Below are 435,743 nucleotides of genomic sequence, written 5' to 3' on the forward strand. Positions count from 1 at the left end.
TATACCCAGCTTTATTATGAAAAGTGAAGCTCAAAGCATAATTCATCCCTGCATTAGTGACCTACTTTGAGGTTCAGGATATCTTTCGAAACCAAACAGTGCTACAAATCAAAATTTGCAGAAACATGCTATTAACGCCTGTAAATCGTTAAAAGAATGTTTAAATTTTTCAGGGATTTTTGACTTTGCTTGTTGATTAGGATTATAGTCAGTCTGTCTATCAGAATGGTACACAAGGCAGCCCTCAATATATGGACACATTTAAGATGTAATAAAAAAAATAAAAAGTCAGTTAAATCCTTTAAAGTTAAAGCCTATTTCCGCAACTTACAGGACTTTTAATAGACTGACAAGTCAACTTAAAGGCCAAAAGACTGTCTTAGGAATACCTTTGTGTGCCTATAGCAGAGGGGTGGGATTGGTAGTGGACAAACATCAAAGATGGGCTGTAATGTAGTGGGTCCGACGCAAGGAAGAGACGCCAGCCGGAGTACGTGTTCAGCTCTTTATTGGGGAGGTAGCATACTGCCAGAACAAGGGCTATCTGGCCTCCTTAAATACCCAGCCAGATAGGCGACCAGCCAATGGGGTTGGCCCTAGGTTTCCCGCCAAAACTAGGTTTCCCGCCAAAACCATCCAGGCCAACGCCCCCTGGTGGCTGTTGCTATGCAGATGACTTGGATACATAACACCCCTCCCCACTTAGAGAAGAACCACATTACCACTGTATGCATGCACAACTATATACAATGTGCCGATACCCATTCAACTGCTGAAAGGTCACTTGCACACATAGTCTGCTAAATAGGCAGGTGTTCTGTGGGGCCTGGTGGACCGTCTGGGTGTGGCTTGGCCCTGGACTTGGACAGCGGGCTCGTGAAGCCTCTGTGCTGGGTTGAGCAGAGCTGGTTGCAGGAGGCCCTCCTCCTCTGGTTCCGGTTCTGAGTTGTTTCTGGTTGGGCTGACCTCCCCTGGGGTGTGGCTCTCCTGTTGGGCATGTGTGGTGCGCTCAGGAACCCTTCCTCTGAGCTGGTCGATGTGTCGCCTTATGTGTCTGTCCCCCTCAACCACTGTGCCCGGAATCCATGGATGCCCTGCCCCGTAGTTCCTTGCCCAGACCAGGTCCCCCACGTTGAGAACCCTGTGTGTTGATGATGATGATGGTGGTGGTGGCCTCTCTGCTGCTACTCGGTCCGGGTGTAAACGGTGTAAATGGTCCCCATCGAAGTTCTGGGCTCTTTCTGGTAGCAACGCATGGTGTAGTGTGTTGGGCAAGTAGAAATTTTGCCAGTCTGTGATGCCAGTCCCCACTGATGATGCGCCGGAGTGCGTCCTTGGTCGTCCTTACCATCCGTTCAGCTTGCCCGTTAGTCGATGGATGAAAGGGCGCGGAGGTGGCATGCCTAATCCAATTCGCCTTCAAGAACGCCTGGAAATCAGTAGCGGTAAACTGAGGCCCGTTATCAGACACAATTACGTCAGGGAGACCATGTGTGGCAAAGAGGGCTCTGAGCACCTGGATTGTCCTTACTGAGGTCATGTTGGGGACAGAGACTACCTCCAACCATTTTGAGTGGCTGTCCACTACCACTAAGAACAGTTGGCCCTGGAACGGTCCCGCATAGTCGATGTGAATGCGGGACCAGGGGGGGTGTGTGGCTTCCCACCTGTGCACTGGGGCATGAGGCATCTCTGGCCTGGATCTCTGGCATGTATAACAGGCCTTGACCCATTCCTCAATGTCCTTGTCCAGCCCTGGCTACCAGAGGTAGCTTCTGGCCAGTGCCTTCATCCTGACCACCCCCCGATGTCCCTCGTGTAAGGATTCCAATACTCTGCCCCTGACTGCGGTGGGAATGATGACCCTGCTTCCCCAAAGGAGACAACCCCGGTGCGTGGAGAGCTCATGTCGCCTGGTGAAATAGGCCTGGAAATCAGGCCCTGGAGACTTGTCCTGCCACCCTGTGCAAACCCATGAGAGTACCCTACTCATGATGTTGTCAGCAGCTGTGCTGGTTGCAATGTCCTTGACATGTACTGGGCATTCTGATAGTTCCTGCAGGGCTAGGATTTGTGTTGCTGGTGCTGGGTCTGGCTCACTGGTGTCTAACCTACTTAGGCTGTCTGCATGGCCCATCTCCTTCCCTGGCTTGTGCACCAGCTTGCAATTGTAGGCTGCAAGGAAGATGGACCACCGGAGCATTCTGGGGGACAGTATTTGGGGGGTCTGCTTGTCCATGGTGAATAGGCCTAGCAGGGGCTTGTGGTCTGTGTAGACATTGAACTCCCTGCCATACAGATAATCGTGGAACTTCTTGATTCCGGCCACGATTGCCAGGGCTTCCCTGTCAATTTGGGCGTAGTTCCTCTCTGCTCCAGACAGCGTCCTGGAATAGTAGGCTATGGGGATTTGAGCCCCATTAGTCTCGAGGTGACTGAGTACTGCGCCCACACCATAAGGGGATGCATCACATGCGACGCATATGGGCTTTGTCTCGATGAAGTGGGTTACTGTGGACTTATTCGACAGTAGTGCTTTTAAAGCCCTGAAGCTTTGGTCGTGGACGGAAGTCCAGACCCATGCTGCCTGCTTGTCCAGTAACCTGTGAAGTGGCTCTGCAATGGCTGCCTTGTGTGGAAGGAATGCGTGATAGAAGTTAAGCAGGCCCAGGAATGCCTGTAGCTCCGCCTTGTTCTTGGGTGTGGGTGCCAGTTTGATCGCCCTCACCTTGGACTCTGTGGGGTGGATTCCCTTGGCATCTACCCTGAATCCCAGAAATTCTGTGGACTGGACCCCTATGCTGCACTTCTCCCTCTTCAATTTGAGCCCAGCAGTGCGCAGCCTGGTTAGTACCTTCCTCAGCCTACCTGCCAGTTCCTCCATTGATGCTCCTATGATCAGGACGTCATCAAAATAGGGACAAACCCCCGGGATGCCCCTGAGCGTCTTCTCCATGATCTCCTGGAAAATGCCAGGAGCTACGCTGATCCCAAACTGCAGCCTATTCACCCTGAATGCTCCCCTGTGAGTCACTATCGTCTGGGCATCAGCCGTTGCCCGGGTAACCGTGAGTTGCTGGTACACCTACGCAAGATCGAGCCTTGCAAATATGGCGCCGCCTTGGAGGGAAGTGAGAACATGGCTGACCGTGGGGACCGGGTAAGTGTGCGGGTTTAGGTCACGGTTCACCGAGCATTTGTAGTCGGCGCAGATCCTTACCTCCCCGTTGGGTTTGAGTGGGGTGACTATTGGGGTCTCCCATTCCCCCCCATCTATGGGCTCTAAGATTCCCTGGGCCACCAGCTTATCCAGTTCGCACTTGATCTTGTGCTTGAGTGCGAAGGGAACTCGCCGCGGCCTGACCCTAACGGGGGGAACGTTCGGGTTTAGTTTGAATGAGATGGGGGGCCCTGTGTACCTGCCCAGCGTCCCATCGAAGACGTCTGCGAACTCTTTGCAGACGGCCTCGATGGATTCTCCCTGGATCCGGTGGATCCCGGAGACGGCGATTCCCAGGGCCTCAAACCAGTCTAGGCCGACTAGGCTGGCTCTCCAGCCCTCTACCACTACTACCTCCAGGTGCTCTTCGCGACTCTTAAACCCCATGGAAACGGTGGCCTCCCCCATTACCTTGACCGGTGAGTTTTGAAAGTCGGTCAGGGCTAAATTTGAAGGCCGTAATTTAATCCGCTGCATGCTCCGGCCATTAATGTAGTTAAGGGTCTCGTCCGAAATGATGGAGACCGCGGATCCGGAGTCAAGCTCCATGCTGCAAGGAACGCCTTGCAAGCGGATTGTTAATCTAATTTTGAGTTTGAGCAGCCGGCGGCTACCCGTGTGGTGGATGGCCAGCCGGCTCTCAACATAGCCAATTTGCGTTTTGGTCAGGGCCCCAGTACCTTCAAACGGCGATTCCTCCTGTTGCAGCTTGTGGATCTCCTCTCGGGGGCGGTGGCTACGACAGACCACAGCTATGTGGCCTGTTTTCTTGCAGGCCTGACACGTGGCCGACCGGAACTTGCAGAGGCTGCACACGTGGTTTCCACCACACACACCCTGCGCACTTCTGCGGGTTGGTAGCGTTGCTAGAGGGCCTGGGCTTGTCTGGGCATCCGCCTCGATGGTCGGGGAGTCGACTTCCGCTGCAGGAGGTCGATGCTCTGTCCGTCCTCGTCTGAGGCGACCTGCTGGTGGACGCTGTCTGCCAGGCCGCTGGGGTTGGCTTCCTGGACGGCCCTGCAGGCTGCCTCGTGGGCCAGGATGGCGTCCTGGGCTTCCTGGAGCGAAACTTCCTCCCTCTCGAACAGGCACTCCTGCAGCCTCGTATCCCGTAGGCCGCAAACCAGCCTGTTTCGTAGCCGCTCCTCCAAATTTGAGAACTTGCAAGCGGCGGTGGCTTCTCGTAAGGCGGCGATGAAATCAGCCCTGGACTCGTCGGGCCACTGGTTCCTCCTCTCGAACTGGGCTCGGGCAGCCAGCTTGGATCTGCAGGGCCAGAAATTGGCATTCAGCTTAGCTACGAGGTCCCGGTACGAGACGGTATCGATGGCCTCTGGAGCGAACAGGTTTGCGGCGACCTCGAGGAGTGCTGGTCCGCCTAGGCAGAGCAGGGCTGCCGCTTTCGAGCCATCTTCCGAGATTTGGTTAAATCTCATGTACAGCTTGACGTGCGACAGGTACCAAGCCCATTTCTCTGGGTGGCGGGTGTCGAACTCCCGGGGTTGCCCAGCTCGTGCCATTGTCCCGTCGGTCGTTGCGGCGTGTGGGTGGCCGGTGGCAGTGGCTGGCGGTCGTGTTGGGAGGAAGGGAAGATTCCTCCTTCCTTCAGCGTGCGGTGCGCTCCCCAAGTGACTTCAGCTCCTTGTCGGCAGCAGATCCCACCTTCGTCACCACTGTAATGTAGTGGGTCCGACGCAAGGAAGAGACGCCAGCCGGAGTACGTGTTCAGCTCTTTATTGGGGGGGTAGCGTACTGCCAGAACAAGGGCTACCTTGCCTCCTTAAATACCCAGCCAGGCAGGCAACCAGCCAATGGGGTTGGCCCTAGGTTTCCTGCCGAAACTAGGTTTCCCGCCAAAACCGTCCAGGCCAACGCCCCCTGGTGGCTGTTGCTATGCAGATGACTTGGATACATAATATGGACCTGATTTTATTCAATAGAACTGAAGATGACTTTGGATAGGTCAGTTCTCCTGCTAATTATCAGTCCACATGTTATTATGTGCATATCCAACAAAATGCACACGGGCTACTTCTAAAAAAGCAAATGCATTCTCCAAATTTACATATGCAAAACAGTATATGCATTGTTTAGTAGTATGTTATTCTCCCCCAACAAAATCATGGTATTTCGATTCATTATAGTTTACACATTATTTTTATCTTATTGCTGATTACGTGGAGATCATTTTCAGAGAATACAAAAACACTACAAAGAAGGGGGATTTCTTGATAAATTAACTTCAAATGGGAAAGCAACTGAGCCCAGCTTTCCTTATGCATCCATGAGCAGAAGTGGCATTAACACTGGCATATTTTAACGCTGTTTAGAATTAAAAAGAAACAATACCAATCATGATGAAATATCATATAAAGTTGGAATAGAATGCAAAAAAGATAATTGCACAGTAAGGCAAATAAAAGTCTAAGTTAAATGTTTGCAAGTCGAAGAACAAATTTCCATTTGGATATTATATTGTAAAGCTATTAGTCCCTCTTACTTGCTAGCACAAAACTCATTTCAGCAGTAACACTACACCCGGAAGTCATAAAAGAGCAATGTTTGAGGGTGTACATCAGGGGTGTCAAACTCAATTTCATTGAGGGCCGCATCAGCATTGCGGTTGCCCTCAGGGGGCTGGGTAGGCGTGGCCTTCTGGGTGGGCGTGGCTAAAGTGCATATGGCCTACTGGGTAGGCATGGCCAGCTCTACATCGTTCGCATCAAGGGTGCCTATGGGGGCCTGGGCAGGAGTGGGACAGATCTGAGGGTCTCTGGCAGGAGGAGGGTCTCTGGGGCCAAGGGCCAAGGCAGTGGGGGCCGTTCCCTCACTGTTTTCAGGATGGCTTTGCGGGCCGCAAGAAACCACTTTGCGGGCCGGATCAGGCCCCCAGGCCTTGTGTTTGACATGTCTGGTGTACATCTTTACTTTAAAGATGGGGGGAGGTGGGATCCCCAGGAGTTGTTGAATTCTGTTGTCTTCCAGCCCCAGTCAGCATGAAAAATATCAGGGGACAACTAGAATGGCAGGCCAACCAAACCTATTATGCATCCTTGCCCAACAGAATCCTGATTGAGAGGTCCTTGGTATTCTCTGAACTTGGTTGTTTTCTTGCAGACATTTCATTACCCAAACTAAGAAAACAACCAAGCTCAGAGAGCATGAAGAACCCTGAGCTACAAATAGTCTCCTTTATTAGAATCCTGATTATTCTCAAACATTCTCTAATATCTAACTCTGAAATGTTTAAACTTCTATCACCTTAACAGTTTCCAAGCAACCTCCTTAAAACTAGTTCACAGGGCAATACGATGATTATCTGTTTTCATTCCTCAAGTTCCCAGCCATAGAAACAAGAAGGGCTCAGTTAAAAAGTTAATCTACTCTATGATATGATTGAAAAATATCTGTGAATGCAGCCACCACCTAGAAACGCTACCCTAGTATTTTTAAACACAATGTAGAAAGAAGTTGGTGGTCAAATTAGAAGACGTCAGAAAATGGTGAAGCGAAAAGAAATGTGTCAATTAGTCTTGAGCTGAACTGAGAATTTAGGTTGAAAAATACTTCCAATTGGTGGAAGCATTGATCAAACGATTTGGGAGCCTTCTAGAAAGGAGCTTTATATATGCAGGGACAGCAGGATTCACGTTGGCAAAACTGTAACAGAAATATTTAACATTATAGGGCAAAAATGAACTGATTGGATTCCAACAGTATTTTCATTCTTTTATTTATAATAGTATCTCTGTTTTTTCTGAAGATTTAACAAAAAAAATAAAATACAAATTTGCTGAACAAAAAACAGTTAGCAAAGTTCTCAATATTTACTGTGACCATTTTCAGATCATTCCATAATTGTTGTTCATCAGGCTGTTTTTATTTCAGGTGCCATCCCCTACCTACATTTTTCAAAGCTCTAGCCTTGATCTACTCAGCTAATACTTCCAATGCAAATGCAGGTTCTTAACACCAATCCCTCCAAGCTCAATATAAACGAGTTTGAACTAAAGGCACAGTCTTCTAAGGAAGTTACAAAATAGCTCCAATGAGATAATGGGTTATATCCAGTGATGGGATTCAAATATGTGAACAACCAATTCTCTGTGTGGATGCCGCTTCCGGAAGTCTGTTCTGGGCCTGGGCAACAAAAAATTAGCTACCGGTTTTGCCGAAGTGGTGCGAACCGGCTGAATCCCACCACTGCTTATACCCATACATACATTTCTCAGATTTTATTCTGGCCTTGCATTATTATTTTTTTGTCACAGAATAATTATGACTTACAAACCTTCCAATTTGCATAGAAGTCCACATGTTGGGAGGGCTTCTAATTAAGAGAAGGTTGACTTTATGGAATAATTGTGAACAATTTTATACTGTTATGAAGGACTGTGAATTCCCTGTTCAACATGGATTTGAGCAGAGCCCATGATTAAAAATTCTGTGATTGCCACAAGCAGGGATACATCTAGGAGGGAAAGTGGCAGGAGAACACTTTGTTTTTGTTCTACTATAACCCTGAGCAGGAGAGTTGGACTAGAAGACCTCCAAGGTCTCTTCCAACTCTATTATATTATTATTATTATTATTATTATTATTATTATTATTATTATTATTATTATTATTATTGTTGTTGTTGTTGTTGTTGTTGTTGTTGTTGTTGTTGTTGTTGTTTTTCTATTCACAAACATTTAATGAGAAAAAATGTTTAAATTGGATAAATATTCTCTGCCAGCATTTACCAAACAAAAAGATTTGATATATAAAGTGCACGTCTGAGCAAACCAAAATCAATGACTCTTGACGTCAGTGGGATCAAGATTCAATTGCCATGGGTGTAAGTATTATCCATTAAACTGGAAGAACCCGGCTACACTTCGACCTAATTCAGAAATGTAAGTTTCTTTTTCTAATACCTATTGAATAAGCCACATCCAGAACAGAGAATACAGATGAACAGTGAAAGTATGATATTTTTTTTTCTTTTGTCTCATAAACTGTGTGAATGATATTTTCCTAAATGCTTTTTCATCCTTTAAGAATTGGTACTTATGCATTATTTTGTTGCCAAAGGCCAGGGGTAGGCAACCTTGGCTCTTTTATGACTCATGGACTTCAACTCCCAGGAGTTGGCTCAGGAATTCTGGGAGTTGAAGTCCATGAGTCATAAAAGAGCCAAGGTTGCCTACCCCTGCCATAGGCTGTAGAAATTAAGCAAGTGAGATGAATACTTTTCAGCATCATAGGAAGATACTTTCTTGGTCTATGGCAGACATGTCAAACACAAGGCCCGGGGGCCGGATTCGGCCCGCAAAGTGGTTTCATATGGTCCATGAAGTCATCCTAGAAACAGTGAGGGAATGGCCCCCGCTGCCTTGGCCCTGGCCCAGAGACCCTCCTTCTGCTAGAGACCCTCAGATCTGTCCCACTCCTGCCCAGGCCCCCATAGGCACCCTTGATGCAAACGATGTAGAGCTGGCCACGCCCACCCAGTAGGCCATACGCACTCTAGCCATGCCCACCCAGCAGGCCACACCCACCCTGGCCACGCCCACCTGGCCCTCTGAGGGCAACCGCAATGCTGATGCGGCCCTCAGTGAAATTGAGTTTGACACCCCTGGTCTATGGTATCAAAAAAATAAGCTTGGTAGCACTTTTTTTGGCTAACACTTTCTATTAAAATTTGCTACCAGGTACCTCCTGATTTTTTTTTCAGTATTCAGATACCTTCATCTACTTTGTGCATCTGGTGCTGTGTTGTGCTCAATGCTTTGTCATCTTTCGCTGTGAGTTCTGCTTGCTGTCTCATGGCTTTACAATGAAACTTGTAAGCAAATCTGGAAAAGATGCCTTTTTGAATGAATTTAAGGAATCACTGCAGTTGTTAAATCAGTGACATGGTTGTTAAGTGAATCTGGCTTCCCCATTGACTTTGCTTGTCAGGAGATCACCAAAGCATCTGAATTCTGATCACATGACCCTGGGGATGCTGCAATGGTCGTGTGAGAAATGGTCATAAGTCACTTCTTTCAATGCTGCTGTAACTTTGAATGGTCACTAAATGAACTCTGATAAGTCAAGGACTACTTGTAATGATTTGGCAGTTTTAGTTTTGTTTCTGTGCAGTAAGTCACTGAGCCATGAATTAACCCGGTACTCCTCAGCTAGCTTGGCCTTTCTGTTCTCTTACGGCATCACCAAAGTTAAGCCTACATCACCAGCATCCACTATGAAGATGTGCCAAAGGGCAAGTTGTTAATGGAAAAATAACTCTTAGCTTCTCAGTTCTTTTAAGGCAACCTTCTCTTTAAAAACTCTTTAAACCTCAGGGACCTTACATAAACATCTTCACACTCTTTGATGGACCAGCCAGCCAGTTTGGTTAAGGTGCTGGTCTAAGAAACCAGGAGTCTGTGACTTCTAGTCCTTCTTAGGCATGAAAGCCAGATGGGTGACTTTGAGCCATTTACTTTCTTTTTTTTTTTAAATCCAATCCACCTCACAGAAATGTTACTATGGGGAAAATAGGAGGAGGAAGGAGTATTGCGTATGTTCACTGCTTTGAGTTACTCATAAAGACGGGATAAAAATCTCATAACTAAATATATTATTAGAGGTGTGGACCTTAATGAAATGATGTGAGTGATAAACAGGTTCGCTCAAATCTTAACTTGGCCACCACTCGTGGTAAAACCTTATGTCCAAAAAGGTTTTACTGAGAGCAGATAAATTCAAATAGGGAAACAGAATATTTCCCAAAATAAGCAGCCCTAACACATGCTGGCAGACCAAAATATAATAAGAACCCTTAACCTTTATTTAAAAAAACCAAGCTTCCAAGGGTTTCTCTTTCAATATACCTGGAAAATAAGGATATTGCTTCTTCCTGTCATGCAGTATTTTTTTTAATCATTTCTAGCCTGTTTTCCATCAAATGCAATTTGAAACTGAGCTAAATTTGCAAAAATTATAGCTTCTTATGAGTGACTCATACCAAAATAATGAAATTAGGCTTTTCTCCCTTTAAAGGGGAGAGCTAATACTGGTAGCTGTTATCCAGAACTGAACGTAATTATTAGGTATATTTGCCTCTTACAAGTGGTTGCCCAATTTCACATAATTGGATTTAATGATTTTGTTATTAGGCCACAAACCCAAAACTGGTGCTTTAATTAATGCTGCCAGATAAGTAAAAAGTACTTTTTTTAAAAAAAAAAAAGTATAGTTAATAACATGTCATGATAACTTCCATTTTTTTACTCGGAGACTTTAATATTATTGTTGCAGTCTTTGGCCTAATGAACTTGTCCTTAATGCTTTCGATTTTTTGACATTTCATTTAAAGAAAGTATAATAAAAGGAGTAAGTGGAAATTATGGGATGCTTTTGTACACATATAGAAAGGTTGATCACTGAATGCAATAAAAGTGGTCTACGATGGCCAGGCACGAGCATAAATCCAGTGCTTAGCAAATACTTCAAGACAGCAGAGCTGGATGGAAAAATTTTAAGTTAAGCAAATATTGATAAAGTTAGTGGCTAATGTGAGGTCAGTTGCTACAACTGAATGTTTGTCAAAAAAAAAAAGAATGACATTTTTAAGAGCCTGTTCCTGCCCAATTGTTATATGGAAGGGGTGTGGGTATGTCAGGAGCTAGATAAACCTAAGCTTAATGGGCTTAAAAATACTGTATGTATGATAAAATAAGGATAGGATTGAGAATTGGTAAGCAATAAATGAAGATACATTGAATACAAAAATGGGTGACTAATATACAGTATTTTACAGTATATATATTAGCAAATTTCCTGCACACCTCTGTAGGCCTAGAAATTGGGGATAAAGTTTTCAGAAGGGGTCTCATTGAAGGACACAATTGTTTGCAGATAGTGTCTTACTGCCCTCTAGTGGTTATTTGCATGAGCTAGTGTATTTCTCGAAAAGTGCTACTTTATCTAAAAGGTGTCTAATGGAAATACTTCAGGTAAGTGATGCGAATGTATCCTGTATCCTGTTCACTGTGCATAATACGTTTAAGCCAAAAGCATACAAAATGTTATTCACAAAAACCATCAAAGCCAGAATCCAACAAAACAAAATTAAATTCTGAGTTTTAGATCACACCAGACATTTTCTGTTGTGTTCTGTTATTAAAATTTGAACCACAATGAATGTATGCAAAACTACAATATGCAACTTGGAATGTCATCGTCTGAAAATCATTATGCAGGGAGAAAAAAAAATCAGTGAGACAACACATGCAACCATGCAGAAATAAGAACATGTTCAACTTATCCAATAAAATAATAATAATAATAATAATAATAATAATAATAATAATAATAATAATAATAATAATAATAATAATAATAATAATAATAATAATAATATAATTAATAATTAATAATTAATAATAATAGAATGTCTCTTCCTGAAAGAAAGAGCATTCACATTTTTCTATAGCTGGAAGAAAATGATCTGAAGATTTATGACGTTATCTGGAAAATAAGAAACTAGCCTACTAAGCAGAATAAATTTCTAAATCATACACTGTTTCAGATGTTTTCTTCTAGTAAGGGTATAACCATTTGGCACAGCCCTTTTTTTAATAAAAAAGCTACATGCAAGCCACTTTAAATTAAATTAAAGACTGAACTACTAAGGAAGGCGCCTAAACATATTAGTTTAGTGCCGATTAAATTGTAGCATATTATTTAGTAATAACCTGACATCAATGTTGAAACATCCCAATGCAAATTACAAACAATTGCTAAACTTTCATTGTACATCTCTGCAAGTATCAGTGCAGAACTATTTCCTACCCAAGAAAGAAGCTTGTAACAACATACAACAGCAAAGTATGAGTCAATATACTCCCAGAAAGAAACACCTACATGTTTGATAAGGAAACCAATTATTATCTTATGCTAGATTTATTTATTTATTTATTTATTTATTTATTTATTTATATTTATAGTTACATTTATATACCGCCCTATTCCCTGAGGACTCAGGGCGGTTTACAGGGAATTAAAATCCACCATACAAAAGTTAAAAAACCAATTAAAAAAAATATTAAATTACCCTGTATACATTAAAACCCCAATTAAAAATTTCTCCTCAGCCTGGGCCTGAGAGCTCAAAGAGCCAGGTCTTCAGGCCCCGGCGGAATGATCGGAGGTCGGGGGCAGTCCTCAGCTCCACCGGCAGCTGGTTCCAGAGGGCAGGCGCTCCCACCGAGAAGGCCCTATCCCTGGGTGTCACCCGCCGGCAATCTCTCACCGGCGGCACCCTGAGCAGACCCTCCCTGTGGGAGCGCACTGGGCGCTCCAAGTTTACCAGTTAAAAGGATCACTGCCGGAAACAACACAATGTCATATTGCATACAGAAGAAAGTTGCAGATAACTATAAAAATGAGAACATACCAGCAGAAATGGTACGCATACATTTTTTTTTGCCCAAGATGGCGGTGACCACGGGCGGCGTTCTGTGAGCTCCATGACGAGCTTGCACAATGGGAAGTCGGGAAGCTCACCCGTAGCCCAGCCAAGATCTGCAATTGGATGGGGGGGGGCTTGGAACATCAGGCGAGCGCCGCTTTTTCGGTGTGGAGCCTTTCCCCCCCCCCCCGGAGGGCAGCAGCAGCAGTAACCGAGCGGCTTGTATTTTGCCGCCGATCATCTGGGGCCCAAGATCAGCTGTCGGGCGCCGTTTCCGTTCACTCTGACTGTGGGAGCTCCGTAAGGCAGCAGCGGCTTGGGCGGTCTCAGAATCGGCTGCGGACCATCTGGCGCCGATATCAGCTGGCGGACGCCACTTTCAGCCGTGCAGAGGTCTCTGTCTCTTGAATATTTCTTGAATGTCTCAGTCTTTTGGCCTGGAAAATGGCCGCAGATCATCTGGTGCCGGAGTCAGCTGGCGGGCGCCGCTTTCTTGCGCGTTTGGCTGTGGGGAGGTTTTTTTTCCTCCTGAAAGATGACGGAGACCTGGTGGCCCGAAAATTGGCTGCGGAATATTGAATGCCTAGGATTAATAGGATTAATGGGTGAGTGCCCTGGCGGCCTGAGAAACTGCTGCTACTGCGTATGGTGCTGGCGGCCCGAAGATCGGCCACAACTGTATTTGATGCCGGTTGGAGGCTGGAGCAGGGTTGAATGGCTTGGTATTTCCCTGCTCCCGTGACTACCTTTCGACACTCTGGAACGACCCAGGACAGGACCGTGGTGAGAGGGCGGCCCTGAACTAGTCATCAACCCCCTGCTGGTGTGAGAGACTGGTTGGGGAGGTTTACCCGGCAATGGTGTTTTACCCACCCCAGACTGGATCTCAGAGCTGTGGTGAGAGGACAGGTGTGAGCTCATCGTCTGGACCGGCTCAGATGAGAGCAGAGCCAGATTGGTGGATGTAAATGTGTTCTGGACTTACCACCTTATAACATCTGACTTTCCATTTGTGGACAATGGTTTACATGGATATTTGCACTTTATGGCTCGATTGCGATACTCCAGATCGGACTTGTACGCCCTCAGGGGGGCTTCTCCCTCCTGGACATGACCAGCCTCCTTGTCTACCACTTCCCTTGATGATGGGTCCAATTGCTGGGACCCCGAGAGATGGTTGGGCTTAACTAGGGGCCTCTGGTGGAGACACATTAAGAGGCCCCTGATATGTCTTTTAGCCGATTATTTTAAAGGGTTAGGGAGGGGGGAATAGTAGGGAGGGGAGGGAACTAAAAACCGGCATTCAGTCTGGGCCTGTTATGGGTTCCGGTGGGATGAGGTTGGGGGTGGAGGTTGCTGGTTCTGCGTGTGCTGGGGTGGGGTCTCAAATCCCCACGATAGGGAATGGAAGCAGGTGGTTGCACGGAGGGCCGTATCAACATCTGGGATCGCGCCCTTGCTATCTTCGAGCGGTGGCGCGCTCCAACCCTCCGGTTAGCACCCTTTTGCCCAGGGATGAGGGTGATCAGGTCCCTGAGCTCAGGCTGGTGTATTTTAATGCCAGATCCATTGTTAATAAGGCTCCCCTCGTTCGTGACTTGATCGAGGAGGAACGCGCGGATCTGGCATGCATTACAGAAAACTGGCTGGGCCCAGAGGGAGGAGTCCCTCTGACCGAGTTATGCCCCCCCAGGTTTCTGTGTGCTACACTGGCCACGGGCTCAGGGTAGGGGTGGAGGAGTGGCAGTGGTTATTCGGGAGATTTTATGTCCGCGGGAGACCACCATTGTCCAGATAGGCGGGAGTGAGTCCCTCCTCCTGAGATGTGGCCCTCGGGTTCAGGTGGGCTTGCTGCTTACATACCTGGTGCCCAGCTGTGTGGCAGCAGCCCTGCCCGGGCTGCTCAACACCCTCTCAGGGTTGGCGGTGGAGTTCCCCAGGCTTATAGTCCTGGGTGACTTCAACCTGCCTTCCCTGGGAGGGTCATCGGAGTTAGCACGGGAGTTCATGGCTTCCATGACGGCCATGGACCTGACCCAAGTAATTCATGTGGGGGGTCACACTCTCGACCTGGTGTTTTTATCTGGACGGTGGTTGGATGATCTGGGAGGGGGTTCGCCAGCTATTGTCCCCGTCATGGTCCGATCATTCTCTCCTGCGGCTGATCTTCCGTTATGCCACCCCCTGCCGCTGGGCTGCAGAACTGACCAGGTGGTTTCGCCCCAGGAGCCTAATGGACCCAGAACAGTTCCAGATGGCGCTTGGATCTATACCCATCGCCCTCACTCACAGCCCGGCCGATGCCTTGGTGGATGCCTGGGAAAGGACAGCCAATGAGGCACTCGACCGTGTTGTACCCTTGCGACCCCTGACCCGGCGCAGATCCCGTTGGGCTCCATGGTTTTCTGTGGAGCTCCGGGAGATGAAGCGTCGGAGACGAGGTCTAGAGAGCAGTTGGAGGTCCAGCCGATCCGAATCTGACCGATTGCAGTTAAGAACCTTCATAAGGTCTTACCTTGCGGCAATGAGGACGGCGAAGGCTAATTACTTCGCTGCCCTCATCGCGTCCGCAGCTAATCGCCCGGCCATCCTGTTTACGGTGACTCACTCCCTTCTTAACCAGGAGGTGAGGGAGGATCCCTTGCAGGGTCGGGCCGAGCAGTTTAGTCACCATCTGATGGACAAAATCGCTCAGATCCGGGCCAGTCTGGCCTCTGAATGGGCAGAGTCTGACGTGGAGGAATCAGACGGTCTTGAGCATGTTATCTGGACTGAGTTTGATCCTGTTTCTCCTGATGATGTGGACAGGATTATGGGGAGGCTGAGCTCCACCACCTGTTTATTGGACCCGTGTCCCTCCTGGCTGATTTATGCGGCTTGGGAGGAAACACAAAGCTGGTTCCAGGCAATAATAACTGCCTCTTTGAGAGGGTGTTTTCCCCGCCACCTTGAAAGAGGCGGTGGTGCGGCTCCTTCTCAAGAAGCCTGCCCTGGACCCAGCAATTTTGAATAACTATCGTCCGGTCTCCAACCTTCGTTTTTTGGCGAAGGTTGTTGAGAGTGTGGTGGCGCATCAGCTTCCTCTGTTCCTGGAGGAAGCTGATTATCTTGACCCGTACCAATCGGGCTTCAGACCCGGGCACAGGACGGAGATGGCATTGGTCGCGCTGGTGAATGATCTCTGGCGGGCTCAGGACAGGGGTTGTTCCTCTGTCCTAGTCCTATTAGATCTCTCAGTGGCTTTTAATACCATCGACCATGGTATCCTACTGTGGCATCTCAGGGGGCTGGGAGTGGGAGGCAGTTTTACAGTGGTTCTCCTATCTCCTGGGCCGCTCGCAGTTGGTGTTGACAGGAGGGCAGAGATCCGCCCCAAGGCCTCTCGTTTGTGGAGTTCCTCAGGGGTTGGTTCTCTCGCCCCTCCTGTTCAACATCTACATGAAGCCGCTGGGCAAGATCATTCGTGGTTTTGGGGTGGGGTATCATCAGTACGCTGATGATACCCAACTTTTTTTCTGCACCCCGAACCAACCCAGTGATGCCCTCGCCATGATGTCCCGTTGCCTGGAGGAGGTCCGGGTCTGGATGGGGAGAAACAGGCTTCATCTCAATCCCGCCAAGACTGAGTGGCTGTGCATACTGGCATCTCAGGTTAACCAATTTATTCCATCGTTAATGATGGGGGGGTGAGGTGTTACCCCCGTTGATAGGGCTCGCAACTTGGGCATCCTCCTGGATTCACGGCTCAATTTTGAAGATTACATAGGAGCCATGACGAGGCTTTTGCCCAGGTTCGCCTGGTGCGCCAGTTGCGACCCTATCTGGACCAAGATGCCCTACGCACAGTCACCCATGCACTCGTGACCTCCCAGTTAGACTACTGCAACACTTTCTACATGGGGCTGCCCTTGAGGACCACTCGGAGGCATCAGCTGGTGCAGAATGCGGCCGCGCAAGTTGTGATGGGGGTTTCCCAATACTCCCATGTAACACCTCTACTCCACGAGCTGCATTGGCTTCCGGTTGCCCTCCGGGTGAGATTCAAGGTGCTGGTGATGACCTATAAAGCCCTAAATGGCTTGGGTCCGGGATATTTGAGGGAACACCTGCTGCCGGCATCAAGTTCCCTTCATCCTGTGCGCTCCCACAGGGAGGGCCTTCTCAGGGTGCCGCCGGTAAAAGACTGCCGGCAGATAACACCCAGGGGGAGGGCCTTCTCAGTGGGTGCGCCTGCCCTTTGGAACCAGCTGCCCATGGAGCTTAGGACTGTCCCCGACCTTCGTTCATTCCGCCAGGACCTGAAGACCTGGCTCTTTGAGCTTTCCAGCCCAGGCTGAGAGTTTTTAATTGGAGTTTTATATTTTTCAGGGATCAAATTTAATTATTTTTAATTGTTTTTAACTTTTGTATTGTATTGATATTTTTAAATACCTTGGAAACCGCCCTGAGTCCTACAGGAAAAGGGCGGTATATAAATTCAATAAACTTAAACTTAAACAATAGGTAACATTTAGTTCTTGGGATTCACAGCCACTGCTGCCTAATGCTTCTGGAACCAGATCAGACAAAGCTGATTTAGCTATTTGTGGAGATGTATGAACTAATTTTAAATGACTCCCCTATGTTTAGCATCTGGGCATTACAAGACAAGGGATGTTCTGTCCCCCCCCCCCCCCGGGGTACAAACAGACAGACAAGCAGGCACAACTAGCAAGGGTTAATTCCTCAGGCTTTAGTAATTGCCTTCTGATAAGGCCTTGGCAGCAAAATACAAACAGCCAGCCAAAATAGGCTCCTTACCTCAAGCGTCTGCTGGAATGAGATAACTTCCAAACAATTACTCAAAATGAGTCCAAGCAAACAAGCAAATAGTCCAGAAACAAAAGTACAGAAGCGTTGTCAAGAATTCAGGCCAGGGTTTCAAACAGGTAGTAAATCCGACAGAATTCCGAAGATGTGACCAGAAGTTGATTAAATTATTGTTCGTCACAAAGTCCTGAGAGCAGCCACACCCCCTTTTGTACCTTGTGGGGTGTGGCTGTGACTCAGCTAATCCCTGACCTTCCTACTCTTCCTACACTGCTGTAAATGCTTGGCTCTGCGCTGTTCTCAGGGATCTAGCCATGATTCATCTCCGCTACTCTCCATCTGCTACAGCTGCTCTGGCTCACTCCAGCCTGGCCAATCACAGGCTGCTCCTGTCGGCCTTCAGATGGAGATGGAGGCCTTGCCAGAGGGGAGGGTCCCAGAGAGGGAGGCCTTGCCAGTTCCTCCCCATCATCCTCAGTCCTCTTCCTCGGGTAGGACAGGCTCAGGGGTCGGGGCCACAACACGGGACTTTTTTTTTTAATCCCATTTATATCCCGCCCTTCTCCGAAGACTCAGGGCGGCTTACAATCTAAAGCACAAATCAATGTGCTTAGCAATAGCCTTCATTCTATGTATATGCCTGCTTATTAGGGATTTTGCCCCCCCCAAGCGGCATTATTACAAAGTCAGCTTATTGCCCCCAACAATCTGGGTCCTCATTTTACCTACCTCGGAAGGATGGAAGGCTGAGTCAACCTTGAGCCTGGTGGGACTCAAACCTGCACTAATTATTAATAAGAGCCCTCCACAAACATTGACAAAAACACAAGAACTGTAAAACTTGATACAATTAAGCTATGAAAAAGTATAACAGTCTGCACATACATTAAAAAAGCTATTTTAGAAGATAAATTTACAGAGATGCTAAGAAGTCACATTAGTAACACATTTGTATCATAAATGTCAAATATCAATATAGATCCCATTGTTTCTTCATAATCGTCCACTACATTCACAACAGCAGAAAGTTCACTTGTACACAAGAGGAAGCAAATGCTATAAGCATCAGTTAAAGGTAAAGGTTCCCCCGCACATGTGTGCTAGTCGTTTCCAACTCTAGGGGCCGGTGCTCATCTCCGTTTCAAAGCCGAAGAGCCAGCGTTTGTCCGAGGACGTCTCCGTGGTCATGTGGCTGGCATGACTAGATGCCAAAGGCACATGGAACACTGTTACCTTCCCACCGTAGTGGTCCCTATTTTTCTACTTGCATTTTTACGTGCTTTCGAACTGCTAGGTTGGCAGAAGCTGGGACGAGTAACAGGCGCTCACTCTGCTATGCGGCACTCAGGATTCAACCCGCCAAACTGCCGACCTTCTGATCAACAAGCTCAGCGTCCTGACCCACTGAGCCACCGTGTCCCCTATAACCATCAGTTAGGGCAGGGGTCGGCAACCGGAAAAAGGAAAAGAGCCACTCAGAACCGGTTCCATCACACAAACAAAAAAGTGGGAGCTGCAAAAAGTGCGCGCGCGTGCGTCCACTCACGCGCATACGCAAACACATTTTGCGCATGCGCAAAATGGGAGGCACCTGCGCGGCAATGGGTCTCCCCTTTGGAGAGGTGCGCGCCGTCCTGTTCGGAGACCTGCCGCATTCGTCAAACATGGACGAATGCGGCAGCTGTGCAAACAGTATGGCGGCGGTTTGGAGAGTGCGTGCGCACCTCTCCAAGCCGCCGCCGTCCCGTTCGGAGACCTGCCGCGTTCGTCAAACATGGTCGAATGCGGCAGCTGTGCAAACGGGACGGCGGCAGTTTGGAGAGTGTGCGCACACCTCTCCCAAACCGCCGCCATCCCGTTCGGAGACCTGCTGCATTCGTCAAACATGGACGAACGCGGCAGCTGTGCAAACGGGATGGCGGCGGTTTGGAGAGTGTGCGCACACCTCTCCCAAACCGCCGCCATCCCGTTCGGAGACCTGCTGCATTCGTCCATGTTTGACGAACACGGCATGCGCAAAATGGGAGGCACCTGCGCGGCAATGGGTCTCCCCTTTGGAGAGGTGCGCGCCGTCCTGTTCGGAGACCTGCCGCATTCGTCAAACATGGATGAATGCGGCAGCTGTGCAAACGGTATGGCGGCGGTTTGGAGAGTGCGCGCGCACCTCTCCCAAGCTGCCACAGTCCCGTTCGGAGACCTGCCGCGTTCGTCAAACATGGACGAACGCGGCAGCTGTGCAAACGGGATGGCGGCGGTTTGGAGAGTGTGCGCACACCTCTCCCAAACCGCCGCCATCCCGTTCGGAGACCTGCTGCATTCGTCCATGTTTGACGAACACGGCAGGTCTCCGAACCACCATAAAAAAGCGATGCAATTTCTCCTCAAGAGAGAATGGTGCAGACAGACACCTAAAGCCTGAAAGGTCAGTCTCACTGCATCACCAGAGTTCGAAAATACCCAGAGGGAGGTGATTTTGTTTGCCTGTTTGCCCCATGCAGGCAGCCAGTTCTGCAGCCATTGAATCAATCAATCAAAGTCTATATGTAGGGTGGAAAGAAAAAACCCCTTTGGCCACACACTCCCCTCTCCTTCCTCATCAGGGGACAGTGCTGTAGTCCAAACTCATTTCAGCCCAGATTCTTGTCAGAGCAAGACACACCTGCTCGTTGCGGGATGCAGCCCAGGCCAAGTGCAATGCCAGGAGGAATGGGATAATAACATTAGCAGCACTATTACTTAACAACAACGCTGCGACGATCGGAAGAAAGAAGGGGACAAGCACTTATGAAGCACACGTTCCCCACTAGTGCCAGCTACAGGACCCCCGACTGTCTCTCAGACGCGCCTTTATTCCTTACACGATGTCCAGACTGTGGCACCCTCCTTTCCAGCCTCGATCCACCGGGAGCGGGGGACAGTCGGGGGGGGGGAGGAACGAGAGGGAAGATGCCGAAGGTCCGCCCCAGGCACGTCCTTGCTGCATTTCTTTTTTTTTTAACCAGGGAGGGAGGAGGGCTTACCTGCGTGGCTCTGCCCGGCTGGTCCTTAGAGTGGGAGGCACAGCGAGATCGTTCCCCCCCTCGAGAGAGAGCCCGAGAAGCCGGACCAGAGGTGGTGTCGGGTTTCTTCACCCCACCTCCCCACACTCAAAGCTCGCCAAGCGCTTTAGCGGGCCCGTCGGTTTCTTCCGGCGAAGCTGCGGCTAAAGCTGCTACTTCGCAAAGACTGCGGGCAAATCGCTCCCCTCTCCCACCCCTCCTCCTTCTCCGACCGGCCAGGCCGCCAACATCTTTTTTGCTGGTTTCTAGGGCAACTGGGTAATGCTCAGCGCAGCCTGCCTGCGGGGACCGTCGCCCCCGCCCGCGCGCGCACAGACATCCGAGCCCCATCTAGGCCCGGGGAGGGGGGGGAGCGCGCCAGGCAAACGCGGCAGGTCTCCGAACGGGACGGCGGTGGTTTGGAGAGGTGCGCGCACACCTCCGCCCTTCAGAAAGGTGCGCGCGCACCTCTTGGAACGGGCGGTGCCACTCTCCATTTGGAGAGGTGCACGCGCACCACTGCCCGTTCGAAGAGGTACGAGCGCACCGGGCGACTGGGAGCCGCAGGAGACGGCTCAAAGAGCCGCATGCTGCTCCGGAGCCGCTGGTTGCTGACCTGTGAGTTAGGAAAACTTAAAATGACTCTTTCCATATATCAAGGAAGTAACATATCTTTTTAGGAAGGTGTCATTTTTTTAACAATATAGTATTTTTGTTTAAACTAGGTTAAAATGTAACTTTTCCCTCTATATTTTGTTTCCATAGTACTATCTTTTTACACATTTACTCACCTTTGCAACCAATATCATAAAACTGATAAAAAACCTGTAGATTTATAGCTGATAAAAAAATGCAATAAAAATTCATGTAAACACTCTGTTAGCACAATTCATAACAATTAGATTTATAAGTCTTTGTACAATGCAATCAAAGAAAAGAGTCCTAATAGTCATAGCTGGCCCCACAAGATCAACATCATGGCTACACATGAAGTTTTGATTTTGAAGATGATGAATTTATTAGTTCCTCGGTTTTGTTAAGTCTCCGCTCCATGCTTGGTTTCAAAATGCGATAGTCAACCTGTAATCAAAAACATTTTATTCTTAATTGTATTGCTTTTTCATTCAAGGTGACATACAAATTAAAATATATAAAATATAATAAATCTAAAGAATAAATAATTCATTTTTAAAAGTGGACAATATAATTAAAGTCAAAGAAAAACCTGTGCTAGCATTTTCAGCATGTATTGAAAAGAGAGTGGAAGCCAATGGAATTGGTGTGTGATTTATGTACTATTGTCAGCAATTGAGCTGTTATCTTATATTATTTACAGCTTCATTAGCAGAACCATGTAGGATCCACAATAGTGGTTTAAATGGGAGATGATTAAGGCAAGGATCATAGTAGAAAGATTTCCCTGAGTCTAGGAACAGTGCTACATGGGTACCAGCTAAAAGAGAGCAAAGGGTCACTTAACAGAGCATCAAATCTATAGCCTAAAAAGAACCATTGATGCAGAAGTTGTAAAACCATTTTTTTCAGAAGAGCTCAGTTCCTTTCAGAACAGGCAATATCTCTGGCCTATTAGTCTGTCTTCTGAGGAACACCTTCAATTGGCCTGACTGAATCTCAGCTTATTAAAGGTAAAGGTTCCCCTGCACATGCGTGCTAGTCGTTTCCAACTCTAGGGGCTGGTGCTCATCTCCGTTTCAAAGCCAAAGAGCCAGCGCTTGTCTGAGGACGTCTCCGTGGTCGTGTGGCCGGCATGACTAGACGCCAGAGGCACACGGAACACTGTTACCTTCCCACCGTAGTGGTCCCTATTTTTCTACTTGCATTTTTACGTGCTTTCGAACTGCTAGGTTGGCAGAAGCTGGGACGAGTAACAGGCACTCACTCTGCTATGCAGCACTCGGGATTATTACTTTACTTCAATTAATCACAGCTTTCATACAATGAGTGATAGCTGGTTATCACAAGCACTGTGATAGTGTCTAACCGTAGAAGTGTATATAATCTGAATGCCAAAAGGACAAAAGAAAGCTCTGAGGAACCACATGCCAACCACAATTATCAACAAAGAAATGGACTCAGCAGTGCCATCTTCTAAAAGTGCTCAGACAAATAGGATGAGAATCAATGCATAATATTGCTCTTAGATCCTGTATTGACCAAATGCCTTCCCATTCCAGCTGTCGTTTATCCACCAAAGCCAGTCATAAATTGAGTTGATGCAACTTATCACAGTAACAGTTGTCTATATTAAACAACCTGTGATAAAAAGCCTTTTAGAAAGGCATTTGTAATATGTATACAGGTAGTCCTCATTCAGCAACTATGGTGCTGTCACTCAATCATGTGATCACTATCAGTCAGCACTGGTGTCTACGCCTGACCTTCATTTTTCTTCCTTCCACCTCTTGCAGAACAGTGATTGGAGAGAAGAGATTACAAGAGACTAAGCAGGTACACAATGAGGATATACACTGAAAGCCAGGTGCTGATGCTGGCAGCCACTAACATGCTATGTAAATACCTCAGTGTATTCCGCTTTGTGTGTTTTATTCTCTTATAATCTCTTCCTTTCCAGTCTCTCCACTCTGCAAGGTATGGAAGGAAAGCAAGTGACTTCTATAGGCAACCTCTCCTGTGGCTGACCCATCCACTTACTCCCAACAGAGCAGAAAACACGGAGGACAGGATAAAAAGGCACGCAATTGGAAATACACCAAGCTGTTTGCACAGCACCCTTGGAGCTGCCAGCACAAGCGCATTGCTTTCAATATGTATTCTCCATTGTGTGCCTGCTTACTCAGTGCCAGGGTGAGCATTCCAAAGACCAGGGGAGTGGTTAGGAGCGAATAAAAGCTGAAGATGTGAAATGGAACAGTATTGTTACTTTGAGCTGGAAAGCACAGTTGAAGTTATGTGATTTTCCACATAGCAGCCACTTTGCTTAGCGAAAAAATTGGCGGTCCCAACTGTGGTCTCTAAATGAGGACTACCTGTATTAAACTTTAAAGAACATATGAAAAGCATCCATCATCAAGCATCACAGAAAAGACTAGAGACAGGGAAAAATACAACTCTCCTATTCAGAGCACTGTGAGAAAGTAATACAATATTTACAATAATTCTAGACTCTGAACTACCATTCCAACTCATCTCTCAAGAGCTGTGAACCCTCCCACATATTCAATGTTTCATGGAATACAATAAGAATACAGTTCTAGCATTAAATCCTGTCTCTGGATATAATATTTATCTTGATTTTTTTCATCCCCGGAATATTTTTTCCTCTGTATGATTATGAATCTTATTCAAATGAAAAAAACTACTTTAAGAAAAGAATCATATCTATACCATTGGAGTATCTGGACTAGAAAATGGTGAAGCACCATAAGAACTGTTCTCTTTGTCAAATGAATCATCGCGACTGCTTTGTGATGCAAATTTCTCTTTAAGAGCTTCTGCTATTAAAGCTGCTGGATCCCACTGAGATTGCTTTATTTTATTTCTTTTGGGTAGAGGTGTACCTCCAGGAGATCTGGAGAAAGAAAAGCAGAACATTTGCAATTTCTAATGCAAGACATTGCTATTGAAAAAACCAAAACATGTATTCTATTTTCTAATCTGCTTTTGTTCTAATTTATTCAGCATCCTCCTTTCCAGAAGACCTTTGGTTGCCCTATGAACTGTAGTGATATTGTACATGTGGTTTTGCAGGCAGCTATACAGTAGTCACATTCTGATGTTTCAACTGTCCTCTGCTACTTTTTTTAACTCTATAGGTACTCCTAGTTTTACAAAACACAGCTGACCCCAGAATTTTGTTAATGAGTCATTGCAGTCGTGAGTTACTATGTGACTGGAGTTGATTTTACAATGGTTGTTAAGTGAATCACTTGTTTGTTCAACGAATCATGTGGCTGTTTATCCAAAACTAGCTTATCCAATAGGTGTTTTATGCTAGAAAATGGCAAAAGAAGTTACAAAAAGTGATTGTGTGATTGCAAGACACTGCCAGCAGTCATAAATGTAAGCTGGTTACCAAGTGCCCAATCCCGTGACCTCAAGGATGGTGCAGCAGTTGTAACTTCAAGGCCAGATTTTAAGTAACTTTTTTCAAGTCTGTAGTAACTTCAAACAACCATTAAGCAACTGGTCATAAATTAAGGACTATCTGTGCAGTTTAAAAGCAAGAACTAAATTCCTAGCTCTTCCAAGTAAACCTATTCCGGAAAGGAATATTCTTTGCAAGACTGAAATTTATTGATTACTTTTATAAACTACGAAATCCCTAAGTAAGGACTCTTGTCAATGTACAAGGACAATAGACAAGAACAAATTACAAAAATCAAAGGCATAAAAATGAAAGGCCCACAAACTAATGAAAGCATAGAACAGAATCAAGTTAAGCAAACCAAGCTGCAATGAAACCAGGGCAGAGCTGTGGCCTAAACATCCTGGGGAAGCAGTCAGGGTGAGCACCAACTGCCATTCCTAAGGACCAGGACAGCTACTGAGAAGACAGTGGTGACACTGAGTTTCGGGCTCCATCACCCCTTTAAAGTGAAGCATTGTTTTTGTCTTGGTTAGACTGAAATATCTGGGCTGGTTCTCGTGGCAGAGTGCAGATAACTAAGAACCAAGCCATGTACAGTTTCATAAAGTGCAACAGCACTTTAAAAAAAAAGTACTTACATTTTCTTCAACTTACTTCTCAATAGCTCTGAGTTTAACATTATTTATATCCTTGAGAACATCCATCATATCAGGAATAACTTTAACCGTCTGATGTTCAGCCTTGTCTTTAATCTTTTCAGTCTTTAACGCCCGACGTTGTTTAATAAGCTGAACTACCGAATTATGGGAATCAAGATCAGATTTTAACACAGACGAAGCTGGCAGCGGTGGAGGTGGAGGTATGACTAGGTTACAAAGAGAAGTAGGAGTTGGCGTAGAAACCATTCCCGGCTGCAGAAAACTATTAGGAGTGTTTGATAAAGTCCCAGTATCTGAACCTATTAAACAGTTGAAGAGAGAGGTAATATTAAAACAGGCAGCTGTAGCGTTGGTGGATAAATGAAAATACCAGATAGTGACCGCTTATTTTAGAACAGTACTACATTTGAAAACCAGAAAGCATAAGTAATCAGAAACAAGCTAATGAAATCAAAAGAGAGAAAAGCAAAACTACACAACACTGGTTCTGATACTAATTCATCACAAGGATCATTAGATCATTTTGATCTCATCTCTCACCCTGGGCTACATTTCTTTAACATTCTTATTAATAATAAAATACAAAATTTGAGAATTCGTTTTTTTTGCCATCTGTTTAAAAAAAATTCCTCAGTTTCAAAAGAAATTTGTCAAGTGGCACATTGGACTCTAAGAAACACATTCAAGTCTTTCTTAAAAATAAGTAGAAATAAATGTGCATTTTTTTTTAGATTCAAGCTCAAAGTCCAATATCTCCCCTGCCCAGTAAGTTAATTAAATGTATTATGTTTAGAAAGAATCTGGGCTCATCTTCTCTTACTGTTGGTGGTAAAATGAGTAAATCTCAGGTGCAAACATAGCCTGAAGCAATTATAAGCAAAACAATTTTCTACATAAAAGTTGCCGTCAGATGGCAAATGAATGACTTAGTATCATTAGGAACAAGAGAAACACATTCATTTGAATCCGGATAGACAGACTTACGGGATTGATCATTTACTGCCCTGTCTGCCGCCAAAATTGCAGCAATCTGTTTACGAAGATGTGCTAATTCATTTTCAAGAACGTGAATTTTTTGGAGTGCATCTTCACCCGCAACAGTTGTTTTTTCATTTTTTTCTTTGGGAGAAATTGGCAAAGCAAGTACAGATGGAGTGGCAACCCCTCTCCAGTTCTCAAATCTAGAAAATATCAGGATACCACTTGCGTAAATAAATGTAAGCATTCAAAAAGCCAAGACATTTGGGATAAAGTGAACTCACATGCCTAACAAGTGAACTGAAATGTTTACAACACAACCATATGTACAGAAGTAGCAATGAATTCAGAAGGGTTTACTCCGAACAACTGGCTAAAAATAGCACTCTGAACAGAAAAGTAAATGTATTTTTATAGCATCAGTGTTTATGTTATTTGCATTGCATTGGTTTTCCAAAATCCGCAAACTGATGACAATGTGCATAAAACAATTCCATTTAAAAATACTGATACTTAATCAATCAACAATAGGAGTTAATTATGATTTGCTATCTTATATTCCTTATAGCGCCGTAATTTTACAGGGTTAAGCTCTATGTCACTATTTTTAATTTCCTTAATTATAGCATATCGCTAGTCACTGACTGAATAAAGATAGTGATTCCATCAGAGAGAAACACAGATTAGGAGAATGTGCCGCTCTGAGTTGGATGGGGAAAGGGGGAAGATTGTTAGAGAAGCCACGTCCTGGAATCCCTCAGGATAACTCTACGAGGGTAGAAGATTATAGGTGTTTTTTTTATTGAAAAGTTTTATCATACATTTTATCTTTAACAAACCCCCCTACCCCTCCCCTATCCCTCCCTCCTTATCCCTCCCCCCTCCCCCCCCCGACTTCCCAGAGCTAAGTACAAGGTATAAAAAACAAAAAAAAGAATCATAAACAACCATATGCTAACAACCGTGAACTCTAAAATCTATCACTCTCTAGCTCATATAGGACAACTACAAACACCATTAATATAAAATATATAAAAATATATATAAAAAAAAAGGGAAAAAGAAAGGAAGACTTATTCAAATGCTACAGGAAACTTCTTAGTCCCGTATTTGTTCTGGATATACTCAATCCATTTTCTCCACTCCATAATATAGCGTTCTTGCGAATGATCTTTCAAATAGGCCGATATCTTTGCCATCTCTGCCAGGTCAGAAACCTTTAAAGTCCATTCTTCTATAGTCGGCAGTTCCTCCTTCTTCCAATACTGACCTATTAAGAGTCTTGCTGCCGTTATTAAATTCAACATCAACTTAGTGTCCACAACTGTAGCATCTGTAATTATTCCCAACAAAAAAAGTTGCGGACAAAACTTTATCCTCTGTTTAAAAATCTTCTGCATGTTCCACCAGACTTTTATCCAAAAAGCCTTAACCTTTTTACAAGTCCACCATATGTGAAAATATGTTGCGTCTTCGTCACCGCACCTCCAACATTTAGGCTGATAATTCGGATACATACTTGCAAGCTTTTTAGGATCTAAATGCCATCTATAAAACATTTTGTAAAAATTCTCTCTTAGATTTTGAGCTTGTGTGAATTTTACGTTCCTCACCCAAATCCTTTCCCACGTATCCATTGTAATAACTTCTTGGATATTTTGGGCCCATTTAATCATACAATCTTTAACAAGCTCTAGAAGATTATAGTTTTAGCTTGGCAAGATTCTGTCCATTCGGTATAAGCAAATAAAATAAAATAAAATAAAATAAAATAATTGGAATTAACTGGATTAATTGGGTCACCTTTGGGCTTCCACCTGACAATACTTGAAAAAGTCTAGTTAGTTTTACTTGCCTGAATTTAGTGCATGGATTTCTGTCTTCCTCTACCATCCATAAGGCATCGGCAAGAGACGGTTGAACAGAATTAACGATGCTGTATTGTTCTTCTATAGATTTCACACTTTGGACCAGCTAAAGCATCATAAACACACTTTTTATATAAAACAATTCTTTTTAATTATTAGCTTTCTAGCAGTTGTCCAAAAGATGCATATTTGTTCTAATACCAAACCTTCTCAATAGAAAAGAAGCAATGAAGGAGCCTGCAGAATCCCAGTTTCATTAGAATGAACCATATTGGCTTGCACTGTGATATTGCAGTGCTTGCAGATACTAATTTAGGACTAGAATTACAGGGTAAGTAAAGCAGTTGTAAATCATGACATTACATGACAAGACCTCTTAGCATAGAAACTCTGGCATCTCTGGTTACCATTGTTAAGCAAATCACCCCAAGTGCTTATGGAAAGGACATCATGTGGCCGCCATTTGTGACTTCCTGCCAGCTTTCCTTCTGAACTTGCCTGTAGAAATCTGGTAAATAAGGTCGCAAATGGGGAATCACATGACCACAGGACACTGCAATGTCATAATGGCAAGCTGGATGCTACAACCATTAGAAGTTCAAAAATGCATTCCAACGGCCACCGAATGAATGGTTGTTAAGCAAGAACCACCTGTTCTTTGTTATTTCTACCCCTCCTCATTTCCCCTGCAAGTAGCTCTGATTAGTGTAAAGAAAAGAATTAAGATATACTGTTTATTATTAGTATTATTTAATAATACTAATCCTTCAACAATTTTTAGATCTTTCAAAATTCTAATCATCCATTTTTAGGTAAGGAGCTAAAGTAAGTAAGATTTCCTCCTATATAACTTTTAAAGATATTTAGGATACAATGACTAAAATCCTTATTAATCTCCCTCAGAATGAATACTAAGGTGATAATATATCGTTTTCCGATTCATTTTTAATAGTGACAGTTGCACCATTTTTCAGCTGAAGTATAAAAGCAGCAGCAGCACACAACAATATATATATTAGGTATCATAAATTTTAACAAATTGCATTCAAACATTATTCAAAGTAGCAAGGAGTTCGTTCATTGTCTGAAATTCGGCTTTTGAAAGCTGCAATTAGTTATCTATTTTGATATTTCACTTATATATTCATAAGAAATCTAGGTGACTATGACATAGAAATTTAAATCTCTTTTACTTATTATTTTACAACGGCCACTGTTATTTAAAATGCATTTCTATTCATTCATGTGCAACTTTTTCCCAAATGATAAATGTATATGTTTTCTCTATTACTACATGCTATATGTAGCAATTTTGAAAAAATATAAATTAACAAGTTATTTAATTCTAAACTTTTCAAATAACTCATATACCTGAAAGTGAGGTCTTGAAAAAGGAATTGATGTAAGACATGCTCCCAATCTACGAACAAAACTTCGGGTAGGTCCGTATCTTTTTCCTTCTGAAACCCAGGATATCTATGGGTTGAAAAAAATGTTGAAGTTAAATGGAAACATTTTTAAATGAGAAAAAAAAAATCAAATAAAAGTTAATTAACTATTTTAACTATATATCAACTAAACGTTGGTATATCTGATATGGCAGGGAAAATATGATTTACAATTATTTAATTAGTACAGGTAATTCTCAAACATATAGCCACAATTGAGCTCAAAATGTATGTTGCTAAGTGAAACATTTGTTAAGTCAGCTTTGCCCCATTTTACGATCTTTCTTGCCACAGTTGTTAAGTGAATCACTGCAGCTGTTAAGTTAGAAACATGGTTGTTAAGTGAATCTGCTTCTCTCCCCCCCATTGACTTTGCTTGTGTCAACTCTACAACTAAACTGGCTGCAGCCATTTCCTTCATTCTAAGTTGCCACAGGATTGGAAAAGGGATGGAGGACTTCTACTAGCCTAAACATTTTATTGCCTGTGGGAACCAAGGTCATTTCTGTCAGTTAGACAGGGGCTGGAGCATTTAGTTAGAAAGCCCGCCAAACTCTTCTATTGGGGAATTGCACAGAACTGGGGTGGGGAGTTCAACTTTGTAATATTGTTGCTTTCTGAAGGGAACTTCAGGCTTGGTTTCACTTTTGACTGTGCCGATACTATGTAACCAATAAACGTGTTCTTTGAGGAAATCTCAAGCCTCGGAATTCTGATTTATTTGGTCTTGTCTATCGGAACCTTGACAGCTTGTCAGGTCACAAAAGGTGATCACATGACCCCGGGACACTGCAACCATCATAAATGTAAGTCAATTGACAAGCATTTAAACTCTGATCACATGATCATGGGGATGCTACAATGGTATAAGTGTGAGAAAGTGGTCATAAGTCACTATTTTAGGGCCAATGTAACTTCAAACGGTCACTAAATGAACTGTTGTAAGTCAAGGGCTACCTGTATTTTTTTAAATTATTTTAAAAAATTAAAATCTTGCTTTATAAAAGTTAGATTCAAGTTCTGCTTGCAAAAGACACTTTCATTCTGCGAAAGGTACCAGAAAGCCCTGCCAATGGAAAGGGATGGAAATTTATAGCCCGTGCCGTGTAATATGAAACAGAATGCATACAATCAATACACAAATGTCTACATCTTTTAATATAACCTCTAGAAATAAAAGGGGGGAAAAGTATTGATGACCTCACCAAACAATTCCTGGAAATGATACATAATTCTTGGAAGTATCTTCTTGAAAAGGCATTTGAAGAAAGACGAGATCCAATCATACGAACAAGGCCATTGAGATAAAATTTACACCTTTGCAAGGCCTGAATTGGGAGAAAAAAACAACAAAACAAGTGACTTAGCTCCAAATGGGAACTTCAGTTGGAACAATTTTTGTAACATTTGGGCTACCATATACATGGGCTGCAAAAACACTTTAACAGATATATTATTTACAGTGGAGAGATATAAAAATTATAATTTGAAATTATTTATAGTAAAACACAGCAGGCAGCTGCTTCTAAGTAATGTAAATTTATTTAGTTATATTTAAATATATATACACTAAAGGTTGTGATTTCTCACCACTTCTAGTTGTGTCATTTGCAGCATGATTAAAGTAAGTTTAGCTTCAGGAATATATGACACTCAGTTCAAGGCTATTAACAGCCAATTGACTTGAAAGGTAAACTTCAAATTCCATTCCATTTGCAGTACTAAACTATTGGGAATGGAACTTCTATCACTAAGCGAGGCAATTGTTAAGTGAAACATGCTGAATTTTAGCTTTTTTTTTTTTGCTGCAGTCATTAAGGGAATTGGCTTCCCCCATTGACCTTGCCTTTCAGAAGCTAAAGAAAGTTGCAAATGGAGATCACATGAACTTGGGACACTGCAACCCTCATAAATACATGCCAAGCGCACGCATCCTTTTCATGGGGACACGTCGATGGTTAAGTGCAAGGAGTGGTTGTAAGTACTTTTCAACGGCGTTGGAACTTTGAACAAATGGTTTTAAGTCAAGGACTACCTGTATAGAGATAGGCTGAAATTCTCAGAAGACAAGAGAAAGAGAAGTGGTATGGAACTGTAGACCCTTTAATATAAAAAAATTCATGCAAAACCATATTTGTTTTTCAGATGTATCTGCTTACCAGTTCCGGGACCACGCCATAATATTCCAGCAATTGCCGTAAGAGATTCAATAGCAGAGACATTTTAAAAACAGTGTAATCTGTTAAGACAGCCACAAATTAAAATTGATGAACATGCCAAAAGAGTCCAGTAACTATTTACTTTAGCTGCAAGAAAAAAAATACATTTAGATTCATGCCAGTACCCAATTTATAAACATAATGCAAATCAGCTTGTGATATTCAATTGTGAACAACAGAAAGTAATGCTAGGAAAAGCCTGATTTAGTTACAAAAAATCAGCTTGCCTACATACTATATGTGTGCATTCTCCTATATAGTTTAACACATATAAACAAACAAACAAACAAACCATATTTCTTAATCTTTTTCAAAATGTTTGTGACAGAATCATGAGATACTTACTTAGAGGGGGAAAAATCATGCAGTGGAAAAATTGGATGGGAACCAATGGGAAACGATTCTAGAAATCACAAGAATCTTTCTCTTGAATTTTCCGGTGCAATATATACATTTATTGGTCAGGACAAAGGTTGACTATGGTTTAAAGTGAAAACTCACTTTTCTCACACGAGGGAAAATCGCAAAACCTTCCTTGTCATTCTGCCTATGCTGAAATGAAACTTATGAATTATGTTTGGATTATTCAAGCTGTCTATCTCTGAATGCAAGGTGGCTGGTTTGGAATGATGCTTTGATCCAAGTTATGAATTATGTTTGGATTACTCAAGATGTCCATCTCTGGATGCAAGATGGCTGGTTTGGAAAGATGCTTTGATCCAAGTACCAGTCTCTTAGGTTCATTTTCTCAATATTATAAACAGTAACAGCTTTAGGTATTCTTGCATGTGTACAAGCTACGATCTTGTATAAGTTCAGAGCGCCATTTACCTAAATGCCAGATATCAACATACCATTAAAATAATTTATAAATTATTTACATGGATGACTTTACCATATTAGTTTTTAATTCTAATCACATTGTTGATATTTTGTATTTTATGCACAAAACAATGTCAGAATTTTACTTGTGAGGTTAACAAAGTAAAAATTCAGAGTCATTTAGTGAGCATTCAAAATTACAATGGCACTGAAAAAAAGTGACATGACCATTTTTCAGTTACAACCTTTGTAGCATCCCCATGATCATGTGATCAAAATTCAGATGCTCTGGCAGCTGGTTCATATTTATGATGACCATGCTGTGTCCCTAGGTCACGTGATCACCTTCTGCCACCTTCTGACAAGCAAAGTCAATGGGAAAGCCATATTCATTTAACATTTAACAGGTTACTAACTTATCAACTGCAATGATTCACTTAATGACTGTAGTGAGAAAGGTCATAAAATGAGGCAAAACTTATCAGCTGAGGCAAGAAAGGCTGTAAAAATGGACAAAACACTTAAATGTCTCACTTAATAACAGAAATTTTGGGCTCAATTGTGATTGTAAGTCGAAGACTATCTGTATTACTAATTCTTTGCTGCTATTTGGAGGTTATTCAGATTTTTACATCCCAGATCTGATAGTACCAAACATATCTGAATTAGAAGTTTGGCATTTGATCCTTTCACAAACATACAATACCATTTTTGTTCTCTATATAACATTTATCGTTTTTCTTAAATTGATATGGAAAATATCAGGTTTACAAAATAAAAAAACCCATTTATTTAGTGTTTATATAGTTATTTAAATACGTCTAACATTTATGCAAAAATGTTTTACAATAAACGTCTTCCGTCTTCTACCAAAACCGCACTACCTCACAAGGTCCCTTAGCAATCAAATTAGAAAAAAAGACTTAAACGTGACTCCAACAAGAGTTTTAAATTCCAGTTCTTAACTCGACATGGTAAACATCGAAATACATTGGTGTATATACTTCCGATGTGAACAAAAAATGAGAAAGCGCATTCTGAAGGCAGACAAAATGTGAATGTAGGCTGGTTTGGCATTACGCCGTTCGCAGTAATACGGCCACTCCCGAAGCATTTTTGAACAGGGATTTAAGAACCGTTCTTCACATAAGGCTAACTGGTTCCTGGATTTGACCAGTGGGAGTGTTTTTTATATATAATTCACTTTACAGCCACATGCGGATAAAACAGGGGTCTTCAAACTTGGCCCTTTTATGACTTGTGGACTTCAACTCCCAGAATTCCTCAGCCAGCTTTGCTGGCTGAGGAATTCTGGGAGTTGAAGTCCACAAGTCATAAAAGGGCCAAGTTTGAAGACCCCTGGGATAAAACAAACAGAAGCTGGGCGAGGGAGCAAGCGGGCCAAGACGCGAGCCATCCGGACCCACCGTGGACGGAAGCGGGGGAGGGGGGCTTCAGAGCTGCCAGCCGGTCGAAGAACTGCGGAACACTGACGAAGCCCACCAAGCAGCGGCGCGACCCCTTTCGCTAGGACCCCCTGCGCGAGCGCCTCGCGGGACTCCCCCTCTTCCCTTCCCTCCCCTCCCCTCCCCGCCAGCTCTTTACCAAATGTAACTACGGGAAAGCGGCGAGAGAAGGTACCGGGCGCGCGAAGCTTTCCCCTCCGCGACAATCAAAAGTTGGCACCCCTTTTCTTGATTGGTGCGATTGGGAGGGCGAGTGAATCAAGCGTAGCCAATCAGGCGGGAGCAGGGAAACAGCTGACGCTGAAACCAATGGCAGAGCTTGCTTTTTTCTTTTTCTTTTTTTTTTTGGTTCATAGATCTATGCCTGAGAGAGTTAAAATAAGAATGGATATTTGGAGGAAAAGGAAAGTATCTGGAATTAAGCACGCTCGCAGGAGTTCCCGTCATTTACGATGCAGAAGCGAAAGCTGAATTATTATTATTTTTTTCCCCAAAACTGGGGAGAAAGTCGACTTCTAAATAAGAATGTGCCGCAGGGGTCTTCAAACTTGGCCCTTTTATGACTTGTGGACTTCAACTCCCAGAATTCCTCAGCCAGCGACGCTGGCTGAGGAATTCTGGGAGTTGAAGTCCACAAGTCATAAAAGGGCCAAGTATGAAGACCCCTGATGTGCCGTATCTATTGCTCCGGCTTTGCGGAAGGCACTGACTTTGAGATCAGTGCCGGCCACTTCTTCCGCTGCACCCGTTGAACCGCCTTTGCTCCCTCTCCCCAACTAACTTAAGCCAACCTCCTTCGAGGATCAAACGTTTTCTTGTTTTCCTGTTTCTGACGTCAACGAGGTCGTGAGCAAGGCCGACGTGCAACTGAATTCATTGATCCCCGGAAAGGAAAAGAAAAAAAAAACCCGGCTCTGGTACGCGTGCGCGCTGCGACCTTTACTCACACGTTGCTTCTACTGCTAATAAGCTTATTGTCGGTTTATTTACCTTGACTGCAAGACTATACCAAGTTTAGATAAACTTTCTCACTGAACGTTTCGATATGCACCGCTAGCAATCGCACTGGTTGTCTTTTTCATCTGAAGTAAAATTTAGTCTATATTTTTTTTTGCCACTACAAAAATACATTTTAAGGTCCGTTATTGTTTATTGGCTGAACGAAGTTATTTGCTGATAGCACTCTTTAAATGAAGCCGAGCATTAACCTACCGAATTTTCTGGAAACATTACGAAAGTAGCCTTGCGCAAGTATTTTCTTCTGGGTATTTTTCCACGTTGTATGAGCTGCTCCGTTCATTGCTGTATTTATATTGTCCGTCCGTCAGTCCCCAAAGCACGGACCTTACACTTAGAATTAGAGCCGATTTGTTGAACTCCCTAAATATGGCACTATAAAAAAACACGCAATCTTTTTGTCGTCAAATACAGCATATTGTTCGCTGGCTTAATGTGCCTAAATGCTAACCCCCTTTTATGTGATTGCTTGGCAGACAGTACTAGTTCATCATTTCCCGTTTTTGTATTTTACCCAGCCCTTTATTTTAGGGTCAAAACAAATTTAAGAGAACCCCTTTCCAGATACTAGTACTAACACAATTACTCTTCTGTATTTTTCCCCGTGGATTAGATTGTGTTTTACCTAACTTTGCTAGGCAATATAAGCCCATTTATTCTTCTATGTGTTTTTTACTATTTTGTGCAGTTTTTCCCCCCTGCTCATTAAAACAAACTATAAGAAATAAAAACCTTTTACAGCACTTGCTCTGAAGGTTGGATGAAGAACAAACCAAGCCTCAACCCTGGCAAAACTGGTTGTGGATATTTGAGATTCCTAGTGCGAATTCTTCCATCTTTGTCCCTCAATTCTTGATAGGCAGCTGGCAGCTGGCCAGCTGTGTTCAGGAGGGTCTTTCACACTAATCTTGTTCACCAGTTGCGTCCTTTCTTCGACTGGGAGACCCTTCTTATTGCAATGCGCTGTAAAAGGAGTTGCTTTGATAATCATTTGGAAGATACCAGTGATTCCACAGCTGCATGAGAAGTAATGGGGAGGTTGTACCATACCCATGGACACCCCTGCTTCATGAACTACACAGGTTTCACTTTGCTTCGGAGTACAATTTAAGAAACCAACTGTCACTGTTAAAGCTCTCTATGGCATAGAGCAGGGGTGTCAAACTCGCAACGTCACGTGACATGTCACAACATATCACTTTTTTTCCATTGCCGGCAATGGGGTGGGCGCAGTTTGGGCATGACGCATCCGGCCGGCAGTTTGGCACCCCTGGCATAGAGCATAGCTAATTAAGGGACATATGTGCCCTATGGTTTCTGCCCACCCTATAACATCTGATACAGTTGGCTACTTCTAGATTCATCAGTTACAGGAGGTGGACCTTCTGTGTATCCCCCCACTTCAAGATTCATATGATTCCACCCTATCAGCCTTTAAAATAGTACATTTAAAAACATCTCAAGCTTCCCCCTTCCATTATATATTTAAGATGGACAGTATTTAATATTTATTTGTTATGTACATATGTGTATATAGTGTATATGTGTATATCAGACATGTCAAACACAAGGCCCGGGGGCCGGATCCGGCCCGTGAAGTGGTTTCATGCGGCCCGCGAAGCCATCCTGAAAACAATGAGAGAACGGCCCCCACTGCCTTGGCCCTGGCCCAGAGACCCTCCTTCTGCCAGAGACCCTCAGATCTGTCCCACTCCTGCCCAGGCCCCCATAGGCACCCTTGATGCGAATGATGTAGAGCTGGCCATGCCCACCCAGTAGGCCATATGCACTTTAACCACGCCCACCCAGTAGGCCACGCCCACCCAGGCCACACCCACCCGGCCCCCTGAGGGCAACCGCAATGCTGATGCGGCCCTCAATGAAATTGAGTTTGACACCCCTGGTGTATATGGTTAGGTGTGCATCATGTATGTGTTCCACTTTGAGCGTGGGCAACTAATTTTCATTTTTGATGTGTGCTGTTGTGCCCACAGTAAAAAAAAAAGACAATAAATCTTATCTTATTACACTTCCTCAGGCTTTAGGGTTGCAGTTAGGGTAATGGGGGTGGTAGTTTATACGTTATTGGTGGAGAGAATTAGTTGTTGAACCATTTAAACTGCATTATCCTCTTTTTAATATATATATATATATATATATATATATATATATATATATATATATATATATATATATATATATATATATATATATATATATATATATATATATATATATATATATATATATATATATATATATATATATATATAGTTAGCATTTATTAACCTGTACAAAATTGTTGGGGCTGGACAGCCTAGAAATCTTTATTAAAAATAAATCAAATTGTAAAAAATTAACTGTTTTAACAGTAATGAAGATTGACTGAGTTTACATAGTGTAATAAACCAATTAGTTTCAGGTTATGCGTAAACCCAATTATTGTGGTCAGTAAAGTTTACTTTTTAGCTTAATGTTGTGAACCAGGTCACGATAAAAGAAATCATGGATTACCACCCAACCATCAATAACACACTCCTATTAACCTATGCCATTTATGAGAACTAAACTTTTTAGTAAATTTTAATCCCAAGGATTTTGATTTATGTTAGTAACCAAATAGCTAGAAAGGGATTCCAAGCTGAGGTATGCAAAAAAAAAATTGTTTCGAACCATTTTGAATACAAGATATTACAAAAAAAATCTTATGATGAAACTCTTCCAAAAGGCTTGAGAAACGCTGTTTTATGTTTGAAGCAATTTAAACCCAAATGCTGCATGCATCCATAATCCAAAGACTTTAGTGGTGAACTAAAATTATTCAGGACAACAGAATACTTCATCAGCTAAATATTCTGTCACTTGATACAAATTATCATCTCTCTTTAACACTCAGAAATTTTATTTACAGCATGCTAATAGCTACAAAGAAAAATCAAAAAGGAGGCAGCACCCTCAAAGAGTCCCTGTTTGCAAAACAATTCCAATTACGAAGATTTATAAAAATGATTACACTTAAAAAAACCTTACAAACAAGCCAAATTTTGCAACATTATGTTGATAGTAATTTTTGTCAAATATCTTTGTAGCACAAAATTGATAATTCTTTTCCCTAGTCTGTCGATTGTAAGTACATATGTATATTTAAAGTCACAAGGAGAGAAAACTTTGGGGTGCTTGGGAAACATCGGAAATTTGGATAACGTGGGGGGGGGGGGGAAGAAAGAGGCCTAAAAGAATTGCAGTGGTAGGCCAATGACAAGCTATCTATTTCCAGGAAGACAAATTACCTCTCAGTTGCTCTTCACCAGCCTGATGGGACTTTTGGGAGGCTGAAAAGAATTGCTGCAAACAAATGTTATGCACTGAGCTCTACAAATATGCATCCACACACCAACTCATCCCTCCAACTGAGGTGGGGCAGAAAGTCCATTGGGCACCAAGGAAGTGATAAGACATTTTGACGTCTGCAAGTAACATTGCAATCCATTTAGCCCTGTCTAGTTTGCAATCTAGTTTCATTTGTGATTTCATGTGGCCATTACAGTGGCATGGGGGGAGCTACTAATCTGTCATAATAGATCCAATTTGATGTAGATATTATAATTATCCATTTAGATGTACTACAGTCATAATAAGGGAAGTCTCAACTTGTAACTGACATTTCGTTTAACGTCTGATAGAAAGGCTTGATATTCTGCTTCAAGTTGCTTGAAAACCTGATGGCTGAAATGGTACACATTGGTAAGATAAAAGGGCAAGTATGATTTAGTGTAAACTAGCTTCTGTTTCTTACAGGTTATTAAAATGGCACCATGAGTACAGGAATTGTTCAGTTTTGTATTTCAAGACTTTAACAAAAGGTTAAAATAAGTGTGATTAGAAAAAAAGGTTAAATTGTAATTTTTAAAATTTATAGTTCATATGATTCTGGTTTTAATATAGTTCTTTTACTTCATGGCTTTAGGTATAGTAAAGATATAAAACTTCTGTAATATTCAGCTGTAATAACAAGCTCATTTCCTTTTACATTTTCACATCTTTATTCCACCGAGGACTGAAAACACAACTGAGATATCCCATAGTTTGTTATTTTTCTAAAGAAAACCCACAGAAATATTATTTTACAAATTGGGGAAAATGATGCAGTAATAGCTGAATCAGTATTGCCGTAAATTTGTGGCCAATATTTTTCACCAGATGCCAATGAAACTTCATCTAATGCTCTTGCATAATAACTCCATTTCACATTCATTATATACAGTTTAAATTTTATAAATGAATAGCATCCTGTGTTTTACATAAGACTATGTCTATTAGGCATATAAACACCAAAACAATACACTCAAACATGCTTGTGTTAAAGGTAACTTTTCACTACAATTTACCTCTTTCTGCTGTACGCCTAAACGTTTGGAATGTAGGATAGGTCTTCTCACAAGAATAGAATATGCAGAAGGTCAAACTACTTTTAGTGCTGTTACACAAATAGTTGAAGCATTTCCCCATTAGAAGTAAGATTATGTGGACGGAGAAATGTAGCACCTGTTAAGCTACAGTTCTACTTGTCAGATCTAGATCTGTTCAGAAGAGAACGCCCATCATTTTCTAGAAATGTGAATGTATGAGAAAATTAATAAGACCCCCCAAATTACTTTTATAACCTCCTACTTACACTCATTTTACTGGGATACTCTAGTTCTCAAATCTATCCAAGAACAAGCCTTGTGAAAACTCATTACAAACTTTTAGCCTTGCAGTGCTGTTTACATGCTGCCACAATTACTTAGGTGGCTGAATTAAACAAAATATAAGCCCCCCCACTCCAGATTATACAATCTTGCAATTTAAATATAAGCCACAGAAACAAAAAGCTCCAGGAAATTATTAGCTCCAAAATTTAGTACAGATTTATTTTAAAATGCTGCCTCAATATCTAAATGCACAAACCTAAGTTTTATTTTGTAATGAAACACAGCTGTGGAGGGGATAATGAAGTACAACTCTGTTTAAAATCAGATCTTTTGGACAAAGCAAAGTTACACAGTGTATAACAGTAAACATTTTAAAAAGTTGATCATGACAAATAGTATCATACCTTTACTACTTGCTTTATATAATCTTCAACAATTACTAGTGAGATTACAAAAGAATTAAAAGAGAACCAAAACCAAAACTAAACTACTCTCCAACAGTAAAATTTAAGTAAAACGCTTACATTCATTTGATGACAAGTCATATTAAAAATGCTGCGCAGATAGCAAGTATTTTTTCCAGCTGCAACTGATCTTCAGTTATTATTCCTGTATAAAAAAGATTTAAATATATGCACAATTACGGTACAGTATTTAGCCTATTTAAAATTCAACTAACAATACAAAAACCCAAACCTAACTGATACAGCACAGTACATACCTTTTCTTCTTTACGTCTCTCCTTGTCTTCATTTTCCATTGTTTCTTCTTCATCTTCTACAAGCCCATCGCCTTGGTATTTATCATGCGTCCATTTTGGACTGCTACCTGATTTCTTGAAGTTGAATCTTCCTCTGCCACGCTGGAAAATACCACGTCCTCTTCCTCTCTTAGCCCAGTAATCAACACCATCATCTCTGTCATCGTGCTAGAGTAAATGGAATTCAGTTAAAGAAAATGTAGAACCTAAGCAGCACTAAAAAGTTATATTTATCATCAATTTAATTAATTACTGTGGTTGAATTCTTTGATCCTACTATTCTTAACAATAAAAGGGTAACATATATACCAAGTTCAAGCATTTAGTCAAGCTATTCCAATACATTATATTTGGTTAATCAGGATTCCAAGTTCAGGGACACATCTCTCCAACCTGAAGTTAGTGCAGAAATACAGTTGCAAGAAAAAGTATGTGAACCCTTTGGGATTACGTGGAGTTTTGCATGAATTGGCCATAAAATGCGCTCTAAACGTCATGTAAGTCACAACAATAGAAAAACACAGTCTGCTTAAAATAATACTACACAAACATTAGCTGTTGTCATGTTTTAATTGAACATAAGATGGAAACATTCACAGCGCAGGGTGGAAAAAGTATGTGAACCTTTGGACTTAATAACTGGTTGACCCTCCTTTGGCAGCAATAACCTCAACCAAACCTTTCCTGTAGTTGCAGATCAGACCTGCACAATGATCTGGAGTAATTTTGGACCACTCCTCTTCACAAAACTGTTTCAGTGTAGCAATATTCTTGGGATGTCTGGTGTGAATCGCTCTCTTAAGGTCATGCCACAGCATTTCAATCGGGTTGAGGTCAGTACTCTGACTGGGCCACTCCAGAAGGCGTATTCTGTTCTGCCAAAAGCCATTGTTTTGTTGAATTACTTGTATGCTTTGGGTCATTGTCCTGTTGCATCGCCCATCCTCTGCGGAGCTTCAGTTGGCAGACAGATGGTTGTACGTTTTCCTGCAAAATGTCCTGATAAACTCTGGAATTCATTTTCCCATCAATGACAACAATCCGTCCAGGCCCTGAGGCAGCAAAGCAGCCCCAAACCATGATGCTCCCTCCACCATGTTTTACAGTGGGAATGAGGTTTTGATGTTGGTGTGCTGTGCCTTTTTTTCTCCACACATACTGTTGTGTGTTTTTCCCAAACAACTCAATTTTGGTTTCCTCTGTCCACAGTATATTTTGCCAGTAGTGCTGTGGAACATCCAGGTGCTCTTTTGCAAACTTCAAACGTGCTGCAATATTTTTTTTTGGACAGCAATGGCTTCCTCCGTGGTGTCCTCCCATGTACTCAATTCTTGTTTAATGTTTTCCTTATTGTAGATGTGTCAACAAAAATCTTAGCATGTGCCAGAGATTTCTGTAGGTCTTTAGCTGACACGGTAGGATTCTTCTTTACCTCATTAAGCATTATGCGCTGTGCTCTTGCAGTCATTTTTACAGGACGACCACGCCTAGGGAGAGTAGCAACAGTGCTAAACTTTCTCCATTCTGTCTTACCATGGACACATGAACATCAAGGCTTTTGGAGATACTTTTGTAACCCTTTCCAGTTTCATGCAAGTCAACAATTCTTGATCGTAGGTCTTCTGAGAGCTCTTTTCTGCAAGGCATGGTTCACATCAGACAGTGCTTCTTGAGACCAGTAAACCCAAAACAGGTGTGTGTTTTTAAAGGGCAGGACAGCTGTCAGCAACACATCCAATATCATCACACTGGTTGGAGTCAAGGTTGGCTCACTCCTGGCTCCAATTAGCTCTTGGAGAAGTCATTAGGCTAGGGGTTCACATACTTTTTCCACCCTGCACTGTGAATGTTTCCATCTTATGTTCAATTAAAACATGACAACAGCTAATGTTTGTGTAGTATTATTTTAAGCAGACTGTATTTTTCTATTGTTGTGACTTACATGATGTTTAGAGCGCATTTTATGGCCAATTCATGCAAAACTCCACGTAATCCCAAAGGGTTCACATACTTTTTCTTGCAACTGTATATATATGACACGTGCTCTACCACTGAACTAAGAGTTATTTTTTAAAAATGAATCAGTAATTTGGTAAGATACAAAAAAACATTAAACTTGCCCTGTCTATATTTAAAATTCTAAGCAAAGATATAAACTCTGGGAAGCATGGAGGGCAAGGGATACGGCCCCTGGAATTTCCCAGTTGGTGTCATGCTCTCCACCAAGCTGTGTCATCAAAGTCCCCCAAGGACTTGTTTGACAAAGTACATTCAATTTAGCTGAATCACCCCTAGGTTTCTATATCCCAATTCTCTGCACACACACTATTTCTTTTCTCTTTCTTTCTCTTTTTGTATGTTTGCCAGCTGTATGAAAGGTTTTTAGACACCTATTATTTCACTGCAGTTCAGCCTACCCACCCAGTGGGAAACTTGACAACATTATGCCCATGAGTTTAAATGCAGCAAATTTAGTTTCTTAATCTTTCTTTATACACATTTCTAACAGCTTGAGTTATTTTATGTTCTGTAACATATTCTATGTTATGTTCTGTGCCTTAACTATCTGGTTTATAGTTTATGGAGTGCAAAAAAAAAATAGTCCACTGAAAAACCAATTTTAGAAATAACACATAACAAATTTAAAGAAAACTACACAAAAAATGAGTATCTCCAATTATTATTTTTCCTCTGTTCAATCATGTTTGATTCTCAGAGACAGCCTGGACTCCCTGCAGTTTTTTTTGGCAAGGTTCCCTTCACCCCCAAGTGATTTGCCTTTGCCTCCTTGCTAGGGATGAGAGAAAGTGAGTACTCCAAGATCACCTAGCTGGCTTTATGCCTAAGGCAAGACTAGAACTCAAGTCTTCTGATCTGATGCCCTAACAACTACACTAAACTGGCTCTCTCAATTATTATTAAAGCCAACCAAAATAACAATAATTTTTAAGTTACTCAGAATTCTTGATTAGATGAGATGGTTAAAAGGGGGGGGGGAGTAGAAAGAAAATGGCAAAATCCTAAATATCCCTACAGTTGAATTCCCTCATACATGAATAGAAAGAATTGCTGCGGTTTATTTTACCCAAAATATAACGTATAAAGAGGGAAGTATTGGAAGATACAAGATACTAGAAGATATGGAGTTGCTTTGGATAGTGAGACAGGCAGCATATTAAATAATAAATAAATAAGCTGGCAGAATCTCAAACAATCTTAAAAGTACAATAGTTTTAAAAACAACTACTCCAAAAGAATCTACTACCCAAACTGATAACGACCAAATACATTCTGCAACCATGTAACATCGGCTGAAAAAGGAAATAGAATAAGTATCATGGAAGAGGACATGGCTGATTGATCCTAGAAGGATCACTTCACTTTTTTGCAATATCCATTTGTATTGTATATATTTCATTTGTTTTACATCTAAGATAATCATCTAAACAACTATTTTGCATATTTATGTAAGTCCCAACATTTGTTAAATATTACACAAACCCATAAAAAGGAACTGTAGGCACGGAGAGCTGTATGGGTGACTGATGTTATTCTCAATTCTACTGTGAAACAGGAATACTTAATTCGCTCTTCAATAACTAGGAGCAACACTTTTCCAGGATAAGATGCCAATATTATTCTTGGGTTGTACCGTTTAAAACATCATATGGATGGTTATAACCCTTCATTACGGAAAAAGTATCGAACTGGAGAAAATATAAAGAAAGGAGGAAAAATCATCAGAGGGTCTTTGCTAATATAGAAACAGAAGTATCCCTTTTTTCATTATTGTCAAGACACCTCCAAGGTTATCAAGTCTATTTGATACTTCTTCTATTCAACCCAAGAAATCTATATCTGGCTTGGAGTAGCCCACAGAAGAAAGAGACACAATAGGCAGTAATATCTTTTCTAAATATTATAGCAAATGTTTCATTTCTGACCTGGATAGCATTTTATTTTCTAAAGGTGTTAAGTCTGTCTTTAATAAAATAAATAGAAAGTATTAGAATTATTTTTTTTAAATGTTTATCCTTGTAACAGTGCCTCCAGCGGGTGAAAAGTCACAGCCGATCAAAATCCTGTTTTTTTCTAAATACACATATTAGTTTAATACACATTGGAGCAATAGAAAATATAGTATCCACTGAAAGAGTGATTGTGCACACACCTGCAATTCACTGAGAAATATTAGTTACGAAAGGGAAAATATGATGTGAAAATGAAGGAAAAAAATTAGTGAAAAAAATAAGCGTTAGAAAATGTCTTTGAAAAGCAGCTACGCACATTATTATTTAATAATTACTTTGGTATCACGATCACAAACACCGTTATCCAAAGTTACAGGATAGCATTATCTCAGTCAACTTCGAGCAACTGAGATATTATTATATTATCTGGCTTTTCCTTGGCTTTAAGGACGGCCTAGACTAGACCTTCACTTACAGATAACAGAATGCAATCTGCTGAAGAAAATCTATAATTGCACAATGTAGTCTGCATAGGCTAGATCTTTTCTCTCCTGTTGCTAACTGACTAGCTAGAAATGGTGCAGAAGAACTTCTTTCATTAGACTATGTAGACGGATGTAACAGCAAATACAAACACTGATGTTCACTGCAGACGACTCAGTGGAGATTCTTGAAATGACAGAAATAGTTTTAGATATTGCCGCTATAAAATAAGACTTTAGAAAAGATGCATGCATATAATATGACACCCACCAAGAAGTATTTCTTGCTTTTTGGAGTATATTCAGGATCCCATTCTTCCTCTTTTGGTCTCTTTTGAAAAGCAGTGTTTGAATTGCTAGGACCAGTATTTGTTCCAGCAAACACGCCTCTGGCTCTTCCTCTGCCTCTAATTCGAAACTGATTAACCAAAGCATGTATGTATTTAAATAATAAATATATGTAATTCATTTACACACAGCAATAAATGATTATTGCATTAACTAAAATGTCTGTTAATACCACATAAAATGAAATTATTTAAAAATTAATACAAAGCTACGTACATCTCCTTTAATATAAAGGTTCATTGTTGCACAATAGCATTTATGTGTAGTATTGATTTATGGAAACGTCCAGATTTTAAAAACTGGATTTGTGTGGACGATACTTAATAACCAGATGTAGCAACGGCTTCCCCACATATAGAGGAGCCTTTTTTTTCCTGGTTGAATAAGAGAAGTGATTTCCAGTAATTCATTTTCACTTCACACTTTCCCCAAATTGCTGATTGCAACTGGAAAAACTGTCAGGTCTCTGCAGGCCGTTGCACAAGGGAAGCCTTTCCCAACACAGACATCCTCTAAATATATGGGACACCTCCCAGAATGCTCTAGCCAGCACTGTTAAATTCACAAAATTGGGAAAGGCAGTAGAGAAAACATGGAATCCAAAAATAACATCTCCCTAACTGTCAGGGAAGGCTAAAGGGAAGACCATGTGGGGAGATTCCCACTGCAGGATTAAATGGTTTACCAATTCTGCCATGTTTGCCAGCCCCACCATTTTTCCTAAAATACAGACAAAAGGTTCAGGTTTGAAAAATGAAGAAAATGAAGGTCACGCTTTGGGAGTTACTGTGGAGTCATAAGTCACAATGTATAATATATAATATATAATAATAATAAAACAAAAAGGGAAAAAAGAAGCTAAAAGATCCAGTACATCGATACTTAATTCTTTCCAAGAAACTATTTGAGAAAAATAATTAGTTCAAATAACAGTATTAGTTCAATTACTTTAAATGCAATTTTGATATCCATTGAACAGCTGTTAATTCTAATAATTAACTAACATGTTTCCAATTAACTAAAAATGTCTATAAAATTACATGTAGTAGTTTTCAAAAACTGTCACCTAATTTCAGTAAATTGCATTTACCATTAGCTGTTCTGTTCTATATAAGGTAATACTACGGCCAACTCTCAATACAGAGATTTAATATTTAAAAAAAGAAGGAAATCAGTATCAAACCTGAAGAACAAATTAGAGAAAATGCCTATAAATTAATTATTACAAATAGATGCAAGAAATCAGAAAGAAGAGAGAATAATTAATGATGCTTTGGCTTTAAGCAAACACACAAACGTTTGTGAATATTTAAAGCAACAATTTACCTAGGTAGTATAATAATATAGGTACAATAAGACGCTTGCATATTTTTCATTTTATGCCAAACTAATGTAGTAGTTTCCTATAATTTATATAAATACATCTTGCTGCAAGTTACATTTCTAATTGCATTCCCATATTTCAACCATACACTGGATATTTTAATTCAATGGTTATAAATTACAGTTAAAATGCAAAGAAGAAACTTACAAATGTGCCTCTAGGTCTTCCAACTCCCGTAAAACCTGGATATTCTTTCTGGTCATGATGGGGTTTAAGTTCTTCATCTCTTTCTTTCTTGCAGTCCTTTTCTTCTCGGGAACTGGATGAGGAAGATGGGGAGGAAGTTGAGGAAGATCGAGAATGGTCTTGTTCTCTTTTTTGCTTACTGAAAAATAAGAAACCATACTATTTGCTGTTGTGCCCTACGTATTGGATGTATTTTGTGTATTCTTAGAAGTTATCCTCTGTTCTTGTTTTGAAGCTAATGTGGAACATTATTACTCCATCCAGCTTCCATCTATAATTTTAACAGCTATGGCTCATTAGCATGTTATTAATAAAAAATAGCTAATTAGCCAGTAAAAGCTACATTTAAATGCACGCTTTCACACAATCGCAGAAATAACCGGGGGGAAAATGACTAAAAGTAAAGTTGCTAAGCTTTTGCCTAGTTCCTTTTATTTTAATACCTAAAATATCAATAAAAATTGATACTATCTTTTAACTACATTGCCACAAGATGCAGAACTAATCAGTAACTGACAACTATGTGGACATCAGTGAAAGAGAAGTAAATAGAAAGTACAAGTAAATCAGTGATTTAATAGTATTAACATATACTGTATACGAATGAGGACATAAAATATTCATATGCAATATTCCAATAGGAAATACATTTGGCATTGATTTGACCATAGATTTGTAATATTAATATCAAATTCAAAAGCATAAGTTATTTCCAGTATTATCACTGCAGCAAGTACTGTACACAGAATTAAGTTGCTCCTAAACTACTAACCTGTATAATTTCCATATTACAAGTTTTGAGAAAAAGAAATTCCTCTTGCCAACCCTCCCCCTGCCCAAGTTAAATTTAAATTTCAGTAAAATTCTCATAATCTGGGTGTTATGAGTTGAAAAAGTGCGGAATCAAGCATAACGAACCAAAGTTCTTACACAAACTGTTTACAGAAATGTACTGCATTGAAGTCCAACTCCTGATGTAGCCTGGATAATAGGACAGATTAATTTGTCATTTTTTTTCAGTGTTAGCTTGCTATTCCAAAGTTTTTGTCCTCATCCACCATAAGCCGTGTAAAAGACAAATAAATTTTTGCTGTAAAACAAATAATTTTAATTGTTTACATTTAGACGTGCCATTGTAAAGGGAAAACTGAAAGCAATTAAGCTTACAATTACATAATTAGACTTTAAACATTAATTACAAAATCATGCTTTTTTACCTATCGTCTTTGAAAGTTTTATAATCCTTGTAATCTTTTGGAACTTTCTCTTGCTTTCTTGACCCACTGGATTCCCTGGAACCTTTAGAGTCTCCTCGTTCTTTACTTCGTTCTTTTCTACGACGATCGATGTCATGTCGAAGATCAGCAGAATCGCACTTTAATTTTTTATCTCCCTAGATCAAAACCATTTCATTGAAATATTTTACAACTGCAAATGTTGGAATACACGTGATTTTTTTTGTGTTTACAGCCTTATGCATACTTTCTTAAAACTCCACTAAACACAGTAAATTTTGCTTACAACAAAATTATTCTACATAGAGGGCAATAGAGTGTAGAGGTTAAAGATGAAGGATTAGAAGTCAAGACGCTATGATTTTTAGTACTGTTTTACGCACAAAATCCATCTGAATGACTTTGGGCAGTCAGTTTTAGGAAGATGGCACTTCCAAGAAAACTGCAGGGACTTGTTCATGTAATCACCGGAAATGAGACTTGATTCAAAAGACAATTATAATAAACTGTTAAACAGACTTGTTCAATTTAATCTTGCCATTTTCCTAGGTTAAACCTCCTAACAATACTTTTCTATATAGAACAGGATAGTTTTGCACAGAAATAAAAGTTCCCTCCCTTAGACTGTAAATAATTTGATTTTTTTAAAAAAATTCTAAAAAATGAAGCAAAAAAAACATTTCCAAATGTTTCATGGGAATGAAATGCCGGCATAATTTATTAATGTTACTACTAAAACAGCCTTGTTTAATTCAGTTATTTCACGGGATATGTTCGAAAGTAATGGCCTTGATTTTGTGAGAACACTGATTAAAATTATCTTTTCATGTTCAGGGCTCATAATTCAAAACTGACCTATCCTTAAAAAATGATGAATAGGTCAAGCTTGGTATCATCTAGAATAGTAAGCTATAAATGCAATTTTATCAAGAATGCTTTAGGATAGATACTTAGATCTGGACTATAAAGGATGCTTTTACTTTAAAAAAAGTGTATCAATTTAGAACCTACTTTCTGAATTTCTTCTTTAAAGGTTCTCTCTTCTCCTGATAAACGGGTATGCTTCCTCAGGGCACTTGGAGAGATGTCAATCCTTCTAAATGCAAGATTTTCAAAAGTAATTATTATGACTACATCCAGAATTGGAAACACAAAAAGGAGTGACTAAAACCAAACCGTTAAAATGTTAATAATGCCCCTCTAAAAATGCCATACGTATCTATGTAAACAAGTCAAGGCCCACACAATTCAAGAATCCAACTGCAGTATTGAAAAACCACACAATACACAATATTCTTTGTATGCGAATACATCTGACCCATTTTTTTCAGAAAATGTAAATAAATTTTTACATTAAAAATGTGCCCAACAATTCTTTAAATCCCAGACATAATTTAATACTTCCTTCAATTTTAAATGGGTTTCCATTTAAATGGAATGAAAAAAAAGAACTGATGAATATACATTTCACAGATACTTACCTTATTATAAAATCTCATGTATCACAACAGATACAGCAGTTTTACTCAGGAATGTCTATTCATATTCTATATTCAAGAGACAGGGTGCTTTTTATCAATGCAGGCATCATTTGAAAAGTGAGTATCGCTTACACTAAACAATAACACAATGCCTTACCTATGTATTTCAGGACTCTTTTGCCGGGTGCTATGTTCTTCAGTAGCCTTCTGATAAGCAGTGAATCTCTCACTTAGGGTCATTCCAGCTGATTTGAAATATTGTTCTGTAGAATTTCAGAGGATAAGTACTAATTTACCAAAATATATCTACATAACACATCAAGTGAGAATGCAGAAGAGCCAGGGACTTGGCAATATAAGCAACAAACATTTGCCCCATCTGTTTGTAATAATAATAATAATCACGCTTAGAAATTCCTTGCACGTCTGTACTACTTGTGCCATTATAAACTGAATGTTCACTTTTTTATTTTAAAAAGCAGTCAAAGTTTATAGTGCGCATCTTGTTTATCCACAGGAGCCAAATACATTATGAGAGAAATATTACAGTATTAGACGGAGCATTGTCATATATTGCAATTTTTAAAATGTTGTCATCCTATGCATACTGCTGTAAGAATAAACCCTCTTGAACTCAGTTGGATTTATTCCCCAAAAGGCATACATAAAATGGAAGTTTCACAAGTCAATTTCTTTTAAAGATCACAATTTCTTTTTAAAAAAATTAATACCAAGGTAACACTTTTAGATTTTAACATCTGGCATTCTGGCAAACTTGAGAGCATAAAGTTTCTTGTCTTAACCAAGACCAATAAATTGATAACACACACACTACATTCTGAAAGACCAGTTCAACAGATGTGTTTAAATGTAAAATAGTACATGTGTAAATTAAAAAGGACTATGAAATGTTACAAATAAAGTAAACTATCTGCTTAACAGGTCAATGTACATCTGTATCAACTTACCGCCCAACATCCAGCACATCTCTCAAAACCAATCATTAAAACTTGATATGGCCACTACAAGGGTAGTGCCTCAATCATAATTCCATCAAACACAGGAATTTGAGCTAGCAATTCAGTTTTTGTGCCATTTTTGCCAGGAAGATAGAAGGTTCAACTTTGCCTGTTTGTGCATCTGTTATCTTTCAACAGCTATTTTACTTTTGTAATATGGATTTTGCCATTTCAAAACACATTCCAGGACCTAGTTGCAATGAAAAAGAAAACATCACTGGGCATTTTCAGCTCTATGTAAGAGAAGAGCTGTTCAGTGTAGCTGCATTGCACCAATAATGTAAAATTACTACATTTTTACCAAAATGTGATCCACAGATTCCTTTTACTGAGTGCAGAAAGATTTAAATAACCTTGGGAAGCAAACTGTGATGGAGACATATTAATACACTGGCCAAAAACCAGTAGTTAAAACAACAAGGCACGTGAAAATATTTGATATACTAACTGAAAACATTCAGCTTAAATGATCTCTTTGGCAAGCATTCTCACAGGATTTTATAATCTAAGTCTTTTTCACTCTTAATAAAATATGAAAATATAGCTTTTTTGAGTAATGTAAAGCATTTAGCTTTCCAATTTTTCTAGGTATTTCAGGGAGAAGTGTCTAAAATTTGGTATGAGATTCTAAAACAGGGGTGTCAAACTGCCAGCCCAAGGGTCGGATGTGTCACAACAAAACCGCACCCACCCCATTGCCGGGAATGGGAAAAAAGCTCCGATATGTCGCGTGACGTCATGTGATGTCGCACGTTTGACATGTCTGTTCTAAAACATTGTAAATCCTCCAAAGTTTTTCACAGCTTCTGAACATGCAGCTTCACAAGAAATGCTCCTGCCAACAATGGCAAAATCTGGATTCAAAATTATGTATTTGTTAAACAAAGCTTTCTAATAAGCCAATGTAATTTTTATGGTAAGTAAGTTTTAAATAGTCGCCTACTACTTCTTTATTAAACAATTAATAGCTTTAAAGTCAGAACAGTAAAATATATTATGACATCTTTAAAAAGAAAATGTGTTTTCTTTTCAAAGATTGTAACTTTAGAAAAAAGAATTATAGGACTGTTGGGATTTTCATCAATAAATTTGTACACACTTCATAAGCATTTTCACATTTTCAAGATTTTTCTTTGCCTGACAATATTACATGCTCCATCAAAATGAGCAATATAAAATACATGGAAAAAATATATGACCATATTGTTACCTATGCAGAATTGAATGGCATAATCCAATTTCAAGATGAGTATTCAAATTATCAGATATAATTAATGAATGTGAATAAATATAGCATCTGTTTAAATTGGATTTCCTGCATTATGTTCAATTATGATGACTTCCCTACAGTATTCTGTTACATCTGAATAATGCTCATTTCTGAATTGGAATGCTACAATAAGGGAAAAAATGTAACAAGGCAGCAATCAATTTCCATCACACAGTTCCAGGTTCAGATAGTAATTTATATAAAAGATTGTGGGGTGGTAGTATCACAGTAAATGAAGCTAACATTGAGAAAGGTAGGCAAACAGTCCAACATAAGCCAGGTATATATGTTACTTCCTTGCGTATTCTAAGGGAACTAAAACAATTTCTATAATTGAAAAACTGATGTATGTGTATGTATAAAATACATTTTGATATATTTTAGGTATATAATTATATGCTCCCAATTACTCCTGGAAATAAAGTTCCTTCAATCCTCTAATATGGAACAGAGTAATGAATGACTCTGCCTGTAAGGTCATGTTAATTTACAGGCTGGCACGCTGTATACAAGTTCTCCAGTGCTTTCCGCCACCTTCTCTATTTGAAATCAAAACTAAAGGCTTCCAGTTTTAGTCTAGTAGTTTGTTCTTGTTTTTACACAAAGTCAGCTTTTTCCACCAATGCCTATCCTCCAGTAAAGACTTATCTCTCAAATAATTGTAGAGTACTAGGTTAGGAAAGTCTACGATATGGAAATACATTGTTTTCTACGTAATACTCTAGTTTTAGCTCGTTCTGTTAAATTTTAAAGGAACTCTTGGACTTGGATCATCAAATTGCAATATTTTAGCTCCCATAGAAGGAATAATTTTAAGAAGAAAATTACAAATGATCTAGTTTCATTTTAGTGAATATTTTCTTTTTCTTTAATATTTTATTTTTTATAGTTACAAATCTTTAGTGCTTAGTAAACATGCTGTCTGGGTCCACCTATTTGACATTAATAACAATACAACTCCCATTCCTACTCTCTACTCCATTTTTCTAGCCATTTGTAAAAATTATTCCATGTTTGAAAGTGTTCTGTATCTTCTTTCCCTTTCATTTTCAATGTAAGTCTCCATTTTCGCAAAGTCCAAAATTTTCCTAATTATGCCCATATTTTCTTAAATTAGGATGTAAATTCTTGGCAATGTAAACAAAACCCACTTAGATATTTCTTTGAATCAAATAAACTGAAATGCAAATATTAGCTCATTATACTGTAAAATAAAATTAAAGTGCTTTTATCCAAAGACCAAGATGTCCACTGCTGTACTTGAAATTAATCACAACCTTGCATTTATATTGCCTAATTACCATTCTCTTTATTGTGTGTGATGATCTGGTAAGTAATCTATTAGTGATTTTTGGAATTCCAAAGTGGCATCTTATCTTTTAAGTATATGCCCTCCATTAAACCTTTCATGAGAAGCAAAAGGATTGTTTTATTTAAATAGTTTCGTTCATCTGGCACTTCCAAAAGGGCACTATTTGTATTTGCAAATGAGTGTCACACTACTTGTTCCTCGGATTTGTATGTTGCTGTTAGTCTTGTATTCTCAAACCTTCCTATTTTGAAGTGTAACTTTATACAAGTTATCAGGTGAAATCCAAACTTGTCCCAATATCACTGCAAAGTTATTTAATTAACATACAGTACTATCCAATTTGATGGTATCATGACATAAAATCCAAGTCTTAATTTGACAATGTACATCTGTTTAGCGCTACAATCAGTAACTTGTTCAATGTTCTCTACTGTAGCTACTGTGTTTCCCCGAAAATAAGACCAGGTCTTTTTTTTTTTTTGCCTCCAACAGAGGCACCAGGTCTTATTTGGTGTGTGTGGGGGGTGTCTTTTCCACTCCCCTTTCTGTATTATATTCTTCTGCTTACATAATTCCTATGGCTCTTCTTTCTGAATCTATGAAGAAAAGGATCAAGTAATGTTTTATTACTCCTATAAAGCTTTCTAATACTTACAAAACGTTGACATCCTTTTTCTAGAATGTTATTTTACAGGAAAGCATGTACAAAAAAATCAAGCTTTAACAGACTAAAATCAATACCGCTATTCTTTTTCTTAACAGCAAGTGATACTCGTCTCATGCAGTAAGCTCAAGATGTACCTTTTACATGATGGACTAAGGACACAATGTGCTGAATAAATGACTCCGATGTGCTTTTGCTGGCTTGTGGAAGCTTAATGTGGTCAAAGATGGATCGGAATTCTTGCTCCTTCTTGACCGAATGGACAAGTGTACTAGCGAGCAGCCTGTCTTTAGTCAAGGAAGCAGGTCTGAGATGCGTAATAAAAACAAAAACAAGGAAAATAAGTTTTACGAAAAATGAGTTGTTCTACGGATGTGAGAACCTATTAAAAATATGGATAATTAATTACCTGTTTGAATCATCAAGTGGCACAGGTGCCATTTTAAGTTTAACTTCAGGTCGATGGGAGTCACTGGCTATCATTTTGATCCTAAGTGGGCTCTCCTCTCTGAAGGTAGATTTCTCTCTCATGTCCAGATTCTTGTGTAGAGGAGGACTATAATCAAAGAGTTCTTTGAGCTTTTCAGACTTTACCTGTTCAGGTGATTGCATCTCTTTCTTCATCATTCTTTCAGAGATTTTTTCATCTTCCTTGTGCTTATCTTTTGCTAAAAGAGGTCTTTCAACTACGTAGCTGGTTGTCTCTTTAACCTTATACCCCTTATCTTCTCTAAATGCATCACCTTCTCTATTTGCCTTCAGAGAGATTTTAGACTTGTACTTGGAGCCTTCTTCCTCAACATTACGATGAGATGCAGCAAAGTTCTTACCCTGATCTGCCAGAACAGACTTTCTGAACTGTCTATAATCTTCAGTTTCTTCTGTGTCTTCCCCTTCTGAATCGTTAAATTTTTGTTTTCCAGGCTCTTTATCCATATAATATTCCAAAGCTTCCTGGTCTTCCCACTCTCTCTCTCCCTCTGTCCTCCCCTTTTCTGGTCCTCTATCTTTCTGGGCATCTTTCTCTCTAGTGTTATTCCTATCAAGCAGGTACACCCTAGATTCTTCATCTGTATACCTGTAAATAGCAAAGAAGAAGAAAATAGCACCTATTTTCATGGAAAAATAACAGAAAATCCAAAAACCAATGCAATTAAATGTTAGCTTAAGCACAGATTCTACATGCAAAAAGTTTTTCGAAAGTTAACTATTTCAAAATCTAAACATTGTTTCTGCACAAATTCCATTACTTCTGAGTCCTTTATAATTTTGAGAGAGAAGTTAAAACTGTACAGACAGAAGCAGTTTGAATTATATATTCAAGCTCACAGCTTTCAATACAAATGCAGCATCTGGAACACTATTCTTTTTCATAAGAATATGAGAATAGCTTGGTGGAAGTGGACTAATAAACCCATCTGATCAGCCTTATCTCTACCAAATGGATATAGAAAGTCCACAAATAGAAGACACTCCGCCTTCCCTGTTGCTGCTGCCATGACCTATTATAGGTTTTTTAAAATAAAAGTGTAACTTGTTTTCTGACTAATTTAGTAGCCGGACAAAGGAAGAGCTATGCATAGATATAGCTTACTGTTATATTTCATACATAAGATAAACAAATATTGTCATTTTCATAAATGAAAAAAACATTTTAAATCTCTCTTGCAAAGCAATCACAGTTAAATTTAATAGTCCAAAGTAAATTATGCATTGTCTATGGTATATCACTGTAAATTATAATGATTCTTTTAAGGATGAATATACAAACTTTGGCAATTCAGGAATGGAATATTCTGGAGAACTCCAAAACATCATTTCCCCTCCAGAACATATTATTTCAGGAGCACCATGAAAATTTCCAGAAGCAAATTCCCCAAGTTGGACAGCTGGAAAAATCAGTTCTCAAATCACTGGAGTTCACACAATCCTATTAAGGATTCTTCTCTATTTTACTACTCAACAAGGTATTAATGTATATGTGAAGTTAGAACAGGTATATTATATTTGCTAAAAATACAGAAATATTCTCACTTTTTCAAAATGATATAGCGCAGGGTTCCCCAACCCCTGGTCTGTGGACTGGCTCTGGGCCGCAGCATGCCAGAAACCAGGCCACCCAAACAAGCCAAGCCCCAGTCACGGGATGTAGGCAGCATGCAAAACCACGCTCCCTTGGGTCCTCGGAAACCAATTCCTGGTGCCCCAAAGATTGGGGGTCGCTGATATAGGTAGCGTACTTTTAAATGTTTTCAGATTTCCTATAAATTCATTATATTATTCTAAAAAAATACATTCATATTTCTGATTCAGTGAAATATAGACATCAAGTATTGTTTATATTCTAAAACCAAAATGTATTTTTGAATAAACATGCGGATACTTTTTATTGCGCGGTATAACAGAAATGTTTTAGGTTGACCAGTGAAGCACCATTCTTTTTTTTTTAATCGCTCACCTCTTCAGAAACTTTCCTCCTTTTGCACTTTCCTGTTCCCCAGCCTCCGGATAAAAGGAACGCAGGCGGGTCTCTTCACGCGCAGCATTCTGTGATGCAACTGCTTTTGCAGGGCTTCTCCTTGAAGGAATGTGATGCAATGGGCTATTCTGAGAAGGGCTATAACGACTGGAACCATTTCCAAGGGAACCAGACCCAGATCTTTCAGGGCTATGCTGAATGGAATGTGAATGCTGAGGGGTGTCTTTTGCTGAGTGGACTGTGCTGAGTAAGTGAGCATCGGAGCAGGAAGAACTCTGGCTAGGTGGAGAGGCAACAGAAGGGCTATGAGGTGACCGTGGACTGTTATCGTAAGCAGAAAGACCAGGCCAAATATCAGCTGAAGCTGCTGCTGCTGCTGCTGATTTATTAAAATCATCTAGAGCCTCAGAAGGGTCGTGTTCAAAGGTATTTTTCTCTTCTTCTTGTGATTTACTTTTTAATGGGCTGTCCTGCAAAGCAGCTGCCTCCGTTTTCTTCGGCTGTTTTTCTGATGACCCACGTCTTCTGGAAGAGACTGGAGATTTGCTATATGGAGATGAAGACCGGGATGAAGAGGATCTTGGAGATCTAGAAGATTTGTAGGATCTACGTGATCTGCTTCGAGATCTTTGAGAAGAGACCGAACGTCTTTTTGGACTCCTGGAACGCGAGCGGCCTCGTCTGGGACTTCGAGAATGCCTTCTATTCCAGACAGGCCTATAACCTCCACGGTGGTATCTGCCTCCACCTCCTGGGTAATACCCTCTACCTCTTCCTCTATAGCCATAAGGACGTCTCATTCCTCTATTATTTCTGTAATCTCTGCGGTAGTCTCTATTATAAACCCGATCTCTACTGCGAGACCGTGAGTACGTTCTAGACCGAGACCTAGAACTAAGATAAAAAGCATGTTAGTATCTTCAAATTTCAAAATTTTCAAAAAAAAACATTATATTGTCCAAGATCCACAGGAAATTATTTAGTAGTATGAACAATAATCTAAAATTTATATGGAAAAGCAAGAGATGTTTTGGAACAGCAAGTTCCAAGGATGTTAAGAATTACCACCAGAATATATCACCTGGCCCAGACTTGCAAACAGAAACATTTTATCTTTATTGACAGAGTGTGATGGAAATAATGAATTAACAGAGACCAATGACTATTTCTCTAGTATTATCTATAGACGATATAATACTATCCTATTTGTTGAGAGCAGAAGATTGGTATCCTGAACTGAGAATGATACATTTCAGAGATTAATAGGTAAAATGTTTACAACAGGAAAAAGACTCACGGGTATCTACAAACTTAACTATCTACAACTACTATACTTTTTTTAAAAAAAGCTTGCCTCCTTCCTGGCTGATTTCATCGAAGTTTATAAACTTAGTAGTCAAGCAAGACTTTCCAGGGTTGTTGGCTAAACTTCATGATGAGTCAAGCTCAACTTGAAAGAAAGTATCTTTCTCAACAAAAGAGAAACTGTGCTTTGTTTTTCTCCCCTATCTCCTACATTAAGCAGACTATTTTATATTTTACTTCCTTGGCCTAAATATTCCGTATCTAACATTGTTTTAGACTCCTTTGCCTTTTCTCTCTCTCTTCCCTCCTCCCTATTCATCAGGACTATTTGCAACTTATTTGATTATTGTGTTTTCTCTCTTGCCTCCATAATCAACAGCAGTTCTCGCTGCTAACTTCACTAACCGTATAGCACTCTACATATTTTTAGATTCCTGATAGACATTCTGGGTTATTAATTTAAAAAAACCCATAGAAAGAATCCGCTATTCTCTATCTGCTTGTTCAACAGGCAGGAACATCTTTCTACCTCACTTTTAGGAATATGGAATAAATATGGTTTGAGCCATGAACATTTAGTGAAAAGGTAGAACTGGGAAATTAATCTGAAAGAACTGGGTAGAAAAGGATAAGAAACTGAGAAAACACAAATTAACAGCAAGCAGAAGCCTGGAGTCAATGGGAAGACTTTAACATCCCATAGAAAATAATGAGCAACTAGGAGGGACAGGATTCACAGGAAAAGGGAAAGAAGGGTGGCTCATGTGAGATATTTGAATGCAACCAGAGGTGTGCAATTTTAAGCAGCATTTTGAACTTTTACCAAAAATCAGCATGTAAAAATGAAGCAACTGAGTTAACATATAAAATGCAAAGTACCTGTAACGTTTTTTTCTAGAATGTGATCTGGATCTGGATCTTGAAGAGGAGTGAGATCTAGTCTTTGATCTTGAGGAATGGGATCTAGTATTAGAGCGACCCATATTTTCCACAACACTTTATACCTGTCCAATAGAAGATAACACGTGGTCCTAAGTGTACCATAGCTTAAAACAGACTAAAAAGTGAAGTCCATTAACACAATTTTATCTTTTATCTTATCTACTGCACAACTTAATCCAAGTCAACCATATTCTACAACCCTTGTTATATTGGGAGGGGGGGGGAAGGCCTAGTACCGTGGTGGTGAACACATGGCATGCGTGCCACAGGTGGCACGCAGAGCCCTCTCTGTTGGCATGTGTCCCGTCACCCCAGTCCTAGGCCTTCAGCTGGGTTTTATAAAACCTTTTCACTTTAGGCCTCCTACCTTGTGCAAAAAAGCCCAGTTTCAATCAATCAATTTCAACTTCTGGGGGGGGGGAAGATCTCGCAAAGTTGGAATTGATTGAACTTTTTAGTCCCACCCACTCTGCCGTTACCACCGCAGCCATACCCACCCAATGAGCTGCGCCCACCCAATTGGGCACACCCACCCAATGGGCCACGCCCCCCGGCACCCAACAATACATAAGTGGGTTTTGGGTTGCAGTTTGGGCACTCAGTCTCTAAAAGGTTCGCCATCACTGGCCTAGTATGAGGGGAGAGGTGCAAGCATCTTCTTCAGTTAACCAAACTGAACCTGTGTACATTTGGATCCAATCCAATGTTTCTTAATTAGGATTAAAGTAAACACTCTAACCCTACCCTAATACTACCCACACAAATGTTTCCTATAAGGTAAAGGTAAAGGTTCCCTCGCACATGCGTGCTAGTTGTTTCCAACTCTAGGGGCCGGTGCTCATCTCCATTTCAAAGCCGAAGAGCCAGCGTTTGTCCGAGGACGTCTCCGTGGTCATGTGGCCGGCATGACTAGACGCCAAAGGCGCACGGAACGCTGTTACCTTCCCACCGTAGTTTTCCCTATTTTTCTACTTGCATTTTTACGTGCTTTCGAACTGCTAGGTTGACAGAAGCTGGGATGAGTAACAGGCGCTCACTCTGCTACGTGGCACTCGGGATTCGACCCGCCAAACTGCCAACCTTCTGATCGACAAGCCCAGCATCCTAACCCACTGAGCCACCGCGTCCCTAATGTGGAGCTATAATGTTTTCTATAGCTCCACTCAATCTCAAAAACGGAATGCCTAAAAATAATTGACAGCATGGGATTTTAAGCGTAAGGGGGGGGGGAATCAATAGCAAGAACCCCAGATAAGTAGCACAGATCGGCCTTTCTCAATATTTCACAGTGAATATATTTTCCTCAACGGCTTTTATCTGTACGCTCTCTTATTTCCAACTGCTTACATTAAATTAAAACCGATTATTCGCCCATTATTCCCTACTACACATTTCAAGAGAAATTCGGAGATTTTACAGCTGTAGGGATTGACACGTTCTGTACTTTAAAAACGCCAATAAAAACACGCAGCTAGTTTTATGGCCGTTTGGTATATGATTCTTGAATTTACAAAAAAAACCCAAAACCCAAATTCTTAAAAAAAAGTTTTGAAATGGCACAACAAAGCAGAGAAATTGCTAAGCTTGTAAGCTGCCCTAAGTCTTCGGAGAAGGGCGGGATATAAATGGATATAAATGGAATTAAAATAAATAAAAATAAAAATAAAAAAATCTTTTTTTTTTTGCACATAAGGTAAAGGTTCCCCCGCACATGCGTGCTAGTCGTTTCCGACTCTAGGGGCCGGTGCTCATCTCCGTTTCAAAGCCGAAGAGCCAGCGCTTGTCCGAGGACGTCTCCGTGGTCATGTGGCTGACATGACTAAACGCCAAAGGCGCACGGAACGCTGTTACCTTCCCACCGTAGTGGTCCCTATTTTTCTACTTGCATTTTTACGTGCTTTCGAACTGCTAGGTTGGCAGAAGCTGGGATGAGTAACAGGCGCTCACTCTGCTACGCGGCACTCGGGATTCGACCCGCCAAACTGCCGACCTTCTGATCAACAAGCTCAGCGTCCTAACCCACTGAGCCATAGGGGGGTTCAAATGCCAAACCCCCGGACGGCTTTCTGATTTTTATCCCCTTTACTACCTCTTTCTCCTGATCCCGGTAGATAAGCCGCTGCAAAGTCACAAAGGCGACCAGGTCAGGGCTATCGCCGGCCCGCAATTGAGAAACGCTGCAAAAGAGGCGGCTGTTTCTCCCCCCTCCACCGCTTTCCTTGCCAGTCCCGAAATCCTGGCGAGCGACGGCGCCCAGGTTGCCTTGGCCGCGCCCAAACAAGCGGGAAGAAGACGTAACGGACGGAGGGGGGGGAGGGGAGAGAGAGGAGGAGGAGGAGGAGGAGATAAGGCAGCTGACCGGGCCTCGGCAAAGGCGTGGAAAGAGCAACCGAACCTCTTCCGCCTCTTTTATTTTTTTTCCTTCCCTTCCCCCTCCCCTCACGTCGGCTCACCGCGGCTCGCGCGAGAAAATGGGGGCGGCCATGCCGACAGGGGAAATGAAGAACGTTCTTAGCAAACGGAGGGGGGGAGGGGAAGAGAGAGAGAGAACCAAAAAGTGGGTGGGGAAAGCAGCGTCGCGCGCGCCGAGAAAAGATTCGCGCGCCACGACCAGCGGAGGGGAGGGGGAGGGGAGGGGGAGGGGAAGGGAAAGGAACGAGGTCGATAGCGTCGCGTGAAAGCGTAACGGCCGAATCTCCCTCCCCCCCCCGCCTCTCCCCCGCAAAAAAATAATAATAAAAATAATAATAGCACGCTGATGGAACGCAACCGAGGTCTGAATCCTTCCCTGACTCGATCCTTTCATCGGATATTCGGATCCCGGGCCTAGTCTCGGCTCACCCTTTTCTGGGACGACACCTCCCGTCCGGCTCTCACCACTCGGCGGCCATTTCCAGCCTCGATGCAGGAAAAGAAATGGGGCGGAGAGGACGGAAAGGAAGGGGGGGAAAAAACCATAGAGGAGACGCTTTCTGCGACGTTAGAAAAAAATGAATGCGTCACTTCCGCCGCCGGAAGGCGGCCGGAAAAGGATAGGAAAGGCGCCATCCTGCTCTCGGCCGTCAGAAAGATCAGACGAGCTGGAAGGGACCTTGGAGGTCTTCTAGTCCGGCCCCTTGTTCAAGCAGGAGACCCTATAGCAGGGGTCTTCAAACTTGGCCCTTTAATGACTTGTGGACTTCAAGTGGCTTGGGTCCGGGATATTTGAGGGAACACCTCCTGCCAGCATCAAACTCCCTTCGTCCAGTGCGCTCACACAGGGAGGGTCTTCTCAGGGTGCCTCCGGTAAAAGATTGCCGGCGGATAACACCCAGGGGGAGGGCCTTCTCTGTGGGTGCGCCTGCCCTCTGGAACCAGCTGCCCGTGGAGCTTAGGACTGCCCCCGACCTTCGCACATTTCGCCGGGACCTGAAGACCTGGCTCTTTGAGCTCTCCGGCCCAGGCTGAGAATTTTTAACTGAGGTTTTTAGTTAAGGGATAATTTAATCTTTTTAAATTGTTTTTTAACTTTTGTATTTTGTACTGTTTGATTTTAAATACCCTGTAAACCGCCCTGAGTCCTTCGGGAAAGGGCGGTATATAAATTTAATAAAATTAAATTAAATTAAATTTCAAAGAATGCCTGGGTTTTGAGATTTCTTCTCTTATCTCTCTGAATATACAGTATAACATGTTATCATCTGCAGAGTGCAAGTTATCTTTGTGGTGTGGTTCCTAAAAGCTGTTTGTTCTAGCTGAAGCTGAAACAAGGAACTAGATGTAAAGGAATTAGGGTCATCCAATAAGTTATACTGTATATTGAACTTTTTACCAATTTTCGTGATCCCACTCAAGTGTACTACATTGGAACTTATTAGTGCTTCTCTCTTATTTTGAGATGAAATGTTCCCCTGGTTTACTGTTACATTTAAATTTTATGGAACATTTTACTTCCCAATTGGCCCTTGTGTTTTGGTCTAGACAAAATAAGAACAATCAGATGAAGTATGCATGAAAAAAGTAAGTTTTTCTTTGACATGGTAGTTCATTGGAATATATGTTACATTTAAAAAGTTGCAGGAATCGTCAAGCTATGTGTTAGAAGACTGATGGTTTGAGTAACCACAATACAGATTTATTTTCTCAAATACAATGGAGGAATCATAAAACCAAGCCATACTGTCAGTATGACTTTTGCAGAGGTGATGAGTTGGGAAACCTAAAAGAAAGGATTAGGGAATTTATTGTCTCAAAGAAGATCTATCTGAAAGCAACTTGATGGCACATAATGTGTCTGTATTTTTAATAGGAATATAAGTATCCTATGTAACTTTAACATAAGGTTGTATGTTGCTTATTTGGGTCTGAAACAACAAGAATCTGAACTTTTATTATTGGTCTATTATGCTTTTCTGAGGCTTTTAATTAGATAATACCCATGCAACACAGTGCTGCAAAAGAACAATCTAGCTAGGAAAGCATAGAACTTGTTAGGATGAATCTTTAGCTGAAACTGCTTTGATACAATCATCTCCTAATACAACTAATACAAATTAAATCTGTTAAAACAGTATGGATGATAACCTAGAGAAGCTTGAATATATGGAGCTGTTAAAATATTTACGGTATAACATCGTCAATTTGTGTTTATTGTATATATATTAAAGGCAAGACTTACAAAAGACTGTGGGAACCATCAATCGTTAAAAAAGTGGAGGATGTCCAGTAGTCTCAGGAAATGCCTTATAAAACAATAGGTTGCATTTTCACTCATTCAATCAGAATAGAAAAATTATCAACCAGTGGTGTTCTTAATTTTATAACAAGATATCCTGGCAGAAGAACTAGTTTTAAAACATATATAAATCCTGAAGTAATGTTTTAATAGGCTATAGCATCTGACCAATCTTTCTAGGCTCAGAAGGGAAGATTTGGCCTAGCTAATTTAGGATGGGAAACAATTACACGCTACAGCGTGCAATAGTGGTATCTGTAGCTTGGGTGTATGATGAGGCTGAAGGTTCATTCTCGAGCTTGTGGGTTGGTTTCCAAACATTTTGTTACCAGGCTAGGTAACATCTTCAGCAGAGTTTAGGGGATGTCTGTGTCAGTGTTCTACTTATATAAGGGCTTCAGGTGTGGGAATGTCAAGTGAGGCTCTTGTGATGGGCCAGGTGTGAGTCATCAGAGGCTCGTGATGGGGAGGTACTTCAGGTAAGGGTCATTGGAGGGTGTAAATTAGTGGGTCAGGAGTGAATCATCAGTGGGAGGCTGCGTCTTGCAATGGGGAGACTATGTCAGGTCAGGGTCATTGGAAGGTGAATTGCTGGGGGGGGTGAGGCCACAGCCCACAGCCACACTCCGCCAGGAATTATCTAGAATCATAGAAGGATGAAAGAAACAATATTGTCTACAAAATCAACTGTAACGATTGCAACCACTTCCACGTGGGACAAACATCATGTCAGTTAAAAACCAGGATCCACGAACACCGGCTAGCAGTCAAACACCCTGATCCCCAATCGCTACCTTCACTGACACCAAACAACACCAGCTCAATTGAAGCAACACTAAAATCATCGTCCATGCTGTCACCTGCTACGCTCATGAGTTCATCGAAGGCTGGCACTCCACAAGCAATTCCATCAACAGACACACTGACCCACAACCAGCATACGAACCGCTCAGAGTACAAATCAATTGAACAGCCATCCAGAGACAGCACCAACCCTCAAGCCTCCCTCTTCCCCCCCACCTCAGCAGTTCACCTTCCAATGACCCTGACCTGATACAATCTCCCCATCACAAGACCCATTACCAGCCTCCCGCTGATGACTCACTCCTGACCAATGGTGGGATTCAGCCAATTCACACCAGTTCGGCACAACCGGTAGCTAATTTTTTGTTGCCCAGGCCCAGAATGGACTTCCGGAAACGGCATCCACAGAGAACCGGTTGTTCACATATTTGAATCCCACCACTGCTCCTGACCCACTAATTCACACCCTCCAACAACCCCTATCTGAAGTACCTCCCCATCACAAGCCTTTCTCTGATGACTCACACCTGGCCCATCACAAGACCCTCACTTGACACACCCACACCTGAAGCCCTTATATAAGTAGAACACTGACACAGGCATCCACTAAACACCGCTGAAGATGTTACCTAGCCTGGTAATGAAACGTTCAGAAACCAACCCTCAAGCTGGGGGAATACAGTGTGTATAGGCCACACTGGGATTTTTTTTTTAAAAAAATGTACAAGGCAATGGCAAACTGTTCCTGTACTGTTTACAATAAAGCTACGTTAACCTATCTACGAGTCACCAGGAGTCAAACTTGATTTAAATGAAATTACCTTTTTAGAGCTTAAAGATAGAGAGCTTTAAATGAGCTATATGACAATATCCTATAAATGGGTATTCAACATGATCATTAACTTTCCTACCCAGAGGCAATATATTCCTAAATACTAGTAGGATTTTGGGCAGTGGGGGGTTGAAACCTTTGACTTAGTGTTGATTCCTGACAACTACTTGGACAAGTCTCAGCAATTTTGACCATGTTTTTGGAAGTGGTTTGCCATTGCTCCCTTCTCAGGGCTGAGAGAGAGAGAATGAATGGTCCAGGTCACAGCTAGCTTTGTGCTTAAGGTGAGACTAGAACTCACAGTCTCCCAGTTTCTAGCCTGGTGCCTTAACCGCTACATCAGACTAACTGGCTCTTAAACTACTAGTTATTAGAGAGGACTTTAGTATGATTTCCTACTGGTGTCCCTTAAGTATCTTTCTCTGCTGGTGGAAAGAGGAAGTAGGGCTAGATGATCATGTGGTTAGATTCGACAGGATTTTTAAAATAGTCTTTTAACAGGAATCCTATATGACTGAATTTGCACAATACATATTCAGAACATTAATCATAATGGACTCAACCCAATATTCTAGGTTCACGGGACAGGCTGAATCATAAATTAGTAAAAGGGCTGGATTTGCACAATATGCTTGGTCAAAAAAGAATGAAATCTACAGTTCATTGTGTTACATGAACATAGGCAATATGTTTGCTTGGAGGTAGATGAGAATAGTGCTTACTCCACTGAAGTAAATGGGAAAAGGGATAGGGTTGCAAGGAGAGTACAATTGAAAGTAAATATGGAGGAATTAGGGAAAATAAAATATAGATAAGGATATGCAAGGGTATCATAAGAAGGACAAATAGCAAATGTATATCTTCTTCATATCCATCCTTTGCCACTTTGATATTTTATTATTTTTTAAACCATATGATAATTAACAATTAGAGTTACAGTGGTTACACATTGTAGTTGCGTGGCACAAATTTCATAGCAACTTTATAATGAGAGAACAAAGAAAACAAGATACACCAAATTTTAATTTCTATCATGCATTCACTACTAAACTTATTATACTATTAATCTTTTTTGTTCGGTCCAACAAGGAGGAAGCTTACATACGTATGTATTTTGTGTTTATGTATTTATATCCACCTTTATTGTTTTTATAAATAACTCAAAGCAGCGAACATATCCACATAACACAGCTTTCTCTGCCTATTTTCCCCACAACGACCCTGCTTAGCAATACTTTTGCCTAGAATCTGGACCTCAACATTTGGTTTATTTGTTTCCTATGTTCATTCTAATTCTTGGTCTTTGAATGGTAAATGTAGAACGTGGGAAATTAAAAGGGTGTACGTAAGTAATTTTTCGTTTTTTGCAGACACAAGGTATTCAGGGCTGTCTTGGGCTTGTGCCAGTCAAAAGGCACCATTGCTTTGTCTGGAAGAAACTGGAACAACCTGTTTAAGTTTTTGTTTTCTTCTCTACCGATTGGCTGATCAGTTGTGTGGGTGGGGACCAGTATATTTGTTGCCCTCACATGTGATGTCATTCTATATAAGCATCACCTTTCTTTGTTATCTTGGGTGTTGTTGCTAGCTTTCTAGGACTGTCGTGCTTTCTTTTAATATCCTTTGTTTGACACAGAACTTAGGTTGATTCTGAATGCTTCATTTTTATTTATTGTTCTCCCATGTAAAAGAAAAGAAAAGGATTAATTTGGAGTGGTTAGATGCAGAGTTAGATTTTCTGTCTGTACTCAGGGAACAATTTGAACTTTTAAATAACTCATGCACATCGTATTTGGCATTATCTAGATAAAAAATTTCCAGTACGGGGAATATATGAGCAATAAAATAAACAATAAAAGTGTAAACACTCCCTTCCTTTTTGCTCTCAGGTGTTCTGTTGGATTAGGAAAATAAAAATGGGCCAGCTGTGTACCAAGTGTGCTCAATTGCTTTACGACTTTGCCGTCTCAGTGAAAACACTGTTGTCAGGTTTGTTGCGGGACATTAGAGAGTGTTTGGCTCAGATCGCTGACTGCCCTTGCCTAAAACGAAAAAATGTTGAAATGAGGCAGCTTTACAAACCTGTTCTTCATCCCTATGAAGAGGAAACTGCCCAAGACTTTCTGCAACACATTGAAAGAGGTGAGAGATTTCTGCTTTTGAATGTGTGTCAGCCAAGTGTGTTGAATTGTTTGCTAGAGTTTTGTCGCTTTGCTTAAGTCTGTGCAATTTACTGTGAGGTCAGGAGTTGTGTTATTTTGTTCCTGGCTGTTTTGTTTTTGTGAATAATGGTGGAACAGAGAAAAAGCTGAAATTTTAAGTATCCCAAACAATAATTGGGCAGCTGATTCTCAATCTTAGACTTATTGACCGAATCCCTGCAATTAAATGTGCAGTGGTTTACTTACATGTCAGTTACCTTGATTTTTCTTGCCAAATCTGCCACAATGCACTTTTATATTTCTTTTTAAGCATTCTCATCCCTTGGCTGGGTAAGAAACACAACACCTCTGGGTTCAGTGGTGTACCATGATGGCACATAATAACTGCTGTACAATAATAAGGGTAAAAGCAACTATAGACTATCAAGCACTATTATCTTAAAACAAATCTTCACTTTGAGATAATAGTCTTCTCTAGTCTTCTTCTAATAGATGAACAAAAAGAATGTTTACTTTCCCAATTTCATTACCACATACTCCACACTCATTACTAAAAGAAGAAAATCCTAATGTTAGGATCTGGGATATCTAAAATTTTAGTAGCAAATGAAAGAGAGAGAGAGAGATTTTTTAAAAAATTATTAATTTTCCAATTTTACATTTAAATATTTAAAAAGCAATGTGGTGACTGGGTTAATAGTTCGCTAACAAAATCTTTAGCACAAATCTCAGGTTACAACATCAGATATTTCTTCTCTTTTTCCCTTAACATTTACTGTCTCGAATTCAAGCTAGTACAGTTCTAATTATATCAACTCAATAAAAACATTATTACCTTTATCAATATTTTTTTAGCTTATACGTATCTTAATTACATTCAATCTTCATAAACAATCCATATCCTGTTATTAATTTTTACCCAATTTTTAGTTTCTCATCAGTATTCCAATTTAATCTTTGATATTTATAATTTTCAGGCTTTGGGTAACCAAGATTTACCTTTTCTCAATTCATAACAAAATATAATATTCAAAATACACAGTTTATCTATTTGAATGTAATCTTCTATTTCCTAAAAGTTACCTATTTCCCACCATACTAAATCATCTACTTAATAATACAATATCCCCTTCAATAAATCAAAACCATTATGTATATTACCTGGGTTAATCAATAAATCAAACATATTCATAATAATTAATTTTACCTTTTAGGTCTAATTTTTAAAAATTAAACTGATAAAATCCTTATTTTGAACTAATTTCCAAGTATTTTAAATCTAATGACCAAAATTCCCCTTATCTCGACATCTCCCTTTTACCCTCTAGTTAATAATATAAAATCCCCTTTAATAAGTCAAAACCCCAATTTTCTTCAACCTTATTCTTGCTTTCTTCCTTTGCCAACTAGGCTTCCATATGAATGCTTTTAGATCGTCAAATAGATCTCCCTCTATTATTATATATGTTATTTAAAATAAAGGAGACCATTTAATTGCCAGTTTTCTGGAAGGACTAGCCCATTTGTATTTGTTAAATTGTCTCCCTGTTATTCCAGTTCCCCATTCTTGCCCTGATATGTTTGTCTTCCATTCAATCTGTTCTTTTTTCCCTCAAATTTCTTCTGATTTATATAGAAAGTCATTTCCATTTTCAGTGTTGTCACTTCTTTTTCTGGATTTTCCGTCGCCGCTGTTTTTAGAGGGTGGGATAGAATCTCCCCTCACAGGGGGAAAAATACTTTGGGCAGCTTATACAGGTGGGAAAAAAATAGGATTGAAGAGAGGTAGATCTCACCCAGTCTCATCTGCACTGCTTTATAGGTGCCTGGTAGTAAGTTTGACTTCGACTGTCTGCAGCCTAGTGATGGGCCATATTTCTGTGGCTGGTCTTTCGTCTGCCAGTTTGGAGGGCTGTCCCAGTTTGAGCGGAAGGGCTGCCGCCCTCCCATGATCAAGCGGGGATACCTTCCTTGCTGGTCACCCCTACAGGGTGACTTTCAACCCTTTCCAGGGTTCCCCAGTGATGTGAAAACGGATGTGGAAGATGGAGCTCACCTTCCAAATGGCTGTGAGGGCTGCGGCAGCAAACCAGAAGTGCTTTTTCTGGATTTCCCATCAGCTGTATTTGTTGGTCAATTGAGTCCTCTGTCTTAATATTTGATTGTCCCACTTCTTCTGTTATCTTCTGCATTGTTGGTTCTTTGGTTGTAGTCAAAGTTTGGGTTTGTGTATCTAAGCTGGTGTCTTGATCTTTTATGTTAGGTCTTATTTTAACACAAGCTGAAAGAATGGTTTCATGTATTGCTTTCAACATGGATAGGATCTTTTCCTGGTCTTCATCCATCTCTTTCACGTGTTTATAAATAGTCTTTCTAGTAAAAGTTGTTTGTCAAGCAAGATTTTATAGTCCAAGGTATTTCAACATCTCATATAGTGACCAATATTCCTCAAGTAAAGAGATAGGAAAGCAATTTCCCACATATAACTCTAAAAGTCAGTAAAGGTTTACATTCACAGTTCAAGTCGGCCAGTTATGCCACCCAGCTGTTGTCTTACAGCTTAGTCTCTCACAGGTGGTGCCCAGGTCAGAAAAGTCTTATCTAAGGTCTGGGCTTTGAGCCAAGTCTCTTTTAGGAAATAACAAGTTGTAATACCAAACATCACCACAAGATGTCACCAATGCCATTTAAGGTTTTTTTAAGTCCAAATTTTTTCTAATCCTTTTTCCAATTTTATTTCTTTTTGTAGATAAAAACGAGTCTGCAGTAAAAATAGAAAAAAAATTGGTCCCCAAGTTTTAGGAACATATAAATCCAATTAGATTAAAATTGTTCTTTTAATGCTTTGATTCCCCTGAGTAGTCAGATGCCACTATTCTCAAAGGGTGGGATAGAAATTCCCTTCCCTCTCTCCTCACAGGGTTTCATCCACATTGCTTTTGAATTGCTTGGTAGTGAGTTTGACTTCAGCTGTCTGCAGTCTAATGATGGGCCATATTGCTATGGCTGGTCTTTCCTCTGCCAGTTTGGAGGGCGTGGAAGATGGAGCTCGACTTGCAGAGGCCGCAGCAGCCGCAGTGGCAAACCAAAAGTCAGAGAGATAATTTTTATACATAACTAGAAAACTCATAGCTTTTTTTAATAAAGAAATACATAATGATGAATTTTATCCTTTTAAATTTATACTTACTTTTTCTTTATAAATTAAGTTCAAAGTAGTTTATAGGAAACTTTAAAATACATATAGGGTTGTAATAAGGGACGCGGTGGCTCAGTGGGTTAGGACGCTGAGCTTGTCGATCAGAAGGTCGGCAGTTTGGCGGGTCGAATCCCGAGTGCCGTGTAACAGAGTGAGCGCCTGTTACTCGTCCCAGCTTCTGCCCACCTAGCAGTTCGAAAGCACGTAAAAATGCAAGTAGAAAAATAGGGACCACTCCGGTGGGAAGGTAACAGCGTTCCGTGCGCCTTTGGCGTCTAGTCATGCCGGCCACATGACCACGGAGACGTCCTCGGACAAACGCTGGCTCTTCGGCTATGAAACGGAGATGAGCACCGGCCCCTAGAGTCGGAAACGACTAGCACGCATGTGCGGGGGAACCTTTACCTTTACCTAGGGTTGTAATCTATCATCAATTTTCCCTCAGCATTTCCCACTCAGCATTTTATACTTTCCCACTCAGCATTTTATACTTTCTGAACACATAAAATCCTCACTGAATTATTTGGAGAACTTTGCTGCCTTCCAGATTATTTTTCCCATTAAACATATTGGGTTGTTCTTGAGCATGCACTTGACCCAAAGATGCTTTGTCAAAAGGCAACTGGACTTTTTTTTCCTGCCAAAAGTCCAGTTGCCTTTTGAAAAAGCACCTTTGGGACAACTATGACTTGGATGCCTGAGAATCTCCATAAACATTAAGCATGTACTTATTTCCCTTTTTGGCTATTTGATTCCCATGTGCAGCATCACAAATTCACAATTTCATCAGAGTAAATTTGGCAATCTACATGATTTCATGATTTTATTAATGAGATTATGATAACTCCTGTAGGAATGAAATCTTACAATATTGCAAATCTAAATTCATTTAGATAGATTTGTGTTCTCTCAGTAAAGACAATCTGAACCCAAAATCAATGACAAATGAAGATGGAAAGAAATTATATCAAGAAGGAAAGGTAACTAAGGGAAGGAAAGGATGCTAAGCTATTTTTTAAAAAAAGAATTAAGAACAAAGTGAGCAACTTTTCAATTGCTCTATCCACCATGTTTTCAAAACATGCACAGAGAATATTTTCATATTGAAAAGGTTTTTTCCCCTTCACTTACTTCTTTATGGATTCTTCAATATTTTCACTACTTCTGACACAATTCAGAATCTGTTTTTATATTTTTCTTTAAGGTTTTGAAATGTCATCACTTGGCAAGATCTCTTTAGAGGCCTTGAAGACCTTGGCATTTTCAGATCACCCAGGCTTGCAAATGCTTGCTGCTCTCTATTATCTACATATAAGCCAAGACTGTAAGTAATAGGTTATAACAAAGCACGTCCTCTCTAGCTGAACATGGATAAACAAGGTATTTTTTTAAAATTAAAACATAGACTAATTTAACATTAGAATTTCATTCCTGCACGATTATATGGATTATTAGGATTCACAGGGGTTCAAGAGTGTGCTAAGTAAGGAGAGTTAAGGTGGATGTAGTAAGATAATACAGGTGTACGTTAAGTCAAAGCAAGAAGGAATGAGTCATCAGTGCAAATACAAAAGATTTTAGTCAAAGCAGTGGTGGGATTCAGCCAGTTCGCACCAGTTCGGCAGAACCGGTAGCTAATTTTTTGTTGCCCAGGCCCAGAATGGATTTCCGGAAGAGGCATCCACACAGAGAAACGGTTGGTCACATATTTGAATCCCACCACTGAGTCAAAGTGAAAATTATAGCAGAGAGCAGCAGTCCAACAGACAGATGTCTCGTTTGATAGAAACTAGAGAGCTGAAGAAAACAAAGCAGAAAGAAGAGAATCCTGAATGATGACAGAGGCCTTTAGATGACCTGACAACATCACCCTGACCAAATGCTTAAAGTATTTTCTTTGACTTGCATATTGAGAAGTATCAGGGAAAGGGGAGCCTTTGGGTCATAGGTCTCTGGGAAGTTTGGTGTATAAAAAGAAGAAGAAGAAATCATATATGTAAAGTGGATATACTAAAAGAGCCCTGGTGGAGCAGTGGGCTAATGCCTCCTTAAGTAACACCAGCTGCCTGCAATTAGTGCAGGTTCGCATCCCACCAGGCTCAAGGTTGACTCAGCCTTCCATCCTTCCGAGGTAGGTAAAATGAGGACCCAGATTGTTGGGGGCAATTAAGCTGACTTTGCAATAATGCCGCTTGGGGTTTGTGTGAAAGCCCTAATAAGCAGGCATATACATAGAATGAAGGCTACTGCTAAGCTTGTAAGCCGCCCTGAGTCTTCGAAGAAGGGCGGGATATAAATGGAATTAAAATAAAAATAAATAAATAAATACTAATCCAATTTAACCATACCATTTTTCTATAGATGTACTTAATTTCATTCTCAGATTAAATCCCACCTTCCTTTCAAGAACTTGAATGTGAGTTCTTCTCACCTCTGCTCTTAAGGAATGGCAAGTTGGTTGTTCAGCTGCCTTGCAGGTTCATTTGGAGGGATCGAAATGTATCACTGATGCAGAATGTTATATCTTGGGACATAATCTTGCTAGTCAGCAGCTGTTTACTAGGGTAGCAAACATTTAGTTAAATAGGACTTATACTTGCAGAGAGGGGCTTCTTTGTAACATTAAGTCCTTCACTTTCAGGTGGAAGTTAAGATTACAGACATTCTCAACCTGGGATGACGGAGTCACATTGCTCTTATTTCTGTGCTATGCTTTTCACCATAGAATCAGATGCTTAAGGGATGGAGGGCACACTTTGGCTGGCTGTTTCTTTGGTTTATACACTGGATGTATAGGAGATTAGCGTTCTCTTTCTAGTACAGAAGTTCAAGGGACCGTGGAGAAATTTTCTGTCTCGATTCTAGCAACTTGCTCCAATGGAAAGCATGAAATGATAATCCAATATACTGTGAGCCTTGCCTTAGAATTGTAGGAGCTGCTACATTAGAAATGTATGTGTATGAAAGGCTGGTGTGTGGTAGAATGCATTGCTAGCTGCACTGTGTATAAATCAGGAGGGTTTACGTAGGATAGATTGGCGGAGGGCATCTTCTGAAAGAGGATTAACATATCTCCTAGTTGTGACTGCTTCTGTGCTTGAACGCCCACGGTTTCAAGACAAAAGCTGTTGTGTATGTAAATAGTTATTACAAGGCTAGTAAGTGATTGCAAATACATTGCAGCTTAGCAAGGTTCTGAGCGGGAAATTAAGGTGCAATCATTGGTCGCCACAACCTAGGAGCGGGAAAGAGACTCCATTGATTGGTTACAGTTCTAACGCTTTCTCTATAAAAGGGTTGCAACATTTGACAGTTGTCAGTTGACTATGTGTATTCAATAAACTCGTTCATTGTTAAATCACTCTGAGTCCTCGTCAATCAGAACTAAACAATTGGCGACGAAGGTGGGATTGACAGAAGACCAGAGAATCGGCGATTTGTTGCGCAAAGGCGGCAAATTCGAAACGAGTCACAGTCAACCGGCGGCCGCGGCGAAATAAAAATTCTCCGAATGGCGCAGATAGGGTCCTTGAAGGAATTCGACCCAAACTTCCCCGAGGATTGGGAAGAATACATCGGTCAAGTGGAAGGGTTCCTGCTAGTGAACGGAATCACTGACGACCGTAAAAAAGCGGCGGCATTATTGACGATCTGTGGCACACCGGTCTACAGAGTCGCTGTCGGACTGTGCCAACCGCAACCAGTCTCTAGCGTGCCTTATGCCGACCTCCTCGCCAAATTAAAGGTCCACTTTACACCCCGAAGGTCCGAGCTCTTTTGGCGGCGCATCTTCGAAAAGAGGAATCAGAGACCCGGAGAGTCCATACAAAAGTTTGTCGCTGCCGTCAGGGAAGCCGCAGTACGGTGTAAATACGATAATTTAGAAATTAGAATTCGGGACCGAGTTGTACTGGGCTTACGCGATGAGCAGCTACAAAACAGAATAATCGCCAAACCCACCGGCGATTTACAGGAGGTGATTGACGAACTCCTAACTTACGAGTCAACCGGGTATCGCGACCCCCCCCGCAGTAGCATGGCAGCAGCGCCCGAGATCAACCAAGAGGGCTATGTGGACTGCGGGGAGGTGGACCAGCAGTGGGAGGAAGAGATCGCCGAAGTCTCCAGGCGGTTTGGGAAGATGGCACCAAGACAACCCAGAAGTGAGGGGCCCGAATCCGGCCGCCGTCAACAACCCGCAACTCCGCAAAGACAACCGACCGGGGCACAACGACCGTGGCGGGACACCGCAACCAGACCGCGCGACAACGATAGCCAGGGCCGATGCGGCAGCTGCGGCGGCAACCATCCCCACGCCTCCTGCCGATTCCGTACCGCCAAGTGCAGGGCCTGCGGCAAGACCGGCCACATCCAGGCCATCTGCAGAAACCGCGCTCGCGACAACCGTCTGAACGAAGTCGATGTGTGGTCTGAGGGTAAGGTAACCCCTAATGCTAGTGGCAAGGAGACCCCAATAACCCGGGTTAAAATTCCAAATTTTGGGGAGGTGGCGCGAATCAATCGGAGAAGGCCGGGGAATGGTCACAATTTTCCGGACGGAAAATTAAAAATCACAGTCCTTCTGCAAGGGGTCCCTTGCAGAATGGAAATTGACTCAGGGGCTTCAGTGTCGATAATTTCCACTGAAACCCTTGAGAGAATTGAACAAATAAGTGGGAAAAGAATCCCACTTAGTCCAACAAATATTCAATTAACAGACTTCCAAAAAAGTCCAATAAAAATAAAAGGGAAGACCAGCCTTAGTGTAAAATTTAAAGGGTTTAAGGGGGTCTTAGAACTAATAGTTACAGAGGGAAATAGGACTAGCTTAATTGGACTTAATTGGTTCCCGGCCCTGGGAATTTGGATAGGGGGAATAAATTCAGTGATTAAAAATAAGACCATCGAATCCGTCTGCAAGGAATTTGCAGACGTATTCGACGGATCTCTGGGCAAGTATAAGGGCCCCCCCATTAACTTCAACCTAGACCCCTCAGTAAGACCAATCAGGCTTAAGGCCCGAAGGGTACCTTTTGCCTTAAAGGGTAAAATCGAGGCCGAGCTCGACCAGCTTGTAGGCCAAGGAGTATTAGAACCTGTTGAGGGCGGTTTGTGGGAAACGCCGATTGTCACACCCCTCAAACCCAACGGGGATGTGAGAATCTGCGCGGACTACAAAGCCACCCTCAACATTGGAATGAAAAAACATGCTTACCCGGTCCCGACGGTGAAGCAGGTCCTCGCCACGATCCAGGACGCCGCCATTTTCGCCAAGTTAGACTTGGCGCATGCGTACTTACAGTTGACTGTTTCTGAAGAGGCTGCAGAGGCACAGACGATCGTTACCCACAAGGGGGCGTTCCGAGTTCACAGACTGCAATTTGGAATTGCAGCAGCTCCAGGCATCTTCCAAGAAGTGATGGAGAGGACCTTAAAGGGCATACCTGGAGTATGCCCTTACTTTGATGATGTCCTAATAGCTGGAAAGGATGAAGGAATGTTAGTGGAGCGGCTGGAACAGGTACTGGGTAGATTTAGGAAGGCTGGATTGAAACTGAAGAAGGAAAAATGTAGCATAGGGGTTAAATCCACTGATTTTTTGGGGTTCAGGATTGACAAGGGTGGAGTCCACCCTACCCCTGAAAAAATTAAAGCGATCAAAGGGGCCCCAGAACCAAGGAATAAGGCAGAACTACAGGCCTTCCTTGGCTTGGTAAATTTTTACCATACGTTTGTGCCACACAAGGCTGCCATTGCAGAACCCTTACACAGACTCTTAGATAAGAAGACTCCTTGGCAATGGCAGAACAAGCACAAAGTGAGTTTCCAAACTCTAAAAGACATCCTTTCCAGTAATTCAACTGTAACCCACTTTATAGAAAACAAACCAATCTACCTGGCGTGCGATGCTTCGCCATATGGCGTAGGGGCTGTAATCAGCCACTTAGACAACCAGGGAATACAAAGACCCATTGCATACTACTCCCGCACACTCACCAAGGCAGAGCGGAACTATGCACAAATAGACAGGGAGGCATTGGCCATTGTGGCAGGAGTTAGGAAGTTCCACGACTACCTGTATGGTAGGAACTTTACCATACTGACGGACCACAAACCCTTGCTGGGACTGTTTACCACAGATAAACAGACTCCCCAGATTATGTCACCCAGGATGCTGAGGTGGTCCATATTCCTCTCAGCATACTCATTTTCCCTCCAATACAGACCAGGTAAGGACATGGGTCATGCAGACGCTCTTAGCAGATTGCCCCTAAGCACAACAGAGGAGGACCCTGCCCCAGTGGGACAAATAATGTCCCTACAGGACATTCCTGATTTGCCATTAACTGCAAAAGACATTGCTGAGGCAACCAATAAGGACCTCACCTTAAGAAGAGTAATGGCCTGGGTCATGAGCGGTTGGCCTAACGCCAAACCGGACGAAATGTACAGCCCATATTTCAGAAGGAAAGATGAACTGTCAGTTCATTTGGGATGCTTACTCTGGGGAACTCGTGTAGTTATTCCAGGAATCCACAAATCAGCTATTCTACAGGAATTGCATGAGGGACATCCTGGAATAGTCAGGATGAAAGCGTTGGCTAGGAGTCACTTGTGGTGGCCAGGACTGGACAACGACATTGAGGAATGCGTTGCCAATTGCCATTTGTGCCAACGTTCCAGGCCTGAACAACAACATATCCGCACACATAAATGGGAACAAGCTAGGAATCCTTGGTCCAGGATTCATATTGACTTTGCTGGACCCTTCCAAGGGTTAACATTCCTAGTAGTGGTTGACAGCTACTCTAGATGGCTAGAGGTAGTACCGGTCAGTTCAGTAACTGCGGGCAGAACAATACAGGCATTAAGGGGCCTCTTTGCCACTCACGGGTTGCCGGATTTAATTGTGTCTGATAATGGGCCACAATTCACATCTATTGAATTTCAGGATTTCCTCAAGGCCAACTCGATTAAGCACAAGACTTCACCACCCTTCCACCCCTCCACCAACGGATTGGCTGAAAGAAACGTGAGGACCACAAAGGACGCTTTAAAAAGAATTATTCGAGGTGACTGGCATCAGAGACTGGCAGAGTTCTTGTTGGCTCAGCACTCAACCCCATGTTCTGCTACAGGGAAAAGTCCAGCTGAAATGAGGTGGGGCAGGAGACTATCCACCAAATTGGACAGATTGCACCCTGACAGACTACAAACAAACATTGAATTTGACATTCCTAACAGGACATTTAAAGTGGGGGATTTGATCTGGGCCAGGAACTATGCCCAAGGGGACAAATGGATTCCAGGGGTGGTGACTGAAATCTTAGGTCCCCTGTCGTACACTATTGAGGGGGAAGGGAACAGGATCTGGAAGAGACACATAGACCAGCTGAGGAAAAGATCTAGTGGTTGTGTGCCAGTTGAGGGGAACCCAAGCATAGTAGGGGGAAACAGTACAGATAACAACAGGCCAGTGAGTGGCATAGAGGATGGGCAAAATGACTCATCCCCTCTAACCCAACAACAACAACAATTCAGTCAAATCGAAGGGGAAATACTCCTGCGAGGTAGGCCAGTGACCACTGAATTACAAACTCAACCTAATACACAAAACAGCACACCTGAAGCCAGTAATCCAGAGCCCAGGCTTAGCAGTGACAAGCAGCCAAGCAGTCAACCAGGAAGAGGGGTCCCTACCAGCCACAGTAACAGATACCCTTCCAGAATACATAGGCCACCAAAATACCTAAAGGATTTTGTAAAGAAATAACATCAACTGGGGGGTAAGGGGTGTTGTGTATGTAAATAGTTATTACAAGGCTAGTAAGTGATTGCAAATACATTGCAGCTTAGCAAGGTTCTGAGCGGGAAATTAAGGTGCAATCATTGGTCGCCACAACCTAGGAGCGGGAAAGAGACTCCATTGATTGGTTACAGTTCTAACGCTTTCTCTATAAAAGGGTTGCAACATTTGACAGTTGTCAGTTGACTATGTGTATTCAATAAACTCGTTCATTGTTAAATCACTCTGAGTCCTCGTCAATCAGAACTAAACAAAAGCACCAGTGTTCTGAATGTTCAAATATTTCTTCTCATTTTAACAGTAAACATTCAACTGTCCCAAGAGCATTTGGAAACCTATTATGCTTTGCTGAAGTCTAATGACTTGGAGGTTCAGCAGATTTCATCTTTATCCCTGCTCAGTTTTTTATTAGAAGGAAATGGTGAGTGGATAACCAAGAATTCTCTTTCTGAGAAAGTTGAATACAACACCTGCCTAAAATGTGAGTCCTTTTCAGCTCTGCCCCTAAAGATAAGACAAGTAGATTGAACTGCCCTGCGGAATCAGTTGAAGAGAGGAAAAGGCATCAGTAAAGCAGAATATTTTTCTGATTATGGACTAGATTAAAATATACATATTTACAAATTCATTTGATTTTATTTCATTTACATATAATTAAAATGAATATAGTAAAACTTCTGATTGTGTTGAATAATTTTCCTCGTCCTATTCAAATTGCACTTTGATCACAGTTGATGGAAATTTGGGGACAGTAAAACTCAAGATTAACGGGCACTCAGTTTTTGGTTGTTGTTTTTTTTTTGCATCTGAAGTGTGTGGCTGATAATAAATTTGTTACATTCTTGTCCTGATGAAATGATTTATTTCATAGGAATTTTGAAAGTAGATTTTACTTCCTTGTCAAGTGGAACACGTTTCTCTAATACTGAGTAATGACAGTGTCTTTTTGCTGTCTTCAGTATTACTAAATATTAAATTTCTTCAGTACTGCATTTTTAAACTTTGTACTTAAGATTAATTACTACTGAATTTATTTAGTATTGAATTTATAATAATGTTTAAGATTATTTACTACTATCACCTTTGTTTTCAAACAGTAACCAAGGAGCATGTCATAGAAATGGATTTACTTGAGCCAATCCTAGAGCTACTTGAATCAGATGATATCAATATCCAGGGTAATTCCTGTGCCTGCTTAATGATGCTGGCTGACTCAGGTGAGCAGGGTTTCCAAAAGTCAAGCCTATAGTAATGCTTAAGTTCAGCAACAGTTCCATTTCCTGCAGTTCCATATAGCATCAACTTTGTGAACTCTCAAGTTTCCTTTTTCCACTATGTGTTCAAAATGGACAGTGATCAATATATACATACATACATACATACATACATACATACATACATACATACATATATAGAGAGAGGGGGGAGGGCATGTGTGTGTGTGTGTTATGTACAGTAGTGTCCAAAATTGTGGAAACCTTTTGGGAAAAGTGTACAGTAGAAATGCCACCTTTGGTTAAGTTTCCACCAATTTTTCTTCTAATTTCTTTATAACTGTAGCCTTGTTCACTTAATAATAGTATTTTACATTGCTTTCTGGACAACCAGTCAACTCTTTGCACCATTACTTTAATTTTATTACGTTTTACAAGCTCACTAAATGAAAGAAAAAAAAAACCCAACCAACTTGGTAGCGATCACATAGCACACTGACAAATGTCCTCCTCTCAGCTTCAATACATGACATCATTAACTGAATCCTACTGTGATCTGATTAGCTCATTGCCAAAACAAGATGACACCTGATTGGCTCTCTAAAAATTCATGCTCATTGGCTGCAATCAGATGAAGGAAAGTTACCTGATATCAACCTAAGCAAGTTGTGCTTCCTTTTTCTGGTTATTTGGCTATAACTTTTCATAGAATTGAAACAGATAATTGAACAAACTATGTTGCATTACATTCTTGATTAAATTATCTTTCCATTGATATATAATTTTATGGTACTACTCCAAAAACAAAGTGGTATTAGCCATCAAATCTCAAAAATACACTTTTCCCAAAAGGTTTCCACAATTTTGGCCACTGCTGTATGTGTATGGGTAGATATATATTTTCTTTTGAGAGCAGGCAACAGAACTGAATCTTTAATGTGGGCCAGTGTGCTCACAGTAAAAAAAATGACAATTTTATATTATTTTATATTATATCCTTGCTTTTCTTTTTGAGCTCTAATCTACATCCATTTAAGTTCCCCTAATTTTATCCTGCAGAAACAATTCTATAAAAGAGAAGATGGGTTGAAAAACAGTGGCTGCCGCAAAGTCTCTCTGTAAGGTGGTTAAGTGGAGAATCAAAACTAGCTCTCTCTAGCCCAAGTTCAACCTCATAATTATTATACTGCACCGATTACAGCTATGAATACTTCTATGTTCCCCCCACATAAACACACCTCAATTTGTCTGAAGAACTGTTGAATTACGCAGATATGTACATTTGTATTATATGGACAGGAATATTGTTTGCTTCCTTTATCTTTAGTTCCTCTTGGAGCGCAGAGCAAGATCTATAGCAGACATGTCAAACACAAGGCCCGGGGGCCGGATCCGGCCCGCGAAGTGGTTTCATGTGGCCCGTGAAGCCATCCTGGAAACAGTGAGGGAACGGCCCCCACTGCCTTGGCTCTGGCCCAGAGACCCTCCTTCTGCCAGAGACCCTCAGATCTGTCCCATTTCTGCCCAGGCCCCCCATAGGCACCCTTGATGTGAACGATGTAGAGCTGGCCACGCCCACCCAGTAAACCTTAGGCATTCTAGCCACGCCCACCCAGTAGGCCACGCCCACCCTGGCCATACCCACCCGCCCCCCTGAGGGCAACCACAATGCTGATGCAGCCCTCAATGAAATTGAGTTTGACACCCCTGATCTAGAGAGATCTACAGAAAAGAAGAGGGTGGCAGGTGCCCATTAGGATGAGGTAGCCATGGGCCCCTCAAGATTCTCCAGAGTATTCTTTCTCCCTCCCAAGTAGGCATTGCAATAAATGCCCAGCCATTTTTATTGCAACAGTTGCTGTAAAATCCATCCTACAGAATCCTGCTGTGCCCAAACAAATGTCACGCTGTCAGATGACTAGAGTCTTAAACATATAAAGAGAAAAGAAGATGGCAGCCTCAAAAGGTTGTTCAGCTTTCAACGCTTGGTACTCAAGCCCAAGTTGATCTGACTAACTGGTGTTTGGAAGGAGCTTTAAACCAGGCAGCCAAACTGTCTTCTCCTTATTGCTTGCTTCTTCTGCTGCCATACCCCAATCCAGAGGGCACTTCAACTGCTCTCCTCCAGCTTAGCACTTAGGATATACAGTATATTTGATATGCTCTGCTTGATTAAAACTTCTGGCCAGTTGTTATCCTAAGGCAACTTGTAGCAATACTTCTTGTTGCAGGCTTGTAACGTTATTCATTGCACACAAAACCACGGCTTTAGAGTTTAGGACAGTGTTCGGTTTCTAATCTTGAATGATTGCTTCCAAGCTAACGTAGCTAAACTTCCCTTAATTTCTCTTTTACTCTTCTGCTTCCTTCAGAGGCTTGTCGGAATGCAATTGCAGCAGCAGGTGGAACTGTACCCTTGATTTCCCTTTCTAAATCTCCTGATATTGGCGTTCAACAAAATGCCGTTCAAGCTATTTTCAACCTCACGCGATCAGGTAATGCGGCAGTGGTGATTTATTTTGACCACGCCAAATACCGTACAACAATAGTAAGAAAAAGAGAATTGAAGCTAGGTTCCATTGAGGACTTGCTGGTAATATTTGTATTTGAATAATTTTTATAGAACAATTTAGGAAACAAAGAAAATCCATGCAGCAAAGAGTGAATTTGTGAAGCTGGTTGCTGACTATTAAAGCTTTATTCCATGTATGGGATCGTGGGGAAGACTTTTATGAACAATGTATTGTTTTGAGGATGTGTTGAATTAATAACATTGTATTGCCATTTTGCATTTTAATAAATACAGCATTTATATTTATATATATACAGATACAGATACAGATATAGATATAGATGTAGATCATTTCCAGCCACTTCTTAAATAAATCCATCTCTCTCTCTCTCTCTCTCTCTCTCTCTCTCTCTCTCTCTCTCTCTCTCCCTCTCTCTCTCTCTCTCTTTCTCTCTCTCTCTCTCTCTCACACACACACACACACACACATAGTGTGATCATTTCCAGCCACTTCTTAAATAAATTCATATCACATACAAATGCTACCTCATCAGGACACGTTTTTCTAGGTCATGCAATCTGGATTTTGTTGTCACGCTGAACAAGATAGCCACATTCTTTTAATTCTATTTGCAGCCTTTGTTAACAAAGTAATTACCCGGCAGTGTTATTGTTTGTGTACATGATAGCAAGGAAATAAACTGGCTTTGTTGCAGATACGTTTTTTGGAAACTGCAGTTTCTTTCATTTTTAAGTATATCCTTACACAGCAGTGATAAGATCCAAGCAACTGATTACAGATGTCATTTGATCGTGGTCTATTCCTTACAGAATGGATCCAAAGGGTTTTGGTTCGTCAAAGTGCTATCCCAATTCTCACCCGTTTATTAGAGTCTCCTGACACAGAAGTACAGGTAAGCTTAGTATCCATTCATCCAGTGAAACTTTTGAAACTGAACAAACTAAACAATAAATACTAGTCTGATGATTCTGGAAACATAATGGGTAATGTTAAATTCAAAACTGCCGGACAGAACCTGAATCCTCAACTGAGCTGAAAAGACACGACAAAAGACAACAGTTTCTGATACCTTAGGTCAGAGGTAGGCAACCTTGGCTTTTTTATGACTTGGGAACTTCAGCTCCCAGAATTCCTGAGCCAGCCATGCTGAGGAGAAAGAGAGAGGTTTCCAAGCTGAGCCATGCTGGCTCAGGAATTCTGGGAGCTGAAGTCCACTAGTCATAAAAGACCCAAGGTTGCCTACCCCTGCCTTAGGTAAAGCTAAAGATTTTTCCCCCTGTTCAGTCATATCTGACTCCAGGGGGCTGTGCTCATCTCCGTTTCTTAGCCGAGGGAGCCACCGTTGTTCCAAGACATTTCCTTGGTCATATGGCCAGCATGGACTATACGCTGAGGCACATGGAACATTGTTGCTTTCCCCATTGACACGGTACCTATTTAGCTACTCGCATTTGCATGCTTTCGAACAGCTAGGTGGGCAGGAGCCTGACACCTTATAGATGGTGTTTAGTAACCAACTGATATTTAAAATAAAGTTTTATGGATGAGTGAGTCTTTGTGACATCTGAGAACCAAGTGTGCATATTTTGAAAGCAATTGTGAGAGAGGCCATAGCAGCTTAAGCAACTGTGGTCTTGTTTCCTCTGCTGCATTTGTTCCGAGGTTCGAAAAAAGTACTGTGGAACAATTCTAGCACTACTTTTTGTTCTTGACTTTTTGTCTGAAATAATCACAGATGGCCATTGCCCTATTTAAGTTTTAAGTTTCGAACCCCTGTTTGATTTTCTTTCCATCAATATTGCAGTAAGGGAGAATTGTGAAAAAAGTGATGTGCTCCTCCTTTCCCTTCAAAAGGCTTCCTGGCTGTGTGTGTGTCTCTCTGTGTTGTATGTTTTATGTGCAAAATAGATGTTTTAAATCCCTGGAATATCTTTAAATCCTTTTACCATATAGAAAAATGGGCCTGAACATTTTGCCCTCATCTACTGCAAACCTTTGCCTATAGCTGTGGGATAACATGGGAGTGGAAGGTATTTGCAAAACAAAAAAAAGTTGCTGCATTACTGTCTGAGGAAGGCACCCCAAAGTTTCTTTGCACAATCTTCCTTTTTGCTCACAATCAAGTAAAGAAATTGGATTTACTGTATTGCGATTAAGAGTAATATTAATAGGAATTCATTTGGGACAACATCAAGGGTCTTCAGGTGGAAAATAAAAGTAATTGAGGCAGACAATAATTTTCATGCTTGTAAGCCTCACAGAATAGATATATGAATTTCCGTTAATCAGCTAATCTTAAGCCCCAATTTATACAAGATCAGCTCCATCTCAATGGACTGTAGTCACTTTTCCTTTTTCAGAAAGTTGCTACAGTGCCCAACCAGAAACATAGAAGGGAAAATTTTATATAGAATTGCCCCCAGATAATATTTCTGAAGCTTTGGGAGCCATTTTCTTTTCCAGTTCACTGTGCTTTTCTGTACTTTTTCCAGTTTTCTGCAAAGAGGCAAAAGAATATATTTCTACGCAGTGGCATGCATTCCCTAAGAATCTATTGAAAACTGAGTTTAAATATTATATTAGCATAACATATGGTCTTTTCTCTCAAACCTAAGGTCTGGTATTAGAATCCTCACATCTATTACAGTCATTTATTTGCTCAAGAGCTGAGCAATTCCATTTATATTCACTGCTTACAGATTTCTCACTTGACATCCCAGAGCTTTGGATAGGATCCTCAGCTTTTAACTTCGACCATTTATGGTGCTTCATAGGCGTGTGATGGGTTGTTAATACAGTTTTAGAACTTTAGGCCACAAGTGTCTCCATCTCAAACTCCTTATATATTTTTCATTTCTTGTGTGATGAGTCAAATATTCTTACTAAGTTACATGTTATTCAGAAGTAGACCAGACAACCTGATCTTTATTTTTTTCACACATCGTAGAATCCACCAACTCTTGTCTCTTTACTGCATCTATGCCCATTTTGTCTACTGTCCTTACAGTACTACAGCTGTGCTGCTCTCAGCAATGTGGCTACAAATTCACAGCACCACAAAGCCATGCTTCACGTTGGTGACGGGTTTCTTCTGCAGACTCTCCTTTCTCTCCTGTCTTCAGGTGTGGACAAGGTAAAGCTTGGGATTGTTGGATACCGCTCAAGAGTATTGTCTGCCATTTTTCTAGAAGTTGAGTCATATAGGGTTTTTGTCTCCCAAAGGATATCTTGATTTCAGTGGAATATAACTATGCTTACAATTATATACTTGAATGTCCTTATGTGTATTTTATTTTAAAATACATATTTCCCAATGTGGAAATATGAAAAAGTCATAGATGTTGAATGTGGCATCCTTCATGAATCCCTTGGAGCAGCTTTTCCTATCTTAGTATCTTCTGCATGTGCCATGGTTTGGGATCATGGATCTTACAATTCATCTGGAAGGTGCATGGTTGAAGGAAGACTAGCCTAAGAGATCAAACTTTTAAGTTGGGGGTCAGACATTGAAAAAAGAATGGAATAAGAATAGAATAGAATAGAATAGAATAGAATAGAATAGAATAGAATAGAATAGAATAGAATAGAATAGAATAGAATAGAATAGAATAGAATAGAATAGAATAGAATAGAATAGAATAGAATAATAGAAAATAGAATAGAATTGAATAGAAGAATAGAATAGAAATAGAATAATGGAATGGAATGGAATGGAATGGAATGGAATGGAATAGAATAGAATAGAATAGAATAGAATAGAATAGAATAGAATAGAATAGAATAGAATAGAATAGAATAGAATAGAATAGAATAGAATAGAATAGAATAGAATTTTGGAGGAGCTCATGGAGGAGACTCAAATGACTGTCTAGCCTCTTCTTAAAAACCTCCAATGATGGAGCACCCACAATTTCTGAAGGCAAGCTGTTCCACTGGTTAATTGTCCTCACTGTTAGGAACGTTCTCCATAATTCCAGGTTGCTTCTCTCTTTGATCAGTTTTCAACCATTGTTTCTTGTCCTGCCCTCTGGTGCTTTGGAAAATAAATGACCCCCTCTTTGTGGTAGCCTTTCAAATACTGAGAGCCTCCATGAATTTGTTCACAATTTAATGCTGTAGTCTGAAAGTTTACAAACAAGATGCTGTTTTCACATGTAATCATACGGATACAATGCCAGCAGTAACTTTTTTTCATCTGGGTATTATAGCAATAGCACTTAGACTTATATTCCGCTTCACAGTGCTTTACAGCCCTTTCTAAGCGGTTTACAGAGTCAGCATATTGCCAACAATTGCCAACAATCATTTACTGACATCCGAAGGATGGAAGGCTGAGTCAACCTTGAGCCGGTGAGAATTTAACTGCCGCACTGCTGGCAACTGGCAATCAGCAGAAGTAGATTGCAGTACAGGCTCCATATAACTTTGTCTTTGCAGCCTTCCTGCAAAGCTATAAAACAGTGGTGGCGAACCTATGGCACAGGTGCCAGAGGCGGCACACAGAGCCCTCCCTGTGGGCACCCGCACCATGCCTCGGAGGTGGCAACTGTCTCTCTTCAACCAGCCGCCCACCACAGGTGTCCCTCCCCATGAGCGACATTGAGGTGACCACACCCACCTTGGCCACACCCATCTAATCTTCCATGATCACTACAGCCACACCCACCCAGTAGGCCATGCCCACCTGGCACCCAGCGATAAATAAGTGGGTTTTGGGTTGCAGTTTGGGCACTCTGTCTCTAAAAGGTTCGCCATCACTGCTATAAGACATGGACAGTGATTTTATGACTGGAGTTGGTGAAAGAGATGATTTGGTTTTTGGAGAGGTGTTGGGAAGATTGTGGGGAAGATTTCAGGATTTTTAAGGACTTTAAGGATTTATTTAATCTACCTACAAAATATACTCTCTCACACATGTAAAACACTGATGGTATAGCTTCAAAATTTCAAAGCTGGGTTATGCTGCGACAGAGAATCTTTTTACCTTAAATATTCCTTACATTTGAACCCTATTCCATCAAGTATCCTAGTGATTAAGTGTTTAAATAAAAGTAACATGAACTTGTCAGCTTGAAAACATTTAGATTATTTTTGCAGACAAGAGTCCTTTTTCTCACCTCCTGATTTGCTTGTTTCCTTCAACTAGATTTCAAACCAAGCTTGTATTTGTCTCAGGAATTTAGCCACAAATGGTAAGTAGAGACCTAACATGGGAGTAAAAGAAAAATTGCCAGCAGGCAACCAACACACCAGTACCCCAGTCATACAGAACAGGGAATGTTTTTCCCCATGTTATTTTGTACTGGGCCTTGTCTTTAGAAAGAATGTCCATAGCTTTTTGTTTACTCTGTGAAGTAGGAAGAACATTATATTTTGATTTCATGCACACCTGTTGTGTTGGAGCTATTTCTGGTTTAATAAAGCTTGCTGTAATGTACCAGACCAGTCAGGCAGGTTTAGAGAAGAGCAGCCCACTTATTCTAAGTCCACCTATAAGAACTTCTAGATGATCTATTCTAGGGTGATTTTTCTCAGAAGTAAATATTAAATGAATAGAGGACTTCTGAGAAAAATCACCCTAGAATAGATCATCTAGAACAGACATGTCAAACACAAGGCCTGGGGGCCGGATCCGGCCCGCGAAGTGGTTTCATGGGGCCCGCGAAGCCATCCTGGAAACAGTGAGGGAACGGCCCCCACTGCCTTGGCCCTGGCCCAGAGTCCCTCCTTCTGCCAGAGACCCTCAGATGTTTCCCACTCCTGCCCAGGCCCCCATAGGCACCCTCGATGCGAACGATGTAGAGCTGGCCATGCCTACCCAGTAGGCCATACCCACTCTAGCCATGCCCACCCAGTAGGCCACGCCCACCCTGGCCATGCCCACCCGGCCCCTTGAGGGCAACCACAATGCTGATGCGGCCCTCAATGAAATTGAGTTTGACACCCCTGATCTAGAAGTTCTTATAGGTGGACTTAGAATAAGTGGGCTGTTATTATGTTATAATAACAAAATGGTAAGATTGGCTTGGTACATGACATGCATTTCTAGCACTGATGAATTGGAAAAATATTTTATCAGACTAGAGTTTCATACTAAAAATTAGAAGAAGCTGACAAAAAAAAACCGTTTGGTGATAAACTGTCCCTGACCTTGCAACTACTCTATGTTATTAAGTTATTATAATGCAATTATTTGTCTGGGTTTGTTTAAATCCAAATTGCTCTAGCTAGAGCATGCAAGGTCATTAATACAGATTACAGCTGCTGAGTCACACTCTTTATCATCCTAAACTCCCCCAGCTGTATGCATTTAAAAATTAGTTTCAATGCTACTTTTTCTAACAAGAAGCTGCAGTTAGTCACATACACTATTAGATAATTCCTGAGCAAAAAAGTCACTTGTCAGATCATTTGGGTGAGGAAAAAAAGCAGCGATCCCATCAAAAATATATAACATTGACAGAAATTTGAGAAAAAATTATTTCCTGTAATAACAGCTCTGCAAATCTTTTAGAAGAGATGCCTTGTAATGCATGGAAATGTGAACAAAGCACCTCTTCTCCGATCAGCAAAACATACATATGGGGAAAAAGCAAAATAGGTTTCTTTGTTTGGTGCCCTCAAGTCAGTCTTGACTCCTGGCAGCTGCCTGGAGAAATCCCTGCAGTATTCTTGGCAAGATTTCAGTGGTGGTTTGCCACTGCCGTCTTCCTGGAACTGAGGACTGGCCCCAAGGCGCACAGCTGACTTTGTGCCTCATGCGGAACTAGAAGTCATGGTCTCATGGTTTACAAGTTGGTGCCTCAACCCCCACACCGAACTGGCTCTGCTTAGTAGGTTTATTATCTCAGGGGTCTTCAAACTTGGCCCTTTTTATGACTTGTGGACTTCAACTCCCAGAATTCCTCAGCCAGCGTGCCAGGCTGAGGAATTCTGGGAGTTGAAGTCCACAAGTCATAAAGGGGCCAAGTTTGAAGACCCCTGGTTTATCTGATGATAACGCCACCACCACAACCCCTGATTCAGTGGGGTTTGCATTTGATTTCTGGTGGATCAAATATTTGAGAAAAGGACCTTGTCTTTATTTTCTTTGGTCCTAAGTAAAGAAGCACTACCGTCAGATTACTCTTAGATTTTCTTGGATTTTTGCCACCTGGCAAGCAGTGTCCTTTATAAATCTTTACTCCAACTTTCTATTAACCTTTCTATTTCTCAAAGGGTTTTTGTTTTTTTACTTCCTGCACTGGATAGAGTAATGGATTTACAGGGTACTTAATGATAAAATTTAAGAGAAAATGGCATTATACTGCAAACAAAGGGCAACATTCCTTTTTTACAAAGATTTTTATTTGTGGGAGAAATACACACTGACACAGAGATGTTTTGCAGAAGAACTGAGCAGTTCACTTCCTCATCGATGAAGCCTTGATCTCTAGCTGGATTCTATAATGCTATAATTTACACATTTATTAATATAATTCAACCTGTTAAAGTCTGTGCATGAATTCAAGTCCAATTTCTTATCTTGGTACAAATTCAGGTAGTGCGTTTAAACATCACCGGTCCTGTTTAAGACCTAAAACGTTCCTTTTGTGTTTTTACTGCAAATAATTTTCTGCAAAACTTCAAGCCTTTCACTCCCCAGGTTCGTATTTAGATTTGACTTATCTAGTGAACCTAGTGCAGAGGTGGAGAACTTATTTCAGTGCTGGATTGAATTGGTGGTTAGCAAACACATGAGGGAGGGGGTCACATGCCAGTGTAACTGGGGTCATACTACTGAAAGCCCTGAGCCTACATCATACCTTCTCTCCCCCACTCCTGTACACTTTTGACGAATACTAATACTTTTCTTCAACATTATTAACCAAATCCAGATGTTGCCCTTCTGATTACTGTAGCTGAAAGAATATAGGTAGACCTTTACAACAGCTTGTTTAGTGGCCATTAGAAGATACAACAGCACTGAAAAAGTGACTTATGACCATTTCCCACACTTACGACCCTTGCAGCATCCCCATGATCACCTGATCAAAATTCAGACCCTTGGTAACTGACTCATTTATGATGATGTGTATGATTTGTCACGTATCTCCTTGGCTTTGAATAAGCTTTCTGTGTTCCAGTCCAGGCCAGGAGGGGGCGGGACTGCTTTAAGCTTTCTTCTGATGATAACAATACTACCTGGACTTTTAGTGAGATCAGGACCAACATGGTTTGATTATTTTGATCAGAGGCTAGCTTTTTAAAAAATTATTATTCAGCCGCGCGAGTCGTCTTGGGAGTTTCCCGATACTCCCATGTTACACCTCTGCTCTGCGAGCTGCATTGGCTACCAGTTGCTCTCCGGGTGAGGTTCAAGGTGTTAGTTATGACGTACAAAGCCCTTCATGGCATGGGTCCGGATTACCTACGGCAACACCTGCGACCGGCGTCAACGTCCCTCCGTCCAGTGCGCTCCCACAGAGAGGGCCTCCTCATGGTGCCACCGATCAAAGAATGCCGATTGGTGACCCCCAGGGGGAGAGCGTTCTCTGTGGGCGCACCAGACCTTTGGAACAGCTTACCGGTTGAGCTCCGGACGGCCCCCGACCTTCGCTCCTTCCGGCGCGATCTTAAAACATTCTTTTTCGAACAAGCTGGCCTGGTCTGACGGGATGGGGTTGGGTTTTTAAAATTAGTTTTTAACTTAATATGTATTGATTTTATGGGCATGATGTTTAATTGGTTTTTAATGGTTTTTTAATTTTTGTATCTGATTTTTATTGTGTATTGCCCTGTTCACCGCCCTGAGTCCTTCGGGAGAAGGGCGGTATAGAAATCAAATTATTAAATTAAATTAAATTATTATTATTATTAAGTTTGGTTTCTCTTTCTGTTGGCTTTTCATGAAACAGAGCTCAGGATCTAACCACTGCATTGATGTTACATAGAATTGCTCAGTTTCTAGGAGACAGATGAACTAATTTGATTCTTTTAAACTTGGCAATGTGCTTTATTCTCAATTTTTGTTGATTGGCACAGACAGGTTTTCTTCTGTTGCAGAGTTTGTTCTGACCAGTCTTGTTGCTATGCAAATCCAGTCCCGTCTTCTCCCTCTCTTGACATTTAGCAATAAAGAGATTCAGCGGAATTCAGTAATTCTCCTCCAGATATTATCCCAACATCCAGGCAATCAGGTACATGTTTTCTTAATATCGGTGGCCTTTGGATCACTTAAAAGCATTTGCGGTAGGACAAATGAATGTCCAAACAGGCATGCTTCATATATATATAGGTAAAGGTAAAGGTAAAGGTTCCCCCGCACATGCGTGCTAGTCGTTTCCGACTCTAGGGGCCGGTGCTCATCTCCGTTTCAAAGCCAAAGAGCCAGCGCTTGTCCGAGGACGTCTCCGTGGTCATGTGGCCGGCATGACCGGATGCCAAAGGCGCACGGAACGCTGTTACCTTCCCACCGTAGTGGTCCCTATTTTTCTACTTGCATTTTTACGTGCTTTCGAACTGCTAGGTTGGCAGAAGCTGGGACGAGTAACAGGCGCTCGCTCTTTTACGTGGCACTCGGGATTCGACCCGCCAAACTGCCGACCTTCTGATTGACAGGCTCAGCATCCTAACCCACTGAGCCACCACGTCCTTTCCATATATAGATAGAGTCCATTTAACAGGATTTTTATTCATAACCCTTCCGTATTTTTCTGCTATATTTCCATCTCCCTAACTGAGATGGAACCTTTTTCTTCTACTTTCCTTATTGCTCAGATTCAGTATGGTTTACTTGGTTCCACACTATATTTTATCTTTAGCGTCTTTAACTTTTTTGGCATGTAAGTTTCCTTTCAAATAAAGAATATTTACTATTAAAAATACATCTTACTTTGGTAGGTTAATAGCCCTCTTCTCCCTGCTGCTTATTTAGACCCTTTATCTCCCAGTTTTCAGCTGGGATTTTTTTCAGGTTGAAAAATTAATGCCAGAACTCTTTTTTGTTGGATTCATGATCTGTTTTAGTCATTACTACTGTATAGGTAGTCCTTGACTTACAACCGTTCATCTAGTGACCTTTCCAAGTTGCAACGGCACTGGAAAAAGTGTCTTACGACCAATTTTCACACTTATGACCATTGCAGCATCCCCAGGGTCACATGATCAAAATTCAGACAGTTGGCAACTGACTCATTCTCATGACGGTTTCAGTGTCCCGGGATCATGTGATCACCTTTTGCAACCTTCTTTCAAGCAAAGTCAATGGGGAAGCCAATTTCACTTAACCGTATTACTAACTAAACAATTGCAGTGATTCACTTAACAACCGTGGCAAGAAAGGTAGTAAAATGGGGCAAAACTCGCTTAACAAATGTCTCACTTAACAATGGAAATTTTGGGCTCTATTGGGGTCATAAGTCGAGGACTACCTGTAGTGGAAAAAGCTATCCAAGATTGGATAAAACCTTGAATAATTGCTGCTCAGTGGAAGTATTTATATTGCTGTTTATTGAATTAACTGTCTGTAAGAATAGCACCAGGGACGCGGTGGCTCAGTGGGTTAGGACGCTGAACTAGTCGATCGGAAGGTCGGCAGTTTGGCGGGTCGAATCCCGAGTGCCGCGTAGCAGAGTGAGCGCCTGTTACTCGTCCCAGCTTCTGCCAACCTAGCAGTTCGAAAGCACGTAAAAATGCAAGTAGAAAAATAGGGACCACTACGGTGGGAAGGTAACAGCGTTCCGTGCGCCTTTGGCGACTAGTCATGCCGGCCACATGACCACGGAGACGTCCTCGGACAAGCGCTGGCTCTTCGGCTTTGAAACGGAGATGAGCACCAGCCCCTAGAGTCGGAAACGACTAGCACGCATGTGCGGGGGAACCTTTACCTTTACCTTAAGAATAGCACCACTCACAGGCTTAACAATTTAATAATGGCACACTTTTTCCCCCCAGCTGGGTATTATTGCACAGAGATGCTGTGCCCCCACCCCCCACCCGCGTCTGTGATAATATTGGGCAACTTTGGCTCTTTGGTGCAACATTACTTTGCGCCTGTAGTTGAATTATTCCAGTTTTACAGATTTGGATTAATCCCATGCAGTCTGTTGTTGCAAAGTGCTCTTACTGTATTTTAAGTACTGTATTTTAATCTTTGCAGGATGCCCTGATGTCTGATGAGATGCTGCAAGCTTTGGGGGAACTGTTGCTTACCTGGAGAACAGACCCAGTAATTGTTGGTCATATGGCTCGCCTCATCAAAAACCTCAGCCTTTCTAAAAACATACAGGCAAATCTCAAGTAGTTTTTCCTAATTTTGCATATTGATCCAAAGATTCAGTTCACAGTTCAGCCACCCGAGTGATACTATATGAAAACGTTAAACCTTTGCTGAATTCTCAACAGATATTTCTGATGGCATATGTGGAACTGGCACGTTATTATTCATTCAAACTGTATTTTTTTAATTGAACATTTTCAAGATGTTATTTTTAAGACTCACTTAAAATTTATAACTAAAAGACACACCTGTTCCACTGTAAGGAAATACTGTGACCATTTTATATACTCTTCTCCACCATATTTAGAAATTGTTTATTTTATGTATGTAATCTCTCTCTATAGAGAGAGATTACATATATAATTTATATTATTTTATATATGCAATCTCTATTACATATATATATATATATATATATATATATATATATATATATATATATATATATATATATATATATATATATATATATATATATATATATATATATATATATATATATATATATATATATATATATATATATATATATATATATATATATATATATATATATATATGTATGTTTCAAATGTTAACTATTTAGATTACCTTGCTAGGCCCCAAACATGGGGCAAATCTTTATTTCCTGTTTTCAGCCTATCTTGAAGGCTATCAAACAGGCAGTAGTCACACCGGACAATTCATATATTTGTGTAAATTACTAACAAAGAATTAAAGGGAAACTGAGATGCATTTCTGACTCCTTAGTCGTCATCAGTCAGCTATACCCATCTGAGATTCGAACCTGGGCTGATTGCATATTAGGCAGTGTTATTTGCCTCTAAGCCATAAGGTCCCTCTCGCTCTGTTAGCTTTTTTCTGCAAGGGAAGATATGTTTCAAATGTTAACTATTTAGATTACCTTGCTAGGCCCCAAACATGGGGCAAATCTTTATTTCCTGTTTTCAGCCTATCTTGAAGGCTATCAAACAGGCAGTAGTCACACCAGACAATTCATATATTTGTGTAAATTACTAACAAAGAATTAAAGGGAAACTGAGATGCATTTCTGACTCCTTAGTCGTCATCAGTCAGCTATACCCATCTGAGATTCGAACCTGGGCTGATTGCATATTAGGCAGTGTTATTTGCCTCTAAGCCACAAGGTCCCTCTCGCTCTGTTAGCTTTTTTCTGCAAGGGAAGGTATGTTTCAAATGTTAACTATTTAGATTACCTTGCTAGGCCCCAAACATGGGGCAAATCTTTATTTCCTGTTTTCAGCCTATCTTGAAGGCTATCAAACAGGCAGTAGTCACACCGGACAATTCATATATTTGTGTAAATTACTAACAAAGAATTAAAGGGAAACTGAGATGCATTTCTGACTCCTTAGTCGTCATCAGTCAGCTATACCCATCTGAGATTCGAACCTGGGCTGATTGCATATTAGGCAGTGTTATTTGCCTCTAAGCCACAAGGTCCCTCTCGCTCTGTTTACACAAATATATGAATTGTCCGGTGTGACTACTCCACACAACAAGATTCCTCCTGGACCGAATCAACAGAGACCTCCTCACACTTCACCTCAAACTCAGCAACAAGATCCACCCCACACTTTGGGACAAATTCAAACAAATCGCTGTCTGGAGAGCTGAAACAGAGACTGCCTACAAAGCAGACACACACACCAATAAACTCCGAAGACTAAAGGAACGCCAGAAACAAACCCCTCCTCTCTCACAGCAACACATGAAACAAACTGTGCACAACATCTCAGATAGGATTCTCACCAAAGCCGAAACCAACGTCCTGTCTAAAGGATTTAATTTTGCAGTTGCTCCCAAACACATTCCCACGGAAACCATTATATGCGGAGTCGAATCCAGCCTGACCAAAATTAACCCTGATGACGCCAACAAAATCAGACTCGAAGTTACCAACATCCTCTGCACCAGCAAACCACCCAAAAGCAACTTACCCAAAGAGGAACAGACAGCACTACTTAACCTAAAAAATGACACCAGCATAATCATTCTGCCAGCAGACAAAGGCAACGCCACGGTGGTAATGAACTCATCTGACTACCATACCAAATTATCCAACCTACTCCGAGACTCCACATACAAACTCCTCAAGACGGATCCCACCACCTACCTGGAAAAAACCACAAAATCCAAAATAAAAGCCACCCCCATCAGTGAAGAGATCCAGAAAACAATCATTCCCAGAGAAAAATCATCCAGATGTCCTAAGCTCTATGGTCTGCCCAAGATACACAAAGAAGGAACCCCACTCAGACCCATAGTCAGCTCCATAGGCTCACCTCTACAAAATCTAGCCAAATTTCTTGCCAAACAACTACAGCCTTACGCAAATTCCATCACCTCACACGTACAAAACTCATTCCAATTCACAGAGATCATAAGTAAACTAAACTTACAGCCCTGTGACCTACTTGTGAGCTTCGATGTCGTATCCCTCTTCACCCAAGTGCCAATCAAAGAAGCCTTGACAGCTATCCTAAATAAATACAACCCCCCAAAACACATCCTAGATATGACCAACCACTGCCTACATACTTCATCTACAATGGACAAAGATACAAACAAATGGAAGGAGCACCCATGGGATCACCCCTTTCACCTGTCATCGCAAACCTCTACATGGAACACTTTGAAACCCTCGCTCTAGAAAAATCCAACCACAAACCCAAACTCTGGCTCAGATACGTAGATGACATCTTCGTAATCTGGCCACACGGCAAAGAAAAACTGGATGACTTCCTCACACACCTCAATAGCCTACACCCCAAAATACAATTCACCATGGAAACAGAAGCTAACAATCAACTTCCCTTCCTTGATGTCTTAGTCTACAAGAAATCCAACGGCTCCCTAGGACACACTATCTACCATAAAAGAACACACACAAACCGCTATCTGAACGCACTCTCACACCACCACCCAGCACAGATCAACTCCGTAGCCAAGACACTCATCTCCAGAACAAAACACCTAGCTGACGAACAACACCTAAAAACCGAACTACACACTCTCACTAATGTACTAACAGCCAATGGATTCCAAAGAAACACGATTACCAACTTAATCTGAAGAGAGACACCCACAAAAACCCAAGACAGAGAACAAGAAAATAGCAAAGCCCTCCTCCCATACTTAAAAGGGACCACAGACAGAATCAGCAAGGTCCTCCAAAAACACAACATCAAAACAGCATTCTACACAGACAGAAAAATATCCACCATCCTAAGAAACCCCAAGGACATAATTGGGTTAGAAAACCAAGGAGTATACGAAATCCCATGCACCACCTGCCCCACCACATACATCGGACAGACCAACAGAAGAATAAGTGCACGCATTGAAGAGCACAAAAACTCACTCAGAAAGGGAGAACAAACTTCATCCCTGGTCCAACACTTTGAAGCCACGGGACATGAAATTGATTTTAAAAAAACCAAAACTATTGCCAAAATTGAACATTTTAACAACAGAATAATCAGAGAAGCCATTGAGATAGAAAAACGCCCCCACAGTATGAACAAACGAGATGATACCTCTCGCCTACCAGCCATTTGGAAACCCGCCATGATTGACAGATGAGTCCCAACCACCAAGAATGATACCAGACCCAAACTCATGATAACATCACATGACATCACCACCACACAACCATTCAAAAAGCAAATCCGAACCCACAATGATAACGACGCACAACCACAAAACAGAAACCTAACTACAGCTGCAACATCAGCCACTTTAAACCCCTCCAAACCACACAATAAGCAAACTGACACCCACTATAAAAACATGGCACCACCACAAACACAAAGCCGAACAAAAGCAGCACAACTCACCAGCTCAGGTCTAAGGCTGGCAGCTGAGACCAGCCCATCCACTCAAAACACTCACACACCCAATCAGAACACACCCACCATTCAAAACACACTCCCACCCAATCAGAACACACTTAATCCCCCACCCAATCAGAGCACACCTCCACCCACAGAACACACCCCCTCTGGCAGTTTAAAAAAGAGGAACAAACAGCCACATGCTTCTCCCAGAAGAAGGAAGCTGAAGCCACTAGCCTGATGATGACGGATGGGATTCCGTCGAAACGTTGCTCCTACACCTTTAGTTCTACGCGGGGAAAAACCCGAATGACCAAAGATCCACATACAAACACCCGCAAAAACCTCAGAAAACATATATATATATATATATATATAGTGAAAAACGGCAGATTATCAGAGTGCTAAATAAATTGTGTAATGTAATAGTTCTTACAGTATTTAAACATCATGTATAGAAGGAAAGAGAGTTTACATTATCAAACAATGCACTGACCTGCATGATTTCTACTCGTGTTAATCTCTTCACCTATTTTTATAAAATTATGTTGGTGTCCTCAAATCTGCTTTCTGAAGTTCATGAGTACCAAATGCAAAATGGGCCTAAAAATATCGGAGAGTTCGTATTTGGAATTAATAAAGGAATTTAGAGGCAACGTATGCCATAAATGTTTTAAGAAAGAAAACAATGCAACCACAGACAGCAGGTTATTGCAGACATATGGATTTCTTGTATGATATTCTCTGTCCCCCATTCTGTATCCTTCTACCAGATTCTAAAATAACTTCAGTGTTGATTGGGGCAGAGGCAAAGTTTAGCTTAGTTGATTTTTGAATGGATCTGATACATGCCATAAAATCGCCGTGTTTGTTTTTATTCATGATGCTAATTTTTATAGCTTGAAAGAAGTTTGCAAGACTGAAATAGTATCTTCTCTGAACGATTTACAGAAAATCCTAAAAAGTCCATGCATCAAAGGCCTTCTTCAAGCTATCCACAGTGCCCATGTACTAGACGATTCCCTTTTCTATGTGATATCTTGTCTTGCTGAACTGGTGAAGCATGGTAAGGAGACTTTAATTCTTTTTTTAAATAATATTTTATTAATTTTCCATTTAAGTATTTAAAAAGCAATGTGGTGGACTGCAATTTCCATCGCTAAGCAATGTAGCCCTTAAAGCATGACATGATATGACCCTACCACTTAGCAATGGCAATCCTGGCACTCCCCACTGTGGTCATGCAAAGATCACTGGATGTTATGTGGCCCCCAGGTGGCTCACAAACAGGTGTAGTTGCAGAGCAACTTGCAACTTTCCCTGCTGACTTCCCTATTGACTTTGCTTATGGCAGGGGTGGGGAACCTTGGCTCTTTTATGACTCGTGGACTTCAACTCCCAGAACTCCTGAGCCAGCCATGCTGGCTCAGGAATTCTGGGAGTTGAAGTCCACGAGCCATAAAAGAGCAAAGGTTCCCCACCCCTGGCTTACAAGAAGCTGGCAAGAAAGGTTGCAAATCGTGCTCCTGTGACCATCATAAGTGCAAGCCAAGTTTCCAGATTGTGTTGGGATGGCCGGAACTTTGAGGACCGGTCCTAAATACCACTCATTCAGTACTGTCGTAACATCAAACAGTCATGAATGTGTGGCCATTATACAAAGACTATCTGTAAGATCCACCCATTGGTCCACCCGTTTAGTATTACCTAAAGTCAAGTTAGCATCTTTGGACACAAGCTTAATCCACCATGGGCAAATTCCATCAAGTAATTCCTCTGTCAAATTATAGGAAATATTCTACCACATTTTGAATTAGTCACCTTAACTACTGTGGCTAGTTCTGGGAACCACATTTTGAGAGAGAGATTGCAGACATTGAAACCGGAAAGGGCAACAAGGTGACTAAGTCTTATGAGGCAACTGGGTATGGTCCCTTTAGAGAAGAGATGCCTGAGGGAAGTGTAATAGCCCTTCTTACCATAAGTACATGAATGGATGCTGCACGACAGTCCAAGACCTATTCTTTACCACTCCAGAGTGTGAGACATGGAATAATGTTCCCAATTTCCTGTTCCTAAGAACAGTTTCCATTTAAATGCTAGGAAAAGCTTCCTCATGATAAGTCCAATTGAACAATGATACCAGTTACTGAGGGAGATGGTGAACACCCTTTGCTGAATGCGTATAAGGAAAGGCTATGCATCCTTCCGTTCAGGATGTTTAATTTCTCCACCGATTGTGATTTGAGAGGCCTACCGTGATTCAATATTTTTATTTCAACTCTTCTACATTCTTTCTCTGTTCTGTTGGGGGTCTGTTCATTTGTCTATTAATTTGTTATTACATCTTGCTTTCTACTATTAGAAGGAGCCACAGTGCATATTGTAGCATTGATGGATGAACCATTGATAAATCATTTGGTGAAATTAGCTAACCAGGTGGAACAAATCGAACTTTCGTTCCAAGCTGCCTTTTTGATCAAACACTTCGTAAGGCATGGTATGTACCAACAGGGAGTCTGATATTTATATTTTCAGCCTAATGATGACAAGGATTGGGTTAAAAAAAAAGAGGACAACAGCTTGAGCCTTGAAGTGCAAATCCTTTCATTTATATTTAGCTAGTTTTAAATCATTCTCAGAACATAATGGGATTCTGAAAGACTTATTAAATGAATGGATTACAGCTTGATGATCATCTATTTTCTTCTGATATACTAATAATGTAAATGTAATTGACTACAGGCAGGTTTTTGTGGCTGATCACACTTGGCATCCTTGCCTTGGGCCCTTATTCTTCTAATTTAAATATGAAAATTTGTTTGAGAGAGTGAAGCAAATGGTTCCAACACAGCAATTAACAAACATTTTGCACCATAATAGAATCTTCCATAAGGAAACAAATCCTGTTAAATATGCCATCACTGCTCAAACATTAATAGATTTACTGCTGCAACTTGAAGTGATATTTAATTTGAAAAATCATTGTGGCATGAAACTTCTTTAAACCCCCTCTCTTAAAATAATGCATTTATTATTACATGTACACAATTAGTACTCACGTAGTAATTGTGTCTAGAAGACAGTCACTACACAATTATGTAGCATTATCGCTGTGCTTTAATTTCCAAGTAGATGAAGCTCTTTAGGAGATATAACACTTGTATTTTTATTTTACAAAATAAAATTTAAAATGAATTAGCAGAGCTCTGCTTGCTGTCACATATGGCTTTATAGAAAACTACATTTATAAATTTTCAATGTTAAAATACTTTTAGCTTAACAAATAAGTATAACCAGAAAAGCAAGCAGGGGCAGTCATCATAAGCAGAAGGACCTTGTTTTGATTTAATAGTGTAGTGTACTTAATGGATTCTGTTCTGTATTTTTTCCTGTTCTCCATATCAATTGCATAGAAGAGGTAGTGGCTCTGTTAAAAACTCACATGAACCAGGTTCAGCAATATCTGATGAAGTATCTTATTCACCGGGAGATTCGTTTTCAGCATTTGGGCATAACCACTCTCTGCGTATTACAGAAAGGTATGGACTACTAGGATCTAAAAAATCTCTATACATCTTTCAAATAAAATAATGGTTCAAATTGAACCCCAGGAGTTTTATGTGGTGTCTAGCATAATAACTAGGATCACTGGAATTTACCAGGATTTGAGTCCTGACTGCTTCTAGTAATGTACAGTAAACAAACTCCAGCTTTATAAAGTTCTGATTAAAAGTTAATCTCTTTTCACTGATATTTTCATCAGACTTGTATAGAAGTTCATTTTCATTGTCACACATTTTGTGCTTCTAGAAATTATTTTTAGAAAAGGAGCATCAATAATCTCATAATTCTAGTTCCCTGAATTTTTCCAACTATTTTTATTAGCAACAGTAGAGGACTCAAGATGTATACTTGTACGGTATCGGTAGGGGAAGACCCAAGAGAGTGAAACCAAGCCAAATAGAAACACCAAAAGTGCAATGTATAAGAAGTCCAGCTAGAAGATGAAATTCAGAGAGTTATTTTTGTCAGAAAGTCCAAAGGCAAGCTTGGATCACCATAAGAGATGAATTTGGTTCATCCTTGTAAGTAGAACCCCTGTGGTTCAACAGCTGAAAGTGGAAGGCTGGCTGTTGGAAATGAGGCACACAAGAATGCCTGAAAGTTGGTCATATTTCTGACTGAGAAAGGTGGGAACAGATTCTCTTGAGGCTTGTTGAACAGATGTACGATGAATAAGAAACAGGAATATGCATGAATACCTTAAGAGGATCTTGAAAAATCAGAACATCAAAGGAGGTATTAAGGATCAATAATTTAAAGTTAGCCTATATTTTGAGTTACATCTTGAGTTACTAGAACTTTATAGATCGAATGTACATCCTTAGACAATACCATCAATCTAATGTCAAATAAATTTATGGACAAATGTAAAAGGATGTAAAATTCTGCAGTCTAATACCTGAATACCTTCTGTCTTATATTAAGATCCAGACTTTTTGGTAGCATTCAGTAACAGTGAACTGAAGAAGCACCTTGATGAAATCTGTCAACAGACTGAAATTATGCAAGAACTTCTCAGTATTGCTATTGGACATATGGAGGCATGAGAGACTCTTCCAGCCTACACATCGTTAGCCAAGATGGAGACCATTAGCCTCTGAATGGGCAGCTGAGCTAAGATACTGGCATTTTAGGTTTAACAGATCAGCCTTGGATAAATCCAAAACAGCTACATACAGAAATTATGATGTCCGTTATTTGGGTAGAAATTAAAGGAACATTTTTCACCCATCAAGAGGCATGTAAACAGACTCCATTGAAAATGATTGGGTTTGTGATTACTTCAAAAATTTGCCATTGTTGTCCTATCTAAGATGGCTGATTCACATATAGTGTAACTGTTCATTATTTTGATGCATTCATGGACCAGTCTAAAAGATAGTTTTACTATACAGATGCGAGACAGATGGAACAATCTAAACAATCAAGTTCTGTTATACAGATGATGCAATTTTGTACCGTTCTTGCTGATTTGTAATCTGCAGATCTCTGCAGATTTGGATTATCAATCTTGCCTTGGAATTAACTTTGGCAATATTCTTATTTTAATAAACTGAACAGCTTTGAAATGGAAAAAAAATCCCCGTTAGCAAATAATTATGTACATGTAGGCTTTCAAGACAAATTTGTGAAGTTTTTATTAAAATGGGCATTTCTAAAAAAAATGTATTTATGTAAAATGTTTGTGTTGTTGTGACTATTTTAAGATGCTACTTGCTGTATGTCTGTATAGGCATGAATGAGTCATCTCCTCCTGACGTCATTAATTGATACGACTTCAGGGAAGGGAGCTGGAGCATTCCCATCATATTAGAACATGTGGAACAGGCAGGTGATTCCATCAATTGGAGACAGGTGATTGAATCCAAAGGTTTCTAAGTGCGTATTTGCATATTTGTATTAAAGTAGAAAGTAAGTAGAAAGATCTTCTGGAGGACATGAGGCTATCTACCAAAGAGGGATATACGGTACCTAGTTGCCCAAAGAAACCTATTCAGAACCTGTTCCTATACCTTTGTGCATATGCTCAAGAGCTTTGGACATGTCTGAATTAAACTGATTATTGTATTCTATTGAAAAAAAAGCTGAATAATTGCCTTACATAGAAGATTACTGCTTTCTTTGTGCTACTAAAATCAAATGTCTGGAAGCCATGCCCAAAGTTTGCATCTAATCTAGTTTTGAGTGACTGCAGTTGTCTGCAAACTTAGTAAAAATGAAAGTGTACACATAAGTGTGATCTCCAATAACCTTTTGCGCTTTTGTTTTTGGGCCTTTACATATTGAAGATTGATCTGCAGGACATACAACGGCAGTGAAATGCATTTTTCACAAGAAACAAAACATATTTTCCTCTGGACAGTTTATAGGTAGAAATGTCCATATGTGTTTTACCGCTTATTAAATTGGATTTTTAAATTATTAAAATCTTGTTTATTGGACGCAACACAAACTCTTATAAATAACTAATATTTTAGAGGAGAATAATGTCGCAGAACACAGAAGAATCAGAAGAGCTCCTAAAATGAAAAATGATCATCTGATCCATATGCAGCATTTCTTCTAGGAATAGGCTGTGTTCATCAAGGATTGTTGAATCTGTTCCTCCCATTAGACTGCAGGAAGAACAACTTTTAGCTCCCTCATTAGAAAATACCTGAACTTCCCAAATAATTGAATATCATCTATTTCATGTAATCACCATTCTGCAACACTATGCTATCAAACAGACCAGGTCTTAGTGCTTTAGAATCAAAGATGGAATATCCAGGTGTCAGGGGGGGGGCTTCTGAACCCAACACCATTTGGTCTTGCTAGGATTCAGCCAAAACTGTTCCAACTCTTAACGGCCTCTAGACATCAGAACAGGATGTCAGTAACATTTCCTGTTCAGCCTATACGATATGGAGAACATTATGGGTACATTAACTTCATCTTCATATTCCAAGTCTGGAAAAAGCTCATTGAGTTCAAAGAATAACATTAAGCCAGAAAGCTTTGTTTAATTTGTTGAACTATCTGCTAACTAGATAAGGAAAGCCAAACTTGCAATGTTACTTATAGCCACATTTTTTATTGTTTATTTTGTACTCAACAAAATTAATAAATACATTATCTAAGATACAATAGGCTTTTTTTTTCATTTCAACCTATGAAAAAATAATGCTTTCAATTTTTCTTTTCACATTTGAAAACCTGTCATGTTATTTTATTTGTAAAAGAAAATGTGAGAGAAGCATAGTGATGGCTGAATATACATAATGTCCATTTAGGAATTACATTTACAAGAACCTGATACAGAAGCCTATATTTTGCCCCCATAATTAATAGTTCTCTGCAATAATATCTAAACCAACAGGTTTAAACAAAAAACACACCCCTGTGGCCCCTCCCTGTAGAGCAGTGAGGTGTTTACTTTTCAAGTATTGAATCAGTAAAATGTAAGATTCTCTGCTGATTTTACAGTGTGCCTTTTAAAACTACCCATCTTCAAAACAAGACAAAACCAACAGGCTCATTATCTAAATCATCCTGTTATTTTTAATCTAGTTACCCTTTCCTTCAAGAAGGCTGAAAATATCAATTATGCTATGTGAAGCAATTTTTGAAACAGAAGACACAATTCTCCCCTAGTAGTGAGCTCTATTGATAGAAAGGCAATCCAAATCTATTTCCAATATATTCTTCTGCTGGTTTTACTACCTGTTGTCTTTAAAAAAAAAGCATCCAAGAAATCTTTAGAAAATTCAAGAGTGACAAAAATATAACACTCCTTCATAGCATGGAAGGAATCCCATTGGCTTCAGAGGCTTTTTCTTCGCCTTTGATGATTCACGAAGAGATGTCAGACAACTTCTGCAAAGGAAAGCCAATAAAGAAAACATTAGCAACAGTTCCTATCCAAAAGTATAAACAGTCCTGTCATGGATGATGATCATTATGATGGGAGATGACTTGGATCTTATTAGTTCCAATGACTGGAACTGCATGTAAAAAGGTCTCATGAGTGGAACAGGAGAAATAACATCTGCCAATTCCTGTTCCCTCTGAAGCTCTCCTATACGTTCTGAACACCTGCTGACAGAGTTAAAACAGCAACTAAAACAGTGTAGGAGGTTGTGCTAGGCCTGCAGGGAGAAGGGGAAATTGGTAAAAAACATTACTCATTCTGTCCTTCTGCTGGTAACGCCACCATTGGATCAGAGTGGCTTCCTTTCGTGGGACAACAGCAATGGCACTTAGACTTATATACCGCTTCACATTGCTTTACAGCCCTCTCTAAGCAGTTTAGAGTCAGCATATGGCCCCCAACAATCTGGGTCCTCATTTTTACCAACCTCGGAAGGATGGAAGGCTGAGTCAACCTTGAGTTGGACAAGATCGAACTTCTGAAGTGAGCAGTGAGTTAGCCGGCAGTACTGCATTCTAACCGCTGCACCACCACAATAATTCAAGATCCATACACCAATTATTAAATGTAGAAATAGTTCCATTCTATGGTAACCCCACATAAACTGAACAAAGTTCCTGTTACCTAGAGTTCTGAACCTGAATAGAAAATTTTCACCTTAACTTATAATGAAGAAAACTCTGCACATGTCGAAATCACTATTTTTATATATCTGTTACAGAAGCCTTGCTTTTTCCTACTTTTATTAAAAGTCTATTTATCCTTTAAGAAACTTGCTTTTGTATCAGAAATAAATTTTATAATTGAAACATTTTTTTAAATAAGTAATTTGTTTGAAATTCAGATCTATGCCCTCTCCTACAAGCCAAGTGCAATTCATAATCAAGCTTCTGTCTTCCATTCCAGATGCAGGTTGATCTAAGAACCAGGATTAATATGTTTACTGCAGATTTTATAACCCTTTATTCATTGCTCTTAATATACTCAAATGAGGCATTTGCTAGATTCATTCCAGGGTGTGCAAGTTAGAAGGATTACAGCAAACGTTACCTGCTGTCTGAGGCGTTTGAACATTGTCTACCTGAGGCAATGACCCTCGTGCCCCATTCTCTTCAAAGGCCAAGATGGGAGTCAAAGGAATGTCAGAGCTATCTTTCTCTTCAGGACTCATGGCATCTAATCTGGGAGGTTTTTTTCCCATTGGTAAACTGATGAGCTCTTCAAAGTTTTCATCCTGAGTAGATACTCCATTTTCATTTAGATGTTTTCGTGGGTTGAGATTACTGAAATACATTGACAGGTAACATAATTTACTGATAACAAACCAGATGTTTATAGGAAAATATATGACTATTTTAATCCAATGCTTTTTAAATTGTATCTGTATTTATTGTAGACTTACCGGTAGTTTCCTGTACCAGATACATTTAGCTCATGATGCAGGCAAATTTAAGTAATGTTTTGGAAACACCATCTGTATTCAACTTCATCTTGCATTTTACTGATGGAAATAGCACTATCCATATGGATTAAATACTAACAGGAGGTGTTCTTATTTCAATTGACACACCAACCAAACTTTGGCAGGAGGTAGACTTTTCTTCACACTCATAAATAACATAATAAAATTAAATAATTGGATCTTTATATTGTTGCTCCTGATGGTTATTAGATTTGAATAGCATGTTTGGATTATCAAACAAACCTGGTATTATTTAGTCAATATAAAAATTATTCTTGAATTACTGTACTAAATGCCAAGAAAAACTGTATAATTCTGAATGCAAATATTGCAAAACTATTTTCAAAAATAGTAAAAAATGCAACAAATAGAAAACCTAAAGAGTAAGTTATGCTGTAGGTTGAAGTTGGTGCCTTCTTCCACATCTTTAAGTCCTCTTCTGAAAAATTTCCCGATATGCTGCCTAATAAAATTGTGACAGAATCTTTATTTATTTCTTTGATTTTTTTAATCCTACCTTTATTATTTTATAATAGTAAATCAAGATGGTGAACAAATATAATACCTCTTCCTCCTATTTTTCTCTGCCAAGTGGGTTGGGTTGACAAACTTATCAAGAAACACAAGAAAGGTTTAGATATATAAAGAATTTCCCCTTTTTTAATTTCATGATGCTATAAAGGTTGTTAAAACACTGAGGCGATACCAAGTCTCATGTGAAAAACAATATTTTCTCTATATTGAAAAGCAGATATCAAATCTATGCAACCATTCGGCCACCTGGGACACCTTTCCCCCCAATAATACAGATGAATAAGGGCTTTATTTCTTGTCAATTTTTAAATAATATGATCTTAGTTCCCAAGTATCAATGTTTTTAAATGATTTATTTGCTTATTTTGGGGGCTTACTGAAAAACAATATGTACGATACAGTAAAACATTTTGACACTAAATGTTTCCCTGGATATTTTGTGAGAAATAATACATGGCTGAAACAATAAACATCTACAGATAAGGGAAATAAATAAATGTAATATAACAGAGTGAGCGCGTTACTCGTCCCAGCTTCTGCCAACCTAGTAGTTCAAAAGCATGTAAAAATGCAAGTAGAAAAATAGGGACCACTACGGTGGGAAGGTAACAGCGTTCCGTGCGCCTCTGGCGTCTAGTCATGCCAGCCACATGACCATGGAGAGGTCCTCGGACAAACACTGGCTCTTTGGCTTTGAAACGGAGATGAGCACCGGCCCCTAGAGTCGGAAATGACTAGCACGCATGTGTGGGGGAACCTTTACCTTTTTAAAATATAAGTTTATCTCAGGAAGAAGAGACTTCTAAAACACACCCGTGAATTTTTGCTCCACACTAGGGTCATGTTTGGGTAGCGATTAAGGATCGAGGCTAGAAACCAGGAGATAGGTTTCTAATCTATTTAGATAGATCTACTCCTGCCTTAGGCACAAAGCCAGCTGGGTCATTTTGGGCCAGTCACTTTCTCTGGCAAGCCACTTCTGAAAATCCTGGCCAAGAAAACTGCAGGGAATATTCCAGGAAGGTTCTGAGAACTGGACACAATTGAACAGAAGGGGGAAAAAAAGATCACGTTTCTTACCTGTCTAAATTTACTCTGGACTGGTGAGAAATGAGCACAGGTGTACGAACTACCATTTCCCCATTGCGTGGAGTTTCTGCCATACACTGAACCTGAGAACCCATTACAGGGCTTAACGGAGGTGTAGGGCTCACTGCTAGAAGGAAAACAAACTGGTCTGTAAAACCGTATTTATTTAATGTAACAGAAAGGAGAACGTAAGATTCCATAGAGAAACACGGACTTTCAAAACTCTCCTCTCCTCTCTGTCCCCTCCCCTATATAGGTGGTTAGCAATAAGTGGTCATCAGAAGTACAAATCATCCTTTCCCTTCTGAGAAGTGGTCTTTTGGAGAGCAGTTGCATGCTATCCTAAATAGAGTGTTCAGTACTGTTGGGGAGAAAGAAATAGGAAGGGATCCTGGGCAGAAGTAATAGTGAACCAGCTAGATTAATCATTTGATTAACTTCCTATGCCTATTTCTTAATAAAGAATGATCCTAAGGCAAGAGCGAAGAGAAATTAGAGAGATCTGGTCCAACCTGAATTCTGAAAAATCGATTCCCTTTTAGTATTAATGAAAAATGCAATACCCAACTCATAACAAGTTCATTTTATAATAGCCTTTTATAAAATACTTCCTTTTACACCTTGTTTGCTCAGAAATCATACCAGGTAAATAGTGAGCTGACATTGTTTAATAAAAAGGAACTAAGGATTTTATTTCAGTAGTCCAATTATAAACAAAACTGTGTAATCTAGATTAGAAAATTATATGTCACTGAGCATTTTGTCTTAATGATGAAAAGCAACCTAACTAATGATCTAGAACGATTAATTTATCACTGAAAAATTAATCACAGCTCTAATATGTTCCATTTTGTATATAATTATACTCATAATGGAATAATATGCCATTACAAGGATTTAAATGTCAAATCACTGACTTTTCATTGAATACAACCAGGCTATTAATGTTTAAATGATTTATTACTTCTTACTTATCCATGCTCTGAGTAAGTTTCAATGTTAAACTAAACGCACATCAAAAGTCATACCTATTTCTTTTGCTATCACTCCATTCTGTTGGTCATCTGATTTCTATAAAATAAATAAGATTTCATGTAAACATCTATTCTAGGAGAACAAAATTATAGAAATATATTTCTGAAAGTTCCATACATGCCTTCTCTGCAGGTTCTGATCGCCTAGTTCTTTTCATAATTTCCTCAAGACGCTACATAATGAAGAAAAAGAATACTTATAATGAACATCTTCCAGATTTATCTATAGTTCATAATATTTATTAATTTATTTTACAATTTATGGGCCACCCCAATGGAAAAAAAACTCTGGGTAGGTTATAATATGGTAAGGATATGAAAAATCCCCCAAGATGGATGCTGACAACTGTTAGTTAATTAAACCTGGAAAAATCAAACTTTCAATTATCTTCTAGATGACTTGAGGGAGGAAGCTTTATAAACCTTTGGTGCTAAAGAGTTCCAAAGTGTGGGAGCTGCTATAAGGAAGAACTATCATGTTTTCCATGTTCCCTTAACTTCAGATAAAGAGGTAAGTCTTAACAGGCCTTTCTAAGATGTTTTCACTGGAGAGCAGATTTAGATATATTAACTAGGAACACACTATGTGCAATACCAATTTTGTCTCCAATATATGCTGCAGTTACTTCACCACTGCCACTGCTTCCTCCACCAACTGTTGGAAAAGGTGGTGGCCTGCAACAAATTTTTACAAAATGAGCTACTCGCCCTCCTTGGAATCAGCTGGAGGAGGAAGCATCAACAATAGCAGCATAGGTAGTCAGTGAGCAAATGAACAAACATCCTCTTCATAAGCCTCCTGCAACCCCCGCCTTTTTCAGAAATCAGACCAACTTACATTTGTTCCCTCCCTCCTCCAATCCACTATTGTCTTCTCCACTTTAAGTAAACACTTTTTATTCCCAAACATGTGAGACTGGAGCCAAAAGAAAGAAGAGGCAATGGAAGTTTGCCTATGATCAGTGGTGGGATTCAAATATGTGAACAACCGTCTCTCTGTGTGGATGCTGCTTCCGGAAGTCCATTATGGGCCTGGGCAACCAAACATCAGCTACCGGTTCTGCCAAAGTGGTGTGAACTCGCTGAAATTTTTGGATTGCTACTGTTTGTTAAGTATTTGGAATACCTTGCTATAATAAACACTTAACACATATCACCCTTGCTTCTCAGCTAACAAAGCGAGAAAGAGCCAGTGGCCTAAAGGTTAGAACAATTGCCTAAGGTGCAATCGGCCCAGGTTCGAATCTCAGAAGGGTATGGCTGACTGATGAGAACAAATAAGTTTGAAATGCATATCAGTCTCCCTTTAATTCTTTGTTAGCAATCCAAAAAATTTACACAAATATGAGCTGTCACTGTTGTGACTACTGCCTGTGGATGGCCTTGGGTTAGGCTGAAACAGGAAATAAGATTTGTCCCATGTTTGGGGCCTAGCAAGGTATTCCAAATACTTAACAAACACTTAACATAAATCCAAAAGTGGCATTATAAACAGCAAATGTAATTGTGATTTCAATTCCATGGAAGAGAATGCTTCCAAAGGGCTTGTGAATCCATTTTAGTCCACATAAGTGGGCGGGTCACTTGCCACATGAAAATGCACATGCGGTTGTCTGCAAAAACTGATTTCTATTACCTTCTTTCTTTCTAAGCGTTCTTGTTCTTCTTTTTGGAAATGCTTTTCACGTTCCAGTCGGATCTGGTCTTCTCGTAACTGAGTCTCCTTTTCCTTCTAAATTATGGCACCAAAAAGGAAAATATGGGCATTGATGATAATATGGTAATCAATATATTTTATTTAGTTACTTTCACTTTTGCTTTCAATTGCTGTTATCATAGAAGGACAGGCTAAGAGGCTGCATAGACCCAACATAGTGGCAAAAGAAGAGCAGCTTCTCTTATAATTGCAAATGAATCTACAATTTAATTACTTCTCTGTAGTGCAAACACATTATAAAAAGTTGATGGGATTCTAAATTAAAAACTGTGTACTTATGTACCTTTACTTCATAAAATTAGAATACCAGTATTTCTTGATTACTTCAACAATCATTAGCTTTTCAGATTGCACATACCGTAATCTGTTACTGTTCATGATTTTATGTAAGGTAAAAATTAAGTGCTCCCTTTTCTATTTTGCATGATATATTAGGAAAGTATGCATCATATGTTTAAGGCCAAAATCACAAATATTAATGGCATTTCTGTATCTAACCTGCAGGATGCATTCAAATGCAAAGTATAACAGCAGCTGGCAAGGTTCATAATTAACAAGATCAGAAGAAGCATGAAGAGGAAAATTAATGCTTTGCAATCCTAATAAAACTCTTCTAAAAAAAAAACTTCCGGGGAGGGGAGGGAATTTCATGAATGTCATTTGCACTGAAAAACAGCATACAAATTCGATCAAAAAGTGCATTCACCTTCAGAAAGAATAGGTCCTAAATATATGGACAGAAGGAAGGAAATACTGTATAACTTTTTATAACTGCCGGGAGTCTTTCCAGACAAAATATACCAATATACAAAACCCACAGTCATACATATTTTGTATACAAAGACATATTGATCGTAAAGGCAAAAAGGTCCTTTGGAGTATCAATGGAGGAGTGGCTTGCATAGACCCTGTTACTATTCCTTAAAGTAGCTGATCAATTCCAGTGATAGCTTGAGGGATGGTGCCCACGGAGGGGGAAGTGATATGATAGACTACATTGAAGAGGCAGTTTCCCAGGAAACACCCCTGTGGGCGGGGCAGACAAGAGGCAGCCCAGTCCAGAGCTGGATAGGAGACAGAGGAAGAGAGTTAGGATAGCCTCTCCCTAGAATCTTTCAGGATATGCCTATTGTGAGACCACCTGCTGCCATTGTCAACCTCCAATCGCCCGGTTCGGTCCCACAGAATCAGCCTCCTCAGCGTGCCGTCTGCCAGGCAAGAGCCTTCTCTGTGGGCGCGCTGACCCTCTGGAATGAACTACCCCCAGAGCTGCGGATGGCCCCTGACCTTCGATCCTTCCGCTGTGACCTGAAGACATGGATGTTTCAACAAGCGGGTCTGGACTGACTACGTATTTTAATTAGGTTTTACTGGGTTTTAAATTGTCATGTTATCATTGTATTTACTAGTTTAATTCTTTTTAAATTTTCATTCTATGTTTTTTCTTTTTAATTTTTATTGTTGTGAGCCACCCTGAGTCCTTAGGGAGAAGGGCGGCATATAAATTTAAATAAGTAAGTAAATAAGTGAGTAAGTAAATAAATAAATAAATAAATAAATAAATAAATAAATAAATAAATAAATAAATAAATAAATAAATAAGGTTTTAGTCTGGTGAGATTCTATCTATTTTGTGTAAGGGAATAAAGAACTGAACTCTGTTTTACATTGTTTTTGGTCTAAGCCTGACGACTGCCCTTCTGAAATGTCACACAGTCCCAAGAAAAAAACAGAATTGGTTATGGAGTTGCAAATGGATGCTTCCATGCTTTAAATAGGGATCAGCTGTATTAGAATAAGCAGAACAGCAGCACTGAATTCCATGGAAAACTCTTTTTTTTTTTTTTAAAAAAAGATGCTTTTGGTCCAGCATTATCAAGATGGTACTTGCAGGAGTGCAAAGTTCCTCAGCTTTCAACACATATATGGGATTGAGGGGGCTTCAAACATGGAGTCATGGCTGCCATCTAAACTTTTTTAACTCCTTCCCTGTCCAGAGATGCCACTGTTTGCATCTCCTTGCTTTCCTTCATGCAAATCCACAGAACAATGAGCCATTCATTCATTCATTCATTCATTCATTCATTCATTCATTCATTCATTCATTTATTTTTGGGACTTATATGCCGCCCTATCTCCCGAAGGACTCAGGGCGGCTAACAACAATAAAAAAATACAATAATACAAAAGTTAAAAAGGATTAAACTAACAGCCCCAATAAGAAGATTAAAAACATTTTTAAAATCCCTGTCGTCAGTCCAGGTCAGCCTGATGGAAAAGGAATGTTTTAAGGCTGCGGCGAAAGGACCGGAGATCCGGGGCCATCCGGAGCTCAAGGGGAACTTGGTTCCACAGGGCTGGCGCTCCCACAGAGAAGGCCCTCCCCCTGGGGGCCGCCAGCCGACATTGTCTTGCCGACGGCACCCTGAGGAGGCCCTCCCTGTGTGAGCGCACTGGGCGATGGGAAGTCGTTCCCGGCAACAGATGTTCCTGCAAATATCCCTGGCCTAGGTCATGTAAGGCTTTAAAGGTAAGTACCTGCACCTTAAATCTCATCCGGAAGACAACCGGTAACCAATGCAGCTCACGCAGGAGGGGTGTAATATGGGAGTATTATTTGTACAAGATACAATCTGAAAACCCAGCGGTGTTTACATACCTGCTTCTGAAGGACTTCCATTTCTCTCCTTTCTTTCTCCTCCTTTTCTTCAGCCAAGCGACGTAGCTCCTCCTCCTCCTGTTCCTGTTCTGCTTCTTTTTGCTTCCTTTCTGCCTCCTGCTTCTGAGCTTCCTCCTCTCGGCGCGCTCTTTCCTCAGCTATCTTTTGCGCCAAGGCCTCCTTCTTTTGTCTAATGGAAACAATGGTGTATTAGACAAATGCATGGGTGGGTAAAACTGGCAATAATAATAATAATAATAATAATAATAATAATAATAATAATAATAATAATAATAATAATAATAATAATAATAATAATAAAACAAATAAAGCATCTGTTTTAGCATGTCAGACTATCCCTGCCTCCAAAATGAATAAATGATACAGAATGGAATGGGCAAAGGAGGAAATGCTTCCTCTTCTCACTTTATGTGAGGTAAACTGAAAGTTATACTTGGATTAATTGGGAAATCTCCTTAAATAGAACCATGAGAAGTTTGAAATCTTGGTTGGTGCCAGAAACCAAATTACAGTATTCCTGTGGAAGGATATCTAAGACTGTGTTGAGCAGGTCTAACAAGATCCACTGTAGTACAAGGATTAAGGGATTTGGCTATAAGCAGGAAGAGCCATATTCTAGCCTTCCTTCAAACATAGAAACCCATTGGCTGACTTGGAGCCACCCAACTTTCCTCACAGGGTGGCTGTGCTGGGAAAAAAAGTAGAAGAAAAGATACTTAAGTACTCCACTTTAAGCTCTTGAACAAAAGGTGGATCCTGAGCTATTGGTTTTACTTTTCTCTCTCAAGACAGAAAGATGCCATTTATGTGGAGAATGTGAGTAAGAGAGTTCATATTTCTAACATTACTACATCAATTCAGAATGCAAGTGGCACAAACTTGGAGATACTGGTGCAAGGGTTTATGAGAATGCAAAATCCATGCATTTGTTGAAGTAAGAACTACCTAAGAGGCACTAGAGTGTTTTTTAACACTAGGACCCTCCAAGTTTTTGAAATACAACATCTATCTCCAAAGCCAACATGGCCGATGGCTGAAATGATGGGTGTTGACTTCAATACAATTGGACAATCAAAGGTTGAGAAATGATGCTGTCCTTTTGAACATCTGGATCATACTGTCCATTCACTTATTTGATTTTTATTCACCTTTATTACTTTATAAGTAATTCAAGACAGCATATGTACTTAATACTCCTTTCTCTTTCAAGTTCTCTATGAGGTGGGTTGAGCTGAGAGAGAGTGACTGGTCCAAAAATACCCTGTCGGCTTTCATGCCTAAGGCAGGATTAAACTCACCGCTTCCTAGTTTCTAGGCCAATACCTTAATCATCACACTCATCTGGCTCTAAGTTAACCTGTATCATCTATACTGTTTATCACATTAAGCCTATAGAATCTAGATTGCATAAAATCTATACAATCAGCACAGTCTATATAAATTACCACATTATACTAAACAGTATAATCTCTATTTGTAAAGAGCCGAAGGGATGGCTTAGAAAGACAGGAGGAAGAGCCACTAGCAAGGCAATGGTCAAATAATTTTTCAAATTATTTTCTTGAGCTCAGGTCAAGAAAATAATTTGAGAAAACATCTTGGACACGTTCCTCCCTATTTCATGTGAAGATTAAGGAAGAAAGGAAGGGGGAAGCACATTCAGACTTACACGAAATCTATTACTGTAGCTGTTACAGCTATAAAAACAGTCCTGCTTATATGGCATTGGTCTGGCTTAGTCTGGCTTAGGTTGTTGGGTGGACACTATTCCAGAGAGAGCTATCTTTAACAGCCTGCTTCTGCTAAATCATGGAGATGAATAGAATATAAGCTTTATACAAATGCTTCGTTTTGTAATCTAGGCCCACGGCCTGTTCAAAGAAGATATCCAAAAGTGCATTTTCTCCATTAGGGCAACTGTGAGTTGATCACCTTTCAGTCTCTTCCTGCTGCCTTTTTCGCTCCTCCTCCCGTTCTCGTTGCTCCCGGGCGAGTCGCCTTTTTTCACTAAGCAACCGGGTTGCTTCTTCTGGATCTGTTGTCCCCGCTGAAAATTTGCTACTGATGGGTGATGGTGAAGCTGCTGAAGGAACAGAGGGCAGAACTGGAACAGGACCTAAAGCAATAAGGGAAGAAGAGTCGGGTTTATACCAACAGAGTCGGGATTTTTTTCTTTTTCTTTCTTTTTTTTTAAAAAAAAGGCATGTACAACATTTGGAAAAGGAAAACTATAAAATATGAAGATACCATTTACTGGTTGAGGCTGAGTAGTGGATGGGTTCAGAGCAAACAAATGTAAAAGACCTGGGCCAAAAATTACCACTAATAAAATTTAATGTTAAAATAATACTAATACTAATACTAATACTAATACTAATACTAATACTAATACTAATAATAATAATAATAATAATAATAATAATAAATTAAATGTTTATGTTGTATTTATTTATGCAATATATACTGTATGACAACCCATTCTATATACAATAAATCTGAGTGGCTCATAAAAATAGGAGTAAAAGGTTCAAATGGTTGGTGGAAGAGCCAACTTTCCAAGGCCTTCCTGAAAAGTAGGGGGGTAGGACCCTGCCAGACCTTACAGGAAGTTGTTTCACAGGGCAGGGGCAAAGTGAGCTTCCTAGATCCTATCAGATGACATTTAAGAGAAGAACTGGAGTGAACAATAAATGCAGGAGTGGACGCATCACGCGGAAGCCACGCCCACCTGACTGCCAGCAATGGCAAAACATTCCTGATATGTCATGCGACGTCACGTGACGTCGCGAGTTTGACATGTCTGCTCTAGTGAGACAAATAAGACATCCACAGGAAGAGGCAGTCCCTTAAAGAACCTGACCCTGTGCCATTCAGGACTGTAAAGTGATAAACAACACTTTGAATTGCACCCCAAAAGAAGCCAATGCAGCAGCAATATAATATGGGCAACCACCAGATGCTCAGAACTATGCACTTTGCTGCATTCTGGACCAGTTGCAACTTCTGGATGGTCTTCAAGGGAAGACCGATGTACAGCACATTGCTGTAATCCAAAATGAAAGTGACCAAAGCGTGGCAACAACAACAGGTGTCTGTACAACAATGAGTCTGTACAAAGGCACGCTAGCCATGGCTCCTTTTATTTATTTTTTGGGAAAATTTATATTGCTGCCTACTCTCACAGGGCGACTCAAGGCAACTTACAAGATATCAAAGCACAAAATAAAAGAAATAAAAATAAAAGTAATAAAAGTAAAATAATAACCACCCGCTACCCTCCAGCCCACCCCAGCAAGAGCACACATTCATGGTTTAGTAGGAACCACGAGCCTAGGAAGAGTCCTGAATTCCATATAATCTTTGTTCAGGGGAGTGCTATCTCACTGAGCAAAGACAACACAATGCCACTCTGTCTTGCTAGGACTGAGTCAGAATTGGTTCCTGCCCAGGCACTAGGTCCACTCCTAGCTGGCCAATGGTAGAAATATATACCCGGGTATCATCAGCACACTGATAACAATGCATTCTGCGCTATTGAATAACTTCACCCAATGCACTTATTACAGAAGAGCAGCAAGAGACCCGCACCCTAAGGTATTCCATACTTCAGGGGCCTAGGGCAGTGGTGGCGAACCTATGGCACGGGTGCCATAGGCGGCACTCAGAGCCCTCTCTTTGGGCACCTGCACCATGCCCTGGAGGTGGCAACTGTCCCTCTTCAACCAGCCGCCTGCTAATTCGCCGAGGTCCCACGTGTCTGAATGCATCCCGGCACGGCTGGTTTCCCTCCCCCTCATCCCATCCCTCCTGGCCTCGCATGCTCTCCTTTTCCCAGGCACGACCCACTGCATCACCTCCTCAGCTGTTGGGTGACCATCCATCTCGGAGGCGGCTTCTTTGAACTGCTGGCGACGGGCTGTGGAGCCCCAGAGTGTGCCTGTCAAGGGGCCGGCAGGCTGTGGCTACTGATGGACACCGTTGGCCTCCATACACTCGCTGGCCTCTGTGTGCGGGGGCCGATGGTGTCAGGCAACAGCTGCCCCAGCCCTTGCCTTGCCCCATGGCAATGCAATCCTCACCCTGCCTCGCCTCACCCCACAGGATGAGTCTCCTGCCTACCGCCCCACCTGCTAGAGACCTCCTGGAGCTCCCCCAACCCTGCCCACCCCCCACAGGTATCCCTCCCCACAAGCAACATTGAACTGACCACACCCACCTTGGCCACACCCACCCAATCTTCCATGACCACCACAGCCACACCCACCCAGTGGGCCACACCCACCTGGCACCCAGCAATAAATAAGTGGGTTTTGGGTTGCAGTTTGGGCACTCAGTCTCTAAAAGGTTCGCCACCACTGGCTTAGGGTTTAATCTTTTCATCCTCACTAACACTAATCGTTGATGTATTACTGTAATTACTTTCTATGTTTTAATAACCCCATGTGCATTTAAAACTGCAATTTCTCAGTAATTCTGGGAGAGTTTTGGTACCCAGTACTTTAGTGAGACCACAGGTAACTTTGGTGATAGACAGGTTGTACATTCCTGTGGGGCCTGACTGAGTGAGGAGGATGTAGCATCATTAAGTCAGAATGGCCATTAACAAGAGAGAGACACTCATGAATTATTGCTCAAGGAGATCTTAAAATCTGAAATAATCACTAGTTAGAACACGTAGAGTCTGTGAATATTATGACGAGTATTTCAGTTCAGTCATTTAAACTATATTCCACTTTGGTTTAAAAACGAAACAAATAGCATATAGTCAATTTTTAAACAAATAGTCCCAGTGATTTCACGCAGACATCTAGGTCCATTCTAGCCTGTAATCCTGGTAGTTTCTCTGCTTTGCTATTTAACTAATAGCCAACCCTGCTTAGCTTCCCAACCTAAACCATTGGAAATAAAGCTGTTACATTTATCCACACTGGTTCAAAACAATATCCAAAAGCTACATCATGAAAAGGGAGCAGAGCACTTAATTGGATAAGGAACATTTTGGAAGGCTGACAACCCGATCCTTACTTTGAGTAGACTCTGGTTTACAAGGCTCTTCACTTGTAGCTAGTCTGGGACTTGAAGCTGTTTTTTTAGACTTTTGTTCAGCTACCTTCTCGGATTCCTGCAGTGTTTCCTTTTTCTCATTTTTTAGTGGACGCACGTTGCCAGGGGAAGGAGGGCGAGCTTGAATGGAAGGTGTTTTGGATGATCCGGGTAGCAAAATGATCTTTCTGGGTGTTCCTGGCAGAGCAGGCATTGATCTGGAAGCATGCCTATTTGAACCGCAGAGGGACAGTAATCAAAAACTGGAGTTTTTGTTGCTCCACTGTATCGCTTTTAAACACGTTCCCATCTCCCCTCCATTCTCCCCTGCCCTTCTGAAGTAACTTTGAGAGGGAGAGGGGAAAAAAGAAACTACCTGAGAATCACCATTTATATCAGAGGTCTTCAAACTCGGCCCTTTTATGACTCATGGACTTCAACTCCCAGAATTTCTCAGACAGGCATGCTGGCTGAGGAATTCTGGGAGTTGAAGTCCATGAGTCATAAAAGGGCCGAGTTTGAAGACCCCTGATTTATATTATATAAAGAGGACCACAGAAAGAGGATGTTATGCTTCAGTGAGGCACAGCTTAGTACACTTTGCTGAAGATTTATTAAAATTTATTTGCCTCTTTTTCTCAAAAAGAACAAGGTTCTGCTTCAAAACTACACATCAGCAACGTGGTACCATCTTCATAATCCCAAAATGACTTTGCCAGGGCTTTCTTTTTTTTTTTTTGAGAAGCAAAAGCCTTGCCTCACCTCAGAGTAACCCTCTTTTGAAGGTGAGGTACTTTCAAAACAATTTGTGATATTACAATGGCTACTGGAAGAGAAAAGGTAGGAGTTTCCTATTTTTTTTAATTATCATTGCCTGCTTTGCCTGTAAGACCTCTATTCAACATCTTTATCTTGCAAAGACTGTAAAGGGAAAGAAAGAAGTTATTGCTATGTCTGCACAAAAACTGAGTGAAATAGCTAATCTACATACTTTGAGAAAATTTTGAGGGGCTTAGATGAGAATGGCTATTTAAGTAACGAAGGGGTCTTTAAGATTTTGTTGTTAGCTGCGAAGTCGTGTCCGACCCATCGCGACCCTATGGACAACGTTCCTCCAGGCCTTCCTGTCCTCTACCATCTTCTGGAGTCCATTTAAGCTCACGCCTACTGCTTCAGTGACTCCATCCAGCCACCTCATTCTTTGTCGTCCCCTTCTTCTCTTGCCCTCAATCTTTCCCAGCATTAGGCTCTTCTCCAGTGAGTCCTTCCTTCTCATTAGGCGCTCAGCCTTTCTTATGGTCCAGCTTTCACTGCCATACATTGCAACTGGGAAGACCATAGACTTGACTATACACACTTTTGTTGACAGGGTGATGTCTCTGCTTTTTAGTGTGCTGTCTAGATTTGCCATGGCTTTCCTCCCCAGGAGCAAGCGTCTTTTAATTTCTTGGCTACAGTCCCCATCTGCGGTGATCTTGGAGCCCAGGGAAATAAAATCTGTCACTACCTCCATTTCTTTAAGATACCTATTGCTTTACTAATGAGAGTTAGTTATGAATGGTTGCAGAGTCTAGAAAGGGGAATCACAGAACACTCTTCTTAGAGAAAAGAACTTCTACTGTATATATACCCCTATGAATATGTCTGTTAGCAGACAGAATTTCTAGAAATATTCGATGGCACAATTTGGACCAAGGTAGTTTCCCCTGATTTGGTAATCACTAAGTGTACCTGCCTACAGACATCATCATTCCCAACGGGGTATTACCAGATTGGGGAACCCTCTGACTATCCATCAAGTCTGGAAAAAAATCAGAATAAGGGTGATGCTTTAATATATGTATCTTCTTGATAGCCCAACTGTTTCCCCGCCCCCTGTTTATATACCAACTAATTCTTACAGCAACTATACAAGATGCAAATATAACTAAGATGAAATGCAGGATAATATTAAGTTACTTACCAAGCAGCTGGTTTATTTCTGAAGGCAGATGGTGAACGAGTTCTCTTTTTACCAGATGAAATATTAATTGATGAGAGTCCCCTTTCCTTTCCTTTCCTGCTACTCTAATATTGAACAAACAGGACAAATGAGGCATTTTGCATAGCCACAGAAACAAAGCCCCCTTATCAAATGCACCAAGAAATAAAAGATTTGGTATTACAAATTACTACTGTACAAATGTTAATTATTCTTCAGTTTCAAAAGTGGATAAAAGATTGGGCTCATGATATGTAATTATTGTTTTTGTTTTAATTTGCATTTTGTAAGGATAGAATGCCATACCTTCTGATTATCTGGATTGAAACATTATTTTAAGCCATTCCATTTTTGTTCGTTTACAATTTCATTTGTCATTCCTACCGTTATGGTTCATGAATCATTATTTATGGCCTAGCACTATCCACGAATGCAGAGATGGTGGCTAATTGTATAAACAATGTCTTGGCACCATCTGGTAATGGTTTGCTTAACCGTGAGTTATCCTCACAGACACTAAGTGAAAAGCTACAGTTCACAAACCATAATGGAAGAATTCAGGCAATTCAATACATCAGTTCCAAGCACATTGCTTTTGAGTTCATTGAAATGTGTTTCTGATTTGTTATTTATTTAACCTGGTCCTGTAAACATGTTTACAGTTTCCAAGAAAGTCAATGATCCTTTTTGATTGCAGCTTATATCAACCCCACCAGGTAGTCTGTACCAAGAAATGAAGTAGATGGGGAAAAAACTACTTTTATTGACATTAGCTATAATAATAGAATCTTGCAAGTCTGATTATGCTATACCTCCTGCCTCCTGAATTAGGCAGGCAGTGAATTAGGGAGTCCCTGCCTGAGACATTATGAGCACTATATGAAACACATTTTGCACTCCTCATCGCCTTACTAAAGGATCTTGCAAATCTCTATCAAGACAATTTTCCTTACTCTACAGTTTATAGCACATTAAAAAAGGTCAAAGTTAAAACCAGAGGAACTGCCTTATCCTACTCAACCTAGCTCCAGCAGCATCTAGAGAAGGTTATCCATATAGGCAACACTACTTGTCATATTTGACTCTATGTCCCAGTCGCATTTTTGCAACTGTCATCTTACATTTTTTGACCACCATTTCATGGACACCACTTAGTAGCTCTCTTGATTTCAAGCATAATCCTTTTACAGATGATGATGATATTTGTCTGAGCACTTCTGTGTTCAAAGCATATAACCTGCAATGCTCTATGACCCTCCCTTAAAGGTCTATCAGTTATATAAAATGTGTATCTGGAAATGTCTTCCTATTCTTTTTGTTCATTTTTAAACACAAAGCTGTTAATTCAAAATGTAAAACTAAGGAACTACTAACCTATGTTCCCATGCTCATGAAAGTTTCACAGACAGTAGGCAGTCTATTAGGTGAAAAGTCCTTTTTGATCACAAAAATTCTGCTAATAAACCTGAATCACTATAGTAGTCTTAATGCACAAATCTCAGTGGTGGGATTCAGCTGGTTCGCACTGGTTCAGGAGAACCGGTAGGTAAGTTTTTGTTGACTTCGACGAATCGGCTGAAGCCCTAGCCCTTTTTTGCAATGCCCAGAAGGGACCACCCAAAGTGTGTGGGTGCCACTTCCGAAAGCCTGTTCTGAACCTCAGAGGCCTGGGGCAGGCCTCCCAGGCCCAGAACGGCCCACCGGAAATGCGTGGATGCCACTTCTGGAAGTTCGTTCTAAGCCTTGGAGGCCCAGGCCCAGAACGGAAGCGGCATCAGGAAGCAGCATCCACGCAGAGAACTGGTTGTTCAGGTATTTGAATCCCACCACTGACAAATCTTAATGTGTAAATAGTATGACTCCATATCCACATTTTTTTTCTCTATGTTAACTACTTTCCTATGATAAGGAAAAGAACCAAGATATTGAGTGTTGAGTATTATGATTTCATCAAAGGTGCAAGCTTATTCCCAATTTGGGAACTTACCCCAGCTGAATGTGCAGTCCTTCGCCGTCTGACCTCAGGGGCTGTGCCAAACAGTTTTGCTCGGTCTGCTGGACTATGGCAACTTGTGGCCTTGAAGGAGAGAGGGCTGATTGGGCTGCAAGATGCTGAACGAGGACAAATGGGGATAACTAGGGTATTTATTTTTTCCCATGTATATATTTAACCAAACACATAGAAGGAAACACAAGAGACAGGAGCAGGAACCGGAGCAGGAACCAGAGATAGGAAAAGAAGAAACGAAGGAAGGAAAGTATTAATATACAGGCAGAGAAAAAGCAAAATGCTTAGAGCTATCCTGGGATTATCCACAAATTAAGAGACCTGGAATTACATTTCTTCCTATTTAGGTAGAAATATGGTCTACCAAAATACACAATTGTACAAAGGTCTGTTGTTGTTGTTGTTAGTTGCGAAGTCGTGTCCGACTCATCGCAACCCTATGGACAACATTCCTCCAGGCCTTCCTGTCCTCTACCATCTTCTGGAGTCCATTTAAGCTCACGCCTACTGCTTCAGTGACTCCATCCAGCCACCTCATTCTCTGTCGTCCCCTTCTTCTATTGCCCTCAATCTTTCCCAGCATTAGGCTCTTCTCCAGTGAGTACAAAGGTCTACCTAAGAATAAATCCCACAAGGATACTTATTCCCAAAATTGCAGGATAAAAATATATTTATGTCTCCACTTATGCCATCCAAAACCTAGCAGGGTCAATAAGATTCAATTCTTATTCTATTAAGTCTAATCTAATTCTCCTTTTATATGAAAGATTAATCTGAAAGCAAATGGGATGTCCTACTTTAATTCTGTTGCTTAAGTTATGAAAGTACTCATTTCCTAAAGTACCATTAATTCAATATTAATTTTATTCATTCAATTTATATAAAAATGTAACTTTCGTCAAATCTGTCTGAGCTACAAATTCATATGAACAGGGTGCTTCTTCTTTGTTAAATTACATATATGAGAAATTGAGGCATATTTATATCAGAATCTGACTACGAAGTAACAGGTAACATGTTGGGAACCATATGAAGGAATTTTGATTTACTGAAAGTTCTGTTTTACTGACTCAGTAATTTTAGATGTTAATACCTAATTCTATCTCAAACCATTTTCATAGAATGGTCAATTTATTATATAAGTAGGACAGATATGGTTACAAAATTTTTCTAAAACATGATGGGGAGCTTATTAATGAAGGCAGACACTCTTTGCTCTTGAAATTAGATAATTTTCTACTCAGTTATTAGAAATTTACAGAGAAAAGCAAGAAAAGCTTGAAAAATGGAAAGAGAGAAAAGATTGCAGAATGCAGATTACTCCTTCAATCAAGATTCAGACAACAGCTAAACCAGCCCAACATTTTCCAAAAGCAAAATTTAAAAGGCAGCATATTTTTAAAAGGATATAACTCAGAAGAGAATTCATTGATGTTTTAATTTTACCTGCATCTCCAGATAAAGTTGCTACACTTTTACTCCTGGCCAAGAATGAATGAGTTGGTGTCAGAAGCCTGCTAACAACGTTGCTTTCCCATGGACTTAGCTGCATACGTCGAGCTGAATGTCACCATATAAGTGAGAGGTTAGTTCAAATGTCTTTCACAGAGAATTGCATTAGAGTGCTTAATTAAAACCTGACCTCATTCCAAAGAAGCATTTATTAAAAATGTTGGAAAGACAACTGATCGCTAATCAACTAATCCATCTTGCCTTTCCATTTCAGCAATTTCTTCCAAAAATACTTCCAAGAAATTCGACATCACGTCTTACAGAAACCTAATTAATCGGGCCTAGTAAAAATATAAATATTGAAATTCGCACAAAAAAAGAAAAGTGCTCTCAAATACATTTCCTATAATTAAACACAGCCATAAAGAAATCATTTACCGTAAGCTACTTCAGCGGCTCTGAAGGCAGCAGATTAAGCACGGATGTTTTGCACTGCATCTAATTACGTGCAGAAAATGAAACCGTGGAGAAGAATGGAAGTTGCCTGTCTCTGAGGGAGAGGAGATGCAGACTTTTCCTTTATTTCTGGCTACAAACGGGAGAACATAGCCTGCCATGGATTTGCTGTTTGTTAAAGAATTTAATGATGCTTGTGGAAACCGCCCCCCCCTCACACACACGCACACTATTTTTGATATGGCATAATTCCTAAGGTCAGCTTAAGTCTACGTCCAACATGTTTATTTACAAGTGCCAAAAGAGCCTTGGTGGAGCAGTGGGCTAATGCCTCCTTAAGTAACACCAGCTGCCTGCAATTAGTGCAGGTTCGAGTCCCCCCAGGCTCAAGGTTGACTCAGCCTTCCATCCTTCCGAGGTAGGTAAAATGAGGACCCAGATTGTTGGGGGCAATTAAGCTGACTTTGTAATAATGCCGCTTGGGGTGTGTGTGAAAGCCCTAATAAGCAGGCATATACATAGAATGAAGGCTACTGCTAAGCTTGTAAGCCGCCCTGAGTCTTCGGAGAAGGGCGGGATATAAATGGAATTTAAAAAAAACAAAAAAACCCTGAATGTGTTCAAACTTACCCTGAAAATAATTCTAAGTTACTACGTATCAAAACAAATCGTACCTATTTATATTTAACATGAAAGAACTCATTATTTGTGTGTGCAGAGGAATAGATACTCTCAAAAGAAAAGTTTATATGAGGAAAAATTCAATCTGGATGCATCGTTTTGCAATGTTTTGCATTAATCTGAACATCTTGTGTGTGTGTGTGTGTGTGTGTGTGTGTGCGTGTGTGTGTGAAAAGATAAGAAATCATTACCCCATGTAAAGATAAAAATGTTCTGTAATGAATTATTGTGAAACAGCTTTTACAGTTAATAGAAACATATTCAGGCAAATTATATAAAATACAAAATATATTAAGAATGACTCTATTAAGCACATCATTAAATGTGCATCTTTAACCAATGTAGATAAGGAAGCAAGAAGGCAAACATTATAGCAAAACCCTAAAGAATACTATTGAAATTATTATTTCTCCTCTCTGACTGGTATAATTAATGGACGTCTATGAATATACTCACTGCCACTTCAGCTACACACATTCAATAAACTGTTCTCTAGCAATGAGAAGAGAATAACAAGGACCAAATGAGTGATGGAGCATGAAAACACTGTCTTTTCTTCCTTCTGTGAGCACCCTGAAATTTAAGACAATAACTACACATTGGATAGACAGTTTGATGCAGTGATTAAGGCATCAAGCTAGAAACTGGGACACCATGTAAGACCCCATCTTACACACAAAGCCAACTGCATGACCTTAGGCCAGTCATTCTCTCTTAGCCCTAGGAAGCAGGCAATAGCAAACCACTTATGAAATCTTACAAAAAAACAACAACCCCAAAACACTACTACCCATCCTATAGGCATTTGTCCAGACAGTAGCCAGGAGTCAACAATGACTCAAGGACACACACATACACACAAACCAACTAAGGCCAAGGTTATATGGCAGACTAGATGTTTCTGATAGAGTGGAACCAGCAGTCCATAGTGAAGTGACTTCTGACAAGCAAAATATTCCCTTTTCCTTATTAAGACATGGAATGAAATTAAGAAGCTCATGCTAAGATGGAAGAAACTACAGCTGTCATTGTTGGGGAGAATCTCCATTGTAAAAATGAATGTATTGCCTTGAATGATGTTTTTCTTTCAAACAATACCTATTTTGACAATCAATGTATCATTTAAGCAGTAATAGAAAGATATACTATATTTAGGTTTATATGGCAAGAGAAAGAACCAAGGATTAAATATAAAGTTATCCAAGATGCTAAGGAACTCTGAACAATTTACAATGTCAGCATATTGCCCACAACAATCTGGGTCCTCACTTGCTAATGGAATTGTCAGTTTAACAATTATAATTCATAAATATGTACTTATTTCCATACACGGAGAAAAGCACATAATGTACTAAGTTAAACAATCATATGGCTGTAATCAAAATTATCCCATGCACATAATCTAGTTAACAGTATGCCTCACTCAATTCAGTGAAATTCTCTATCACACATATGTACATTTACCAAATGGATGAGACCTTCCAGCCAAGTTTCACATTGCAATGGAAAACCTAAATAATCCTTGGTTTAAAAATATATTTGCATCTAACCAAAGTATAACAATTCTTCAGACATTTTGATTAACACTGAGCAGCTTTTTTAAAAAATTCCTCTCTATATCTAATAAAAAGTAAGAACAATGAAAAAAATAACTTGCTTTCTTTTTAAACGGCTGAAAGACTGAAATATAGTTCAGAATAATTTCTCTGGGAAGACATGTAAGCATGTCAAGATATGAAGCCAATAGGAAGACTGAATACCCAGTTTCCTAGTCAAAGAATTATCAAACTGACTAATCAGTGTGAGGTTCAAGAGCACTTTTTTATGGTTAAAAATGGGGAAAAAATAATCAAATGAATATGGTCCAATGATGATGCAGAAAAATTAAATTATATTCCATGCACAATGGAGAAATGAGCAGATGCTCTTATAATTTTTCTTTAAAAATAACCATTTACTAAAAAACCTGACAGAAGCACTGCTTTATGTATTTGCTAAATATGTGGATTCAGGTAAGTTTTGACATTTCAAATATGTGTGTCCTTTTTCCTATCCAAAACATGGCTTTTTGTCCAAAGCCACATTTTGTTTCCTCTAATAATATAAAGGAAATTACTTAAGAGCTGCTCAAATTTTTCAAAACAGTTATCATATGGAAAAAAAAATTTGGTCCTTTGTTTTTCACTTTTCTTCCAAACTGTACCTCTGTCTGGAGAATTTAGTAATGTTGCAGATGAGGAGGAGAGCCGCTTGTTAATGACTGGATCAACATGTTTCGAAAGGTTCATTGTTGAAACAGATCGCCTGTCTGGATCTAAAACAAATGGAAATAATGCTAATTGACAGCCCGCATGCAGTAATGTGACTTTGTAGTCCTCCAGAGCATAAATAGGAAGATTTGTTTTCTTATGCTTTATTATGAGGACATATCAAGGGATTTTCTTTTTTAGGTGACTCAAAGATTGGGCACAAAATGGAATCCTATAATTATCCTGCAATAAGTCCAATTGAGGGTTCTACTGTTTAGAAGATAAATATAGGATTGCACACTTAATTCCAAATTACAACCAAACTCCTACGAAAACAGCAATGTTCTCTTTAATGAAATGAATGCAAACAAAGAAGTAAAGCAATGAGATTTAAAAGGGTTATTTCATTGTACTTTACTGACATTCAAGATAATGCAGTAAACCTGAGGGAAATGAGAAATTAAATGAATATTTTTTTTAAAAGAACATTGAACTATTTGTTAAGAGAATCCTATAAACTAGAATCCCTCAATATGACATGACCTAGTATGTTCATATGGGAAGGAGATAGAAACAAGGCAGATACAGAAAGAAAACCATGGAATTTCAAAGTCAGGAACTTTTAAAGTTAAAGAAGTTCCTGCGAGATCATTTCCAGGCACTTCTTGTGAAAGTGCTACAGGCAGAATTTTGTGCAGCTCATAGCCAGACCTACTTCCGCTTTCAAAAATCTCACTATTTTACAAAATTTTAATAGCACTGTTATAGGTTGTTTGGGTTGATGTTAACCCCCTTAAGGGCCATGGTGTGGAAATGATTTTGATGCATTAAATAAAAATGTTTTCCTTAGAGGGTAGCAACATTTAATACAACTGACATGTTAGAAACCAATGCTGCAGCTTCTCTACCCTGATGCCTTCCAGTTAGGATGAGGCAGCTTTGAGTTATTCTGCCTGGAAATATTTGGGGGGAGGGGGTGTGTCACAGCTGAGAACAAATGCTATGCTAGTTGGGAATTCTGAGAATTATTGCCCCAAGTCATCTGGAAGATGTCAGATCGAGAAAAAGTTGCATCACTGAATGGCTATCTGGATAAACATTATATAATCCAATTCGTATTTTTTTTAACTTCATTTCTTGTAGCTTTGTGGGAAACATTCAACTCTTCCTTATCTTCTGCATGATGTGCTTCAACTAAGGATTTCCACTGTAGTGCACACTGCACACAATGTAATTTCACTCTGTTATTTCCTCTCCAACTTGATGACTTCGGGTTGGTTTTTTTTTAGAGGACAGTTGAGTTTTCAGCATGGATACACAGCAATGTGACCCAGCAGTCATTTGACATCCTTTTATTCCTTTTTCAAAACAACATAAAGCCACTTTCCTCCAAAGCCAACATTTATTTTCAAAACAAAAAGAACAGGTGCATGGAGAGAAGAATGAGACAATGGGATTCAGAGCAAAGAAAGGAATCCATGAGAAGAGCTAGGAAAGATGCTGATGCAAATATTTTCCAGAAGTCTTATGTGCCACCTGATCTGGAGATAGTGGGAAAGGTTCCTGAATGATAACCAGTGGGCATCTTTTGCAGCATAGGTAGCTACATAATGGGGTAATCCTGCAACAGGATTGTTTTTGCCTTTCTCAAAGTGCTGATGATGTTTTTTTAAAAATGCAATGATAAATTACACCACTGAAAAATACAAAATCATGCTTGAAAACATGAATAGTTTTCGAGAATAAACACGTATTTTTAAAGAACTCTACAATAAAATAAGTAATAGAAAAACAAAAACAATGCTTTTTTTCTTGTATCCAAAAGACTTTTGAAAACAGTTTTTCAAGATTAAAGAAAATATTCCAAATAGGCAGCATTGCTTCAGAATTGTATAATGCATTTTGAGAAGTTGTGCCACATTCTTTAAGTCGCCCGGTAATAAATTCAGTAAACTTGAGGAAAAAGCAAGGGCTTTCTATCAGCTCTAGTCTATGCAGTGTTAGACATGCACACAGTCTATAAAAAGATGGATTAGGTATTGGCATACTGAGCCTATTTTGAGGAGATAACTACTTGTGATGAATTCAACAAATCATAGTGATTTATGTACCGAGTTTTCTAGCACCACCCAGAGGTTTGAAGTGGTACTCCAAGCCTGCTAAATCGAGAAGAGTGAAGGATGATTCAACAAAATAACCTAGGACAGAATGCAAGACAATGATTTTCAAAAGTAAAGAAAAACTTAAAAGGAAGCAGTCAAGTTACACAAAAAGCAAAAATAACAGGTAGAACGTTGTTATGAAAAAGTCAACAATTTGATCTTGTAGCAGTATCTAGCTCATTTTGGTTGATACATATATATTTAAAAAGTTTAGTATTTGAATAGGAGAAAACACCAGGAAATCTAAAGTTTTCAGTTAGACTAGGCAATTTAAAAAAATAGCAAGCCACTTCCATACTTTTGCCAAAAGAACTCTGAATTGAGGTCTCCATGAAATTGCTAAAGACTGAATTTGTCTTAAAGGAGACATTAACATTTTATTTATAATTTAAGTGCAACAATACATGTTTTTGTCCCACAACAAATACAAGAATGCCTGCTAGTGCATTTTCAAAGGAAGAAAATAAAGTATTAATAGAAACACAATTTCTGCATAGCTCAGATCCATCTGTAATAAGATCCTCCTTCAGCTGAGGAGGACCTGCTATGTATCCCCAAGAACTGATTGGGTGAAAACTAAGGAATTCCTCTAGATTATTTTATGACATTTAGGAAACAGATAAAATAGTATCCTTTTTTGCAGGACCTATGGTATGGAGTTTCCTCTGAATTTGACTGTAGTAGAGGAGGACACTTATGGTTATGTTCTTAATATAATAAGCTACCTATAGTTCAATGAAGTCAGATACCAATGTGTAAAGGTAAAAGGTAAAGGTTCCCCGGCACATGCGTGCTAGTTGTTTACAACACTAGGGGCCGGTGCTCATCTCCGTTTCAAAGCCGAAGAGCCAGCGCTTGTCCGAGGACGTCTCCATGGTCATGTGGCTGGCATGACTAAATGCCAAAGGCGCACGGAACGCTGTTACCTTCCCACCGTAGTGGTCCCTATTTTTCTACTTGCATTTTTACGTGCTTTCAAACTGCTAGGTTGGCAGAAGCTGGGACGAGTAACAGGCGCTCACTCTGTTACGCGGCACTCGGGATTCGACCCGCCAAACTGCCGACCTTCTGATCGACAAGCTCAGCGTCCTAACCCACTGAGCCACTGCATCCCTTTTTAATGTGTACCCCTCCCCTATTTATTGAAATAGCCTAAAACTCATACAGAGACCTGAGAAAAGAGATTGGCTGCTTGAAATGAACAGCAGAAGGGTACAGTGTATGCACAAGGTTTTAAACACCCCAATGATTTTGAAAACTGCCGACCTAATAGTATGCATCTATACTTGCACCAGACTGTATAGATATAAATATTACATTATATATTACTGTATCTATAACACCATGCGGTATTACGTTTTAAAAAACATGTTTAGGAAAATATAGAAGTGATAAGCCATAATTTATTTATTTATTTAATAGCTGTTAATCTCTCAAAGTCAGCCAGTTTGGTGTAGTGGTTAAGGTGCTGGCCAAGAAACCAGGAGACTGTGGGTTCTTATCCTACATTAGGCCCAAAGCCAGCTGATGACTTTGGGTCAGTCATTTTCTCTCTGCCCTACGAAGGCAGCAATGGCAAACCACTAAAAAACCGCAAGGACTTGTCCAGCCAGTCTCCAAGAATAGGATAGGACTGAATGGAAGGGGGGGGGAAACTCTCCAAAGCCAAATTCATTTAGAGAAAAGAGAAATCTGCCTAAGAGCTTTAAATATTAATTAATAAGCAATGCTAGGTACTGGATTTTTCTCCCTATACAAAGGATTTCACAAGTACAACAAAATATATCATCGGTTTCATTGCTTTATGAGGAATCATATTACTTATCTAAAAATCTAATTAAATTCATGATTTCAAAAAGCTTGGCTTAAACAAACAGAGTGCTAGCACACAGAAACGGACAAAGCAAATCATACAAATTCAAATACAAATGAAGTTAGAAAGGAGAGATCAGATGTCCAAATATTAGATCAATTTGTCATTCCGGAAAGTTAAGCATGAAAAGAAATAGGCACCACACATCTGGAGACATATGTAGTTAAAGTCTAAAACGCAATTCAGTATGAAAGGAATTTTCAGTTAAATAACTCATATATCTATTAGTACAAAATAAAAAGGAGATAGGGTGAGGTACCTGGCCTCCAATTTTACCTGCATTATTAACGCTGCTGCTACGATGAAGTGTACTTCCCCAGGACCACCTATTCTGCTTTTCTTTTGGTTTCTGGCTCCTCTCAATTGTGCGGCGTACAACAGCTTCATGTCGTTCCTAATGAGATAGCAAATGGTTACACTGGCCTGAAGTGATATTGCCTTTATTTCATTCATTTTAATAATCTTTAAAATGGTAAATACAATCAATTGGATAAAATGTGTTGATGTTAAGGCAATCCAGTGAGAGGGGGCATCAATGAATTCCTATATTTCCACTGTCTTTACTGCCATGGTCCCTGCTCTTTTTCTACACAGCTGTAATGAGAAACATTCAAGAAGGAGGCCCGTAAGTGGCAGAATTCTGGTTCCCCAAAAAGAGTGAACCTCAGCTTTTTTATGACTCGTGGACTTCAACTCCCAGAATTCCTGAGCCAGAGCTGGCTCAGGAATTCTGGGAGTTGAAGTCCACGAGTCATAAAAGAGCCGAGGTTGCCTACCCCTGGGCTAACTTATATATTGGCATGTGATGGCTACATTTCACTGGAACCCACTATCTGCCCTGTTTTCACTAGTCCATATACAAACTTATTGCCTCATAGATCCCGTAAGGCAGAGGTCTCCAACCTTTCCAGGCTCATGGACTGGAGGGAAGGAGAACAGCTTTAAAATTGGTGCGTGCGGACATGGAGCCACACACACTGGCACAGCACTAGCAGCCCTGTTTGCGCATGCAGCATGCATTGGCACCGTAAGCATGCACAAATGGCCACGCATTCCCCCTAGCAACTAGTGGCCCGTTCACGCATGCGCAAACAAGCTGTGCAACACACCTGGGCTAGTGGTGCATGCGCAAATGGGCCGCAAACACCCCCCCTGCACTGGTGTCCCCGTTCATGCCCACGTGCATGTGCAAATGGGACCGCAGACACTAGTGCGAGTGGGGGGGATGCGCACCCACGCATGTGTGCACCGGCCAGCCATTTCCGCGGCCCACTGGCCAAGTGCCCGTGGCCCATAGGTTGGGGAGCCCTGCCGTAAGGAACTTCTCCTACCTTGTCCTCCTCTATTCGCTGCTTCCGTTTTTCTTCTACTGCAACTCGCCTTCTTTCTTCCTTTAGCCTCTGCTCTTCTAGTTTCTTTTTACGTTCCTCCAGATGTTTTTCATAATGTTGCCTTGCTCTCTCCTCTTTTTCTAGCCAAGCAGCTTCTCTTGCCGCTAAGAATATCAAAGGAAATTTCACACATTTGAGGGGGTATTTTTCTATGACATGAATATTTAACTATCAATAGCCCATATTTAAAGAAGTTCAAAGCATTCTGGTATTACAGCATTATCAATTACCATCTCAGCAAGAATCCTCACAATGCTTCTTGAAAGGAATACATTTATTAGCAAGCAAAAAGTAGCTAGTAGTTTTTCCCCTTTGGGTCAGTCTTGACTCCTGTCAATTGCCTGGAAAAGTTCATGCAGCTTTCGTGCCAACACATTTGGAAGTGGCTTGTCTGTTTTTTAATGGCTGAGAGAAAATGACTGGCTCATAGTCAACTGGTTGACTTCCATGCCTAAGGCAGGACTTAGACCAGCATTTTAGGCACTAAACCAGACTGGCAGTTTGAATCTGTCACAAATTATTCAAAACCTGAATCTTGCACGCTGATGCTTACACAAACAGTGACCGAAATTTGTACCTGCATCTACATCTCTCTATTCCCTTTGTTTAGGGACCTTATTGGGTCAATTCTTCTTCACTAAGCTACAAGTAAGGATTCCCTTGAGCTGACTTTGATTTTGGTTTAACTACATGGACATATTCATAGCATTCATACAGATGTTATTTGTCAGTGCTGTCTTCTGGGATATTTTTCTACTTTCCAGTCTAGCTTCTGGCTTTGAAATTCTACTGTAGTCATTCATCTGTATATGAAGGCTTATTTTCTGAACCCACAATAGGTAGGCCAGGTACCAATATCTAAGGGTAGTCCTAAACTTACAACACAATTTGGACTGGAAATTCTGTTATAAATCATTGTGGTTATAAGTTGAGTCAGACCAGGTTTTATAGCAATTTTACACAAGTTGTTAAGCCAATCACCATGGTCACTAAGTGAATCACCCTGTTGTTAAGCAAATTTAGCCCCTGCCCTCTGGAATATTCTCCACAGAATATTCAAATATACGATGACCCCAACCCTGTTGGCCTTTCATAAGGCCATGAAGATTGGTTGTGTGCCTGAGTGTGTTAAAGGCCCCATTTCCCTAGTAATAGTTTTTATTTGGTGCTATATATATTTATTTTGTACTGTTTTAATTTTTTTAATTTTTTAATTTTTTTATAATGTATACCACCCAGAATCACTTGTTAAGATGGGTGGCTATAGAAATCAAATAGGCAAAAACAGTTCACAAATCGTAATTACATGACTGCAGGATATTGTACAAATCATATATGGAAGCTAGTTGCATATCTGCCCCGATTGATGGTGCAAAGGCCATAAGGGTGAGTACAGGTCATGTCACTTTTTCCAAGGTTTTCGTAATTTTGAACAATTGTTAAACCAACAGTTGTAAGGCCTGGCCTGATAGATTTGGGGTTTTATTTGTAGATCTGGGGTTTTATTTGTTTTATTGTTGGTTTATTGTATACTTACTTTGCTCTGTACACTGCCCTGAGTCCTCCGGGAGAAGGGCGGTATATAAAACGAATAAATAAATAAATAAATAATGCCTGTAAATGTTAAGTTATTTTGCCTCCTGTTTATTGTTAAGTAGAACATTAGATATACATTCCAAAAGTCTGCCCAACTACATTCAGAATATTCTTATCTGGCTACAAAGCCTAGCACAAGGATGTTCATTGTGTTATTAGTCATGAGTAAAAATATTACTCATCTATAATTTTTATATTGAAGAATGGCATATCACATTGGATTTCAATGTGTCAAAGCTTCACCTGCGGGGCAAATGCATCCTTCAAGATGACAATAAGAAGCACACTGAAGACAAGAAAAGGGTTAGAAGTAAATACATCAAGAGAATCTTAAAGTCCAAACTCAGTGGAGGAAATACCACCTGAGCAATTCCAGTCATAAAATGCATAATTGGAGAAGTGAACTAGACTCAAGCAGAGATAAAAGCCCTGGATCAGAAGACCAAATTAAAAATAAAAATAAAGAGAATGAATCATGCCCTGAATCCTCGCAGTGACATTGACAGACGTTTCTTACCAAGGAAAATAGGTGGGTGTGGACAGTTGAAGAAGAAAAAAGGATATTGGAAAAATATTTGAAGGACAGTGAAGAAGAGGGACTGAAGTTAGCATACCAGGAGGGCTTACTGAATACTGAAGAGACCAAACCGGCCTAGAGGAAAGACCAAATGAAGAACAGAAAAGAGATATGGGAAGACAAATTTTTACATGGCCAGACCTTAAAAATTACAGGCAAAGTATATAATAACAAGACCTGGCAATTGCTAAGAGCAGGAAAGTTGGAGAAAGAGGCAGAGGGGCTAATTCTGGCTGCACAAGACCAAGGCTTAAGAAGAAATGCATACAAAATCAGATTTGAAAAAACAGCAACAGACAGCAAGTCCTGCTTCTGCAAAAAAGCTGAAGAAACAGTGAACTACTTGGTTAGCTGCTGGGAAGAAGATCACACAGACTGACTACAAGCAGCATGACAAAGTAGCAACAATGGTACCCTTGAAGTTCTGCAAGAAATACTGCACCATTTGCCTGTAAGCAAGAACTGGTGGGACCATAAAACAGAGAAAGTAATTGAAAATGTAGAACTAAAGTGCTCTGGGACTGTCAGACATCTGCCACATAATACTCCAGATTTAACAAGTGTCAATAAGAAAGAAAAAAAATGTCTGGATAGCAAACATGGCAGTACCTAGAGACAGCAGAAGAAACATGGCAGTATCTAGACACAGCAGAAGAGAAGACAAAGAACTGGAAATGGTATAGGGTTTCCTGCCTGAGCAGGGGGTTGGACTAGATGACCTCCAAGGTCCCTTCCAACTACTACTTCTTCTTCTTCTTCTTCTTCTTCTTCTTCTTCTTCTTCTTCTTCTTCTTCTTATTATTATTATTATTATTATTATTATTATTATTATTATTATTATTATTATTACTATTACTATTATTATTATTACTATTACTATTATTATTATTAACAAAATACAAAAGGCAGCTTTGCTCAGAACACCTTACATCCTGCAACGGTACCTAATAACATCAAACATCAACATCTGCCTATCCCAAGTCCTTAGGAAGGACTCAATAGGTGGATAAAAATGCCAAATCCAGTCTGAACATCTGGATGACTATGCGACAAAACAGAAATCCAATTTCAATTGCAGTCGTAGGTCATAGTTCAGCTATATGTTAAAGACATAGCAATGCACCTTTAAAAGCCATAATCATCTGCCGGCATAATTACAGCCCTTGTAAAAATATATTTTATTACTGTATTTTATTTAATGTATTTTTAACATTGAGCATAACCTGGAGATGCATTACAAGGGCTTAAAATATTTCAAATAAACAATCATCAAATAAATGAACAGATGCATGATACTATGACTAAAATCCATTAAATAATTATACAATTATATAATCCATTAAATGAGAGCCAGTTGGTATAATGGCTAAGGCGTTGGCCTAGAAACCAGGAGACTATGACTTCTAGTCCTACCTCAGGCATGAAAAACCAGATGGGTGACTTAGGGTCTGTTAGCTGTTAGTGTTGCTTGCTGCTGCGCAAGAAAGGACTATGGGCTGTAGTTGATGACCCTCCAGATGTGACTGCTTGGGATCCAGAAGATGAGGACGATGCACAGAAGATAGCCAAGTTTAACCGTGACAATGAAAAAGCTCTATGCATAATTGGACTAACACTGAATGACCTGCAGCTTGTCCATATTCATGGTGAGGTGTCTGCTGCTAGGTGTTGGGCCACTTTGCGACATATCTACGTTCGTGATAGTGTCGACCATGTAACGTAGTTGGTCCCATCTAACCAGGTTATCCAGGAGATGCCTGACAACTGTTCTTGTGCCATTTTTACACTGGATAGCTAACACAAACTCAGCTATGATACTGTGTGTACTAACTCTCAGTACATATCTGGGCCCATAACCAATGTTAGCAAAGTGCTTCTTGAGTTATCAGGAACCTACACAGGCAAAAGCGTACTGAGAATAGTAAGAGTCACACAGTAACCACACAGATACACTGAGTTGTGATAAACAGAAAAATACTTTACTATTAGGTGTAAAAACAAAAACACAATCCGAATAAACAGTCCAGGTCATACACGAATAACAACAGATAAGCAACAGCAACAGTTCAGGGAGTATCCAAAATACAATGTCTTCTTACCGGTCTGAAGGTCAAGTACACAGTTCCTAAGGTTTAACACAGTAGTAAGCCAAAAAGCAAAAACAATGAGAGCAAAGAGAGAGAGAGAAGCCACGTTTCTAGCTCCCTCTTATGGCCATTGGAAAAACCTACACACCCATTGGCCAATTAGCACCTTAAGGTTATAACATCATGGTTTATATATCTCCAACCCAACCTGGTAGGCTATAACCATATGCCTAACAGGGTCTCTCACTGTTTCTCAACCCAACTCACTTCACAGGGTTATTGTTGTGGGGAAAATAAGAGAAGAAAGAGGTATTGGTATATTTGTTACCTTGAGTTGTATATGAAAGAAAAGAGGGCAGGATAAGTATCTAAAAAATAAATATTAAAAGTTGAAAACCAACCCCAAAGACAATTTAATAAACTAAAATACAATTAAAAAATACAAATCAGATTTTTAAAAGTTCATTCAGTGTTTTATTAAAAAAGAAATTCTAAGACATTTCACTTTTAAGTGAGTAGGTGGATCACGACAAACTGTGGCAAGTTCTTAAAGAGATGGGAGTATCAGACTGTCTTATTTGTCTCTTGAGAAACCTATAGGTGGGTCAAGAAGCAATAGTGAGAACTGGACACGGAACCACTGATTGGTTCAAAATTGGGAAAGGTGTCCGGCAAGGCTGTATACTGTCGCCCTGCCTATTTAACTTATATGCAGAGCACATCATGAGAAAGGCAGGGCTAGATGAATCAAAAGTTGAAATTAAGATTGTCGGGAGAAATATCAACAACTTAAGGTATGCAGATGATACCACTCTGGCAGAAAGTGAAGAGGAACTAAAGAGCCTCTTGTTGCGGGTGAAGAAGGAGAGTGCAAAAGTTGGGTTGAAACTTAACATTAAGAAAACCAAGATCATGGCATCCGGCCTTCTCAATTCCTGGCAAATAGATGGGGAAGAAATGGAGGTAGTGACAGATTTTATTTTCCTGGGCTCCAAGATCACTGCAGATGGGGACTGTAGCCAAGAAATTAAAAGACACTTGCTCCTCGGGAGGAAAGCCATGGCAAATCTAGACAGCACACTAAAAAGTAGAGACATCACCCTGCCAACAAAAGTGTGTATAGTCAAGGCTATGGTCTTCCCAGTTGCAATGTATGGCTGTGAAAGTTGGACCATAAGAAAGGCTGAGCGCCAAAGAATTGAGGCCTTTGAACTATGGTGCTGGAGAATATGCTGTGAGTCCCTTGGACTGCAAGGCGTTCAAACCGGTCAGTCCTAGAGGAAATCAACCCTAACTGCTCTTTAGAAGGCCAGATCCTGAAGCTGAAACTCAAATACTTTGGCCACCTAATGAGAAGGAAGGACTCACTGGAGAAGAGCCTAATGCTGGGAAAGATTGAGGGCAATAGAAGAAAGGGATGACAGAGAATGAGGTGGTTGGATGGAGTCACTGAAGCAGTAGGCGTGAGCTTAAATGGCCTCCAGAAGATGGTAGAGGACAGGAAGGCCTGGAGGAACGTTGTCCATAGGGTCACGATGGGTCAGACACAACTTTGCAACTAACAACAACAAACAACAACAATAAACCATATAACGAAAAGCAACAAAGTAAAAGTAAAAAAATTAACAAAGGGTTATCTAGATAGAATCAACCTGAGATGGTATTCTATAATTGGAGAATTCACACTGAAAAAGTCCCCTGAGTCTTATTTGGTTTTTGTTAAGCTGATATTCTGGTTCGTAAGACACATATTGTCTAAGTATCTTCCCTAGATGCCTATGTTCCTCTGTCCTGTAGCTAGCTTTTTATCTCAATTCTTTCACATGAATCTAAATAACTCTTAGAAACTGGTCAAGCGATATAATTGTTAATCCCAAAACTTGTGTCAATTTAGATCAAACTCAGATACGTGCATAATGATCTGGGGTGGTATGCTTTCTACCCCCATTCATACAATCCTTAATAAAGCAACAATTTCTGCACTATACATGTTATTGTGCAGAACTGCAGAATTCTGTACTTTGAAGGGGGCTATTTATGCCATGAAATCCAACCAATTCACTCAGTGCAGAAAATTACTATTTATCTTGCAGCAAATGTAAAATCTTGTTGCTAAATGCATGGGTGGCCTGGATTTCTATGATCTGTGCTTATAATTTCAAAAAAAATATTCATGCATATAACACATTTTATGCTGTCAGCCAGACCAGACCATGAAGTCAACTCCAGAGGATGGTTAAAATTACTTTTATTGAGATTGGTTTACTATAACAGAATCGTAAAAGTCTGATATCCTTCTCCTTAGAGTTCAGTGATTTAGGGAGGTCTCTGTCTGAGCTGCTTCCAAATATTATCTATATATTCTGGACTTAAAAATGTTCTAGCACCTGCAAACCTTTCAAAATGAACTTCCTTATTCTCTCCACACCTATCATAGCTCACGGTATCAAATGCAAGAACCCTACATATTTCTCTCTCTCATATTTAGAAGGCTGCCCAGCTCAATTTGAGGCATCATGTAAGTTTAAAAACAAACCAAGGACAACAAAAGAAATAAAAAATAGAAACAACCAGGAAGCTAATATGCTCCAACACATTAACACAATGTCATTCAGGGGACATATGTTCCACCCAAGCCAAGCCAAGGAATAAAAGCCAGGCCTTCAATATCCATTTAAAGGGCAGGAGTTACTTGAACCTTGGAGAGGGAGGAGATATAATCCAAAGGACAGTAATATTGTGCTATGACAACCCATCAGTAAGGACATTTTTTTGTTTTATTAGTAAGTATGACTTACCTAAAAGCTTTTCCTGTTCTTCTCTTCGTTCTCTGGCCAGTCGCTGTCTTTCATCAACTTTTAGTGCTGGTATACAATTAGTGAAAATAATGTAAAATCTATTCATCTTATATGAGTGGCAGCTATTCCTGAATTCTACAGAACCTACTTCTAAGCATCAATCCATAAAAATCTATTCTTAAGATGCCATGTTAAAAAATGCAGGATTCTAAAACCAATTCAGAATTTATTTCATAACAAAATAAAAGGCACAGAGTCTTTAAAAATTCCTCTCATTTCCTCCCCACGATATTCAAGAACATATTATTAAAATCTTTCCCAACCATGTATCTTCCAGGTGTTAGTTGGGAACTTGGAATTACATTTCTGACACATCTGAGAAGCAGAGGACCGGTCTAAATCCATCATTATTTTGATCAGTTCCATAAATCAGTTAGAAAACTTACATTAAAAATAAATACCCGGGAACATGTACATTTCTATATTATTGAAGTTTTCTAGACTTTTCCCTGAAATCTGCAATGCTTCCAGATATTAATAATCAAAAGGTATTGGGCTTCTATCCCATATTTTCCCCCTTTAATGTTCTTTTTTTCTTGGGAAAAATATGTTGGAGAAAGCAATGAGAGGTAATGGAATAGTTTACATATTGACAAGGTCATCTAAAGCTCTCAAAATAAGTGAATGAGGCAAAGCAATTTCATATTAAAAGCTTCATCTGGAAGTACTCCATAGTGTTCTCTGTCCAGCATATTGAGTCTTTCAGTGGTATGAACTCCAGTCTGCAATTGCAGAGTGCATACACTGGGGAACCTCTAAGTCAGGGGTCTTCAAACTTAGCCCTTTTATGACTTGTGGACTTCAACTCCCAGAATTCCTCAGCCAGTGCCTGGAGTTGAAGTCCACAAGTCGTAAAAGGGCCAAGTTTGAAGACCCCTACTCTAAGTAGCTTGCATTAAAGTTAATTCACAACAACATGCTGTAGAATCCTATCCTACAGGTAATCCTCTACAATTGGGACTAGAATTTTTACTGCTAAGCAAGGCGGTTACGTGATTCATATCCAATTTTACAACCTTTTGTTGCCACAGCTGTTAAAGCAAATCACTCTGCAGTTATTAAGTGAACCACACAGTCATTAAGCAAATCCAGCTTCCCCCATTGACTTTGCTTGTCAGAAGCCAGGTGGGATGATTGCAAATAGTGATCATGTGATCCCAGGCCTTTGCAACCATCATAAAGTTATGCTGGTTGCTAAGTGCCCAAATTTTGATCATAGTGAATCTTGGGGATGTAATGATGGCTATAAGTGCTATTGTAACTTTGAATGGTTTGCAAAATGAATGACTGTAAGCTGAGGACTAGGGTTTTTTTCCCCCTCAGGGATCAAATTTAATTATTTTAACTGTTTTTAACTCTTGTATTGTATTGATGTTTTTAAATACTTTGTAAACCGCCCTGAGTCCTACGGGAAAAGGGCGGTATATAAATTCAATAAACTTAAACTTATAACTCTTTAAGAATTACTTCTTGTACTAAAATAAAAACAATCTGTATTCACTTTTTTCCATAGGATTCCCAGAATTATTTTTTCCAAAACATTTAATACATTATTTTTCAGAATTCACAGGCAATGGTGTTTTTTTCTTCTACTAGCACATGCAACAGTTTTTTGCAGGCTCACAAATGCGAGTCATCAGTGACGCAAACCCTTATGTTATCTTTTATCTGTTTAGAATCAGCAATACAATAGCAAGCATGAACACAGTTGCAGGGCTAATAAAATGCTGTAGTATTTCAAGCAGTAATATCTATTTGACTGTATTTCCTATGCTTATGTATGACTCTTCCTAATAACAATGCTGCATCGGTTTGCTGAATTATTTAAAGTAAATCAATAGCGTCCCCAGGAAATGGATTAAAAATAACAGCAAACAATTTATACACAAAACAGCATACTTGAAACAGAACTAAAACAGCAATATTTAAAATTTACAGAATGTTGCTGGCTTAAAGTATAACAAACCTTGTCACATTTCAATATACAGAAAACGCTGGGAAAAATTAAATTACTGTAATACCTATCTTGGTTCCTGCAGGATTAATGCCCTGTCCTAAAAGGGCAGAAGAGGGCCGGCTGGATGAGACAGCTTTTTTATCTGGTGCTTTAGAGTTTTCAGATACTAAAATGAAGAAAGAAAGAAAAATTAATTAACCCTATCATTACAATCTTTGGTTTTTTTTTCTCCCTGAGATAATCAATGCCAACCATTCATCTACAGGTACTTTTCAACTTATGACTACAATTTGGGACCAGAATTTCTGTTGTGCATCAGTGAGACCATAAACTGAGTCACCATGTGACTGGACCCAATTTTATGACCATTTTTGCTACAGTTCTTAAGTGAAACAGTGTTGCTCATAAAGACATTCATGTGTTCTTAAGCAAATCCAGCTTCCTCAATTTTTTTTGTGGAAAACTTGCTGGGAAAGTTGCAAATTGCAATCATGTGACTATAGGACACTACAACCAGGTGTAAATGTGAGCCAGTTGCCGGCATCTAAATTGTGATCACATGATTGTGGGGTGGTGATGTGAGGGTCATAAGTGCAAGGATAGGTGTCTTCCAAGGCCATCTGAATCGCTGATACACAAGCAGTTGTAAATTGAGGACTACCTTTTCATGAATTAGGATAGGCACAGAATGGCAACATACATCTTGCTAGATCAGTCCCTCAACCTTAGTACTGTAAATTGAAAATGTGTGAAGTCTGTACATCTTACAGTTGCCAAAGTTGAGAGACAGTGTTCCAGATATTGCTGGAGTGTAACTTTTAGCAATCTCACTCACATGCCTAGTGGCACAGGAAGTGAGAAATTGTGGTTCAGTAACACTCTGGGGAAATCACAGGTTGTATAAAACTCAAAACAGATGAGTTGCATCTGCTAAAAAAACCAAAAAACTACCCTTCTCTTGTCTGGGAGCAGGTGTCAGGGTTTCAGTAAACAGATAATCTAGCATTGAATTCAACCCTTTGGGTGCATCAGAAAACAGCCTCTGTGGAATTAGGAGGTCTAATGTAAGAGATATCTAAGATATTCTCGGGCAGCTGTTCTCAAAGCATGGTCCTGAGAGACTCAGTGGGGGAAAGGTCTCTGAAGGGGTCTGCAAAGTCAAATAAATATTTTTAAAGAGCTCAGTTTCAATTTCTGATGCAGTAAACATGAATAGATACAACCTGCATAAACCAAAGCTCTTGGGGGAGGGGGGGCTCAATAATTTTTAAGAATGTAAAAGTCCTGGGACCACAATGTTTGAGAACCACTGGATTCAAAGAATATTGGAATGAATGGCACCACTATAAACATACTCATATTTATTTATCACAATTACAGCCTTTCCCATTCTTACAGTCTATTTTTACTGCACAGTAAGTTCCCAGGATTCTTTATTGGCATAATCAAAGGTCAAAAAATTGTCACATTACATACGGTAACCTTACTTAAAGTACAGCAATCCACTCTGACGGCCATTACATTAGCAGCCATGCTGCTTTGTAAAAAGAAGACCGAGAATCATTCCATACAGAATAATGTCTACAGTTTTTTTTTTAAAAAACATGTTTCTATTTCCAGGTCCCATTCAAGCATACCTAAGGCCATTCAGTGACAAGCGAACTCTGCACAGCCTCCTCATGCACATTAGCCAAAATATTGGGAGAGAGTGCTATCGATGTAGTTCTTGCAAACAAGGTTTGCTATCTGAAAGTCCACCTAATGTTATAGAGGTAGCCCTTGACTTATGACTATAGGTCATGATGGTCATAAGTCAAGGTACCTACCTGACTAAACATGATTTCATGACATTTCTTTGTCAGTCATGAAGCATTAAGTGAATCTATGTATTCATTTGGGAGTTCTTTGCTGGAGACCAGCCCCAAAGTCATAAATTGCCTGTAAAAGTGCCCTAGTAGCTGTGCCCAAAATGTGTCATGGGATCAAAGGGTGGGTGCAGTCACTGGAACTATGGAAAAAGGACATAAGTAGCTTGGGGCCGGGGTGTGTGTGTTTCATCATAACTTAGTCCATCACTGAGCAAGGACTACCTATATTTTTTCAGATACATAATCTTTATTGTCATTTTTTACTGTGGGCACAACGGCACACATCAAAAATGAAATTTAGTTGCCCGCTCTCAAAGTGAAACTCATAATGACACACACCTAAAGCATACTATAAACAACACATATATAGAGACCCACACCCCCTACATATACATAACAATAAAATATTAACTACTGTCCATAATCATAATAGTAAAGTTGGAAGGGACCTTGGAGGTCATCTAGTCCAACCCCCTGCTCAGGCAGGAAACCCTATACCATTTCACACAAATGGCTGTCCAGTCTCTTCTTTAAAACTTCCAGTGTTGGAGCATTCACAGCTTCTGGAAGCAGATTGTTCTACTGGTTAATTGTTCTAACTGTCAGGAAGTTTCTCCTTAGTTCTAGGTTGCTTCTCTCCTTGATTAGTTTCCATCCATTGCTTCTTGTCCTGCCTTCGGGCGCTTTGGAGAATAGCTTGACTCCCTCTTCTTTATGGCAGCCCCTGAGATATTGGAACACTGCTATCATGTCACCCCTAGTCCTTCTCTTCATTAAACTAGACATACCCAATTCCAGCAACTGTTCCTTATATGTTTTAGCCTCCAGTCCCCTAATCATCTTTGTTGCTATTCTTTGTACTCTTTCTAGAGTCTCAACATCTTTTTTACATCGTGGTGACCAAAACTGGATGCAGTATTCCAAGTGTGGCCTTACCAAGGCATTGTAAAGTGGTATTAATACTTCACATGATCTTTATTCTATCCCTCTGTTAATGCAGCCTAGCACTGTGTTGGCTTTTTTGGCAGCTGCAGCACACTCTGGCTCATATTTAAGTGATTGTCCACTAGGACTCTGAGATCCCTCTCACAGTTACTACTATTGAGCATGGTACCCCCTATACTATATCTGTACATTTGGTTTTTCTTGCCTAAATGTAGAACCTTACTTTTTTCACCATTGAATTTCATTCTGTTAGATAGCGCCCAGTCTGTCCATATCCTCCTGGAGTGTTAGCTATTCCTGCCAGCTTGGTGAGTTCCCCATCTATTCCCTCATCCAAATCATTGATGAAGATGTTGAAGAGCACTGGGCCCAGAACAGAGCCCTGGGGCACCTCAATACATACTTCCCTCCACGTAGATGCTGTTCTATTGAGGACCACACGCTGAGTACGGCCTGTCAGCCAGCTACGAATCCATCTGGTGGTGATGCTGTCTAACCCATATTTTTCTATCTTATCAAGTAGTAGGTTGTGATGTACTTTAACAAATGCCTTACTGAAGTCCAAGTAAATTATATCCACAGCATTCCTCTGGTCCACTAATTTTCTTACTTGGTCAAACAATGCAATAAGATTTGTCTGGCATGATCTGTTTTTGACAAACCCATATTGGCTTTTATTAATGATTGTTCTGTACCAGCCTGCTACCGGCCCTGCAGTAAAGGCAGGGACAACCCCTTTTACAAGAAGGCAAGAGGCTGGAATTACGCCTGCCAAATTTATTGCTACAAAAACAAATAGAACAAGACACGAACCAAGAAACAGGAGCTTTTCAAGCGGATTGCCTTCAGCAAACCAGCCCTCCCACGCATTCCCCCTTAAATACAGTTCAGGGCGTGGCTTCTCTCTGCCTCCTTCCGAGGAGCCCCATTGCCTTCCTCTGTTTACTCCTGATTGACTGCCTCCTGCGTCCTTGAACAGGGCCAGCTGTGGGTCATCTTCATCCACGCTGTCAGGCTCACACAGCTGGGTCTGCGTCGTGACCAGGTGAGAGGGGCCTGGCTGAGGGCTCTCATCAAGCTGTCCAACCCCCTCAGCAAGCTCTTCAACACTCCCCTCCTCCTCCTCCTCTGAGTCGTCCGACCCAACTGCCGAACCCACAGGCTGACCCTGAATCACAACAATGATTTTGTTTGCCTCTGAATGTTTGCTGATTCGTTGTTTGATTATCTTTTCCAGAATCTTTCCAGGTATTGAGGTTAGGCTAATAGGTCTGTAGTTTCCTGGATCCATTTTTTCCCTTTTTTGAAGATGGGAACTACATCAGCTCTTTTCCAGTCCTCTGGTAGTTCCCCAGTGCTCCAGGATCTTTGAAAGGTATAGTTCAGTGGTTCTGAGATCACATCAGCCAGTTCCTTGAGAACCTTCGGGTGTAATCCATCTGGTCCTGGTGATTTGAACTCGTCTAGGCTGGACAGGTGCTCGGTTATCATTTTCTTGCCTATCTTAACTTGTGTTTCTATTCTGTTTTGAAGGAGGAAGCCTGAGAGTTTTCCTGATTTCAGGTTTAATATTTAAGTAGGATATTGTAAAGCTGCTGTATAGATGTACACACACACACTGCTTCAGTGATATCGATTGGCAATTCATTGGAGGTGCAACAGGATACCATGTAGTTACTATCACAGTGGACATAAAGTGAAGACAGCCTCACTTTGCTAAGTTTGTCTGAGCTCAGAAGCAGAACAAGATAAACTCTGATTAATATTAGAACTTTTGTCTGAGCTCAGAAGCAGAACAAGATAAACTCTGATTAATATTAGAACTTTTGTCTGAGCTCAGAAGCAGAACAAGATAAACTCTGATTAATATCAGAATTTTGTCTGAACTCAGAAGCAGAACAAGATAAACTCTGATTAATATCAGAATTTTGTCTGAACTCAGAAGCAGAACAAGATAAACTCTGATTAATATTAGAAGGGGGGATCACTTGGGAATTGCTGGGCTACTAGACAGACTGGAAAGTAAAAACACAACAACAAGCCATCTTGGAAGAAAGGTAACACAAGCCCTTCCAAGAACACTGCATGGAAAAGAACTTTAGTCAAGGGATTTTATTCCTCTTCAAAGTCCATACTTAATCACTTGTATAAAACCAGAATAAACTTGTAATTCATAACATTTCTAAAACCAAAAGCCAGTAAGCTGCATTTATTTGCAGTTCAAAAGAAGCAACTCCAGAAAAGATACGACATGGCAAAGTGAGCATAGCTTCCGATAATAAAGTGTTTGAAAGTTATTTTGTTTCTAAAATCCTGTTTTAAAAAGAATTAACATGAACATTCCTTTGTACAAATGTCCAAAGATTTTAATTATCTGCTTAAAGTCTTTTTAATATGTCAGTATAATTATCTGTCATTTATTTCTTACAAGTCCTATGCTTTCCCCTGCAACATGTAGCTTTTAAAATGTTTTTCCATGTGAAATTGAATTTGGGTCGGTCACTGGACCAGAGATATACACTTCACAGCTTTCGGATTCATGCTGGAGCCCATCTTCAGGTAATTTCTCTACTGGAATACGTGCTTTGGGCTGTTCTGTGAGTCATGTTTATGTGGTGCCTTCCTATTGGCTGACTGGTGTGTTGATGGCTAGCAATTGGCTGTCGTTTCCTTGGACTGCCAATCTTTTTCCATGTGTTCATGATCTATATCCTCAGTACATATGGGGTGATCTTCATACATCATTCCAGCTGTTCTGATCACATTCAGTAAGCTGAAGAAGGATTAAAAGCTAAAGCCAAATCCTCATAGTGGAAAGGTTTCATCAGTAGTACAATATCTGAAACTGGTCCAGTTGCATCAACTAGGAGCCAGAACTATTGGTTCTGGTAGGTGACCTCATTGCAATCTCAACGTTGCTTTCTTTGAATACAGACTTTATATGGCGTTATCGTATTTCTATTTATTTATAGTGTGTTCTTTAGCAACATCCTTCAGGAAAACTAAACACTTTTTTTTTAAAAAGGGAACTCTGCACAACATGTAAAAAATATTCGAGTAGTTAAATTAAAAATTAGATAAGGGGTGAACAGTACTATGGCTTTATATCTAATTAAGAGACCATTTCAAAAGGTCCAGAAGAATAAATTTTATAGTCATTCTGGCACCATTCTGGCACTTCAACGTGTAGTAGCTGTTTATATCGCTCACAGGTAGTATAGGATACAAGAAAATTGAGGTAGCAACCAACTGTGCAGAACCATGATAAAAAAGAAAGTTGCAATACGCTTCTCTAAATGTCTCCCTTTCCAGTTATATGGTTTATTTCCCTCCACTTACTTTCTGCTAATTTTCATATGATAAACTTGCTGTTATTCTGCTTCTTAACTACTCCATAAATGTATTAGGCATAAGTAACTTTGTTATTTAATATGAAAGATTCAGTTGTAAGAGTAGAGATTTTGACTTCTCTTTTTTCCCCTTTTGGTTCAGTCTGGCAACAGAGCTGCAGGAATATATCATACTGGTTAGCTCATTCCTTATTTTATTCCATAAAATTATACTCATATATGATGCCTACATTTGAATGTTATGTAAATAAGGGAACAGCCACTTCCAACAACGTTTCATCACCTTACCCTTTTACAATTAGAAATATAAAATATTTAATAATCTGTTTCTTTCATACTCTTCTCCCAATCCCAAGTACAGAAGACTCTCTATAGTACTTATTTCCTCTCTCCCAAAATCTGCTCCACATTCCACATTTACACTATAGGTATAGGCAGACTGAATTTTGTTTTCAACCCAACAGTCCAGATGGCGTAGTATTCCCACCATAAAGCATTCTCCTATAAACAGTATATAGAAGAGGTACAGAAAGCCCAATTCTGGGCAGGTTAGAGCAGGTCAGGGTCAAACACAATGGGAGGCCTCTCAAGAAGAGCCAAAATATTTGACGAAAATTTTGCACCAATCAGAGCAAAGCAAACACTGCTGGGCCCAGCAGTCTCCCAACAGTATTTTTTTCCTGTGCCGAGTATATTATTTGTACTTGGCAAATGCAAATGAAAAAAAAAGTCTTGTTTCAGAAAAAAAAATCTTGGTAGAAGAGAGAGACAATGGGAAAAACTGAATCAGTAATTAACAAATTTATTCTCCGGTTAAGGGGCTCTTGCAATCTGTCATCCAAATCTTAGCATGTATTTTTTCTTCTGCTTAAAAAATTTAGTCCCCTGTAGTATCTAGCTTCCAAAAATTATCACTCATCTTTTGTTATGATTCACACTTGCCAAGATAACAAAAATAAGTCTATTCTCAAAAATCTTAGAGTAAAGGTCAATATTTCTAATTTATCTGGACTCTTAGTTCATTTATAGCTTTCTTAGATTAAAATCTTATTTAGCTTTTTGCTGTTTATTTCCTTAAGCTTTCAATTATTTTTTCTTTTCTTCAGAGTTGAAGACAAACTCACCACAAAGAGACTTTGTAAATCTGTTGTTCTGAATGTCTTTAATAGACTTAGAATAATTAATAGGCAATTTCAAAAAAGTGATTAGAAAGTGATTAGATGACTTCCAAAGTAAAAGTTTTGGCTCCAATGAGAGTAAAACAGTTTTTGCACAATAATAATAATGTCAGGTGTGCTATTACAGAGGAAAGAAGATCCTAGTTCTTGAGCAGCTGGATCAAAGAGGTGCCACACTTCCCTTTGAGAGATAGTGAGGCCTGCAGTCTTGAAAAAGGATGTGACAAACTTCATTAATATAACTGGCTGTGTATTGCCCAATCTCCAAATAGAATGGCAACAAAGATGATTAGGGGACTGGAGGCTAAAACATATAGGGAACGGTTGCTGGAATTGGGTATGTGTAGTTTAACGAAGAGAAGGGTGAGGGGTGACATGATAGCAGTGTTCCAATATCTCAGGGGCTGCCACAAAGAAGAGGGAGTCAAGCTATTCTCCAAAGCTCCTGAAGGCAGGACAAGAAGCAATGGATGGAAACTAATCAAGGAGAGAAGCAACATAGAACTAGGGAGAAACTTCTTGACAGTTAGAACAATTAACCAGTGGAACAACCTGCCTCCAGAGGTGGTGAATGCTCCAACACTGGAGGTTTTTAAGAAGAGACTGGACAGCCATTTGCCTGAAATGGTATAAGGTTTCCTGCCTGAGCAGGGGGTTGGACTAGATGACCTCCAAGGTCCCTTCCAACTTTACTATTATTATTATTATTATTATTATTATTATTATTATTATTATTATTATTATTATTATTATTATTCACAAAGAGAACGATTAGAAATGCGATTATTCAAGCTTTTTATAATAACAGATTTAAAGTGGCTGATCAAGAGGTCTTAATTCTGAAAGAAATTCCACCAAGAATTTTAAGAAAAAGGAAAGTTTGTTTTCCTGACAGATGAATTAAAAAAAAAACGACAGATCCAGTTTAGATGGGAGATACCAACTGGGATAGTGGTGAATTATGCTGGTACAAGATATCGTCTTAATACAGTTCTGAAGGCACGAGATTTTTATTGTAATATACTGAAAGCAGACTCACCGCCATCCCCAGAATTTGAAAGAGGAAAGGAAGAAAGAGTGCAACAGATACAATCGGAAGGCATACAGCGAGATGAAGAAATCACTTCGCTGATTTCAAAAGAAGTACAGCAAACTCTGGAAACTGCGCAGTCCTTGGTTTCATTAGAAGAATCAAAGGCCCCGAGAGTGACACAGGCTGCAACCAGGCGAAAGGCACAACAACTGCAACAGAAACAGTATCCTACAATTACAACTCAAGAATCTACTAATAGTGAAGTAGTGGGGGCAGCAAGATCAAAGATGCAGATTCTTGAGGATCTGCAAGCCACGCTCCGAAAGCATTAAGTCGCAAAAAATGGTAACAAAGTTTCTATAAAATAATTCAATGGGATTATAAATCGTGTATTTTAATGGAAGACTGGAATGGAGTGCTGGATAAACAGAAAGATTAAAAAAAGGCCCTTTTAAAGAGCCTTGGTGGAGCAGTGGGCTCATGCCTCCTTAAGTAACACCAGCTGCCTGCAATTAGTGCAGGTTTGCATCCCACCAGGCTCAAGGTTGACTCATCCTTCCATCCTTCCGAGGTAGGTAAAATGAGGACCCAGATTGTTGGGGGCAATTAAGCTGACTTTGTAATAATGCCGCTTGGGGTGTGTGTGAAAGCCCTAATAAGCAGGCATATACATAGAATGAAGGCTACTGCTAAGCTTGTAAGCCGCCCTGAGTCTTCGGAGAAGGGCGGGATATAAATGGAATTTTTAAAAAAAGTACTCCAATCATGCAAGATTGCCTAAATTCTTTTTTGATTTGAAAGATGGGATGTGATTTATTATATGGCTGGTATGTATATTAATTGTATGATAAAAAGGTGGATAATGTTTTTATAGAAAATATAAGTTTGGGATTTAAACATGGTGTGATTACATATAAAGATATTTTTAGACTGGAAAGAAATGTATGGCAATTAAAGCCATTTAATATTTTAAAAGAAGGAAAAATAGTACAAACTTGGTTTCAGTATGGCCAGATATAAGTTAGATGGAAAGAAATTTGGTAAAACAAATTAGAGATCAAAGTTAAGTGCATATAAGAGGGATACATAATGTATTGATAGAAATAGATGCAGAAACGGAATTTGTTAAAGATTGTATGATAAAATGGGCCCAGAATATTCAGGAGTTAATAACAATGGATACCTGGGAAAAAATTTGGGTCAGAAATGTTAAATTTATTCAGGCACAAAATTTATGAGAGTTTTTATAAAATGTTTTATAGATGGTATTTAGTTTTTAAAAAGATTGCATGTATGTATTCAAATTATCAATCTAAATGTTGCAACGTACTATCATATATGGTGGACTTGTTGGGTATTATTATAGATTGTACTGTTGTAGAAACTAAATTGATGTTGAATTTAATAAAGGCAGCAAGACTTTTGGTTTCGCATTACTGGAAGAAGGAGGAACTGCCTATTATAGAAGAGTGGACTTCAAAGGTTTCAAACTTGGCAGAAATGGTAACAATTTTAGCATATTTGAAAGAGCAATCGCAACAGAGATATATCTTGGAATGGAGAAGATGGACCGATTATATTCAGAATTAATATGGGACTAAAAAATTTCATTTAATATATGAATGAGTATTAGAATTATAAGATGTATTATTATTTAGTTATGTTTAAGTGGAGTTAAAGAGTGATAGGATTTAAAGTGTATTTATAGTTGGTTAGCATATTTTAGCTTAAGTTTGTTAGAGGCAATACCCTGTATTCAGCTCTGGGAAGTGGGGGGGAGGGGAGGGAGGGGAAGTTGGGTGGGGAGGGGGAGGGAAGGAGTTTATGCTTAAAATGTATTGTAAAACTTTTCAATTAAAACACAGAGGTGGGTGGATGACTGGGTATTTTCTCTCATTCTAACCTACCACATAGGAACTGTGATAGGAAAGAAAAGGAAAGGCAGATTATAAATAATGAATGAATCCTATTCCATTTTGATTTCTTTTCAAAAGGTCATAATGCATAATACATACATTAAACCTGCCCTCTAATGTTTTACTCTCTGAAATTACCTTTCCTACTTGGAAGTCATCTTCTTTAGCTTTCGTATGACTTTAGCCCTCTCTCCTCTTCTCTCCCCTCCCCTCCTGTTACATTCTTTATCTACTTGTTTTCACGTCAGTTTCTACTGTTCCATATAAGACTTTGGTTGTAATTTTCAACACCCCATCTTGTCAAAGAAAATTTCATCATTTCTAAAGACTCACTGAAAATACCAGAAATAACTGCAATTTAAAATGAGAGCCACTTTGGTTCAGCTTATACCAGGCTATAAATTTGGAGGCTACGGGCTCTAGTTGCACCTTAGGCACAAGGCCAACTGGGTGATCTTGGGCCATTTGCTCTTCAGTATATGATGGTGTAGCAGCTGAATTATGCTTCAGTACTGTAAGTGATGACTGAAGCAGCTGAGGTAAATTATGTTTCAATATGTGTTTCTCCACAATGCATCCTATGACACAGCTTGTAGTGTAAATGGCTTATTTACTTGAGCATCCATTTAATCATTCAGATATCTAGCTCATGTCATACATGTTAGGCCTTCAGGTGATTAAACGTTCAAGTTCTGGCCTTCAAGTTCTTCAAGCAGATTATGATGCTGTCAACTATGCAAGTCCAGTTAAATTAATAGGGTAGGGAACTATGTTTGTCCCTAACCTGGATTTCTATTCTTATGTCTCAGATCATCTACACTATGCTTCCTGCAGCTAAACAATAATGTACAAACATGTACAATCAATGTAAAAAGCCATAGGGATCAATGCCTTTTTTAAAAGCCTCAATCTTGCTCTAATTTTATAAAATCGAGCATCATGCTGTTTCTAGTCTGGAGCTTTTTGAAGAATTATATCAACATTCTATCAATTATACCTGCTGCTTCCAGACAGGCATCTTGCAATATAACAGCCTCTTATTGCCTTGTTTTTTCCTAAATAAGGCATGCTCCTAGAACACATTTAAGAGGTCTACAAATACAGCAGGGAGGAGAGCAAGAAGACACATCAGGTGAGCATCTACAAAATTCTGTAGCACAAGAATGAGGCCTTTATCTTCAGTACTTGGAAACACAAGGCAGGGAATTGTTTGGGCCCATTTTTAATTTACTGAAATTATACAGCTATTATTAATCTTTGTTTTGAAATGAATTGTTTCAATGCCTGTTGTTACCTTCGGATATTGCATCTAACAAAACAATATTTTTGTGAAAAATGTTTAGCTTGTATACAAATTCAGATTTATTGTGCAAATAACTTCAATAAGAGGACTGTAAAAACTGGTTTTTAGCCTTATTATACACCATATTTTCTATTTCATCTGGCTTTCAATAATTCATTTTAGGTCCCTCCAATAAAACATTTTCATTGAAATTCTGATTAAATCTACTGAGTTATAGGAAGTGTAGGGGGAGGAGGGGAGGGAAGGGAAAGGAAGGGAGCTCCATTTTTTCATATTAATCTCCTAGAAACCACTTAGTATGTTCTGGCAAGTTTCAGATGAACTATAAGACCAGCAACAGGACAGGCAACCGTGCTCTGTGATAGCTCCGACAGGAGGAATGCGAAGGAAGAGATGCACTGTTTTCTGGATAGGCTTCTAATGTCCACTGCTGGGAGGGCAGCTGAAACTGAGCCTATATACAACACTCCCTGAAATAACACACTCAAAAATAAAGGAGAGGGCCTGAGGCACATAGGTTATTGAAGCAACTACAGCAGAGATTCATGCCTTTCTTCTTCTATATTTCAGCAAGTTGGTGAATAAGCAAAGTGGAGCATTTGGCAACGATATGAACCAGTGGCTGTTCAAAGAATTAACTGGAAGTAATTCTCTATTCCCAGAAGAAATCAATAAGCAAAGCACTTCCATACCGTTGCCAAGAAAACTACATGAATGCATCTATGTAATACCCAGGAGTCAGGTTCAATGTGAAGGACTCTTTACTTTCACCTTCGTTCACTACAAGAGCGGCAGCATCCCTAGTATTGTGATATCTGAGAAAGAAGATATACATTGGGCCCACATTCATTCAAACATTTAGGGTACAACCCCCTAAAGTGTCAGAAACTCTCATTAGCAAACAACTTTTAAAAATGAACTGAATTCCTTGGCAAACAAAAGGAAAAAAAAAGGTTGAACGACATATAAAAACACTTTGCTATGAAGTGAGGAGATATAGGAATATAGCCAGCCGTACCAACAGGCTGAAAAATAGCTTTTATCTGTGGGCTGTTAGGCTTTTAAATGGGACATAATCTTATGCAGAATTGACTTGGGAGGCCGGTGTGTGGTGTAGTTGGTTCACATGGTGTGGTAGGATGGAGGGTTTGTTGTCACTGTGTGTTGGGGGGGGAGAGCACGGGGGGAGGCTCAGCTAATCTCAATGTACACATGTTGTACTTTGACAATAAAGGTTTATTATTATTATTTATTAATATTATTATTTAAGACAAAATAAACAATTACTTCTGTGCAGCTCAACTTCCTTGCCGGCTTTTAGTCATAATACACTCTAAAGCCTAAATCTAATAAAGAAAGAAATAAAAATTGCCATCTGCCTTTCAAGAGACAAGCTCATCTTGCGTTGTTGTTTTTAAAGAGTCCAATAATTTGATATTCTGTTCCAAAAAGCCAATATAATTAGTGCATGCCAGAAAGAAGTACAGTCATCAACAAAATTCTGAAGCACGCTGTTCAAGATCTGCCAAATTGATTTCACTGAACAGGAGACTGTAATATCACAGTCGATTGTTTATACAACTTTCAGATCTTATCTAATGCTTTCTGGTCTGGGTAATTTTTCTTCTGGTGAGCTTCATCCATGTGCCACTGATGGATTTTGAAGCTGATTAAATATAAGCTACAGACAACTAAGAAACAAAAACAACAGCTCTATCCAATGACAGTAATGAGCTATTCATCTCAACACTTACCTCAAATTAATCCTGATATCCAGCTCATAACACCCCAAACCATAAAGCACGCAAACTAGATTCACGTGTTAAGCTAAACTTGGTAGATTCAGTGTTCAAGTCAATGGGGAATGGATAACTTGTTTATTCTACTTTATATCTCTTCTTTCTGCGAGAATGAATAAAATATTGTTGCAAGGGCAGCCCTTCTCATTCTGATGCCCGCCAGAGATGATGGAATTGCCTTTCGAAGTTACAGACACATCTGAAGGGCATCCTATTTGGATACTCTGAACTAGAACCCTACCACACCTTTAGACTACAATTGTGGAAATTCTTAGCTAAGACTAAATGTTACTGAATTTAATCATTATATCTGGATACGCATGCAATGGACTAGACCATGCTAAATCTAAAGATACTGGAGAATTCCTGGAAGCCTGGCACTCTGAAAAATCAGCCATCAACAGGCACATAGAAATAAATGATATCTACATAATGTCCAAAAGAGTAATCAATAAACTAAAAGCCCACAACACCTCCTTGCCAGCGATCAACATCCAGATAAGCAGAGAGTAATACCAAGTCATAAACAATATTCCAATTAAGGATCTACCAACTTAGACAAACAATCAAACAGTAAACAACAGCCTAATCAACCACCAAGAACACTTCCACTAACACTGGCAGGGTGAGTTAATTGTACTTCTAGCACAGATATTATCTAGTAGGGTAACCAAACTTCTCCAGGGGAAAAAAAAACAAGCTCAGAGAGCACCAAGGACTCCCAGTTCAACCCTGAGTTAGAAATATTCTTTTCTATTGGAATTTGTTTCATTATACATTGGAATGATCTAAAATTCTCTTGCTACCTACATAACAATGAAATGGCAATTTATTTTTAATATGCTAATATTTACTATAAGAATGAGTGTGAGAGAGAGGGATGTTGGAACCTGAGCTTTGCTTTGGAATGGTTGTGGGTAGATGACATGAGCTGACATCAGGGCTTTTTTTCTCATAGAATGCTCAGAATGGCGTTCCGGCACCTTTTTTTTGCACACACACACACACACACACACACACACACACACACACACACACACACAAAGCTTTTGCACAAGCTGTGCTACTCCCTCCAAACTCGTGCATCCTACTTTCTTCGCTCACCTTCCCAAACTCCAAACTAGGAAGGCAGGCCGCTTCGGCACTGTCAGCGGGAGAGTTTGCACGGGCGTGAGCCGGTGTAGAGCACATGGCAAGGCTACCGCTCCCTCTGCCATTAGCCAGCCCTTAGCAGGCGCTGAGCAGAGAGCACACTTGCAGCATGACAAACCCCCACGGCCTCGACAAGGCACTGAAGATGTCTCTGCAGAGGAAGACCAAGGTTCATTCAGCAGCTGGTGGGTGTGCACGCACGTGTGTGTGTGTGTGTGTTTTCTTTCTGTGTTTCACAGCCTCATGAGTTTAATGAGATTTATTCCTAGATATAGATGTGCAGGACTGGTGTCTTAAAAATAGCTATCCTCTCAGTGCACACATATTTGAAATGTTGGGTAGCGTTGGATAAATTGGATTTTTCCTTGTTACAAAGGATGGCTTCAAGCAGGAATGATGCAAGAAGCCCAATAATCTTCCCTCCTTTCTCTATTTTTGAAAGCAGAACCAGCCTTTTATGTTAAGGCCCTGCTCACTTTCCCAAACTCCAAACTCACGCATTCTAGGGCTGCAGAGCGATTTCGCTTCCCCTGGCTGATCTGGGCAGCAGAAGCATTTTCGAAGCTTCTGGAGCTCGCATCCATGGCCGTGGGGCGACTTTTATGATGCTCCAGTGGACCGATCCGGGCTTCGGAGGCCTGCAAAATGCCTCTGCTGCCCAGATCTAGGGCTGCAGAGCGATTTTGCTCCCCCCCCCATGGCTGATTTGGGCAGCAGAAGCATTTTGCAGGCCTCTGAAGCCCGGACTGGGCCGCTGGAGCATCATAAAGTCACCCCACAGCCATGGATGCAAGCTCCAGAGGCTTCAAAAATGCTTCTACTGCGCAGATCGGCCGTGTGGGGGGGAGCAAAATTGCTCTGCAGCCATAGATCTGGCGGCAGAAGTAGCAGAGCGAGAGATTGAGCCAGCAGGGAAGCAAAAGTGTGGGGAAAGGAAAGCACTGCAAAGTAAGCAAACTTACAAAAAGGGGATCTCTCTCTCTCTCTCTCTCTCACACACACACACACACTTCCCCACCCCCTTTAATATGTCCTCCCCAACACCTTTAATATGATGTCTTACCCCACCCTTTAATATCATGTCTCCCCCACCCCCTTTAATCTCTCCCCCACCCCCTTTAATATGTCTTCCCCCACCCCCTTCAATGTCATGTCTTCTCCCACCCCCTTTAATATCAGTGAGGCTTCTCCAGTGGACCATGACCCAGCGCTCGCCCCCTCCGCTGGAGACCCTCAGATTTGCCCCAGTTTTTCCCAGCTCCAAACAAGTGCCCCTGACACAAGTGATGCTGAGCTGGCCACACCCATGCCAGATTAACAAGATGAGAGTTCCGGCACCTTTTTTTTTTAGAAAAAAAGCACTGGCTGACGTTATCCAGACACAACTGCAAACTTCTTGCTAATTACTATGCTCCTGACGGGAAAAATATTACGGAGGAAGGGTAGGTTCTGCTAGCAGAAATGCTTTCTCATACAGACTATTCAAACCGGAAAAGTGTGCTGTTAATTGCAAGCTCCATTTCAGAACATACTGTATATCCCTTAAAGACTTTGGCTAAGAATTTAACATGGCAGGAAATACATCTGTTGAAATGCTGTAGCATTAAGATAATCATTACGAAGGAAACAATGATGGATTATATATAATCATCAGAAGCATTGATTTCTACATTAAGCATCTCAAGCCACTTCCTTGCCAGGAAATTATCATCTATGAATGAACCTTTATTGTCAAATTACAACTATGTATACATTGAGATTGGCTGAGCCTCCCTTTGTGCCCCCACCACAGTAATTTCTCTAGGCAGATAAAAAGGCCTACATATGACAGTCATCAATTCCACATCTGGGGAGCAATACGTGTAAACTAATCTGCTGTTGGCACACCAGTCACAATGTATATACACACAGAGTCCTCCTCCTTTGCTCTCACCGGAGCCTTCATCTCTGTCAGAACGGTGAACGACTTGGTTTGTCAGCTCCACTGCTGCATTTGGTACATCTGAATGTAGCCAGGTCTCCGTGACAACCATCACACAACATTCACGGAGATGCCTGCTTGCTGCCAACTGCAGCTGTAATTCGACAATTTTATGGACGAGGGATCTGGCATTACTCAAGAAGACACTCGGCAGTGCTGGTCTATGAGGCTGCTTTCTAAGCCAATTCAGTATCCCAGCCCTGCAGCCACGTTTTTGTTTTCGCTCCTTTCTCTTTCGCTTACGTCGTCTCCTCCCTGGCCCGAAGACAATCCACGGAGATGCTGGAGGCCTCGCTATGCAGTTCGGTATGTTATGGGACTGCTGAAAATCACTGGTAATTCGAGATTGCCTTACAAGCCCGATGTTTAGCAGCTCTATACTTGTGTAGGCTAATTTAGCCCCTTGCACTACACTGTGCACACTCATCCATATGCACATTAATCCAATCACCACACACCAGTACCGGGAGCTCTGGACCACTGCGTGTGAATGCACCGCCATCTTGTGGAGAAAAAAAATTGCCAGGAAATTATCATCTACCCAGGGCATGAAACAGACCTAAATTAAATTTGGTAACCAAATAATACTGTAGTGCATAGTTACTTTACATGCATGAAGTTCAATGATAATTTATTTCTTCTTTTAATGTTTACTTGAACAACAAACTGTGGCGAATGCTGTAGAAAATAGAACCAGTTTTTCTTTTTTAAAAAAAATATATTAATTTTCCAATTTTACATTTAAGTATTTAAAAAGCAATGTGGTGACTGGGTTAATCAATAATTCGATAACAAAATCTTTAGTACAAATCTCATTACAACATCAGATATTTCTTCTCTTTTTCCCTTAACATTTACTATCTCAGATTCAAGCTAGTTCTTATATCAACTCAGTGAAAACATCATTATTACCTTTATCAATAATTTTTTAGCTTATATGTATCTTAATTACATTTAATCTTCATAAACAATCCATATCTTGTTATTAATTTTTACCCAATTTTTAATTTCTCATCAATATTCTAATTTAACCTTTGATATTTATAATTTTCCAGGTTTAGGTAACCAAGATTTCCCTTGTCTCCATTCATAACAAAATATAATATCCAAAATACACATTTTATCTATTTAAATGTAATCTTCTTCTATTTCCTAAGAGTTATCTCCCACCATGTTAAATCATCTACTTAATAATACAATATCCCCTTCAATAAATCAAAGCCATTATATATATATTACCTGGGTTAATCAATATTCATAATAATTAATTTTATTTTCCCCTTTAGGTCTAATTTTTAAATATTAAATGAATAAAGTCCTTATTTTCAACTAATTTCCAAGTATTTTAAATCTAATGACCAGAATTCCCCTTGTCTCAACTTTTCCCTTTAACCCTCTAATTAATAATATGAAATCCCCTTTAATAAGTCAAAACCCCAATTTTTTTCAACTTTATTCTGGCTTTCTTCCTTTGCCAACTAGGCTTCCATATCAGTGCTTTTAGAGCATCAAATAGATCTCCCTCTATTATTATGTAGGTTATTTGAAATAAAGGAGTCCATTTAATTGCCATTTTTTGTAAGAAGTAGTCCATTTGTATTCGTTAAATTGTCTCCCTGTTATTCCAATTCCCCATGCTTGCCCTGCTATATTTGTCTTCCATTCAATTTGTTCCTTCTTCTTTCTCAAATTTCTTCTGATTTATTTAGAAAGTCATTTCCATTTTCAGTATTGTCACTTCCTTTTCTGGATTTTCTATCAGCTGTATTTGTTGGTCAATTGAGTCCTCTGTCTTAATATTTGATTGTCCCACTTCTTCTGTTATCTTCTGCATTGTTGGTTCTTTGGTTGTAGTCAAAGTTTGGGTTTGTGTATCTAAGCTGGTGTCTTGATCTTTTATGTTCTTATTTTATCACAAGCTGAAAGAATGGTTTCATGTATTGCTTTCAACATGGAAAGGATCTTTTCCTCGTCTTCATCCATCTCTTTCATGTATTTATAAACAGTCTTTCTAGTAGAAATCATTAATTAAGCAAAGCTTTATAGCCCAAGGTATTTCAACAACTCATATAGTGACCAATATTCCTCAAATAAGAGATAGGAAAGCAATTTCCCACATATAACTCTGAGAGTCAGTAAAGGTTTATATTCACAGGTCAAGTAAGCCAGTTATGCCGCCCAGCTGTTCTCTTACAGCTAAGTCTCTCACAAGTGGTGCCAAGGTCAGAAAAGTCTTATCTAAGGTCTGGGCTTCAAGCCAAGTCTCTTTTAGGAAATAACAAGTTGTAATACCAAACCTCACCACAAGATGTCACCAATGCCATTTAAGGTTTTTCAAAACCAAATTTTTTTTATAATCCTTTTTCCAATTTTATTTTTTTGTAGATAAAAACAGGAGTCTCCAATAAAAATAGGAAAAACTTTGGTCCCCAAGTTTCAGGAACATATAAATCCAATTAGATAAAAGTTGTTCTTTTAATGCTTTAATTCCCCTGGGTAGTCAAATGCCGCTATTCTTAGAGGGTGGGATGGAAGTTCCCTTCCCTCTCTACTCACAGGGGGAAAGATACTTCAGGCAGCTTTTACAGGAAGAGAAAGTATTTAGGGTAAAGAGAAGATTAGATCTCACCCAGTTTCATCCGTGTTGCTTTTGAAGTGCTTGATGGTGAGCTTGACTTCGGCTGTCTGCAGCCTAGTGGTGGGCCATATTACTATGGCCGGTCTTTCCTCTGCCAGTTTGGAGGGCTGCCCCAGATCAAGCAGAAGGGCTACCGCCCTCCTGCGATCAAGCAGGGTTCCCCTCCTTGCTCATTGCCCCTACAGGGTGTCTTTCGACTCTTTCCAGGGTCCCCCAACAGAGCAAAATTGGACATGAAAGATGGAGCTTGCCTTCCAGCGGCCGCAGCAGCAAACCGGAAGTCTGAAAATAGGACCAGTTTTTCAGGGGAGCCAAAAGGAAGTCATTCTTAATTTTGCAGTCAAATATTTGGTGTAATATTAGACAGTTCAGATCCACTGTAAACCCGAATATCGTTGGAAGAACTAAGGACCTATTATTATCGAGAAAATGCCAAGGAATCCTGGAATTGTTATTTTATAAAGGAAGGAAATATAATTGCAAAGTATATTCTCTCTCTCTCTCTCTCTCTCTCCCTCCCTCCCTCCCTCCCTCCCTCCCTCCCTCTTCTTCCTTGACTTTGAGAACTTTTGGTTTTTTCAGATGACCACCCTTGCTACTCTACTGAAACAAAAGAACAATTCTTCCAGTACTCTGAAGAGATCTTAGAAGTTTCTCACACTGAGAATGTGTACTCTGCCCCTTAGCGGTATTTGTTCATTCCCCTGCTCAAATCTTGTAACCAGATAAGACTCTTCAGTGCCAAATCAATTTGGCAGTAACCATAAGTATTGCAGATGGGATCATCCTGATTATAATTAATGTTGCACAAACTGAGAATATATTCAAGAAAGGAATATATTATGACTTATGACTGAAAATATTTTGGAATCATTGTGAGTGAACATTTATTTTGAATTGCCAAAAGAATAAAAGACACCTTAGCACAGACTGCATAGGTGAGATTTTGGATTACTTAAATTATAACATAAAAATCTACATCAAACCTTACTTTGTAAATTCCATATAACTGTGTTGTGCATGTGTGGGCACATGTTTGCTGCCTTTAAGTCAGTTTTTTTTTTGGAACTGGTTTGCCTTTGCCTTCTTCCTAAAGCTGAGAAAGAATGACTGGCCTGGAGTCATTCAGCTGGCTTTGTGCCTAAGGCAAGATTAAGAGTCACAGTCTCCTGAGTTTTAGCCTGGTACCATTAAACACCACATCAAACTGGCTCTTTTGTCCATGTCAGCACATTCAAAACATGTTATTAGAAAAGTGGCACTATACTGGAAATTCAGTAGTTAGACCTTGTAAATTTTGTTGCTGGTGCAAAAGCCCCAATTTTCAAGGTTTTTTTCCTGCTTGAAATTACAGTTCTATAAAATATAGCCTATAGACAGTACTGGGTGTTCTTCCCCCACATACCCTGAAAATCTCTGGAATGATTCAGGTTCAGTAAGACTCTACAGAGGATAGAGAAAAAATATGTTATATGATCTTGCCTATCGTTCATGCAGTACAGTATATCACTGACAACTATTTTTTAATGTAAATTTATATGCTATAAGCATTAACTCCAAAAATACAGAACACATCTCCAAGCATTTATGTCTTTATCCTTATTATATAGGAATTGGAGTCATTAAAACTGTATGCATTTTTTCTACCAGCAGGCTCAGGAAATGTAAAATTCATCAATATGTTATAATCAACTGATATAAATAAATAAATACATATCTTCATTTTATGCTATTAGAGACAGAAATAAATATTTAATGAGGCTGTTCTGAAAGCAAGCAAAATGGAACAGTCTTTGTTATTGATTCACAAGCAAATCTGCCAAAAAGAAAGGAAATGCAAACATATCAGAATGTTATTTCATCAATATTATCATGGAAAGATTGTCAGAGGAGCTACTTAAATGTCCATTACTTTACCAATAACGCCACAATAATTATTTTACTAGGTTAGACTGGAAATATTTGTTAATAACATCTCATAATACAGGTCTGATAAAATAAAACCTGGTAAAAAGGTTAAAGCTTTTTGGATTAAAATTTGGTGGAACATGCAAAAGATATTCAAGAAAAGGATAAAGTTTTGTCCGCAACTGTTTTTACTGGGCATTATTACTGATACTACTGCTGTGGACATTAAGCTGATGTTGAACTTAATTACGGCAGCGAGACTTTTAGTAGGGCAATATTGGAAGAAGGAAGAACTGCCGACTATAGAAGAATGGACTTTAAAAGTCTCCAATCTGGCGGAAATGGCAAAGATTTCAGCGTACTTGAAAGATCAATCGCAACAGAGATATATTGTGGAGTGGAGAAGATGGATTGATTATATCCAGAATAAATATGGGACTAAAAAGTTTCATCTAGCATTTGAATAAGTACTGATGTGATATTTATATTGCTTGTAGTTATTTTATAAGAGTTAAAGTGCGATAGATTTAATATTTTATTGTTGTTTGCATAAGGTAGACTATGATTGCTTGTATTTTTATACCCTGTATTGAGCTCTGGGAAGTCGGGGAGGGGGGAGGGGGAAGGGAGGGAGGTGTTGGGGAGGGTTGGGGAGAGGGGAGGGGGTTGGGAGGGGTTTTGTCTTTTTAAAAAAATGTATTGTAAAACTTTTCAATAAAAAAAAAAAGACCTGGTAATTGCAATAAAATTAAAACCTGAGAAAGATGGGATTAAGAGAAGAATAAGATGACCATCAGGAAGGTTGATTGACTGTACTATTGGGAGACCTGAAAGAACACATTAGACAGGGGTGTCAAACTCAATTTCATTGAGGGCCACATCAGCACTGTGGTTGCCCTCAGGAGGCCAGGTAGGTATGGCCAGGGTGGGCGTGGTCTACTGGGTGGGCATGGCTAGAGTGCGTATGGCCTACTGGGTGGGCATGGCCAGCTCTACATTGTTCGCATCAAGGGTGCCTATGGGGGCCTGAGCAGGAGTGGGACAGATCTGAGGGTCTCTGGCAGAAGGAGGGTCTCTGGGCCAGGGCCAAGGCAGTGGGGGCCATTCCCTCACTGTTTCCAGGATGGCTTTGCGGGCCACATGAAACCACTTCGTGGGCCGGATCTGGCCCCCGGGCCTTGTGTTTGACATGTCTGCATTAGAGATAGAGAAAACATATATATGTGGTCATTAGAAACCAAAAACAATTTAATGGCACATAATCAATCAATTGCAGCAGAAAAGTACAAGACTGAATATTATTGTGTTTCCCCAAAAATAAGGCCATGTCTTACCGTATATTGATTTTTTGCTCCAAAAGATGCATTAGGGCTTATTTTCTGATTAGGGCTTATATTCAGGGAAATATGGTACTAAATGTGTCTGTCTGGCTGACGATCTTAATTGGAGATTATTTTTGGGATGGGGCTTATATTACAAGTGTCCTGAAAAATCATGCTAGGGCTTATTTTCCTGTTGGGTCTTATTTTCGGGAAAACCTGTTAATACCACCTTTAAGAGTACCAATAGAAGAGAATATATCTAGCTCAGGGTTGAACGGTGGAGTTCTTGGTACTCCGTGAGCTTGATTATTCGCTTACCAATCAGTTGTAGGATTCAGCTGGTTTGCAACGATTGGTAGCTAAATTTTATTGAGTTCAGAGAACCGGCTGAATGAACACTGCTTCCAGAAGTCCATTCTAGGCCTCGGATGCCTGGAGGAGGTATTGTTTTGTGCTTGGTTGTTTGTCTGGTGTTAATCCCTGCTTATCTGCCGGTTGGGTTCTGGGAAGGATATGCTCTGGTTATTTTGTTTCCTTCTTAGCTTTTTTGTCTCTTTTGGATGATGTGTAAATGTAGTTTATGTGTCCACTTTTCTAAATGCCAAGCTTCTAGGAATTCCTTTTCATTTTTGGATTTAGCTTAGTTTAGGATGCCCATTTTTTCTCAGCTGAAACTATGGTTGAGTCTGTCCATATGTTATCAAATTAAGCAATTTGTATTATGTCTTCTGACTGCTAATTGATGTTCATGGATGTGTTCTGCTAGGCTTCTGCCTTTCTGTCCCACACTGGCTGCTAAAGTCCTTATATTATATGTTATAGATCAGAGGTCCCCAACCTGTGGGCCTTGGCACACAACTAGGCTATGATCTAATTGTGCACCTTTTACTACTGGGTCCTCTTATGTTGCCATAATCATCAAAATGCTCACAATACTTCCACTTTCATTGTTCATCACTGTTCTGATCAATTAAGGCTTTCACACAATGCTTTTCAATAAGATAATAAAGTATTTTTTTATGGTAGGCCGCCCAGAGTCACTTTTTCATGAGATGGGTAGCCATATAAAAATGAATGAATGAATGAATGAATGAATGAATGAATGAATGAATGAATGAATGAATGAACTACATTATCTGCCTTAGGACTCCTCCACACATCTTGCTTGCTACCATACAGAGACATACTACTAACCATTTGTCTTGCACATATTTCCATAATGTTGCCTCCATCTCATTAGACAACAGAAACAGTTCGAAATCAACTTTATATGCCACAGTGTAGAAGTAGTGTGAATGTACATACTTAATACAAAGTCTCCCACTTGGGTAATCTATGGAATATGTGAAGAAGCCTTAGTACAGTGCAGTCTGTGAGGTGTTAGTTGGACTGGCAAATGTGCTGAGTGGTTGTGGTGGAAACTAGTCCAGATTCCCATCAGGGAGATAGTTCATTCCAATGGAGTAAAAGACAGAGGAGTTTAGATAGTCTGAGTAGGAGGAATAGAGTCAGAACAGCTACCCCCTAGGACACAGGTCCTCAACCTGTGGGCCTTGGCCCAGTAGTGGGCCGTGGCCCACTGGCCACTGGGCCACAGGACAGGCTGGCCAGTGCACACACGAGTGTGCGTGCAACCCCTCATTTGTGCTAGCACCGCAGCTGCAGGGTGCAAAAACAGGCTGCTGCTGCGCCCCTGGGCGTGAAAATGGGACACTGCTGTGCGTCAGGGCGCAAAAGTGGGCCAGCACTGTGCCTCAGGGCAGAAAAACGGGCCACCATGATTTGGGGTGCAAAAATGGGCCGCCACCGCTTTGCAAGGGGCAGAAACGGCCACCGCCGCTTGTTGCAGAAACAAGGTGCTGCACCATGCAAGAATGGGGCAGTGCTAGTATCATGCGGGCACTAGCCCCACCCCGGTTGTAGCACATGCATGCTTGTGGCCCCGTGCACACGTGCACACACGCACACATGTAAAATGCTTCCCCCTCCCTTTTCCTCTGGTCTGCCAATTGACAAAAGTTGGGGACCTCTGCCCTAGGAGTTTTCAGAGTAAATATGTCGTGGTGTTTGGCGAGATTTCTGTCTACAGGCAAGGAATAATAAAGGATACTGCTTGGAAGAACCTCAGAGTCTTTCTTGGTTTCTGGAGTCTGACAGGGCCATTCTGTCTGGTCATTAGGCTATGCAGTGCTGTTTTGACTGTAAATAGATCACAGCTACTTTATTCCATTTTTTTAAATAGGAAAGGCTGATTTATCAACCTATCGTGGTTATCCTTGGGAGAGAATCACTTTCATACATATCAAAAGCTCTTTTTTACATTTTTATTCTTCAATAAGTCTTAATTCACCAGTTGCACCTGAGCTGCACAAACCCCGTACAACCAAAGTCAAGAGAGACAGAAAAACAGTGGTTGAAAGATTGACAGATTTATAAGCGTGGAGCAGCAATGGGAAATTGTATGTGCCGATTTCATCTACTTTACCTTCCCAGTTCCTCCTCTTGACAATCTCACTGAATCATAAGGCTGTGAACACTATTAGTAGGAGTTACTCCCCTGACTTCCTGCATACCTAAAGGTGCTTTGAGGTAAACGTATCTGTACAGGAAATAAACCCAATTCGTGTTCTAGAACTGACCTGCCTCTTTTACAGTTTTAAAATAGGCCTCAGTACGGTTGAGAAAATGTTACATTCCGTTCTAATAGGTCGATAAGGAAAGCATGAAGGATAATATAGTGCTACGTTTGCACATGAACTGGGGATGCACAGGAACCATTTTATGTATACTTCATATGTCACATTATTGGCCCTGCAAGGTTTCCTCCTTACAAGTTGGCAAAAAAAAAAAAAGCAGAGATGGTCTGCCAGCTCCAGTTTGGATGACTCAGCATGCCAGTAAGTGCCAAATGATTCAGAATACATACAAATACCTCCTTTCGATCAGAAGCAGGTTCAGTAGGTTGAAAGTAGTTGCGATCCTCCTAGATCTGGGTCATCCCAGGAGAAGTGAGCATTATGACTTCATTTCTTTAAATACTAAGGGCTAAAACTTTGCAGTTTAAAACTTGAAAATTGTTATTCTCGGGAATCTCAAATATATACCGTATATACTTGAGTATAAGCCGACTCGAGTATAAGCCGAGACCCCCAATTTCACCCCCAAAAACTGGAAAAAGTTATTGACTCGAGTATAAGCCGATCCGCCGTTCTGCAAGCCTGAATACACAGGAATACCCTGTGTGGCCGCGGCTCGTCGGCAGGTCTCCGTTCCTCCTGCCGACCTTTGGGGAGGTTTGGGCGCCTCCCCAAACCTCCCCAAACCTCGGCAGGTCTCCGTTCCTCCTGCCGACCTTTGGGGAGGTTTGGGCGCCTCCCCAAACCTCCCCAAACCTCGGCAGGTCTCCGTTCCTCCTGCCGACCTTTGGGGAGGTTTGGGCGCCTCCCCAAACCTCGGCAGGTCTCCGTTCCTCCTGCCGACCTTTGGGGAGGTTTGGGCGCCTCCCCAAACCTCTGCAGGTCTCCGTTCCTCCGCGCAGACCTGCCGACCTTTGGGGAGGTTTGGGCGCCTCCCCAAACCTCGGCAGGTCTCCGTTCCTGCTGCCGACATTTGGGGAGGTTTGGGCGCCTCCCCAAACCTCCCCAAACCTCGGCAGGTCTCCGTTCCTCCTGCCGACCTTTGGGGAGGTTTGGGCGCCTCCCCAAACCTCGGCAGGTCTCCGTTCCTCCTGCCGACCTTTGGGGAGGTTTGGGCGCCTCCCCAAACCTCGGCAGGTCTCCGTTCCTCCTGCCGACCTTTGGGGAGGTTTGGGCGCCTCCCCAAACCTCCCCAAACCTCGGCAGGTCTCCGTTCCTCCTGCCGACCTTTGGGGAGGTTTGGGCGCCTCCCCAAACCTCCCCAAACCTCGGCAGGTCTCCGTTCCTCCTGCCGACCTTTGGGGAGGTTTGGGCGCCTCCCCAAACCTCGGCAGGTCTCCGTTCCTCCGCGCAGACCTGCCGACCTTTGGGGAGGTTTGGGCGCCTCCCCAAACGTCCCCAAACCTCGGCAGGTCTCCGTTCCTGTTTGGGGAGGTTTGGGCGCCTCCCCAAACCTCCCCAAACCTCGGCAGGTCTCCGTTCCTCCGCGCAGACCTGCCGACGTTTGGGGAGGTTTGGGCGCCTCCCCAAACCTCCCCAAACCTCGGCAGGTCTCCGTTCCTGTTTGGGGAGGTTTGGGCGCCTCCCCAAACCTCCCCAAACCTCGGCATGTCTCCGTTCCTCCGCGCAGACCTGCCGACCTTTGGGGAGGTTTGGGCGCCTCCCCAAACGTCCCCAAACCTCGGCAGGTCTCCGTTCCTGTTTGGGGAGGTTTGGGCGCCTCCCCAAACCTCCCCAAACCTCGGCAGGTCTCCGTTCCTCCGCGCAGACCTGCCGACGTTTGGGGAGGTTTGGGCGCCTCCCCAAACCTCCCCAAACCTCGGCAGGTCTCCGTTCCTGTTTGGGGAGGTTTGGGCGCCTCCCCAAACCTCCCCAAACCTCGGCAGGTCTCCGTTCCTCCGCGCAGACCTGCCGACGTTTGGGGAGGTTTGGGGAGGCGCCCAAACCTCCCCAAAGGTCGGCAGGAAGAACGGAGACCTGCCGAGGTTTGGGGAGGTTTGGGGAGGCGCCCAAACCTCCCCAAAGGTCGGCAGGTCTGCGCGGAGGAACGGAGACCTGCCGAGGTTTGGGGAGGTTTGGGGAGGCGCCCAAACCTCCCCAAACAGGAACGGAGACCTGCCGAGGTTTGGGGAGGTTTGGGGAGGCGCCCAAACCTCCCCAAACGTCGGCAGGTCTGCGCGGAGGAACGGAGACCTGCCGAGGTTTGGGGAGGTTTGGGGAGGCGCCCAAACCTCCCCAAACGTCGGCAGGTCTGCGCGGAGGAACGGAGACCTGCCGAGGTTTGGGGACGTTTGGGGAGGCGCCCAAACCTCCCCAAACAGGAACGGAGACCTGCCGAGGTTTGGGGACGTTTGGGGAGGCGCCCAAACCTCCCCAAAGGTCGGCAGGTCTGCGCGGAGGAACGGAGACCTGCCGAGGTTTGGGGAGGTTTGGGGAGGCGCCCAAACCTCCCCAAACAGGAACGGAGACCTGCCGAGGTTTGGGGACGTTTGGGGAGGCGCCCAAACCTCCCCAAAGGTCGGCAGGTCTGCGCGGAGGAACGGAGACCTGCCGAGGTTTGGGGAGGTTTGGGGAGGCGCCCAAACCTCCCCAAACAGGAACGGAGACCTGCCGAGGTTTGGGGACGTTTGGGGAGGCGCCCAAACCTCCCCAAAGGTCGGCAGGTCTGCGCGGAGGAACGGAGACCTGCCGAGGTTTGGGGAGGCGCCCAAACCTCCCCAAACAGGAACGGAGACCTGCCGAGGTTTGGGGAGGTTTGGGGAGGCGCCCAAACCTCCCCAAAGGTCGGCAGGTCTGCGCGGAGGAACGGAGACCTGCCGAGGTTTGGGGAGGTTTGGGGAGGCGCCCAAACCTCCCCAAACAGGAACGGAGACCTGCCGAGGTTTGGGGACGTTTGGGGAGGCGCCCAAACCTCCCCAAAGGTCGGCAGGTCTGCGCGGAGGAACGGAGACCTGCCGAGGTTTGGGGAGGTTTGGGGAGGCGCCCAAACCTCCCCAAACAGGAACGGAGACCTGCCGAGGTTTGGGGACGTTTGGGGAGGCGCCCAAACCTCCCCAAAGGTCGGCAGGTCTGCGCGGAGGAACGGAGACCTGCCGAGGTTTGGGGAGGTTTGGGGAGGCGCCCAAACCTCCCCAAACAGGAACGGAGACCTGCCGAGGTTTGGGGAGGTTTGGGGAGGTGCCCAAACCTCCCCAAAGGTCGGCAGGAGGAACGGAGACCTGCCGAGGTTTGGGGAGGCGCCCAAACCTCCCCAAAGGTCGGCAGGAGGAACGGAGACCTGGGGAGGTTTGGGGAGGCGCCCAAACCTCCCCAAAGGTCGGCAGGAGGAACGGAGACCTGCCGAGGTTTGGGGAGGCGCCCAAACCTCCCCAAAGGTCGGCAGGAGGAACGGAGACCTGGGGAGGTTTGGGGAGGCGCCCAAACCTCCCCAAAGGTCGGCAGGAGGAACGGAGACCTGCCGAGGTTTGGGGAGGCGCCCAAACCTCCCCAAAGGTCGGCAGGAGGAACGGAGACCTGCCGAGGTTTGGGGAGGTTTGGGGAGGCGCCCAAACCTCCCCAAAGGTCGGCAGGAGGAACGGAGACCTGCCGAGGTTTGGGGAGGTTTGGGGAGGCGCCCAAACCTCCCCAAACGTCGGCAGGTCTGCGCGGAGGAACGGAGACCTGCCGAGGTTTGGGGAGGCGCCCAAACCTCCCCAAACGTCGGCAAGTCTCCGTTCCTCCGCGCCCTGCCTGCCTGCTTCTTTCCGCTGCGGAAAGAAGCAGGCAGGCAAGGCGCGGAGTTTGGGGAGGTGCGCGCGCACCTCCCCAAACCTCCCCAAACTTCGGCAGGTCTCGGACGGCGGTGGCTTGGGAGAGGTGCGGGCGATCCCGGAAGCACCAAAGCCTCGGCCGCGCACAAGTCCTCGGTAAGTTTTTTTTGTTGACTGGAGTATAAGCCGAAGTGGAATTTTTCAGCCCAAAAAGTGGGCTGAAAAATTCGGCTTATACTCAAGTATATACGGTACTTTTTTTTGGCACTAAAAAAGAAGCAAAGGTTTCTTCAATAGAACGGCATCAAGCCAGGCTTTGAAACGACTGAGTAAAGATGTGTTTGTCAGAGATGCTGAGAATTAAAATCATAAAAACAACTGCGGGGAAACAAATAAATAAAAATATAAACTGCCTAACAATGCAGTTCATTACTGCAGGCTAAAACCCATGAAACTCAATGGGACTTGTACTTTTTTCTGAGAAGATGTTATTCTCGGAAATCTCAAATATATACTTTTTTGGGCACTAAAAAAGAAGCAAAGGTTTCTTCAATAGAACGGCATCAAGTCAGGCTTTGAAACGACTGAGTAAAGATGTGTTTTTCAGAGATGCTGAGAATTAAAATCATAAAAACAACTGCGGGGAAACAAATAAATAAAAATATAAACTGCCTAACAATGCAGTTCATTACTGCAGGCTAAAACCCATGAAACTCAATGGGACTTGTACTTTTTTCTGAGAAGATGTCAATTTAGATTTTCTCTCCAGCTTTCTCTACCAGATTGTTCACACTAGGCGATTTTGTTTTACAAATTTTAAAAATTAGAAACTTTGGGAAATTGCTAAGTAAAGCACTAATCTATAACACTGCCTCTATACAAGACATCTCCAACATTTCCGGCGGGGGGGGGAGGGGATGGTTCTGTGTGAGCAGCTGGAAAGCGTGCATGCATGCAGCTCCATTTGCACAAGCGGTGTGCACACGAGCCTGCCACTCACACAAATGGACCGCGTGCATGTGCTCGCTTGCTGCTCGTGCAAGTGAGGATGGGCGTGAGCGCATGCTCGCTCGCTGGCCTTTTCAGCGGCTTGGCTGCAATCCCTTCATGGCCCACTATTGGGCTGCAGTCCACAGGTTGTGGACCCCTGCTCTGGTCTATAGATATAAACATGAGGCACATTATCTTTCTTCTTTCTCTACTTTGGGAATCAAATAAATCTGACAACAGATAAATGAGATCAAACTTAATTTTGAAAAATAAGAAATAATAGAAATTTAGTTTGAAATAGTGACACATGAAAGCATTCAGTGGTAAAGCAAATAAAAATAAGTGCTATCACTCTCTCTCAGCCTCTCACCTCACAGGGTGATTGTTGTGGGGCAGACATGTCAAGCACAAGGCCCGGGGGCTGGATCCGGCCCGTGAAGTGGTTTCACATGGCCCGCGAAGCCATCCTGGAAATGAAGGGAACGGCCCCCACTGCCTTGGCCCTGGCCCATAGACCCTCCTTCTGCCAGAGACCCTCAGATCTGTCCCACTCCTGCCCAGGCCCCCATAGGCACCCTTGATGCGAACGATGTAGAGCTGGCCATGCCCACCCAGTAGGGCATAGGCACTCTAGCCACGCCCACCCAGTAGGCCACACCCACCCTGGCCATACCCACCCGGCCCCCTGAGGGCAACCGCAATGCTGATGCGGCCCTCAATGAAATTGAGTTTGACACCCCTGTTGTGGGGGAAATAGGAAAAAGGAAAATAGGAAAGAAGGAATATTAGGTATGTTCATTGATTCAAGTTATATATAAAAAGAATATTGAAAGTTGGATAAAAATAAATAAATAAAATATTTTTTGTATATGAAAACATGTAATGGAAAATACATCTAGAGATATAACATGCATATGCATATACTGTATATGCATATACATGATACTAAGCAAATACCAAACACAACATATTAAGAGTTAAGCACACAACATCAAAATGGAAAATTAATCATACTCAATATTGCTAAGAATTCTTTTTAGATAGCCGTTTTCCTAAAACAGATTTTCTTCTGTCTCAATTATTCTCGGATTTCTCATCTAGATTCCTGGAGAGTCTTGTCAATTAATTCTGAGGCTGCTGTGGAAATGGAACAAATCACATTTCTCTGTTCACCCTCAGTTCCCAACTTTCATTGTTACTATAAAGACAAAGCCTTTTTCTATCATGCAATAAGGGAAATATTTGAGGGTAATCTCTACATTTGAATGTAGTTTGAATGTGGAGATGCAGCTCATTGTCCATGAGTATGGTGTTGGAGCTTGCCTGTTCATTCACTGCAGTATAGAATCATTCCAGCATGTGAGCTGCCAACTAAGTATTGAAGTGGAAAAAATATAGCACAATTTTAACATCTCATTTTCTGCTTACAAGCATCATGGTACTGCTGCAAGGCTGTTTTGGATTCAGCTTGAAAGCATAACTACAGGCCTGAATGAAATGCTTATTCTTCTTCATAAGCACAGGATTTTCTCAGGGGAAAGGTACTTGCACTGAACTTACTCTCACACAGGATATTTATTGTTTGCTTATGAATTTCTAGGCTGCCCTACTTCTAAAAGAACAACAACAGAACAACCACCATGCAGTTAAAATGAATCACCCCTAATACACTACAATTCCTATTAAAAATAATAATGCCATCTCTATTCAGGATAGGTAAAAATAATGATGAGATAATTTAAAGCCCTTTGAGATTTGGGACCACATCACTTGTGTGTGATGGGTGACAGTACCTTCTTATAAAATGGATAAACAGTTCCTTGCTTCAAGGAAAATCTACAAAAAATAAGTTTAAAATGATTAAAACAAATAATATAAAATAGATTAGGTTGGAGGCTCTTTCTTGGTTTATATATCCCTAGAAGTTCTCAAACCTTGAGAACATTGTGAGGTTCTGGGTCATCAAAACAAATTCATTAACAATTCCATTTTATTAAATGGTAAAATATCTCATGCTGTCCCTGTAAGCCTGCTGCTGCAGTTTGGGAACCACAGGATTTTACAAGAATCTCCGAAACTATTAACAATTTGTCTTATAAATAATGACCAAAGACTAGCCAAAATGAACTTAAAGTTAACTTGCAATTATTTAGACACTCGACTGAGAGAAAAAGAAATAAATTGTGTAGAATCACTTTTATCATCCACTGAAATGAATGCAAATTTAATAGGTAAAAAGTTTCATCAAGTTAAACTTCTGAGTAAATTTATTTAGGATCAAATACTAAGCCCTTAGTTTACACTTCCACTTCTTTTACTGCAGTGAAATTTAGAGGTCAGGCGCTTCTACTGAAGTGCAGCCAGAATTCTTTGTTCCCGTAGAAAATAGTCAGGCTCTGCAAATATCCCTGTTCCATGGGAATAAACAACCTACCAAGCAACGCAAGCTTTTTCAATTTCCCCTAAACCAGTAACTTGGATTATTTATTATTTCTGTGGCAGTTTTTGGTATCTGGTGCACTGTTCAAGAGCAATCGTAAGAAAAATATATTTGGGAATGGAGAAGATGGATTGATTGTATTCAAAATAAATATGGGACTAAAAGGTTTCAAATAGCTTATGAATAATTTTTAGTAATTAAAAAGGTGTGTTATTATAGTTATTATAGTTTTGTCATAAGGGAGTTAAAGAGTGGAAGGTTTATTATTTATTTATTTATTTTATTGAATTTGTATACTGCCCTATTCCCGTAGGACTCAGGGCGGTTTACAGGGCAGATAACGTTAATGTTTGTTAATGTTTTAATAGATAATTAGCATATGTTTGTATCAGATTGTTATACACAATACCCTGTATTCTGCTTTGGGAAGTCTGGGGGGGGAGGGGTGATGGGGAGGGGGGTTCAATTTATATGTTTTTTTAAATTTTGTAAAACTTTTCAATTAAAAAAAACCAGTTTTAAGTGTGCAGGCATGGAAAATAAGACCAATCAAGAAAGACCTCAGTCCACTTTGAACCTGTTACATACCTCTTTTTGAACTTAAGTCTCTGTGTCTCAGACAATAAATGGAGCGCTTGCCATTTTCCTCCCCTAGGTTATCATTTCAGCCATGTTTTTCAAAGCATAGCAATATTGTGACCTGGGGTAACTAGAGGGCTTTTTACTCCCACTTATCAGCTGTATGTTTTCCTAGGGTGGCTTGATAATTTCTTTTTCAAAGCTCATATTTCCATTATGATGTATTGCTTTCAATATTGATGCTAGAATAAGTACTTACTTTGAAAAAAGAAGTTGGAAACTATATGAGGATTTCACATCCAGACAGCATGGATAATGTTAAAACAAAAATAAGGTTGATATCTTGACCTACAGCTTATTCCAATGAAATGTTTACTCACTTACTATACAAAATGGTCAATATGAACCGCAAAGGTTGATAGCACTATCCATTATTGTTATTACTTGTTAGTACTATTAATTAAAATTGTATTAAATTATTTTAATATAATAAACGTTTGGTGGGTCAATGAACAATCTGGAACTTCATGAAGTTGAAGAGTTTGGGGGTGCCTGGACTAAATTTTACCTACCGGCTCCATTTCCACACTACAAACTGTTAGTATGTATGTATGTTAGTTAGTATGTAGATCAGTCATAAACAATGAAGAGATAAAGAACTTGTGGAGAAAATAATACTTGGTTATTATTCTAGAAGTCTTTTGTGTATTTTTTTCCTTCCAGCTGATAAAAGCATCTAACATATATAACAATATTAACTCCCATTAATGGCTTATGTGGATATTTGGCAATTGGTTAAGAAAGAGGTACTTCCATTTCTATCTATCTCCCCCCCCCCCCTTTACTCCATGGAAGACTTCAGATTTAGCAAGAACTTCTGTGGGGCAGAATGAGGGAGCAGCCCACTGTTCTTTCCTCTGGAGCAGACATGTCAAACACAAGGCCCGGGGGCCGGATCCGGCCCGTGAAGTGGTTTCATGTGGCCCGCAAAGCCATCCTGGAAACAGTGAGGGAACGGCCCCCACTGCCTTGGCCCTGGCCCAGAGACCCTCCTTCTGCCAGAGACCCTCAGATCTGTCCCACTCTTGCCCAGGCCCCCATAGGCACCCTTGATGCCAATGATGTAGAGTTGGCCATGCCCACCCAGTAAGCCATACGCACTCTAGCCACGCCCACCCAGTAGGCCACGCCCACCCTGGCCATACCCGCCTGGCCCTCTGAGGGCAACCGCAATGCTGATGCGGCCCTCAATGAAATTGAGTTTGACACCCCTGCTCTGGAGTCTTCTAGGAATTAAAGGGCCCTGGAGTTATGACAGAATAACAGAGTTGGAAGGAAACGTGAAAGTCTTCTAGTCCAACGCCCCTGCTCAAGCAGGAAACCTTATACCATTTCAGACATGACTTCCAGGAATTAAAGAGTTAATGGATGAGAAGGAAGTCCTACAGCATGGAGGAACAATCAATCAATCAGAATAGAGCTGGAAGGGACCTTGGAGGTCTTCTAGTCCAACCCCCTGCTCAAGCAGGAGACCCTATAGCAGGGGTAGGCAACCTCGGCTCTTTTATGACTCATGGACTTCAACTCCCAGAATTCCTGAGCCAGCTATGCTGACTCAGGAATTCTGGGAGTTGAAGTCCATGAGTCATAAAAGAGCCGAGGTTGCCTACCCCTGCCCTATACCATTTCAGACAACCGACTGTCCAGTCTCTTCTTGAAAACTTCCAGTGATGAAGCAGCCACAAGGTCTGAAGACAAGCTGTTCTACTAGTTAAGAACAGGATCAAATTGCCTCTCTTCCCCTCTATTAGCAGAAGTTTAGAGGAGATGCTAGCTTTGGCAGAAGCAATGGCAAGATGCAGCCTGTTACTTTGGTTTTACACAATTTTTTCAAGTGTACTACTAGAAGCAATACATTTGAATTTATAACAGTGATTTATAACAATAGGATAAACTGGTGCTATTATTCTTTTAAAACAACGAAAGTAAAATCAAATCAACCAAGTCAAGTAAATGAATATTTGTTAAAGGTACACAGGATATCCTGTATTAACATTTGATTATCTAGATTTTAGACTGTAAACTTCACAAAGTAAACAGGATTAGCCCCATGATGATACATTGTGTGGGACAGTCCTTTATTTATATAAATACTGCAGAACAAGAAGTCAGATTGGAAAGCATTTCTGCTTGAAATCTTATGCCAAACCACATTACAATGCACCAATGAGCACTGATCTCAGAGTGCAAGCTGTGTTTTTACAGAAAGATAGCTATTCTCTGGATCCACTGCTTCTGCATCCACTGCTTTGAAAATGTGTTTGTAATTTAGATGTAATTTTCACAGCAGGATCAATAACTCATTGTTACATATCCTGGAGATAAGCTTCCGTGCTAGAAAACAAATCTGGGCTATAGGAGAGAGAGAATCAGATTGTTGGGGGCAATAAGCTGACTTTGTAATAATGCCGCTTGGGGGTGTGTGAAAGCCCTAATAAGCAGGCATATACATAGAATGAAGGCTACTGCTAAGCTTGTAAGCCGCCCTGAGTCTTCGGAGAAGGGCGGGATATAAATGGAATTAAAATAAAAAATAAATAAAAAAATATATAGTATACAGTATCCAGGTATATTCTAGGATCCTCTTTCCATCTAACTCTCAGAGCAAAAGAACAGGTAATATATACAAGAATATTTGTTCTGAAACAGCACAAAAATGACAACATTCCTGCAAACAATTGCACTGTCTTGGTTTTCATAAGCACCATTCTAAAATCAGATAGAACAACAATTGCTTATTGATTATATCAATTTAAGAAGCTTTTCTCTTGGGATTGAAACAAGAAAGCACTTTCTTACCCAGTTTCTCTATTATGGCAGGTATTTCAGGCACAGCTGCTTTTCCAAGCATCTGATGAAGCTCCATGGCTTGACCCATATCCGAGCTATAAGACTTTGGCATTGCTTGAATTCATGCAAAAATGAGACCTGGCTAGTGGTAAAACAATCCACAAAAGGAAGGAAGGAAGATTGTGTTGGCTATTCTATTTCAATAAAATCCAAAGTGTACCAATGAAACATGGTTCTCCAGTCTGAGCTGACCTCTTTTCTTAGCCCTGTGTTCGGTATCAGATCAAAATGGAGTTTGTCTGTCACATACGTGAGATTATTTGTGGGGGCTGTGAAGGGGGGAAATCTACAGAGCCTTTCTTTCCCAGAGATCTACGTCAGTGCTCTGAGCAGCTTATCTGAAAGCAAGCTGAAGCAACTGGTTATTAATGGCAGTTTGTCTACCCTACTACTGAATTACTTTACTCTGAATTTACAGGGCAATGTATGTTTCAACCTATTTTCTAGATCTGGTCCTCTAAATCAAGTCGCCGGTGGGGGGGCACTTTGGGGCACACCAAAATATATTTGTGCAAAGACTGAGCTTCCTTCTAACTCTAAATAAATTAGCTCTCTAAAACTCCCCAAATATGATTGTCGTATCCCTTTAAGCAGTGTGACTTGTTTTGCAAATACCAAAGTAGCTGAAGAATAGAAGGATAACAGAAATAGGAGCATGGAAGGGGTGGATAGGAGGTTTAATCTTTTCCAACCAAATTAAAATTATTTTCTTAACCTCTGCCTGGCTATTTGCATTGGGAAGGATGTTTCCATTGCTACCAATGTTAACCCTTCTTCTGAAGCAGACGACAAAATTAGAAGGAGGCAGAAGCTTTCATGGGATTGCAATGGTATTCTTTCCCTTTCTCTCACTCCCCATGAGAATATAGATACAATGTTCTATCGCATTTAGCGTACTTCTGTGTTATTTACTGCCATATTAATATTTGATGGTTTTTATTCCTGTAAAGGATTTGAAATCTGCCTAGAGAACTCTAATTATTGGTGAATTAAGAACAGTTAATAAACACATTAAAAGGTACACAGGTACAGGAGATAGGATATTATGGTTTTTCCAATCTTACGCCTTTCAGATATTTCGGCACTGCATTTCTAACAATGCCCCCAGTAGAAAGAATGAAATAGTAAATAATCTTTGCCACTTTTGAGTTGCAGAATTGTAATCAGTTTTGGGAATATTCCTCTCCACCACCTTTGCAAGTTAGACATGTCGGGGGGATCCAATTACAATTGTGGATTAACTTTGTCCTTTACACCTTTTTACTGAATCCTGATCTAAATTGCTAATCGGAAGGGTGCGATTTGTGCTGCTAGTGAAATGAGGTTTCCTCAAAACAGCATATCACAGCTCTTGCAGAGGCATTTAGAACAGGAAAACAGAAATAAATTATGTCCCTCAAAGCCCTAAATCCAATTTATGGCACACTCACTGGCAGATGGTGGAAGAAAAAATTCTGAAAGATCTTATCTTCAGTTTTTTATCTAATATGGGGGGGCTTATCTCAAAATACTTTAAACATTAAGAATGTACATGGAAAAATAGCCTAGCAACAGGAGTATTTATCCTCCCTAGACAGATACAAGTACTCCTCGACTTATATCACAATTGGGGCAAGCACTTCCATTGCCAAGTAAGGTGGTTGTTCAGTGAGTCGTGCCCACTTTTACGACCTTTTTACCCTACTCTAGTGAATTGTCCCGGATTCCTGGATTCCCCCCATTGACTTTGCTTGTTGGAAGCCAGCTGGGAAGGTTGCAAAAGGTGGTCATGTGTTGCCAAGGGCCAAATTTTTGATCGTGTGACCATGGGGACGCTGCAACGGTCCTAAGTGTGAGGACTGGTCATAAGTTACTTTTTTCAGTGCTGTTGTAACTTCGAACGGTCACTAAATGAATGGTTGTAAATCAAGGACTACCTGTAACTATCTTCTGCTGTTTTTTTTTTCAAAGTTAAGTTTCTTTAGACAATATTATCGTCACTCAAAACTAAAGTCCTTCTAAGCTTAGCTAACTTTACTCCTGTCCTGTCCCATCTCCTAATGAAATCCAACATGTATGATAATCATTGTGTTTTCTTTACCACCCCCCCCCCATTCCAAACACATAAGAGGGACCTCTTGGTTGTTAGGAATAGTCATATTTAGTCAACAGGGGATTCATTAAATATGTTGTCAAATAGAAGAAAAAGAAAAGTATACAACTTATAACCATTTGTTCAATGACTATTCAAAGTTACAACAGCACTGAAAAAAAGTCCTTGCACTTATTTTTTTATTTTATTTTCATTTATATCCCGCCCTTCTCCGAAGACTCAGGGCGGCTTACAAGCTTAGCAGTAGCCTTCATTCTATGTATATGCCTGCTTATTAGGGCTTTCACACACACACCCAGCAGCATTATTACAAAGTCAGCTTAATTGCCCCCAACAATCTGGGTCCTCATTTTACCTACCTCGGAAGGATGGAAGGCTGAGTCAACCTTGAGCCTGGTGGGATGCGAACCTGCACTAATTGCAGGCAGCTGGTGTTACTTAAGGAGGCATTAGCCCACTGCTCCACCAAGGCTCTTAGGGCCATCCCAGCATCCCCACAGTCATGTGATCAAAATTCAGGTGCTTGGCAACAGGACTATATTTGCCAGCATCCCAGGGTCATCTAATCACCATTTGCAACCTTTCCAGCTGGCTTCCAACAAAGAAACAACTTAATGATCACATGATTTACTTAACAACTGCAGTGATTCACTGAACAACCATAGTAAACAAAAGATCAAAACACTGGGTGTGACTCACTTAAGAACTGTCTTGGTTAGCAAGGAAAATTCTGAATCCAGCTGTTGGTCATAAAATGAGGCCTACCTAAACAGTACTTGTTCTGTCTAGTAAACAACATACACAATGAATAAAATGTTACTGCATTTCGCTTCAGTGCAACTCCTCAGGAAAGAGACTTTTAGAGGCAAATATTTATACTACCAGGAGAAAGATTTCAATTTCCCTCTTCTCCTACAAACACCCAGACAACTATCAATTAGATGGCAGCAAAAAATTATAGTTCTCTATATTTCTTTCCTTCCCAAAATAGTAGTTGTCTGGGTTTCTGTTCCCTAAACCTGGCAGCCCCCGTTTATCCAGTAATGGCAGGATTCGCATGGTAGATAAATAGCAGATCTTTCTCTTCCTATCTTCCCAGAGATGTCTTAGCTTAGCCCTTCTATTTGTTGGATGGAAATGTTTTTTTTTCCTCCAAAATCAAGGCAGTAATGATTAGGCCAAGGCTGGACCTAAAGTGTGGGGTTTTCCCCATGTCTCCAATGTTCGATTCCCAGGAGCAGAGATAAATTTGAAGCACGGTGTTTTTCCTTTTAATAAAGGCTATTTCTGTAAAAAAATAAGTAAAAACATTGCAGACAGGAAGGATGTTTACTTTAAATTGTTCTTTCTGTTGCATTTCAGTCTTTTATGGATCTCTCTCAGATGGTGCATGAGCAAATAATTTCTCTTTAGAACATTTTATAATTTGGAGTAGATATTTGAAATCCCATTCGCATCTCTTTACAATGAGGGATTTTCTGTATATAGCAGACTTGTAGTCTATTTGGAACACTTATTTCTCTTTGAATTTCCTCTTCAAAGCTGCTGTTTTTCCAAAGGTTTGCACAGCTCTCTATTTATTTCCTTTACCAATAATGGAAGTTGTTATTTTAATATATCAACTTAAAAACATTTCTTTTGCCTTTTTTAAAAAAAACAACTGTGATTTTATCTCTTGTAAATTTATTTGGAAGGGTTGAAACCTCTAGTCATATGACTTCACACTATAAGGCAGAAAATGATAGGATAGAACTTGCTATACTTCTTTTTTTAAAAAATCTTGTGAAAGCTTCCACTAACCAGTTTAATCATCTGCATCAAGATATAACACTGGCTGAAGATTCTTGGCTAATTTTGAGAAATACTGTCTTAACATTCTGTTCTGGGAACAGCCCAAGCAAATGATCCTCCCTGTAGCAACTCTTGATGAAACTACTCGCATGTAGTCAGTTCTCCGTTTCCATTTTTAAGGTAGGTTTCCAAACAAAACACAAATTTGATTCTCTCAAAATACGCTTTGAAGTGAGTTATCACTAATTGTTCTTGTAAAGAAATACTCATGAGGGTTTGTTTCTGTTGAAGCTTCAAAACCCTCTCTTCTAATTTTATTTCAGAGATGGAGACAGAAAAAAACAAGCTGAACTAAAAGCAATACATTAATATATAATGGATTTACGTAGAGCAGGATAATTCAGCAGCAGAGGAATACTAGTCATTCATCTGCCACAAAACAACAACTTGGTTTTGCCCATATATTGACACATTTATCTGAGGATTTTGCTATTCCCAAAATATCTGCCAGTCATTGGCACTATACAAAGCTAATACCATATTTTTTGCTTTCATGTTGAGCATACCATATTTTTCGCTTTCAAACTACATATTTCAGATGGAAAGGTTTGTTCAATCATGTCAATTCTGCATTTGACATAGAACCTCACCCCAGTATGAATTAACCTACACATGAGACTTCCCAAACCTGTTTCCTTTCTAATGCCCTGGATAACCACTCCCCAAACCATAGGACATTAACAGAGTACAATTGTCAAATATACATTATTCTTTTTAAAACATGGTTACATTTACTATTTGATCCCAGTATCAAATTAATACTTGTTCTGCCAAGTACAATGTGTCAGTGAAATAAATCATTCTACCTAATAATTGTATGTATAATATTAATATTGCACTGTGCAGTTTTTAATTGTCTGAATTACAGTTTTCAGCTATATGAAAAAAGCCTAGCTGATAATGTAGATTACCACCCCCCCCGCCCCCCCCCCCGCCCCCAAAGCTCCACATGTAAAATAAAATTAAGGCCAGCCTTCTTTAAAATAGAAAGGTCATTTAGTTTCCAATGAGTGTGCATTTTATTTGCTCAATATAACATTGCCAAACCATCTGGAAGTATAAAACACACTGTTCTTTGCATGTTGAGCTCAAATGAACTGGGTTTAAATCTCCAACTTATATCAAAATAAGACGGCAGGTGGCCAAGAATAGTTATTTATCTCTGCAAAACTAACTGTAGCTGGACTGCCTTAAAACAGATAAATTAAAGTCAAAGGGACTGCTGAAAGCAAAAATGCTCCATCCTGTTAATAGGCAAGGATTTTCTTTGCTTTTTTTAACCACAGTAGATTTTAACTAGACTGTAAAAAGCACAGTGAAGATGAAGTTGTTTCTGTTTGTGAATTTTTTTTAAAGCTTGCCAAAAATGTCATGTGGAATTTGTTCATCAATTATTATAAAAATAAATAAATAAATAAATAAATAAATAAATAAATAAATAAATAAATAAATAAACAAACAAACAAACAGATGACGGGATTGTAGATATACAATATTATACACATAAAATGCAAGGAACCCAATGAAGTATTGATAAAAGAATGAACAAGCACAACAATTAACTGATGTGATCAGGAACATCAGAAAGAGTGACATGCACTCTTGAGCTTTTGAGATATAACTGATTTACGGTGCTAATCAGTTACCTCATTTTTGATATGCCTTATTTTTCTTGGTGGAAAATTAATGCCTTATTTTTTATCATGCTTTTATTTTTTAGCTATTTGGAATATTTTATTTTTTAAAAAATAGAAAAGTAGATTTCAAGCAAATATTTTTGGCAAGTGATTGTACATAATGATACATACCATAAGTTTATGACAATACGACAGTGGGAATACGTGCCGTAACAAGCAACAAATTATTCTACATTTGATTATTCTGATTATTTTGCATAACCCAGTCTCAGACTGGGAACCTCTTAATTATATTACTGTAATATGTAGAGTTGCCCTTAAAAAATGTCAGTGCCTACATCTGGTACATAACACTGTAATTACAGTAGTAATGTGAACATAAAGAAGACAGCTATGTGTTGTCTTCCTTTACATACTAGGATGAGTATGGGCTTTCAATTTTCTACATGTGCCATATTAGGCTTTAACTAAATATAAGTCATTTTTACAATTCTGCAGGTTTTTTAAAATTTCAACCATATAACAACAGTCAGCAAACAATTTCCTTAGTTCCAATTCTAAAAGCAGACTGATACACAACAGGAACACCTACTCTATCTGCCAGTCCTTTGTGAAGTCCTCCACATGCAAACCAAATATACACAAACATGTTTTATCATAGTTAGGTTATGCAGACAATTATTGCTTGGAAATTACTTCCAGCAGTACTGTAGGATAGTATATTCGCCCTCCCTTTGAGATGCTTTTAGACCTTTCTATTTCAGATGCTATTAAGGCTCAAAGAGAATCTGAGAATTGGCTATAATATGATTGTGAACTCCAATAGAAGAGAACATACGGTATATAGTTCAGGGGTGAACTGTATAGAGTCCTTGATGCTTTCTGAGTTTGGTTGCTTGCTTGCAGACATTTCACTGGGTACATGAGGCTGTTTTTTAATACTGTGAGAAAATAGTACAAAGTCATTTCAATAAGGCGTTAAAATCATTGGTGTTAATGAGCGTGGAGTTTGCTCCTTGTTTATATATAGTAGCCTGTGAATTGTGTCTATGATATTGTGAATTCCTTGTCAAAATCCTTCTAAGAATAAATGCAGGCTATGATGAATGTTTCTTTTGAAACAAGCTTCAGTCTTGTACGTTTTAAGCTAACTCTAAAAAGATGTGAGATTATAGATGATTTTATATAAAACCATATTTAGTGTTTTGAGAATATTTTTTCCATGCTTTATTACTGCTTAAAACTGATTAGATGTACAAAATCAAGAACAGAAATGTAATAAAATGATAATCTTCCTGATCAATAAAAAAAACATGTGCCTTCCTTTCCTCATTACTTCAATTACACAACGAATTTACATCAGTGTTTGGCAAAAACACAACAGAATCTTGTGTGACATATTAAAAGAAAAGTTGGAGAGAAACAAGATACACAGTAATAACTGATATAGAAGCTATTTTTAAACCAATACTATCCAATACTATCCCATCGCATAAGCTTTCATGAGTAAATGAGTCTACATTATATCTGCAACCCAAAATTTTCATATGAGTCTTGCAGAATTAAGTGCAGATATTGATCCCCACACAAAGAATGATCTTAATATTACGTAGTCACAATTACAGTGGAATAAGATAATGTTTCTCAAACTGAGCTCAAAGAGGAATTAAATTCTGAAATGTTCAAAGCTATGATAAATGTCCTACAATAAACCTGAACTGGTGGAAAATTAAATCTATCTTTCTCAACAAGCAATCAAAAATCTCTCAGAACACTCTCGCTAAAGAAATTTCTTCAGTGTCCTATACATTTGTATGAAATAATATAATGGGATAATTTTTCCTACACATTTATTTGAAATAATATAATGGGATAAAATATGGGAACCATATTCGACCTATAACTTTAGTTATATTTATTTTGATCATATTTATCTTATCCCAAAGGATTTCTAGACCATCTGTCTAGATCTTTCATCACCAAGCGACCAAGCCATATCGGGGGGGGGGGGAAGTGCTGGTGGTGGCTCACATTTAGGATAAGACATGTGTTAAATTTGATGCTGATTTCTAAGGATTGGAATTCTCACTTCTAACAGTTCTTCAAGTACTGTTACTTGACTGGACTAGAAGACCTCTTAAGCCTATCTTCTGGAGTGTTGGCTATTCCTGCCAGCTTGGTGTCATCTGCAAATTTGATGAGTTCCCCATCTATCCCCTCGTCCAAATCGTTGATGAAGATGTTGAAGAGCACTGGGCCTAGAACAGAGCCCTGGGGTATCCCACTACACACTTCCCTCCATGTAAATGCAGTTCCGCTGAGGACCACACACTGAGTATGGCCAGTCAGCCAGCTACAAATCCATCTGGTGGTGATGCTGTCTAACCCACATTTTTCTATCTTATCAAGTGGTAGGTTGTGATCTACTTTATCAAATGCCTTACTGAAGTCCAAGTAAATTATTTCCACAGCATTAGTGGCACTGGAGTTTATGGAGTTTATTTTAGTTTATGTTGTCTAGCTGCTGGTTAGAAAATTTAAATTTTAAATTTAAATTTAAATTTAAAAGTTATTAAATTTGTGAAGCCATTCCTACTCAACCCTTAAAGGGTGTGTGTGGGGGAGCTTTGAGTCAGTCTTGACTCTTGGTGACTGCCTGAAGCAATCCCTGCAGTTTTCTCAGCGAGATTTTATAAGTGGCTTGTTATTGCCTCCTTCCCAGAGCTGGGAGAGAGCGATAGCATTTAGACTTATATACCGCCTCATAGCACTGGGAAGTTTACAATAAGAAGCATTATTTGAATATTGCCCCCAGAACAATCTGGACCCTCACTTTACCAACTGCAGAAAGATGGGCGGCTGAGTCAACCTTGAGCCCCGCCAGGATCAAACTCCAGGTTATGGGCAGAGATTGCCTGCAATACTGCACTTTAATCACTGTGCTACCAGGGCTTATGGCTTGAATGACCCAAGGTCACTCAACTAGCTTCATGCTCCTAGTTCTAACCTGATGTCTCAACCATGATACTACACTGGCTCTCTCATTCCCAAATACTAAGAATATTAAAGTTCCTCATCTTTATTAGGATTCACTTTTTTTACATGGTATGACTTGCTTTGCTCATTTGTTTTATTTGTAAAATGGACTGATTTTGTAGATGAGCTCACAACCCTGACTTGGGGTATAGCTTTGTGTTGAAAGGATTTCTTCTTTTTGACCTAAGTTTCTTTTTTGCTCTAAACTCTGTTTCTGACAGCTTCCCAAGGCTAAATTTTATTACCCTTGGTCACACTTGTGGGACAGATGTGTGAAAATACATCGACAGATAGTAACACTATTCCTAAATGCTGCAGTCACTGCTTGCACATAGGTATCTTCAGTTCATACCATAGGATCTCCCCACCCTCCCATATTGATTAGCCTATTTACATTTTGAAAAAGAGTAATATGTGAACTAGTATTTTGAAAAGCCTCGGAAAAAATCATTCCAATTCTTGGGGTGCAGCACAAATCAGTTTGATATCTAACTTTGTTTGCTTGGGGATTTGAACCACAAATGTGTACCTTTTTCTTGCTGCGGTTTAGCTACTTGATATAAAGCACTATTATTAGTCAGATTCTGCCTCAAGTCTTTGGAGCTGTCACTGAGATAAGTTTTGAATTAAACTATGCTGTCAGCATACTCTTTTCAATACAGTTAGCTTGTCCTTGAGATGTCTTAAATCAAAAAGAAATTTGGAAACAAATAGCCCAATTCAAGGTCTATCTATCATGCCATGCTGAAGCAAAGTAACAGCAATGAGAGAAATAATGAAATAAATGCTGACTCTCTCCTGCTGCGACCTCCTTTTTCCCCCCACGGCTCAGGATCTGTTCGGTAAAGTTCATATGCTATTCACATTGAATTTGGTCCACCATACAATTCCCTCTGCCAACACAAAAGGAAGCAATGTTGCAAATACACACAACTCCCTGTTTTTATGTTTTATTTATTTATTTATTATTTATTTGTTTTTATAAACCGCCCTTCTCCCGAGGGACTCGGGGCGGTGTACAGAATAAGGTAGGTATACAGAATGAACAATAGTGAAAAAAACAATAGTAAAAAACAAACTGGGACCCCAATTCGAGCTATCAGGCCAGGCCGGACTGCTGGAACAGGTAAGTTTTTAAGTCACGCCGGAACGTGCGGAGGTCGGGGGCCATCCGGATTTCGGTTGGTAAGCTGTTCCAGAGGGCTGGCGCACCCACTGAGAAAGCCCTCCCCCTGGGGGCCACCAGCCGACATTCCTTGAGCGGTGGCACCCTGAGGAGGCCCTCTCTGTGGGAGCGCACAGGACGGTGGGGTGCTGACATTGGCAGAAGGTGCTCCCGTAGGTAGTCCGGACCCATGCCATGTAGGGCTTTGAATGTCATTGTTAGCACCTTGAACTTCACACGGAAGGCAACTGGAAGCCAGTGCAGCGCACGGAGGAGAGGTGTGATATGGGAGTATCGGGAGGCTCCCAAGAGTGTCTGTGCCGCTGCACCTGTTTTAATGACAGGTGAAGCTTTGTGCTCCAAAACAGAGTAATGTGGATTTTTTTTTTGAAGTCTTGCTAACAGCTCCCAATCCACATGATCTTAAAGGATGAAGCCTGGAAAACAACCTACATGGCTTTGCATCCTCATGAGGTCTTTTCTGTTTTATTTTATTTTCAGCTGCTGTCAAACACCTATTTGCATGTCTGTTGGCTCCTGAACAATGACTGCTGCAAGATGGAAATAAATATAGTACCAGGACTCTTGCAAATCTTTATGTTTCCAAACAAAAGAAAAGGGAAAATGAGTAATACGGATATGGATCAACTGCAAGAATGAAGGCTAAACCAAAGACTCAATACCTTCATGAGCCAGAATTGCATAACTTATTCTATCCTGGATCGAATATGCCTGTCCTCATTGCAGTCCTTATTTTGTAACAACCTTATTTGCCTTAATGCCATTTTCAAATTACTCAAATTTGCTTTGCATTTCTCTTGTTGTTTCATATTAGCATAATAGAATTATAAAATACATCTGCTTATCGTCAATTTTCTTCATGCTGTTTATTATTTTTTAAAAAAAACTAAGATGTACAGCCTTGCCTAAAGATGCATTTCAGACATGAATTTTATACAATCATACCCAAGGAAAAGTTCCATCGTATTCAACAAAACTTGATTTGCAGTGTTAAAAGACATGATCCCATCCATTTTTGTGTGCTGCTGTACTTTAAACCAAGATTGACACACCTCATATGCTACCACCACAAGCTGAATTTTTGCTCTGTCATAGACTTCTGGAGTTGGAAGACAATTCAGCAATTAATGCATTAGCTCAATCTTGAAAGAGTTATGGCAGTCAGTTGATCTGCACAATTATCCCAGTGCAGGAAATAATATTTGACTATCTTTGAGTTACCAGAATATAATTCAATTCCCTGGAAATGTTTGTCTGATCAGCAGGTTGTTGCTTATGCCAAGGATCTACATCAGCACTAATCCTGCCCTACCTTACCCCTAGGCTGTCTTGGTGGTGGTGGTTTTTTTTCTTCTTCAAACACGCCTATCCTCTATGTATGTTTTATATTCATCCTTCCTTTTACCATTTATAAATCCAAGTATATTTTAATCCAACTGCAATAACATTTTGGGGTGTGTGGGATGGGTGTACATTATTTGGAGGGGTGTAAGTTTGCTATATAGGCTTATTCTGAGTTCAAACCATTTTACCAGAGTTTAGTCTAAAACAGGTAGTCCTCGAGTTACGACCACAATTGAGCCCAAAATTTATGCTGCTAAGTGAAACATCTGTTAAGTGAGTTTGCTCCATTTTACCACTTTTCTTGCCATAGTTGTTAAATGAATTGTTGCATTTGTTAAGTTAGTAACATGGTTGTTAAGTGAATCTGGCTTCCCCACTGACTTGTCAGAAGGCCGCAAAAGCTGATCACATGACCCCAGGATACAACCGTCATAAATATGAAACCGTTGCCAAGCATCTGAATTTTGATCATGTGACCATAGGGATGCTGCAACGGTCATAAAGTCACTTTTTTCGGTGCTGTTGTAACTTTGAAAGGTCACTAAATGAACTGTTGTAAATCGAGGATTACTAGTACATCTGTGTTTAAAAGGTGGAGACTGAGTTGTCAAACGATTTTTAACTTCCTTAAAATGTAGTATCTGTCTTCACCATTTTAATAGGTTCATTTTAGAAGTATGACTCAAAGTGTGCCTGAGCTGATTTAATTGTAGTTACCCATGTAAATATCCACACTGCATGGATTTTACATGCTTTTGTTTTTCTTTTAAGATGCACTGGCACCATTTTCTCTCTTACCAGTCTAATTAATCTTAAAATGTCCTTTGCAAAATTCTAAAACCACTTTTAAGAAAAAAAGTCTGTTTAAGCATTCCTCTGACTTCCAGCCGTATGGGCTAAGCCGCTAAGCAAAAAGGTACAACTTGGTTACTCAAAGGCTTTGCCAGAGAGATCCAGAGCAAAAACATCCTTCATAATAATGAGCATCTATAAGGTACAATCATTTAATCATTATCATTTGGGAGGGAAAAGTGAAAACATCAACCATTTGTCACTGCCTGCTTTTGTGGCGGTGGCACCTGAGTTTCCTGTGTCATGAAATGGCTATTAGGAACAGCCCTGTGTTTTCTGCTAAGAAAAGCTTTAGCAGCGTTCAATTCACTAACACCATACTGGAAAGACAGGTTTTGCCTTGCTGTGAAAGGAAGGAGAAGTTTTAAAGAATAGAAAGGTACAGTAAGAGCTTTATGAGTAATTGAGTTAATGCTGTCTGAATGGGTGTATCAGGGCAGAATAAGAATTGATTATGAAAAGAGAAATATAAACTCCTTCAGAGATTAAACAAAGGTGCCAGCACAACTGGGCACTCTTCCAACAATGCCATCAAAGTCTGCAATAACAATCATAATACATATCTGAATTGAGACAAGGATAGTCATAGGAAAATATTAAAACAGGCTGTTCCCATTTAGTGCCCTCCAAATGCACTGGGCTTCCAACTTCCACAATGCTGGGTAACTGGTCATTTGAATCTAAAGAGACAATGGCTTGTTCTATAACTATTCATAACATATATTCTTTCTCAATATCCAGAAGATTCTCTTAGTTATTTTTCATGAGTTAAGCTCTTTAATTTATATCTCTTTTCACGTGAATTTGGGAGGAAATTTTATTGAACGAACACAGCTACACTTGTCCTCCTAATCTCTGAATCCAATCCTCCAGGGCATACTTATGCAAAAATTGATGAGCAGTAAAAACAGTTATCAAGTTTCATAAGATGAGCAACAATCACACACCTTGCCCTTCACATTTTCATAACAACGAACACTGCAAAATATACAGTGATTAAAATAAGTATCATCTTTCTGGAAGTACACAATGAAGACTGTGGCTGGAAACATCTTCATTACCATGAAAACACCATAATAAGGTCTTGGTGGCCATCATAGACATCCCTGCCACACACCAAATTAAGAATAAAGAAATATTTGTGCTAAAAATCACAAAGAAATAGTACAATTAAATTCACTATTATTGTTTCATACTGATGTTGTCCAGTCTCATTCATGTTTAAGGGACCTATCAATTTCTTTAGAATCCATTTCAAAACAACAATTTTTAAGAATGACAAAAGCTAAGAATAAGCTTGTTACGGAGCTGTATTTCATAAGTGCATGATGTTGTTTGCCACGTTTGGCATTTTGAGATTTACAGAGGGAAAAATTAAAAACATGTCTAGAAAACAAATATATAATGACATGTATTTGGTGTGTTAAACATTATTCTGGACATCCAGATGCAGACAGCAATACAGAAGTGAAGAGACTCTGATTCTGTCCCATGGGGAAATCATCCTGCATTTTATTTGCTATTTTCAACATCAGAAAGCTGTTTTTTACAGTGCTTCTAATTCAGAGCAGCGTTGGGAGGACAAAATGTCAGTATTTGTGGTGACAAATAATGGCATCCAAAATAAATGAATATTCCTTACATATTATACAGCCACAGCATTCTAAAATACAAGCTGTTTCTATTAACTTCCAGAGAAATAGTTAGAAAGTAAACATTTTTAATGTTTTTCATCCAACTTTCATCATATAAAAGTCTCTTAGCCACAACAAACTTGTGACTAGCTTATTCAAATTATTGCTAAGGATACGTGTGTGCTACTTACTGACTTCAGAAATAATATCATCAACTTTAGGAGTTGAAAGCTACTACCATCAATCCTAAAGTTGGTTTGTATAAGGGAGTGATTGGAAACTGAATGGATTACTGGGCATTTAAAATAGGTATAAAAAGTGACACATCACAGAATGACAAGCCCAGTAATCTGAAACTTAGATGCAAAATGAACTGAATTTTAGTTTTGATCTAAAACAATCCAGCACACTTTTACACAACTATGGTAAAAATATGCAGACACCAAAGACAACAAAAATGAGATTGTGAAGCACACTGGATAGTTAAATTAAACTAGATAAATCTTTTTTTTCCCTCAGAACAGAAGAAGAATGTGTTCTACCTTGCAACATTCTTGTTCCCTCATCTATTGTCTGGGATAATTAGCAACTGGCATCCAATTTATCCTTTCCAGGACATCTTGTAAAATAAACTTTGAATGCCTAATGCACAGTCCAATATGGAGGTTGTCCAGAAGAGAATCACCGCCCTGAGTCCTTCAGGAGAAGGGCGGTATACAAATAAAATTAATTAATTAATTAATCCTAGAAATTAGTAAAGTGCTACTCCAAACAAGATCCCAAAGACTTTGTTGCTAAGTAGCCCACTGGCTTTAAATTTCCCACAGTACCTGCACAGACTTGATTTACGACATTGTAGAATTCTAACATGGTCAGGAAACAGACTAAAGTACAAAAGTTGCTGGTTGTTTCCTAAGCATATTGTACAGCAGCAAGATATACGGAAAGGAATTGTTTCAAATAATCATTACTTTAGTTTCTTCAGGATTTTCACCCTTTTCCCAATAAGTTGTTAAATATTTTAATATGGATGTTTTAAAGAAGCTAGGTTCCTGGAAGTTAGTGACTCAGAGCAGGAAATGAAAGAAACTGTTGCTTTCAAACAAACATGACTATTTATCTAAATCAGTAAATATTAACCAGTCAAACACTCCCATTAGTTGTCTGGTTGAATGAAGAAGAAAAATAAACGATTACTAAGTCCACAAAGCTATTGAAGTTTATGGTACTTTTTCTCTTTCATAAATACTACCCAAACTGATGGCTGTTCCCTATCCCCATCTCACTGTTTCTAGAATCTGTAGTTATTTATCAAAGCCAAGGATGCACAAGAGAAAAAAAAATATATTCAAGTCAACCAGTGTTCAATTTACAAATCAAAGGTGAAAAACTGACGGCAAAGTAATCTAAAGTTTTAGTAAACTAAGCTTTTAACATCTTGGATAAGTTGAGACCAGGACTGCTACAGAAGCAAGATTTTGTCAAGATTCCTGACATAAAGTAATTACAAAGCAGAGCGGCTTTGCTAAAGTCAACATATGGGACTTTATGAATTTTTAAATTACTTGAGTATATTTGTCCATGCAGTAATGCATAGAATACAATCTATATATAACAACTGGGAGCAAATTTCCATTTTCTCAAAGGCCAGTTTCTCCAGGTTACTGCCTTCATTTTACTAATATATGCCAAAAGAATAAAACAAGTACTTATTCCTACATTGAAACAAATTCAACACTCATTTAACAGCGTTCTTTCTAACAAGCTGCATGACTAAAAGATTGCTTATTAATGTCATAAGTATCAAAACAAGAAGCAACTTGCAGCAGTTAACAAGCCAGAGGCCTACCTTTAATATGTTACCCAATGAGAGAGAGAGAGAGAGGGGGGGGGAGGGAGGGAAGGAGAGAGAGAGAGCACCGAGAATAGCAAAATGCTGTACTCCGTTGCAATGCTGGATGTAGTCTATAGGTAACCCAAACTTGCCTGGCTAAGTAATGCATACCTTTCAGTCTCTTGGAATGATTGCTCTTTTGATGCTCGTCCTCCTCATTAATGGTAAACAGAACAGGTGTATTTGGCCTCATGCCTGGCTTCTTTAGCCGCTCTTGCCGGAGAGCAGCTGCCGAACCTGGCATTATTGACAGTCCTTCTCCCCCCACCCACCCCTCTACAATCTGTCAATTCCAGCTAGCCGCAAAGCAGTTGATCCATTTGTAACAGATCCTGTGAGGGCCCAGCAGAACGCAAACAGCAGGCGGGATACCAACGTGCATTTGGCAGATAGGAGCCTACAGTTTCTTGTACCTTGACCAAAAAAAAACATAAAATAAAAAGGCCTTAATTAAAAGTCCATTGGTTGGAATGCCTCCTCCTCCCCCTCCCCCTCCTTGTCGTCCTCGTCCTCCCTTTGGAGCCTTAACTTGTTCAGTCAGATCCCAGGGCTTCTCTCCTTCCTGATGCAGCGCCTTTTTCCCTCCCGGTATCTTCTTTCTACTGCTTACTGAAATATTCAGCACACAGCCCAAGAGAAGAAAATATGATACGCCACCATTAACAGTTGCCCTGACAACAGTGACATATCCCAATCAAAAGGAGGTCCGTGTATGTCGTCTCCTCAGCTGCAGGAAGAGAGGCTGCTGGAATGTCCTCTCTGTGTTCCCTCTCCCGCGGCAAGGAGAAGCTGGCTTGAACAGCTGAAACCACCTAGCAGGCTGGGCTGCCTTCAAGAGAATGGCTGGAGGACGGCTGAAGCTCTGGCTGCACGGGCTGAAGAAGTTGGAAGAAAGGGAAGCCAACTAAAGGAGGTCGGGGGATTTGCTTCTAGCTTTTCCCTCCAATCAGTTCTCAAGGAGCCGTAGCAAGGCAAAGACACACTCGGCTGTTCCTTTCCTTTCCTTCTTAAGTTCACCGAGTCACAGACGGCTCACCTTCTGCAGCTCAAACGTAGCTTCTTCACAGAAGGCAGAGGTGAAGGACAGAGAGCGGATGCTCGCATTTGAGTATCTCCTTGTTAAAAGGAAGAGTTAGAAAAGCAGAGGATTCGCCCTTTGCGTGAAACCTTGGCACTTTATCTGGGAAACGTTGACCAATGCAGCACAAAGGTTCATGCTGACAACAGCAGCAGCAATGAATATAGGGTAGGACAAAGTGCCACTGACGTCTCCTGGATGGTGAGTTGCAATACAAAAAACAAAAGAAAACCCACCCTTTGCATTTTGTAGTAATATTCCTAAACCTTTAAAGTTTTTTTTTTATTAATTTGTTAACTAGCATTTGCAGTTTGGGGGTTTGTCTGCTTAAAAGTTACAATCTTCATTACCGATTGTAAATGAAAATATTAAAAAAGCAATAATAAAACATTACTGTAAAATAACTATAATCAAATTTTAAAAAATTAAGCAGCAAAAAGTATTTGAATTGAGCTTGACTTCTTGAAGTTTTACTGGCAATTTTTTTTTTTTGAAAACGGGAGAAAGACCATTCAAATAATTACTTGAACAAAAAAGACTAAGCGTTCCATAATGTATCCATAATAAACACACGAGGCTCTAGTTCTCACTGAGCATCCTTTGGGGAAGGATGGGCTCCACAAATCAGGTTTTTTTACACCAATAAACCATCCAGGGCTTGACATGAATTGACAACTAGCCAAATTATTTATGATTATGAACTGTAAGAATAAAAATACTCATTTTTTTTTAAAAAATGAAGAAATTGGGTGCCATGGCCAGTATTAAAACCCAAAAACTACCTTGATGTTTGCTGCCAGTTTTCATTTAATATGGTGAAAGAGAATTTGCTTTAGAAATTCTTTCAATGGGAGAAGAGATTTTGGTTAGTTTTCATGGATAGAATGTGGTGATGTTGAACGTAATTACAAGATAACCAAGGATGATACATGGAGGTCCTTTAAAGCAGGGGTCTCCAACCTTGGCAACTTTTAAGACTTGTGGACTTCAACTTCCAGAATTCCTCAGCCAGCCAAGTTGTACTTCCAGACAGAAGTACAGCCAGTTGGGTGACTTTGGGCCAGTTACTCTCTCTCAGCCCAGCTCACCTCACAAGGTGTTTGTTGTGGTGAAAATAGGAGGAGAAAGACATGTTGGACGTGTCTGCCTCCTTGGGTTCTTTCTAAAAAAAAGGCAAGCAGGCAGGCAGGGAGGCTGGTCTATCTTTTCCACTGTGACAGCCTAACCCACAGGTCTGCAACCCGCGGCTCCGGAGCCGCATGCGGCTATTTCAGCCGTCCCCTGTGGCTCCCAGTCTTCTGCTATGTGTAGTCCCCCCCAAAAAAAAGTGGGACTAAAAAAGTTCAACCAATCAATTCAAATATGCAGGGTAGGTGCATATCTCGCCTTGGCTCCACTCTTCAGTCAAACCCTGTTCTGCACATGCGTGCATGTACGCGCATGCGCACACATTTTTTGCGGCTCCCAGTTTTTCCTTTTGTGAGGGAACCGGTTCCGAGTGGCTCTTTCACTGTTTCAGGTTGCTGACCACTGGTATAGAGCTTCTCCATTTTGGCTACAGAGCACATAGTCAATCTGATTTCTGTGTCTGGTGATGTCCATGTGTAGAGCCGTCTCTTGGGTTGTTGGAAAAGAGTGTTTGCTATGACCATCGTATTCTCTTGACAAAATTCTATCAGCCTGTGCCCTGTTTCATTTTGTACTCCAAGGCCAAACTTTCCTGTTATTCCAGTTATCTTTTGGCTTCCTACTTTAGCATTCCAATCCCCCATGATGATAAGGACATCATTTTTTGGTGTTAGTTCTATAAGGTGCTGTAGGGCTTCATAGAACCGTTCAATTTCATCCTCTTCAGCACCGGTGGTCTCCTGCGGCTCCCAGTCCTCTGCCATGTGAAGTCACCCAGTGGGACTAAAAAAGTTCAACCAATCAATTCAAATATGCAGGGTAGGTGCATATCTCGCCTTGGCTCCACTCTTCAGTCAAACCCTGTTCTGCGCATGTGCGCATGTACGCGCATGCGCACACAATTTTTTGCGGCTCCCAGTTTTTCCTAACCAAACAACTTTGTTTCCATATCCAGTGCTAAAGTATTTGCAATAATTTTATCACCAAACAAGCAAAATGTTTCTCAGTACATCAGGCACATTTCTATTTTACGACCTATGCAATTGAAAAAAAAACTTTTAAAATGTACAGGGTAGAATTTCAAAGCGATAGCAACTGAAGGTCAAAAAAAGAAAAAAAAATGATTTGACAATGAAATTTTAATTCAGGCTCAGTTGATAAAATGTTTTTATGTTTCTTAAATTCACATTTTAAAATTCTTGAATCCTCTTGTACAAGACTGTTTTTGAGGAGATGCTTGGTCATTTTAAGTTACCTGTGTAAACTGGGTAAGAAAGATGTAACAGCATTCTGAATAATCAGCATTTAACCTATGTCACCTATATATGACATACAGTAACTTCTTTCTGGTCTGCTTGAAATACATGATGATTAGAATAACTATGAAAGGGATCCGAGTGCAGGAAATGCAGAAAAAGAGGTAGAAGCCAATGTTTCCATAGTAAGCACTCCCTCACGGAGTTCCTGGAAATTACAAATTTACTCTCCATTCTCCTACCAACATCACTCCAGCAAGCATGCAATAACCAAAAATACTATGACAGATGGGATGACAAAATCCAAAGGGATTAGGCTAGATCAAGAAATAGTCATAGAATCCAAATGGCTTAAATCGCAAAAATAGAAATGGTTATCCATATGCAAACTCACAAACAACAAAGCTAGCTTTGCTCCCCTTCATGGATTACTGCCTTGTCGTGGCGAAGGGGCTCGCGTAATTCAATGAAGCTATGAGCTATGCCGTGCAGGGCCACCCAAGACGGACAGGTCATAGCAGAGAGTTCTGACAAAACGTGATCCACTGGAGAAGGAAATGGCAACCCACTCCAGTATCTTTGCCATGAAAACCCTATGGACAGTACCAAAAGGCAAAACGATATGACGCTGGAAGATGAACCTCTCAGGTCGGAAGGTGTCCAATATGCTACTGGGGAAGGGCAGAGGGCTAGTACTAGTAGCGCCAGAAAGAATGAAGCGACTGGGCCAAAGCCGAAAGGACGCTCAGCTGTGGATGTGTCTGGCGGTAAAAGGAAAGTCCGATGCTGTAAAGATTTTTTCTCCATAGGAACCTGGAATGTAAGATCCATGAATCAAGGCAAGCTGGATGTGGTCAAACAAGAGACGACAAGACTAACATCAACATCTTAGGAATCAGCGAACTAAAATGGACAGGAATGGGTGAATTTAATTCAGATGACCATCAGGTATACTACTGCGGTCAAGAATCCCTCAGAAGAAATGGAGTAGCCTTCATAGTCAATAAAAGAGTAGGAAAAGCAATACTGGGATACAATCCCCAAAATGACAGAATGATCTCAGTTTGAATCCAAGGCAAACCATTCAATATCACAGTATTCCAAGTCTATGCCCCAACCACCGGTGCTGAAGAGGATGAAATTGAACGGTTCCATGAAGCCCTACAGCACCTTATAGAACTAACACCAAAAAATGATGTCCTTATCATCATGGGGGATTGGAATGCTAAAGTAGGAAGCCAAAAGATAACCGGAATAACAGGCAAGTTTGGCCTTGGAGTACAAAATGAAACAGGGCACAGGCTGATAGAATTTTGTCAAGAGAATACGATGGTCATAGCAAACACTCTTTTCCAACAACCCAAGAGACGGCTCTACACATGGACATCACCAGACACAGAAATCAGATTGACTATGTGCTCTGTAGCCAAAATGGAGAAGCTCTATACAGTCAATAAAAACAAGACCAGGAGCTGACTGTGGCTCAGACCATGAGCTTCTCATTGCAAAGTTTAGGCTTAAACTGAAGAAAGTAGGGATAAGCACTAGGCCACTCAGGTATGAATTAAATCATATCCCTGTTGAATATACAGTAGAGGTGACAAATAGATTTAAGGAATTAGATCTGATAGACAGAGTACCTGAAGAACTATGGACAGAGGTTCGCAACATTGTACAAGAGATAGCAACTAAAACCATCCCAAAGAAAAAGAAATGCAAGAAAGCAAAATGGATGTCAGAGGAAACTTTGCAAATAGCTGAGGAAAGGAGGGAAGTGAAAGGCAAGGGAGAAAAAGAAAGATACGTCCAATTGAATGCAGAATTCCAGAGAATAGCAAGAAGAGATAAGAATGCCTTCTTAAATGAACAGTGCAAAGAAATAAAAGAAAACAATAGAATAGGGAGGACCTGAGATCTCTTCAAGAAAATTGGAGAGATGAAGAGAATATTTCATGCAAAAATGGGCATGATAAAGGACCAAAATGGCAGGGACCTAACAGAGGCAGAAGAGATTAAGAAGAGGTGGCAAAATTACACAGAAGAACTATACATGAATGAGCTTAATGTCCCTGATAACCACGATGAGGTGGTCACTGACCTCGAGCCAGACATCCTAGAATGTGAAGTGAAGTGGGCCTTAGAAAAGCTGAGCAACAACAAAGCTAGTGGAGGTGACAGTATTCCAGCTGAGCTATTCAAAATCTTAAAAGACGATGCAGTAAAAGTGCTACACTCAATTTGCCAGCAAATTTCGAAAACTCAACAGTGGCCACAGGATTGGAAAAGAACAGTTTACATTCCAATTCCAAAGAAAGGCAGTGCCAAAGAATGTTCAAACTATCGCACCATTGCACTCATTTCAAATGCTAGTAAAGTTATGCTTAAAATCCTACAAGCTAGACTCCAGCAGTATGTGGATCGAGAACTACCAGAAGTACAGACAGGATTTTGAAGAGGCAGAAGAACTAGAGATCAAATTGCCAACATACGCTGGATCATGGAGAAAGCTAGGGAGTTCCAGAAAAACATCTACTTCTGCTTCATTGACTATGCTAAAGCCTTTGATTGTGTGGATCACCACAAACTATGGCAAGTTCTTAAAAGAAATGGGAGTACCAGACCATCTTATTTGTCTCTTGAGAAACCTATATGCGGGTCAAGAAGCAACAGTGAGAACTGGACACGGAACCACTGATTGGTTCAACATTGGGAAAGGAGTCTGGCAAGGCTGTATACTGTCGCCCTGCCTTATATGCAAAACTTATATGCAGAGCACATCATGAGAAAGGCAGGGCTAGATGACTGCAAGGCGATCAAACCGGTCAGTCCTAGAGATCAACCCTGACTGCTCTTTAGAAGGCCAGATCCTGAAGCTGAAACTCAAAGTCTTGGTGGAGCAGTGGGCTAATGCCTCCTTAAGTAACACCAGCTGCCTGCAATTATTGCAGGTTCGCATCCCACCAGGCTCAAGGTTGACTCAGCCTTCCATCCTTCCGAGGTAGGTAAAATGAGGACCCAGATTGTTGGGGGCAATTAAGCTGACTTTGTAATAATGCCGCTTGGGGGTGTGTGTGAAAGCCCTAATAAGCAGGCATATACATAGAATGAAGGCTACTGCTAAGCTTGTAAGCCGCCCTGAGTCTTCGGAGAAGGGCGGGATATAAATGCAATAAAAAAAAATACTTTGGTCATCTAATGAGAAGGAAGGACTCACTGGAGAAGAGCCTAATGCTGGGAAAGGTTGAGGGCAATAGAAGAAGGGGACGACAGAGAATGAGGTGGCTGGATGGAGTCACTGAAGCAGTAGGCATGAGAAGATGGTAGAGGACAGGAAAGCCTAGAGGAACATTGTCCATGGGGTCGCGATGGGTCAGACATGACTTTGCAACTAACAACAACAAAGCTTTGCTTCATGTCCATTAAGTTCCAAACTTCTAGGAATTCTGGAAAGAATTCTCATTTGTCCAAAGATATCCACAAATCTGGATATCTATCTATCTATCTATCTATCTATCTATCTATCTATCTATCTATCTATCCGTCCATCTATCCATCCATTATCTATCTATCTATCTATCTATCTATCTATCTATCTATCTATCCGTCCATCTATCCATTATCTATCTATCTATCTATCTATCTATCTATCTATCTATCTATCTATCTATCTATCTATCTATCTCTAATAGACAGAGGGTGGTTTGGGGTGGTTAGGAAGGAATGGCCACACATCTTAATATTGTTCCTAGGAGGACAGAACTGTTCACATAAGGAACTGTGAAAGGAGTCCCAAGAGGAAGTAGACCATCCTTTACACATGGGGAAAAATTCCTCCTGTGCTTCTGCATACCAATCTTCATTTTCCCCCTCCTTTTTCCCCCCCTCCTCCTGAAACTTTCCAAGTACTTTAATGTAGATGCAGGTTAAATCAGAGAATTTTGCTGTATTTTAGCTTCTCTGCATTCTTGTATAGCTGGCTGCAGGGAACCGCAGTTCAGCAATTTTTAGAGGGTTGCAGATTACTCACATCTGCATTATTTATTAATCAAATTTATATCCCACCACAGTCAGAAAACTCTCAGCAGCTCAAAAAGTAAGAAAATACAATAAAATATAGAAACATAAAGAGAAAGCAAAAGGCAGCTTAGTCTAGTGCCGTGGTGGCAAACCTATGGCACGGGTGCCACAGGTGGCACGCAGAGCCCTCTCTGTGGGCACGCGCTCTGTTGCCTCAGTCCTAGGCCTTCAGCTGGGTTTTATAAAACCTTTTTGCTTTAGGCCCCTGCTGCCGGGTGCAAAAAAAAAAGGTTCAATCAATCAATCAATTTCAACTTCTCGCAGGAAAAAAAAGATCTCGCAAAGTTGGAATTGATTGATTGAACTTTTTAGTCCCACCCAGGCTGCCATTACTACCGCAGCCATGCCCACACAATTGGCCACATCCAGCCAATAGGCCACGCCCACCCAGCACCCGACGATACATAAGTGGGTTTTGGGTTGCAGTCTGGGTACTCGGTCTCTAAAAGGTTCGCCATCACTGGTCTAGTGGTTAAGGCACCAGGAGCTAGAAACCAGGAGACTCTGAGTTCTAGTTCTGCCTTAGGCATGAAAGCCCACTGGGTAAGTTTGGGCCACTCACTCTTTCATGATGTCTGTCTCGGCCAACAAGCTAGTTAGTCAATTCCTATTGCAACCAATGGATCAACAACGCTCAGTTGATCCAAAAAACAAAAAAAAGCAGACCCAGCACTAGTGGGAAAAATACTAGCAAGAAAAATGATAATAGAAATATAGAGATAAATCAAATAAAACCCAAATATAACATATGGCCTCAGGCTTCCAAAGCCCTTTGGAAAAGCTTTGTCTTCATCTTTTTCATACACACATACATTCCCACCCACCCACCCCTCTCTCTCTCTCACACACACACACACAAACACACACACAATTAGACTCAGAAACAACATACAGGATATGTTTCTTTCACAATTTGCCCTTGGCCAGAAGAATAGAATTGTAATTGCAAACTCTTGCTACGATCAAGATATTAGTGCTGACCCTTGAGGCTTTCTCTTCCGTAAATCCTCTTTATATAAAGAAAGGATTGAGATGCATGATCACGCTTCAGTGGCTTTGATGCAGACGGATGGATGACTTCTTGAAGGCAGAACTGCACCTCCGGAGAATTAAGGCTTGGATTTTGTGTTATTCTTTAATTCCTTGTCTCTTATTAACCTGCTGCGTAACATTCAGTAAGTTACCCAAGTTTTAGCAGCACCGTTAATGGCTGAGAACGACAATCTTTTTCCTGTGACTTTAAGATAACAATTATCAAAATAGACAAAATAGATACCAAACCTCATTAAGGTAGGAGACTTCTGCTCTACACTGATTGAACCTTCCAATAGTAAGTTGTTAAACAATTGTTTATGTATTATTGTTTATGCATATTAATTTGATTTTTCAATATGACTTGCAACATGGTACCCTTCGAACAAGCTGATCTTCAGTTCCCAGAATCCCTACTTGGATTGCCTAAAATGAGTCTACCTGTGTTCTAGAGCCAAGATACCAAAACTTTTTTCTCTATGCACACACACAGATATACACAAACACACACACACACACACACACACACACACACACACAGAGAGAGAGAGAGAGAGAGAGAGAGAGAGAGAGAGAGAGAGAGAGAGAGAGAGAAAACAGAGGGAGAGGAAGACAGGGGGAGAGGGGGAGGGGGGGAGAAGGCATTTTTGGAATATGGCATGGCCCCAGCCAATAATGGCATGCTCGATATGGCCTTCAAAAATGGAATTTCTACTTCTTGATCTAAAGTGTTGAAAATAAAAGAACCTATTGCTAAAACAAAACTCTAGTTAAAACTAACCAGACTCATTTCAGTAGCCCATAAAGAAGAAGAATGGGATGTATAATTTACAGGAATAGCTTTCTTTCTCACCTAGCTGATATCATCTGAAAGCTGCAAAGTATAGTCAGGCCTGCAGAGTAGTTTTGGGTAAAATACTAAAAGAAATGCTGGGCTACAGTAAGAAGTTAAACATTTCAAAAGCAAATAATTTCCACACTGTTGTCAAGAAAACTGTATGGATGCATACATTTCCAGGATTTACCTCCTGCTTTTTCCCCCCTCCTGTTCTAATAGAATTTTGTTTGCCAGTAGCTCCATCTTGTGGCTCTGTCAGTGTGTACTGTAATAGTGTAATATTGTGTCAACACCCAAAGACAATGACTGAAATTAAAATCAGACACTGCAACGGTCATAAATATGAAGGGGTTGTCAGGCATCTGAACTTTGATCATATGATTATCGGGATGCTGCAAAGATCCTAACTGTGAAAAATGATCATAAATCACCTTTTTGCAGTGCTGTTGTAATTCTGAACTGCTGTTAAGTTGAGGACTACCTGTGCGTGCATATGTGTATGTGAGTGCAGGGTAGCTGGGAAAAGAAGGTGCAGGATATGAGCGTGCAAGCAGAGGGGCCAGGGAAAGAGGTTGCTGTTGGGTGCGTGGCTGTGTGTGAAGGCAGGGAGGCAAGGGAAAGAGGGCACTGACAATTTAGCAAAGGGGTGGGGAGGGTGCTGTATGTGTGAACAAAGAAAGGCAGTGGGGGAGATCTGCCCAAGCAACTTGTGACTTTTCTGCTGGCCTCTCTATTGACTTTGCTTGTGGGAAGCCGGTAGAGAAAGTCAACAATGCCAGTCACACGACTGGAAGATGCTTGCAAGCATATTCAAGTGCAAGCTGATTGCCAAGTGCTGATTATGACCTATAAAGCCCTTAATGGCTTGGGTCCGGGATATCTGAGGGAACACCTGCTACCGGCATCAAGTTCCCTTCGTCCAGTGCGCTCCCACAGGGAGGGCCTTCTCAGGGTGCCGCCGGTTAAAGATTGCCGGCGGGTAACACCCAGGCGGAGGGCCTTCTCTGTGGGTGCACCTGCCCTCTGGAACCAGCTGCCCGTGGAACGTAGGACTGCCCCTGACCTTCGTTCATTTCGCCGGGATCTAAAGACCTGGCTCTTCGAGTTCCCCGGCCCAGGCTGAGAGTTTTTAGTTTTTAATTGGGGTTTTATTCTCAGGGATTAAATTTAATTGTTTTTAAATTTTGTATCACTGTTTTTAAGTACCCTGTAAACCGCCCTGAGTCCTTCGGGAAAGGGCGGTATATAAATCCAATAAAATAAAAAATAAAAAAAATAAGTGCCCAAATTTTGTTCACATGACTCCAGGGACACTGGAATGGGTGGTACTTCCAGGACCAGTCATAAGTCCCTTTGTTTAGTGCAATTGTAAATTCAAAGAGTTTGTTGAATGAATAGTCACAACTCAAGGACAACCTGCAATGTTCATTCATTACTCTTCACATTATTTATAAAAAAAACAACCCTAGAACTGTTACAAAACATTATGAAAGTGCTCTAGGAACTGGAGAGGTGTTTGTGACATCAGTGTATCAATAACATGAATTTTCTCACTCTAGCTCAAACACATAACACAATTGTGCAAAGGCACAATTCTTAAGATAAAAACTGCAAATCAGATGTTGTGGAAACTACTGCATAATTTAGGAGTCCGTATCTAACCTACCGGTACTTTGATGCCCACCAGCTTCCTCACTGCACCTGACTTTACACAGTATATAATAATATGCAAGTAAAGCAAAGTACCAGCCTTCAGCATCATTTTTATTTCCAGAAATGTCTTTGGCATCAAAATAGGCCTTATTACATTTCTTTGAAAATAAAAATGAATAAATTATTAGAGCCCAGTCCAGGGTTAGGAAGCATGCCCAGAAAGCAAACAAACAAAGAACCAAAAGTAAACAAGAATAGCACCAAAAAGCCTAGAAAATTAAGGGCTTGAGAGAATAACAGGCAGCTTTTGGGAAAATCATTGTTTTGTAATTCATAGTCATATCCCCCCTAGTCAAGATCAAGATTACAGCTATTTTGAAAGGCACTCACAGCATGTTTCAAGGTTCCGACTGATGAACCCAACCAAGTAAACATCTTCAAGTCTTTCCAAACTCTTAATGTAAAACTTTATTGAATACATCATTTTGGCACGCATGCAAACAAAACCAGCTCTGGTAAAACCCCACCCAATCCCATATAGTAAAAGAATAGAAATTTCCTTCTCCTTCTTGGTCAGGTCACGTTGCCCAATTAGGTGGGAAAATATTGTTATGAGAAAGTGTCTCTGGGTCTGTCCAGACATCTGGCAAACTGTCCTTGGTTCTCACAGTCTGCTTTCTTGATTTTTTTGAAGTCTGCATTCCAATCCTTTGCCCTCCCCCCAAGTACGTTGGCAAGCTGAGAAGCAATAATCATCAGATCTGTAAAAATATGCTTCGAACTTAACAGCATGCTTCAAAATTCCAAATGCTTTCTACCAGGTTTAGCAAAATCCCTCTGACTTTTGCTTTCTTAGTTGGAATGTTCCCCTCCTCCTTTAGAATGGGTACCAGCATTCTCTGGATGAAGGCTAGTTAATATGGTTCAAAATGTTCCATTAACAAAGGACACACACACACACACACACGTATATAAGCTGGGATCAAGAGAAGCTTAATCAAATCAAAAACAAAATATAAGCTGCTTTTACTACAGAATTACAAAGAAACGGATTTTACTATTCTGCATATCATTATAAGAATTTAAATGTATTAGCAACTATGTATTGGCAAGCATGAAATTAAATCAAAGCAGAACCACGTTAAGATGCATACTGTCATCAAAATAAATTGTTTTGAAAGCAACTTGCTGCTCAACATAAAAATTAAAATTTCCTGTAACTTTTTGGCTTCTGCTTGAAGGCGTCCAGCAAAGGGATACCAACAACATTCTAGATAATTAAGACCATTGTCAAGCCATCTGATTCTTATGAAATTTCCCAACATTTCATCTATCTTTGTTTTTTTTAAGTCTTTAAATTTCTTTTCTAGTTTTCTGCAGTATTGCTAATTCTATTTTATCAACATTTTTGAAAGACAAATGAAGAAGAAATGGGAATAGGTAATATTCCCCATCCCTGTTTGTGGGAATGTCCACTAGTGGAAACTTGTTAAAACGGATGTTCCCATGAACAAAGTTCTTGATGCTCTCTGTTGTGGTAGGTTGTCCTGACAATGTTGGTGAGGGTGTCGTTTTCTCCCTTTGTGCTTCCTAGATTAGACTGTTATTTTCTGCCTGATTGTTTGTCTGAGTTAGCAGTTTCTTGATTGGGGCATTGATTTGCTGCTTGTTGGGTGCTGTTAATCCTGAAGCTAATTCCTGTTTATCTATGTGTTGATTGTGGAGAAGAAGTATTCTGGTCTATTTGTTTCTTTTTCAGCTTCTTTATTGTCTCTTTTGAATGGTGTCTTCCTATTATTTTATCTCTGAGTTGATGGTTGATTTGTCTGAGTGCCAGGTTTCCAGAAATGTCTGACATTTTTGGATTTAGCTTGAACTAGGATGCTTGTTTGGTAAATGAATTTTAATTGTGTCGACTGACACATTCTGATGCGTTCTACTACTCTTCTGTTTATCTTTCTTATATAGTGGCTGTAACAGTCACTTTATGTTGTAAATGACTCCCATTTTTATTTCTTGGGATACTGGGTCTCTTGGTTTACTTAAGATACTTTGGAGAGTTTTAACTGGTTTGTATGCTACGCTGATGCTGTGTAGTTATAATAGTCTGTTGGTTGTTTCTGAGATGTTTTTGATGTATGGCAGTGTTATCTTTTTCATAGTTTGTGTTGGTTTTGCTGCAGTAGGTTGAGTGATCAGGCACTGTTTGATAAAGTTGCACGAATATCCATTTTGCTGGAATACGTTGTGTATTTTCTTTCTCTGGTGTTCTGAGTTGCTGCAATGCATTTGTGCTCATCTGAATAATATTCTTACCCAGCTCCTGTTATGGGAGGTTGAATTGTTATTTTGGTCCTGGAGCACTTGGTTAGTGTGGTTCATTTTTGAATAGACATATCTTTCTAATTTCTCATCATTTTTTCTGCTGATGAGGATATCCAGGAAGAATGGTGTGTTATTATTCTTTCTGTGTGAATTTTATTCCTTTGAAGATGTTGATTGTTTCGTGTGTCTTCTCTAGCAGTTCCTGTTTTATTATGACAAAGGTGTGGTCCACATACCAGATCCATATTGAGTTTTATACATGGGAGTGGTATAGGTTTTTTTAAATTCTGCTATGAATCCTCAGAGTGGTAATCCCATGGGTGTTCATCTGATTTGGTGGTGTATTTGTATATCAAATTGAAAGTAGGTAGGAAAGCAGAAACTGATGAGGTCCAGGATTATGGATATTTAGATCTCAGTGTATTTGTTTAGATTGGGTGAGTTGTTAAGTGTTGCTTCCATGAGTTCTTTTACTAATTTTGGGTTTTAGATATAGAAAGTGCTGTAACATTGAATGAACCCACCATCTTTTTCTATTATTAGATCTTTGATTTTTCTGGAGGCACTGTGGTTGAGAATTTACTCCCTCTGTAAAATGTCCAATATTTTTTTTTCTAAATTGTTTCACTATGTTGCACATTGGGGTCACTGGTAGCAATACAGTTGGATAAAGAGGTATGCCAGGCTTGTGTATTTGGGGGTGTCATAGAGTGGGGAATGGATCCACTGCTTTTCACCTACTACTGTCCTCTTTTTGTGATTTGATCTTTCTCGGTTAGATTGTTAAGAGTTCTCTTTATCAAATTGTCTGGTTTGTGTATTGGGTTGCTGTTTCCTGGAATGTAGGTTTCTATGTCTTGCAGTAACCATTTGGCCTTTTTTATGCACTGTGATCTGTCCATATGGTTCAGCTTTGTCTTTTGGGATGATGATGATATTTTGATCCTTCTTTAGGTTTTTGAGTTGGATCTGATTTTGTGTTCTTCTGCTCTGAGGTGTGATGTCTACCTCATGTTTCCTTGGGTCTCTGTGCCAGGCTTTATAGCTTTAAATGCTGCTTCTAAGGCTGCTAAGAATTCTAACTGATTAACATTATCTGTGTTATAGTTGAGGCTTTTCTGTAGGATATTGTATTCTGCAGTGGAGAGTGGATGGCTGGACATGCTGACAACCCATTCAGATTCAGATAGCCTTCCAAGGTTTGGCTTCTTAGTATTCCCAGATTCCCAGCCACCGTATTTTGCATAGCAAAGTACAGCTAGAGTCTTCACTTCTTACAAAGCCCAGTGATGCAGATGAACATTAATTCTGAAAAGGATAACCAGGGCTGTGAAGTCAGCTATTCTAGATACACGTTTAACTGATTTGGATGGATCAAACATGTTGATACACAGTTTAAATTATTTTGAATCCCAAAACGTAAATGCTTAAAGAAATGCCTCCCCTGATACTGGCTTTCAGATCCATCTGCTTCTGAAGGAAGGCATAGAAAACTCAGGAAAAAAAGCTATTTGTCAGCTTAATGCTATGCACTGTTAGGAATCACAGGGAATTTAACTCTGCATAACAGCAGATTATTAATGCATACTTGTAACTGGCAGAATTAACCTCTCATTCTTTTCACATTAGTAATTTTGGAATGGAAGGAAGTGTGAATTTTATCTTGATGCCCTAGTTTCATTTCTGTTCCTTCTGAAGTGCTTACAACATAATTAGACGCTTCCACTATGTAACTTGATTCCTGTCCTTCTATGCCAGCAACCCCCAACCTTTTGGGCATCAGGGACTGGTTCCATGGAGAGAGGTTTTTCCGGAGGGGGCGTGGTTTCGTGTGCTACCTACATCCCATAGATGAGGCTTCACTTGTTTCCGCGGCCAGGTTGATGGCATGCTGCGAACCGGGGGTTGGGGAGCCCTGCTCTATACCAAATCCTGAGGAAAAGCCTTTTCTGAAAATCTTTCCTTTATCCCAACTACCAGCCTTTTCACCAAAGCTATATAACATCCCACTGTCTCATGCCATTATAGTCTTTTCACTTTTTTATATCATTCCACTCCTATTTCATCTATCCAAAGTGAGTTGAAATCTCAGTGGGCAAAGGGTTCATCGCTCCTACGTTTTGTACTGTATACGAGCAGCATTGTTTGACACTAAATGAACCACAGTAGTGGGCAAGATTTCTCGTTCTCATTAAAAAAACTGGCTTGATTACTATAAGTAATGAACAGAAAAGTCAAATTAATAGTTAACTCTCTGATAAACTGAAAGACAAAAAATACAAATATAAAAAGTAGAAAGAGGGGCACATAACTAAGGCAGAATATCAGTAAATAGCCTGAGCCTGCAAAGATGAAGTGAAGAAAGCTAAAGCTCAAAATAAACTAAGGTTTGTGACAAAAGTCAAAAATAACAAAAAAAGCTTCGCCGCGGCCTCAAAACACTCCTTTTCCACCTGGCTGACCTGGACTGACAGGGATTTTAATTATGTTTTTAATTTTTTAACTCTAATTTTTAATTTATTTTAATTTTAATTTTAATTTATTGTACAGAGGCCTTTAATTTTAATTTTATCTTAACTTCTGTATTTATTGTATGTTATTGTTAGCCGCCCTGAGTCCTTCGGGAGATAGGGCGGCATATAAGTCCCAATAATAAATAAATAAATAAATAAATAAATAAACAAACAAACAAACATGTAAACAATTAAAAAGTCAAGGAAACGATTGGTCCATAAGTGGGAGAAAGTGGCAAGAAGGTAATGAGCAACAGAGAGAAAGGACTTAAATTGTTTTTTGCATCTGTCTTTAGACAAAGGGGAAAAACAGTCCAACCTATCAAAAACAGTACCATAAAAAACAGACTAGAAGCACAAGTTAAAATATGCAAGAAAATGGTAAATGAGCACCTGTCTACCCGAGACAAGTTCAAATCACCAGGACCAGATGGATTACACCCCAATGTTCTAAAGGAACTGGCAGAGGTGATCTCAGAACCACTGAACTATATCTTTCAAAGATCCTGGAGCACCGAGGAATTACCAGAGTATTGGAAAAGACCTGATGTAGTTCCCATCTTCAAAAAAGGGAAAAAAAATAGTTACAGGAAACTACAGACTATCAACCTGTATGAACACGATCAGATGAACCAATGAACACCTAGAGGCAAACGAAGTCATAACCAAAAGCCAACATGGGTTTGTCAAAAACAGATCATGCCAAACAAATCTTATTGCATTCTTTCACAAGATGACAAAATTAATGGACTATAAGAATGCTGTGGATAAGGCATATGATAAAGTAGACCACAACCTTCAACTTGATAAGATAGAAAAATGTGGGATAGACATCATCACCACCAGATGGATTCATAGCTGGCTGACCAACCACCCTCAATATGTAGTTCTCAATGGAACTAGATTTCCATGGACGGAAGTATGCAGTGGGGTAGCCCAAGGCTCTGTTTTAGGCCCAGTACTTTTCAATATCTTCATTAACGATTTGGTTGATGGGATAGATGGGGAACTCATAAAATTTGCTGATGACACCAAGCTGGCAGCAATAGCCAACACTCCAGAAGATAGGCTTAAATACAGAAAGATCTTGACAGACTTGAAAGCTGTGTGCTATCTAGCAATGGTGAAAAAGTAAGGTTCTACATTAGGCAAGAAAAAAACAAATGCACAGGTATAGTATAGGTGGTACCTCACTCAATAGTAGTAATTGTGAGAAGGATCTTGGAGTCCTAGTGGACAACCACTTAAAAATGAGATAGCAGTCTGCTGCAGCTGCCAAAAAAGCCAAAACAGCGCTAGGCTGCATTAACAGAGGTGAAGTGTTAATACCACTGTCAAGTTTCCGATGTATGGGCTTTGACAACCACTTTACAATGCCTTGATAAGGCCACACCTGAAATACTGCATCCAGTTTTGGTCACCACGCTGTAAAAAATATGTTGAGATGCTAGAAAGAGTACACCGAAAAGCAACAAAGATGATCAGGGGACTGAATGCTAAAACATATAAAGAATGGTGGCTGGAATTGGATATGTCTAGTTTAATGAAGAGAAGGACAAGGGGTGACATGATAGCAGTGTTCCAATATCTCAGGGGTTGTCACAAAGAAGAGAGGGTCAAGCTATTCTCCAAAGCTCCTGAAGGCAAGACAAGAAGCAACGGATGGAAACTAACCAAGGAGAGAAGCAACCTAGAACTAAAGAGAATTTTTCTGACAGAACAATTAATCAATAGAACAACCTGCCTCCAGAAGCTGTGAATGCTCCAACACTGGAAGTTTTTCAGAAGAGACTGGACAGCCATTTGTCTGAAATGGTATAGGGTTTCCTACCTGAGCAGGGGGTTGGACTAGATGACCTCCAAGGTCCCTTTCAACTCTTCTATTCTACTCTACTCTACTCTACTCTACTCTACTCTACTCTACTCTAGTCTAGTCTATTCTCATTATATTTCCCTCTCCTAAACATTCTTATTGAAAACTTTATTTTCAACCTCTCTGGAAATTGTTTCAAGGAAAGTACTGTTTCATTTAATGATAATACAATTTCTGTATGCCAAAATTAAAAATCCTCCCAAAGCATGGAACAGTGCACAAATGAAACAGTGAAGGCAAGGCAAGGCTTCCTTCAATATTTGATTTCATCAATATAATTATGGCATGAATAAGAGTAAACATGTAATACAAGATGTCCCAACCATATGTAATCCTAGTAAAAGGTAAAGGTAAAGTTTCCCCACACATACGTGCTAGTCGTTTCCGACTCTAGGGGCCGGTGCTCATCTCCGTTTCAAAGCCGAAGAGCCAGCGCTTGTCCAAGGACGTCTCCGTGGTCATGTGGCCGGTATGACTAGACGCCAAAGGCGCACGGAATGCTGTTACCTTCCCACCGTAGTGGTCCCTATTTTTCTACTTGCATTTTTACTTGCTTTCAAACTGCTAGGTTGGCAGAAGCTGGGACGAGTAACAGGCGCTCACTCTGTTATGCGGCACTCGGGATTCAACCCGCCAAACTGCCGACCATCTGATCGACAAGCTCAGCGTCCTAACCCACTGAGCCACCACGTCCCTTATATGTAATCCTAGTCACACTTAAAATGAGAACACAGTGAACATGGAATTGGCTATTTCTGTTCTGAAAACTAGTACAAATTAAAATGTCCAACCATTAATCACACACAGTATGAATAGCTTTGATAATTGTATTTTTGGGTACAAGTCCAAATTTATTGCTATGAGTCATTCCTAGCAAGTTATCCATGCATATATTTCCATACATACTGCTTGAATGCAAAACACATACCCGCATACCCGCCTTTTAGCAGAAAGCTTTCAAATCTGATTAACCACACTCTGTAGAAACTGCTGTGCTAAACTCTTATGTTCTTCAAGGACTACCAACCAAGTTAAAACAAACCTTGCAAGAAAAAGATCCTAGTGCTGATGATTTAAACTATTGCTGTATAAATATTTTAAAAACTAAATGCAACGGTACAAAAAGCAAAAGGTGTTATGAATCACTCTTGAACCATAAATCTATGGGTAAGGTCTGACACGAGGCAATCTGATTGGGTTTTATATTCCAAATTCAAAATCTGAACCTTTGTGTCAGTAAAAATATCAGTGACAGCCTGTAAACACCCAGTTCATTAATTAAAATGAAAACCATTTCTAGTCTATTTTTACATTTCTCCAGAGTATCTATTCAAATTTATTGTGAAGCCTACAAGGAAGATGTGAGGAAACAAATGAATATGTAGTCTTCAGCAGGCTCACTAAGAAGTTGTTTCTCACAGTTAAGGCTGTTTGTACTAGAATGTCTGAATGCTGCCAGATTAAATAGGACAAGAAGAAAAATAAACAGAGTAAATTGGTTTATAGGTAAGGCTTCCATATCTGGGCTGCAAAAAAACACACAGACATTACAAGGCAGCAAAGAATACAAAAAGTGCTAATCTGAATGTTTGTACCCCAGATATGGAGGTCCTGTCTTATGTCAAAATGGGAGCCTAAGGTCAGTTGTGAACAGCCAGTTGTGGAGTTGTAACATTTTCTGTGATAAAGATGGTTCCTATGGGAAGAATTATAAAGCTGATTTGCTCATATGGGGAAATTAATCACATGTGAACATAAGGATGAACCCATCGCACGGCCACAATTCCTTTCAAAAGATCGGGTGATGACATTGAAATATAAATTGCACCAGGGAGACATTAGGTTTTATTATCCATGCCAAGTCATCTTGTACATTACAACATGGCAGGGTAAAGCCACTGCTCCACCTACAGGACTGAGTCACAGGGATATTATACCATATTCCTCCTAAAGAACTATGGCCAATTCAATGCAAATGACAGGTGTCTGCTCTCCTGATTATCTTCCTCCTACAAAGCTGTATACAAGCCTGATTTTGAGCAGAGATGGCAAATTTCAAGAGGAACAGCTCTGCCTTTTCTAAATTGTTTACACAATTTTCCAAGAATCAATAACAGGGAATATACTGCATTAAGATTCCACTCTTTTTAAGATTCCATTGAAATAAAAGATTCGACCAAAATAAATATCAAGATTCCAATGAAATATGGGGATCTGATCCAACACCTTAGAGCAAAACAGCAAACAGCAGGAATTCACACTGGATTTGGCAGTTCCTCTGTAGGCCTTCCTTTAACAAGCACAACACAAGGTAGCAGAGAAACATTTTCGATAATAAGATTTCGAGTTCCCTGTCCAGGCATCTCTGTAATAGAAGACTACAGCCTACTGAATTAATTCGTAAAAGGCATAGATCAGGGGTCTTCAAACTTGGCCCTTTTATGACTTGTGGACTTCAACTCCCAGAATTCCTCAGCCAGGCACGCTGGCTGAGGAATTCTGGGAGTTGAAGTCCAAAACTCATAAAAGGGCTAAGTTTGAGGACCACTGGCATAGATAAACGAGGCAGCAGACGGAACCAAACCCCCCAACCCTGTTCCTGGACTTCCCCGTCACACAAGCCATTAATTCAGGATCCAGTCTGGGTCGGTCGGACCTTGGCAACGTTATCCTAGGACACGTGTATTCGCCTTCATTGGTGAAGCCCTCTTCATCCCTTTGAACATTCACACTTTCATTTAGTCTGGGGATTTCTTCCTTTTGTTTTTAATTTTTATTTTTTTATTCCCGATCACGACATCCGAAGCCTCGCCGTTCGAGATAACAAAGTTACAAAGCAGTCGCAACCGCGGCTCCTCATCGCCCCCGTCCATTCGCGGAAGGTCCCGTTCTCCCATCCTCCAAACTTGAACTCCTGCCGCCGAAAGCTCTCGCCCTTACAATACAGCTAACACAACAAGGCGCCGCCGTTCTCCCTGCTGAACACGCCACCAGCTCGGAGCGCACCTGGTGTTTACAGGATCTGCGCCCTCCGCCTGCTGCATTAACATCCGGAGACGGTCCCGGACAAACCGGTCTCCAGGATAGGGAAGAGAGAGAGAGAGAGAAAGAGGGCTCCAGCCCCAGGTGCGCCTCTTCCAGGGGGTCCCGTTCGGAAAGGGGAGAGAGCGCGGGAGAGGGGTGGACGCACCTGCTTCGGCAGCGGAAAAAGCTTCGCCTTGCTTGTTGTAGCCGGCGGCAGCAGCAGCAGCAGCAGCAGCAGCGGCGGCGGCGGCGGGGGCTGCCGACTCCGCCATCTCGCCTCGGCGAACTCTCGGCGGCCCCGCCCAACAGCGCCTCTGCCCCACCCCTGGGGGGGGGGACGGAACGTGGCCCGGGCAGGTGAGACGGAGAAAGAGCGTGCGCGCGGGCGCGCGGGCGGGCGCGTCACGGCAGGCTGCCTGTCTGTGTCTGGCTGAGGGAGATCAAAGGTAGGATCGGCTCCCGGGGTTTCTTCGCCCTGCGAAGCGCCCTCTGGCGGGCAAATGATAGAAAGGCTCAAAGGCTGATTGGCCCTGTGGGGACAGATATCCCGAGTCCGCAGCTTTGGGAGGGCTAAACCAGGGGTCTTCAAACTTGGCCCTTTTATGACTTGTGGACTTCAACTCCCAGAATTCCTCAGCCAGCTTTGCTGGCTGAGGAATTCTGGGAGTTGAAGTCCACAAGTCATAAAAGGGCCAAGTTTGAAGACCCCTGGGCTAAACTAAAACCGCACGTTCGGATTTCCACACGCTGAATGGCAAACTTAACGAGCTGTCGGTTTTCGTCTGGAGTAAAAAGGTTAGGTTGTTAGTTTGGGGTTCGCTACACTCGTGGAGCCCGGAAAAAAGGCACCGGATAAGCATTTTCATGCTTCCAGGCATGCCGACTTCCTGTTACCGACTTACTTAGCCTTACTTCGGCATTAAGGTGGCGGAACGTCAGTGGCAAAATGTTTCCTTTGAATGCAACTGCTTGGAGGATTTGCTACCAAAAAGGAAAGAAAATTTCAGTCTGAAATTGAAAACGATAGGTCTGCTTAATAAAAAGGAGCAAAAGCCCCTTAATTTCTGTGAAACTGATTCTTCTGACCAGTGTTGATTTCTTAACTTTTTCGGCTGCTTTCACCGAGTCTGCGTCTAATTAATACCATTTCATATATATATGTATGTATATATATATATATATAGGAAAAAAACATCCGCAAAGAAGCTCGAGCAAAGAACCGCGTGCAAAATTTAATGTCTCCGCCAGAGCAGTTGCTAATTAAAACTGGAAATCTGTTGGCCGAAATCGAAATCTACAAAAATACTCGATAGACATGATGAGCAGTGAACGTTTGAATAAACTGGTATCAAAGTCAACGGAGGTCGAGCCCGCGCTGATAATGCTAACGTTTTATTCCATGCGGTGGTTGTAGCAAGTTAATAAACTACAGCTTCCAACCGAAGGAAAGCATCATAAACCATAATGAAACAACGTAAAGAGATAATGTACTGTATTTTCACCAGGAAGTGTACTTCAATTAGAATTCTTTTTAAATAGACTTCTTGTTCCTCAAGTCTTTATCAGATTAAAATGGATCAGTCAAGTCTTAGCATTGTTAACAGTATTTTGCTTTAACGCTTAAAGGATTCTTCATAATTTAAATATTTTTCAACATTTTTAGCATCAATTCACCCAACAAATATATTAATGTTTCTCAGTAATTTTATGTGCCACTTTTGTTTGTGGGAGTGTTTGGAGGGCAAAAAATGAAAAGTCTGGAAAACCAGGGGACTTCAAACCCACATCTACTGTTTGCCTTGCTTGGGATCTGTTCTTTCCTAGCCAGACCCCACAGCCTGGACAGGACCTTGGTGGCAATACTTAGCTCACAATGCAGATATATTTTTAGATATCACTGAAATGCTTATGATATCTAAACTTGAACTGATAATGACATCCCCCACTGGTTTTCATGTAAACATTAAATGGGATTGGACAGAATGTGGAATCCTGAGGAAAGGATCTACTAAGGATCCTTTCAGATTAGCAGTTTTTGTATTCTTTGCTGCTTTGTAATGTCTGTTTTTTTTGCAGCCCAGATATGGAAGCCTTACCTGTAAACTTAATTACTCTGTTTTTCTTCTTGTCCTATTTAATTTGGCTGGATCTCTTCCTGCTGACCCTGGCTTTATGGAGACCCTGTGCCACTGTTAAGGAAATACAACTGGAAAGTCTCAGGAGATGTATCTGCACAAGTATGCAAGCATGTCTATACAATTGTTGTTTGCCCAGAGTTGAATATGGCCTTGAATGGCGTATTACTGAGTATACTCCAAAAAGGTAAAAGGACCAAAATTAAAAAAAAATTAAATTCACTTTAACCAGTATATTTTCACACCATATATATTTAATAAATTTTCTGGGTGAATTCACTGGCAACTTTTGTAATTGTAGTCTTCAGGGCTTTTTTTGTCATAGAATGCCCAGAACGGAGTTCCGGCACCTTTTTTGGATGGAGCCTTGTAGGGTAGGCAAGGTGGGTTGTATGACATGTGTGAGTTCCGGCACCTTTTTCTTTTACAAAAAAAGCACTGGTAGTCTTCAATCACTAGGTTTTTGAGCATTATATATCATCCTGTAATCACTGTGTAATTCTGTGCTACAGCACCTCTATAGTCTTCTGGTCAGTTCTTCTGTTTTCATTCATTTCATCATCATCCTCATCCTAATTTCCTTCATTTTTAAAACTAACTTGGTGTTAAAATAAAATAAGAAATATGCCCACATTTTGTATAATTCTTTATTTTTTAAATGTGTATCACAATGGATAGCTTTAAAACAAGCTAACAGTACTATATGTAATTCAGGCATATGTAACTGGTACAGTTCAATAATACATAAACAACACTAAAAAAGACACAAATACACTGTAGACTGGGATTTAAGTTACTAAAAATAAAACAATGTGACATTTAAGGAAGGATTGTGAAGTACAAAGTGGTGTAAAGGTCAGCATACAGCATAGAATGAAAAACTATCAAATATGTTCTACATATCATTTCACTTATGGATTCCATCTCAGTTTAGGAAAATGTCCAAGGATCTTAAGCAAAACATGTCCTCAAAAGGCAATACTCATGGGTTTTTGTCTGCAATACCACGAACCTTTCACTTTAACAATGATTTGGGTTGCATCTGAAACCTCTCACAAATGAATTAGATGTCTGGTATTCCAAGCGAAGGTCCCAGAAACACCATGCCTAATGCAGGCCTTGGTTATACAATTAACTTGTAAAGTTAATTTTCACATTTGATTTTGTTTTACTGATACACAGTTGCATACAATCTTTAAAAAGTCCTGTAGGTAGAATATGTTTAACTGATTGTGAAGGGAGACTGAAATATTATGTGAATACTGTAATCTAATTAACTGTTGGGATTTGTAGAGGGCTAAATTTCTGATCAATTGTGGGCAGATAAGGAAATGGATTTGATAAGATTAATAGAGCACTAACACTCTCTCCCCATTTTTGCTACAGAGATAAAATCCTAGAAAGGCCTTGCAAAAGTCAACTCTGTCATGTTCCTTTTCTCCTCTCACTATTTTTGTTTTATTTGATTTTGATAGTAGGAGGAAAGAAGCAGGACATGTTAGCTTGGTGACCCTCTCTGCAGTGACTATGAAGGTCTACACCAGGTCGCTGATGGTATAGAGATCTCAATTAAGTACCTCAAGGTTCCCTTGGTCAACCATGTTGTGTGAATATAACTAACAGTCTGGATAAGACGAATTTTGTTAAAAGGTAGGTCAGAAAGGGAGAAGATTCCTGAAAATATTTAAGATAAAATAATATTTAATATTGTAGACCAATTTTTCAAGAAGAATAAGAATAGTTGCAGCCAGAAAGCTGCAGTGTTCTTTAGCAACAGTAAACAAATACTGGATTAAAGTGCAACAGCATCTCTTTGGGGGGGGGAATCTTCCAGGAAAGCTCCTGTTTTGTGTTGAGATGGAAGATTGCCTCTATTCAGGGGCAAGTGTGCTTCTCTCGAAAATCAGAGATTGCCTTCCACAGCGTGCATATGATCCCACCTCTGTAAAATAAAAGTCATAGCAGTTTTTAGTCCATATCAAGTATCACAAAACACCCGACTATAGTAAAAAATAAACATGCATAACCAGGTCAGTGAATCTTAACCGCTATATTTGTACAAAACATTGAACTTGCTTATTTTTAACCTTGGTTAGCGTTTTGGGGGCTGATGATGTGTGAGCCCAGGTCATTTTACTGTTTATGATTCAACTTAATCTGCAGATCCACAAAACGGTTTAATCCAGCAATTAAATGATGCACTAGAAACACAGTCTCTAATTTTAGTTCCTACTAAGGTACAAGTGAAGTGAAGCACGTGATTATGGTGAGAAAATGGGAGGGGGGGACTTTCTCAGTCTTGGGATTCTGCTTCTGGTATGTCTTAATGACATTTACGCACCAACCATGTCCTTATTAATATATTGTTTCATTCTATTTCAAAAAACTCTGTAATCCTCTCAGAACGCTCCAATTATACTTGTTAGAAATATCTCCATGTCTTTTTTTTTGTCTCACAATGTTAAAACTTGTATTTTTAGCTTAAAGTTGGTGCTTTAAAAATACATTTCATGAACTTTCCAATCTTTTCTAACAGTCAGTATCCAGTAGCTTTAATTCTGAAGCACAAACTGGCCTATGTATCGTTTCAGCAATGCTGAACCTGTAATGCTCTATATAATTAACTGAACCCAGCAGTTAAGGTTTTTCATATATTAAAAAATCAAATATACCATCTCACCAAGACAAGCTTTTTGTAAGCTGCCTTAGGCTAGGGAATAGATTCAAGAAGACAGAAAAGATAGAGGAAGAGAGAAGGAAATCAGTGATTACGGTCATTTTTATTTAGTTAAGAGCAACAAATGAGAATGGATGTATTATAATGATTCGCATAAATAATTTAGCAGTTGAACTGCTACAAAAAAAGCTATTATAAATACCAATGTGTTTAATGCTGCTTATTTATTCAATGTCCCCTAGTTCTATTAGTTTTTCATCGGCATCCTTAAAATTTCAGTTATCAATATTATGAAGTAGCCTTGACTAAATGGTATTTGCCATGTTCTCCTTGTTGTTCCCAGACCTTCAATTTCAATTGGAAGATGTGGTGACTTGTAACCCAAATCAAGGATAAATATTCAAAGAATTCAGAAGCCAAAACGATGCTAGGGATTGGGCTTGTCTAAGCAAGAGATAATGTTACTTTATGCACAAAGTAACATTTATTAGATTATAAAACTAACATATGTTCAGCTATACCTATGCGCAAAATGGACCTATCAGTTTTTCTTCTGTTTCCACATACGGTACAGCTACATCCTTGATATGTATAATGCTTCTTCTCCGTATCATAATAACTTTATGGAGAAATATTTTAGAACACGTACACAATTTATTATAAATGTAAACAATAAAGGTAAAGTATATTTTTATTCTTTAGAGTTTTCATTAAATAATTATCATCATGAGTAGTATAAATAATTTTTTTAAAAAAATACTTACCTGAGTCTAAGGCATTTTAAATCATCCCTGGTAACATAGCAGAGTACATCTGTCAATGTGTATTCTTCTGCTAGAAACTAAAAAAAATAAAGGCTTAGTAAATGTTATGCTGATGGAGCTGCAAGTTATTATTACGTTTTTGCCCTCAGTTTTTTATAATATGCCTAATTAAACAGGTATTTGTCCTGAAATGCGAAATTTATCCTGAAATGTTATCAAAATGTTTAATACAGTACAGGTAGTCCTCAACTTATGATCACAACTGAGCCCAAAATTTCTGTTGTTAAGTGAGACATTTGTTAAGTGAGTTTTGCCCCATTTTACGACTTTTCTTGCCACAGTTGTTAAGTGAATCATTACAGTTGATAAGTTAGTAATCTGGTTCTTAAGTGAATTGGGCTTCCCCGTTGACTTTGCTTGTCAAAAGATTGCAAAATGTGATCACATGATCCTGGGACACAGCAAAAGACATAAATATAAACGAGTTACCAAGCATCTGAATTTTGATCACATGATCATGGGGATGCTGCAAAGGTCATAACTATGAAAAACAGTCGTAAGTCATATTTTTCAGTGCCGAATGGTCACTAAATGAACTGTTGTAAGTCAAGGATTATCTATATACATATAAAGCAGATTAATACAATAATTCATTTTATGGCACATCATGTTTTATCACTGTTGCAAAAACTAATCAATACTGAAATGAGCTGAATTCTCAAGGTCAGCCACTACAAAGAAATATAATCAAGCACTAATGAAGTAATGCTATTTAAAAATTAGGTTCTAGGCCTAGCACCTAATTTCTAGGTGCTGGTGATGACCTATAAAGCCCTAAATGGCTTGGGTCCGGGATATCTGAGGGAACACCTGCTGCCAGCATCAAGTTCCCTTTGTCCAGTGCGCTCCCACAGGGAGGGTCTGCTCAGGGTGCCGCCGGTAAAAGATTGCCGGCGGATAACACCCAGGCGGAGGGCCTTCTCAGTGGGTGCGCCTGCCCTCTGGAACCAGCAGCCCGTGGAGCTCAGGACTGCCCCCGACCTCCGTTCATTCCGCCGGGACCTGAAGACCTGGCTCTTCGAGCTCTCTGGCCCAGGCTGAGAATTTTAATTTTAATTTTAATTGAGGTTTTTACTTTTTTTTTCAGGGATTGATGTAATTTTTTAAATTGTTTTTAACTTTTGTATTTCTTGTTTTAAATACCCTGTAAACCGCCCTGAGTCCTTCGGGAAAGGGCGGTATATAAATCTAATAAAATAAAATAAAATAAATAAAAATATTGAATGTAAAAGTAATTTATTTATTTATTTTTGGGACTTATTTGCCGCCCTATCTCCCGAAGGACTCAGGGCGGCTAACAACAATAAAAGACAATAATACAAATGTTAAAAAATTAAATTAAAGCCCCAATGATAAAATATTAAAAACATTTTTAAAAATCCCTATTGTCAGTCCAGGTCAGTCTGATGGAAAAGAAATGTTTTAAGGCCGTGACGAAAGGACCGGAGGTCCGGGGCCATCTGGAGCCCAAGGGGAAGTTGATTCCACAGGGCAGGCGCTCCCACAGAGAAGGCCCTCCCCCTGGGGGCACCCTGAGGAGGCCCTCCCTGTGTGAGCGCACTGGGCGATGGGAAGTCGCTCCCGGCAGCAGACGGTCCTGCATATATCCCAGGCCTAAGCCATGTAGGGCTTTAAAGGTAAGAACCAGCACCTTAAATCTCATCCGGAGGGCAACCGGTAACCAATGCAGCTCACGCAGGAGGGGTGTAATATTGGAGTATCTGGATGCTCCCATCACAACCCGTGCGGCTGCATTCTGCACCAGCTGGAGCCTCCGGGTGGTCTTCAAGCGCAGCCCCATGTAGAGAACATTGCAGTAATCTATACGGGAGGTAACGAGTGCATGAGTGACCGTAACCTTTTTTGACCACTTTTTATTTTTGTTTTCTAACTTTTCAAACTTGTTTTCTAACTTTTGTTAGAAAAACCCTCTGAAGAGATTTCACTAGCTTGACTAGTCTAACTGAACTTTTCTCTTTGAATGGAGATACCAAAACTAACGAAGCACCAGCTGCTGAAGTATCTGATGACAAAGAAGCCAAATCCGAGTAACAGATTTAGCCCTCTTCATTTCCATCATTTGGTATTTGTACCTCCATACTGTATTTTTAAGAGATGAATATTTTTATTAACTATTTTATAAATGCAGGGGTTTTTTTTAGCATGAATTTAATCATGGAACATCTTCACCTCAGTTACTTGGACTTCAAAACCAACCAACCAACCAACCAACAACAAAAACATTGTTTTTAAAATTTTGTGATTGTCATAGTTTGTATGGTATCCAGAAAGAATTCAGTGGCGGTAGCTATTGACTTCTATCAGTATATAATTCCTTTGTGCGTCAGTCATACAGAATTCAGATTTTAATTTTGACCCTTGTTACGTGTTGTATGGTTTCTTAACATAGGGAGGTCTTAAAAAAATACACAGAAAACCACAATTGCGTCAGACATTCTGGTGGTTCTGTGACTTGCTTTTATAAAGAAGGTGAGATATTTTCATGAAAAATCGTAAGAAGCTGGAAACCTGTATCCCAAATACAGTATAGTTTTATTTTGTCACATTTTGGAGAATATTATTAAAATATGTGTTTAATGAAGAGAAAGACGAGGGGGGGACATGATAGCAGTGTTCCAATATCTCTGTCTGCCAGAAAGAAGAGGGAGTCAAGCTATTCTCCAAAGCGCCTGAAGGCAGGACAAGAAGCAACGGATGGAAACTAATCAAGGAGAGAAGCAACCTAGAACTAAGGAGAAACTTCCTGACAGTTAGAACAACTAACCAGTGGAACAACCTGCCTCCAGAAGCGGTGAATGCTCCAACACTGGAAGTTTTTAAGAAGAGACTGGACAGCCATTTGTCTAAAATGGTATAGGGTTTCCTGCCTGAGCAGGGGGTTGGACTAGATGACCTCCAAGGTCCCTTCCAACTTTACTGAGTCCTTAGGGAGAAGGGCGGTATACAAATCAAATAAATAAATAAATAATAAATATTATTATTATAATGTATTTCTGTTAAAAAGATAAGCAAAAGCCACACTTCATACTTAAACAGGGCCATATGCATGGCATGGGAGGGAGGGAGGGAGGGGTAAAAAAAAGTTTGTCATAGAAGATGTTATCATATATAACTTGAAAAAAAGTAACTTCTGGCATTGGGGGGGTAGGTAGGTAATTTTACTTTGTAGAAGACCCAAGGAATGTATTTCCTACCCTGTTTATAGTTTCCTTGTCAGCACCATGAATTCTCAGCCAGCTAATAAGATCTGGATCCTCAGTTCCTCTATCCTGTGTACTAAAGTGAGAGACAGACAAGCCAGGAATATCTAGAAAAATTTTGACACGAGTTAGCATAGTTATAAGATGATATGCAATTCCAAATGTAGCTACACTTTTTCCAGACTAATACATAAAAATTGTATATCACACTCCACTCTGAGGTGTGCAAGATTAGTTGAACTGGAATTACCACCACCCTCAGCAAGTATTGTTATAATGGTGCAAACTGGTTGGGGATGATGAAAGTCATAATAAAACACATTTGGAAAACACCACATGATGAGAGACTGGTATCCTTAAAATTAGCCCTGTACACATAAGTGAAGCATGAAGGATTATGAATTTTAGTACTGGGTTGGTTTTAAGTATGATTCTAACCATAATTAACCTTAATTAACTGAAAAAATGTTTTCAAGAGAAGGAGTCTCTTCTGAAAGTAGTACAAATGCTGTGAGCATTTTAGTCATAGTTTGGCGGATTACAGATACAAATCTATACTGAATTCAATTAAACTTTCTTGGCTTTGTTTTGGAATTCTCTCATAACACTGTAAGAACTGCATGCTAAATCGGACCAAAATCAAAAAGATCCAGAATTTCATTTGTATCAGTGGCCATTCAAAAGCAGAGATAAAAATAAAAATGCAGGAGAAGATAGTTGCTGATATGCCTTTTCCTAGTACCCAGAGGTGGTGTCCAATCTTGGCAACTTTTAAGACTTGTGGACTTCAACTCCCAGCATGGCTGGCTGGGGAATTTTCACAGGTCTGAAAGTTGCCAAAGTTGGATAGCCCTGGGCTACCGTATATAATTATTTATTAATATAATCTGTAACTGCTTTCCCATCTATATAGGGCATTGCGGCTGGCTAAAGCAAGCCAGTAAAAACCAATAAACACTTAAGAAGCTCTTTAAAAAAAAACCAAAAATTTAGTTTAAGGAAAAAGTCTTGACTCCTTTTTGGAAAGCAGAAAGTTGGGAGAAGGAAGAAGGTCAAGCCCTATTCACCCTTGAGAAACTGAGCAGCAGTTAATTATTTGTAATGAAATTTTTACTCATCTTTATAATAATAAAAAAAAACTAGTTCTTGTTTTCCTTGAGAGGAGTAGGAAACACATACACCCAGGTGCTTTTCTATGCTTCCTTCCTATCCTAAGACCAACAGGAAGTCATGCTGCTCACGATCTTGCTGACATCACAATATATCCTTCCTGGATACCTGGAAAACTCTGTTTTGCTCTCGTCTAGACAGCTTTTTTTTATTCATTACATACATATGTTAATTTTCCAAACAACGTGTGAGCTGAGTTCATAATCTATTAATACGTATACAAATTTCACTCTTTGGTTTTCTTCTCCAACCAATTATAAAATAGATTCCAGCTTTCATAGTATTCTGTTTCTTCTTTGTCTTTTAATCTCATAGTTAATCTGTCCATTTCTGCACCTTCCAATATCTTGTTAGTAATTCCTCTTCTGATGATGGTACTCGTTCATTTTTCCAGCCTTGTGCATAGCTTATTCTTGCTGCAGTTATAATATGTAAAACCAAGTGTGCATTTTGTTTATTAGTCTAGACCAGGGGTAGGCAACCTCGGCTCTTTTATGACTCATGGACTTCAACTCCCAGAATTCCTGAGCCAGCTTGGCTGGCTCAGGAATTCTGGGAGTTGAAGTCCATGAGTCATAAAAGAGCCGAGGTTGCCTACCCCTGGTCTAGACAGCTTTAACACACAACATTCTATGAGCCTCAGTTGACATTCCAGTCCTATCAAACATGATTCACTGTGGGAGAAGCCTCTTCCAATTGACACATACAGAGCTCTGGTTACTCCATGCACTGCATTTCCACTTATTTTTTTTCTTTTCGCTGTGGACCAACTGGATTTTTTCCCCTGTGGAAACTATGGGATGACTTATTGACCATTGTGTGTGTGTGGGGGGGGGGGAACTAGACATTTTTTGGTATCACTTGGCTAATGGCTGTCAGGTGGGCAAAGGCAATTGAAGAGCTGAAAATTGAGAAAGGCATTTTACCTGTGAGGATTGATGAGTATACCTTGTATACTACTAGAAAATGTTAACATAAGGAAGGGAAGTAAGGAGGCAGGGCTCCTGGTAGTAATAGCCACTGAGAAACCAAATGAAAGAGATGAGTCCTTTCCTTTTCCTTGGAAAACTGAATCCACTAGATTGAATGTATTAAAAGGCTGTGGTTGTACAGGGGTTAGAATGCAATACTGCAGGCTAATTCTGCCGACTGCCAGCAGTTTGAGTCCCACCGTCTCAAGTTTGACTCAGCCTGCCATCTTTCCAAGGTCAGTAAAATAAGGACCCAGATTGTTGAGTGCAATCTGCTGATTCTGTAAACCGCTTAGAGAGGGCTGTAAAGCACTGTGAACTGGTACATAAGTCTACTTGTTATCACTAGTGCTATTGCTATTAGGACAAGGACTGGTTAGCCAATTTCAGGGCTTTCAATCTTTACACCGAGGCCTAATTAAAAACAAATGTCTTATAAAAGCCAGATAGTGATAGTGATCTTCCTTTACAGCCAAAAAAGAGTGCGGAGTAAGAGAGCAGATCGGAGGCTGGATGGAAGGGGGTAGTCCCATAGAAAACCTGCAGAACCAATTGGAATTGCAAGCTGACTCAGACCTTGTCAGTTCAAGCTGTCTCCATCATGTATATCAGGGGTGTCAAACTCACAACGTCACGTGACGTGTCGCGACGTATTGTGACTTTCTTCCCATTGCTGGCAATGGGGTGGGCGCAGTTTCGGCATGACGCATCCGGCCCGTGGGCTGGCAGTTTGACACCCCTGATGTATATTAACATATGGTATATTGCCTCTGGAGGAGAGATAAGAGGGAAAATAACATTCACATAAAAACCTGCAAGTAGATGATGAGCTGCAGGTGGTGGCATGCAGAAATATACTGCTCAAAAAAATAAAGGGAACAGAAAATAAAGACATCCTACTATTAAATACAGTACATTGTGTTGTTTAAGTGTTCCCTTTATTTTTTTGAGCAGTATACTATCTGGAAATGGGCAATGGGCAATCCTTATACAGGGCTGAAAAACATATGTGATTTAACTTACTCATCCCTTTTGACCAAAAAGGGGGGGGGGAATCTGAAAAAGAAGCAGAGACTTCTTCTTAGCTAATCCCACCTCCTTTCATGTTCTAAATAGGTGTCATGTTTTTATTTCAATTGATTAACTGCCTAAAAGGAACTTTTAGTTGGTGAAAAAGTCCATCCCCATGGGGGGAAAAATAGCAGCATACTGGAAGCAGTAGGTTGGAAGGTTTGACTATATTGGTTTGGAAAGTGGTGGGAAGAACAATTACTTTTGAGGAGTTCAAATAAGCACCTATTGGTTGAGTCTTAAGCTTTAGAAGCTTGATCTCCTGTTCTTTTTCTTCTATAGCATTGTGAAGGAGGGCTTGAAATTCTCTTTCCTTCTGCACTAGCTCTTCTAGTAATCTGTTAGAAATGAAAGGGAAATGAGAAGGAGTTAGGTTTATTTATTTGTTAGGAGCAAATCAATATTTTTGAAAAGTAAAGCTGCTACAGTATTGCATTAGTAATGTTCAAACACCCTCCCAATATCCTCAGGCAATTTCAAGATAACTCTACTGTCTACCAGGAACAGGTTATTTGGACCGCAAACACAGAAGGCCCTTTTGTGCTTACATGTGACTAACATCCCCTTAAGTAAATTCATCTATTTATTTTATTACATCATTTCTCCCTGCCTATTGCATAAGTATTTCTAGGCAGAACACAGCAACATCATGAAGAAATCGAGCCGATTAAAAATTTCGTTGGAGAAACTATTCAAAAAGCTAAGCTGTGATTTATGAATGATCTTGGCTAAACTGTAAGATAAACCAATAGCTTCAGCACAAGCACAAATCTTGAACAGTTTCCAGTGTTTTGTTTGCAGGGGAAGAAAAAACTAAAACATAGCAGCTGTTGGCTAACTAGCCAAATGAATCCAGGAAAATTCCATCTTTTAAGTTATGAAGAAAGTTGTGTTTCTCCATAAAAGAGCTAGTGTAGAAGTAGGAGATACTCCCAGATTCTAAGCTCCTACAGGAATAATAATAGATGGAAATTGTTGTCAGAAGGGCCCTTACTGTACTGTATTGGCTGTTAGTCTGCTTCGGGTGCAATTCCAGGTGTTATGATTGACGAAGTCCTTTATGGCTTGGGGCCTGGCTACTTGCAGCAAAAAGTTACTCCCAATCAAGTCTGATCACTCCAGGCAGCGTCTACTAAAAGTGTCCACTTCACGTGTGGTGCAATGGGAGACCACTTGGAGGGGGAAGGTGCTTTCTGCAGGTGCTGCCCTCTTGTGGTACACCCTACTACTAGTTCTAAGAACTCTTGTCTTCTTGCTATTAGGAAATTGTTTTTTAAAAAACCAAACCTCTCAAAAGACATTTAGAACTACGGAGTAAGGAACGGTTGTAACTGAGATGATTGGTGGTGTTATTAATGGGATTAATATGGCATGCAATTATAGCTGCATGAGGATAATGTGAAAGTTATTTTACTGCAATACAGTTACTTATGATTTTTCACATAATTTAAATATTATATGCACTCTTTTAATGTTTTGCTGTAATTTGCCTCAGTAATATCTTACTGAGACAGTGTGCCCTGTCACCTTCCACTGATTTGGGGTGTGATTGGTGCATCATTAAAAGTGGATTGAAATAAAGTAAACTGGTTGATGAAGGTAACCTGAGACAAAATCAGAAAAAAAATGTCCACATGATACATGGATCCTGTTAAAATCTTGACCCAGTTTTGTAAATAGGGGAAATTTAGACTCACCTATTAGTTTCCAATTTCAGCCTCCCAAGTTGAACATTCAGAGATCTCTGGGCAGCCTGAGAATCATGAGAGACTGTCGAACTAAGGGTGCTCACTCCTGAGGTAGCTACCGCGTCATCCAATACAAGGCAAGGAACCTGAACAGCTGTGTCAGGAGCATGTTCCTCTTCAGCTTCAATCTCATCTTGATCTGCATTATCACTCTCAGATGCTAAGCTGAAGTGTGTCCTCAACTCTGTAAGCAATTTAATTGTTTATTATCACAACAATGAAATTGGAAGCAAGTATGATGACCTCAGAGCCACTATTTATCTAGATGATAAACTTAAAAACACTTTTATATATCAAGTTGAGATTACTAGTCACACTGAAGCGGACATGCAACTCCTGAAACAAGAGATTCCAATGTACCTGTGCTAGTCATTAACAGCAAAAAAACAAAACAAAACAAAAAACCCCTCTTCCTTATTTTTGAGAATTTTTTAACCCTCTTGTGTTCCCTCTGACCTCTGGATTCTGTTCACAGGGTCCTTAGAGCAGAGGTAACCAACCTTTCTTGGTTGGTGGACTGGAGGAAAAGGGAGAGGGAAGCATTTTATATCCGTGCATGCATGCACATGGGGCCGTGAGCACTTGCATGCCGCAAACGTGACGGGGCTAGCGCCCGCATGATACACACTAACCCTGCCCAGTTCTTGTGTGGCGCAGTGCCTTGTGGCACAGTGGCAGCCATTTTTGCACCTTGCAGCACAGCAGTGGCCCATTTTTGTGCCCTGCGCCGTGGCAGCGCCTCATGGCGTGGTGGCCCATTTTTGTCCCCTGAGGGGCGGCAGTGGCGTCCCATTTTTGCATCCCGAGGCATGGCAGCGTCCCATTTTTGTGTCCTGTGGTACAGCGGCATCCCATTTTCACACCCTGAGGCACGGTGGCAGCCCATTTTTGCGCCCTGCAATGGAGCATCCTGTTTTTGTGCCCTGCAGCCGTGGCGCTAGCACAAGTGAGGGTGTGTGTGCGCACACGTGAGCACACTGGCAGGTTGGGGGCCCCTGCCTTAGAGGACCTGACTCTCCTAGAATCTAGTGTAGATATATGTTATTGTGACTGGCAGAAATTTGTCACATGTCGGCAAAATTAATTTTTTTATTTGAAAACTAAATTTTGCTCGTTGCTGTTTCTGCAATATTTTAAAATTCAAGATGATACAATCATTTCCTCTCAAATTTGCTACTGCTTGCATGTCTTCAGTCACTCTCTTATGAATGATATTGGAGAGCGAATCCCTTTGCTTTTTCTTTTAACCTTTTGGAAAATGAAAAGGACTGCAATATATCTTGAAGTCTTGGCTGAGCTGATTTTCCAACAGATGACCAAATAACTGAAACCTCTCATTATTATTATTATGCTTCTCTACGATCATTCTATAAAATGGTTTAGGAAAGTATTATCTAGATCTTCTGTCTCATTTGGTGGTCCAGAGCAGGGGTGTCAAACTCAATTTCATTGAGGGCTGCATCAGCATTGGGGTTGCCCTCAGGGGGCCAGGTGGGTATGGCCAGGGTGGGCGTGGCCTACTGGGTGGGCATGGCTAGAGTGCGTATGGCCTACTGGGTGGGCATGGCCAGCTCTACATCGTTCGTATCAAGGGTGCCTATGGGGGCCTGGGCAGGAGTGGGACAGATCTGAGGGTCTCTGGCAGAAGGAGGGTCTCTGGGCCAGGGCCAAGGAAGTGGGGGCCGTTCCCTCACTGTTTCCAGGATGGCTTCGCGGGCCACATGAAACCACTTCGCGGGCCGGATCCGGCCCCCGGGCCTTGTGTTTGACATGTCTGGTCCAGAGCATAGCCACACAGTAAAACGTTGTTTCCTTTTCCTCCTATTCCTATGCTCAAATTCCTGGATCGCAATATGTGTGGGCACTTCTTTCACATATAAATATAACCTATAACCAGTGGCGTAGCGTGGGGGGTGCAGGGGGGGCCGGCCGCACCGGGTGCAACATCTGGGGGGGGGGGCGCGCTCGCACTCGCAGCTCTCTGCCCCGGCCTGGCTCACTCACTCACTCTCACTGCAGTGCTGGCTGTGCGAATCCGATCTGAGCCACCGGGTCGCCGCCCACTGTGGAGGGGGGGTGCCAGGCGTGCGGTGCGGTGCGGAGAGAGAGCGAGGGACTATCTGGGGGAGGGACAGTGCAGCGGCCGGGTGCTTGCCCCGGGTGCTGACAACCCACGCTACGCCACTGCCTATAACATATAAATATAACCTATAATATATGCTTGGCCTTTGTCTTTCCCTTTAAATAAATTATACCCTTCAGTCCTTCTTTTCTACTCACCAGATTTCAGTAATACCTGCTAAACCATATTTATTTTCCCGCATTAAACGTGTTCCTCATATTATGTACATTTATGTAGACACACTGGAAATTTCAAATCACATACCTTTGTCTATTCCTTCCTATATTCATTCACATGCCCATTATTCAATTGCCTCAATATTCTGCATACTCCTCCCAGTCCCAATTCCAGTAATTGGCATTGCATTATTTTCTGGACTCCTTTCCCCACACAATTCAATTAAAGCTTTGCAGATAAAAGTATGCGAGATGATGATGACTGAAATCTATATGCCACCAACTCCTTCCGTTTTTATGAGGCACAGCCCATTTGTTGCCAGGAGTCTCTTAGCAAACAACACAGACTACCGTATTTCAACCGGCATCATCCACACTGTTAGCTATTCACTTCCAATATTTTTCTCTTTCTTTCTTCTCTGGCTATATCCTTTAACACAAAGAACCGAAACAAACCCCTTGTGTCCCGGGCTTCTTTACCAACCGCCTTCTTTGCAGCGCCCTCAAGACTGTGTCTCTATCATGTGTTCCAGTTTGGATTGGCAGAAAGGGATGAATGTGCCGAATCACCCCAAAGTTGTTGTTATTTTTTCAAAAGGTAACTAGACTTTCTTGGTTTTTTCCCCCCTTGAAAATCAATCAATCACAACAGAGCTGGAAGGGACCTTGGAGGTCTTCTAGCCCAGCCCCCTGCTCAAGCAGGTGTCCCTATATCTTTTAAGACAAGTGGCTGTCCAGTCTCTTCTTAAAAACTTCGAGTGATGAAGCACCCACAATGTCTGCATTTGTTGTTGTTAGTTGCAAAGTCGTGTCCAACCCATCGCAACCCCATGGACAACGTTCCTCCGGGCCTTCCTGTCCTCTACCATCTTCTGGAGTCCATTTAAGCTCAACGTCTGCATACTCTCAGCCTATCCTACTTCACAGCTGGGGGTGTGCCAGATATGTGCCACGAGCTCTTTTTTTAAAAGCTGGGATTAAAAATGTTACACACGATTATAGCTGGAAGCAGTTCGTTACGCTTCTCATCCAAGAACTCTTGGATTAAACCAAGGAAGTCCAGTTGCCTTGTGAAAAAAACCACCTTTGGGGACAAGCATGATTGGGATGATTGAGAATTTCCATAGACATACCTTTACCCACTGCATTCAAATTTTTCCCTGACATACTCAACTCTAATTTCCATACAACCGGCTTGGTAAGACCAAATTCTTAGACATCGCCATTTTCGTATTTTTTTAAATCAAATCTTCATGTCTCAGAACAAACCATGTGCTACCCATTTCCTTTCCACCAGCACTTTCGTATCTTAAACATTCTCCATCAGTTTTTCCATTTTGCTAAACATTTTCTAAAGATTTATCATTTTTTCTTTGCTTTTAGATATAATTTGCTATAATTTGCTTTTCTATATCAAACTTAACTATCTTGTTTTTGATAGATTAATTTTCAGATTCATACTACTTGTTGAATCGTACAATCCAAAATTTAATACACATAACGGGATCACACCAACAGCATGATCATGGCACCTACACACTAAAGTATATTATCTGGTTTGTCTGAAATGGTATAGGGTTTCCTGCCTGAGCAGGGGGTTAGACTAGATGACCTCCAAGGTCCCTTCCTACTTCTTCTTCTTCTTCTTCTTCTTCTTCTTCTTCTTCTTCTTCTTCTTCTTCTTCTTCTTCTTCTTCTTCTTCTTCTTCTTCTTCTTCTTCTTCTTCTTCTTCTTCTTCTTCTTCTTATTATTATTATTATTATTATTATTATTATTATTATTATTATTAACACCCTACTCTGCTGTACTTAGTTTTTCCGCACTGCCACTATTCATATCCTTTCAATCAGAATTCCTGCACACAACTTAGTTTCACTTTTCAGTTCCACTTTTTGACATTTCATTATCATTTTCACACAATTATCAAAAACACTCTACCAGAATTTTATCCCAAATTATTACCTTCATGTTTAATTCATTTCAATTTGCCAAAGGCTCACTGCTATTTCTTTTCAGCCACTTAAAACAATGTACACTGTTTTATTTTTATCAAAACAGCCATTTTTTGCAACTAAGTTTAACTTCATATTACACTGTATCTTTATATGCATATATTCACAACTCAGAAAAGAACAGGAATATACAAATCTATAAAGTATGGCAAATCCAGCAGCTTTTCCTTCCATGTTAAGTATACAGGTAGCCTAGTTCAGAAAATTATTTTAAAAAGTGAGAAATATCTTACCAGGTACCAAAATTGTAATAGCAGTCTGCACAGCTTTACGGATTATGCTATCCAGAGCAAACATCCAATGTGGTTTAATATTATGTGTTCGTAGAACTTTATTCACCTGGAAAGAGATACTAGAATTGTGAAACTATTATTAATTTTTAAACAACCATCATGTAGATAGTTCAGTCTGGATATACCATGTTCACCACCACCACCACCACCCTTCTTAAATAACCAGTTTATCCTCTAACAAGTGATCAATATTTGAAGAACAAAATATTTCTGAAAGACAAATTTATACCCATTTGCATAGTTTCACTTAATTTAAAATTTATTTCTACTAACCAGAATAACACAAAATGTTGTGTTATTTTAGTTACTTAATGAACAGTAACTAATCTGTTTATCTGTCTTCTATGCAAAGTTTTTCATATTTAACAATATCTAAATATGTGCGTACCTATTATTAAATCTACAAATTATTTTCTGAGTTACCAAATATATATCACACAATAATAAGAAACAACCATTCACTGACAGAAGAAATGCAACTGTAACACCTAAAAAAACCATTAGACATCTACAAATATATAATAATATTCTTATTATTCTGTGAGAGGGACCTTGAAGTCCTAGTGGACAATCACTTAAATATGAGCCAGCAGTGTGCAGCAACAGCCAAAAAAGCTAATACAATCCTTGGTTGTATAAACAGAGGCATAGAATCAAAATCATGCGAAGTATTAGTACAGCTTTATAAATCCTTAGTAAAACCACACCTGGAATACTGCATCCAGTTTTGGTCACCACATTACAAAAAAGATGTTGAGACTTTGGAAAAAATGCAAAGAAGAGCAACTGAGATAATTAAAGGCCTGGAAACTAAAATATATGAAGAATGGTTGCAGGATTTGGGTTTGACTACTCTAGAGAAAAGAAGGACGAGGGGGGACATGATAGCAGTATTCTAGTATTTGAGAGGCTGCCACAAAGAGGAGGGGCTCAATTTATTTTCCAAAGCTCCAGAAGGCAAGACAAAAAACAATGGATGGAAACTAATCAAGGAGAGAAGCAACCTGGAACTAAGGAGAAACTTCCTGACAGTGAGAACAATTAATCAGTGGAACAGCTTGCCTTCAGAAGTTATAGGTGCTTCATCACTGGAGGTTGGACTAGAAGACCTCCAAGGTCCCTGCCAGCTCTATTCTGATTGATTATTCAATTTTGGAAACAATAAAAGTTGTTTTATCCTTCCTCCCAACACTTGGGCTGGAGAAATGAATGATACTCTTTTTCTTTACATCTCCAAGATCAGAAAGTCACATCATGTTCACCAAGAAACAGAATCTTTGTCATAATCTGCAGAAGTGGAAGGATGCAGCCTCAAGCTATCATTACTAGGCAGATGCCCATGCAGAAATTCATCTAAACTGAAAAGTCTCCTCTAAAGAAATTTTGAAATGTTTATAATCTTCATGACATGATGGCCATGTCAGTGCCTCTGAAGGTCATCTGCTGGGAGACGTATGGCCTTCCTTATGCAGTTCGTTGGCCACTGTGAACTAAACTGCTAGACTTGATGGGCCAGGGGTCCAATCCAGCAAGGGACTGCTTATGTTCTTAAAAATTAGCAAAACAAGAAGCCCAAAATATACTTACTGCATCTTGGAAACCAAAGAGTACTAACTGAACTTGGCTAATGCCATGACTGTCGAAGTCCAGCTCCAGTTTCAGCTTTGAAAGTGTATTTGCAATGATTTTGCGATCTGTTGATCTTACAAATTCTCTGAGGCTAGCAACTAAAGTTGTAATGTGTTCCCATTTCAACTTAGGCTCTTCAGGACTCTGTTACAACAACAAAAATAGCTAATTACATTTGTATAACTGTGGATAGTATTAATGAAAATTAAGAATATAGCTCCCTGTTTGTGTGTTTATTTATTTGCTGCCCATGTCTTAACAAAACTTTATATATTTATTTTTATTTATAAAATTTGTTTATTTATGAAATTTATTGATCGCCCATCTTCTCATAATCATATCATATCATTCTCCTGGATCCCGCCAGCTGGAACCCGCAGCATGCCTCCTCTGCCGGCACAAGTGGGCGAACCAATCTTGGTAGGATGAGATGGACCCATGCCATTTCAATGAGGTTTTCCGGGGGGGGGAAAAATATTAACATATATTTTTGTGGTTTATTAAGTGTGCATTAAAACCAACAGGCTTCAGTTAATAAGGATATATGTATAGTCCGTATTACATATGGCCCCTGATCTGACAATAGACTACCGATATGAATGTTTTTGTAGTAAGGGTGGGATCTGAAAGAGCTACTATACTGTAGTGTTTATATCCTGTTTACAGTATGATATATATGATTGGGACTGTTGAAACAGAATGCCGAATTCTGGACAATGAGAGAAACGTAAGTTACAACGGTTCAATTTGAAGAGAATGTAATAATGTTGTTTTCAGTTATTCAGAGTACAAAATAGTTCATCCAGTAGCTCAGTCAACATTAGTAAAAGTTGTATCCAAGATCACCTCAGTAAGAATTAGCTTTTGTTTCCATCCTCTGCAATTCTCTGAGGAACAATTTAAAAAGAAGCCCTTGGAAGAGTTATGAGCTTTGTCTTTGATTAATTAAAGTTGAGTCATAAAACAGACTGGAAGCATATCAAGTATGCCTTTATATGTGAAATGTCGCTAGAGAATGTTACTTTGAAGCAAGCCATTTCCATTTTTTTCTTGTAAATTCAAATGTTATGACCTAGAAATGATAAAATTAGAATCACTGGCATAATAGTTCAGACTGAGCAGCACTGGAATAGATCTGCATATCTGCAAGGGTAACTCAGACTTGACATAAACATAGACACAGTTGAATCACGGAATACCCAAGTAAAGGAACTATGTGCCATCTATCTATTAAAATGCAACGTCTGCAATGTAATAATAATAATAATAATAATAATAATAATAATAATAATAATAATAATAATAATAATAATAATAATAATAATAATAATTTAATTTGTATACCGCCCTTCTCCCGAAGGACTCAGGGCGGTGAACAGGGCAATACACAATAAAAATAGAATACAAAAATTAAAAAGCCATTAAACATTATGCCCATAAAATTAATACATATTAAAATTAAAACTATTTATAAAAACCCAACCCCATCCCGTCAGACCAGGCCAGCTTGTTCGAAAAAGAAAATTTTGAGATCGCGCCGGAAGGAGCGAAGGTCGGGGTCCATCCGGAGCTCAACCGGTAAGCGGTTCCAAAGGTCTGGCGCGCCCACAGAGAACGCTCTCCCCCTGGGGGTCACCAATCGACATTCTTTGATCGGCGGCACCCTGAGGAGGCCCTCTCTGTGGGAGCGCACTGGACGGAGGGAAGTTGACGCCGGCCGCAGGTGTTGCCGTAGGTAATCCGGACCCATGCCATGAAGGGCTTTGTAAGTCATCACTAACAAGTCATCACTAACACCTTGAATGTGTTCATACTGTAAGGGTTATTCTTTTGGAAGAAGAACTGATATCAGTTCCATGTTTCTGCTGCTCTTGTCAATTTCTATATTAATTTTCTGAGAAATATTCAAAGCTATAAAAGCTAAAAAAATGGTTTCTAATACATTGATACAGAGGATTTTAAAGATTAATATTTGAATGAAGTCCAACTTCTCCTTTTAGGACTGATTGATTAGACACGATTGATTATAGAAAGAAGAGTGTCATGATAAAACTTTAGAGATAGAATAAAATATAATTGTAGTTATGATTGCTGTGGGGAATATCAGAAGCTACTCCCTTATACCATTATATCTTTCTTTACAGTTGCAAGAAAAAGTATGTGAACCCTTTGGGATTACATGGAGTTTTGCATGAATTGGCCATAAAATGTGCTCTAAACGTCATGTAAGTCACAACAATAGAAAAACACAGTCTGCTTAAAATAATACTACACAAACATTAGCTGTTGTCATGTTTTAATTGAACATAAGATGGAAACATTCATGCAAAACTCCACGTAATCCCAAAGGGTTCACACACTTTTTCTTGCAACTGTATATCTTTCTCTTTTTTTCTTATTTCCTTTTATTTTTTTCTAATTGCACTTTTAGCTTTTTTGTTATTTTTCTCATTTTTGTTTCTCAGTTTTAATATAGTTTGCACTAGTTCTTATTATTGCTCTTTAAACTTTTAACAAAAATACATACACACAAAAAAACCTCTTTCATATTCATCAGATTAACTGTTTCAAATTGGCTTTGATTGAAAATTGCACATGTGAAATAGAACAGATTCTTATGAACGTTTGAAACCCAAAGGAGAACAATACTCTCAATGTGTCCTTTTCTGGTCCTGATCTTCCAAAATGACTTTAATTGTTGTCTTATAAGTCATAAACTTACAAAAAACCCTGAAAACTATGGACAATTGCATTATGTAATCGTTAGAACTAAAAGTGTAACATTCCTATTTACAGTTGTCTCTTTATTACACTTTAGCACTTATACGAATAATACTTTTTCTGTATTGATATAAAATAAACAGAAATAAGTGATTTTGAACAACATTCTCAAAATATTTCATCATCCTTTGCCATTACATATCTAATGCATAATTTGACTTCGTTACTTAATTTTTTTTATAAAATCAACATAACTAACATTCTGCCATTGATTTTTAAATACTACCAAGCATGTCTTAACAGAAAACCAAAATAATGTTAACAATGCAGACACGTAAGCATATACAATTTGTATAGTATTTAACTCTTCTAAATGCGTTGTTTCTGACAAATACGTAGAAAAACTGTTTCTGGTTTGGATAATCGGAACATATCTAATTGTCAGGAAATCATCATTTTTCTCCATAATTCTATAAGCATTTCCCAATAACATTTTCAGAAGGGATCTCTCAGAAGTAAAATCACTACATAAATGAGCATTAATGGCAGAGAAGCGAAGGTACAGCTATAGTTTAATCTTGCAATTGTTTGCACTTAAACTTATTTATGCTCTGTAGGATTCCTGAAAACCTGCCAATTGCCACCTGTAAAGAAATGTGTCACTACAATATTATATAAGCTTGCAATGTGTTTCGATCCCAACGTACTACCAATGTATTTTGTGTTTTTTTTAAAAAAAATAGTGCTAAACATATTACATGCATTTCTTTACCTGAGCTAAGGCTTCCATCAGATTTCTCACTACCTTTTCCTGGTCTTCGGTTAGAATTCTGTGAAGGGTAGCTCTTCGCTCACTGTCCTTTTTTAGCATAAAAAAGCCAGAATCCTTCTCCTCGGGTGAGGGAGGAGCACTATGGTCCTCAAAATTCTCATCTGGGATGCTGTGGATATTTAACAGTAGAAACAACTATGAAGAAACCCTTTTTTTAAAAAAGGCGATATATCTTTTTCATAACCTAGGTAAGGTAAAGATTCCCCTGCACATGCGTGCTAGTCGTTTCCAACTCTAGGGGCCGGTGCTCATCTCCGTTTCAAAGCCGAAGAGCCAGCGCTTGTCCGAGCACGTATCCGTGGTCATGTGGCTGGCATGACTAGATGTCAAAGGCGCATGGAACACTGTTACCTTCCCACCTTAGTGGTCCCTATTTTTCTTTTTTTTTTTATTGAAAAGTTTTAAAATACAGTTTTCCTTTAAAAAACCCCCCTTCCCCCTCCCTGCTCCCCCCCCTACCTCCCCCCAACCTCCCTCCCTCCTCCCCTCCCTCCATCCCCCCCTCCCCCCCCCCGACTTCCCAGAGCTAAATACAAGGTATATATCTATAAAAAGGCAATCATAAACAACCATATACTACCCACTATAAAATCTAAAATCCATTACTCTCTAGCTTATATAGGATAAGACACACCTTAACAATATTAACTATATATAAAAAACTAGGAAAAAAAAACGAAAGAAGACTTATTCGAATGCTACATAAAACTTCTTAACCCTATACTTGTTCTGGATAAACTCAATCCATTTTCTCCATTCCATAATATAGCGTTCTTGCGAATGATCTTTCAAATAGGCCGAAATCTTCGCCATCTCTGCCAGGTCGGAAACCTTTAAAGTCCACTCTTCTATGGTCGGCAATTCCTCTTTCTTCCAATATTGGCCTATCAAAAGTCTTGCTGCCGTAATTAAGTTCAACATCAACTTAGTGTCCACAACTGTAGCGTCTGCAATTATTCCCAACAAAAAAAGTTGCGGACAAAACTTTATCCTCTGTTTAAAAATCTTCTGCATATTCCACCAGACTTTTATCCAAAAAGCCTTAACCTTCTTACATGTCCACCATATGTGAAAATATGTTGCATCTTCATCACCACACCTCCAACATTTAGGCTGGTAATTCGGATACATACTTGCAAGCTTTTTAGGATCTAAATGCCATCTATAAAACATTTTGTAAAAGTTCTCTCTTAGATTTTGAGCTTGAGTAAATTTTACGTTCCTCACCCAAATCTTTTCCCACATGTCCATTGTGATAACTTCCTGAATGTTTTGGGCCCATTTTATCATACAATCCTTAACAAGCTCTGTCTCTGAGTCAATCTCTATCAATGCAAGATATATCCGTTTAATATGTGCTGGTCCCTGATTTCTAACTTGCTTTATCAAATTTTCATCAGTCATTGTAAAACCATTTTTCTGGTCTTCTTTCCACCTGGCCCGTAGCTGAGTATATTGAAACCAGTTTTGAACAACCTTCTCTTCTCGCAAGAGGCTATATGACTTCAAACACCAGACATTTCTTTCCAAACTTAGGATCTCCTTGTATGTAGTCACATCATGTTTGAAGCCAGCATGTATATTTTCTATTGCGTGTTTTGGAATTGCCCACAATGGTATCTTGCAACTCAACTTATGTCTATACTTCTTCCAAACTCTCAGCAATGCCTGTCTTAAAATATGCACCCTAAACACATTGTCTACCTTCTTATCATACAACAAATATGCATGCCAGCCAAACCACAAATCATGGCCCTCAAGATTTAATAACCTCCCTTGCGTCAAATTAATCCAATCACTTATTCCTACTAATGCAGCAGCTTCATAATATAATTTAAAATTAGGCAATTTAAGACCACCTCTCTCACGAGTATCCTGCATAATCTTAAGTTTAACTCGTGGTTTTTTCCCTGCCCACACAAATTTATTGATACCACGCTGCCATTCCTCCAAATTAGAATCTTTCTTAAGAATCGGTATCATTTGAAACAAAAATAAAAATTTGGGCAGGACATTCATTTTCACTGGTCCCTATTTTTCTACTTGCATTTTTACGTGCTTTCGAACTGCTAGGTTGGCAGAAGCTGGGATGAGTAACAGGCGCTCACTCTGTTACGTGGCACTCGGGATTCGACCTGCCAAACTGCCGACCTTCTGATTGACAAGCTCTGTGTCTTAACCCACTGAGCCACCGCATCCCTAACCTAGCAGAGATATTAATTACTTAGACAATTACCTTAGAAAAAGAGACCTAAGTCCTTTTCCTTCCTTATCACCACAGGATTTGGCTCTCATTTTAAAGGAGAAGGGGTCAAGTTTCAACTCATTGTCAGGTGAAACTGAACCATATTCACTGCTACTGCTTGTGTCTTCTACCAGAACAGGAACAGGCAAGGATATGCTTCGAAGATATTCTGCTCAGTGAAACAGGAAACAAAGTATGATGAAGATATATATGGGGAGCAAACTGTAATAAACAACTGAACGTAACAATTCACCCCAATTCATATAATCTATCTGCTAAGAGCTCCCAGAGGTTATATTATCTTGGATGACAAAATTGTACTGTGTACAATTCCAAAACGTTGGCAGGAGTGGAAAAAAAAACTTCTCTGTGATATGAAAAATAAATACAGCGGTGTTAACTCACTGTTAATTGATTTCGGGAGCTGCTATGAGTATCAAAAATGATGAATACCAAACAATTTTTTCCAACATGGAATAATATAGTGAATCACAAGGCATCCGACAACGAAAAGTTCTAGGTTGTACATTGAGTACTAAACAAACTATGAGTATCGGGACAAAATGTTCACATCGAAATGCGTTGAGTACTAAATTTGATGAGTTTCAAAGCAAAAGTTTTCTCAGAAAAAATATTAATTGCTAAACTTACCATTTGATCCAGGTGTGAGAGCTGCAAAAATAAAACAAAAATAATGTAACATCCAGAATTGCTCAATTCAAACAAAGGAAACTTGATATATAACAGGGCTCCGATGCAGGTAAACTTTGTAATATCAAATTTCTACTAAAAGAATGGAGATACTGTATTTACACGAGACACACGCTAATGTAATATTCTAAAAAGCATTTGACAAAACTCCCTACTTCAAAATCATATCTGTTAGTGGGTTCTGACTTGCCACTCTCAAAAGACTGTCAAGAAACCTGGCTTTGTTAATAATGACTCCTAATAATCTAAGTCTAAGATCTCCCAACTAGAACAGTTAGATTTCTTCACCTGTTACTTTTGACTGCGACTTTCTTTTTTTGCTGGTGACTTTTAAAAACTCATCTACAAGAAGCTCATTAGCACAGGTCCTCTTATCTGGATCAGGTTCAAAGCATCTCAGCAAAAAAGCTTTTGCCTCCACTGACATGGATTCTGGAATCTCAGGATGTATTTTGAACATTCCAACCTAATAAATGCAGGTAAAAATCAAATTAAAAAAAACCAAGCAGACCTTTATCACAGAGAGAACTTCTCTCTTTTATTCCCACGTTAAAAATAGCATTAGCTGAAGGATCTTAGAACAGCCTTTTGTTCTTATGATAGGTATTATTTTAAAAGATAATCTAAATAACATTTTAGCATTTCCCCGAAGATGCTTTTTCACGAGGCAACTGGACTTCCTTGTTTTTTCTTTGAAGAAGTCTTGCTTTTCATCCAAGAAGCTTCTTCAGCTCTGAAGAAGAGCTGAGGAAGCTTCTTGGATGAGAAACGAAACGTCCTCAAAGAAAAAAAAGAAAAGAATGTCCAGTTGCCTAGTGAAAAAGTATCTTTGGGATAACTATGACCTGGATGACTGAGAATCTCCATAGAAATTTTAGCATTTAGTTTACTATGGCATGCTTTCATGTTCAGTTGAATTTAAATATGAACAAAATATGCTGTAATGTTTTCCTCCCCAGCCGGTATCATATCACCTTGTTTTTTAAAACATAGCCTTAACACATTTTATTTTCCTTTTTTTTTAGAAAATGTTATTATCTAAACTAACCTTGAACATGGCTGCTTGTGGTTCTCCTAGTTCATAAAATGGAGGCTTTCCTGTAGCCATTTCAATAATTGTACAGCCTAAGGACCAGATATCTGCAGCCTTTCCATAACCTCTTGGTCCTTTATCAATTATTTCTGGTGCCATATACTGTAGAGTACCTGTGAAAAACAGATTTTAATGTACATTTCTGTCACAGTATTGAGCATTTATATGGCACACTAGAATGTTCCAACTGTTCCACCTATTTTTGCTTTTTATACAAGGTTATTTGGTGTGTTTTCAGCAAGAGGAGATAAGTATTATGTTATTTCGATATGCATTAAAAATAATATCCATCCTGTGCAGTCTTGGTATAGGGACAGCACTGAAATAACCATGCAAGGATAGCCATATGATAGCCTGAAGTTGTCAGATTTGGAACATGAATAGAATCTGGCCATGCTTTTAAAAAAATATTATTCAGTGCACACTGTTCCCAAAAAAATCAAAAATTATCTTTGCTAACAACAAACTTTGAGATTCTCATATTAGAAGAAACAAAAAGCAAGAAAATATGGATTTTACAATTATAAAAATTATTGTTTGTGCTGGCATGACTTTGCATTTTTTGATTCAAGACAAGATCATATGACTCAAGAAACCTAGTTTTTTCTATCTGATCTTGTTTTAATTTTGTAATAGTTTAAGGATCACTGAGCTTAGTTCCATAGTAGTCTTAAAGGTAGTCCACTGCTGTGAACAATCAGAAAAGAGCTGTTCACGCATTATGCTGTATTCGAAGAGCTACCAAGCAGAAAGCTTACAAATATCTCAATGGCAGAGCAATAATTTCCCCAATAAGGTTAAGCATAGGTGTTTGCAACAGTCTTGAATGCTGTATGATACAAGTTAATAGAGCAGGGGTGTCAAATTGCTGGCCCGTGGGCCGGTTTCATCATACCGAAGCTGCGCCCACCCCATTGCTAGCAATGCAAAAAGAGTTGCGATAAGTTGTGACACGTCACATGACGTGGTGAGTGTGACACCCATGCAATAGAGCAAATGGGTACAACTGTGTTTTTTTAGCTATTTTGAATAGTCCCCACCAGGCTTTTTCAATATATCCAATAGTAAGTACGATGGGAGATGGAATCCAACATTTGGGAAGACAAGGTACAGAAAGGCAAATCACAAAGCTACATCCATTAAATTTAAAAACTGCAATTAAATCTATTCACTGTTTCAAAGTTATATTTATGTTGTTTTTATTTTCTATAAGAAATATATATTCAGAATAACATTTAATACCTTTTTGTAAATGCATACAAATCCCAGCCATAATACTGAATACTGAGTCAGAGCACACCCAGTTCCTAAGCCAGCTAATGTTATGCTTATGTATGGCCTTTAATTTGATCAGAATGTCAGACTGATTAAATAATCTGCACTTCCTCTAAATCAATTATCAGGAATGCTGCTGATAACATTAATGGAGATTGCTATGCACATCAATAGATGGTTATTACTACTTCTCTGAACTACATCATGAATGACTAATGCTACACTCCCTAAACATATTTTCTAATGGGAAGGATTCCCTAGGATTCCTCAAGTCAATAAACTTAGAACATTAGCTCAAGTAATGGCTCTTAATTTACAGTTTTTTAAGAACTGCACACAACTAAATCAATGCAGATAGAGGGTATTTTTTCCTAACCAAGGCAAATAAAATAAGCATGTTACATCCACTAGGAATGTCAAAGATTACGTTCAATGTATGTCCTTGAACATTCTTCCTGACATTCAAATTAGAAACTCTACAACATGCTTTCAGATTTAGAACATACCTGTGAAAGTCTCAGTGCAAGGATTGATTCCAGCAAGCCTCTTTGATGTTCCAAAATCTGAAATCTTTAACACTCCACTGTATGTGTTGATAAGAACATTATCCCCCTGAGGGAAGAGAAGTTTGTGATCACTGTTTCACCTTATGACTGACATCGCAAAACAATTTGCAGTTAAAATGAATGCTGAAAAGTGATTATGAATGAAATAGATGTTGCTACACCTTTGAAACTAGATTACATCTCAGATGACCCCCTCATTCCTGGATGCTGAACAAATATCTGAACAAATGGGATAATTCTAAAACTGTAGGGAAAAATTATTTTCTATACCTAATATTGTGTGGGTTTAATTATTTTCTTTCTTATCAACATACTTTCTTAAAGGGTCATAAGCGTTAGGGGCTAGGAAAACTTAAAATGTATGAAAGATCGAAAAATGAATAAATGGGATGGAAAAGTGACAAAACAGTAAATCATGTCCCATGAATTCTCCATGTTTGATACTACCCATCAGCAAGAGTATGTAAGCCCCCTCTCACTCATACATATTAATGTGAGAATTCTGCCGTATCTTCAAAAGACTTCTGATCCTTGATGTAAATTAATGTAGAAAAAGGGGAATGGTTAAAATAGTTACAAGTCCAAGTATCCTTGGTACATCACTATTTCTTTTAGATAACTATATCTTACCAATCTTTATGCTACATGAATACTGCCCATTTTAAAAGGACATGAATCAGACACTGTGGTGCAATCTGCAGCTGAAGCGGAGGGAGGCGTTACAAGATTGGCTAACCTGGAATCATTGAAGGGGAGGAAATGGCGGGAAAAAAAGACTTTCCCTAAATCTTGCAGTGGTTATCTAGTTGCTAGTTCTTTGTGGTGACTGCAGTTAGTTTGGCGAGATTCTTGTAAATAGGCGGATAGTTTTTGGCAGTGCTTAATATTTCATTACCAGACTAGGTAACATCATTAGGAGGACTTTCTTGTCCTATTCTCCTTAGCTTATAAATGTCCTGTGTGCCAGTGTGATGTGATGTTACCTAGTCTGGTAACAAAACGTTCAGAAAATAAATTGAAACAAGCTTGGAGAGCAAACCACTGCCAAAATCTAAAACCCCAGCTACAAATATTTTCTACTACTTCATAGGTGAGTAGTAATGAACATATTTCTCTGATGAACTTCCAGTGTCATTCTGGTTCCTTGCACCTGACGGACACCGTGCTTCTTCCAAAACCTTTTGAAGAACCCACAACTAAACAAGGCTGAATTCAGATGAGAATTCCATCTGCACTATCCCAATTAATTGCAAAGATCTTATGCATCATTATTTCATAACATCTATTAGTCTAAGAGTCTAAAAACCAAATCAGTTCCAATGCATTCTTATTAGTGGCTATCTGTTCAGATTACTCTATTTGCTATGATCAAATGAGGATTGAGACTTTTTTTTTCCTTCAGAGAAAAGTTGAACTAATTTCATAATGATAAAATAATTTTACACGCGTTCTTTCTGCCAAGAAATTTTCCTTTATAATTTATAATACATAGTAATTCCCACCTTTATATCTCTATGCACAATTTGATTATCATGGAGGTATTTTAATCCTTCAAGAATCTGTTTGGTGTAAAAACCAATAGTCTGTTCATTATCTTTCAATGGTCCCCATTTTGATCTCAGAAGAGCTGAAAGGCTACCTGAAATATAAAGAAAAACAGTTTCACATGAGACAGATGCTAAGGGTAAACTGCAGTGCCTACTTGAATGGTTGTATTTCTATTTCCTTTAAAAAATGGGAAAATTTTTATTATAATACTAGTACCTTTTGTAGTGAAAAATATTCCGATTATAAATATACCAGGTTAAATGCAAACTTAGGCAGATAAGAGTTCTACCTAAACAACAGTTTAACTTTTTTCCCTCTGCTTAAACCCACATGCATTCCCCCAACCCTACAGAACAAACCTAGATGTGTGCAGAGGAAAGATACAATTAACTCTACTGGAGGAAACTTTGTATCTGCAGACAGGCATCATTGGATACAATTTATTACAAAAATTATTTCAGACCTATTTCCATTTTTTTCCTAATATAAAACAAAAGCAAATTGCTTATTCCAGGGGTGTCAAACTCATAATGTCACGTGACATGTCGCAACACATCACGACTTTTTTGCCATTGCCAGCAATGGGGTGGGCACAGTTTCGCTATGATGCATCAGGCCCACGGGCAGGCAGTTTGACCACCGTGGTTTATTCTATTTCAAAATGTTATATTTTATTACTTTTACCTCATTGATTAGTGAATTGAAAAGCAAATTTTGTCAATTCTGGATAATATTTCACACAACATCAATTTTCTAAATGTTAATGAAGAAAAACAGCTTTACAACCTTCTGTAACAAACTTGCTGGACTAGCAATTGGCTACAAATTCTGGGAGTTGTAGTCCTAGGTCAGAGGTAGGCAACCTTGGCTCTTTTATGACTCATGAACCTCAAATCCCAGAATTCCTGAGCCAGCATGGCTGTCCTAGGTTGACAGAAAATATAGTAATAACAAACAATAAAAATGTATTCTTTGTATTCTACAAATGTTTTACCTCCTGGTACCTGTTCCATGAATATCTTAATAAATCCATCTTCACTAAACGAGCCAAGATACTGAACAATGTTCTTGTGTTTGAGGTGTTTGTGTAAAGCTATTTCTTCATGTAAAGGCTGGGAATACCTAAAATAAAAGGCAGATTAGCTCGATTCAGTCCCATAGTTTTCATCCCATGGAATTTATTATATAATACTTCATTTATAAATAAACCCACAACAACTTACAGACCACAATACTTTAAAATAAAAAAGCATAGAAAATTGTCCAGATAATGTTTATACAAAGGAAATATATTCCTTAAAATTGATAACACAGAACAAATGGCAAGGCAGAAGGCATGAAAGTGGACTAAATCAACAACTTACTAGTACAGAAAAATACATCTTCATCTCATACTTTTGGTGAAGTAATCCAATATAAATTTTAAATGGGTGTTTTATAGGATATGTCAACCATGGATGTTTTCTTAAGTGCAATAACAATTTTTCCTTTTCATTGAAACAAATTCAGATTTCACATTCTTCTGTGCTTTTCCGGCAAAGTTGAGATTCTAAGTATTGTTATTCCCACTTAGCTATTTGAATAGTTGTTCATATTAGTCGTGGTTTCCCTACCTTGGTTTCTTTAGATACTGAAATACAACTACTAAAAAAGGGCCAGCTACCACTTCATACTTTTACCACTCATTATCAGGATTTGCAAGAACCTGGCTGTTATTTTCACAAATTTTAGCCACCAGTGAAATTGCTGCAGTGATTATACACCTTGAATCTTTGCGGTTATATACGTACAACTTTCGATAGTATGAAATTCTGGCCCTATTCACATTACAAAGTTAACTAAACACAAGAGAGAGGCCTGAATTTGGTATGACTTTAAAAACGGAATTATATTACTTTAATTAAGTTAATCTAGATTGAAGAGATCTAGTCTAGTCTGAAGCTAAACTAACTTTCCCTGCAACAAGTATACTACTTACCTAAAATAAACTGCCCTTTCCAATAATCATAAGATCTTAAGAGAAACCTCCCGAAAATAAGGCTTCTCTAGACATTCTACCTCTATAGTCATTTGGGGTCTCTCCCTCCACACACACATACAGAAGGAAAGAAAGGGGCAGAAACGGTATGGCAATTATCCAGATGATGATGATGATGATGATTTTTTTTAAAAAAAAATAATAATCCTTGGGGAGAGGATACAGGAGATACTGGGGAAGTTGTGGTGTCTGGGCGGTCTAGCAGATAACTGACTGAATCATTTCAGATTACATGTTGTTGACGCACGAAGGCGAGGCAACTAACTGGAAAAGGCAGGATCACTTATGTCTGCAAACTTGCTTTAAGAGGGTTGGAAGAGCAATCTGAGCCAGTCTCTTTGTACATACAGGTAGCCCTCGACTTACAACAGATCGTTTAGCGACTGCTCAAATTTAAACGGCACTGTAAAAAGTGACTTATGACTGTTTTTCAAACCTATGACCATTGCTGCATCCCCATGGTCATGAGATCAAAATATGGACGCTTGACAACTGATTCATATTTATGACAGTTGCCATGTCCGGGGGGTCATGTGACCACCTTTTGCGACCTTCTGACAAGCGAAGTCAGTGAGGAAGCCAGATTCATCTAATTCACGTCACTAATTTAACAACTACAGTGATTTACTTAACAACTGAGGCAGGAAATTCTTGGGCAAAATTCACTTAACAAATGTCTCACTTAGCAACGGAAATTTTGGGCTCTATTGTAGTCCTAAGTTGAGGACTACCAGTATTTGTATAGACTACATTCTATATTGTATATTTTATATTATGTGCATTGGTTTGGAGGAGATTAAGGCTGTTTCTGAATTTTACATTCTCTACCCAGATTTCTAGCTTTGTTTTTTTTTCTGCCTGTAAGTGGTGTGAGTGTACTTTCTGTGGGTTCACTGTGAGAGATCTAATGTCGTAGGGTTGTGTGATTTGCATTATATATTTACCAATCCATACATTTATTTTGCTTATTTCCTGTTTTGGAAATGTATAGATCAAGTTCCGGAAGCATTAAAAGCAAGCATGTGTAGGCAAAAGTATCAGTGGTTTTGTTAGACAAAAGTTGCTGCAGGGGAGGACAGTTAGAAGAAAATAGGTTTATGGGGGAGAACAGAAAATAATTTAATGCTTTATACGTGCAAGCCCATTCCCACCACCTCCCTGCCGTTTCCCCCCCCAAGCAATTTTCCACGTGCAAATGAGCAAGGATAAATACACTGCAAAAGAGTCTGGTTCAGCCTCTCTGTTTGGCCAGATGGCCAGCTAAATGAAAGGATTAAGAACACCCATGCCAATTCTGTGCTTCAAATCATCCCCTGGTCAAAAGGGATGGGAAATGCAAATGTGCGTTAATATTTCATAATCTCTTAAGGTACTTTCTTTTACTTACATACAGAAAGCACTTAACCACTGAACCAGAAGCTAAGAGAACATCAATAGCCATAAAAAACCCTAACCAATATTAAATCCAACTAGGCTTACTGCACACTGCATAAATGCAAATACCACATGTTTAAGTGACCTGTAATTAAGCATTTTGTATTCATGCAGCAATTGTCTTTCATGTGTAATTCTACTTCCTGAGTCTCTGGACACAGCTGCAGTAACCCATATACAGCTGTGGGATATGAACAAGGATAGGAAGACTCCTTTCATACTGTTACCGTGATGGTTCAACAGTAGCACCAGGAGTCTTTTCTGATTGTCTATGGTTGATATATCTACTGTTGGAGAAGGAAGTGCTTTTGAAGACTTTTGATAGGAGATCTATTATTAGTTTTTTCCAACAGAACACTGGTGAGCATTAGCCATATAACTGTAAACATAGCAGCATCTGTTCAGCATTCACTATTATTATACCTGCTATCTCTTTCTGGGATTTCTTTAATGGCAATTCTGACTTGATTGCTCAGATCTCGTCCTGCATAAACTATGCCGTAAGTGCCTTTCCCCAGGATGACTCGTTCACCATTTTCATCATATTCATAATCATACTATAAACAAAAAATACACAAAAAGGAAGGGATATGTCATTCTGTTATCTGTCAAATACGAATACTGTTATCTTTTGGGAAGACGTGATTCAACAGTGGTTCAAACCAAGGAGAATCAACATCCCATCTAAACGTCAAGTCAGCGTCGTTGTGTGATCTGTGTTTATTTTTTAAATCTATACTTTATCTTTCCATGGTGAATTATCATTCCCGGGAGAACAGGAATCTGATAAAAGGTAATCCTCATTCGGGACCATAACGGGGACTAGCAACTTGCTCATTAAGCAAAGAGATTGTTAAGTAAAACCATGACTGTGCACATGATCTTACTTCAACTTTCCTTTGTTTACACACCTACAAAAAGCCATAAATACAAGGACTAGTTGTAAAGTTCCTTTTTATTGTGGTTGTAACTATGAACAGTCACTAAATGAAGCAGTCACTAAAGAGGACTATAAGACAATTTCAGTTTAAAAATTTAACTTCAATTTTGGTGATGGTTTGTTTTCCACTGATCCATATATTCCCCATGAATCTTTTTGATAATATTTAACAAAAGAAAATCCAAACATCTCTAAGTGGCAGCCATTAATTAAACATACTGCCTTTTTAATGACTGTTCAAAGTTATGACAGTGTTGAAAAAGTAACTTTACGACCAGATCTCACATTTACAACTGTCACAGCGTTCCTATGGTCATGTAATCAAAATTCAGGCACATCATAACTGATGGGCATTTATTTTCAACTTTACAATGTCTTATAGTCACATCACTGCCATTTGTGTGCTTCCCAAGCAGCTTCCAACAAGCAGTGTCATTGGAAAAACTGGCAGCAAAATCTCAAGTTGCAATCTTTTGATACCTTGCTTAACAATCTGCGGTGATTTGCTGAATGATCAAATGGGAAGTAATGTCATAAGTCCATCATGGTTATGTTTTACTTAGTGACTGCCCTGATTAGCAAGGTAGTCCAACAGTGGTTGCTAAGCGAGGACTACCTTTATGCTCAATGGATGACTAAATATCAAATTATAATGTATATAAATATTAGAGCTTGGAGAGGTTTTTTTAAACATTCATCTGTCGGCAACAGTTTAAACATTAATGTGGCTTGCTTTTTGTTCTCTAATGGGTTATGATAATACTCCAAAAGAAGAATGAGGTTGTAAAACACGATAGCCACTGTTCCTGTTAACAAACAAGTGAAATACAGCAGCACCAAGAAGGAAGTCTAGAAAGCAGATAAGGTTGTGGTTATGAAATGGAGCTTACTACGGAGATTCTGAAAGTATGAAAAATAGGAAGAATAAACAATTGCCTTTACCTCCAGGGAATCTCCGTCACATTCACCTTCCTCTGTGTTTTTTCCTATTTCTTCGGTGATGCTATTAACCATTTCAAAAAATCTGCCAAAGACATATAAGAGATAAGGTAAGATAATCTTTATTGTCATTTTTTTTTACTGTGGACACAATGGCGCACACCAAAAATGAAATTTAGTTGCCCGCTATAATATTCATACAGAAGAAAAGAACAATGAGCAGAATAAAACTTGGTGATTAGTAATCACAGCTGACTCTGATGGATGCCACAGCTATGTTTCACAAAAGAAATTCTGGGCATCTATTTTGATATGATCCCTTCAGACATGTATCTTAATATACCATTTCACATATTGTTTTGGCAAGTACAACCATACCCAGCACACGGTAAGAGTTAGAATTCTGGAATAAAACGAGGGATTCCTTGACTCAAATCCCTGGAGAGCTTTAAAAGTCACAGAATGCCTTTAAAATAATTACTATCCCTCAGTTCAAGATAACTCACAGGGTTGTGAAAATAACATGTAGGGAAAGGGAAGAAGCATGTACACTGCCTTGAATTTGCTGAGAAACAACAGGATAAAAATAATAAATAAGCATAGATATTATTATGCACTTGAGAATGTATGTGTGATGGTCACTTGAAAAAGAGGGATTGTAATATAAATTGCAGCCCAATTTTGGATTTACACAATACTTTTCTAAGTTTCATATCTGTTCATGAGTGCTCACAAAGAAAAAGTGATGGAATGCACACTGAGATATAGGAAAGATTATGTAACAGACGCCATAATCCATAACAGATGCCATTCAAAATTAAGATAATTTAATTCAAATCTTCAAAATACAGAAATAAATTTGAATGGGTAGATATTTGGAAGATTTAGTACAGATCTGGGTGCTTTTCTGGGTGTCTCTCATCCAACTAAACTTGACCCTACTTAGTTTCTGAGCCCAGAAAAAGTCAGCCAGGGAATAACCAGCATGAATGCATGTCATAAATACAAAGTGAATGCTATTGATTAAAGATTTCAGAAGCTGAAATTAAACTGCTAAATAATCTCAGTCCATACAATTATTTTTCATGCAATAGTGGATTTTAAAATGGTTCATCAAATAATAGAATTCAAGCTGTATAAATAGTGTATTTATTTATTTAATATTAAATAGTAAGCAACACGTACTTTTTGCAGTGATGTTCTGTACAGAAATAGATTTGGAAGTCATCTGAATTGTGTAGTACATACAGAAAACAGCAACGTTCTTCAAATTTTGAAATGCTAAAAAGGAAATAAAATTAGAATAGATGACTAATATGTCTTTATACTTTATGAAATCTTTCTTTTTCTACAAGAAATCAGAATTTTTAAATGCCTGATCTCTGAAAAAATCCTCCAGAGTAATTTTGTCCTTATTTTCAAGAAGGAAGATAGGTGAGCATATACTAGAGGAAGAAAATCTTCCCTCAGACTGTATAAAGCAAAAGTATTGAGTGAAACTCAGGTTGCTTCCTTACAGAAAAATAAAACTTAATTCATTATTTAGGGGCTTCCAAATATTGAGTATGCTATCATTCCCAAACTTTTTTCTAGTCTCATAAGATTATCTGAGTCTGTAAACTTGGGGGGGTGGGGTGGGGTTATAAAAGTATACCAACATGGCTGCATATAAATCAAGCTGAAAAATGTATTCTTAAAATACTTACATCATATTAAGTAGGACACTATCAATTATTTGAAGAAAGACAGGTAGCTACCTCACTTAAATGGACTGCATCTCATTAAAATTATTCACCCAGTGCAACTGTTTTCTTAAAAAAAAAAACTCTGGGAGAATCATCTGGGTTTGGAAGTGTATGAATCACATAAGAACTCCATGTAGTTCATGGAACTGTCATCGACCACCAAGAATGAACAATGAAGATAATCCCCAAATGAACTCCTGTGGCTAAAAGAGCACTACACCACCCCCAGCATGGTATGAAACTGACTACATATTGGAAGCCATTGGAGGGCACCCTAGCACAAACTTTCAGTCACTGCTTTCTTTTTTCCTTTAAAAGATACCGAACTTCATCATTAAATTATGTCTGTCACATAATTAATCTAGGAATTATATTTTAACCTGAAGTATAGTAAACAGCAAATAACTAAAATATTATGGAGGGGTAATTCCAACTGCATACCAATCTTTTTCACATTTTTCTGTTCTATACAATCTCATATTCAATGGTCTCTTTCCAGAATAAATGCTACTTGAAATGTGTCTAATAACTTATGGCAACTAACCTTACTAAAGCCAATCATTTTTACTTGAAGATAATTAAATTACATCTAAAGATGCATATAATTGTATTGTTAATGTAAGAAGGCAAGCAGGCTAATCTTGCATATTGTGTCACATGGCAACCCAAATTAGGAATGGGTGGAATCCTCCTTCCACAGTTTCTTCTTAGACCTATTTAAACGACAATGCAGTTAGCATTAGTAGTTATTGATAGCTTGATTCTCCAGGACTATGAAGATACTCAGTCATCTAGGTCATGACTGTTCTCGAAGGTGTTTTTTTCAAAAGACAACTGGACTATGTTTTTTCCTTGAAGATTTTCGCTTCTCATCCAAGAATTGATGAAGCTTTTGGATAAGAAGCAAAATGTCTATTTCCTCAAGGGAAAAAAAATAGTCCAATTGCTTTTTGCAAATGCACCTTTGAGACTTGATCCTCCATGCAACTGTCAATTCCACTTTCAAAGTCATTTAAATTGCCTGCCACCTACCACAAGTCATTTTTACAGCTCAGCTCAGCTCTGCACTGTAAATCAGAATCTCCATGAGATTCAGGGAGACAACCTGGAGCTCTAACACTTCTAACCAGAGTTGCCTTATGTGTGAGATGGGCAGTGTATAAAATTAATAAATGAAAATAAGGAAATAAATTCTGTGACACAATGATAAAAGCATTTCTTAACAAATGTTGCATATATCATGTGTGATTTCATGTAGCTGTATTATCTCTCCCTTTATGCTCCTTTCATTTCCAAGCTAAAGTATCCCCAGGGTTACAATCTTTTCGTGAAGATGAGCAATTTTACACGTTGTCCCCTTTCATAATACCAATTTTGAGGCACGATGACTGGTAAGTAGATCATATGCCATAGATTTACATAAGGGCGTTACACTGGCAATTCTATTTCCATTTCCATTCTTAATGGTTCCAAGCACAGAATATGATTTTTTAAATAACATTCTACACTTAGTCCTTAACTTACAACCATTTGTTTAGTGACCATTTGAAATTACAAGGGCACTGAAAAATGTGACTTATGACTGGCTTTCACACTTACGACTGTTGCAGCATTCTTGTAGTTACGTGATCCAAATTTGGCCGCTTGGCAATTGGCATGACAGTTTCACTATTCTAGGGTCGTATGAAAATCATCTGTAATCTTTCCAGCTGACTTCCGACAAGCAAAATCAATGCGGGGGAGCCAGATTCACTTAATGACCACATGATTCACTTAACAACTGCAGTGATTCGCTTAACAGCTGTGGCAAAAAGGTCATAAAATGAGGCACAACTCACTTAATAACTGCCTCACTTAGGGGTCAATTTTGGGCTCAATTGTGATCGTAAGTCAAGGATTACCTCAAGGTCCCTTTCTTGGATAGTCATTGCCATCTCAAAGCCCTTTAACATAAAAGTGAAGTTTTTGTTTGTACCAACATGCATTGCTTTACAATGCCACTCTGAAGACTTTTTACCCAGCGGAGGGAAATCATTTTGGGGCTCTACTTCAACAAACAAGGCTACAAAATTCTTAACAATAAACATCATATCATTTATATAAGAGTTAAAAACTAGATATCTGATCTGCCTGAACATTTACTAAGTTTCCTGTTGTTTTTTTCACCAGTTGCCCAAAGTCCAACTACATAATTGATTAGGTAGTCCTTGCATATACATTTATTTCTATTCTAAAAAAAAGCCTAGAAAGTCAGTGAGATTTCTCTTTCGCAAAAGCTATGTTGATTTCTTATCAGCAAAGATCTGTATTTGGAGGTAGGGTAGTTTCTTATTATTTCTTCAATAATACTTTCAACTATTTTTGCAGAAGCAATGTTAAACTTACTGGGCTACGACTTCCTTTGTTTTTCCTCAATCTCTTTTAAAATTTTGCTGGTGCTAAAAGAGAAGTTGCATACTTTTGCGAAGAAAATCAGCATATTCATATTTAAATTCATTAAGAACTATTCCAGGCCTGGACATTTATTTAATTTTAGCTTTTCAAATGTGTACTTTTTTTTCCTTTTCTTGTTACCTCTGTATTCTTAGTTTGTTTCAAACGCCTCCAGAATAAGCCACCATCAACACACGTTTATTTATTATTTAGAAAATATTTCATTCTTTGCTATTATCCTATCCTACTTTAACACACCTTCAATGCTTATCAGGGCTTCATACCACAGATGGCTATAAAACTATCTTTCAGGCTTACACTGACAAAAAGAAACAAGATTAGGTAAGTATTTTTATTGCAGAGAATTAGGAAGCTTTATAGACAAATTCTGGGTACTGTAAAGCAACACAAACCCGCCATACAAAGAGATATAATATAAATATAAGGAGGTATCAAAACCAAAGTTTAGTCTGGGCTGCTTTCTCCTGTTTTGACTGCAATTTTCCTGACTTCAGGAAGAAAGAGGGAGCTCTCTCCATTTCACAACCTTTTAACTTGTGTCTGGCCAGTTTCTTATTCCAAATACATTTGAAGCTTCCTTTTTTAACCATTTACTTTAATGTTCTTGGCCATGTGTTTCTCAAGTCTCTTTTGGGTAACGTTTATCACCAGCTAGCATAATTTGGGGCAGAATTTTGCTCCTTTTTTGTTCTGCTTTTAGCAAAACGTTCACTTCCTGAAGGAAACGTTCTTAATTTTGATATTATCTCTGGCCTTGCTCAAAGATGGTATCTGATTTTCTTTTGAATTTTGTGGTAGCCTTCATAATAATAATAGTAGTAATTCCACCTCCCAGCAACTCTAGGCAATTTATAATTCGTTAAAAACATTTAAAAACAAGTAACAACAAACTCAAAATAAAGAAACAAACATGGCAGAGAAAACAAATCCAGATGGGAACAAGAGAATGGGAAAAAAGGGGAGTCAACTGTCTTCACCAAAGGTCCCTCAAAATCCCCATAGGCTGTTTGATTCTTGAAGGCATCTTATTCCAGAGGAAAGGAGCTGATTTGAGATGAATATCCTAAATATGGTTTCATTCCTGGAGTTGAATAATCTCCAAGCACTGTGAAGAGAACTGGCCAATGACTGTCTATCAATTTCCTTTTTATTAATCTCATTATTTTAAAGTTTACTTAGTGGACGATCACTTGACTATGAGCCAGCAGTGTGCAGCAGCAACCAAAAAAAGCTAATGCAGTCCTGGGTTGTATAAACAGAGGCAAAGAATCAAGATCACCCAAAGTAATATTACCACTTTATAACGCCCTAGTAAGACCACACCTGGAACACTGCAGCCAATTTTGGTCACATCACAAAAAAAATGTGGAGAGTTTGGAAAAAATTCAAAGAGCAACTAAGATGATCAAAGGCCTGGAGACTAAAACATACGAAGAACGGCTACGGGACTTGGGTTTGGCTAGTTTAAAGAAAAGAAAAAATAGGAGAGACATGACAGTAGTGTTTCAGTATCTGAGGGGCTGCAACAAGGCAGAGGAGGCCAGGTTGATCACCAAAGCACAAGACGGAAGGATGAGAAACAATGGTTGGAAACTGATCAAAGAGAGAAACAACTTCCAGCTTATTCTATTCTATTCTATTCTATTCTATTCTATTCTATTCTATTCTATTCTATTCTATTCTATTCTATTCTATTCTATTCTATTCTATTCTATTCTATTCTATTCTATTCTATTCCACTTTTCTGAAGTCAACTATGATGTTGTTGCATTATTTGGCAAACATCTATGTCCATTAAAGGCTACAGAGTTGTGATCGTTATTGATTCAATAACATTTAGGTCTTGGACAAGATTCTGCACATTACTTAGTAGTAAGTTTAATGTTTTCTCTTCTTGGCTATTTTATCGTTGCTCCATAACACCATTATTTAGAATATTTATAAATGTGGTAGAGATTTTTCCATGCCCAAAGATTACATTTCACAATCTTTGTGAAAACTGACTAATGTTTTTCCGTCTCTCACTAATTTTTAAGTACCACTGTTACTTAGTGATATTTGATTTAGTAGCACAATTAATACAATGACTTAATTAATTTATCTAGCTATCTTTCCATGGATAAGTATCTTTCTCCTGAAGATACAAGTAATGAGGAGAAAATAACTGGAGGTCAGTTTTAGGATATTTTACTGCTGCAATTTTTCTTTGCTTATTAAAGAAATATTTTTGGATTCTGTACTGGGTTATAAAAAGGGACGCGGTGGCTCAGTGGGTTAGGACGCTGAGCTTGTCGATCAGAAGGTCGGCAGTTTGGCGGGTCGAATCCCGAGTGCCGCGTAACAGAGTGAGCGCCTGTTACTCGTCCCAGCTTCTGCCAACCTAGCAGTTCTAAAGCACGTAAAAATGCAAGTAGAAAAATAGGGACCGCTACGGTGGGAAGGTAACAGCGTTCCGTGCGCCTTTGGCGTCTAGTCATGCCGGCCACATGACCACGGAGACGTCCTCGGACAAGCGCTGGCTCTTCGGCTTTGAAACGGAGATGAGCACCGGCCCCTAGAGTCGGAAACGACTAGCACGCATGTGCGGGGGAACCTTTACCTTTACCTTTACTGGGTTATATCATAGAATTCAGTCACTTTCTCTCATCTTGATTACAGAGTTATTACAAGGATTGAATAGAATAGTCAGCATCAGTACAGGCCATTCTGAACTCGGTGAAGAAAAGGCACTATAACGATGTCACAGGCAAATAAATATAAATAAACTTACCTTACTCCTCTTATAGATTCAGCACTGAAGTTCCATTCATGAATACCTTTCTATAATAAGAAACCAACAAACACAGCATGTCATTGTTAATGTCAAGCAAGAACATTCCATGTTAGTTATATAAAATATTTCAGCCTAAAAAATCTTGGCAGATTATTTTCTTTTTATTACATTTACCCTTTTATAAAATAGTTGTCACTTTAATAAAATTGCACATGGCATTACATTCAAGTCAGGCTTGACTCCTGATAATGTCATGTACAGTTTTGTGCAATTTTCTTGGCAATTATGAAATGCCTTGCTCATTTATTTATGAATTTGTTAAATGTGTTTTGGACTGATGAATTATATGCCATCAAGTTGTTTCAACTCCTTTTTGCTGAACTTATCAAACGTCTTTTTTCCTCATGGTTGAATCATTGAAGTTTCTTTCTTTGCTTATTTCATAGCTTATCTTAGCTTGCTTATCTTGCCCTTCCAAACAAGATATTTCTCAATTATTTATCCACATTTGCTTAGTCATTTTGTTAGATTCCATTTCAATTCTTGACAATTATGGAGGTGAAAATTAAACCTAGACAAAGGCATTACGCTATAAAAATATTTCAGACACATTTCTCATTAGTTAGTTTCCATTAAAAGAAAGCTCAGGAATTTCTATTTCTTTCAAAACTTATTTTTTTTAAAAAAATAATAATTTAATAGTTAATTATTATGTTCATAAGAGGGTGAAGTTAAATAAAAACAATCTTCCTGGTGATCCTGCCAAACTTCCAGTCCACCAGTGTAAACATTTTAAGAAAGCTGTCCATGCCTGACATCTGTTATTTACTTAATAAAAAGAGAGGCAACAGGAAAACTATTTAAGTAGCCAATGTAAGACCAAGTACCAGGGCTAAGGTAGCGCTTAGAGCAGTAGAAGGAACAATACTAGATGTCCTTTGGTAATGCGGCTAGGGGTTGGAGGCAGGCTTACGTCACAGATGTTATTTAGCAGTTCAGATGTTATTTAGCAGACAGGAAAAGTCAGTAAATTCTATCCAAGTCAAATAAATATTCAGACTTAGAGTTTTAGGCCACTCATCAATGTTCGGCAGAATTAGTACGTCAGATCCAGAAGAAAGAATAAACAACTTCTATCCTCCAAGTACTGGTTCCACGCCCATAAAACGGGAACAAAAATTATGAAGTCAGGCGCTTAGCTGAATTTCTTCCCAGTGATAATCTGAGGAATGCATGAGACCTATACCCTGACAGCCCACCAACAGATGAAGCAGATCCTCTCGTTTCCTGCAAGTTTCCTGTATCCCCTATATCTGCTCTAGAAGTTTAGAACTTCTTGAGGAGATAGAGAGGGAGGATTGAGACCACAAGTGATGCAAGGTGGTTAAGAGAAAGGGCACCTTCAATTGCAAGGTGATGGCCTAGTGAAATATACTCAACAACCCACGAAGTAGTAAACCAGAATGAAACTCAGCTTCTAGAGGTTTCTTGATCTTTAAGGTAAAAAATGCCTTAGGGAATCGAGAACAATATAGTAAAGCAGAAGTAGTTTTTCAAGACTGCCTTGCCTTTATGCAGGTTTTTTCAACTGGGTTAAATTATTCCCATGTGAAGGGATGCATTTGTTTTCCCCAGACAGACGTAATTACATGTGCAAAATCTTCCCAAATTGGTGTAATATCTGCTGTGCTAACTAGTCATCAAAGCTAAGTGTACCCACTCTGGAATTCATGATTCTTCATTTTAATATGGTTGTTAGCTTTGCTCCAAGATGAAACAGGAAGATATCAAAAGCTACTGCCCATGTTTTCCATAGGTGGAATAGGATAGGATAGGATAGGATAGGATAGAACTTTACTGTCACTTTAAATGTACACTAATCAGCATACAAAAGGGACGCGGTGGCTCAGTGGGATAGGACGTTGAGCTTGTCGATCAGAAGGTCGGCAGTTTGGCGGGTCGAATCCTGAGTGCCGCCGCGTAACAGAGTGAGCGCCTGTTACTCATCCCAGCTTCTGCCAACCTAGCAGTTTGAAAGCACGTAAAAATGCAAGTAGAAAAATAGGGACCACTCCAGTGGGAAGGTAACAGCGTTCCGTGAGCGTTTGGCGTCTAGTCATGTCGGCCACATGACCACAGAGACCTACTCGGACAAGCGCTGGCTCTTCGGCTTTGAAACGGAGATGAGCACCGGCCCCTAGAGTCAGAAACGACTAGCACGCATGTGCGGGGGAACCTTTACCTTTACCTTTAATCAGCATACATTAAAATGAAATTTTGTTGCATTCAGCTCTCATCTATTAATTTCTCTTCCTTAGATTTCTTGATTGTTATATTCCACTATCTTTTCTCCCTTAAATACCAAAGGTCCTGGTTCTCAAATACCAAAGGTTCTTTGGTATTTAGTAATTTCTTTTACTAAAAAAAAATCATTTAGCTCCTGCACTGTGTCAGAGTGATTATCTGGGGACAAGTTTAAACCTAGAAAAAGGAAACGTTCTGCACATCTTCCTTTTTCTTCTCAAAATGCAAGGAAGGCATCTTACCTTATCATCAGGCATAACATGCCAAATAGAGACCGTCTTCTCTTCAGCCTCACTGTTGATCGACAAGTATGAAGGTTGATAAATTTTTGTAGGTTCTAATATTAAAACCTTCAAGCAAAAATGACAAAATAAAAGTTAATAACTGTTTCCTCAAAATGTCTAGCTATTAGATATTAAACTGTGGTGGAATAGAGAGACAAATTCCATATTATAAGCCTTCGTAGCAGGTATTCTCTATATCGTTTATAATTTTATTAGCTAAACCCCTGGTCTGTGGACCAGTAGCAGGCTACAGCATGCCAGCAACCGGTCTGCACAAACAAGCAAAGCCGCATCCGTGGGATCCAGCTGCACACAAAACCACGCACTCTCCGGTCCATGGAAAAACCTCTCTCCATGGGACCGATTCCTGGTGCCCAAAAGGGTGGGGACCTTTGAGCTAAACCATTTATGGCAGTGGTGGCGAACCTATGGCATGCATGCCAGAGGCGGCACTCAGAGGCTTCTCTGTGGGCACACATGCCACCACTGCCAGCAGCTTGCGCAGGTCCATTAGGCCGCCGCCCGGAGCAGCAGCCCCACCCAACACAAAGGAGGTGAAGCGGCCAGCTAGCAAGCTCGAGTAGAGGTGGTAGAGCATGCCCACGCCCAGCAAGCCAAAGGCCACCCCGAGCAGGGAAAGCCAGATCCCCATCGGCGCCATGGCCTCCCAGGCCCAGCTAGGATTGCGTGCCTCCCCCCATCTATGCTGGGCCTCCTGCCCACCACCACACCCACCAGAGACCCCCTGGATCTCCCCCAACCCTGCCCGGCCCCTACAGGCATTCCCCCCATGAGCAACATCAAGGTGGCCATGCCCACTCCAGCCACGCCACCCAGTCTGCCGTGACAAGTGTGGCCATGCCCACCCAGTGGGCCACACCCCCATGCCCCCCCGAGGGCACCACAATGCTGAGGCGGCCCTGGCACCTTGTGATAAATAAGTGGGATTTGGATTGTGGTTTGGGCACTCGGTCTCTAAAAGGTTCGCCATCACTGATTTATGGCAACTACTTCTATTTCAGAGCCTCTTATACTTTTTCATACATTGGTTTATGCATTAACAGTTATCTAAAAAAAAAGAATCGGTGAGGAAATAGCATGGAGCACACAACAAAATCTGGAGTAAGAATCTAAACTTTTATTTTGCTATGTGCATGGTAGAGTTTTAATTAAAAACTACATTCTGTTATTTGCTGAATGCTTCTTCTCTTCCATCTCGTTTGTCACTGGAAACATTTTTAGAAGTAGCTTTTCATGTATTTCTCCAGTTATTTAATACTGGTTTCAATCATTTAAACAGATTATTTTCTAGACCTTAAATCAACATTATTGGGAGACACGTAGCTACTATTTTCTTAATTTCAGTATAAATTTGAATTCTGTACGGACGAAGGCAAAGAGACTGCCAATTCCTCTTTTTCTTTTTCATGGGAGGAAAAACTAAAAGAAAACATGAAAACTGTTGGTTCAACAAATAAAAAGTTTGATAAGACATGAGATAAAAATGCCATTTTTACCTCTCTAAATAAATTGTCAAAGAGTTACATGGGTTTTGGTTTATGTGATGATAAAAAAGCATGTATGGAGAAGCAGCAGGATGGAGCTGACAGTGAAAAGAAAAGGTAAAGAACAGTAAGGCACCTATCTGCCCATGTATTATGTACAAAATCATACAACTGGTGAATATACAATCTGGAAACAAAATATTTGGTTCCAACCACAATATTGGAGTAATGTTTAACTAAAGTATAGATTTGGCAATAGCTATCAACTATGGAATGAAAATGGTGTCATCGGTTGTGGTGAAATTCTTTATGGAATGAAAATGGTACAATTACTGTAATAGGTAAGTAGATGGAAAATGACATCTGACTCTATCACAATTGCACAATTGCTCTGTTATAACTGTGTAAAAAATAGAGAGAAGGGAAATTCATATGACAATTAATAAGGCAACTGTTAAAACTAATTGAACTGTACAGAAAATGTTTCAATCTGTTGTCAAGAGAAAAGGTGTAACAGCCCAAACTGTTTAAGTGGTAAAATAGTTAGAATGACAGACTACAAACTAGCTTCAATTCCCCATTCAGACATGAAATTCAAGTTCGTAATCATAATCTTTTCACCAGAATCGTTGTTACATTGAAACTAAAATTGTAGAAGAACCATTTTCTTTGTAGGAAAAGCAGGATGTCTGTATCATAATAAAGATCAATTTAATTATTATTATTTTAAATTTATTGCCTTCCAAATTAAAACACTTCTCTTTCCAAATAACCATGTAGCAAGTCAAACACGAAATGAACAGTGTTTAAATTATACTTACAGGAAATCTAACTACAGAGACATCAGTCTTTGTAGCCTCAACAAGAAAATCCATCCAAAAGTCTACAAGTTCATTTTTGCCTACTTGTTGATCTGGATTCAGCTTCTTAAAGTGCTGATATATCAAAATAGTCTCCACAATGGACTTGAGATACCTAGGATAAACCAGGAGAAAACAAACACGAGTTTGCAACCTTTTATATTATTGCTTGCAATCATTCTTTATTATTGCTTGCAATCTTTACCACATTCTTTTTCTACACAGACCAAAAAGCACATCACAAAACTGATTGGGTAAACATGGACAGAGCCCTCTTTTCATCCAAGTTGGTACTTCACTATTTTTTTAAAAAAAATAGCTTCCACCTTTTGCTTAGGATAAAAAAAACCACACTGTTCTGGATAGATTCCCTACTACTTTACAGACAGAAGAAAACATATTTTTCTCCCATTCTTAAAATTAATAAGTGCACTTCTTTTTTTTTAGTTGAGAAAATATTTCCATGTTAGTGGTTACTTCTAAGAATTATTTACTTCCAGAAAGACGGGTGCATCATAAATGGAAATACGCCTCACTGAACTGAAGCCTGAATAAACAAAAAGGCCTGTATGGATAAATAAAGATGGGAATGGAACATAAGATGATTCTCTTATCTCTTCTCTGGATCTGGTTTCAATCACTCCCCATCACAGTTTGAACTCAAATTGACTCAGGGAATTATAGTTGCCTAGCAACTACAATCCATTTTTCTCATCTTGGAACCCAGCAAAATATCTGACATAGGTTTTTGCTGAAAGTCGGCTAAAGAACCATTGTTCCAGACCTACTTGCTATCTTATTGCTTGGTGTCTTTTTAAAGGTAAATACCATACCAAAATCTCTCATTGATCCAACAAAATAGCCTTGAGCAGAACATCACGCAGAAGCTACACACTGTAAAATAACCACTTGCGTCAACTCCTCATTGCCCACTTATTGATTTAAAACTAGAATGGTTACGAGCAGTGCTTTTTTTGTGAAAAAGGTGCCAGAACTCACACATGTCATACAACCCGCCTTGCCTACCCTACAAGGTTCCATCCAAAAAAGGTGCCGGAAGTCCGTTCTGGACATTCTATGACAAAAAAAGCCCTGGTTACGAGTGACCAAGATAAAGGGAGAGAAGGAAATGGACACCAAGTATTCTAGGTTTGCACCCATCTTTACATGGGCTGACAGTTCGTCTAAATTTATTTATAAAAGATTCTAAACGGCCATTATCTGCCTACAAGAGGTATAAAGTGAGTCAGATGTATAGAATTAAACTAGACAGTCCATTTTAAAAAGTTTGTACTTTGTCCACCTACATTCTCTGGTCCTTTGATCTACTTCTTCTTTTTGCTTGGCTTTTACCCCCTGTTCTCTAGAACTAGCCTGTCTGGACTGCAGAACTCAGGATGATTATAAAATGACAGCAAGGAGAATTTTTAACATCTTTTCACTCACGAGGAAAACAGTCTGTTAAACTGGATATAAGTAAGATTAATTTTCTTTTTTTCCTGAATTTTACAGTTTGAATCCAGAATCAAAACTCAAAGTGCTTACTCAGGGAAAAAAAGAAGCAGAAGGATACTTAGGTATTTTATGTACGGTGTACTTTCATCCTCAGGTGGTCAATATAGTGTTCAAAGTGGTTTATTCACCCATCTTTAGAATGCAACTATATCTGAAAATTAAATGTGCATTCATGACATAATAATGTATTGCTTACCATGCTGGTGTCTTCAACTTGAATAGTTTTTCTGAGGCATGGATCACTCTTGTGTGGTCATTTGCCAAGACACTGGCTCCCAGGAAAAAGCCTACTTCCCAGTAGCTTTGTAATTTCTCCAAGTTTCCCTTCTTCCCAAGCAGACTGCTTATTTTAACTCCTGAGAAATTAAAATTGTATTTTAGCTATAATGGTGGGAATTCTGAAACCCAGAACCCCAGCCCATTTAGAAACTGTCAGGAATATAGACATAAAAAAGGTAAAGATTCCCCCGCACATGCGTGCTAGTCGTTTCCAACTCTAGGGGCCGGTGCTCATCTCCGTTTCAAAGCCAAAGAGCCAGCGCTTGTCCGAGGACATCTCCGTGGTCATGTGGCCGGCATGACTAGACGCCAAAGGCGCACAGAACGCTGTTACCTTCCCACCGTAGTGGTCCCTATTTTTCTACTTGCATTTTTACGTGCTTTCGAACTGCTAGGTTGGCAGGAGCTGAGACGAGTAACAGGCGCTCACTCTGTTACGCGGCACTCGGGATTCGACCCGCCAAACTGCCGACCTTCTGATCGACAAGCTCAGCGTCCTAACCCACTGAGCCACCGCATCCAAATTTAATAGGTTTAATAAACCTCAGCAGAAGCTGTTACTAAAGTACTATAAATTTAAACACTAAGTCGCTGCCTAATTTCAGGGTAACATTGTTTTCATATATTTATGATTCCCTCTTCATTTCTGCACAGGTTTTTCTAAATTCAGAGATAAGGTCTGCCAGGGGACCTGGCAGAAACTGATAAAAATGATACTGTGTTGTCAACAGATGTCACAAAATATAGCTACAGAGCAACCTTCAATTCTTTCATCAAGGTCTCAGTGGGAAGTCTATAAAATGGAATTTAGGTGTTTCTGTTTCTCAGTAATTAGAAAATTGGCCTGCAATACAGGTAGTCAACCCTCCACTTGCAACCATTCATTTAGTGACATTACAAAGGCACTGGAAAAAGTGACATATGACCATTTTTCACACTTACAACCGTTACAGCATCACCGTGGTCACTTTCTCAAAATTTGGATGTTTGGCAACTGGTTCATATTTATGACGGTTGCAGTATCCCAGGGTCACGTGATCCCCCTTTGCAACCTTTGCAACCAAGCAAAGTCAGTGGGGAAGCCAGAATCATTTAACAACCACGTTACTAAATTAACAACTGCAGTGATTCACTTAACAATTGTGGCAAGAAAGGTTGTATAATGGGGCAAAACTCACTTGACAACTGTGTCACTTAGCAATAGAAATTTGGGCTCAATTGTGGTAAAAAATTGATATTATTCATAATACCATGTATTAAACCAATAACCTAGTGATGCTGGAAGAATGGAAATTTTATAGTAGGTAGCTATTGCAATGAATTCTACATTTATATCAAGATAAATTCTTGCTGTTCAAATAGAATATATACCAAAAGGGACATAGGAAGATTTCACTGGACCAAAATGTTTTACTTGGAAAATTAAGTTCAACGTAAAATTATTTAGAAGAATCAACAGAGTTCATCCACCTCTGTTCATTTTATTCAGTGATTCCCCTGAGCTGTTACTGGTCTGCAGGGGGGGGGGGAAATCCTAAAAAACCAAATTTGCTCAAAGTGATCACTTGATAAAAGCAATAGAGGAGTCTAAAACATATGCTCTTGTAATGGAAAATGTATCTGAAATGAAGACATGGCTAAAGAAGAAGAAACTGTGACTTCCAACATGAGATTGTTTCCCGTAAAACAGAAGGTGGCAGGTATCTTGTCACTGAATTTGATTTGCTTGTGAATCAGTAAGCTATAATTACCAACTTTCCGTAATTCAAAAGAGGTATCAAACTGATGCCCAGCAGCCAAGAGGAGGACTGCATAATTAATTCCTGACTGTAATGACGGTTCTGACTCAAATGCCTTCTTGAACCTGAAAGAGAAAACATTTCTTTAAAAAGTAATTCATTAAGAGGCAATTTGGGACATTTTTAAATGATTACCACAACCGCTTTAATACAACTCAACTAACTTATCCGAGCATAACATCCTCTGTTATAGTCCAACTCATGGTTATTTTAGGAGCCCAACGTATACGTCCTCCTCCTCTCTTTTCCTTCTTCTGTGTTTTTCCAATTATGAAAACTATCCAGCTTGGCAACGGCTTTGTTATTTTGCAGTGAAGACTAAATATATATGTTTTTGACATTACCGTATATTAGAAATATGATTTTAACCCACTCACTATACGCTCTTTAAAACAGATTATTCCTATTGTATGGATCGATAGAAATCAATGTAGAAAGTAATGCAATATACTAGATAGAAGAAAAGGCATAAACCAATTAGTCAGGAATGCAGCGTAAACGCATTTTAATAGTAACACCAAGGTAGGCTTGTAGAAGCGCTCTCAAAAGTCAGCTTCCTGTCCCATATTGTCTAATCTGATTTTTGGATTGTAAACCCATTACTAGACAACAGTCCTCTTTTATTACTATTTCCCAGCTGCCCTTTCTAATCATGGAAACAGTATCTAGCTATCATAACCAGTAATTATTAACCGTGTTGTTCATCAAAAGTTATAAATGACAGAATTAACATCCCATGTTCTAACTCATTCTACAAGCTTACTCCTGTTGAGTAAGTGCGGTACAATGAATATTAATTATGTTACACAGAACTGCCCATTCGGAAGTATATCCAGGAACATGGAATATAGACTTTTAGTCAAGGTAAAAGTCTGACTGGCAACTGCTGATGGAGGCTCAAAGGGATGGGTCTTTCCCAGCCATTCCCTGGAAGTGCCACCAATTGAACTTTGGACTTTGAACATGCAAAGCACGTGCCCCAGCACTGAACAGAACTAACAACAGTAAATAATAACAATAGGCTGTTTAAAGGTAAAGGTAAAGGTTCCCCCGAACATGCGTGCTAGTCGTTTCCGACTCTAGGGGCCGGTGCTCATCTCCGTTTCAAAGCCGAAGAGCCAGCGCTTGTCTGAGGACGTCTCCGTGGTCATGTGGCCGGCATGACTAGACGCCAAAGGCGCACGGAACACTGTTACCTTCCCACTGTAGTGGTCCTTATTTTTCTACTTGCATTTTTTATATGCTTTCGAACTGCTAGGTTGGCAGAAGCTGGGACGAGTAACAGGCGCTCACTCTGTTACGCGGCACTCGGGATTCGACCCGCCAAACTGCCGACCATCTGATCCACAAGCTCAGCGTCCTAACCCACTGAGCCACCGCGTCCCTTAATAGGCTCTTAGCTTTATTTATATATATATTTTCACATAATGAATAGTTACTGCATTGCTGTTTTAGATAACAATAGCCCAATTTTGTTTTGTCCCTATTTTAATTAGAGCTCCCACTGGAGCTGAGGTGAAAAGTTTGCTCTTGCTCTTGTAATTATGTTAAAAGTGTTCTCATATCTCCTTGCATTTCCCTGAAGTATGACAAAAAAAGTACGTTCAGATTATCAAAGTATTAATTTTCAATTTTAAAAAAATCTACTAGATGCTCTTTATTTATGATTAAGTTAACAGACACATTATAATTTATTCCAGCTTTATCTGTCATTCCTGCCGCTTTATTTGATAGCAGCACTGAGAATTCTGTCACCTATAGAGGAGAAGGGACAGTATTTCTCCTTCTGTTGTTGTTGTTAGCTGCGAAGTCGTGTCTGACCCATCGCGACCCTATGGACAACGTTCCTCCAGGCCTTCCTGTCTTCTACCATCTTCTGGAGTCCATTTAAGCTGACGCCTACTGCTTCAGTGACTCCATCCAGCCACCTCATTCTCTGTCGTCCCCTTCTTCTCTTGCCCTCAATCTTTCCCAGCATTAGGCTCTTCTCCAGTGAGTCCTTCCTTCTCATTAGGTGGCCAAAGTATTTAAGTTTTAGCTTCAGGATCTGGCCTTCTAAAGAGCAGTCAGGGTTGATCTCCTCTAGGACTGACTGGTTTGGTCACCTTGCAGTCCAAGGGACTCGCAGGAGTCTTCTCCAGCACCATGGTTCAAAGGCCTCAATTCTTTGGCGCTCAGCCTTTCTTATGGTCCAACTTTCACTGCCATACATTGCAACTGGGAAGACCATAGCCTTGACTATACGCACTTTTGTTGACAGGGTGATGTCTCTACTTTTTAGTGTGCTGTCTAGATTTGCCATGGCTTTCCTCCTGAGGAGCAAGCGTCTTTTAATTTCTTGGCTACAGTCCCCATCTGCAGTGATCTTGGAGCCCAGGAAAATAAAATCTGTCACTACCTCCATTTCTTTCCCATCTATTTGCCAGGAATTGAGAGGGCCGGATGCCATGATCTTGGTTTTCTTAATGTTAAGTTTCAACCCAAGTTTTGCACTCTCCTTCTTCACCCGCAACAAGAGGCTCTTTAGTTCTTCTTCACTTTCTGCCATTAGAGTCCTTTTGAGAGGTTGCTAATTCAGCATTAAGATCATCGGATCATTAAGATCTTTCCTTTCCCTTGATGTAAAGGAAGCCTCTCTGAAAGAGAGTTCTCCATTTACGAAATGGGATAGGAAGTTGGTTTTTACCACTTCGCCTCTGCACTAAAGTCTCATTTGGTCACTCATCAAATACAGTCCTGAATATTTTAAAAGCATTTCGTTTATTACGGAATTCATTGTAGTATGGAGGATTCCCTTATTAATAATAAAAAATGATTGGTACACAGATATGTGTAGTAAACAAGGCGGCAAAGGGAAGAATACAGTATGTATTTGCCAGATATACTGCTCTCCAACAGCAACAGACATAACAGCAGTGTAAGAGGACAGGATGGACCAATGCTGCATGGAAGATAAAATACCACAGGGAAGGCATGCCCATCATTTTCTTTCTATATCCTTTCTAAATGCCCCACAAGACAAAGTTAAAGGCAATGGCTAGGAATCCAGTGAAAAGAGGGACTACCGCCATCTTCATTCTAAAAATCTATATAATCCTTCATACTGTTATTGCTGCAAAAGATTTTAATTTTAAAATTTAATCTTAAAGACATCTTTTGCAAGTAAAGTATCTCTTCTAGAATGTAACCAGCTGAGGACTGAAAGACTTTCTCTTACTCCTTGAGTACAAACTGAATGTGCTAGGAAAGAAATAGCGACATCTGCCAAATGGATAGCTTCCATATCTGGGGGGAAAGGGGCTCTGCTGCAGTGCCAGCTATCAGGAGAACTATTTTAGCTGGTATAGCATCCACAAGCTTTGGATTGCTTGCATTTAAACAACTATGGTAAGATTTGGTCATTTTCCAGAACACTTTATCACACAAAATAATTACAAGTCAACAGTCAGTCAACAGCTGTTGACGACTATTGTTGACTGACCGCATTTTCCTAATGTTAAAAAGGGCGATGAGAAGCAAAAAGAGTGCCAACAATTCAAGACTTCCCACATCACTCTCAGCTCCTTTAAAAAAAAAAATCTCTGAGAAAAATCTAATCTTTCTGCTAATTTTTAACCCTGTTCAAATGTTCATGAGAGTCATAAGTTTTAAAATATCACGAGGTTGGGGGAGGGGAAGCAAAGTCCAAGCAGAAAGACAACTCGGGGTTCTACCAATTCGGAGCTAGCATAAATAATCAGGATGGTTACACTCCCAGTCAAACCCACAGGAGAAATGGCAGTCACATTCTCTCTCTCTATTTTCCTTTGGAAGAATACACCCTTCCCACTAAACTATTGCCTGCCAAGTTATGACGATGGCTATCCTTTTTCTCATCTGACATGAAAATATGAATCTGAAATAAACAGATAGTATAGCAGGTTCACTTCACACCATATTCATTATTAGCATATTCAATGCTAATTATAACATTGCTTGTTTGGTTATGGATTACTGTGCCATGTGAATACCGTCACTGTGATTTTGAACCATGGTTTGCAGCTTAGGCAGGGAACCAGCCATGGTTTCTTATTAAATAAGTGTAACAAACGATGGCTTGTCCTGATATAACTACAGAAGAAGAAGGCAACAAGGCACTGAATTGTTGTTTCCTAGGATCACTTGCTGTGTCCACTCAGCCAATATGGGCATGAGTTGCTCAGAGCAATCACAGCTGTTCAGCAGTTTTTTTCCTTTTTCCACCATTGGCTGTTCAAATGGAGAGGCCAAGGGCATCAGGAGAAAGAGCAAGCCATGATAGGTAAACAGTGACTTTTCCCACTCTTTTATATCTTCACAGTGATTAGGAGCACTTCTCCACTAGTTGCATAGCTGATATGGACTATGGGAAAGGAATCGATGTAAATATATTCACTATCCAAAACCACTTTAATCCAACACCATGACTGTCTTTAGCATTCTTAACTGCTCTGAACATTTGTAACAACAGCCCACAATATTCTGCTATTGATTTGTTATTGGCAAATTGTTTTATCTCTTCATTTTCTACTACCTCTTCTCCTTTCTGTTCCTTTCTTTTTCCATCTATTATAATTTGCTTTCTTAGTAATGCTGGCTTGGAAGCTGGCATCAGACAAATTCTGCTGTCTGCAAGCTTTGGGTATGCCCCCATACCAATTTAACTTCTGCCTGGCTTGTTGGTCAGTCTCCTGACAGTGATGGAGAAAATCCTTTCCCCCAGTTTATGAGGTCAGCATAAAAAGCCACAGGAAAAATCGGATAGCTAATAATTAACCTCTTATCTCTGTGTTGATATTAACCGAAATCTTATCGCCTAGCAGCATTCACTCTTGTTCTCCATGTAAAAACAAGCAGATCACAAGACCGAAAGATAAGCTGCAGGGATTTGGATTATGCTTCAGTGCGCATTTCAAAACAATTTTATATATTTGCGTGTGATGAAGGTAGAATTGCGATGGCAAAAGAGATCACTGATTCCAAACAGGTGTGCAGTCTAGACCTGATTATGAAATGAGTCTTTGCACACCTTCTATTTGATTGGCAGAATATAAGGAAACATTGGTGAGCAATCATTATGAAAAGAACCCTCCATTTTTGCATAAAGCTGAAATTCTCTAAAGTAAATGGGAAGATTTTTTAAAATAAAACTACTATAGTTTCTCATCTTTGCCAACATTCAACAGCATTTCATTTTAAAAAGTACAATCCATTGTGATCAAGAATTGTTTACAAATGTTCCAGAGATATTTTAAATTTTTTAAGCACTATATCTTTCAATGTCCTAAAAACAAACAAAACATTAAATAGAATAATAAACCAAACAGAACAATTTCCTAGAGAATGATAAGAAACAGAGATTCTTCTAGGAAACAGAAGTGATATCAACTGCAAAAAAAAAATGTTCCATAACTGTGTGACCATCACAGAAAACCTTTTGTCTAATTTGTTCTGAAATTAGTGCTTCTACAATGGTGATTAAGACACAATGAACTCAGTTTGCATAGTACATTGTAATAATAGTAATAGTAAGAGTAATAGTAAGAGTAAGAGTAAGAGTAATAACAAGAAGAAGAAGAAGAAGAAGAAGAAGAAGAAGAGGAAGAAGAGGAAGAAGAAGAAGTTGGAAGGGACCTTGGAGGTCATCTAGTCCTGCTTTCAGGTGCTTTGGAGAATAGCTTGACTCCCTCTTCTTTGTGGCAGCCCCTGAGATATTGGAACACTGCTATCATGTCACCCCTCACCCTTCTCTTTGTTAAACTACACATACCCAATTCCAGCAACCGTTCCCTATATGTTTTAACCTCCAGTCCCCCAATCATCTTTGTTGTCCTTCTCTGTACCCTTTCTAGAGTCTCAACATCTTTTTTACATCCTGGTGACCAAAACTGGATGCAGTATTCCACGTGTGGCCTTACCAAGGCATTGTAAAGTGGTATTAACACTTCACCTGATCTTGATTCTATCCCTCTGTTAATGCAGCCTAGCACTGTGTTGGCTTTTTTGGCAGCTGCAGCACACTGCTGGCTCATATTGAAGTGATTGTCTACTAGGACTCCGAGATCCCTCTCACAGTTACTACTATTGAGCAAGGTACCACCTACACTGTACCTGTGCATTTGATTTTTCCTGCCTAAGTATAGAACCTTAGTTTTTTCACCATTGAATTTCATTATGTTAGATAGCGCGCAGTACTCAACTCTGTCCAGATCCTCCTGTATTTTAAGCCTATCTTCTGGGAGTATTGGCTATTCCTGCCACCTTGGTGTCGTCTGCAAATTTGATGAGTTCCCCATCTATCCCCTCATCCAAATCGTTGATGAAGACGTTGAAGAGCACTGGGCCCAGAACAGAGCCCTGGGGCACCCCACTACACACTTCCTTCCATGTAGATGCAGTTCCATTGAGGACCACACACTGAGTATGGCCTGTCAGCCAGCTACAAATCCATCTGGTGGTGATGCTATCTAACCCACATTTTTCTATCTTATCAAGTAATAGGTTGTGATCTACTTTATCAAATGCCTTACTGAAGTCCAAGTAAATTATATCTACAGCATTCCTCTGGTCCCCTAATTTTGTCCCTTGGTCAAAGAATGCAATAAGATTTGTCTGGCATGATCTGTTTTTGACAAACCCATGTTGACTTTTAATGATGACTTTGTTTGCATCAAGGTGTTCGCTGATTTGTTGTTTGATTATCTTTTCCAGATATTATTTCTATATGTGTAGGGGCTGTTACGTTTTCTCCAACAGACAAAAGCAAATTAAATGGAAAATAAAATAAATTGTCAAAAATTAAATTATCTCTGAAATTTGCTGATTTATTATAGACAATCAGCCAAATGTATAGTTATGTTAAAGAGCAATATAACATGGATAGATATTCTTATAGTGTAATATACCTGGAAAATATTACCTAAAAGATCTGAAAACTATCCAATCTGACTAAATTTTACTTAGTCATTATAAGTAAATTAATCCTCGACTTACAACCATTTGTTTAGTGATTGTTCAAAGTTAGAATGGCACTGAAAAAAAGCGATATCATTGTTTTTCACACAACTGTTATAGCATCCCCATGGTCGCGTGATCAAAATCCAGACACTTAGCAACTGACTCATATTTATGATGGTTGCAGTATCCCGGGGTCATATAATCATCTTTTGTGACCTTCTGACAAGCAAAGTCAATGGGGAAGCCAGATTCACTTAATAATCATGTTACTAAGTTAACAACAGCAATGACTCACTTAACTGTGGTAAGCAAGGTCATAAAATGGGGCAAAATTCACTTAATTCACTTAAGTGCTTTCTTGCTTAGAACAGAAATTTTAGACTCTATTGTGGAATCAGCTTCCGGTTGAGCTCCGGATGGCTCCCGACCTTCGCTCCTTTCGCCGCGACCTGAAGACTTGGCTATTTGAACTTGCCGGCCTGGACTGAGGGACTGGGATTTTAGATCTTAAATTTTAAAAAAATTTAAATTTTAGAATGTGTTTATTGTTTAGGGCTATTTGATTTAATTTCATTTTAATTTTTATACATTATGTGTTGTTTATAGTGTTTTAATTGCCCTGTACACCGCCCCGAGTCCCTTCGGAGAGGGGCGGTATATAAATCCAAATAAATAAATAAATAAGTCGAGGACTATCTATATCAGACATGTCAAACACAAGGCCCGGGGGCCAGATCCAGCCCGTGAAGTGGTTTCATGTGGCCCGCGAAGCCATCCTGGAAACAGTGAGGGAATGGCCCCCACTGCCTTGGCCCTGGCCCAGAGACCCTCCTTCTGCCAGAGACCCTCAGATCTGTCCCACTCCTGCCCAGGCCCCCATAGGCACCCTTGATGCGAACGATGTAGAGCTGGCCATGCCCACCCAGTAGGCCATACACACTTTAGCCATGCCCACCCAGTAGGCCACGCCCATCCAGGCCATACCCACCCGGCCCCCTGAGGGCAGCAGCAATGCTGATGCGGCCCTCAATGAAATTGAGTTTGACACCCCTGACCTATATGAATTAATCCACATATAAGTCTGCTTCAGAAACACATTTGAAGAATAAAAATTCAGTGTTCTTTCAACATCAAAAAAAAAAGTAAACTCATAGAGCCATGTGGTAAATTGGTACTTACCACAAAGCACCTTGATCTCGACTTTCGGTGTCTGTAAATCCAGAATCCAAGAACATGTCTTTATAGATTCGTCCCACAAGACAGTACATATCAGAAGCAACTTGGCTCTCTTGCTCCACCAGAGGTATCATGATATCTAGAGCTTTCTGCCTGTCTCCAGGTAGATTTCGTCTGTTTTATTTAAACAAACAAACAAACATTTGAATATTCCATAGCAACAGTCCTCATGCATTATCACTTCACACGTCAAAGATGGTGCAGAATGTCTGACTAGGGAGAAGGGAGAAGAATTCTGATATTTAAATGTTCCATTTGAAAACAGTTTCTTTTGTACTTTGTAGATAAATATTTTATAGGAATCTCTATTTATTTAAATTGCCTGACTCTCAAATGACTCTCAGTGGCTGGTATGATTAAAGAGAGATGGAAAGTGGGGGAGTTCAAGAAGAGGGTATATATTCCTGTAAAAAAAAAACATACACACCAAACACCTGTTACATTATAAAAGAAAAGTTATATAGGTTCAAGAAACAATTTAACCCATGGCCGGGAAGCAAAGTCACTTTTTCAAAAACTTAGGAATTCTTGTAGAGTGGGAAGTTTGATGGGAGAGGGGCTGGATGCTGTTCGGAGAGCAGACTCCACAACAGAGAAGGCATACTGTCAATAATCTATTTCACTGAAGAGACAGGGAGTGCTGTTCTGTACCAGCCTGCTACCGGCCCTGCAGAAAAGGCAGGGACAGCCCCTTTTACAAGAAGGCAAGAGGCTGGAATTACGCCTGCCAAATTTATTGCTACAAAAACAAATAGAACAAGACACGAACCAAGAAACAGGAGCTTTTCAAGCGGTTGCCTTCAGCAAACCAGCCCTCCCACGCATTCCCCCTTAAATACAGTTCAGGGCGTGGCTTTTCTCTGCCTCCTTCCGAGGAGCCCCATTGCCTTCCTCTGTTTACTCCTGATTGACTGCCTCCTGCGTCGGGCGTCCTTGAACAGGGCCAGCTGTGGGTCATCTTCATCCACGCTGTCAGGCTCACACAGCTGGGTCTGCGTCGTGACCAGATGAGAGGGGCCTGGCTGAGGGCTCTCATCAAGCTGTCCAATCCCCTCAGCAAGCTCTTCAACACCCCCCCTCCTCCTCCTCTGAGTCGTCCGACCCAACTGCCGAACCCACAGGCTGACCCTGAATCACAACAACTGCCTTCATTCTGTGCTATCTTAAAGAACAGACAGAAACTACTGGAGACAAAATCCCAACTAAGAATCAGTTGTCTAACGAATTACAAAGATGGACGCAGCTCTCAGTTTTCTATACTGTACCATATTAACCATCTGAAACACCAATGTATAAAAGGGATATAGCAAAATGATGCTTAATCATTCTTGCCCTCCTCCCTCATTTTTAGATTATGTCCCACTATCACAGAGCTAATAATAGAATCATGCACTGTAAATCTGTATCATTTTGTTTGCAGCTCCATTGTGCCTGCTTCTTTTTCTAGGCTGAGCCCCCCCCCCCGCCCCGTGTCAATTTGTGTATTACGCTTTTGAGTTTGTTTCATGGACCATTCAATCAACATTGGTCTGTTCAGGCTTTCATTGTGCTTAAACTGCAGAAAATAAAGTTACCGTATATACTTGAGTATAAGCCGAATTTTTCAGCCCACTTTTTGGGCTGAAAAATTCCACTTCGGCTTATACTCTAGTCAACAAAAAAACTTACCGAGGACTTGTGCGCGGCCGAGGCTTTGGTGCTTCCGGGATCGCGCGCACCTCTCCCAAGCCACCGCCGTCCGAGACCTGCCGAAGTTTGGGGAGGTTTGGGGAGGTGCGCGCGCACCTCCCCAAACCTCCCCAAACGGCAGGTCTCCGTTCCTCCGCGCCCTGCCTGCCTGCTTCTTTCCGCAGCGGAAAGAAGCAGGCAGGCAGGGCGCGGAGGAACGGAGACCTGCCGACGTTTGGGGAGGTTTGGGCGCCTCCCCAAACCTCCCCAGGTCTCCGTTCCTCCGCGCAGACCTGCCGACGTTTGGGGAGGTTTGGGCGCCTCCCCAAACCTCCCCAAACGTCGGCAGGTCTCCGTTCCTCCTGCCGACGTTTGGGGAGGTTTGGGCACCTCCCCAAACCTCCCCAGGTCTCCGTTCCTCCGCGCAGACCTGCCGACGTTTGGGGAGGTTTGGGCGCCTCCCCAAACCTCCCCAGGTCTCCGTTCCTCCGCGCAGACCTGCCGACGTTTGGCGCCCAAACCTCCCCAAACGTCGGCAGGTCTGTGCGGAGGAACGGAGACCTGGGGAGGTTTGGGGAGGTGCCCAAACCTCCCCAAACGTCGGCAGGAGGAACGGAGACCTGCCGACGTTTGGGGAGGTTTGGGGAGGCGCCCAAACCTCCCCAAACGTCGGCAGGTCTGCGCGGAGGAACGGAGACCTGGGGAGGTTTGGGGAGGCGCCCAAACCTCCCCAAACGTCGGCAGGTCTGCGCGGAGGAACGGAGACCTGGGGAGGTTTGGGGAGGTGCCCAAACCTCCCCAAACGTCAGCAGGAGGAACGGAGACCTGCCGACGTTTGGGGAGGTTTGGGGAGGTGCGCGCGCACCTCCCCAAACTTCGGCAGGTCTCCGGACGGCGGCGGCTTGGGAGAGGTGCGCGCGATCCTGGAAGCACCGAAGCCTCGGCCGTGCGCAAGTCCTCGGTAAGCTCCGGGCGGTCACTTGCTTCGCGTCTCCTGAGGGAAGGGGGGGCGACTGGAGCGGGCGTGTTTCCTCGCCTGCTGGGCGCCGCGATTTGCCCGGGGAACGCGCGGGCCCCGAATGGCAGCGTGGAGCGAGGAAGCGGACAGCCAGGGCTTCCCTGAGAGCCGCGGCCACACAGGGTATTCCTGTGTATTCAGGCTTGCAAAATGGCGGATCGAGCCTCTGCTGGCAGCAGAGGCTTGCAGAGCGCGGATCCAGCCTCCGCCGGCGGCGGAGGCTTGCAGAACAGCGGATCGGCTTATACTCGAGTCAACAACTTTTCCCAGTTTTTGGGGGTGAAATTGGGGGTCTCGGCTTATACTCGAGTCGGCTTATACTCAAGTATATACGGTAAATAGAGCCAAAGTCAAGATGGAAAGTCAAATCTACCTATTGTAGAAGAGAGACAGGATGAAAAAAAATGCCTGAAGCATTTTTTTTATTTTTATTTTTTAGAAAGAATGGAAGGATACTTCGATTGTGGACAAACTGCCATCAAGAAAAAGGAGAGTTCTTACCTATTCAGTGCAAATGCATGATGAAACTTCACATGATGATGCAAAGCCAAGTCAAAGGTTGGAAGTTTTTCTAATGCCTCTACCAACTTCACAATAGAATCATAATCCTTCCAAAAAAGATAAATAAAAGAATGAATTAAAACATGATCTCATATCAGGCAGAAAAAAGACAAACTGTCTGAAAATTAAAAACTACATACTGAATGGATGTAATACCTGCAATACAATACAATACAATTGGGACCTACAATAATAGTATTGTTCAGTTCTCTTTGGTCTACAAGACAAAGAAGTCCCTGCGGATTCTACTCTGCTAGTCATTGCCACTAGTCCAGGGGTGTCAAACTCAATTTCATTGAGGGCCACATCAGCATTGCGGTTACCCTCAGGGGGCTGGGTGGGTATGGCCAGGGTGGGCGTGGCCTACTGGTTGGGCGTGGCTAGAGTGCGTATGGCCTACTGGGTGGGTGTGGCCAGCTCTACATCGTTCGCATCAAGGGTGCCTATGGGGGCCTGGGCAGGAGTGGGACAGATCTGGGGGTCTCTGGCAGAAGGAGGGTCTCTGGGCCAGGGCCAAGGCAGTGGGGGCCGTTCCCTCACTGTTTCCAGGATGGCTTCGTGGGCCACATGAAACCACTTCGCGGGCCGGATCCGGCCCCCAGGCCTTGTGTTTGACATGTCTGCACTAGTCGTTTATCATCTCCGTTTCAAGGCCATTGAGCTAGCGCTCTCTGAAGATGTTTCTATGGTCATGTGGCCAGCATGTCACTGAGTGCTGTTTCCTCCCTCCAAAGGGGTACCTATTTATCTACTTGCATTTGCATGCTTTCGAACCGCTAAGTGTGCAAGAGCTAGATGAAGACAGTCACTCACCCCATTGAGTGATGCTCAGGTCTCGAACTCAGGCTATTAGCTTTCCAGCCAACAAGCCCAGCACCTTAACCACTGAACCACCGTGCCACCCTTTTGGTTTACAAAGGTGACTCTAATTACATTCAAAAGGAGGCAATTGCTTTTCATTGTTTTCAAACTTTTGAAAGGGCAACAAAAAGAGCAGATAATTTTTAATGTTGCACGTGATTCCAGAGTAGTGATAGTTTTGATCAGCGTGAGATTGAAAAACATACATATGCTGTATCTCCCTCCTTCCTTCTTTTGCAACTGGAAATATCTTTTGATTTTTGGTATGAAATATTTCCATAATCAAATCAAGTCTTTCTATCCAACAACACAACAAAAAAAATCTCAAAGAACAGGGCAGGCTGAGGACAATGAACCTCGGCTCTCACATCGCATACCCTTCACATACCTGTTGAATTTTTGACGTATGTTGACAGGTCATTAATAATGTTATTATCTTTCACTCTCTCAATGCCCTGTAATAACTATTTCATTTTGGTAGTTTCAGACAGCAATTATGCTGAAGCACTTCTGGAAGTGCAATGTTTTCCCTTTCCATAGTGCAGTATCTTTATTTATTTTTTATTTTATTTATTTATTTTATTTATTTTAACTCCATTTATATCCCGCCCTTCTCCGAAGACTCAGGGCGGCTTACAAGCTTAGCAGTAGCCTTCATTCTATGTATATGCCTGCTTATTAGGACTTTCACACACACCCTAAGCGGCATTATTACAAAGTCAGCTTATTGCCCCCAACAATCTGGGTCCTCATTTTACCTACCTCAGAAGGATGGAAGGCTGAGTCAACCTTGAGCCTGGTGGGATGCGAACCTGCACTAATTGCAGGCAGCTGGTGTTACTTAAGGAGGCATTAGCCCACTGCTCCACCAAGGCTTATGAGCTATTCCCTTCCCACCCCATCCTAAAAATGACAGCACATATCCCACCGTCTGGCTTGTGCACCTTGCTGTTCTACCTGAAATAAGGAAAGATTTTACTTCCTATCCAAACTACTTTCAGACAGTTTAACGGGAACATGGGCAAGCTTCACTGACATGACTACAGCAAAAAAGACAATAAACCAGACATGACATTTCCATATACAAAAGACGTATGCTGAATCATCTCCTCAGTGTGGGCTTCCCGTTACTCGGCCATCAACTGTATCCTGCGCTTTTGACTGCAGATTTTAGAAGCACAGCCAGTCTGAAAAAAACCCTCAGTATCTGAAATTCAGTTCTTTGTTAAAAAGCCATCAGTTCTGCAGAGTAGGTGATAACAAGGCAGGGTATCATACAGAAATGGAATTTACTCCCATAATTTGCTGAATCTTTTGTCACTGTGCTTATAATATAATGTCCCCCAATATGCATAATGGATTCTACTTTAAAAAAATGTGAATATTAGCCATTCTATATCCCTTTTCACAGTTCTAGGCATAATGTAAATTGCACACAGTTGCCATGGTAACAACATTCATTTATTAAATCTGGCAACTGTTAAAAATATTTTCAGCCTGCCGTGAGCATATGTGGTAGTGACCATTTACTCCAAGCCCTCTGCGGAGTCCACCTGGCCCCGATCCATTCTGTGTCAAGCATTTGTTCTGAGAACGTCCGAAATAGCCTTTTAACATATGATACATCTGAATCCCTCTGTAGTAAGTTTAGATGCTAAACGGCCACATATTTATACAATTCTAACTAAAATCGCCCCTTTCTGGCCCCTGCCCACCCACCACCAAACTAAACCCTTTGAGAGGAGAAAAAAAATGGGAGGATGGAAGAAAAATTGTGGAAAATCTGGTTTGGTAGGAATGACTGCTATTTTTGGAAAAGAGCATTCACTGTAAATTTCTTTACAAAGTCCCACTTGTTTCACTTCTGTTTGCATTTTCAGGAATGAGTACTTGTTTTATGCAGGCAAAAACTGAAAGTCTGGCAAATTGGTGGGGCGCTGTAGTTTGCTGGCATATAAAAAAATAATCTGTAGCTCAGGGAATTGGGGATTAAGTGGGTGGGGTGATCTAAAAAAGCTTAGTAAGGACTAAGGATACTTAGGGAACATAAAATGTTGAATGACCTATGCTGACCAGAATTGAATAGAGGCCCTCTCATATGTTAATGAAACAGAGTTAATAGAAGTAATACATTTAAATTAAACATTCAATTCTTACCTGAATATCCCTGTAAGATAACAGCAAGTTTATCACAATGTCAGCAGACAAAAGCTCAATGTTATCCACTCGCTGTCTTATCCTGGCCAATTCTGCAGCTAATTCCTTCCCAGTGTACAAGTTACGAGCTTTTCTGATATCGTTAAGTATTGATTCCCTGAAGTATTGGCTAGAATAGAAAACAAATAATCAAGTCATAAGATATAAACATTGTAATTTAATTCAGATTACTGGCTACCTGACAGACCTGTCACTGGCTACATATTTTACTTGTAAGTCATTTCTCACTGGGAAGCAGATCTTCAGTGGCAAAAATGCTTCACCTAAAGTTGGACAAGCAGTCGACTTGGTCTTTGTGAAACTTATCGGCACTCCGCTTCCTTGAGGCATTATTTCTTTAGGGAAGGAGGAGAAAGGGATGATAAGAAACTGGAGATGCCTGTCAATTTGGTCCTCTGAACATCCCTTAGAAATGTTCACAAATCTGTAGCGACTGAGGGTTCAAGAGAGACAAATGAATGGCCCAACTGATTATTCAGCATGCCCATCTTTTTTTTTTAAAAAAATCCCCAGTTCATACCATCATCACACAGGATGGTAGATGGCCTTAGGCAAGCTTCTCAGCTTCATCCTTCCCCTAATTGTATGTAATACAGTAAAATAATGTTGGTACATTAATTAATTAATTAAATTGATATGTGTTATTTATTATTAAATTTCTATACTACCTATCTCACCAAGGCTTTTCAATGTTTCTAATATATAAATGTCAAGACATTTATCAAATTTCGCCTGTAAATGCCTTACCTATTAAACAGCAAGGGGCCTCCCTGGGTTGCCATTACAATTCTGAAGAAGCAATTCATTTCCAAAATGAAAGTAAAAGGGGATCTTTTTCCCCCAGGCTTCCTTCCTCTACCTCAACTCATCCCCAAATATGCTTATCACTTCCAAGCAAAGCATCTTCCCCTTAAGCTTAAAAGGGAAATTGTATCTTATTTCCAAATGGTGAAGGGTATAAGGCAAAGTGGTTTCTCTCCTTTCTGGTCTACTTTTCAACTTTTTGGACTTTTTATTAATCATGAAAGCTTTTGGCAGATGGAAGAATGGTCAGAACAATGGACCATTACTAATCTGAAGAAGGTGATACGGATGGAAATCTCAGCCTGGTGCTCAAATAGCCTTGATCAGAAGTAATCTGGAAGCCAAAGTTCAAGCAACTAGCCATCCTAACATGAAATTACTCTGATAGACATGAACAGAATATTGTATTGTGCCTTGGCTGCTGCTTTCAAATGCTATGTCTGTTACACTTACTGGGCCCATATGATTTTCTTGAGGGGTCCTTAGTGTTCTCTGAGCTTGTTTTCTTGCAGACATTTCATTACCCTAACTAGGTAACATTATCAATGCTAGTAAGGAGTGCCGTTTGCTGTCAGCTTACAACCTGGTGTCTTTCCTGTCTATGTGGGTGCGGGAGGTCTTAGGGATTCTTTGGTTGGGCTGTTTACTAATGGCTCTTTGATAGTTTCTTGATTGGGGTATTGGTTGATGGTTGGTTTGAAGGTAACCTTGGAGTTAATCTATGGTGGAGAGGTTCTGGAGTCGTTTTCTTTTTTGGACTAGTTGATTGTCTCTTTTGCATAGTCTATAGATGTTGTTAATGTCTATGTGTCTATTGATGACTGATCTCTCAGAGTGCCAGGCTTCTAGAAATTCCCTGGCATTTCTGGATTTGGCCTAGGATTTATTTATTTATTTATTTATTTATTCGTTTTTATATACCGCCCTTCTCCCGAGGGACTCGCGGCGGTGTACAGAGTAAGGTAGGTATACAGATGAACAATAGTAAAAAACAATAGTAAAAAACAACTGAGACCCCAAGAACTATCAGGCCAGGCCGGACTGCTGGAACAGGTAAGTTTTTAAGTCACGCCGGAAGGTGCGGAGGTCGGGGGCCATCCGGATTTCGGTAGGCAAGCAGTTCCAGAGGGTTGGCGCACCCACTGAGAATGCCCTCCCCCTGGGGGCCACCAGCCGACATTCCTTGAGCGGTGGCACCCTGAGGAGGCCCTCCCTGTGGGAGCGCACAGGACGGAGGGGTGTTGACGTTGGCAGAAGGTGCTCCCGTAGGTAGTCCGGACCCATGCCATGCAGGGCTTTGTATGTCATTGTTAGCACCTTGAATTTCACTCGGAAGGCAACCGGAAGCCAGTGCAGCTCACGGAGGAGAGGTGTGATATGGGAGTATCGGGAGGCCCCCAAAAGTGTCCGTGCAGCTGCACTCTGCACCAGTTGAAGCTTCCGAGTGGCTCTCAAGGGCAGCCCCATGTAGAGAGCGTTACAGTAGTCAAGGCGAGAGGTCACAAGTGCATGGGTGACTGTACGTAAGGCATCCAGGTCCAGATAAGGTCGTAGTTGGCGCACCAGTCGAACCCGGGAGAAGGCCCCCTTGGTCACAGCTCCTATGTGATCTTCCAAGGATAGCTGTGAGTCTAGGAGGACACCCAGGTTGCGGGCCCTATCAACAGGGGGTAATAACTCGTCCCCGATGTTAAGGGATGGAATGTTCTGAGTATCCTAGCTTGCCGGTATGTACAGCCATTCAGTCTTGTCCGGGTTGAGTTGAAGCCTGTTCCTCCCCATCCATTCCCGGACCGCTTTCAGGCAACGGGACATCACGTCGAGGGCATCACTGATGCTGTTTGGAGTTGAGATGAAAAGCTGGGTGTCATCAGCATACTGATGGTACCCTACTCCAAAGCCACGAATGATCTCACCCAGCGGTTTCATGTAGATGTTGAACAGGAGAGGCGAGAGAACCGACCCTTGAGGGACTCCGCAACCGAGAGGCCTCGGAGTCGACCTCTGTCCTCCTGCCAGCACCGACTGCGAGCGACACAGGAGAAAGGAGTAGAACCACCGCAGAACCGTGCCTCCCACTCCCAGTCCCCTGAGGCGCCCCAGCAGGATACCATGGTCGATGGTATCGAAAGCCGCCGAAAGGTCTAATAAGACTAGGACAGAGGAATGGCCCCTGTCCCGGGCCCTCCAGAGATCATTCATCATTTGGCCTGGATCTGGCGTAGGATTGTCTGGGTCAGGGGTGTCAAACTCAATTTCATTGCGGTTGCCCTCAGGGGGCCGGGTGGGTATGGCCTGGGTGGGCGTGGCCTAGTGGGTGGGGGTGGCCAGCTCTACATCGTTCGCATCAAGGGTGCCAGGGCCAAGGCAGTGGGGGCCATTCCCTCATTGTTTCCAGGATGGCTTCGCGGGCCACATGAAACCACTTTGCGGGCCGGATCCAGCCCCCGGACCTTGTGTTTGACATGTCTGGTCTAGGTCTAGGACTGTCACATTTTCTCAACTGAAACTGTAGTTAAATCTCTCTGTATGCTGTCAAATTAAAGAATTTTCGTCATGCCTTTTGACAGCCAGTTGGTGTTCATGGATGCGTTCTGCCAATCTTCTGCTTGTTTGTTCTACATGGTGACTGTTGCAGTTCTTACACTGTATGTTGTAGATGACTCCTGTTTTTTCTTCTGGGGTTGCTGGGTCTTTGGGTTTACTTAGTATGTTTAGAAGGGCTTTAATTGGCTTGTATGCTATGCTCATTCTATTTTTATGGCAAATTTGAATGTTATAGCTGAAGACACTCCATACCTTGAGCTGCCCTGTGCCATCTTCAAGAGCTGAATAAAGCGGTCAACTAAAGGTAGGCATATTGGTCCCAGCAACATTTCAAAGTTGGGTTGCATCAGTTCAGTCAATCCCTTCATGAAACTACTGTCACAGCAATAGACTTTGTTATGGGGTGTTATCATATATGGAACAAATATATAATTGCCAGTGCACATCTGCACAAAAGGAGGAAAAGGATGTGTTTAGCAATGTAAATTATAACATACATAAGATAATCTTAAAGTCAATATACTTTGTAGAATGTGACTAACACCTAACATAATTTTCATACTGTAAATCTCTTTAATCCATGCAGGTTTCCTTGTTAATAGATGGCACTGTATACTATGTGATTAACACTCCACATTTCTTTCCATACAGCAACTCATACCAACAAAATACATCTAAATACCAAAAACAGCAACATATATAAAATAAAAATAATGATCAGTTAATTAAAAGTGGGAAGTTTTTTCCATGTTCCCTCTACCGAAATAATGATACCTCCTCTGCCTTCCCCACACTGGTGTCCAGATGTGATAGACTACAATTCCCATCTGTCCTGAACCAAATGTTCATAGTGACTGGGAATGAGGGAAACTATAATCAAACTTATCTGGAGAGTTATGTTATTTATGTTAGTTATCATATTGGGAAAAGTTGGCAGAACATTACTATTTAAGGAGGGAATTCTTCAAAGTACCTTTACTGAAAGAATAACCTGCACATTAGACAAGTTTGGACATAAAGAAGCTCTGCAGGTGAACAAATATTTGGGTTATGCAAGGATAAGGAATTATAGTAATGGATCTCTATTTTACTGTTTACTCTTGTAAACATGATGGATATTCTTTGTAGAACTGAAAGGAGACAACTATAATTTTAAATGATGGCATAGGAAACAGATATCATACAAAGAGATTCTTGGTATTATACAACAGCAATTTGCATTATCCCCAGTGGTGGAATTCAAATTTGTGCACAACCGGTTCTCTGTGTGGATGCCACTTCCAGAAGAAGTCCATTCTGGGCCTGGACAACAAAAAATTAGCTACCGGTTCTCCTGAACCGGTGGCGAACTGGCTGAATCCCACCACTGATTATAATGCATTATAATATATACATTAAATTATAATGTAAAGAATAGAGGGAAATTCAAAGTTTATCAAGGTTGAATTATTGAAATATCATCAAGCATCTTAACCATATTTTTCGCATCAGGACTAAACATAAAACTTTCACATAAGTTTTAAATATTTAGACATGAATATACTTAAATTTTTAAAATATCTTTACATTGCTGCCCTGTCTGGAAAGCATAAGAAAGGATATAAAAAGACAAAAAGCAATTTCTCTAAAGGAAACAGTTTATATTTGCTGAAAAATAAAGCAGGGTAAGGCACAGCCTGCTTAAAAATATATCATCGACCGGCTCACTTGGTATAGTTACTCCTTTAAAGTAGAAGAATCAGCAAAGCAGCGGACTGAGATGGAAAATATTTGGTTTTAGGCTACGAGTGTAAACTTGGTAAGCCAGCTGGCTTTCATGCCTAAGCAGGAACTACAATTCATAATCTGCTGATTAATAGCCAGATGCCTTAAACTCTAGACCAGGGGTGTCAAACTCAATTTCACTGAGGGCCGCATCAGCACTGCGGTTGCCCTCAAGGAGCTGGGTGGGTGTGGCCAGGGTGGGCGTGGCTAGAGTGCGTATGGCCTACTGGGTGGGCGTGGCCAGCTCTACATCGTTCGCATCAAGGGTGCCTATGGGGGCCTGGGCAGGAGTGGGACAGATCTGAGGGTCTCTGGCAGAAGGAGGGTCTCTGGGCCAGGGCCAAGGCAGTGGGGGCCGTTCCCTCACTGTTTCCAGGATGGCTTCGCGGGCCACATGGAACCACTTCGCGGGCCGCATCCAGCCCCCGGGCCTTGTGTTTGACATGTCTGCTCTAGACCAAATTGGCTCTCATCCTGTCAACCTAATGCCATCAAAATTATTACAAGCTAAAATGTAATTTGTTTTATTTAAAATATTAATAATTAAGAGAAAATATCAAGTTTTTAGAGATCACAAGCTATAATGCTAATACTACTGTAGTTATGCTCATGATGAGAGCACACAGACAGACAGACAGAGATAAGCAAGCCGTGCTCATTCTTTTTGCAATTCCCAACTTTCTCAACTAGCCCAGCCCTCATCGGGCTGGTTGGAAATTCTGGAAGCTGGAGGACTAAAACAGTGGTGCCCAAACTTTCTGGTTCCCATGGACGGGGGGGGGGGGGAGGAGAGGCACAACCTAGATCCCATGCATATGCAGATGAAGTTTTGCTTGTGAGGCCCGTGGGTTAGGGACCCTTGGACTAAAGTACTGGAAAACAAAAAACTGTGAAGTAATAGCCTAACTTAAAATAGATAAAATCTGAATTCCCTAGAAAGAAATTCAGGTTTCCCTACAGAGTTGGCCTCCACATAAACCAGCAGAATGTTGATATAAATTTCCACTTTTTGCAGTAAGTACAGCTCTCTTTTTGTTAGAAAGATCCTGTCAACTCAGAGAAGCTAAGGCATGTTAATTATTAATCCTCCCTTATTACATTAGGCAATATGCTTTTGCAGCATTCATTAGATCTTTTCTAATTATTCCCAAGAGGAAACACTAACAGGATGATGATGAATCGATTCTTCTTGTACAAACCTTATTTTGCCACTCTCAGAAAACACACATAATAACTATGTTAGAGCACTGTTGAAATGTCCTTCCTGCAGCATTTTTTTGAGCAGTAGTAATAAATAGCAAGCTTCAGAGCCTATTAAGAGTTAGGAATGACCTTTTTCACCTAGAATGGTGAAATGTGCACACAGGCACACGTGTGCATGTGTATATACACCCAGACTGATATTCTGCAACAGAATTAGGGATTTAAAATGCATAATATCATGAATAATTATTAAGATTTAGGGAAATTTTCTGATCTTTCATCACTGGCCTAATGTTCACATTATTTGTGAACCTGATACTCATCACATTCTTTCTTCTGCACAGATTTCATCATTCAGAAGTAGATATCACCATCAATGAAGCAGTATGCTTAGTTACTGCTTCACAAATCTACACCAATTGAAAAAATATATAGCTTCTCGCTGGCATTGCCCCACATAAGATCAGGAGAGAGGTTGCAGCAGACACTGAGAGAATTAAGCAAGAGAATGATCCTCGACTTCCTCTGAACAAACATATGCCCCAAGCCAACTGACTCAGATCTAGGAACAGCTTTATAGCAAAACCAATCATTCTTGAGGGTATACACAAGGACAAAATCAAATTAAAAGATGGAGGTGGGAGTCCGTCGAGCAAGAAATAACATTAAAGAATATAACTGAAGGATCCAACCTCGCTTATACTACTTGGAGGACCCTGAATACCGTATTTTTCCGTGTATAAGACGCACCCTTGTATAAGACGCTCTGGCAAGCGAGTTCCAAGCTTAGAGCAAACAAAGTCAGTGCTAGCAGCAACCGCCTCCCAGCGCTCTAAATAGACGCCTCTCGGCCATGCCGACCCCCCACCCACCTAACCAGCATCTGGCACGATGAGCATGCATAGTCAGTTCACAGCAGCAGCCTTCCGACCCTGGTAAACAAACCGACGTGAGCACTGGCAAGACAGCAAGACAAGTGAAGTGAAGGCAGGTTTTAAACTCCCAGCCGTTTGTCCGCGCCAATCAGCTGTTTGGCGGAGTGCCAAACAGCTGAGCCAGCAAATCCGGAAGTTCGGCCGGATGCTATTATTGAGCAGGACGGCCTCGCAGGTGTGTTCCACAGGGTCCCCGACCAGCATACAGATATGAGGGAGGGAAAGGGCTGTCGTTGCCATCCATGCTGCTGGTCCCATCCACTGCCTCCAGACGCCGCCATCCAACGATCTTGCCCCCTCCCCCCTCCCGTTAGTGGCAAGCCCACAGGGGCTTGACACCTGCACCAGGTGGCATGCCCTGGGCTGCAGAGGTTACCATTATTTTTTCGTGTATAAGACGCTGCACTTGTATAAGACGCACCTGATTTTTGAACAGGGTGTTTGCAGGAAAAAATAGTGTCTTATACACGGAAATATACAGTAGGTTGAATTGCTGCATAATTCTCAATTTATATTCTCTCTCTCTCTCTCTCTCTCACACACACACACACACATCACACACATACACACACACAGAATTAATGTCACTTGTGAAATTTCTCTAAGTCTATTAACAAACAGCAGTCCTATTTTTCTTCTCTGTTTGTACAAATTACTTGCTATTTTTCCTATGAGCCGTCAGATATTTCTCAGTTGGGGCAGACAGATTTTCCAAAATAAGTTGAGCATGTGCAAAAGGATACTGCAGTTGGACCAGAAACCTAGGCATATGAACTCACCACATTGCATATTTATTTATTTGAGTTTTGAGGCCACCCAAATCCTTAATGTTGGGCAACTAACAACATAAATAGAAAAAAACAGTATAGAACATTTAGAATTGTTCACTTGCGTTTCCGTTTTTGGAATTCAAAGTACTTACTATATTTGACAGCACAGTATCAGTAGTAGAATCCTTCAAGTGTTTGGGTTCTATCATCTCCCAAGATTTGAAATGGACACCTAACATTAGGATCATCATCAAAAAAGCACAATAAAAATGTTCTTCCTGCGTCAACTTACGAAGTTCACACTGCTCCAGGAGCTATTGATACAGTTCTACAGAGGAATTATTAAATCCATGTACAAATCCATATCTGTCTGGTTTGGTATAAAGCAACTAAACAGAACAGATACAGACTCCCATGGATAATTAGGACTGCAGAAGAAAGAACTGCAACTAATCTGCTTTCCACAGAAGATCTGTATATTATGTGGATAAGAAGGGGAACTGAGAAAATAACTGCAGAGCCCTCTCATCCTGGACATTTCCGTTCATGGTGCCGCTATACAGCATTACATGCCAAAACAATTTTCCCCTCATGCCATCACTCTGCTGAATATCTAATCCTCATAGAACTGGTCTTATATCTAAGTATATTCACCCAAGTTGTATGGCTGTAGTATTATTGTTATTATTATCCTTCTCATCTTCTCTTATTGTTTCATTATTATGGTTATTATAACCCGGCTGTTTTGCATGTACACTGAGAGCTTCTGCACCTGAGACAAATTCCATAAGTGTCTAATCACTCTTGGTCAAATAAAGTATACTATTCTAATATTTTACTGTATTTTGCAATTTATCACTATTAGCTGCTTTAGACAGCATGCATGGAAATGTAATTAAGAGTAAATTAATTAACTAGGATTGTGATAATGTAACATACACAATTTTTCAAATGCAGAAATAAAATGAATGAAAAGTTGGTTGCCTTCTTAAAATCTGAGCCATTTCATGCCAGAAATGTCTAAACGAAATGCCATGGATGGAAACTGGCACCAAGATTTTATATTTAGCATATCAAAGAGAATAGTTAATTGCTGATACGTCTGGCAAGTTTGAGAAAATTTAAGATTTTCATTAATATTACTAGAGGACAAAAAGTTGAGACAGTCCTCTATAATGACATTTCCCAAGGTTGCAGTCCTCATGTCTAAAATATAATCATTTTCAAACACATTTCCCGGTTCAATTTTCTGATGTTGTCTTCAAATAGAGAAAAGAGACAAAAATATCCTATCCAGCTCTGCAAAACAATTCTCTTTGCAAATTGCCAAGAGGTACACATGGGAATGTAGCATTTGGATAACTGTGATGCCAGCCAAAGGAGGACTCCTAAGATAAAGCATCCTTCCTGCTAATACCACCAAATAGTTTGAAGCTCAGAGAAAGGAAGTCAAGTTCAATGATCATTCCTCATGAGACAAAACTTTCTTTGAACTCTGCATTTTTTAAAGCTCTGTCCATATAATCAGCACTCCTCCACAGCCTATGCACTTGAATCCTAAAGCGACTTGAGTTATCTGGCAAGAGGTTATTCAGAATTCTACTTACTATCAGATTTGAACTATCAAAGACAAGAGAACAGGTGCCTTTCTGCTCTTTTGTTACACAAGAGCAGAAAGGCATTCAGGGTGACTTTCTTATTTGATTAAATACTGGGTAGGATAAATGTGGTTCTCCTGATGCCACAGTTATGAAATGCCAGAGTAGCATGATACTTAATCATAGTCTGATTTCACAATTAATTTTTGTACTGAGAGAATTGGGATAAATATTATTTTGGTGGTCCCATCTCATGTTATCAAGAGTATTATTTGTTCTTGCAATAACAAATATTCTCCTCACAAATGTCTATGAAGATTCTCAGTCATCCATGTCATGGTTGTCCCAAATATGGTTTTTCAGGAGGCAACTGGACTTTCTTGTTTTTCTTTGAAGACGTTTTGCTTCTCATCCATCTGGTGAGACCTGAAGAAGTTTCTTGGATGAGAAGTGAAACGTCTTCAAAGAAAAAAATTAAGTCCAGTTGCCTCCTGAAAAACCACATTTGGGATTCTCCTCACAAATAATAACAAATATTCTTCTCAATCTGCCACCCCAGGAACGTTTGAATTCTCTGCAGGATCAGCTTAGCTTCTGTGCTACCTTCAAAGTATAGTTTTGTCCAGATTCTTATCTTTTCTGCTCAAGGCACAGCTGCATATCCTCCCTAGTTCATAAAATAGTGAAGGATACAGTCAAGTGTTGGTAAGGGGTGCTTAGCAACAAAAGATGTTTGACCTAAATCATTTCATTGCCGTTCCTATCCAGAGAGACCGTGAGTAGCCTACATTCTTTTACTTTAACAAGAAAATTTAAATAGGAAAAAATATTATAAAAGAACAACCATCTAAATAAAAGTCAAACTACAAAGAAAACCATGGCTACTGAAGAACAATAAACAACCAAACAATGTGGGGCTTCAGTTCCCACTCTCTCAAAAATCTAAGCTTTTATAGCTATGTTAAAACTCAACAGGGTAACATTGTTCTTCTGCAATAAAGACTACAGTAAATGTGATGCAGGCACAGAAAGTTCCTAATAATTCTAGTAGTATGGAAAATCAATTTGTTCTGCAGATCTCAAGAGAAGAAATGGTAGCTTTCAGTATCTATCACCATATGATTTTAAACTGATCAAATTTATCACACATTAGCCCAAATTCACCCTACACTTTGTAATATGGCTCATCTATATCCTGTTTTTTTTCTATTAAAAGATGGAAGTGATGTTAATTATTGACATCTTGCTGTATTTGTCATGTCTCCTGACTGACTTCCTCTCAGAAGAACATCATTAGTCCTCTGGGTGTAGGTAAAGAAGAGGCTGAGCTGGAAGGCAGAATTAAAAGTGTCATAATTTGGACTCATTACATTGTCAAAAAAGATCGTAAGTTGCCACCAGTGAATTCCGTTGACCCTTAATCTAATGTCAATTTAACTTTGACCGTTAGTTGACCAGATTCTTGTATTCAAGGTAGTAATAATAAACTCTTCTGTGCTTTGAAATCAATAAATGTTTCTGGTTTGTCTCACACTGAGGAAGAATAAAAGCAACAAATTACTAAGGTAATAAAGTGAAGTCTTATTCCTTTAAAGCAAATCCTTCAATTTCCACAGAGCTGCATAATTCTTGTCTACATGAGAATGCCACTGAAGATCACCCAGAAACTGCATTTGGTACAAAATATAGTGGTCCAGATACTGGCAGATCTGATCTGCCAAGATCACATTAAGATAAGATAATGGTCATTTTTTACTGTGAGCACACTGTGGGCCCACATTAAAAATGAATTCTGTTGCCTGCTCTCAAAGGAAAGTAAGTATGTACTCATACACATACATAACAAAGCACATGTATACACATGCTATATACATGCATATATATACCTATACCTATACATATAAAGGTAAAGGTTCCCCCGCACATGTGCGCTAGTCATTTCCAACTCTAGGGGCCGGTGCTCATCTCCGTTTCAAAGCCGAAGAGCCAGCACTTGTCTGAGGATGTCTCCGTGGTCATGTGGCCGGCATGATTAGACGCCAAAGGCACACGGAACACTGTTACCTTCCCACGGTAGTGGTCCCTATTTTTCTACTTGCATTTTTACGTGCTTTAGAACTGCTAGGTTGGCAGAAGCTGAGACGAGTAATAGGCGCTCACTCTGTTATGCGGCACTCAGGATTCGACCCGCCAAACTGCCGACCTTCTGATCGACAAGCTCAGCGTCCTAACCTACTGAGCCACCGCATCCCTACCTATACATATATATACATATAAATATTAATCACAATCCATTTTGAATACATAGTGGAAAAAGTTCACAAGGTTGATGCTATATGGAACAAAACTGTGACTGAATCTGGATGTTCTGCTTCAGATACCACAAAGCCTCTTCCCAGAAGGTAACAAGGAAAACAGGTCATGAAGAGGATGTGTAGTGTCCCAACAATCTATGTTCCCTGCTAAAGCATCACTTATAAGCTATGTCTGGATAGAAGGAAGTGAATTACCAATAATCTTTTCTGCCATCCTCAACACTCTCTGCATCGCTTTCCTGTATGAAACTGTAATGCTTCCACACCAGACAGTAATGCAATATGACAGGATGCTCTCAATCGTCCCTCTAGAGAAAGTAGTAAGGACAGGGAAGGAAGATGTACTTTTCTCGTGTGACACAGAAAATGCAGGCATTGCTGAGCCTATTTACTAGTATCTTACTGTTGAGCGACCAAGCTAGCCTATTCTTTAGCTGTACACCCAGAAAGTTGTTGCTGCTAACCACCTCCACAGGTGAATCATTGATACACAGAGTTGTGTGGCCCTACCTGCCTTTTCTGAAATCAACTATGATCTCTTTAGGTTTTCTTACGTTTAAAACCAGGCTCTTTTGTTATACCAGTTCACCAAACCCTCTACTTTCTTGCAGTAAGCACCCTCATTGTTATCTTGAATAAGGTCCACTACTGTTGTATAATCTGTATCAGGGGTGTCAAACTCAATTTCACTGAGGGCCGCATCAGCATTGCGGTTACCCTCAGGGGGCCGGGTGGGTATGGCCAGGGTGGGCGTGGCCTACTGGGTGAGCGTGGCTAGAGTGCGTATGGCCTACTGGGTGGGCGTGGCCAGCTCTACATCATTCGCATCAAGGGTGCCTATGGAGGCCTGGGCAGGAGTGGGACAGATCTGAGGGTCTCTGGCAGAAGGAGGGTGTCTGGGCCAGGGCCAAGGCAGTGGGGGCCGTTCCCTCACTGTTTCCAGGATGGCTTCGCGGGCCGCATGAAACCACTTCGCGGGCCGGATCTGGCCCCCGGGCCTTGTGTTTGACATGTCTGATCTGTATATTTAAAAATATGGTTGGTGGCAAACCTTGCACCACATCCATGGGTCAACAGGGTGAACAAGAGCCAACTTAGGACACAGCCCTGAGGAGAAACTGTACTCAAGAAAACATTAGAAATATTATTCCCAACTCACACGTACTGGGGCCCATCAATAAGAAAATAAAGAATCCAGTTGCACAAAGGAGTATAAAAGCCTAAAAGGCCCGGTTTGTCTACTAGATGCTGAGGAATGATTGTACTAAATGCTGAACTGAAGTAGACTAATAGCATTTGCACAGTAGTGTTCCTTTCCATTAAGTGCGCCAAGCTCAGATGGAGAATAGAAGAAATAGCATCCTCTGTAGAGCGATTTGGACGGTAAGCAAACTGAAGCGAGTCAAATGCTGGAGGAAGGCTAGATACAATAATGTCCTTCATTAGCCTCTCAAAACATTTCATAACGATGGTTGTAAGTGCAACCGGACCGTAATCACTGAGACCCATAATTGTAGACTTTTTTGGCATTGGTAAAATAATGGCCATCTTGAAACACGATGGGACCACTGCCCGCCGCAGTGAAAGACTGAAAATATCTGTAAGAACACAAGCCAACTCATCTGCACATTCCCTAAGAACACGCCCACGGATATTATCTGGGCCTGCTGCTTTTTGAATGTTAACTTTCCACAATACTTTCCGGACAGAGGTAACATCAAAGCTAAGCACTTGCTCATCAGGATGGGGCAGAGTTTTCCTGTAAGAGGTGCTATTTGATGCCTTGAATCTTCCCCAAAACATGTTCAGCTCATTTAAAAAGTCTGTTTCACCCTTACCACACGATGGAGCCACCTTATAGTCTGCAATGGCCTGGATGCCTTGCCACATACGCCTGAAAAAAGTTCTGAACTTTCTGACAATGGGCTTGCTTTGCTCTTTTTACGGCGCTTTTCAAATTGGCTCTGGCTGTTCTGAGGGCCTGCATATCGCTGGATTTAATAGCCACATTCCACACTTTCAACATCTTCCGAAAGTCATATGGCACCCATGGTTTTTCATTAGCCCTCACAACAATGTTTTTAAGGACACCGACATTCTCAATACACTTTTGAATATATGCAGACACAGTGGTGGCATACCTCTTGATATTTATATGTTGGTTATCTATTGCCGCTTCTTTCAACATGCCTCAATCCGTGCATTCAAAGCAATCTTGTAGTGCTTCTATAGCTCCCTCCGTAGTATCATATCTATAAAACAAGCCCCATCTCATTTACAGACCGGCTTCTGCACCTCTCTCTCTCTCTCTCTCTCTCTCTCTCTCTCTCTCTCTCTCTCTCTCTCTCTCTCTCTCACACACACACACACACACACACACACACACACACACACACACACACACACACAAATGCACACATATACATACATACATACACATACACTTTGACAAGCAGCTTTTGGTCATGCCTCACCTTCTACTAGTTTAGCATAATAAAATCAAACACATTTTTAAAGGATAGCTCCCTCAGGTCAATCAATGATTTTTGATCAGTGGAAGATTCAAGACAGAAGGAAGCATACTGTTGATGCAGAAGAATCAAAGTTTGACAAGATAGACAGGAATACTTTTTTACAAAATGCAGACTAACTGAATATGTTTTCTTCAGATGTAGCAAAAGCCACTTGTTTAAATGGTACAGTTTCCTCCACCCATATCATGGAGAGCTTGCTACTTCTTTTTGCTATACCAACCTGTTTACAGATTTCTGAAACCTTTTACATGGCTACATACATACTTCTGGCTTAACCAAGTGCAGTTTTTCTTTTGTATACAAAAGCCTTCATGAGTTATGAGTGCAGGGAAACCTATGTGATACGCACAGTCTATCAACCACTGACATTTATTGAGACAGGAAATGCATCTGTCTGAATATAGCTTGCAAATGCAGACGCAGGAAAGGAAAACTAGGTTGAAAGAAACTCAGTGGGAAGTTGTAAGAATAAAATGAATAAAGAGAGTATGAAGAGCATAAGAAAGATTGTTCATTTGAAGAAAACAACAAATCTTAAAAACAGACAAAGATAAAGTAAACTGATTAATACAATACCAAGTATCAAATCTATTAAGGTTCCAAAAAAATTCTGCTGGGAATTGAACTGAATGACTTTATAGTTATATGATTTAATAGAAGAATCAGTAGAATTACAATTACATCTTCAGACAAGTTATCAACCAATAAGGAACTTTGCACATTTCAGAAATATATACAGCAGATGCTGAAATTTCACTTTTGTTTTTTAAAACATACTTACATTATTCTTCTGGCAAATAATTTCCTGTGAAGGGGAAAAAAAACAGATGAGAGAACTACCCATGAACAATGTATGCATCTACTTATTGTAAACTTAACAAAAAATACACCTACTTTTGTTTGCTCTAGGAATTTTAGATTTTCTTCACAGAAATCTGTTGCTTGGCATAAAAACAAATTGCTGGTAGGTGCTACATTATATTAGCATTATATTAGTTGCTGAATGAAAGGGCTTTAAGTATGACTAAAATTTATCACGTTATTAAGTCAAAAGGTTCTGGCTCTGGAAGTTAAACAGATGAAGCTTTTTTTGGAATGGGCATAAGCAAACAAGAAAAGCTTCATGAGTTAAGTTCAAGTGTATCAATTAAAAATGAAGAAGGGCAAAAAAGTAATAACTAGATGGTGAAAAATATTACCAAATAATACTTACATCACAACCATTTACAGAGCAATGTTATTTATTAATTAATTGATATGCTTTCATGTCTATTCTGAATATTTACGCTGATGTAAAACTGAGCTAATAGCATGCCAGCACTGGCACACCAAGATCTTTGTCTATTTCAGACCTATTAATTTTGTACCTTCTAATTATTTATGACATCAGCAAAAAAGAAGAACCAATCAAAATGGAAAAAGGGACCTAAATCCTTATCGTACCCGGATTGAATGCTCTCATCCTAACTGTTCAGTGGAACAATGCTGTTTTGTGCCTTTGCTAAAAATAGTACTATTTGTTACTGGAGACCTCATATTCATCAGCTATTATTTATAACAGCATCACAATTGGCTAGAACTGACAGCAACATGATGACGTAGTCTCATATGTATCACAATGTTTCTGAATATGAAACATTTCTTCTTAAAATCTTCAGTATGAAGCATATGAGTAAAATTCCAACTACATGCGCCCCACCTAAAATACTTCTGAGGAATCTGAGGAGTAAAAATAAATAAAAGCACATGTTTGTACACGAAAAGAAAAAGTTAGTATCGCCATTCCTATCTGGCTTAAGTCCTACATGTACATAGACAGATCATGTAGGAGATGACCAGGCTTAACCCAAGGAAGGGGTCAAACATGCTATCAGTCACAAGAGATCTAAGTCCAGCCCAACTTGAATTCCTTCTACAGTACTCTTATCTCCCGCTAATTTCCCTTGGCCGTTAGTAGTTCAGATTCTTGTAGAGAGCTCAAGCTTACAATTAATCTTTATATCCATTTGAACTGTCTGGATCTCCTGATTTTCCTGGCACTCAACTGGTGTGGACTACAGATAATAACATTTTAATAGATTTATATTTGTTGTTACTGTTATACAGAAAGGAGAATTTTGTCAGGGAGAGATTTAGTTTCAGGTGGAGCAATAAAATGCAACTGCCTATCCAAAGGCTTTTTAATGAATGAGGCATACAGAATGTCTCAATGTCTCAATTTCCCGATAGAGATGATAACTTTTTGACAAGTATTGATCAGTCTGAAATACACTTAAATTGCATTTGGACACTGAAGGGAATGAACATATCTTTGAAAGAGTGATACCTGAAGCTGGGTTTCACAAATAAAATGTATCTACAACTTAAAGTTGATATGTTATCCTGCTAAAAACATGGGATCACAATCCCATTTTTTTCCTGGTCATGAAAGAAAAGAAGTGATACTTTTTTTGATTGCCTTGTATAGTCAGAACTTCTAAAGGCCAAGACACAAATAACTGTTCTACCATATGCTATCTGTCATGTAGGTCAACCCAACTGATGCAACCATTAGTACAAATCATCCTCTTTTCTCACATCTTTTGTACATTCAGCTGGTATTAAGCAACAAGAAAGTATTTTTTTGTTGTGGTTCTTACTCTGTGAAACACCCTCCCTCTCGAGATAAAGCTTGTGTTAACCTTATTACAACTGACAAACAAGCTGAAAACATGTTCCTTTATCTTCACATTTGATGTCTCAAGATGGTATACTTCCACAAGGTTTACACATTCCGGGCTGTTTCAGTCTTCTTATCTGATCAATCTGATTGCAGTTTAAACCTACGTGACATGCATTTTAATGTTGCGAACTCTTAGGAACACATGGCAAGATAGGCAATATATAAACAATTTAAATACACAAATAAGTAACATAAGAATAACATTAAGAATATGCGGAGACTAGAATACAATAAAACTACTGAAAAATTAAGAGTAATATAATACAATCAACCAATGAATTGTGTTGTGCATTTCTGGATGTCTGAGCTCATGTCTGAGCTCCAGAGACATGAATATGGCTATTCGAGCTTGCCAGCCTGGACTGAGGGTTTTTGGGTTAATGGTTTTAATTTTTAATTATTTTGGGGCTATTTAATTTAATGTTATCTGTATATATATTGTATTGTTTTAATTTGCCCTGTAAACCGCCTTGAGTCCCTCGGGAAAAAGGTGGTATATAAATAGAAATAAATAAATAAATAAATATGCATATGCAAGCAGGGGTTGAGAGGTGCAAGACAATAATGTTAGTTGCTAAATACATTCTCAGAAGGTATCGAAAATGTAATAGTATAAAAATCTCTTTAACTATCAGATCAGTGTGATGATGACCTGATCTACCTAAAAAGAACTACGTATGCTTTTCTTAGAATTTCCTAAATCAGCATATGCTAAATAGGCATCTGTCATAGATATTGTAAATGAAAGCTATCTTAGTGTAACTGTAATATTCTAGGTTCTTTCCAGCAATGTTAGGTGTATCCCCCCAAAAAAATTCATGGATTTGTTCTTCTTTATGTGTCTTACTAAACTGTTTTGATATGCACCTTTGCACAATATTGGATTCCAAGGAACAACAAGTAATCAGTCACTGTCTTTGCAGAACTAATATTTGTAGGGCAGCTATAAAACACTGGCACAATTTGTGAGGCTTGATTAGTTTAGACTTTTATTTTTTTTTATTCAATGTGGTATGCAAGCTCAATGTATATGATCCAGGAAATTCTAGACTCCAGATACATGTGCTGTGAAATACACTTCATATTTACCTCTTGAATTTTTCATATTAAAATGATTTAGCAATAAGCCACTTAGAAGTCTAACCATAGTAAGAATTTAAGGCAGCTTCTTAGAAAACAAAACTTAGTAGAAAAATTCAAGGGATTTTTTTTAAAAAAAGAAAAAAGGTCTATTTTAAATATACTTCCTCCCTTTGCTTAATAAAGTCATTATTTTTATAATCCACAGCTGCTTGAGACTGGAGGAGAATTTTCTTCAAATTCATGGAAAGAAATAGAAACAGAACCACAGAAAGGCCAAGAACAAGAGGCTTACACATGTGGAGAGCTTCAATTTCTGAGATAGTTCTACTTCTAACCTCACTTCCTACATCAATCTTGTTCCAACATGGGACTTTTCAGACAGGCTGTGTCTGCATAGCACACAAGAACCCTCAGCTGTTTCCAAGCTTCTAGGACAGGGGTAGGCAACCTCGGCTCTTTTATGACTCATGGACTTCAACTCCCAGAATTCCTGAGTCAGCTATGCTGAGGGGAAAGAGAGAGGTTTCCAAGCTGAGCCATGCTGGCTCAGGAATTCTGGGAGCTGAAGTCCATAAGTCATAAAAGAGACGAGGTTGCCTACCCCTTTCTAGGATATCCTGGCAGCAACTGAAGCTGAGAATTGCGTAGGTACCAACAATTCCACACAACACAATGACACATTTCTCTGTATCTTTCTCCAGTCTGTCTTTTTTTCTACCCAAACTCTGCCTTAGTTTTAGAAAGGCATCTGTACCTTCAAGGATTGCAGAGAATCTGTGTTTGTATCACAGTAGAGAATAATGTTGTTGGCCATACTGAAGCTCTCTCGGACTCCCAGGTGATAGAAGAGGGAGGGCTGACGGAAAGCATCGCTCATTTCCACCACGGCAATATCTGCAAGGAAGATCAAAATATATGCTAATCAAGTTCAGCACTCAAAAGAGATCTGCTGCTAACCTGTTGATTTCTCTCAGTAATTATTTTAAGTTAGCTGACACCCTGAAAAGACTATATCTTGAAAACATTATTGGAAAAACAACTACGACTGCAAACTAGAATGAAATGTAGACTTTTTTTTAATACTACACAAAGATAACCTTTACTGCACAAAGATAACCTTTAATCTTTCTGCACAAAGATAACCTCCTTCGCTATTTTTCTTCAGCATGATTCTGCTTGGGGGGGATCCACAGTGGGTGAGGAATTCCCATTTAGAATAAAGAGGCAAAGACTGAAATATCAAGTAAGCAGCCCTCAAACGCTGCTTGCTTTGAAGCACACGGACAGAGAAGGACCACCGGAATGCAACATTTCATGCTTGTGAATTCAATGTCTGGAGTGGTCTTTCACTGCAATTGGAAATATGTGGCATTTATAGCTTTCCTTTGATGGCCCCATAAGATTCCTGGCACTTCACCCCATTTGGCTCTAAAGTTCCATAGCTAAATAAACTTCACACAGTGTTTCCACACGGATCTAAAACCAAGTATTTTCAAATCCTTTCCATTGCAACGTGTCTACATTTATATTTACAATGGTCAATTCTGGGTCATATTGTAACATGCATAGATGATTGACTAAGAGGAACTGCTTGCACCTTTGAGCACATGGAAGATTCCCCTCAGGTAAAGACTTAGGATGAGATCAATGGTATGAAGAAACTGGGTTTTTGTGAGAATCTTGTTGCCACTAAGGAAAGTCTTCAAAGGAGCACAAATCAATACTTATAAAGTCTTCTTTAACAAATAATTGCAAAGGGCTTCACATGAGTTCTCTCCTTGATGATCTGGAATGCTCCAGTGCCACCAAATGAGCTTTTTTTAAAAAAATCAAGATTACAGACAATTCAAAAATTGTTTCACGGACCTCATTAGCTACCCTTTAGGGGAGCGAATTCAGCCTAGCACTGCAGTTGCTTCTAATGGAATTATACCTGCTGTAAAGAAAATTCCATAGAGCTGATTTAGCAGTAACCAAGCCATGATTTTTCCATTTCTCACAGGACTTCTTTCTAGATAAGTGCTCCCAAGGAAATAATCTACTGTACCTGTAAATTTTATCCAATTCTGTTAAAAGTGGGTTTCCATTATGGATTATGGACCATGTCTCATGATGAATACATATTTCACCGCCCTGAGTCCTTCGGGAGAAGGGCGGTATATAAATAAAATTATTATTATTATTATTATTATTATTATTATTATTATTATTATTATTATTATTATTATTATTATTATTATATTTCTACAAGCCAGTATTCCTTAAACTTTCCAAAATCATGCTGTACGAACAACAACAGACTTCTTTATTTCTTTTTTGAGAAAGAAAAAGCGAAATGAATGCTGAAATATTTTCCTTATATTTAAAAATGCTATTATAAACCTTAATGCAGTTATCAATTTGGATATAACAACATATTTCAACAACATCTGTGTAAAACTTGTTTAGAGAAGTCAGGTCAGCATAACAGTCAACATTTTCAATACTTGCTGTGGATTAGAGTGAAAGCTGAAAACCCATTTTACTCCAAGGTATAATGAAACAAAAGCAGCACATTCTGTATCTTTGAAGATATTTGTGGAATACATTCAAATTCAAATTATTCAGGGAATACTAAAGTTCAGCATAAATATGATTTAAGATATATTATAAATTAGGCATTGATGCTCACAGGACAGAGATAGAATATATTATCAGGGAGTATTCATGATCTTGAAGTGCAAAATAATAAGAGATTATTTCGAAGGCCCACAAATCTCTCTTAACAGTGATAATTATGCATTTTCATAAAGACAAAGAGGCTATATCTCAAGCTACAATCAAAGTTGATCCAAATGAAGCTGATACGCTAAAGGTACTTTATCATGCAAGTCATCCAAAAATCAAAGAACTGAGTTTTCAACAAGACTCACTAAAGCAGGGGTGTCAAACTCAATTTCATTGAGGGCCACATCAGCATTGTGGTTGCCCTCAGGGAGCCGGGTGGGTGTGGCCTGGGTGGGCATGGCCTACTGGGTGGGCGTGTCTAAAGTGCGTATGGCCTGGGTGGGCGTGGCCAGCTCTACATCGTTTGCATCAAGGGTGCCTATGGAGGCCTGGGCAGGAGTGGGACAGATCTGAGGGTCTCTGGCAGGAGGAGGGTCTCTGGGCCAGAGCCAAGGCAGTGGGGCCCGTACCCTCACTGTTTCCAGGATGGCTTCACGGGCCGCATGAAACCACTTCGCGGGCCGGATCTGACCCCAGGGCCTTGTGTTTGACATGTCTGCACTAAAGGTTCCATCCAATAGGAAACCGCAAAAGTTACTCTAGAGCTGATCTAATTGTATTATTGTTTAAGCTACCCAAACATGTTTGGCTTTTATAGGGCATTTTTTTAAATGATAATGCAATCAAGTAAGTTTCTACTTGTGTTTTATTTGGATTCTATATTGGTCTCATTGGCCATCACTGGATGATGACACAAGCCAGCTGCTCTTACATACTACTTTCCATATTTATTTTATTCCTTGTACTCAAAGGAAGGAAGAGGGCTCACCTGTTCACTGCTTGTGCCCCTCCAGCCTGCCCTACCTTATCAGCAGGCATTTGAATCACCCTCTCAACCTTCTTCTTTCCAAACATAATATAGGCTTGTGCCATTGCTCCTCCATTCATGGCATTCAGGATAACTCCAGTGAAGCCCCCTCCTCCTCCTCCCCTTCAGCTGACCCATGGAACTGCCTGCCACTTTGTTGTGGGTAGGGGAAACAAAGGGCCATGGACCAGAAAGAAATCCGCATCCCTGCTCCCCATTCTGACATGTTCCCAAGGACTCCCTTCCTCCAAGGAGCAAGAAGGCTCCTGTCAACTGCCGGCATCCCCCAGCCGGTCCTAGCTTGCCAGGAGCTATTTGAATTGCTCCCTCATTCTTCCTTCAGTGACCACTGCAGTTAAGATATTGCAAATTTGGGACTCATTTCAAAGCAGCCAATGGCCATTCACTCATTAAGCCCTGCTGTCAGTTGATTGGGCACAGAGGACAGAGGGAGGTTGGAAAGAGGGCGAGGACATGCCCCTCATGCCATGCAACCTACTGGTTTCTGGGAAGTGTAGTTGGAAAGTGTGGCACTGAAGTAGCCACAACTTTGCCAAATTTCAATCCCACAGAAATCATAGGTCCCAGATTTTGGAAGGATTCTGTAAATTAGACCATCTGAGGCACATTGATTCAAAAAATTGTTTCTTTATGATACAACTGAAGGTTACAAAGTATCAAGCAGTTTTGAAGTTTTAGTAGCATACAGATTGCAAATGGGTCCTCCATGTCATTATTCTAATTAGAAGATAGATATTGCAGCATAGGAAAGATAAACGTATGGCTCCATTTATCCAATGGATTGAAGACCTGATTGTACTTGCCACTTATGAGTAGATTGCCTTTAGACATAGACTTTGTATAAACCAGGGGTCTTCGAACTTGGCCCTTTTATGACTTGTGGACTTCAACTTCCAGAATTCCTCAGCCAGACATGGTGGCTGAGGAATTCTGGGAGTTGAAGTCCACAAGTCATAAAAGGGCCAAGTCCGAAGACCCCTGTGTAGACAAATATAATGAAAAATGGAATTCATTTATACGGAAATCAATAGGTTAAAAAAAGACAGTTGTATCAATGTATTAGAAATATATGCATACTTGAATAATATTTGCATTTACATGCAGTTTATATAGTACTGTAATTGTTTGTTATAATGCTTATCTGTTGCATTTCTTTCATGTTTTTATTAAAGCATTTTCATGTGTGTTTTTTCTCTTTGAGAATGTATGTTTTACCATCACTATTATCTTTCTGTTACGTTCTTTTTCTTGCTATTACTTAAACTCAATAAAAAAGAAATATATACAAAATTAAAAGTTGCATTTTATCTGCTGGGCACTCTTTTAATTCACAAGGTTAAAAGAGAACAATTATTAACAAAATTAAATAATAGACCTTCAAGTGTTTTACTGGCTATTCTGCCTAAACCACAGGATATTTCTGTAAGTATGTGGGAAAATGTGCATTCCATTTCTGGAAACTTGTCTATGCAAGCCAATAAGTCAGGCTTTTTTTTTTAAATGAAAACTGTGTTTCTAGAGCTAAGCTAGCCTGTGACTGAGGAGCTATGAATTCCAGCCTCACCCATTAATTAGCTTAAAAGGAATACTATTCAGGCAAAGAGAGACCAACTTCGATTCTTTCAGTGGGAAGAGAAGAAAGAGCTACAGGGAGATTTATAATTAAGTGCATTGGTAAGAAATCAGAAGGCGGGCGGGGGGGGGGGTATGGAATATTAACAGCCTGAAGTAGGCACAGTCACAAAATGGCTATTATGCTAGGTATAGCTAGTTACAAACACTTGTTTCTCTGAAGGTGAATTACCCAATCCATGACCAAATTTTGTTGGCTCAAAAGGTATTTTTATAAATAAGATGTTTTAGATCTGTATTTAGCATTGCACTTGTGACTGTAATGTCCAATTTACAGGACTGAAAAATTCAAAGAATGAGCTTGGTATGCTCCGAACGTTTGAAATTTCAAACTATGACAGATATCATTTAATGTGGCTAAAATCAAAGGGACAGCAGACTCTTACAAGTTTTGTTAAAATGAGGAAAGCCACATGCATGTCTGTGCCTTTTGAACATTCATGCAACATTATGACGTGCACTGAAAAGGCTTGAATCCTGAAACTGCAACACTGCCTGTTATTTTGACCCCCTTGTTCTCCCTGCAGACGTTAACGCCAAACATTTGAAAGACCAAGGCAATCTACCCATGTGTTTGTTACTCTTCTGTAAAACTCTTGACTAAATTCAGCTACCACTTTCATATCCCTGCAACTACTACATAAGTTTAAAAATCATTGTATTACGAATCTCTAGCATGTAAAAGAAATCTATATCGCTCCAGGGAAAGCTTGCATTACTAAGTAGGCATGCCAAGCAGATTTACAATTGTTCTCTTCCCAAAATTAAGGTTGAGAGAAAGACAGTATAAATAAATATAACTGCAGTGCCTTATTAATATTTGGAGCCAGTTTGGTGTAGTACTTAAGGCAGCAGGATAGAAACCAGAAAATTATGAATTCTTAGCCTACTAGGTATCTTGGGCCAGTCATTCTCTCTCAGCCCCAGGAAGCAGGCAAGGGAAAAACCAAGAAAGCTGCAGGGACATGTCCAAACAATTACCAGGAGTTTAAAAAACAAAAAACACCTAACCTGAAGGCACCAGAAAAAAAAAGTCTTATTCACTTATTTTGGTTCTCCAACTGATATGTTACTTAATTAAAATATGACTGATGTGTGCTGCTTTGTACATTTTTTCTCTTTTGGGATGTACATCATTTATATTTCTAGTGTATTGTATTCTACTGGCTTGGGTGTTCTCTAAATCTATGTAAAGAAATCAATAAAATCCCTCAATTGTAGTAGACAACAATTCCGACTGCCAATCCTGGATTGTAAAAAGCAAAGATCTGTCACTGTTCTTAGCTTAATATTTTTAACTATCTTTACATATGTTTAAAGGCCTCAATGAAGAATTTTATCAACGAGGAGGTATTTCCTTTACATGTACTTGCTTCTGGAATAATTGATATCAATTCCCTGAGTACCGTATATACTTGAGTATAAGCCGAATTTTTCAGCCCACTTTTTGGGCTGAAAAATTCCACTTCGGCTTATACTCCAGTCAACAAAAAAACTTACCGAGGACTTGTGCGCGGCCGAGGCTTTGGTGCTTCCGGGATCGCGCACACCTCTCCCAAGCCACCGCCGTCCGAGACCTGCCGAAGTTTGGGGAGGTTTGGGGAGGTGCGCGCGCACCTCCCCAAACCTCCCCAAACGTCGGCAGGTCTCCGTTCCTCCTGCCGACGTTTGGGGAGGTTTGGGCACCTCCCCAAACCTCCCCAGGTCTCCGTTCCTCCGCGCAGACCTGCCGACGTTTGGGGAGGTTTGGGCGCCTCCCCAAACCTCGGCAGGTCTCCGTTCCTCCGCGCAGACCTGCTGACGTTTGGGGAGGCCATTTAGCTGCCATTCAAAACAACCAACACCCCAAAACTACAAATAACCTCTTTCAAATTTATGACAAATGCAGCACTCCAGTGGTCATTCACACTTACCACAGACCCTGGGGATGTTGCGCTGTCCTCCCCTGCCCGTCTTCCCCTGCAGCACTTAGGCCTGCTCCCCAGGACTCCTGGAAGCAGCTGCGAACAATTCCTTGCTAAAATGGCGGCTACTTTCAGAGCCTTCTCCGCTAATCAGCTGTCTGCCCATCAGCTGTCCATAGGGATGCTGCAAAGCTCTCCTTCTCTAGGCCTTGGACTCCCTCCTGGCTGAAGAGTAGATGAACCAAGCCAGCAAGGAGACAAAATGTTTCTGCAGCTGTTTTTCCTCTGAAGTTTTTTTTTGTTTTTTTTTTTAAAGTAATCTCCGACGGTTATGCCAGAAAATGGAGGACGCTGAGTCTTTGCAAGCTTTAGCTGTCCGCCTGGCTTCCTGAAGGCCGCCCTTTTCAGGCAGTCTGACAGACAGCTAAAACTTGCAAAGACCCAGCGTCCTCCATTTTCTGGCACAACTTTTAGGGATTTATTATTATTATTCCTACTACTACTATTACTACTACTACTACTTCAGGAGTAAAAAGTTGCAGAAAAAAATTCTCTCCTTACTAGCTTAGTTCCTCTACTCTTCCATCTGGAGCCAAGGTAAGATTTTAAAAAGGGATATTGGTTGGAAGGCAGAGGGAGAGTTTAGTTTTAGCATCTAAAAAAAGGGGGGGGGGAATCAGCGAGTACATCCCAACCAGCTTTTTATGTTTTTGTTATTGAAGAAATATGGGGGAGGGGGAGGGGTTCTGGGGTGGGTTGGGGAGGGGATAACATTGTAACTTCAATAAAAATTTTCAATAAAAAAAAAGAAATATGGCTTTCTGGGGGAAGGTGGGGAGGGCGTTAAGGAAGGAAAGGGTTTTTGGAAGCTCGTCCTGAAGCTGCCTTTTGTGCAAGGGGCCTTTTCTCAAAGCCTAGAGAGGCAGCTTTGTTGCCTCCCCGTAGACAGCTGATGGGCGAACACCAAAAGCTCCAAAAGGCTAGGGAACTAGTCCCAGAACACCTTGGTAGGAGGAAGGGCAGAGGCAGAATTGGGAAAGAGGTAAGACAGGGTTTTCCTTCCCAGATGTTTCTCTTTGGCAAGACAGCCAGCTGTGCTGAAGCCCAGTATCTGGGGGTGGGGGAGACCTGAGGCAGGTGGGCTGGTGCTTGCATTAGGCCTCCCAGGATCTCCCCCACCCTCAATTAATGACCAGTGCACTCTTTAATGAATGCACTGAGGAGAATACGTATGGCTGGTCATTACTTGAGGCAGTTCATTTAACATTATTTAATGGCAGTCTCCATTAGGGTCACAACCTGAAGACTATCTGTGCAATACTTATCAACAGAATGTGTGGCTGGTACAGTCTATGACATATCTGTTTTTTCCCCCTCCTAAGCTTATACAAAAGCTAACAGATGTAGCAGAAGAATGCCAAAGCAATCAACTAAAGAAGTTGAAAGAGATTTGTGAAAGGTAAAAACTACTTAACAATTCTTTTGACTACCATTCTAGATGTACTTGGAGGGGAATAATCCCCTGTCAGGACAGAGGGAGTCACTTCTGGGTGAATGTGTATAGTGAGACCTGGGGAGGTTTGGGGAGGCGCCCAAACCTCCCCAAACTTCGGCAGGAGGAACGGAGACCTGGGGAGGTTTGGGGAGGTTTGGGGAGGCGCCCAAACCTCCCCAAACGTCGGCAGGTCTGCGCGGAGGAACGGAGACCTGGGGAGGTTTGGGGAGGCGCCCAAACCTCCCCAAACGTCGGCAGGTCTGCGCGGAGGAACGGAGACCTGCCGACGTTTGGGGAGGTTTGGGGAGGTGCGCGCGTACCTCCCCAAACCTCCCCAAACTTCGGCAGGTCTCCGGACGGCGGAGGCTTGGGAGAGGTGCGCGCGATCCTGGAAGTACCGAAGCCTCGGCCGCGCGCAAGTCCTCGGTAAGCTCCGGGCGGTCACTTGCTTCGCGTCTCCTGAGGGAAGGGGGGGCGACTGGAACGGGCGTGTTTCCTCGCCTGCTGGGCGCCGCGATTTGCCCGGGGAACGCGCGGGCCCCGAATGGCAGCGTGGAGTGAGGAAGCGGACAGCCAGGGCTTCCCCGAGAGCCGTGGCCACACAGGGTATTCCTGTGTATTCAGGCTTGCAAAATGGCGGATCGAGCCTCTGCTGGCGGCAGAGGCTTGCAGAGCGCGGATCCAGCCTCCGAGGCATGCAGAACGGCGGATCGGCTTATACTCGAGTCAACAACTTTTCCCAGTTTTTGGGGGTGAAATTGGGGGTCTCGGCTTATACTCGAGTCGGCTTATACTCAAGTATATACGGTATACAGAATCCATACAATGCATACACTCTATCCCAGACATGTCAAACACAAGGCCCGGGGGCCGGATGTGGCCCGCGAAGTGGTTTCATGCGGCCCACGAAGCCATCCTGGAAACAGTGAGGGAACGGTCCCCATTGCCTTGGCCCTGGCCCAGAGACCCTCCTTCTGCCAGAGACCCTCAGATCTGTCCCACTCCTGCCCAGGCCCCCATAGGCACCCTTGATGCGAACGATGTAGAGCTGGCCATGCCCATCCAGTAGGCCATACGCACTCTAGCCACGCCCACCCAATAGGCCACGCCCACCCTGGCCATACCCACCTGGCCCCCTGAGGGCAACCGCAATGCTGATGCGGCCCTCAATGAAATTGAGTTTGACACCCCTGCTCTATCCAAACAAATGCATTCAGGCATTTTCTCTGCTAATTTGTGTTGATGTATATCATTCCTGATGATGCAACATGAACTTTGACAGTTCCTCTGGGGTAGTCCCCTGTTTACAGAACTTTTCGTTTGTCCTTTCCATTGTGGTTTTTAAGACATGGAAAGATTCTCAGTTACCGTATATACTTGAGTATAAGCCGAATTTTTCAGCCCACTTTTTGGGCTGAAAAACTCCACTTCGGCTTATACTCCAGTCAACAAAAAAAAAGAACTGTCCCTTCGTTCGGAACAGGCTGCTGAGAGAAGCTGCCTCGCCTGCTGCGCCCCCAACAACCGCCGCTGCCGCTTTCCCCCCCATCGCTCACCCGCTGCCCCCGAAAATGCCGCTGCCGCTTTCCCCCCCCCATCGCTCACCCGCTGCCCCCGAAAATGCTGCTGCCGCTTTCCCCCCCCCATCGCTCACCCGCTGCCCCCAAAAATGCTGCTGCCGCTTTTCCCCCCCCATCGCTCACCCGCTGCTCCCGAAAATGCCGCTGCCGCTTTTCCCCCCCCCATCGCTCACCCGCTGCTCCCGAAAATGCCGCTGCCGCTTTCCCCCCATCGCTCACCCGTGCTTTCTCTCCCCATCGCTCACCCGTGCTTTCTCTCCCCATCGCTCACCCGTGCTTTCTCTCCCCATCGCTCACCCGTGCTTTCCCCCCCCATCGCTCACCCGTGCTTTCTCTCCCCATCGCTCACCCGTGCTTTCCCCCCAATCGCTCACCCGTGCTTTCTCTCCCCATCGCTCACCCGTGCTTTCTCTCCCCATCGCTCACCCGTGCTTTCCCCCCCCCATCGCTCACCCGTGCTTTCTCTCCCCATCGCTCACCCGTGCTTTCCCCCCCCATCGCTCACCCGTGCTTTCTCTCCCCATCGCTCACCCGTGCTTTCTCTCCCCATCGCTCACCCGTGCTTTCCCCCCCCATCGCTCACCCGTGCTTTCTCTCCCCATCGCTCACCCGTGCTTTCCCCCCCCATCGCTCACCCGTGCTTTCTCTCCCCATCGCTCACCCGTGCTTTCTCTCCCCATCGCTCACCCGTGCTTTCCCCCCCAATCGCTCACCCGTGCTTTCCCCCCCATCGCTCACCCGTGCTTTCTCTCCCCATCGCTCACCCGTGCTTTCTCTCCCCATCGCTCACCCGTGCTTTCTCTCCCCATCGCTCACCCGTGCTTTCCCCCCCCATCGCTCACCCGTGCTTTCTCTCCCCATCTCTCACCCGTGCTTTCTCTCCCCATCGCTCACCCGTGCTTTCCCCCCCAATCGCTCACCCGTGCTTTCCCCCCCATCGCTCACCCGTGCTTTCTCTCCCCATCGCTCACCCGTGCTTTCTCTCCCCATCGCTCACCCGTGCTTTCTCTCCCCATCGCTCACCCGTGCTTTCCCCCCCCATCGCTCACCCGTGCTTTCTCTCCCCATCGCTCACCCGTGCTTTCCCCCCCCATCGCTCACCCGTGCTTTCTCTCCCCATCGCTCACCCGTGCTTTCTCTCCCCATCGCTCACCCGTGCTTTCTCTCCCCATCGCTCACCCGTGCTTTCCCCCCCCATCGCTCACCCGTGCTTTCTCTCCCCATCGCTCACCCGTGCTTTCTCTCCCCATCGCTCACCCGTGCTTTCCCCCCCAATCGCTCACCCGTGCTTTCCCCCCCATCGCTCACCCGTGCTTTCTCTCCCCATCGCTCACCCGTGCTTTCTCTCCCCATCGCTCACCCGTGCTTTCTCTCCCCATCGCTCACCCGTGCTTTCCCCCCCAATCGCTCACCCGTGCTTTCCCCCCCATCGCTCACCCGTGCTTTCTCTCCCCATCGCTCACCCGTGCTTTCTCTCCCCATCGCTCACCCGTGCTTTCCCCCCCCATCGCTCACCCGTGCTTTCCCCCCCATCGCTCACCCGTGCTTTCTCTCCCCATCGCTCACCCGTGCTTTCTCTCCCCATCGCTCACCCGTGCTTTCTCTCCCCATCGCTCACCCGTGCTTTCCCCCCCATCGCTCACCCGTGCTTTCTCTCCCCATCGCTCACCCGTGCTTTCCCCCCCCCATCGCTCACCCGTGCTTTCCCCCCCCATCGCTCACCCGTGCTTTCTCTCCCCATCGCTCACCCGTGCTTTCCCCCCCCATCGCTCACCCGTGCTTTCCCCCCCCATCGCTCACCCGTGCTTTCTCTCCCCATCGCTCACCCGTGCTTTCTCTCCCCATCGCTCACCCGTGCTTTCTCTCCCCATCGCTCACCCGTGCCGCCCCGAAAATGCCGCTGCCGCTCGCCCGCTTGCTCGCTTCCTCGCCCGGGGACCAGCACCAGCCAGCCAGCCCGCCGGCGAGAAGCCCGGCCCGGAGGTGAGGTGAGGGAGCGGAGTCGCTCACCCGTGCTTTCCCCCCCATCGCTCACCCGTGCTTTCTCTCCCCATCGCTCACCCGTGCTTTCTCTCCCCATTGCTCACCCGTGCTTTCTCTCCCCATCGCTCACCCGTGCTTTCTCTCCCCATCAAAGATCCTTGGAAGTAATGGTTGGAAAAGTTTGCAAGTCTTTGGGAAAGTTCAAGAAGTGAAAGGAATACCCTCCTCTTGAAAGACCAGATAAGGCAGACAGGGAGATGAAGAGTTTAACCGAGTTTCCTCTTTTGTTCAGGCATCTGCACCCGCTGCTTTTAAACTCGCCGGGCGCTGCAACGGCACCCGTTTTCCCCGGCGAGTTTTCCCTACCTGGCCCCTGCAGAATCGCGGCGGCGCCCCCGGAGAAGCCTACCCCGAGGCTGCAGCCGATTTTTCTTTCTCCAAGACTCTGCCGCCCAGAGCGTTGTTTCTCCCCCTCGTGCGTGCGTGGGATGAGGCGAGAAACCAACAGCCTGCGTCCGTCTCTATGTATATTTCTGTATATATCTTATCTCGGGATCTAGACCTTTCGAAGGAGAAGGGGCGGCTGGAGTTCGTGAGTTGCTGTGGGACCCAAGGGTTGGGGGAAGAGAGATGGGAGGGAAAAGGGGAGAAACCTGCCGCTGGCTAGTTCTTTGTCTGATCGGGGGAGCCTGAACAAAAGAGGAAACTCGGTTGAACTCTTCATCTCCCTGTCTGCCTTATCTGGCTTTTTGAAACGCACCACCGGCTGCTCCGTCCAGAAGCCCAGATTCGGGAGGGCTGCTTGGCTTCCACTTGAGCCCATCTATGTCCGCGGGCCCCCCCCCACTACCCCTAGACCTCCGCCGCCGGCGGAGGCTGGATCCGCGCTCCGCAGCGGCAGGGCGCGGATCCAGCCGGCGGCAGAGGCTTGTGGAGCACGGATCCAGCCTCCGCCGGCATGCAGGCAAATCCTGCTAAAGGGCTTTCCCCCCCCCACTGGATCCGCGCTCCTTTCTGCAGCGGAAAGAAGCAGGCAGGCAAGGCACGGAGATCCGGAGACCTGCCGACGTTTGGGGAGGTTTGGGGAGGTGCCCAAACCTCCCCAATCATCAGCAGGTCTCCGGATCTCCGTGCCTTGCCTGCCTGCTTCTTTCTGCAGCGGAAAGAAGCAGGCAGGCAAGGCACGGAGATCCGGAGACCTGCCGACGTTTGGGGAGGTTTGGGGAGGTGCCCAAACCTCCCCAATCATCAGCAGGTCTCCGGATCTCCGTGCCTTGCCTGCCTGCTTCTTTCTGCAGCGGAAAGAAGCAGGCAGGCAAGGCACGGAGATCCGGAGACCTGCCGACGTTTGGGGAGGTTTGGGGAGGTGCCCAAACCTCCCCAATCATCAGCAGGTCTCCGGATCTCCGTGCCTTGCCTGCCTGCTTCTTTCTGCAGCGGAAAGAAGCAGGCAGGCAAGGCACGGAGATCCGGAGACCTGCCGACGTTTGGGGAGGTTTGGGGAGGTGCCCAAACCTCCCCAATCATCAGCAGGTCTCCGGATCTCCGTGCCTTGCCTGCCTGCTTCTTTCTGCAGCGGAAAGAAGCAGGCAGGCAAGGCACGGAGATCCGGAGACCTGCCGACGTTTGGGGAGGTTTGGGGAGGTGCCCAAACCTCCCCAATCATCAGCAGGTCTCCGGATCTCCGTGCCTTGCCTGCCTGCTTCTTTCTGCAGCGGAAATTAGCAGGCAGGCAAGGCACGGAGATCCGGAGACCTGCCGACGTTTGGGGAGGTTTGGGGAGGTGCCCAAACCTCCCCAATCATCAGCAGGTCTCCGGATCTCCGTGCCTTGCCTGCCTGCTTCTTTCTGCAGCGGAAAGAAGCAGGCAGGCAAGGCACGGAGATCCGGAGACCTGCCGAGGTTTGGGGAGGTGCCCAAACCTCCCCAATCATCAGCAGGTCTCCGGATCTCCGTGCCTTGCCTGCCTGCTTCTTTCTGCAGCGGAAATTAGCAGGCAGGCAAGGCACGGAGATCCGGAGACCTGCTGACGTTTGGGGAGGTTTGGGGAGGTGCGCGCGCACCTCCCCAAATCTCCCCAAACTTCGGCAGGTCTCCGGACGGCGGCGGCTTGGGAGAGGTGCGCGCGATCCTGGAAGCACCGAAGCCTCGGCCGCGTGCAAGTCCTCGGTAAGCTCCGGGCGGTCACTTGCTTCCGTCTCCTGAGGGAAGGGGGGGCGACTGGAGCGGGCGTGTTTCCTCGCCTGCTGGGCGCCGCGATTTGCCCGGGGAACGCGCGGGCCCCGAATGGCAGCGTGGAGCGAGGAAGCGGACAGCCAGGGCTTCCCCGAGAGCCGCGGCCACACAGGGTATTCCTGTGTATTCAGGCTTGCAAAATGGCGGATCGAGCCTCTGCTGGCGGCGGAGGCTTGCAGAACGGCGGATCGGCTTATATTCGAGTCACGAACTTTTTCCAGTTTTTGGGGGTGAAAATGGGGGTCTCGGCTTATACTCGAGTCGGCTTATACTCAAGTATATACGGTATTTCTTTTTAAATACAACTGCTTCCCAAACTAAGGTGTACTTCTGAAATCCCATGGTTGGTTCATCAACGTTTTATCGGGGGCGGGGGAAATACACAATACTGTCATGTATTTATAACTCCTCTGGGGAGAAAGCAGGATATGAATGAACTGAGGGGAAAAAATAAATGAACCCATTTTGTGCTTTCCCAGTTCTGTCTTTTTTTCTCCCCCCCCTCACTGGAAAAGGTTCAACTTTTACCAAAGATGAGCAAAACTTTCACTAGAACTAGATGCCCTTAATGACTCTCCTCTTGTTACTAACTTCTGGCTCATCCCAACCTCATGGTTTGGCATCCTCTTTTCAACCCACTTCAAATCTAAATTATTTCCTTTCAGTTTCTCTTCTCCAATTGCAGATCACAAATGCTTTCAGGAACTAGCTACTGCTGACTGGGGGAAAGTGAAAGGCAGATGGTGGGTGAGCAGGGAGGACAGGCGAGGCGTATGGCACAGAAAACTAAAAGCACAGTAGCAATGTGCTGTGAGAAGCATGTTCCACTCAAGGTACAGAGGAGGGAATTCTTTTAATGTTTTTGTTGCTTACAAGATACATGGGTTGGGTTTTAGGCCCTGCCATGCAGTTGACAGAATACGTCTATCCTGCAACAAATGCCTTTACCAGTATAATCTTTATCCCTATAAATATGCACCTTTTAAAATTTCTAATATGTACTTCAATTACTCTTTCAAGCAGCTTCTTGGGCAAATATTTTAAAAATTAAAATATCGCTTCAGTCTTGTAAATGCATTTTCAATGAAATGGGGGGGGAGAAAAATAAATCCCTTTCCATGGGTTGATAATGGAAGCCAGAAAGGTTTCCTAGCTCAGAAGCTCGATCAAATTTGGAAAACTAGGGGCATTGCCTTCACCTCGTAGAAGAAAAGGATTTGCATTCCTTTTGATCCCCATCTCCATTTTCCCTTTTTATTTCAGCTGCAGATATGACAATGATAATAAGACATTTCTAAATAATAAGACATTTCTAAAAAGGTAACATTTCAGAACAACAACTAGAACAAGTAGGGAATTGTAATAAATGAATTTTTTTTAAAAAAAACCAAACTTCCCACTTAGCTGGCACTGAAACCTCAGAAGCTGGAAACAGAAATGAGAGATCACATAACATTGAAGAAGGAACCTCAGCATAATTTTTGTGCTTGTGATTTTCCCCAGCTCTCTTTAAATATTTGAGGAAAGATAGGCTAAAAGTATTTCTACACATTTTGGGGAAAAAAGAAAAGGTGCTCTTACAGAACCAAGCCAGTACAGAGAATGATAAATTCTCCTAGTTATAGAAAAAAAAGTGAGCTTTGGGATGTGGGTGGAATGGAATAAGAACTGCAAGAGGAATATTCCCTGACTACTTAACACTCAACGTATAGGGAGGTTAAGAATACTTCACCTTTTTCAGTGGAACTGTGGGTTTGGCATTCCTGTAAGAAATTCATTTTCTTTCTCATTCAATGGCCTAGACCGGGATGGGGTTTATAATCCAATATACGGGGTCCATCGTGCTACTTAATTTGGTAACAAAACGTCTGCAAGAAAACCACCAAAGTCATAGAGAGTGCCAAGGGCCCCACAGTCCAACCTTGGGCTACAAATACTCTCTTCTATTGGGAATCTGATATCTCAATATACCTGGCTGGTAGGTGTGTGTGTGTGTGTGTGCACGTGTTTGTGTGTGCCTTTAATGTAAACCTGGGTTTGACTTCTTTTTGCTTCTCTCCATTTGTACCCTTCTCCTTGCCTATTTTCTGCTTTCTGTATTTTCTTTTGCATGTCACCCTCTCTGCCCTCTTGCTTTGATCTTCTTGAGCTTGGCATTTTCGCAAGTCTTCCAAGCAGAGCAGCTATTGACCTTACTAAACCTGTGTCCTCTTAAGTTCTGAACTAAGTTTTTTCCATCCTTTGCCATGAGTTATGCTTATTTTAGATAATTATATTTAATTTATTGAATAAATGCCTTTCTGTTCGCGTAGATGCTCAAGGCAGCTTATAAGCATTTTTTAAAGTTGCAATGTAAAACGTAACTGTAAAATCAATTTAATTAAAATAACAACTTAAGATTAGTATCATTCAAATATAATTAAAACAATGATTAAATGCTTAGTGATCCTGGAAGAGAAGGCCAAAGGCACAGCTTAGGGACAGAGATGTTCCTAACCACTAATTTACAGTATTTGATTTCCCCCCCTCCCCCCTCACCTTTATTTGGCACAAAGCAATGTACACAATGTTCCCTATTCTTCTCCAACAACAACCCTGTGGGGTAGCATGTGCACTGTTACATCATGTCACAAACCCTGCCTTTTCATGCTGGCATTGCAACATCACATGAGAATGTATAAGCAGTGGAGGAAGTTGCATGACAACATTGCTATGCAAGTTTTGTCATCTGCTTTCCCCTGCAGATGCATTCCATAGCTTTAGAGCTAACCAGGAGAAGACTATCAGATAGCCAAGTTTTTAGCAGCTGGGCTATTTTCAAACGGTCTTTCCTGTGATCTAAGTAACTAGGGAGTTTAATAAGAGAAGAAGAAACCACTAGGGTTGTGGGAAGACTGGTAAGAAGTTCAGAACATCTGGAAAGAGGCAAGCTGAAATACTACTTGAAGAGATGAACCCTGCAGAGACCAACATGTTTCGGATTTCATGCTACTGAGTGAGTTGTCAGTTTTATAACCATCCATTATATACATCATGCAGGAAGTAGACTGAAAGCATTTGGTCCTAGGATATCCCAAACAACACCTATACATTGGGAGGATTACGTATGTTAAATAGTTTCACAATGATCATACAGACTACTTTTAAGATCAGTACAGTTCTTAACAGCAATCCTTAAACTCTTATGAAACCACAGGCGAGACCCAATAGGAAAAGGTAGATGACCTCAGTCACATGTATCTTGAAGTTGGAGCTGGATATGCTGAACTCTGCCAGGAAACCCAAGAATTGCACAGTTCTAAAGCCAAACATTTTCCTGTTCACAAACCTCCAGGATTTGTTAAAAATGTCTTTCCTTACGTGGAGGTTCCAAACACTATTGCAACTGAATGACAAGATCTTGGATGTGATGCGTTGAATCAGATTTCTTTCTGATATTGTTATAATGTTCTGATCCCAAAGTGGATTGGTCTCTTAATACAAGGCTTGATTAGGACTGCCACCACCTATATTTATTTTAGATATGAATTATAAACACAAAACAGAACAATTAGATACGGGAAAGTATTTCTTAAAGGGGGGAAAAAAAAGATCCACTTTTTCCTAGAACTGAAGTAGTAGCTTAGAGCATTTGAAAGAAAACCAACCTATTTGTCATTGGAGAAGAAAAATGTAAAGAGGAAATTAAACTTTTGTTTAATCGAGTGCAAGACAATAGGAAATAGCGGGACACAGAAAGCTAGGAAACTAAAGGTAAGTGGGAAGTAACTGGAACATTTAGGATGATCCGAAAAGTGAATTATTTATTTATTACCATAAAACCAAAAAGGGATTGTGGAAAAACGGAAACTGAGAAAATGGAAACAAAAGCAAAAGCTGAAAATGTCAAGCCAGTTTATTGTATTGTTTAAAAAAAAGATACAGAAAAGGGATGAGTATAAAACTGTCAAAAATATCCGTATGTTAATCAATAATCCCTAATGATTAATATAGATCAAAACTACTGTTACAGAGCTTGACAAAGAACAAGAAGGAGGCAACTAAAATAAAGGTTAGGCCGTTCCCCTGTTGTGAAAGACTTTCTGAAATTAAATTCATGAAGTGGCCAGCATCTAATCTCTACAGGCTGGTTGGTGAGCTTCTCAGATGCATCTGACTGATGTCTATCAGTAAGGATGTACAGGAACACACACTTAGTGCAGCCTTCAGGCTAAGCATTCCTGACATTATATAACTGGGGTTTACCCTCAGAAATCAAAGGGATCTATTTTTGTTTTTGATTTGCCCAATTCTTGCACTTCATTCCTAGATTTTATGCCAGCACTCATAAACTACAGACCCCAGTCCTCCAACATGTCAAACTAACTACAAAAAAGTGGAGGGATATCAATTAAACTCCTTTATTATCTGGAAGTATGTTAGAATATGACATGTCCTAGAACAGACATGTCAAACACAAGGCCCAGGGGCCGGATTCGGCCCGCGAAGTGGTTTCATGTGGCCCACGAAGCCACCCTGGAAACAGTGAGGGAACGGCCCCCGCTGCCTTGGCCCTGGCCCAGAGACCCTCCTTCTGCCAGAGACCCTCAGATCTGTCCCACTCCTGCCCAGGCCCCCATAGGCACCCTTCATGCCAATGATGTAGAGCTGGCCATGCCCGCCCAGTAGGCCATACGCACTCTAGCTACGCCCACCCAGTAGGCAATGCCCACCCTGGCCACACCCACCCGGCCCCCTGAGGGCAACCGCAATGCTGATGCAGCCCTCAATGAAATTGAGTTTGACACCCCTGTCCTAGAATCAAACAAAACAAGGGATCATGCCATTGGCGTGATTAACCATGGGCCTCTACACACCTGAAAGAAAAAAGTGAGAGAAAAGAGGCAAGTATTAATTACAGTCTCCTCTTTTCCTTTTCTCCTCCTTTTTCTTTAACTCACCTTTGCAATCAGCCAGGGTTAAGATTAGTTTGCCCAAACAAAATTCTTGAGCAATAAAATAGCAGGTGTATTGATCCTTTCATTGCTTTTTGTTTTAAAATGGAACCTCATCCAATTTCTTTGCAATTGTTCACCCCGCCAAAAAATCTTTTAATTATTAAATCGATTTATCTACTTCCCTACCTCCTGGCAAAAAAAAAAAATTGCTACTGAATTACAGAACAGATGAGAAGTAGCCTGCCCTTACTTGTTCAACTTTATCACAGGGCCCCTTTAGCAAGTGAATGGATGAAGGCATGTCAAGGCCCCATCCCCTATAAAGATTTTTTCCCCCTTTTTAAAGCCTATTGCTAAATCATTTTGCCATCAATGCTACATTTAAGTTCAACCGGTGCATATATCAGCAATCAGGAAAACAGCACAGTGGCTGTCACCCAAGAAGCTAGATTTAGCCAGTGGCTTCAATTCACAGTTCACATTCTGTACAACACTCAGCAAAAAAAGATGTAAAATATATATTCTATGCAGGAAACGCATGTGTGTAAAATTATTTGGAGAAAAACATTCAGGTATATGTTGCAAGCCTCATAATATCCAACTAGTAATTAAGTTAGATTAAATTGCACTTATAAATCCACAACTGAAAGCGGATGTGACTCATTTGAACAAGATTGTTCACACTTTGCATGAAGGCTGTTCTCTGCAAAATTAGATTAAACAAACACGATAAACAGGTTTGCTTTCATTTTTTTTTTACTGGCAGTGGCTGGTAGTTGCAGGTTGTAACAGCAATAATTTGGTCTCTTTAATCTGGCTCTCTGCTCAAAGAGTACATGGAAGACAAGAATCCTAGGAAACTCTTATTTTTACCTTTATGCCTTTAAAAAAAAGAAAGAAAACAGGTTTATTTCAAATATCAGAATAAATACAAAGCTGGTATTTTTAAATGAACTGATAGTCTGCTACTATCAACAAGTGTCCTTGCTTAGATCCCCCTCTAAGACTGCTTTGCAAAAGATTTGTTTTCCCTGCATCAAGTCCTAATTTGATATGTAAAGAGGTATAGCAGTCTGGTTTCCTATCCCCCCCCACGTTTTTGCATTACGCTCCCAAACAGGGGCTCTGAATAGATCAAGGGGATGGCCTCTCCTTGCACTAGTGAGGAGTTAAGAGATGTACTATAGGAGGACTGGTCTTGCTTATATCACGAAGACAGAACAGAAGGTGCTTTAGTAATTCAGCAGGAATACTGAAACCATATTCCAGTTCTCCCAAATTAGCTCCCTCAAGAGCTATTTGGCTTACTCCAGGAGCAACCAATTTAAAAACGCATCCCTAACATTCTTCATGTGATGTCTTGCAGTTTCTTATCTGCTCAAATCCAAATCAAGGGCTGGATTCAACAAGTAGATAAGTTGAATAATACCTTGGTTTTCCCCAGAATTAGTCAGGTTTTCAGGTGAAATGATTAGTAAATATTACATTGACAAAACAAAAAACAGTATGAATATGATGCATACTTATTTCCCCATCACCGGGGAGACGTGGGCATAAATTTATACGTAGGATGGCTTTCTGTGTATATATAATGTGAAAATAGGTTTTCTAGATCCAGTTACTATTCTCCTTTTTACAGGAATTATGATACAAGCAACATCTATTTCAAGAATGTTCAAATGTTTTATTAGTCTCTGTCGTGTAAGCCAGCATTCCTCAGAGTCTTTTAATGCATAAGCTTGCATGATTTATGTGCTTCCTGTATGCATCCAGGTTTTTTTTTTCAGCTGACTGACCAACGCATGAGTCCAAATTAGCTTCCTAAGAAGTCATGGGTGTCTTTCGTAAGAAACTCATTTCCGTTTTCACAGCACAATTCCTTAATAGAACTCCTATCATTCTCTCACCCCGCTGGAATCTTGGTTGACTAACATTAACATGAGCAAGATTCCTATCACATCACATCAGGCCCATAGATGTTTTTTGCCATGCTATTTCTAATACGTGCCAAGACAGTTTTGCAAGGATTTCCAGTGCTCTATCCAACGTGGTTAAGGGATTCCACTTCCAAGGACTTCAGGGGTATTTACTGTGTACTTCTATGAAGAAAGCAAGAAATGTTAACAAGTGATTAAGGGGGAATTGGTGGCCTATGCCTCTACTCGTCATGAAAGGCCAGAGGCTCAACCTTAGTGCAGATGATGGCGCAAATATCGCACACTGAGGCTACGCAAAATGGGATGGCACGAAACCACAGACATTTAATTTTTAGTGCCTCAGCCTGGCCAAAAAAAAAAAAGATTCCCAGACACGAGAGGACTGAATTAAAATACTTACTGCAAACAAGACTACAGCTCAAACACAATAATAGATGATGGATTACTTGGTGGCCCTTGGTGGTTTGGAAATGTTTACATAATAGCTTTCTCTGACTTGGGAACATGCTAGTTGCCACCTCATCAGCCTCAAGGTTTAGATCATTGCCTTATGCTACCACTGCCACCAGCTGCATTGGGAAATCCCTTCTCCTCCCTCAGAAATCAGTGGGGTCAAATGTCCTATGATATTTGAAAAGCAACAAGTTTACAAGCTGTGGAAGTGATGTCATCTGGACCTCCCAGCAGGCAGCCCCTTTCAATCACAACTGGCCACCCATACGAACCATAAAACATTAAAATTTTTATCCCTGTACTGTCTTGTTTTCCTTTACCCTCCCCGTTCCTTATTTTCTCTGTATCATCACTTTTCTACCTGCAAACCTAAGGACAAGAGCTGCTAGATTTTTATTATTCTGGAAAGCTGAAGAGCAGGAGAAAAATGCCTTTATAAAATAAACGAAACAAAATATACAAGGGCAAAAATTGGCATACAAGAGATCTACTCATATTTATTCGACAATCACTTTAATCTTTGGTTACAACACAGATTCAACGGACGACGTCTAGCAAAGTAAGGCATAATTCAACTGAAATCAATGGGACTGTGCAAGCAAGTCTATCCAGTATGAATTGGTTCCAAAATCGGTCTCACCGAATGCCTAGACATTCTTAACGTTGGCAGGACTGCAATTTAAAGAGGTGTTTCTCAACCTCATCAATTTTAAGATGTGTGGACTTCCAACTCCCTGAATTCTTCAGCCAGCATGTCCATACGTCTTAAAAGATGTGGAAACCATCAACTGGCATGATTACTTTTAACCCAGAATACCACTGCACTTGTGGCTGGTAAACCTCTGGAAATACAGTAAAACGGATATGTAGAAATTCTACTCCACAGAAGACAAACAAGCCATAGAGTTCCTTTAAACGCAAGCCTTCTTATCCTCTTTGCCAAACGGGGAGAAGTTCTACTCAGTAGTCAATTTACACTTACAGGTAATTTTTCCTTACCAACTGCCTCATGAAGCAACTGTTTGAAGTTATTATGATGGTGCCAAAACATAATCCTTACACTTAATGAGCATCGCAGCGTCCCACAGTCATGTGATCACAATTCATTTGCTTTCCAACCATTTGTGTGCATTTATGACTGACGCAGCATCCTTATTACATCACCGTCCACATACTTCACAACTGGAATGCATTTTTGCTTGCAACAAGCTGAGTTAATGCTGTGCAATATGGGAGGTAGAAGTAAAATCGTAACTTACAATCATGTGACTTTTTTTTTCTTTTCATTTAGCGACTGTGTTGCCAGTCCCAATTGCGGTCACTAAGGAAGGAGTACCAGTAAGAGGTTTTTGCTATCCTATTCACTGGTTTAGTGAAAACCTTTAAAACCCTAAAGGGGGGGATATAGAGGCCACTTTCAATAGATATTCATCTCTATTAAAATCAAGTTTTTCAAAAATCTGCTTTTGGTGCAAATGGTAGTTTCAAAAACTCCCCCCCCCACCCTGTATTGTGAGAAAGCTATTTCAGATTACTCAATGTCTTATCATATCAATATACCTGCATTCTGAGATCAGTGGAGATTCTACTTGTGGATCTGCTGAAACATTGGCAAACAAAATGAATGGGAACTTTTAAATTAGGCCTCCTTGCTTCTGGAATTTTGTTCTTATTGATGTCCAACCTTCCCAAGATTTTTTAAGTGAGCTCCAAAGCCTTACTTGTTCAGCTTGGCCTATAACTGATTTAGGACTCATACCTTATACACTGCTGTCAGGTTTCAACTATTTTTATAGCGTTCTTTTGCATTGTTCTTTCTGATTTTTTTTTAGTTTTGTTGTCTGGTTTCCTGAAAGGTTTATCTAAATGGAGGTTTCTAAATATTTAAAGAGAGATAGCTTAATATAACAGCTAAGGCCTCAGGCTAGAAACTGGAAGAGTATGACTTCTAGTCTTCTGTCTGCCCTAAGAAGGCGGCAATGGGCAAAGGCATTTTGGAAAAACCTTGCCAAGAAAACCACAGCGACTTGTCCAGGCAGTCAACAGGAGTCATCATTGATCCTTGCCTATTACACATTGATAGAGCTATTGCCTATCTATCCTATGGTACAAATGTAGGATTCTTCCATTTTTTCATACAAAAGAACCATGCCAGTGACACAAAACAAGCTTACTAGAACTCTAAACGGCACAGAAATCCCTACTGATTTTGAGTATATTTTTTTTAATCTTTACAGGGTTTTTTTTACTAGAGCACCAATTCATGTTGGAAATAACATTCTACATCAAGTATAACATATCACTACGGCTTTGTAAAATTTACAACACAACCATGTAACTCATGTACATATATAGCCTGAAAAATCTGCATACCTTATTACAATATAACAAGCCCAAATACTGAGTTTAATAATGTATACAATTGCTATTGTCGTGCAGGTAGAAGTAATGTTGTTTCCATCACATTTCACCAACACAAACAGATCCAAAGTATAATCAGGTTCCAATAATTTAGAAATTCAGTAAATATGCAGTAAAATTAGCACGCACAAGCTAGTTCATATGGCATATTATTCCCCTAAGTATGAATATCACTTAGTAACTTGAGTTAATGGAACTTTTAACTATACTTTACTTTAGCTACGTATAATTTAACCAGCCATAACAAATATCTATCTGCCTTTTAATACAGTATATCAGTCAGTTTCCCTGCAAAGCAAACCAAGGGTTAATTTCAGTAATTTCCTTCCAAAAGAGAAATAAACAATCATGACAGGATATGTTTGGAGAATAGGAAGAGAGAGGAAGCCAATTGAGTCCTATTGTAGAGGGGAAAAAATCAAAACTTTTATTTTTATCATGCCCTTTTCTGATGCCAATTAAACAAAGATCTAGTATAATCTAGTATAATGGTTTCCCCATTCCTTTTTGGACATTCTAGCCTCTAAGATATTCTTATCTTTGCCCAAATTGGCATTTACCAGTTTCCAGAATAATGTTGTGTCAGCCAGGAGAGATTGCCAAGTAGTCATTTGGTATAATGCCTTATTATGTTTTAGGAGAAGGGTATTATACTACTACTACTACTACTACTACTACTACTACTACTACTAATAATAATAATAATAATAATAATAATAATAATAATAATAATAATAATAATAATATAAGTTGGAAGGGACCTTGGAGGTCATCTAGTCCAACCCCCTGCTCAGGCAGGAAACCCTATACCATTTCAGGCAAATGGCTGTCCAGTCTCTTCTTACTTCTTACTCCCTTTTCTTCTTAAGCAGTTCCATTATTACCCATGAGGCACAACTATCTTTTGCTCTCCTTGCCAAATCCCTAACCATAGAACATGCTGTCCTACATTCTGTATCATACCAGCGGCTATTTTGTCAGTGAGTTGAATTTAATGTAGAGGGGCCCTGCCTTAGTTCTGATTTTAAATAGTCAACTGTCTGCTGATAGTGGCTCAGGATAACTGGAGAAGTTGGATCGGCATTAATCAATTTGAAGTTGAGTATCTTGCAAGACGGTTTGAATGAAATACTGCAGAGATTTTATCAGCTAATTGAACAGACCATTTAATTCTTTTTTTTTGGCCTGAACGTTTTAGTGTGGGCATGTGATCACTGTGTATTTTTAATATTCCAGGATCTTCAAAACCAGTACATTGCAACGTAGCAGGCTGGCGACCACGACAGCCTTGTGGAATAGCCTCCATTAAACAAAGACAGTCTTTCTGCCAATGACTCAGTGATCACAGTTTATTATGGTAGTAATGAAGCATGATGACTCCAAGCATAAGAAGAGATCATTTTTTATCAGTTTAGGAACAAACCCCCAGGCAAACAGTTCTCTGGAAAAGAAACAAAAGGACATTGGAAGAAACTTTAGCAAATCCAAGGCAAGAAGTGTGGTAGCTGTTTGGGGAGGGGAAGGGAGACAGCACAAACTGTCTTTCAGGGAAAGCATACATCCATTTGTATTTCCAAACATTCATTTCAGTAACTGGTAACAGCTAGAAGGCTGGCACGGCATTTTATGACTATAAATGGCAGATGCTGTAGGACGTACAACAGTTGGGCATGGAAATAATTTAGTCAGCTATTAATATGAAACCAATGTGTTTTAGAAGCCACCATCTGCTTTAACAACAGAAAAAAAGAGGGGGCGGGACAGCATTTCCTGAGGTAAGCAAGGAACTCTCAGCAAAGAATCCCTGGAATTTAGAAAGAAATTTTGACTTCTTCCACCCTATATCTTGGTACACACAGTCTTTCTATCTGTATAAAAGCAAGTATGCACAAAATGAACATAAAAAGGTAAAAGTAAAGGTTCCCCCGCACATCCGTGCTAGTCGTTTCCGACTCTAGGGGCCGGTGCTCATCTCCGTTTCAAAGCCGAAGAGCCAATGCTTGTCCGAGGATGACTCCGTGGTCATTTGGCTGGCAGAACTAGACGCCAAAGGTGCACGGAACGCTGTTACCTTCCCACCGTAGTGGTCCCTATTTTTCTACTTGCATTTTTACGTGCTTTCGAACTGCTAGGTTGGCAGAAGCTGGGACGAGTAACAGGCGCTCACTCTGTTACGCGGCACTCGGGATTCGACCCGCCAAACTGCTGACCTTCTGATCGACAAGCTCAGCGTCCTAACCCACTAAACATAACCCATTCTTTATTGCAGGGAATTACAAGGCTGCATAATGGATGGAAATGGTTTTGTTGCATTATAATAATTTGGCCTACTGGTTCTTAGCTGCAAAAATCCAGATGGCCATAGACGGCTGCAAGCAAAAGCCAACAATTATATCTTTTTGCCACCATCTAGGGCAGGGGTAGGCAACCTTGGCTCTTTTATGACTCGTGGACTTCAACTCCCAAAATTCCTGAGCCAGCAGGCTCAGGAATTCTGGGAGTTGAAGTCCACGAGTCATAAAAGAGCCAAGGCTGCCTACCCCTGATCTAGGGGTTGTCTGGATTTCTGCAGTTCAACCATGTTATGTCTATCAATACAAAACATACTATACTTGGAAAAGAATGCAAAACTGTAGCAAAATCTGCTGCTTCGTGGTTAAGAGAAATGGATTTAAAAAGTGAATGATAAATGAACAACTTTAATGCAGTTTCTTCAGAGATAGTAAACTCCAGAGCCCCAGTCGGAGAAAGGAAGACAGAGATGCATGTGCAAGCGTCCCTTATCACTCTTGCTAAGAAGTAGCAAATAACTGGTAACTCTTGTTTCTATTGCTCTATCTTTCAAGAGCATCTTTCTTAACCTCTAACTCTTGAAAGCTAGAAAAGGAGAATGATGATACCTGTAGGATTTCTGGGTTAGTACAACAAAAGCTGTGTATGTAGTTGCATCCTTTCCTGCAAACCAGAAATGAACGTAGCCACTTATTTCTTGAACAAAATAACCAACACACCATGACTGGTGGTAGATGTGTTCTCCAAATAAATATCAGCATGTGATTTTCACTTAAAGGCATTAGAATCCCTTTTACCTCCTAATAAGATTTCCTTGCTTTCTTCCAGCAGGAACTTGTACTTTGGTCTCTCGTTTTTCCCCCACCAAATGTCTCCAATCCTTACCTTTTCTGATTGTATTGTAGGGTTGGCAATCCAAAGTATTTTCTACTTGCCTCCCTGTAATTTGCAACAATCTAAAATATCCAGGATGGGCCAAAACAGTTATCAGAATGCTTCTGAATATCCCACCATAAGTCATAACAATTTATGGTCTTCTTCAATGGGCAAAGATGAGGACTACAATCAGTGGAAGAGTTCAACTCTGTCTATGTGAAGTGATATTTTCATTTTTTATTCCCTTTCAGAAACATTTAGTACAAAACAAACCCTGTAAGTCCTCCAATTTGCTGAGTTGCCACAAAGCTCTCTAAAACAAGTTATGCATAATGATGTACGGACTATTTATTAAAAAAATCATTGCACAATGTAAGACTTATTATGAATTAGGATCCTTTTTTGTAAGTTAGTATGTAATTATTTTCTATTCCCTTGAATTATTAAGGAAATAAGAATAAAATTCAGTTCCTTCCAGGACTTCACTGCCATCTGCTAATCTTCTTTTCATGTAATTATAAAACTATTTTGAAAATTTTGAGAATATAAAATAAATAAATTCATAAAATAAATGCATCTTTGCAGGCAAGTGGTATACTCTAAGAGGGAAATGATACATCTGTTAAAATAAAGGTTTATGCATCAGGCATCAATCTCTGAGTCAGAAACTAGCATCTGAAGTCAGAGAATTATTTTTAGAACCAAAACAACAACACTTTAAGAAAATATTGGTTTACTGTTTAAAACACAGAGCCTGGTGATTCTGAGTCAGAAAAAGAACTTTATAAGTATTGACAGAGAAGTTTGGAATTTCTCTTTTATACTTTTCAGTAAGTGCTACAGCAGGATTTAAGAAAGCCAACAACATTGCAATATGATTCTATATTTTGTTTCTTAAAGTTATGGCTATGGCTGCCAAAATGATACAGATCGCCATGTTCCCTTGCTTTTAATTTTTCTCCTGAGTTTTGTAATAAAATGGGTGGCATTCTACAAAACAAAATGGTAATCTGTAGCATAACGTTTATATCCAAAATAATTGCAGGGTATACTCCAGAAATACTATTAGGAAGCAATGCCCTGTGTTCTACCTGGAAGTGTGCCCATCTCTCCAGAAGAAAAACGATAAAAGTAAAACATCCTGAGAACAGTGTGCAATAACTGTACCTTTTTATATTATGGCAAAAGGGTGCCTTGTAACTCTCCATAACCACTTTTTAAGTGACCAAAACAGGTTCAAGATGTACTCACAGGAATAGCAATAGCACTTAGACTTATGCTGTATACCACTTTACAGCACTTTACAGCCCTCTCTAAGCGGTTTACAGAATCAGCATGTTGCCCCCAACAATCTGGGTCCTCATTTTAGCAACCTCAGAAGGATGGAAGGCTGAGTCAACTTTGAGCAGGTCAGGATCAAACTCCAGGCTGTGGGCAGAGTTTGCCAGCAATACTGCCTTCTAACCAATGTGCCACTCACAGCCCCAAAATACAACCCGACATTTTTATGACTACCTGAGAAGGACTCAATCTCCTGAATACAACCTTGAGTAGGCAAAGAAATGGCCACAATCCTGAAGTTCAAAGCAGTTTATACATTTCATCTCGAGAACAACAGCAACCCAGTGGGGTATGCAGAGTGGAAGAAGCAATTGGCTCCCAGTCATCCAATGAGCTTTTGTGGCTGAGAGTAAACGTGAACCTAGGCTTTCTCAGTCTGCTGACACCTTATATCATAGGTGTCAAACTTGCCACATCACGTGACGTGTCGTGACGTATCACAACATTTTTTTGCATTGCCGGAGTTGGGGTGGGCGCGGTCTCCGTATGATGCAACCAGCCCGTGGGCTGGCACTTTGACACCCCTGCCTTATTATATTATATTATATTATATTATATTATATTATATTATATTATATTATATTATATTATATTATATTATATTATATTATATTATTATATCATACCATATCATATCATTAGATAGATAGATAGATAGACAGACAGACAGACAGACAGATAGATAGATAGAAACACATTGGCATCCCAGAGAACAGGAGATGCCAAGACTCCTCTTTCCTAGTATTGTCCTGGCAGATCTCCTGCTGAACTTCCTCTTTTCTTTCTCCTTACTGCCTGCACTTTAACAGGTCACCAGATCTTTTCTTCCACTTAGACCAGGGGTAGGCAATCTTGGCTCTTTTATGACTTGTGGACTTCAACTCCCAGAAATCCCGAGACAGCCATGCTGGGTCAGGAATTCTGGGAGTTGAAGTCCACGTGTCATAAAAGAGCCAAGGTTGCCTACCCCTGACTTAGACAGCACTTGTTTTAACTAAAGATGTTTAATAATAAGAAGACGACACAGGGGCTAATTCTGGCTGCCTAAGCCTTAAGAACAAATGCACCTAAATTCAAAACTGAGGCAGCAGCAAAGGACAGTCTCTGCAAAGAAGCCTCAAAGAAGCTGAAGACACAGTGCACTGCCGCAAGAAGATTGCAAAAACCGATTGCAAACAACGGCATCACAAAAGTGCACTGGAATATCTGCAAGAAATACTATTTGCCCGGAAGCAAGAACTGGTAGGCCCACAAAATATACAAAGTAATAGATTATCAAAAAGCTACAGTGCTCTGGGACTTCAGAATTCAAACAGCCAAGCCCCTACCACGTAAGACTCCACACTTAACAATTGTTGATAAGAAAGACAAAAAAGTCTGGTAGTACCTGGAACTAGAGAAAGACCGGGAGAAAATCACAAATTGGAAAGACCTGCACATAGTAGTAGAAAAACTCTAGTAAAAAAAAGCAAAGACAGTACCAACAGTAATAGGCACCTTGGGTACAATCCCAAAACATTTGGACCACCACTTGAACACCACGGGCACTGACAAAAGCGTCACCAGTCAATTGCAAAAGATAGCTTTACTAGATATAGCTCACCTCCTGCAATGCTACCTTTTAACACCATCAAGCAACATCTGCATAACTCAGGTCCTTTGGAAAAATTGACAAAAGTGCCATATCCTGCCTAAAAATCTGGCTGACTGTGTGACCAATCGTAACAATAATGTTGCCTGTCCATGTTGATCCTGACCTCGTCCCTTGCTTCCACCCCGTCCACTCATCTGCTTCTTTCTCAAATGATGGTTTGATCCCAGGTGTCCCCTGAAGTCACACTGTCAGCCTTAAAATGCTTCAGCTTCAAAGTCTGGTCTTAGTGGTAACTGTACTTGTAAGTCAACTCCTGTAGGTAGCCAGGAAGGTGGCATTTGAGAAGAAATCGAGAGGCTGTTAAAAAAACCAACGGTTGCAGATATACTTCCGGTGGCTGCGCGGCGCCGGAGACAGCCTTCCCGGGCTGCCCGTGGCTCAGCTGAGTAATTTTCACCCGAAACAGCGCCGATCAGCTGTTCGGGTGAATTTGAAGCCCCCTCATCGGGAGAAGAGGAGGGGGTGAGGCCCCAGGTAGGGGTTGAGTTCTCCGGGGCCGCCTGAGCTTGTTGCTCGGGCGGCTGAAGGATCGAACTCCCCCGTAGCCTGGGTCGCTCCCAGCTGGCCAGCGTCTCTGCTCCGGATTTTTTGGAGCAGAGCCAGGCGTTTGCGACCACCCCTGCCTGAAGGAAGGACTATGGAATAAAAGGAGCAGGCAGAGCGGTACAAGAGGAAAGGATGAAGAGGATTATATTTTACTCTCGAGCTTGATGGACTTTTTTAAACTTAAAGTGAAAGTGCGTCACAAGTGGAAGTAAAAGATGGCGGCTAAACCTCCCTCAAAAACTCTTCGGAGTGCTGGAACTTCTCCGGTGCAACAATCATCATTGCAGGCGTTGCATCCTCCTGATGTATTGACACCGAAGGATCTACAAGATGCTCTTGAAAAACATGCTCAGGTAATTCTGGAATCAATGGGTGATAAATTTGCACGGATGGAGGAGAAATTGGAGAAATTGGAGGAGAGAATGGAAGAGAGGATGGAACAGAAGTTCAGTGTGATGAAGGCAGACATTTTGTCTTCAGTGTATAAAGTGGCTGAATGTGAGGATGAAAAAGTGGAAGATTTGACTCAAAAGAATGCCATATTAGAAGCAAAAGTATTGGAGAATGAAGATTTAAGAGACAAAATGGACAGAGAATTGAGTCTTGCTCAATATTACCAGATGCAGTTTGCTGTTAGAATCAGAGGCTTAAAAGAGAATATTAAGGAAGATCTAAAGCAGCTTATTTCTGAGGCTCTGGAAGTGGTATTGAATCAGCCAGCATCTGAAATAAAGGGAGGCATGGATAAAGTGTTTCGTGTGAATTCATGGATTGCTAGACAGAGAAAGCTGCCTAGAGATGTGGTGGTTTATTTTGTAAAGAGCGAAATTAGAGATGAAGTTATACAAGCTGCCTATGATTCTAAAGTTGTGATTGCTGATCAAGAAGTTTTGGTTCTAAAAGAAATTCCTCCAAAGATTTTAAGGAGAAGGAAGGATTTTACATTTCTTGTGCAAGAGCTCAAACAACGAGATATAAGGTTCAGATGGGAGATCCCAGTTGGGTTGATGGTGATGCATGAAGGTAAAAGGTACCGTTTGGTTACTGTGATGCAGGCGCGTGATTTTTATAATAACGTTTTAAAAGCAACCCCATTATTACTTTTGGAAGCTGCAAAGAGATCTGGAGAAGGAGAACATCAAGAGGTTGAAGATGGACAGACAGAGGAGAACGGTGCTGGAGGAGATCAAGCTACAACTTCTTTGGATGATCTTAGAGAGCAGAGGGTGACGCGTGCTGCTTTAAAACGATTAAAAAATAAAAAATAAAAGAACAAGATCAGCAGATGCCTATGGAACTTTCACAACGTACTTATAGCCAAGCAGTGGGAGGAGCACGGCCTAAAAAAGATAGTCCTATCAGAGCAGCGCTTTAAGAGCTTTGGGATGATATGCATGACAACTAAATTTTTAACTTGGAACGTTAATGGACTAAATTCACCACAGAAGAGGAAGAAAGTTTTTCAATATTTAAAACAATTCAAGATAGATGTTATATGTTTGCAAGAAACGTATATTAGGGTTGTGGATCAAAAGTATTTACTGAACTCAAGGTTGGGTACGCGATTTGTTGCTTCTGCAATGAATAAGAAAAATGGAGTGGTTGTTTATGTTAAAAGTGCTTTAACAGCAGACTTAATTGAAGCAGATAAGCATGGAAGATACGTTATGATAGAGCTGCTGCTAGAAGGCAAAAAGACGCTTTTAGTTGGATTATATGCTCCTAATCAACAACAAGCTGACTTTTTTAGTTTACTTTATACAAAGCTTACCCAGTTGGATTATAAATCTGTTATTTTTATGGGGGATTGGAATGGTGTTTTGGATGTACAGATGGAAAGGCTGGAGCTTTTAAGCGCGTCCCAAGTCATGCTAGATTGCCTAAATCTTTTTTTTTTTTTTGAAATGAAGATTTTATATTAATAGTGTTTGTAGTTATTCTATATGAGCTAGAGAGTGATAGATTTTAGAGTTTACGGTTGTTAGCATGTGGTTGTTTATGATTCTTTTTTTTCTGTTTTTTATACCTTGTACTTAGCTCTGGGAAGTCGGGGGGGGGGAGGGGGGGAGGGGTAAGGAGGGAGGGATAGGGGAGGGGTAGGGGGGTTTGTTAAAGATAAAATGTATGATAAAACTTTTTAATAAAAAAAACAAAAAAAACCAACGGTTGCAGAAGAAACTTCTTGCCCAGAAAGTAAGTTTTATAGAAAGTCTCAGACTAGCCCCATCCCCCAACTTCCTGTGGAGTAAGTGGAAGGGAAAGATACACATAGGGAGACTTGTAAGATTCTCTTTATTATAACCTATATCAAAAAGTGTCATCCTGGTCATCCCATGTTGCATTTATTTCTTGCCATGGCCCATTCCTTCAAGGAGCCATCCATTCATTTTTCATTACAGAAGGTCACGGTACTGCAGAGTTTGAGAACTCCTGCTTTAGCCACCATAACGCTATGGCTATCCAGAAATTATTTTTATAAAATAAATTTTACTCAAATTCAGATTTTTTTAAAAAAAACCCAGAATATTAATGCCTTCACTGTCCATTTTTAATGCAAGTAGATATTTCCTATTGGTGTATTTTGTTGTGCCTCTTGCCCAACACTAGAAGAGAGGTACCTGAAATAATGAACAATTTTATCAATATGTAGGTAGGTTACAATCCTTTAGGTGACCTTTGTTTAACTATCATTGATTTTTATTGATTTCATTTATTAAATTATTCAATTATCATGCCGTTCATCTGCCCTGATTCTCGGTGGCTTTGAAGTTACAACGGCGTTGGACGCACAGTAGTTGCAACCAGTCCTTGAAGTTACGGCTGTCCCAGCTCTCCCTTGGTCACATAATCAAAACTTGGGCACTTGGCAGCCTTCCCACATTTACAAAGACAATATATGCTTCAGTTCCCCCATCTATCTTTGTCCTTCTGCAATCCACCACACCTGCCATCCTGCACTCTGCAGGGACACACACACACACACACACACACCACTGATCTTTGCAATCTTTCTCCTCGCACTGCTTTGCACAGTCCACATTCGGCTGGCCCCTGCCACCCCCACCCCCTGCTGACAGGTGTGTTGCAAAGGCATCTCAGAGGGCTAGCAGCTGCCTTGGCCTGGTCCTCCCTGCCAATGGCAGGAGAAAAAAAGACTGCCCAGCTGGGGCAGTAGATGCAGATGGTGACAAAGTAAGGTAAGGTAAAGGTTCCCCCGCACATGCGTGCTAGTCGTTTCCAACTCTAGGGGCCGGTGTTCATCTCCGTTTCAAAGCCAAAGAGCCAGCGCTTGTCCGAGGACATCTCCATGGTCATATGGCCGGCATGACTAGACGCCAAAGGCGCACGGAACGCTGTTACCTTCCCACCGTAGTGGTCCCTATTTTTCTACTTGCATTTTTACGTGCTTTCGAACTGCTAGGTTGACAGAAGCTGGGATGAGTAACAGGCGCTCACTCTGTTACGCGGCACTCAGGATTTGACCCGCCAAACTGCCAACATCTGATCGACAAGCTCAGCATCCTAACCCACTGAGCCACCGTGTCCGGTGACAAAGTACAGGCAGCCAAAAAGGCAGAGATGAGGGAAACAAGTGAATGGAGCATTAAAGTTGAGCCAAGCGTGTAGCATGGCGGCAGAGCCAAAGGGAGCTCACCAGGCCTAACTGGAGAGGAGGTAGGTCAGGAGAAGCATGATGTTGTTGCCAACGGTGTTGCAGTCCTCTCCTAATGAATGCAACCAGGATGAACTGAACTGTTGCAGTCACATGATTGTTTCACCTAACGGTCACTTCACTAAGTGACCAGAATTTCAGTATCAATTAGGGTTGTTAAGCAACAACTGCCTGTAGCCCAGCACTTCTCAGCCTGTGGTCCACAACAGTGCTGCAAGTGGACTAGGAGAAGCTAATACATCAATAACATAATAGCGCAGAATTTTAATGTATAATATTCAAATAAGATTTTATGTATTTTTTAGTTATTGTCCCATCTTTATAATTTTCTACAAATAACTCAAATACGTTATGAACATATTCATAACACATCTTCCTCCTATTTTCTCCACAACAACAACAATTCTGTGAGGTGAATTCGGCTGAGAGAGAGTGGCTGGCTGGAGATCTCTTAGCTGGCTTCCATGGCTAAGGTGGGACTAAAATTCACAGTTTCCCACTTTCTAATCTGGTGCCTTAACCACTAGACTAAACTGGCTCTCTAATTTTGGTTCATAATTTATTTTATCTGCTAAGTCAATATGTAAAAGGTTTGATCGTGTTAATCTTTTGCAGCAAGAATCTTTAAAAAACTAAGGTTACTGTTGCCTAGGTTTTAGTAGATCCCAGCCTATTTCTTCCAGACATCTGATCAAATAAATTGTAATCCTTGGTTATATAATAAATAAATGCCAAAATAGTTCTTATTTTTACATAAATATAAGATGCAATGAATCTAAAGAGTAGTGCTTTTTCACAACATTGATATGAACACGACACTCCACGGTATCAAACTATGCAATCTGAGTACGGGAATCCAAATCTGCATCAAGGAAAAATCTGGGATTGTTGCTGCAGTCATCAGGGAAAAAAAATCAGCCTTTTTTGTACCAAAGAATAAGATTACTGAAACATTTAAACTACTGAAGGCTTTTTTTTTGTCACTGCCCCACCCATCATAATAAAGATAACCATCAAAACTGGGCAGAACAATTGTCTCCAACCTGGCCCCCAGAATGTCACTTTTCGTCACTGTAACATTCATTTAAATGTTTATTTACTGCCTTTATGTCCTGCAGCTCTCAGCATTTCACATGAAATAAGGAAAATTAAAACACTCAAGTAATATTAAAATATCTGTTAAATAGTTAAATTATAAATTCACAAAACAAGCACACAACACAATTTTCCTGCAAGCAATGGGGGGGGGGAGAGAAGGGGGGAGGAGGAATAACACAATAGTGAAATACGATGAAGAAAAAAATGAAAAGTTTGTTGGATAATCATTTAAAATTAAATAATATTTACTCTAGAAATGACTCTGACAGACTAGAGGTCATTTGGAACATGAGCTTTTATTTGGGAGAGAAATATTAACAAGGAGTCAATTGAGTGTCACGTAAATGGACTCTGACTAATACAATAGGACTCTTTAAAATCCTTCCCATTCTGTTCTGAAGGGTTTCCTAGTATTCTAAAAAAGATCTGAGGATACAAGGACCTACAGGCAGGGAAGATATTTGTCTTGCCAGCTCTGTCCACCCTATCAGAAGAAGCCAAGTTGGATACCACGATTGTCACTCTTTGCTGGTTTATACATCCCAACAAGCCAGAATTTTCTGAAGGGTGGCTGATGAGGACAGGAAATCTGTCCAATCTGTCTCAATTGACCAGGAGGTATTGAACAAATCAGACAGCTTCTGACTATAACATTTTTACCATGGAATTTGGACTGCAATTCTTAGCTTGTGGTTCCTGTAAAAATGGAAATCTAAGCCACAGTTTGTTTGGAAGCTTAAGGGTTTGCCTTAATATAACATTCTGGACTGGGATATAATGTAAAAGAACTGTAATGAGAGATTCCTGGGTTCATTTAGCAATTCTCTAATTGTGGAGGAAAGGCAACATGCCTTAGCATATTTACTCTATGCCAGTAAGCCAGCATTCAAAAGGCTGAGCAATTGTAAGATCTTATTATCCACCATTCTTTCTTTGTCTGCATAAGCAAGACTGTTGTAGGACAGAAACAGATACTATTACTTTCCTGTTTAGCACATCTGGGTGTACATACACAGGCTCAGAGCACAATGACTGTGGTACAATGAACCTACAGTTACAGTGGGCCTGAACAGGTCTGAGGGGATTGAAGCAATTAAGCATATCCTGGCAGAAGCCAACCTATATTCAACATATTTTTAAAAGTTTATTTGTGAAATGTCCATGCTGCTTCTCTTGAAAGGCGGTAACAGCGTACAAAGAGCAATGCTGAAATAGCCAATGTAAACAATACAAAACTACAATAAAACCTAAAAGATTATATTGTTTTATACTAACAATTACACATCTGGCACTAGCAATTTTACACCGGTCCTGTCAAAAAGGCCACGTGTGGAACAGCCGCGCTTTTACAAGCTTCCAGAATGTGATGGGAGTGAGGAGTTTGGAGCCCTCACAACGTTTAGTAGATGGGAACATTCAACAATCATTTTCCATTCACTCAGATAGGGTGGCAGAATCTATTTGGAACAGGCAATCTCCTACCATCAGCACCTTGAACTGATTTGGAAAAATACCCAGGTACCTAATGCAGCTCCCACAACAGTGGCATTTCACTGTAATAGCATGACTGTGTCTTGAGCGTACAAGCTGTTGCATTTTGCACCGCCTGAAGCTTCCAGGTGGTTTTCAAGAGCAGCCTCGGGCAAAGCAAACTGCAGTAATCCATGAGGAAGATCATTACAGCATAACTGCTCCACTTCTAAATAAGATCGCAACTGGCGTATCAGCTGGAGCTGGCCAAAGGCCCTCCTGACTGACCACAGAACATTTGCTTTTTGCTGTGAGTCCAGGAGGATCTTCAGACAGGAAGACTATTCTCCATGGGAGGACATAACCTTATTAAAATTCCAAGATGACATATTTTCGGAATCAAAGGACCTTGGAGTGAATAACCACTTGACCTTCCTTGCCTTGAGCCTAAGCTTCTTTCTCTAGGTATATACAAACACTAACAACCTCCGGGCTACGGGCTCTATATCACATGATAAGAGTTCCCGAAGGCCAGACCTGTCCCACCGAATGATCACTGTCTGGACCTACCCTTCCATGAAGATGTAGAATCACCATCACACAACACTTCCAACTCCTCAATCCTCACAGATTAGAAAGATTCACAAGTAAGACTGATGCAGTTTCAATCATGAGCCCAGGCCAGAAGGTTTCAAGCCAGGTATGTGGTGAAACAGCCACTAGGCAGGATCACATCACAAATAAAACCTAAGCTGGATATGTCCAGCCCATGTATTACAAGAGATACATGAATAAGGCCAAAGGGAAAACAGCATCTAGGACAGGGGTAGGCAACCTTGGCTCTTTTATGACTCATGGACTTCAACTCTCAGAATTCCTGAGCCAGCTTGGCTGGCTCAGGAATTCTGGGAGTTGAAGTCCATGAGTCATAAAAGAGCCAAGGTTGCCTACCCCTGATCTAGGATAACTGAGATGGATACATTAATTCTGAAGAGAAAAAAACAGCTTTATGGCTTCTAGCAAAATCCTGCACAGAATAAGTTATACCCAGAGATTTCCTGTCCAGACACCTATCAACAAATGACCTATTTTGCCTTTGTTTACTGTCCTGAACCAGCTGCCACTGGAATTGGCCGATTCCCATATTCAAACCACGAAAACAGAGGGGGGGGAGAATTCAAAACATGACAGAACAAGAGTCCTTATTCCACCTTTCACAGACGCTGAAAGACAAATTTCAGCTTGCCTGAGGACTAGCATGAGCTTCCTTATAAGCCACGAGGAAAGCAGGAAGTATGTCACATTCTGCCTGCCTCAGGACTTCGATCAAACTTAAGCACAGTTTCAAGAGCAGAGGTCCAGCTTGACTAGGGCAATGAAGACAGTAGGTCCTTGTATGAGGCTGGAGAATGCAGCTCCTTCATTAGAAACATAACCATAAGGACCCGGATAGGAATAAAAGCTGAAGGTTAAAGAATTAAATAGCGACATTGACTAGATATTTAATTTAAGCTTCTAATTTTATTTTACATACGCTAACAAATCCATCACCTGGTCATCTTTAATGCATGTACAGGTAGACCTCTACTTACAACAGTTCCTTTAGTGAGCGTACGAAGTTACAACGGCACTGAAAAAAGACCAATTTCCACACTTAGGACTTGCAGCATTCCCATGATCATGTGATTTAGATTTGGATGCTTGGCCACTGGTTCAGAGTTATGACCGTTGCAGTGTCCCGGGGTCATGTGATCATCTTTTGCAATCTTCTGACAAGCAAAGTCAATGGGGAAGCCAAACTCACTTAACAACCGCGTTACTAACTTAACAACTGCGGCGATTCACTTAAGAAATGTGGCAAGAAAAGTCGTAAAATTAACCATTTTTTTCCCCTTAGCAACACAATTGGGCTCAACTGTGACTGTAAGTCGAGGACTACCTGTACTGCATTTAAAGGAAATCTCTTCAATAACTAACACAATGTCTGTTTTAAAATGAATGTATTCCTACGCCTACAGATGACATTTAGGTTGAAGCTTTGGAAGCTGGCTATTGTGAGATAGAAGAAAAAGGATTCTCTCTTGCTTTCACTTTATTTAATAGCAGTTTTCACAAATGGGCTTATATATATATATATATATATATATATATATATATATATATATATATATATATATATATATATATATATATATATATATATAAGGTAAAGGTAAAGGTTCCCCCGCACATGCGTGCTAGTCGTTTCCGACTCTAGGGGCCGGTGCTCATCTCCGTTTCAAAGCCGAAGAGCCAGCGCTTGTCCGAGGACGTCTCCGTGGTCATGTGGCCGGCATGACTAGACGCCAAAGGCGCACGGAACGCTGTTACCTTCCCACCGTAGTGGTCCCTATTTTTCTACTTGCATTTTTACGTGCTTTCGAACTGCTAGGTTGGCAGAAGCTGGGACGGGTAACAGGCGCTCACTCTGTTACGCGGCACTCGGGATTTGAACCGCCAAACTGCCGACCTTCTGATCGACAAGCTCAGCGTCCTAACCCACTGAGCCACCGCGTCCCTAGATATATATATATATATATATATATATATATATATATATATATATATATATATATATATATATATATATATATATATATATATATATATATATATATATATATACATATATATATATATATATATATATATATATATATATATATATATATATATATATACATATATATATATATATATATATATATATACATACATACATACATACATACATACATATATATATATATATATATATATATACACACATACATACATACTTGTTCAAGTGGAAGGAAGCTATTTGTAAGAGAACCCATCAGAAAGCCCGACCACTTTTATATATTACTTCTGGTCATTGGTCTTTTAGTTCTGCATTAAAAAAATGCATGTGTCAAATACAGGTATTGCTCTGAGATGAGTTGAATAAATAGGCAGCAGCAAACCAAGGTCTGTTGCCACGGACCTTTTTACACTTTTGTGTCAAAAACAGAAATTGACTCAGAATATTTAAGGATACCTTCTGGAGGCGCTCAAGACCTTCTATGACGTTATTATGTACAGACTCAGAATAATGACCAATACCTAACCGTGACATACGTTGGAAACATTTGGAAGACCCGAGAGAGAAGAGCATTTGTCCCTGAGCTATTCGGTTGCCAAGCCGGCGGTGTGCAACCTGGCAAACCCAGTTTCCTAAGCTCCCTTTGCGTCTAAATGAGCTTATGGCCACTGGGCCATCGGCACAAACCATTAGGTCCTACACCCCGTGAGAAACCAGCGACTCACCCGCGTTGTAGAAGCGGTCGAGCACGGATGTCTCCCCAAAGTCGAGCTTGCCGAAGTGCAGAGTTTGCAGGTCGGCGCCAACTGCCTCGGACGCTTCCTTCAGGCTCTGCAGGGCCCCGCTCTCCGCCGCCTGCAGCAACCCTGGACTTGCCTCATTGATCACGTACGACACTGTGGTCTGCCGGCTGCTACCACCACCCACACCGCTTTTGGCTCGATTTGTTGTGTCTGTGGCCAGACAGGAGGTGCTACTATCCTCATTCCAAAAAGTGCCGGCCGGTGGGGCACCCGGGCTGGCCGAGAACCCGTGGACCATTTCCTCACTTGCTGCAGGAGCTCTCCTATTGAGCCCGTCTTCGTACAGCAGCGGGCAACCCCCGCCAATCATGCTTGGCACGGAGAAGCTAATAATTTCTCCTTCGCTCCTGTTGCTCATGCCGACGGGGCTTTGCAGTGGCGTCTCTCTCGGCCTTCGACTCTCCTCCCTACGATGGGCTTTCACGTGGATGCTGCCATTGCCTCCAGACCTGTTTTCCTCGGCTGACGGGTATGTCTGCAAGATCCTGCCTACTTGGAAACTGGGCGGGAGGGAAGGGAGCCCTTCTTTGGTCTCAGGCTGCAGAGCTGATGGTGGCAGCGAAGACAGCGTGACTTCCTCCGGCATTTGCCAGCGCCACCATTGGGCACTCCTCTCTGGAGCTCATGAGCCTCGGTAATGTTGCAGCCTTAAAAAGACGCGCAATCTCGTTTGCAAACCTGCCTCTTCTTGACCAGTTTCGACCCAGTTCGGAGAGTCTCTTCCCAAGATGCTAGGCAGCGGCCATTTCCCCTGAGAGCCTCGGCTGATGAAAAGACAAGAGCAGGACACGGTCACTTCTTGCATTGCTACAACCCTCAGCAAGCTGCTAGCAGCCCGCCCAAAGCAAGCCCTGCCTTTCCACCTCAGCCACGCCCCCTGCCCAATACAGGTAGTCCCCAAGGTAGGAGGAGCCTAACAGAGCCTGCCCATTAGGCTCATAATCGTCAAATGAATCAGACTCAATATTACAACATTTTAAAATCAAACTCATTAATGGGTCGTGAAATGAACGAAAATTTGATTTACTATTTCCTCCGATGGCTGCCAGAACTGAGAGATTTTTCTCGCCGCTGCTGCAGGCTGTTTCCAGTTTCAGTAACCACAGTATGGTAAACTGCCTTCCAAGCAAGCAGTAGGCTTTTTTTTAAAAAAAAAACAACCCATTTTTTGGCTAGGCAGAGGTGGGGGGGAGGCGAACTACGATTGCAGCTGCCACTAAAGTAATTAGCTTAAGGTCTCCAGGAGTTTACAGAAATCTCCGATTGCTTTTAAACACACACACACACACACACACACACGGGCTATTAGCTTAAGCATCTTCAACCAGGCATGCAGAGGGAGATGGGGATGGAGTTTCCAGAACTGTTGGCTTGCAACAGTAACTGAGATGGAAGGGACCTTGAGGTCATCTAGTCTAACCCACTGCTCTCACAAGAGAGTACGCTACTGTACTGTATTTCTGATAAATGCCTATCCAGTCTCTTCTTAAAAGCCTCCAGTGAGGGAACAGCCACAACTTCTGGAAGCAATTTAAATGTTTAAACCTTTAAAAAACAAAAACAACACACACACACACACACACACTGCCACCCTCTCCAGGCAGAATCTCTGGTGGGTCTATGCTAGGGAGAGGAGACAGCAGTAGCCACATGCTATAAGTTTCAGGCAAACGCAAACAAACAAACAATCAATCTTGCAAAGTACTGTACTTACAAAACGCAATCAAAAGCAGAGCATTTCCCCCAAAGGGATTACAAAAAAACAACAACAACACGGCACAGTACTAAAGAATATTTTTAAAATACTCACAGAAGTAATTCTAGCTCTCTACCGTACCGCAGTCCTTAAGCCCAGCAAGCAGCAGATCTTCCACGCAGCTCCAGGAAAAATGATCAGTCCTGCCGGCTGCAAAAAATCACCGGATGGTTTTGGCCATGTGACCAGGCACACACAAAAAAAAACCCCAAAAAAACCACACACCACCCACTTCCGCAGCAGCCAAGACTGAATCCAAGTCACATGGCTACAGAGGCCTGCTTCTGATCGCAATTTTGAATTTCTAATGTAAGTACCCTGTCTGAATAACCTCGATTGTTGTTGTTTTTTGGTGAAATCTCGCTAAATAAACGCTCCTATCTGGGGGGAGGGGTTACCTTTAGTGCAGGGGTAGGCAACCTCGGCTCTTTTATGACTCATGGACTTCAACTCCCAGAATTCCTTTGTTGAAGTCCATGAGTCATAAAAGAGCCGAGGTTGCCTACCCCTGCTTTAAAAGCATAGCTGGCTCAGGAATTCTGGGAGTTGAAGTCCATGAGTCATAAAAGAGCCGAGGTTGCCTACCCCTGCTTTAAAAGCATAGCTGGCTCAGGAATTCTGGGAGTTGAAGTCCATGAGTCATAAAAGAGCAGAAGGTTGCCTACCCCTGCTTTAAAAGCATAGCTGGCTCAGGAATTCTGGGAGTTGAAGTCCATGAGTCATAAAAGAGCCGAGGTTGCCTACCCCTGCTTTAAAAGCATAGCTGGCTCAGGAATTCTGGGAGTTGAAGTCCATGAGTCATAAAAGAGCAGAAGGTTGCCTACCCCTGCTTTAAAAGCATAGCTGGCTCAGGAATTCTGGGAGTTGAAGTCCATGAGTCATAAAAGAGCCGAGGTTGCCTACCCCTGCTTTAAAAGCATAGCTGGCTCAGGAATTCTGGGAGTTGAAGTCCATGAGTCATAAAAGAGCAGAAGGTTGCCTACCCCTGCTTTAAAAGCATAGCTGGCTCAGGAATTCTGGGAGTTGAAGTCCATGAGTCATAAAAGAGCAGAAGGTTGCCTACCCCTGCTTTAAAAGCATAGCTGGCTCAGGAATTCTGGGAGTTGAAGTCCATGAGTCATAAAAGAGCCGAGGTTGCCTACCCCTGCTTTAGTGGAAGGAGCTGCGCGTTCCTGCGCTGGGAAATCTCGGGAGTGCGAAAGTTTTGGTAAAGAGTCGTTGCGGCAATGAAAGTGGAAAAAACAAACAAAACAAAACCCCTTTACGCTGCTATACTGTATTGTATGGCGCCCTCTGCTGTTCCGCTCTTCACTTATTGCACGAATATTTCATTTTTCTCAGTGACAAGCCATCCCAGCCAGCCCTTTGGATATAAATTCTGTTATTTATTATATAGGCAGGGCTTTTTTTTCCTCATAGAACGCTCAGAACGGAGTTCCGGCACCTTTTTTTGGATGGAACCTTGTAGGGTAAGGCAAGGCGGGTTGTATGACATGCGTGAGTTCCGGCACCTTTTTCTTTTTACAAAAAAAGCACTGTATATAGGTAATGTATATCTTTGCAGTTTGGCATAGTGGTTAAAGGCAGAGGACATATATCGGGAGGCTGCGGGTTCTAGTTCCTGCCTTAGGCACAAAGCCAGCTGCGTGGACCTTGGGCCAGCGACTATAATTTGTCTTGTGTGATTGCCAGGAATCAAGACTGACTGAAAGACACAGAGCAGGGAGGGACCCAGGCTCAGTTCCTAGGATTTTCAGGAAGAATTGGGAAAGTTCCTCATTGGAAAAGGCAGGGAAATACCCAGTTACTGATTCTGAGCTTGATAAGCCAGAAGCTGGGAAATTCTAGGATTGGATGCAAAAATAAAAATGTAACGTGACTACAGAAGAAAAGGAAATAGATCCAGACGAAGAAAGAAGGGGCTTTCTTCTGGAGTTCAATCATGAAAATGCAAGGAAGAGAGGGCAGTGACCAGAGAAACTGTTCTGATATTATTGCAGTTGTGAAAGCCATCTTCTGAGTGGCTGTTGTGTGCCTACGTGGTGAATAACTGCTTCTTGGTAAGTAGAATCTGTGAGTCAAATACAAGGCAGCCAGGTTCCACAAAAATGAGATGAGAACATAGCAGAACAAGGATTGCTACCAGAAATTTGTTTGGAGAGTTTTTCCTCTTTAAATCAACACTATGTATTAGTCACTAATACATTAGTGGGTAAAAAACAACAACTGAGCTTGTCACAACATTAAAAGCACAAGTATAGAAAGGGGTGGATTTCTGGCCGTTATTCTTGTGAAAAGACTTTGGTGTAGTAGTTGATTAGAAATGGAATAAGAGTCAGCAGGATAATACAGTTGCAAAAACCTCCAATACTATTTTAGGTTGTAATCAACAATAGTATATTTGGGGAGACCTAATTACTATAGGTAGTCTTTGACTTATGGCCATTCGTTTAACAACCATTAAAAGTTATGAGAGTGCTTAGAAAAGTGACTCGTGACTGATCCTTATACTTACAACCATCAATCACAGCGTCCCCAGAGTCATGTAATCAAAATTCAGGCGGTTGGCAAGTGCCGTGTATTTCCAATGGTTGCAATGTTCCAGTCACATGTATCACCATTTCCAACCTTCCCAGAAGAGCTGCAACAAGCAAGTCAACAGGAGAAGTCAGATTCACTTGTAACAATCAGTGTGATTCGCTTAATTACGATTAATTCGCTTAAGAACAGCAGCAAGAAAAAAAAGGTTGTAAAATCAAGCACACTCAATTAACGACCCCATCACTTAGATCCATCCTAATTGTGGTCATACGCTGAGGACTACCTGGATGTTGTTTAATCCCTATTTGAGTATTGTTGGCAGATTCAGGCAAAAAAAGAACCACTCAGAGGAATGTGAATAATAAGGAGACTAAATCCTATGAAAACATGTGGGAGGAACTAGAAATTGGAACTAGATTTGGAATTGAAGACTGATGGAGGATATAACAGCAATATTCAAATACCTGAAAGGCTATCATTTAGAGAACAGATCTCAATCTTCTTCTGTCATTCTAGAGTGCAGGAGATAGAATAAATAAAAAGATAATGGGGTTAAGTTACCGGAAGACAAATTCTAGTCCAATATTAGATTTTTTTTTAATTATTAAGAGCGGTTCAAGAGTGGAACCAATTACCTAAAGAGACAATAGGTTGTATATGTAGGAGAGCCACAAGGTTACTTTGATTTGGACTGTAAAGGTAAAGGTAAAGGTTCCCCCGCACACGCGTGCTAGTCGTTTCCGACTCTAGGGGCCGGTGCTCATCTCCGTTTCAAAGCCAAAGAGCCAGCGCTTGTCCGAGGACGTCTCCGTGGTCATGTGGCTGGCATGACTAGACACCAAAGGCGCACGGAACGCTGTTACCTTCCCACTGGAGTGGTCCCTATTTTTCTACTTGCATTTTTACGTGCTTTCGAACTGCTAGGTTGGCAGAAGCTGGGACGAGTAACAGGCGCTCACTCTGTTATGCGGCACTCAGGATTCGACCCGCCAAACTGCCGACCTTCTGATCGACAAGCTCAGCGTCCTAATCCACTGAGCCACCGCGTCCCTTGATTTGGACTGTAGCACTAAGCAAAAGGTTAACCTCTTCCAGCTGTACGATTCTACACAAATACTGTTCATTTATTACCATGCCTAGTAACTGGAATTGTCTGGCTGCTCTATATATAAACACATAAAATTCCAAGGCTGAAACTAATAACAGTACAGCATAAGACTAAGGCCAGCAATAAAGAGGGAAAATCAGTGCAAGTATGTGAGAGCAGCCAATAAAAAGTTTTTAAAGATGTTTATGTGGTATAAAAAGTCAAAATGACATCTGATGAATCTTTCTAAAGATTAGAGGGCATATATTCCCTCACCTCTCAAAGTGAATGGATGTTTTCTTGTAATTTTATTTGGGGGGGGGATTTTAGATGATAAACTTTGGCTCTGTAGAAAAACATGAAGAATTTGCTTCAGTCAACCGAATCTAAAGTAATAGCCTTTAAAAGCTAAACCCCAAAACTTAAAAACATGTTTGGAAATGGACAGTGAGTTCCAATTGAAAAATTAGGTAAAATACAGTCAGCCTAAATGATCCTGTTTAGACCAGTGGTCCCCAGCCCCATCCATAGACTGGCACCAGTCCGCGGCATGCCAGAAACTGGGCCGTTGAGACAAGTGAAGCCCCCACCCATTGATTGGATGCAAGCAACACACAATACCATGCCTCCTCTGGTCTATGGAAAAAACTCTCTCCAAGGAACCGGACCCTGGTGCCCAAAAGGTCCAACGCCCGATCAGTGCAACAGTTTACAACAAATCACTAAACTATTTTAAAATAATTTGAGAATTATTATGGAAGCCAAAGGTCAATATTGTACAGGACCTTTGGGTACATCGATTCACATGAACTTTGTCAATGGCATCTCCAGATCTCCAAATTTTCACATAAAGTAGATAAAAATTAAATGGGCAAAATACAGCAACAACTGTTTATTACAGCCTTAAGGCCGGACACAATCAAAATATATAACAACAGTAACAATCTTACATCCATATTTACAGGATATAAACCCACCAAATAATCAATATAATACAATCCAAAATTCTCAAAATAAAACGTATTAAAATTTTTCAAACCTTAATAATGGTGCAACGTATTGTGCAGATGATGGCAAAATAAAAAATACCATCATCGCATGAGATTTCATGCAAGAATACCAACGTTTTGCAAGAGCTGGTGAGAAGGGGTGTGCGGCTTGTGGTGGAGGGAGCCAACTAGTTGACATTATTTAATTAACCTATTTTAAACCTACCTAAAAATACAGTAAATAAAGTATATTGCAATCATAATATTTAACTGGTGTATGAGTTCATTTTCTACTAGCAATGGTTAGATTCTGTTACTGAGCCATGTCAAACCCAAGGCCTGTGGGCCGCATCTGGCCCGCCGTGTGGTTCCATCTGACCTGGGGACCTGCTCTGGAAACAGCAAAGGACCGGCTCGTGGCACCACCACCCGGCCCAGGCCGACCAGGCACTGATCTATAACCTGGTGCCAGCTATCAAAGCCAGAATGTGCTCAGCCTTAGATCCATGGGGCAGCCCTGGAACCAGCGACAGGCGCCCCTGCCCTGCCGCTTGGGTGCGCATACAAGTGGAGTCTAGCGCCCCTGCTGCCTGTCTTATCCCGCAGGCTGACTTCACCCAGGACGCCGGTGCTGGCTGTCTCCTGTGGGTACACCCAGGGGGAGGGGCAGAGGCAGCGGGGCAGCTCCATGGATCTAATGCTGAGCGCATCTCAGCCACCAGCACCTCCATGGCCCATTCGCTGAGCTAGCCTTGCAGCCGCATGGACACCACCAGCGCTGGCAATCTCTCCTCCTCCCATCACCCCTTCCTGAGCGCAGAGGAAGGAAAGAGATGAGAATAGGAAGGAAAGAACAGAGGGAGGGAGGGAGGGAGGGAGGAAGGAGGAAGGAAGGAAGGAAGGAAGGAAGGAAGGAAGGAAGGAAGGAAGGAAGGGCCAACTTGTTTGGAGATGCCCCAGTTCACGCAGTTCTTCAAGACAGGACTTTATTGGCAATCCAAGTTAACACTGGTATTCTTGAATTGTGAACTCTTAGGAAAGTATCCCTTCCTTGTGTGTTGCAAGCAGCCATTTCCAATGGGGAAAACAGGACAAAGCAGAGTGGGGGGAAATTATTTTTCCTTTGCTACGTTTCCAGTCTGAATTAGACCATGGCAGACTCCCTACAGGAGAGCTCTTTTAAGGTTCATGTATTAATAGAAAAATATTGTCGCAGGGGGATGCTTTGGTTACAAAGCCGGGCCTCTTTGCAGGGAGAGGGAGTGGGCCTCCCTCTGACCCACACATTTTACCCTCCCGCACACACCATGAGCAACTTGGACAAGGAGAGCGAGACGATCAGCAGCAGCCTTGAAGAGGAGGCAAGGGCAGCTGGGGACCCCTTTGGGAAAGGCTGGTCTGGGTGCTAACCCTCCACTACCCAGGGCTCCGGGCAGCCTCCATCACTGGGGGTCCTCTGCATGGCCTGAGCGGGACAGCAAGACTCCTCTGGTGGACAAGGGTATGGTGCTTGCCCTGGTTTCGCCTTCCTCGGCTGGAGACAGGATCCCTACCAGCCCCACCCGGGTCACCACAGGCACCCCCAACACGAGCGACGTTACGAGCGACGTTTTGCTGGCCATGCTCACCCTGGCCACCCCCACCCCCACTATGCCCCCCCAACCCCCAAGCTCAACCACAACCCTGATGCGGCCCTCAATGAAATAAGAGTTTGACACCCCTGCTGTTACTCAACCATGGACGCATTATGTGCTAGAAAAAGGAGAAATTAATCTCTTGCCACTTCAACTTTTCAGTTATCTGTGTTTTTCTTTAAACAAGGAACTTGACTGAGATCTTTCAGAAGAATGGTGGTAATACTTCTAGGGAAAACCGTCTTAGTAAATAATGGTTTACTATTTCTTCCTAGACTTCCCCTTTCCTCTGCAATGTCTTTTGGGTTGCAACTCTGAAAGCAGGAACTGTCTGCAATGGATTCTGTAAGTCCCTGCAGAATTTTTAAAATTTGGCTAAAGATTTGGGTATAAATTCAGGCTTGGTGGAAAAATGATGCCTGGAGCAAAATGTAAGTTTTTAGGCATGAAAAGATACACCCCCTCAAGATACACAACTGTCTTTTGAATCCAAAGCAACTACCTGATGCCCAGGAAAATCAGGGTTGAAAGATAAGCCATAGCTTAGAGCTATCCAGGAATTTAGCATCACAAATGTGGCTTCACAGAAAAGTAAATTAGAACAAGTAACTTGTAAGATCCTAAATGAAAAAGAATGTACAGTATATGTGTGAAAGATTTATGCAGTAATTCTTTTATCTTCATATTTACATGGTTGCAACATCATGGACAGGAGGTAACTTGAGACAGCAATAATTGGCAATGAAAAGAGAAAGGAAAGCAACAGATATTTTTAATTTTAAAAACACAAAACCCACGTATTTTATTAAAATTGAAAAGGCAATAATAGTTACTTCCAGATTTCTTGAAGAAAAAGAAAGGCAGCTAAGGATTTTTATTTAGAAAAATGCTAGCCAGACTCTAAATATTGATTTTTTTTAGAAATGGGGAAAATCATTAAAAGATCTCTTAAAAGCAAGAACTCTACTAACCATGTTAAGTGATTTTCTTTGATTTGGGTAAACCATATTGCAGTTGTTCTTTTTATACACAATCATGTATGCATCCACATAAATATTAATCATGTATCTAAGCAATTTTAAAATAACAATCATAAACATTTATCCATAAACTGTTCCTGTGTGTTGTAATCCCCATACAACCCCCAAATTGACTTCCTCTCATCTCACCATGCTACTGGCACTAAAAATAAGTATCAATTTCTTTCTTTGGTCATAAAAAGGTGAAGCAGGCAGTATTTTGTTTGTTTAAGACAAAATTAATCATGAGAGATTACAGGTATTCCTCAACCACAACTGAGCCCCAAATTTTCATTGCTAAGCAAGACAGTTGCTAAGTGAGTTTTGCCCCATTTGCCAAGCGTCCAAATTTTGACCACATGAGCATGGCTATGCTGGTAAGGTGGTCAGTGTGAAAAACGGTCATAATCACTTTTTTCAGGGGCCACTGTAACTTTGAACAAATGGTTGTAAGTCTAGAACAGGGGTGTCAAACTCAATTTCATTGAGGGCTGCATCAGCATTGTGGTTGCCCTCAGGGGGCCGGGTGGGTATGGCCTGGGTGGGCGTGGCCTACTGGCTGGGCGTGGCTAGAGTGCCTACGGCCTACTGGGTGGGCATGGCCAGCTCTACATCGTTCGCATCAAGGGTGCCTATGGGGGCCTGGGCAGGAGTGGGACAGAACTGAGGGTCTCTGGCAGAAGGAGGGTCTCTGGGCCAGGGCCAAGGCAGCGGGGGCCATTCCCTCACTGTTTCCAGGATGGCTTTGCGGGCTGCATGAAACCACTTCGCGGGCCTTGTGTTTGACATGTCTGGTCTAGAACTAACTGTACTTTCTTAAACATGGATGGTTTGGTGGCTCTCTCCTGCATTTTGCCAAACAGGAACAAACAACAATATTCCACGGTTGAGCCAACTTCCACTAAATATTTGCTCAGCGGGAGAATTCAAGTTACACAGATGTTGCTTCCAACGCGCAAGTAAAAAGCAACAGCTAGAAGATTAGAGGACTGGTAAGGAGCTTCCAGTTGGGATGATAGTCTCAACAGGCATCCTTGGTACTTTCTCAAGTTGACGAGTCTTTTCTAGCCTATTCTAGATAAGGCAGCGAATATATAACATTCTAGCAATTATAGCCCTTCTGACATTACATCTGTAATCTCTTCTAATAGGGGAATAGAAGTGTGCTGAGTAATCACACATCTGGTGTTAATCTGTGTAGTGGTAGCCAATCTGGTGTAAAATTTTCCAAGAATGGAGCTTTCACATAACAACCTATACGTGTGCCTGCATGGAACAACATATTCCGTATTATCTAGCCTTTAGAAACACCCAATTCCCACTAAGTTCACCATAAAGCTGATTGATATGTCGGATATTATGGATGTTGCTATATAATACAGTTTTGCACACTGGTTAAGGCAACATGCAAAAATAAAAGTGCAGGTAGTCCTCGAATGGCAACCGCAATTGAGCCCAAAATTTATCTTGCTAAATGAGACACTTGTCAAGTGAGCTTTGCCCCATTTTATGACCTTTCCTGCCGCAGTTGTTAAGTGAATCTATGCAGTTGTTAAGTTAGTAACATGGTTGTTGAGTGAATCTGGCTTCCCCACTGACTTTGCTTGTTAGAAGGCCGCAAAGGGGATCACACGACCCCAGGAGACTGCAACCATCATAAATACAAGTCAGTTTCCAAGCATCTAAATTTTGATCACATGACCATGGGGATGCTGCAACAGTCGTTAAGTGTGTGAAAAACAGTCGTGTCACTTTTTTCAGTGCTGTTGTAACACTGAACGATCACTAAACAACAAACAGTTGTTAAGTCAAGGACTACCTGTATCTGAACAGGAGTACAATTTACTTCTGTCACCAGGAGTGTCTCGTCCTGCTTAGATATAATGGCTCTTGAGATTTAAAGCACTGGCTGACCAGAGAGATCGGTATCTGTCAACCAAGATAAGTCAGGTCAAGAAACAAACACAATATATAATAGAACTCCACTCTATTGATATTGGCTCTAATAACATCTCGATTGGGTTTTCCCTTCCTTCTGTCTTATATAAAAAGGCATCAATGCAGGGCAATTTTTGTTTTATTTCTCAAGCTCTCTTGTTTTCTCAGGCTAAGCTCACATTTTGCTAACAGCTGCTGCTTATTTTCTCCAAGGTGATTTCAATGCCCTCTTGCACCACCCTATGTGCTACCTTACCTCAAAAATGCCCGCTTTAGAATACATTCTTTTTGAAAGTGCATTTTGCATAATAAATGGACGTTTCATTCTAATAGTTTCTTTTCACGTTTTTCTTTGCACAATGCAACCTCTGCCTTTTCCTGCAATAAAACAAACATTGCCACTTGTGCCTCCTGAGATAAGGTCCCTTGATATATCTTTAAATGATGTAATTGGAAACCTGAAAATAAAGATGAACAGCTCAGAAATCATACGGATGATTGCAAAAATAAACATGTTACATTTTTTAAAAAAAAAATAAAATAAAAACTGAAGCTTAGAATAACAAGTTTGCTTGATGGAAACATGAATTTATTTCATCCTGGTGTCCAAGGATTATATATTTGCATTAGTAAAGGTCTAATTTGCCAACATAACCTAAGAAAACATGTTAAACTATGGTTTAACCACAGCAGGTTATAGTGGCCTAGTTCGTACTAGGGGTTAGCTATGCTTCAGGTAAATAAAACATTACATAGTGGCCTAAGCATTACAATATTTATTTTACAAAAAAATAAGATTTGTTTAGATTTCATAAGATTGCTCAGTCTTGCAAAATTCTGATAGCTCTCCAAGATGTTCCCATTTGGATTTTTCACAAATTGGAAAAGTGGGAATTTGAGGAAACCATCAAAAAACCAAAAGGAAACAGGCCTCATTATTAATGGAATCCCCAATTAATCTGCCTTTTAAAAGGTCAAAACAAATATTCATTTGTGGTTTTACCTATTTACTATTGTACCCTTATAACCACTCTATAATCCATCTTAATGAAAAGCAATATAAAATATCGCAAAGTCAACGTTAACACAGTATCATTACACAACACGCTTAATCACGTCAGTTAAAAGACGCAGTAGTGTCGTGTGCGCAACCTAACACATCTTGGATAGTTTTAATCGTGCCGTTTGTTTCTCTTTTACGTGTTGCACAAAACTAGCCCGTGGGATTAGTCTGTAGTTTAATGCATTATGCGAATCGAGAAAATGGGTTGCCACTGGCCAGCTTGAGCGCGTTGTAAAAACACAAATGTCGTTTCTTTTTGACAAGTTGCCTTAGAAGACGGCAGGAACGCCGCAAACCAGACAAACCTACAAAAAGAAATCCTCGAATCACTAGAACAGGGGTAGGCAACCTCGGCTCTTTTATGACTCATGGACTTCAACTCCCAGAATTCCTGAGTCAGCATAGCTGACTCAGGAATTCTGGGAGTTGAAGTCCATGAGTCATAAAAGAGCCGAGGTTGCCTACCCCTGCACTAGAAGCTCCTCGCGCGCCTTCTTCGCGCGAAGGGATTCCAAAGAAGGGCAAGCTGGAACCGGAAGTCCGGCTCGCAAGAAGGCATCCTCGAAGGCTTTTTTTTGAAGCCCAAAACAACCATGGCGGCGGCGGCGACTGTTTCCCTCACCCCCGCCCCTACGAGAGGGGCGGCGAAAGAAGGAAGGGAGCGGGCGGTTTTGAAGCCGCCCGCCAGCAGCTGCCACCCGGCTGCCAGGCAGACGAGCTCAGCGCCTGCGGTGAAGCCATGAGCCGCAACGGCGGCGAGGCGCTAGGGAAGCTCCTGAGGGCGCAGGCCTTCCGCTTGCCCGGCCGCCACGGTTACGCGGTAGAGTTTTCGCCGTACCTGCCGGGGCGTTTGGCCTGCGCTACCTCGCAGTACTACGGGATTGCAGGTGAAACGGCAGCAGGTGGCGCGTGCGCAGTGACGGCGGCAGCAGCAGCAGCAGTAGCAACCCTCCTACCTAAGCGCTTTCTGCTACCTAGATCAGGGGTCTTCAAACTTGGCCCTTTTATGACTTGTGGACTTCAACTCCCAGAATTCCTCAGCCAGCATGGCTGGCTGAAGAATTCTGGGAGTTGAAGTCCACAAGTCATAAAAGGGCCAAGTTTGAAGACCCCTGACCTAGATTCTTTGGTCGCGTCCAAAGGGTGGTTGGAGAGGATGATAGGCTGTCTGGAGCAGACTTGTCCTGTAACATGACAGGGCTGCCATAGGCTCCATAGGCTGCGTGCGTGTTTGAGGCGCTTCGCTTGGATAGAAGTCACTGCCCCTTTCCTGGGTTTCATGGGACTTGCTTCCTAGATTGCAATGCTAGGTTTTTGGAGCTTAGATCGCAATTCAACCCAGTTGATAAAAGTTCACCTTGGCACAGAAACGCGTACATGCTCTTGGTGAGCTAAAATTACAGTAACTGGGAGACTTCCAAGTGTGATAAATGCACATTTTTTAGGACGGTATTTTTAATAGATTAGCTCAGAGATCACGAAAAATCAGGGGAAGGGGCTTGTGCAGAAGCCGTGATAAGCGCTGTACACAATCCTCACGTGGGAAGAGACTGCTGAGGCTTTCCTGGGCGTGTGCTTTTAGGTTACACCCAGTTGGAATGAAGAAGCTCCGAGGGAAAAAAAAGTTCCCTTCTTTTAAAGCAGAAATAAAACAGCTTTTGACATACGTTCAGTGGAAAAACGTCAGCTAAAAGCCCACATGCATCCTAAACAAATGCATGGTTCATTATAGTATTGTGGCTGGTAATTTTTTTATGTCTGATGTGATTGAGGAAATTGATTAGCAACATAAATTTTGGGCTCAATTGTTCTCAAAAGTTGAGGACTACCTGTATGCCTCTTTGCAAATCTAGTATCGAAAATGTTCTTTGCCTTGTAGTCTAATGTATGTTACTACAGCTAGGCCTCGACTTAACTACAATCGAACCCAACATTTCTGTTCCTAAGCGAGACAGTTAAGTGAGTTTTGCCCCATTTTGTGATCTTTCTTGCCACAATTGTTAAGTGAATCACTGCAGTAGTAACGGTTGTTAAGTGAATCTGGCTTTCCCATTGACTTCTCACAAGGTCTCAAAAAACAATTACATGGTCTTGGGACACTCATATCATAAATATGAGTCAGTTGCCAAGTGTCTGAATTTTGATCACGTGAACATGGAGATGATGCAGCAGTTGTTAGTGTGAAAAATGATAAGTCACTTTTTTCAGTTCCAGTGTAACTCCGAATGGTCACTAAATGAATGGTTGTAAATTGAGTACCTATATTGCACTTGAAAGTGAACTTCCGAAGATAACAAAAATGCCTTAGGAAAGAAGCATTCCCACATGCTGTGATATTTGAATGGTGTGCTTGAGGTTGCAATCCAAAAGGTGCACAGTACAAGAATGAAAAGAAAAAATAATCATTTGTATTGAATTAAAATTAAATTAAATGTAGTTAATATGGTAGCTCCCTGTCATACATTTAACCATTTTCTCCCAGTGATGGGGACAACATTTGAATAAGTTCTGGAGTTACACGTGAAACATTTGCGTTTCCGTTTTACATAGGGAATAAGTATACAATTAGATATTCAGTATAAGTTACACAGTTTATGATAGTCATTAGATCTATATGTTACTCCTTTAGCCCAGGATCTTGCAGACCAGATACTGCAAGAATTCCAGATATGCTACTTTATTGTTACGGGATATAAAACAGAATCTTGAAAGTCTATCAGTTTCCCTCTACCTTCTTTTGCACAAAATAAAATCAAAGCGGGCTTATTTTGAGTTTCTTTCTTTCTCATTCTTTCCATTTTTCCAGGATTGATTTGCTGTTTCTTTTACCTTAACTGTTCAGCCATTCCTTCCATAAGGTCATCTTAAAACTATATCTGAAGTTAATTGTGACCGTTCTGTTTTTGTACCCTAAAGTCAAAAAATAATCTTTTTTCAAATGTTTATTTGAAAATGCTTCTTCCTTCCTTTCCCCATCACAAGCTTTCAAAATGGTTTTTGAAATGTCCAACTTTGAAGGCTGTAAAAGGTAATACTGATTCTGCTTAACAATCCATGCTATAGAGATGTATTTTTACTCCATATGTAGTCTCTGGAGACTTATTAACTGTAAAATTCATCCAAGCATAGCATTAAGTATCAATGTATCCTGTACAACTTTTGGAAAAAAAAGATGGAAGAGCAGAAGTCCCCAACCTTTTGGGCACCAGGGACCTGCTCCGTGGAGAGAGGTTTTTCCACGGACCGGAGGGTGCGTGGTTTTGTGTGCTGCCTGCATCTCGCAGATGGGGCTTTGCTGGTTTGTGCAGCCCGGTTCCTGGCATGCCGCAGCCCAGTACTGGTCCACGGACCAGGGGTTGGGGATCCCTGTGGTAGAGCACATAATTTGTATATAATAGGACCCAGCTTCAGTTAAAAGAATTAAAAACTGAGTGATGAAAGCCTCTCATACCCTAGAAAAGCACTGCCAGAGTAGCAATTCTATGTTAAGTAGATATAATTTGACAAGGCTATAAGGTAGGCTTCAGTGTTTTCTAAAAGGGGTTCCCAAAGTTCAGCAGTTTTCAAGAATCTTACTCTAATTTAGTCCATATTATACTATACAGACCATTGTTTTCAGTGTTTTTTTATTGTCTTCAATTTTAGGTTGTGGAACTCTAGTAGTGTTGGAACAAAATGAAGCTGGACTTCATCTTTTCAGGAGGTATTTTGTTTTTTCATAATGAAAGTAATTATTGCATAATCTTGTGTGTGGGGAATTAGATATTCTGATGTAGTTTGATAAAACGTAACTACCAAATGCACTTATACTGCTAAATTCTTGTGTGTTGATTTAATAGAATAGTATTGAATAAAAAAGGAGTTGAAAGGAATATTGACAGTAGAACAGTTCAGAAGCCTTTAAAGCCTCAAGAAGCCTTTAGGTAGTAAGGACAACTAGAAATTTTTTTAGATGCAACACAGATTTATGTCTACTAAATTTTATTCAGTTTAATAGCTTACCGCAGTCTTGGAAAAGGTTTACTCCATATTTGTTATGCACCAAAATATTCAAATTTTTGTAAAGGGTATTGCCAGCTCCAAATTTTGTCTCAAACCCCAAAGGTGAATTTGTCTTGAGACCCAAATATGAATCTTAATTCTGTAATCCTCATGTCTTTTTTATTTATTTTACAGAAATTTCTTTATAGGACAAAACTCTATAATATAAACAAAATTACTTCAACAGGGAAGAGGAGGGAATGTTTTCCAAGGACTTTCTGATTACAGCATATTGTTTTGGTGAAATGTATTGCAAAATGGGGTGGGATTTTTTTTTATTTTACAATTTTTATCTTCCATGGACAAAGACAGTAAACACCTATTCAAACCTTTGAAAGTATAGTATTACTTGTTGATTTAGAAATACTGGAAATGTCTTTCTCTTTACTGTACAGGTGTTAATTTAACAAAAACAATTTTTTTAAAATGGCTTTCATTTTCTGTTACTTGCATTTATCCTTTCTTGTAGAGGGATATTTATAGCACACACATACCCCCCAAATCATAAAACAAAAGTCAACTGCAGAGAGAAGAAGGAAATTGAACCACTTGCTCACTTTCCAAATTTCAAGATTCTCCTTTCATAAAAACATTGCATATGAAACTTGCCTACATTGATACCACAAAAAAGAAAAACAACCTTACAATATTAAATTCTACCAAAAAATAAAAGCTGTCAGCAATTACTTTAAAAAAACTACCTTCAATTCCTTGGATCTGTTATGGTTAGTAGTGACAGGACATGTAAAATTCCTTCAGTGGAGTTCAGAAGATGTCAGTATCAATCAGGATCCACAAACACTGTCTGGCAGTCAAATGCCATGATCCCAAATCCTTAATTTCTACTCACACCAATACCAAACAGCACCAGTTCAATTGGAACAACACAAAAATCATTGGCCACGCTACCACCCACCACACTCTGTTTATAAGGGCTTCAGGTGTGGGTGTGTCAAGTGAGAGGCTTGTGATGGGTCAGGTGTGAGTCATCAGTGAGAGGCTGGTGATGGGTCTTGTGATGGGGAGATTACATCAGGTCAGGATCATTGGGAGGTGAACAGGTGGAGGTGATGGGGGGCTTGTGTCGGTTGAGGATCGGTGCTGTCTCTGGTTGGCTGTGAGGTTGATTTGGATTCTGAGGGGTTCGTAGGCTGGTTGTAGGTCAGTGTGTTGATGGCATTGCTTGTGGAATGGCAGGCTTTGATGAACTCATGACAATGACAGGTGGTAGCTTGGCCGATGATTTTAGTGTTGCTCCAATCGATGTCGGTGTGAGTAGAGATTAAGGATTTGGATTGTGGCATTTGACTGCCAGCTGGTGTTCAGGGATCCTGTTTTTTAATTGATGTGATGTTTGTCCAACGTAGAATTGGTTGCAATTGTTACAGTTGATTTTGTAGATTACATTGTTTCTTTCATCCATAATTCCTGGCCGAGTGTGGCTGTGGATTTATGGGCTATTGCTATTTTTAGGGGTTGGAGAATTCTGGCTGTCATTTCCGGCACCCCTTTTGTGTATGGTAGAGTTTTTGCGTAGTCAGCTGTGCGATGTGTCGTGGTTTGGGTGCTGTGTGTCAGAATACGAAGTTTTTGGGATAGCCGTTATGGAGAAAGATGTCCAGTCGTTTCTCCTCTGTTTTTCTTAGTGTTGTGCTGCAGTGTGTCTGAAGAGGGTCTGGACACAGCTTCTTTTCTGTGCGGTAGTGTGGTTGCTTGCAAAGCTGAGGATCTGGTCCATGTGTGTGGGTTTGCGGTAGATGCAGGTTTCCAGTCCTCTGTTATCTAGTCTTCTTATATCAATATTGAGGAATGGCAGTCTGTTGTCTGTTTCCTCTTCATGTGTAAATTTGATCCCAGGGAATATGTTATTAAGTAGAGAGCATTTGATGATGACGAAGGTGTTATCAATGTAGCATGTTTAGAATTTTGGTTGGATGATTAGAGCTATAGATTTGAATTTTTGCATGACTCCTTCTGCTAATTACCCACCAGGGTACCTTGTACTTGCTTGTACATTCTCCTGTTGAACTTGAAATATGTGTTGAGGCTTAGATCCAGGAATTTCACATTGGTTTATGTAGATATGGAGTGTTCTGTAATGGCATCATCTTTGTGGGTTTGGTGTTTAGTGAGTAGGTGGTGTATGGCTTGTTTAGCCAGGTCGATGTCAGTTGAGGTGAAGAGGGCAGTGATGTCAAACAAGACCATAATTTCTTCCTTGTTGATCTTGGTGTGTTTAATGCATTGGAGAAATTGTTCTGGGTAGTTTATTGAGTGGGTTGAGTCATCAATCAGGATCCACAAACACTGTCTGGCAGTCAAATGCCATGATCCCAAATCCTTAATTTCTATTCACACCAACACCAAACAGCACCAGTTCGATTGGAACAACACAAAAATCATTGGCCACGCTACCACCCGCCATGCTCATGAGTTCATCGAAGCTTGGCATTCCACAAGCAATACCATCAACAGACACATGGACCTACAACCAATCTATGAACCCCTCAGAATCCAAATCAACCACCCAGTCAACTAGAGACAGCACCGAGTGTCAACCAGCTCATGCAAGCCCCCCTTCCCCTCCACCTGCAGTTCACCTCCCAATGACCTTGACCTGATGTAACCTACTCATCAGAAGACCCATTACAACCCTCTCACTGATGACTCACACCTGACCCATCACAAAACCTATCACAAGCCTCTCATTGATGACTCACACTTGACACATCATAAGACCCATCACAAGACCATCATTTGACACCCCCACACCTGAAGCCTTTATAAACAGAACACTGACAGTGACATCCCCTAATTCTGAAGATGTTACCTCGCCTGTTACCAAAACGTTTGGAAGCCAACCTACAAGCTCAAAGAACAAACCTTCATTCTCATCCTACACACGAACTAGAGCTATTTGTCACTATTGCAGACATGTAAAACAGATGTTCTCTTCATTAAAACTGCGAAGGGGGGGTTTCCATCAAGTAATCTGTAAGTAAAACAGCTAACAACTGGTAGGACATTTCTAACTACAGATCCATAACTTGTTTGCCAACAACATATAAGTTACTTGTGGGCATAATTACAAACCAAATCTTTTTCTGAAATTTTATTAAGGTTCATTATAGCATAAAATACAATGAAAATAAAGATTAAGAAAAGGAAGGACTATAAAAAAGGAGAGAGAGAAAGGTACTGTATTCACTTCCAACTCTTTTTCCAGCATAGTAAAATTCTAATATTTATTATTTATTTATTTATTCGGTTTATATACCGCCCTATTCCCAAAGGACTCAGGGCGGTTTAAAAGGCAAAATTTAAAAACAATCCAATATAAAATTAAAATAAATTAAGTCTAGCCACAAAAATTAAATCACAATTTAAAAACATTAAACATTAAATATGACTTCAGCTTTTTACATTACCTATAATTGTTACAAGCCAATTCTATAAATCTTCCAACTAAATTTTAATTTCATTTTTTCTATTTTAAACATAAATACCAGAAGCAATATCCCAATAGAAATAAGACCAAATAAAATCTCTTTGTTAAAAATAATTTACGTCACCATCTTAAAATATTTTTTATCTTTTTCTCCCTCTTCTGGGAAGTGATAACTATATTTATTAATCTTTCTAAACTATCAACAATTATATTAACAAAACTCATTCATTCAAATTCTTTAACCTTACAGGGAAAACTCATATTATTTTTAAAACTCTAAACATTTTTCTAAACATTTTGTCTTTATAACTAAAAGCAATTCTAATGCATCTTTTTAAACTCTCTTAAGATGCAGTATATATTTTCAAATTCACTTTCAGTAATATTTTTACAAAATTTAGAAATTAAGCATTTTATATCAAAGAAAAAAAAAAGAATAACCCATTTTATAAGCACAAAATAATGCATTGAACTTTCTTTTAATTACCTGCTTGATCAAACCAATAGAAAATCCATCCTAATTTCAATTAGGTTATTAAATTTCCTTCCAGCTTGTTCTCATAAAGTATAACTTGAATAGACTATAAAAAGGCATTTGATTCCATTTCACATAGCTGGATTGAGAAATATCTCAAATTTTTTGGAGTCAGTACAACATTTAACAATATACGAATAATTCAGTGACGTTTTGGTGATCAAAGTTGATCGCTAATGGAGAAGAATTAGAAGTTGGAATCAAATGTGTAATTTTCCAAGGTGATTCATTATCACCTTTACTCTGTATACTATCTATGGCCCCACTGACAATAAGCTTGAAAAAGACAAACTGTGGAAATGAACTTCATGAAAAGTTAGATCTATTTGTTTCTAGTAAACTAATTTTTAAAATGGCGAATGTTAAAAGCGTGACATCAACCCCCTCCCCCTATACATTCTTTGTTTAAACAAGCTCATAGTGGAATCTGTGACGGTTCCTGTCTTTTCACAATTTCTCTCTAAGATAAGTTAAACTGAGTGAATGTAGTTCAGTGAAATGTTATGACTTGCTAAAAATTTCATTCCAGGTTCTCCCCAGGCCCACATAATCATATTTTTTGTGAGGTGTAAATTTTTGGTTTGAGATTGTGTGTTGGGTGAACTTAGCTATTATATAAAAATTTTGTATCTTTAAATAGTACCCAGTTATATTATGCTATATTCTTGTCATAAATTAATATATTCGCTTTTGGTTTAGTTTTGACTGGAATGATGGTCTATTTGATGTGACATGGAGTGAAAAGAATGAACATGTGCTGGTCACCTCTAGTGGAGATGGATCTTTACAAATCTGGGATACAGAAAAACCTGCAGGTCCTTTGCAGGTCTATAAAGAACACACTCAAGAGGTATAATTAAATATAGTCAATTTTTGTCTAGAACAAGATAGACCAGTGGTGGTGAATCTATGGCACACATGCTGGAGGCGGCACTCAAAGCCCTCTCTGTGGGCATGTGTGCCGTCACCCAGCCCCGCCTCCCCCCGTGGCCCCCTCCTCACCAGCAGCCCCCCCGGAGGAGAATCACACCTGGGTGCGGCCTGCGCGGAGCAACGTAGCCAAGGACATGGCAGCCAGGCAGTGGAGACAAGACTCCGCCCTCGCGCCCTGTCACACGCAGATGCTGCTGCAGGGCGTGGGCAGAGGGCTTGGCCGCCATGGTGCTGCTGGGCTGCCTGGGTGATCTGCGGCGGGCTGTGGAGGCAGTGGGTGGCCCTGCGGGCAGGCAGGTTGAGGCGGGGGCAGGCAGGGGGGTGGGGCGGGGGCAGGTTTTGGGCACTCGGTCTCCAAAAGTTTTGCCATCACTGAGATAAACTCTTCAAAAAGGAACTGTTTGTTCTTAATAAAAACAGTAATTGAAGTTTAAAAATACCAGAATTTTCTTTCACTTGTATGAATTGTGATTGGATAATCCCTCTGATTTATCCTGCTATTGCTTTTGTAAGTTTCTTCTCTTTATCTTTTCTTTATAAAAATGTTATTAAAATATTTTTTTAAAAAGAAATATACTTTGGAGAAAATAACATTTGAAAATATATAATAACTAACAAGCAGAATTTCCATTGGAAATTGCAATGTTCTATCCAGCAATATATTATTCTCACAAATCTTGTATCCCTGTTTGAATAGCAGTTTTGCATCACTGAGATCAATGAAGATTATTTTTGAGTATTATGTAACATAATGATTCTGTTAGTTCTATTGGGGAAAAATGGAAAGATTTTTTTTAAAGTGTTACAGTAACTATAGAAACACTACAAAGGTTATGTTACCTAAAATTACGCTATTTTTTTCTTTTTCCAGAAAGATTGTGGTATTTTTATATTGTATGAACTTCTGCCATATAAAACAAGTTCTTTATTGGCTTTCCTACACATAACTTTCTCTGCTCTGCAGAATACATAGGTTTATCACTTTGTAGAACTATGCTGATTGCCCCAAGATTAATAAGAGAAGCTAACGTAAAAATGTATTCATTGTCTTTGTGGCAAAGTTAGAATCTTAAAATAGCCAAAATTTGGAGCAATCCAAGTATACCTTCTCTAAGGGGTTTGCAAAATGTTTTGAGATCAATTATTCTAACAAATGTTTTGAGATCAATTGTTCTAACTTCATAATTTTCATAATTTTAAGGGTAGGCGACTATTGGTAAGATTGGAATAGTACAGGGGTCTTCAAACTTGGCCCTTTTATGACTCATGGACTTCATCTCCCAGAATTGCTCAGCCAGCGTGGGAATTGAAGTCCATGAGTCATAAAAGGGCTGAGTTTGAAGACCCCTGGAATAGTTGTTTCTACCGTACACTGGAATATCTTTCGCCAGACTGTGATAGAAGTAGGACATTTCAAAATCCAGTTGAATTAGCCTCAAGCATTTCTCACATTTCTTGCCCTTCTGTTTTCTTATTTTACAGGTTCCACATTTAATTATGTAAAAAATTCAAAGGCCTGTCTGTGGGATTTTCTCCACCTGGCAGCTATTTGTTTCTACCAGCGCCAATTGTCCACTAATGAGTGAAACAGGCTTAACATCCTCAATTGATAAAGTAGTTTTTTTCTTCCTTTTATTTGGATATCATTTGAATCCTCATTATAGCCTCAAGGCCTTTAAAATGTGTTAGGAATTGTCATCCATTGCCTTTGAAGAAAGTCAGTGACATGAAACAAAAGCAATAGAAGCAGGAAACAGATCGGCTGTGATGATCAAAGACATGGAGAGAGGGTTAGCAGAGATTGAGTTTAACCTTTGTCCTGTGCTAGTGATTGCCTCAACTGATTCAGAGAGCAGTTTTGGGGTAGCCTAACTTACCTTCTTCTAAGGAGTTATTGTCAGATGAGGCCACTGCGTTCGCCTCCATCAGGGAAAGTGTGTAGTAATAGGAAGGTGTGCAAGGAATGAATAAGCATGTGCCAAGTACAGCTCTTCGTATGGCATGTACAGTTGTACATTCTTCTTTAGGAGAAAATATGTGTTGAAGAAATCATCCTAAAAGGGTAAGGAAGGTAGCAGTGGTTGGGAGAAGAAGCTTTTGGGCAGGATGATGAGTTTTTGAGTAAAGGGTTGGTTTTTTTGCCTGGGTTGACTAAAAGTTTCCCATTCTAGTATTAAAGACACACACACATACACTTTTGAGTCAGTGTGATTCTTGACAATTGCCTGGGGAAGTCCTTTCAGGTTTCTTGTAAGACTGGCTCAAAGTCATCCTTCTAGCTTTAGTGCCAGATACAGTTACAAAAGAAATTATTTGAAGAATTAATGTATTTTTCCAGACATGACTGGCTGCTTCATAAACTGTTTCCAGTTGTTGTGGCATGCCTGTACATGGGCAAAACACTTTATTTTGCAAGGAAAAAGGCAGGGAAGAAACTTCTCTGGGCTTTTTGGCTCACCTAATCAAAAGCAGAGGGACATGGTGACTCAGTGGGTTAGGACGCTGAGCTTGTCGACCAGATGGTCGGCAGTTTGGCGGGTCGAATCCCGAGTGCCGCGTAACAGAGTGAGCACCTCTTACTCATCCCTGCTTCTGCCAACCTAGCAGTTCTAAAGCACGTAAAAATGCAAGTAGAAAAATAGGGACCATTACGGTGGGAAGGTAACAGCGTTCTGTGCGCTTTTGGCATCTAGTCATGCTGGCCACATGACCACAGAGATGTCCTCGGACAAATGCTGGCTCTTCGGCTTTGAAACGGAGATGAGCATCGTCCCTTAGAGTTGGAAACGACTAGCATGCCTGTGCGGGGGAACCTTTACCTTTAATCAAAAGCAGCAGTTAATTAATGCAGATAAACTTAAAATAAACAATATATTAAGCATTATTTTAAGTTGTTGGTATTTGGAGCGATCCCTGTTCTACGGTGACCGTGTTAAGCAGGAGTCATATAGTCTGCAGGAGTATTTTGTTGCAACCCATCAGGGTTAGCTCTTCTCAAGAGGAGGTTCACAAGCAGTGAGTGCCATCAGGCTTTTGCTATATTAGTCTTTTGAGAAATATGTTCAGTTGCTGAAAATTAAATATTCTGACTCTTCTACAACATTAGAAGTTCTGTAGTAATAGTTCATTAATTGGTTAGTCTTAAGACGGTATCTAAGAAAATAAAATAAAGGTAAAAAAACATTCTACTCCCAGGGTAAAAGAATATTGTTTTGTTTTGGGCAGCCTAGTTAATTGATAAAATAGTCTGACCATCCTTTGGAAATAGTCTTGTACATAGTGTTTCAGTATCAGTCTTTGAACAATATATTTAAAAAACTGTTAATACTGATACACCATACTAGAACTAATTGGATCACGTCAGAAAGCTGCATTTATCTTTTAGCAAATTTAAAAATAGCCCTTGGGCTTGTGCAATTTTTCCTTGCTACACCAATTGTAGATGAGTATCTGAACTGGGATATTTGCAGTGGTAACCTAGTTTTTATAACGGGCTGTGGTTTTCTCCTGGAGATTATCTTCTGTGCACAGTGGATGCAGTACTAGAAAAAGAGAAAAGAAATGTGCGAATCTAAGAATAACTGGGCAGAAAATAAGAGTGAGCAGTGTTTGGACCAATGCTTTTAAAAACTATAATTGAGGAAATAGCAAGCAATAAAACAGATCCATTCTTCTGAGCAAAAAGAATTCTTGAAATATTATCGAAAACCACAATTGAGTGAGTCTTAATTTTCTGTCTTAGGAAGAAAAGGTAAAGATTACAGTTATTACATTGCAATAAATAAAAGGATGTACCAACTAGCCATACACACATTGGATACACAGACACACAACCACAAACATATCTATGTATCCATATACAAGTATATTTTAGTATAAATGGACATGCGTGCATAAAATTTCTTATGTGTCACAATCTAACAAATTGTTGGGTACCTTCATAAATTGTTGATTATTGATGTGCATATGTATTAAAAGAAACCTTTTATTTTGAGTTGTAGATTTTCATTTTTCAGTCTTGAACCTTGATATATAGTGTATATTTCTCTTACACAGTATAGCCAGTATATTCTTTCAGTATCAGGACAGGAAATATGCTCTAATTATGGCTTATCCAATATGTGCTAGCAAGCTAAAGTGTGTCTAATATTTACAGGTCTATAGTGTTGACTGGAGTCAGACCAGAGGAGATCAGTTAATAGTATCTGGATCATGGGATCAAACAGCAAAATTGGTATGTGTGTACTTCAGGTTACTTAAATTGCATATTGGTTTAACATTCTAAAATAATATTCTCAGCGTGTTTTCTGTTCTTTTCTTTAACTGATAACTACTTGTTTTCTTTTGTTTAAATTAATATTGGTTAAAAAAATGAGAATGAAAGTGAGATATCTAGTTGTTTTGTAATTACAGTATTTAATGAATTCACTGATCAAGTGGGAAGAGTCACGAGATGTATTTCTGTACATAACAAAACTGCAAATTGATCAAGACTTGCATATGTGATTGTTCTTTAAATTATTAATCCAGTGCGGTTGATAATTGAAAGTATGGACCTTGACTTATGACTAGTTGCTTAGTGACCATTCAGAGTTGTAATTGATGCTGAAAAAGCTACTTGCAACCCAGATTTGAAATTCTGATGGTCACCCCCTCATCCCATGTCTACATTTCTGAGTGTTTCCAAGTCTGTTCATTTGTATTTCAGAGAGAGAGAGAGAGAGACGCTTCCCAGTTTTTAAAAGGAAAAGCAAACTCAAACCAAAAATTTAAAATCTTCAATTAAAAGTGTTAAAACTATAGTTTTTGCAACTCGGTCTGTGAAAGTGATAGTTGGACTAGTCTTACATATGATGATATTAAGAACATGCAAGCATCTAAATCTAGCCAAAGAAGCAGCTAATTTTCAGAAAGGCATAAATTAAAACTGTTTTATAGGTACACATTATGGCAAATTTTAGACTTGCATTTTTACACTGGGCAATAACTCTGTGGGAAAGCAATACATTTGTTTCATGACAATAATTGCTTGTTTTAAAAGATAAGGTCGCTCTCCAAAGTAGGAGCTATATCCTGAAAGTAGGTGTACCAATTATCCTTTATTTGTTTACATTTTGTCTAGTGGGATCCTGAAGTGGGACGGCCATTGTGCACATTCAAAGGCCACGAAGGTGTCATTTATAGCACCATATGGTCTCCACACGTCCCCGGCTGCTTTGCCTCTACCTCAGGTAAAAGCTGCAATTTCTATTTATTTGTAGCAGGAGCACTTCAATTACATTCAATTGTTCTAAAATTCCGTCCAGCAGATGGTGGTATAAATTTAAATAAATAGTGGAAGGAATGAAGAATGCGTAGCTATAATTAAAGAGCAGGCTCAGTTGTTATCTCTTAACTACACATATCTGGCCCCTCTATGTGGATCAGCAACTGTTTTAATCAAGTGAACCAATAGCAGTTTTTCATGCTGTCATTTCATTTCGTTTTTTACTGCCTTGCCAGCTTTTTCCCATTCCTAGCTGATATGACACTACAAGAAGTTATAAATTTCTGAATGGATGTCTTTTATCCAGTGCTTTTTTTTGTAAAATAAAAAGGTACTGGAACTCACACATGTCATACAACCTGCTTTGCCTACCCTACAAGGTTCCATCCAAAAAAGGTGCCGGAACTCCGTTCTGGGCGTTCTATGACAAAAAAAGCCCTGCTTTTATCCAATACCTTCATGACTTTATGGACATTGTTCAAGTCATTTCATTTCCTGGAAAACATATACTTAACAGTCCTTTTGGGAATATATTAACATAGGTTAGGATTATGCCTTTGGATTTGAAGGCACAAATGTTATTTGGAACCTGTAAGTTTGTATGTAGAGCGTTGGGTTGCAGCTCCTGGAAGTAGTGCCTTTGGAAAAATGAATTGGTCATACTGTGGTTCGAACCATTTACCTAACTATTTAGTTATATATAAACATTGTTTATGGTAATGTAGTAGTAATACTACTGGATCCAGGGATGGCCATCCTCATGCTTTTCAGGTGTTTGGATTACAGCATGGCTCAGTGGGTTAGGATGCTGAGCCTGTCGACCAGAAGGTCGGCAGTTTGGCGGGTCGAATCCCGAGTGCCACGTAACAGAGTGAGTGCCTGTTACTTGTCCCAGCTTCTGCCAACCTAGCAGTTCGAAAGCATGTAAAAATGCAAGTAGAAAAATAGGGACCACTACGGTGGGAAGGTAACAGCATTCCGTGCGCCTTTGGCGTCCAGTCATGCCGGCCACATGACTACGGAGACGTCCTCGGACAAATCCTGGCTCTTCGGCTTTGAAACGGAGATGAGCACCGGCCCCTAGAGTCGGAAACGACTAGCACGCATGTGCGGGGGAACCTTTACCTTATGGTTAATCACCAGGGAATTGGAAGTTGTTGTCCAGGTTACTTACTTCTTGTATACAAGTTGTAGTGCTTTTTGAGTATAGGGCAGGGGTAGGCAACCTCGGCTCTTTTATGACTCATGGACTTCAACTCCCAGAATTCTGGGAGTTGAAGTCCATGAGTCCATGAGTCATAAAAGAGTCGAGGTTGCCTACCCCTGGTATAGGGGCTGGGTGTTAGATAAGGATTGGGGACACAACATTTCAAATCTATATTTTACTACAGTTAGTTCTTCTTTAGTGACTGTTCACAGTTAATCATGGCGAAGAAAATGTAACCTTGCAACCAGCCCTTGCATTTACAACCTTTGTAGGAAAGCTGAACTCACATTTTCACTTAATGCCCACTTTAAGTAAACAACCGAGTTGCTGGTCGTAATTGTGATCATTAAATAAGGACTTCCTGTACAGGAAAAAAACATTTCAGTGGTTTTGGGCCAGTCACTATTTCTTAGGTTAAACTATTTTAGCAGAAAATGGTAGAAATATTGCAATTTGAATATATGCAACAAATAAATTGAACTGCTATGAAAGGTATGTTTATCCCATTGCAAAAATGGTGAGGGCTGGATTCAAATTTGAGTAAGTGGCTTGTTCTAGCTAGGCTTGGTTAACAAAGCAAAATTGTTTTATCTTGCTTTAATTTCCTATGATTAAAACTAATTTCTAAACTAAAAGAGAAAGACCTTGCTCTCCTCATGCATAGGATACAAAAAAGGGGGGGAATTACAAAAGCCTGAGGCTGAAGTGCTGAGTCTCTGAACTGCCTTTATTTATTCCCAACTAATGAATTAATCATTGTCAGCATGTTTAATTTTAAAATAATCAACAGGATTGTGTTTTGGAAAGATTTCAGTGTGTGTATATGAGTGTTTTGTTTTTACAATTCAGCAGGTTGTAGAGCTTCTTTACCAGTGGAAGTAGTATAATAGCTCTGTCTCTTTGATTAGTAGCAGCATGATCATTTCTGTATTTTAAAAAGAGAGGTCAGTTGAGTGTTTCTTTCAAAAGTAATGCCATTTAACACTTTGGTAATGCATCTACTTTGAACATGATTGTTTGGAACTGAATCTCATTGCTTTGGATCTTTTTGCTTGTTTGTTTTTTTTGAAGTGCAGGCAATATACATATTGTTTTACTTCACTAGGTACTATTCTTTGATTGGTCTTCCTAACTGGGGGGGGGCATATCATACACAGAATTGTTGCATTGTTGCAATTGTTATGTGAAGTATTAAAGCACATTTTTTAACTGACTGTGTCTCCTATAGTAGTCCCAAAAGACAAGACCTAAATTAGGAATTTTGAACAACTCTGGCACTTACACGTGGTGCAACTCTGTGCTTTTAAAGAAATTGTTCATATTTGTTCTTAATAATATACAGATCATTTTTACTTTCAGAAGAAGGCCTTCTCAGTGGTATGGTACAAATCTCAGAGATTACAACTTTGTCAGAATACTCACAGCCTCAAACTTTTTCTTGTTGGTGAGCTTTAGAATAGCTAGCTTCTGCTTCTGTCATAAGGATTTTGCCTTGTTTATCGCATTTGTATTGTTTAACAAATTCAGCAAGTTACATTCTTTTATTTCTATACAATAAAGCTATTCTCCTAGAAAAATGTTACCTCCTGATAGTCTTCCTGTCTGTTTTAATTTTCAGCTTCCCAGCTAACCCTACTTCTACATAATCCTATTGTTCTGTGAATTTTCCACTTATCATCCATTTATGCTGTTAAAAAAACATTTAAGTTGGCTGAGAAATCTGTTGTGTGTACAAGATATTATGTATGACAGTTAGATTTTACATATATAAAATAGAAATGAGTGCATGTTTGTGTGTATTATATATGTGTGTCTGTATATGTGTTTGTGTATATATATAACACACACACATATTACACACACATGCATGAAATATGTAGTGTAGTGAGTCTATTATTATAGGTGGTATGGTAATAATGATGTTACAGAAATTGGAATAAAGTGAATATCTACACTAACATTAATAAGTAAATAGGGGTGATTTATCAAAGGAGACAAAAATCTGCAGTCAAGCTCTGCTCTGGTGTAAAAGAAACACTAAATGCTTTTTTACTGGTATGGGTTTGAACATTTTCATTCAAAAATTTGATTAGTGTAATAGACATTTATCTATCTATCTATCTATCTATCTATCTATCTATCTATCTATCTATCTATCTATCTATCTATTTATGGGATTTGTATGCCGCCCTATCTCCCAAAGGACTCAGGGTGGCTAACAACGATAAAAACACAGAATACAAACATTAAAAGGTATTAAATCAAATTATCCCATAAATAGTCCAATTAAAAACACAATAAAACAAAATTAAGAAAACCTCCCATCAGTCCAGGTCGGCCTGTTGAAAAAGCCATGTTTTAAGGTCGCGACGAAAGGAACGGAGATCCGGGTCATGCTGTACTATTTCCCCCCTCTTTTGATAGCTTCTTTAAAGAATAGAATATTTAACCAGGTGGATTTTTTTTTTATTAATAGAAAACATTATCAGAGGAATAAAATTCAGTACGTTGGCAAATCTCACAAGTTTTAAGGACTTTTGCTGTTTTGTAACCTTGGTATTCCATGCCAGTACTTACTGCAGTTGCCATAGGTTTTTGGAACAAGAGTGTGTTCAGCTTGGCTAAGGTGCAAAAGGCTTTTAGGTTTTGCTATACCTTGCAGTATAGAGCTACAGCGACTGAATTAATATAGCAACTCAGCTTTAACAATTTTACTTTGAGAATGTTTTACTTTATTTAATAAATGTAGCAGCATATGTTGTATCTTTTGAATTACAGGTAGCCCTCGACTTATGACCACAATTGAGCCCAACATTTCCATTGCTAAATGAGGCAGTTGTTAAATGAGTTGCACCTCGTTTTACAACCTTTTTGCCACAGTTGTTAAGTGAATCCTGCGGTTGTTAAGCGAATCTGACTTCCCGCATTGACTTTGTTTGTCGGAAGCTGGCTGGAAAGGTTGGTAGTCACATGACCCTGGGATAGTTCAGCTGTCATAAATATATATGCCAGTTGCCAAGTGGCTCAGTTTTGATCACATGTCTAATAGGGATGCTGCAACAGTCGTAAATGTGAAATCCGGTCATAAATCACTTGTTTTCAGTGTTGTAACTTCGAACAGCCACTAAACAAATGGTTATAAGTCAAAAACTATCTGTAATGTTGAGTCCTGGTGACTGAACAATTTCCTACAGTTTTCTTGACATATTTTTCAAAGTGGCTTATGGTACTAGGGCTAAGAGAGAGAAACTTGCTCATGCCTGACAGGGCCAGAACATACAATCTCCTGGTTTCTAAATTGGTGCCTTTAACCACTACACTGAACTAGCTGTCATATAATAGTATACCCTGGTTATAATGTTGCTTAGAAAGAAAATACCCCAAAAGAGTTGTAGATGTACAGTAATGAGCCGTTTCAACAGTGAATAATTATTCACCTGGTATGAATTGGACTAAAAGAGAATATAAAAGAGATTATTCCCATGGTGCTGATTAGTAGGTATTGGAAAAGCAAAATATATTTTCTCTTGTCTTTGCACTATTTTTTTAAAAAAGAAATGAGCCTTCTAGTCCAGAACTGAGATATCTGATGGGAACTGTATCTGGTCACTAATGTTGACTGGCTAGGATCCAGGGAGCTACTTAAGGCAGGCCTAAGGGCTTGGGAATGCCAAGAGTAATCTTTGTTTTTAGTAAACGTATTGTATCTAATACGTCTGTGTTAGATCTAAAATTAAAACTAAAAAAAAGTATCACTTTTAGGAGGGTTGTACCACATGGCAGAAGAGCATAGTTTCCTCAAAAGTATAAAGCCCTATGATTCTTGAAATTCCAACCCACTCTTACATATTCTTAGCTTTAAGATATAATGCAGAGTTCCGGCTCGGAAGGAAAGGGAACAGCAGGGAACTGTGTGCATGTGCGGCCCTTGCACACATATGCAAATAGGTATGCGCATGACAATGGCGCTAGCATGCATGTGCATGCGCCAACAGGCCACATGCGCCATCATGTGCGCTGGTGCACACACGCATGTGCAGATGGGCTACCGGCGCCCGCATAATGCTGGCGGCGGTGCTAGCATCCCCACGCATGCACAAATGGGGCCACTAGTGCACACATGGCGGTGCTACCACCAGCTATTCCTGGTGCCCTGTGCCAACAGGCTGCAGCCCAGTACCAGGCCGCGGACCATAGGTTGGGGATCCCTGATATAATGCAATCATATCTGCAGATGTTTTATTTTGCTAATAGTTTATTCTACTTTGTTCAACACAAAGGCCAGGTTGTAGCTACCTATGAATTTATCAATTGAATTCAATTGAATTTAGATAGCCACCTACCTCATATGTGTGACTCTGGGCAACTTACGAACAATTAAAACAAACATTAACAATTTAATATTTAAGAATATTCTAAAAAAGCACACAAAAGAATAATAGAAAATTTTTTTAAAAATCAGAAAAAAATATGAGCATATACAATCATCATAAAAAATAATAAAATCCATTGTTGTTGTTAGCTGCGAAGTCGTGTCCGACCCATCGCGACCCTATGGACAATGTTCCTCCAGGCCTTCCTGTCCTCTACCATCTTCTGGAGTCCATTTAAGCTCACGCCTACAGCTTCAGTGACTCCATCCAGCCACCTCATTCTCTGTCGTCCCCTTCTTCTATTGCCCTCGATCTTTCCCAGCATTAGGCTCTTCTCCAGTGAGTCCTTCCTTCTCATTAGGTGGCCAAAGTATTTGAGTTTTAGCTTCAGGATCTGGCCTTCTAAAGAGCAGTCAGGGTTTATCTCCTCTAGGACTGACCGGTTTGATCGCCTTGCAGTCCAAGGGACTCGCAGGAGTCTTCTCCAGCACCATAGTTCAAAGGCCTCAATTCTTTGGCGCTCAGCCTTTCTTATGGTCCAACTTTCACTGGCATACATTGCAACTGGGAAGACCATAGCCTTGACTATACGCACTTTTGTTGACAGGGTGATGTCTCTGCTTTTTAGTGTGCTGTCTAGATTTGCCATGGCTTTCCTCCCCAGGAGCAAGCGTCTTTTAATTTCTTGGCTACAGTCCCCATCTGCAGTGATCTTGGAGCCCAGGAAAATAAAATCTGTCACTACCTCCATTTCTTCCCCATCTATTTGCCAGGAATTGAGAGGGCCAGATGCCATGATCTTGGTTTTCTTAATGTTAAGTTTCAACCCAAGTTTTGCACTCTCCTTCTTCACCCGCAACAAGAGGCTCTTTAGTTCTTCTTCACTTTCTGCCATTAGAGTGGTATCATCTGCGTATCTTAGGTTGTTGATATTTCTTCCGGCAATCTTAATTCCAACTTTTGATTCATCTAGCCCTGCCTTTCTCATGATGTGCTCTGCATATAAGTTAAATAGGCAGGGTGACAGTATACAGCCTTGCCGGACTCCTTTCCCAATTTTGAACCAATCAGTGGTTCCGTGTCCAGTTCTCACTGTTGCTTCTTGACCCGCATATAGGTTTCTCAAGAGACAAATAAGATGGTCTGGTACTCCCATCTCTTTAAGAACTTGCCACAGTTTGTTATGATCCACACAATCAAAGGCTTTAGCATAGTCAATGAAGCAGAAGTAGATGTTTTTCTGGAACTCCCTAGCTTTCTCCATGATCCAGCGTATGTTGGCAATTTGATCTCTAGTTCCTCTGCCTCTTCGAAATCCTGCCTGTACTTCTGGTAGTTCTCGATCCACATACTGCTGAAGTCTAGCTTGTAGGATTTTAAGCATGACTTTACTAGCATGAGAAATGAGTGCAATGGTGCGATAGTTTGAACATTCTTTGGCACTGCCTTTCTTTGGAATTGGAATGTAAACTGAATAAAATCCATACCTGAGGTAATTACATCCAACAGTAACACTATAAAACTACTTTGCTACATTCCCAGATCCTCAGGTCTGTTAGTAAACTCATGTTTTCAGGATTTTATGAAAGGCCGTCAGGGGTGGATGTTCTGAAGGGCAGGTACCATGGCAGAAACGTTTCTTCTCTTAGGTCCCCTCACATGACATTTCTTAGCTGATGAGAGCCCAGAACATGTCTCTCCTGCCCCTGATAAAACCGGTAATATAAGTGGGTCCCTCAAGTAACCTAATGCTATACCTTTTGGGTCCCATTTATTTTATTCAGAAAGAACATAAGCAGAAATTTTTAAAAAATGAATTACAAAATATGAAAAACATTAGACGGCAGTGCTAATGTAAATTACTAAGTTAGTAATTAGTAATGTAAATTACTAATGTAAATTATGACAACACATCAATTAGTATTACCATAGCAAATATGTAAACAGTTTTTCAAAAAGCTTATATAAATACTATTTTTAATCAATAAGTAATATAAACTGAAAATATTACAAACATTACAATAGTTATAACTTAACCAGCAGAAATCTCTTTTGACAGTTGAGATATCAGTATGTGTCAAGCACGCCTCATATACCAAATAGAAAAGAAGAAAATTTCAGGAATATTTCTTAAGAAATTTCAATGAATTTTTGTACCTGAACTTTGAATTGGTGGGCGGGTGTGTGTGTAAAATGCTGGTACCTTTCTATATTCTTGCTGCCATTATGTATGCAACTGAAAATTGTAAAATATCTTCAAAAGCAACTCTGGATATAATGCAGCAATAACTCAGTAGGAAACTACTACAGCGTGAATGTCTGAAGCCAGATTATTTACGTTCAAATAGGTTGTTTGAACCAAAAATGCTGTTTGTAAAAGCGTTCCTTTTGTTTTCACATACTTTCTGTATAAATACACACACACACTTATGTTCAAGTGAAAAGATGGTATCAGCCCTTTAAGGTAGACCAGGTCAGTAAACAGACACCACAAGTAATACTAAAGTTTGACTTTATTGAGAGGCTATAACTGAATCTTGAAAGCCTGACAGCATTTCCCCTTTTCTCAAGAGAATCTTGAATTTCTTTCTCATTTTTTTTTGTTTACCTGGGCTAAGCCCAAATTTTATTAGCTGTTACCACAGTGCTTCTCCAAAGACGTGTCTGTGCTTCTCTAGACGAAAGTGAGTTGGTATAAATAAAATACATGTGAATAAATAGCAAATTCTAAAATGATATTGACAGCTTTAGATAGTTTGTGAGATGCTTTCAGTTTCCTGCAGCGTGTGCTTAATCAAATTGTCAGCAAATGTGTGTAAAATCTAAAGGAAAGATTTAAAGTTAAAATTTAAAGGGAAATGAATAAAAAGTGATTGAGTATTTAAGAACTTGCAGTTGTGCAAATTATAGCCGTAAGCATGGATATGAAGGGGAAAAAGATTACAGCACAGAAAAATAATGGGCCTGCCTGAATGGCATTTCAATTAAGGTATATTCAGCATTAAATATGTTTGGAAAGAGCAAAGCACTTTGCAGAACTGTTAATATTGCATTCAATCATCTGTATTTCTGTGGGTGCTTTCTCACTTGCTTCATTTCTTGTTCAGAATAGGAAATCTTGATAACAACCTGGAGTTGTTACACCTTTGTAGACTATTATCATATCGGTATCAGTTTTTAAGCTAATAATGTAGCTAGAGATCAGCTCGGAAGGACTGCTTTGGCTGATAAATGTCTCTCTGATAACAAAAGGCTAGTCATGTGGAAAACATCATTAAAAAATGACATAAACAACAAAACTGCCTGATAGCTTAAAGTGTTTAATTTGTACACAAAGTAGCTTTCTGTTCTCTACCTGCACAATGAAATTGAATATTGTGTAAAGAAGATTAAAATGTATCCATGATTCATAGAGAACAAGGCATAATCAACATTGTTCAGATGATGCTTCATCAATCACTTGGGGAGCTCACCTTTTGCAATTGGCTTTCCCAGTTTGGTGTAAAAGCACTGCTTTATAAAATAAATATGCTGTAGTTAAAATATCTTACAGTTATCTGTATGAAATAATACAGTAGATGCTTACTGTAAGAAATATTCTGGCATCTCTGGCATCTTGAGAAGATCCACTGTTTGCAAAAACCTGTGAAACTTGACCTAACAGCGAATCGTTACCTTCCCTGCTAGAAATTTAAGTTTTGTCTCCATTCATATACAGTCATGGCTGAAATTGTTGGCACCCCAGAAATTTTTCCAGAAAATCAAGTATTTCTCACAGAAAAGTATTGCAGGAACACATGTTTTGCTATACACATGTTTATTCCCTTTGTGTGTATTGGAACACAACAAAAAAGGGAGGAAAAAAAGCAAACTGGACATAATGTCAAACAAAACTCCAAAAATGGGCTGGACAAAATTATTGGCACCCTTTCAAAATTGTGGATAAATAAGATTGTTTCAAGCATGTGATGCTCCTTTAAACTCACCTGGGGCAAGTAAAAGGTGTGGGCAATATAAAAATCACACCTGAAAGCAGATAAAAAGGAGAGAAGTTCACTTAGTCTTTGCATTGTGTGTCTGTGTGTGCCACGCTAAGCATGGACAACAGAAAGAGGAGAAGAGAACTGTCTGAGGATTTTGAGAACCAAAATTGTGGACAAATATCAACAATCTCAAGGTTACAAGTCCATCTCCAGAGATCTAGATTTGCCTTCGTCCACAGTGCGCAACATTATCAAGAAGTTTGCAACCCATGGCACTGTAGCTAATCTCCCTGGTCGTGGATGGAAGAGAAAAATTGATGAAAGGCTGCAACGCAGGATAGTCTGGATGGTGGATAAGCAGCCCCAAACAAGTTCCAAAGGAATGCAAGCTGTTCTGCAGGCTCAGGGAGCATCAGTGTCGGCGCGAACTATCCGTCGACATTTAAATGAAATGAAACGCTATGGCAGGAGACCCAGGAGGACCCCACTGCTGACACAGAGACATAAAAAAAGCAAGATTACAGTTTGCCAAAATGTACTTGAGTAAGCCAAAATCCTTCTGGGAAAACGTCTTGTGGACAGATGAGACCAAGATAGAGCTTTTTGGTAAAGCACATCATTCTACTGTTTACCGAAAATGAAATGAGGCCTACAAAGAAAAGAACACAGTACGTACAGTGAAATATGGTGGAGGTTCAATGATGTTTTGGGGTTGTTTTGCTGCCTCTGGCACCGGGTGCCTTGAATGTGTGCAAGGCATCATGAAATCTGAGGATTACCAAAGGATTTTGGGTTGCACTGTAGAGCCCAGTGCCAGAAAGCTGGGTTTGCGTCCGAGATCTTGGGTCTTCCAGCAGGACAATGACCCCAAACATACGTCAGAAAGCACCCAGAAATGGATGGCAAGAAAGTGCTGGAGAGTTCTGAAGTGGCCAGCAATGAGTCCAGATCTGAATCCCATTGAACAACTGTGGAGAGATCTTAAAATTGCTGTTGGGAAAAGGCGCCCTTCCAATAAGAGAGACCTAGAGCAGTTTGCAAAGGAAGAGTGGTCCAAAATTCTAGGTGAGAGGTGTAAGAAGCTTATTGATGGTTATAGGAAGCGACTGATTTCAGTTATTTTTTCCAAAGGGTGTGCAACCAAATATTAAGTTAAGGGTGCCAATAATTTTGTCCAGCCCATTTTTGGAGTTTTGTTTGATATTATGTCCAATTTGCTTTTTTTCCTCCCTTTTTTTGTTGTGTTCCAATACACACAAAGGGAATAAACATGTGTATAGCAAAACATGTGTTCCTGCAATACTTTTCTGTGAGAAATACTTGATTTTCTGGAAAAATTTCTGGCCAACAATTTCGGCCATGACTATGTTAGAGTAAATTCAGGTAAGGTTAGTTCAGCATATCCCTACATTAGGAAAAAAAAATTGTCGTATATCTTCAGAGGATTTAATCACATCATTCTTTTTTATTCAACAATATTAAAAGTGGTATGTTTTTCTAGAGATTTCCCACTACTGCTATGGAACCTGGTCTTTGAATTTGCATATGAAAGTATAAACAGAAGAAGAAGTTACAAGCTATTTAGCTCTTGAATAAATTAAATTCTTTTTCCATGTTCAGTACTTAACATTTTATGTTTAAGAGTTTGACAGCAGTGTTAATGACCACAGTGCAATGTAGGAAAGTAATTAACAGTTGAGGTATCTGGAGCTGCAGATAAAGTAAGATATCAGCTGTCTCAGAAGCAAACTGAAGACTTTAAATTGTTAGGGGAAAAATCTCTTACACAATTTTTCAAATATGTTTCTTCTATACTGCTACCATTTTAATTGGGACACAATGAAGTACAGTGTTATTTTAGGACAAGTATAGCTTCTTTTGAAAATGCTAGTGATAAAGATTGTTGATTTTTCACCATTGGCAATTAAATATGAGTAGAAAATGATCTTCTGTTTTTATATAAATGGACTATTAAATCCAAGAAAGATTAGACATTTTTAATATAACTAATGGGCCAAGACTTGCAGTGTTGACAAAAAAAAATTGCTTAGGTTGGAGCATATTGACTTTGCCAGCTTATTGGGAAAGTTAACATTATGTCGGTACTGCAGTTATGATAGCCAGATGCACTGACATGTTGATTTAAAATTGACTGGTCACATTTCCATTTATGACAATATATGTGCTAGCATCCTCAGATATTAGAAATGATTGAAAACTGACACAAATAACTGGATAACTGCCATAGCAAATTTAATCTGATAAACTTTTGCTTGGCTTTATGATTACAATTAAGTGTGGATGGATTTCAGATCTGTGGAGTATTTTTTTTATACGAACCTGAGATTAAGTAATCTGAGACAGAGATTCAAATGGTTGGATATGCCTACATACAAAGAATAAAGGAGATAGGTTCCTACTCTGTGTCCAGCATTAGACCAAAGCTCAATAATCTTTTTTTTACCGTTAAAAAAGTTCCTTCTGGTTTTTCCTAATAATTATTTTTAACAAACTAATTTAAGGGCAAAAAATTTTTTCACTGGTATATTTTTACATAATTAGAAACTTGAATATTGGATTCTGGCTTAATCTATTAAAGATTAGAGTTCTGCTAATGCTTAAGTACTTTAAATATTATTTAATTCTTGATCTAACTCTCAAAGTATTTCCAAAGATTACAGGTTATAAAAGGTTTGGCTAGTGGATACACATCTTCCATCCCTGATGTCATCAATATATAATACATTTTCAATTGTATTATGACTAATTATGATTGTTATGTTAAATGAACAAATAAATGCATAATTGATCCACTATAGACTTGTACAGCGAGACCTCAATTTACAACAGTTTGTATAGTGACTGTTTGAAGTTACAATGACACTGTTTGAAGTTACGACCATTTTTCACACTTATAGCCATTGTGGCATCTTTATGGTCATGTGATCAAAATTCAGACACTTGGCAACTCACTCATATTTATGACGGTTGCAGTGTCCCGGAGTCCTGTGATCCCCTTTTGCAAGCTTCTGATGAACAAAGTCAATGGAGAAGCCAGATTCACTTAACAGCTGTGTCACTAACTTAACAACTGCCGTGATTTATTTAACAACCATGGCAAGAAAAGTCATAAAATGGGGCAAAACTCACTTAACAAATGTCTCACTTAGCAACAGAAATGTTGGGCTCAATTGTGGTCATAAGTCAAGGACTACCTGTATCATTAGATTTTTCAATCACTGTGGAATGAGATTTCAGTATATCATATAGTATATGATAGTTTATGATCTATGTGATGGCGCAGTGGCTAGAATGCAGTACCACAGGCTAACTCACTGCTCACTCCATGAGTTCGATCCTGATGGGGCTCAAGGTTGACTCAGCCTTCCATCCTTCCGAGGATGGTCAAATGTGGGCCCAGATATGCTGACACTGTAAACTGCTTAGAGAGGCCTATAAATCACTGTGAAGCGGTATATAAGTCTTAAGTGCTATTGCTATTGTTATTTTCTGATCATAAAAAAACAGACCTACATAATTGTATATATTTCAGATACTTAGGCCTATATCAAACATGAGCATTTTACAGCCTCGGGCCACATCCAGCCCTTTGGCTGTCTCCATATAGCCCGCATGAGGCCATTCAGAAATTAGAAATTGAATGTAAATAAGCACACCACAGGTAGCAGGAGAAGAAGCCAAGTTGCGTCTGCTTCTGCGCAGTTACCATGCGCTGCTTCAGTTGGTTGGCAGCCATGGAAGGGTGAGAAGAAAAAGCATTTTTCTGCCCCTGCGCAGCACTCGCTTCTCACCTGAAGCAGCTGAGGAGTTGCGTTGACGGAATTTGAGGGCATCAAATCAGGATACATTGATTCAGTCCTCCACAATAGTCCCAGTTTCTCATGTGGCCCCTTGGGAAAATTAATTGCCGACCCCTGACCTACACACTCCAACTATTTCCAAGCATATTTTTTAAATGGCAGATATTAGCAGCTCTTTTGGTAGCTAACTGATACGCTAGAGCTGATTTGATGGGGCATTCTCTCTCTTTCCCTCAAACTGGGACAATAAAAAATCAACGTACAGAGAAAAGGGTCAAAATCGCAAATAGAATCAATTGTTGCCCAGAAAATTTCATAGAACAAGAAACGCTTAAGTTATCAATCAGTATAAAGTAATTTATAACCACGCTACTATATCTAGCCTTTCCTTTTGTTTTTTTTTGTTTTTTAGCTGCCAATGCAAACAATGCCATATCAACATCATTCATATGAAAACAATGTCATTAGAATTTTCTAGGCTTCCTGATAACAAAAGAATCACCATCTTTTTCTGTGATTTTTATACAGTGGTCAGATCAATATATAATAAATGAGATCCTCTACTTGTTTTTGCCTCCTAATGAAATGCTTTGGTTTGGTCAGCATTGTCATATCTCCTGCCTGAGCAGAAGACCTCCAAGATCGCTTCTAACTCTGTTAACCTGTTGCACAGCATCATGCCAGGACAGTTTCTCTGAACAGTGGCAGAGGTTCTGGTGCATATGGCTTTCTTCAACAAGCAAAGCCAGAACAAAATCTTCTTTTCCCAGTTGGCGTTCCTAAAATATGTTCAGTATATCATCTATTCCCTTAGTTGATGTTTAATCCCACACTGCATTAATAACATATTGGGGGGGAAAATACTTCTTTGCCATAATTTGCAATTTGCTCTCCAGTGTTCCTTCACCCAGGTCTCCAAAAGCACCTTTTTCAAACACTCTTCTACTAAAGTGCTAATTTGGTTTTTAAATACTTCAGTATTGTAGTAGCAGTGGTCGCTTCAGTTTTCATTGGCTTGTTATTAGTTTCAGTACAGAATGATAAAATACAATATTGATAAATTTGTACATTGCAATTTGACCTAATGGTTTAAAATGTACAGCTTCAGTAAAACCATAATTGGCTGCAAGCATTAATGAGGAGTTGATAATTAAGCCAGCTTTAAATCCCCATAAAGATAAGAACCCTTTGCATTTTTAATAAATTATAATCTAAGCATAGTATCGGTGGAACGTGATTCCAAAGAATACTAGAAGAAAAAGCTGTCAGCCACCCTGTAACTAATTAGGTACAGAGAAGTAATTGTCAATTCTCAACACAGACATAAGATACAAGCTTATTTTTTTAAATTTTATTTATATACCGCCCTTCTTCCGAAGGACTCAGGGCAGGCATATAAAACATACAAAAGTTAAAAAGAATTAAACATACGGTATGCCTATTTTCAAAATAGCCTTTTTTTTTTTGCTCCTATGTGTAAGGGCTGGAGAGTTAAAATTAACCTTAAACTGTTATTTTTCACAAGCACATAGGAATGGGAACAAAGGAGAAGTAAAGATAGTCTGGCAGACATGTGGCACAACTGAAACAGCAACATAGAGAACAAACTAGATAAGAAGGCAGAGAGTGGAATTGAGTAATCCAGCCAGCAGACTGCTGCATTATTCCAGATGGGAGCTGATCAGTGTACAAATCAGCTGCTTTGCCATCTCAGCTGTGAACCAGCAGGTTCTACTAAGTGCTCATTAAATGAGAGTTACAAATTTAAGTGGCTATATTGATAAAGAGCTGGAATAAAAGTCCCTCAGATTTAGATTCCTTCCTAGGTTCCAAGATGTCCATAACTGGCAATTCTGAAAATAGAAGAGGGAATGGAAAGTTAGCAGAGTTATTCATGTTCAGTTTTTGATGGTGGAAATCCTTCCAGTCTGTGATGCTATCAAGGTACTTGGAATGAGATGCCCAGAATGGAAAGATTGGAAACGGGGGGGGGGGGGAGTCATCAAACTGAGCTAGATCTAGTGATCACATCTTAAAGAACTGTAGATCAGGGGTCCTCAACCTTGGCAACTTTTAAGACTTGTGGACCAACTCCCAGAATTCCTCAGCCAGCAATGCTGCTTGAAGAATTCTGGGAGTTGAAGTCCACAAGTTTTAAAGTTGCCAAGGTTGAGGACCCCTGCTGTAGATCATTGCTCCTTTCAAAGCTGGCAGATCCTTCCTCACAAAAAATGTTAGTTCCTCATGGATCCAGCAGTTCACACCCCATCTATTTGACTGAAGGGACAGGGAAGGCAAGGATAAAACCTGCAGGTAGCAGGGTTCAAGTATCCATTCCCTAGGATACTTCTAAATGTTCAAAAGTATCCAAAGATATGCCACAAAATGGTGCCTGATTCACCACCAGGTGCTATGATCAATTGGCACCCAATTTAGGGCAGATATGATTGAGTTCATCTAACAGGAAATCCTCAAATTCATTTTTGGTGCTTGCAGGACTTTGGTCTGCTATCCCTACCTGAAAGGCTGTGGGTAAATGTGAACAGGGACACCACATAGGAATTAAAGATGCAATAAATGTAGAGCATAATTGCTCATTTGCTGTGCTTATTGGTATTATTTAGCTCTTACAATTGTTCAACTGTGTCCTCTTTTTTGCCACTATTGCTTTAGATATCTTTTCAGTCACTTTGTTTTTCACAGTTTCTTGACAAACAAGGAGCCATGAGTCCAGAAGCACCCTGAAATTATGAAATTTATAACCTATAAATAAAGATTATATTTCTTGAGGAATCTGATTCCTGACCTTTAAAGTACGAAATCAGTCTTGAAAATTTGATAACTAGCCATGCATGAATTTCCTTGCCATGGTTTTACTCAGTTTATGGTTTATTTCACTTTCATTGTTCATAGCTTATTTTCCACAGAATTCTATACTATATACCTGATATAATTATCTTTTCTAGCATAATATGTACAGCTATAGAGTGATTCATAATCACAATAAAATAACAAAAATAATCAAAAATAGCATCAGTTTCCTCACAAGGTGAATAGCACTTCTTCCTCTTTAAAGTGTACATATTAAACTTCTTCCTTTAGCGTTCAGTGCTTTCTCATTCATGAAGTGATCAGTTTGATGAACTAAACGGTCTTTGTAAACAAATCTGTTGATTATCTGTCAATCCTTTCTAAACAATTTATAAAGTGGTAAACTGTTATGTAAAGTTTCATGTATTAGTGTGTCTATTTCAGGCGACCAAACTCTAAGAATTTGGGATGCGAAATCACCAGGATTCCCGGTGATAATTCCTGCTCACCAAGCTGAGATTTTAAGCTGTGATTGGTGCAAATATGATCAGGTACAGTAAATGGAAATAGTGCATTTTAAACAGTGGAGAAGCTGCTTTTATTATTTTAGGATTTAGGACTGTTTTAGTTTGTTTATAGATAATTCAGGTTATGATTATTCTCCATTTACTATTGGTTTTAATAATATAAACAGCTTTATAGCTACTTTATATAGTTGGGATCTTCCTCAATTTATCCTCAGTGTAGTAACTTTGAAATAAGCTGAGCTATCAGATAGTAGCTGATCCAAAGTCACTCTGAAATTCCCGTTTTTAATGGAATGAATTGGCATTCCAAAGTTTTTCCTCATATTGAAATTTCTGTTAGCCATTGTTGTTTAGGTTTACAACTTGAGAGCTGTTGGTATTCTTAGAATAAAACTCTTTTTGTGCTTTTTTTATCAGAACTTGCTTGTAACAGGTGCTGTTGACTGCAGTTTGAAAGGCTGGGATCTGAGAAATATCCGGCAACCCATATTCAGTCTGCTTGGGCATACATATGCAATAAGAAGAGTGAAAGTAAGTTTTAGTATTTTTCTAATTATTGCATTTCTAAATGGCTAGGAAAACAGGCAGTCCACAAAACCCAGCAGAGCATTTGATGAGCTCCATATTTGTGTTCCTCATTTAGCAGGCCCTGTCTCCTCCTCCTGATGTCTGGCAGATCTTTCTTTGGCACTGAGTTACATTCCACAAGGGACTTGTGATGGCGTGGGGACACAATATTTAAATAGCTCATTTGTTTTTTTTACATTATAAAATATTTATAGACTCATCCTTCACCAGATTGGATTCTAAGGAAGCATACAAAATAATAATAATAATAATAATAATAATAATAATAATAATAATAATATCAGAGGTAATAAAATTAAAATTGAGTAAAAGCTGAGCAGCAGGGTAGATTTTAAGAAATATTTACAACAACCGTTAGTATACTAAGAAGCCGCCCTGAGTCTTCGGAGAAGGGCGGGATATAAATGGAATTAAAATAAAATAAAATAAATAAAATAAATAAATAAAATAAAATAGTCAAGAACAAGTCATTGTTCATCTTTTACTGGTTAATTTTATTAGGAGACAATGAGTTTTTGTTTTTTTTATTGCCTTTAAATCAAGGTTAACTCCTGGTGACTGCCTGGACAAGTCCCTGCAGTTTTTTTGGCAAGTGTTTTTGGAAATGCTTTCCTGTTGCCTGCTTCCTAGGGCTGAGAGAGAGTTGCCCAAGGTCACTTAGTTGGCTTCAAGCCTAAGGGAGAAATAGAACTCACAGGCTCCAGGTTTCTAGCCTTAATCACTATACCAAATTTGCTCCTGTTGACGATGGAATAGTCATGTCATAATATAACCTAATATCAGTAAACTACTTGAGTAAGTACAGGTAGTCCTTGACGTATAACCACAGTTGAGCCCAAAATTAAGTTGTTAAGTGAATTTATACGACCTTTCTTTCCTTAATTGTTAAGTGAATCAGTTAAATACAGTGTTAAGTTAGTAACACAGTTGTTAAGTGAATCTGGCTTCCCCAATCACTTGGCTTGTCAGAACGTCGCAAATGGTAGTCACATGACCCCAGGAGATTGCAACCGTCCTAAAAACATGCCAGTTGCCAAGCGTCTGAATTTTGATTACATGACTAGGGGGTGGCTGCAATAGTCATCAGTATGAAAAAATAATAATCATAGTCACTTTTTTTCAGTGCCATTGTCACTTTGAATGGTCACTAAATAAATGGTTGTAATACCTGTACCTGTACCTTATATTTTATTAGCAAGCTAGCTAAGTATTGCTTTGAAAGTAAATTAGTAAGTTGCTTGAAAATTGCTCACAAACAATCCTTCACCAGAGTAAAGCTACGTTTCAGGTCGACCATTGTAGACTTTGGACTTTACATCCAGATTACCTAAACTACAGTAAACTGTAAAGTGTAAAAATATTGTACATCCTACCCGTCTCTTAATCCAGACAATTAATTGGTAGTGAAGGCTGTGCAAACTATCTTGATTTAAAACCATATTGAATGTGAAATGTTCTATTTCAACGGCTGTTTCAGTTGTAAATCAGACTTGCAAACATTCAGAAAGTATTCAGAATTTGAAACATGGAACTTATTTCAGATTTCTGTTAGGCATTCTTGCTATTTCAGCATTTAAGGGGAAAAAATAAGACATGTTTAGTACTATAAATCTTTCTGAGGAAAATTGCTCTTCTTTATGAATGTGCTTGAAAAAGATTGGTTTAAAGTGAATGTTGCTGGAATCAGCTATGAGGGTTTAGTAGAGTTTGGCTCTTGCTCTCCATCTTTGCTGCAACTCTTGTTCAACTTTCCAGTTCATGCCAAGGGCTATGATTAATGATCTACTCTTTGTACTGGGTGAAACTATAAGAACTTCTGTTGCCAGTTTTCATCCTTGAATCCAATTGATTAAGTTAAGTTGAATCCAGATTAAGTTATATCTTGGTAATTAAAAAGAATTCCTGCCTTGATGCTAACAATAAAAGACATAATCTTTCATAAGTATTTCGTGAAATGAGACAGATTTTCAGAGGTGCGATATGTTTTAAAAGTGTTTTAAACATTTAGATAGTTTGGGTTTTCAAATTGCATTTTTTTTGTGATTTGAGAATTTATGGTCAGTCTTAGAGACATGTACCATAACCTGCTTAGGGGATCAACCTATAAGATATTTCATATTAAGTTGAAATTTTAATATATGGCAAGGATTATGAATGCTACATTAAAGCAGCTTTATGTTGATTTTTATAGAAAACAATATTTTGATTTGGTTCCCTAATACTGTTATTTTACAGGATAATTTTTCTTTCTAAATACTTTTCTCTCCCTATCTTCCACCCCCACAAATATGTATTGAGACTTATTTTGTGTTTCTCTCTCTCTCTCTCTCTTTTTTGCAGTTTTCACCGTTTCATCCCACTATATTGGTTTCTTGTTCCTACGATTTCACTGTGAGGTACAGTAATTATTTTTGATTAAATTCACATAATCTGCCATGCACTTTTTAATGAAGCATACCTTAATTTTTGCTAATAGTTTATGAAAACAGAATTTCCAGGGGAAGGTGCTACATTCTGCATCTGTGGCCTTGGAAGGTTTTTGTGAGAAACAGTTTGATTCTGTCTGTTAAATAGAGATGAGAAAAAGATGGTTTCTTCCTTATTTGTATATAAAAATAATAATCCCTAGTGCTTTTTTTAAAAAAAGAAAAGAAAAGATAGCCTTTTCTTCCAATTCTAATACTGGCAATGTGACTGAGAAATGTTACTGCTTTTCATCTCTTAATCAGCTCAATATTTTTTCTCTGTAACAAAGATTTTGTAATTTTCATTAATAATATTTGCATATATGCAATTTTCTTGAATTTCTATCTTCTAAGACCACATATCATATGCAGATGATAGAACTTTAAAGGGAATGTGGTAATATAAATATTGTTTGAAGTCAGTGAGCATACAGAGAATATGCAGTGGGTGGGCTGAATGTGTTCTCATATTACTAATGAACAGTGCTTCTCTAGATGGAGGCTTATAACTGGTGAGTATGGTAAGTCAGTGATTTGATACTTACAATTCACACAAAAACTACTTGGATTTTTGAATGAAGGCTACAGTGTAGTCCAATTTCTAGCTTTCTATAACAAAAAATTATGTTTGCAGAGGCATTCTTAATTAGGTAGTCTGATACCTGTGGATGCCAAAGTCACTGCAGACACTTTTTTTGCCAAGCTTCTTCTATCATTGAACAATTAAGAAATCTTTTTAATTGAAAAAAATAATAAGTTGGACAGTTTATAAAGCAAAATATCAGGTCTAAGCATTACCTTTATTTACCAGAAAGATAAGCAACAAATGCTTATCCTTAGAAAATAAAAATTGTTGTTGTCAATAGCTTGATGTTTTGCTTGCAAACATGTCCAGATAAGCTGTAGAAATAGAAAACAGACAGTAAAAGAGGATACCCTTATTCACCAAAGCAGTAATTTTCGGAACAATCTTGCTTTTCCAACAGCAACAATATAATGCAAGCGCTACAATATGCTCTCAAGATTTCATATTAGTCCCCTTACTGTCATTCCTTCCCCCCTAAGTGTATTCTAAACATAAACTCGCCATCTTTTAACCTGGCACTCAAATTATATAAACAGGAATTTTTCTCATATCCAGTCAGTATGATCATTGCTCATGGCTACTAGAAGTAATAGGAACTATAATTCAATCCATCTGAAGATCACACAGTTGTGTGGACATATGTTTGCTACTTAAACTGCCTTCAAATGAAGCCTAGGAAGAAAATTATATTTATTATGCTATAGGCATAATGTTATTATTGTACTTAGTATTATACTTGCAAAATTGCTAACTAAAAATGTGTGTATTTTCCATTTAAATAATAATGAGTGAGAGGATAATATTGGCCATCTGCCATGACAAATGCTCTTTATAACTGTTTTTCTAAGGATTTTGGAATCAGTAAGATTATTTTTCACAAATGGAATAGTTTTTATTATAACATTATGCCATTTGTTATTGTAAAACTGTTTTATGAACCTTGATCTGTTTCTTCTGGTTTTTGGAAGATAAGCTTTGTGTTCCAGCATTAACAAAATCAACTAATTAGATATCTCTGTAAGCTTTTTAAAAAACAAAACAGACCTGATTTTTTTCCTCTGGATAGAATTCTATTATTGATAAGCTGCAGCAATTCAACAAAAACAGTTTATAACATACATACATACATACATACATACATACATACATACATACATACATACATCTATATATATAGTAGTCCCCCGTCTGCATTTCAGAATGCTTTTATTAGTTTGTTCATTTTCGTTAAAAACATTACTTAAGTAGAAGTACTTTTTTATTTTTTAAAAGCTACTTCTTATAAAGTTCCGCATTCTTCTGCTTTGATCAGACCCCCATCTGAAGTATTGTGTCTGGTTCTGAACATCATATTTTAAGGATTTGGGAAGCTTAGGAGACTGAGTTGAGATATGATATTTGAAATGATGTCCCATGAAAGAAGGCCAAGACTTGTTCGCTGTCATTTGGAGATCAGGACAATGAATAGAGTAAAGTTTCAGGAAGACAAAGTGCAACTGAGCATTTTGTAATAGTAGGAGATGTTTGACAGTAGAGCCAATTTCCCAGTGATATGGTGGTCTCCCTTTTATTGGATGAGTTCCAACAGCAGCCAGCCAGCCATCTGTTAGGGATGCTTTAATTCGTATTCCTGCATTGAGCAGGGGATGGAGTCAATGTTATCCCTTCTTATTTTGTTACGTATGTTTATACCTATTTAAAATATCTATTGCTCAAAAGGAGATAGTGGTAATGACGGATAACGTATGTATGTTTTGAAATCCAGAAAATGTTCTTGGAGCGCATGTTCATCATTAGAGTTAGCAAAATAGAGAATTCTTTTGAGAAATATTTATTTGTTCCAAATAATCATAAAGCACCTTCTAATTTGCTGTGTAGGGCAGCCCATTCTGCCAAGATGTTTTCTTAGAAGATATGTAACAACCTTCAAAAATTTTGTAAACCTACTTCATAACTTTCCCATCCAAATGCCCTATAATTATGTTGAAACCTGTTCTAAGGGTGACTTGGTTAGTGCTTTGTTGTCTGGATAGGCCTTAGTTTAGTTCTCTATTTATAACCTGAACCAAATATTACATTAACAGGCTATAGTAAAAGTAGGTATGTTACGTAACAGTCATGCAGGATCATGACAACTAGAAATTCCCCGTCAATTTAAGTAATCTTTTAGGCAAGGTGATCTTGCCTAAAAGATTACTTAAATTGATGGGGAATTTCTATTTGTCATGATCCTGCATAGCTGTTATGTAATTCTTCTCATGTAACTTATTCTTCTGAATTATTTTAAAAATGTGCATCCTATTAAGTTTCTATTTTGATGTGCCTTATATAGAGACTTCCTGAGTTTTAAATGTTTACTTTGCCTTTTCAGTTCAGTATCCTAGGGACAGTTTAGAGTAAATTATAACCACAAAAACAGGAAATAATAAAGCAATGTACAAGAATTTCAATAAATAAGTTTGACAACTTATCAAATTACAGGCATGATCAACATACCGTAACTAACCAAATAACCTATGTAACCTTAAAAGGTTTTACAACAAGAAATCTCCAATTTTTGCTTTTAAAGACAGATGCCGAGACCTTGCTTAGAAAAGTAGCGCATCATGAGATTAAAAAATACCATGGAATGAACTGCCTCAGAGAATATCTAGTTTGATAGTGACATTTCATGAGTTATAGCTTACTGGAAGTTCTTGGTAGATATCCAGAGACCACCCAATCAAAGCTTTAGACATGGCCTAATCCAATTTATAGTTCAGATTTCAAACATAATTTTAAATCCACCCACCCCCAAATAGACTTCATTAGCAAAAAACCCCAAATAGATGGGTATTCTTTTTCTTACCATAATAGGATGAAGTAAACTGAGTCTTATGAGATCATGCAATTCAACCCATTTTACAGAAAGTTTTGTAGAAAATTGGGCTACTTTAATATTTGTAGTTTTGGGGGTTTTTTGTAGAAATGTACTTGGAAACATAATGAAATTTGTAGCAATAGAAGCCTCACAGAAATTATACTTTGCTGCCTTTGTTGATTTAACTTTACTTATGGATTGATCTTCTGTTGGTAATGCTTGTGCTAAAAAAAGGAAAGCAAAATGTGTATGATGATGATGATGATGATGATGATGATGGTGATCAGGCTAAAAAATGCCAAATCCAGTCTGAACATCTTGGCTGCTGGCTGACTGGGCAATGAATAACAACAACAACAAAATTATTATTATTATTATTATTATTATTATTATTATTATTATTATTATTATTATTATTATTATTATTATTATTATATAATAATAATAATAATAATAATAATAATAATAATAATAATAATAATAATAATAATAATAATAATAATAATAATAATAGAGCTGTAAGGGATCTTGGAGGTCTTCTAGTCCAACCCCCTGCTCAGGCAGTAAAGCCTATACCATTTCATACAAATGGTCATCCAGTCGTCCAAAACTTCCAGTGTTGGAGCACTCACAACTCCTGGAGGCAGGTTGTTCCACTGATTAATTGTTCTATCTGTCAGGAAATTTCTCCTTAGTTCTAGGTTGCTTCTCTCCTTGGTTAGTTTCCCTCCGTTGCTTCTTGTCCTGCTCTCAGGTGCTTTGGAGAATAGCTTGACTCTCTCTTCTTTGTGGCAACCCCTGAGATATTGGAACACTGCTATCATGTCCCCCCTCATCCTTCTCTTCATTAAACTAGACATACCCAATTCCAAATAGGAAATTTAACCCAACGTTAAATGGGAGTTCTGAATTATTAGTAGTGCATCTTCCAAGCTCATTCATGTACCTAGGCTCTTGCTATTTAAATAAATAAGTAAATAAATAGATTTCACCTGCTTTAGATTTTATTAACTAGATGACAGCATTATACAGATGTATCTGTAGAAGGACCTCAATCTGATACTGATTTAATGAAACAGCAATTTGAACTCCTGGAACTTACCTTTTCTCATTCATCCCTTCAGTGCATCAACAGAGAGATTTTATTTAAGAAGGAAGATACTGCCAGCAACCTTTTTTTTCTGTTCTGCATGCCAAGTTCTGTTCTGTGTATACAGTTAGATCTGCAGTTTTTCTCTTCCAGTGTGCTGATCAGGCAGTATACTTTATACGAATTACTTCATTTTATTTTTATTTTATTTATTTCTCACATAATCTGGCATCACATACAAGCAGGCACTGAGGCAGGCTGTCCACAATTGTTGTGATAAAGATTCTAGAGTATGAGTAATCATTGCAGAGTTTGATCTAATCCTCTCAACCTGGAAACACTTTGGTAGGAACTTCTGACACAAATGGAGTAGTAACCTAGTGGTTAAGATTAGAAACCAGGAGACTGTGAGTTCTACTCACACCTTGGGCATGAAAAATTGGCTGGGTGACTTTGGGCCTGTCACACACACTCTCTCAGCCCAACTCACCTCACGGCATTGTTTAGTGTGGGGAAAATATAGGTACTCCTCGACTTACAACAGTTCATTTAGTGACCGTTCAAAGTTACAACAGCACTGAAAAAAGTAATTTATGACAATTTTTCACAATTATGACCATTGCAGCATCCCCATGGTCACATGATCAAAATTTGGACACTTAGTAACTTGTTCATATTAATAGCAGTTGTAGTGTCCCAGGGTCGTGTGATCAATTTTTGCAACCTTCTGACAAACAAAGTCAATGGGGAAGTCAGATTCACTTGACAACCATGTTACTAACTTAACAACCACAGTGATTCACCTAACAAATAGGGCAATAAAGGTCACAAAATGGGCCAAATTCACTTAACAAATGTCTCACTTAGCAACATAAATTTTGGATTCAAGTGTCATAAGTTGAGGACTACCTATAGGAGAAGAAAGGAATATAATATATATGTGCCACCTTGAGTTATTTATAAAAATAATAAATGCAAGATTAAAAACAATATGTGTGTGTGTTGCATACAGAGGAATTCCCATTGGGTTATGTTGGGTTTATTCTCTTTCAATAAGTGTCTAAGTTATATTTAAACACTACTTCATTAGTAATGTACTGTTATATTGCTAAATAAATTATAAATCACTGTTAATAATAATTACAGTATTTAAATGCATATAGAGGTATTTTTTTCCAGTGGTGGAAAAAATTTCTTGATGATTCCTGTGTTTGTTCCAGTTATGATTTGGATGGGTCCCTACGTGCTATATTTTGATTCCCAGATGCTAAGTATTTTCTGTTATCATTTTAAGGCTGAACCTGTGACACTGAAAGTACCACTTTAGTAGGTGCCACATAAATCGGCAATGAATATGTTTAAATGCTGTATTTTTGATATTTGATACCAAAATTTACTTTGCAATCCTATTGGCCTGAAAGGCTAAATTTTACTATAATAATTTAAAATAACTTTATACCTTAGATGGGCACCTTCTAGTTTAGATAGGCACCTTCTAAGAAAACATAGGTCTCTGGTGGGCTCTTAAATAAGGGAAGTTTTCAAGAAAAATACGTTGAGATTCTGTGATTTGCAGTTGGGATTTTTCCATTTATATATTGTCATAATAAGTCTCTGTCACTCAAGTAAATGGAGCTCTGATTTATAGGTGACTAAAAGTGAGAAAGGATTTAGTTGTAGAGTGACCTCAAAAAAGCGAAGGTTACAAATACATAAAAGGCTGCTTCATGGATGCATTCGTGCAATTCTGCAATATAGGGAGGCTTACACCCAAGAAATTTTCTCAATTCAAATACTGATTGTCCCAATGTAAAGGGATTCCATTTCCAGACTAAATCAGGAGGAATGTATGTTTGAATTTATCCAAACTTTGCAATCCATTACTCCTGTGTAATTGAAATTTCAAGGATTTTCACACCACTTGTACACAGCCTATCTGACGTAACTTGATTCAAAAATTCAAAAAATTCAACAGTGTGCCTTTTTCCCAATTGAAGGTTATAAACAGGCAAAGAGACACAGGAGAGTTTTAGCAGTATATAGACTAGACAACCTGTGACTCGTTAGGTTGTTTCAAAGATATTTCCTTACCTAAACAGAGAGACAAAGCTGGGCAAAAAAGCAGTGAGAATGGGAGTTATTCCCAACTTCTTGCCAGCTTCCTCATTAACTTTCCTTATGAAAAGCTGGCAGGCAGTGTTGGAAATGACGATCATGTGACAGTCATGGCATTAAAGCACCCACAATTTTGCCAAATTTCATTCCCATGGGAATAATAAATCTTGTATTTTGGATGCATTCTTTAAGTTTGCCCTTTTGAGGTATGTTGATTAAAAATTTGTTGCCCTATGATGCACCATTTTGCCAAATTGAAGACTACAAACAGCGGACTTAGTATGTAGATAGATGAAAAGCGAAGCTCTAAATATATCTTTTTTGTAGGAAAAGTATTCTGCAGATACGGATCATTTTGTTTCCTTTCTGTACCCTTTTTCAGCTCTACTTTTTATGAAATACGGTTACAAAAATTGCAGTTTTGATACTGTATTTCTTTAGTAACCCATAATATTTAAATATATTCTTAGCTTTTAACAATTTTCATTTTTCCAGTCAAATAAATTTTCTGGTTTAAGGAATGTTAAAGGAAATCAACTTAGTAAGTAAATGCTTAGTGAAGCATGTAAAAATCAAATGTGCTTCTTTCAATGTAAAAACATAATGAGTAACACATAATTTGCCATTTATTAATGGATTCCTCAACCACTACCTGCACTCTACATAATAATAGCTTATAAGTAGTAATAGTTGTTATATTTCTTCCAAAAAAGAAAAATCAAATTATTACTCACTGAAATACTGTAGATTTAATATTTGAACACTGTTTTCTAATGTCCATCTCTCCTCCTGTTTGCTATATCCCAACAATGTTTGGTGTTATTCTTGACCATGATGACCCCCTTCTCTTTCCACCTGGCATAATTTTGCCAAAAAAAATTTTTTTAACCACAAAGTTGTATTTAGAGATTCTCATCTCAGAACAATTTAGAATCCTTGCCAAGATTCTAAAGACAGGGATGGGCAAGATCTGTTATAGTGGCTAATGTATTTCTCTGATGCCAGATAGATCCAATGTGTCCTCTCATCTGAAACCATAGCAGCTCACTTTGTGACTTTCAGCCCAACCTTCCTCACAGTGTTGTGAAGAAACATAGGAGGATGGAGCACTATGTCTATGCGTTTAGTTCTTGAAGAAAGACCACAAGTTCAAGTACTGCCTTAGTCATGAAAGCCATCTAAGAAATCTTGGGCCAGTCACTCTCTCTAAGCTCAATTCCCCTCACAGGGTTGTTATGACAACTATAGGAGGACGAAGATGTGTTGGATATGTTTACTGCCTTGAATTATTTGTAAAAATAATAAAGGCAGGATGTAAACGAACTAACAAATAAAATTGAGATATAGATATTTGTATGTGATGTTTGTGTACTAGAGAAGGGACACGTAAAATGAATACAAATATCCAGGCTTTCATTCATGAACCTTAAAGTTGTTGCTTCTTTAAAAGCTACATGATGAATCAATTCCTTGCTGCTAGATGGGACAGTGAGTGAGGGGTTCTCGGCTGCCTGGGAAATGATTACAGAATATTGAAAATAAAAGATAATGTGACTTCAGCAGCAACCAGTAGTACTGAATTAGCCACAGCTTTCTCAAATGTCATACATTTTGGAGTCATGGGATTCAGATTCTGTACACATTCTATAAGGTAGCCCATTTGAGGTACCTACATTCAAAAATTGTGGTCCTAGAATGCACCATTTCACCCAAGTAAAGATCATGAAACAAGAGTCTTAGTATTACGTAGATGTTGTATATAAATAGCAAAACTATCTTCCTTGTCAGAATATTTAGCAAACTATACTACAAAACATTCATAGGTAAATGAAAAGAGGCTGTTGACCTTCATTTGCTTCTCTTTGAAAATTAGCTTATTGGGAAACTATAAATTTCTTCTGCTCTCTAGTATTCGGAGTCTCTAAAGAGGGCTGTTGCCATAGCACATCCATTGTGTGGCCATCACTCTAGCCAGGTAATTTGTGGAAAATTTAATCAAGTTGGCTTAAACAAACTTAATTGCGTGGCCTCTAGTGTTTGCTGTACACTTGAGTTGTTCCTATGTCGAATTTTATGTAGTTGAATGGTTTTTACTCCTCCTTGATAACCGTTTCAGTAGCAAAACCTGCAGCACATGAATAGCATAACACATCACTCTGTAGTCATGACACCTATACAGGAAAGGGTACAAAGGGGCCCAAGGAGGGGTTGAAGTGAGAGTGTAAAGATAGTGGTAGTGGAAATATATTTACAGTGTATGACTGGGTAAAGTCAAGAGAAAGATGTTATCCCAACAGAAATAATTGAAAATTATTTTTAATACAAGCTAGTTTTTAAGTTACTGCAGTAATGACTTTTTGTATTGTATAAATATTTCAAAGCAAGCATGTTCAAAAAATGTAATACACGTAGTCCTCATGGCCACCAAGTGAGCTCAAAATTTCTGTTGTCAAGTGAGACGTTTGTTAAGTGAGTTTTGCCTCATTTTATGACCTTGCTTGCCACAGTTGTTAAGTGAATCACTGCAGTTGTGAAGTTAGGAACACGGTTGTTAAGTGAATCTGGCTTTTCCATTGACTCTGCTAATCAGAAGTCAGAAAAGGTGATCACATGACTCTGGGAGACTGCAGCCGTCATAAGTATGAGTCGGTTGGCAAGCATCTGAATTGTAATCATGTGACCATGCTGCAATGATCATAAGTGTGAAGAATGGAAAGTCACCGTTTTCAGTGCCATTATAACTTTGAACGGTCATTAAACGAACTGTTATAAGTCGAGGACTACCTGTGCTACAGTTAAAATACAGCTTTGTATTTTAGCTTTCAGCAAACAAAATTCTTTAAGACTGAAGAATTTTCTTAAAAAGGTGTGGGAATGCATAGTTAGATTGGACCTTCCATATCCTAAGGTAGAACAAAGAGGTCCCTGCAGACCGTTTCTCCTGAAGCTTCTCTGCCCATTTCTCTCTGATGGAAGATACAGTTTGCCTTCAAGCATTCCCTAAATTAGGTGTCTTTGTTTAGTTGTTTCTTTATTGCAGTTGTCATAGTGTGGCAGATAGGGCAAAATGTCTGTAATGTCACTACTAGTCTAAACATAAATACTCCTCTCCTTCCGTCAGCTTTAGCTTGTAGGAGATTTAAGTTCTCCTGTTTTAATATAGCTGCTTAGCAAATAGCCAAAATTGGTCATTTCAGTATGAAAACAAAATCTGCAAGTTGTTTTGATAATGGAACATGAATTTGTAATCTTCAGAACCTAGGAAGTTTTTCATTTGGATTCTATTCATCTGACATACCAGTTTGGCTATCTTGAGAGAGTTTTTGCAGAAAATTTACTTGTTTGTGCAAGTAAATGTATAGAATAACGCATTGAAGCATGTGGAAGCAGGAAAAAGAATATTGGAAAAGGTTGCTTTTTGAAATTTCAGTGTTAAGGAATCAAATGCACATTACACTAAGTCATCATGTGTTCGATTGCTTTTTTGGCTTTGCAAGATCAGTGAATTCCTCAAGGGATAACTCATGCTACGGCATCTCTTATATATTGTCAGCTAGCCAGTGTTGGGGCCACACAAGCTATCTAATGCACTGATAGTCATATAGATTCCTCTGCTGCCTTAAATTACTGAAATAATTTAACACCTTTGACAGAATATGGGGAAGAGCCAAATTCAATGTTCCAGTTTAATTCTTGACATCTCTAGAGGAGGAGGGGGAGAGGAAAAAAGAAAACTTGGGCAATGAAATATTTTTACCCTGAGAGACAAGCTCTCAGTAAAAGCTATCTGTACCAGTGGACTGATGGTCTGACAACAAAAATGTTTCCCCCCCCCAAGGATAACACATATAAATTGTTACAGTATATGTAAATTGTTTATGCAATAAACAATCTTCACGTTGTTGTTTTGCAGATTTTCCCAAAGGAAGATAATTAGGCCAGCTTTTTTGACCAAAATTTCCATACTGAACTGAAGAAAATGCTTCCTTAATGAATTTCTTAATGAAATGCTCATTTATGCAGATGAAGCAAGAGACCTGTGGCAATAGGATTAATTATGTTTATAAAGTAGATGGGTTTGGTTTTTAAAAGCATCTGGCAGCTTCAAGCATGCCATCAGTGGCCTTTCAATTACCATAATTGTATTCTTGTTTCCTTCTATAGATTTTGGGATTTCTCCAAGCCTGACCCTCTGCTTGAAACTGTGGAGCATCATACGGAGTTTACTTGTGGCCTAGATTTAAGTTTGCATGATTCGGGTCAGGTAAGAAAATAAGTCATTTTTTATGTGAATGTAAACCCAGCTGAACTCCGGATTATGCATAGCTTCTTTTTTGAAACCTGCAAATTTATGTAAGAATATGCAAAAATAAAACAATCGAATCAATCAGCAACAAATTCCTTCAGTCATCTGTCAGTCAGCAATCCATGTGGCCTTAAAGATTTTAATTCATTCAGCATCAATTGTATATCCTTGTGGAGCCAACTGAGCTAAAAAAATTACTTGAATAATTCTGTCTTTTCTTTTTGATTGCTACTTTTTTGTCATCTTCACTGAGTGCTGAAGTATTTTTTTTCCTTTTATAGAAGAAGAATTTTACTTTTATTTAATTCCTTTCTTTCTTTTCTTCAAGATCCAAAAGTCTTGTCATTCTTAGCATCCTTTATTAATTTCAGTTGATTCTAAATGTTGGTTTTTCTGATACTATTTCTACAATCCAGACTATTGTATGTAATCTTTTTTAGTGGTTTATGTCTCTTTCCAATTCCTCTACATGTCCTTTGTGACTTTCAGATTTTCACTAAGCTTTTCTCATTAGAGTTGTTTTGAGTGATGTTTTTCATACAGTAAAACTAAAGTTACCAAATGATTTTGGTACATGGACAAGATTTCTGTCCTGATGTTTCCACAAAATAATAAATCTATTTGGTATCACAAATAGTCTAAATTTACTTAAATTTATTATCAGCTTACATATTGGTAGATAGAAAAATGTTAGTTACAAATTTTGCATTGATTTAATGTCATTTGCGTGCATATTTACTGAGGTGACAAAAATGATATAAGTTAACACAAATAGCATTAATTCATATGTGGTAGAATCAGACAAGCCAATCTCCAAATGGTTTGTTACACTGAGGTTTTGCTGTAATATCTCTTTTTTAAGAAATTTCCATCTTTAGTGGGCTCACTTCTCCATCAGCTTCTATTATCAATGTATTTTACTCAACTATTGTTCTGAGTTAATTAAATATGATTTCTTTAAATAAAGTAATCTACTTACCGTAGTTTCCGGCGTATAAGACTACTTTTTAACCCATGAAAATCTCAAAAGTCAGGGGTCGTCTTATACGCCGGGTGCTGAAAATTTAGGGACAGGGCTGGCTGGAAAACCTGGAGCGGATCTCCCATTTAGTCTGCGCAGGGAAAGCGGGACCAATTGGAGAAGAAGCTGCAGTCTGTGATTTTTTACAGGCTGGGGTCTGGGCGTCTTTCCTTCTAAAGTTGAAGAGCAGGCGCAGTCTATCCCAACTTGAAAGGCAGGTGGGGAAGGCAGCAGCCAGAGCAGCGCTTAGCTCTAAGGACACATTTGACTCAGGAACTGGGCGGGCTGGCTAGAAAACCTGGAGCGGATCTCCCATTTGGTCTTTTTTTTTTAAATCCCATTTATATCCTGCCCTTCTCCGAAGACTCAGGGTGGCTTACAATTTAAAGCACAAATCAATGTGCTTAGCAATAGCCTTCATTCTGTGTATATGCCTGTTTATTAGGGCTTTCACACACACCCCAAGCAGCATTATTACAAAGTCAGCTTATTGCCCCCAACAATCTGGGTCCTCATTTTACCTACCTTGGAAGGATGGAAAGCTGAGTCAACCTTGAGCCTGGTGGGATGCGAACCTGCACTAATTGCAGGCAGCTGGTTTTACTTAAGGCTCTGCGCAGGGAAAGCTTTAGAGTGAATTAGGAAAAGTGAAAAAGTGAATTAGGAAAATAGGGAACGGTTGCTGGAATTGGGTATGTGTAGTTTAACGAAGAGAAGGGTGAGGGGTGACATGATAGCAGTGTTCCAATATCTCAGGGGTTGCCACAAAGAAGAGGGAGCCAAGCTATTCTCCAAAGCACCTGAAAGCAGGACAAGAAGCAATGGATGCAAACTAGTCAAGGAGAGAAGCAACCTAGAACTAAGGAGAAACTTCCTGACAGTTAGAACAATTAACCAGTGGAACAACCTGCCTCCAGAAGTGGTGATTGCTCCAACACTGGAATTTTTTAAGAAGAGACTGGCCAGCCATTTGTCTGAAATGGTATAGGGTTTCCTGCCTTAGCAGGGGGTTGGACTAGATGACCTCCAAGGTCCCCTCCAACTTTATTATTATTATTATTATTATTATTATTATTATTATTATTATTATAGTTTAATCCACTTGCACTGTTTTATGTTTACATGTTTGATGACAAACAGCCTTATGTTTATAAGTGACAGTTTTCCTACTAAGCACCTGCATGTCATAAGCATTTGAAGGGTAGTCTTATACGGCGAGTATAGCCCAAACCCTATAATTTAACAGGAAATGTAGGGGGTCGTCTTATACGCCCAGTCGTCTTATACGCCGGAAAATACGGTAATTGTAGTAATTGTAATTGTAATATTTAATATCAAAGTTCTGTCCAACATTATAGGATCACTTTCTCCCAGTATTCTTAGTTTTTTCATTTCCTCAATTAAATCTTCTCTGTTAGTTATTCTCAAATCAAGTGAAGCTGACCTTTCCTTCTAGCATTCCTTGAAGAAGAAAAAATTGACAAGGCAGATCAGGAACTTCTAGAAGGAATATACTTAGCAGAATTTGTATCCAAACTTATGTACATTTAAAATTGTGCAAGCAAAAATGTCTACTGTAATTATTGCTGCTTACTTTGAAGAGATAATTTCTTATAGAATGTTAAAATTTGATCAATATCTAATGGTTTTAACTCATTAAATTCTACTCTGAAAGACAACGCACTGCTCCCATGTTTTCTTTGATAATTAAATGTACCCATTTAGTTTTTCAGCCTTTCTGGAATTTTTTTTGTAATTTGCTTTTGAAAAACATTGTCCAAGTCTTCTTCTTGGTTCGGTTGTCAGATAGTTTTAAGGTAACAGGTTGCATTTGTGATCGAGGCAACAAACAAGTTAACTAAAAAAAAGTTATAAATAAAAGTCTGCAGAACGTACATATTTTAGGAGCTGTGCCATCACCAGGTGAAAAGCACATAAGAATCATTCGCTTATGAAGCTAAATAAACATATTTCTGCTGTTCTTATATTCAGATCTGCCCATTGAATTCTCTTGTTTTCATAAGAATGGGTGCTATAAAAAATGGTCCATTAAGAATATTTAAACACTGGGTTGGATTCATTTGTAACCTGGCTCTTTCTGCCCTCCCCCCCCCCCCAAGAAGAACCCATCCCCACAAAAGCTTCTCCTAAGATCAGAGGTATTTGCCAATTGGCATTGATCATGATTCATGAGTGAATGGAGCCCTCAAGTGTTCAGCTGCTTGTCTCCTTCCCCTTCATACACTTGTGCCAGAGCCTGTGCCATTCAGCAGCATATTCTGGTCCTTCAGCTTAAATTGGCAGAAAAATGAGCTGCTGTCCTTCTAATTACGAAGCCGTTTGTTTGAATTCAGCCCACACTTACCTGCTAATATATTTTTTAAAGAATATGTTGACTGACGTATGCATATTTTTTAACTGTGTTCTCAGAAAATAGCATTTGTCTCTTGACTTGTTTTATGGAACAGATGTAATATCAGTTCCATGAATCATTGTACCTTGAAAGAAATGCAAAAATTTTATCAGATTATGTTCGCTGCAGTTTATATAAGAGGAAAAAATGAAGTCACATTCTATTTATTGTGCCATTAATGCAAACATTCTTGAGGCTGTAGTAAAATAATAGGATCAGCAAAATGAAAAATACTGAGTCTCCTATATTTCAAGTGTGTCACACACACACACACCCCTGCAAAATATAAGTAAATTACATTAAACACACTATCAGTAGAGATCGGATTAGGAAATAATGGGTTTTACAATATTTGTTTTTGATAATCCCTTCAATTAATCTCTACTAAATTTACAAATCTGCATGCTGTTCATAAGTAGGTATTAATATCAAGCAATAATTTAGAAGAAGGGTTGACACCCTTTCAATGGTTAAGGGATGAATATTAATGGGAATGTCATTTGAAAGTAGATAAGGAAATGAGGGCTTATATGTAGGTATTTTGCTCTTAAAAATAGAATTATAATTGGTGGCAAGTTAGATGAATAAACTTCATAAAACCATGCTGTCGATATTTAGTAATGCACTGTTTTGGGAGTTCTTTAAAACAGAAGTTGTGGCTAGTTCACAGTCTCACTTCTTTTTTTAAAAAAATGCATGGTAAACAGCTAGGCCACATAATGTAGTTAATATCAATATATTCTACCAAGCTGATTGCACTAATTATCTCAATAAAATTTAATTGTGCATAGTTCTGCACATACTCTTTATGTTTGGAAAAGATCAGTCTCTTTTTAAATTTCTCCTCCATTTTAAATTTTATTCAGATTTAGCACTTCTGTGTTTGAATATTTCAAGGCTTGGTTTCCCCCCCCCCCCCGCCCTTTCCCCCAATGTCTTCTATGTTGATCAAATATATAGATTTTTAAAAATTCACACATTTGTTGAAAACATATATGAGGCAGTATACTTTCTCATTAAAAATAAGGCCAGTAGCATATTTTAAAATCATATTTGGGAGGTACAGTTCTACTGAGATTTTTTTTCCCCTTACAAACATTTTGCTACCACTGAAGCATCATTTGAAGTTCTATACGGCATAATTTTAGTCATCTAAATCGGATGGTTGAAGAGTTACAGCTCTTGCTTTAATGCCAAATTCATTTCTTTACTTGATTGAATATATTAATTTGAAGATATAAAGAAGTGAGGAAGTATTGCTCAAGGCACAAAGGTCCTGAGATTAGGCTATTTTGGGTCTGCTTGAGTAATAAGCCTAGTAGATAGTTCAACTCGAATGTGAAGAAAGAAATGACAGTCTGAGGTTCCTTTCTCTATTTCTATGCCTAGTTATCATCATGTCTTCCACACTACCAGTGCTAGGCTCACATATGTAAATGAAAGCTTTCTGCTGAGCAAGAATTTTTCTGCAGCTCTTGTCTGCCTGAAAACAGGATTTAGGTACTTTGAATAGGGAGAAATAACATTGTGAAAGTTCTTTGAAGTACGAATTATAGTTCAGTTTTCTTAATTATAATGTTGCCATTTCTTAAAAGGAAAACATAATAAGGGGTTTTTTTTCTTAAGCACTGAAGGGTGAGATACTTACAAATACCGTATACATATGTTGCCGTTTGCAAATCGTATTGTTGAAAAGCTTCTTTGAGATTAAAACCTAAGTTACAAGGTAGATTCTTTGCAATGCAATTCTTTTCCTGTGCCAATTATTGGTCTTAGTAGAGCAGAACTGCAGTCCTAACTGGTGAGTTACCTACACAGTATTTCATGCTTCAGCCTTGCTTGAAAGATCATTTTGAGATGAGCCTGTGTTGGCGAAGCTGAAATTAAACTGATTGTATTTGTGAACTGAAAATCAAGAGCTTTCAGAATACATGAACGATGTAGAACTTTTTAATAACAATGTAAAGCCTTTTAATAGATTTTAGTACCTTTTAACTTTGTGTCTTTCTAAAGGAGATGAGCTTTTACCAAAATGTGGACTTTTGAAGTGGGAGGGAAGGTGGTTTTGTATTTGCAGAATAAGGTCAGCCATTGTTTAAAGGGAACAGATTGTATTCAAAAGAGGAAACTTATTCTGCTTCCATTAGGGGATTTTAGAAATATAGAGGGGAAGCACAAACATGAAGCACCTCCTATCTATACTTTTATCTATCCTTCTCAACTTTGTGAACTTTAAGATGTGCAGACTTCAACTCCCAGAATTCCTCCAGTCAGCCACTTTAAAGTTCACAAATTTAAGAAACACTGTTGCATCTTATACCCCATCCTCATCTTGGTTTTTTTTCTTATTTCTTTTTCCTTCCTTTCCCAGTGTAGCTGTCCCTTAGTCACACATGTCCCACAAGAATGCCTATTCACAATTTAATAGATATAAAGAAATATAATGAGTTTAGGACATGTTTATAGATGCTAAAAAATCATGGCATCCGGCCCTCTCAATTCCTGGCAAATAGATGGGGAAGAAATGGAGGTAGTGACAGATTTTATTTTCCTGGGCTCCAAGATCACTGCAGATGGGGACTGCAGCCAAGAAATTAAAAGACGCTTGCTCCTAGGGAGGAAAGTCATGGCAAATCTAGACAGCACACTAAAAAACAGAGACCATCACCCTGCCAACAAAAATGCGTATAGTCAAGGCTATGGTCTTCCCAGTTGCAATGTATGGCTGTGAAAGTTGGACCATAAGAAAGGCCGAGCACCAAAGAATCGAGGCCTTTGAACTATGGTGCTGGAGAAGACTCCTGCGAGTCCCTTGGACTGCAAGGCAATCAAACCGGTCAGTCCTAGAGGAGATCAACCCTGACTGCTCTTTAGAAGGCCAGATCCTGAAGTTGAAACTCAAATACTTTGGCTACCTAATGAGAAGGAAGGACTCACTGGAGAAGAGCCTAATGCTGGGAAAGATTGAGGGCAATAGAAGAAGGGGACGAGAGAGAATGAGGTGGCTGGATGGAGTCACTGAAGCAGTAGGCATGAGCCTAAATGGACTCCAGAAGATGGTAGAGGACAGGAAGGCCTGGAGGAACGTTGTCCATGGGGTCGCGATGGGTGGGACACAACTTCACAGCTAACAACAACAACAATAGATGCTAAACTTTTTTCCATTGGAAAAAATGAATAAATATCAACCAACATCTAACAGATTTTTATTTTCTCCTTTTTCAGCCCCAAAGTTGGTCATTTCTACTATTTGAAATGGCTTGACCAAGAAAGTAAAACTATAAGTTAATTAATGAATGGGGTATCTATTAGGGAACTAAACTGGGTAATGGAAACTAGACTTAATAATTAACAAAAACTGAAGAATTTTCATCATAATGAAAGCTGAACATAGGAGAGTAATCTTTGTCAGCCTGCATATTTACCTAGTTCATATTCCTTGTTTTTGGAAGGAGGGAAGGGAAGCTTAATTTATGTGTTGCAAACAAATCTGCCAGATGGTTGCCATAACCCAGTAATAGAGGTATATATGATGCTCTGCCATGGAACATTCTGACCCTGAAATAGATTGTTCTGATTTTGGTTGTTGAAAATATTTTGGAAGTGGTCCATCTTTGAAGTGTGTTGGCTCTTTTCTTCTGAGCTTTCTCAGAATGGCATATTTCAGGATTTAACCATTTAACCATTTAACCATTTCTGGGAAACTCAATGACCTGTTCTGTGATTGGAACTCCCTGTTCCAAAGGTTGAAGGTTTTGTGACAAAGCGTACTGTAATAGTAGTAGTAGTAGTAGTAATAGTAGTGGTAGTAGTAGTAGTAGTAGTAATGTCTAGCCTTGAAGTGAGCAACCAGTCTTCTGCTTTGTACAGCTCTAGCAACTTTCTTTTAAGCAAGACTATTAGAAGTTTTTACTGGTAGGTTTTTATTACATTGTCTTATTTGATGGGGTGGGAAATTTTTCCAGGAAATGTACAAAGGTGTTATCTATTTCATTAGTTGTAGTTCTTATTATTTTGTTTCATACTCAAGGATGCAAAAGATGAAAAAAAAGAGAGGGGAATTACTCTGAAAATATGTAATACTCATTTTTAGCACCTTGCTGCTTTTGTTCAGTGAGTGATGTGAGTCTCTTCACCATTTTTAGCCTTGGGGAAGCTTTTGTTTATTTTATATGAAGAGGCAATTTGAGAAAGAAACTTATAAAGTCAAAATGGTATCACTCATGCATGTTGTTCAACTATTAGCAGTCTTGGAGAAAATCTCTCATATTCTCTCTCTCTCTCTCTCTCTCTCTCTCTCACACACACACACACACACACACAGAGAGAGAGAGAGAGAGAGAGAGAGAGAGAGAGAGAGAGAGAGAGAGACGCTCACAGTAAGAGGTGGGCCAAAAAACAGTGAACATAATGAGTATGGATCCAATGCCAGCTTATACAAAAAGATGAATTACATGTATTGCAAGAATAGCCAACTAAACCCCTTTATAGCTTAACATTTTACTCCAGTTATGTTGGGTATATTTCAGTTGCAATTCTATTTATCTGCAGGACATATAGACTGCTCTACTCTGAAGAATGTACAGATCCCCAAATCTTAATGTGGTTTAAAACAAATATATAAAAACCAAAATGTAACTATAATTTAAAATATATGTCTATGGACATACTTCGCAATTGTCTTAGACAAACCATAACTGAAGAAAGTTGGAGATGTAATTTTGCCACTTTGCCCAATAATATTAAATCTACTTAAATTGGCCTCATTTATAGGCTGCATTTGCACTATGGCACATGTGGAAAAATATACTAAACAGCCCTTGAAGCAAAACAAAAGCAATTTATAGAATCACAATATGTGAGAAGATATCTATGAAAAGCTCTGCAAAACTTAGCTAGTGGTGTATAATTTAACATGTTCCTGTGTTACCTAATTAAAAAAACAGAAATAAAATAGATTTATGATAGCCATATCATAAGTGCCTCAGTTAAAAAGTCCCTGATGCATTGTAATTATGCAATGCAAAGTCAATTAATTTATAATAATTTGTGAAGCAAACCACAACTTCTGAAACATTTTGGTTGTTGTTAGCTGCGAAGTCGAGTCCGACCCATCGCGACCCTATGGACAATGTTCCTCCAGGCCTTCCTGTCCTCTACCATCTTCTGGAGTCCATTTAAGCTCATGCCTACTGCTTCAGTGACTCCATCCAGCCACCTCATTCTCTGTCGTCCCCTTCTTCTATTGCCCTCAATCTTTCCCAGCATTAGGCTCTTCTCCAGTGAGTCCTTCCTTCTCATTAGGTGGCCAAAGTATTTGAGTTTTAGCTTTAGGATCTGGCCTTCTAAAGAGCACTCAGGGTTGATCTCCTCTAAGACTGACCAGTTTGATCGCCTTGCAGTCCAAGGGACTCGCAGGACTCTTCTCCAGCACCATTGTTCAAAGGCCTCAATTCTTGGGCGCTCAGCTTTTTTTATGGTCCAACTTTCACTGCCATACATTGCAACTGGGAAGACCATAGCCTTGACTATACGCACTTTTGTTGACAGGGTGATTTCTCTGCTTTTTAGTGTGCTGTCTAGATTTGCCATGGCTTTCCTCCCGAGGAGCAAGCGTCTTTTAATTTCTTGGCTACAGTCCCCATCTGCAGTGATCTCGGAGCCCAGGAAAATAAAATCTGTCACTACCTCCATTTCTTCCCCATCTACATGCCAGGAATTGAGAGGGCCGGATGCCATGATCTTGGTTTTCTTAATGTTAAGTTTCAACCCAAGTTTTGCACTCTCCTTCTTCACCTGCAACAAGAGGCTCTTTAGTTCTTCTTCACTTTCTGCCATTAGAGTGGTATCATCTGCATATTTATTTGTTTTATTTATTTTTGGGACTTATATGCCGCCCTATCTCCCGAAGGACTCAGGGCGGCTAACAACAATAAAAACAACAATACAAAAGTTAAAAGAGATTAAATAAACAGCCCCAAAATAAATTAACTAAACAATTTAAAAATTAAAACATTTTAAAAACCCGTCATCAATCCAGGTCAGCCTGATGAAAAAGGAAAGTTTTGAGGTCGTGGCGAAAGGACCGGAGATCTGGGGCCATCCGGAGCTCAAGGGGGAGTTGGTTCCACAGGGCTGGTGCTCCCACAGAGAAGGTCCTCCCCCTGGGGGTCGCCAGCCGACATTGTCTAGCCGACGGCACCCTGAGGAGGCCCTCTCTGTGTGAGCGCAGTGGGCGATGGGAAGTCGTCCCCGGCAGCAGACGGTCCTGCAAATATCCCAGGCCTAGGCCATGTAGGGCTTTAAAGGTAAGTACCAGCACCTTAAATCTCACCCGGAAGACAACCGGCAACCAATGCAGCTCACACAGGAGGGGTGTAATATGGGAGTATCGGGATGTTCCCATCACAACCCGCGCGGCTGCATTCTGCACCAGCTGGAGCCTCCGGGTGGTCTTCAAGGGCAGCCCCATGTAGAGAGCATTGCAGTAATCTATCCAAGAGGTAACGAGTGCATGAGTGACCGTACGTAGGGCATCTCAGTCCAGATAGGGGCGCAACTGGCGCACCAGGCGAACCTGGGCAAATGCCCCCCTGGCCACAACTCCAATATGGTCTTCAAAACTGAGTCGTGAGTCCAGGAGGACGCCTAAATTGCGTGCCCTATCAACGGGAGGTAACACCTCTCCTCCCATAACCAAAGATGGAATCTCTTGGACAAATTGAGATGCCAGTACATTAAGCCACTCAGTCTTGGCCGGGTTGAGCTGGAGCCTGTTCTTCCCCATCCAAATGCGTACCGCTTCCAGGCAACGGGACATCACATCGAGGGCATCGTTGGGTTGGTTCGGGGTGGAGATAAAAAGCTGGGTATCATCAGCATATTGATGATACCTCACCCCGAAACCATGGATGATCTCACCCAGCGGCTTCATATAGATGTTGAACAGGAGGGGCGAGAGGACCGACCCCTGAGGCACCCCACAATTAAGGGTGTTATATCTTAGGTTGTTGATATTTCTTCCGGCAATCTTAATTCCAACTTTTGATTCATCTAGCCCTGCCTTTCTCATGTTGTGCTCTGCAAGTTAAATAGGCAGGGCGACAGTATACAGCCTTGCCGGACTCCTTTCCCAATTTTGAACCAATCAGTGGTTCTGTGTCCAGTTCTCACTGTTGCTTCTTGGCCCGCATATAGGTTTCTCAAGAAACAAATAAGATGGTCTGGTACGCCCATCTCTTTAAGAACTTGCCACAGTTTGTTATGATCCACACAATCAAAGGCTTTAGCATAGTCAATGAAGCAGAAGTAGATGTTTTTCTGGAACTCTCTAGCTTTCTCCATGATCCAGCGTATGTTGGCAATTTGATTTCTAGTTCCTCTGCCTCTTCGAAATCCTGCCTGTACTTCTGGTAGTTCTCAATCCACATACTGCTGGAGTCTAGCTTGTAGGATTTTAAGCATAACTTTACTAGCATGAGAAATGAGTGCAATGGTGCGATAGTTTGAACATTCTTTGGCACTGCCTTTCTTTGGAATTGGAATGTAAACTGATCTTTTCCAATCCTGTGGCCACTGATGAGTTTTCCAAATTTGCTGGCAAATTGAGTGTAGCACTTTTACTGCATCGTCTTTTACGATTTTGAATAGCTCAGCTGGAATACTGTCACTTCCACTGGCTTTGTTGTTGCTCAGCTTTTCTAAGGCCCACTTCACTTCACATTCTAGGATGTCTGGCTCGAGGTCAGTGACCACCTCATTGTGATTATCAGGGACATTAAGCTCATTCATGTATAGTTTTTCTGTGTAATTTTGCCACCTCTTCTTAATCTCTTCTGCCTCTGTTAGGTCCCTGCCATTTTGGTCCTTTATCATGCCCATTTTTGCATGAAACGTTCCTTTCATCTGAGCGTCCTTTCGGCTTTGGCCCAGTCACTTCATTCTTTCTGGCGCTACTAGTACTAGCCCTCTGCTCTTCCCCAGTAACATATTGGACGCCTTCCGACCTGAGGGGCTCATCTTCCAGCGTCATATTGTTTTGTCTTTTGGAACTGTCCATAGGGTTTTCATGGCAAAAATACTGGAGTGGGTTGCCATTTCCTTCTCCAGTGGATCACCTTTTGTCAGAACTCTGCTATGATCTTTCCGTCTTGGGTGGCCCTGCACGGCATAGCTCATAGCTTCATTGAATTACACAAGCCCCTTCGCCACGACAAGGCAGTAATCCATGAAGGGGTCTGAAACATTAGCAATCTATTAATCAGTTGTTTTATCCTTTTCACAGCTGATTAGTAATTGTACATTCTGGATGCTATTTAGAAGTTCACGTAGTTAAGTCATATAATGGTTTAATTCAGGGGTAGGCAACTGTGCTGACTCAGGAATTCTGGGAGTTGAAGTCCATGAGTCATAAAATAGCCGAGGTTGCCTTCCCCTGGTTTAATTGCTCTTTTCACTGAAACTGCCTGCCTTCTAATCAGTTCCTTCTTACCTGCTGAAGGGCTTGAAGGCTGGTTTGTAGATAAAGTAGGTTATAGAGTAATGGTGTTGAATAGTTAGCGGTTCAGGGTATGGAAGGGGATCCAATCTTTCCATTAGTTCATTGGATGAGCCAGAAAAACACATTAAGAAGTATGTTGGTTTCTTTTATTTGTTTGGACATACCACAGTGGACTTAACCACTGTGTTTTGTTGTTCTGAGTTTATTATATTTGTAAACCTGCTGAACCATCCTTGCTCTCAGGTAAACGTTCCTTACTATAGAAGTATTAACACTGCCAGCTAAAGTTAGTCACGAATAAGTTCCATCAAAATGAAACAAGTTAGACGTAACTAATTTAAAACTCAAGGACTGGGGAGGAGTAAAATCATGACTGACAGTCCTAAGACAGGAATCTGAAACAGCCCAGAACCCTCAAGCCATACTTCAAGTAATCTAATTTATTCTACCCAGACAGAGAAAAGTAGCTAAAGACTACACAGCAGAAAATAGTGCATGATCATATTTTATGGCTGACGAACCAGAAGCATATGTTTGTATAGCTCTGATTTTCCTCAAGTATTTTTCAGAATGAAGGGAGGTTTTTCCAAAGTCTAATGGTTCTGCTTCTGCTTTCATTCTCCAATTCACTATCTGAAGTGGAAGTTATAAGACTGTATTTGTCTCACATGGAAAAGGGAATATGTGTTTATCAAATACGTTAGATCCAGGTAGCTTTGCTAATATAACGATAAACGTTAAGTTTCAATTAGGACACATGATAACATAATTTAAATTAAATTGTCTATTCATGTTTAAAGATGATGAGTGGGATCCAGGTTTCGTGCTATGTGGGTAACGTAAAAGCTTTTAAGGGATCTTTCAAATCAATCTTTTATGAGAGCCATTTTGGTACAGTGGTTAAGGCATCAGGCAGGAAACTAGGAAACCGTGAGTACTGGCCCAAAGATGCTTTTTCTTTTTCTTGGTGTGTTCCTTCTTTGTGGATTTTGGGGAGTCCATATAGGCATGTCAACTGGACAAGAAGGTCCAGTTGCTTGTGAAAAAGAAAAAGCATCTTTGGGATAGCTAATCTGGATGACTGAGAATCTTCATAGACATGAGTACTGGCCATGCCTTGGGCACAAAGCCAGCTGGGTGAGTTTGGGTCTCTCACTTTCTCTCAGCCCGAGGAAGGAGGCCGTTGGCAAACCTCTTCAGAAAAATTGTCTCTAGCCTCTGAAGACTGGACACAGTTGAACAGAAAAAAGTGATCTTGTAGGGATTGGTTGATGATCAGATTTCAAGAGTTCACAGAATACTAAGATAATTTATCAAAGCAATTTATCTTTTATTTGCTATTTTTTTCCTAGTTACATTTCTATTTTTTTCATGTGCTATCGGTAACAAATCTAGACTGCATTAAAGCAAAAGGTTTTCATCAGCCAACCTTTTGTCAATTGTGTTTGCTTTTCCTAAGATTGGTTGAAATAATGATTGCTGTACTTAATATTCAGAAATTGCTATGTGATGCTAATTAAGACAATCTCAGGTGGAAATTCCCCCGGGATTTTGCAGATGGTATTTTGTTTATTGTTTCCTCTTGGCGGTGGAGTGTTTGTTTTGTGAACTCTAAATACATTGTGTACAGACAGGTGTAGTCTACTGTGAATGATCATTATAGAGCTATCAGTTGATCAGGGAAAAGAAACCATGAATAGAAAGCAGGAGAGGCTGCATCACACAGTTATTTAAGTATTAATATTGAACCTTTTTTCCTCAGCAAACTGCAACTAATTGAAGTCCAGTGAAAATAAAGTCTTTTGTACGTTTGAAAAATGTAAATAAAATGGGAAGTTAGTTTGGGTTTAGAATAATATAATGCATAGTTAAAAATTATTACAGGTTTTGTTAATGTTGAATTAAAATGTTGAAACACCTTTTGACGCATATAGATCCATTTGTAGTTAAGTTATAATTAACTTGGACTTCCGGTGGCGACGCGACGCTGAAGACAGCCATTTCTAGGCTGTCCGCTCCGCGGCTTTGTAGAACCGCCGAAACCAGCGCCGATCAGCTGTTTCGGCGGTTCGGAAGCCCCCTCCTCGGGAGAAGGGGAGGGGGTGAGTACCCAGGTAGGGGTTGAGCTCTCCGGGGCCGCCTGAGCTTAAAGTTCGGGCGGCTGAAGGATTGAGCCCCCCCGAAGCCTGGGTTTGCTCCGGGCTGCGCAGCGTTTCTGCTCCGTGTTTTTGGGGGCAGAACAAAGCGTTAGCAACCACCCCTGCCAGCAGAAAGGATTCTGGAGTGCGAAGACGCAGGCAGAGCGATACAGGAGATCAAGGTGAAAGTGGATTTCTGTTCTTTAGCTCAACGGATTTTATAGACTCTGAAAGTGAAAGTGCGTAGCAAGTAAAAGTGGGGGAAGATGGCTAAATCTTCCAAAGTTCTCAGGAGTGCGGGGGCTTCCCCGGTGCAACAGTCTTCGTTGCAAGCTTTATTACCTCCTGCACCTGCTCCAGCACTATCACACTGAGCTAGAGTGTGATAGACTTAATAGTTCATTGTTGTTAGCATATGGTTGTTTATGACTGCTTTTATTTTTATACCTTGTATTTAGCTCTGGGAAGTCGGGGATGGGGAGGGGGGAAGGGGAGGGGGGAGGGCTAGGAAGGGTTGGGTAGGGGGTGGGGGGAGGGGTTGTTAAAGATAAAATGTATTGAAAAACTTTTCAATAAAAAAAGTTATAATTAACGATCAAACTACAAGGTGTTTTTTTAAAAAAAATCTTAATTTATACGCTCATTCTTATGTTGTTATATATCTATATGCCTTTTTATGCTGTTATTATATTCTAATGCTTTGCTACAGAAGCTTAATTGCACTACCAGATTTAATGTGTATTGTGCTCTTTTTAAGCAGTATTTTTTTTCCTGAAACTAATTTTAATTTACTTTGGAATAAATTAATATATATTGTGAGCTTACATTTATTTTTATTTATTTTAAAATATTATTAAATACATTTACAAATTGTTAAAAGTTTACTGATACTAATAAAAATGATTAAATCTTCATCACTATGTACTATAAAGTAGTAAAATCAATTTCTGGAAAATCTTCTTTAGTATTCAATATGTCTCACCTAAGTAAACTTAAATTTTTTACCTGTTTTGGACCAGTTGATTTTGTATTTTTAGTTTTATTTTTAAAGGGCATTAATGAAAATGAAATGAAAATATTTAGAATGTTATTTTGTTATTTTTTTAACCCAAAATTGATGCTTTAAACTTTATTTGTATATGTTGGCTTTATACTTGGTAGTATTGCAGGGGCAAAATTACCAGCGCAAATATACAAATTATATTACATGACTATTTTTTTGATACATATTATTTCTTGTCCTAAATTGTGTTTGTTCTCCATAGGTGGCTGACTGCGCTTGGGATGAAACTGTGAAGATCTATTATCCATCTTCATTAGTAGTTCCTGCATAGAAAGATTTCTCAGTTGCAAAGAACTGATTTAGAATAAATTATTTTTATTTTTCTTGGGCATCTGCCATATTATGCCTTACTAACAATATTAGATTTTAATATGAGCTTCATAGTTTCAAACATGTGATTAAGGACAGACACATATAACATCTTGCACTGAACCTGGACCGAATTAGCAAAATGATTACACGCTACGTACAGAATATACAACAATTATGTAAATTATGAACAGGCATCCTAGTAACTTCAAAATGTTTTGGTCTCTAGCTTTTAACAGTCCAAATAGCATGATCATTGTTAAGAGTAGAAATTGTATTCCAAGACATCTGGAATTTTTACAACAGTATTTACAACAGTATTCCTGTTGTAAATATTAGGTACAATGTAGAAACTGTGTCTTATATCTAGAAGAATTAAAATACAAATTTTATTGCAGTTTAAGTATTCTCATTGTTGAGATGTAGAATTTATCATAAAACAGTGTATCAGCATTGAACTGAGTTCATTATGGAATTTATCTGCAATAATGTATTATAATATAGGACGTAGTTACATAATTGATGGTTGTATAATCTGAATTTTATCTTCCTTTTTGTTTGTAAGACAAATTCTATAATCATTTTCTTGACCAAATTTAGTACATTTTTTGATTCTGTTATTTTGAACTAAACTATGATTGAACTAAAATTACCAGCTCCTGAAGGAAAAAATGAACAGGATCTTAAGGCCAGAATCCAGAAAAACTAGAAGGAAGGGCCAAAATTCCTAAGACAAAAAAAAAAACAGTTATCCAAATAGTATAGTTACTTTCTGTGTTTAGCATTTACTTGTTACAAAGTAATCCATTTAAACATTGTTAAACATTGTGCATATTTACTAATGAGAATAATTAAAACTAAGAGTTATCTGTTTAAAAAGTCATGACAGATGATTTAAACACCCCACAAAGCTATCTGTCAAATGAGCAAACTTAGCACCGATTAAGTATTGTCACAGTATGTCTTACAACAGTCAGCAAAACTAATTTGAAAAAGTTATCCATTGCATATTTTTCTTTTTTGTACTATGTAAAAAGTGAATGTTTATACTGACCAGCTTCTGACAACCTGATATCATCTAGTTGTGTTAGGATCTTACCAATACAGTTTCCCTCAGCCAGCCTACCAAAGATAGTGGGAAGTATAATACAACTCACCTGGAAGATGCTAAGTTGTAGAAAGTCAACAAACATCTCCTAACAAGAACGTGCTGCTCTCTAGAGCTCAATCCAGTCTTATGTGAGGTATGGCAGTGAGCTTTAATGTATTTGTGTCCATCCCTATTAATGCAGTCTGGATTTCACCAACCATGTCCATTAAAAATATAATTGATACAAATGTGGGAGTAAAATTGGCTTTCATCTCCTTGATCAGAAATGAAGAAAAAGTCCAGGATTCCAAATGTGTAGTCTACTGGTGAGCTGTCATCTGTGCCAATTGTAACTAGTAGACTACTAGTTAGACTAGTTAGAATAGTCACAACATTTTCAGAACTCTGACTTCCCTTAACAAACTATTTTTTTCTCCACCAGTACTGTATACAGTAGCATCAATTTTGTACATAGTTTCATCTGCAATGACCTTTTATGCTGCTCATTAGCCACTTTGAATAAAGTTAATGGGAAATTGTCTGGGCAGCCAGTTTGTCTGGAATAGAATTAAGTAGAGTTGAGTAGAGCTGAGATTCTATGCCTGTCCAGATAGTAGCATTGATCAGCGAGACCTTATTTCAGAGCTCTAACACTGGGACAAGATTTTTCACCATATGACGTAGCTTGTTACTCAGTTTCTGCAAATCACAGAGAGAGCTTGCTGTTTTAAATACTTATATACATTTTTAAATCTGAGTGATTATGACTGATAACCTTTCAACCCTAGGAACAAATTTCAACAAATATTAACTGCTATAGAGACTTGTACTTTCCTTGCTTTGTTCAACTTTTAGTTTTGATTGATTATTTGCCATCAATTGGTGTCAACTCTTAGCAACTATGTTGACCTTCACATCATAGGTGACCCTGATGAAATTATATATTCTTGATATATACTTCTATCTTTCTTTGCTTGACCCTTTCAGAAATGCTCCTTTGCCCCAGTGGCACATCATATTGAGGGATGTGGCTTAGTTTCCATATAAGTTTTCAAACAATAATTCATGTTTTTGGAGCGAGATTAAAAAAAGAATTACCGTACCAGTTTGTTTGTAGACTTGGTTTAACTGCTGATTCATTTTTTGACCCACAAGCATCCAACACATTTTGTTTATAATTATCATAAAGGATAGATAAAATATAAGTATTTCTAGAAACAAAATTCTACAAACAGTTAATATGCATGTAAGGATTAAAAAGGCACAATTTTATTAAAAATTAGTTTCAGATCTCTAACATAAAAATTTGATTACTGTGTATAAATTTTATGTAATAAATGCTTTTGTGTTTTCAAAAAGACTGCAGGAGACTGAAGCATCACAAACCCTTGTAAATTTCTTCACCCAAGAAATTCCATAGAAAAATAAAACTATTGCCTGTAGCTATTATAATGCTCAAAGTAATAAATATACTACTTTGAAAATACAACTACCTATTTCCAGTATTAATACCACTTCCTTTTATCTCTTTCTCAGGGACATTGTATAAACAAGATATTAGAGAAAATAGATTTAATGAAATTACTGGAAAAACAAAAATGTCAAGATTAAACCCTATCCAGGGGTGTCAAACTGCCGGCCGGTGGGCCAGTTGCATCATGAGGAGGCCGCGCCCACCCCAGCTCTGGCAATGCAAAACAAGTTGGTATTCGTCGCAACACGTCACATGATGCGGCGACTTTGACACCCGTGTTATAGACTAAGTGACTTAATCACTTTTAACAAATAATTTTTAAAAATTATACTACAAACATCTTGCAACATAACTTCACCAGCACCAGTTACAGTAAATCAACTTTTAATTCCTCAAGCGAGCATAATGCTGCAGCTTTTAAGGTTTCACTGCAGTATCTTCAGATCTTTCAGTAACATTCAAAAATAGATTTTAAGTCAACCCTGTAAGTCTATAATCCCATTTCATATTTTCCTCACTGCATGCCATGAGAATCTGAGATTTATATGGAACTATTCTGAATGTTTATTATAGTATGATTTTTTTTAAAATTATCGTGAACACAGATTGAAGTTACCGTTCCTAGAGGATTAATTCATTTACCTCTTAGGCTGGAGTACTAACAACAAGATTTCACCATTATGAACAGTCACTGAACAATCTATAAGATCAAAGGTGTAGCATCTCGGTCTCCTAAATAAGCAATCCACGATCCAGTTAATTCCATATTTCAAGCTCCCTTCAGGGGATTAATGTTGGTTCGTAGTGCACTAGAATATATTTGCTCAACAATTTGTTGGTAAGACTTAATGGCAATGTTGACTTGATTTCTTCCAGGATGTTACTGCCTGCTGATCCTATCATTTCCCTAACCTGCTGCTGCCATCCAGTTATTATAGGATCACCACTCAGGCAGGCAACCAAGAAAGTACATTTAGAATGCGTATTTCCTGACTTTCCTCCAGAGAGCTCAAGAGAGTTATATGATTCTCTCCCCCACTCGCCCCCCCCTTTTTTTAGTTTAAGCTTAGTCATTATGTGGCAATCTAAACTGACGCTTGTGCATTTAGTGAAATCTCAGCAGTGCTTACAAGTTAATATCAAGCTCTAAATTCCCTCTAATTCTTTCTGTTAGCTAGTCGCTTTTTTATATATTAATTTTCACAGAAAATTCACCATCCTCAGCTCTACTTTTAAGGTACATTGAAATGACTTGGGTATAGAAATCACTGTAAAAGCCCCTTGCTTTGTGGGGAAAAAAATAATACAAAGATGTTCCACCTATTTCACACACGATCCAACATCTTTCATAACCAAAGCAGCATTCACTAAAATGACTTCATTCAGGGAAGGAACGAAAAGAGGGAGAACCGCTGGTATGTCGATAGCTTTATACTGTATGTGCTGAAAGATGTAGTGCTGACAAAAACCTCCTCCCTGAATTTTCTTTATGCCTTTTTATGGGTAGATTTGATATATATTTTTTTGACCTCTGCATATCTATTCGGTAGAGGGCTATTTTGAAAATGAAATGAGTCAAGCCTGGGGAAGTGTTGCATCCATCCATCCTCTCTTCTGTTATCTGATAGTAAAAAACTCTTTAATGCAGGTGTTCTTTTAACCTACATTTGGTTTTCTCTTAGGAATGCAAATTATTTGCCCAGAATTTTTTTTTTCTATTTCTGATCTGTGGGTCGCAGGAAGAAGGGAGAGGGAAATCCAAAAAGAAAAAAAACAAACCCACCCCCCAGCATCTGAATAGCACAGAATGCAGATTGGAGAGATGATAAAATTGGGCCCCTCTGTAAAAGGGCAAGGCTGGCAGGCTGATTGATTAGAATCACTAGACTGTAATAGGCTGTTGCAGGTCTAACTCTTAAGAATGAGAGGGGGAAAAAAAAGAATTGCAAAGGAACAATGGTGGGAAATGACTGGCAATCTATAATGGTCTGTGGCCATTATAAATGATTGACTGATTGACAATGGCAATCCTTGTCCCACATTTTGTCAGTCTTGCTTTAAAAGAAGGATCTTTTCTTACCGCCCCAATAAAGATCTTTAATGCATATATGACTTTTATTGAATCAGTTCTAAAGTAGTGGAGGAATATACAGTAGGCTTTTTTGACCACCATGCCCTCTTATGTTTAATTTTCTTTCTTCAAGATCACCATAAAATTGAGATTTCAGAAGAAGAAGAAAAAAAAAGATTAGCAGACCTTTCATTTGGCTCCTTAATGCATTTTAATGGCAACAATTTTGCTAGCCATCATAGGGTCCTGTTTTCGTTCAAGATGTTATCTTCTTTCTGCTGTATATGCCTCCACTTCGTAATTTGCAACATTACTATAAAGTCTGACATAAACATGATATCCAGAAAATGCTTTAGGTATTTCTCTCAAACTAAGCAAAATAAATGGAAGCGAATAATCCCCCCCCCACACCGAAAGGTAAAGCTAATAAGATTTAGAAATTCATTTAAGATAAAACAGTGAAAAACAATTTGAGTTTAAAAATCCAGTAAACACATCAGGATCCTTCAGCACAATTCTATGGGAGGAAAAATGGGATTAAAACACAATTTGAGCAAGTTGAGGCCATATAATTTTAATGTATTTATTTATTTGGCTAATAAACTTAAAAGGGCAATTGAAGCAAACAGCAATGACAAGAAATGACGTTCTAGATCTTAGGATAAATTACCATTGTCAAATCCCTATGGATTCTATCCAAGGCTTCTCAGCTTGGAACGTGTAATTGCTATAGGCACACACTGAATTGCTTTGCTGTTTACAAAGAGTGCTAGTGGACTATAGTCCATGGTTTGGGAAAATGCTAGTTTGTGACATTTTACTTCTGCCCTTGGAGCCACCTTTTTGCAGAAGCTCTGCTGTACCTTCTAATTGAAATTAGGCCATTATCCTGCTCTCCTGCTATGCATTTCTTGGCTGCTGAGACAGAGCCTGGGTCAATGCAGACAGTCAGCCAAACTATGCAAAGGTAAGAAATAGGGTTGGCAATGAGACAGTATCCTGGTGCCTCATCTGAGGGCAGCAGGTACAGAGCAGGCTAGAAACCAGGATACTTAGGCATGAAAGCCAACTGGATGAACTCGGGCCAGTTATCCTCTCTTAGCCCAACCCACCTCACCGGATTGTTGTGGAGAAAATAGGAGGAAGAAGAAGGAGTGATAGGTATACTCACACCACCCAAAGTTTTTTTTGTAAAAAAATGTATATAATAAAGGCGGGATAAAAACAAAACGAAAAATAAAAAAAGCAAGCTATATAGAACCTTAGGCTGCTCTCTATCACCCACCATCCTTTGGACACACAAGCACCGTGCAAAACAAACACTCTCTTGCCATTTTTCTAAGAATGTCTCCAGGATATGATAGCCAAGCAGCATTATTAAACATCGAGTTGTATCTTTTATTTGTTAAAAAAAAAGTCTTCGAAAATCATGTACAGCATGAAAATTGGTTGGTTGTACAAAATATATTGGTACCTATGGGAGCTGTATTCTTTTATGGGTTCTCCTTTAGATTGTCACCTGTGTTAATTTAGATCAGAGTTTCTTCAGCCTCAGCAACTTTTTAAGATATGTGGACTTCGACACCCAGGATTTCCCAGCCAGCATGCTAGCTGAGGAATTCTGGGAGTTGAAGTCCACACATCTTAAGGTTGCTGTGTTTGAGAAACACTGATCTTGATGAACACAAACTTTTTCCCCTTCCTTCCACTGTCATTCTATTCTCCATATCTATTCCCCACAAATTCTTGAATAGGCAAATAATGAAGTAAAATGGACTAATCATCAGGGGTGGGGGGAAGGAATAGTCCATATAGTTTCACATTTTAGGTGTTAAATGTAGCCTCTGCACCACCAGAACGAAATGCAGCTTGATTCTTCAACTGTTTCTAATTTTATTGTGGAAAGAGATGATATGTTTTGTGTGTCTGTATGTGTAATATAAGGGACGTGGTGGCTCAGTGGGTTAGGACGCTGAGCTTGTCGATCAGATGGTCAGCAGTTTGGCGGGTCGAATCCCGAGTGCCACGTAGCAGAGTGAGCGCCTGTTACTCGTCCCAGCTTCTGCCAACCTAGCAGTTCAAAAGCACGTAAAAATGCAAGTAGAAAAATAGGAACCACTATGGTGGGAAGGTAACAGCGTTCCATGTGCCTTTGGCGTCTAGTCATGCCGGCCACATGACCACGGAGACGTCCTCGGACAAATGCTGGCTCTTCGGCTTTGAAACGGAGATGAGCACCAGCCCCTAGAGTCGGAAACGACTAGCACACATGTGCAGGGGAACCTTTACCTTTACCTATGTGTAATATCCCGTCTGAGTCTGCCTGAATTGTATCTCTGGCTCTTCCCACTGTCCTTACACCTGTCCATCTCCTGGGCAGGGATGTGCAAAACCAATACCTTGCCTAATGCTCTCTGCAAGAAAGCAATTCAAGAGCTTTAGCAAGAGAGACCTACTCCTGCCTGCTGCCGAGGAGGCATTGTGAGGCAGCACAAAACAGACCAGAGAATGTCAGAAGGGGGTGGGAAAATGGGTCTCAGAATAGAACAGCATTTTGGACTTTGCCCAGCCCACTGCTGGTGTCCAAAAGTCCTTTCACCATTAAATCTGTACAGATTACCCCTACTGATCCTTCCTCAAGACTGCTGTTTTGATCGGCTGTCTCCCTGATTTTAACATCTTTGGAGGTGACTGGACCTCTGCCCTTGCTGTCAAAGAACAACAGGACTGTAAGGATGTGAAAGAAGAGCTCCTCTGTTCATGACGAAGGCCTCTAGTTCAATCAGAGACGGCCTCGGTAGCCCTTCCAAGACCAGTTGTAGGCAAGAAGAAGGGACTGTTGCCACATGCCTAGTTCAATTGCGAGCTTCCCCGCAAGGCAGCACAAGTTGGGCTGCTGGAAGCACAAGGCTACGCTCGCCAGACTAACCTTTGATCATCTCCTGATCTGCTTGTGCAGCCAACCCCCTGCGCAATACCCCGGGAAACGGGAAAAGATCAGGTCAGCGCGTTGCCCACGAGAAAGGTCTCCCCGGGCTCCAGATAGTTGGCGAGGAATTGCGCTCGCAACAGACAGACACGTTGCAAAAGCGCAGGATTTCTTTTGAAGCCCCGAGGAAGAGCTTCACCGTCTAAGCCGGTAGCCACGCATTCGGCTTCTAGATCCATTCCACGTCGGCCCGCGAGCTCCTTCTTCCAGAAGAGCTGTCTTTGGCCAGCTTTGGCTGGGCCCCTTGGTCAAGGCAGCGGGTCCGTGTCCCAAGCCATCTCTTAGGCGGCTGGTGGAACTGTGTCTCCATTTCAGTGGGGATGGGGCCTGGGCCTGGGGTGCTCCATGTGGCTTGGCCAACCTTTCCCAACCTTCTAGATGTCGCGGGCGACAATTCCCAGTATGGCTGCTGAAGAAGGCTATTTCTAGCCATGTAAGTTATATCTGACTCCGGAGCGCGCCTGTCTGATTCGCTTCTTTTTACTATTGGAATACGGTCGTTTTCCATCACTTCAGGGCAACTAATCTTTGCTCACTCCCTTCGCAGCCGTTTCTTCCCTTTTCGCCTGTTCCTTTCCTTCCTTCCCCACTTTTAAGTGGGAAGTTATTTCGAAGAGTAGTTTGGAAACAGAGAGGGGGTGGGGAGGAGAATATCCTGCATGCATAAAAGCACGCTTCGGGTAGCTTCCTTGGTCGTGCTTGGCCCGAGCCTAATCCGGTTACTTCCCCTGCAAGGGTTAACTCTCCCCGCTACTTTCGAAGCACCTGTTTCTTTAGCTTGCAGAAAACCGGCCAGACTCGGCTGGATCAATATTTGCATTTCCGTATAGGAAAACACTAACCCTAATTCATTTAATAAGGACGGTTGGCGATTCCATTAGCAAATTGTGCGCGGAAAAGCATCAACTCTGAACCGGGTTTCCCAGCTTCGGTTTTCGCTTTGTTCGCAACCGTTTGCACGTGCGCGCGTTCCTGCGAGGGAGGGCGAAACGCGGGTGAGTGGCTTTGTTCCGACGAGACAGGCAAAGCAACCGACGAGTTTTGTGCATGAAAACCAACCAACCAACCAACCCCAAAATCTTAACACGTGGAGAGAAGAGGTCACCCCACCCTCAGACCTTTTAATCCAGCTCCACTCCTCCTCTCCTTGCTTTTTCTTCCAGGAACAAAGCAAGATCCGTGATTCATAATAGCCAGAACAAGCTCAGCGGGTCAAGTGGGAAACGTGGCCAATAACGCTCTTCCCATTGTCCCCATTTCATTAAGGTAATGGGAAGCGCCGGGGCACCCAGCCCCCCCTCTGCGTCAGCAACAGCAGCTGGGGGAGCTGGTAGGCTGCCGGTGGCCGAAGCTGCGGAGACATTTCCCAGAGGATCCTGCCCCCCCTCCCCTCCCCCTGCCGCCCACCACGATTGATCACCGAGCGTCCCCCTTCCGCTGCTGCCTCTCCGCCGACACGCGCGGCGCTCGGGGTTGCCGGCAAAGTTGTCTCTCGCTTCTTTCCGGCCGCTGCTTAGGCGGGGAGCCCCCTGGCACCCCGGCGGCTGCCAGCCAGGAGAGGACCGAGGCTCCTTCCCGTGGCCGGCAGAGGCGGGAGCAAGGCGCCGACGGCTGGAGCCGCTGTGTGGGCAGCATGCAGCTGTGCCGGGGCCGCGCGTTGGGCATCTCCGTGGCGGTGGCGCACGGGGTTTTCTCCGGCTCGCTCAACATCCTGCTGAAGTTTCTCCTCAACCGCTACCACTTCATCTTCCTGACGGTGCTGCAGTGCCTGACCAGCTCCACGGCGGCGCTCAGTCTGGAGGTGCTGCGGCGGCGGGGCGCCCTGGAAATGCCGCCCTTCAGCTTCAGCCTGGGGCGCGCCTTCGCGGGGGCCACGCTCCTCTCCACGCTGCAGTCCAGCCTCACCCTCTGGTCCCTGCGCGGACTCAGCCTGCCCATGTATGTGGTCTTCAAGCGCTGCCTGCCCCTCGTCACCCTCCTCATCGGCGTCCTGGTGCTCAAGAACGGCGTCCCCTCCCTCGGGGTGTCGGTGGCCGTCCTGATCACCACCTGCGGGGCTGCTCTGGCAGGTGAGTGCGGGCCACAGGAAGAGGCTCCAGGCGGCTCCTCCTTGCACCCGGAATCTCGCAATGCCTGCTCAGTCCCCTTCTGCCCTGCCTCCTTCCCCTCACTATTGCCCCTCCATAATCCCCCTTCCTGTCATTCTTTTCATACTTGCTTTCCCCACACACACACACAAACCTTGGCATGCACACACCTCACCTTCCATCTCATCTCTCTCAGCTCCACCTAGCACCCCCCACCCCCGCCCAATTCCCTCTTGGATCTTCATTTGCTTTTCCCTTCCCCTGCTCCCACCTGCTCCCATGTCCTGCTCCTTCCAGGTTTCCTTGGTTTATTATTATTATTATTATTATTATTATTATTATTATTATTATTATTATTATTATTATTATTATTATTATTATTATTATTATTATTCTCCTACGGGACTCTAGACCTACCACCTCGTAGTAGTTGTGCTCAACAACAAATACTCTTCTTTCCCCATCCCGTTATTTTTTTTCCAGTCTGTCTTCTCATAGTTCCCATCTTTGCATCCTGATGTCCTTTCTTGTATGTTGTTTTCAATTCTCTCCCAGTCCTGTCAGGATAGGTGCTCTTTACACTCTACATGTTTTAGTCCTTTTTCTCACCTAATTCCACCCCTCCCCCTCCCCCCCACACATACACACACACACACACACACACACACACACCCCTTACAGCCTGCGTTCTACACATTCTAAGGCTTTGACTTACTACTTTGGGATGTGAAAAGCAAACCACCGAAGTCCTAACCTTTGCTTTCCCCCATCATGTCTTCTCCCAGGCTACATACAATTAACAGAGTCTTCTTTTTGCCTCCCCCGTATTCTGCTGGCAAGACTTCAGGTCTTCTGGTACTTGCCGCTTCCTAAGCATTGCACTACACATTAGAAGGCACAAATCTATGTGTTAGGAACCAAATGCATGGGGCAGGTGATTCAGGCAATTCAGTTACTGGCTCCTGGCAAATATGGATGTTTACTATAAACAGCTGTGTGCACCAACCTAAAGGTAAAGTGCCTTCCCTCCTTCTGTAGCCTTAAATGTACCCTGGCTAAAAATGCAATAATGCACTGTGTGAAGTTCTCCATTTCTAACCTTAGTTTGCCTGTGCTGCTTTCTGTCTTTGATTCCACCCCAGTTCACAGCACACTTCCTCTGATTAAAGTTTATGGGGTTCTCACGTGCTTTTTCTCCCATGATAAATGCTCATTTACCCTTCAGCTTATGAAGGCTGAAGCAGTTACATGCTTTTTTTTCCTGTGCACTAACAAGTATCTATCAACAAACAAAAATGTATACAGGTGGGTATAACAACATTTAATTCATAACAAAATATACTTTTCCATATTCCCCACACATAATAGTAGCAGTTATGGATTATGGTGATTCTTATCCTTCATGGATGCTATTTTTGTACAGAAGAGCTGATACTTGAAGTGGTCCAGCTGTTTTTTCCCCAATTCTGCTTTTTCCCTTTTTCAGCCTCCTGTTAGCTGCCTAACTTCTTCTGTCACATACAAGCTCTTGCCAAGGATGCAAAGAAACTCTTGTGAAAAGCTGCATCATGGGTCTCCTGGGCAGTCCCATTGCTTCTATAATCTATAATTAAAGTCTATTATTGTCACCTTAATAAAAGGGGGGCAGGGAGGAAGGAAATAATAATGATGATAATGATAATCATCATCATCATCATCATCATCAGTGGCATGACAAAGTAGCAACAATGGTGCATTGGAAGATCTGCAAGAAATATCATTTGCCTGTAAGAAAGAACTGGTGGGATCATAAAATAGAGAAAGTCATAGAAAATGATAAAGTTAAACTACTCTGGGACTTCAGAATTCAAACAGACAAGCACCTGCAACATAAGCACCCTGGACTTAACAATTGTCGATAAGAAAGACAAAAAAGTCTGGATAGTGGACATGGCAGTGCCTGGAGACAGCACAATAGAGGAGAAAGAATTGGAGAAGATAACAAAATACAAAGACCTACAAATACAGTAGAAATAGAAAGACTGTGGCAAAGGCAAAAAAGGGTAGTACCAATAGTAATAGGCGCCTTGGGTGCAATCCCAAAACAACTGGAGCACCACTTGAACACCATTGGCATTGACAAATTTGCCATTAGTCAATTGCAAAAGGCCGCCTTACTAGGAACTGCTTCCATCCTGCGATGATATCTGTAATACCATCAAACATCCACATCTGCCTATCCCAGGTCCTTGGTAAGGACTCGATACATAGACAAAAATGCCAAATCCAGTCTGAACATCTGGCTGACTGTGCAAATAATAATAATAATAATAATAATAATAATAATAATAATAATAATAATAATAATAATAATAATAATAATAATAATAATAATAATAATAATAATAATAATAATAATAATAAAGTTGGAAGGGACATCTAGTCCAACCCCCTGCTCAGGCAGGAAACCCTATACCATTTCAGACAAATGGCTGGCCAGTCTCTTCTTAAAAACTTCCAGTATTGGAGCATTCACAGCTTCTGGAGGCAGGTTGTTTCACTGATTAATTGTTCTAACTGTCAGGAAATTTCTCCTTAGTTCTAGGTTGCTTCTCTCCTTGGTTATTTTCCATCCATTGCTTCTTGTCCTGCCTTTGGGCGCTTTGGAGAATAGCTTGACTGCATCTTCTAGTAATTGGGTTACCAGAGTTTCTGGTGTGCTTTTGTGTAGTGTGGGGGTGAGCAATGTTAAAATCTTGTGTTGATGGCCCATTGCTGTCAGGTAGACATAAAAAATGAGTTGAATATAAATGAATAAAATGTTCATGCAGTTCTAAGTGACATCCTCTTGTGATTATTATCATTATTAAAAGAGGGTTCATATTTATTTTCTACTGGGGAAACAAGATTTCTGCTTTGCCCAGAAATTTGTGAAAAGTTGATCATTAACAACCAACTATACACGCACCCTATAAAAAGATCTGACTACATTCTGAAGTAACAATAGTGAACAACTACATTTTCACATAGGTTTCTGTGTATTTTTTTAAAAAATAAGAAAAGGAAAGAGACAAAAGAGATTATTTTTATTTTTGAAGCTCTTTTTATGCTTAGGGATTTTTATTTTATATTTTTTTGGATGTGTTATCTACGGATATACTGCTATGCTTCCATAGAAATATCCATCAATGAGAACTATTTGAAATAGCTCTCTAGATACAATTGTGAACATCTCTTTGTATTACTGAGATTATCCATGCTGTCTTTTTATATATATTTTTTCTATACAGCAATAGCAAAAATGTCCTGATTTTGCCTCTAACTTTGATTCTGTCTCTCTAGTTCGATAATTCTAGAGTGGAACCTTGCCACTTCAAGAAAAAATTCAAGAAAATTCTGCTCACTCCTATGCTTTAATTCTTAATTACAGCCATAGGAACATAATAGCCATGTTGGCTCAGATCGAAGAGCCAATCTGGTCCACAATTCTGTTTCCATAGTAGCCAACCAGCTGCTTCTGGGGCCATCTCAAATAGGACATGTGGCCAATAGTCCCCTCTTGTTATTTCTTAGCAGCTGGTATTCAGAAATGCTGCCTCTGATACGAAAAGCACTTTATAGTAATTATGACTACAGCTATCTTAGTTATTCTATAGTTAGTTTGGATTGATTTTAAGCAGCTTTTTAAAAACATCACTCCCTCTTCCTGAATTTTTCCATTGTTTTTAATATTGAACATTAAAGCAATGGTGTTTGATTAGTTTTGGATTTGAATTATTATTGTTATTATTGACTGAGAACAACAGAGAAAATTGTATGTCTTAAATTTGACTAATCCCCCCCCAAAAGAGAGAGGATCATCTTTGCATCTTATTGTAGTTTAACTTTGGAAAGTTGAAGAAATTCTCCCCTTTATCTGACCTGAATTTCTCAGTATTTTCTTCCATTGGATAACACCACACTCATTAAATGAGAGAGAAAAAATAATCCTCATTGTGCAGAAACTCCTATGTTGAATTTTCCTGCAAATCATTGGAACAGTAAAATTAATTAAAGATGATCTTAAGCAATGCTTGTGAAATTTGTACAGATAAGCTTTGCCTGATTCTGGGCTTCCAACAATGCTTTAAGAGTATTATCCCCAAAAGTTGGACTAAGGCATGGTTCTTCAAACATGGCCCTTTTATGACTTGTGGACTTCAACTCCCAGAATTCCTCAGCCAGGCACGCTGGCTGACGAATTCTGAGAGTTGAAGTCCACAAGTCATAAAAGAGCCAAGTTTGAAGACCCCTGGACTAAGGTAAAATGTAAAAATAATAATAATAATACCCACAATACTAACCCTAATCCAGGCAGTCACTGCTGTGCCTCGATCTAACATTCTTAAACCATACATAGTTTACCACTCAAAATAAATTCTAATTGTTATTAGCTCTGCAAGATTAAATTATCTGTCTAAGAATGGACTCAGGTTCAAAATCTGGTTTCTATAATTGATGATGGTGCTCATCTATTCATTTTTGAATTTGAACCAGTCCAGTGCTGACAGGTGTGCAAGATAGTTGTTCATTTTGGATTCTCTTTATTCATGCTATATCTTATTTCAGGTTATCGTAGATAAACTTGATGAATGGTTGTCAGTAAGTAGAATTAGATTAGATGGTTTTGTTATCCTATAGATCTTTTCAACAAACATTTCCATTATCACTGCTCTTTGCAGTGGCTATGTTGACTAAGAATGTTTGGAACTATAATCACCAAAGAAAGTTTTACTGCCTTTCCTGAAACATTCATAAATCAATTCAGGAATGTAAGTGTTTCTTTATCAGATTTGTTCAAAACTTTCCTAGTTCAACTTTTTCCCCAATATTGGCCAGATATGATTATTTACAAGCAGCTCCCAAGTAAATTGATGATAGCAGTTTAATCCATGTATCCTAAAATGCTTGTCCCCAGTACGTAGCCCATTAAAGCCTATCTTCTATTGATGTAGTTCATATAACAGAGACAACGTATATTTCAAGGGTATGTAAATTGTCTCTCTCTTTCTTTCAAAATTGGCAGGTGCTGGTGATCTGACTGGTGATCCCATTGGGTATGTGACTGGAGTTCTTGCTGTGTTGGTACATGCAGGATATTTGGTTGTGATTCAAAAGATGAGTGCAGATAGTGACTACGGGCCTCTGACAGCCCAGTATGCCATTGCGGTTTCAGCCACACCTTTTCTCATCTTATTCACCTTTGTCAGCGTGGAAGCTATCAATATCTGGTCATTCCCAGGGTGGAAAGATCCCCTCATGACATTCATCTTTTTTTCCTGTGTCTTATTGGGCTGTGCCATGAATTTCACAACCCTTCACTGCACGTACATTAACTCAGCTGTTACCACTAGTTTTGTTGGCGTTGTGAAGAGCATTGCAACCATCACAGTTGGTATGGTAGCATTCAATGATGTGGAGCCAACGAAGCTGTTTATAGCAGGCGTGGTGGTAAACACCGTAGGATCCATCACGTATTGTGTGGTCAAGTTTATTGAGACAAGAAAACAGAGTAATTATGAAGATCTGGAAGAGGAACTTAGAGAAGAAGAGAAGAAAGACTATGATGGAGGCCAACCACCCTTTTCAATGGAGGAGATGCCCAAGGAGGCAGAATCTGGAGATCCAATAATAGAGGAGTCAGCAGATGAAAAGAAACAGCATAGCACAGAAGAGATGGGCAGCACTGGAGAAGAAGGAAATGCTACTGTTGTTCCAATAGATGGTAGTACTGAAGAACTTAACAGAAACTCACTAAAGAATGCCTATCTTGGAATATGGAGGTTAATTAGGGGGGCCAATTATGCAAAGAAAGATTATCTAGTAGAAAATGAAGAGTTACCAAGTCCTTGAAGAATAATTCTGTAATTCTAATCAAGAATCAGTGTCTTTTATTCCTTGTGGTGGGAATATGGACCAACAAATGCTTTCATACATTCATAAAAAAAGCTTAATGGTTTAATGGGGAAATGTTACCTCATTCTAATGAAACAAAAGCACCAGGTTCATGCTTAGATTCAGTGAATTTTCATTTTTCAGGGTACATACCTTTGATTTCAGATCAGGACCAATAAAGCAGACATCTTATACTGGAAATCCTAGTTTTATATCCACAGAAGTCAGCTGTATAAGATTTACAGGTTCCTCCATGAATGCTTCTAGAAGCCTTAATATAATTATTCCAAAATGTTTAATGCCATAAACAAAAGCTAAAGTTATTGTTTCTAAAATAGTGCAAAAGAAGAAAATACTAGATTTCATGTGAACTGTAAGTTAAACAAGTGGGAAATGGGGAAAAAATAACTGCCAGAAATGGATAGATGTACATATTATTGAGGATTTGTGAGCTATCATTACCACAAATGAATGAAAGTCAAATCATAAGATTCTGCTGAAAATTCTATACCATCCATTTTAAATTCTACCTCTCTAAAATTGATTGAATATTTGTGAATATAAACATACATAAAGAAGCATATTTATTACCACAGAGTGTATAGACTGAGGTACAAGTCTTCTGAACTTGGAGGTTGCATCTTATGGTGTCCTGCTAAATATATGTAATGTCTTTTAGATCAGGGCTTTTCAACCTTTTCACCGATTGTACCACTTTTAAGATATGGCAATATCTGAGTACCACCAGTCGCCTAGCAGGGTGTCAAAAACTTAATGACCAAAAAGAAAGGAAAAAAAGTGATAAAGTACAGGTAGTCCTTGACTTACAACAGTTCGCTTAGTGACTGAAGTTACAACAGCACTGAAAAAAGTGAGTTATAGACATTTTTCACACTTATGACCATTGCAGCATCCCCAGGGTCACGTGATTTACATTTGGATGCTTTGCATCTGATTCATATTTATGTTGGTTGCAATGTTTTGGGGTCACGTGATCCCCTTTTGCAACCTTCAGACAAGCAAAGTCAATGGGGAAACCAGATTCACTTAAGAACTGTGTTACTAATTTAACAACTGCAGTGATTCACTTAACAAATGTGGCAAGAAAAGTCATAAAATGGGACAAAACTCATTTAACTAATTGTTCACTTAGCAACATAAATTTTGGGCTGAATTGTGGTTGTAGGTTGAGGACTATCTGTACACCCAATCCCCTTCTCTCGTAGTTGTCTGAAAGGTTGTCTCTCCTCTTTCCGTCTCTCTTTCTCTGTCCCTTTCTCTTTCCCCGTTGTCTTTCCTCTTCCTTTCCTGCCAAAGCCTCCTCCTTTTATATCCTCTCCTCTCTCGTCTCTCCCCTTCTCCTTTTCTCTTTGGTGCAGCTCCAGCAGACTCCTCTCCCCAGAGCTGCACGCTGTTCCTGGAAGCGCCAATCAGCTTGAGCCCTGCGCCAATCCTGAGTGCTTAGCAGAGCCTTGGCAACATTGCAGCTCCAGCTGACTCTCCCACAGGCCTGTGTGATGCTGCCACCAGTTCAACTCATTCCCCCACTACACTTTTACACTTTTTTTAAATACTTTTTTTTAAACGGTGCTTTTCAACCCTTCTCACGAGTACCACCTGAGAGATGCCAAAGTACCACCAGTGGTATTTGTTCCATGGGTTGAAAAGCACTCTTAATCAGCTCTTGTATTAATGAATTATATATGTGGATGGAATTCTTATTGTTTTACATAAGATACATTTGTCCTTTTGGACTCCATGGAATCCTCTGGGCTGGGCTGCCAAATCAATTGGTGTCTTCACACGCCTGTGATAAGTAGGGAAGCTCTGATTACAAGAAAGAAAAGTATCTACTGTGGCTCAAAATACTGAGTACACAGAATTCTCAATCCTGTCAAGGTATAGTTAGAACCAGCCTCCCCACCAGGGGGCACTATAGAGAGGGAAGAGGTGAGGGACTTGAGCAGGTATCTTTTCTGCCTCTCTACTGCCACTGTCTGCCTGCTCAGTCTGCTTCTCCTCAACAAACTGATGACCTGATCTAGTTCAGCCAAAACTGAGCAATTTGCAGTTTAAGAAAAATCTATCTATCTATTTATTGAGTGGTTTCCAGAAAGAAAGCAGAAGAGTAATCCTAGGTTGCGGTTGACTCAAGGGCTGTATCTTGAACTGTTACTGAGCAACAGACAGCTGTTAGTACTTCTAGTGTAGGGTATGCACTGGAGGGAGAAAATCCGCAGCCCGAATTGGCAGAGTTGGTAAAAATAGCCCTAATCATTCCTGTAACATTTCGTACATCAGAAGGGTCATTTGCTTGCTTCTGTAGCACAAAGACCTTTCTGCAGTCAAGCATGGGCACGCTGGACAGTCAAACACATGCTTGTTCCCTGTGGGCATAAATAGATTTCACAAGTGACTGATCTCAGCTTCATAGTTGATACATTCGTCCAAAGAGCTCCAATTCAACTAAGCACATTCAGCATGTCTGAATAAGCCTAGGTTTCACTCTGGCACTGGTATAGATGATCATAAAAAATGATGTGAATTTTTAAAATGTTATCCCATTTGTACACCACCTAGCTCACCTACTGTAAGTGACTCTAGGTGGTTTAAAGTAATAATAAAAAAAAGTATGTTACAAGATCAGAATACCTTTCATGTCCCAGGTTCATACTTAAGTCATGGTTTCCATTTTAGCTTTTGCTTCCCTTTGACTTCCTTAAGGTGCCCATACATTCAGGTGCTGTGTTTTCACTTGCTGTATGAAGAATATTTGGGGACATCCAGTGCTTTTTTTGTAAAAGAAAAAGGTGCCGGAACTCACACATGTCATACAACCCACCTTACCTACCCTACAAGGTTCCATCCAAAAAAGGTGCCGGAACTCTGTTCTGAGCGTTCTATGAGAAAAAAAGCCCTGGGGACATCTATCACTTATCTCCAGGCCATCAAGCTCCCAGGAAAATTGACCAGTTAAACTCCATAGGTACACTATATTCCAAAAATCTAAAATCCCTATTTTGAAGTTCTAAAAGAGAAAGAAAGGGCAGAAACCATTGCACAGTTAAGAAAAGGGGCTGGCTGTTTATAATCCTATGCCCGCAAAACAGATGTTAAGCTTGAAACCTATGAGGTGAAGGACAGCATTGGATGGATAAATACTGCAAAGATGGGGTGGGGGTGAGGGAGACCATCTGACCTCTTCCATTGTTTTCTGGTCATTTTTGACAGAAGGCGAAGTTTCTGTTTTCTTTACGAAGCTGAACAGACCTCACCCAGCCATTGTCTCCATATTAATTGTGCATTATTTTTCTCCTGACAACAGTGCTAGGTTTGCTTTTTATGGAACTATTTTTCAATGCCCTTAGGGGGGTTTCCTCTCCTTTAGTTGTAATGTTCTTGGTCTGTTTGTTTTTTGGCATTGAAGCAATGTGCTCACCAAGCTTTTCCTTTATTCACATTCACTCCACTTCATCATGAGCCACCCTTGTCTTTGTAGAAGCTAGAGTGGGTGGCAAACCATTTTTTCCCCCCTAGATTGCAAAATGGCTTTCTGGAGGATTCTGGCACTCAGAAAAACTATTTTGCTACGTATTGGCCAGTAGTGAAGAAGCCAAATTTAATATTGTGTCAGCCCCTAGCAAATAATTTAAGTAGTAGCAAAAGCACGATGGTATCAAAGAAAAATTGTAGGTGAAGCCCACAAACTGGCTTTGAGAACATTTAATGAGATATCAGTCTGCTCAGATGAACAAAAAGTTCTCGTGTGTGATTTCATTCAGTATAAATTAGTATATTTCAACCAAACCAGGTGAAAGGAGATCTAAAGAAAAAATAAATGTTAAAGAATTGAAGACCTTTTATACATGAATACTATTTCCCCTTTGCAGTCTTAAACATGGAAATATATTGATGTTATTAATGCAGACTCGAAAACTGAAATGTTTCTGACTGAAATATATTTAATACAGGGTTTTTTTAAAGTCAACTGCAAATGATTTACCGGTAATCAATAGATTTCTTAAGCAATGTAGATACAAGTGTGCAAAGACTCACTTAAATGTTTCTTTGCAGTTTAAGTAGAGAAAGAAGGGGAGGGAAAACGACAAGGGATCAGGACAAGGAATTTTGTCTCCAGAAAAGATCTCCACATTTTGCCTTTTGCCTGTAGATATTTTTTGCTGTCTTCACTAGGAATTATGGAAGTTGTGGACAAATATGTCTAGAAGGCATCTTTTTACATAATTTTCACAGCTCAGTAGACCATACTTTGGGGGAATGCAAAAGGTCTCTCTTTTAATCACGGACATTTCCAGTTCACAGAATCATTAGGAAAGACTTATTTAAGATTTTGAAAGCAGACCAGTGGCTTTCCAGACGATCTTCTGGTTCTATGTTCCAATAATTCATTCACCAGGATATCTGTGTTCACAGAACAATAACTTAAGAAGAGATACATATGGAAAGTTAGGCAAGAATTTGCCTTTCTTAGAACAGAATAACAGACATCACTTCATGTCTAGCAAATAGAATGAAGTCTAGGGCCGTCTACTGCAATAGAGCATTCCTGTAAACTGCCCTGAGAAAATAGCATGGCAGCTACTTCCAGATTTCCCAAGCTGGGTCCAACTACAGCAGAAGACAGGATGCCTTGATGAACTAATGAGGAAGCCCAACTGCAGGTCACTATCTTATCTAAATTGTCCATTTAATAACAGCATTCAAAAAATTTGCTTTTTTTCATCCTGGGATTGCATAACAAATAGCTCTGCAAGTAATCATATGCATAGGGAAAGGATTCCATGATGCCACAAAGTTGCCACAAAGTTGGCTTCAACCTATATTGGTCTTTATGGTTGTATGGTCTGATCTGATATATTTCAATCTTGTATGTTGCAATATTTGCATTCTAGATAAATTCTTGTTTTATCACTAACCACATCAATTAAATATGTATTTATTTATGTATATATTTAATAAATCACCTGTCCTGGAATACCAAAAGAGGCACATCCATTATCTACAGTAAACTGTGTTTCAGGCATGATTTCTGTGTGATCCCTGTAGGTCAGTGCACCCAATAGTCATTCTAGGTTATTTTTAATTGTGGAGAAGAGCTTTAGACTAGCATATATTCTGACTTTATGGTTCATTTCCCTGGCACAGCAGAATGTGTTATAAGAATTTCTTAGCTATCCATTTAAACTTTATGGTAATTTTCCCACCCACTTCATTTTTTTAAAAAAATGCTAGTAGAAGCACAGCAAAATAATAACAGTGTTGGATTCTTTGAAATTGCTGTTCATTGCTTTCTGTGGGGATCCAATAATTCCCTGCTTTAAAAATAGGGATTTGATCAATGCAACCCAGAATTTTCTTTCCAATGAAGGAGATTGGGTAAAGTAAATATTAAATCTATCGTCTCATGCTGAGGCATCTTAACTGTACAAACTATAAGAATGTCAATTGAACTGGAGAATGAAAGGGAGAGTAAGAAAATGTACTGCTTTACAAAAGCTTTAAGCTTTTATATTTGCTGGATGTGGAGTAGGAGAGAGGGAGAACAGTATGTTTGTGTGTTTGTGAGGCATGGGTTCTAGCAACCAAGGCTGGTGTGTCAAAGGAAGCGTCCGTATCCAATTAACACAAATGCACCTATTCATTTCTTCTAGTGTTGATTTAGGTTTGATTCAATTGACTCAATGTTCAATGTTCTTTTCCGTAAGTAGATAGATGTCTATGGAGATCCTTAATCATCCGTGTCATGGTAAGTAGATAGGCATTTACATTACTACATGTATACATATGAAACATTGCTAAGTTTTGTGTAATCTTGAGAGGATTTTCTCATCAATTGGCTTGACATGGGACTTGTTGGGATAGGTTTCACATGTTTTCAGCAAATATATGAAAATCCTTATAATGGAGATCATAAAGCATTTTGTTTGTATACAAATATATGCAGAGAGAAGATGATGATCGTACATTGAATGAGCTGTAGTGGTGCAGTGTTTAGAATGCATTATTGCAGCCTAATTCTGCCCAATGCCAGCAGTTCGATCCTGACCAGCTCAAGGTTGACTCAGCCTTCCATCCTTCCGAGGTTGGTAAAATGAGGTCCCAGATTGTTGGGGGCAATATGCTGACTTGGTAAACTGCTGTAAAGCGCTATGGAATGGTATATACAGTAAGTCTAAGTCTAAGTTTAAGTTTATTATATTTGTATACCGCCCTTCTCCCGAAGGACTCAGGGCGGTGAACAGGGCACATATAAAATACAAAGTACAAAAGTTAAAAGAGAATTAAATATAAGCCCGAGCTAAAACAATAAATAATAGTATAAAAAAACCCGCAATAAAAACCCCAACACATCCCCCATCAGGCCAGGCCGGCTTGTTCAAATAATTAGGTTTTCAGATCGCGTCGGAAGGAGCGAAGGTCAGGCGCCGTCCGGAGCTCAACCGGCAACTGATTCCATAAGTCTGGGGCGCCCACAGAGAAGGCCCTCCCCCTGGGGGCCACCAGACGACATTCTCTGACCGGTGGCACCCTGAGGAGGCCCTCTCTGTGGGAACACACAGGGCGGAGGGAAGTTGACGCATATTGCTATATGCCTCCTCTATTTCTAGTTGCTTGATCATATCATGTTTAATGTATTGTATTTGCAATGGACTTGATATGAAATGGCTTTGAAGTTGGCAAGTTTGAGCCATGTGAAAAAGAGCTGCTTTAGTCTTGGAACAATTTTACCTAGTGTTGTTTGGCAGAAGAATTGTCAATCAGCCACTATTGAGACATTCATTTCTATTAATAACATTGCTGATAGATCATGGTACTCAGAGCAGTTTTTAATTCTTTAATATGCATCGTACATAGTTCATACTCTCTTCTACAGAGTAAAGAGATGATGCTGGTCTTCAGCTTTAGAACGAAGGCATGATGGCCCAGAAAACATACAATCATTCAATGCATGCACCATATTTAGTCTGATAGTTATTATCAGAAATTGAGTGTCTCTCTTTTTCCCAATGCCTGCAGAAATAGGCATACGGGGAAAATGGAGGAGAGAGAAATTCTGTGTATGCTGAAACAATAGGTGATCGGCTGTAGTGCACAATGACATCCTTCAAAATAAACATTAATTTTTGTGTCAATATGCTATTGAGCAGCACCTGCTGTAGTTTCACAAAGCTGGGCATTTACAGAAACCAGACAAGAAAGCCAGCCTTGTGATGTAAAAAAAAAATTACAAAAGGCTTACAGATGTCCGTATGTGTCTGGCGAAATATCCTGCAGCCATTGTAGGCTCACAGTTTTGGAAGGGGATAAATAGGGAGGGTAGTAACATTTTTCTCAGTTCAAAGAATGGTTGCTATTGCCAGCTCAATGGTCAGAATCCTGTTCAGAATTAAGAATGTGGAATCCCAGTGAATAACATTTTGGATGGATTGTCCAATGCTTAATTTCCCCCGCTTCCCAGCAGAAAGAAATTAAACGTGCAAGCTAAAGCTCTTTAAAATCTAATGGGATTGTATGTGGGTTGAATGTAAGGACTATCAGAACCTCCATAATGCTCTAATATAATGGCCACCAGATGCAGAGTTATTTTTGTTCTTTTCTTGTTTTCTAGTTCAGGGAAGTGGAAACTGATAATATGGCTAGTCCATAAAAGTGAAGAAAGAAAAAAAACACAAAGCCATGTACCCTAAAATATGAGGCCTTTCTAACTTGCCATCTATTTAAAAAGTCCATGGACCTAGTCTCCAGATTTAACTGTAGATGATATAGGCCGTATGTTTCTGACTCTTTTGAAACCAAGAGCCATCTTTGGACTTTGGGTGGCTTGCTGAACATTGCACTCTAAAATATACCGTGGTCCAAGCCAGACAAAAATATGTTAAATACAATGGCTAATTATTACCCTTATATAAAAGGTAAAGGTTCCCCCGCACATGCGTGCTAGTCGTTTCCGACTCTAGGGGCCGGTGCTCATCTCCGTTTCAAAGCCGAAGAGCCAGCGCTTGTCCGAGGATGTCTCTGTGGTCATGTGGCCGGCATGACTAGATGCCAAAGGTGCACGGAACGCTGTTACCTTCCCACCGTAGTGGTCCCTATTTTTCTACTTGTATTTTTACGTGCTTTCGAACTGCTAGGTTGGCAGAAGCTGGGACGAGTAACAGGCACTCACTCTGTTACGCAGCACTTGGGATTCGACCCAACAAACTGCCGACCTTCTGATCGACAAGCTCAGCGTCCTAACCCACTGAGCCACCGCGTCCCTCTTACCCTTATATACTTAGTAGTATTTTCCATCAATCACATTTATTCTTATATTCGAGGGATGATTTTGGGAAGAGCCTTGGTTTTAAGGACTGTACAGAATTCTGGGATCTCCAGGCTATGCAATGTGGAGGACAACGTAAAATATGCAATTCAATTGGAATCCTGTTGCTGCTATTCTTTTGCTCTAAGTCATTAGTCTCATTAGGCATTTGATGTTGCTGCCTCTGGTTTTTAACTTGAAGCTGCTTCAAGTATAGGAAGGGGGGAAGCAATCAACCCTGTCCATCAATTAGTTGCTATGTTCATGCTTGGCAAGTTTGCTGGAGGTCATTTGAAAACAAAAGAGTGATTGCAGCAACTGATGTTGAAGCCATGTTTCCCTTCTTCTTGGAAAGATGCTAGCAAGCTGTGAATTGTGGTGAGAACGAGGCACAAAGACAAACCGTGCCATATTGCAGGAATGGAATAAGCAAATTACATTATGGAGATGGCCGACAAAGCATTGAATTAAAAGCTTCATTATGGTTAGGCAAAGGGATCCTCTGGATCTATTCTGGGGACTTTGCTTGCAAATTCATTCCCTTTCGCTGATATTCATTCACCTTCATGTACCAGGGCAAGTTCAGATGATCAGATGAATCATTTGTTGACCATTATATGAGCTCCCTAAAGCTAGCCAGGAGGCTTCTATTTCCTTTTCCATTTGTAATTCATTTATTTTGCCCCTACTGATTGTTTGTTTGTTGTTTGTTTGATTGAATGAGTGAGTGAGTGAATACAATGAGATGAGATGTGTTGGTGCCAT

At 40.2% G+C, this 435,743-nt stretch overlaps 7 protein-coding genes across 21 annotated transcripts; 3 read left to right on the forward strand and 4 right to left on the reverse strand.

Annotated features, from left to right (window-relative positions):
- Positions 1–21,341: 21,341 nt before the first annotated feature.
- On the reverse strand, positions 21,342–35,492 carry MTFR2 (mitochondrial fission regulator 2). The gene is made up of 10 exons (XM_081346737.1): positions 35,254–35,492; positions 34,181–34,405; positions 31,694–31,773; positions 30,740–30,862; positions 29,458–29,562; positions 28,074–28,192; positions 26,225–26,421; positions 25,236–25,539; positions 23,879–24,062; positions 21,342–21,592 (listed from the first exon to the last, which is right to left on the reverse strand). The coding sequence occupies exons 3-10, from the start codon at positions 31,754–31,756 to the stop codon at positions 21,494–21,496; spliced, it is 1,194 nt and encodes a 397-aa protein (XP_081202863.1). The 5' UTR covers positions 31,757–31,773; positions 34,181–34,405; positions 35,254–35,492; the 3' UTR covers positions 21,342–21,493.
- Positions 35,493–37,843: 2,351 nt separating this feature from the next.
- BCLAF1 (BCL2 associated transcription factor 1) lies at positions 37,844–61,503 on the reverse strand. Of its 9 annotated transcripts, XR_014028429.1 has the most exons (13): positions 61,432–61,503; positions 58,528–58,652; positions 56,323–57,237; positions 54,274–54,942; positions 54,002–54,171; positions 49,757–49,862; positions 49,130–49,214; positions 48,101–48,276; positions 46,845–47,022; positions 45,237–45,383; positions 40,474–40,680; positions 40,277–40,361; positions 37,844–39,666 (listed from the first exon to the last, which is right to left on the reverse strand). XR_014028429.1 is itself a non-coding variant. In XM_081343396.1 (12 exons), exons 2-12 carry the CDS (start codon positions 58,629–58,631, stop codon positions 40,356–40,358), a joined length of 2,697 nt encoding a protein of 898 aa, XP_081199522.1. In that variant the 5' UTR covers positions 58,632–58,652; positions 61,432–61,503; the 3' UTR covers positions 37,844–40,355. The 9 variants fall into 9 exon arrangements, 4 of the variants coding, with proteins under 4 accessions (XP_081199522.1, XP_081199521.1, XP_081199524.1 ...); XM_081343396.1 differs by having other exon boundaries at positions 37,844–40,361; positions 46,845–46,956; XM_081343395.1 differs by having other exon boundaries at positions 37,844–40,361.
- Positions 61,504–66,536: 5,033 nt separating this feature from the next.
- Positions 66,537–101,678, forward strand: LOC308674994 (uncharacterized protein). 2 transcript variants are annotated; one of them, XM_081339908.1, is made up of 14 exons: positions 66,537–67,082; positions 71,506–71,625; positions 78,410–78,529; positions 79,206–79,325; positions 81,695–81,817; positions 82,666–82,748; positions 84,864–84,989; positions 87,003–87,048; positions 90,881–91,035; positions 92,997–93,125; positions 97,925–98,039; positions 99,339–99,473; positions 100,390–100,515; positions 101,465–101,678. In XM_081339908.1, exons 1-14 carry the CDS (start codon positions 66,857–66,859, stop codon positions 101,584–101,586), a joined length of 1,746 nt encoding a protein of 581 aa, XP_081196034.1. In that variant the 5' UTR covers positions 66,537–66,856; the 3' UTR covers positions 101,587–101,678. The 2 variants fall into 2 exon arrangements, with proteins under 2 accessions (XP_081196034.1, XP_081196035.1); XM_081339909.1 differs by having other exon boundaries at positions 90,902–91,035.
- On the reverse strand, positions 101,616–213,653 carry MAP7 (microtubule associated protein 7). Of its 6 annotated transcripts, none has more exons than XM_081339862.1 (19): positions 213,524–213,653; positions 141,402–141,503; positions 139,321–139,386; positions 132,203–132,366; positions 131,148–131,265; positions 128,948–129,034; positions 126,791–126,901; positions 123,445–123,558; positions 121,978–122,126; positions 119,973–120,076; positions 117,992–118,239; positions 114,899–115,082; positions 112,946–113,135; positions 110,206–110,301; positions 108,692–108,742; positions 108,564–108,606; positions 107,527–107,662; positions 105,501–105,733; positions 101,616–104,395 (listed from the first exon to the last, which is right to left on the reverse strand). In XM_081339862.1, the coding sequence occupies exons 1-19, from the start codon at positions 213,627–213,629 to the stop codon at positions 104,385–104,387; spliced, it is 2,313 nt and encodes a 770-aa protein (XP_081195988.1). In that variant the 5' UTR covers positions 213,630–213,653; the 3' UTR covers positions 101,616–104,384. The 6 variants fall into 6 exon arrangements, with proteins under 6 accessions (XP_081195988.1, XP_081195985.1, XP_081195986.1 ...); XM_081339859.1 differs by lacking the exon at positions 213,524–213,653 and adding an exon at positions 192,672–193,562; XM_081339860.1 differs by lacking the exon at positions 213,524–213,653 and adding an exon at positions 192,672–193,561 and having other exon boundaries at positions 107,527–107,659.
- Positions 213,654–217,171: 3,518 nt separating this feature from the next.
- MAP3K5 (mitogen-activated protein kinase kinase kinase 5) lies at positions 217,172–340,504 on the reverse strand. Its single transcript, XM_081312650.1, has 31 exons — positions 340,416–340,504; positions 338,528–339,369; positions 298,833–298,972; positions 295,055–295,078; positions 283,407–283,600; positions 279,744–279,912; positions 276,666–276,772; positions 273,422–273,592; positions 265,220–265,332; positions 263,386–263,545; positions 261,636–261,789; positions 259,268–259,375; positions 256,719–256,768; positions 250,935–251,030; positions 249,753–249,834; positions 248,294–248,427; positions 245,393–245,520; positions 244,353–244,489; positions 242,791–242,896; positions 240,965–241,122; positions 240,205–240,382; positions 239,857–239,877; positions 239,197–239,374; positions 236,901–237,069; positions 233,366–233,551; positions 231,719–231,824; positions 227,124–227,358; positions 225,652–225,764; positions 222,209–222,321; positions 218,934–219,010; positions 217,172–217,434 (listed from the first exon to the last, which is right to left on the reverse strand). The coding sequence occupies exons 2-31, from the start codon at positions 339,189–339,191 to the stop codon at positions 217,368–217,370; spliced, it is 4,338 nt and encodes a 1,445-aa protein (XP_081168776.1). The 5' UTR covers positions 339,192–339,369; positions 340,416–340,504; the 3' UTR covers positions 217,172–217,367.
- A 10,764-nt stretch (positions 340,505–351,268) lies between these two features.
- On the forward strand, positions 351,269–413,223 carry PEX7 (peroxisomal biogenesis factor 7). The gene is made up of 10 exons (XM_081313827.1): positions 351,269–351,519; positions 354,278–354,335; positions 359,356–359,506; positions 363,746–363,823; positions 364,712–364,820; positions 381,495–381,601; positions 381,995–382,108; positions 384,506–384,561; positions 395,446–395,545; positions 410,925–413,223. The coding sequence occupies exons 1-10, from the start codon at positions 351,372–351,374 to the stop codon at positions 410,991–410,993; spliced, it is 990 nt and encodes a 329-aa protein (XP_081169953.1). The 5' UTR covers positions 351,269–351,371; the 3' UTR covers positions 410,994–413,223.
- Positions 413,224–420,288: 7,065 nt separating this feature from the next.
- SLC35D3 (solute carrier family 35 member D3) lies at positions 420,289–426,613 on the forward strand (the record flags this gene model as incomplete). The annotated part of the gene is made up of 2 exons (XM_081315438.1): positions 420,289–420,724; positions 425,787–426,613. The coding sequence occupies 2 exons, from the start codon at positions 420,289–420,291 to the stop codon at positions 426,611–426,613; spliced, it is 1,263 nt and encodes a 420-aa protein (XP_081171564.1).
- Positions 426,614–435,743: the final 9,130 nt, after the last annotated feature.

The sequence above is a fragment of the Vipera berus genome, assembly GCF_964194415.1.
Source record: "Vipera berus genome assembly, chromosome: 1".
Classification (NCBI taxonomy): domain Eukaryota; kingdom Metazoa; phylum Chordata; class Lepidosauria; order Squamata; family Viperidae; genus Vipera; species Vipera berus.

Coding starts and splice junctions, on each gene's coding strand:
- LOC308674994 (XM_081339908.1), top strand. CDS start 66,857: ATGGGCCAGCTGTGTACCAAGTGTGCTCAATTGCTTTACGACTTTGCC. Junction 81,818..82,665: donor TTTCAACCTCACGCGATCAG/GTAATGCGGCAG, acceptor TATTCCTTACAG/AATGGATCCAAAGGGTTTTG. Junction 99,474..100,389: donor CAAACACTTCGTAAGGCATG/GTATGTACCAAC, acceptor TCAATTGCATAG/AAGAGGTAGTGGCTCTGTTA.
- MTFR2 (XM_081346737.1), bottom strand. CDS start 31,756: ATGTCTCTGCTATTGAATCTCTTACGGCAATTGCTGGAATATTATGGC. Junction 29,563..30,739: donor TCATTTCCAGGAATTGTTTG/GTGAGGTCATCA, acceptor TTCAACCCATAG/ATATCCTGGGTTTCAGAAGG. Junction 25,540..26,224: donor GGCAGTAAATGATCAATCCC/GTAAGTCTGTCT, acceptor ACTGTTTAATAG/GTTCAGATACTGGGACTTTA.
- MAP3K5 (XM_081312650.1), bottom strand. CDS start 339,191: ATGCCGGAGGAAGTCACGCTGTCTTCGCTGCCACCATCAGCTCTGCAG. Junction 261,790..263,385: donor AAGTTGAAGACACCAGCATG/GTAAGCAATACA, acceptor GGTTTATCCTAG/GTATCTCAAGTCCATTGTGG. Junction 239,375..239,856: donor TCTCACACCTGGATCAAATG/GTAAGTTTAGCA, acceptor TTCACTGAGCAG/AATATCTTCGAAGCATATCC.
- PEX7 (XM_081313827.1), top strand. CDS start 351,372: ATGAGCCGCAACGGCGGCGAGGCGCTAGGGAAGCTCCTGAGGGCGCAG. Junction 354,336..359,355: donor GGACTTCATCTTTTCAGGAG/GTATTTTGTTTT, acceptor CTTTTGGTTTAG/TTTTGACTGGAATGATGGTC. Junction 363,824..364,711: donor GGGATCAAACAGCAAAATTG/GTATGTGTGTAC, acceptor CATTTTGTCTAG/TGGGATCCTGAAGTGGGACG.
- MAP7 (XM_081339859.1), bottom strand. CDS start 192,804: ATGCCAGGTTCGGCAGCTGCTCTCCGGCAAGAGCGGCTAAAGAAGCCA. Junction 118,240..119,972: donor AGAAATAAACCAGCTGCTTG/GTAAGTAACTTA, acceptor CGGTTCAAATAG/GCATGCTTCCAGATCAATGC. Junction 108,743..110,205: donor AACGCTTAGAAAGAAAGAAG/GTAATAGAAATC, acceptor TTCATTATGTAG/CGTCTTGAGGAAATTATGAA.
- BCLAF1 (XM_081343395.1), bottom strand. CDS start 58,631: ATGGGTCGCTCTAATACTAGATCCCATTCCTCAAGATCAAAGACTAGA. Junction 49,215..49,756: donor AAGAGTCCTGAAATACATAG/GTAAGGCATTGT, acceptor TCTTGCATTTAG/AAGGATTGACATCTCTCCAA. Junction 48,277..49,129: donor TTAAAGAAGAAATTCAGAAA/GTAGGTTCTAAA, acceptor GTTTTGATCTAG/GGAGATAAAAAATTAAAGTG.